The sequence below is a fragment of the Rhinolophus ferrumequinum genome, chromosome 6, assembly GCF_004115265.2.
Source record: "Rhinolophus ferrumequinum isolate MPI-CBG mRhiFer1 chromosome 6, mRhiFer1_v1.p, whole genome shotgun sequence".
In the NCBI taxonomy this organism is placed as follows: domain Eukaryota; kingdom Metazoa; phylum Chordata; class Mammalia; order Chiroptera; family Rhinolophidae; genus Rhinolophus; species Rhinolophus ferrumequinum.
Genome location: NC_046289.1, coordinates 72,787,655 through 73,364,370, shown reverse-complemented (window position 1 = coordinate 73,364,370; position 576,716 = coordinate 72,787,655). Strand labels below are relative to the sequence as shown.

The following is a 576,716-nucleotide window of genomic DNA, read 5'->3' as shown; positions in this document are numbered from 1 at the left end:
GATTCGATTCCCACGTGGGCCAGTGGGCTCTCAACCACAATGTTGCCAGTTCAACTCCTCGAGTCCCGCAAGGAATGGTGGGCAGCGCCCCCTGCAACTAAAAATTGAACATGGCACCTTGAGCTGAGCTGCCGCTGAGCTCCCGGATGGCTCAGTTGGTTGGAGCGTGTCCTCTTGGCCACAAGGTTGCGGGTTTGACTCCCGCAAGGGATAGTGGGCTGCGCCCCCTGCAACTAGCAACGGCAACTGGACCTGGAGCTGAGCTGCGCCCTCCACAACTAAGACTTAAAGGACAACAACTTGAAGCTGAAAGGCACCCTCCACAACTAAGATTGAAAAGACAACAACTTGACTTGGAAAAAAGGCCTGGAAGTGCACACTGTTCCCCAATAAAGTCCTGTTCCCCTTCCCCAATAAAATCTTTAAAAAAAAAAAAAGATCACTCTGGCTGCCTGATGGAAGATAGGCTGGAGGGTGGGCAAAAGGGGCCTCCAGGCCGTGGGTGAGGAGACCATTGCAATCATCCATGACAGATGCCGGAGACTTGAACTAGGTGGGAGCAGTTGAGGTGGAGAGAAGAGGTTGACGCTGAGATTTATTTTCAAAGGAGAATTGATAGAGGTTAAATGTGTATATTCCTTTTCAAAAGTGACAGAAGTGCTGTAAAGTTGGAAGTCTCCCTGAATCACTGAAGGCAGGCTCCCGAGCTATGACTTCTCCTACAAGGGGACACACAGGCACTCAGGATCAGTTTGGAAATCTCCTTTAGAAAGACAAATGACCGTGCACTCACTAAAGAATTTCCTTCAGAAGGCTCCTTCTGAAGACATCCTCTCCAAAGAAGAGTTGGTGGGTGGCAGCTCCTGGTGCTGCCAGCACGGGCAGAGCAGCTCCTGTGGCTAAAAAAATCTCTCAGATCTTTTTGCGATGCAATGCTGGAAGTCGCTGGTGTGCACTGAAATGGTGAAAAGCTTAGTGGATTTGTGTGTGTGTGTGTGTGTGTGTGTGTGTGTGTGTGTGTCCAATGTGTAAGGACTGGAATTCTGAGACCCTTTAGAGTGGGAACAGGAAGACCCAACAAAGAAATACTGAAATTGCTGCCAATAGAGAAGAAGATTTGCACAATTAACTGAAAAAATAAAAAAGACATGACCAAATGTAGCCACATATCACCATGGGTTTGTGGAGCAGTTACTGTTGGTTACAAATGGATGAATGAATGAGTGACTAAATCAATTCATTTCACAGCAAGGGAACTTGAAATAGCTTGGTTTGTGGTCTGAACAAAGCTAGATACTATATAAACCATAGACCTGTAATTTATTACCTTCTAGTAAGGAAGACCTTAGACCATAGACATGTCCAAAGTGAACGTTTTGAGATTCCTAAAATGGTATAATACTGGCGTATCTTTTTTCATCTTCTGATAGTTTTTTTTTTTTTTTTTTGGTTGTTATGCTTTAGTTTTACCTCCTATACATAGCTTATAGCTAAGTTTTAAGTTAACAAATTTCAATCCAAAAATCTTAATTTAATTTACAAAGACAAAATTTACATTTATTTTGTCTACTAATATATTTGGCTTTATTTTAACCTTATTTCATTTACACTTTGTATTTGTTTTGCTTTTCTGTTTTTTTGGTGTTTTTTTTTTTTAATCCTCTCCTTTCTTGTCTTTTCTTGGAGTGATTAAAGTTTCTTTTGCCCCCTCATTCCTTTTCCTTTTTCTACTAAAATTATGAACTCTATTTCTTTTATTTTAGAGGTTTCCCCAGAATTTTTAATGCTGGCTTGGTGGTAATAAATTCCTTTAGCTTATTTTTTTCTGGAAAGCTCTTTATCTCTCCATCAACTTTAAATGATAGCCTTGCTGGATAAAGCAATCTAGGTTATAGGCCTTTGTTTTCCATCACTTTGAGTATCTCCTGCCACTCCCTCCTGGCCTTCAATGTTTCTGTAGAAAAATCATTTGATAGTCTTATGGGAGTTCCCTTGTATGTAACCCTCTGTCTTTCTCTTGCTGCTTTTACGATTCTCTCTTTGTCTTTAAGCTTTGCCATTTTAGCTATAATGTGTCTTGGTGTGGACCTGTTTGGGTTTATCCTGGTTGGAACTCTCTGCACTTCCTGGACTTGTATGTTGGTTTCCTTCATCAGGTTGGGGAACTTTTCAGACATTATTACTTCAAATATGTTCTCAATCCCTTGCTTACTCTCTTCACCTTCTGGTATTCCTATGATGCTCATGTTGTTGCGCTTGATGTTATCCCAGAGGTCTCTTAAGCCATCCTCATTGTTTTTTATTCTTTTTTCTTTCTGTTGTTCCGTTTGGGTGATCTCTGCTACCTTGTCTTCTAAGTCGCTGATTCGATCCTCTGCTTCATCTAACCTGCTGGTAATTCCTTCAAGTGAGTTCTTAATTTCGGTAATTGTGTTCTTTAGTTCTAACTGGTTGTTCGTTATGATTTCTACATCCTTCTTTATGTCTTCTCTAAACTCGTTCGTTATGATTTCTACATCCTTCTTTATGTCTTCTCTAAGCTCCTTAAACATTCTTATCACCAGTGTTCTGAACTCTGTCTCTGAGAGGTTGGTTACGTCTGCTTCATTTGGTTCCAGTTGTGGAGGCTTCTTCTGTTCTTTTATTTGGGATGTGTATCTTTGTTTCCCCATTCTAGCTGACTCTCTGTGTTTATTTTGATATATTAGGTAGATCCCCTAGAGTTCTTAGTTCTTGCTAGGTTATCTTATGTAGTATGTGTCCTTTATATTCGACTCGCACCACGTCGTCCTTCTCCTCTGCGTGTGCTCCAAAGGTGACTCTTGTGTTGTGCATACTGTCCCGTTCAAGATCTTTAATTGCTTTTTGCTTGTGAGTAGGTGGGGTTAACTCCTGGGCTGAGCCGTTGTGAGACTTGGCTCTGCCCCCCGCAGGGTGCTCTGCTGCGTGAGGGTTGACCACCCAAATGTGGTTTGGCCTCTATGGGCTCCAGTGCCTGCAGAGAACCCCCTCTGGGTGTGTGACCTGCAGGTCAAACCCGGCAGCACTCCGGTTTGGTCTGGAGTTGGCCCCTGGATATGCTGAATCCCGTGCCTCTCAAGCTGGGCTCCAGCAGGGCAGTTTCAGAACAAAGCAAATCACCAAGCACAACAGCAACAACAACAACAAAGAAAAAAAATCAAATACATTCACATGCAAAAACACCCGATAACCCCCACTCGACACAGGCAAAGATATCAAAGATATAAAGACAAAGCAAAACAAAACAAAACAAAGCAAAACAAAAAGCAGTGACAGTTTCGGCCTAAGCCCACCAAGCAATGTCCAGGTTGTCCTCTGCTGTACCAAAGAGCCCCCTGCTTATTGCGCAGGCAGAGCCGGTCACCTGGTGCCCAGAGTGACTTTGGGACTGCAGAATTAAATGCGTGGGCCTGAGGGGTCTGGATAATAGTTTTTACAAAGTCAGTGCAGTTTCTGCCCTTGCCTGCACATATGCACACTGAGAGTAGCACCACCAGCCCCGTGTCCAGTACTCCTGAGTCTTAAGGCACTTCTTCAGTGTGTGTGTGTGTATGGGGGGGTGCGGGAGGGAGATTTCTGATCTGCTGAAAGCCCAGAGCTGCGCCTGCCTTACTGCTGATCTCTGGGTGTGTCTCTGCAGTTGCACTTGCCCCGCCCTAGGCAGGCCAGAAAGGGTGGAGGCTGGGGATGGAGGGGTCTTCTCTCTCCCAGCCCAGCCGTGCGTCACCCTCTTCCCGCAGGCCAGAAAAGGTGGTGGCTGGGGGTGGAGGAGTCTCTTCTCTCCTAGCCCAGCCAAAATCACACACTTCCCAGTCTCCCTGGGTCAGGGCTGCCAGTCAGGCTTCCCAGAGCCTGAGCACTACTACGGCTCCTCTGTAATCTGACACTACTCCTCAGTTCAGGGGCCAGTTTAAGTCTCTGGAAGGGCGTGGTAGGATTGGAAGAGAGGGGCGGGGGAGGGGCCAAGGTATGGAGTGTGTGTTCTTTGTCCGCCCCAGGGCCCACTAGCCGCCCTCCCGGCGGGAGAAATCAGCCGTGGGACGCAGGGAAAGAGCCCACCTCCTGGTCTCTGTGCTCTCCGTTCCGCCCTGGGATCCCGTGCGTGCCCGGAACTGTGGGTGCCACCGTGGTTTTCGCTGCCGCCGGCTGAGACTCCGCTGTGAGCTGGGATTTCCCTCCGCCGCCGCTGGCCGCGCGTTTTCACTCCGCTCCCTTCCTTCCTTCCCGTGCTCGCCCAATTAGCGCACCTTCAAGTAATCCTTAGCTTCAAGTAATCCACCAGTCTCTTAGCTGTTCTGTGTGATGAGCAAAGAGTTCTTTGATGGGTTATAGGTCTTGTTTGTAATAAGATCCGGAGGAGAACTCAGAAAGTGCGCCCTGCTGCCGCCATTCCTATGACGTCACTTTCCCCAGAATTTTTAGTATGTACAATTAACAAAGGCTAATTTCATCAATATCTTTATCCTCTTACTGTATAACATATGAGCCTTAGAGTACTGGTTTGTTTTTGATTCTACAAAAGTAAACGTTATTATTATTTTACCTAATCAATGTCTTTTATTTTTTGCCTCTTAGTTCTTCCATCTGGGGCTATTTTTTTCCATTTAAGTAATTTATTTTAGAGAGACTCTCTTAATGACCTACTCTTTCAGGTTTTGTGTGACTTGAAACGTCTTTAGTTTGCTGTTGTTTTTGAGAGACTTTGCTAAATATGGGCTTCTAGGTTAATAATTATTTTATCTCATTACATTCCACTGTCTTCTGGTTTTTTGTTGTTGCTTTTGGTTAGCAGAGAATCTAATTGTTCTTTTACTGGAGATTTATTTTTTTCCTCTCTTGTTGCTTTCAAATGTTCTCTTTGTCTTTGGTGTTGTAAAGTTCCATGAGAATGTGTCTCTTGTGTGGGTTTTTCTGAGCCTCCAGAATCTAAGGATTGATGTTTTTCACTATTCTAGAAAATTTCCAGACATTATCTCTTCGAATATGGACTCTCTCATTCTCTATAGTCCTTTTACAACTCTAATTTGTATTACTAGGTTGGTGCAAAAGTAATTGAGGTTTAAAAGGTTAAAAATAATTGCACAAACTGCAATTACTTTTGCACCAACCTAATAGAATATCTCACTTTAATCACCATTTCTCTTAAACTCACTTTCATATTTAATGTCTATCTCTCTGTACTGCTCTCTGGATAATTTTTCTTTTCTTTTCGTATCTTAGTTTCTAAAATGTTGATCTATAGACCACTTTCTTGTTATACATGTATACCAATGAAAACAAAAGTCAAAGAAAATCACCATTTCTACAAAAGGAATGGCTCATTTTCTAAGTCTTTAAAAATATACATTGTACAATCCGTGCACCTCACCAAAGGTGGCAATGTAATAAATACACTAGCTTAGTTCTCGTTACTATTCAGCAAGGTCCACCAACTGCCTGTTATAAGCTCTCTCCTTTCTAGATTTCTCCAGGGCTTTATCTGTGGTTTTCTTATTCTCCCCTTGACATTTGGGACAGTACTACTTGCCTTTAGTTTATGATTCATTCCTACATAGAAGAAGTGGAACCACTGGATGGGGTACTCATTGTCACAGCTGATCATTTCTCCGTTGGAGACCTGATTGCACAGACAATATGTTGGTTCGTATGGGTCAATGGGAAGGTCTGTGGGGGATGCTTCCCTCTCTGCTTTGGCCTTGGAGCATTTCTTCCCCTTGGAGTTCTTTGCTTTCTTCTCCTTAGGCATTCGTGAAGTGATGTCATCATGGCCATAATTATTAGCTGCGTGCTCCTGATTCCTGATTGTTGCACTGTTGCCAGGACCTCTTGTTGTTGGGCTTTTCTGCCTGCGTGATTGTCTTGTTCTTAGACTTATCCTGGCTGGCTTTGCTTCTGTGGCCAGTGGTGTCATTGACTTCTTGCTGGGTCTCAAAGTGCTCCATGTGACTGTCTACCTGCTTGGTCCGGTTCCCCACCAGCTCCACCATCTGACTCACAATCTGGATCTTCTCCTCATCCAGCTCCTGGCTCTGAATCAGGGCTCTTGAATGCAGTGCAACACTCTCCTTTACTGGGTGCCATCTCTCTCCTGTTTCAGCTTCTCATAATACTCATCCAGTTCCTTCAGGATTTCCGAGCCATGGTGGGGCACCGATCACCCAGAAGAGACCCTGGCCTTGGATCACTTATGATTTCACCACTCCTTACGGCTGCTGGCCTGCCTGGCGGGTCCCTGAGGTCAGGGTGGGAGGCCTGAGCCGTGTCCTCGGTAGTGCAGGCAATGTGTAGAAATATGTTAAACTAAAGCATAACAACCAGCCTCAACCCAGGCCCCCCCCCAGTACCCCTATTACTCCGCCTGGATAATTTCTTCACATCTACCTCTGAGTTCCTTTATACTGCCTTCCGCTGTATCTAAGCTGCATTTTAACCTCAAAATTGATATTAAAAAATATTTAGTGAAATATAACTGACACACAAAAAAATGCACTGATTTAAAATCTACAATTTGATGAGCTTTGATATATATATTTATATTTATTTATATTTGATATATATATAAAAGCATCTCAAAAATGAAGATAATAAAATTTTTATTACCTCAGAAGTTTCCTCATGCCTCTTTGTAGTTGATCTCCCCTCTATCTTTATGTCAAGGCAGCACTAATCTGCTTTCTATCATTATAGTTTAATTTGCATTTTCTATAATTTTATATAAATGGAATAATAATAAATTTAACCAGAGAGGTGAAAGATCTGTACACTGAAAACTATAAGACACTGCTGAAAATAAAGAAGACACAAATAAATGAAAATATATTGTATGTTAATGGATTGGAAGAATTAATATTGTTAAAATGTCCATACTATCCAAAGCTATCAACAGATTTCATACAATCCCTATCAAAATTACAAGGGCATTTTTTTTTCATAGAAATAGAAAAAAACAATCCCACAATTTGTTTGAAACCACAAAAGACCCAAATAGCCAAAGCAATCTTGAGAAAGAAGAGCAAAGCTGGCGGAATCGCATTTCCTGATTTTAAATTACATTACAATGTTAGAGTAATCAAAACAGTATGGTATTGGCATAAAAACAGACACATAGATCAGTGGAACAGAATAGAGAGCCCCGAAATAAACTCGTTTTCAACAAAGAAGCCAAGAGTATACAATGGGGGAAAAGTAGTCTCTTCAATAAATGGTTTTGGGAAAAGTGATAGCCACATGCAAAACAATGAAACTGGATCCTTATCTTACACCACTCACAAAAATCAACTCAAAATGAATTAAGAACTTGAACATAAAGTCTAAAACCGTGAAGCTTCTAGAACGGAAAAATAGAACAAAATATAGCTTATTTTCTATGGTCATGAAATGTTCAAGAGCATGAGAGTCAATATAATGTTAATGGAATTTATCAAAAGCTTCTTGGGTATTTATGTTTTCAATAAAAACCAAAATTTTTATTTTCCTTTTAAAAGGTAACCTAGTTTTCTTTCTTTCTTTTTGTTTTTTTTGGATGAAGTAGAACATACATAGAGGAAAGTGAACTAATCATAAGTGTGCATTCAATGAATTATCGCAAAATGGACACGTTCTTTGGGCAGTACTCACTGCACAAACCAAGAAATAGAGTGTTGTCAATAACCCATAAGCTCCCCTTATGCCTCCTCTCAATTATTCACTGCTCTCTACTCTCCAAATAAAGCACTGTTTTTGACTTCTAAAACAATAAATTAGTTTTGCCTGTTGTTGAATTTTATATAAATAGAATCATATAGCATGCAATCTTTTGGGTCTGGCTTGTTTTGTTAACAAATTTGTGAGATTCATCCATGTTGTTGCTTGTAGAAATAGTTTCTTCTTGTAATACAGTATTCCATTCTATAAACATAGCACAATTTATTTATTCATTCTCCTACTGATTGACATTTGGCTTGTTACTGCTTTTCTGCTCTTTCAAATAATGCTCTTAAAAGCATTCCAGTACATGTTTTTTAGGGGCACAAACATGGAGGTTTGACAATTAAGTTCGAGAACTCATCCTAGAAAAAGTGCTGCACACCTCATTGCTGAATATCACTACAGTCACCTTCAAAGTTCTCTCGTTGGGAAGCTATGCACTGACGCCAGTGCCTAGTCCACTCTTCAAAGCAATTTTGGAACTCTTTTTTCTGGAATGGCCATTAGAGCTGTCGTTGTATTACCCTTGATGTCCTGAATGTCATCAAAATGTCTTCCTTTCAATATTTCCTTTATCTTTGAATAAAGAAAGAAGTCATTGGGGGCCAGATCAGATGAGTAGGGAGGGTGTTCCAATATAGTTATTTGTTTACTGGCTAAAACCTCTCTCACAGACAGTGCCATGTCAGCTGGTGCATTGTCATGATGCAAGAGCCATAAATTGTTGGCGAAAAATTCAGGTCGTCTTAAGTTTTTCACAAGCCTTTTCAGCCCTTCCAAATAGTAAACTTCGTTAACTGTTTGTCCAGTTGGTACAAATTCGTAATGAATAATCCCTCTGATATCAAAAAAGTTTAGCAACATCATTGCAACAAGTTCGCAAACTTAACTGTCAGACCTCGTATGTATATATTTCTGTTGAGTATATAGCTAGGAGTGGAATTAATGGATCATAGGCTACGAGTATGGTTAACATAAGTAGACATTTCTAAATAATTTTCTAAAGTGATTGTACCAATTTATGCCTCTTAAGCAGTGTATCAAAGTTCAAATTGCTCCAGTCTTTGAGAACATTTGGTATCGTCAATCTTTTTAATTTTAGCCTTTCTGGTTATCTTGGCAATTCTTGGCTCATTGCATTTTAATATAAATTTTATTACCAATGTGTCAATTTCCACAAAAAAGTCTGGATTTTGATTGAGGCTATTTGAATATATGGATCATTTTGGAGGCTAATATTAGTGTTCTAATCCATAAAAATGGTAGATCCCTCATTTTATCTAGCTGTTCTTTCATTTTTCCTAATAATGTCTTGTAATTTTTAAATAAAGGATTTGCACATCTTTTGTTAGATTTACTTAGATACTTAATATTTCTGATGCCACTTAATAGTGATCATTAAAAAATGTTAATTTTCTAACTATTGCTGGCATATAAAAATAAAACTTTTTTGTGGATTAGTACTTACATCATTAACTGATTAGTTTCAAGATTATGTCAGTAGTGATAATGATGGTGTTATTTCATCCATTCTCAGCATTTAGTCATTTTGTGTCTTTTTCTTCCTGTATTGCACTGGCTAGGAGCTCTAGGAGCGGGTGGTTGTGAGTAGCCTTAGTTAATTTCTGGTCTTAGAGGGTACTCTTTCAATATTTTACCATAAAGTATAATATTTGGTGTAAGTTTCTATGGTTACCCTTCAGTAAATTACAGATATTCCTTTAATTTAAGGATGTGCCAAAGAGCTATTTTTTTCAAAAGAAATATTTGTTGAATTTTATAAAAATTTTTCTGCACCCATTGAGATGACCATATGGTGTTTCTTTTTTATGTTGTTGATGCACTGAATTATATTGATTGATTTTCAAATATTAAACCAACCTTGCATTCCTGGAGTAAGTCTCACTTGGTATCCTTCTTATGTATCATTTCATTCAGTTTCCTGATATTTAGGATTTTTGTATCATGTTTGTGAGGAAGATTGTTTGTAATTTTCCTTTATTGTAATGTGCTTTTCAGTTTTGGTATCAAGGTTTTGTTAGTCTCATAAATTATTTGGGAAGTGGTTTATACTTTTCTCAGACCTACATTCTTCCAGCTTCAAGTGCAGCAGAAAGAGAGAGTCTCTCTTCCATAAGCTCCCATATATGCAAATATCTTTTAATTGAGACTTGTTTGGTTTCACTGGCCTAATTTTAGTTATGTGGAGATTTCTTAGCCAATAACTATTGCCATGCTCTGATTGGTTGGGGAGGAAGTCAGCACCACCTTAGCTGTATGGACTGAGAGTGGGAAGGGATTTTCCTGAGGAAAATCAGGGTCCTATTACTTTAAAATGGGGAATGGATGTTGAGTAGGTAGAAATTACATATGGCCATTACATCATTTATGTTTCTTTTTCTGACATAAAGAAGTAAAAAATTTTACATAGCCAAATTTATAAATTAATTTTTATGTTTCTCTACTAAAAACTCCATACAATCCTTAATAAGATAATTTAACCTATTTTTTTATTTTCATATTTTATATTTATCTATTTAATTCATTTTGAATTTATTTCAGTTTAAGATATGAGGTGAGAATCCAATTTAACTTTTCTTCCCAGATACTAGATGATCTCTTAATTCACCTTCATTTATTCAACTTGTTACTTCATTAGTAAAATATAGTATCTGACTCTTAACATGGTACTTACTCTGTAACAAGCCCTATGCTAAGCATTCTAACATATATTAATGCATTAGTATTTAGAAGGATTCTCAGATAAATACTATCATTATCTATCACCTATCTATCTATCATCTATCTATCTATCTATCTATCTATCTATCTATCTATCTATCTATCTATCTATCTATCATCTATCATCTATCAAAACTGAGACACAAAGAAGTCTTGCTTGGTCAAGATCATATAGGTAGTTTGGATCTGAACCCAGGTAGTAGGCTTCCAGTATATGTTCTCAATCTCTGCTATATTGCCTCTCAAAATGATTGAGGTCCACAGCATGCTTTGCAGCTACTAGCTTTGCAGCCTGTATGCTTCTGTAGTACCCATGCATAATCTTGTTCCCACCAGTTGGCTTGTACCAAGAGTCAGTTGTCTGTTTCCAAATCTCCCTTTGATAATTGGACTTGTTATTGTATTTATATATTTTAACTAAATAAAGATAAATCAGTGAAATAAAGCTGTTTCTATGAAAACTGAGTTAATTCCTTTCAGTAGATTCCATAAAGCCAGATAATAAAAAATTTTTGTTGTTGTTGTTGAATGAGGTGTGGGTGAGAACTTTGAAGACTGGCAAACAAACAAAAAGTGAAAATTCTAAAATTCTGATCACAGATAGTGTCTCAGGTATCTTTAAATTTTCTGTACTACTAAAACAAATCCTGAAAATTATAAAGGATACGTTATGGATATGTTTTATTTCATTTTATTTATCTTTTATTTTAATTTTATTGGGGAATATTGGGGAATAGTGTGTTTCTCCAGGGCCCATCAGCTCCAAGTCATTGTCCTTCAGTCTAGTTGTGGAGGGTGCAGCTCACTGGCCCATGTGGGAATCGAACTGGCAACCCTGTTGTTCAGAACTCACGCTCTAACCCAATGAGCCATCCAGCCACCCCTGTGGATGTGTTTTAAATATGAAAGACTACAACAATCATGAGATTCATTCTAAAAAAACCCCCATATTTATAGATTAGTGAATAAATATTTGTTTATAGGTTTTAATTTCAAATAAACGTTTAAGACATAAATCACTTTTAAATTGTTCTTTTGCTTTAACCTCCTCCCCATGCCCAAATAACCAACCAAGTACTAAATCCCATTCTTTTTGAAAGGAAGGCTTCTATTGTGGTTAGTCAATAATTGTGGCATCATTTATGGAATTGACCTTCTTTTCTTTACTGATTATAAAGTCTACTTTTATCATATGTACTGCATCATATTTCCAATTGATATACCCAGTTGCATTGTTCTATCTGTTAGTTCTTAGAGTTTTAAAATCTGATACTTTTTTTTTTGTTGTTTAATATTGCTTGGCTATCTACATCATTAATTTTTCCATACATGTAATATTTCTGAAGTCTATCATAAATATATTGTTATTTTTTTCAAAGATTTTATTGGGGAAGGGTAACAGGACTTTATTGGGAACAGTGTGTACTACCAGGACTTTTTTCCAAGTGAAGTTGTTGTACTTTCAATCTTACTTGTGGAGGGTGCCGTTCAGCTTCAAGTTGTTGTCCTTTAAGTCTTAGTTGTGAAGGGCACAGCTCAGCTCCAGGTCCAGTTGCCGTTGCTAGTTGCAGGGGTTGCAGCCCACCATCCCTTGCGGGACTCGAGGAATTGAACTGGCAACCTTGTGGTTGAGAGCCCGCACTCCAACCAACTGAGCCATCCGGGAGGCAGCTCAGCTCAAGGTGCCGTGTTCAGCCTTAGTTGCAGGGGGCAGACCCCCAATCCCCTGCGAGGAGTTGAACCAGCAACCTTGTGGGTGAGAGCCCACTGGCCCATGTGGGAATCGAACTGGCAGCCTTCGGAATTAGGAGCATGGAGCTCCAACCGCCTGAGCCACCGGACCAGCCCATAAATATATTCTTGTTGAGGATATTTTTACCAATTTTGAAGGTTCTAGTGAAGATGGAATGCTAAGTTTATAATTACAACTTAAAAATTAGGCAAAATTGAGAAACTCAGACATTGCAGGCATAGACGTGGTATACTGAGTTTTCAGTACTGTCTGACAAGATTGCATGAGTCAATAATGACACAAGTGGGAAAGTACTGTAGGTTATAGCACATGGCACAACGCTGTCTAGGAGGGGATAGTTCATGGAGCTCAGAACAGGAGCTACATTTGCAGAGGTAAGGAGGCAACTTTCCTCCTCTCTAAGGTCCAGCTCATCTTTACGAGAGGAGCTTGCTCATTTTCTCCCTCAACACCTGCTTCACCTGTTTGTTTCTCAAGGTGTAGATAAAGGGGTTAAGCACTGGCGGCACCATGGTGTTGAGCAAGGCCACCACCTTGTTCCTGTCCCCCTGGCTGCCCTTGCCAGGCCGGATATACATGAAGATGCAGCTGCCATAGGAGAGAGACACCACAATGAGGTGGGAGGAGCAGACTGAGAAGGCTTTCTGCCTCTCCTTGCCGGAGGGGATGTGCAGGATGGTGCGGAGGATGTGGCCGTAGCAGGTGGCTATCACACACAGGGTGCCCAGTAAGATGCAGTTGGCCACAATAAAGCCCAGAAGCTCTATTAGACTTGTGTCTGCACAGATGAGTTCCAGGAGTGGAAAGTTGTCACAGAAGAAATGATTAATGATATTGGGACCACAGAATGGCTGCTGAAATATGATGAACATTGGAATGGTGATGAGGAGGAATCCTGTCACCCACGAACAAAGCACTAGCTGGACACAGACCCTTTTGCTCATGATGGTGACATAATGCAGGGGGTTACATATGGCCACATACCTGTCAAAGGACATCACTGCCAGTAGGAAGAACTCTGTGGTGCCCAGGGAGAAATAGAGGAAACTTTGTAGGAAACAGCCTGGGAGGGAGATGGTCTTGTATCCGGTCAGGATGTTGGTCAGCATCTTGGGGAAGATGACGGAGGTGAACCAGATCTCCAGGACAGCAAAGTTGCGGAGGAAGTAGTACATGGGGGTGTGGAGACGCCTGTCCAGGAGGGTGACGACCACAATGAGGAGATTCCCCAGGAGAGTGAGGAGGTGGGTGAGGAGGAGCCCCAGGAAGATGAGCATCTGCAGCTCACAGGCGTCTGAGAGCCCCAGCAGGACAAACTCGGTGACAGTGGTGTGGTTCGCCATGGCCCCTCTGGCCTCTGGTGGGATGGTCAGCGAGAGGTGTGCAGCAGCAGGGTTCGTGATGTTCTGAGGATCTGAGGTCACCTGAACCTGAAAGGAAAGAGGGGTGAGTGTTGCATTTCGAGCTGAAGGAGTCCTTTATTTCTTTGACCTACTAGTTGCTTTCTTTCCCTCCTCAGGCTGGTTGTCCAAATTCCTCACTGAATTAGCATCAAGACATATAATTTGACCCATTTTAAAAATAAATTTTCTGGGATTCTTTGGGAAAGGTTTTGCCTTTACCAATTTCCCCCCCCCATTTCTCTTGTTTCTGTTAGGAAACTGTGTTAAAAACCTTTCATTCTTTTAGATCAGTTGAGATCACCCATGTGTGCCCAAATGTTGTAAGGGGTCTCCTAAGCCCATTAAAATATAAGAGGTGCCAAAAAAATGAATACACATTTTAAGAGATGTTATTTATGCTCAAGCAGTAGTTCCCCATAATCGGAAGTGTCTGGACGCTGATGGTAACCACTCTGAGTACCTCTTGTAAATGCAGAAGTCAAATGTGACTTGTATTTATCTTTTGTTATCGGCATTTATTGAGTATTCCAATTTTAATAATTTTTTCCTTTCTTACATGTGTATACACTTTTTTGGCACCCTCTGTACTTCCCGTTGCAATGGATCACAGGCCTTCACTGACTGCATTGAGGGAATACTTACTTTAGGAGCTTGTTACGAAAGACATTCAAGTTCAGGAGACTGTGGTTGCACCCGAGCTTCACAATTTACTAACTTATCTGGCACCTGTTACCTAACCTCACCAAAAGTCTGTTTCCTTATTGGAATAATAAAAGTACCTCTATAAAAAGTTGTCCCAGAACTTAAATGAATGATGGATAGCCAACACTTAGCACAAGGCTAGCCATAAAGCAAGTAGTCACATAATGTTAGCTATTTTATTTCTCCCTTTGTGGTTGAAACTCTAGTGTAGGGTAATAATAAGAACAAGTAAGAGTGAAATTGGAGGAAGAGAAATTTTGAACCGTATGTATTTGAATGAACAGTTTTAAAAGTATAAAAACGTTATCAGTTCATTATGGGAAGTTTAAGAAATACAGAGAAATGGAAAAAGAAGAATCACCTATAGTCCCACAGAAACAACTTTTATTAAGATTTTGACTTATTTCTATTGTATTTTTTCTATTATTTAGTGTTTATTGGTTTATATAGCCATGCTTATAGATTATGTATACTTGTTTTGCAACTCTTTCTTTCCCACATATTACTATGACAACTTTTTGCCGTGTTAATACAAACTTTTTGTTAATATATTATTTGGCCAATGTGCTTTAGGATACATGTGCTATGAAATTAATATGTAGAGGGGGAAGAGCATGCATTTCTAAATTAGGTATCATGCTCAAAAGTTTGGTATAATTTCCTCAGTGATATTAATAAAGAATAATAATGAAAAATGCTGATAGAGTTGTTCATTGGTTCAATTTCTATTTTAGAGAATACATCTTTGTTTTAAATTATTGTTATTTCTAGGTTTTACATTGCTTAATATTGTCCTTAGAGATCTTGATAAGAGCTAGGTAATCTTTGTATAAAAGTCTTGCTTTTATACAAAGGACTGATTAAGGCAAGCTTCTGTAGGGAAGAGCTGATTCCATCTGAAACAGGAGCAGGAACTAATGTGATATGGTTGCATTATGGAAACGGTAACGCTACATTATAGCTATATAAAATATGTATTTATATTGAGAAGAACTGGATGAGAACATGGAAAAATGAGCATAATTGCCATATAAGAATGGGAGAATAACGGGTGACTTTTCTTTCTTCTTTTTATTATTTTTATTATTACTTATACAATAACAAATTCAAAATTATAAAAGAAACCATCACAGTGAGCCCATTTGGATTAAGAGTTAAGTAGAATGTTTCCGGAGAGACAAAGAGGAAACAAACTGAGAAGGATGAAAATAATCAAATAAGTCAGCTGTGCCATAGCCTGCCAGTGGACACCTGAAAACAGACAACAGAGTCCTAGGCAGAGTGTCCAGAAGAATCAGATTCCCCTTCTCCCATTCCCAAAATTGCCCCAATGCAGGTTCCCTCACTAGCTATTAGGTGAGGTGCTCGACTGTCTTCAAGGCAGTTCTGATGATGGAGACTCCTGGTTTTCACAGGAAGCTCCTGGCTCTGCAATGTTGCTTGAGGACTAACTACACTGCTTGGGGGACTCACCAGAAATTCAAAGTGAATGAAGCTCCAGAGCTGTAACATGGTCTGTAGGTCACGGACATAGGCAGGTCCTGTTCTCTTTATTCTGTTTGTGTCACCAAACCTCCATGTTTTCCAACTACCAATCTGTCTTAAGAAATGCTCCCTGACTTTGTTGTCACTGACTCATCCCCAGATCTCCTCAGAAATGAGCTATCTCTATATGTTCCCCAGAACTTTTGGGTTCACCAATTTCGCATGAAGTTTCTATTTCTCCTCTTCCTTCACAGTGTGGCTGCTGGACCACTTTCCTTGGAAATAGATATAGAACCTAATTAATGATTCTTTCATCCCTCCTATACTAAGACAGAGGCAGACATCAATTGAAGTGGGTTGGTATGACTTCAGTTGGGCTTAAGAGTCTTCTAGCTAATGGTACATGCCCTTCCAGGGACATGATGCCCATAGAGGATTCTGAGGTAAATTATTCATGGGAGACTTCTTGTCTCTGTGAATCTGGCATAAGGCCTGGACTGCTTGGGGTTCTGTTTGGTCTCCATGGAAACTCAGAGATACACAAGTTACACAGCTCAAACTTAACCAATCTGAAGATACTCACTCTTCTCTTGTGGGATGGAGCTGTGCTTCCCCTGAGATTCATTACCATCAGTGGTAATAGGGACCTAGGAAGGTCCCTTACCTAGGAAGGTCCCTTACCTCTTACTTTCTGCAACTTTGGTATTGAACCTTAGGAAGGTCCCTTACCTAGGAAGGTCCCTTACCTCTTACTTTCTTCAACTTTGGTATTGAACATTTACATTGTTCTGGTCGAGAAGCTCAGACACTCCTAATGAAGTTTAATTGTAACAAAGAAGACAGTTATTAAAATAGTCAACAAGTTATTGTTGAGTGCTTATTGTGTGACAAGTACTGTTCTAGATGCTGGTGGTACATGGGCAGAATTTTGTGGGGAAGAAAGATATTAAACAATCACACAAATATTAATTACTATTGTGACTGAGGAGAGCTCATAGGAGATCCTTAACCAGACTGAAGGATAGGGAAGATGTTCTGGATGGAGTTATATGAGTATAAAGCTGAGACCTGAAAAATGAGTTGGAGTGTGTGTGTGGAGGTGTGTGTGAAGAATTTTTAATTAATTAATCAATCATTCATTTAATACATATTTATTGAATACCTATTATGTGCTAGGCACTATACTATGCACTGAGGATAACTATGAGTGGTGAACGAAACAGACGTGGTTCCCTGTCCCCATGGAGCTTTCTCTCCATTGGGTGAATCTTGGTAAGAAGACCTTGGGACAGTCCACATCTTGGTCCCTGGCCCATTCAAGCTAAAATTACTTTTGTAATCTCACTTTCTCTCTTTGCTCACCAAACTGTTCCCTAGACCAGAAAAAACTGGCTGTTATAACTTGAATGCAGTAAGTATTATGATTTTAGGAAAAAATGATGTGTTTGAAAAGGCAAGTGAGTGACTGACTGCCTTTCAGCTGTTTTAAATGGACTAGTGAGTTAATTTGACTGTCCCTTGAGTCTGGCTATTCTTGAGGTGATAGGATGGCTAGGGTTGGCAACCCACTCCCTAAACACCTGGTCACCTCAGATGAACTGCTAGTGTAGTTACCTTACTCTTGGAAAGAGTCATAACTACACCAGTGACCTATCAGAAGGGGTCACTGAACAGCTGTGGGTAAGAAGCTGATAACTGGACAGCTGTGGGTAAGGAGTGTCCATGGCACACACCAGTTGCACCTGCTAAGAGCTGATTATAGCAATTGTATTCCGTCTCTGGCCAGACCAGGAAAGGCCTGACTTTCTGAGATCTGTAGCTCTTGGGTGGTGGTCACCCATCCGTGGGTACCTGCCAGACATGGTGAGAAATGGAAACCTCAACTCCCCAAGTGACTAAGGATTCTTCCTTTTCTTCCTCACTGGGTCTCGAGAGGGTCAGGGAGAATATAAAAACGTCCTCATGATTTTATCCTTACTATGTGAATCTTTGTTTCTGGGTGAAGGAAAAGGAACCTGATTTACTTTCCTCCCCCTGAACTGGAAAATTAGTTTTTTGGTCATACTAAAATTAAGGAGAGAAACACGTGTGAATAAATGTGTGATAACAAGATATTATGAGAGCTATGAAGGCATGGAACTGGGTGTAGTCATCACCTAGCTTCAACCAAGTCATGGCCATTCTTGTTTCACCTAGGCCACCACCTGTTTTCCGTTTTCCCATATTATTGTGAAGCAAATCCCAGACATTGAATCATTTCATCTGTAAATATTTCAGTTAAGTATAAAAACAATAATATTCTTTGAAATAGAAATATAATACCATTATTACTTGAAAAATTAAAAAAATACTTTATCAGTCATCAAAAGGATTAACTGTTCATTTGAATTGTCCTGACTGTTAATATAGTTAAGCATCTTTTCATTTATGTACTGGCTCTTTGGGTTTGCTTTTCTGTGAGGTGTTTATACACATTCTTAGCTCATTTAGCTATTGGGTTGTTTGTCTTTATATATTATGTACAATAACTCTTTATTTGTAATATGTATTCTCCACTCTACCCCCTTCCTACACACCGATTTAAACCTATTCATGTAGTTATTTCTTCCTTGACCACTGGATAGAATCAGGACAGGTATGACAAATTTTGCTGGCCATTCATATAGTTTTAGAAGTCTTTCTTGCATTCACTATCAGTCCAAAGAATGGGGTTATTAAATTGTCCAATCGTATGTAATTGTTAAAATTTTGAACTTTATTTCAAGTTAAAATGTACGCCTTCCTCCACTTAGGCCTATTTCAGGCAGGAAATCTTCAGAGAGAAAAGAGTGTGTTGTCGACTTCATCTGTCTTAATTTTGCAAGCCTACCTCCCTCTTACATGAGCTTTCTAACTCCTCCAGGGATATGGGGATGGGGTGGGGGTGGCTAATAGGGGATCTCCGGAGAACCTAAAGGAAAGGAAAGGTGGTATGGACAAAAAAGGTAACGGTGGTGGTGGTAAGCAGTGGTAGGACATGGAGTACAGCATAAGGAATAGAGTCAATGGAACTGTAACAGCTATGTACGATGTCGGAGGGGCAGTAGATTGGGGAAGGGAGGTTATCACTTTGTGAGGGGTGTAAATGTCTAACTATTACATTGTTTTGTACACCTGAAGCTAATAAAAATATATATATATATATGATGAATAAAGCTCTATCTTTGAAATTAAAAAAAAAAAGAAGTGGTAGGGTTTTGTTCTGTACATATTTTGAAGGTATAACCCACAGAATTTGCTGATGGCTTGGTTGTAGGACATAAGAGAAAGAGAGAAGTCAAAGATAACAGTTTTGTTTTTGATCTGGAGTCTGTCTTTTTTATTGTGGTGAAATACATATAACATAAATATTATCATTTTAATCGTTTTAAAGTGTACAGTTCAATGGCATTAAGTTCACTGACATTGTTGTGCAATCATCACCACTATCCATCTCCAGAACTTTTAATCATCCCAAATCGAAACTCAGTATCACACAATAAGTTTTTATTCCCACTCCCACTTCCAGCCCCTGGTTACGACATTTCTACTTTATGTCTACACAATGTTGACTATTGTAAGTACCTCATGTAAGTGGAACCATACAATATTTATCCCTTTGTGTCTAGTTTATTTCACTTAGCAAAATGTCTTCAAGGCTCTACAATGTCTACAATGCCATGTTGTAGCATTTATAAAAATTCTATTCCGTTTTAAGGATGAACAACATTCCATTGTATGTATATACCCTATTTGTTTATCCATTCATTCAGCAATTGGCATTTGAGTTGTTTCCACCTTTTTGGTTATTATGACCAATGCTGCTATGAACATGGATGCACAAATAACTGTTTGAGCCTCTGCTTTCAGTTCTTGGGGTATATATCCAGAAATGGAATTGCTGTATCGGATGGTAAATCTATGTTTAAATTTTTTAGGAACCACTACACTGCTTTCCACAGTGGCTACCGCATTTTATATTCCCACCAGCAATGTACAAGGGTTCTAATTTCTCTACATTCTTGCCAACACTTCCTATGTTCTGTTTCAATTTTTTAAAAATAATGGTCATCTTTATGGGTGTGAAGTGGTATCTCATTGTGGTTTTGATTTACATTTCCCTAACGATCAGTGAGATTGCACATCTTTTCATGTGCTTTTTGGCAATTTGTAGAATTGGGTTGTTTGTTTTTGTTGTTGAGGACATCATTTTTGAGATTATAGTAGATATACAATCCCAGTTTGAGATCCTTCTATGGTAATTTGTCTAATTAAGTTTTCTAATTCTTCTTGGATGTTGAAAATTCTCTTTTTCTAGGAAATTATCCATTTCTTCCTGTTTTTCAAATTTGTTATTGAAGGTTACACCTGATATTTTCTTACACAAATCATTTTCTACCCGGAATTATAGTTATTTGTGTACTTTCTATCTTCCATATTAAATTTAAAATTCTTCAAAGGCATAGATTAATTATTATCTCTCAGGAAACGTGGTACGTTTCCTTGAATATGGTGTTTGTGTAATCACTATTTTGGAATGAATTAATATGTTAATTAATTTCATATTTGTTCACTTACTAATTTGACTTTATTTTTGTCTTCATCAAAGTACCAAACATCTTAGTAACAAATTGCGATAGGTCAAATACTGTATTTAACTTTATATAAGATTGATTTCTGATCAAGATGGTGGAGTAAGTAAACTCTGCTTACATCCTGTCATTATTGCATCAAAATTACAACTGAACTATAGAACAACCATCATTGAGAATCACCTTAAGTCTAGCTGAATAGAAGTCCTGTAACTAAAGACATATAGAAGCCACCTCGAGGGTGGTAGGAGGGGTTGAGACGTGGAACAAGGTGGTCTCCATACCCACATGTGGTGGTTAAAAATTGGGAGGGATATTTCAGCTGCAGAGGACCCCCTGAAGAGCGAGGGGTTCCAGCTTCACACTAGGCTCCCTGGCCTACGAGAGATAAAGAGCTTCCCAGACAAGAAAAAGCTAACGGAGTTCACAACCTCAAAACTAGTATTACAAGAAATGTTAAAGGGACTTCTTTAAGGAGGAGAAGAAAAAAAGACCAAAAATATGAATAGTAAAATGGCAATAACTACATATCTTTCAATACTTACTTCCAATGCAAATGGTTTAAATGCTCCAATCAAAAGACATAGGGTAGCTGAATGGATAAGAAAAAAAAACCCTAACTTATACTTCAGATTGAAAGACACACATAGACTGAAAGTAAAGGAGTAGAAAAGGATATTTCTTGAAGATGAAAAAAAAAAGTGGGGGTAGCAATACATTTTACAGCAGACAAAACAGACTTTAAAACAAAGACTGTAACAAGAGACAAAGAAGGACCCAGTAATCCCACTTGTGGGTATTTATCCCAAGAAACCCAAAACATTACTTCAAAGGTACATGTACATCCATATGCTCATTGCAGCGTTATTTACAACAGCCAAGATATGGAGGCAACCTGCATGTCCATCAGTGGATGAATGGATAAAGAGGTGGTACATATTTACAATTAAATATTATTCAGCCATTAAAAAGAATGAAGTCTTGTCATCTGTAACAACATGGATGGAGCTAGAGGGTATTGTGCTGAGTGGAGTAAGTCAGACAGAGGAAGATAAATGCTATATTATTTCATTTATTCAAGTATGGGGAATCTAAAGAACAAAACAAACAAACAAAACAGAAACAGACTCATAGAGAACATTTTGATGGTTGCCAGATGAGAGGAAGTTGGGATGGGTGAAAAAGGTGAAGGGATTAAGAAGCACAAATTGGTAGTTACAAAATAGTCATAGAGATGTAAAGTATAGCATAAGGAATATAGTCAATAGTATTATAATAACTATGTGTGGTGTCAGATGGGTACTAGATTTATTGGGGTGATCACTTTGTAAATTATATAAATATCTAATCACTATGTTTTACACCTGAAACTGGTATGTTGTGTATCAACTCTACTTGAAAAAATTTTTTTTAAAAAACATTTTTATATGAGTTAATATAACATTTTGACTATAAAATTTATAACATTTTAAATAAACAATGCTTTTGTTGATAACTAGTTTGAAATCAAAAGCAAAAGAGGAAAGGTAGGATAAAAATTGAAGGAAAGGAACTAACTTTTATTGAGGACTTACCATGTGCCATCACTATTTAAGGCACTTTGCAGAGAATATCTCATTTGACTTGTTTATGATTCTTTGGAATAGGCATTGTCACCCCCATTTTACAGCTGAGAAAACTAGGGCTAAGAGAAGTAACACATCTAGTAGGTGGAAGAGGCTTTATCAATAGGAATGAGGAATTTCTATGAATTTTAATACTAAAAAAGCATAAGTAGCTTATATGAAAAATATAAGCAGTTTGGCTTAGCCATTTTTTAAAAATTCTTGCTGATACATAGGAGTATAAGTGTGACATGCGGACTCTCGTGAGGACTGTTCTCCTCTCCTCTGAGGTGTTGGGGAAACAGGCACAAAGCAATCGGTCTGCAAGGACTTACTGAGTATTTATATGTCTATGTCAAAGGGTTGGTGCTTGAGGCTTATGATGAATTACAGAGCTAGTACCTGCCATCAAAGAACTTGTATTCTGACGGAAAGCCAGGCCAGGCAGACACAGATGGATGAGCAGAAGTATTCACATCTGACAATTACCAAATATGCCTTGAGGGTCCAGAGAGCTTCCTGGTTTATGCTGAGTTGCATAGTGACTGGCACCCCAGAAATATGTCATCAGAGATTTTTCTTTTTAATTGGGGAATATTGGGGAACAGTATGTTTTTCCAGGATGTCAAGTCGTGTTTTTAAATCTAGTGTGTGTGTAGGGGAGGATGCGGAGTGGGGGGGGGGGGCAGCGCGCAGCTCAGCTAAGTCAAGTCGTTGTTTTCAATGTAGTTGTGGATGGTGCAGCTCACTGGCCCATGTGGGAATCGAACTGGCGACCTGGGTGTTGTAAGCATTGCACTCTAACCACTTCACCAACTGGTCGTCCATCAGAGATTTTTCTGATTGGGAAAGGCTCGATTTCTTGCAGCGGCTTGATATTTCCTTAGCTTCCCTGGGACTATCATCTTTAGCCACTTGGTTCCATAGCTTTGTAAGAAGAGTTTGTTTGCCTGCTCCCTCAACACCTGCTTCACCTGTTTGTTTCTCAAGGTGTAGATAAAGGGGTTAAGCACTGGCGGCACCATGGTGTTGAGCAAGGCCACCACCTTGTTCCTGTCCCCCTGGCTGCCCTTGCCAGGCCGGATATACATGAAGATGCAGCTGCCATAGGAGAGAGACACCACAATGAGGTGGGAGGAGCAGACTGAGAAGGCTTTCTGCCTCTCCTTGCCGGAGGGGATGTGCAGGATGGTGCGGAGGATGTGGCCGTAGCAGGTGGCTATCACACACAGGGTGCCCAGTAAGCTGCAGTTGGCCACAATAAAGCCCAGAAGCTCTATTAGACTTGTGTCTGCACAGATGAGTTCCAGGAGTGGAAAGTTGTCACAGAAGAAATGATTAATGATATTGGGACCACAGAATGGCTGCTGAAATATGATGAACATTGGAATGGTGATGAGGAGGAATCCTGTCACCCACGAACAAAGCACTAGCTGGACACAGACCCTTTTGCTCATGATGGTGACATAACGCAGGGGGTTACATATGGCCACATACCTGTCAAAGGACATCACTGCCAGTAGGAAGAACTCTGTGGTGCCCAGGGAGAAATAGAGGAAACTTTGTAGGAAACAGCCTGGGAGGGAGATGGTCTTGTATCCGGTCAGGATGTTGGTCAGCATCTTGGGGAAGATGACGGAGGTGAACCAGATCTCCAGGACAGCAAAGTTGCGGAGGAAGTAGTACATGGGGGTGTGGAGACGCCTGTCCAGGAGGGTGACGACCACAATGAGGAGATTCCCCAGGAGAGTGAGGAGGTGGGTGAGGAGGAGCCCCAGGAAGATGAGCATCTGCAGCTCACAGGCGTCTGAGAGCCCCAGCAGGACAAACTCGGTGACAGTGGTGTGGTTCGCCATGGCCCCTCTGGCCTCTGGTGGGATGGTCAGCGAGAGGTGTGCAGCAGCAGGGTTCGTGATGTTCTGAGGATCTGAGGTCACCTGAACCTGAAAGGAAAGAGGGGTGAGTGTTGCATTTCGAGCTGAAGGAGTCCTTTATTTCTTTGACCTACTAGTTGCTTTCTTTCCCTCCTCAGGCTGGTTGTCCAAATTCCTCACTGAATTAGCATCAAGACATATAATTTGACCCATTTTAAAAATAAATTTTCTGGGATTCTTTGGGAAAGGTTTTGCCTTTACCAATTTCCCCCCCCATTTCTCTTGTTTCTGTTAGGAAACTGTGTTAAAAACCTTTCATTCTTTTAGATCAGTTGAGATCACCCATGTGTGCCCAAATGTTGTAAGGGGTCTCCTAAGCCCATTAAAATATAAGAGGTGCCAAAAAAATGAATACACATTTTAAGAGATGTTATTTATGCTCAAGCAGTAGTTCCCCATAATCGGAAGTGTCTGGACGCTGATGGTAACCACTCTGAGTACCTCTTGTAAATGCAGAAGTCAAATGTGACTTGTATTTATCTTTTGTTATCGGCATTTATTGAGTATTCCAATTTTAATAATTTTTTCCTTTCTTACATGTGTATACACTTTTTTGGCACCCTCTGTACTTCCCGTTGCAATGGATCACAGGCCTTCACTGACTGCATTGAGGGAATACTTACTTTAGGAGCTTGTTACGAAAGACATTCAAGTTCAGGAGACTGTGGTTGCACCCGAGCTTCACAATTTACTAACTTATCTGGCACCTGTTACCTAACCTCACCAAAAGTCTGTTTCCTTATTGGAATAATAAAAGTACCTCTATAAAAAGTTGTCCCAGAACTTAAATGAATGATGGATAGCCAACACTTAGCACAAGGCTAGCCATAAAGCAAGTAGTCACATAATGTTAGCTATTTTATTTCTCCCTTTGTGGTTGAAACTCTAGTGTAGGGTAATAATAAGAACAAGTAAGAGTGAAATTGGAGGAAGAGAAATTTTGAACCGTATGTATTTGAATGAACAGTTTTAAAAGTATAAAAACGTTATCAGTTCATTATGGGAAGTTTAAGAAATACAGAGAAATGGAAAAAGAAGAATCACCTATAGTCCCACAGAAACAACTTTTATTAAGATTTTGACTTATTTCTATTGTATTTTTTCTATTATTTAGTGTTTATTGGTTTATATAGCCATGCTTATAGATTATGTATACTTGTTTTGCAACTCTTTCTTTCCCACATATTACTATGACAACTTTTTGCCGTGTTAATACAAACTTTTTGTTAATATATTATTTGGCCAATGTGCTTTAGGATACATGTGCTATGAAATTAATATGTAGAGGGGGAAGAGCATGCATTTCTAAATTAGGTATCATGCTCAAAAGTTTGGTATAATTTCCTCAGTGATATTAATAAAGAATAATAATGAAAAATGCTGATAGAGTTGTTCATTGGTTCAATTTCTATTTTAGAGAATACATCTTTGTTTTAAATTATTGTTATTTCTAGGTTTTACATTGCTTAATATTGTCCTTAGAGATCTTGATAAGAGCTAGGTAATCTTTGTATAAAAGTCTTGCTTTTATACAAAGGACTGATTAAGGCAAGCTTCTGTAGGGAAGAGCTGATTCCATCTGAAACAGGAGCAGGAACTAATGTGATATGGTTGCATTATGGAAACGGTAACGCTACATTATAGCTATATAAAATATGTATTTATATTGAGAAGAACTGGATGAGAACATGGAAAAATGAGCATAATTGCCATATAAGAATGGGAGAATAACGGGTGACTTTTCTTTCTTCTTTTTATTATTTTTATTATTACTTATACAATAACAAATTCAAAATTATAAAAGAAACCATCACAGTGAGCCCATTTGGATTAAGAGTTAAGTAGAATGTTTCCGGAGAGACAAAGAGGAAACAAACTGAGAAGGATGAAAATAATCAAATAAGTCAGCTGTGCCATAGCCTGCCAGTGGACACCTGAAAACAGACAACAGAGTCCTAGGCAGAGTGTCCAGAAGAATCAGATTCCCCTTCTCCCATTCCCAAAATTGCCCCAATGCAGGTTCCCTCACTAGCTATTAGGTGAGGTGCTCGACTGTCTTCAAGGCAGTTCTGATGATGGAGACTCCTGGTTTTCACAGGAAGCTCCTGGCTCTGCAATGTTGCTTGAGGACTAACTACACTGCTTGGGGGACTCACCAGAAATTCAAAGTGAATGAAGCTCCAGAGCTGTAACATGGTCTGTAGGTCACGGACATAGGCAGGTCCTGTTCTCTTTATTCTGTTTGTGTCACCAAACCTCCATGTTTTCCAACTACCAATCTGTCTTAAGAAATGCTCCCTGACTTTGTTGTCACTGACTCATCCCCAGATCTCCTCAGAAATGAGCTATCTCTATATGTTCCCCAGAACTTTTGGGTTCACCAATTTCGCATGAAGTTTCTATTTCTCCTCTTCCTTCACAGTGTGGCTGCTGGACCACTTTCCTTGGAAATAGATATAGAACCTAATTAATGATTCTTTCATCCCTCCTATACTAAGACAGAGGCAGACATCAATTGAAGTGGGTTGGTATGACTTCAGTTGGGCTTAAGAGTCTTCTAGCTAATGGTACATGCCCTTCCAGGGACATGATGCCCATAGAGGATTCTGAGGTAAATTATTCATGGGAGACTTCTTGTCTCTGTGAATCTGGCATAAGGCCTGGACTGCTTGGGGTTCTGTTTGGTCTCCATGGAAACTCAGAGATACACAAGTTACACAGCTCAAACTTAACCAATCTGAAGATACTCACTCTTCTCTTGTGGGATGGAGCTGTGCTTCCCCTGAGATTCATTACCATCAGTGGTAATAGGGACCTAGGAAGGTCCCTTACCTAGGAAGGTCCCTTACCTCTTACTTTCTGCAACTTTGGTATTGAACCTTAGGAAGGTCCCTTACCTAGGAAGGTCCCTTACCTCTTACTTTCTTCAACTTTGGTATTGAACATTTACATTGTTCTGGTCGAGAAGCTCAGACACTCCTAATGAAGTTTAATTGTAACAAAGAAGACAGTTATTAAAATAGTCAACAAGTTATTGTTGAGTGCTTATTGTGTGACAAGTACTGTTCTAGATGCTGGTGGTACATGGGCAGAATTTTGTGGGAAGAAAGATATTAAACAATCACACAAATATTAATTACTATTGTGACTGAGGAGAGCTCATAGGAGATCCTTAACCAGACTGAAGGATAGGGAAGATGTTCTGGATGGAGTTATATGAGTATAAAGCTGAGACCTGAAAAATGAGTTGGAGTGTGTGTGTGGAGGTGTGTGTGAAGAATTTTTAATTAATTAATCAATCATTCATTTAATACATATTTATTGAATACCTATTATGTGCTAGGCACTATACTATGCACTGAGGATAACTATGAGTGGTGAACGAAACAGACGTGGTTCCCTGTCCCCATGGAGCTTTCTCTCCATTGGGTGAATCTTGGTAAGAAGACCTTGGGACAGTCCACATCTTGGTCCCTGGCCCATTCAAGCTAAAATTACTTTTGTAATCTCACTTTCTCTCTTTGCTCACCAAACTGTTCCCTAGACCAGAAAAACTGGCTGTTATAACTTGAATGCAGTAAGTATTATGATTTTAGGAAAAAATGATGTGTTTGAAAAGGCAAGTGAGTGACTGACTGCCTTTCAGCTGTTTTAAATGGACTAGTGAGTTAATTTGACTGTCCCTTGAGTCTGGCTATTCTTGAGGTGATAGGATGGCTAGGGTTGGCAACCCACTCCCTAAACACCTGGTCACCTCAGATGAACTGCTAGTGTAGTTACCTTACTCTTGGAAAGAGTCATAACTACACCAGTGACCTATCAGAAGGGGTCACTGAACAGCTGTGGGTAAGAAGCTGATAACTGGACAGCTGTGGGTAAGGAGTGTCCATGGCACACACCAGTTGCACCTGCTAAGAGCTGATTATAGCAATTGTATTCCGTCTCTGGCCAGACCAGGAAAGGCCTGACTTTCTGAGATCTGTAGCTCTTGGGTGGTGGTCACCCATCCGTGGGTACCTGCCAGACATGGTGAGAAATGGAAACCTCAACTCCCCAAGTGACTAAGGATTCTTCCTTTTCTTCCTCACTGGGTCTCGAGAGGGTCAGGGAGAATATAAAAACGTCCTCATGATTTTATCCTTACTATGTGAATCTTTGTTTCTGGGTGAAGGAAAAGGAACCTGATTTACTTTCCTCCCCCTGAACTGGAAAATTAGTTTTTTGGTCATACTAAAATTAAGGAGAGAAACACGTGTGAATAAATGTGTGATAACAAGATATTATGAGAGCTATGAAGGCATGGAACTGGGTGTAGTCATCACCTAGCTTCAACCAAGTCATGGCCATTCTTGTTTCACCTAGGCCACCACCTGTTTTCCGTTTTCCCATATTATTGTGAAGCAAATCCCAGACATTGAATCATTTCATCTGTAAATATTTCAGTTAAGTATAAAAACAATAATATTCTTTGAAATAGAATATAATACCATTATTACTTGAAAAATTAAAAAAATACTTTATCAGTCATCAAAAGGATTAACTGTTCATTTGAATTGTCCTGACTGTTAATATAGTTAAGCATCTTTTCATTTATGTACTGGCTCTTTGGGTTTGCTTTTCTGTGAGGTGTTTATACACATTCTTAGCTCATTTAGCTATTGGGTTGTTTGTCTTTATATATTATGTACAATAACTCTTTATTTGTAATATGTATTCTCCACTCTACCCCCTTCCTACACACCGATTTAAACCTATTCATGTAGTTATTTCTTCCTTGACCACTGGATAGAATCAGGACAGGTATGACAAATTTTGCTGGCCATTCATATAGTTTTAGAAGTCTTTCTTGCATTCACTATCAGTCCAAAGAATGGGGTTATTAAATTGTCCAATCGTATGTAATTGTTAAAATTTTGAACTTTATTTCAAGTTAAAATGTACGCCTTCCTCCACTTAGGCCTATTTCAGGCAGGAAATCTTCAGAGAGAAAAGAGTGTGTTGTCGACTTCATCTGTCTTAATTTTGCAAGCCTACCTCCCTCTTACATGAGCTTTCTAACTCCTCCAGGGATATGGGGATGGGGTGGGGGTGGCTAATAGGGGATCTCCGGAGAACCTAAAGGAAAGGAAAGGTGGTATGGACAAAAAAGGTAACGGTGGTGGTGGTAAGCAGTGGTAGGACATGGAGTACAGCATAGGGAATAGAGTCAATGGAACTGTAACAGCTATGTACGATGTCGGAGGGGCAGTAGATTGGGGAAGGGAGGTTATCACTTTGTGAGGGGTGTAAATGTCTAACTATTACATTGTTTTGTACACCTGAAGCTAATAAAAATATATATATATATATGATGAATAAAGCTCTATCTTTGAAATTAAAAAAAAAAGAAGTGGTAGGGTTTTGTTCTGTACATATTTTGAAGGTATAACCCACAGAATTTGCTGATGGCTTGGTTGTAGGACATAAGAGAAAGAGAGAAGTCAAAGATAACAGTTTTGTTTTTGATCTGGAGTCTGTCTTTTTTATTGTGGTGAAATACATATAACATAAATATTATCATTTTAATCGTTTTAAAGTGTACAGTTCAATGGCATTAAGTTCACTGACATTGTTGTGCAATCATCACCACTATCCATCTCCAGAACTTTTAATCATCCCAAATCGAAACTCAGTATCACACAATAAGTTTTTATTCCCACTCCCACTTCCAGCCCCTGGTTACGACATTTCTACTTTATGTCTACACAATGTTGACTATTGTAAGTACCTCATGTAAGTGGAACCATACAATATTTATCCCTTTGTGTCTAGTTTATTTCACTTAGCAAAATGTCTTCAAGGCTCTACAATGTCTACAATGCCATGTTGTAGCATTTATAAAAATTCTATTCCGTTTTAAGGATGAACAACATTCCATTGTATGTATATACCCTATTTGTTTATCCATTCATTCAGCAATTGGCATTTGAGTTGTTTCCACCTTTTTGGTTATTATGACCAATGCTGCTATGAACATGGATGCACAAATAACTGTTTGAGCCTCTGCTTTCAGTTCTTGGGGTATATATCCAGAAATGGAATTGCTGTATCGGATGGTAAATCTATGTTTAAATTTTTAGGAACCACTACACTGCTTTCCACAGTGGCTACCGCATTTTATATTCCCACCAGCAATGTACAAGGGTTCTAATTTCTCTACATTCTTGCCAACACTTCCTATGTTCTGTTTCAATTTTTTAAAAATAATGGTCATCTTTATGGGTGTGAAGTGGTATCTCATTGTGGTTTTGATTTACATTTCCCTAACGATCAGTGAGATTGCACATCTTTTCATGTGCTTTTTGGCAATTTGTAGAATTGGGTTGTTTGTTTTTGTTGTTGAGGACATCATTTTTGAGATTATAGTAGATATACAATCCCAGTTTGAGATCCTTCTATGGTAATTTGTCTAATTAAGTTTTCTAATTCTTCTTGGATGTTGAAAATTCTCTTTTTCTAGGAAATTATCCATTTCTTCCTGTTTTTCAAATTTGTTATTGAAGGTTACACCTGATATTTTCTTACACAAATCATTTTCTACCCGGAATTATAGTTATTTGTGTACTTTCTATCTTCCATATTAAATTTAAAATTCTTCAAAGGCATAGATTAATTATTATCTCTCAGGAAACGTGGTACGTTTCCTTGAATATGGTGTTTGTGTAATCACTATTTTGGAATGAATTAATATGTTAATTAATTTCATATTTGTTCACTTACTAATTTGACTTTATTTTTGTCTTCATCAAAGTACCAAACATCTTAGTAACAAATTGCGATAGGTCAAATACTGTATTTAACTTTATATAAGATTGATTTCTGATCAAGATGGTGGAGTAAGTAAACTCTGCTTACATCCTGTCATTATTGCATCAAAATTACAACTGAACTATAGAACAACCATCATTGAGAATCACCTTAAGTCTAGCTGAATAGAAGTCCTGTAACTAAAGACATATAGAAGCCACCTCGAGGGTGGTAGGAGGGGTTGAGACGTGGAACAAGGTGGTCTCCATACCCACATGTGGTGGTTAAAAATTGGGAGGGATATTTCAGCTGCAGAGGACCCCCTGAAGAGCGAGGGGTTCCAGCTTCACACTAGGCTCCCTGGCCTACGAGAGATAAAGAGCTTCCCAGACAAGAAAAAGCTAACGGAGTTCACAACCTCAAAACTAGTATTACAAGAAATGTTAAAGGGACTTCTTTAAGGAGGAGAAGAAAAAAAGACCAAAAATATGAATAGTAAAATGGCAATAACTACATATCTTTCAATACTTACTTCCAATGCAAATGGTTTAAATGCTCCAATCAAAAGACATAGGGTAGCTGAATGGATAAGAAAAAAAAAACCCTAACTTATACTTCAGATTGAAAGACACACATAGACTGAAAGTAAAGGAGTAGAAAAGGATATTTCTTGAAGATGAAAAAAAAAAGTGGGGGTAGCAATACATTTTACAGCAGACAAAACAGACTTTAAAACAAAGACTGTAACAAGAGACAAAGAAGGACCCAGTAATCCCACTTGTGGGTATTTATCCCAAGAAACCCAAAACATTACTTCAAAGGTACATGTACATCCATATGCTCATTGCAGCGTTATTTACAACAGCCAAGATATGGAGGCAACCTGCATGTCCATCAGTGGATGAATGGATAAAGAGGTGGTACATATTTACAATTAAATATTATTCAGCCATTAAAAAGAATGAAGTCTTGTCATCTGTAACAACATGGATGGAGCTAGAGGGTATTGTGCTGAGTGGAGTAAGTCAGACAGAGGAAGATAAATGCTATATTATTTCATTTATTCAAGTATGGGGAATCTAAAGAACAAAACAAACAAACAAAACAGAAACAGACTCATAGAGAACATTTTGATGGTTGCCAGATGAGAGGAAGTTGGGATGGGTGAAAAAGGTGAAGGGATTAAGAAGCACAAATTGGTAGTTACAAATAGTCATAGAGATGTAAAGTATAGCATAAGGAATATAGTCAATAGTATTATAATAACTATGTGTGGTGTCAGATGGGTACTAGATTTATTGGGGTGATCACTTTGTAAATTATATAAATATCTAATCACTATGTTTTACACCTGAAACTGGTATGTTGTGTATCAACTCTACTTGAAAAAATTTTTTTTAAAAAACATTTTTATATGAGTTAATATAACATTTTGACTATAAAATTTATAACATTTTAAATAAACAATGCTTTTGTTGATAACTAGTTTGAAATCAAAAGCAAAAGAGGAAAGGTAGGATAAAAATTGAAGGAAAGGAACTAACTTTTATTGAGGACTTACCATGTGCCATCACTATTTAAGGCACTTTGCAGAGAATATCTCATTTGACTTGTTTATGATTCTTTGGAATAGGCATTGTCACCCCCATTTTACAGCTGAGAAAACTAGGGCTAAGAGAAGTAACACAACTAGTAGGTGGAAGAGGCTTTATCAATAGGAATGAGGAATTTCTATGAATTTTAATACTAAAAAAGCATAAGTAGCTTATATGAAAAATATAAGCAGTTTGGCTTAGCCATTTTTTAAAAATTCTTGCTGATACATAGGAGTATAAGTGTGACATGCAGACTCTCGTGAGGACTGTTCTCCTCTCCTCTGAGGTGTTGGGGAAACAGGCACAAAGCAATCGGTCTGCAAGGACTTACTGAGTATTTATATGTCTATGTCAAAGGGTTGGTGCTTGAGGCTTATGGTGAATTACAGAGCTAGTACCTGCCATCAAAGAACTTGTATTCTGACGGAAAGCCAGGCCAGGCAGACAGAGATGGATGAGCAGAAGTATTCACATCTGACAATTACCAAATATGCCTTGAGGGTCCAGAGAGCTTCCTGGTTTATGCTGAGTTGCATAGTGACTGGCACCCCAGAAATATGTCATCAGAGATTTTTCTTTTTAATTGGGGAATATTGGGGAACAGTATGTTTTTCCAGGATGTCAAGTCGTGTTTTTTAAATCTAGTGTGTGTGTAGGGGAGGATGCGGAGTGGGGGGGGGGGGGCGGCGCACAGCTCAGCTAAGTCAAGTCGTTGTTTTCAATGTAGTTGTGGATGGTGCAGCTCACTGGCCCATGTGGGACTCGAACTGGCGACCTGGGTGTTGTAAGCATCGCACTCTAACCACTTCACCAACTGATCGTCCATCAGAGATTTTTCTGATTGGGAAAGGCTCGATTTCTTGCAGCGGCTTGATATTTCCTTAGCTTCCCTGGGACTATCATCTTTAGCCACTTGGTTCCATAGCTTTGTAAGAAGAGTTTGTTTGCCTGCTCCCTCAACACCTGCTTCACCTGTTTGTTTCTCAAGGTGTAGATAAAGGGGTTAAGCACTGGCGGCACCATGGTGTTGAGCAAGGCCACCACCTTGTTCCTGTCCCCCTGGCTGCCCTTGCCAGGCCGGATATACATGAAGATGCAGCTGCCATAGGAGAGAGACACCACAATGAGGTGGGAGGAGCAGACTGAGAAGGCTTTCTGCCTCTCCTTGCCGGAGGGGATGTGCAGGATGGTGCGGAGGATGTGGCCGTAGCAGGTGGTTATCACACACAGGGTGCCCAGTAAGCTGCAGTTGGCCACAATAAAGCCCAGAAGCTCTATCAGACTTGTGTCTGCACAGATGAGTTCCAGGAGTGGAAAGTTGTCACAGAAGAAATGATTAATGATATTAGGACCACAGAATGGCTGCTGAAGTATGATGATTGTTGGAATGGTGATGAGGAGGAATCCTGTCACCCATGAACAAAGCACTAGCTGGACACAGACCCTTTTGCTCATGATGGTGACATAACGCAGGGGGTTACATATGGCCACATACCTGTCAAAGGACATCACTGCCAGTAGGAAGAACTCTGTGGTGCCCAGGGAGAAATAGAGGAAACTTTGTAGGAAACAGCCTGGGAGGGAGATGGTCTTGTATCCGGTCAGGATGTTGGTCAGCATCTTGGGGAAGATGGCGGAGGTGAACCAGATCTCCAGGACAGCAAAGTTGCGGAGGAAGTAGTACATGGGGGTGTGGAGATGACTGTCCAGGAGGGTGACGACCACAATGAGGAGATTCCCCAGGAGAGTGAGGAGGTAGGTGAGGAGGAGCCCCAGGAAGATGAGCATCTGCAGCTCACAGGCGTCTGAGAGCCCCAGCAGGACAAACTCGGTGACAGTGGTGTGGTTCGCCATGGCCCCTCTGGCCTCTGGTGGGTTGGCCAGCGAGAGGTGTGCAGCAGCAGGGTTCGTGGTGTTCTGAGGATCTGAGGTCACCTGAACCTGAAAGGAAAGAGGGGTGAGTGTCGCACTTTGAGCAGAAGGAGCCCTTTATTTCTCTGAAGGACATATGTTCCCACCACTGAACACTCAGGCTTGTTACGCAGAGTTGCTGTCTCATGTCTGTTCCCAGATGTGTCCGTGTGTGAGAAGAGTAGGTGGTGATCTGCAGGGTGACCTAAGCAAGGCCCCAAACCAACAATGATCCTTGTTTACTTTTTTTAACCGAACGTTTTCCCCTGATTCCTAAAAGAATTCCTTTGGCCCTAGCATCATAATGTGTTTTTCATAACTTTTATATTTATCTTTACTTCACTGTTAGGTCTTCATCCATAAGTAGTTCACATTTGAGGGTGGTAGCCTTTTTGCTTAATTTAGCCATTCACTACATGGATCCATATCCTTGGGTAAACGAATTTAGAATGTGTAGACTCTGTTGCTATTTCAAGATTTCCTGAATCTTTGATGCCTTTCACTAGTATTTGGATTAATACAGAGGAAAGAGGAAATCTGTGAGAGAAAATCCCAACTCTCACAAGTAGAGAAAATAATGTCAAGTAATATATGCATTAACAAAAATTTCTTAGTGGAAGTTTGGATTCAAGGTTCTTAGTGATGTTCCAAAATGATATATTCAGCCTCTCCTCTCATTACATACTCCCATGGGCTCTAGATACAATAGACTCTTGTGATTTTTTTGGTTCTTTATGCATTTTATGCACCTGTGCTTTTGCACATATCCTTCTTTCATCAGCCTTTCAAATCCTATTTATGTTTTAAGTCTCTCCTCAATACATGCTATCTTTTCTATGGAGCCTTCTTTTCTGAATGAATGAGTCTTCCCTCTGTAAGCCTCATAATTTTATTATATCTCATTTAATTATCATTGTATCTTATAGTTGTTTTTCATTTGTTGCTCATTGGATAAAAACTTCTTTATTAATCTTTGTATTTTATACAGCCCTTAGAATGAGTTTCTCAAAATAATCAGTTTTAATAAACATTTGTTTGTGACTAATATCTCAAATGTTTGAGCGATGGATTTGGTGTATTTGACAAACAAAAGGTTGAGGACATGTCACTTACGAGTATGTAATATTTCCTAGAGGACAGCAACCTAGCAGAGTCATATGCTAAATAATCTTAAATTGGTCCATCTGAAAAAGTTTGTTTTCCTCATCAGAAGATAGAAATATCTCCCCATAAACATCTTCTAAAGGGAAATTCTCCATCTTTGAGATGGTATAGAGTTTGAGCTAGTAAATAGACAGGGGCTGGTTGGGTCTGCTAGAGTGCTCCCAGCAGCAAAACCCCCCAAACCCTTAAAAAGATCTCTCTTTAAAAGTCAGCATCCCTGGAAGTCCCCTTCCTTAAGCAACCTCTTATCAACTACTACCTTAATTATCAGACAGTGCTGTAGCCAAAATTATTTGTCAGTCACTAGAGAATAAGATTGGGATCCAGTTTAGTACTTGGGATAAAGGAGATGCTAGGGGATATTAGTAGGGAGGATGAAATAGTAAACTGTATCAACTTTCCTTTTTTATGGTTTTGCCTTCTTTTTAGCACAAGCTACACTGTTCAAAGTCATTTCACAAAGTACCATTATATGTAACATTTGCTGACAATTATTAAAGAACACAAAACAGTTGATCAGCTTTTGAGGGTATAGCTAGGACTATTCACGGGAATCTCAAAGTTGTCTAGATTCATCAGCAATTTGAAAAAGAAGTCTCTGCAGTTTAATCATTTGGTTCAAATATGAGCCCAGGTGACCAAGAAACTTACTCAGCTCTTTCCAGAACAGAAGCAGGATCCAAAATAAATGTCATACTCAGAAACATCATCAGAAGCTAACAGAATGAGTATTATTTAGGTGAAGTCATGGGTAGGACACATTGAGAGGAACCTGGGAATAGAGACTAGATGAGGAAGAATTGGATGTTAGTGGGAGGGGGAGAGAGAGCTCTGGGTTCATACTTAATCATGAGCTTAGCACAGATATGAAAAGACATTGTAACCAGCCCAAAGATACAGCACACAGACAGGACTGCTGATAAACTTCTGTGGTTTTGTTCTCCCTGTTTCAAATCAGAGATCAATAGCTGGGAGCCCTTCCAGATGCAAAGAGAAGTAAGCCACTTCATGAATCCCAGGGATTTCCCCCTTTATCCTACACGCTTGATGAATGAAAGGGGAGACTGGCTTGGCACCCTGAAAGCCTGGACATTGGATGCACCATCCACTCAGATCATTCATTGTTTTAAGGGCCAATCGTGTAGTGCCCAGTGGGAAAGTCTCTGCAGATGTCCTGGAGGTTTGTCCTGCCATGGCTAGAACTGCATGTTTTTCTGGACAGTTCTAGTACACTTGAAAGGAGGGTAAGATCTTCTCCTTCTAAGGAGGAATATTCATTCAACCCAGACTCAGTGTTGTCCAGCGTTTTGGGTTTTCTAAGGGGACAGTTACACAGAGCACAAGGTGGGACAGGCGAAGTGCCCCAGCATGAGTGAGTAACTTACTGGCTCCGACTGGATGAATTCTGACTTGCCTAACATTGACCTGCGTGGTGGGGCTAAAGTTACAAATGAGACCCAGTGTGTGCGCTGGATGTTCCATATCCCATAAAGGAATATAAAACCAAGTGCCAGGAATAGGAGGGTTGGAGGAGGCCACGGATGCTGTGCCATCCTGTGCAGTGCCAAGGTAGAGATTAGCCCACAGGTCCAGGGTGGGGTATCTAGCAGCTCTCCGGGGAAGTCCCAATCAGGCCATTCCAAATACACTACTCACAGGATTGAAGAAGATACCTGGTTCTCATGGGTATTTCTTGAGGTTGCAATGTTGTCTATGGGCTCTAAATGTAGATCTTATAGTATTGGTGTGAGATCTCTAACGCTCATGAATTTGATAACATTGTCTAAGAACACCTATCCTTTTCCAAAGCATCCTGAATGGTTAGCTGCATTCCCTGGGTGAGAGAATGGTTTCCTTGGGCTTTGTCATCATTCAACTTACAGGATCTGATGAGTCCAGAATGTTTCGAAATCTTCCATTTTCCGCAGCTCATCTTGCGGAACGCCTTGGAAGAATACAGTTATCATTTAGTGCAATCCTCCTTCATCCTCCTCTTGGACTAATGGGGGTGATTAGGGCAATAATACTTTTATTACATCTTCACATTGGCGCAGTCTCTGTGAGATGATAGTTCTTCTGTGGACAACGTGGCTCTAGGAGACAATGGGTGAACTGCTCCTGGAATAAACACATCTCTTTGTGGAGGGTTGCAGTTTTGTTTTCTTAAGGGATCTACTCTTCTCCCAAGTTTGATGGGGTTTGGGATCCCCAGAGAATTAGTATAATGAGCCTCACTCAGTCTCTTCCCAACTCTCTTGACTGTTACTTACTAAAACTTTGCAAACAAAAGTTTCTGTTGTTTGTTCAGATCAAGAATAACACTTACTTTTAAAGTAATAAATCTAATCATGCCTCTGAAATAGGGGGCTCCTATTTACTATTAGACAGTCCTATTGTTACAAGGATGTAAATAACTATCACAAGTAATATCGAACCTTGGCTAATCCTATCCTGACTCCTACCTCACTGGGGCTGGGAAATGGTAGAAGATGTGGTCCTGGGGGAAAAGGACAAAAGGAAAGAAAATGAAAAAGTTAAGAATAATTTCCTCCCCCAGCTTTATTGATGTATAAGTGACAAATAAAATGGTATATATTTAAAGTGTACAATGTGTTGATGTGAAGTACATATACACTGTGAAATGATTACTACAATAAAGTTAATTTAACACATCCATCACCTCACACAATTACCATTGTGTGGGGTGTGTGTGTGTGTGTTTGTGTGTGGTGAAGTGTCTTCTTGTCACTTTAAAAATTCTGAAGTACAGGGCCGCCTTTACTTGGAAGTAGTATTTCCCAAATCAGAGCAAAATGCTTTGTGGCCCTCTTGCTTGCTTTAAGATAATGAAAATACTTTGGGTTGGAACTTGGACTAGAGTGTTAGCACCTGCTGCTTTTGCCTTTATTTTCTCACCGTTATACTTGTTGTAATGATGAAGTCAATGCAAACTTCCTTATCAAGGTTTAGAGGACTGTTCTTTGTGATTTGAAAAGTCACTGATTTCAGATGTTATGAAATTTAGCAGCAGTAACTTGCCTTCCCAAAGTGATTTGAAATAAGCATCCCAGACAATGAACCTCCCTCTGACACTCAGCTTGTGCTTTGTTGTTGCTGTGATGATTTCGATTCTCCTTTCCTTGCTGTAGAAATTGATGCCACAGCTACATTAGGTACCGGGCAAAGGATGTTCTTTTTATCTGCCGTTAGCTATGAAATTGTGCTCTTCTTATCACTGTGGGTTGAAGGACATCTTTGTACCTGAACACTTTGATTTGAGGGTGATGTCAAACAGATTTTGACTCACATAAATATTCAGTTGTGCTACGAATTGCAAACAGTATCTTGTTTCAATTAGGAGAAATGTGGAATGCATTTTAAAAAATGTACTAAAATATCATTTTTTTTCATTTTCCTACAAAATAATTTGTTCTTCATAGGACATTTTAGAAAATCCAAGCAAAAAGAGAAAAATAAAAATCACTTGCATTCTTATCAAATGGATGCGATAATTACTCACATTTTAGAATAACTATCTTGTGCATATGTGTATTCATATACCCCACAGACTTTTTAAAAAATGGATCATCTTGTACATGTTATTTAGCATCTGGATTTTTTAAAATAAAGAACTTATATAGTGTGGGGAACTTCCATGTCAGTAAATACATAAAATCAGTTTAAATTATTTTAATCAGTCTGCTATTTGTCTGTCTAGATATTTAGATTGTTTCTAGTTTCCACAGTTATAAACAACATTATAAAAAATATTCTTATACACATATTTTAAAAAAATTATTAAAAGTTATAGAAGTGGTGTACAAATAAAAAATTCAAACATTATAGAAGGCTATAAAATGAAGAGTAAAAAATTTGCTTTCCTCTTTTCCTAGTTCAGTTTACCACAAGCATCTGACAATACTGTCTGACTAAGGTTGTTCTTGTGATTATTATTTTATCTTTAATTAATACTCTTTAGTTAATTATATCTTTAATTAATATTTCTGTCTTTAGTAACATTTCTGCCTTTTTTCTGTCTTTTGACAGTGTCTATGACCACATTCTGAAAGATGAGGAATTTATTGCTTCTACCTCCCCTGTCTTTGACTCCTCCAATTCCAGACTGTAGTTACTTTTTGTTCATGCAATTACCGATGTACAATATAATTGAAACTCTGTTCTGATTGTCAACTTTAGTGTTCTCAGATATCCCATTATCCAAGTTTAATAAATTGATTATCCTTCCATCTCTCTTCCCATGTTCTAATATTTTTAGCTATATTGTAATTTTATATTGCCAAGTTCATAACATTAACATTCCTATTCTGTTCTACAATGCCAATTAAATCTTCATCTCTTATTTATACGTTAGTTTTAGAAATGGAAAAAAAATCAATAAACATTATTTACCATAAAATTAGATAAATATCATTATAGTTTGATTGGATCCAAGGAAAGCAATGTAATTCATGTTTTTAAAACTTTGTTGCTTGAAGGAAAATCTTCCAAATGTTAAGGGCTAATCAAGGATGGATCCAAGTTTTGTAGGTCTTGAATCTTATACAATTTGGGAGGCTGTCTTCAAGAGAAAAATGACAAAATTACAAATACACACTACACTGTTGGGGCCCATCTGTTGGCCTTGGAAAGGTCTCAAGTGAGTGAGGGGCCCTGAAGCTTTTATTCATTAGTTTTAGTTTCATAGTAAATCTGCCTCTGGGTCTAGCAGATCCCCCTCAATCTCTTTTCAGCTTCTTTCACTTGTTATAGGTTATATTCAGCTGCTGCCTGGTATCCGGGGTGTCCTCTTTCTTGGTTCCCTTTTCATTTTGCTGGAATTCTTCACTAGCCTTTTATTTCACAAAAAATCCATTGGTACTCTGTACTCTGTGCTTGTGTGTCATATACACAATTTATTTTGCCCAAACTTGATTGATTGTTTGACTTGATTGTTTAGAAATCTAAGTTCAAAACCATTTTCTCAATGTGGGGGATAAACAAAAAACTAATAGAAATGATTATTACCTTCAAAGGTAGGTGAGTGGGGAATGGGGCAAATGGAGGAGGGTGGAAGTGAGACTCCAAACAATTTTTAAAAATGTAGCTTCATTCTTTTGCTAAATAAAAGTATTACTTATAAAAAATAAAGTAAACAAGTAAAAATACACCCTCAAAAGTCTGAAAATATTGTTCCATTGTCTTTGAGCATTAAGTGTTGTTAATGAGAAGTTTGGTGCCATTCTTATCCATGTTTCTTCTGGTAACCTGTTTTTCCACTCCCTCTCTGGGAGCTTTCAGGATTTTTTCTACCGCTGGAGTGCTGACATTTCATTAGATTGAGTCTAGGAGTGGATCTTTTTAAAATTAATTTTGTTTGCCTCTACATCGATCATTTCAAAATGAATACTCATGAAGTTCATTTTCGTTAGCTATTTCTTTGAATATTTCTTTTCTGTCTTTGTGTCAGTTTGAAAGTTCTTTTATAGACAGATCTTTGACTTCTGGATCCATCTTCCATGGGTCTTGAATTTATTTTTATATTTTTGAATTATTTATTTTCTAGTCTTTATTACAGAAAATTAAATTTAATTCTTATTTCTAATTAAGTCTTCATGTTCATTTTATTATTCAGGCAGTGCAGTGCAGGGCAATTTTTTATTTTTTTATTTTTATTGGGGTATATTGGGGAACAGTGTGTTTTTCTAGGATGTCAAGTCATTTGTTTTTTGGTTGTTGTTGTTTGTTTGTTTGTTTTTTCAATCTAGTTGTGGGGGGCACAGCTCAGCTCCAAATCAAGTCGTTGTTTTTAATCTAGTTGTGGAGCATGCAGCTCACTGGCCCATGTGGGAATTGAACTGGGCGATCTTGGTGTTATGAGAAATGTGCTCTAACCACTGAGCCAACAGGCCGCCCCAGTGCAATTTTTTTGACATTTGTATTTTTAATGTCCAAGAACATGTTTGTCCTCTGGTTGCTCCTTCTACTTCACAGACTGTATGTTTTTATGGGTACCATATCCACTCACTCATTTTGAGTATTGCATAAAGTAAAAATAAAAAAATTGTTTCCTAATCATGTCAGATTTCTCCAATGTTAGTTGCCTGTTCATCTTTGTACCTCTTTCTCCATGCTACTGATTTTTATTCAAATATCTGGTGGTACTTGAGAGACCAGTTATATTTGTGAATAAAGGTTTTGTTAAATAAAGGTAGCTGGTGTGGGTTTTTCTCCCAAGTTGGGTAGTTCTATTTCCATAAAAGAGCCCTTCCTTGAACCTTTGGCTCTGTGCAAGTTGGCTGCGTTTGTCGAGAAGGAGACTTCTCTCTAGGGTAGGAAGGTATGAATTAGGCGGGCCAGTGATCCACACATTACTGTTTGCCAAAGCGAAGATGTCTTCACTCTGGTGGTGATAGACTTTATTGTATTTCACCCTCTGGGCGGAGCTGCCCCCCTTTTGTCTTAACATTTTATTCTACTTGGAACTCAGCAGTTACCTAAAGTGGGACACTGCTTTTCTCTCAGGTCTCAATATCCTCTCTAGGAGCCCATTCTAGATCACTCATAGGTAATCCATGGATCATTGTGCTTTAGAGAACGGGTCTCCAGCTTTAGTCTAAGGACAAAAGCCCCAACTATTACCCACTGTGTTTCTTGAAGAGGTGAAGGGAGGAACCCAACTGCTCCAACTGTTCCTAATGCCCTCTGTTTACACATCTGCCTGGGCTTCAGGGGTCTGTGGGCAGGTAGTTTATCCTACAATATGGTGTGTTTGGGCAGTATTGATTGACATTTATAGTATAGCCAGTGAGAGTAATATTTTTAATTCTTTTATTAACCATTTGTATTTCTTTTTTCTTTCTTTTTTTTAAAATAAATTATTCATGCTTGATCATTGCCCATTTTTATTGTAGTATTCATCTTGTTGAAAAATATTTTGTTTTAATTTGTGAGAACTCTTTATACAAGACTAAGAATCAGAAATGAGACATAAGTATAGACATAATTTTAGTTTTCAAGAGAATTTAAAATAATTATAAGGGAAGCTGTAGCAGAAATATAAAATCATTTTAAAAAATAGGTTTTTCTTGCACTGTATAAATGACTAGAAATGGACATGAAGATGTGGCAATCTGAGTAGATTAATTAAATATTGGCGAATGGACAGATGGAAAAGAACAAGAACCATATAACTTCACGCATATGTGGGATAAAAAACAGAAAGCAACAAATAAACAAACTCATAGACACAAACAGCAGTATGAAGCTTACCAGAAGAGAGGGGTCCTGGGGGAGGATGAAGAGGGTAAAGGGGGTCAAATATATTGTGGGGAAGGAAGACTAAACTTTGGGTGGTGAGCACACAATGCAAAATACAGATAATGTATTATAGAGTTGTACACTTGAAACTTATTTAATGTTATTAATCAATATCACCCCAATAAATTTATTTAAGACTTTGGAAACTAGAAAGGTGATTAAAGATTTAATAATGAAAAGGGGGCAGAACCAGATAGATTCACAGCTATATTTTGTCTAATGTTTCAGGACCAGATAATTTCAATGTTATTTGAACTATTCTAAGTCACAGGAAAAGATAGAAATCTCTGAGATTCATTTTGTGAAGCCAGCGTAGCTTTAATCTAAAACCTAAAAAGAAAAGATAAAGATATAGAGCAAGCTTGCTGCAAAATGTAAGAGGAAAATTCCTAAATTAAATAAAATCTAGTTTTGTCAAAAGGATAAATCATGATCTAGAAAAGTTTATTCCAGGAATACAAGTATATTCAATATCCGGAAATCTAGCAACATAATCTATGACAATAGCAATATTATTGCTATTTTTTATTTAAATAAAAAATAATATGATCATATCAATAGATGCTGAAAAGTCATTTGATAAAATTTAGCAGCCATTTTTAATTTAAAAACTTTATATAAAAATAGGGATAGAAGAAAACTTCTTAAATATATCAAAGACCAGTTACCAAACAGACCAGTAAAGCTAATTGAAATATGGTTTCAATTAAAATTAAGAACCAGATAAGGATGTTTGCTATCAACATTGTTATTTGATAATATCTTGTAGGCTTTCTAGCAAACATGATCACACAAAACCAAATAGCTGGTCGAGACATTGGAAAAGAAGAGATAAACACATTTCTTTAAGCTGGTAACATGATTGTATACTAAAACCCAAGAGGTTTTAGTAAAATATCACTGGAATTCATAAGGAATAAGCAAATGGGAAAAATAATGTCTTCACAAGAACTACAGCAACAAGAATTATAAAATGCTTGTTTTAAACAAGAAAACTATTTTATACACAACCTGAACAAAGGGATCCCATTATGTGTGATAACTTAATATAGATGAAAACTGTATTGTAAGCAAAGGGGGAAATGAAGAGCCTATTAGTACGTGGTGGTGGCAAGCTGCCTATTCACCTGGAAGATATAAACTTCATTTGCATTAACAAAGACTTTGTGACTCTAGAGATGGTTTCCTTTTGTCTTGGTTATTTTGTTTTTAAGTGAGACTGGTGGAAATGAGACATAGTTTTATTTTCCTTAAGCTTTTTACTTTAACACACTTCAGATTTATAGACAAGTTGTAAGGATAGAACAAAGAATTCCTGTATATCATTTACCCAGACTTCCCATATGTTAACATTATACCACATTTTCTTTATCTTTTTCTCTCTTGATGTATGTCTCTTAACACAGGAGACTTTCATGTTTTTAATTCCAAAATATAGTTTCTTTAAACATAAATGGGATCGTGCTATCCACATTATTTGACAACTAATATTTTCAATCAGCAGTTTACATATGTATATGTGTGTATATATATGTACGTGTGTATATGTATATGTGTATATATATATACTTTATTTTTTAACATCATGAATGTATATTTATTTTTGACTGAACAATTATTACATGAAATAACATATGAATCTATTCTAGCTGATAAAACCTTTGTCTTGTTGATAATGCTAAAGTTTTGCTTAACTACCAACTCTATTCCCTGATTCTAAAATGCTCTCTATGTAAATAGTATACATTCATCTAATTTATTCTTTTTAATGGTTGCATCGTATTTCATAGAATGATGTAACATAGTTCATCTAATTCCATTCAATGGACATATAGTCTATTTACATTAAAGAAACAACTATAATGTTGCAACACACATCTAGGTATATCTACCGTGTTTCCCTGAAAAAAAGACCTAGCTGGACCATCAGCTCTAATGCATCTTTTGGAGCAAAAATTAATATAAGACCCGGTATTATATTATATTGTATTGTATTATATTATATAATATTATAGACATGGTCTTATATTATGTGTATATATATATATATATATATATATATATATATATATATATTTTAAAGATTTTATTGGTGAAGGGGAACAGGACCTTATTGGGGAACAGTGTGTACTTCAGGACTTTTTTTTTTTTTCCAAGTCAAGTTGTTGTCCTTTCAATCTTAGTTCAGCTTCAAGTTGTTGTCCTTTCAGTCTTAGTTGTGGAGGGCGCAGCTCAGCTCCAGGTCCAGTTGCCGTTGCTAGTTGCAGGGAGCACAGCCCACCATCCCTTGCGGGAGTCCAGCCGGCAACCTTGTGGTTGAGAGGATGCCCTCCAACCAACTGAGCCATCCGGGAGCTTAGTGGCAACTCAGCTCAAGGTGCCGTGTTCAATCTTTAGTTGCAGGGGGCGCTGCCCACCATCCCTTGTCCTTTGTGGGACTCGAGGAATCGAACTGGCAACCTTGTGGTTGAGAGCCCACTCTCCAACCAACTGAACCATCTGGGAGGCAGCTCAGCTCAAGGTGCCGTGTTCAATCTTTAGTTGCGGGGGCGCTGCCCACCATCCCTTGTCCTTTGTGGGACTCGAGGAATCGAACTGGCAACCTTGTGGTTGAGAGCCCACTGGCCACCATAAACGCATTTTCAAACTAAAGAATGATGCAGGAAACTCCCTGTAATTAACAGAATTTATTATAGGGTAATTTACTTACAGGGGTGTAGGGTTGGAGGGAACAGATTACCTAGCAGTTCTGTGCAAATTATTCCCTGTTAATAGACCCTTTACAGTACTTTTTTATAGTATAACTCAGGTAGTAATGATTGTCAAGACGATGGGATAAAGATACAGTATGTACCTCCTGATAGGATAAAGATACAGTATGTACCTCCTGGTGGTCTTGAGGGTACTAGCACCACTTTGATAATATGCAACAGTGCCCTTTCACATAAAATATTTTGTAAATATGTGCAAGGTAACCTGTAATATAAATTCCTAGAAATTAAGTCATTGAATCAAAGGGTATCTAATTATGTTTTGGATTCGGATAAATGCTACCACAGCCTGTTTTTAAACTGTTGTATCAACTGTACTGCCCCAACAGAGTATGAAAGTAAGCATATTGCTCAACCCTTGAGAGCACTGGGTATACTCTGCTGGGGAGTACAATTGTAAATTTGCAGTTTTAATAGGGAAAACTATATCTGCTATTTTAATATGTACTCCCTGGATTACTAGTAAGTTTGAGCATATTTTTCTGCATTAATTGGTACTTTGTTCCCATTTTTTTTTTGCTTACCAAAGTGATTAGCATGAAAAATAAATCATCCTCTCCTGTTTGTCTCTCAGACACCCAATTCTACTCTCCAGAGGCTTCCATAGTTTGCAATGTTTTTGTGTACTCTAGAGATATTCAATGCTTACATAAACATACATTTTTTTAATTTAGTAAACTTTATTGAGGTACAATTTACATTCAATAAAGCCCACCCATTTTAAGTGTACAGTTTGATAAGATTTTACAAATGTATCCATCCATGTAATCACTATCATAATCAACATATAGAATATTTTTATCACTCCAGAAAGTTCTCTCATGCCCTTTATATCAACCCCACCTCTTCTCCTTCTTACTCCCCTGATCCCTACCCAACACCTGTCCATCCCTGGGCCCAGGAAACCACTGATCTGCTTTTCATCCCTTTGAATTACTTTTGCCTATTCTAGAATATCATATATAGAAAATATATACTCTTTGGTGTCTACTTCTTTTGCTTACCAAAATGCTTTTGAGATGCATCTACGTTGTATATATCAGTAGTTTGTTCCTTTTTATTGCTGAATAGTATTCCGTTGTATGTATGTACTACAATTTGTGTATCCATTCACCTGTTGATGTAAGTTTGGGTTGCTTCTAGCTTTTGGCTACTTTGAGTGAAATGGCTATGAACATTCATGTACAAGTCTGTTAGTAGACGTTCATTGATTTCTCTTACATAATACCTAGGATTGGAATTGCTGGATTGCATGGTAAGTGTCTGTTTAACTTTATAAGAAGCTGGCAAATTGTTTTCCAGAGTGGTCATACCAGTTTACGTTCCCATCAGCAAACTATATTTCAAGTTTTCCACATCTTCATCAACACTTGGTATTATCTGTCTTTTGCATTTTAGCTACACCAGTGAGTTGTAGTGATATTTCATTGTGGTTTTAATTTGTATTTCCTGATTACTTATTTTGCCATCTGTATTTCTTTTATATGTAAAATGTCTGTCCAGATTGTTTGCCCATTTTAAATATTGAGTTATTTGTCATTTTATTATTGAGCTGTAAGAGATCTTCACATATCCTGAAAAAGTAAAAATTTTAAATTTTGATGAAGTGCAATTATCAATTTTTTTCTTTTAATACTCTTCAGTTTCCTTCCAAGAAATCTTTGCCTAACCTAGACCTTAATGATTTTCTTCTAATTTTCTTTCAGAATTGTTATGGTTTAAGCTTTTATATTTGGGTCTATGATCCATTTTAAGTTGATATTTATGTATGGTGGGAGGTAATGGTTAAGGATTATTGTTTAAAAATACTGATAACAAATTGTTCCAACACCATTTCTTGAAAAGGCTGTTCTTCCCACATTGACTTACCTTTGCATCTTTGTGGAAAATCAATGGGCCATATAAATGTAAATGTATTTCTAGTCTCCATTCTGTTTCATTGAATTATATGTCTCTCTTTATTCCAATGGCAAACTGTCTTGATTACTGTGGCTTTATAGTAAATATTGAAATCAGATAATGTAAGTCCTGAAACTTATATATCCTTGAATTATAAGCAAAATTGAATGTTGTGTTTAGTTTTAGAAACTATTAGTAGAGCTTTTATTTTCAACTTAAGATTGTTTTTCTTATTTATTTATATATTTATCTATTTATTAGTTTCAGGTGTACAAAACAACATAATGATTAGACATTTACACCTCTCACAATGTGATATCCCACCAAGTATCCTACCCCTCTGACATCATACATAGCTATTGCAATATCATTGACTATATTCCCTATGCTGTACTTTACATCTGTGACTATATATATTTTATTCTTTTAAAATTATATTTGGCATCCATATTATTTTATATTAGTTTCAGGTGTACAGCACAGTGATTAGGCATTTATATAAACATTGAAGTGATCCCCCCTATAAGTCCAGTACCCATCAGACACCCTACATAGTCTTTACAACATTATTGATTATATTCCCTATACTGTATTTCACATACTGGTGACTATTTTGTAGGTTGTTTTTCTTATAAAATCTTAAATATTGGAAAATTTCTGTTGTATACAAAAGTGGAGAAAATAGTATGATGAATGCTCATGTACCCATTACCAATCTTCAAAAACGATAAATTTTTGACTAAACTTGTTCCATCTATATGTTCTCCACTAGATTATTTTGATGCATATACTAGTCAACATATAATTTCATTTATAAATATTCAATGTATATTTCTAAAAGCTAAGAACTCCTTTTTAAAAATCACAGCTATAACACCATTATGACATCTGAAATTTAATAATAATTTCTTAATAGTGTTTTATTAATAATCTTATATATTAATATATAACAATGTGTAACACATATAATTTAATATAACATAATAATGAGACAGGTTAGTTAGTATGAAATCAGGCAGTCAGAGACTCCTTGGTAGACTGAGCAAAAACAGAACAAACACAGGACACAGGGCAACTGTACCAGGACAAAACTGGCATCAATCATACTCTAGGACAAATGGATTTGTTTCAAAGGCCTCCCCCAACCTGAGCAGTAGAGCGAGTCTGGGAAACATTGAATCCATAGGCACCCACATCCCAACATCCCCCTCCCAGGTAGAAATAAAGGTATATAAACACAAGCTTTTGCCTTAGCTCTTGGGCATCCCAGCTTCGGGTACCCCCTCCCGCTCGGAAGCTGTAACTCTTTGCTTGCTATGATAAACTATCTTCCTGTGCAACTCTTTGCCTCTGCCTAGTCCGTGTATCCATTCTTTGGCTCCACGAGACTATGACCCCGGCATTCACTAAGCAACAATCCTACATCAATAAGTTTACTATAATAAATAGACTTTCATATTTCATATTCACATTTCCCTGATTATGTTGACAATTTGTTTTAACAGTTTGAAATAAGATCGAAATGTGAACTATACTTTGTAACTTGTTGAGATTCCTCCAAGACTTTTGAAATTTAGATCTCCACCCTGTCCATCTCTCTTTTTCCTCCCTGACGATTTAGTTGTTGAGTGAACCGGGTCATTTATCCTGTAGCATACTCACAGTCTCGGCTTGCTGTTTGCATCCTTATGGTGCTGTGCCCCCTACCCCTCTGCCCCTCTGTATTCCCTGAGTACTGGTTGTTTCATGTAGAAGCTTGATCAGATTCACGTTTGATTTGTCTTTGCAAAAATATTTCATATGTTCATATTCTAATTCTCTCATACCTTCCAGCTAGTAGCTGGAGTACTTCTCTAAGGAGAACATTCATCAACTATTTGGTTATCCTTTCAATATTGTTTTAAACTTTTGCAGAAAGAAGTCAATGAATTCTGGTACCTAGCTCAACAATTAAAAGCTATTTGAGTTTTTTATAGCTTATGAAGAACCTTGTCTGAACTCCAAGCTGGAATCTTTAGGGAGTTCACTGGAAGATCAGATTTACTGGAAGCGATTCACAAATACCATTCATGAACTATAATTATCTCCTTCACTTAACTCTGCCTCATGACTGCTCATATTTAACTCAACCCAGTTCACAATTCTTGACAAACTTTAAGGTATTCATTTAAAGTAAGTAATGGAATAATTTAACAGTGAAGGAATCTTATTTATTTATTTTTATATTGACTAACAGGAAATCAACAGAGAAATCTATCACTTGTTTGGGAGCACAATTAAATTTATTCTCATTTGAATTTTTCACCAGGGTTGATTAATTGGCTGTGTTTAATTTGAAAGCTTATAAAATTAAGTTTCTTTTCAGCACAGAACAAGGCATTTGATAATACAGTACCTGAATTTAAAAGTGTTTTTAGGTCCAGGGAGATAATTTTTACATGACTTTTCATTAGAGCTGACTTTCTATAGCTAAAACCTACATTTCCAAGATTGCGTTATAACTAGTATTCTGGGAGGGAGATGGAGTTGGGGGAGAAGGTAAAGGGATTAGAAAGAACAAATTAGTAATCACAATATAGGCACGGGAATATGAAATACAGTTTGGGGAATATAATCAATAATGTAAAGATTTTGTAGGGTGTCAGATGGGCACTTGTCTTATTAGGGAGACCACTTCATGGACGGTGTAGATGCCTGACCACTGCGCTGTAGGCCTGAAGCTGAAGCTGAGTAATATTGAATGTCAACTATAATTAAATCTATATATAGTCACAGGATGTGGAGTACAGCATAGGAAATACACCCTACATAGTCTTGGAAGAGTCAGTGGAATTGTAACAGCCATATACGATGTCAGAGAGGTGGTAGATTGGGGGCGGAGGGTTATCACTTTGTGAGGGGTGTAAATGTCTAACTATTACATTGTTTTGTACACCTGAAACTAATAAAAACAAACAAATAAAAATCTAGAACCTTAAAAAAATAACGCCTAGTATTCTGGATGAAATTTAGATTTTGTATGTGCTGACAACTGAACCTGGAAGCGTTATATGGGGTGAGCAGCAGGGCATGAAATAGCCATGTGACAACGTAGTTCATGGCAGTGTGTTTCTGGGGTCAGCCTCTTCCTGACTCAGCAGCTTCCTGCAGCAGCAATGGCGGGCGGTGTGCCTGATAACAGCAGAGGTATTCTGATTAAGGTTCCTGAGAGTTCTGCTTAGACCCTGTTTTTCCAATCCTTTCCGTGACTTTGTACCCCCCCCCCCCCACAAAAAATCATCTCTGCTTATACCAATTTGAGTGATTTCCGTTCTTTGCAACCAATTTCTCACTAATCAGATGATTTTTATATATTGTTTTTTTACTCAGCCATCTTACTAAATTTATTTATAGGCTGTAATAATTTTTCAGAGTTTTTGGGGGAAGTTTCCAGTAAAAATTATATAATTTTCGTCTCTTTGTTGCTAATTTTTTCCTCATTTCTCTTGAATATTTGTACCTCATAGTGCAGATGATAGTGAACATTTTTGTAGCTAGAAACAGCAAATACAAGAACTTTGATTCTTTAAATTCTAGTTTTAATGGGGGAAGCTTCTAGTCTTTCCCCATTGAGAATAATTCTGACTTTGGAGATGAGAGATACATAATGTTAAGAAGGTATTCATCTTTTCCCATTTTTATCAAGGCCTTTTAAAAAAAAATTAAGAATGGAAATTGGTTTGTATAAAAATTTTTTTCAACATCCATGGAAATGATCATGGATGTTTCTCTTTATATATTCATATGATAAAGTATAGTAGTTCAGAATCATAGATTTCCTAATATTGAATCATCTTGCCATCCCTCAGAAAACCTCACCAGCAACTTAAATGCTAGTTCTGTGCTACTTGGTACATGTATCTTTTCCATCTTTTGTAGGGTCAGTTTTGATACATTTCATACAAGTTTTCAAATGTATTTGGATAGATGTGAGCAAAAGAGGAAAAGAAATTATATATATATAATTTCTGCTGTATCCAGTTATTTCTTTGTTTCCTATTTGGTATGTTTGTGCTTTCTCCTTTTAAAACAAATTAGTCTCCCTAATAGTTAATCTATTTAATTGATTTTCAAAAATCAGCTCTTGTATTTGCTGTTTCTAGTTACAAAAATTCATTACTTTCTGCTTTACTCTTTAGTAATTCCTTCTTCCAAATTTCCTTAGGTTTATCTTATTTTTCTTCCTAATTTGTTGTTTTGTATCCTCAATTCACTTATTTTTTAAATTCTTTCTTATTTGTTAATATAAGCATTTTAGGCTGTAAATTTTCCCCGTAACATTTATTTCCTATATATTCCATATGTGAGGTAATAATAATAACAGTGGTGAATAAATAACCGCTCATGAAATAGAGTTTACAACTTTAAGTGAACACACACTTCTGAAAACAAACATACTGTTTTCTCTCCTTTTATATATGATGGAAAAAAAACCATTTTAAACACATGTGGTTTCCTATAACGAATATTTTTATTTTCAAGGTTACAAAACAACTATCCTTAGAAGTATTTTTTAAAGGTCTTTCAATAATGTAGGAATACTGGTCTTTTTAGTTGACTGATGTAGACAAATGTTAATTTTGTAAGCATAAGATACAGAAAAAATATAGATTTAAGTAAATTTTGAGTAACTGATATGTAGATATTTTTGCTATTTTCTTATCTCTCTAGTAAGATGAAATGGTTGGTTTCGGGCTTTGTTTTCTTAAAGCATGGATGTTAATGTTTTCCCTTTCTTTCAAGGCACTTAGTTAAATTGTTCATTAAGGCTTACAGATTTTGTCTTCAGTTACAATTTCTAAGTAAGGTCAAATTAATGAATATGGGGCTTATATTTTTCTGATTTCCAAGTTAGAATTCTTTTAATATTTCATCATTGAATATAATCATTAATTAAGTTTCTTGTGAATATATGAAATTTCTTCCTATTCTTGGACATTTCATCTATCCATAGAAGCATACTTGTAGAGGAAAGCACTCTTAGAGTACTAAGAGATGAAAACATTGGGTCAGGTGGTGAGTGTTGGGTATTCATTGTATTATTCTTTATGCTTTTCTGGACATTTGAACATTTTCATAATAAAAAGTTGGAAAAAAATCAGATCTATTTATATAATTACAAGAGACATCTAGGAATGCTATAGAAATGAGAAAAGAAGAAAGGGAATCAGCCACGGGAAGAGACACAGTAGCTGTTTGAATTGTAAGCAGGCAGTTGTTACTTTTTGTTGTTTTTCCTCATGGAGAACAGAAACGCTCTGGTGTGTGGGGGGAAATATTTAGATTAGCTATGACAGGAGTGGCCTTCTGTGGGAGACCACACAGGTGCTTTGCCTTGATTGTCTAAGAATGCCATCGATGCTCTCTGTCTAGCATGTGAGGCCACCTATGGGGGTGAAATGGCTATCCCTTTGGTTAGACACAGGAGGCAGTGGAATGGTTCCTTAAAGAGACCCAGGGGCTCTCACAGGACTGCAGAGTTTACAGGATGGTGTCCAGTTGCCCTGAAAACAGCGGCATGGTACTAGGCAGGGATGTAGACAAGGTTCTGCCTGCAGTGGACCCACTGAGATCTACAGTTTCCTCTGTGAATTAGCTTCTGCCTGGCATCTCACCCAGAGCAGTTCCATCAGAAAGAACTCTGAGCACCAGACAGGGAGGGGCCCTGGAGTTCACAGAGCCCAACTCTTTATACTCTTCTGGGAACGAAGAGTCCATACCAAGCTGGTACTTACAAAAGTTTGAGATTTTCCAAGAGAAACAATCTCCGTGACATTGGTCAGGCAAATTTCCCTGACAGTAAAACGTCATTCATGCAAAAGATTAGTTGGTGCCCACCATATCCAGGTTATTCAGGTTACTGAATAATTTTCAGAGTGCCGTGCACATAACACCTAGGGCTGCAGGTTCTGGATTCTGACCTGGATTTAAATCTGGGCTCTCCCATTAACTAGCTATATAGCTTTGGAAGCAAGTGCCTTATTAATCGCTGTGCCTCAGCCTTCTGCTTGGTGGACTGGGTATGATAACGGCCCCTTGCTCTTAGGGTCTGCTTGGAGAATTAGAGAGAACATCTGTAAAGTGCTTGGCATATAGTAAGTGCTCAGTAAATGTTAACTATAATTATTTTGCATGGTTCTGTTATATCCTCTTTGACAAGCCCATGCTCACTATTTCTGTGTAAGGTACTCAGCTACCTTACACAGACCCGAAGTCACCTCAGTGCTGAGAAGCAGTTGCTCTGGGATCTTCCTAGTTTTCCGTCTGGAAGGGATTTTCAAGCTCTCAGGAACTTCTTGCCTTTCTAGCTTCACCAAAACATTAAATTCTCAGGGTCAGAAGACTCTGACCCTTGCTATTGGCTTTACGGATGACGGAGCAAGTGAATCATCCTATGGACATTACCTTGGAGTCTCTCCTGTCCTTTCCTCTTGAGCTAAAGGTATACCTGCAGGTAATGAGATTCATTCAGCTCAACCATAGGGGTCCTGCTGGATTAGCCTTTGTTTACATTCAGGGGTAAGACCGTGGTATAAGCCATTTTTGGGAGACTTTGTGACTATGTGAATTTAGTACAAGCCTACCATATTTGAATTCTTTCCTGGTTTCTATGGAATTTTGAAATTGGAGCCCCAAGTATTGATCCCCTGAGAGAAGTCTTCCCCTCTCCAGAGTGAAGTTGTGGGACTTCTCTGGAGACTCATTACAACACTGTGATAATAAGGCCCCAGCCACTTCAAATCCCTTGGCTGTTGATTGCTCTAACTTTAAAACTGGAAGTTTGTTCTTTCCCCTCCAGCTGTACAGCATAACAACTTTGGAAAAGTTTAATGAGTCTGGTGGAGGGAGTGAGGGAAAAACGACAGGCAAGGCCCTGCCAAGGGCTGTACCAGTGGGGCTATGACCGTGGGCATCGTGTGGCTGTGATGGATGGGAGTGGACTATGTTCTAGGAGCTGCAGGATAATTCCTCCTGTTTCTTTCCTGGAAGTCTCTGCCTGCCCTTTGACCTCTTCATCCCCCATCACTGAGCTTGCTCCAACCACGGTGGCCTTGTTCTTCAGCCGCACCAACTCATGTCTATCTCAGGGCTTCAGCCCTAACCCTGTGGCCTCTGTTCAGTGTCACCTCTTCAGACGGGCTTTTCTGGTCTGTCTTATGTAAAATAAATCCCTCCTTGTCATTCCCTGTCCCTTTACTCTGCTTACTTAATTTATAACACTAGCTGATATTGTATTTACATACCCAGTTTCCCCGAAAATAAGACCTAGCTGGACAATCAGTTCTAATGTGTCTTTTGGAGCAAAAATACACTGTATTATATTTGTCTGTCTTTCCTACTAGAAGGAAAACTCAATGAGGGCAGCGATTCATGTTCATGGCTGTTCATGGCTGTTTCCTCCTCTATGCTTGCAACAGTCTTGACATAGAGTAGGTGCTGAATAAGTATTTTTTGATGAAAGTGAGAAAGCAACACACCTCTTGCTCAGAGGAGTGTTTACATGGAGCAGAGTAACTGTGGGGTCAGGGGGAGAAGGGGAGAGACATGAGTACTTTGTGCAGCATTTTGCAAGGGTTTTGGTATAAGATGCTGGAGTGCCTTTTGAGAGGAGGATGTGAGGCATGAGAAAACTGAGGGAGAATCACTTAGACCAGTTCCTGTGTTTTGGGGATGATTGGCCTTGCTCTGAAAACTAGCACCAGTTAACACAAGATGTCTTCAGCACCTTTGATTGCTCCACTGACCCAGATAGTCCGTTCTTATCCTTGGGCCTCAAGAATGGGTCCTAAACTGATGTGAAGTATGGAAGATGGATACTAAAGGACACACACTTGCTTCCAGCCAGACAGGGCTATTTCCTTATTTAAGGTGTCTTCCTGCTCTGGCTCCCGCCATTTCTCCTCACAGGGGTACTCTCCCCACTCCTCCCACTTTCCAATTGCTACCCCGTCTTCAAGACCTAGTTCAGATTCTTTTGTGAAGCCTTTCCAGACATTAGGAAGAAGAGCACACCTTTTTCCCTCCTCTGAACTCCTTTAAGTCTTATTGCTCATACATTCATGACATGTGGCCATGAAAAGGGGGCAACACAAGCAACTAAGTAACTAAATCTGAAGTCTTTGGCTTCTCTGGGCTTCCATTTGGTGCTCACAAGTCACAAGAGTCCAAGCCCATATCCTGAACTGAAAGTTTAGTAGTTTACTGGATCCCCTCCCATGTAATTCCCAGAGGAATGCTTTCTGCTGATCCCTGCGGGTTCTGCTGGTCTTCTGACCATCTTATAACCAGCTTCTCCAACTGCTACTGCTTTCCCCATAGCTCCTCAGCCCAAGTGCAGACAAAGACCCCTCTATTATCTCACCAAGTACATCACAGACCAGCCGTAGCACCTACCAAAAAAGCTTTGTCAAAAGCTTTGGGATAATAGGAGGGAATTCTAGTATAGAAAAGAGATGGATCTCTTCCCACAGTGCATGTCCTTTCAGTGTCATAAAGGAGAGCAGTGTAGCCTAAGCCATTGAAGACACTATTTTGGATTTACTGCTGTAAAGCCTTTGAAGTGTTGTTTCAAAACAATCAGTCTGTTCCCAAAATTGAATCAGAAAATTGCTGGTAATTTAAAAATAACGTATTCTGGATTCTACATATTACATTTTCAAAAATATTGGGGTTCAAGCTCATTAGAATACTCCAGTACCTATTTTTCTTTAAATGTGTCTTATACCCTACAGAAATCAACAGAAGAGTAAAGATTCTAGAAGGAGAATGGTGGTGTTTGTCCATGGAAACCCAAGGGGGTCTGTGCCTTCCTTCTGAAGGCTCAAAGTGTGGGTGGGTCGTGTTTTGAGAGTCATATTTAAAAAATGTACTTAAGAGTGATGAACATTTCAAAATGACACTTTATTAATTTGAATGAACAGTAGGACTGGACTGCCAGACCAGAAATTCTCTGCCCCGTGCACTCACTTGCTTTGCCTTCTTTCTCCTAGTCCCTTGCTGAGGACCCTTTGTAAAAGAAAGGCATGTTCTTCCATTTCAGTCAGCGGATGTTTAGTCTGGAGAAATTTCAGGAAGCAGGTATCACTTTAGAAAGAGATGAAAATTCCTCCGTAGTCATTCTGCCTGTTGGAGCAGGCGGTAGTCTGCCAACCAGACGAGCCCAAAGTCATCCAAATGAGCAGGGGCAGCCACTCCCTGGATACACTCATCCTTTCTGGGACAGAGTCCTGGGGACTACCAGACAAGGACGGTCATGAGGTGTGCTTCCCTCCTCTACCACCAGGAGTCTGCCGCGAGCTGCTGAGGAAGGCAGGCATAACCAGCAAAAGGATAGAAGACACCGGAGAGGTGCTTGGGTAATCGCCAAGAACTTTGCAATGAGGGAAATCAGGGTTCTTAACCTTGTTTTTGAATCACAAAGCCATTTGAGAATTTGACTCATCCCACCTCCCTCCCAATCTACACAGACACACTCTTTTTCATATAATTTAAGGGATTTCCCAGCACACCCTGAAGTTCATCTGTGGACTTTCTTCTCTCTGGACTATAATCTCTTGGAAGGCAAAGACTGAGTTTGTTCTCTGATGTGTGTACAGCACCTATGAAAAGTGCCTGAGATATATGAGGTGTCAATAAATGTTTGTTGAGTGTTAAAGAGCAGAAGCAAACCTGCGCTTGACTGACAGAGGCCGGGCTGGGGTGTGCAAATAACAATGGGATCAGCGCCTCAAGAGGCTTTGATAGTGACGTCCCTGTCACTGTTCTTGACATTTAAAACCAGGGCTGAGGAAATATGAGCTTTCACTCCTCTAACCCTCTGGTCCTGACCTAATCTGGTGATCTGAGACATGTTGGGTCAATGGTGGTTGCAGGGAAGAGATGAAACGTGACATTTTGAGGGTTCTCACATTGCTGCCCAGTTTTTGCATGGCTTTCATAATCAATTTATTCTAAGTGCTTTTTTGAAGTCAACATTCAGTTAATTATGTGTGTTGCATTTACCGAGCATCTTAGGATCTCCTGTGTTCCAAGAGGGTGCTTAAAAGATGTTGTGAGCCTTGAATCTAATAAGGGTCACAGTTCTAGTCCTCATTTTATACATAAATTTATATATGCAAATAGATATGAGGGGCATATCTTACCTCTATTTGCTGCAGAATTCAGGGCACTAATGTAAGTGGATTCTCTCAGGACCATGTCAATTGTGCCAGGCCGGGGACGGATGTTATCTGCTCTACCTAACTGCACCAAAACCCGAACTCTTGCTCAGCCAAAATATACTGCTGGTCTAGCTTAGTGATAGACACTTTGCCTTATTATTATTATTGTTTTTAGTTGCCCAATTACTTTTGTTCATTCATGTTCTTCATAACCTCTTCATGTATTTGGTACTGTTGATACTCCTACCATCTTAGATTTTTCCTCCCTTGCTTGCTAACACAGCATGATTCTGTTTCTGTTGGTTTGCTTTCTGACCACTCCTTTTTTTCCCCCATGGTGACTCCTTTGCCTGACTTTTAACTGAAGGCCTTCACTGAGGTTCCATTCTTTTTTCTTCTTTATGTAAACTTTTCCAGAGTATATGGTTTCATGTCCACTTGCTTGCTCACCCACTTGCTCATGGTTGAGCCTCTTTTTGTGTCCCTTACATGGTACTAGGCTTAAGGAATACCAAATTGATTAAAATCTAGTTTCTGCCTTCAGGGAGTCAAACAACTGATAAGCAGTAGCCTGATCCAGTAACTGGCTCTTTCTACTCACATGTCCGTGCACACTGCCCCCTTTTTAAAGACGCTAAGGCTCAATTTTAATCTCATATCTTCCATGAATCCTGTGCATGCACTTCCATCCTTCACTGACTTCCTCTGCCTCCAAACTGCTGTAGTCAGGATAACTGGGTTTTACTCCTTCAACAGCTTTGTTACCTTGGGTAACTCATTTGACCTGTGCTGGACTTGTTATTTCCATCTGTGGAATGAGGAAGTTATAACATGAGGACGTTTCCATCTCCAAAATTCTATGGTTTTAAGATTATACACATTGCAGGGAGGTGGTGGCTAATATAAAATAGCAACTATATAGTAAAGCTAATGCTATTTAAAAAAAACTTATGAGTACCATTAGAGTTACTAGTATATCATAAAATGGTTGGATCTGAAAGTATTTGTCCTTGTCACCTATTATAATTAGCCAGTTGCCAGAACCACTGACATTCTCAGGTAAAGGGAAGGCAGGCATTGGAGTGGCTGGAGTAAAAAGAAGGATACGGTGACAGCCTTAAACTTTCTGGAAGGATTGTTCTCATATAGGTATTGTTCTAAGGTCATTGACCTTTTAGTAAATGTGTGGCTTAATTCATAAATTTATGAATGTCATTCATGTAAAATAAATTTCTGTAGAGTAAGAGTTTTGCTTTGGATCTTAAAAAATAACTCTGATTAGCAAGTGATATTGTTTTCTTTGTCACTGATACTTTGAATTGAAAAAACAACAGAGGCCCATTCAAGCTAGTTGACTAAATGTGTGTGTGTGTGTTTGAGTGTGTGTGTGTGTGTGTGTGTGTTTGTGTAATGATGAAAAAATATTACATGGCAATGAAAATGAGTCACACGGAGTGCAGTTGAATCTCTTAAATATAAGGTGGAGCAAAAGATGCCAGATACAAAAAGAAAAAAAAGATGCCAAATACAAAATAATGCACGATTCCATTTATATGAATTTCAAAAACAGGCCAAACTAACCCACGCTGTTAGAAATCAGGATAAAGGTTACCTTTGGGATGGAAGCAGGAAACTTGAAAGGGACTTCTGGGTGCTGGTAACATTCTGTCTCTTGACCTGGGTGGTAGTTACATGAGTGTGTTCACTTTATGATAATTCATTGAGTTTAGGATTTGTGTGCTATTCTGTATATGTGTTATATTTAAATAAAAAGTTAAAACACTCAAGTTCTACACTATGGATTCCTGGTTTCAAGTGCAAGAAAAGAATGTCTGGAGAGGGAGCACCCAGCATAAACTTGAGCAGGAGGCTCAAGAGCTGGGCTCTGGAGATTAGTTGGGTGGAGAAGACATTCCCAATAGTAGGACACGTGGGGACACAGGGACATTTTGGGGCAGAACAAAGATAGTGGTTAGACTGAAGTAAAAGATGTGTAAGGGAGAGAGTAAGAGAGTCAGGCTGAGCAGCTTGGGTTTTTTTCTTTTGGATAGTGGAAGATCACTGAAGATTTGACATGTTGGTAGCAGTACTTTAGGATGTTGGAGAGAAGGGCACTAGGTAGCATGGAGGGGTAGGTAAACACACTTGTCACGATGGGACAGGAGATGGGGCAGATGGAGGACTGTGAAGTGTGAGGCTTTCTGAGATATTTCTGGTGGTGGTGTTGTTGGCTAGTGTTCTGACTTCAGTTCTTGCTAGCGTAGACATGTTTGGGTTCGCATACTTTCCTAAGTGGGCCTCAGGGGCCTCAGGCTCAGTCAGTGTTCAGGGCCAGCTTTGTAAATTGTGCCCCTGAGGACGCTCTCATGATTGGATCCTTCTCTGAAAGTGCATGCTCTCACCTGAGTTGATCCTGCCCTGCCCCACCCCGCCCCGTCCCAGTGGGGTCCAAGCATGGGACCCAAATATGAGACCCTTCCATAGCATTACTCCTTTCAGCCCTGAAAATGCAGAGTCTGTTTGTGACAGTAGAAGCCTCAGCTGGCAGTGCCCAAGCCTGTGCTGCCGTGTAGGCAGGACATGCAAGGGATGGTCAGTCTGCCTCATCTAGGCTAATGTGAATATTGCTGAGTCCCCTCTGTGAGCGTTGCCCTGAGTATTGCTGACCCTTCTGTAGAATGCAGATGGTGGGGACAGAGGGCTAGTTTTCTGCATCCTGGGAATCCTAGCCAAGGAGGGTTAAGCAAAATTCCCATGTAGAGAAGCATCTTCCCTTTGTCTTCACTCTTTGTAGCCAACTAGATATATTGTCCAAGGAGAAAACAATTGAGGCAAAACTGTGACCTGACAAGATATATCCCAGGGCAGCAGTGACAGTGTTCCAGAGTGGGATGGCCAGTATCTCAGTAGGGACAGGAAAACAAGATTTGTTCTTTGTCAAAACTGCAGACTAGCAGAGCTTCTAGAAATAACATCAACACTTGATATGATGGTTTATGATTTCCTAAGGCACTTCATATGAATTATCTTATTTTCCATCTTGAACTTCTTAACCAGGCTGAAAAAAATGGGGAAAAGAACATTATTCCTGCTTGTCATGTGAAGATTCATGAGCAGTGTCTAGAAAGTTGAGGTGATTTATCCAGTCTTGGTATGTGAATTATATGTCAAGAAAGCGTCTAAAAAAGAAAAGGTCTTCGTGCAATGCAGACACGGTGAGCTGGCTGGAGAGACTGTCCATATGACATGACTACACTGAGGTGAGGCAGGTCTTGGGGACAGACTCCAGGCAGGAATGGATGGCTGATGTAGAATTCTGACTCAGTTTAGACAGCAGCTTAACTCAGTCCTCAGGAGTTTTACAGTCTTCTTCTTTTACAAATTTATTATTCTGTTCCCTAGTCTAGTCCATAGACCTCTTGATCACTGATAAGCACATGGCCCCTTCTATCTAGTGTCCAGGCTGACCCCTCATAGTTACCAAAGCCCTATGTGATCTTCTCCTTGGAATCTGTTTGCTTGATATTTGGTTTGCTTTCTAGATTAATGGCCCAGGGCAAATATCCTATGAAAGGAACTTTTCTCTCCTTTAGTTTTTCCTCCATTTCTGTGATTCTTCTGAACTCAGGTTCCTTTACCAACCACTGTTCAAGAACAAGTACTTTCCTATCATCTCCAAAGACTGGCATCAGTCACAGACCCTGCAACGTGGCACGCGATGTGTGTTTGCTCATGTACGTTTTCCCCTCCCCCTCATAACTACAATCGCATTTTACATAAACATATGCATATGTATAATCAATACTCTCTCTCTCTCTCTCTCTCTATATATATATATATATATGTGTATATATATATATATATATATATATATATATACACACACACACACACACACATATATGTATATATATAATATTTCCCTTTTGGATAACTTTTTTTTTACCATAAAGAAACACTTGTTCATTTTTAAAAAATACACAAAATATAGGCAATGAAGAAGCAAGCAGTGGTCCCCTGCAGTCATACCATTAAGTAATAACCACTCTTAACTGTTTGGCATGTATTTTCTTCATTGTCTTTTAAAGTATAAATTTTGACACATACCAAAGAATATATTTAACATTTATCTACATCTAAATTATAGCTTAATGAGATATTGAACACCATTGAGCCCACCACCCAAATCCAAAATGGACAGTTACTAATACGGATTCCTCCCCTAGCTCATGCCCTGCCTCCCTGCCCCAGACGTAACCCCTGTTCAGAAATTTGTGTTTATCATTCCCTTCCCTTTTAAAATCATATTTTATTACACTGTGCAATGCCTGTACAATACATTATTTAGTTTTATTGGTTCCTAAGCTTAAATTAAAAAAAAAACAACTTACTGTGTGTAGCTCTCTGGGATTGCCTTTTTTATAATGTTTTTAAGATTTGTCTTTCCTGTTGAGTGAGCTATAGTTCATTCATTTCATTGTATAATATTCCATTCTGTGGTCATACCACTATTTGTTCTCTTGCCTTTGGACATTGCTCCATCCCTCCCTTCCTGCCCCTCTCTCTCCCTTTTTTCTACTGTGAACATTCTTGTTTGTCTTCTGGTGCACATGTGCAAGTTTCTCTACCTAGGAGTAGAATTATTGGGTCACAGGTCACATGAATGTTAACTTTTACAAGGTAATGACAAATTATTTTCCAAAGCAATTATATAAATTTACACTCCCACCAGCAATATAAAAGAATTTCTATGGATCCACATTTTCTCCAACACTTGCTATTGTCCTATTTCTTTTTAAAAAAACAATATAGTGGGTTAAAATGGTATCTTGTCTTAATTTGCATTTTTCTAATTACTGATATCAAACCTTTTTTTGTACATTTATTGGTTATATTTCTTTCCTGTTTAGTAGAATTCAGATAAAATGTTCAGATCATTTTTTTTCTATTGGATTGCTTTTCTATTTCTTATGGCTTTATAAGAATCAATATATTGATTATATATTATAGTTAATAATAAACATTTGTCCATTATCTGTGTCACAGATATGTTCTCTCATTTGTGATTTGCCTTTATTTGGGGTTTTTTTAATAAACAAAAATTCTTAATTTTAATGTAGTTTAATTTATCAATATATTTTTGTTGTTGTTTAGCACTTTTCTGATCTTCTTTAACAAATTCTTTTCTACCCTAAGGTCAAAAACAATATTCTCCTATATTTTCCTAAAAGTTTTCAGTTTTACATTTAATTTTTTTATCCATCTAGAATGGATGTTAGTGTCTGATATGAGGTAGGGAATCCAATTTTACTTTTTTTTCTCCATATGGACAACCAGCAGTACTAGCTACCTTTCACCTCTGACATATATCACTATTCCTTATTTGTGTGGGTCTGTTTCTTGGCTCTGTATGTTTTGTTGGTCAGTTTGTGTGTATTTGTGCCAATGCCATCTTGCCTTAATCACTCTTGTTTTATAAATCTTGATATCTGCTAGGGCAAGACCCCCCACTCCACCCCCACCCAAATTTCTTCTTTAGCAATGTCTTGACTATATTAGGACTTTGCTGATTTACATTTTGTCCCCCGAAATTACATTTGATCCCCAAAATGGGATCATGTTACTACGTTTGTAACTTGCTTTTAAAAATTTAGTAACAACAACAACAAAAAATTTAGTAATAATAATACGTTGGGAATATTTTGTCATTACATAAATTTTGTCATTTACATATTATAGTAAAATATAATTTTTAATGGCTGCATGATACGTTATTTAGATGGACCATAATTTATGTATTTCATCCCCATTTTTGGATTTTTAACTTGTTGCCAAATTTTCATTATTATAAGCAATTCTGTGGTGAATATTCTTGTGGCAAAATCTTTTAACATATCCATGACTATTTTCTCGAGATGGAAATAGGATTTCTGAGTCTAAGGATTTGCTTAATTTTAGGGATTTTGATACAAATTGTTATATTATTTATTAGAAAGTTCATATAAACCGTGTGACAGTGGAAGTCTCAAGGCAGGCGCCTTTGTTAACAATAAACATTATCATTAAAAAACAAACAAACAGGTTTCAATTTGATAGGCAAGTAATTTAAAACCAAGTTAAATTTGGATTTCATACCTAATTTGGATTAGCACACTTGATGTTCATATTTTTCTCGTGAACAGCCAGGGGGTTTTGTACACTGAACACTCTCCTAAGCATTATCTCCCCTTGTTCTGTCAGAGGACTCGAACCCCAACCCCCAGGCCCATGGAGAATCAGACTGCCGCCATCACAGAGTTTATTTTGCTGGGATTTCCCCTGAGCAGGCAGGAGGAACGGCTGTTCCTGGTGCTGCTGCTGCCCGCCTTCCTGCGGACACTCCTGGGGAACCTGCTCATCGGCTCCATTGTGCTGTCCTACTCCCGCCTCCACACACCCATGGACTTCCTCCTGTGCAACCTCTCATCCTCTTCAGCTCTGTCATTTCTCCAAAAGTGTTGGCCAACATAGCATCTGGGGGTAAAACCATCTCCTTTGCTGGGTGTGTCACCCAGTGCTATTTCTACTTCTTCCTGGGCACCGTAGAGTTTCTTCTGCTGACAGTCATGTCGTATGATCGCTGTGCCGCAGTCTGTTACCCCCTGCAGCATCGCACCATCATGAGACCTACGGTCTGCTTTGGGACCGTTGTGTTCTCTTGGGTGGGAGGCTTCCTATCTGTGCTCTTTCCAATCATCCTCATCTCCAGCTGCCCTTCTGTGGCTCCGACATTATTAACCACTTCTTCTGTGACTGTGGGCCCTTGCTGGCCCTGGCCTGTGCAGACACCACTGTCATTGAGCTGATGGAGTTTATGCGTTCGTCCACCATCATCCTCTGCTGCATAGCCCGTGTGGCCTATTCCTATACATACATCACCTTAATAATAGTGTGCATCCTTTCCACAAGCGGAAGGAAAAAGGCCTTTAACACCTGTGCTTCCCACCTGGCAAAAGTCATGATTTCTGGAGGCATCACGGTGTTTATCTATGTGACTCTGTCCCAGAAAGAATATCTGGAGGTCAACAAGGGCCTTTCAGTACTGAGCAGTGTTGTGACTCCATTCCTCAACCCAGTTATATACACGCTGAGGAATGACACAGTGTTGAAGGTCCTCAAGGACATGTGGGTCAGGGTTCAAGTAGTTCTAGAAAAGAGAATGATGACAAGCTGAGGAGCAAATTGTCATCTTACGAAGACCACTAAGGAGGGCCCAATCCCTCTTCTTCACCACCACGTATCCAGTACAAATCCCCAGTAGTAGAAAGAGAGGACTTGCCTTAGCAAAGGGGTGAGCAAGCTAAGGCATCCCGAACAGTCTATAGTGGACAGAAGACTGAGCTTGGAGATAGGGACTCTCGCCTATCTGAACTCTGGCCTTGGTTCTAACTTGAACTCTGTGGCCACAGCTGTGTCACTGTATCACTAGCCACTCTGGTCCTCAGTGCTCTCATCTGAAGTGTCAAGGCTGGACTTGATGATCTCTAAGTCCCATCCACTGAATATTCTCAGAATTATAGAGGGACCTTGCAGCCTGTGTCCTATTCAAAGTCCTAACATGTTTGGCTCCATTTCCTCATGGATCCTGAATGCAACTCTTCTATCAGCTGGCACAAAGTGCTTCCTGGTCCCCTCTGCATGGACCCTCTTTCCTTCCATCTTCTCTAGGAATCTTTCTAGGAATAATTTTTATTATTCTCCAGTCCACCATTATATCCCATAATCTGTTATTTTTCCTCAGTGAACATTTGTAATGATTGTGGTGGATATATGTAGTCTCTGTTATTTAATAATACTGTTTCCTGTAATAGTACATGTTTATGGTGTCCAATGTGCTCACATTCTAATGTAAGACATGGCCCTGTTCCCTCAGCCTCCAATGATTGGCCCATCATGGATGGATAATCTGACTGAAGGCACAATTCATTGCCTGACCAGTGATGTATGTATAACCCGTGTGGCGTGGCTGGGACAGATAAATTGTACAAATAAATGTCTCTTTTTTGAGAGTTTGAACCAAGAGATGCAGAGACTTACCGGATATGGTGATGATCCCCCTGGAAACTGAAGTAGGCTTAGCTCCTGGAGTGGCCATTTTGGGGGGCATGTACAAGCTGATGAATAATTAGAGGAAACCAGACTCCCCACTGAAGAGAATGGAGTTGGTGTGGAGAGAAAAACAGAGAAGAGATAGATGAGAGCCCTCTCAGCTGCAGAGATACAGAGTGAAAGGCCCTCCTCTCTCATGACTTCCCAGGACAGGGAGCTGGCAGTTGTATTTCCTCTTCCTGATTCGATAAGGTTGCTTGTACCCATAAATCAAACCCCTTTTATTGAGCTGTTTTTGAGAAGGTCTTTGTTTCTCGAGACCAAAAAGCAGCTTGACTACAAAGCACTCTCTCTTTCTCTCTGCACCAAGTGCAGCCCTCCCCTTTTCTAGCTCCAAGGAACTAGAAAAGACGTCTGTTTTGAACTGAACGCTTAGTCTGAATTCTTGGTGCCTAAACACTGCCTGGGATGTTTGACTGGCACCACCTAAGCTTATGGTTCAGGTCCGCGCAAGCCAAACTTTTCAGTGTATCAGACATACTGAGGTTTTCTTTCCTGTTCCCTTCAGCTTCTAGCACTGCAGCACCCACTTTGCCTGAATTAACACTTGTACTCCCCGTGGAACTTGTCAGAGGGACATGGCACACCTAAAGAAACTCTGTAGAGTGCTGTGGAAACAAATGAAGACCATTCAAATAAGAACAGAGGCTATTTATGCAGGACTGGCTATAGCATAGGCGTCAGCCACTATCACTTGGTTTGGCAAAGACTCCAAGGCAGGCAGGGAGTGGGGAAGCTTTATAGGAAATGAAGAGGGTAAGGCTCAGGTGTGCTCTGATTGGGGGGTTTGGGAATGGGGAAGCTGGAGGTGGGCTAACTACAAGTGAGGCATCTTTTGTGATTGATTTGGGGAGCATATGTAGTTATCTCTGATTAGTCCTGAGTTTAAAGGAGTGGGGACCAGGGTGGGGAGATGGCAAAAAATAGGGAAGTTGGCAATCTTAACCATGGCCTGACTATTCTGGGATGATTGCTGCAGAAGTTGTAGTTTGACTTCCCTGCCTGGTTGCTTCAGTTTGTGGGTCAGAATTCTACTGTCACGTGTGGTTTGGCTATTGCCCCTTTGTGTATTCAGTGTCTCAGTTCTTAACACATTTAAAGTTCTTGAAACATTTTAAAGTTTAAGCAGATAGACAGTCCTCCCAAAGCAGACAACCAGATCCCATGAGTAGCAGATGATGAAAGGTGAGATCAGATAAGCAGAGTTTACGAGTGGTTTTGCAAGCCAGGAGGCTCTTTCATGTACTGGGGACCCTGCTTCTTTGAGTGACCCAACCCTTTGGCTGGTAAGTCCTGCCCAGGGCACACCCGCACTAGAAGCAGCTCCCTGTTGCGGTACATCTGGCAAAGCAGTTAAGGTTCTGAGGCCCCGTCTTCAAGAAGGTTGAAAAGAAAGCCGAGTCTAAGGTTGGATTCGTGGAGGGAAGGAAGCTAGGCCTCTGCTCCTCTGTAGGGCTTTGAGAGGGCCTCAGAACCACTTTCCAAGGCCGGAAATGTTTCACTTAAAACATCTGGACGTTCATGACCCCTCAGTTGTTCTTCCTTAGCTCCAGGGAGTCTTTAAACCACTTACTGGGTTTGGATTCAAACACAGCCACAAATTTCCAAGTTCCCACTATGAACCTTTAGCCAAACACTTCCGTTCACTTCCTTCTTCTAAGCATTTCATCCTTTGTGAGGTTGGTGTACTTGACTGTCTGTCTTCTCCAAGAAACAGCCAAGTGCCTTTGAGGGCAGAAGACTGTTAATTTTTGGATCCTCTGCCCTATTTCTCCCAGGAATCTACAACAGTGTTTCTCACACTAGGTATGCTCAGTAGATATCTACTAAATAAAGTAAAAATGGTTCAGTGTAGCAATAGTCCTTTTAAAAAATGTACATCTTAGCTTGGACTTGGATTGGGCCATTCACATTTAAATAAAACAGTTCAGCCTGTCTGATAGAAGGTTTGAAAAGAATGGAGGAGGACGTCACTTGAGGGCACTGGGAGGGCCCCTGACTGGTGGGTATCAGGAAATGGTCATGTGGTCAGATATGGGGGTGAAGGTCAAGAAAACAGGTTTTTTTGCTTGAAAACTTTGCCTCAGTTGGTCTGTATCTGCTCCCACTTTTACACTCATTCTAGTTCCAAGACCAAATGGGAAGTTGCTTTCCCCCTTCTTCAGAAGACTGAGTCATAAAGATAGCCCGTCACCTGGTCCTAGAAAGCCTGGGGATTGGCTATGCTCAAGTGGGCCCCAGCAGACTTTCTCTAGTCTGTGCGTGACTTCTTTTTCCTAATGTATCTGTGGCCCCCAAAGCCCCCATTTGCCTGTGGTCTGTTAACATCCCAAAGGGCTGCTCCAGGCTGCAGCAGGCAGAAGCTGAGGGGCTCCCAGGCCTCCAAAGATGTATGGCCATCTGATACTCGAGAGCTTTTGGGGAAATATAATTAAAAAACAAAATCTTCTGCCAACCTCTCCACAAAGGTAGAAGAGAAAGAAAACAACTTTATTACTGAGTATACATTAAACCAGGGTGTGATGAGCATCAAAAATCCACTAAGGATTGCAAAGACAGAAATAATTCTCATTTTTGTAGAAATAATTCTCATTTTTGTTTTTTCTTATAGCCAAACAGATATACTGAATTATATATCAGAAAACCACATTTGTCTAGATTAAATAGCTAGTCTTCAATTAAGAGGACTTGATGGCACCACTTGTCACACGTCCTAAATTCACTTGGCAGTTGGGGTGACCATCTGTTAGTTAATTAGCTTTATCCAAGGAAAAATAAACATCTCATATCTTTAGGGCAGGAGTTAGTTTGGGAGTGAGGTGTCCACTGGAATTTAGCTTCCTAGCCTCCTGCAGAGACTAGAAGAGACTAGAAGATAGGGGAGCTATCTTTCTTGATGACTACACTTCAAAGAGATAGATGGTTCCCAGGTCCTTAGAAAGATATCCTGGGTCAGAGTCTTCTTTAGCTTTTTAAATGATTTATATACATTTCAAAGAGATGGGGAGCTCACCTCTGAAGCTGACATCATGGACGTAAATCAAAATTAGGATCACCTTTGGAGAGCTTTTTTGTTTTTAATCTTTAATGTTTAATTATAAAAATACATATTTGTTGTAAAATTTCAGCCAGTATAGTAAGTGTATAAAGTAAAACATGAGAGCCAACTCCCCTTTTCCAGCAGCAAACATTATATTTACAGAACATATGCGTGTTTATTTACACACGTAGCTTTTGTTTTACAAAAGCGGGATCTTGTTATATGATTTGTCTGCTACTTGATATTTTAAAATATCTTTTCGTATCAAAACCTATAAAATTACATAATTTATTTTTAGATGTTACTTTTATAACCAAAGGACACAGATTTCTAGTATTTTGTTAATGACGCTAAAATTTACTGGCATAAATGCCTACTATTAGGACTCATGCCTCGTAGTATATGTCCATCTTAAATTTCAGTAGGTTAGTTTGGTGGATTCCACCAAATTGCCTACAAAAATGTGGTAACAATTTCCTCTCCCACCATCACTGTATGAGGTCATTTCATACAGTGATGGTGGGAGAGGACATTACTTCCTTTTCTTAATGTATCTGTGGCCCCCAAAACCCCTGTTTGCCTGTGGCCTGTTAACCTCCCAGACTGCTGCTCTGGGCTGCAGCAGGCAGAAGTTGGGGGCTCAAAGGAAGTCAAGTCACTCACCACTGGTATTACCAGATATTGTCGACCTTAAACAATTTATTTTGTCAGTCTGCATGTAAAAAATAGTTTCTCATTATTGTTTTGTGTTTTCTCTATTACTAGTGAGGTTGAGCATCTTTTCATACGTTCGTGGTCATCTATATATATCTTCTGTGAATTGCTTATTCATATTTTTTGCCCTGTACACACACAAAAAAACATTTATTTTTCTGCTGAGTTGCTTTTCCTTTTCTGATTGCATAAACTATTTTCATTGTTTATCAGAAGCCTCAATATTTTGCATACCCTTTTAATCCTGCAATTTTACATCTAGGAAGGAAATCATTGGTTAAAAGGACAAAAATGAATGTCCAAGATGCTTAACACATTGTTTTTAATATAAAAACATTTGAAAGGCACTCTAAAACCCAACAATAGAAAATTGGATCAATACATGTGGAAAATCTAAAAAATGGAGTATAATTAAGAATAATGACAAATTTCTTATATGCTATATTTATTGATGTAGAGATTTATAATATAGAAGTTTTAAAAAATTTCATAAAGCACTTTGTCAGTATTCTTTCATTCTGGTAAATATTATTTATATATAATAACATGTATGATGCGTATATACATATATTATATATATTCTCAGCATATGTATGTGTATATAACAGGGATGCCAAAAAAATGTATACATGTGACTTGTATTCATCTTTTGTTATCGGTATATTTTGAGTATTACAATTTTAATACAGTTTTTTCCTTTCTTCAAATGTGTATACTTTTTTTGACACCCTCTGTATATACACATATATATTAAAATATTTAATATGGTTATTTCTGGGTAGTGTAATTAGGTTTTTTTAAAAGTCCTTTTATTTTTTTTTACAATGTAAATGTTCTATTTACATAAAAATAAGGAAAAACGTTCTCAGAATTGAACCTCCACTCAGATCAGGGTATAGTGGAACCACCGAGTCTCCTACCAAAGCAGGAATGAGACCTAACATTGCATTAACTTTTTTGGCAGCTTCATCCTTTTCTGCTTCAATCTGAGCCTTTAGGCCACTAAAACCTTCAGATTGGTATACTGGTTTAACCTTTTCGCATGAACTATCCTTGCTTTACTTGTTTCATTTATCTTTTGATGTAAGAAACTTGACATTCATCTCTGCCTGTAGTTTGATCTGACAAGACAACTGGTGTAGCTGTTTTCTGATTGCTGAAGCCTCTTTTCTTCCTCAGCAGGATCCTTTGGAGCAAAACCTACTGAAACTTCACACTCGCTGTCCCTTTTGAGCCCCTTAGGTAATTTTTGTGGGAACATTTTGAAATCTGACTTCCTGAAACCTATAAAACTTATGTCTGACCACCTTTCTTCAACATTCTAGTAAATCAACTTGTCAGTAGGGCAAGAACTTACTAGGAGCTCTGCTTCCAGCAGCAGGAGACGATGAGTAGATGTCTCGATGCTTGGGACCTCCCGCACTACTGTATTCAGCCTACGGTCAGTTTTACAGTCTAAATATAAAAAAGCATTGTCCATGTCCTCTGTTTATCTTAACATCTATTCTGCACTCCTGCCAGGTTGTATTTTCCTGTTTGTTTCTTCTTTCAGTTCCATCCACACAGTTCCATTTTGTTTTGTGATTTCCTTTTTGACATATATCCGACTGTTGGAACTTGAATTAGACCAGCTTCCTCCAAACAATGTTATCTTTCCCCAGCCATCCTCTCACTCGTGAGTTCCACGGCATCACTCTTGTGATAAAATTCAAGTTCCTTTCCCATTCTGGTTTTCTATAATGTAGCTCTTCCTGGACTTTAGGATTTTACTAATATTAATTAAAATTACAAGGGAAAAAATCCCTGACATTGATATGTTTGGCAATAAGAGGTAACATTTCCTCCCACAAACAATCGTGGAATATCAACATCTTTTCATAAAAGAACAATAGTTTAATCCTGGAAAAGTTTAGGAAGGACATAATTTCAGAATTTAAAAATATTGAAAAAAAATGTTATTTATTTCATCACAGACCAGAAATACTTTGTCGTGGACCAGCTCCAGCCCACAGGCCTGTGTAGGAAATCATTGCTACAATACATGGTTTTGTAGTTTTATATGGACACTTTTCTCTTTCCTTGAAAAATTTAGGAAGTATCTGATACCCTTTTTGTGTGTGTGTTAGTTACCTCATAATTTATCAGAAGCCCATAAATCTTCTGTTATACGAAATAAGCCCTCTCCCAAATCCTGTTCTCTGACATGCTATGAGTTGTCAGGTGTTCAGCTTCCTGCTCTTTCTTTTTCAATGTCAAAGCGAGGAGATGAAAATATCACCTGCAATCCCAAGTCCCTCAGAATCCTCTTCAGTAAACTAGCATGTCCCAGATTTCTTCTGGTAGTAGAATTGGTTCTGATAGTATCAACTGAAATATGAAGTTGCTGAATTATTAACAAACTCTCCATCAGGCCTCAGAACATACTCAAGGAAGGAGCGCCTAACCATGAGCAAGGCCAAGTTTGCAGAGGGCTCCTCCTGGCCTTTTACAGTCAACAGCCAGAGAATGCGCTCTTCCCTTCCTGCATTGGTGGGGAGGGCTCTGTGCCTCTGTTGGCATCAATGAACCCTTTAGTATTCTGTCTAGGAATGTGTTATTCTCAAAAAATTATCAGGCTGCAATTGTCTTTCCTCCTTAATCCTAGTGAAGGGTGGTATTTAACAGAATAAAGACAAAGACTTTTCTAGCATAATAATGTTGAACTTGTGCTATGAGAAAACAGTCACTATTAGCAAGTGAAGAGACGGTTTGTCTTGAGCTATTTCACCTGGATGGGGTTTGGACTGACCCTCAAAAATCTGAAGTGTCTTCCTTGCTTCTGCAAGACAGACTAGGACCCTGGGGGTGAGGAGAAGAAAGAGGGAATCTAAAAAAGAGCCCAGACCCTATCCAAGGAAGACTCTGTATGAATTGAAAGGTCTATGGTGAGAAAAGAAATGTTTTGCACCGTTCGTTGGACATTGTGTTTATCAGCCAGTAGGATTATTTCCTAGCTGGTCAAGAACGGTACCTGCAGTTGTGGGCTTACAGTGTGAGATGTCAGAGTGGAGAGAGGTACTCATCAAGATTTCATCACTCTTTGGGTAATGACACCAGACTGGCTTTTTAGCACACATATTTTGGTGTCTATTCCAAGGAGGAAGTTAAATTTAGCACACTTCCTGGTAGCCACTGCACAGGGAAAGACTTCCCTGGTCTTGGGTTAATCATAGTCTTTTATGTCTATCTCTGGAATCTCTCCTTGTAAACTGCTAGTCCTTTGAGCTCAAGTTTATTGCGTGAACTGTTACCATAAATCCTTAGAACATGCCAGGAAAGGTGCTGATTGGCTGGTATGTTCATAGTGATTTCTTAGTCCCAGCCCTCGGAATGTCAGGAACGCCCTAGCCATGTTAAGACGGGATTGTAATGGTGGCACTAAATCTTCTATTTCAAGATTTGGATCTCTGGTCTTTTTGAAAGTTTTCTTTTCTTTCTTTGCCTCTTAATAACTCTGCTTCCTATACATTTACCATGCATACGCGTTTCAGTGTTTCTATCTACTTCGGCCCAGGCTGGTCCTGTGACTTGGGAGAGGTTTTGCATCCGTAAGGGATCCACTCCTGGCTCCAACTTAAATCTACATAACATATGCAAAGGTTGCCGAAGACCGGCTTAACTGCTTCTTCCCCCCACCCCAACAGACAAAGCCGAGCTCAATAGAAAATTCCACTACAGGCCGAAACTGCCTTAAGCCTGGAGAAACCGCCCAGAATGTGCTGAATAGAAACCATCTTATCTTAGAAGCCACCTAGTCCTGCTCCCTGCTTGCTTGTGACCGCCCCCTATACCTATAAAACTCCATACCTTTCTTACGACAAGGTTATGGTCTTTTCTAACCTGAATTCTGCAGCTCAAGGAGGCCAAATAAATTCTTACAGACCAATTTTTGTCCCCAGTGACTCATTCGTCCGGCTGTACCTAACAAGTCAGATGGAGTGTGTGTATATATGGGCCTGGTAGTGTAAACAGGGCACTCTGGGTGACTTTCCGCAGACTCTTATTGCACCTGCTCCTGAGGAATGTGTTTGCGTTGTGTGGATTTGGGAAAATCAGATCATGTGTGGTCCTCCAAAGTGGTTTTGGAGCAAGCAAGAGATAAACTTTCAGGGCCACAGGTCCTACTTCTCTACAGGGGCCATCTGGGTCAAGTGTCAGAGACACAGCGTCCCTTAGTCCAGTGCCTGCAGACAGGGGGCCTCAGAATCTCCTAGGGAATGTGTTTAAATGCAATGTCATGGTCAGACTCCATCCAGATTTATTGAATAAAACTCTGGGGAATACAGCCCAATAATCTATATTTTTAAAAATACCCTAGGTTGTTGTGTTATGTGAACAGGTTTGCTGACTACTGCCTCCAAAGGGGTGGTCGCATCACTCAGTGTTGACAAATTCTTTCGCTTTTACCTCCTAAACATTTCTTGCACCTTCCTCTTCTGTGTCCATTAGCCACTGGCCAAGTCCAAGCTTCCGGCTTCTCTGGCCTGGACCACTGCAGTAGCCTCAAAGTTCCCTTGCAGGGACTCATCCTCCTCCAATCTATACTCCATAGAGCAGCCAGTGGTCACTTCAAGTCCCACATTGGATTCTGTCACACTCCCGACCCCATCCTGACACTCCAGTTATTTTGTTCCATTGCTTTTAGGATGAACTCAACATTCTTTTCATGGCCAGAGGGCTTATGTGAGCGGCTCCCCACCCAGCTCCCCAGCCCTGTCTCACAGCCACCTTCCCTGCTAATAGGCCTTTACATTCTGTGTTCTCTCCAGACACTCCTTCCCCTCCCTCTACCTGCACTTCCTTCAGGCTCAGCTGTCATTACTTCTGAGGGAAGCCTTCCTGACCTTTCAAGGGTTGCCCTTTTCAGTTGCAGTTTTATATTTATGTACATAATAATTTCATTAAGTGTGCCTCTCCCTGTAGAGTGTAATTTCCCATGAAAGCAGGGACCATGTTTCTTCACTATTGTAGTCTCAGTTCTTGGCATGCAATAAGCTCCAAATACTTGCCCTCTCCTTTAGACAGCTGAGTTGGCCATCAGGCAATCTTTAGTCAGAGAAGACAGAGGGTCTTGAGATGGATCAGAGCTTTGTAATTATACCCAGGAGTTCCATTCATTCATTTGTTCATTCATTCATCATGACATATGTAGTATTATGTGTTACTTTGAGCTGTGGAATTCTGGGCCTAACTGGAGTTCAGCTAGAACACAGTGGGCACTATCGGTAATGCTTTGAACACTTTTTTTTGAACATTTGGCATATCTCACTTCTCTTGACTAAATGAAAACAAACATTTATTGAACATGAACTAGATGCCAGATGTGCCTCTTGTCCTTAAGTAATTTATGATCTAGGGAGGAAAGACAGACATTAAGCAAGTGACCACATGTTTGAGTTTTACAAAAGGGGCAGTTGAGTGTGCCATGGAGACACAGAAGAGGGGGTCCAAGTCCAGCCTGGGGGGCCAGAGACAGGCTTCCATCTAAGGAATATTTGAGGGGATGAGTAGGAGTTAGGAGAACAGGCTATAGGGGACAGTCCCCGTGAACTTCAGAAGGCTGTTTACTGAGCAGCAGGGAGCACCCAGGTCTGCCTCATTCTCCTGTGAATTAGGGTTTGGCCCATCTGCACTCCCCATCCAGCCTGAGGGGGTAGGATGGCCTGTGCCAATCTAGGTCTAGAGGGCGGCTACGCTAACGGGGAAAGGGAAAGCCGTGTAAGCAGGTACCCCTCAGGGCTCCCTTCTCTGACTCAGGCATTACATGGGCTGTTAAGCATCACCCCAGCATTCTTGTCGGAGCAGTATTAAACATCAACACCGCCAGCAGTTTTCACTCATTTCTTTATTAATGTAGAAAAGGAGCCCAAGGTAGCTGGACCAGTAGTACAAAGCACCAGGAGTTAATATTCTGGTGTAAGGGTTGGCTTTACAGAAGTGAAGGGCAGGCAGGAGCTGCCCTGGTTCTGGGGCACGGCCCAGCCTACTGCCCCAAACCTGGACCCAGCCCCTGGGAAAGAGTGACAGGTAGGCTGGGTGGGATGAACTGGAGACAGATGGCAGGGACAAAGGGCCAGGCAGTGAGAACCATCCTGTGGCTGATGAGGACAGGAAACTGCTGGCATGAGGCTCCCTTCTGCACCATGAGCAGGGGTTCCGGGTGGCCCCAGCTCTAGGGGCAGGTAGAAAAACCCTGGTGAGCATGGGAATCCAGATTCGGCCCTGAGTTGAAGGGCCTTTCCTTTCTCTCCCCAGGGACCACCTTTGCTCTATACTACAAGTGGGGCTTCAGGGCCCAAGGCACAGAGGGAGGCCCAGGGACCTCCCTGTAGGGAGTAAAAGAGGGAAGGGAAGAAAGCACTGAGTGTCCCCCGCTTAGGCAGCCAGAGTTGAGACGCAGGGCAGGACAACAGCACCCTGTGCAATGGGGCTGGAACGTGGCAGGGACGGGCTTATCCTTGGTCAGTTATCCCATGGCAATGGTGCCTGCCTCAAACCTCAGCAAGTGGAGTCTGCAATGAGCATTGGGTGTCAACAGAAGTGGGTTCTAGCCTGAGCTTTCCTGGAAAAGAGCTTTATCACCATGGGCCAGCCATGTCCTGCCCTGGACTGTTCCTCATCTGTTAATGAGGCCTTTGGATGTGACCTCTCAGGTCATGGGAGGGACTCTGCAGAACAGGGAAGCTTCACGACCTGCTCTTGGTAGTTAAGTGGGAACTGGTCTCAACCAGACCCTGGACGCTGGCATGGGATGGGGGCCAGGGGCTGATGGAGGAGGAAAATGCTATTGCGTGAAACCTACTCCCACAAACATCCCAGAGCTGGGAAAGGCTGGGAGCCTCTCCTTTGTCCAGGGGAAGAGAGGCCGCCCTCCCTTTGGCAGGGAAGAAACGTGGCTGGGTGCAGGCCCTTGACAACCACCATCTGGGTGACACTTGGCATGGAGGGAATGTTCTTCCCTGGCGTGGGGAGCTCAAGGCTTCTTGTGGCTTCTGCCTCAAGCCCTTCGTGTGCTGGAGTGCTCTTCACTGTGTTCCTGTCCTGAGGATAGCCCAAGACTCTGCCTGGCTGGCACATGTTAGTTGGTGAGGAAAGGACAGAGGGGTGAGTAAGCAGACAGGGAGGCGACTCTCTGGCTTTCTCCTCTTCCTCTAGGGAGAGCAGCTCAATCAACAGAGTCACAGATCTCTTCCACCATCGCATTGAAGATGTGTGGCTGGTCTGCATAGACATGGTGTGAAGCACCCTCAATCTCCTGCGGAGAGAGAAGCCCGTGGGGGGTGGGAAAGCCCTTTACTCCAGGCACCGGACAGCTGTCGAACCATTTCTTTTCCTTTAGACCTGCTCGCCCATCACCCATTAAGTACTTATGAGAAACAATGGTCCACCTTTCTCCCCACATCTTGGCACTTTCCTGCGGGAGCCAGTGACTCTCAGTATCCCATTCTCCTTCTCCCATGGCCATTCCCTGCATCTTGCCTTCCATGCTAGCCCCACCACTGCTCTGCTCATTTCACCCACAGGTCCGGTAAACCAGGGCCCAGTAGGCACCCAGCCTAATTAAGCACATTCATTAGCAAATGAGGGTGGAGGGGACTAAGAAAAAAGGGAAGGCAGGAGTGTGGTGAGGTGGTGTCATGGCAGCCTCTACTCCTTGTTCTACTGTTCACGGCTCTGGTTTTGAGTGGGAGTTACACCGGGGCTGGAGGGGTAGCGTGATGTCTGTGTCTGGCTACTGGGCAAGAACCTGCCTTTCACTGAACTGGGCTCCACAGAAGTGAGAGGCCCCTAATTATGAAATAACAGAGAGCCACCCCTTTCAAATCCACTGCCCCATCTCAGTCTGTCCATCCCTCTTGTCCTCACCCTCTCTACCCTGAGAGCTCATCCATGCTGAGAGTCAACCAACAGGTGCTGGCATTGAATGTACAGGTTTTCCACCTCAGCCCTGCTGCTTGGATGGCCAACGTACCATGTCTCGGACATAGGAGTCCGGCCGCTGCAGCTTCACCTTTTCTCCTGTGCTGGTATCTATCCAGGTGTTGGCCCCATAGATCATGGTGATGGGCACATCTTTTCGAATTAAGTGAATTCGCTCTAACATGGGGCGCCGAGCCCAGCCGAAGGACTCCATCATGGCTTTGAAGGCCGTCTCACCACTAAGAAGCAAAATAAGGTGAGGCAATTAGTAGAATAAACCCCACAGCATAAAATGTCAACTTGTTGGTCTTTTCAGAGGCTGGGGCCATATTTTCATCATCTTGGTATTCCTCTCAAACCCTGGGTTTGAGACTCATTAAATATTGGTAAGATTAGGAGACAGGACTAAATCTCCAGAGCCCTCCTATCACAGAACAGCTAAAGGGACATGCTTGTAAAAACCCCCAGGGCACTGAGAATTGTCCAAGAATGCAATGAGTTAATATTTATTCAACAAATATTTATGTGCCATACCCTGAGCTAAGGGAACATATGAACAAGAAAGATGCTATACCTGCCCTCCTGCAGCTCACAGTTTAGCTCATACTTTAGGCATTAGATAATGAATTATGTGATTAATTATTTAACTTCAAATTTTCCAAGAATTATGAAAGATTGGTAGAGTGTCATGAGAACACAGACTAAGGACTTAGCCTGCAAGACGTGGAGGAAGGTCAAGGAGTTCATTTGAGGTGGACTCTGAAAAGCCAGTACCGTAGTAGTATAAAGGGTTTCCTGAGTAGACTGGAAAGAAACATCAGTCTTGTGAGGACCTAAGGGAAGCAGCAGTTTGTGCTATGTGAAAAGCAATGACTGCCAATCAAATCTACTTTGCTTTCTGGTAATTTCCTTAAGTAGAACTAAGCCATATCATGAGTGGTCTGCAAGCCTGGGATGGAAGTAGCTTTCTGGGCTGGTCTGTAGCTTTGCGTGAGGCAGAGGAGGGACTGCCTCCTACCAGGCTCAGGCTGTTCAGGGATACCTGGTCTCCTTCGCACCTCTGGGATGAGGGGAGCCTGAGTTCTGCACAGGCCACCAGAAACAGTTCTTCCTTAAGACATCATAGCATAGTAGAAAAATCACAGACTCTGGAGTCAGAGAGACATGACTTGAAATCCTGGCTATACTCTCTTAGCAAGCCATGTAACCAGAACACACTTTAATTTTCTCTTCTACAAATTAGAGAGGAATTATACCTACTTTATTAGGTCATTGTGAGGAAAGTGAAAATATGTACAAAGCCCTTAAGTTTAGGTGAAATGAAATAGGTACACCTCCGCACCCCCCAAACATTTTTCCTTGGCCAAATTTCATGTTTTCCAAGGGAATGGTAAGAGTTACCTTGAGCTTGTCAGGGTTACAACTCAGAAACCCTCAGGGGGTTATAAAATTGAGTGATGATGTTTGGGGGGAGGGGACTGGTTCTCACCGATGTCATCTCTGCTTCCTCCAGGACAGGAATGAGTCCCATGATTTTATATATTCTGTGGCTTAGATTGGGAGGCCATTCATTATACAGAACTAGGTCTAGGACTGGGGAATGTTCCGAGGAAAGGGCTGGGTTGGGTCTGTGGGGCCTCAAGTGGGTATGAGACTGGCCCTGAGCCCAGTGGGGGCTGAAAGAGGGGTCAAGAGCATGAAGCAGGGGGCTACCTGATTAGACTATTGAGCTGAGTTTCTCGACTGCTGCCTAAGTGGGGCCTTTCAATTAGCTGAGCTCATGAGGAATGTTGGATGGGCAGTTCCCACGCTGCCTGAAAGCTGTCTGGGTTTGAGGCTAATGCTCAGACAGTATTATAAACCCCCTCTTCTTCACAGCTTTGGCTCACGACGGGTGACCTAGACAGGCCTGAGATGAGGTGGGGCAGTGCTGCTGCTCCCGGGAACTGTGGCTCCCCTCAGATGTCTCCCAGCAGCTTGGGGTGAAGCCAGCACAGAGGGTGCCACCAGTGCAGCCTCCTGGTCTCAACCACTCCCACAGCACGGCCTGAGGGAAAGAGTCCCTCCCTGACTCTGCCTGGGCCGTCAGCTGCCAAGACTGCAGATCAACAGGCTTGGAGGGCCAGCTGTGTGAGTAGTCATAGTCATAGATAGGAACCTCTCAAGATTCTGGGCATACCCCGAAATCTCCAAAAGATTTGGAAGAAATTCCTATTCCAACAATAAGTATTTCAAGGGTCACATAATTAAAATTTAAAATGCACACTCTCTCAATCAGCAATTCTATTTACAGGAATGTATTCTATAGATAGAGTCACACATGTGCAAAAGAAGATAGGCAAGGAGGTTCTCTGAAGCAACGTCACGTGCTATCTGACTGCAAATAACATGGAAATTTGGGAGTTACAGGTCTGGGACAGAAGAGTTCTTTCGTTCTTTTTTTTTTTTGCCTTTATAAAAATACTATGTCCACATCATATTTTTAGTATTAAAAATAAAAAAGATCTTTTCACATGTTTTTCAGACTCTTGCCTATCAGGCTAATGGCATATCTCCAGAGAAGAGTAAGAGTCCTCCTCTAGAGAAAATGGCAATTTTAATTAATCTATTATCTTCGCTAGCCTTGTGTGCCTATCCCTGGGGAAGTTTCTGGAAATGATCAAGCATGCTAATGCCTCTGGTCCCCTCACTGAATGAGAGATTTGTGGAAGAAGAAATACAGCACAGAATGATCCTGGGACAGTTCCGTCGTTTTCTAGCAGTTGGAGTTTTATCCCCAAACCCATCCACCCCAAGCTGGCTCTGGGAGCTGCCTTCACCTGGGATTCTGTGCATTGCAGTGGTAGATATACTCCGATATAGTATCATCTTCAAAGAAGTCTGCGAACTTGCGCTTGAAGTCTGGTCGGAATCGCTGCACCAGGCCAGGCCCTGGGAGGGGATAGAAAACCATGGAGTGGCCAGTGGTGGGGGAGAGTGTTTTAACAACTTTCATCAAACATTATTTCTCCTAAGGGTTTGTTTGCTTTGTACATTTAACTTTATTATAGTGGCAGAAGGAGTCTGAGAGTCTTTCGGGAAGCTCCAGATGACTACAAATGAGAGGCAGTTGGTTACCAAAGAATTTTTAACAGTCTAACTTCATGAGGAATCAGATTATTTTCAGTTCAATGAAATCCCAAGATCTTTTCCTCCAAGGATCGCAAGCCCCATAAGAGTCCTTGGTTGAGAGGCTTTCCTTTTACAGTCTGAGCTATTCTCCGAGACCCTAACGGCCTTTTAATATTCTGAAGGCAGTGGATGAAACTAGACCACCTCCCAAGAGCCCGCTCATGTTGAGGCTTGTAACAGAATATGAGTGGAGAGGCAAACTTAACCCTGGCATCTCAGACTTGGGGCATAGTTTTAGAGCAATCTGTTCCCTTCACCTTCTTTATATAGTTCATGAAAAAGCAGTATGGCACCCAGAAAAGACTGTGAAAACTGGGCCTAATGGTCACCCTTCTGACTTCTCCCTCTCTTCTGGTCTTCTGTCTGCATGTGAGAAATCAGGGGTGAGAGGGAGGCACAGCCAGGATCTCCTCGGTTCTGGCCCTCCTCCATGGCTGCCAGCCAACTGCCCCAACCACATTAGCTCTCATGCCCATGCACGAACCTGGCCAGATACAAATTTAGAAAAGGGGAGTGGTAAGAGCTGGGCTTCTCCTAAACTCCTACCTTCTACTCAAATGCTAATTTTTCTGTACCAGAATCATTCTGTTTCTCACGAAGGGCCTCGAGAAACAACTCTTATTTGGCCATTAGCAATTAACTGATAATTGGCTATTGAGCATTACTATGTATGCATAAGCTATTGGTGTAAGATAGAGGGTCACCAGTCTTTTCCATTAAGGGAATCTGCTTTTCACTTCATCAGAGTAAAAAGCTCCCCAGAAAGTTAGGGTGCTGGCAGAGTGAGGTCAGAAGCCTGGGACCTACTGATTCCACTTACTTGCTGCCTGCCCAGCCCCACCTGGAACTCCTTCCCTCCTTTTAGCCACAGAATTTGCTGACCGCTACTGAATGGTGAAGATGTGGTGTCTGACTGGCGTAGGGCATGGTTTTGAGGGGTTTGCCTGACACTGTGGGTTGTGTCGGAGGCTATGGTTCTGACAGCTCCCTGCTGCAGGTGCCAGGTGAGCTGCAGAGATGGGAGCCAGTGGTGGTTACCATGCTGACTCGCCAACAGGTTGCCATAAATTCACACACACGTAGCATAAGAACTCAGCAGAGGAAGAGGCACCCCGTGGCCCCTCTCTGTCTCTCTCTGGGGGTCTAGCCAAGACACAGAGTAGTAGTTCTGCTCCATCTGTCCATTGTACAGGAAAGCTTTTACCATGCGGATGAAAGAATAAAGAACGTTCTGAAACTGCAGACCAAGAGATCTGGTCCAGATGAATAGCTTTAAATAACAATGCTAGGCCCATTCCCACTTTTCAAGAACCAGTGGGGAGGATGGGAGTCCAGGTACAGTAGAGCTTCTAGAATGGGACAGCCTGGGTTTGAGGAGATAGTTTCTTTATCCGTAGGCTACTCACCCCAAGGCCCAGCTACTCGAAGAACAGCCAGTGGATTAGAACGCCCTAGGACAGAGGCCACAGCCTTGAACCAGGTTGGGGGTGCACGGATCTCACTGGGGTCAGTTGGTCGGAGGGGAAAGCCCCATGGGTCCACCAGGATGAGGTGTTTAACTCTAAAGGAGGACAAAGGAGATGCTGTATTTGCTTGGAGGTACCATAGCCCTTAACTCGCTCAGGAAGAAGAGAACTATTGGAAACTAACACTGGAAGGGCTCTGGCAAGGCAAGGAGTTAGGTCATGACCGAGAGGGTGGCTCCTCCTTACCTTTCAGGGTACTTGATAGAGTAAGAAGTGGCCAGGAATCCTCCCAAACTGTGTCCCAGGAGGATCATACTGGGGATCCCCATGGTCTCCCGCCACGTCTCTATCGAGGTCACAAACTCATTCTCAGCCCCCTCGGGGTCCCTCGGGAATGTTGGCCTTGAGCTTCGCCCGAAACCAAGCAGATCGAAGGTGTGCAGTGTACGGCGGGCACTCAGTGAATCCATGTTGAGGATCCAGAGGCCCACGCCACCCCCGAAGCCATGTACCATCACCAAGGGGGTGCGGTCCCTGAGCTCGGGGCTCACGGTCACCGTCCAGATCTTGTTCTGGTTTGGGAGAGACACATATCGGGCCAGGAACTTGTTCTGCAGACCTGGGGAGAGGGGATCCAGGGCAGAGTAATAAGCCCTACAGCATTATCGCTTGGCCTGTACTACCACTCTAGCTCTGTCCCTCCATTCCCAAACCCTTTCTCACCTCCTTCCTTTCATAACCCTCTCACCATACATCCTAAGAGTTCAACTTCTAATACAATTTGACACCATCTAGTGTGTAGGTAAGAAGACGGGCCATCTTATTCTTTGAGGCTGTTTGCCTGGCTTCCTTTGGACCCAGGGTGGCAGTGACCCCACTGACCTCACAGAGCTGCTGCATCCATATCTCCTGTACCTGTATCTTGGGGCTTGACAGATGGACAGAAGTGTCCTCACTGAGGGTAGGTGGGAGGGCAGCTTCTAACTGGAGTTGAGCCAGGTGGAGGGGGTGATCCATGTGACCTGAGCCGTGTCTCTTATTCCTCTTAGAGACAGACCAAGATGGGCAGTGCTTGCTTTGCTGGCGTGCAGGCAGTCACATGACAGAGCTGCCTTGGGGAAGTCACCTGGATCCTGGCCAAAAGCTTAAAAGCTGTGGCTGCTCTTTGGTTGTACTTACTCAGGCCCATAAGAAAGAGGGTAGCGATGGCTGGGGCAGTGGTACCAGGTGGCTAAGATCATATAAGAAATATAGGGAGCTGTGCCAAAAGGTCTTGTTTGAGCCAGTGGCTGCTGCTGCTCATGGGATGCCCTGCCCGTGAGAGCTGGTCTGTAGGAATCCCAAACTCCTGTCCCAAAACAGAAGACTATAGGACTGCTGGTCCTTGGGTAGGAAGGTGGTAAATCTAAGAAGTGCTTGTGTGTTTGGAAGAGAGAGGGAGGAGAGAGGAAGAAGAGAAGAATAAGGCGAGAAAGAAGGCGGCAAAGAGAGAATGTGTATATTGGTGTGTGTGGCGTGCGAATAGCTGGTAGAGGGTTGGAAGTGAAGTTGTGGGATGTGGCAGGAGCTAGCCAGCATGACAATAGGGAGGGAGATATCGAGGAACCATTGTATTAGGTTGGTGCAAAAGTAATTGCGGTCTTTGCAGTTATTTTTAACCTTTTAAACTGCAATGACTTCTGCACCAACCTAATAGAATATGGTGTCCTCTGTACAAATTTCTTCCTTCAGATCACTGACAGCCCCTCCTCCCACCCCCAGGCATTGTTGATCAGGAGTCACTGGGCTCAGTGTACCAAACTCTGGGAAGATCCTGTATCCTCCTTGGGCCTCCTGAGGGAGGCGGCACAAGTCGTCCCTTCTACTTACACTGGAGGATCCTGGCTTCCACATTCTTCAGCTGAGACATCGAAGTGGGGCGCCAAGCGGGCAGCCAGCTGCTCAGCCAGCCTTGAGGCCTGGGACAAGGAGACACAGAGACGCTCACTGGCAACATTGGAAGGAAACACTGATGCCCTGAGCCGTGCTGACAGTTACAAAATAGTTATCAGGGGGCAGGGTGTTACCTCCCAATACGACAGTCAGCAATTCCCTCACTGCCTGATAGACGGCTACTGTTCCCTGGTAAATGGCTATTACCAACAACATGCCTTTTGTTTCAAGGTACTCAGAATACCATGCGCAGAGCACCTTACAGTCTACAAAGCACTTTCACATTTGTTATCTCATTTGAGCTTCATAATCCCCTTTGTTACTAATTTTCATAATGTCCAAGGAGATTACAAGGGGTTTTAAAAAGCCAATTTTAACTAATGTTTCAGTTATCTTTTGCTATCCTCAGGACTGGATGTTCCTTCTGAGTAGGACAAATTCCCATGTCATCAACTCTCCTGGCAGGGCACTGGGGTTTGTGTGTGCCTTCTTCCAAGCCCCTGGAAGTACAGAGCACTGTCACTGCCAGTTGGGCTCTCAGGCAATCCTCGAGCAACAAGATGGGAGAGGCAGGGAGCAGGAGGTAGGAGACCTGGGTTCAAGTCCTGCTGTGATTCACTGATTGGACACAGGTTGCCGCTGGACTTGTATTCCAGATTATAAAATGAGTAGAAACTTCACATAATCCTCACCTCCCATGGCATGCAATAAAACAGATACAATAAGCTCCATACCCAGGGGACTTTTATCTCCATACATGGGGGACTTTAAGTCATTGCAGGGTAGAAGTTGAAAGCACCAGTTTTGAAATTAAAAGAACAAACAGACCAAAAAGACCTTGCATGTGAGTCACGGTATTATCATTTATGAGCAGAATAGCTTTGGCCTGATAAATAACCCGACTTTGAGAATCTAGATATGTAGGGAAACTTGCAAGGTTCCCGGGACAAATTAGATACTCAATGAATGAGTTTTTATGATTCCTTTTCCATCCCGTATGACGTTTCTCTTTTCTTGATCTCTGCCTGGGTGAAAGGGATTACAGGACGGACACCACCAGCTCTATCTAGGAAGGGCCTATGAATGTGGGCGTATCACACAGGGGCATTCTGTGGGAGAATGAGAGGAACCATTACCAACTCCCCCGCTTAGTACACACTGGGCATCCCAGTACATTATTTGAGTCACAGAATTTTTGATTAGGATGATTCCTTAGAAAACATCTAGCCCAGCCTTTTTATTTTACAGATGAGCAAAATGATGCCAAAAGAGGTCATATAACTAGTTAGAAAAAGAAGCAGAACTAGACCCAGACCTCAAATCCAGATTTCTCTGTACCTCTCCTGTAGACGTTCCAGCTTCAGCTTTTCAAGGCCATACATGAATAATACTCACAGTATATGACATCACTTTCACACTAGTCTGTATTCTGAAAGGAGATGTGGTCTAAAGCCAGAGGGCCCAAGTTCTAATCCTAGCACTGCCACTTACCAGCAATATGATTTTGGCCTTCCTGTGTCAACATTTCCTCATCTTTAAACGGTAGGTAATACTAGTATCTACCTCATAGGATTGTTATAGATTGAGTTAATGCACCTAACACACGTAGAATAATGCCTGGCACAAGATAAACTCCCAATAAACATTCACCCCCCCCCAGCTAAATCATAAGCTGTCTACATTCCCAGTGTTTTGCAAGTAGCAACTGTCAATGACAGTTTGAGGTTTGAAAGAAATATTGGGGTTGCAGCTGCGAGTGGTACATCGATGACTTTACAGCCAGCTGGGAGTTGTCAGTCTCAATCAATCCAACATGATTCAAAATCCTTGTAATTCTCCACTGGAATTCCATGTAAACTTGAAGCATGTGCACCAAGACCACAGAATTTTGCCCGTCTTATGAGGCAAACTTTCTCTCCACATCATAGACACTGTGACAAGTCAGACCACTGCATCTAGACCCCACATTGCATTTTATCTGCCCAAAGCAGCAATCGGGAGCAATGTTGTTCCATGGAACAGCACCACAGCTGCTCAGCAGACACTCGGGGAGCTTTATTTTGCCTCTCTTCTTCACAGAAACGTTATAGGTACAGCCCTGGAAAGAGTTCCTGGCTCTTTGTATCTGCTCAATACAATTGGGAGGTGAGCATTACCGGTGGGGAGGGAGGAAGTGGATTGGGGCAAGGAGCAGAGAAGTCACTTAGCCATGAACTTAGCCTGGCCTAGAGTGTTTTTATCCTGATGGGGGTGAGGCAGAAGGGGTTCTGTGCTGGGTCAGAAGCCTGTTGGACCTCTGTGATCTTGGGCAAGTCTCCTAACTTCCATGGGTACTAGCTTCTTCATTTGTAAAAAGGAGCTGAACTACCTGCATGGCAACCAGCTCTAATACTGTGTTTCCCTAAGTCATTGTAGCTATTGGACATTTCTTCTTGGAAAACTCATCATAGAAAGCAACACTCCCCTAGGCAGTTCCTTCAAGCACAGGAAGCTGTTACTGTCATAAAGTTAATTCATTTTGCAAGCTGCCTATTCTGCAGCTCTGAAAAGGGGGAACACGGGATCCAGGAAAGGCCCTATTCTGGTGAAACCAAGGCTTGGCTGGGAGCTGAGTCATTCTGCAAGAAACTTTTCCTGGTTCCGACCACGCTGTGAACGGCTAGTTACACCACCTACAGGTGGCACCCCTTGATGCAAACCTGATGCCCTTGAGACAGTGGTAACAAATCCCCAAAGCTCTACATTTGAGACCACATCATAAAGAATACTGTCATGGTGATTAAAAACATTATCAACTAGGATCGCAAGCTGCAAAATGTCTTGGTGGGCGAGAGCTAAACACAGCTTGCAAGCCCCTTACTCCAATTAGATCTATTCCAGCGCGGTGGAGCCTTCTCTCTTCTTCCCAGGCCCTCTCCTTGCCCGGCTAAGCGAGATTCTTCCCACACCCCCGACTTCCATCCTGGGGCAAATCCAGAAGAGTAGACCTGGCTGCTACTCCCGCGTCCTCTAAGCGTGCTTCGGGGTTTCTCAGACATACCCACTAAATCTAATCCCAAAGTACAGCGGCTAGAGGAGAACGAGGAGCGAGCGATGCGAAGACTAACGTGGAGAGTCCAAAACACTAAGCTGCAGGCAAACTTATTTCCCACAGCTCCCCCGGTTCTGCCGCCGGAAAAGCAAAGCGAGCAAACGCAAACCCCCGCCCTCCCCTGAAGCCCACCTGAAACAGGAAAGGCGGGAAGGTGTCTAAAAGTGTTCCACAGCCAGAGAGACTCCCAGGATCATGGCCCAGAGAGAGAAAGAGAAAAAGAAAGAGACAGGATTAACTCACTGCTGCTCCAGATCATCAGCCATAGTAAACAAGCCCTGACGAGTCGAGCCGAGCCTACACATCCCTCCCCCTGACGCCAGCACCAGCTGACCCAGAAAAGGGTCGGATAACAAAGTGGGGCGTGGCCAGCGCGTCCTGCCGGGAGGCGGCCCCCCCAACCCAGACTCAGACTCTGGCCTTGAACCTCCGCGGGTGGGCGGGCCCAGGACACGGGTGCTGGCGGAGAGGTCTCTGCGGTCTCACAGACTTGGACGGTCACCCTGGTCACACATTGGAGGGAGATGAGTAGTACCGAACAACAGTGTCCTTCACGGGAGGAGCTCCACCAGCCTTCCCTTCTCTCGTCATTAAAAAGCGACAGAACTACTCCTGCATGCTCCACAAACACTTTTTGGGCTTCCCTATTCCCTATTATAGCTCTCCTTCCACCACACCCCCCCACCCGACCCCCCCGGTCACCCAGCACGCCCTCAAATCCTGGTGTTCTTTATAATCAGAGCCTTTTGATGTTTGTGGAGACCACACCACTGGTTGAATGCTCCCACAAAGGGCCCCGGGGGCCTGTACCCCAAGTAGATCGCCAGATTTCACAAATAAAACACAGGTTGGATTTCAGACAAACAACAAATACTTTTATAGAATAAGTATGTCCCATACAATACTTGGGATATAACCGGGCATCCCAAGTTTTCTCTGGCAACCCTAAACCTGAGTGACATACGCCAAGATGCAATCCCTTGCCTCCGGACATTTCCCAATGTAGTTCCCAGGGAAGATGTGTCTCATCCCCCGGTCTCCCACAGTTTGGAGGATTCCCACCTCCTGTCCCCTCAGTCAGGGCAGTTGAAGGACTAACCTATAGGGCTGGGTCTCCTTTAGGTAACTGGAATGGGGTGTGTGGACTTGGCGATGGGGTGGCTGGCTTAGCTCACAGGTTCTGAGTGTATTTCAGCAGAGGGGCCAGATCTTTAGGCTGGCTCTTAACTTTACCTGAACTGGTAAAAAAAAAAAAAAGGGCGTGGGGGGCCTGATGTCCATGGACAGCTGTCAGATTTCAGGTCATTCCTTGGTTAGGTCACATTATTTTCTTCATAACACTTATCACTATCTGAAATTGTCATACATATTTGTTTACTCATTTATTATTAGTTTACCTCCACTAGAGCCTAAGGTTCACGGTGGACCGTGTCTGTTTTGTTCTCCGCTTTGCCGCCAGCACCTAGAACAGGATGTGGCACAGAGTAGATGCTCAGTACTTATTGGGCAAATAAATAGATAAAAAGTCTAACAAGGAGGCAGATGTATAAACAATTACCTATAAAACAATGTGCTAAGTGTCAAAGGTTTTGGAAGCTGTATTCTAACTTGTACCATATAGGAAATTCCAGGCTACGTTACTTTGAGTCAGGGCAACAAAATCTTCCACTTTTCTGAAAACCTGTAAGATGCAGACTTTTTGAGGCAAGGATGAGATGACTGGAACTGGTATTTGATCTCTCTAGACCACATCTCAAGAGGAAATGCAGAGAAGCATTTGTGTTTTGTTTCCACGTGCCGAACCAGCTTTACATTAGAGCTGGCATGGAGCTAGGAAACTTGAACACATGAAAAATGCCTTTTATAACCAAAGTTAATAGATCCCTTACAGTGTCCTCAGAGCTGGGATATCTCAGGATTGGGCTGGATCTGCTAGAATTATAGAGTGGAGAAGACTCAGTTTCTGCTCTAAGCAGACCTCTGGGGAGAAATGTAATGTAATTTTTTTATCCTTGTCTTTAAGACAAGACACCATATGTGCAAGTATGAAAGAATATATTTTCCTTCTACCTCCAAATGTGTGATTTTATGTATGATTGAAGTACTAATATGGTCTAAAACTAATTTATGGATAAAAACTAATTTTGGCAAACCCTCTTTTCTGTGCCTGTAAGTCACATTAAGTATTCCAGAAGTAGGTAGAGCTGAGAACTTGATAACTCAGGTCTGGCAGGAATGGATCCTCTTTGGTTTCATATGGATGTTATTGCCTTTTGAATGAACTATGAACAAGGTGTGGCCCGTGGATTAAACACAGGAACTGAGTGGAGTAGCTCTTAAGTTGCTCTGTCCAGTGCGATAGCCATTAGCCACACGTGGCTACTTAGATTTTAAATTAATAAAAATTAAATAAAAGTTCCTTGTTATACTAGCTACATTTCAATTGCTCAATAGCCACATGTGGCTAGTGGCTACCATATTGGACAGCACAGAGATATTTTCATCATCACAGGAAATTATATTGGACAATGTTGCTCAAGCACTGATGATTTCAGCCCCATGTATGGAGAGTGTTCTGCCCTTGGAAAGAACAGTATGCTAGACTCTGTCTTGGGTGCCAAGAATAAAGCAAGACTGAGGGCTTCTCTTTATGGGACTCCCAAGGAGCTAAGAGGGAAGGAAATCTGACAAAGGAGCCTGCAAAGTTGTTCCACTCCATCAGGGACTGCAAGGACAGTTCTGTTAGGATAAAGGGATATGGACTCATTGAAGATATTTGCTGCTTTACTAGGACTTAGAGCAGAAACTTGATACTTTAGAAATTTGATAGTAATTTGACTTTGTGCTGTTTGCAATTTGATTCCTCTTAACATTTTTCTCCTGAAAATAATAATCTATTAATCTGTTCTATTAGGAAACAAGGTAAAAGAAAAAAATGATTTCTCTTTCTGTACTCACATCAATACTTCTGACATCAAATGTATGGGTGCTTTTACACCAAGCATTTTTCCAATTCTTGGAGGACACCAACTGACTGTCCTACAGTGTAACTCAATTCTGACACTAACTGCCCTGAATTAGTGCAGACTCCATGGGTTACGGGCTCAGTCCCACAAGACTGTCCCCTACCCCTACTTCAGACACCAATCTCAAGTCCAGGTTTGTCACCTGTGCTTCTGACAACTAACTATAAATTGGAAGTTCTCACCACTCCCTTCTCAGGTTCAATAATTTTCTAGAATGGCTCACAGAACCAAGGAAAACAATTTACTTACCAGATTGCTAATTTATCATAAAAGAATATAACTCTGGAAAAGCCATATGGAAGAGATGGGTAGGGCGAGGTATGGAGGAAGGGGCACAGAGCGTCCATGAAAGGTGTCTAGCCCTTTCAACACCTAGAGTATTCAGTAACCTGTAATCTCTCTGAACCTCTTTGATTAGGGATTTTTTTAACGGAGGCTTCATTACATAAGCACGATTGATTAAATCATTGGCCACTGGTGACTGAACTCAACTTCCACTCCCTCTCCCCTATCTGGAGATCGTGGGTGGGAGGGTGTTGGAGGGAAAGTTCCAAATCTCTAATCACGCGGTTGTTTCCCCTGGCAACCGGCCCCCAACCTTAGGGGTTTTCCAAAAGTCACCTTATTAACATAAACTCAAGTGTGGTTGTGCGGAAAAGGAAGAAACTTTCCTCTACCCTTTTAGGTTCCTCCAGCTGGTCTAATGATCAAATAGACATGAGACAGATTAACATGAGAAAATAACCAAATTTAATTACATATGTACATATGTGTGAACCCCACATACATGAGAGAATTAGAGACTCCACATACATGAGAGGTTCAGAGACAGAAAGAGAAAATGAATTATAGTTGGCATTCTGAGCTAAGGATGAGGCAAAGTACCTTGGGGCTTCAGAGAGGAGGAAGATCATTTTCAAAAGAATAAAAAGATCAGATATTCAGTAATTAAAGGTTTACCCTATACATGGGTCATAAAAAGTTATTTCTGGTGGTGACTCTGATTATGGGCAAGGACCCCAATTTAAATTCTTAAGAGAGAGGTGAAAGTTTCTCGTGAAACTACCGGGTCTTGATTGCCTTAAGTTCAAAACAATTCACGTGCCAAAGTGGCACATCTTTGGGAGGCCTGTTCTGAATCCCTTCAGTGAAAAGGGCTTGTTATGAATACAAAAGATGTTCTTTTCACTGTTATTGCTCTGGAGCTAATCCCAGAACTAAGGACAAAATCAAATATTATAACAAAAGATTGCTCTTATCTTAGGAAATTACAAGAGACTTAGGAACTCCTGTGCCAGGAACCAGAGATGAAGACCAAATATATATTTCTTTTCTTTTTTTTTAATTTTTATTGGGGAATATTGGGGGACAATGTGTTTCTCCAGGGCCCATCAGCTCCAAGTCATTGTCCTTCAATCTAGTTGTGGAGGGTGCAGCTCAGCTCCAAGTCCAGTCGCTGTTTTCAATCTTTGGTTGCAGGGGGCGCAGCCCACCATCCAACAAGTAACCTTGTTGTTGAGAACTCCTGCTCTAACCAACTAAGCCATCTGGCTGCCCCTCTGGAAGCTCAGCAGCAGCTCCTTGTCTTCAATGTAGTTGTGGAGGGTACAGCACACTGGTCCATGTGGGAATTGAACAAGCAACCCTGTTGTTCAGAGCTCGTGCTCCAACCAACTGAGCCATCCAGCCGCCCCCAAATATATATTTCTTATTCTATCACAAATATCATATAAGGAAAGGGGGTTGTGGCCATATTAGGGCCAAATTTTAAAAGGCAGAGCTGTTACATATAATAGAAGCAAAAGGAGGGATTTGAAGAACACAGTGAAAATACAATACAATTGGAAAAGAGACAAGAGACTCTTCTTTCCCATGCAGAAATTTCTTTAGAAGAGTCCTTTTCTTTGGAGGATTTGTGTTTCTTTTGATAAAGAATGACATTACTTATTGTAGAGAGTCACAGTATAAAATCATGGCTTTTGCCTATAAGGGAACTCTCTTGCCCCTCCACTTTCCCATTGTTTTATGTTGGGTGTTGAATGGTAGCAGAATTTGCCCGCCCAAAATATGACACTTTAGCATAAGGATTATTTTGAGCTGAAGGCAATTAAGAAGAACCAGGATATGAGAAAAGTTCTCTGCCCTCCTCTGTGTGCCTAAAAGCAGGACATAAATTTGTAAAGGTGTCCCCTCCCTCCCCCCTACCACCAGTAAGGACAGAAGAACTCTAGATCCTTAGCCCGGAGAGGGCACCAGAGGAATCTACCTAATAAACTTTACTATCTAGCCCTTATTTTTCATTAGTTTCCTCATATGTTTACTTTACCATAATTTGCTGCCCTACATACTCAAATTCCTTTTTCTTTGTCTTATTACTTCTCTAAAAATTCATTGCTTTTTTATTAAGATGATATACGAGTGCAAATTCTAACCACCCCTTTGAGTTACTCATAACTGAGCGCTCCCAGGTGTATGTGCAATGCACATGTTAATCTGTTTGTTATTCTCTTGTTAAATTGTCTTTTGTCAGTCTAATTTACAGGGCCAATAAACCTAAGATGGGTAGAGAGAAAACAATTTTTCCTCTTGTTAAAAGATAAACTGAAGCATATTAAAACTGTTAAGTTTATTTGAGCAAAAATTGATTCCAGTCAGGCAGCATTCAGTCAAGCAGTCAGAAAGGAGCTCTGAGTTGCTGTACAAAATGTAAGACTTTTATAGCCAGAAAGGAATGGGAACAAGGAATTTATACCAGGCAAAAAAAGTGTGTTGTTTATTACAAGCTTACTTTCCTTTAGGGGATGGTAGGGGTCCTTCAAGCAGATTATCTAACTAATGCAATCAAGGAATTCCTGATGGACTGGTTTAAGATTCCATTTCTGGGAGAGCTAAAACTGTAATTAAGGTAAGCCTCAGTTTGGTGATGTGGGACTTAACATAAGTGACTCTATTTTGGGACTGTTGTCCTGTTTGTAACACTCTCCAACAGCGTTTTACTAATAAAACTTGTAAGGTCTACTCTGACTTCAGCTTCAACTTAGAATTTGATTTACCTCTTGAGAGCCATCTGATTTGCAGTTCTCCCAGTACGATCTTTTGCATGCCCAAAATATTGAGGCTTTGTGGTTTGGCCAACTTTAATTATTCGGAGAAGTAGGAGAAGCAGACAGCAAATATTTACTGAACATTCACTGTGTTTCAAATACTATGCTAAATGCTTAATGCTTAACATCTCATTTAATCATCACATTGATCCAAACATTCCAGGAACCAGGCATTGTTATTTCCATTTTATAGAAAAGGTCAGGTGAGACTAACTAACTTGTCCGGGATTAGATCACTACCAGCAGAATCAAGGTTCAAATCCACGATTGTCTTGCCCTAGAGCCTGCACTCTTATTCACTACTCTGGACATTAATTTTTACATATATTAATATTCTGATTTAAACTATTGAAACATTAGTATTAGCAATTTCCTATTGACAGATCAGTAAAAAATGTTTCAGTGATTATAGAATCACAAACTGGAAACAGTACAAGACCTGTTCTTGCTGTGTTAAGTAGTCTAGGACAGCTTTAGTTCACTATATTGGTGTTTGAATTTGCAGGTCTCAGAAAAGGATGCATTCTTAGGTGAATTTGATGTTTTTCATCTCTTCTGCTTCTCACGAGTTCCTGTGGAAACGCTAATGATGACAGTTGACATGGATCAAAGGGAGACAAAACTTAAGGGAGAAATTGATGGAAGGAGCCTGGATGATGGAACAGACCCCCCGTCCCCAAGAACCCACTCCAGAATGATTAAAATGCATCAGCCTAGCCTTTACAGTTTGAAAGTTGAATAGTGGTGAGGAAACTACCCTCCTACTTGCTGAGGAAGCAAGGAGAAAGGTTCAACTTGTTTGAGAGTCTGATGCTTCTGGCCATATTATACTGAAATAGCAACTGGCTTGGTTATCCACTCTTACCCTCCCCCCCAGCAACATCACAGAGTTTAAGCTGAACTTAAGTTCATGTAGCAGTGCAACTCTCTGTGGGTGTAAATATGAATATATTTCTTCAAATAGATTGTAAAGCTTTCTGAGGACACGGATTATTTTTCTTCTTTGTAGAACCTAAGCAAGGCTTTGTCCACAAATGATAGATAATCAGTACATTTGTTGATGCTGATAGAGTTTCCAGTCTAAACACAAATAAAAAACAAAAATGAAGGAATGCTGTCATTCACTTGTTTTAGGAATTTTGCTTGAGTAGCTAGGACAGCTCAAAGTTGTAAATAAGCTGAAAAAGTACCTGGTTATGTGCTACTGGCAACTGAAAGGTGAGATGAACTAGGTCTGGAAGGTCAAATTCATGTGAAATTCAAAGGGCAGCGAAAGCCAGATTTAAAGTAGACCTTGTTCTGTAAAAAAGTTAAAACGTTACATACAAATAATTAATCCCACTTGCTAAAATACAAAACCTCAAACCTTCAGTTTCACCTGCAAAATGAGTTGGAGTGGGTAGGGGTTGAAGCAGGCAACGTTCTTGCGGGCCTTTCAGCGCTGACATCCTGGGATATTACACCAGGTTCAAGATGCCAGCTTGGGAATAGAAGGCTGCTGAACTTGATCATATACTCTATGCACGTTAATCAACTGCTTTTTCTCCCGCCCCAATCCCGCCTCATTTTTCGCTCTCCCCTACCACCGGCTGTTTCACGACTGTATCTGATTTCCCTGAGGGTACCTACAACTTAAATAACTTCAGGCCCCAGGAGGGGCCCAATAAATGTTTGCTGAATAAATGAGTATCTATGGGCTTAGGTTCTACCACGTTTATTCGAAAGCACTCGCAGGGCCAGATCTGGAATCCAGCTCAGGGCTCTGTAGAGGTCAAGCTCACTCTTTATCTCCGCCCCGCACCTTGCTCCTCCAATAATCACTTCAAAACTGTGTCTGCGCAGTGATTGGTCGCAGTGGTTCTCACTGCTGGGGAACTTGACGTGCTGTAACGATCTGGGACAGGCTTATGCAGTCAGAGCCCTTGACAGAATCAGGGCCGAGCTGGTACTGAACCTGTGGAACACCTGGCATTGCCTCAAAGCAGATCCAGTTAATCTTTGAGGACCGGTGGACCAAAGAAACCCGGAACCCTCGGTTAGCTGCGCGGTCCGCTCTAAAACCTCTCCCCCTCTTCCTCCCACAGCATCTTGTTGCCAGAGCAACTGTGGGCGTCACCAACGTGACTGGGGAAATAGGACAGAAAGAGAACACGTCTCCAGCACAGAGACAGAATCATTGCGCAGGCGCATTAGCTATTACTGGTTGTAGTTCGCATTTTGTAGATGTATTTTGCGTCTGCGCATTAGTTGTTTCGCACTTTGACCCGCCTCTACGCCTGCGCAAATTGGCCAATCCGGGAGGGCGGAGCTGGGTTACAGCGGTGCGCATGTGCAAACGCTACATCCGGTGTGGCCGTCGGGTGTGCTAGGAGTTTGGGGAGTGCAGGCCGGGGTACCCAGCTTGTAGTCATGTCGGCCTCTGTAGTGTCAGTCATCTCGCGGTTCTTAGAAGAGTACTTGAGCACCACTCCTCAGCGCCTGAAGTTGCTGGACGCGTACCTCCTGTATATACTGCTGACCGGGGCGCTGCAGTTCGGTTATTGTCTCCTCGTGGGGACCTTCCCCTTCAACTCTTTCCTCTCGGGCTTCATCTCTTGTGTGGGGAGCTTCATCCTAGCGGGTATGGTTCCATAAGTAATGGCAATAATAATGTGTTACTTTGGTGCGTTGCTTTTGTTCCCACTCAATTTTTGTGTATCAGATCACCGCCTCGTGAAGTTACGAGAGGAGCCTGCATTGCCCTCTTTTTGTGAATGGGGAAATTGAGTCTCAGAAAGGTTGTCACATGTCAAATACCAAACAGCCGCCTGTGAGCTGGAATTTAATCTGTAAAATAACTGCCTTTATGCTGCCGCTCAACCTGGTGGTCCACTTCACTTCCTACTGATCCGGGGAAAACTCCATTCCGACTTTCACTTAGCTTGAACACCCTTTTTAGGTTGGTAGACTTCTAAAATAGAAGACCCAGCTCTGAAGCATCTCTCACCTTGGCCTAATCTTAACCTCTGGTGAAAGGTTTCAATGAACAGTGTAAGAAATACAAGTATAGGAGCTTTGCTTGTTGAATCAACCTTCACTTGACTTTGGCTTTTAGCTGCTCCTACTCATTTCTTGTGGATGAAGCTGTTATTTCACTATCCTGAGCTCAGTTTTTATTCACATAGTTCTATTTTAGCTTTATTATTTTTTTCTGATTTCCAGCATTAATGCCTTGTAGACTGACATTTAATGAGAGCTGACTATCCCCATAAATTTTTGCCAAAAATCTGACCTTAAGCTCAACAGGGATTCGATGAATACTGAGTCCAGACTTGGCCCAGGGAGTGTTAGCCAGTCCAGTTTATGGTGGCCACCTCATGGACCTTGCCAGTTACTAGTATCGTGTCCCCATGACTTTGAAAACATGCCAGAATTCGTTTTGTTTTTTTTCCCAGCATGAAAAAAAGTCAGGCCATCAATCGTATTTTGAATCTAATAACAAGGTATTATAGTAAAAGCTTTGGGGATATATCAAGTATATGTTTTCTGTCCTTCAAGTTTACATTCTAGTTGGGACACAGATAAAATATAGCATTAAAATTGGCTGGAGACTTCATTTACAGTGGAGATTACATTATAGCTTAAAGTTATCTGTAGAATGCTTTTTACACATTTAAATTGCTAGTTCAGACTCATGCCTTCTGTCCTTCACAGAACTTAAAATAAGCCCAAGGACCTAATGACTTGTGCACTAGCCTTGTCTGGAGTTACAGTTATCCTGTTGGTCGGATATTTCATTATCTTTGAATTTTGCCTTCTCTGTGGCAGCGTTTTGGGCTTGAGGAGTCGATATGGTACCATTATCAGATGCACCAGAGAAACTGTCCTCTTTGCTTTAGACTCTGCCTCCCATTCGCCCAGATACTGTTCATGACGAAGACTTTTTATTAGCCAGATAGGGGAAGGAATCTTGAATCTCTGGTGAATTTTGTTTGATGATTTTGTCTTCCAGGTCTGAAAAGAGTAGGTATAGGGTAGGGCCTAAAAGCTGATTTAAAAAAAGACTTCTCCATGCTGAAATCTCCCTGGCTTCAGAAGCTTGTAGGGTTAAAATGACTCATCAAGGCTACTTGGAAGCAGGAGATTTGCTGAAGAGTGAGTGTGGACTAGAATTGCAGATTATTATTGTGATAAAACCAGATTTTTGAGCAGATAATTTTTCCTTACGCCAAGTCCTGTGTGAGGCTGTTGTGGCTAAAGGAGAACTGGCAGTTTCCCTTCTGTCCTCCCCAATGACAATGGCTTGTCACTGAAGAGTGCCTAGTGAAAGGGCACTTTAATAATGGAGTCAGTGTGGGGAATCGGGGTTTCCAAAGCTGTTAGACAAAAGGTAATTGGGCCAGAGACAGGAATGTACCTTCAGGGAAAAAAAGGATTCTTGACAATTCATAAGTTATCATGAAGGGTATCATTTGCATTTCTTTAACAGCATCTGAGACCTTACTAAAAGCCTACTTCCTTTGTCATTTGTTATCCTGGTCCTCAGCTGGGGGCTAGTTTTAATGGGAGATTTGTATTTGAAATTTATCCTTTGCTCTGATTGTTGGGAAGGGAAGCCTTGTACCTACCTATTTGTGGTGCTGGCAATTTCTAACTTCCCTGTGGTGTGTTTCCTGTTGGAAAAGAGGGTTGAGAAAGAGAATTATAGGAGATTGCAGGCTAGAGCTTTAAGTGCCAGGCCAATGAATTTTTTTTTCAACTTTTTAAAATTTTATTGAGGAATATTGGGGAACAGTGTGTTTCTCCAGGGCCCATCAGCTCCCATTCGTTGTCCTTCAGTCTAGTTGTGGAGGGCCCAGCTCAGCTCCAAGTCCAGTCGCTGTTTTCAATCTTTAGTTGCAGGGGGCGCAGCCCACCATCCTATGCCAGAATTGAACCGGCAACCTAGTTGAGAGTTCGTGCTCTAACCAGCTGAGCCATCCGGTGGCTCCTCCAGAAGCACAGCGGCAGCTCATTGTCTTCAATCTAGTTGTGGAGGGTGCAGCTCACTGGCCTATGTGAGGATCGAACTAGAACCCCGTTGTTCAGAGCTCGTGCTCCAACCAACTGAGCCAGGCCAACAAATTTGAATTTTATACTGTAGGTAATAGGAAAGCATCTAAGGATTTTTTTTTTTTTTAATTCGACTAAGGGAGAGACTAAAAATTGGCATTAGTATGTAGGATGAATTGGAGGGAGAAGTTCTTTAGTCTGGCTTCCTAATTTCTTTTTGGCAGTCTGTCCTCTTCCATTCCTTCTGCATGTGTGTATTTAGCATATGCTCTTTGGAAATCCGTCAGTACATTTTAAACCAACATAGAATGCTACCGTAACATCTTTAAAAAGACTGGTGTTTTTTGAGCCCTATGAAAATGATCTGTTTTCTTCTATTCCCACATGCTTGGGAGACTTACCCATAGTTTCAAGAAGGAGCCAGAAAATTTCAAGAAAATTGCCATTGAGAAATCAATCTCTCTCTCTCTCTCTCTCTCTCTCTCTCTCTCTCTCTCTCTCTCTCTCTCTCTCTCTCTTATTGATCAATGGTGTACAATATATTAGGCTTTAAAAGGACCTCAGAGGTAGACTTTTCTTCTTCCAGATGGATTTCAAAAATCCTCAACAGCTGACTGTTTACTTTGTGATTAGATAGATACCGCTAGAAGAGGACATCTGTCCTTTTTTCGTTCCAGTGCTGGCAACTTGTCTGGTTTCCTCTTTTACCTATCTGAAATCTCCCTTTCTGCTCATTTACAGTGCTATGTAGGAGGGATAAGTGGAAAAGATTAAGACTGTCCTTAGAGTAAATCTTTGATCTTGAAATAGTTTTTTAAGTCATTTCACAACTTTGGTCTATTTTGTTCTGTAATGTATATAAAACAATTTGGGATTAAAAAATAGTTTTAATCCAAAACTGTTTTGGATTAAAAAATTGTTTCCCTTAGTTTGCATATCCAAAAACAGTTTGATTTCAAAGGCAAAGAGGCCTCATCCAGAATGTATTCTGGGAGCTGTTGGGCTGTGGACTGGGGTCCAGCATCTCTTTGGGAATTACCGACCCGTCACATTTATGGGCCCTTACAGTATCTCCCGTAACTGCTATCCAAGAGATCGGAAGTTTGCCAGCCTTGTGCCTTTGAGTCCCCTAAATCTCTTTCATATCTATTGGTACTTCTTCCTCCTCAGTGACGCAGGCTCTCTAAGACGCTGTTAGCTTCCTTATTGATCACCTAGCCTCTGGTCCCTCTCCAGTCTGTCTTCCACTATGTTTTGTAGGCTTGATGTGGCTTGCAAATCTGATTGTGCCACTCTCCACCTAAAATGTATCTGTGGTTCCCAAAGAAAAGTTAAACAATTTTTCAAGGTACACAGGTACTTCATGATTTGATCCTGTTCATATCTCCAGCTTTATCTCTTTGTCTTTGCCCCCTGTCCTTTATCTTCCAGCATTATTGAGTTACTTGTTATTCCCTAAACGTGCTTTGAAGTCTCAAGCTATTTTACCTGTGTTTGACTGCCTGGGAAATTACTTCACTGCGTAGACAGCTCAGCTCAAGTGCTCCTTCCCTTTGGAACTCTTCCTTGACTCTCCCAGCATCGGCCTGTATATTTGTGTGTGTGTGTGTGTGTGTGTGAGAGAGAGAGAGAGAGACATGGCACTTTGATATTGTGCTGTATTTGCATGTCTGTCTTCCTCTGGAAGGTGAACCCCTTGAGTGTAGGGGCTGTCTTTCCATCTCTGCATCCTCAGTGCTTAACACTGTATGTTAAACTCTGAGCGTGCCTATAATAATTTAAGGAATACTGAGCGATTATGTGCCAGGTTCTCTGCCCTAGTACTGAGGAGTCTACTGTGAAGCACACCTGGTCTCGGGTCTCACAGAGTTTATAATCTAGTGGGAAATACAGACACGTAAATACGGATATAGTGCTGTGATAAGAAGTATCGGTGAGAATCGGAACACAAATGGGCACTCATCCCTGCCCAGTGGTCCTGTCACACTTCCCAGGTGTGTCTGCTTTTCCAAAATATGCTTCATAATTTCTCTCTTCACTCTTATTTCCTCCGTTCCCTTATACTCAGTTGATGATCTTGCTTTATTTTTTTTACTAAAAAAATAGACAGGAATCCTCTCATCCTCCCACCAGGGAATCACAGCAGCCTACCTGCACTTGCACCCCTACTCTTTGACCTACTTCCCATGCTGGTGGATGATGTGTCCCTTTCCTGTCAGAACCAGCTCCTTCGCTTGTGCAGAGGAACCAGTCTTCTCTTGCTCACTCAGGGACTCAGCTTCTGCAGTCATCCTTTCATTCTGCATCATTAATTTCTCTCTGTCTACTGGATCCTTTCATCATACAAACATGCTCTAATATTGTCTAAAATGTGCAATTAAAAAAAAATTCATTTGACCCCAGATACCCCTTCAGATACCGTTCCATTTCTTTCTTCTCCATCATCACAGAATTCCTTGAAAGAACAGACTAGTTCCAGTTTCTGCTTTCTCCCTTTCCATTTATTCCTTAACACACTCTTGGTGGTGGTCTTTCCTCACCACTAAGTGAAACTAGGTACTCTTGCCATCTTGCTAGATCTAGGGGCCATCTGCCTCACTTTACCTGAATGCTCAGCTGCATTTAGCGTTTAACATAGTAGTTGGCTGCTACCTTCTGTGTGAAGTACTTTCTTTTTTTTATAACACTACTCTTTCCTGGTTGTTCCTTTTCACCTTGTTGGTTTCTCCTTCCTACTGTTTGTATAAGGTGTGTGCTAGGTTATTCTCTGTCTGAGGGTGTGGTTTTTGACCGCTTCTCTTTGTATTTCTTTCCATAGGTGAATTTAAATAATGTCTATATAACTACAACTACCACATTTATATTTTTAGTTCTGACCTGTTCCCTGAATTCCAAATTAAATCCAGTTGCCCACTTGATATCTTCACTTGATGTCTGATAGGCTGTTCCTCCACCTCACTCCTTACCTGTCAGTACATGGTGTCAACATTGGTTGAGTGGTTGAAGCCAAAATATAGGATGTTTCCTTGATCCCTTGATTTCTCTTATCTCCTACATTGATTTCATCAGCAGTCCCCATCTTCTCCAAAATATAGCCTGTATTTCTTCACTTTTGTCCGTTTTTACCACCATTACCTGACCTCTTCTGCTATGTGATTCCTCTGCTTTTTTAACTCTGCACACTATTCTCCACATTGCAGTCTGGCAATCTTAGCAAATGTACATCAGACTGTTATACTCATCTGCTGAAAACTCTGAAATGTTCCGTTGCACTTAGAACTACATCCAGACTCTTCACTGAAGCTTACAAAGCCCTACAGGCTCGGTCCTGGTTTCCCTCTTGTCCGTGATCACTTCAATCTGGTCAGTCTGACCTGTTATACCAAAAACATGTCAGGGTTGTTCTTGTTATGTGGAATGCTGTGCCCCTAAATCTTTGCATGGTTCGCTCCTATCTTTCAAACTTTGGTCTTAAAAAGACCTGTTACCACCAAATGAGAAATATCTTCTCAGCCACTCTCTTATTACCTTGTTTTATTTTCTTCACAGCACATATCACTACCTCATATTTCTTTGTTTATTTGTTATTTATTACATGTATCTCTCCATTGGCATGTAAGTTCCTTAGGAGCCAGCTCTTTGTCTTGTTCGGTGCCATACACCCATATCTAGGACAATGCATGGCACGCAGTAGACACTCAGTAAATATTTTGCTAAATGAGTGAACATTTGAGGAGATAGATTAAATTAGAACTTCTGAAATGAAACAGGCTGCCGCTAGAGGTAGTAAATTTCCAACTTTGGAAGTGCTCAGGGAGAGACTGAAGGATTATTTGTGGAGGAGCTTTTGACAGGTGTTCTTTGCCTTTTGTGTACCCCAGTGCATCTGAGGGATATGACATCCCGCTTGGTAGACTCGAAGGTTTGTGATTCTCCACCTGGGGATGGCTTATCAGATTCAGGAATGGTGAGTATACTTTGGAAAGATTCCCAGGTGATTCATGCAGCCTCCGCCAGCACGCGCACCACTACCACCTCTTGGGCATTTTATGCATCAAATGGGGTGTTGATCTTTAGGACCCCCAGGGTCCTTTTCTTCTCTGGGGAACAGTGATTCTTATGTTGTCATTGGAATAACTTGGGTTACTGTCATCATAATAATGATAACACATCAATTTTTATCTACCTTCAGGGGAAGCTTCTCTTTTCTTTTGTCCCCTCATATTTCCTGAAACACTACTCCATCCTCCACCCCAGTAGCCACTGTTAATAGTTTGGTGTCTATTTCTCCATACATATATTTTTTTTATTTTTTATTTTTTTATTTTTATTTTTTTAAGAGAGATATGGAATGGAATCATTTTTCCTTTTTTTCCCCCCACTTAATATATCGTGAATATCTTTACTGTCAATCTATAGAGAGTTTATCTCATTCTTGTGAATAATTGCATGGTATTTCACGGCATGTGTGTAGTACAATTTATTGAAATAATCCCTTTAATGACATTTGGACTGTTCACTTTTTTCCAGCTTTACAAACATGCTGTTAGAATACCTTTTTAAGATAAATTCCTTGGTCAAAAGGTAAAAACATTTAACATATTAAGAGATATTGCCAGTTGCTCTCCCAAACGCGTGAACCGATCTGTACCCTGTCCCCAGCAGGATTTTAATTGGTTGCCCTTGCTTTAGTCAGTGTCCGTCATATTTTGAAGGGTGCAAGTGCTTGAAAAGATCAGTGGTGCTTCTACAGTGTTTACATGTTGAAGCATAATGAAAACTGTTGCCATGGTGATGAGCTCTGGAGAAGTAGTCTGGTAGTTTTCTGACCTTTTCTTGCTTAGTGAAGGGATAGTTGCTAGCCTGAAGCAAATTTGGGTTTTCTTCGGTAGTGTAATCATTTATCACAGGCATAAAGATACTTCAGAAGAGCGTCTTCCTGGAGCTCCCTTTTCATGTCAAATGGTGATTGCAGTTAATGTATCACATTGGAATCTTCAAGGGCAGTAGAGAGTTCTCTGTCAAAGTTAATATAACTTATGTCCCTTGCCTTTTTTGAGACGAACAGCTGCTAGAACTTTGATACCAAAGATTTTCTACAACTGTGAGGTCCTCATGGATGTTCATAATCTCTCCTATTCAATATTAATACACATTCTGTTGAAAATAATTTACAGTTTAATAACTTTCTGTCATTTAGCCCAGCTCCTTTGTTACTGCCTCAACTACATTCCAATTTAGTATAATTATAAACTTAAATCAGGAGATAAGAGTTCTGAAGATTTTTTTGTTATATTTACATAATGTTTTCCTGAGTAAGCCTTTAGTTTTTAGCCTAACTTTGAGAGGTTATATTATTTTTCTTTAACAATTAAGAGCACAAAACTTAAGTTTACAACTCGATGAGTTTTCTCAATTCCCCCATCTAGGCATCAGCTCAAGGTAAGAACATTCCCAACACCCGAGAGGCCTCTACTTTGCACCTTACCTGTCATCCCTCCTCCTGTGAAAGATAAAAACCACTATCCTGACTTGTTCGCCATAGATTGGTGTTTTTATATAGATGGAATCATACAGCATGTATTTTTTGTGTCTGGATTGTGTTAATTAACATATATTTGTGGAATTCATCCATGTTGTGTAGTCCTTTCTTTTTTTCTTTTTCACCCCCCAGTTTTATTGAGAAATAACTGACATTATATAAATGTAAGTTTAAGGCATGTATCATGATGGTTTGCTTTACAGATATTGTGACATAATTACCATAACAAAATAGGTTCAACTAACAGCCATCTTCTCACACAGGTACAATAAAAAGAAAAGAAAGAAGAAAGGAAAAAAATTTTCTCCTTGTGATGAGAACTCATAGGATTTACTCGCTTAACAACTTTCCTGTATATCGTGTAGCAGTGTTAGCTATAGCCATCATGCTGTATATTACATCCCTAGTACTTATTTACCTTATAACTGGAACTTTGTACCTTTTTACCACCTTCTAATTCCACCCTCACCCTCTTCATTGCTGTTTAGTGTTCTATTTTATGCATGTGTCTTAATTTATCGATTTCACCATTGATAGACATTTAGATTATTTCCAGTTTGGGGCTGTCATGGGTGTCATTCGTGTACGTGCCTTTTGATTCTTTTATGCATCGTTTCTGTTAGAATGGAATTGTTGGGTCATAGAGTATGTGAGTGTCCATTAGCAGTCAGATTTGTTTTATACTTCTAGATAATCATTTTTGTGTTTTATTTCTTGTACAGTTTGTCTGAGAATACAGATCAATCCACAGAACAAAGCAGATTTCCAAGGCATCTCCCCGGAGCGAGCCTTTGCTGACTTTCTCTTTGCCAGCACCATCCTGCACCTCGTGGTCATGAACTTCGTTGGCTGAATCATTCCCATTTGCTTAATTGAGGAGTGGGAGACTAGAAGAATGTAAGTAAGTTATGGTCATAGCCTTTGTACCATCATGTTGATTTTAGAAATGGAAATTGGATGGGGCTGGTTTTGCTCATGGTTGGCAAGGTTCCCATATTGCTGATAAGATGTTTGCAGAATTTTCCATCGGTCTGCAAAGTGTGCATTAATATCATCATGATTCATCAGTGCTGCTGCTTTCGGTCATTGCCTTCTCGTCTCACTGTTCTGCAAATCATTAAGATAACAGAAAATGAGAGTTTGCCTGTAGCTAATACATTAATTTCTGCACCAATAACTCCAGTAAAATAACTGAGATCTTGGAAGAGACAAAAATTGTAGTTTTGCTTTTAGATGTGCTCTAATTATTCTGATTTTGATCTTAGATGACTTTAAATGCTAGGCCATTGTCCCCGTGGTCCTAGGATAGTGCTTACACCTGCTAGACATCCAGTATGTGCTGCATGAATGACTGGCCATTTGCTAATATGTGTGCTAAAGTAGAAATAAATGGGGAAATTAGATTAGGTTGGGAGAACACTTTACAATACAGGATGAGATGCCATTTGTTTTATTTGCCATTTTTCCTTTTTCAGCCGTAGAGTTCTTTTTTTCTAAACAAACTTACATAGAATCTCAGTATATAAAGCAGCAGTGGAGCTGGAGTCGTTTGCATTGACAGAAGTTGAAAAGCCCTCTTTACTTGGACTGTCCTTCATTTGTGATTTGCCTCCCTCCCAAGCAGAATCTGAAAGCTCTGAGAAGTACATGGGTTCTTTCCAAACTATATATCAGTACTTATTTCATATATAAGAAAACAGAGGGCTGGAACAATCTAATCGCCTTCCCTGGCCACATAAGTGGTTGTACAATAGCGCCACATCCAGTAGTGCTCTTGCAATGTCCCATGCAGCTTACTGAGGAATGAATGCACTCTTTTTTATTTTGCCTTTTCACTACAAAAGTCAGTGTTGCTGTTACTGGGTGGTAGAGAAAAGAGAACCTTAAGCAATGTTATCCTTTTGGTGAAAGAATATCCCAGGATTAACTTCTTTCTGTCACTACTTGGAAATCTGTCTTTTTTTTTAACCTTCTTCTGCCTCCCTCTTTCCCTTCCCCCTCCTCCTGTCCCCCCCCCCCCCCCCCCAGTTCAAGCTGTTGTCTCTCAGTCTAGTTGTGTAGGACACAGCTCCCTGGCCCAGGCTGGTAGTATGAGCCTTGCGTTCTCCCCGGCTGAGGGGGTCAGTCGCCGTTCGTGGGTGGTCTGCTCACAGCAGCTCTCGCTGGCTGCTTGCGGCTCCCGATGGCTGCCGGCCACTCACACTGGCCACCGGCTGCTCACGGCAGCCCAGCTCCAAGGAGAGCTGTTGTTCACAATCTTAGTTGTGGAGGTTACAGCTCACTGGCCCATGTGGGAATCGAACTGGTGACCTCGGCGTTAGGAGCACGGCGCTTCATCTGCCTGAGCCACCAGGCCGGCCAGGAAATCTGTCATTTTGTTGCTGATCAGAAATCCAATACAAGAGTTAGAGCAACCATATACAAAGCGAATATAATAATGTGACAATGACTGTACTTTAATTTCTGGCATGAATTAATTAGTTACTTACAATATCACATAGAGCCTTTTCATTATTGATATCGCCTCAAAAACAGTTCTATCAGTTCAGGTGAGGTTTTCTTTTTGGGGTAATAAGTTGATAGAGATCGTTTATTCAGTGGAAAAGTTTGGGAACCATTTCTTATGTACTATTTTAATACAGTTTAACTTTTTGGATAACTGATCAGGACTTGGGTTGTCCTTCCCCTTCCCCCCTTTCTATGTGCCAGTCAATGCCTTGTTGCTGGAAATAAGAATTAAAGTAAAATTACCTTCTAGTAGGAACCTTCCATTTCTAGCGTAGTTAGAGCCACACTACATGTGAACAAAGTGCTGTGGGAGTCCAGAGAAGGGAGCCACTGTGCCATCTGGGAACAGGTAGCGGATGAGGTGTCTGACCAATGATAGATAATTCATTGAGTACAGCTAGAAAGCCGACCCACCAACATTGGCCTTAAACCTGCAAACAACATGAGTAACTTTTGAGCTCTCTGATAGTAACTTTGCTGGAAAGGTCAGAAGTCTTCTGATTGCCTTACGCTAGTTATTTTTTCTAGATGAGTCATGTGTATGCTTAAGAAAGGGACAGCGCAAACATTTCAAGGATGTTCTCTGGGCTTAGAGAGATACCAAATCATGGAGAATTATTTCCTAGGGCTGTCGTGATTGGAAGAGGCCTCTGCTGCAGAGAGCTTAGTATTTCAAAATTATGACGAAAACAGAGAAAAAGCAAGCTCAGCAGAAACTGTACTGCGTACTATTGTAACGACCTACGGCCCCCTGTTCAGCTGGAAATTATGGGCCCAGCGTACAGCAAAACCTTCCAATCCCAGATTGCAGTGTTAAATCATTTTATAGAGGGACTGCCCAGGGGTTTTTCATAAAGATCCTTCATGTGATATACACTTCACTGTCCTGCTCTCAGTTTTTAACATACATCTATTTGCCCTTTTTATGTGCTTCTAACTCAGTTCCATGTGCAGTGTGCCACAACGCTTTCAAAATAGATTCCAAGTGAGCTGTCAATATTTATACCAACTCAGAAGGTAGGACAAAACTGATTGACTATTGGCCATACTTGCCAAGTACATTGAGAGTTGGGTATAAAAAGAATAAACATCTGTAGTGTACTGCTTTTGCATGAATTTGGGAGCAACATTTAAAACCAGGAGCTGCTCTGAAAAAGGCAGATCAAAAGAAAATGGGATCAAGTTAAAAAAATAAATTTATTCTAGGAGAAGTACGGAAGTTAACAGATAGTCAGGACTCACCATGAGCCTGTCTTTAAGTGCTTCTTATTCTGTGTCTAATTTTCAAAATTACATGAGGATTGGCTTGTTAATTCCATTTATAGATGAGAAACTGAGTTTCAGAGAGCCTTGCTGGAAATCTTTCAACTAATAAGACTGATAATCCAGTCTGACATCAAAAAAATTTTCTATCCCATTTTTGCTTGAGGTTGTTTACTATAAAGTGTTTGATAATTGGCAAAGTTAAAGAAATGTTTTTAAAAAGTTACCACAGTTATTTTATTACCATCCTCTCCCCCTTATTACTTTCTTTGCTTTTATTATGACATTTGAAAAAATACAGAAAAGTACAGAGAATAATATAATAGATACCCATGTGTCCGCCACCTGAAATTAACGGATTTTGAACAGATTAATCATTGTAGATTCAGCTGAAGTTCCCTTTAAATTCCTCTCCAGTCCCAGTTTCATCCCTCTGCTGTGAGATTTGAACTTCTTCATGGCAATTTTGTTCAGCCAGGACTGATGTAAGACCTGGATCTATTAAACACAACCTTTTCCAAACTTTAAACTTTGGTCTCCTGAAAACATGTCCAAAGATGGCAGTGAGAGAAACCCTGTGGTAAAAGCTGCTCAGTTGGCAGCACTGGTTAAAGATGGCGATCACAGAGGTCAAGGACACACTCAATATTTTTTAGATTATCATAAAAATGAAAATACGAAAGTGAAAAATTCTTCTACTAAGCTTCTGAGTTGGGAGAATGTATGCACACCTAAAATGATGGTCAGTGTTTGGTGCTTATGTGGCAGTAAATCTTTTCTGAATGAATGTGTGACACAAGCTCAATAGATTTGAATGTTTAAAAATTTACATACTTTCTGTACTTATATCCTGTTTTGTTTTTCCATGTCTCTCTGTGCAGTTCTTTAAAAAAAAGTCTATCTCAAGTGTTCTGAAGGGAAATGAAGAAAAGAGGGACATAACTACATTGGGTTACAGTTTGGGAAGGAAAGTTCCTGGACTTGGATCAGAGGGTAAATTGAAATGGGCACAAAGGGACGAACCTGACCTTGGAAGTGTGCTCAGCCTGGTGGAGATTGTTTGGCTAATGCTTGTGTTAAAACCTTGTTAGTGGTTTTGTTTTTATAATGGAGGCCATTCTCTCAGAGGTCTTTATAAAAATTCATAGTGTTTAATCCTGGCTGGAGCAAGGGAGCTACAGGGCTGGGTAGAACATAACTGACAAGCAGTGCTATTTACAAATACGCAATTACTGTTGGCTTTTCCAAATTCATCAGTGAAGTGTAGTAATCTGGAGAATTATCTCAGGAAGGGACTCTAAATAGTATTCTTTAGGCTCTACTGCCACCTAGTGGACTGTACATTTCATATGTTGAGAGAATGTACTACAAAGCACAGGAGAAGATGAGTTTGGGGGAAGAACCCCTGATATCTTTGTGATAAAACCTAGTTTTTTTCCAGTCACAGGAGGGCAGCAGAGGTCCAAGTGGACATAGATGTTGGGTGGGGGGTTGCTCTATATTCTGGCCAGAAGTGGGCAGTGTGGAGTCAGGCACAAGGGGCATGGAGCCTTTAAGTGGCCCAAGGCTTTTGTTTCATAGGAAGATGGTGTGCAGGGAGGGTTGATTTCCTTTGCTTATCTTGTCAGTTCAGGAGCTCCCTTTTGGTTTGTTCTAGACCTGTATTTGCTCTCAATATGACCTCCCACTGGCAATAATCTTTAGTTTTTCTTGTTGGGAAACTGTTTATTTTTTATTTCATTTTCTCTTCGACATCTCACCTTAAAGGGAATTAGATTCAGCCACCAAATAAGTTCTCAGAAAAGGGACTATTCTGAATTTGTGGAACATGTTTTGAGCTAAGCACAGCATCATCTTTTTTCAACCTCCTTTTTCCTCAGAGGGTGAGATTAATTCTTTACCTATTCTTAAAACCTTGACTCTGCTTATTTTATTTACTAAAACCACTAATTGATCACTCTCTAATTGGTGATTGAGCTCTATTTTGTATTTTGTCCATCTAAAGCCAGAGAGAGCGAGCGTGCGAGCACGAGAGAAAGAATATCAAGTAGATTTGTGTTTATGAAGTTCATGGCTGCCCTAACTCCCTGCCTGATTTTCTCCATCCTTGCAGCTTGATGATTCCTGCTCCAGATCATCCGTGCCCCCAGGTTGCATTGGAGTCTCTGCTGGGGCTCTCGGGGGTCTGCTGTGCCTGCCTCTAACGCTGCACTTACCATATTGTTATGAAACTATCCATTCACTTCCCTGTCTCTCTCACTGAGGCTGGGGACCTCAGGGCTTAGCACAAGCTAACAGTCTCAGTGCATGTTTGTTGAATGAGTGTATGATGAATGACTCATTTTCATCTGCAAGAAAATGCTATATAAGTTACATCAATGGTTATGTGGATGCTAAAACATGTGGAAAGTACTGTGGAAGAAAGAAGCCAAGGGGAAAGTCATACGAGCGACTGTGGGGCGGGCACAAACATGAGACAAGAAGTCGGAAGACCTGCGTTGTGGACTTTGCTCTTTTGTGGAGTGGGTGGAATGGACACATAAGCTCGTCCCTGAGCCCCAGTTTCCCTGTCCGCACAGTAAGGGATTGGTCTGGATATGCATCAGTCTCTTGGAGCTGTTAAAATCTCTGATTAGAATTCAGGATAGTTCCCCGTGTGTTTGAGGATTGGGCTGTTTGTGTCGATTCTCCGTTGGGCTTTCTTTTTATTTTTTCTTCAAATTTTGTTTTTTATCCATATTACCAGATTTCCATCATCCATTCACAGGAGGTGGAAAGTTCAAGTGTGAGTAACAAAATGCACAATATTTATACAAGACCTTTTGTAAAATCAGACATTTGTAAGATTTCTTACAGTTATCACCAGGCTTGGGGGACTCACATACATTCCACATACACTGTCCACACACTAAGCCATGTGATCCTCACGGCCCATCCTGTGATGGGGTAGGCAGATAGCACTCTTCCCGTTTTGTACATCAGGTAATTAAACTGGTGAAATTTAAGTTAACTTGTCTAGGCCCTGGAGCTCGTAAGTGACTTCGTGGGAAATTAATAACAGACATTTCGACTCCCAAAATTTGTTTTCCTTCTGTATTATATTCACAGACTTTTGGATGATGAATATATACATCTTGTTAGAAGGCTTTTGTAAAAAATATTTAACTTCTCATTTTTTAAATGGGAAAAACATAGACATTGAGAAGAAAGGAGGAAGTGAGGCTATCTAAAATGTTTCAGCAAAGTTGGTCATCTTTTAATATGACTCAGAAGAAATGCAAGAGAAGTGACTTTATCCAGAGAGGGTAACCCTGGACCAGCACTTCCAATAGAACTTTCTGCAATGTGGAAATGTCCTAAGTCTGCATTTCCGGGTACGGTAGCCACCAGCCACATGTGGTTGAACATTTGCAATGTGGCCAAGTGACTGAGGAACTGAATTTTTAATTTTATTTCATTTTAACTAAGTTTAAATAGTCACCCATGGCTAAATAGCCATGGTGTTGGACAGAACAATTCTGGACAAATCTGTCAAACTCCCAGGTTAGTTTCCTCATCTATAAAACGAGAGGATTCGATTAGCTGATCTCTAAAGCTCCTTTCGTTTTTAGAAATATACCATCTGTGCCTTCTGAAATTGTGATTGAAATTGAGCTCTGAATCTTGAATTTCTGCAGAATGGTCTTTGATTCACATTTTCTCTAATTTCAGTTTTAATTGGGTGAGCAGGATCCAGGAGGAGATGGAATTGAAGGAAAATCAGTATTTGAGCATATCTGCTCAGTGCTAGTGTCTGAATAGAAATGGTGCTGGAGAAGAATACAGATTCCAAATAGACGTGACCCTGTCTGGCATTACCTTTTGTATCTAACAGAGAATAATTATTTTTAACAGTTCTTTGTGTTGTGCCTTGCTTTCTTTTAAGATGATTAGAAAGACTGATCAAATGGTGCTACTATCTTTTCTGCATGATTGAAATAGACTGAAGAAGTCATGCTAACTTTTCTCAGGTGTCTTCCATTTTGCATGTCTTGATATTGGGAAGAAATTTTATTAGTTTCCTGAAACCTTTATCCTTGGTTGGAGGTAGTGGAAACCATTCTTCTGAGCTGTTGAGTAATCTAATTTTATTGCGCTAGCATTTCAAAGTATCCTAAAACCTCTGCTTTTAGAATACTGTCTGGTAAATATATTTTTGCCTTAATAGAAGGGAGCAGAACTTTGTAAATGGAATTTTCTGAAAATCATTATCAAAGAGATTTACGAGTCATTTTTGCCTTCTAGATGGACCAGCCCCAATGTCTTTTAATTTAAATATTTTAATATCATAAAATGTCTAAACTAGACTTTTGTACGAAACTAGGATTTCTCTTATAATTCTAAATGTTCATGACTCTTTACTGAAATGGCCCTATGCTCTAGTCCTCTCCCACGTTGGCTATTGGAGCTGATGCGTTATATTAATTCATAGTCTGTTGCTTTAAAAAATTTGATGGAGTGAAAAGGTGAGTTTTAGTAGGTCTGTTTGTTCTTGTTTGGCCCTGTGAGCACTTTTTGTTTCCTGTTTTTGCTCTTTACACATTGCTGCCAATGCCATCAGATGTAGGAATGTTCTGCAATTATGTAGCATCTCTAGATACCATTGTTAGTGAAATAAAAGCACTCTGGCTATAAGTCTAAGATCTTTCCTTTAAGCTCTGCTGCTGGAATCTCCAGGTCAGAACCAACAGACAAAATAAGGTGGTGCCCTTTTACCTACTGGGGTCACCTAGCTCTTCTGAAAGGTGGTGTCTCCCAATTCTTCAAATTATGACACACACAGAAGATTACAGGATTTTTATGGCTCACTGCAGGAAAATGGACTGCTTCTGGCTAGAGACTTTGGAGGCCCTGGGGCGCAGGGGTCATTGTCCTACTGCACTGGTATAGGAGCACAGCTCTGCTGAAAGCACTAGAAAGGAAGCCTGTGTTTGCAAGGCAGGGCGCCACCTCAGCGCCCAGATCCCAATCGCATCTGACGCTAGCAGCAGTGTGGACACTTCTCTTGGAGTTATTCTCCGCCTTCTTGCCAAAAAGAACCTTATCTTGAAATGAAAACGAAATGATTTCTTTTGTATTTCCTTTGTTAAACCTGAGATTGGGAAGTTTTCTCTTTCTCCCTTGAATCCTTCCTTCCTCCATCCTCCTCCAAATTGGAATCTAGTGCTTTATAAGCTTTCTAGGTCCAGAACAACTCTTTCTGCTAAATTGCAATCTCTTCACCTTAAATAGTTTGTGGGCCGGAGAGGTCAGACAGACGTATGTAAAGACGTAATTAATTAATTGCAGAACTGTAGTTAGAGCCCATGTCTACCAATTCCTAGTCAGCTTTGCCTTGGTGTGCTGGGAATTCAGATTTGAGCGTTTAATTTTTATGGGTGCCTCTAAAAATAATCCCTCTGAAAAATTTTGCTGTATTCTGGTTCTAGCCTAGCTTAAATACAGCCCAGGATTTGGGAACCCCATAAAAGTCTATGTCTTTGTGGGTTTAGAATTTAAATGAAAGGATTGGGGGCCCTGTCTGTAGTATCATAAGATGTTTCTAAAAAGCTTGGATATTTTCTTTTACCTTTCTACTTCTTTCTTTTAGGTTCACTTTTTGATTTCCCCTGGAGAAGAGCTCTTGACATGGCAGCTTGTTGGACACATGGATTTTCTTCAGATTTATACTTTCTGATATCTCTGATTTGGTGTGCTTGGTGGAGAGCCAGAGACGTTCCCTTTGCTTCTGTGTCAGAACAACTTTGTAATGAGCATTTATGAACAGACCTCTCCCTCCATTAAGTGTAACCTTTTTGCCTTCTAAATTAAACTCCATTGCACTCCTTTCTATGCCTCTGACTCTGTCTTTTGTTTTTATTCTTGGTATTAGGATCTTTTTTCTCCTTTAGTCCTCTGTGCAAAGCTCTTTAGGAGTTGATAATTTGCAACTCTAAATCTACCTCTGTGTTTTCATTAAGTATATATATGAAGTTAATGACAAAAGGCCTGAGAAAGGGCTGACAAGCCCCGGAAAGACAGTCCTTTGTCTTTTCCCTGGAGCTGGTACTTCTTTACTAATCCTTTAGTTGTTATAGGTGGTTCCACTTTTAGGACACAATGCATTTCTGGAACTGTGTCATGAAGTACTTTGTTAGAAATTGTACTAAGTGTGTGCTTCCACATTTACAGCTGTTTTGGTATACTTTTGCGGTGAAAAGAGAAATATACCTTGGGAAATATAAGCAGAGTGAAAAAAGTGGAGGTTTACGTTTGTTTACAGGGTACAATACTTTCTGAACCACCTTCACAAATATTCTCTCATGTTATTCTTGCAATTATCTTGTGTTCCAGTCCTCATTAGATGATGAAGAAGTGGAAGCTCAGATTTGTAACTTGCTTAAGATCAGAGTTGAGGACACGGCTTGGGCAGAACAATAGGCCTGCTGGCCGAAGCCTAGGCGTACGTAGGTGTATCATGCTAGCAGCCCCCTTTCTATCTCGGATGCTCTATACAGGAAAAAAATAAGCTATGTTGAGAATTCCACTATTTAAATTTAGCTCACAGGATGAGTGGTGCTCTAGAGGTTTTCCAAGTTGACTGCACATTATAATTGCTTGCGGAACTTAAAAATGAAATCTTGATGCCCAGGCCACAGCCCAGGTCAATTAAATTAAAATCTTTGTGGGTGGCATCTGTACTTTGCACAGCTACCCAGGTGATTCTCGTTGCAGCCAAGCGGGAGAAGCTCTGCTCTGGATTCTTATTACTGGATTGTAGTCCACTGACAGCAGTAGCCACATCACCTAGGAGCTTATTTGAAAAGAACCACTGAGCAAGTCAACAGAAGCCTAAATACAAACGAGTCAATTGTAATGAGCTTTTAACTAAATTTAAACTCAAGACGCCAAAAGCAGAGTCCCACCGCAGCCCCTACTGAAGCAGAATCTTTATTTTATTGTGGTCCCCAGGTCGTTCATGTGCATATTAAAGTTTGAGAAGCACTGATCTAGAGCAGTGGCTCTCAAATTTTGGTGTATGTTACCACCAGGGAACTGGGTAAAAAGCTTGGGCTTCTGTGTTTATTAGCTCTCCATGTAACTCTGATACGCGACTAAGTTTGAGAACAGCGCTAGATCAGGAGTCAGCAATTTTTTTCTTAAATGAACGGGCATAGCTATGTTCCAATAAAACTATAAAAACAGGCTGTTGCAGTCCATGAGCCATGGTTTGCCATTCCTGGGATACTAGGTCACCAAAATAATGATTGAACAATTTAATTTGCTTTAAAACTTTCCTATGTAGATATCATATAGCTTTATCAGGAGGCTTCTGGATTATTTTCAGTCTAGATTGATAAACAGGTATTTTGAATACGAAAAGCATCGGAACTTCAAGAAATGGGTTGCAACCTGGGAATAATAGTAATTTTACCAAGGAAGACACAATTTTCAGAGCCTTTAATATACAGATTTTCTTCAATGTCTCCCAATAATCCTGACTACATGGGGCACGTACTAAGTTCCCTCTTATTGGATTAGCTCTTGTCACAGGGGTGATGGACCCAAGCCAGGTTAGCATCAATCAACAGGAAGCACTTGTCCTTGGTGTGTCTTTTCACCATTTCGCAATAGGGCACAAGTCTCCAGATGCTTTTGGCGTCTTGAGTTTAAATTTAGTTAAAAGCTCATTACAATTGACTCGTTTGTATTCAGGCTTCTGTTGACTTGCCCAGTGGTTCTCAACTACATACAAAAGAACTAGCTGTGGAAACCATTCCTTCAAGCTTAAAAAAATGCATTATCTGCCACCCCAGTCCTTTAATTGAGTTTCTGATTCTTAGGTGTTTTCTTTTATCTGAAGTAGCTTAAGACACGACAGGTCTTAAGGCATGAGACGCACTGAACCAGGATAGGTAATGTGTTCGTTAGACACCTCTTCCCGTGTCTGGCTCGCTCTTAATACCCACCCTCTGTGTGGTAGTGATGCCGCTCCATGGGCTTTACACAGGGGTGCTCAGTATAGCACACTGACCGAGTGGATTTGGGGTACGGGATAGAGGAGGAGGTATGTTCTAGCATTTCCTGCTGTCTCTAGCCCAACACCTTTCAGGGTGGGTTTATTTTTATTTTCTGTGCTCTTTTGTTGGGCCGGAAGCCATTTGCCACAACCACTGTACATAGTCTGTTCCCTGCCATTCTTTGCAGTGGCGGGAAGCCCAGCCCTGAGCGCCTCCTGCCCACACATTTCCTGTCCCCTATCACATGGAAACCATCTCTGTTTTCTCTTAGCAGCCTACACCTTTGGCCTCTTTGATCACCTCTTTTTATGTTGTACTTCAAAACCCTTTTGTTTTGATGGTTGGGAAATACTTGGGCAGGTCACAGAGACCTGTTGCCCGGTTTTGGAGGCGCTGCAAGCTGGCCCTGGCCAGTTACCAGAGGCTGGGCAGTTTTGTGTACATACTCCGTGTGACCCTGCTGTCCTCCCGTCTTGGTGGCTTGCAGCTCTAGGTGTCTAGGCTCAAGTTTCAGCCCTATACAACTTTCTAACTCCATTTCATTTGAGAATAATTTAGCAAATACAAAAAACAGATTTCTCCTATGGGGCATCACAACACTTTCCAGAACAGGGATCTTAGATGAGGAAATGAGAAAACAGGAGGAGGAAGCTTATGAAGAACTAAATGAAAGAATATTTTATTTGCTTACATTGAATGAATAAGTGGGTCCAAGCTTACGCAAAACTTGTCAATGGAATGACAAAGAGGTGTGTTTTCAAACCACCAGAGAGGCAGCCTGGTGTAGAAAGCACTGGCTTGATCTGAAGGTGTTGATTCAAGGACCTGTTCTGCCACTAATTGTTGACCTTTTGTTTTGTCTTTAAAATTTAGTAAATGATTAATTAGGCACCTAGGTACTATGCTAAGAATATAAAAGTAATGATACCACCCTTGATGTCCAGGGGGAGGGCAAAACGTTGACTATCTACCTTACGTCTGGCCATGGTTTTAAGCGTCCTGCTGTTATTTATGTTTCCCTATAATCCCATGAGGCAGGGAGGTGGTATTCTCCTTTTCCAGATGAGGAAATGGAAACTCAGTTTGCAAGCGTTAGGGTTTGAATCTTATTTCTGTCTGATTCCAAAGCATTTAGATTAGGCTTTGAATGAGACAAAATAACAAGCATGGGAATAATAATACTTTACACTGTTGTTCCAACAAAATGTAAGTGAAAGTGCCTTGGTAATGTAAGAGCTCTATAACAGTCATCAGAAACGCTGAGAACTGTTCCAGGATACTATATGTCTCCCTCGGCGGTACGTCCAGTTTTACTGGCTTTCACCTAAAGCACTGTGGTGGCCAATGGCAGGAAGACCTCCCTGGCAGGTCCCATTAGGGTCTGCTATTCAGGTCTGCTCTGACTTACTAAATCCCTGGGATGAACAGCTTTGTTTTTAACTTTTTATTAATGAAATGTTTGCATGTGCACACACATCAAGAGGCAAGTAAAATAAACTCCAGATACCAACACTCAGCTTCAACAATGATCAATTTTTTACCCAAATAAGAGACATCTGGTGAAAGAGCTCATTTTTTCTATTAACACCATCATTTAGTTAAAAAATATTTGAGTGACTATTCTGTGCCAGGTACTAGAGATACAGAGGTGGTCAGAGCAGACAAGGTTCTTCCTATTTCTGAGCCTTAAATTCTACTTGGGAAGAGAGCCAAATTAGCATAAATAGAATCATGTTGTAAGTGGAGTGAAGGAAATAAACAGTATGATGTGATCTTAAGTGGGGGTGGGGCGGGAGCTGCTTAGACACAATGGTCAGGAAAGACCTCTTTGAGGAGGTGACATTTAGGCTGAGATCTGAGAGCTGAGAAAGCCATGGGACCAGCCAGTGGGGGTGTGTCTAGATAGTACTTAGCTGCCTCTCGGCAGGTGATGGAGTTGAGTTTGCCTCAGGAGAGTACTAACATCAACATTTATTGGGGGAGTGCCTTCTCAATGTTCAGGGCTCTGTTTTGCCATTGTAAGCTGATCCTACAGGGGGATCAGGTAGGTACAGAGTCACAGAAAAGGGAAGGGATATCCAGGCAGAATACAAGACAACGGATCTTGGGGGCATCCTGAGACCCCAGTCTGTTCATGCTCCTTCCTCTCTGATGGCTGCATCTGGAGCTATCTGGGACTTGGGTGTCCACAGTGCTTGGTAGAAAGCCAGGGGATCTGCGTTTAGTGCTGATGCGAGCCTAGTTCACTGGGATCCCAAGCAAGCCACTTCCCCTGTTTCCTCCTTTGTGAAAGGGGGAGGTAATACTCTGCCTACTGCTGAGGTTTACCACGATCAAAAGAGATGTTTGCTTCGGTGTTGTACAGATGCAAGATATTCATAAAGATTCTAGATAAGGAGGTCGCCCCACCCATGTCCCTTGGTAAATCACTGCAATAACTTGGATCAGCAAGGAGAAGCGAGGACACCCCAGAGATTGCTGAAAATAGTATCTTGAAGTCTCCACTGGAGAGAAGTCCTTTTAAGGTTAACCCAGTTTCCTCCCATCAAGGCTGGAAGCATGAAATGGAGACCAGTTGCTCACCACTCTCTAAACCACGTTCCTTCATCTACTTAAACTCTCTTAAGTCCTGCCAACGTGTTCTTACAGTTATGTGCTCTTCCCCTAATATCTTCTCTTTTTTTCCTCTGCTGAATTTTACGTGGGTGGTTCAGGGAAAGAGTAGACAGGCACTCACTCGCCTGTGCTTCTCCGTGAGATTTTTGAAAGGCTTTGAAAATGGGAGGGCTCTCTCCCCTGGGTCCTACTACCTCAGGAATGGGAGCCTACCCATAGTTCCAGAGCAAACAGGGAGACTGGGCTCCCCTCTTCTCAAAGGTGGTGACCTCCCCACCTCCCTCCCAGCCATGGAGGGTCTTGGCCGGATAGAAAATGGCTGCCCAGAGAAGATGGCCACCGGAGCGTGCTGTGGACGGCCGACTTCATACTTTCCGACCTTGTGTCCTGCCAGGGGTCATGCGGGCCCTTCTGATGGCCGAGAGGCCGCCAGAGGATGAGAGGGAGATAAGAAACAGGGATGATGCTGTGAGACAATTCAGAGAGGCCCAGAGTGCTCGGGCCACGAGTGCTGGCTTTTGTCAGAAACTTGGCCACAGGCTTGCTAGTGCCTCCTGGTTCTGTCATTCCCCTTCATCAAGCTTTCCCAGAAGCCAGAAGCTGTGGGCCATAGCTCCTAGGGCCATAGCGAGGGGAGAGGTGGCCATCCGCCATGGGACACAGTGACACATTGCTGGGCCCCAGAGCCCTAAACTCACCCAGGCGCTGGCTTAGGTAAGTGGCAGCCCCACTTTTCTCTCATTGTGGTGGTCGGGTCTGACCCAGCCTAGCCCATCCCGCACGCAGTTCACCTTTCTGGGCATTGCCTTGTAATACAATTTGCATTTTGGTTTACGAAGCGTTTTCACAAACATTATTTCTTTGAATCCCTTCAACAACATTGATACTTGTTTTTATCTATATGATCGATGGAAAAAATGGAATTCAGAATGAAAAGCCTTAGGAGAGAAGGCTAGTGAGGGGCAGTGAAGCTTACAGGTAACAAATGGTTCTCCAGACCCCGACCCCAGACTCGTCTCCAAAATACAATAACAGAACCTCCATCACGCAATTAGTCATTGACACGCCTCTTTCATGCCCATGTCCTCACTGGAATATTAGCTCCTTGAAGACAGAAGCTGTGTATTTAATGGGAACAGTACTTTACTGAGATACTATACATACACTAAAATGCACAAATCTTAGGTGTACAGTTTGACACATTTTGACACGTGTATACACCATCACCCAGATCAAAATGCAGAACATTCCACCCCCTGGAAATTTCCCTGTGTCCATTTGCAGTCAGTCCTTTTACCTCAGGGGCAACCACTGTTCCATTTCTATCACTGTTGTTAGTTTTGCCTGTTCTTGAACTTTTTCTGTGTGGAGTTAATATGGTGTGTACAGAGACTGCATCCCCAGAGTCTGGCATGGTGTCTGGCACGTGGCAGGAATGTAATACGAAAGAAAGCCTTGGTTCTTAACCTCCCCTATGAGCGAGCACTCACCCCACTGGGAACCGAGGCTGTGAGTGATTAGTGACCTGTCCAGGGCACGAGGCCAGGAAGTGGCAGATCCTGGACCCCAGCCCAGGCTCCCTGATTCTGACTGCTCCCCCAGGTAGCAGGGCTCCCCCAGTCCCTCCCTCAGGGCTCCCTTCTAGTTCTGTCAAGGCGAGCCTGATGATCCTGGGCAGGGAGTGCCCCCTGCTGCCTGCGGGGCCTGACCCAGACCCTCTCTCCTTCATGGGATGTGACAGGATCACAAGAGCCGAGGATCCCAGTGCAGAAAGGGCAGGGGCTCGCTGAATAAAAGTCACCTGCCCTTTTGTTTTCCTCAGAAAAGAGAATTTCCTAAGCTTTGCGGTCTTTCCATCTCCACAATGAACAGACTAGGGAAAAGGAGCCTTTTTGGTGGAGCGCTGCTGCCTCCAGGTGGATGGCGGAGGACACTACCACAGCGCAGGATGTCCAAGCCCATCGTTTTGTGGGTCTCAGGTGCTGGTCTCAGCTTTTAGGTCCCTTGCCTCCTGGCGTCCTGCATCTTGGTCTTCTGATCTCTGAGAAGCGGAGGTCCGTCAGGGCCATCATCCCGCACTCCAGCCTTGCCTGGAGTAGGGGCCTTTCTCCGAGGACCAATCTCCATTTGTGTTTGTGGGCAGATGTGGCCCTCATCCCTCCTAAGGAAAGGTGGGCTGGACAGAAGCTTTGAAGACCTGTCCTGCATTAAGCAAAAGTTTAATTAGGTGAGGCCAAGGTTTGATCTTAGGGTTTGGTTCAGCAGGCGGGGGTGGGTGCAGAGATGGGGCCGGGGAGGCCTCTCTGCAAAGGGGTGTGCAGCCCCTCCCAGCCTGCTGCTGGGTGGGGCTGCCAGTCAGCCCCTCCCAGCTTGGCGGCCTTCCTGTCGCACCTGCGGTTGGCGGTGTAACGGCCCAGCCTGCCTGGCCCCTGCACGTGGCCTAGGGTGATGGTATCTCTAACTCAGTATTTTTAACTCCTCTTTCCAGAGGATGTGGCTTCTGCGGGAGAGCTTCAAAGGGTGCCCTATTTGCCTCTCTCCGCAACCATGACGTCATGGAAATGGGAGGGGCCGTCCCAAGCCCCCAAACACCTGGAGGGAAGTGGAAGACTTTTTCCACTTCCTGTCCTACTTCTGGCTCCTGACTCACTGTCTGACCTGTTTATTAATTTCAAAATGTAGCTCTACATGTGACACTCTGAAGAAACCTTACACATGTGTCTGGGCGAAATGAGGCCTATAAATCAGGTGGCCTCACACAGAGGCAGGCCCTGCCGGTGCTGCGGAGTCCTCACCCATCAGTGTAGTTATTAACAGAGTGACAGCACTGGGTCTCCAGGCGGCTGGCTCCCCCCAGGCCCACCCTTTGGTCAGAAGCTCTTCTTCCCACACGTTGCTCCAGGAGGTAGATGTGGGAAGGGGTTATAAGATAGGATGTGGAGAAAGAGAGATGGAATGGTCATGATCCTTCAGCCCTGGACCTGGGCAGGGTCCCACGGTGATGGACCTCTGCTTCCTGGATGCCCTGTGTACTTTCCCGGAATCACCTCCTCCGGGCTGTACTGGATGAGTGTCTGTGTAGGGGCTGCCCTGGCCAAGGGGCCATCGCTCAGGTTTTACTTTTCCTGATAATTCTTGATAGGTTGCTCTTGGCAAAACTGTGACATAGAGGGATACCAGGCCACGTCCTCTGTTAATCCCACTTTCCCTGTTTTTATGCTCCACGTCTCTAACGTGGCTCCTTGTCCAGCGCCCAATCACACTAATCATTTATTCGTTCTTTTGCTGGTTAAGTGTGTATTTAGCATCTGTTTTGTGCCAGGCACTGTGCTAGGTGTTGCAGACACATGGATGAATAAGGCGCGCTTCCCACACCAAGGCACGCTTCCCACACCAAGGATTTCTTGCCAAGGTACTACCTGATAACCAAGATGTTTATTACCTGATAATCTGTTAAGGGCTTTACATGTGACTCCAGGAGAGTTGAATGTTATTGGCAAACCAAGAAGGTAAATAATCCTACAAGACTCAGAAGGCTGCCTCTCTAAGGTGGGTCACGGCAAGGGGGTCACTCATTTGGAGCTGCATACCCCACTCAGGTATTCCTGAAGCACATACTCGCTTAGCCTGCCCTTCTGTTGACAGGATTGTGGTTCCAATTGTACTCACAGGGCAGTTTCTGGGTGAAGTGTCAGAATCTTCTAGAATCTTAGGCCTGGGGTCATAAGAAGTAATTTGGTCCATTCTTCTGCCTGCAGGGCTGACCTGAGCTCACAGCTTTTGGGGCAGTGGTGGTTCTGTCCAGAGAAATCAGCTGGCCTTGGTGACACATTCCCTGCCAGGAAGGCAGCTTTCCCTCCTTGAAGCTGGTCCCTGCTCATGGGGACGCAGGCTCTTTAGGGCTGGGCCTCCATATGGACTGAATGACCATGCCTTCAGGTTTCCTCACTGACCTCTTCCTACCAGGCTGAATGACCTGGTCCCTTACTGCACTGAGGGACTCTGCTGCAGTGGCCCGAGGCCCAGCGCTGACCCTCCTAGCAGACACAGGAAGTCTTCCCCTGGGCCTCTTCACAAGGCCACTTTAATTCCCCTTGACATCCTCCATGGGGCCTGGGGCCAGACACGAGAGCAGAGTGGACAGGGTTGAGTAGAGCCTCTGCGCCATCCCGTCAGCACACCCACCTGCTCCTGGTCTGTCCTCTGACTCGGCCCTAATTGGATTTAGGCTTCACAGCCTCAGACTTGAGGGAAGGTTTTTGATGGGATTGAGGAACCCTGGTTTGAGTTGGAAAATCCTCAGGGGGCAGGGCTGACCCTGATGTCCAGGTGGCCTCCTACTTGTCTGAGGCCTTGTCACCCTCTACTTGGACTGGACATGGAAGGAGGAGGCCTTGCTCCCTCCAGGGGTCTGGGTGGATCCCCAGTTGATGCCACATCATGTCATAGGTTCTCGGGTGGACTTAGGGGGCCAGTGACTACAGGGCCTTGCCCTCTGAGGGCCCTGGCTGGCACCACTCCACAGACTCCTTCAGTCTGGGCTTCCTCCGGGGTTCTTGGGGGGGGTCTTTGGCCCCTTCACTGCCTTCCAGGGTCCCTGCCCCAAGCCCCTGTGTCCTCTTCAGCCTTAGTATCTTTGCAACCAACTCTCAGGAGCAGAGCTGCCTCCCTGGCCACCCACTTGTCCCTTGCCTGGATCTTTTGTTTATAGACCAAAGTGAATTACCACTTGAGGAGGGAAAAAAAGACAAACTAATTTGCCCTAAGTTTTTCATGATTGATAAATGCCTGCCCTATTAACCCTCCCAGGGGCATTTTCATTGAATATGGGGAAGAGAATTAATTAAAAGAAATTCCCAGTGGTGGAATCTGGCACTGTGTCAGATGATGAGGCAGTTTTGTGTTCTCCGCAGGTGGCAGGTCCTGCTTTTGGGAAGGAGGTGTCTGTCCTCCTATGTGTGAGAGTAAGCCACTGTGGTGGGATTTCCTTTGAGACCTTTCCTATTAGTTATCTTTAAAGGGACTTGTGTTAGGCTACACATGAAGCGGCTCAGGTATTCTGTGACTACCCTCGGTCGGGCTGGCCAGGGCATGGACGGTGGTTCTGAGTTCTGAGAGGCCACTGAATCAGAGCTGTGTGGAGCTGGAGGCAGCCTCTAGTCTCAACTGACATTTTATAGGTGGTGACCTTGGAGCTTATGGAGGGGAGGGACATGCCTAGGCCACCTGCTGAGCTGGTGGTCCCTGTGAAAAGCAGCCGGTCTGAATTGTAGCTGGAAAGATTTGCATGATGTGGTCAGAGACATGCTGGTGAACCATCCAGGTCTGTGGAGATGGGATGCCCTCCCACCGCGGGAATCGATGAGCACGGGGCTTCAGTCCTGACGGCAGTAATCAGGAGTTAGATGGCTGAGTGGTCTCTGAGGGGCGTTCCCATCAGCATGCATGACCCTGGGAAAGGTACGCAGGCAGCAGGAGGCTCAGGAAAATCCTGGGGCCCCAGGGAATGCCACCTCCTATCCTCCCGGTGAGGGCTTGATACACCTCCTCTTCTTGGCCCGTTCCTGGGCTCCAGGGCGGAGAGCTCACCTTCCCTTTCCTCACCACCGTCACTTCAGGATGGTGGGAGGGTAAAGTCTGGCGAGGGTCACAGTCTCCTCCCTTCCCCCTCTCCTAGACTGGGTGCCCTAAGGGGCTAGGCATTGGCTTGGGTTGCAGTAGGTAGTCCCCAGCCATGAATTTGTGGGGCAATACACAGTTTCAGTGGGAATCCAGCCTGAAAGCCAAGGCAAAGAAAATGGTCCTGGGGGCAAGACACAGTGGGTGGCATTTGGGGGACACTAGATGTGTGGTCCCTGTCTGCCAAATGTCAGCTACAGATCACTACCACCCATGTACATGGGCCTCCTGCCATGAGTGGTCCAGCCGTGTGGCATGAAAATGGAAGAGCGGGGACCCAAGCACAGCCTTCTTAGTGGAATATTTTAGCTGTTACTCCAGGAAGAGGTTGCCTTAAGCAGCTTGTTGACTTAAGCTCTCTGAATGTCATCATGGACAGATGCCTTGGTTTCTTTCTGTCCAGCTGGTGATCAACAGCAAGCTGAAAATGACTCCGACCAAACCCAGTCAAATAGGAGCGCAGTCTCTGCTCTTTTAAATCACTTTTAATGAAGTCATGGCAGCAGAATACACAATGTGGCTCAGATATACAGCATAGCGAGGCCTAGATAAGGAGATAATTTCCCCACATCTTGGGGAAAAGGGTAATATGTGTCTCTCTATGAGCATTATTTAAAAATATCAGCCCCTGACAACATTTTTCAGGAGCTAGAGCCTGAGAGAACCCCCTGGGGACCCATCACCCAGTGGGACATCAGAGGCAGGGGTAGGGGGAGTCTCCACAGCCAGGAGAGGCAGCCACAGCCCCTGCCTTTGCCGGGAAAGTCAGGCAGTGACAAGCAGCACGGCGGGAACGGAAGGGGTGGCCGCAGTGTTTGGCAGGTCTTCAGCATCCTGATCACAACTGTCTGGGAGGATCCAATTGGTGGCATTACAGAGAAGCAGAGGGGACTTTTCCATGGAGGCTGAGAGTGCCTCTCTGCTCGAAGACGGAGAGGAGGGCAGTGAGGAGCCGGAGTGCCGGGCTCTCCCATTCCTGGCGGCCTGGGAAGAGGAAGAACAGAAGTCAGGCTGGATACTGAGGAGACGCCCAGGACAGTGAGGGATGTGGGAGACGCCTCTGCTTGTCGAGTTCTCGGAGCATGGACCCCGGAGTGCTTTCTGATGGTGGTGGGAGGGGATGACCGCGGCCACCGCGGGGAATGGGAGTCTCGAGCCGGGATGAGAGGGTACTATGAGTATAATGTCTTCTCACTGTGTTGGAGGCAGAGGACACGAGGAAAGGAAGTGGGAGCCCCATTGGGTTTGCAGTGAAAGGGACACGATAGAAGGCATGAATGAGTGTCGGGGTCCTGAGTTTCTCTGTGCCACTCAACGTGTGGCTCCTGACGTTACTTGGCCTCAGTCTGTTCATTTCCAAAATGAGGATTATAGTAACTGTTCTTCCTACTCTGTAAGGGAGATGTGACTCAACCGAGGCGACTCTGGTCACCTGAGGAGTGTATTGTGTAGTGCAGACGTTCCAGGTCATTGTTATTAACATGAGGAACTCCTAACAGGTAGAAAATGGAGCAGTTTGGTGAGCTCAGACTTGGGATCTAAAAAGAAGACTCTGGGGATGGGGGACAGAAAGGTTGCTTTCAGAGCGCGTGGGGACCCACCCGAAGACCCCCATACCCCACCTCCCGGCTGAGATGCCCGCTCACCTCAGCTGGACCACAGCCGCAGCGTCATGAGCAGGTTAAACCCAGCCACTTTCAGGAATAGGATGCGGAACGCGACCACTAACAGGTTTTGGGAGTTTAGGTTCACATCTGCAAAACCAAGAGGCCACAGCAGTTGTAAGCATGCACACCTGAGGTCTGCACAGGGCCCTATGACATACCAATGGCTTTCCTGAAAGTGGGGTGGGCTTGGCTGCACTTCTCTCTTTGAGCGTCTGTGTACATCCCCCCATAAACATTTGTACATTGCTCAGGGTCAACATTTCATTTCAGAAGGAAAACACCAACTGCACTTAGTTCTTATTTGATTTCGGAGCCCCTCGAGATGAGGATGGAGGTGGGTGCTCAGAACTTATTCCAATCCCTCGGGTCTGGGCCCCTTAGTGAGAATCCAGTGGCTGAACCACAGGAGGGATGACTCATAAAAACAGCTCAAATGGAAATGAATAGGGGCCCAGGGTAGGAGGTGAGGCGTGGTAGGGATCCGTTACAGACAGTATCACCACCTACATGAGCTCTGCTGCTTTTCTTGAAAAGTAAAACCCCCTGGTTATGTAGGGCAAATGTCCCCAGGATGACTGGGTTAATTTAGGGCTGTCCACTCAGCCCGTCAGAAATCTCACAGCTGAGCCACCTGGCAGCTCTCGGTGGCTCTCCCGACAGTGGAGTGATTGAAAAGAATACGGAGGTCTAGGTGTGAGTCATTGGTCGAGTAAAACTAGAGACTCAATCCTCAAAATATTCAGAATGCAAAAGAAAATTAGAGATGGCGAGAGGAACCCGGGGATTCAAGAATGACACCGGGAGGCTCTGAGTGGGGTTCCTGATAACTTCCCTCCTAGATCCACAAATTCTTTCCCACCTCCCCTACCCAGTCAGGGTTCTTGTGGGTTCATTGCCCTCCCAACCCTGAGCAAAGCTGGGATAGACGCCACTCTTACCTGTTTCAAAGCTTTTCTCTATCAACTTGGCATCACAGGGAATTCCTAAAAGCAGAAACAAAGACATTTTCTTAGTCAGAGTGTGCTGACTCTCCCACCCTAGAGCTCTTAAGACTTGGGCAAGTGACTGTCTGTAGCCTTTCCACGCTTCCTCATGGAGAGATCTAGGGGGGAACTTATCGCATATGGGCACCTGCTGGGGAGAGCCACTGGCTCTGGCAGGACAACACCCTGGCTTCTGGAACCATTTCATCCACTTAACAATCCCTGGTTGTGCAAAGTCCATGTACATGACACGAAGCCATAAGGAACCATCAGACACAGACCCTGCCCTTGGGCAGGTTCCAGGCTGGAGTCCGAAAGAGGCAATAGACATACACAGTGACTAGCGCCATAAGGGGTATAGAAACTTCCATGTGTTCCTCAGAGTTTCAGTCCCTGCACCCCAAATTTGTTCCGTTGTTTTCTCCATCTCAGTAAATGGCACTAGCATTGACTCAGCTGCTCAGGCATAAAATCCAGCCGCCTTCCTGATCCCCTGCTTTTCTTCTCATCCCTTCATGGTTCTACCTTTGAATCCCAAATACTGTTGGCCACTCAACTAGCCTGTCACCACCCCATCCCGGCCGCCATCATCTCTCTGCTGCAATAGCTTCCTTCTGCTTCCACTCTGACTCCTATAATCCATTTTCCACTCGCAGTGCTCTTTTAAAGAAGTAAATCTGATGTCATTTCCCTGCTTAAAGCCAGACGAGAGCTTCTCATTGTTAATTAGAATAGCATCTGCCTTCTCATGACCTACGGGGCCCTATGATCTGGCCCTTGCCTACTTCTTCCATCTCGTTTCCTCCTGCTCTTCCTCTTTCTCACTAAGCTCCTGTATGAGGCCTCCATAGGCTCCTCTCTCGGCTGGGTCCTTCTCATCCTTTATATCTCAGCTCAAAGAGCATTTCCTCAGAGAGCCCTTTCCTGACTTTTGTCCCTAAGGTGGCTGTTTCCTCAACTCCCAAGTGAGAGCATGTATTATAATCTGAAGTTATCTAGGTTTCCTCTTGTTGATGAATGGCCTCCCCCGTCTACAATGGAGATTCCTCAGTGCAGACCCCTCATCTGGCTTGTTTCTTCCTCCACTCCAGCACCTGGCATGTTGTACGTGCACAATCAGTGCTTGTGGAATGGATGAATGACTGGTGAGGTCAGGAGCTGGGAAAGCTCTTTGGCAAAGAGAAAGAAACAAGGGGAGGGATCTTGGAGAAGGGCCTTAGAATGGGGCCTGGAAAAAGAGTAAGGGGCAAACAGCCTGAGCAGAGGCAGGGAGGCGGGAACTCAGCGTGGTGAGACTGAGGGCCAGTGCCCTCTCCGGCCACCTTCTCGCCATCTGCTCTTCGCCCAGGACATTCTATGGCCTACCAGGGTGGGGCTCACTGGTGTTCAGTAACAAGAGGGTAGGGGGCTTTGCTGACAATTGAGGAGGATGAGACCACCAATCAGAGTAGCATTTAGATACCATGGACGTGAGCCCTGGGTACAACCAGGCCTGTCAGAGTGAGGACCGTCAGCTTGCACGGCCACCAAGACTACACTCACCTGCGCTGGAGTGGTAGCTTATCTCGTCAGAGATTCCTCCACATCCCACATCAGCGGTTTTGCTCCAGAACAGGACCCCGTTGCTCTTGGAAGATGTGGTTTTCATGTCCACCACCGTATTTTTCAAGCTGATTACTGTGTCATTAAAGATGCCTGACACATTCATCTTAGAATCAAAATCGGTGAATAGGCAGATGGGAGTGTCGTTGGGTTTAGGGCTTTTCAGCTGGTACACAGCAGGAGTAGCATTCTGGATATCTGTTGGCCAAAAGGACCCGGGTTAAGAGATGTTCATTTCCTTTCTTGCCCCAACCCACACCTGAGTCCAGATGCCATGATGGGCAAGAGCAGGTCTTTGTGGGGCTGGCAAGTCACATTCTCAGGCTTTAGATGGCAAAGAACATTCTAGAAACCAGCTGTTCACAACAGATTGGGATTCAGGGACACGCAACAAGCCATGAGTCCTGGCCAAGAGGCCAGGCTGTCAGTGAACGCTCTCTTCCAGGCCCTGCCTGCCATTCAAGGAAACCAGAAATGAAGGCCTACTTAATGACACTGCTCATTCTTCTCCTTAACGGGAACTTCTTCAAAGGCTCAGCAGGCCTAGTAAACACCACCATAGCTCTGGCAGGACAAAGCAGGCATAGAAGAAAGGCCCAGCAAAGCACACCGTATGTCTTGGAATCTGGGGTGGTCTCCCACGCTTAGGCATTGACAGGAACTGGAGGTTTATGATAGGCCGGACTTAAGTCGGAGGATGGGTCATGTCACCAGGAGATTTCTCTCATCTACAGATGTTTTAGACTATAAATCAAAACACCTCTGTCTGAGTCCTGGCTCTACCACTTACTAGATACAAGGCTTTGAGCAAGTCACACCATCACTCAAATTTCAGGAATTTCATTTGTAACATGAAGATGTTGCCCCGTCCACCTTCTTAACCAGGCTTTTCTGAGAAACCTGGTTAAGAGTTTCTCCATATAAAATGATATTTAGTAAACTGTAAAGTATTGAACAAATGTCAGTAATTGCAGCTATCGGTACTGCCAGGATATCGCCATGATAATGTGCTACAAATACATAGTCAGTTCCTAGTCTTCACTTCCGGGTAGCAGGAGTTGCTGAAGCCTTCTCAGAGCTGAGAATCATGTTTCAGTATTTCCATAGGATTTTGTGTTTTTAATGCAACTCTCAGTGTTTATTCTTTCAGACCTCCTGCCTTTAGAGGAGGAAACAGAGGTTTGCAGAGAGGATTAGCACTTTGGGGCCACCCAGAGAGTTTACAGCAGGGTTGGGCCTAGAGCCTCTTCCTGTCCCTGTGGTTCTCTGCTCCCACAGCAACTCACCATGCCTACAAAGCTACTCAGACTAGTGATGCACCCCGCTTGCTGACCCAGCCAGGGTGGCCTTGGCAATGCAGACATCCAGCTGGACCCGAAGCCTGGGAAATCTGCTCTTGGCATGACCTTGGGATGCTGAGTCAAGGCGGAGCCGCCTGTGGGTGGGGCTGCCCCTGGAGCAGCAGAGCAGGGGTGGGTCCATGGGCACACGTGAAGGGCATACAAAGCCCTGGCCCGAAGGATTCTGTCTGTTCCTCCATATACCTGGGGGGGTCTGGCATGACTGTGGGTTAAGGCCCTGTGACAGAAATCTTTTACTGGGGTGGGGAGAGATGGGAAGCCAGTAGCACCACCCACAAACCCCGATGGATTTGTTACTCATCAGTGGGAGTCACGGATGGGACATGGAAGGGTGTGGAAGTGCTGAGAGAATGTGGCCTCAAGAAGAAGGCCGAGGACAAGGTACCACCAGATACAATTTGACCTTAGCAGGGAGAGGAGGTAACTGTGGGGCCAGATGCCCAACTCCGAGTCCTGGTTAAACACTCAAGTCCTACAGCCAGTGGGTGGCAGGCTGCAGTCCAGTGTGACTGTCTTTAGCTATATATAATTCAATTTACTTAAATTAAAACTGAACACAAATAAAATGAAAAATCCAATTAAAAATTAAAACTTCATTTTAAGAGCTCAATAGCCACATGCTACTAGAATTGGGCAGCACAGATTTATGGACCATTTCCATTGTCAAAGAAAGTTCTACCGGACAGTGTTGGTCTGGAGAGAGAGCACAAATCCATGAGATTCTGAGGAAAGGCAATGGGGCTGAGTGTGAGGCTTAAAAGCCACCTTTAAGTCTGTGGTGGTGAGAGGGTGACCACCTGGGGCAGCCAATCGCTCAGCTTTGCCAGTGAGAGATCGAAATGGAATAGCAATAAATAAATCATCAGAAGTGAGGTGATCTTTAGCCTTTTTCACATCTTGTTTTTACCAGTTGATACCCTTTGGGCCTTCCCTATCTGCATTTTTGCTGTTGTTTCTCCTGTCCAGCTTCCCTACCTCTGATTTCCTGTCTTGGTCCCGCCATTCCCCATCTCAGTCTCTCCTTTGAGCTCACCCTCCAAAGTGCTTGCCTAAAACATGGAGCTGATTGGGTCACTTTTTGTTCAAAATAGATCAGGGACTCCCTATTGCCTGTAGGATAATGCCCAAACTTCCTGGCAAGACATTCAGGGGCTGCCATGGACTTCCAGATCTTGAATTTCCTTTCTCAAGTCCTTTATATGCCCTGTGTGAGTACAGCTGCACCACACTCTTCATACTGGCTCCCTGGGGCGTAAGCTCTGTGACAGCAAAGGTGCGTCTCTGGTTTACTGCTGTATCCCTAGTATCAGTCACATACTAGGTGCTCAAGAAACAATTGTTGAGTAAATACATGGGCTAGTGACCATCAGGTTTGTAAAATTTCTGCTTATTAGACTTTTTAGTCAAAGACGCTGGATACTCATCCCTAAACGTGATTTTTTTTAGCCCCCTTTTATTTTCACTCCCACGTACCTCTGGTGCAATCTTAACTTTTTCTTTTTGTCTGAAAACAAGAAGTAAGTCACTTTTAATTTGGAGGGCTTTAGAGGTCTATCTACCCCGGAGTGAGAGACATCTTGTTCCGACCTAGCAAGATAAACATATCCTATGATTGATGATATCTCAGAAGGTAGCCTTAGCAAGGCTGGATCAACTTTTCAGTGGGCAGTTCAGCTATTCTAGATCCTAACCTTTCATTTTAATTCAAAACTAACCACAGAAGCACATGTCCCAATGCTCTCTGGTGCTTTAGCTCCGCAGGGGCACAGCAGCAATTGAATGCTCCCTTACCACCAAATCTGTGCTTTGTAGTTAGGCACCAGGAACCTAGAGCTATGAGTTAGCAGCACTGACTGAGTCCCACCAAGGCTGTGGTGAGTGTTATGGAAGCAGTGACACTTCCGGGGAAGACTTACCAGGAGTAATGGAAACTCTGGTGCCTTTGCCAAATTGTAACCCGGAGGCAAAACTTCCATACCACTCCCAATGTCTCCTTTACAGAAACCCTAGGTTTCTCCTCCTCGGAGGGTGGGGTAACCCCTTTTAGAGCTCACTCTGGAAGGAGAGGGGAGTTCCCTAGGCCATGAACCCTCCATGGCAAGAGCATCCCTGGACCCTCCGCCATTACATCCAGTCTGCATTTCTAAATTGGATTCCTGGTTTCCCAGTGGCTGGCCCTGGCCTTAATTGACTGCATTCTCTCTAGTATTCCTTTTCTCCATTGTCTAAGAAGACATCTTTGCCTTTCTCTCCATCCAACTTTATTATCAGATGTGTTTACTTAGGCCAAAATGCGTGTGCCTTATTTATTCCCAAGGTCATGCCTTCTTTCTTATTGTTCTTTGTACCTGGAACCCCCTTGCTCTCCTTTCTTTGTCTATCCTTCAGGCTCACGAACCCTTTTACTGCATAAAAACTTCTCCTTCTCGGCCAGCTTGTCCGCTGGGATCCTATTCCTCTGAATCTCTCATGAGCCTATTGACATCACCAATTGGTTAATACTGAAATAGTCTTCAGGTTGCTATATTTACAATAGTTCTGTCCCTCTGGCAAGTGTTTATACCACTTGGGGACAGGTCAGGAATCTATCTTAGTCTATCTTCATACTCAGTTTAACATTTTATAGAGTGATGGCTACATAGAAGGCATTAAAAAATATCCATTGAATGATTCAAGTCAAATTTTAATATGTTTGACCTAGAGAATTACAGATTTTCAAGACTGATAAGTGATGCCAGTTCCCTTTACAGAGGCCTCTGTAAGACAATTAGTTATAACACCCACAGCGAGCCTCATCATAGTAATAACTGCTCTCCCGAGGGGAAGGATTAGTGACACTGACCCACGGGGTTGCAAATGGTGCCACGTGGGAGGACTCACCAGATAGTATGGACACTTGGGTTCCTTTCCCAAATATGAGTTTATCAGTCATTCCTCCGGTATTCACACTGCAGGTGACACCATTACAGAAACTCACTGGCCCTGTGTCCTATTTCAATAACAGAAGCACTGATTTCCCACAGGGAGAGGAGAATCATACTCTTTAGGGGTAGATCTTCTGCTCTTTTGTGTTGAGACATAGTCTCTGGTGTGTTCAATCCTTTTACTCCTGTCCCATCCTGCTGCAGTGCCCTGGGTTGGAGGTTGTGATTTCAATAAGCCAAGAATTCAGTGGAGCAGAAACCCCTGCTCAGAGCAACGGTATGTTGGATCCTCTTGTGGAAGGTCCGGAACTACTTGCTCATCATCACCTGCCTTATGATTCTTAAAGCTGCAGCCTAACAATGTTTCTGGAGCACTGAGTGCTGGATGGGAGGATTTTCGAGGGATGGGTAGAAAGAACCATTTAGGAGCCTCTGGAAGAAAATACCTGGGCTCAGCTCAGCATCTTGGACAAAGAAGAATTAGTTGTCAATGTCCTCCCTTGCCCCATTCTACTTACTTGGTTGGACACTCACTATGGTCCCTGCTCCAAAGATTAGCTTGTTACCACTGGAATATATCCCCACTACAGGTAAGATCTTTGCAATAACCTTCGTGATGTTAATCTGCTGGAACCCCCCAGGATCAGAGAGCACCATCCTAAAAGGCTCCCTTGGTCTTTGTTTCTTAGCTCTCCTATTTCCCAGGGCAGCTGTTCCCCTTTCCCTTTCCAATAATGTGAGCTTCAGTACAGTAAAGTCTTGATAATGATAATAATAATAATAGGAAAAAAACTACCATCTATTGATTACTTGCTATATACTGGCCATTGTCTCATATTATTACGATGTAGTTATTGTCATTTGACTCTTGAGAAAGTGGAGATTTTATTAGCTAGAGATGGTAGAGCCAGAATTTTCTCCAGATCGGCCAGGCTCCCAAGCTGTGCTATGAACTCCGTATCATCCTGCCTCTATGCCTTGTTATTTCACATGGTATAATTGCTGTTTAAATAGGGGTCAGGATCACTTTTATCCTGAGCGAGGTTCAAAAGTCTACTAAACTCTAGAGAGGATGATTCTGTGAGCAGATATCCCCATACCATGCTCATTAGCCAAACCATGGAATTTAGCTACCTGCTGCAATAAAAGAGATTTTCTGTTTGCCATTAACTCATCTCTTTCCCCCAAGGACACTAAGCTAATTTCCAGAATCTTCAGATTATGTGATGCTGATATCATTGGTTTCGCTTGAAAGCACCGAATATTTGGAACCCCTTTTATGTTTTCGTAAATTATTCTGCTCAGATTTTTATTTACTCTACTGGCTCTTGCCACTTCTGTCTTTAATATGAGAAATGGGAACGTTTTAAGTCACCGAGAGCTTGTAGAAATGGAAAACAAGTGTTTCATATATCCTTGACTTTGCCATAAATCAATGCCCGTTTTCTCATAGAAAGTCATCAGTTACTCTTGCCCTGGTCATTTGCACAGTCATACTCACACGGGCGTACAACCAGCATGGTCCCGGCTCCAAAGATCAGCTTATTGTAGCTACTATATAGCACACAATAGGAGGGTGCTTTACAAGAACTCGAACCCAGCAGGGTCAGCCTTGCTGGGACAGCAATCTCTCCCCTCCCTGTTTTACAGGCTCCTCTAAACCGCCCTTTCTCTGCCATGAAACAGAAGTCTGGTCCACTGAGTCCTAATTCCTCAGCTTCCTGTATAATCACCCCACAGACCCTGTCCTCATAGCCGGCTGTCTGGAGGGTGGATGCCCATCCTGGCTTCCACAACTGAAAGTGAAGAAGGAAAATTGAAAGAGTCTGGAGAAGAGCCCGGGATTAATATGGGAAATGAATCTTAAGGGAAAAGGTATAGCACTGGAATAGATGGAAAACCTAGGGTAGGGCTTAATCACAGAATGGTGGCCGACGAAGGGCATTCCTATTAGGAAGTAGTTCGATTATTCCTTGAGGGCAGAGAAAGAGAGACTAACATTGCCATGGGAATATTCACATAAAGGCACAAAGAGGACTGAACTATGAAGGTTGTGAGAATCAGGCGTGAGTTATATGTGGGGCCCGAGAATCTCCTTCTCTGGAGGTTTCTAAGATTCATATGGGGAATGAAAAGTCTCCAAAGTTTGAGAGTGATTTATCCAAGTACTTCTCAGTGAGGATTTCACAGAACTCCAGGCCTAGTTTTTTTTGCAAAAAAGGTTCTAAGCTCTAATAAGTTTGGAAATTGCTATATACTATATTTTAGTCTTGAAGACTGACAATGCACGTTAGCATTTTAAAGGTTCTGAGAAGTCCTGCAGTAAAAAAAAGTTCAGAGCTTCTCAAAGTTATTTGATCCAATAATCTATTTTTTTTAAACATCCATTAACATTATGCATGTTTAGATATATACTCCTTGGAAGTCCCTTCTCTAGTTTCAAGTATTTAAAATTCCATCCTAAATTTTAGCCTACTTTTATCCTTAACTTTTCTGTGTTCTGAATCTGTTTGTTCTCCTACCTGTCCTGTGGGCACAGTGAGGGGCCTCATTGATGCTGATTATTTCTTTCTCATCATTATGAAACGGCTTCATTCTATTTGGGTGAACATGTAGTCAGCTGTATAGCAATTCTCCTGACACAGCTCGAGGGTAGGTACACACACTGCCCCAACACTGCAGGGTGGACCTACGAGGAACAGTGGCAACTTTAAAGCCTTTCCCACATGTGAATTTATTGGTCTTCCTTCCACACACCTTCCTACACATCTTGGAGCTGTGTACTGCTTCAAAGAAGATTCTGGTCCTAATGCAGAAAAGTTTCCTGGGTGGACTCTCAGGTAGAGGTGTAGACTTCATGTATTTATCATCAGACCTCTTTCATTTTTGCTACTCAAATCCATTTGTGCTGGTTCCCTATCACAGGTATTATAATTCTTTTGCCTCTGAGCTCTGGTTCTTGAGAAATATGATGGGTTTCAGGCTTTCTAAACGCAGCCTGATCTGCTTCGGCGAAGCACTCAGATGAACAGGTAAATACAAAGGAAATTTCAGTAGAGAGACAGGTTTTCTCCCACCCATGCACATTTGGATGGATTCTGTAATCTCCCTGTTTTGAAGTCTAATACCTCTCTCTGTTGGAGAATACTGGCTACAGTCTAAGCCAATATGTTCTAAACAGTTACTACCCCTCCACTCAAGGCTTCCCTGACTTTCCTTGCCAGAAGGCATTTTTTCAATAATCATTTGTTCGGTGACTCCTATGTGCCAGACTGTGCTGACCTGTGGAGGAGTAAAGATGAAGGAAAGAGGGTCCTGGCCTCACAGGGCTTACGGTGCAACGCAGGGTGCACAGAGATACCAGGCCACTAGGATAGGAGGTTGGGTCTGCCTTCCTTTCTCTTCCCATTGCGACTTGTATGGGCTTCTACGACAGGGTGACACTAGGCATAACCATCTGTTTGTACAGATGGTTACCCACTGTAAGATCCTGGGTGGCAGAGACTGCACTTTCCTTCCTCCCTCCCTTCCTTCCTCATATCTAGCATAGTGCTTAGAATATAATAGTTGCTTAGTAAATATTTGTTGAATCAAAAAGCCTTGTAAATATTTTAACTCATTTTTAATGCAGTCCTACTCTCTATCTTCTTTCATAAAGACTGTTTCATTTCTCTTTTAAGTTCTTATGGTTTCATTTTCCTGATCTTTTTATTGTTTTTGTTGCATTATTTAGGCATTAAGGTCTTTCCCTATCTCTTGCCTAGATGTGGCATTTTATGAATGTGTGTCCAATACCCAGGTCATTGGGAAGTTTAATTTATCACCTTTCGTGAAGACTAGATGGTAACAAAAATAAATTTTTTGGTGTAATCAGTCACAGTGTTTTTTCTGATAAAGATCTTTTGTCTCAAAGGAACCTAAAAACAGCAAAAGAGTCTACCTCTGTAATGATGAAAAGGCCAATTCCCCCTGGCAATTAACTACTGTTAGAAAAGACACCATTACTGAGCCAGTGGTTGGGAATTCAAATTTCAAAACATTCAAGCCTCATAAAGAAACACGAGAAATTAACTCAGGAAGTGCGGATTCATCTTATCAGAAAGTAAACTAGGGACTTTCCGCGTCTTTGGTGAGTCTAAGCTCAGGCACTTACTTGGATGCACTTGGAGGCTCGTTCCACTCCCAAAAGTGAGTGTCCTGCCTGTGTTCGCACCCTGGTACAGTGCAGTACGAATACCTGTCGTCTGCCACGCGGGGCGGCTGCCTGGCCCTCTCCCACGTTACAGCCTTCACTCTTGGGAACAGAGCTTTTAAACAACAGCCTGTTCCATGGTTTTGATGATAAATTTCTTTCTCTGTGTCACTTTATGCTCCATGAACAGACCCCCTGGGTTTCCACTTTCCTCCCTGTCATACCTACATCCTGCCAGCCCAGTTCAATGACTTTACTATATCTTCAGAAATACTGAGTCCTGGACCAAGGCTGCCATGGTCACCATGGCAGGAAGGCTCAGGATCCGGGGCCAACCTTGGATCAAACAGGTGGGCTGTGAGGTCTGGGGGTCTTCCTTCAAAGAGTGCAGGAAAGACGGCGGTAGCAATATAGTGGCATGGTTAACAATAACGCCTTCAAGTGAAACAGATTAAACTTGAGTCTGTCACTCCTACCTGTGTGGTCTTGGACAAGTTACTTGCCCCAAACCTTTGTTTCCTCACCTGTAAAATGGGAATAAGACCAGCTACCTAACAGTAGGATGGACATGAGCACTGAATGAGAAATTATATGCGGGACAGGGTATAGTCACTGGCCCATGTCAGACATTCAGTAAATAGCAGCTAATAATAGTGTGATTCCAGCAATGCTTTACATGGCGGGAAAGGGACACGGCTTCCTGCAGCCAGAGACCAGTCACTGCCCACCCCCCCACCCCCCAACTCCCGGCACCCCTGGATGTCTCAGCACCCTGGCTGGGATACTCTCATATAGGACAAATATCTCACGGGTCCAAGGGCAGGCGCTGAGACGGAGCCTCAGCCACAGGGTTGAGGGGCATTGTAGAACCCTTGGCTGCCAAGAAGAACCTAACCAAGAATGAAATCTCTTTTCTCAAAACCTGGGCATTTGTCCTCTGAAAGCCCTGTGAAAAACCTTTGTCCATCAATCGTTTCATGAGACCTGACACACTGATCCGTTACTCCCAGACAACAAAGGATACCTTTAACGACAAGCAGACCACCTTACAGGCCCTCGTTATTGCGACAACCTTCCAAAATATATTCCTGTCTACAAAATCTCCCTCGATCATTTCTGTAATACTCACATGGATGGACAACAAGGCTGGTCCCTCTTCCAAATATAAGTCTGTAGTTTCCTCCTGATACACACAGCGAGGAAAACCTTTGCTAAAACCTGTCTCATGTGACACCCCTGCTTCCCCACACACACACTGATTGCCCAGTGGTTGGGACAACAATCCAAGGAAAAACTAGCCTATGCTCAAGAGTTGCAGGAAATCTCCTACAGCTGTCCTGGAGCCCCTGGCCGAGGGTGGTGACGGCAGCCAAGTGTTGGCGACTGGAGAGCCCCTCACCCCCTTTCCCCAGGAGAAAATACTCTCTCCTGTCAGCAGAGAAGTGGGACAGCTACTCCTCAATGCCACCACCACCATCCTGCCTGCTTGGGGTCTCTCTGCTACTCTGTTGTCAGATTCAAGGGGCTCTTGAAAGTGCTCGGAGGACGCAGGGCAAAGGAGATTTGATATTATATTGTGCTGAAGGCGTTCTGATTGCCTTTCCTGAAGCTCTCCTGTTCTTGTCCTTCCCTTTCCTTCACTCTTTGAAGCTTCCTCTTCTCTGCTTTGTTCCCATGTGAGGCCCAGGGACTTGGTCCCTGCGTATCCTCGTCCCTGGCCAGCCTCCAAGCAGGATTCAGGCCCATTCTGTGATGGGTGTGTTCATCCTTCCCTCTTTACTACCTGGAAATAGGTCAAGGCACCCAAAGCTCTTTGATTCCTTTATTTCTAATGACCTTCATTCAGACAGGACCCTGCTATTATGAAAGCCTAGTACAGAGAAAACAGTCACAGCAATTTCCATAAGATTTTTGAAAGATGGGAAGAAATAGAGATCATGCTCCTACTTCAGAGACCTGAAAGCTGAAGCTCATAGAAGTCATGGCCTGAGTCACGGCCCGAGCCCAGGTGGGAACTCAGCCCTCAGTTCCCTGCTGCGGCCCTCAACTGGCCTCACCCTGGGCTTGAGGGCCACGCTAGCAAAGAGCTGCGTGGCTGTGTGGGGTGGGGGTGAGGGGCTGGAGCCCTGACCCGGCCCTGAAATGCCTGCCTAGCATGACTTTGGACAGATGCTTAGACCATAGGCCTCTGGATCGCCCTGCACCATGAGCAAGAAGTCCCTAAAGTCCCTTCCAGCTCTCACTTCTGAGGTTCTTTGTTCAGTTTGGAACCCGGTCTCAGGGAAGAGCAGGGGCAGCTTTTCTCAGAGGACGGGAATGTGGGCAGTAGAGATGCTAGAGAGAAGGGGAGGGCAGAGGAAAGGGGCAGGCAAAGGTTTGGCACAGTGACCATCAAAGAACTTAGGTGTGGCACTAATGAATGACACATCCTTCCTTTCTCCCATGGAAATCAGAGGTTGTCCAGCACTAGGGGTAGGAACAGCGGTAGGTGGGGTGGAGGGGGTGTCATTTCTATAGAAGGAGCCTGGCTTACTTACTTGCTCTGACCACCACTTGGGTCCCCTTCCCAAAAGTGACTCTGTAGTTTCCATAGCCACACTCTGGGTAAGCGCATTACAAAAAGCTCCACATTCTCTTCACCATAGCTCTGAAAGCTGGGAACCTGGGAAGGCTGCCCCTAATATTTTTCCTGTAATGGGTGGTCTGGGGACCTGAAGGAGCCTCCCTACTGGGTATAAAGTCTCCAGCTACCCATTGGCCTCCATTTTCCTCTTCACAGCTATCAGCAAACACAGCCTCCGGCTGTTTCTCCTCTAGGTAAAACAGCCTTTACAAAACTTGGTGAAAAACCTCTGTCCTACATAGGCTGGGTGGGTGTGAATATTTCTAAAGACACCAGGCAGCAGCCGGGTATTTTCCCACCTCAGCTGCCACGTCTGACAAGAAGACACCATTTTCTTGGGGACATATACAAAACTGTATTTTTCATTTTGCCAGAAAGAGTAGGTGCAAGAGCATTTTCAACTTGCTGTGCTGGGGCACATGTTACAAACATGCCTTGGTGTGACTCAAAGTCACCGAGTCCTCTTTCACTGAGTCCTGGTGACTCAGTCTGACTCATTTCTGTTTCTGTCCTCACTTCACTTAAGGAAGCTTACTGCCAAGGGGGCTTTTTGTCCTCAAGAAAGTCTAACATCTCAGCAGATAACAGACTTCAGTCCTTTTCCAGAAACATACGGGCGGATAGTGCATGCTCTCTGCCCAGGAATGTCCATTTTTACCACTGTCCTGTCTCCAGCCTGCAGGGACCCCTGCCAGGTCCCACGTCCTGTGCAGGACCAAACACAGCGCCCACCTTGGCACATTCACATATACATGGTTTTAGTTCTCTGATAAGACTGGGAGTTCTCGAGGGGGCATTTTCTTACACTTCTTCTTTTCTTTGTTTCTTTTTAAAAAACCAACTATGGTCCCTGGCTTGTTGATGATATTCAATAATCATTTAATGAGTTGAACTGACTTTTACTGTGCATAATTATTGGGAGAAGGAGGACCGTATTGGGAGAGGTTAACAGCTAAGCACACTTTGGTAAATGTGAGTTGCAAAATTTAAGTGCTTAGGTAGGAAAAAAACCCAAGGAAGCCTTTCTGAGAGGAATAATCAGGAGTCAGTGTAAAAACCAAAACATTGGGAGGTTCATATGGGACCTCAGCAAAGGGGGAAATTGAATGAACAAGTAAGGTCTGAGATTCCAAAGTAAACTCAAATATTTTCCTTCTCATATCTTGACATTGATTCTCCTTCAAGGGTAAAAAGAATAATATGGCAGAAAATATATATTCCAAGTTAGCAGCATTGTTATGATCAATACTAACATAGCACTAGTAGTAATAATAAGAATAATAATGATATTCTATATAGACCATGCGATACGCCACATATAAAAATGTAAACGTGATATTGGAGGTGGGGCAACACATGTCTGGAGATCTGACTTACTTGGGATGATCAAAAGTTGGGTGCCAGTTCCAAATGTAAGTGTCCGATAGCCTGTATTCACACTCTGAAACATCTCTGTACAGAATGGTACCCTGTAACCGGGCTATAGCCTGGGATTCCTGAATCACACACAGGTTAGTTACCAAGCGGGTTCCTGTGTCTCTGTGCATGTACCAAAGTGACCTTCATTTTCTCAAGACCCTTGGAAGATGACAAGAAAAAAGGCAGAACCCAATAGGAGATCCTGCTTTGTATACAGTGGATTATATTAAAAATGTCATGACTATTCAGGTTGAAAAAGTCACTCATGTAATTACAGAGTTTCAGTTCTAGACAGGACCCAGGGTAGTTTAATCCATCCACACTTACTAAGTATTCAGGACCTGTTTCTTGCATGAGTGACGCTCATAGATACTATAGGATGCAACATTATCATTGCCCACTTTTCTTCTTATTCAAATAGCAGACAAACTCATGCCAAAAAAAAAAAAAAATCAATGAAGACAGATGTCTCTCAACTGTAATACAAATCAGGTTATTTCATGGAACTTACTTGCTTTAACAAATAGTCTTGTTCCTGTCCCAAAGACAAATTTGAAGCCAGTATTTCCCACAGTGATTTGTGCTGTGACAAAATGGGCCATTTCCTTCTCCTTCCATTTTTATACCACAGCAGGGAAGCAGGAGCCTATGGGACGGCGCTAATGATAAGAGCACTTTTAATACTCCCCTAATAAAACCCGTTTTTTCCTCCTGTTCATGAACATATCTCACACCGTCTACCTACTGGAAGGTTAGTTCATCAAACCTTAGTCACTCTTCTGTGAGAGCCAGGGACCAGGATCCCCATGTTTTTGTCCCAGCCCTCGTTCTCACTGACATTATGATATTGGACAATTCAATTAACCTCCCTGGGGCATAATTTTCTCATTAGAAAAATAAAGAGTCTGAATAAGATGATTTCTAAGCTCCCTTCCAGGGCTATAATTCTATGATCCAACAATGTCCAGAGAGCCCTCAACATTGCATTTTTCTATAACTCCCAAACGAGTCAGGCACTTGCGGATCAGTTACACTGGTGACAATACGTGAAGTAGTGAGAAAAGAGAAAGTCAGAACAAGGGAGTGGCTGCTGCCAGCCCCTCTCTCCTCTCTTCATTGGGGGTAAATGCTCCCCGTAGCCATTGAACTTTTTTGTTTCTTCATTAATGGGGAAGAGAATCCTTTGGATATTTGAGACATTCAAGTCAAGATTTTCCAAAGCATCTCTAAGCCATGGCAATATCTGGCAACACAAAAGATAAATTCCATGTATTTCCTTGTTCACCATAACTGGCAGTCTCTCATTTCTAAATAAGCCCTGGCTCAGGGCCTGTCACATCACATAGTAGAAAGAGCAAGGCTTTGAGAGCAGACAGGCAGACCCTGGTTTGAATCAAGATCCTGATACTCACTACTCTTGGGATCTTGGACAGTTCTCTGAGCCTCAGTTTCCTTCTCTGTAAAATAGGCATACTTACTGTTTCCTGTCCTATAGAGTTGTTGGAAGACAAACAATACCGTATGTCATGCACTTAGCGTCATACTCACACATGATAGGCACTGAGAAGGTGGTTATTATTTCTATGTTAAGTTAGATTATTTATTAACCAGGCTATTTCCTTGGGGTTATAGAATTTGTTTATGAAATAGCCATAAGAGTCCATATCCTTGAGTCATATAAACTCTAGGGTGGTATAAGGAGTGAGATCCCAGAACCACAGATTTTGAGGTTTTTGACTTTCTCCTCTTACACTGGAAGAGTATGAGGCACACAAAGGGGCAATGACTTGTTCGATGTCACACTGTCAATTGGGGCCAAATCAAATCTAGAACTAAACTGAAATCAGAAGCCCTGGGCTCCTTTCTCTGCACTTCACTGACTCTTCTTGAACAATGTTTAGTGTAAAGGGACACAGTCTCTAAAGTGAACTGGGTATGGCTTATTTGGGCCATGGATAAAATGACCTTGAATATCTTCTCCACAATGTATCTCTGAATCAATGGCAGTGGAAGTAGAAAGGGTCTATTAGATCATGGCCAGGCAATTTTCTGCTCTCCTAGCTTTTTTCTTTTATCAGGCTCCATTTAGCTCAATTCTAGTGCTAAAAACTCTAATATTGGACAGAGCTCTATCAGCCTCATATCTTGGGAAAAATCTTAATGGTTTGCTAAATTCCACCCCAAAGAAAATATGCTCATATAGTCTTTAAGTACTTTCACTAATTTATCTGGGAGCCACAATTCTTAATACGTCACCACTAGATAATAGTGAATTATAAATAAGATACATGACGTTCCTTTTCTCCCGTTCTCCATCCCCAGAATGCCTTTTGTAGTCATCATAGCATCTCACACTTACTCAGCTCCACGTTTAGCCGGGTCCCTATCCCGAAGATGAGTTTGTTTATTCCTCCCCATGCGTCCCACAGTGTCTGATGCCTCAGACTAAACTCCCTTCTGTCACTTCACCTCTTTTCCTGATTTACCTAATGAGTTAGAAAACACTCAAGATTGAATATATTCATATGAGAAAAAAGCTTTCCCCATTACCCCAAATGGAATAAATTTACAGGCTGTTGGTGCCAGGGGATCAGAGAGGACATCCAGCTCTACTTCCCAATTTGCAGATGAGACACTTCACAGGATATGAGAAGAGACTCTGCTCTCAAGGATCTTTCAGTTTTAATAGGCAGATCTTCTCAGTAATGAAAGATTGTTGTAGCGGTGTATGGAGATTGTCCAAGATTCCACAGCTAAATTTGGGATGTAGAGGGTAAGGGGAATGGGAGGGATGCCTGAGGAGAGATTATAGTCCAGGCGCAACACAGGAAGCCAGGCTATTCATGGAGAAGCCAGGTTTGTCTGGAGCATCTAGGATGTTAGTTTCTACTCCATTCTGACCTAGTAAATTAGTTTTACTGTTATTTCCAACTTTTCTGTTAGCGATTTTCATTTTGAAAAGCCTCCTGTGAAGGCTCAACCTTAAATTCATAGGTCGACTGATGAAACAAGGAGGATGATCCATAAGGATAAGACACAGTAAGAACACATAGATGCCTTAAATCACATAAGGAGAAAACGGGGGTGGGATGGGGGTCAACATTTACCTGGGGAGACTAGAAGCATGGTGCCCTTTCCAAAGGTGAGTGTGTTGTATCCTGAATTCACACCATAGCAAACCCCCATACAAAAATATGCCGTGTTGGGCTTTTCCACCTCTGATTTACTTTGGGAAGGGGAAAGAAAACCATATTTATGGATAACCTTAATAATCTCTATATATTACATTACTGCATTTGGGCCACAACTGTGGCACGAGCTTAGAGGTTATTATTCTTATATTACAAATCAAGAACAGGTGATGTGAATGAAGGCTAAGCAGGTTGAACCAGCACTGTTACCAAAGGCACAAATAGCCTAGATGCACGAGAGAGATAAATAGGCACAGGACAGATAAATCTTAGGAGGAGCTATGAGGGAAGAATCCTCTTCCTTGTTCCTACGAGAATGATACTGCTGCTGTATATATAATTATTTTGCTAGAACCAGACATGAGAACTCTAATAATAGTGATCCCCCAAAACTCTAGTTCATCCTCCATTTCACGATTATTTCTTGAGGCATGAAGATTTTATCCTCAATCTTTTTGTTAGTCCTCTGATAACCCACTTACCAGGTCTGACCAGCAGTCTAGTCCCACTCCCGAAGATCCATTTATAGCCTCCACTATTCCCACAGTGTTTTTTAGTCAGCCAAAAACACCCACGAGCTACACATCCTTCTCATACCTGAGACTAAGAGATAGGGCCCTTTCACCTACAGAGTGGGCTGTATCTTAACTTTCTTTTTATGTTCCACATAACACACAGGCCATTTAAGTCAAATTTGGGCATTTATTGTGCAACACTTAAAATGAAGTCTCTATCTACCCCCATCTTTATCCTTATCAAACTCATGATTTTTAGTTCTATTTGTCCAACAGTCGTATCTCGTTCTTCTTTTATCTCCATTACAGTTATCAATTTTTAGATTCCTGCCATAGTGTCTCTCCTAATTCTAACTTCCATCAATCTGAAACTTCATGGAAGAACATCCAGATCATTATGAGTGACAGTCTCCTGCTCTTCCCAGTCAACTTGTTTTGCAGACTCAGTGGTGGCCTTGTTTACTTATTCAAGTTCTGTTCTGCCCCCAAAGCCAGGCGTCCCTCTGATTAAAGGATACCCAGTCTGCTTCAGGTCTGGTTAAAAACAAACAAAAACAAAACAAACAAAAAAACCACCACTTGTCTTCCCTTTAATTCTTATCCTTTGCAAATCTACTGTGTTCGATTGGCTTCATGGGTAATGTCTTGGCTTTCTTTTCTATTAAGAAAGAACATAACTTGGGTGGAACAATGCTATTAGAATGTTGAAGGATAGATGAGGGACCCTTCTACAATCTCTTCTGAAAATGGCCAGAAAAGGCCTATTATTTCCCGTTATGTTCCCCAAATGTTACAATCTGAGAGGAGATAACACAAGGAAGAAGAAATCCTTAGGAATTTAGACTTACTTGGGGTGACTTGGAGTTTTGTCCCAGTTCCGAAGGTAAGCTTTTGGTTACCCCCAATGTTCACACTGTAAGGCAGGCCTTTACGAAATGGCTTCCTGCCACTTTCATTTCGATAGCATTCAAGTCACTCGACTTCAGTAGAAGAGAGAGTGGTTTTTACTAATGCCTATGGCTATATATCCATACGAAAATAGCTATCTTACTAAGAACCTACATGTATATTCTCTTTATGTTGAACAAATTATACTAGCTGACCTAGCTTTTTCTTGTTGTCTGAAAACAAATAATATTTTACATGTGGATAGCATTTAATAATTTACAATTATTTTATATTTAAATTAAATTATTTATAATTTAATTTATAATTTAAATCATTGATAATTTATAATTTAATAGCTATTTTATCTTTAAAATAACTTATGAGGTGATATTAAATGTTTTCATTTTACAGATGAAGACATTGTGGCCCTGATGCACCAGTCAAGTCAGGTTTAGAACTGGAAGTATTCAGCCAAACTTTCTGCTTTTTTCTTTAGGATCAGCTCTCTGACTCAGCTGTTTCGCCGTTATTTTTGGTTCATCTGCGTGATTATTTTTCTCTACAGCTAGATCTTTCTATCCTCTGTGCCATTACTTTAACATTTCTTTCTACATCAGAATGCACTTAAGTCTGCATAAACCATTAATTTCTTGACACCTGGGCCCTACAAATACTGCAGTAAGTTCAATGGGCCTCAGTAGCCACATTAAGCCTCCCACGTTAGTGACATATTGCCTGCTTACTGGGTTTTACCGATAATCTTGTCCCACTCCCAAAGATGAATATGTTATAAATCATAGCATGGTGCTGCCTGACAACAATGCCCGAGCTGCCTTAATAATGGATTAGCATGCATCTCTCTTCCCTCGTGGGGCCTCTGGCGGGGATTCCCCCCTTTTTTTATTACTGGAATACAGACTAAGCCACGGAATTAAGTCTGTGAAGCCTCTTTTTAGGGTGCCATAGAGTGATGTAGGGGAAAGCCTGAGAAGAGTCCAAGTGATATTCTGTAGACAATTCTGACACTTTTTTCCTTCAGCAAGGTTCGCAAAATTTCACGAGTGATCTTGTTTTACCAGCCAAAGGACCTCCTATCCCTAGGTAATCGTTCCTTCTTTTATTACTTTAATGTATTTAAACATTTTTGTAACCGTGGGATGTAGTTGGAGTATTAGAGGTGGGGGACAACATTCATTTTTTCATTTTGTTTTAATGGCTTTCATTACTAAACTCCAATACGCCTGAGTTAAAGAATAAGAAGACATTTAGTCACCTGTGCAATATAAGACTGCAGGATAAATACAAGCATTATGATCCATAATAACTAGGTACTTACTGGAACTCACTGACACCGTGGTTCCTTTCCCAAAGATCAATGTAGTTCCTGCCCGGTAGCCACAGTGAAATGAGGCCCTGCAAATACCTAACGCTTCCACTCACTCACTCTACCTTGTATTTAACTATAAACAATGGAAACTTGTATTCTGTCCTTGCCCTTGGCAAGGAACTCAGTGGGCTTTCAATGTCTGGATGTGTAAGAACAAAGCTCTGTGGCTTCATGAGAAAGAGGGGAGATGGTGGTAGGTCCTTCACTCACTCAATAACTATACACTGAGCACCTCTGTGTGTAAGGCGCTGTGCTAGGCACGAGGGATGCAGTGAAGAGCCACAAGGACGCCGTCCCTGTCCTCATGGGACAAATGAACAAATACGTAGGTAATATGTCAGGTGATGAAAGTGCATGAATAAAATCAGGCTGGGTAATGGGATGGAGAACAACCAGGCAGCAGCTGTGTTTGGTGGCTTGTTAGATTGGCTGGGCAGGTAAGGTCCCTCTGAGGAGGTGACGTCTGAAGTGAGGTCCAGGCATGGAGGAATTTAATCATGACTTACTTCCATTTGCAGATAAGTAAATTGAGGCCTGAAAGATCAAAGGCTACCTCCAAATCACACAGCATCAACCACTGACGTGGATGCTTAGATCATGCCTTCTCTCCGCTGAAATGTTAGGTCTAGTTCTAACATGTAAATTCCTGGCTAGAAAAGATAAAGTGAGACAGAGGTTTTTCCAAAGTGACTTCGGGATGTTATCTGGGTAATTGGAAACTGTGGCACTGGCCGTTGAGGCATTGTTTGCCAACTTCATAGGAAAGCAAAATGGAAGGAGTCTCCTTATCTCAGTGGCCAGTTCCATCAGAAAAACCCACTCTGAGATGCCAACACCTCTTCCAGTTGGCATCCTCTTACAAACAATGCAAACCATTGCCTAGCAGAATGAGCTCTTGCAGTGAGCACGGGGAAAGCACAGAGAGCGCTCTGCTTGCAATTAAATCGGAATAAATCGAGGACGTTTGGCAGCCCACTTAAATTTCCAAAAAAGCTTGTTACCTGTCTCAATAATTATTTGAATTCAGAATTCATAGTAATACTTACTAAGATCCACTTTTAACATGGTCCCCTTTCCAAAAAACAGCGTCTGGGAGCTTGTAAACCCCACAGTGATCTATTTCACCACAAAAACCAAAGCATACTTCATTTTCAAGCACTGGAATTCTCTCAGAGTTCTCACGTGGTTGAAACCCAATTCAACACCAAGCACATATTTAGGTAAACTCAAGCAAAGTCTTAAACTCACACTCTTTGGAATGGTAGGAAACCTCGGAAACCGTTTACTAGCTTCCAACCTCACACATTTCCCTCCTGAGCAATCTCAGGTTTTTGATGGTCTCAAGGCCAGTCTTAGTCACCAAATCTCATGTTCTACTTTTTCATAATTAGAAAGGGTCACCTTATTTCCAAATTCAACCCTTTCTCTGCCATAGCTGAAGTCATTGAGCTTGTGCACCCTCAAGTTTACCTTCCAATGAAATTCTTCATAAAATCTAACTTTTTAAAATCATGACTCATCGGACATGCTTTTCAAAGAGATTTCACATATATTATCTTACTTGAGTCTCACAGAATCTTTTGAGCTAGGCAGAACGGGAATCATGATCTCCATGTTATAGATGAACTGAGAGAGTTCGAGTGGCCATGTGGTTGGTAATGGCCAAGCCAGGTCCTAGCTGGTGATGGCCCACAGTGTCCTAGCTGAATGTCTTCATGATTTATTTTGTACATGTTTATGTATTGGTCATGTCACCTTGCCTTTCAGGTATCCATCCCTTTCTTATTCCCTTCCCCAGTGAAAAAAACAATATCAACAACAGAAACAATACTTCTACTCCTGCACCCTCTCCCCCAAATCCCCCACAACCAGCCCAAATGAACCTCTAGCTCAACTCTTTTTCAGAACCATGTCTTTCTAATGCTCACACGCTTTCTGTGAGCAAGGAGATAAAAGAGTTACTAATATTTTGGTTGCATTAATTGGGAAAAATGAGGGTCAGAGGAGATAAATCAGAATGATTGTTACAGAGGCTGCAGCCTGGTATGGATGGCAATATACTGAATCTTAGGAAACGCGGGTCCTTGCCCTGATACTATGACTATGTTCAAATCACTTAACCACTCTGAATAGAGAGAATCACCCCTTTCCACTTTCCTCTGCCTCCTGGGACATTCAGATAAGAGATATGAAGAAATAGGGAAAGTACCTTCTCTTAAGAAGATAGAACCCAGGAAATATCAAGATAGTTTTTTACACTGAATTTGTACATATATATGTACTTATGCAGAAGAGCAACACTAAACATTTTTAAGGCAAGTTTGAGACAGATTAATTTGGGCCAACACAGCACACTCGTTTTAAAATTGATGACCAAGCTCCTCCTTCAAAGTTGGAAACAGAATTGCGGCTTAAGCCCCAGTACTCACTTGGCTTGACTAACACCCTGGTTCCTCCTCCAAAAGTTAGCTTGTTCCCTGCAGCATTGTTTACACAGTGATTTGAGGCCCAGCGAAAACCACAAGGACCAAGGAAATCACACTCTCTAGATACCTGACGAAGGTCACTTCCTATGGCCTTGGCAAAATGGTGGAGTGTGTGTAGGACGCTTCCTATGGCCTTGGCAAAGTGGTGGAGTGTGTGTGCTGTTCAGGGTAATCCTGTGTTCTAGTGCTATATCTGCTTGATAGAGCTGGAAGGCTTGCAAGTGGGTCTGATTCTTTCATATACTTACTTACTTCTTTGTTTTGGCTGTTGGGAGCTGGATCTGTGTGAATGAGGATAATCGTTCTCAACCATAACCTCATTCAGGGACCCACTTGACCATTTTTAACCCACAAAGGAACCTGAGAACAGGACACCCTATAAGCTCAGGGAAACTTCAGGGTCAGGCTGTTCATATACCCATGCTGATGGACACACGCATACACAGGTATGCACCCTGTTAGGGTCTCTATATTCACTTTAGTGCCAAGGGAAAGCCCCAAAGAGCGGAAGGGTACTTTAGTCCTGGGTTCGCCCAGGCTCTCCCAGCTGCTGTGCACTGTGGATCAGCTTTACTTTCCTTGGTCCAAGTTCAGACCCAGACTTCCTCCAGCTATTCTAGAGCCCCCCCCCCCATTGGCGAGACTTGTATGAAGGAAGAAGGTGAGGAGGCTTCTTGGGGAAAATTTACAAAGTACGATGGAGAGGTCATTCTTGAAGAGAAAGGACTGTAATAGTCGATGGAGCCTCTAACAGGGAGATGGCTAGGAATCAAGGACTCAAGGAAAAGAAACCTTGTAAATCTGTTTTCCAATTTGGCATGCCCTTTCTGCGCTGAGGGCCATATTCTTCCCCAAGGTGTAGACCAGGGGTGGGTGTTTCGGGATACCTCACACACTACAGGGGGGCTGCCCTTTGCTTTTGGTGGGATGAACAAGTCTCCTCTCAGATCAGCGGGCTCTTAAAAGGAACCCTAGTTTTCTTGACCTCCCTTTCACTTCTCCCTCCCAGTCAACTTAGGAAAGAGGGTCCTCCAGGAGGGGCAATACACATATTTTCTTAGTTTCAAGACTAAGGGAATTTATTCATCTCCCTTTTCAATTTCTTTACAGTAATGTTTCCCTGGAGTAAAAGCAATCCACTCACCAGGCCGTACAGTTAGCTGAGTTCCTTTTCCAAAGTACAGCCTCCCCAGGCTGGAGCCTCTATCTGCACTGTGTCGGCCCCCTTTACATGAACATGGGCCTACTCTTCTACAGCACCCTCTCCCTTGCCCTGGGGGATAAGGTTGAAAATTCCCCTCCATTCTCTTTAACTGTCCTTCTGTCTTTTTCTTGTGCAGCCAGCAGTCTAAGCTGGACGGTCAGTCATCAGAGGCTATCTCTCAAGGGACAATTGGTCTGTGGTAACAATAGTCTTCCCACCTTCAGAGTTCCCTCCCAGCAGAAAGCAATTACCTGTCCTTTTGAGAGTGTTTAAATTGGAAGGAACTTTGTTTTCCTGGCCCTATTTCCCAGTATAAAAGGCTACTCACTTACTTGGATTGACATTATGTTTGGCTCCCTTCCCAAAGCTAAACTTGTGAAAACTTTGACAGACTAGATCTGTCCTCCATAAAATCACCTCATTTTCCTCATTCAACCTCTCGTTCTCCCTCCAGGCATTCCCTTTTTCTCTTCTCTCTTTTTTTTCTCCCTGATATCTCCTTTTATTTTTCCACTTATTGTACTGGGAAATCATACCCCACCATCTTCTAGACATAAAAATCCCAGATAGGCTTTAGCTCATGAATAATTTGATGACCTATTTCTTGGGCTTTCAGAATAATAGAAGAAACAGGTCTGAGCTCACCTTTTCATCCTCTAGGCTTGAGTCATGGGATCTTGGCACTTAGAGTTGAAAAGGAGCCTAGAGATGATTCAGTTCAGTATCGAAAATGGCATAGAAATCCCTTCTATAACATTCAATGATTAGCTTTAAGGACCCAGCATGAGGATCTCCAAGGAAAGAGAGTTACAGAGCAGCCAGCCTTTCCACCACAGGCTGGTTCTACTTGTTCAGAAAGGTTCCACAGGAGGCTGAGACACATCTCCTTTCATCCATTGGTTTTGATTTTGCCTTCTGTACTAACCTCTTCCTTGTCACTTCAAATATTTGAAAAGAGTTATATCTCATCTTAATACAGTCCAGTGACATCCTTTCTCGCTATTTTCAGGGATCCGAGACAATTTTAGATAGCTAGATTGGTTTTTATCTGACCATGAAGCCTGTGCCCTCAACAAATGACTCATAGTAAAGGTGTACCTAAGAAGGAGAGCCATCCTGGGGTAGAAGAGGAGCTGAGGGAGACACGTGAGGTAGAAAGTTTATGATGCTTATACAAACTGGGAAAGCTTTTTAAAATTTAGTTACTGACCATTGCGGTTCCCAGGTAAAATTGCTCATAATTGTACCCACCATTTTGTTTTAAAATAATTCTGACTTTTTCCTTTTTACTTACTTGCTCTTACAGTTACTGTGGTTCCAGCTCCAAAGGTGAACTTGTAGTTATTATTATAACCACAGTGCTAGGTCTTCCTACACAAACCTGGTCAACTTGTCAACACCATTGAGTGGGTGAGGAGACAGGTAGGCTGCCCTGAGGCCTAGCCCTACCCCTCTGTGTTATGAGCCCTTGGGTAACTTTTAACCTTTTTCTTTGTTTTTCACCTTCGCAATTTCCTTCTCTGTGAAAGTGGGGATGTTAATATTTACCCGAGAGGGTTGTGAGGAAGGTTAAATGAGTTAAAGTATGAGAGGCATTCACACAGTACTTTGCACATAGCAAGTGTTCAATAAATGTTAATTACTAGATTATCAAGACTAATTCTTTTCATCTTTTAAAAATATGTGCAATTTTAATTTGTCCTATCTCCTCTCCAAAATCCTGGACATTTATAGCTACTTTAAATTATATCCAAATACTTTTTTGTCAACTAGTAAAAGTAGCAATAGTTAAAATTTGGGAATTTTCCTTACATAGGGTAACATCCCATGAGGATGGTTGGCAGTTTCAGAATATTTACTGAATCATAGGATTTGTTTACCACATTTTCGATCTTTTTAACGACATATGAATAAGAAATGATAAAATGTTATGAGTGGGGACCCAAAACACAAAATAGCTCAAAACATACAGATTGCTAAGAGGAATTTAGGATAATATGCTGGCGACTTTTTCTTATAGACGATTATAACTTACTTGGCTTTACAGTGAGTTTGGTCCCAGATCCGAAGTAAAACCTGTTATTGTTGTACACCATGTTTACTGTCATTACAAAAAGTCTCCTTGGACTTCCTAAAAGGGAGGTGTCTCATTCAGAGATATCTAACCAAGTTGGCCAAGGCTAACCCAACCCCGTCAGTTTTTTGCTATTTTCTTAGAACATTTCAAGAACCAAAGTGAGGAATGAACCAAGAAGGCACATTCATTATCAGAGACAGGCAAGAAAAGGGCAACTGATTTTCATCAGTGGTTTCATCGATTTCTTTTCTTTAGTTTTCTGCTTGGGTTCATTCTTGTGTCTTCTGTGCTCCATACACACAATATTTGAGACAAGGGCACTGTGAGTAAATGCTCTTTACCTTTTTCTAATTATAAATGAAAATTCTCCTCAGGTGGACTGGATTGTGAGGAAAGTCCTTATTCTGCCTTTAGTTCCAGGGCTGTCTGGAAGCTTCTCTCCCTGAGTCTGTACCTGCATCTGTGTTGTACTTGACAACTTGACCTGAGCTTCTCTTAATGACGTCCTGAACCATGCCAGCTAGCTAGCTGTAATTTGTATGCAGGATCTAACAAGATCACTATATTCTACCTGTCAAAGTCCCTACATTATATAACCAAATGGACTTGAACATCCACATTGACACTGCTCCCCCCTCCCCAAACCCCCACAACGAAACTGTACGTTTTGGCTCTTTGTTTGCTGCTTTCTGCCTGCATATTCCCTTTAGCAAGGTGGAAAAAAAGAGGCTGCAGTCCTGTCTGTCATTTTCAAGTCTAGATGAAACATTATTTACGAGCAAAATATTTTGCTGACAGTTTCAAGAGATAGGAAACCTCAGTGCCAACAGTTAGACACCCACACAGTTTGGATTTAAACAAATCTCAACAAATGAACACAGTTATGAGAAATGAAACAGAGGTGACTTCAGTCTAAGCCAAGAAATTGTAATATTTATGCAGTTTTGGAGGGCGAGGGGCTTACTTGTTCTTACTTGTAGAAATGATAAGCAGTGTGTTATAGGAATGATTTCCAGAAGGACATCAGAGAGCTGTAGAAATAGAGCCTCATTTAAATATCTTAAATAAGCACCTTTATGTTTAGTGACTTATGTAGAAATAAGCTAGAACGGGCTAGAAAATGTAGCTGGCTAACTAGGACTTGGTTTAAGATAGTTGCTGGTAAAACCATCTTGTAGCATTTTGTCTGGTTCTAGTGAAAATATTAGGAGAACAGAGGTTCCCTTTATGGAATCTGTTCATATTATTCAGCAATTCTTCTAGGTTAAGATAGATTCTTCCCTACCTTTTTCATCAACTCCTATTCCAATCCTAGCAATAAGGCTCCTCTTTTTCTTGGTCTTTGAAAAATAATTCTCTTCCGAATTACCCTTTCAAGTATGCAATCTTGGTGTATCTCTCCTACCTCAACCCAGGTTAAGTTACATATGTGTAACAGTATACATTATAGATTAATAATCTGTGCAAATAGTATCTCATTTGGTGGCCTACCAGGTACAACAGTCAGTTGGGTCCCGGATCCAAAGGTCAGTTGCCAGCTTGAACCAGAAGAAACACTGTGATATGCCCACAACAAAACCAGACTGGCAGAGCACCGTGTACAAAGTTGGCAATTGCTTTATGAATTAGGCTTGTATCACTGTCAATCTAGATTTGATCTGGAGTAACTAAATTGCTTGTCTACAGATCCTAAGTAAATCCTTCTTTGTCTTTACATTCCCACTTTCTCTTGGGGAATCTTTGCTTCCCTCTTTCTACTATAGAGTTCTAAGTATCAAACAAGCTTCCAATATACATGTAGAGTAACTGCTCTCTGATTTTAGATGTCAAACCGGCATTTATCTTTTCCTTTAAGAAGACTCATAAAGCCTAGGACAGAGGGTATTTCTCTTCCACTCTGGACATCCCTGGGTTATACCACCAGGAAACTGCCCTAGTTCTGGTCGTACTCCTTAGACTGAGTCTGCAGGATCTAAATGAGGTATACAGCTGGCATTATCCAGTCAATTTGGCAATTAGTTTGATATCGATAAAATAATTTTATAATAATCAAATTATTGGGGAAATTTCTAGTTTCTACTTCACTTTTGGGCCATTTCCTTTCTCATGACTAAAGTGGTTCCTATGTTGATTTCAAACTGCAACAAAAATCAATATTTTTATGATAATATTTTGTAATAATATTTCCTAAGGTAGTGAGGATGGTATACAAGGGTCATGCCCAAGAGGGATCAGGATATGGACCATGATATGTGAGAGAACAAATGGAATCTATTTCCAGAATATAAATCACCCTGAGGGCAATAGCACTCTGAGCACGGCGACTGGCATAAAGTAGGTGCACAAAAATATTTGTCAGATGAGTCCTGAGGAATCCTCAAACTTCCGGCCGGGAAAATTAATTCAGCAAACTGGAGACTTAAGTTCTAGCCCTAGCTCAGCCATAAACAGGCTGTGGAGACATGATCAGTCTTTCCCTCAGCCTGCCTCAGTTTCCTCATAAATGGAGACAGTCAGAAAGGGTGATCGGAAGGGTTCTCTCTGCTCCATGAGGCTATGTTGTACAAAGTTTTGGCCTAAAGTCTCAGAAACAGAAACTGTTCCACAGTACTTATGAATAAACTTTTGTTCTTTTTAAGTTATTTTCAGACTTTGGGAGAGGCTAATCACAGTGATTTTGGTCAATAATCATTGTTTACAGGGTTCCTTCTATAAACTGGCATAATCTTAGCCAAAGAGAAGAGTGCGTAAGAGGCTTGTTAAGGGATTAAAAGTCTTGTCACTAATTATTGTATCTAGGGCTACAGATCCCTGCCAGTACCCCAAGGAATCAGTCACACATCTTTAGTCCCATCACATATATTCTGAGAATAGCCCCAGAGACTCCCCTACATGGCCCATGCTACACCACGTTGTCAGCTCCTAGCCGGGGAGACTTTTGTCTTCCTTCCATTTGATACTCATTCACCCTTTCTAAACATTCTTCATATAGTGTATAATTGGGCTTAAATCAGCCCTTAATCTATAGACACTGCTTAGTCCAGGGATGTACTTTTATACTTACTGGGCTTCACAGACAACTCAGTTCCCTGTCCGAAGATAAGCTTTCCTCCCTGGTTATAATTCACACTGTGTTACATATCCTGTCAAGAACACATCCAATCTTCCTGAACACATTTCTAATCCTCCACCCACAAAACGCTGATCTTTCCCACCCCAGCATGAATCATGGCTATACTTATTATTGTAACTTCTTTTCCTTATAAGGGGCGTAAGGTACTTACCCAGGGGACTGGTAGAGAATAATGAGAATTCCTATTTATCCAAAAATGTTTCTATTTAACAGCAAACTGATCTCTCATTTTTGTTTAATGGCTCTGGCTATTACCGTTCAGGGAAATGGCTTCCTTTCAAATATGTTCCTCATGGTCTTGGCTAGAAATACTTGGCACACAGGTGTTAAAATTAAGGCTCCAGGGAATCAGGCTTACCTGGGGTGACCATAACTTGGGTCCCTGCTCCAAAATCCAATTTCCCCCAGCCGCCAGTTGTCACACTGTGACAAACACCTCTACAAAATGGCTTCCCCAGAGAAGACAGCTGCTAAATGAAGACAAACTGCTCATGGGGAAACAATCTTGCTACAAAATGAGGTAACTGCATGATATGAGATATAAGCTTTTCCCCCCACTTCTCCTCTAATTTCTCTTCTTTCAAGATGCCAAGGATGACGTGTGCCAAGAGCTGCACTTCCTGGGCAGCTGGGCTAGAGAATGGCACTGCCAGGGTTAAAGAAGCTGGGTCACTGCTCTAGACTCTGCAGTGACAAAATCCCATGTCTGGGAGGTTACCTAGTACCAAACCCGTCCTCGGCACCCAGGAGCTCAGATTATAGCTGATTACCACTGCTATGCTCTCATTTAAATAACCTGATGCTTTGAATTCATGCGTCTACTGGAAAAACTGTTCTGGTATCCCTGAGCTCTGTTCCTGTTGGAACTGTATCAATCACTGGCCTCTACTTGCCTCAGTGTTTAAGTCTATGAAATGGGAATAACTATTGGAATCTCCTCCTGAGGAAGACTTGCCCTCAGGTGGTTTCACTATTAGAAGTTTGCGAGAGTGGATGGACCCCAAGGCCAGGTTATGGGTGGGATCCTGGTGGGTTTGTTCCCCTCCACATCTTCCAGAGCTCCTTCAAGGATGAGGAAGATGGCCAGGGACTGGGCCTTTGTCTGCTCAGCCCCTTTAACGTTCTGACCCTAGGAGGTCTCTGTGGAAAAGACAGCAGGTCTGCTTTTGGAGATAATTGTATTCAGTGCATAATTTTAAATTATATGCCACTTACTTGGCTTGACAAGCAGCCTTGTCCCCTTCCCGAAGATGAAGGAGAAGCCTTGTCCTTCCCACAGTGATTATCTCAGCATCAAAAACCTGCCAACTCAGCTTCCCCCCACACAAAGCCCTCTTGAGAAGGGAAATCTCCAATGTATTTCTTCCAGTATTATTCACAAAGGCCTGTGATTTTCCTCCCTGAATAAGCATTCCTCCCACTTCTTATTGTCCTCAGGTTCTGTTGTCACTCCCTCTCTTCCTCCAGCTCCATCCGGGCTCCTGAGGTCACCATGGACCCAGGCCTCAAGCCCCTCCAGCTCACTCCCACGCTGAGCACATGGCTGCTTTCCTCTCCCACCTTATTTTACTTACAGGGCAGCACAGACAATCTGGTTCCACCACCGAAGACCAATCCCTGGCCGTAGTTATTCCCACAAGTGCCTCTGGGCTCTGCAAAAACCCCTACGGCGCCTTCCAGCCCCATCTCAACACCACAAACCACCCAGGACCCAGCACCTGTGTTTTTGACCCAGCACCTGTGTAGGATGAAAAAGTCAGCCCATTTGTTCTGTCCAGACCTGAGAACAAAGGGTGTTTGGGATACGCCAAGCAAAGGTTCCAAAACTTAACCCAGCAACTCCAGTGTCCCGGTGTCCGGAAGGATGCAGCTCAGCATTAATGAGCCAGGGGTTTTTTCTTTTCTTTTTTCACAGGGAGAGGCTCCAGGGGCTGGGAAGAGGCTGAAAGAGGTTCTCTCATTTCTCCACCTGCCTCCAGGCAGGGCTGCACTTCAATCACCCTTGAAAGGAGGGTGTCTATCTCCTTTCAATACCCCTCTAGAGTGCTCTGGCAACTACTCCTGACAGCTCATTTTTACTGTTCAAAAACCTATTAGGAAGATTTTACCACTAACCTCACTCCCTTCTTCTTGCAGTATTAGCTGTGTCTTGTGGTCTGAATCCTGGCGGAACTGGAGAACACAGCCTCTGCAGCTTTTGTTCAAAGCCTCCTTTCCCAGGTTTAGATACGTGACTCAATGTCCACCTTACCCTCAGTCTCTGTTCTTCAACAGTAACCGCCCCAATTTGCCTTTGTAGGCCTTTCTGATTCTCTGTCTCTGGGTCTCAGAATTTCATTAAGGGGCTATTTTCAGGTGCCGTATTGCTAATGAGCTTCACTACCCAGAGGAGCGGAAGGACAATTTGGGGACAAGTTGCTCTTCTCTGTGAAGCTTCTATCCTCTCTGTCCCTGTCCTTCCACATGGGGAGCCTGTGCTTTGGGAAGGGGCTTGGGACACATTGGAGGGAAGTGACACTGGGGTCAGCGTGGTGAGAGGGTGGTGCAAGGCTTCAGTTTCTGCAGCACTCGCCCGGTAGTACTGTGAGCTGAGTCCCTGATCCAGGGGTTTGCACGTAGCTTCAGGAGCTCCAGCCATGCAGCTCTCTGCAGAAACCTCTCTCCTCCCTCTGATACTGGCATGATTTTGTATTTAAATTATTCACAATTCTTTCTATTTCCACTTAGACACTTTCAAATCCCAGGTGAAGAACTTCCTAGAACAGGCTGACATTCTCCACCTTCCCCTCCCGCCGGCTCTTCTCCTGCTGCCTGACGGCCTGACAGAAGAGCCCGAGGGGTGAAACAAAAGCTCTACTGTGTGTTATAGATGATGTTTATCATATTATTATTAATAGCTAGTGTTTAATGAGCTCTTCTATGTTTGGGGCCCTATGCTAAAGACTTTAGCCGTATTATTTTATTTGATCCTTACAATAATTCAGTAAGATAGCTATATTTTTATCCTCATTTTCTGGATGGGGAAACTGAGGCCAGTGAGGTTAAGCAATTTGCCAAAGGTCACAGAGCTAGTAAAGTAGTGGAGCCAGGACTTGAATTTAGGTTTTTCTGTCTCCAAAGCTCATGCTATACTGCCTAATCCATAATCATTGGTTTCAAAATGTTCCACAGGCAACACATGGCATCTCAAGATGCTGCAGAAGTAGGCTCAGTGCTGAGCCTAATGTCCTACAGTAGAAATTTTCTTCTTAACTAGATGCCAAAGGTTCTAGTGGCTCTTTTCAGAGACTTAAATTGCAGTGGAGGTGGGGGTGGGTGGTCAACGTTAGACGTGAAAAAGAACTTTCTAGCAGTGAGGTGTGCTCCATTTGGGAATTACAGAGAGAAGCGAGGAATTTCCTGCCCTACAGCATCAGACAGAGCCAAAGCATATCCCACGTGGCCAGGGAGCATGTAGGAAAGCCAGGTCAGGGGTGGCAGGGCACTGGGTCCCCTCTGGAGGTCTGTCCTCACATTCTCATTGGCTCAATTATTGTTTGCATCTCTATCCATTTGGAAATGTTGTATATGCTCCTGAGGGCCCCTCACCATGAGCCAGAGCAAGTGTGTGTGTGTGTGTGTGTGTGTGTGTGCGCGCGCGCGCGCATCTCATTTTAAAGCAGAGAAGGAAACCAACTCTCTTTGTCCTGGGGAAAGAATAATGATAAAGAGCTCAAGCAGATGCACAGGATTAAAGTCGTTTTCAAACCAATGAGTTGATTGATAGCCCCTGAAGGCCCAGCCAAAGAAGAACACAACTTACTTGGCTTCACAAGGAGTGTGGTCCCGTCCCCAAAGGTTAATTTGCCCGTGTTGGTGTTACACAGTGTTCAGTGCTATTACAATAACCTTGACTGGGGCTTCAGGAAGACAGGTGGAGGTGGAGGAGGCAAGCAGGAAAACAAAACCTGAAATGACTGCCCATGGCCAAAACAATCTTGTAATTAGGTTAGAACGTGGGCTGAATACTAATAACTAGCAAGTCCCCAGCCTGGTGCTCTTTGCCATAACGTTCCTTGAAGGAATAGGCCTTCGCAGGGGCAGCTCCTGGGAAACTCACTCCAAGGGGCTACTGCTTGGTCTCCTGGGATCCCATCCTGTTTGTTATTCCTGCAGGCCCATTGTCTATTTTCATCCAATTCCTGCTGATTCCCCCCTACTTTCCCTGGAACTTCCTCCTTGTGGAGGCTCACATATTTTCTCAGGGAGAGACTGCATGGATATTAAAAGCCAAGTACAGTGCCCCAGGGAATATGTGCATTAATAACCTTATTTTCCAACCAGTATCACGAAGCACCCAACCAACACAAACCAAGCAAAGAAAACACCACCTGTGTTTTGACAGCTTCTGCATGATGGAAGATGGGCTTTTTGGGAAGAATAATTAGCCAGAAAGAAGAACTTACTTGGTGTAACCAAGAGTTTGGTGCCTTTCCCAAAAGTGAGCTGGTAACTCCCAACTCCAGAGTATGCACAGAGTTTCCTTTCTTTGCAAAAACCCCGAAGATGCTAAGAAAATCAAACCACTCAAAGCACAGGAGTAGTGCTGACAAAAGCTCAGACTAACAATAACCAGATGACAGGCAAAAGAGAAGCGTGGTTACAGAGGCTTGCCTTGGAGTCCTACAGAGACCTGGCTGGATTTCAGAGGTCATCTAGTCCATCTTCCTGTCTTCAGACAAGATGCTGTCTGACCAAAGACCTAGCTCGTCTTTAAGAGCTCCTGGGAAGGTGGCTGTCCTTTGCTAACAGCCTTTGCATTCAAGCAACTGCTCCTTACATCTAACTGAAATCTGCAAACTGCAGTCTGAGTTCTTTATGTCTCAAGCTTCCCTTCTTGAAGACAGATTTCTTGTCAACATACTCCAAATAGAAACTCATCACAAAATACCTAGCCAGTCCCAGTGGACACCTTTGGGGAAGAAACTCATATTGAAGGAAGGGGGTCGAGGTGAATATTGACTGTATCTGTAATTTGAAATTTTTTTTTTTTTGAGGGCGCAGCTCACAGTGGCCCATGCGCGGATCAAACCGGCAACCTTGGTGTTATTAGCACCACGCTCTAACCAGCTGAGCTAACCAGTCATCTCTGAATTGTTTTTACAATGAGAAATTTTCGTGTGTTACTCAAATTAAAATTAATAACAACATTAAGTAGAAACCCACAATATATTTAAAGACGGATCTGGGATCTTCTGGTGCTTCCCAGCCTAAGGAGTCTCAGGTTCTCCATCCTAGGGTTTTGATCCCCTGGGATCAGAGGAGGGAACGGGGCCAGGGTGTGTGGTCAGAGCAAGCTGGGGGTGCTGCGGCCACGATGGGATACATGTGCTTGCCCATGACAATCTGACTGGCTTTGGAATTATGCCAGAGTAACCTTGCATCTTCCTGTTCAGCACTAGCCTCCCAGCCCCTAACAGACCTTTCTGAAGGGCAGAAGTACTCCTAACTACACTGACAAACTATTTAAGGGAGGAAGCCATTGCTGATCAAAAGTAGGGACACTTACTTGCAGTCACAGAAAGTCTTGTGCCCTTTCCAAAGACAAGCTGTTTGACGCCTGAGTCTCCACAGTGGTTGCCTCCAGAACAAAAACTCTGAGTTCCTAACCCCACTGTTTGTTCTGGATGTTTCCTCTTGTTAACCTTCTTCCCTGGTAGAATCACCCAGAAAGCTCCCCACGTAACCATAGTTTTTGTTTTCCCTTAGCATGTTTTTGCCTCTTTCTCCCTGGTCCTCTGTAAAATGTGTTATGATTAAGATGCCCTTGGCTTTGACTCCCTACTTCGCCGATAAGAGCTTCATACATGGAGTTGTGGCCCAAGAATGCATTTCTGAACCACCTGCAAACTTCCAGCTTATTGTTAGCCTATGAAAAATATTCCAAAGGAAACCCCTGTCTTTGGCCTCATAACGATCTCTTTGCTGGGCTTGAAATAAAAAGGAGTGGCTACTTTTCCTAAACACAGAAAAGGATTTGGAAAATGGTACTGAGTGAGAAGGCTCAACACGAGATGTTGCTCTTGGCTGATGACCATCTTTGTTTGCCTCTGGCATTAAAGTAGGTCTTAAAAAAGTTATCTCCCTCCCATATCTGGAACGAGGGAAATGAGAGAAAGCATGGGGTATCAGTGCCAAGTCTCAGCACAGGCAGAAATCGGTCTTTTACGAGGAGTGGAAGGTGAGGGGTCTTAGTAGGCTGGACTCCTTTCCAAAACCACTGTGGTTGGAGCCAGAAATCACACTGGGTTTAACAATTTGTCCAAACAAGTCCACTGGGGACAAACCTGGGGGTGGGGGGGGAGACTTGAAGATGGATTCTGGACTGTTTCACAATTTTTTACTTTTTGTAATATATAAACAACAACAAAGATAATTGATATTTAAGCAGTAGAACACAGGCAGCAAGTTTCCCAGCTCTAGAAGGGAAGACTTTGGTATTTGGCTGAGCTGTGGAAGGGCTGAGGACTGGCTTCTGGGAGAGCAGAGGGCCCAGGACCTAGAGGCTACTCACGTGTCTTAGAGCCTAAGAAACAGTTCCCACCCAAACCAAAACCACTTTGAACTCAGTGGGAATCAATATCAGAAAAATCACACGAACAGCACTTACTGGGTAGAACATGAAGTTGAGTTCCTTTTCCAAAGACAAAGTTATAATTTTGTTCACACTGTGATTGGGGACATAACAAAAACTCCTAATGACTCTTTTCAAGAAAGTTACACATCCCCCATGGATGATTCATCTTCATGGATCTTAAATTCCCACATTGCCTCCTCTACTCTAATAAACAGGCCTCACTATCTCTTCAGCCATCTTTCTCTGTGTGTTCTGGTTGTTTTGCTTGACTTTTATGCTGCTTATTGCAAATGTGCAGAGAAGAAATTCGATAACCTCATTTGAAACTGAGAATGAATTATAAAAGCAACAATTCCATAAACTCCTTTGTGATATCAAACACAATTGTATCATTTCAGGCCAAAAAAAAAAAAAAAAAAAAGTTGGGCAGCCAGCCATACTAGAAATCCACTCTCAGAGCCCCCCAAAAGATGAGGGCAGGAAAGGATCATGTCAGACACACCCCTGAATTTCCATCTGAAATAGAACTGCATTACAGAGCTCTCACCTCTGTTCTAGAGTGGTCATATCACCAAACTCTGAAGATACCTCACCTTAAGCCAAGTACATATTCGCTGCATTCATTACAGCCCTGCCCTAGCTGGGGGTAGTGGGGGAGTTATTCATTTTGGCCCAGAGGGATCCCAGTCTTTTGGGGAAGATTCTCCTTTCACAGGCTGTGGATATGGTCTCTTACCACCAAGTGATGGAACATGATGCCATTACACTAGCCCTGATGGATCCTTGCTTGACTCATAAAGAACCAAGGCCCCACTGTCTCCCTCTCTTTGTCTACCTGATTCCCAAAATACTTTTTCTTGCAGTCATTAAAAAGGTAACATGAGTTGGTTCATGCTTACTAGATCTAAAGCAATTTATAGGAGTCAGCTAGCTGGTTTCCTTGTCTTTGGGCATTTCCCACAGATAAACCATTCAAAAATAGCCTATCCTATTTTAAAGCGCCTTGGATTGAGCATCCATAGTCTCAATTATAACCTGTTGTAGGGCTGAATAACCCAGTCAGTCAATTTGTCAACACCTGCCTCTTAATGTTATTTTTTGACTGACATTTTCATGGGCTCTATTGTCCCCAAAATGGCACGTGGAGGAATTGACACCCCAGGTGCACCCCTCAGGAATGTCAAGCTCCTGAATTTCTTATTTTTCTCCTCCCCAATGAGGTATGTTTAAAAAGCTTTTACTCCCCATGGAGGAATTGATCATTAAGCAAAAATCTTTTCATCATGCCTACCATTTTATGTCACTCTGAATTTCCTTTTAGGTGTTTATAAAGCCATCTGGGATCATCCATTGATCTCTGAATTGTTTCCTCCCCCATTGCATTTGAATAGTAAAGCTGTTTTTAGTGAAATTTGATATGTATGGGACTAGAAGTGGACATTTGTCAAAAATGAGACAATGTTTGGGTTTCCTATTGAGTCTTCTAGAATAAATACGTATGCAGGCATGAGAGACAAAGACGGTACCTTCTACATATTAGTGGCATTTAAAATGAGATACAGTCTCATTTTTAATAGAATGGTAGACAAATTCTGTGGCCAAAATCACAGTAAACACACAAAATCATTGCTGAAACAGTTGAGGAGATACTTCCGCTGTAAATAACTCATGGCCCCTATATCTCTGGAAGAAGGACAGCTGAGCTATCATATTAAAGGCAATTTGGGATGATCTCATTTTGCATTATTTATCATTAGTGCTGTATTCTCAACAATCACAAATGTGTTATGCATTTGCAAAAGTCATTTCCAAAACGTTGCAATCGTCTACATATTAAATCTCCACCAACTTCACAGGAATTGTTTGGGTCAAATATAGATAGAACATGGTCACTTACTGGGCTTACCACCAGCTGGGTTCCAGTTCCAAAGAACAGTCTCGTGTTATCATTCCCACAGCTATTTCCTGCCTTTACTGAAAACCCCTACTAAAACGACCACTGAATATAAGGCACTGCGGTGATGAGGCAGTTGGACTTTCCGTGATTTTTTAAATTTCTGTGTCTCTAGAGAGGGACCTTTTGTGATAGGAAGAAAAAATTGATTCTGCTACATAAACAGATCATTTTTATTTCAAAAGACCAAACTTATGAGCTTTTAAAATGCTTTGCATTTCTAGGCTTAAATCTGCCAAAGCTGAATCAAATAATTTGTTAACAATTCTTGCTCTCATATGTGCAAGCTCAGCCTTAGACACTCAGTGTGAAGGGATGCTGCATTCCTATATCCAGAGGGATGTTTTCCATCTGCACAACCATCTGAACTCACATCCAGACTCCCCCCAAACTCCACAGTCCTGTTCCCTAGTCACTGGTCAAGTAATTGCAAAGGCTTTCTCACCACGTAACAGTGTCGATGAGGCGGCCTAAGCACAGATTCCACCAGGGAAGGGTAACAAGAGGTGAACAGTCCTATCTATCCCCAAAGAAGTTCCACCATGGCCTCCCATGATGGTTCACACAGACAAGGGTCGGGAGTTATGACACACCATCTGCCACAGCCCTAAAGTCCAGTCCTGAAATGAGTGAAAGAAGTGAACATTCTCTGTTAATAAGAAAGGTTGTATCTTAAAGGCAAGGATGAGAACACAGAAGAGCTCCTTTATTACAAAGCTGAGCATTGGCTGGATTTTAATATACACTAAGTATCGAAGAAGAGAGAGCGAGGGGTGAGCATCCAAGACAGTGATGCCAGGTCTTGGTTGAAAGTAGAGCGTAAGTGACAGAATTTTAAGTGTGGAGAGAGAAGGAGACTTGAACTCATCCCCAACATGACTGTGATTTAATTCTTCAGATTTCAATAGAAAGAGTTCAAAACTGATTTTATTCCTCTCCTCTCAGCCTGGGAGCAGTAGGTATCCAGAACAAACTAAAAGGATTCTAGGGAAAATGGAAGAGGAAGCAAATGTAGGAAATTTAGGGAAGCTGTTGCATGTAGGGGTCAGTTTTAATACTGAGCTGACTTACCCTAAGCCTCGTCTTTGCCCTCCTCTCACCCCTTCTTCCCCCTCACCCCTCCTTCTTTCCACCCTAAGGTCAGTTTTGCCCACCTTCTCAGCAATCTCCCCAAGTATAGCTTCAGAGTCTCTTTTGGAAGAAGAAGAAGAAGATATGGCTGACAGACGAAGGTGCTTGGACCAGCTGACACACAATTGTAGAATCAAGTTAGCAGAGGTTTATCTACACAGGTAAAGGTAGGACCAGAGCTGAGAAGTGGCCTGAAAATAGGGTTCACAGAACAGAAAGCCTATACCATTTAGATGAGAACAATTTTCCCACAGTAGTTTTTCTTCCTGGGAGTTATCTAGATACTAACACCGTTTCCCCTTCTCTGACTGAGGGTGCCATCCAGGAGAATGGGAAATTCTGAGAGCCTGCCCTATTGTGGTAGATAAGGGATGACCGTGGGGAACTAAGTCAGCCTTCAGCCCTCCTTTTCACCAGAGTGGCTGTTACTGCCCACTTGTCACACAGAATCCCACTACTCACGTACTTGGCTGGACAGAAAGCAGAGTGCCAGTCCCAAAGATGAGCTTGTTTGCAGCACTCCCATAATTCACACAGCCCTTCAGAGCCTTACAATAACCATCAGGAAGGGCATGGCGGCATGGGAGGAAAATGGGCTTCATCTTTCCAGGCTAAGAGAGCACATCAGTCCCACTAGAGCAAAGGCTGACTTGCCAGGTATCCCTTCAGCTCCCATATTCCGTTGACATGCCCTGACACTGCCTTTTAAGTTATGTCCTTGTGGGGTTTGCGCTAAGGCCCAGAACCCTGGGTGATTCACCAGCAAGTGACCAAGAACTTTGCAGGTATCACTTCCCCACGTGGGACAGCAGCCAGAAGCAAGGTTGTGGGGAAAGCAGCAGGCACACAATTTTTCACCCACTGGTCTTTGACTGTGGACCCTTCTCTTTTCTTCAAATTTGCTCTTTCAATGGAATGAGGCTGGTTCTATCCTTGGGAAAGAATTCCAACCACATGAGAGGGAATTAGATACTCAACAACCCAGCTCTGCTCCCTTAGAGGGCAAGTGAAGCATTATTTATTCTGGAAGCGACTAGACCAAACAAGAGGGTTGGTGGCTGACATTGCCTCTCACTTGGAGTGAAAACCCCATTTAGGTCAAATGCATTGTCTCCAGCAGGCTGGATTGTTCTTAAAAGTATAATTTGCATGCTACGCTTCATGTATTATTCAACCCGTTTCTCCTCTCCCTTACCGTCACATCTCTGAGACCTACCTGGCTTTATAATTAGCTTGGTTCCAGAGCCCCAGATCCACTGATAGCTGCTATCTACACAGACACAAAAACCTTAACAAAAACCTTCACTGTCCTTCTGGGGAGCCTATTAGAGATAAATCCCAGATAAAAAGTCCAGAGCAAAGCACATGAAACAATGTAGGAATATTGACTATTGAAGATTATTTGCTCAATTTAATTACATTTGATTCCCTTGCCCATTATAGATTCCAGACACAGATGATGACTAATCGTCTAAAGTTAATCTAGGTCTCTCTGCATATAAGGGAAGCATAATTCGTAAACAGTTTTCAAATTGGAGAAGTTGAATTTGCTTCACCTTGCCTGACATTTTTAAATAAAAATGCAAAAGAGAGAAACAGATCATTTGTCTGGAGTCATGATGCATCTGCTCCTCTAGTGTCTTACTTTCACTGCTGATAAGATTTTAGTCAGAACCATGATATTCACATGTAGAGTAACCCGATTTGGTGTACAGACAGCTCTATCTGTGAGAAATGGCATCCTGAGGAACATGGACGCAGGCAGCTAGAATCATGGAAGCCCCCGCACTGAGCGGTGGGGGACAGCGGCCTGCACCACCGTGAGAATGTACCAAAGCGAGTTGGCTGCTTCTAGAAAACACCTATTCACAACTGCTCCTTGATTTCTAGTACTTACTTGGAAAGACTTGCAATCTGGTTCCAGTCCCAAAGATGACCTTGCCGTAGTTGTTGGACACAGTGATACCGGGGCCTACAAAAACCCCTGAGCCCAGCAGGGCACTCTGTTTCCACGTCTGCCCTCTCTGCTCTTATCCATCCCGGGCACCAAATAACTACCAACCGCAAAGAAGACTTGGGGATACACTTAACACACCAATGCAACAAAACAGTTTTTGTTAAGTTTCATCCTCTGCAAACGCCTGTGGCGTGTGCTGATTATGTTTCCAATTCACAAAGACAACAGCTCCAGATAATTCACTGGAAGAAAACAAGGAATCTCGAGCTCTAACTCCAGTTCTGAATTTTTGGGGCTTGATTTAAATTATTTAACGTGTGTGTGCTTCGGCTTTTCTGTCTATGTTTGATGATATGTGATGCTGTTTACCTTATTAGAGAATGTTATGAAGATAAAAGTGGTAGTGCAGTGGGTTACAACATAGAAATGCATTTTGAATAATGTGGGGAAAATGTGCTTGTTCAAGGCAAGATATTATGAACATGCGTAGGAGGGAATATGTTAGCTGAAGTTTATTGTCAAAATAACTAACAAAAAGCTTTCTTCGTAAAAACTGAAGGAGAATATATCTGTCTCGTGTGTTTTTCCATAAGAAAGTTAGTGGATACAACCACTTCATCTCCCAGAAGAGACAGGCTTGGAAAAGGTTAGCTGAATTTTGAGGTCTAACTGCCAGGGGATAAGAAGAAATGACTGCCCTCCCACAGCAGTCAATGAGCATAGATTAGGTTCCCATGACATGCTAATTTCCCTTTGCTGTTGGCAGCATTAAATGAAATCAGCCAAAGTTATTTTTAAAAATGAATTTGACCATCTTAATGGTGAAACTTGTAGTGTAGTTAGGTCCATAAATTGTATCCCATCTGTCCTGAGCTTAGCTGGGAAATGGTGTGTGTGTGTGTGTGTGTGTGTGTGTGTGTGTGTGTGTGTGTGTCACAGAAGACCTCCTTTATATGACTTATAGACTTACTATACCACAGAAATGAAAAAAGACACACTTACTTGGTGTAACAATCACTTGAGTGCCGGACCCAAAAAACAGCATACCCCCAAAGCCTGTCTGCACAATGACTGACTCTACTACAAAAACCCTGCCACCTCTTCATAGCCACACAACACACGTCCCCAGGTGGAAGCTACAATTTTCCAGGTAGGAGAAGATTCAGACACATGTATCATGAAAGCCATGGTATTCCTTATTCTGTGGCAGACTTTCCTCCAGAGATTCTTCTGCATCCAGGGCCCAGCTTCGGCCTCCATGTAGGCATTTGGTAGCCCATGGTGGCCACTGCCACCTCTGTGGGAACTCTGCTGGGGTCCGCCCTTGGGGAGGACTCCTTCAGTTGCCTGAGCCATTTAGGGATCATGCAAGGAGCTAACAAACTTCTCAGAAATTCAACTGACAGGCTAACAAGGCTGGCGGCAGCATGTGGTGGGACTGGTGCTGGGGTATGCGTGGTCATTAGGAATCAAAGGAAAGAGAAAGGAGAGGAGTTAGAGATGGAAGGGTAGACGTGGAGTGGAAGGGTCTGAAAACAAAAGTAAGAAGAGTAGACACACAGCTGATGTCTAAATTCGTCATGCTCTGCTTTGTGAGAACACAGGAGTTCTAGGGGAAAGAACTGTTCCTGGCTCTGTCAGCCGCCCTGACCTATTTAGTGCCGTTTTTCCTCCTGTACCAGCCTCTCACATGCAGCTGAGAAGGCCCATGCTACACACAGAGACCACCTCCCTGTCTTCTTTCTGCCTCGCAGTCATCTGACCAAATGTTCCACATAAGGGGCAGGAACAGCAGCCACAAAAAGATACCCAGAATCTGTTTCTCTCTTTCTAATTAAGCTGTCAATCTGTTGAGCTAATAAGTCGTATGAAGTGTCTTAATCTCTTCCAAGGAAAGGAGTCATATAAATGCAAAATAGCAGCCGCTATACATCAAATGGCTGGCTGGATATCTTTTCTTTGTGTGAAGAGATGCTGTTGAATAGAAGGAAAACTTTCTGTGTGGAGAGGAGACAGACTGGGGGAAAAACACAACAGCATTTGTTTTTATTAGGCTGAGTCTATAAAGCACAAAGTAAAACAGATCTGGCAATTATTTAGGTAATGTGATAGTCAATTCAGGCAATTTAAAGCATAAGGAAGGTTTCTCAAGGAAGTGCCTAAATATCCGGATCAGCTACTGACATTAATCAAATTAACCGGACAATTGTGCTGTGTAGACACAAACTAATAAATGTGCCTGAGATAGCTCTTCTGAAAGGGTTACATTTTATAAATTTAACATTAAAACGGGTCCAATATTTACACCCACTCTCTTCGTTTTGGCACTGCAACTGACATTTCCTATTTTTTCCCTTACTACCCCCGTCTTATGTTTAGAGCCAGAAAGGTAGGGGTGACCTTCTCCCTGGAGAGTCTTATCAGGTTAACACATGGAAGCTCATTTAGAAATTCATTAGGTGCCTGGGATGTGAGAGCTGGTCATTATAGATTAAGGGCTTTTTCTCAAGTGGCAAAGGACTTACGGGGAATAACGGTGACTCTTGTTCCAGTTCCAAAGACAAGCTTGTTTGCCCCAGAAATTGGCACAGTGTTTCTGCCCTGTACAAAAACACTTTGCTCTGCTAAATCTTCTTTTTCTTCTTCCTCTGTGACACTCACCACGGGTATGCTCTACACATTTTGACTTCTACTTGGTGATGGTCTTTTAAAGAGCATCCTATGGAAAATGCTGTCTTCCATGTTTCTTAACCAAAACAACCTAAATCACTGACAGTCTCGTTTCTCTCCTCCCCATTTTTCCCCAAATAAAAGCTAGCCATTCCCACGATTGAAAGACAATTTTCTCCTTGAAAGACAGTTCTTAAAGAATTCTAGTGGCTACAGGGGTGGTTTCTACTCTAGTATACTATGATGTAAAATCACCTTTATTTTTTTGTGACACTCTCACATTTGATGTTTTCATTTCTCCCAAGTCAGCCAAATTGATATTCTCTGTCTTAGCCTAGAACTTCCAGACCCACTCCCCTCAAGTCTTGCCACTCTTTTTGCCACTAGCTGCAACGACATGGGTTAGAAAAGACCCTATTAAGTAGTTTACACACATTCTACTAACTTTTATAAAAGGAAAATAAAACTTAAAAATAACGCTCTTTGGTTAGAAGTTGAAAAGGCAGAGATTTACCAAGAAAAAAAGAAAATAGATGGCAATTGTGGCTCACTCGGGAACATTCAAACCTACCTGGTTTTACTTGTAATGCTGTCCCCTGCCCAAAGATGAGTTTTCCTGCAGTGCCAGAGATACACTCTAGTACTACACTTTACAAAAACTTCAAAAGAAGATCATTTCCCCCCTTCTTTCCCTCCAGAACCTTGATCTAGTAATGATAACTACTATTTATTGAAGATTTACTATGTGCCAGCCATTATGCAGAGCTCTTTACAGGTATAAACTCTTTCAATTTCCTAACAATTCAGTGAACAAGGTACTACTATTATCCCCATTTTACAGATGAGAAAAACGAGGCACGAGAAGATTAGGTAACCTGCCCAAGGCCACACAGCTAATAAGTAGCAGAGTTAGGTTTGCCTACGTAGTTTGATGCCAAAATTCATGTTCTTAACCACCACACTATATCTTCACTAGCTTTTTGTTTTGCTTCTTCCCATTTTGGGTTCTCCATTAAAGTGCATATACCACTAAAACTGACTAAATAGTTAGCTCATTGATGCTAATAAATGTACCTTGAATCAGTTCTTCTGAAAGGCTTACATTTCATAAACTTAACATTAAAACTGGTTTAATATTTATATCCACTCTCTTCATTTTGGCACTGCTATTGACATTTTCCATTTTTTCTTGCAACACATGACTTACATTTAGAGCTGTAAAGGTAAGGGTGACTGCCTTCTTGGAGAGTCTTATCAGGTTAACACACAGACACTCATTTAGAAATTCATTAACGCCTGTATCAAAGATGCCTTTCCTGCAGCCCCTTGGCTCCACTGCACAGCTCCCCTACTCTCCCCAAGCTTTGCCAAGCCTGGAGCTCCAGAACTGCCGAGAGCTACCTCCAGCCAAAGCCACAGTCAACACTGCTGGGAACACAGTCTGCTTGTACAGTGCACAATTCTGAAGAGGGTAGGTGGTCTCTAAGATGTTCCTGAAGATTCTTGGAGAGAACTTCTCAGGGGAAGCCAGAATTCGGATGAAACCAATTGCTTTCCTGTTACTTCTAGCAAATCCACCCTAAGGTCATAAGCCAACAAGGACTGAAAGATGAAGAAATTATATGGCAGGTTGAGAAATTCTAGATAATCCATGCTGGGGAGATGTTCTCTAGGGAGGTCCCTGGGATGCATGTAAGTCCTGGGTATTCCCAGCAGCACATGACTTATCTTTGGCTGGCGTCTGGGGGGACAGTATTTACCAAGGGTCCATGGTGAGATCGGCGCATATGGACTAAGAAGGCCGTGGTAGGTGAGGCATACCCTCACCTTCTCTGACTCTCACTGCTCCCTGATAGCCTTCTTTTTGGAATGGACTCGCCGGTTTGCTCTGCCAGAAAATAGTCTCATACCCCAACTGCCATGCACTCATGGATCCCTCCATCTAGTTATTTTGATTGAAGGCGAGGGCTCAGCTTGGGTGGACAGGGGAAAAACACTACCCGTAACTGCACATTTTAAACATTTGAGCTTAAAAAGGAGACAGTTTCTGAGATAACTCAAACTGCATGGACAGCTTTGTGAGAGTTAATTTGAAGACTTACTTGGGTTTACTGCCAGACTTGTCCCCAATCCCCAAATCAGCTTACGGCCGTTGCCAATATTACACAGTCATAGAAAGCTTTACGGAAACCGACCAGGCCAATGTGTACCAGGAAATCCCTTTTAATCCCCAAATCCAGCGGCGGCATGCTCCTCCAGCTGGGACCCTGGCCAAACAGGCAGCAGGGAAGACTATTTAGTACCGTGGTCAATTCACAGCATGGTCAGGATGGAAGGAAAGGCTTTTCTGAGGTTAAATAGTTCATCCCTGTCCCTCCAGACTGAGCTGCCGCTGACTGGGCCAGCAAGGAGAGGCTCAATCCTGACAAAGGCCCTGAAGAAGGCTTCTCCCACTCCGATGCTCACTCACCCCCATGTTCAACAAAACCAGACTTTCTGACCCAAATGGTTAAGACCAAAAGAACAAGGACTCTGTTTTTCTCTAATTCGTTTGTTCCTGTGTCCATTCTCACATGTGCATATGGCATGTATATACACTGTATAATCATTAGGATTACGAATTAGAATTAACATTAAAAATAAAACTGGGTGGAGAAAAGAGCCTCCAAAAGAAACTCAGTGCTATGGCTGCCTTCAGAAATTAGAGCATTCATAGGGATTCAGCAGAGATACTCACAGGGTTTGACCATTAACCTTGTTCCCCGTCCAAATGTGAGCGTATTGCCTGCATTATTATTCACACAGTGATCTTCAGCTCAGCAAAAACCTTCTAGAAACCGCACTAAGTTTTCCCTAAAGATCTTGTGGAAGGAGCGATACCGTGAGCACAGAGAATATTAAGTAATTGTCACAGTAATAACCTGGCACAGAATCCTAGCCTTGGATTTCAGGACTGTTTCTACTTTGGATAAATGAAGGATATTCTTTCTGAATATTCTAAAGAAGGAGTTTTTCTGCACAAGCCCAGAGTACTGGCTGCCAAAATCCTAGCATATCCTCTGGTGTTTTAGATAATAATTCTCCAGGGATTCTGAAGATCATACACCTCATTTAGACAAAGTAGGAACAGCTCATTCCCACGGCACCAAAGCGAAAACAGTCAGAGATGCTGTCATCACCATGGTAGAGACTGAGGGCGGTTGCCACTTCCCACCTGGCAAGCGGGGTCAGCATGTTGGTCCACCCCTTGATGGCGCTGGAGCCAGACATCTCTGACCGAGGTCCAGCTTCTGGAACATCTAAGAGGATTCCTACCTTTTCTCATTTCACAGAACTAGAGATAATCACAGGCCCTGGTCAGCCCTGGAATTAACTCCGGACTCCAAGTCCAGACTTTTTCATCCCCTGCTTAGACAGTCACCAGGAAAAAGACTTTCACCACTTTCTATATTTGTCCTAGTGGACACTTTCCCATTCTCTCTGTCACTTTCCTGGGAGAAAACACAACTCAAGGAGTAACCTGAAATCATTCTCTTACAGGTAGCTTCTCTTATCCTATCTAGGGGATCCTTTTGAGCCTCTTTCAATTTTGAGGTAATGTGAAGGAAAGTCTGAGAAGGAAACTCCCTGGGCACCACTCCTGAGGGTACAACATGGGCTCTTCACTCTTCCCCCGTCTGGCTGCCTGGAGGACCAGGGGCTTAATAACACCCACTTAGGAATGGGCCGCTCTAGAGGGAAAACAAGAAACAAGCAGGTAATAGGGCAGCCCATAAGTGTCCTATTGGATTTAATCAGTGGTGTTCATATGCCATGTTCTTCTAGAGAATATCTCCCATGGACAGATACCACTTTCCCATATCTGTTACAGAAGCATCTTCTTCCTTCCTGCTTTGCTATTCACCTCTTATCCAAGCCTTCTTAGTTTTTCAAAAGGGATATCATTACTCAAATTCTCCCTGTGACGTTAAGTCTGATGACACCTGGCCTTGCTTGGTCTCCTGGCTAAGAAACAATATGTTTCCCACACATGTCTGTTTCCAGTGGTGTGTCCGTGGTGTCTGATTTATGGAGCTGAGTTACAGGTGTGGGCATGTGCAAGTATTCAGGGGATGTATGTGTCCAGTTTTCCTGGAGCAGAGCATTTGTGAAAAGGAATAGCTGGAAATAAATTTGGAGAACAGAAAGGGCCCAGATTTTAGAGAGCCTTAAGTGACTGGCTAAGAAGTGGGCATGATGGTTTCTTAAAATATGAATGCCCAGATGAAGGTGGGCAGAGGAGAGAGGCATAGAGAGGGGTAGGGAACGCGAGTGAAAAATGTGGACTGGTGATATAGTTTCAAAAGAATATAGAATTCCTATGTTTAGAAGAGTCTCTCAAGGTCTTTAGCTAATAAATATATTTTTTAATGATAATATAATTCTTGTGAAATTGGTAGTGAGTCCATCCTGGTGAGCCTCAGAGCTTTCCTTCATCAACTCCTGTCCGGAACTGTCACTTCAGATAGTAGTCATTTTTGCTTCCATAGGTTATAACAAGCATTTCCCTTATTTTACCTTCCATTGTACCTCAAACCTCAACAACTTGTAACATAAAGTCCATCTTGCCTGTAATACTCACTTGCTAGAACCTGCAGCCTGGTGCCTGCTCCGAAGATGTATTTGTTTCCTAAGTTATCACAGTGTTATGTGGCTCTACATAAACCCACATACGGTCACCACTTCTTGCTGTCAATTAGTAGGACATCATATGCACTTTCCCTGTTGGAAGGTCTTGACCTCATGTTTTTGTAAAAGGAATTTATTTGGGATAATATCTCAGTTCATACAGAAAATCATCACTGCTTTGATTAGGTCTGAGGTTGCCAAACTTCCTAAATCTCATGCTATGTTTATCTTAAGTGTGTTTAGTAAGTAAAGAGGCTGTTTTAACAAACATATCAGGATTTAAACATCTAAATAATTGTTGAACCCTTCAAAATACTTGCTTTATGAATTTTTATGAGAGTCACTTTATGAGCCATACAAACACACCGATGACATTATTTTATAGTCGTATCTCATTTTGGAACCAAAATAGTACTAGTAACTAGTCTGAGTCCCTCCTTTAGTCATGGCTCTAGAAGGCTTTTTGTTATTAACAAAAATAAAAATCTCCCTTCAAAAGATAAAGCCATCATGGATGCTACAAAAAGAATGTACCTTGACCTTTGAGGGCAAAATCAAAAGAGGAAGCGAGCAATGAACCGAGCAGGTTGGACTAAAGTGTGAGCCACTTCAAGCTGAGTGGTTTGACTGGGCCACTCATTTAGTTGTATAAACTCTACTTGTTAACAAAATTGGCTCCATTATCTTTTTGTCACACCTGGTTCAGGCACAGAGGATTGTTGATGGAACAATAGTGAAATGTGAGATGGCAGGCATTTCTGCAAATAGTGTGCCTGCATGGAAAGCTCCCCAGATTCTCTAATTCTAATAGGAAAAATAAATAAATAAAGCAAAACAAAAAAACACTGAACTCTGCAAGGGTGGCAATAGCCTGTAAATTTTCGGTATTGCTTTCTACAATTCATCTCCATTACGCTGACAGCTTCACGACGCAGATAAACATTCAGCTTTATCACAGATAATTCAGTGGGGGAGCCTTCCAAGGTACTGGGATTCTTTCTTTCTCCCACAGGGTCGACTCAACCAGCCAAGGTAAAGGGGAGAAGTCCGTGTGGGGAACTGTTTTGTCCCTGGGGAGAAGAATGGGGCTGTCTTACTGAGATGACACATCAAGGGCTGTCCTCTCTCCAGAGAAAGTTTTATTGTTCTGCTATTGTGCCAGAAGAGAAAAGCCGTGGGAAACTTGTAATTCTTACTGCCTTTTCCTCACCCGAGTCCTTAGTCCACTTGCCGGGTTTTCCAGTTGTACCAGGTGACATGGGCATAAACTCAGCTGGGTCCTCATCACTTATCTGTTAAGGACACGCTTCCTTGGCTACACACTGCTGCTTCGGCAGCCTCCCTTTCCATTGGTTCGCTTCTGTCTCTATCATAAAGCTTTTCTTCCTCTTATCTCTGTCGCTTTCCCAAAGCCTCAACGTGCTTTGCGGACTTTTGAGAAACACTGACTGCAGTATTAACACAATTTATCAAACTGCCCATAGACCTGATAACAAAATCCAGCCTCCAGGGAAACATGCACTCATATCTTGCTCACACATCTGACATAGTTAACAACTGCATGCTAAACGAATCGATTAAATTCTGCTGTGTTTCAACAGGTCCCATTGGATTTCTTTCCAGAAAGGATAATTTGTTAACCACAAGAACTCACCGGGTGAGACCAATAGTGAGGTGCCTTTGCCAAAGCTGAGTCCATACCCGCTGTTTGAGTTCCACAGTGCATTGCCCCTAAGCAAAAACCCCTTCAAGTAGCACTCTGCCTCGTCTCCTCATGTGATCCTCCATTAAATCTAATGCCTAAAAACCAATCACGCAGCAGTCACGCAGACCGCGGTCATCTGCCGTGAGCTCATTGCTGAGAAGGTCACCCACTCACCACAGTGAGGTGGGCAGTCACTCCTGAGAAGTGCCATCCTGGGGGAGGGGACCATGTCACGTGTTGATTTTTCCTATGTCCCGCAGAGGGAAGTGCCCGTCTGGACTGAGGACAGCCAGGGGCAATGGACAGGAGTGATTCTGGGGGCTCGTAGGTGAAGGGCAGAAAGACATCACCGAGAAAGCACTTGGTAAATTTCTTCTCATTCACTCTGGGTTGCACGTTAGTTGCACTCACTGATTTAGTCTTTGAGACCCCAACACTTACTTGGTTTAACAGAGAGCTTAGTGCCTTTTCCAAAGATGAGCTTTGCTTGGCCGCCTCCATAATTCACACAGTCAGATGGGGCCTTACAATAATCAGTGGGTGGGAGGGGCTGAGGGGGAGGCTGAGCGAGTGAGATCACCTTCCCCTCTAGTGGAAGTCTCACCACTTTGCAGTCTCAGCTCCCAGCTTGGCAGAGTGGGGACATTGCTCTAAAAATAACAGCCGGCTGTGCAGATAGATCTGAGCGTGACCTTAAACCACCAGTTTTGCTCCCAGAACACTGAGTTCTGATGGCTTGCTCATGTCTGAGACACATGGGACAATCGCAAGGTCAGGCAGAGACATGTCACCTAGCACAGGTGGTCATTAGGGTCAGAGAGTGGCTGTTTTCAAGACCAGGGACCACGCCACTTTCAGAGCCAGAGTTCTTAAAAAGAATAATAACAACAACAATCCAACAAACAAATAAACAAACCCAAAACATAAAATAGCTGATTGCACTCCTCTTGGAGAGGAGGGACTCCTATTGAGAAATGCCTGATTTCTGAGCTGTTAGATCTTTTTAGTTTGTTTTATCACAGAGTACGGGTTTTGCATATTATTAACTTTTCTATATATCCAGAGCCAATGAAGAAGCCAGTGAAAATTTCTACTCCTTCACGACCTGACTCTTAGGATTACCAGAATTCATCAACTAACAGACACCCACCAGCTTAGGTACAAAGAAACTAGGTTCCTTTATCCTCTTGGGAATGGCAGTGTTTTCATCCCACTAAAACTGCACAGAATAGCACTGCCACTCAGGTCGGCTTTTGAGATGCACCCAGTCCCTCACTTACTTGGTTTTACTGTCAGTCTGGTCCCTGCTCCAAAGCGTGGGTTATTGTTATTATTGGCACAGTAATACACCCTCTAACAAAAACCTCCTTAGGACACCTTCCAGTCTGGCTGCCAGCATGGCAGAGACAAGGAGGAGAGGCACCAACTAATTCCACAAAACACAACAGTCCCGTCCTCCTTTTTCTACAGAACCAAGGCCATTTTGTAATGTTTCTAGGCTGTAAAAGTGGACACTTCTCAGCACACTGAGCACAGCTGATCTAGACCCCAAATGGGCACTCTGAGGCATATAATCAGCTTTCAAACAGGTTCCTGAACTGTGTACAAAACAATGCCACAAACAAGTCATGCCCAAACACACTGTTTGTCTGCAGGGACCACTATGTGTGAGGTGGCATGCTTCAGAACTTCTATAATTTGCATCTTAATTATGGGTTCAAACCACTCAAACTACTCATCTGTATAATTTCATGTAGTCATTTTGTAATTGGTAAATAATGAAACATGGCAGTGCTTTGGGGGAGAGGGTTGGTGTTTGATTATGTTTTCAGAGGGTCAAGGTTTTGCTTTTACTCCAGCAAGCGTCTAACCAAACGATTCCTCTCAGAAGCTGTGTGTAGGCTGTTAAGCAAGTTTCCTGAGAGTCACTCCACAACATTAGGTGGCCACTTTAGACCATTTCCTCTCATTTACACACAGCACTCCTGAAAAGTTATCAAAATAAATGGGATGCTCTATTCTCTATTTGAGTACTCTTTTCATTCTGCTGCCCAGACTGACTAAGTCCTGATGATAAATTAATTCCCAAGCCCACTGCTCTAGAGGAAACACAGAGAGTAATGACGCCTGAAGAAGCAGGGAAGAAGTCTGTTTTCACAGGTGGAAAAGAAAGCCTCACTAATAAATAAAAATAACACAAACTCTGATCGAATGCAGGTGTCTTCAGTGAGTTGACCTCCCACTGTAAGGAAGTTACATCCAGCCAGGATAACCACTTTGTAGTGCCCCCTGTTTTAAAGGAACTCACAGTTAAGTTACTTCATGGTTCCTATTACCTACCGAGGGTGACCTGAAGTCTCGTTCCAGTCCCAAAGATGAGTGTCCTGGCACCGCCAGTGGTTACACTGTGAGATACTGCCTAACAGAAACCTGTTGCTTGAATTTTCTTCTGGTTACCTCCTCTACTCCCTTACTCAGAACCCTCTCCACTTGATTTCTTCCCAGATGGGCAGCCTGGATGAGCCTTCAGGCAATAGTGTCTCTGTTGCCCAAACACTGCAGTATTAACCCTTACAAGGGCAGTAGGGCTAGCCTGGCTAACATACCTGCTGGTGGCCCTTTTTGACTTCAGCTGATCTTGAGACGCTGGCTAGTTGATTAAGCTGAGGAGTTAAGTTCAACTCTGCAGACATTGGGAACTGAGCTCTTTGTCCTTTCCCTTTCTGGGTTTTATGTTAATGTTAATGGAGCTCTCTTTTCAGACTGGATGAGCGATGGGGCTCAGAAATCAAATGATTAATAACTGTTCTAATTTAAGGTCCCTAAGTCAGGCAGAGAAGAGGGTATCAAGACAGAAAAGGAGAAACAATCAAACCTCTATCTTCTCAGCCATTTCCACCATTCCTGTGAAAGCCATTTTCATTGCTAAGGTGTTGCTAACAACGTGGCCTGCATATGTTTGTGCCCCAGTCCTAAATGATCTCCTTTGTCTGCGGGAGCCCAGAATTCCCAATAATGGCCTTGCAGTCAAATTACAGTCACAAAAGCACCCAGGAGTCCCCTGAAGCAGACTTAGGATGGGGCTGGTGGCAGCCATGGTACCAGCGTCTCATCAGCAGCGATTAAATGTCCCCAGGGGGATGGCATTTAGATCCCCATCTTCCGGCAGAAACACTTACGGGGCTGAATGATGAGCTGTGTCCCTCTCCCAAATTCGAGCAGGTTAAAACCTCCTCCTTGTGTCCACACCCTGGGTCAACCCTTTACATAAACTTCTCTGCCAGAGACCCAGGCCCTGAACGTCTCAGAACCTCTACAGCTACCCTGAAGCCCACAAATACCAGGGAGAGCGCATAGCCCATCATTTCCGTCCTTCCCTCGTTGGGTCATAAAAGCTCAAAACACACATCACTAAGGCTAGGGGCGCAGAGTGGAGGACTGGGAGAGCCATCACACAGCTACTAACTGCCCCACAGTTGACTTCTATCTGCGAGTGGCCGTGGCCACAAGACTCCCCCGTCATGTAGGGAGGATGGGTAGGATGGAGGCCCTTAGTCACAAATATTTAAAGGGGCACAAAAACACGCTATGGTTTGTACATCTGGAATCTAAAACAGGACAAGTCAAACATCAGGCTGGAACACGTGATAGGAAAAGACATAAAGATCTCGCTTTCCTCTTAGACTTACTGGGCCTCACTGCTAAACGAGTCCCGGTCCCGAAGGTCAGCTTGTCTCCACTGCCACTCTTCCCACTGTTGTCAGCAGCTTTACAGAAACAGGGTAGACACCTGTCACAAGTGTCACCTCACCAACTTACTTCTCTGACCCAGTTTCCTCCTAACACTGATCCAGAAATGCCCTAAGCCAAGCAACATGGTTCTTTTCTCAGATCTATCTTAAGTCACAAGCTCTCTAAGTCACAATCGCTAAACTCAAGACAACAGACCAAGTTTTCCATTTTGCAAGTCTAGACACCCAAACAGCGAGCAGTGTGGTCCACAGAGATGCTGGCTTTTAAAAAATAAAAAAGTAAATTCTACTTTAAAGCTGTCGTCACACCAGTTCACTGGTGTGATGAACTCTGTCAAAGGCAATACACAGACATTCGTAAGTGCATCGCACCAGTAAAGTGTTTGTGTCACACCTGAAATCTCACTCTTTTTCCCTTTACAATCAGACAGTTCTAAACCAGAGTCTATTCAATATGTGAGGAAACTTGGGTTGGGATTAGGGTGGGCCAGAATGTGTTTTATACTCACAAGGTTTGACTCTCAATGTGGTTCCTGAACCAAAGATCAGCTTGTTTGCGTCGTAATTCACACAGCGTCACACTCCTCTACAAAAACAGTGTGTGGGTGTGTGTGGGGGGTGGGGTGGGGCGAGTGACTTGGTCCTGGAAACAGAGGACTGTTCCACTTTGCATTTAGGACCTGCTGGTATTTGGCTAAGAAGCCAAGGACATTGTAATAATTGCAGAAAATTCGACATGTGAAAAGGTCGATTGTGTACGGAATTTGGCTTGTGTTTGCTCTTTGCTTCTTGGACTAGGGTGAATGCAATGCTACAACTCTTCTCTCGAAGGAACATGCCAAAGGTTTAGTTTGTCTTTTCTTGCAGGATTTTTCTAGCCCTCTAGCCAGAATTTTCTTTCATCTCATTAATCGTAGTCATACCCCTACCCTGTTCCACACAATTCTACTCTGCTGTGATGTGCTCTAATTTCAAAACCCGTAGCAACTACCGACCACTAAAAATTTCTGGAAGCGCAGCTTGGAAATGAGCTCATTATAGCTGACTTCCATGTATTTTCAAATATTTGGGGCTCTGAGTTGGTTTAGAGCCAATTCTGGGGAAAGCATTCTTACTCTGAGTTGCTCTTAGTGGCACAGGGGAACATGGCATTTCCCCTGGTGTGTTCCGTTTTCACCGGGGCAATTCCCTCACCTCCGGCTACTATGGCATCTGTGGCAGCAGACTGACCATCAGTGGGTCCCCAGACCCCAAAGCTCAGGTCTGCCACCGTCTTGCTTTGTAACTCCGGGACACTCTGAGCTCCCTGTTTCTAGATACAGAGTGAAGAGAGCACCACTTTCCTATCCTATCCAGAGAGAGGAGAAGACAAAGACTGATGTAAAAGGTGCTTTATCTAGCCTAGTGGGGAGGCGCTTTTCATGTAATTTTCACTATGAGCGGCTGAGCCATCCAAAGCCTCAGTACCCATGCCTTTAATTTTGAATGCAGAAAAAAGAAAAAGAAAAAGATTCCTCTAAGTAACTGAGTGGTTAAGACAGTTGGGAAATCCAGATTTGGAAAGGTTCCATCTCTCTAGCTCTTGCTCTTTCAGTATGCTTTTCTTTCCATTTTGTGAGGTTGTCTTTGGTTACAAAATGAGTGTATTCAAATTGCCCACAGCTTTTAATTTCAGGTGCAAGAGATTTATTTGCCCCATGTTTTGTACATTACTCTGTGTATGTACATCTACTCTATTATCTATCTATCTATCTATCTATCTATCTATCTATCTATCTATTAATCATCATCTATCGTCTATCTCAGACAGTCGTTTTTATCAGTTAATTCTGTGCCTTGCCCAAACTGTAATTTACTAAATGCAGATGTGCTGCCACACTGATGAACTCCACTGGACCCCTCCCCACCACCCAAGTTTTCCAAGTTTAAACACTCTCCTTGGGATCAGTGCTTAGCTTCCCCTTGAGTGAGCCAGCCCCACCCACAGCAGCAGCTCTCAGCACCTTTCCAAATCCCTTTGCCATCTGCAAAGAGAGGCACACGTGGTCTAGTTTTGTAAAATTATACTGCCTGGCATTCTGTCTGCCTGCCTCTCTGGGTCTGCTGGTTTGCTTGTCTCTTTGACAGCCTATGTTTCTACCATTTCTTCCAAACACTTACAGTATTCAAAGTTAAAATGATCATACAAGATAAAAGTGAAGATACAGTCATTCTGTCTGAATTCCCTTCATATGTCACATTAGTACATGGCAGCAGCAGCAAAAACAGAATTGTGAATCATATTTTCTAGTTTTGAGTTAAATATTTAAGACTGGAGTTCCCCCGGAAAACTCAGATATTTGGCTGACACTCATCTCTACTAGTTATGAAAAAGGACAGATGGCAACTCTCCTTTCCAAGCCTGCATGATGTAGTATGAATCTTACTCCAGAATCTTACACAGGTGACCTGAAAGTTAAGTAACTGATTTCCTGACCAGGATGAAGTACTTACAGGGTATAATGGTAAGTCTGGTTCCGGACCCAAAGGTTAATTTCTCATTTCCAAATGAAGATACACAGTGTTCTAAGTCATTACAAAAACCATTGCTCCAACGACTCAAAACTCTACTGCAAGGCCCCCCATGTCTTGTTTCTTGTGACCCCCCCCCTTTGCAATGTTTCTACAACGTCAAAGCCATCAGTGACCATTTCATACCACTTCCTGCTGGCACAACTGAGAGAAATAGAGATAATAGGCTATAATTAGAAGAGGCTTGACATATGAGATCTGTTTTGATTTTTCTGCCAAATTTTTCTTCAGAGAGGACAAAACTCCTCTTTCTTTCTCCAGGTGCTATAAGCGAATTCCCTGGGGTCTAAACACAGGCATGAGTCTGGACGTCCCTGCCATCTTTCTCATCCTTTCATACCATGCCACATTTCAGTTCTCTCTGAAGGGCCTCGTTTCCCTTTTCTAGCCTTCTGGTCCATTTTCTCTCAGTTGAGAGTTGTCCCTCCATTCTCTGCTCCTATGGCTTGTGCTACAAAGGGCCAGACTTCTCTGGTCAGTGCTGATGTGAGGGGTGAGCTAGGGGACAGCCATGCCTGCAGACAACATTGTCTGTCCCCCTACTCCCAGAGATTTGCAGGCCGGAAAATAAAGACTTATGGCATCAATCATTCGTGGGGTGAATGGGAGGGTCTTTTTGTTATATTCCAGATAAAGTTATACCTAGAAGCAGAGAAATAGAGTAGCAGGCTTTTGATGATTCTTTCTGGAGTTTAAAGGATTTGCTCAACACAATGGTGGTGGAATATTTTCTTTGACTTACTTGGAATGACGGTCAAACTTGTCCCTCTCCCAAAATAGAGGTTCTGGTTACCAGTGTTACACTGTGATAGGAAACTCAACAAAAACCAAGCAGAGAGAGAGCCAGCACTTACACCTGGGGTCCCACCTGACCAACTGACATAGGCAGACAGACTGTCTGTCTCTTTCCCCATGTAGGGCAGGAGCAAGGGCATTAATGGAAAGGAACTTGAGGGTTTAGAGCAGCTGTGACCATGTGTGGCTGGAGGGACTGAGTCCTCCTGAGAGGCAATTACAGGTAAGGCTGATGTGCATCTTGTGTGGCTTGCTGTCTAATTAAAGGTATAGGTCCATTTGTTTTATGCCTGGGTAGTTAAAAAATTCTTTTCTTTTAAGATTTAATTTCTCTCCTGATGATCATATGAGTCTGAAGTGCATTTTAATTAGGTCTCTTTATTACCTCTTTTGATTCTGGGAAGGATTCTATTGTTTCTTTGTGAAATTTCTGGAACATTCATTTTTCTCCAATTAACCCAGTATGAGGCTCCGATCACCTTGCTCCTCCCCAACCTGCCTCATTTCTCTATTACCGCCATTACATAGTGTTCATTGCCCCATATTTTGTCCCCTATGTGCAGTGAGAATGTGTGCGGGGGGACACAGGTTGGTGACTTGTTTTTCAAATTGCCATTTTCAAGTCCCAAGCTCTCTATGCTACCTTTTAAAGATTAAACCTACATTTGCCATTGTTTGACCTTTTTTTCCTGATCAGAGTTAATATGGCTTGATCCCCCCTGCTTTGCGTCCTCAACCACCATGCCGTCAGCACAGCCCCCGGAGCCCCATGCATGTGACTATTAACCCCCCCAACCCCCAGGTAAAGTCACAGAGAGACTTACTTGGAATGACTGACAAGCTTGTCCCCTGTCCAAATGTCAAAGAGTAAGAGTTTGTCGCACAGCCACCCAACCCTTTGCAATAACTGACAGGTGACTCTTAGAGATCTTAGAACCAGTCTTTCTTGATACCACTTCAAAAGCATCTCAGATAGCTATGGGGTGGGATCTGTGAGTGTGGAGCCAGGTTCTCTCGGGGATAATAGGAACCTTGCTGGGAGTACGTGCTTTTCTCCACCTTGGTGCCCTTACAATTTCTAACATGCGGCGGGTTTGAAAAGCATCAGTGTCTCCACCTCCCTTCTCTATTATTCCCCCACCCACACAACATCCCAATCTGCATCTCATTTCCATCTCCAAGCCTTCACTTGGTGACTCCAGGTCCTCAGGCACTATTGATCTGCCTTGAGAGAGCAGATGTTCACCGGCACGCTGTGATTAAGGGACTGGAAATGCCAGGCTCTCAGAGGCTGAGATCTGGGTTCCCCGCTCCTTATTTCTGGTCAATATGTTGTTCTCATTTATGTTGTTCTCTAATGAAGAGCTGACCTTTCTAAGTGGATGCATTTTGCTGAAATGATAACTGCCAGAGAGTTAACAACAAAAGCAGAGCTCTTGAGGCAGTTTTGGCTTTTCAGACCCCTTTGGCAAATTTCAGTCAAAGGGATCCCAGGCTCAAATGTCAGCCTCTCCGCTTTGGCTCTCACATTACTGGGTTTGGAGCAAATCAACAAAAAACTGGGCAATATTGGTCCAACCTGCCCCCTGCTCATTAGAACCAGGCTTTCCTTGGAAGCATCTCACACATTCGAGGTGATCGTAACAATCCAACCTTCAGCCTTCTAGCAGCACCGCACATTCTAGCTCCACACCCACCCGGTGTGAATTGATGCTGCCACTCCGTGGAGCAGATGAAGATAGTGATATCAGACCACTTGTGCACACCTAGCACCGGGACGACGTTGCCTGCCTGATCAACTCTGCCCTCACCGAGGTGCAGGGACTGGACTCTGCTCCCTTTGGCATGGGGGGAAGGACACTGTCTCGATGGAAAGCCTAGTCAAGCATGCCCTGCAATCACAACCCTTCTCTGGATACACCTCTCCATCTCAGTTTAATCAAGCTGCGGGGAAAGACATTTCCCCCCTCCTGTCCTCATTTCTCTCATTTCTTTTTTTTGTCGTCTCTGAGCACCCATGGGGCTCCAAACTCTCCTTGAGCCATTTCCATTTGACTCCATTAGAATGCCTGCAAGAAGCAGCCAAAAGGCCGAAGATGCAAAAAGACTTGGGGTTCTTTCCAGCTTGCTTTGTTTCACAGTTAACCATGTCGCCTTTCCAAACATCAGCTTCTCAGAGCTGTCACGCTTCCCCCTGCAGCAGGGCGTTTTACGACTGACAGAAGGAACTTTATGAACCTTAAAAAAACAGAGTTTCTCTCTCTTCCTGGCAGGGTGCAGCCGCAAACACACTAAAGCCAAATCTTTGTATCTGCTCTAATTATCAGCAAGGATACAAGTCACCACGAGGAGAAAGGTATTAAGCCTTGTATCTGAAACTCTGGAATGAATTGTAATCCCTTGCCTGGTGGTTTCAGAGATAGAAATGAACACAGTGGAGGTGTATTTCTTGCTATCCTTCCCCCCGCTTCTCTCCTCTTTTTGTAGTTTTGCATCTATAGATGCAGCAGGAGACATGCCGGGAACATAGAGAGATTTGAAATAAGACTTCAGATTCCCATTCAGTTTTCGTTTTTTACTCTGCTTTCATTTAAAACTCATTCTGAACTGAATGCCACCTACCAATTCAAACTCTGCTCTCAATTATCCCTCTCCATTTTGGATACCAGTGGAAATAGTCTCAGCTGAGCTAAGAAGAATTTAAGATTGATATAAGGAAGAACTTTCTGATAGACGATGGTATTAAATGCTAGAATGGGTTACTGAGGGGAGTTGGTGGAAAAGGTAACATCCCCCCTTTCCGCCCGCAAAGTTGGGCATCATCTGCAGAGAAGGCTTTGAAAGCAGCAAAGATGCTTTTTTATCCTTGTAGGTTCAGGGTCTATGGTTTACTCAATGGCAGAGAGATAGACCTAATGGCTCAGTGTCCAAAAGGGAATTATTAATATTGAGATTAAAGAAGGACAGGACCTTGGAGGCCACTAGTTAACCTCAACTAATTCCCAGGCAAAAAACATTTCTCCCAAACTTGACATCAAGGTGAAATTCCAGAATTTCCAGTATGCTACTGTGTCCTGTACACTTACTTGGGTGGATAGTCAAGATGGTCCCTTGTCCAAACGTCAGCTTTCCATAACCAGCACCACCCGTGTTAACACAGTAATGGAGGCCTTTACAAGAACCTCAGGGGAACACTGAGGCTCACAGCCATCTTCCTTTTTAATTCTGGGTTGAAGAAACTCACCCAAAGAGACCTGGATTTGTGAGGCTAGGTTTCTTCCTACCGAAGGTCAGAGGACCATTTCCACATCTGGTTCTGGAACAATGACCTGCTGTATCACCCCTGCCTACCGTCTCTCTTTTCTTCCTCTGGTTTCCATCCTGAGGCTCACTGATTTCTCATGTTCAGCAGCTCTCTTTCTAAAGGTCTCATTTCCATTTTACAGCATCATTTTCAAGACAATTTCTCTGATCAGTTTTCAAGACATGTCCTCCCCTCCCTTCTAGGTGTCACACATTTCTGATGACAATGAATTGATTACAAGGAGACAGAAGGAGAGTGTTCAGCTTTTTGGAGGCTGACTAGAATTAGATGAGGTTTAGGCTCCAGCCTCATGAAACACTGTTTCCTGAGCTTCCCTTCAAGCCCCACGTAAGAAATGAATACGATGGGCACAGTTGACTCAGTCTTTTTTCAGAGTGGCTTTTCTGTTACTCTTGAACCTGGTGAAATGTTAGTGATATTTCACAGAGTTTACACCTGAGCTTTGTTATGGTGATTAACTACCCTGGGGTCCATTTTGGGTTTAGCAAAAACAGACTTCTGTCCTGGGAAGCCCCTCAATCCCAGGCAAACCGGGACAGCTGGTCACCCTACAGTCTCATCACAAAGGAGCAGCCATTGTGGTAGAGGTAAGCGAGGTCTCTGTTTAGAGGCAGGCCCTCTATATCTACCTGGGGTTGCTGGAAATTTCACCCTTTGACCAAACACAGCTATCCAGCTTCCACTGCTGACAATCAGAACCATAGGAAGCCTGGGGGGTCTCCTCAGCTGTGTTTGGTGGCTGCCACAAAAGGAGTAAGAAGCAAAATTCAAACATTCTCATTATTAGCACAAGGTTGACCAAACTCTCTCCCCAAAGAAGGTGAGAAAATAAATATTTAGCTCTTGGGGTTGATAGGATGAATGTGATTGCATTCAACTTTTAAACTCTTCAACTGTCTCGACTGAATTTGTGCTAGTCTCTCTCGTCATCTCTTCAAGGCATCACTTATCAGCAAGGGTCAAAGCTTTCGCTTGCTTGTCATCATGAAAAGGGTCAGAGAAAGGATATTACTTAGCAAGGAAGAAGTGTCTATCTGCTTTAAGAACAGTAGTCAGGGATTCAAAGCGAGTCTTCCCATCCCCTCCCTATATCGCAGCATTGTCACTTAAAGAGCTTCCCACACTCTATTTCAACCACCATAACATCAGGACGTAAGCAGAATCAGACGCCTGCTCTCAGCTGAAGCCCTCAAACAAAGTGTTGCTGTGGCAATCATCTCTGTGTTCTGCTGATTGAGGGAAAACAGAATTTAACCGTGAGTCCCTTGGACTCCAGCCTTGCTTTGTAAACCCTGTCCATTGCATGGAAAATCTGGCATACGATTACTGTCCAGAGCTCTAGAAGGATGCTTGCCTTGCACAGATATTTCTTTTGCTGTCAAACTCCCTGGCCTCTTGTTGACATTTTAAAGTGTAGAGGCCAACCAAGTGCTGAGAGGGGCTCCCCGCTTCTCCGTGCATTCTGGAAAACCCACCGCAGAGCCCTGCTCTAGTGTGTTTCTAGCAAGACACCAAAGATAAAAATCTCCTGTCTACTCTCCAGCCTCGGATGCCCACTCTCTGAAAAGTGATGTCCTTGAGTCTCCCAGGATGTTCATATGAATTCCCTTGAAGCTTTAATTAGATAGAACCTCAGAGACTGCTGAATACATGGGATTTAACAGTGTCATGTATTATTCATTGTTTCTGTTGTTGCAGACGTGTGCTTGTTTTGCTCCACCGAGCGAGGCACTGCTGCGCGTGACAACTTCATGAGTAATCACACTGCATGTTCTTCAGACGGGGCCTAGCCCAGGACATTCCAAACTGTCTGCTACCAGGGCTGCATCGCCTCCTTCAGCTGCCTGCCCTGCGTCACTCCCCTGAGCCCGTCTTTTCAAGAGCTCTCACTGGCTGTTTTGCCACACTCCTCTGGGGGGGGGGGGGGTGCTGCCTCCTCTCCTAACCATAGAAAGCACATCTAAATAAATGAAACACAGCAACTAGGGCACTTAGCTTATGTTAAAAGGAGGCTGGGGTCCTTCAACAGATTTTTCCCATTTCTACTTTACCCAATTTGTATAATGTCAGTCTTCCCAGCCTTAGTTTATAAGCATTATTCTCAGAAGTCCACCAGGAACACAGATTTTCAAGAAGTTCCTTACTTTTATATATAGCATTTTAAACTTTTCCAAGTACTTACACACATCATTACCATTATGGAAAGGTGGGTGCATATTTGAAGGAGAGGTTGTACTGCTCTATTCTCACGATTCAGAGGACAAATGAATTTTTTCCCCCCTCTCCGCAGTTAAACGAAGTAAACTGGGGGCTCAATCAATGATTTTGGTAATGGACGGAAAAGTGGGGTTAAAGGTTCTGTCTGAGTTAACCAGAAAGTTCCACTCACAGAGACCTCAGTTACTGGACTGGGGATTGCAAACTGTTCCTTTAAAGGAGATAAAAATGAAGGGAAAAGAAGGAAAAAAAAAACACAGAACTGTAGAATTTCCAGCATTTGTTAATAAAATTGCAGGGTTCCATTATTTCAGGAGATAAATTTAGGGGAGTTTTAGTATCTGCATCAAGAAGATTTATATTTGGTCAACTGAATTTGCATAGTCACAATATGCCAATTTCCTCTCTATCTTTTTGGCAAATATTTCCTGGCTTTAGCTGAATCCCTCAGGATCCTGTATTCAATTTTTCTCCCTGTACCAATAATCTTGTTTAAGATGGATGATGGGGATGTTTTTGGCTGACGGTAATTTAGTCTTTGTACAATGGAGTTCTAATCTCTCCGATGGGGACCATATCATCCCAACACAAGCATTAGATTTGGAAACTAACCTGGCATGTTTTGGGGGGATAAGTAATTTAAATTAGAAGAAAGAAGTGCTTAGAAGGCACCATCCCACCCCCACCCCGCAGTCCCTTCACACTTACTTGGATTCACACTTAAGATAGTTCCTTTTCCGAATGTCAGTTTATAGTTGCTACCACCGCTATTCTCACAGTCAGCGGGGGCTTTACAAAAACAGGAACAGGACCTGCTCTTTACAGAAGGGGATCGATATGGTCTTGATCTGCAACTCTGCGCTGAACTACAGGTCATTTGCTAACAAGCTCAGAAGGTGGTTGCTACAGGCAGGAGCTGGGTTTCCAAAAGGCAATGGAGCCCTGATAAATATTTACATTACTTATTTAAAGTTTTTTTATTGTTTTTTTTTCTTTTTCTTTTTGTGTCTAAGCTGCCCCCTTAGTTTCAGTAATTCATCTCTTTTTCTTCTTCCTTCATGGTCTACCCCTGGCTGGCACTTGCACAGTTTCTACTTTATTGCACTTTGAGGCGATTTTACTGAAATTGCATCAACTCAGTAGATGCTGTTTGACTGGAAACTGATTGCAGAAGGGGAGCAGAGTGAGGGAGCTTTTATAGAGACATGAGCAGGGAGAAGTTGGAGGGTTTTTTGGTCTTTCCTGGTCAGCCTCCCTATGATGACCTAGGCAAAATGAGTCTTCCTTCTCCAGGGGAGCTCAGAGGATGTGGCCTAGAAAGGAATCCCATGTAGCTTCACCCTTTCATACTCACTGGGGTTGATGGTCAGCCTGGTTCCTTGTCCGAATACCAGCTTCTGGCCAGCACTCCCTGAGTTACACTACAGCAAACAGCTTTACACAAACTCCTGCACAGCCCCTCTCTCTCCCCCTGGAGGAGGATGCTTGATCTGCTCTCCTAGCACCTGAGATGCTGCGGACAATGGCCTGAATCTCACAAGCCAGAGAGGTTTAGGACAGTGTCACTTTGGGCCTGCCTATTTTCTCCTTGACAAAGTCTCCTTTGTAGACATGGATCAGGTTTTTAATCTCTCTGCCAGTCAAATATTTAACATCTTTACCTCCACTTCATAGAATTCTAATTTCTAACATTTCTTTCAGCCTTTACAGAGCTCTCCCTAAAAACAGGCAGATGAACAGAACCTTTAAAGTCAGCATACGCCAGTTCTCCTGAGTGAAGTTGTGCTGGCTTCCTCCTGAAGATGTCTTGTTTGAATCTTGGGGCCTGCTTGTCTGGGACCTAATCCATCGGGCTAAACCAGGAAAGCCTAGAAGGGAAGGCAGGAGATCCAGGGAAATCCTGCCTTGTGAGACCTTCTTGTTCCTGCACACTGACTTGGACTTATTTTTGTGCTCATTCCCTTCCCCCAACCAGGGCATTGCCGGCACTTGTCACCAACAGGGAGCCTTCCACAAGATCAGGTCTTGGAGAAACCCACCCACCCACGTGCCCTTCAGTCTGAAAACAGACATGGTTTCTTTCCTCTGCTCAGGGAAATTTGATTGAAAAACAATTTCCAGTTTTGCAAAATGAAGAGGATTAGGAGAAAATCTGTTTGCCTCTGTTCCCCTCCTTCCTCCTCCCCCCTCCTCTTCAAGAGTTTTATGCTATTTATAGAAACATCCCCTTTAGGATTAGAGAAATGTGGGAAGTTTCTAATCTCTTCATCTTTTTTTCTCTTGCTATCTATTTACTTCAGTCATATATTTACAATCTAAATTTACATTTCATTTCCATTTGCAGGAGCTACTAATACACTTTTCTATTACTTCCAGAACACTGTGTGTAACAATAAACTATTGAAATAAACCAATTCGCAAGGAGTTTTTAGGGCTGGAGGTTGACATTTCTCTCTTCCCAAGACAGGACTGAGATGAAGAAGTTATTGCTACTCTTCCAGGAAAGCCCAGGATAGCGTAGTCCAGCCAACTGAGCAAGTGGGCCTGTGGGGTTCATGTGATTATGTCTAAAGAACTATCTACTGAGCATTGCTCCTTGGGATTAATTTGGATTTTCTTTTTAAATCTAGTTCCAAAATGTCAGCTTCCCATCTCTTTAGCTCTTAGAATCTCTGACAGGCAAAGCTTAAGGTAAATCTCATGGAAGTTTTTTGAATATCAACCAATATTTCATCTCTGTACACATCACAAATACAGGAACCAAAAGGTGTTTCTCCCAACACCTTTGGGAGAAAATTTATAACAGTTCTCTGGGAGAGATGAGATGTATAAATAAAAATGGAATGGCATGGGCTTTTCTTGATTATCATTTCTAATACTATCTGGAGGACTCTACATAGCCAATCTAGTTTGAAAATATAGCAGCTGATCCACCTGCTCTTTAGACTCTAGTTAGCAACTGGACACACAGGTCAGCATGGAAATGCTTTTTTAAATCTTATGCTGTTTTAGGCATAAAAGACTTTAGGAAGGTCACCTGGAGCTAACACGATCCTCACTAAGACATCCTGATTCTAGCCGTTCAAATATGGATAACAATTTGGCCATGACAGGAGAAGTTTTACTTCAAGGTCCCCATTGGGTAGCTGGTATCTCTTGGGAATTGTAAGCAAAAGCTAAACCCCAAACAAATTTCTGGAATGAGCTTCCATTGTAGTAAATAGACTCCCTCATGGAGCAAAATTTCAGCTATATGCAAGTTAATTGAAATTAGGTTTGTTTTGAGAATGGTGGGCAGCATTCAAAATGTCCCTCTGGGTTTTGCAAGATGGAGAGAAGGGTTGTTTTTGCATTTGGATTAGGGACTCCTTCTCTCACACTTCTAAGCTTAGTTGCCACTTTTTCACTGAGGAGCACAGAAATGAATGAGTATCAAAAGGGGCTTCTCTGATGCAGAGCTTAGCCAGGGCAAGAATAAAAATAACTTCACTAGAATTGCGACGGGTAACAGCACCCTGGGGCATTTTTTCAGAAGTTCATGATCTTTCTATTTTGAATATTTGCTTATAATCTTACCCTTTCTCTAAATATCAGCTTATTATCAATATCAGCACCAGAAAATCTTACATGGCTTTACCCAGCTAGCTTGGCTCCAAGATTTTGAGAGTTATGGGGATTAGATAATTTTTTTCCTAATTGCACCAATATGGAGGCCTTGGGAAGACAGTGAATAATGTGAGAGTGGTAATTCAATTGTTTATATCAATAGGCTACATCTCACTGTCTGCTTTTGGATCGGGTTGCCTTGTACACCCCCATTGCGATGTACTTTAGTCTAATCTGTTCCATCTTTTCCTTTCTTTCTAAATGCTTTCTGTTCTTACGCACTAAAACTTCAATTCAGATTTCATTTTTCAGACACGCATCTCCAACAATAATAAAAACAAGCTTAACATTTCTAAGTGCTTAAAGGTGTTGAAGAAACAGTCTTAAAGGGGCCCCAGTCAGAGGCTGCCCTGATTATTATTTTCACCAGAAATACACATGGCACCAAGCCCCCAAAGATATTAATAAGTGGGTGAGTGATTCAGTGATCTTTCACTGAATTTCTAAGAGCGGTGGCTTACATTTAGAAACAAATAATCTTTTCTAAAACATACCTGGTCTAACACTCAGAGTTATTCCTTTTCCGAATATCAGCTTATTGTTGGCTCTGGTATTACACAGTGACACGAGACTCTACAAAAACTCAGTTGCCCAAACTTCCCTTGCTATCTACCTAAATGTTGACTTGTCATCCAAGAATCCCTCTGAGGAAGCCAGCTCATTATAATAAGGGTCTGGTGGTAGAGTTTATGGACACTTGGGGCCCTCCTTTTTCCTTACACTATTGTCACATTAGTGGGAATATGCTGAAATCCCCTTACAACACGCCTGCTTTGGGAAAACAGGAGTAGGAATTTGCTCCCCATTTTAGGGAAGAAGAATATAGAGAGGGTTAGAGAGTTAATTAATGTTCTCTTAGTCCATCGGAAAATCCAATGGAATAAGAAATTAGGCTTTCTAACAGTCCGACTCCTTAGTTCAATGCTCCACGAGCACTGCCATCCTCATCTGTTAGATAAAATAGCATCGGAGCGCAAAGAGAGGTGTCCTGCATGAGGCAGAAACCCATCAGCAGTTGTTCGAATTGGAGTCCGCCAATGGGGCGGCTGTGGTTTGGATTTGGGTTATAAAACAAAATGAAAAATTCAGGAATCAGGGTTCCAGAGAGAAATTTGGAAGCATTAGTTATTTAAACTTACATGGGTTTACTGTCAGTTGCGTTCCCTTTCCAAAGAAGAGTTTTTCAGATCCTCCCTGAGTTACACCCCCACACACTGCTTTACAAATACTGCCAAGGCCCTGGGAGTCACAGCTCCTGCTCCCCCAGGGGAAGCACCAAGGAAGAAACATAGTCTTGTGTCATGATACAATTGTATGGTTATTCCTGAAAAGGAAGAGGAAGAGTGGAAAAAATTTCATCAATCTTTACCTGATAGCTAGTTAGATTGCTGCCATCAATCCATCCATCCATCCATCCATCAATTAATTTAACTGGTTGGAAGTTGCAGTTAATTTGAAATAGCTCAGGCTTTGGGATCAGGGCAAGTTTTTTAACTTGCTGCACCTCAGTTTCCCTATCTGTCAAGTGGGGAGAATAATAACTATTTGGTGATGTTGTTGTAAGGATTAGGACGTGTGAGCAGGTGGCTGTGGCCCTGTGGACCCATCCCTGGCTTTACTTGCTGAGAACACACTTCTCTAGGGATTATTTTAGCAACTTCAGAGACCAAAGCATCAGTGACTTTCCCCCCAAACATAATCCCTCCTTTAATAAACATTTAGCTCTGGAATATGAGTGCCAAGAATTAAATGCCAGGTCCTCTTTCTTACTGCATCAACTCGCGCAAGTTACGCAACCTCCCGTGCGTCTATACAAATATAAAAAGGTGCTCTTCTATAAAATGAGGCTAATAACAGCACCTAACCCACAGAGCTGGTATAAGGATTGAATGTGATCATGGGGAGAAAGCAGGTAGCACATTGCCTAGCATAGAGTAAGCAATTCATATAAATCATCATTCTTTTCCTCCCAAGAAGTCAAACACATTGTCAACATTCCTCTTTTCACAATGACCTAAAAATTGAAAAGTCTGTGGGCACTTCTCTTCCTCTAACTGGTAAAGCAGCAGGGTTTTGAGGGCAACAGCAGAGCTACCAAGCAGTTCGAGGAGGGGGTTAAGTGATTTTGTGAGAATTTAGTGAAAGCTGTCTTCAGCGGCCTGGGTGCACCTTCACGAGTGGACCGTTTTGGGGGATGTGGAGAGGGCACCATTTAGCCAGGCAGGACTTGGATATTAGCAGAAATGGGCCAAAAAGCCACATCCTCATTGGAATAAAAAGGAGCTCAAATAACATTCAAGAAGAGGGCTTGATGCTCTCTACCACTTACCAAGATTCACTGTGAGCTGAGTTCCCTTCCCAAACGTAATCTTAGAAGCACTTTGCTGAACACTGTGCTCAGGGGCTTTGCGAAAACCTATGGCATCAACTTAACGAACCCAGCTTTGCAGAGCTTCCCAAGCACTAAAATTTTTCTTCAACCTCCAAGCCTCCAAGACAGGATATGTGATGGTGCCTTTCTCTCTGGTAGCCCAGAATTTCAGGGCTGCGAGGCCTGTTCAGAAGTGTGATTGCTACTTTAAGCACCAGCAGGCTTAGCGAGACGGTTCTCTGTACATATTCTGTGGTCCAGCAATTGCACAGCTGATGCAATCTATCATAGAATATGAACTCCCACTGGGAAAGAAATTAGCTTGGCAGAATTTATAGGTAGTGTTTGAGGGTCATAGTCATTGTCTGAAGACAAGATCAGCATTTTCCTTTTGGTTCTTTCCATCCCTGCCTCAGTCTACAGATGGCTGCCTCTTCCCTCTAATATTAACTTCTGCTATTGTCCCAACTTCAGCTAGATTTTCCCCCCAACAGGCACGCATTGAGTTCTGTTTTGAGCTCACTAAGTCTTGGCTAGAGATGCTTGGGGTACAAATGAAGCTGCCATGGCCAAGGACCACGGTGTTTTCTCTCCTTTGGGTCTGGCCTGCTCAGAGCCACGAGCCGTCTTGGCTATGCCCAGTACCAGGCTCAGGCTCAGCTGTGTGACCTTGACCAAGTTCACAAACCAAACGAGTTTCATTTTCCTCGTTTGCAAAATGAAAGAGGTGAATTAGGTGGTCTTTAAGGACTTTTCTGAGCTGATAATCTTTGACTGGATTCTCTGGATCTAATTTATCTAAAACTGCTGTGCAAATGTTATCCTTCCCAAGGTATCTATTCCTCCTCTCCACTTCTTAAACAGAATAAAACAAAGAAGCAAACAAAAGAAAAGTACGTTTCTACTTATTATACAGGGAAATAGACTTTTTCAAGCCCACCATCTGCCTTCACAATTGATCTTTTTAGAAGCTTGAAGTCAGAATTTTGGAACCAAATCCTCAGGGAGAAGTGTTCTTTCTTTGGAGCTTCCAGATAATTAAAAAACCAAACCAAATAAACCGACACCTTTGGTTTAAAGATAGTACTTACTAAATTTCACTCTCACTTGAGTCCCAGTTCCAAATGTAAATTTCCTATTTCCTTCCTTTCCACAGGAGCTGATGCCTTTACATAAACTATAGCCTCTTGCTTACACATAGGAAAGGTGGTTTGATCTTTACAGCCTTTTCTCACTGGAGAAGGGAATTCATCATCCAGCTAAGAGTTTCAGCTCTCTGATGGCCAGGTATTAGATAACGAAGGGGCTTCTGCTAATATGAAGTCTGAATGGTGGTACTCACCCAGGCTTACAATTAACTGAGTCCCCTTCCCAAAGTTTGGTTTCTCAGTGCTCTTCACACAGTCCCTGGGCCCTTTACTAAAAGCCCCTCTTAGGGCTGGGCTGTGACTTCCTCTTCTCAAACTACAGCCTGTCTCTAGTGTGATTAAGGGCACCAGGGGGGCCAGCTTCATGAGCAAGGTCATTTAAGATTGCCTTTTTCTACTAATACAACCTAGGACTCAGACAGTGAGGAGAGAGGACCGGCCCTGTAAGGATGGCCCAAAGCTCTTCTCTGGCTTCACAGGCAGTTGAGAGCCCCGTATCCTGAATACTTACAGGCCCTTTCTTACCACCCACCCTGTTGTACAGATCTATAAGAAGCATAATGCCTGGTGGTTCACTGCTGGGTCTGACCTATAGCAGGGATGGAGACCCCCGTGGCCATCAAGTACACGAGGGATGTCAGGCTCCCCTTTTTCATTATTGGAAAAATAAAAAGTGGCACTTCTCTTATGTTGGCTGCTGGGCACCTAATTTCAGAAATGTATGATTCTTGGAAAGCTTTCCCCCCATGGACTTTACAAATCAGTTCAAGAAAACATATAATCGGGAAGATAAACCTGCCCTACAAAATAATGAAATACCTGCTAAAGCCAATCGTAAAATAACAGTTTTGATTACCTGGTGTTTTAGATTATCCATGCGTTCTGCACTTCCTTTTTTCCCCCGAAGCTAAGTGACTTACTCAGGCCCACAGTTAACTGCATCTGGATCTCAAAGATAAATCAGTTGTTATACAGCCAGTCACTGGCCCACTGACCAAACCCCCTCCCTTAGGCAATGACCATGTCTCCTCAGAAACTGGCCCAGGTGGTCCCTGGGAAAAACCATCGGCACTTAATAAATATTTGTGCGATTAAATGTATTAAACATTTATCTTTTGTTCCTATTCCTTAAGGAACACTTGATTCTCTCTCTGACAATTTTCAGATGAAGAAAAAAATTAGTTCTGCCAGTTATTACTTGCTGAGTTTCATGATTCCTCTAGTCTGGGCTCCAAATGTCAGTTTCGTATTAACCCTGTTCCCACAGGAGTGAGCACCTTTACAAAAACCAGCAGCGTCAGCATGGTTGAAAAGGATGTGGCGTCAACTTTGTTCTCTTTCCTCACTAGGCTGAGACGCCAATCTGTCCCCCACAGGTGCCTATCTTTCCTGGGGCAGTTCTGCCCTTTTCTCTTTCAGAACAGAGAAAGGAGGGAGCAGAGGAGAGTTCCGGTTGAAGATGATAAATGAGATATCAAAATGTTATCACACGATGCAGAGGGTTCCTTTTCTCCTTCTTCTCCTTCTCCTCCTCCTCCTTCTCCACCTCCTCTTCTGTCTTCTTCTTCTGGCCAAATTGATGTTTTTTTCTAAAGGCTGTTCTCAGTATTTTCTCTCCCCCAAATACAGTAATAACTGGATTCCAAGTTAGCATCTGGGCGTGAACCTCCAGGCTCTGATGAGTCACACATATTGAATCAAGAAATTATTCTATCCCCCCAATGAAGAAGCATGTTTTGCTTTCTCCCTTGCTCAAACAACAGCCACAGGGGAATATAAACTAATAACTCTCTCAGATCAGATCTGTAACTTTATACATTAGCATCCTAGAGTGCAAGACCTGGAAGGGAACTTAGCCACTGCCTGGGCCAACGCCCTTATTTTGAAGATGAAGGAGCTGAAGTCCTGAGGAGTAGCTTTGTTCTGAAGGTCACGTAGGTATGTAGAGGCAGAGCTGGGGCTAGAGCTCAGGACACCTGAGTCCCAGTGCTGTTTTCTGCTGCTCCCTTCGTGTGACTCAGGAAACCAAGGACCTCCCGTGGGTAGTCCCATCCTTACGGGCCCCACTGGCCAGCCCAAGTATCATTATTCCTGTTAAACAGTACTCCATTCAAGGGAGGTGTTTGGTGTTGGCGCATGGTTTGATTTTAGAGAGAGATGTAGAACATCTTAATGAATTATTAACATTTTATTTCTTAGGCTGCAGGCAAACAGCAATTGATAGTGGGGGAAATGGCTCATGAAGGCTCAGGGGAAGGCAAGGGAAAGAGAGATTTAAAAATTTGCCCTTTACCAAAAGGATAATCCAATAGACAGTTGGCTCTGATTATTCTTTCTCTGCGGGACTCATTACAGGACTGACATCTAGAGCAGGGATAGTAAATGCAAAACGGTGTGATGTTACCTCCTGCTTCTGCTCCCACTGCAGATAGTGCTAACAGACACATCACTCTTTTCCTGAGTCTAGACGTGGCCTCACAATCCTTTTTAACAATGTGCTCCAGATGGCCACAAGCAATCGCTAGCCTTGGGAAGTGAGATATGATCTGTTAGTCCTCCCTGTCCTGAGGAATGATTGGAGAGAAGACCCTGTAGAAGGCTTGAGAAATCTGGTTGGCAAGAGTCAGGCCACGTACCACACAACCCCGTCACAAAATGTATCACTGACCTGGTTGGACCAAGACTCTTCTTTCCACAGGCTGCGCCAGAGAGGCAACAGCAACACCATGGAATATCTGGTTTTCTTCACAGTTTTCTTTCACAGTTTTCCTTCAAACTCTGGCTTTGTAGAAGGCATTGGGCAACAAACCATGGTAGAGTTCCTCATTCTTCTTGCTCAAAGGGCCAGCAAGATCTTTCCCCAATACAGGGGTCCTGGGGTTGGGAGACTACTGCTGGATCTCGATCTCTCTCTGACATGTTTCTTGTTATCCATCAGCCCAGGTGTGTCCCGGAGATCTTGGAATGGAATGTGGTGCAGGAAGAAAGTGATGCAGAAACCTTTTCTTGAGACCACTCACTCCCATTATTGCACATTCAGATGTTTCTAAGCTTTTCCCTTTTAATCACGCTTCTATTCTTTCATGAAAAAGAGATGAACTTGTCCATATCCATCCAAAGAAATTTCCCTACATCTTTTTCTATTGCATTAAGCTTTTTGTTGACAGGAGAATGTCCATCTACCCTTTTAAGGTGCTGTCTCACATCCTCAAAGATAGTCCTTTTTGAGTGACTGGGGAGAATGGGCCCTTTGGGCCAACAGAGAAGCAGCTGCCAGTCTCAGGTTGAAAAGGCAATGGGAACAGAAGCAGCAGCTTTGTTTGACTTAAGTTGTGAACAAAGAATAATTTCCTCCCTGACCTATTTTCTATCAACATCCAGTAGGGCTTATTTATGGAGGTGGGCTAATTAGAACAGCAGAGGGCGCTGCAAGGCCAAAAACAAAGCTGCCCACCTCAAAGGAAACTGGGAATAATGTCCCTTTTCTGAGTGATAGTCGTGATCAAGATCCAAGCTGTGGGGCAAGAGTGGCCTTGCTTATAGAATCCTTTGGACCCCACCAGGTTCAAGGGACCCTCTCGAGTGGTGGTTTTCGGGTACCGAAAGGCAGTCCAGGGCACTCACTGCCTTGGGGAGCTGCTCAGTCTGCAGATGTCAGTAGGGAACTGGGGTAGACAAATTCAAGGGCAACCCGTCTGTAATAGGCCATTCAGTCTTGAGAGTCTCTCTTATCTGAAACTTTGGGGACCACTTGGCCTGTATCTTGTGGTCTTTCATGAAGAAGCCTCTTGCAAATTTTGGAGGACATAGAACAGGGGGCTAGAAGGTGCAGTTCTCATGCTCCCAGTACTGTTAGGAACTTGGAAAGAGCACAGCTGGCTCAGGTCTCAGGGGAGCACAGAGTCCTGTGACATGCTTGCAGCACTGACACTAAATTAAAGATGTGGGTCACTTTATTTATTTTGCCATTGATTAATATAACATGTCTTTTGCCAGATTTCACAACTTCATTTTGTAGATGTACTCAGCCTCTTTTCTTTGAACATCTTTGAAGGTAACAAAGCTCTCAGGAACTCTAGTCATCAGTCTATTAAAAAACAAACAAACTAACCAGCAACAGCAACATTCCTCGATCGTTTGCTGGGTGCATTGCACATGTTATTTCATTTAATTTTCCAACATTCCTGTTTAAAAGCTATTATTATTACCTCCATTTTACAGACGGATTAAAGGAAGCTTGGAAGAATTAGGTCATGTTTAATGTTACACAGAAAGTAAATGTTGGAGCTGATATAAACACGAGCAGTGCTCCAGAACCCAACTTTTTTAATTTTAAAAAAATGGTATTTTTAATTTTCCCAGCTTTATTGAGATACAGTTGACATATAACAATGTGCAAGTCTAAGGTGTGCCATGTGTTGATTTGATTACAAAACGATTACTATCATAGCATTAGCTGACTCCTGTGTCATGTCACATAATTACCATTTCTTTTTTCTGGCGAGAACATTTAAGATCCCCTCTCTTAGCAACTTTGAAATTTATAATACAGCATTATACTGTGCAATCACCGTGCTGTATGTTAGATCCCCAAATCTTGTTAATCGTGTAACTGGAAGTTTGTACCTTTGGACCAAAATCTCCCTATCCCCCCGCCTCTCCCCCAGCCCCTGGGAGCCACCAACATACTATGTTTCTATGACAGAACCTCACTCTTAGCCATGATACTGAGCTGTTGTTCTGAGAGGTGCCTTTCCTGAATGGGTGCCATTTAAGGAGTATTGGAAGGACACCATGGTGGGGAGAGTCATGATTCTGCCACCTCAAGGAGGTCTTCGTGTCTGACCCTTCCATGTGAAGCATTACGGGGAGGGATGTCTGTCTGGGCGAGCGTGTCTGAAGCCCTCTTCTGTGTTCTTGGGTGTGGTCAGATGTGATTGAGGTGGGGCAGTCAAAAGAGGAGTAGCTGTTTAATTTGAAAATGGTTACCGCCTAGAGCAGCAAGGGAACACTCATGTCTCTTACAAATATCAAGGCTGGGCATCACCTATCGAGCCGTCACAGACACCAGGAATCTGGGTGAGGACCACAGAGCCCATGGATGTCAGAGACGCTGGAAGCTCTACAATGGCCTTCTGCCAGAAGGCTGTGTCCCTGTGGAGGCGACCCCTGCCTGCAGGTGGCGGTGCAGGTCTGGGCAGCAGCCGCACCTGGGGCGGCCCCAGTCGCTGAACCTTCCTCTTGCACCTCCAGGGGCTGGGGATGCCCATGGTGGGACCCAGGGAAGCCTGGAGTTCACTTTTGGTATCTCCAGGCTTCGGGTTGCCAGGTAAAATACAAGATGCCCAGTGAAATGTAAATTTCAGGTAAACAGTGACTTCTTTTTTTGAGTATAAATATGTCCCAAATATGACTAATTTTTTTGTTGTTGTTCATTTGAAATGCAAACTTAACTGGGTGTCTTGAATTTCTGTTTGCTAAATCTGGCACACTTTTCCATGTCAACCGTGAGTTTTTAAGTGGAGAAACTTGCATTCCTTTGTTCCACAAATATTTTCAATTGTCAATTATGTGGCAGAAACAATCCTAGGGCTGAGGATATGTCAGGGAAAAGATAAACAAGGTGTTTGCCCTCAGGGAGCTTATATTATGGTGTGTGTGTTTGGGCGTGAGATGGGACAAACAAATAACAAATGTGAATAAATCCAATGATTTTAAATAGTGATGTGAGGGAAAGGAAGACAGAAATGTAACTGAGCGGGGCTCGGGGAGGGTGGTGACTAATCTGCGTGGAATGGCCAGGGAAAGCCTCTTTGAGCTGAGATTTGTGAAAAACCGGGACCAGATTTTCAGGCAGCTAGAGAAGTGAGGCAGACAGAGCACCAGAAGGAAGGCCACTGCAGCTGAGGGGAGTGAGAGGGAGGAGAGGACGTGTCGGAGGCTGCCCAGGGTGCAGGGATCGGACCATTTGCAGGGTGTTTCGGGCCCAGGAATGGAGGTCCAGCTGGCATCATCTGATTTACATTTCGTAAAGATCCGGAAAAGAGATTGTCCAGAGACAGAAGCAGAAGCAAAGGGACCAATCCAAGGGTTACTGCCGTGGTCTTCACTAGGGATGGTGGTGTGTGGGAGATGAGAAAAGTGGAAGGACTGGCGATACATTTCGTGGTAGAAGTCACAGGACTTACTGATGGAATGGGGGAAAGGGAAACAAAGGAATTCCTAGAAATATTCCTAGAAACCACTCCTAGGTTTGGAGGAGTGGGATTGTCAGTCTTCTACTTTTTTAGGGCAGTGCCTCCCAACTGTTGTCATGTCCTGACTTATGCAGAAGACATTTGTCGGCTGGGAGGGCTGTCCACAGGGGCTCCAGACCCCAGGCCCCATTGGCCACACGGAGCACTCTCCCAGCAAGCTTGTAACCCACTCGTGGCAGTTCATCAATCAGGAAGCTCTGCTTTTGGGGAGAATTTTCCAGCTGGAGCCGAGTGGTGCTGCAAAGGACCTAAGGAGAGCTGAAGTACACTGAGCATTCTCAGGATCAGCGCACTCCTCAAGCAGCAGAAAAAAAAGGATTTCTAGAATTCAGAGCTGGGACAGATTTTAGAATTGATCTTGTCCAATCCGCTTCTCTCCATCTTTACACAGAGGTACTCATTCATCTATTCCATTTACTGAGTACTACAAATGAGCGCAGCTGCGCTAGGTGCCGTGTGACAGAGCTACTCCAAGTATGACCATGGACTGGTACCCCCAGACCTGAGGATACGGAAATGCAGGGTGGGCCACTTTTATAGCAACTTGATATGTAAGCATGTGATTGTTGGGCTTCCAGTTTCTATTTCTGTCTTTTTTTAAAAAATAATTTATTTTCATTGTGTTTTACCAAAGTACTAGTTCAAGACGGATTGAGAACCAAAATAACAATAACAACGTTTCCTTGGCTGGAAGCATTTGCTTCAGACTGTTGGAGCCAGTTCAGTCACATGACTGTGAGGGCTGCCTGTCTTCTCTGGTGTCCCTCCCATCGCCTTCCTGTCAGAAACCCTAAGATGGTCTCAGAGATTTCAGGACCCCAGTTTTATTCTATATCCTTTGTTCTTACATGGAAAGAAGATGATTCGTATTGTGGGCTTTAGCCTTTTGTTTTTCTGTAAGTACATTCATTTGTTGAATCCTCTTGTTCTGTCACCCCATTTCTCTTTCCCTGACTTTCAAAGGCCTGGCCTCTTGCACACTTGGTTTTCCAGTGGTTCTCTGCCTTTGGCTTTCATCTCCTGCCTCTGCCCATCGAGTTCCCTCTGGGTGGGCCTGTGCTGGACCCAGTGGCTAGGGAGTGCAGGACTTCACTATTTCCTCGTTTCTTCTCTTCACAGACAATGGCATGCTGTGTGACAGAGTGACCCAGAGTTCCCCGGAGCAGACAGTGGCAAGTGGCAGGGACGTGGCCCTGTTCTGCACTTACGACACCAGATTCTCAGATCCAGATTTATACTGGTACCGAATAAGGCCAGATCGTTCCTTTCAATTTATCCTTTATAGGGATAGCAGTCACGTCATTGATGCGGATTTTATTCAGGGTCGGTTTTCCATACAGCACAATCAGACCCAGAAATCCTTCCACTTGGTGATCTCCTTAGTGACGACTGAAGACAGAGCCACTTACTACTGTGCCATGGGGGCCACGATTGAATTGGTTCCACAGTGATGCAGGTGCCTGGGAAGTCTGCACACAAACCCCTGGGCACAGCCTGACAGAGCTGTCTTTCAGGGCAGCTCATGGCCTTGGACATGGCATCTTTCTTCCTAGTACTTGCGTTCCAGCCTGGCCTTTACAGGTGCCCTAATATGTCTGCTGAATAATGAAATAAATGCCTGTGTATGTCCAGGGGGAACACCCTGGCTTCAGATGGAGCACAGCATCTCCCCACTTTTTACTTGGTGTCCTCTTGCTACCTGAGTGCCTGTGGTAGGAACAGGACAGCTACATGTCTGAGGGATTATCATCTTTGTGTCCCCAGCACCCAGGTTGCACCCGACACTGAATGGGGCTTGACAAGTACGTGCTGTGTGTGCTGTGAGGGTATCAGAGTGGTACAGATGAAGGGCCCGTCTAAGGACAGTCCATCAGAGGGTCTTTGTTTGAGTCTCCATCATTTCTCCATCATTGTGAATGGCTCTATTTTCTTTTTAAGAATCAAATTGGACACAAAGTTATTTCTTAAAAACATGTTCCCCAATTTACCTTTTCTTCTGTGTCTTCTTGTGCAGCCACCTTATTTCTCCTGGATGCTCTTTGACATCTCCATTTTACTTTCTTTATTTGGAGAACATTTTTTCTTTCATTGAAGAGCACTGAGCTATTCCCAGAAAGTTGTCTGTGAATCCCAGAAACCCAGCTTCAAAGTCTCTGAGTTTAGTGATCAGTGGTGTCTCCAGGGGAGAGAATTACCTCCAGGGAAAACCAACTATGTGATGTCAAAATAGATGCACTCTCAGCCTGGGACGTGGTCCCTCCTTCCTCTACTTCTATTGAATTCTCTGCCGTAAAACAACTATTAATTATTACATGTCATCTTAGAAATAGTAGAAGCTTCAGACATTATTTTACAGGAAATATGCGGAAGCCCAGAGAGGTGAAGGACATCTACAAGGTCAGGTAGCGGTTAACGCCAGAGCCAGGGTGCAGTGCCCTCCTAGGGCTCTCTCTTGCAGCTGCACCCCAGGACACTTTCAGTAGGTGATTTGGGCAGCAGTTTATCTGGGCATTAAAACAGGCCGGTGAAGAGTAGTCACCATAGAGAGGAATGGAAAGAACACGGGTGAGGGAGCCAAAGGTCGTGGGCAAATGACTCAGCCTCTCAGCCTTCTGTTTTGCCTCCTATTGTGTGTGTGTAACAATCTTTCAGAGACTCACTTGGGGCTGCTGTGGGACTTAAATGAGACGCTGCACATGAAAGCTCTGGAAAACTATAATCCACAAATATGGTAGCCCCCAGATATGAAGGCAGCCACAACACCCTCGGGCTCCTACGTCCCATCTTTTCTGGATGCTCCTTTTGGTGGAAGAAATTCATGGTCCTGTGATGTGCTAGGATGCATGTTTCTGATGATCTGAAGTGGGCCAGAGGATGGCTCATTCATATGCTAAATATACTTAGCCGCACCGGGTCTAGCTGAACTGTAAATCAATCCCTTGTCCTGGTCTTGAGGATGTAGTGTGCTCTCGTAGAGGAACTTTGGGTGGCACTCTTGATAACTTGGCTCTGCTCCCAGCAATACCCCTACCTCACTGGATGACTTTGGACAAGGTACATACCTTTTTGGGGGAACGTATGTTTTTTTCCATCAAAAATAGAGGAGGTAATTGTTTTTGTTCTTAGCAACTACAGAGAAACATTCTAATGTGACCCAAGGCGACACATGTGAATGTTTTGGGAACAGGCATTCTTTACACATATAAGATGAAGTTGTATGGAATCTTTTCATGGTTTTTCCCTGGATGGACCTGGCTTGTCCATCTAGTTGTCCTGAATCCATTGACTCAGAGTGCTACTGCCTCCTTTCTTTGATTTGGACCGTGAGGACAAGATGTGGCAGTTTGCAGATGGCAATGGCAAAGAAGTTGTTGGTAAGGGGTGCTCTTTCACTTGTAACCTCACTTGACACCCCATGTAGTTGCTGAGGCAACCGCTATACCGGGTTGTTAGGGCTCTGCTACCTGAGTGGGTGCACATGGAAACAGCTGTGGTCTTGCTGGGGTCAGAGTAGCAGAGCTCCTGGGCCACACCGGAGATGCTGCTGGTGTTATAGCTGTAGCAGTAGCACCAACAGCAGGAAACTCAGGGCAGGGTCTCTGAGACAGAAACCTGGAGGCTGGGGACTCAGGAAGCTGCGGTATGACCTGTAAGCTCAGTTTGGCTTTTGTCTGACTAACTGCGTTCATGGCACCCACATTTCCCCTATGGTGTCACAATGAGTAAAGCCAGAGGTGAGGCACACACAATACACTTTAATAAATGCAACAGAGACAGTATCAGAGCAGAATGGCAGAGAGCCATCAATGCCAAGTGCCCAGGCGAGAGTCACTGTCCAGGTCCCTATGTATAGATTGGCGGGCAAGGATAGTAAAGATACTGGTTTTACAGGGGAAATCTGGGGCTCTCATTTCTATCCCTCCTTCCAAAAACACTTGTGTATGAATTGCTTGAAAGCAAGACCCATGTCTTACTCATTTTTGCATTTTAAACAAAGTACCTGGAACTTAGAGGGAATCAATTCATGTTTGTTAAATCAATTAATAGAAGTGCATTTCTTCTGTATTTTACTCTGATCTCTGCTAAGAGCTTGGAGAGTAAGTATTTAGATGAGATTTTAGAAACCCCTTTGCCTACGTCATGGGTGTCAGGGATGTCAAATCTAATTTTGTTTGTAAAATAGTAGGAAGAGCAGAAAGTACTTTTGTGGATGAGATGCTAGTTTGGGGCAAATCTAGTGCTGGGTTGAGCAGAACCTTTCATGTTTAGGTAAAGGAGTCCTGCTCTCCTTCCCCCAGGGTCTGCTTTTCTCTTGGAGAATGGAGCTGGTAACCTGTTGGCTCCCACTTTCTACTTCTGAAGGCAAAAAAAGTCAGATGAACCAAACACCATTTTCAAAGTGTATCAGTAAAAAATGAGCCCTCTATCCCTTTGCATTTCTATATCCATTTATAAAGCAGCATATAAAGCACTTAGGACCACAAACCCCTACCCTCCAGGACTTTTGTCGTTCCATCAGGCTGGAGGATAAACTAAGTTTGTTGCCTTTGAAGAAAAACTGGTTTGGGTAGCAGCAATTTAAGCAAGGCTGTGGTGGGTTAACTTGAATCACTGAGAAGTCAGAAGCCTAAGAGATAGATAGCACCTCTGTAGGCTTTCAGTTCCTTTCAGGGAGTTTAGCCTTCTTATGTCAGTCAGCCTGTAAGTGAAGGAAAATTGTCAGCGTGGGTACAGAAGCATAGACCATCAGTGCTGGAAGGAATTGTACTGGCCTATAGTCTGGGGATGGCCAGTACTTGCTATCGCTGCACCACTGCAGACATCACTAATCAATCATGGCACATCTCCCTTCTACACCTAGTCATTATCAGTGTGTCAATGTTGGCACAAGTCATGAAACCTACTTGCTCTCCTTTAGTCATTTGTAACTCTTTTGTTTTACAGATGCAAAACCCTAGGCCCAGAGAAGTGAGGCAACCTGGCTAAGGTAGCATAGTGAGTTAGTGACAAAGTCAGGACTAAAACTAGATCTTCTGACTCCTAGAGTAGCCATATGGCCTGTGTCCTTGGGACCGTTGGTAAAAGAGTCGCCTGTTTGGGAATGACTGGATATGCTTGTAAGCTGGGTTGGATCAGTCCAACACTCTAAGTCTAGAGTTGTTCCTAGATCAGGAGCTGGGACTGAGGAGTATTTGGGGGTACTGGAGAAGGAGCTTCAAAGGCAAACCTAGACCTCGCTTCGAATTTCATATCTAAATTTACCTGAAGAGGGAATGCAAGTAATAGGCAAATAATAAATGTCTCAGCCACGACTTCATATGTATCCTGAGTAGCTAGTAGTGGGGTGTTGATGACTAATGGGGGGATAGGCTCACCCCAAAGATAGTCTGATCTACACATCGGAATCCTCTGGTTAAGGATCTGGAGCTGGCATCCCTTTTATCTGGGCAAAAACAGATTCTCCTCTCCCTGCATATTCTCTAGGTCAGTCTTTAGTGATGGCCTTGCAAATAACCCATGGCCCCTTGGCCAGATAAACAAAACAGCAAAGGAAGAAGATTAATTCTTCTTATTAAGCTCCAGTTTTTAAGCTTCTGGGTTGTAGGCAGGAGTTATTGGCTGGTATTACATTATATTATACGACATAATGGGTTTGAGTTGGGCTTGAAATAAAAGGATAACAGGATGGGGTGTTGTTAGGCTGAGTATCTGAGATGACCCAACTTATTAACTTGAAAGATGTCCATCTCTATGTGTTTTCCACTTCCCAGTGCTTCTTGGTCTTTACCATTCCCAAACTCGTTTTCTCCCTGTGCAGCCTAGTTTGGGTGTAGGCAAGAATAAGAAGCCACTAATTCCTACCTTAGAAGAAAAATAACTTGGCAGTCAAGAGAAAATTGACGGCAACAGTCTTGGCCAACAGCATTCGGAGCCCCAGCACCGTGAGGGACATCATGTTCACCTTCTCGGCGTGCACTGCAGCGAACAAGAGTGAAGATGGTGGCTTCCACAAGAGATAACATTACCTTTTAGGAGCTGGGCCCACAGCACTGACACCAGCCTGCCCCAAATCACCATTATTCTTCCTGGTCTGCAAGCCCAGCTTGGTCCCAGACAGCCCTTGGTGACCCAAGGCTGCTTGCTCACACCCAGCCCGGCAAGCTTTGGAAACCCATGCTTGTAGCCCGAGCTGTCCGGGGAGAGGCAGAGGGAACCAAGGGGGCTCAGGCATGGTTTTGTTTTCTTTTGAAATCTGATGATTTTCAGCCCCATTTGACATTTACAGAGTCTGCTATAACCCTCAATTGTGAAGCTGGCCCTTTGATTTCAACTCACCTTTGAGTTCAGAGCATCTCTCTGAAGTTTGGTGTATGTTTTCAGTTTCCACTGGTTTTGGATTATCTGGAACAAAAGCAATGGTCAGGCTTACACTGGTAACCAAGAGGCTCAAAGTATTTCAGGTGTTAAAACGAGAAAAGACTTTAAGTAAGTAAACTGAGGACCAGAGGTGTGACTTGGTTAAGGTCACGCAGCACAGCTTGACAAATTGCAGCACAGTTATTTGCACAGCCGTCATACCTGGCATCCTAGGGTTTTTTTTGTTTTGTTTTGTTTTTTTTTTCTTTTCTAATTATACCATGAAGCTAACATCTAGGCATGCCTCTAATTTGTAGGAAGAACTAGGATTTTTAACCCATGAGAGGCTGGACTGCCCTTTGTTTTGGCCTTCACACTTAATTAGACTTCACATGGATTTTCAACCCCAGAGTCTAGTAGTAGGATAGTCATTAGTATTATATAAAGGAGACATCTGTTGGTAAAGAGGAGAGAAGGGGATGAAATACGATGAACTTTATCTTAGATTCCAGCTCAGAAATGCAGAGAGTTCAATTCCCAATCAATGACTGTGGGCTGTGGTTGGGCCTAAGTCTTGTTTCCAGAATTATGCCATATTAAGAGCCACCTATCAAGAGTTTACATCTCCAATTTTCCTTTCTCTCGACTTTTCTTCCCCACAATCTTAGCCCCTTGAGGCCAGATACGACCTACCTGAAGCGTTTGTTTTCGGTTCAAAGTCAGTGGAGTACTTTGTTTTCGGTTCAGTGTCAGTGGAGTACACGATTTCATCGTTGTGTTGAACTGAACATGTCACTGAATTAGAATCTGCATATCGACCAAGCTTGACAGCACTGTACTTCCCACTGGGAGTAACGGCGACAACAGGGTCAAATTCTATTATTTTCTTGGATGACTGGAGACTTATATTTACATTCTTGGGGTAGAAATCCTTCACCAGACAAGCAACATTCGTCCCATTTTTCATGATGAAAACGTGTGGTTTGACAGGGGGCTGATTTTCTGCAAATATAATCAATTTGTTTTTTGAGATGATTATCCACATTATGTTGGATTAAACAATGGTGTGTACCTCAATTTATCTGGGACCAGACACCACAACCTAGACTTTCCTGCAACCCGTAGTGACCTGGGATTGTTAGCAACTCCATCAAAGGATTACCAAGGGTAGCAGAAATGAAAGGTAGTCAGTTTGACTTCAAGTTAGGAACTACTAAGAGATGTGGCTGGGAGCAGAGATGGAAAACAACAACCACAAAAATGGGCTGGATCATCTGAATTTCAATGACCTATGTTTTATTAATTATTTTTCTGGATAATAGAGGTCAGCCTGAATACCTGTCTGTATCAGTTTGTTTATTTTAAATGCATGGGCTCTTGAGGGGAGATCAGGGCAGGTGTTCATGCTGTGCATTATGTCAATTAAAGAATCAAGGGCATGAGAAGGACTACATAATCGGTTCAAACACTATGAAGATGATAGTATAGGTGTCACTTCAGGGTGTTACCACCATTTTATGGACTGAAAGCGATTTGCTGAAGTTAAGTGGTATATCTCTCTTCCTATAGGTGAATACTTATTCTTTTGTAAGCATCCCCTACAGTTTCCTTTGAGCCTTTAATCAGAGAATAACAACTATCATTCTCAGGAATGACATAAGCGTAAAACCAGTTTAAGTCCATTTTTCTTGATTTATTCTAAGTGGAGCTGTGGAATGTTGGTCCTCATAGTTGCGTCTCCTCTTGGCCTTCTTCCCTTTCATGCCTTACCTTGGACTATCATCTCGCTGCTACTCTGTATATGCATCATTGTTTTCCCCCTTAAAACGGAAAGTCTTGAAGCTTTGAGGGAGGTAGTAATGATTCTCTCCCATTGTGCCTTATTGAAGTTTCTGCGTTATGATAAATTTTGTCTGTGAAGTCTTGGACTCTTAGGCTATCTTCAAATAACTGCTAAAGAAAGAGCCTTGTAAATGCCAACCAAATACCGGTTGGCAGGAAAGACAACCAACCGGTGAATTTTGATCTGGATCTATTCCCAATCTTAAGCTTAACTGATGATTTTTAATATCATTAACTTGTATGAATATGGCTGTTAATATTTAAAACTTAGGTAAGTTTGGCTCCTTGGTATCAAATTAAAAATATGTTGAATTCCAATGTACTTTTATTTACAATGATCTATAATCAAGACATAAGCTATTGCTATACAAAAAGCCTTGGTAATGAATATGACAATGGAGTGATTTTTCTAATGCTCTATCCTGAATCTGGATTTGAGCTTCAGCTGTGAAGCTCATGGTAGTAGCGTTATAACCAAATCAATCGGTTACACCAGTTTGAGATGGAGTAATTGCTCCTCAGGAAGTTCCTGCTGCTCACTACTTTGTAAATGGGCCGTGGCCAATCAGGGCTTTACTAGAGAATCAGCTGTTTGGAGGAATCCCTCCTCATCACTACCATCAAAATTCTTATTTTTTTCTTTTCTGGGAAGCTCGGCTAAAAGACTAGATTCTGTTCCAGTAACTCAGGGCAGGAAGATCATTCCTAAGCATCTGATTCCTTATATTTTTGGCTTTGGCTCTAGACAAGAAAGAGATTGGGGATTTTTCAAAGGGCTCTCCTGAAACCTGCTTTCAACCTATGTGAGAAAACCTTCATTGTTTTGTTTCCTGGCATAGCTGAAGCCACTGATAACAGACACTGATAAGCCTAGCAGTAACGGTTTAGAAACCACATGTTCTGTTCATTCTCCTCCCTTCAGAACTGTGACATTTCTTGCTCACTATGCTGACTTTGGTTTGAGATGTATTCTGGTTGATTTTCAAAGGAGTTATGAGTTACAGAGAAAGGAAATTCATCCATTAAAAAACAAAAACAAAACAACTCTATCTCCTTGGTTACTGAAGAGTATGACCCAATCGTAGTTCGATTTAGTTGGCTAATTAAGGTTTGCTTGGGCTTTAAAAATCTATATTTAAAGGCAATGGTCAATGATCACTTTGGACTGGAGAGACCTGATTTGAATAATTTGAACAATATAAGATAGCTGACAACACAGACATTTGAAGAAGGTCATGCACTCATGATACTGAGCTCTGAATCTGTTAGTCAGCATTTCAAATAGAGCAGAGTGTATTGATTTGGTAAAACAATTTTCTCAGACTCTATTTTTCAATGTCTATATGTTCAAAACAATTGTTTGAAAGAAAAGTGTTTTCTCTAATTCATTCTTTGGCATCATGGTTACCAAATAAAAGGCTAGCTGACTGAAGTGAGCTTTTTAAAAAAATGGAATGCATTCAATATAGTTGCTGTATGTAACCTAGTCTATTTTATATTGGACCTAAACCCAAATTTGAAATTGTATAAAATTTTCACTACTGCACTTCAAAATTTAAATGAAATATTTAATTAATTGTTTATCTTTTGAGAATTTCCAGTCTTCTTGGTTCACAAATGCAATTACATTTCAACCTGTGTTTCAAAGTGTTATTTGTTTGGACAATTGTTATTTTATTTTCCAACTTTCTCTTTTTTAATGAGTACCAATCCAATACTAAGGCTATATGCTGATAAACAATACAAAAAGTAGTGTATACCTTTCCTGAATAGTCTTTCTGAATTATAAACTTAGAAATCATCTAGCATTTCGATTCACATACTAGAGAATCCTATAGGTTCCCTAAGAATTGCAGCATCTATAACAAATGCCAGGCATAATTTCAAAGCTCTCTGCCAATGTGGGATTTAACTGGAACACTAAAATATGTTTGCTCTACCTGATTACTCCGACCAGATTAACCACCTGCCTCCTAAATCTTCCAAGCTTCAGGATATTAGTTTTCAGGTTGCAATGAGGCATGAACACTAAACACTTTAGCCAAAGGGATGTGTAAGGATAAAGTAACTTCCTGGGATATTTGGGCCAAAGTGTCGCTGCCACTGCCCCTTCTGCACCCATATGCTCCAATTATTAGTACAATTCTTCTAGATTTCTTTGTGCTTTCTGGGCTGCTCTGAAGATTTCAGAAGTAAGCGGGAGCTATAGTTACAACATGTGTTTTGTTAAAAATAGAAGTAGTTGCAGAGCTACTTCAGTGATTCAGTCTAGTGTCGCCACTCTAGCCGTCCACGTCTCCTACTATGTTTTCCCGAAAATAAGACCTAGCCGGACAATCAGCTCTAATGCGTCTTTTGGAGCAAAAATTAATATAAGACCAGGTCTTATTTTACTATAATATAAGACAGGGTCTTAATATCATATCATATCATATCATATCATATCATATCATATCATATCATATCATATCATATCATATAATACAATATAATATAATACCAGGTCTTATATTAATTTTTGCTCCAAAAGACGCATTAGAGCTGATTGTCCGGCTAGCTCTTATTGTTGGGGAAAGAGGGTAGGTATACTTTCTCAAGTAACGCAAACTGGATGGCAGCCCCAGTCCTAAGACTCAATTTATCCCTTGAAATATAGGGGAAAAAAAAATCAACTCACGGGGCTCCACGAAGAGTTTGGTGCCAGCTCCAAAAGTCATCTGCCGGGTGTCCCAGGAGCACATTGCAACACTGCTTCACAGGTAGCCAGCCTGGGGCTGGCCCTGGGGCCTGGGCTAGAACATCTGTGCCCTGACTCCCCAGCTTGGGTCCCAGCCAAAGACCCCAGAGCTCAGAGAACTACAAAGCTGCCCTTGATGAGCTCAGGGAGGCGAGCACACAGTCTCAGTTCTCTTTGAAGCTAATAATAGCTTAACTGATGGATAAGGATGTGAGCATGAAATCCCCAGCTGAGAAGCACTGGGACAGCGGACAGGGCTGAGACAGAGCAAGAGAAGAGGATGACAGGTGACCAATAGCTGCCTTTAAGATAGAAAACTTAACTCCCAGTTTATTGGGAGGTGTCTCTAAGAAGAGACACCTCTGGGAGTAGGGATGGGACTCGGCATGTTGACATGTGTTATAACGAACGTTAGAATGAGGAGAGCTTAGACACAGGGCTTTTCTCATACTCTGGTTCCCTTCTCTTGGGTTACAAATACTGCTTTTTGATTAGAAACCTAATTTCTTCCCCATCACTCAGACTGAGTCTCACAATAATAACAAATCTGCTTTTGAATTCTCTGAGCCCAGAGAAAGGCTTTCTAAGGACCTGATGGTTGAACAAGAGATTGGCAGCCGGAAGGGGAACCCAGTGGTGCTGTGTGTCATGAATGCAGGTCACAGGAGCCAGCGCTTCTTTTGGATTGCTTATTTTTGTTTTATAATTTCTCTTGGCTGTGGCTTTAGGGGGATATAGGAATCATGTGAAAATGAACTTAAAGACCCTATGGATTTCTCGGTCTCATCACCAAAATCAAGAGTCCAGCGCTAGAGCCAAAGGGAATGACAGTTGTATAGGGCCATTATTTGCTGTCAAAACGTTAAGGATTGGGGGCTTGAGTTGAAATTCTCACTCCCCTACCTGAGCTCCACATCATCATATTACATGCCATCACTGCAAGAAGAGAAAACCAGAGAAGTAAATGAGGTATCATTGGAGAGCACGGTCAGCATCCCGGCTGAGGGGCTAAGCATCAGTTTCATTTCTTTCCTTCTTCCCTAAAACTCCCAAAGGCACAGCTTCAGAGATTTGATTCTAACACTGCAGATAATTCTGAGTTTCAAGTGGAAATGATTTAAAGGGAAAATGAAACATAATACTTTTTGCTCAGATGCAATTTGCCCAACACCAATCGGATTGCAATCAGCTACAACATAATTCTGTTTCTGTCCTTCTTGTCATGGCTCTAGTCTCTCTCCCCTCCAAGATAAGAAAACTCACCAAATTCCACAATTTGCCTGAAAGCAACAGGCAATCAAGAACCCCTGTAAGTTCATATTACCCCTGAGAGGCAGAGATCCTGTTGACACTAACAGTCACTTTTAGGACTGCCAGCCTCCCTACATTCCTGTACCTTTCCCCGCTTCTTTATTTCCTCGGAATAAAAAACAAAACAAAATCTAGCCATGTAAGTGGTAATGCTTGCCCCAGTGGACTTGGCATTTTGGAAAGCGTTTGAAAGACTGTTGTTTTCTGGACTGGTCCCAGTGACTGACAGCTGGCAGTTACCCCAACTACCTGAATATAGCCCCTGGATTTCCAAACACTGGAACAGACTACCAGGGGACAATACCTCCAGGAGCGTACCCCTACTTCTTTATTGTCTTGAAGTTGGTGGCTGTGTTTCTATATTGGATGTAGGCTCCTGAACCCTCTACAGAGTCAGGGCAAACGGGAGGTGAGCACATAACTGCTCTCAGCAGGTCCAGACCAGGATGGGACCTTATGGATCATTTAGTTTGAGCCAAGCATGTTGATTTAATGCAAGTTCTCAGCAAAAAAGAGACAAGGGCAAGATTGGCTTTTGTCATTAGAAGGAAAGAAGATTCTTTTGATCTAACTCCTTCTTTAATAATATTTTTCTAATCCTCCCTCTTTTAACGCCATGGTCATGGCTCTTTTTCCTCATAAATAATGGAGAGACCCTCCTCATCTAGGGATTGCCTTTTCCCTGGTCCCAGTCCCTGACTGGAGGCCAGACTAAGGGCTTTAGTTAGGCAGTTGTAGAAGACTTTTTAATACTAATCCTCAGAACAGTTTCCAAGCATACACAGAATATTTTCTTAAGAGAAACCTAATGAATTTGTTCTTAAATTTTACCCCAACTCTTTGCAACTACAACAACAAACCCCGGTGTATTTCCAATTTAGAACCTCCCAAGAAGCTCCATTCATTCAAGACTATGCCACAACTCCAAGGGAATATACAGGCTGAAATAAAATGCATAACTTACTTGCTTCCACGATGAGTTGAGTTCCTTTTCCAAAGGTGAGTTGTGCTACCAATGCACCACTTCAGGCATCATTACAAAAAACCTTGCTACCTATTTGCCTTCTGTCTGATCCATCTGTTTTGGAAGGGGGTGGATGGAACAGAACAAGTGTGGCTGGAGACATAGAACTTTGCAAGGGTTTCTGAGATCTAAGCGTTATATTTTGGCAGCTTGTTTGATGTGTGTGGTCTTTTGAGTGTTAGCACTTAGAAAAGTCCCTAAGTTTTCTGCTTTTATCTCCTCACCATGTCATCTCCTACCTCCAGATCTTGCTTCAGGATCACATTTTCACAGGGAGAAAGGAATTATTTTGGTTTTGCTGAGATTTGCCAAATGACAATTGTCAGCAGAAACATAACTTAAGGCTTAAGTCAATCACAAAGAATTATGCCTCAGCCAGAGGTAGAAGGACATAATGATTGGAACAAAACCCATTGATGCAAAAGACTTGGAGTCTATCCAAAGGATCATAATAATTATAGATGACTACCATTTGTATAAGTACTTTACTACTTATAAACAGCTTGTGTTTATACTGCCTCAACAAACATCATTATAACAAATTTACGAGGTGGTATTATTAGATCCGTCTTACAGATGAAATCACTGAAGCTGAGTGGTTAAGATAGTGAGTGGCTGAGCTGGGTCTCACTCTCAGCTCTGCAGAGTTCAGTTTCCATCCACTGAACCAGAATAATCAATGGTAGGACTGAAAGGAGCCTCAGTAATCACTTGTCAAAACCTCTGTGGTAGCACAAGGGCATTGGGAGAGTTTTGACTCCTTTTCCAGTGCCTTTTTAATTAAATCACAGAATTCCTACTGGGTGGTAAGATGTTTATACCATTGGACTTCCTTGGTTTTCCTACTAATTGTCCCTAAGAATTGGTCTGGGTGATCATCAGGATCGTACTGTGCTACAGCTGGAAGACCTTGGAAATCATTCGGTCCAGCTAGTGGGAAACTAGAGTTCAGAGAAGTCACAGAGCTTGTCAGCCAAAGGAAGGATTAGAAAATGATCTTTGAATTCTTGGTCTAACACGCACGTCATTACACCTCACATTTACTAGAGTACAGGTTGGTCATGGCCCCCATCTGGAAACGGCAAAGGCACAGGTATTCAGTAAGCTGGTTCTCTAACGTTAGTGAAGTAGAAGGAAGACAGCAAAGGTGCTCCAGGAATGATAGAAATCCAGTAGATCCACGGCAGCACCTGCCCCATCCCGGATTTTATCAGAAACCCAGTCCCTGGTCCTCAGACCATCCCTTGTTGCTAAGTACCTGCTGGAAGGATTTTTCAACAATGTGCAAAGTGTTTTTCAGCTGGAAAAATATTTAACAAAGATAATTGCCAAACCTAGTGGTCATAATAAGGAAAAAAATGAATCACTTACTTGGTTCTACCTCCAGGTAGGTTCCTTTGCCAAAGATCAGTGGTTTTCCACAGCTGACAAACCTAGTCTAAAAACCTCTTGCTTTCTCTTTATGGCAACCCTGGCCCCAGTGGCCAAGTCACGTGATAGGCATTGGATGGGATTTTTCTGTCACATCTGGCCTAATTTCTTTTCTTCTAAGTCTTGAGGGCTGTCCTTCAGGACAAAACAGGAGGTGATTACTGTGTCAAGTAGAAATCTAAGCTTTTGCCATGTTACAATCTGAATTTGTGCTCTGAATGAGAGCTGTGGGAAAGGAGTTTCTTAGTTTGATCAGGAGGAAAGAAAGGTGGCACGCTGGTCATAGAGCAGTGGTTCTCAATCTTTAGGCCACACTTAGGTGGGGCAAAGATCTAGAGAGTCATGTACCCCATTCATCCCTGTCTTTTAGGGGAATTTCATTTCATACGCAGCCAGAGCTTTGCATCATTGCCGAGCATTGTGCAGCAGCCAGACTTCTTAGTATAAAATAGAATTAGAATCTTCAGTATCTTTTAATAATATATTCATGAATATCAATTTTTAGCAAGCTTTAATGACATACTCACACTCAAAAGTGACAGTTAAATTAACCTCTGTTGTGTATAAAAATCAGAGTCTATGAGATTGCCTGTGTATCACTCATAAAAACCAGGGAAAGAATACACACTTGCAGATCAATTTACAGCCCATAAAGGACTGCAGATCATACTTTGAGAATCATTAAAATGGAGAGCGGCTCTCAGTTCTTGTGAAGAAGAAAGATGTCAGAAAACCTGAAACCTCGTTTGACTCTATCCCACACCAAGAGTGTAATTTGGTCAAGTTACTTAGGTTCACTGAGCTTCATTTGCCTCCTTTGTAAAATGAGGGTAAGCTCTTCTATATTGGGAGGTTATAAGATTAAATAAAAGGGTGTCTATATAGCATTCTCTAAACTGGAAAGCCTAAGTGTAATAATGAGAATGTTTGTTAGGGTTAGACTCAGAGAAAATAAGTTTTACTTGAAGGATGTAATTTCACTAATTGGCAGAGCTCCCCAGGGGTAGGACTGTAGGGCAAGGTTGCTGAGGGAGAACGGAATCCTATGTCTTTGGTGGTTGAAATGAGAATGCCCACTTCTTAGGGCTATGGGTAGGGACTGGAATTCAGGTTTCTGTCTCCCTTGGTCTTTTCTCTAGGTCAAGTGTGACCGCTGGTCCATTCTCTAATCTTCCCCGTCTAATCCAAAAGCTGAAGTCCTTACAGTAGCCTACAAACCACGCCCTCCCCACTCCCGTTACCAACCTGACCTCACTTTCAAATCCTCTTCCTGTCACTCACATTCCCCCAGCCACACAGCCCTCCTTACTACCCTTCACACACCCCAGGCTGCACTTGTGTTCCCTCTGTCTGGAATTGTTCTTCTTCCAGATATCTGCATGGCTCATTCTGTCACCCGCTCTAGTCTCTGCTCGAATGTCACCTTTCCAATGAGGGCTTCTGTGACGCCTTTGTTACAAATTGCACACTGCTCCCTCCCACTAGTCGTCTTTATTCTCTTTCCCTGCTTTATTGTTCCTTCGCAGGGCTTATTGCCACCTAAAATACTATATATTTAAATACTATATATTCACCATCTGTCTTTCGCTATTAGAATGAAAGCTCCAATCAAGCATGAATTTTTGTCTGTTTTGTTCATGCTGATTTCCCCAGCACCTAGAAGAGTGCCAGGCATATAGTGACAGTGACTTGTCACAGGTTGCAGAGCTGGGACTCAAGCTTGGGTTGCAGGTTCCTAGCTTGCTTTCATTTCTATTTCCTTTTGCCTGAACCTACAGCTGACTTGTCCATTCATTCATTCAACAAACATTCATTTAGTTTATTCAATGTATGAGTATTCATGGATACAGTAAGGAACAACTTAGAGTCCTTTCCCTTATGGGACAGAAGAAGACAGATGGTAAATGAGCACACAAAATTTCAAGTGGAGATGAGCACTATAAAAGTTACAGCAGGGTAAGGGATTGTAGAATGAAAGGGGATGGTTGAGGATGGCCTCACTAGAAGTGATATTTGAGTAAAGAAAGACCTGAAGTAGGAGAGGGAGAAGGTTGTATGAGTCCCTGGGAGAAAATGGCTCCAGGCAGAGGGACGTGCAGGTCACAGGCTGGGTTCTAGGCAATGCCCACGGTGAGTGCGGAGGAATGCCAAAACTGGGAAGGGAAATGTTATTTTTCTGGAATTTTAGAAACATGTTGATAAGCCCAGGATTTTGTGGATTCCTCTTTCTTGGGGTGATGCTCTGATCCTTGTCTGGATCTTTTTGACTTTAGGGATCCTCAAGCCCCAGGGGTGTAATGTAAGGGATGGGGCCTCCCCTGGAGAATGTCTGTTTTGGTAACTGGTTTTGGTCTGGGGATAGGAGCCCTTCCTTAGTGCAGGATAGTAGTGAGGATGGCAGCTGGAAGAGAAAGAGCTTAACTGTGGCTTCAGACTCTGCAGTCCGCTTGGAAAGGAGCTCATCAGAGGCCTGAGAGGGAGGCTGGGCCAAGCAGGAAAAACCTGCGTGTGTGCCCCAATTGAACTGCAGCCCCAATAGAAAAGCAGAGTTAGCTCTTCAATGCACAGATTCTGCAATCAGATAAATTCTGGAATCAGACAGATGATGCAAATTTTGACTTTGCTAAGCTGTGTGATCTTAGGGAACCCTTCCTGCTTGGTAAAAAATGCAGGTAATAGTACCTAATTCTGTATGATCACTGTGAGAACAAAATAAAATGACATTCATTAATAAAGTGCCCAGTCCAGTGGCTGGAGACATAGTAGATACTCAACAAATAGTAGTTGATATGATGATGATATGTAATAATCCATATTATTCTGAGTCCATCTAATGGCCCACTTTTGTGAAGATGTTCCTGCTGACTGTGGCCCTTTTCTTAGCTCTTGTCATTGTCACAGTCAGTAGCACACATTTACATTGTGGCACTTTATGTCATGCTGTTTTGTCCTGGTCTCTCGTTCTGTCTTATGAAGTTAAGTGGTATCCCCAGGTTTTCTCTGTCCAGAGGGCTAAAAGGTGTGGTGGATTTGGGGCTGTGGGTTTGTGTAGACCTGTTCTGTTAGTTTTGTACTACCTGCCAGCCTGTAAGTAAGAACTTGAAAGAAGCTCTAGAGGAAAGAAAGCATCAAAAGGAAGTAGGCTTCTGCGAAGATAAAGGCCTGGGTTTGAACTGATACCTCTTTAATCCAATATTAGTTGGCTAAAAAAGCAGGCACCGTACAAAGATATTCCAGATCCTGCCCTCTCTGGATGCTGCTTATCTTTTCATTTCAAAGGAGGATGGGATTTACCAGTTCAGTGTTTCCCACACTTCAATTAATCTCGTCTCCTTTTGTTTTTTTTGGTCACATCCATCTGTCATATAATTTGCTTAATAATTTTCTTTGAATTTACTCACTTTTAAACTTCAAATGTAATTAAAAGGAAACTTTAAATTGAGGGGTTTGGCAACCTAGTTGTACTATTCTGATATCCACTAAAAGATAGTGCAATTAAAATGAAAAGAAAGTCTATCTATGTACCATCTAAAATCATGTGTTATGCATTCCACACTTAGCAAAACACTGGATCAAGTAAGTCAGTAAACAGAAGAACTTAATTTATTAGGAAGAACTTGGGTGAACAAAGGGAAATCAGGGGAATCAGTCACTAACTTTGTCGAAGATGTATATAAACTATTATTTTAGTTAGAAAATTTAGTCTAAAGGCAAAGGCCTGAATTAGTTGAGTTTTCAAAATCTTTCTATAAGTTTTTTAAAAAAATCTGAGTTTCTCTGCTCTGATTCTGCTAGCACAGTTTTGGATTTCTATCTCCTTTTGGATGCAGAGCCCCTGTCCTACTTCTCCCATAGTGGGTGAGGTCTGGGGATGCCCACTCGGTTCGGTTCCTTTGCCCTCAGTTCTATGGCTCTTTCACTTCATATACCCAGGACTGTCCTGTCCCCAGTCTTTCTCTAAAAGGAGCCCACCCCATTACACTCTTCCACCCCACCTCCCTAGAGCCTTCTCTTACCTTGGAGAACACAAGTTGAGTGCCAAGGCATCAGGCGAGGACATGCTGTTACTTTTCCAGTAGCTAGCTCAGCAGAATTGGGACCACTAACCCCACAGCTAGACTTCCCGAGGATCTTTGAAATGGGGTTTTGTATTTGTTTATTACATTCACTATCTAACTGAAAGCTGCTGCCAAATGGAGATTGCTGTCTTTTTTCCTTCAGCAAGAACAGTTGAATTAAAATATCACTTAAATGACACAGAAAGATGCCTCCTGTGTTGAGTACAATCCTTTGACGACTTTAGCACCGATTGGTTTATAACAGTTAATTAGTGAGTGGCACCATATCCTCTTAGTGAGGAAGATGAACACCACGAATGAGCCCTTAGGGAACGACTCCTGGCTGTGTCCTACAGACTTTAAAGCATTTCTTAGTTGGAAACATTACCCAATCACTTTGTTCTGCTTGGAATCTGGTCTCACTAGGAGCCAGAATGTTCCAGCTTCCTCACTTGTAACTGAGTTTTCATTTGTAGCTCAAACAATTAGAAACGGATGTCTGGAGCCAGTTCCTTTCTTCTGAAGAGGAAGGTAGCCAACACCACGGACCACTCATCATGGCCTCACCCTCTATGCCCAGGAGGCTGACTCACTTCTGAGCATAAAGTTTGGCCTAAAGAAGGTCAGAATTATTTATACCTGGTGCCACCTTATAGGCTCACCTAGACTCAGATTATCCTTGTTTCTGGTCAATTCTGACTTCACTTGGGGAGTTGAGCCAATGACTCTGTGGTCTCTACAGTCTGACCCGAATTCCATGGAGTGAGTAGAATTTTCTGTTTCGCTTGAGCTGTGTGGGGTCTTTCATAGCTCCCCCCCCCCCAAGTTTTTTTATTTTTTACACAGAGCCCCTCGCTCAGCTCCCATGCAGGGGACTAGTTCACATCTTCTCCAAAGTTATCCTTGACACTATATTGGTGCTATTACTTCCCATTTCCTGGTATTTCTATCTCTTTAGATGGAGGACGCCTTAACCTCAAAGAGCAGACAAATGAGTTACTTACTTGGTTCCACAGTCACACAGATTCTTTCCCCAAAGGTGAGTTTGTGTCACAGCACGTGAGGGCTTTCCAAAAACCTCCGCAATGCCCCTACCTTTCTTCTTCCTATTAACTCTAGGACTGGAGGATCTTTAAGTCTTGGCTCTTAAAAAGATGACACTTGTTGCTTAGCCAACTGATTCATGAAGATTTAGTCAATTGCCAGTAGAGTTGGTTTGCTTTTGGGAGCTTATTGTCTGAGGAGCAGGTAGGTGTACTTAAGGGGTCAGACAAATAAGTTCGCAAACTCATCCCAGAAAAAGTGCTACATACCTCATTGCTGAATATCACTACGGTCACCTCTGAAGTACTCCCCTTGGGAAGCTATGCACTGACGCCAGCGCCTAGTCCACCCTTCAAAGCAATTTTGGAACTCTTTTTCTGGATTGGCCATCCGAGCTGTCACTGTATTATCCTTGATGTCCTGAATGTCATCAAAATGTCTTCCTTTCAATATTTCCTTTATCTTCAGGTAAAGAAAGAAGTCTTTGGGGACAGTAGGGAGGGTGATCAGGTGAGTAGGGAGGGTGTTCCAATCCAATTATTTGTTTCCTGGCTAAAAAGTCCCTCACAGACAGTGCCGTGTGAGCTGGTGCATTGCTGTGATGCAAGAGCCAGGAATTGTTGGTGAAAAGTTCAGGTCGTCTAACTTTTTCACACAACATTTTCAGCACTTCCAAATAGTAAACTTGGTTAACTGTTTGACCAGTTGGTACAAATTCATAATGAATAATCCCTCTGATGTCAAAAAAGGTTAGCAACATCATAGCAACAAGTTAGTGAATTTAATTGTCTGCCCTCATATTTCTATGGTGAACGTTTCCAGGACAGTACACTTCATGGAGTTCCTGAATTGTTGCTTTTTATGGTTTTAGATTGTTCTCACTTCCTGGATCCACACATAACTCTCAGTCTTGGAAAACTGTCATCACCAAGGGGATGGGCCTTGGATCCATGACTATTCCAAAGTCAAGGCATCCACAGTCACCAGTGCTGCTTAAAGGGCAGGTAACACGTAGCATCACAAGAGGTGGTAGGGCGTGGTGAAGCACTGATCTGGTACCCGTGACTTACAGTACAGTCAGCATTAGAATGAACAGCTATGGCTGGTGATTGCCTGAAAACAAATCAATCTCTTGAAATTCATCTTCCCGAACTGCAACGCAAAGCACTAGGGAAAATCTCTCTAGGGATTTGATCCAGGAATTCCACATGAGATGGCTCATATAACTCTTTTTTGCGATACAATCAACACGAAACCAAGACAAGAATAGTTTTTAAAGAAACACCTTTTTGTATTCCCCAAATGGGAGTGGCTGTAAGAACATGTTGAAAAGCCAATTTCACCCCAGGGAGAACAGCAGTGAGTGAGAGGCCAGCAGCCGCGGTTCAGTCTCTTGGTCTGGTCAACTTCCTGGCATCCCGCTGGGTCACTGAGCAAGGAGGGTCTGCTACTTGCTGTGCTCTCCCCCTGGAGTGTGGTAACTGGGCTGAGGATTTCTCAGGGAAGTGCCACCTTGCCGCTGCAGTTTTTGTACAGATCTCTGCAGGTTTTGTAACACTGTGCGTATCCCCCCAATCACAGTGTTACAGAGCTTTACAAAAACCTCTCTGGGTTTCATTCACCCTATGTGAACTCTGAGAACCCCCAGCCGGATGTTTTCGCCAAGTCAAGCTCCAGCAAGATCAAAGTGTTTGGCAGTTAGGTCAGGGCAGACTCTCTCAGGTGCTTTTGTCTGAGGCTCTTCTGTCCCCTTGGCTAGATCTGCCCTGGAGTTTGAAACTAGAATGCACTTTTAGACACCATCAGTCCACTCCCATCTGTGCTTTCTGGCCAGTCTACTCTCAAATGCTTTCCCACAGAGGACTTGGTCAGGTATCTGAATGTCTCAAGTGGATTCTACATGCTGTGGGTTAGGCAGAAAATGTTTGTGATCAATGTAATTTCTCCTGTCACCTGCTAAGCTTCCAAATCATCTGTCTGTCCCGCTTTACACCTGAATAGTGTCAAACAATTTACAAAGGGCTTTCACATAAATTTAAAATTATCCTCTCCATTGACTCCTCGGTTGCTAAATTCAGGGCCAGTAGTCCATACAGTGCTTTGTGTGATTTAGAAAAGGCAACCCTGCTGGGCGCATGCAGAAGCAGCAGCTTGGGTTCAAGCTTGGGAAACAGATGGCACCTTTGTGTGCTTTATAAAAGGCTCCCTTTTCCCCAGCTGATGCAGCTCCACACTAGGGCTTCTGCTCCGCAAACTGAATTTTAGCCCCACTTGTCCACTTGGCCGATTGCCCTTGTGCAAGGCACAACTTGTGCAGCTAGATGCAGTGGCTCTGGCCAAATTCAGTTGATGCTTTTATTTATATTCTTGTTTGACCTCTGATTTTGACATAGTGATTCCCTGTTTGAAAACTCTCCTCTGGGGCTCTCAGGACACTGGTCTTGGTTCGCCTTTGATCTTTATGTCAATCACTGTGAAAATAAAGTGATACACTAGAGCTCATCCAATGTGACCTTATTAAATGTGAACTGTTAAAAGAGTGTGAATTTTGTTGTTGTAGTTCATAAAAGGGAGAAGCATTCAAAAATGGTTGATCTTCACACTTTCCCTGGAGGATGTTATCCAAATCCATGGCTTAATTTAAGTATTGTTATTTTACTTATAATTTCTGTGACAACTCCTTCCCACCCTACGTGTAACTGCATGCCTGCCCTGTGAACGCCAAGCAATTTCATCTCAACATACAGAGTCGAATATTCTCTTTTTGATTAACTGCCCTCCTCTCCTTCCCCCTACCCCCCCAAAAAAAAGAATAGGAAAAGAGGAAAAGAAGGAATGTTATGGTCTCAGTAACAAAGTAATAGGGGATGACTTAGGGTAGAAAGTAGGAAAATGTGAGCCTCATGGGAAGCGCCAGATGAAAATAAAGAATCGTAAATTGGACTCTGGAGTATAGCTGTTTTTAGGTGCTAGTCTTTGAACTGACAAGAGGTGGCTGGTTACTGTGTTGAATAATAGATAAAGCTTCTGATTAACCCCTGTGACTCATTGACTTTCTCTTAGCACGTTGTACAGACTTTCCCAAGCAGCCATCAGTAGCTGGTTTAACAGAACTCGTTATAAGAAATAAAAAGTTGGGAATGAGAAGGCAATGAAAATCTTGAATTATACCAGATCTTAAACTATGCAACCTTGGGGGTCTGGGATGGTGAATTTTACAATCCTGTGGCTGTGGAAGAGACCTTTGGGATGATGATGAATCTTGACAAGAATGCAGCTGCTGTGTATCCCAACTTTTCACCCCCTGTCTGTGACAGAAGTATGCATTCATGTACTTTACCACATGGCTTTGCAGGACCTCCTGCTACAGGCCGAGCATACATCTCGTGCCACTGATTATGGGGCTTGGCCAGCTTTGATCTATAGAATGTGGGTAGAAGGACAGTGTGCTCCTTCTAAGCTGAGGCTTGAAGAGGTGTCATGTCATGGATTTCCAGCAGCGCTCTTGAACCTCCACCTTCTGAGATTGGAAGAGTATGCCCTAGGGAGCCATTGCTGCTGCAGCCTGGGTCTTCGCATGAAGCCATGTGGAGGAGACTTGAATCTAACCTACATCTTGAAGCCCAATACAGCTGACTTGAAGATCAGTGTGCAGCAACAATATAGGTTTGTTGTCAGCAACTGAAATTTGAGGATTGTTTGTTACAGACCATGATCACAGCAGCAATAGCTGACGAATACAGATGCTAAACTATAGGGGGAACACAATCATGAAATTTCATGCTTAAAATTTTGCCTGGATCCCTAGTATCTTCAGGATAAAATGGTATGGAACACAGGCTTTTGCTCACCTTCCCAGGCTGACATCTTATACTTTCCACTTGCACCCTTACACTCAGCAGCACCGACTCCTTGCTTCCTGAGAGCTCCATTGTCTTTCAGACTTCTTTGCCTTTGTCAGGGGATTGATTTTCTTTCCCACTTTGGCCCCTAATGCATCTCCTTAGGTTCTATTCATTTTCTGGTCGTGGCTTAGATATTGACTTCCCTGAGAACTCCTAAACGACGGCTCAAGACTGGACTGGGTTGGATGCCCACGCATTCCCTGAATTTTCGTGACATGTAGTGCTTATCTCCATCATTGCACTTAAGACCCCCTTTCCCATTGGGTAGAGACACTTGAGAGAAGGGAGTTGTACTTATTCACTTCTGCATACCTTGTTCCAGTACAGTGCCTGACTCAGTTGAGTGCTCAGAAAGTGTCTTCTGAATCCATTTTAAAGACAAGATATCTAATGTTCAGAAAGAATAAGCTAGGAAGTGACAGAGCCATGGCCCAAACCCACATGTTCCTTCTCCTAGTCCTCTGCTGTCTTTCTGATAGCAGGCTGCCTTATAGAATATGATCTTACATTTGTTTAGCGGAGCATAGCAACATTAGTGGCAAACAAATTACTTGATTTTTAACATTAGCCTGAGTTAAGCATCATTGGGAAGATAAATTTGTTGTGATTTGCTCCAAACCATGAAATATATTCAAAAGCCAAATAGAAATGAGTTTCATGTTGTCTACATACTTGGATTATTCAACTCACATTCTTTTTCACTTACCTGAGTGATCAAGGATCAATTGTGCCTCTCGAGGGAGGAATCCTAGAGTGTCACAGCTAGAAGAGACTTCAAGGATCACAGATTCACTGCCTGGGTATTCAGATGAGAGTCTAGAACGATTCAGAGAGGTTTCACAACTTGGCCAAGGCACCCAACTTCAAATGAACATACAAGAAATCAAGTATTCTAGTTCTTAGTCTGGTGATATTTTTTGGTATACTAGGCAACTACCTAGTCTTCTTTGGTTTTATATTCTGGCATTTATCATTTGAAAGTGTTTCTGGGTCTATTCTCAGTCTCAGAGCTGGTCTCCTTCCCTGAAGTGAGCATAGAATGGCCTGGGAAACCTGGCATTTTCTTTTTTTATGTGGCTTTTCACTGTTGCATGAGATGCTCTTTTGTGGGGAGGAGTGGGAGGCAGTCACAGGATGGGTATATCCTGAAGTTCAGCTCTTCACAGAAGGAGGCCAGCCCATGTTCTCAGTGCCAGGCCAGCTCATCCTCAAGGGGGAACAGAGGAAAGCGACAGTGTGCGGAATGTTTACCATGGTATTATTCAGTCCTGGCTAGGACCAGGCCTTCTGCTTGGAGACTCAGAGCACTTTGAGAAAATTTATGGGATACCAAACCAAGAAATGAAATAGGGATTGGACGGGGATATCGTTTGAACTAGCTTTATTCATCTCCACCTCCTGCTCCTGGTGTTGATATGTACTCTTTCTTTTTTAATTTAATTTTTTAATTTTGTGATGTCTGATCTTATTTATTTGTTACTGTCAGAAAATCTCATTTCTGACTAGGCTCAGATTTAGAGGTAGAAGCTGTCAGAGAGGGCAGCCCACCTTTCTTGGCAATCTGTTCCTCGCATTTTTCTTTGGCATCCTTCATTCTCTTGGCCAAAAGTGTAGCATATGCTGCAGCCTCTTTCATACTTTTCTTAGCAGGCTGTTTCTTCAGACCAATATGTGGCACTTGTGTTACAGGATGCGTGGAGTGACCAGACACTGAATCTTGGGTGCTTTGGTTCTAGGTTTCTTACCTTCCTTGTTTAGGGGCTTTCTCACAACATACTGGCAGACATCATCTTCTTTAGAGAGATTGAAAAGTTTGCCAATTCTGCTAGCCATTTTGGGCCCCAGGTGACGAGATACAGTAGTATCAGTGAGACCAGGAATATCTTTCTCCCCTTTTTTAAAAATGACCAAGTTGAGAAAACTCAGATTGACGTCCATAATGCAGCCCTGAACAGATTTACACTTTCTTTCTCGCGTCCTCCTTGGTCTATAACAGGAATGCCCCTTACTCAGCAGCAGGCCGACACGGCCATCGGTCAAGATACCCTGTTTCATGGGGAAACCTAGTTTGTCGTTCCCACCACTGATTCGAACCACATAACCCTGCCATTCTTCACCCATAACGTCAGCAGCAACTTCTGTGGCCATACGTTTCTCATAAAATGTGCGAAGTTTGCATTCATCATCCACTTCGATGAGTTTCTGGCAGCCAGTGGCTGGGAAAGAGATGTTCGGCTTCATCCTGAAGCAGCCGACTGCCTTTGAGGTGCTACAAAAAAGAGAGATATGTACTCTTTGAGGGTTACAGACAAACTATAGTATATTCAAAGGAGAATACTAGGCTGTTGAAGCGACTTCAAACCACGTACAGGAAGAAACAGCTAAAAAACATGGGGACGGTAGACCAAAGGAAGGGAGATAGTGGGGGTGTTTGATCATAGTCTTTGTATATCTAGTGGGGAAGAGCTGGCTTATTAAATCATGTCTACTTCTGCATTCTATCTATTGCTATGTGTTGGTTTGGCTGAAATATACGAGCAAAAACTAGCCTTACACGGATAATGTAGTTTGAAGAGATGTTAATTCTAGTGCAGAACCTGAAACCATGTTAATGAACTTTCCGTATTCTGTTACATTAAAATTAATTGGCCTGTCTTGGATGGAACTTTCACCCATGTATATTTTTGTAACATTATCCATCGGTCATTTGGGAAATAATTAGTTCACTGAGCTAGGCAACTTATACGTGTTGACACATTTCATTATACAATATAAAAATATCACAGTAGTTAATATCACTACTGATATTTTTAAATCAGAGAAGTACTTAAATGTTGGGAGCCACCCAGCTCACAGTGGCAGACACAAATTTCCCTAAACTCGTATTTTTTCCTGAAAGCTTAGCTTTTTTATTATTAGCAATCATTATCAATTGTTTTTCTTGATGTGACAGGCTCAGTTCATTCATTTTCAAGAAGATAACTAACTGCCAAATAGCCAAGTTTGAATAACCATAGTTTGTTAGTCATTCTTTCAAGCAGAAACGGTGTTTCAAGAAAAAAGTGGCTAGTTCAGCTTGTAATTCGCACAATTGCAACAAATGTTTTCCCTTGAGATAACTATTATAATTTGGAATATAGCAGAAGGGCTTTATGGGTACTTCCCCCTTTGTCACGTAAGATACTGAAAAGACATATACTCAAGAGCTTAGATTTAATAAAATTAAGTTTTCACTTCATCAATGTTATAGAATGAATTGTGCCCTCCCAAAAGTCATATGTTGACCTTCTCACTCCCAGTACCTCAGAACATGACATTTGGAGACTGGGGCTTTAAAGAGCTGATTACATTAAAATGAGGCCCTTAGCGTGGGGCCTAATCCAATCTGACTGGTGTCCTTATAACAAGAGGAAGTTTGGACTCACAAAGAAGAGACACCAGGGATATGCACGCACAGAGGAAAGACCATGTGAGGACACAGCAAGAAGATGGTCAGCTGCAAGTCTTAGGAGAAACCAACTCTGTAGATACCTTGATCTTGGACTTCTAGCCACAGAACTGTGAGAAAATCAGTTTCTGCTGTTTAAGTCACCCAGTATGTGGTATTTTGTTATGGCAGCCCCAGCAAACTAATAGTCAACAACATTTTAAAGTGAAAGAGAAACTGCCTTTTTTTTCCCTCCTGCAGATATGTGGCAATGAAGAATACAATGACTACTAATACTGAATGCCACTGCCTTGATTCATGTGAAAGGACCAGCAATTTTACCCACATTCCTTCTGCACTATCAGTGCAAATGTCAATATAATGAAAAAGACGAATAATATCTTGGTATTATTATGAAAATAGTTCTGACCTCATGGACTCCCTGAAAATGTCTTAAGGCCCCTAGAGGTCCACGCACCATACTTTGAGAACCACTGACCTAATTCTATGTTGTTTGTGCTGCCAAAGCTGCAATAGCAGCAGTCAATCCCAGGCTTCCTGTGCTGCTGCACCCCTCTCTAATTGTTTGCTAGTGATTAGCAGACCAATTGTAGCATATACTTTCACTGATCCATAAGTAAGTGGTCAGAAGTCATTTTGAGCAGCGGCCTTCCAGTTCTTTAAAAATAATAAAATTGACCCAAATACTTTGGTTGGAATTTCTAGAGTCGAAGACCATGGATTTTTATGTCATCTGCCACTGGTTTCTTCTTCTTGGAAGTCAGATGCTGGATCCGTGCTTGTGCTTTGGTGACAGAGGGAGGGCTCAGTGAAGGCCTGGAGTCTGACTCTGTTGGTTCAGTACCCCTACTATATTTCTGTGGCAATACTTCAGCCTTTCCATTAAAAATAATGTTCACTTGTTTAAGTGATAGATAGTTAGGATGGTAACTTGAGTTTTTGGCAAAACTATAAAGAGAAAGAATAGATCAATATGGTTTGCAGAGTTAATGGGTTAAATAATACACTTAACAACTGGACAAAAATTAAAAGAGGCCAGGTTTTTAAACTGAGACCCTATAAAGCCCAAGAATGGATAAACTTAGTTGAGTTCCCCTTATTTAGAGGACACCTGATACGCCTTGACTTTTGTTAAAACCTTCTCTTACCTTCTTTACATGTCCACCCACCTGAAGAAGATGTGAGGCTGACAATCAACCAACTGCAGGTCGTTGGTACACCTATAGAAGAATGGAACTACCGCATCCCCACACAAGTGGAGGACTTCATTTTGAGCTATTGTCATCATCTCAGATCTTAAAAGGCAGTGATTTTAAGATACGTCATTTAAGCCTACGTCTTGAATAAGAAAAATCCAAAATGTGCAACATCATCATTAGCGATTTTCTCATTTATTTTATTAGAAAAATTGTGAAACATCCCCAAATAAAGAGATTAATAGAATCAATATCTTTAGACTCATTTAAGAATCACCTAGATTTAAGAATTGTTAATGTTTGCTATATTTGCTATATATTTTGGTCAAATATTTAAAAATAAGTTATAAGCATCATGACAATCCTAAACAACTCAGTATGCATTTAAAAAGTTAAAAATATTTTTCTACATAATCATAATACTACCATTTCCCACCTAACAAGGTTAACAATTCCCTAAAATCATTTAACAACCCGTCCATGGTCAAATTATCCATGGACATTTTGTCCCAAAATGCCTTTTACAGATGGTTTTTTTTTTTTTTTAAATTTTTATTGGGGAATTTTGGGGAACAGTGTGTTTCTCCAGGGCCCATCAGCTCAAGTCATTGCAGGGGTGCAGCCCACCATCCATGTGGGAATTGAACCAGCAACCCTGCCGCTCAGAGCTTGTGCTCTTACCAACTGAGCCATCCAGCGCTCCCCATGACTACTTTTTAACAACCGATTTGTACTTCTTAATCCCTTCCCCTTTTTCACCCACACTCTTAACCCCCCTCCCATCAGGAAGTCATCAAAATGTTTTCTGTATCAATGGGTTTGTTTCTGTTTTGTTTCTTAATTATGTTTGCTAGATTCCACATATAAGTGAAATCACATTGCGTCTGTCTTTCTCTGATATACTCTACTCAGCACAACACTCTACAGATGGCAAGAACCCATTTTTTTCCATGACCGAGCAATATTTCATTGTTTATATATTTGCCACCTCTTCTTTATCCATTCTTTATCCATTCTTTATCCATTCATCCATCGATGGACACAAGATGCCTCCACATCTTGGCCATTATAAACAATGCAGCAATGAACATATAGATGCACATGTTCCCTTGAAGTAGTGTTTTGGGTTTCTTTGTATAATTACCCTGAAGTGGGATTACTAGGTGCTTCATTGTCTCTTCTTATAGCCTTTGTTTTTTTTTTTTTTTTTTAAGATTTTATTGGGGAAGGGGAACAGGACTTTATTGGGGAACAGTGTGTACTTCGGGGACTTTTCCAAGTCAAGTTGTCCTTTCAATCTTAGTTGTGGAGAGCACAGTCCAGCTCCAGGTCCAGTTGCCATTGTTAGTTGCAGGGGGCGTAGCCCACCATCCCCTGCAGGAGTCGAACCGGCAACCTTGTGGTTGAGAGGACGCGCTCCAACCAACTGAGCCATCTGCCCACCTGAGAGCTGAGCAGCAGCTTATTGACTTCATTCTAGTTGTAGAGGGTGCAGCTCGCTGGCCCATGTGGGAATCGAACCGGCAGCCCTGTTGCCCAGAGCTCATGCTCTAACCAACTGAGCCACCCGTCCTAGCCTTTGTTTTAAAGTCTAGTTTGTCTATTTCGTATAAGTATTGCTACCCCAGAAGTTTTTGTTTTTTGTTTTTTTCATTTCTATTTTCATGAAATAACTTTTTCCATCCCTTACTTTCTGTTGGTGTCTTTCAATATGAAGTGACTTTCTTGCAGGCAGCATATGTAAGGGTTTTGTTTTCTTATCCATTCATCCCTCCTATGTCTTTTAATTGGAGCATTTAATCCATTTACATTGAAAGTAATTATTAATAGATATATAGCTATTGCCAATTTATTATTCATAATTTTGATTTTTTTTTTCTATCTCAAAAAAGTCCTTCTAACATTCCTTGTAATACTGGTTTGGTGGTGATGAACTCTTTTAACTTTTTCTTGTCTGGGAAGATCTTTATCTGTCCTTTGATTTTAAATGATAGCCTTGTACAGTAGGCTTGGTTGTAGGTCCTTGGTTTTTATCACGTTGAATATTTTGTGCCAATCCCTTCCTGCCTGCAAAGTTTCTATTGAGAAATCAGCTGACAGTTTTATGGGAGCTCTCTTATAAGTTACTAGTTGCTCTTCTCTTGCTGTTTTTAGGATTCTCTCTTTATCTTTAACCTTTGCCATTTTTATTATAATGTGTCTTGGTGTGGGCCTGTTTGGGTTCACCCTGTTTGGGGCTCTCTGTACTTCCTGGACTTGTATGTCTATTTCTTTCACCAGGTAAGGAAAATTTTCAGTCATTACTCTTTTAAATAGGTTCTCAATCTCTTGCTTTCTCTCTTCTCCTGGTATCCCTATGATGCAAATATTGTTACACTTGATGTTGTCCCAGAGGTCTCTTAAACTTCATTTTTTTTGGATTCGTTTTTTATTTTGCTGTTCCAATTGGGTGTTTTCTACTACCTTATCTTTCAAATCATTGATTTGATCCTCTGCTTCATCTAGTCTGCTGGTGATTCCTTCTAGTGCATTCTTCATTTCAGTTTTTGTATTCTTCACTTCTATATCTTTTTTATCGTTTCTATGTCCTTTTAAATGTTTGCTATCTCTTTGTTGAAGTTCTCGCTACATTCCTTGAGCATCCTTATAATTATTGTTTTGAACTCAGTTAGGTTGCTTGCTTCCATTTCATTTAGTTCTTTTTCTGGATTTTTCTCCTGTTATTTCATTTAAGACAAATTTCTTTGTTTCCTCATTTTGGCTGCCTTTCTGTGTTTGTTTCTATGTATTTGATCTGCTATGTCTCCCAGTTTGGCTGGGCGGCCTTTTGTAGTAGGGACCCAGTGGCACAATCTCCCTGGCCACCTGCTCCAGGTGCTCCAGGAGTATCCCTTTTGTGGGTTGTATGTACCCTCCTGTTGTAGTTAGTCTTGATTGCTAGTGGCACATCAATGGGTGGGATTGACCTCAGGCTGATTGGCTGTGGGGTTGGCCATGTCCACAGCTTATGGGCTGCTGTGCAGGGGGCTTACCCCACTGAGTGGGATTTGCCCCAGTGGGCTCTGATGCCTGTTGAGATCACCTTTTGCATGTGCCACTTTTGGGCTAATTGGGTAGTGCTCTGCTGTGGTCTGAAGCCAAGCTCCAAGCATGTTGGTTCTGGGGCCTCTTGGGAGGGGATGTGGTGCAGGCCCAGGTCACCCACTGCCTGTGACTGGCCAGTTCCTACCTGGTAGGAGCTATAAAATGATCTGTGATTATTCGCTGCCTGTGCTAAACCTGGAGGCATGTGGGATAGGCCTTGCTGTGAACTGAGGTCAGCTGCCTCCAGCGCCAGGATTGGGGTAACTCTGCAAAAAATCAGGACACCCTGATTCCTGCTTCCACCTGCCAGCTCTCTTAATGTTCAGTTGCAGATAAAGCCTCGTGCAGTAGGCAAGTTGGGTGAGGCAGGGGCTCAGGGAGTCACTAGAATGGAAAGAATTGTTCACCAGGTTAATGTAAATTCCAGTTTGGTGCAAGTGCTGAGTTTGGAGCGACTCAGCAAAAGTCTCAGAGTATACTGAGGCCAGTTGCCACTTACGTGATGCCTGCTGGACTCTGATAGTTTTCTAAGAAAAAGTGCAAAATGGGCAGGGCTGTCTGCTCAGGAGAAAGTGCCTCCAGCTGAGTCAGTGGGGCAGAGCCGCAGAGCTCATCTGGCCAATCAGATTTAGATTTGGCCTGTGGGGGGTGGGCTCAATACAAGCAAGATGGCGTCCACCCGCTGGCTGCACGGAAGGAGGACCTCTCACTGGGAAAATGCCGACTGTCCTCCATTCCTGTCCCTAAACCCACACACCTCAGTCTGCTTCCCTCCTGTATGTCTTTGAGACCCCCCAGAGTCACCGTCTCTCCGCTGGAGCTTAAGGTGAGTGATTGCGAGTGGATGAGTCTGTGTGCGAGCTGTTTATAAGGACATCTGGGTTTCCTGCTGCCTTCCATCCCACCAAACTGTCGGAATCCCCACTGTTTTTCACAGCTAGATATTGTAGAGGCTCTTCTTCTAGGCATTTGTAATCCAGGCTGGGGAACCTGGTGTGGGAGGCTGGGGTCCTTTGCTCCTCTGGGGGGAAGCTCCACAGCCGATATTGCCCTTTTGATTCTCAACTGCTACATGGAAGTTTGGGGCCTGTTTTGTGTCTCTGCACCTCCTACCAGTCTCGTTGTGGCTTCTCTTTGTATTTTTAGTTATAGGACTTCTGTTTGGCTAGGCTTCAGATGGTTCTCCAGGTTGATTGTTCTATAATTTAGTTGTAATTTTAATGTGTTCACGGAAGGATGCAGGCTCAGTGTTTATATACTCCGCCATCTTGCTAAGAATAAAACTTTTTTTTTGGCTTGGATTATATTTTTTCTGCATGATTTCTTGTGTGAAGCAGGAAGCTAGTCATATTTCCTTTTTTTGGTAACTGTGAATACTTCCAGTCTGCTATCACAGAAAAAAATGTTATAACCTCGTCACTATATACTGAAAAATTAATGTTTAAAAGAGTGTGCTTTTAGAAAACGTAATCCAAAGATATGTTCCATTTCTGCACTAAAAATGAGAATTTCATTAAAAGTGTTCTTTTTGTGAATTATATATTTCCCCGAAAATGGGCATTTTGATCTAATGTTATTTTGATTGAGTTGATGTATTCTATCCTTTAAAAGCCATAAACCCAGTTATTTTGGACAATCTGGGAAGAGGCCTAAGTATAGTTTTCTTCCCCTGTGCAGTACTTTTGCTCTTCTAGACTTAAAAAGAGCAATTAGATTTGGTGTGCTAACTGGTGATTGTAATCCCAGGATGAAGGGATTAATCCCCTGTGTTCTTGGATCAAATGTAAGTAGAGTCAAGAGAAGAACGAAGGAGAACCCAGGCTTTATAAACTCTCAGATCTATGGGATTGACATTGATTGATCCTGAAGTGAATAGAAATATTGCTTAGTTCCCAGCAAATATGTTTCAAAAACACATTCTTTAAGTGGGTAGGGATAAATTGTGTCTTTGCTCTGGATCGAGGAGACTGCTTGGTGGCATTAAGTCAGAGAGGGAGATGCCTTAATTCTGAAATAATATTCCCGGTGGTGCTAGGTCTTCCACTTCCATCTTCAAGGACACACTCAAAATTTATCTCCAGAAGCTCTTCCCAGCTAACTCTACTCAACAAAAAATTTCCCTCCCAACATCTGTTTACTTACTTGTGACTTTCTGATAGCTTAGGTTTTATTTATGAAGAGTGTGTACTCCTCATTATGTCACTGGGCTATTTTTCCAGTGCTGCCTAATGACAACCTTCGTGTTGTCTCTACTCCCTCACTTCAACAGTTTTCTCACCAGAACAACGCACATGAACTGCTAGGGTTTGGTAATTCAGGGTCAGAGTTTCCCTTCTGGATCTGTTTATAGTATGGCCTGTAGAAATACATTATTTAAAATGACTTGAGCAATCCCTCTCCTGGGTATCTACCCAAAAAATCTGAAAACATTTATACATAAAGACACGTGTGCTCCAATGTTCATTGCAGCTTTGTTTACAGTGACCAAGACATGGAAACAACCAAACTGTCCTTCGATAGATGAATGGATAAAGAAGTTGTGGTATATATACTCAATGGAATACTATTTGGCGGTAAGAAAAGATGATATAGGAACATTTGGGACCACATGGATGGATCTTGAGAGTATCATGCTAAGCGAAATAAATCAGACAGAAAAAGCAGAGAACCATATGATTTCACTGATATGTGGTATATAAACCAAAAACAACAAAAGAAAAAGACAAACAAATGAGAAACAAAAACTCATAGACACAGACAATAGTTTAGCGGTTACCAGAGGATAAAGGGGGTGGGGGGTGGGAGATGAGGGTAAGGGGGATCAAATATATGGTGATGGAAGGAGAACTGACACTGGGTGGTGAACACACAATGGGATTTATAGATGATGTAATACAGAATTGTACACCTGAAATCTATGTAATTTTACTAACAATTGTCACCCCAATAAATTTAAATAAATAAATAAAAAGGAAAAAAAATGACTTGTACTCTGTAAGCAAGTCATATTCCAATGAGATGGAATTCAGTTCACAACAACCACTATCTAAGCATTTTTGTACATTTTAAGTACATGTTTTAGCATTTAGTACATGTTTTATACTAGGCATTGAGCTCATTGAAGAGAGGAGTTATGTACATTGGACACACATGGGTTCAACCCAGGATATTGTCGGTCCCATTCCCTTTACTTCTTCCATGATATTCTCTTTTACATTTCCATGTGTATAGTTAATGAATGTTAAAGTGTGTGGTTGGGATTATTTGTTACTAATGACTTTGGTGATACTTGTTCACATTCTGAAACCATTGCAGTAGACAATATGGAGTAAACTCCTAAAAAAAGGAATCTGGGGGCCAGGGGGCAATGAAGCTCATATTTTATTTCCCCATGACACTCAGAGGATTCCTCCTGATGCTAAAACATACATAATGGGACACAGGTGGGTGTTTTTGGACAAAGGCTTAATACATTTTCAACCTCCGTGGTAAATGTCACAGTGAAACATAGCAGTACAAAAACTTTCTTCTTCCTTTTTTCTTTTCTTGGCACTTTGCCATTACCACTCATTCAGAATACCTCAGAAATCTTTCAATGTTGTTATTGTGGTTAAATGCTATAAAACTCAGAGGCACAAAATTATTAGAATCACACAAATCCATAAGTAAAGCACTAAGAACCTAAAAAAATAAATGGGTGTAGAAAAAAATGAGAAAGTCAGTCATTGGTTAACAAACTTGGAAAAATGTTTTAACCTTCTAGTAATAAAAGTGTAAATAGAACATTAACAAACCATTTTTTTTTGAGAGATATTTAAGCAAAGCTTTTGTCATAAAAGGTGATGTTTCCAATGCTGGCAAAATGGTAACAATATAAATAGTTATATTTTTATTAGAAGCCAATTACTTAATATCAAGATGGTAAAAATATTCATACTAGTTTGAGCAAATATTTTCACTTTGTGGAATTCACTGTGAGAAAATACTGTATATGTTTGAATATAAAATGAGGTTTATTTTCCTTAGAGAATAGAGAGTCCCTTATATTTAATTCCTTACAAAAGTTACAAAAAGCAATATTACTTTCATGTCATTATTTTATTTTGCACAGTTAAGTAGTGAAGACACATTATTCTGAAATGATCTTAATCAATGCTTGTTCATAGATGCTTATGGAAGTCAGCTGATGAGATTAGTAAAAAAGATGACTACATAATTTAACAAAAATTTAGTAACTATTCTTGGGAGTATGCCTTCAAAATTATAAGTGTTTGATATTGTTTAAACACATCTTTTAAAGTAAATGTTTTGTGTGAAGATCAAGAATATCACTTACACAGGATGTGGTGTACAGCATAGGGAATAGAGGGAATGGAATTGTAATAGCTATATATGATGTCAGAGGGGTAGTAGATTGGTTATCACTTTGTGAGGGGTGTAAATGTCTAACTATTGCATTGTTTTGTACACCTGAAACTCATAAAAAAAAGAATATCACATACAAAATAAATAGCAAAACAACCATTTTGATGTTATGTGAGTAGATCTTGTGATTTAAAAATGTGTTTAGTGATAGCTTCATATGTGTATTCATAACATGCTACGATTCAAACAACTTAGATACAAGTGAGTTTGATATGCTTTGGAAAAATGTTTGAAGATTTAAAACAGCAGTTCTAGTAATGACAAATATATCAATTTGAGGTGCCTGTGAGGAATTTGAATAAAATTTAGGAACTATGAGGATGAAAAAAGCAGTATTTCAAAATTAATATACAATTTTATATAGTATGTGATTTACAATATGCATGTGTAACTAAATTAATAGATACAATTTTTTAAAGTAGAATTTGACAGTTTCATCTATAACCCTAAGGGTTTATATATTCAAGTTGTTGAAAAACCTAGAATCGTCTATTTGAGCAAATGGAGACTTAGGATTTCATATATATATATGTATGGCTTATATGTATGTATATGTATATATAATTTCCTCATGTACATATATGATAATTTTAAATAATGAAAACATTATAAGTACAGATATGTTCACCACAGAAATTTTTATAATAGGAAAAATGTTGAAATTGCCTAAACTCTCAGTCATAAGAGAACTGATTAAGTAAACTTTGATATGTTCCCAGAAACAATATTAATGTGCCTTATTAAAAATACTGATTAGGAAAAGTATCTAATAACATAGAAAATTGATTATACAATGTTTAGAAAGATACAAATGTGTTCACCGAGTATGATACATATACAGAGCATGTAAAAATCTACACATTGGAAAAAACAGAGAAGGAATACACTGAAATAGCCACTGTAGCTGCTCTTTGGTGGCAGGCTTGATTTTTTTTTTTCAACAGAGAATTCTGTAATGAATTCTAGCTCTCAGCCAATGTAGACAACCTTCCCAGGGCAGTCATCCACTTGAACTCATTTTCTGACAAGGATGCTTGTTTTACTGCTGAATGGCTTTCAAATATTCCAAGTTATTCATGTTGCTGAAATGAAATCTCTTTTTCCAGATATCTCACCCCCTTTAGCCCCCCCGCACTAATTCTGCCCTCTGCTGCAATGAACAGGTTAATGTGCTCTGTCTGTGGGCTGCGCCTCTTCCTGGACATGGGAAGGTAAGTGCCCACTCTGGCAAACTCCAAACTCTCCTTGTATGATCCACACTGAGACTTCAAAAAAGAGAGAACAAAGTTCCCTGTTTTATTTTGGGCAGTGATCCTCCAGCTTTGAAAATTCTGCCATGGTTCCTTTAGTCTTTAGCTTATGGCTATTATCTCTATTAAAATACAATGCTGCCTCCCTCCCACCCCAATTTCAGAAAAGCTAAAGCCTCCATTTATTTTCATTACTTACAAATCACAGTTGATCCTCGAATAAGACGGGTTTGAACTTCGTGGGTTCACTTATACATGTTTTGTTTTTTCCCCCCAACAAATATACAGCCATCCCTTTGTATCCATCCAGAGATTCAACCAACCATGGATTTGGAGGGCTGACTGTATGCATTGTTCTGTGCCATTTTATATAAGGGACTTGAGCATCCTCAGATTTTGGTATAGATAGGGTTCTGGAACCAATCTCCCTCAGGTACTGAGGGATGACTATGAAGTTTTGGGGGAGTCAAAAGTTATGCACTGATTTCTGGCTGGGCGGGGGTTGGTGCCCGTAACCCCCACATTGTTCAAGGGTCAACTGTAATATGAATTGGTTTCAGATCATTTCCTGATGGTTTCAGTGGGAATAGAATGAAAGCATATGAGGGATAGGCTTTCTGAGGAGAGGGCACAGAAAGATGAGATTGGGTGACCTACTTTACAGTTTGCAGAGGGTTGGCAGCTGGCAGCCTCCCTTAGCTATTGCCAAGACTTTGGATTATTCCAGCCACAGCTAAGCACTTTTTTATGGATTCTGCAGGATTCAAGGATTCTGTACTCCTTGAATTCTCATACTATTTTCTTTCAGAGATCCTAAGAAAACACTCCTCCTAATACTGACCTTTAGATTTTCTGGAGAGATCAGGTTAGTATCAATTCAAGTGATAAAACTGAGTCTGCAACAGTATTTTCCCTGGTACTAATGTCTTGGTTTCTCTCCCTGCACTTGGTCTTTGCCCTTCCCATCTTTCTTTGTTATACTAAGAAGGCAGTGCACAGCAGGGACCATTTTCTTGGGGGTGGGGTGGGTGGGAAGTAAAATAAAGCTACAGACTTAGGGAAAGCCAGGGTACAATCTCTTATAGAGAGTTGTAGTATAAGGACATCTTTGCAAGGCCTGGCACAAACTAGCAATGATTTATGGCTAGCAGAATCCCTATCACCATTGTCCTACATGTGGAAATGTCCTGCTGCCCATGGCTTTGAATTCCTACCCAGTGTGTGATCACCACGTGGGATTCAGAGAGGGAGATGGGCAAGGTCAGTGATACAGGAAGGCATTACGTCAAAGTTCTGGGTAGATTTTCAGGTTTTCCTAAAGTACGTGTAAAGTTGTAATACCTACTTTCCAACAATTCCCTTAACTCTCACACTTCTTAATTTCCAACAGGAAGCATTAAATCCCTGAAGATGCTTAGGAGAAAGTCTCCTAGTCTCTCTCTTTGAGCAGGTGTTAGACAATTGAAGGAATCACAGGATGGGAATATCTAAGAAGCTGATTCTCATGCCTTACCCTGGTGGATGCTTCCTGAGTAGTTGGCAGTTGAGACCCACATCTGTTGTGAACTGGCCCAAAGCCAGCAGTTTTGTTCTCTGAATTGGAAAGGAACTCAAATGTGGGGTGTGAAGGGTATAGGGAACCACAGGATGTGGACATTCTGGGTCTCCAGTGCCTCATAAGGAAGATGCATCTGTTGGATTAGGCAGCTGGTGAGAAGATTGAGTCAGCAGCGGACGTGAGCAGTTTCCCAGTACTTGGGTTCTATCTGTCCCACCACTTTCCACGTCTCTCTTAGAACAGGGGCTTTTCCAGGTTGATTAGTCAATCTGTGTATAGTCAGGTCTGACTACCAGGATCAGTGTGATGGTATAAACAATGCTGAATGACAAGATCCTTCCTCCAGATGTGTTGGAGACCAGATGGCTTGGGGTGTGGATACCAAAAAGCCGTGGCAAAAACATGTTAACCCCTCTTGGCAAGCAATCTATCTGTACTGATAGCTGAGTTGATTAGTGTATGTAGGATAAAGTCTCAGTTTTCACCACTGAATTCTTCATATGCAGAAACAATGTACAGGAACTGGTAGAAATATATCCAAATGGAAATACAGGGTGATTAGAGACCTGTTTATACATAGTTCTTAGAATCTTTTGCATTGAAAAAAGGGAAAGATTTTACTCTGGAGTCTTACTTACTTTTTTTTTAAAGTATGTAAGATTCACTTACTTTTACCTTGAGCTTCCAGACTAGCACTAGATTATGTTGACTTGTTCTAGGTTATTTTTGAGTAGACTAGGTCTGCCATAAATACATGGTAGAATGAGGTGTGGTATTAGGAGTGCAAAAGTAGACCAGAGAGTTGGAGTTGTCTAAGGTAACAATGCTTCTTCCATCGAAGGCATATGATTTGGGCAGCTCCCATTATAGACCACAGAACTGGTGCATTTAAGCCTTTACTCTGGAGCTTCATAAGATGCACATATTCCACAGAATCTAATATTCAGTTCTGAGCCTCTACAGGAGTGATATGTAGATTTCCCAATCCTTTCTTTTCTTTTCTTTCTTTCTTTTTTTTTTTTTAATTGGGGAATATTGGGGAACAGTGTGTTTTTCCAGGACCCATCATCTCCATGTCAAGTTGTTGTTTTCAATCTAGTTGTGGGGATTGCAGCTCACCTCCAAGTCAAGTTGTTGTTTTCAATCTAGTTGTGTAGGGCGCAGCTTACTGGTCCATGTGGGAATTGAACCAGCGACCTTGCTGTTATGAGCACTGTGCTCTAACTACTGAGCAAACCTGCCGCCCAATTTCTCAGTCTTTTCAATGGCATATTATAGTGATGAAGTAGCTGGACGTGAATTTAGGTAGAATCTTCTGAGTCTTTCTGAGTCAGGCACCGTCAAGGGCCCTAACATCAATGACATTCAGGCGCAATCCCAAAATGCTGCTCTGAGAACAGATCTCTGAGAAAAATGCCCCCAAATGGCACAAGGTGGTGCTGACTTTCAGACGTGCATGAGTTTGGGTAGGGCTAGGATGCAAAGAACAGAAGTAGGAAGAGACCTGGTTTGCATCATTTCCCTGTTGAGATGCAAATGGTCTGGGAAGGATCATTGCTGGACAGTGTAGGGTTCAGGTGAAGGAGGAGGGGAGGGAGAAATGAGAGGTAAAAAGTTTGTAGAGTATCAATACTCTTAGAGGAGATTTCAAAGAAAAGGTATGATTTTATAAAGTGGAGGCTAAAGGATCAAGAATAGAGAAAGAAAGATATTTATAAATAAATGCTGCAGGAGGCGCTAAGTGAATGATTGGGTATGGAACAATAACATGGAGAACATTTTTACTGATGTCGACTGTCCCAAGGTAGCTCAAGCTTGAGCTCTTTGCTCTTGATAGCTGCCTGGGATAACAGAGAAATGGAAGAAAAAATTTCTCCATAGAGCTTTCCAAAGAAATTTAAAAATTTAACTTGTACATTGACCTTGTAATGGAAATGACAATGCACAGGAAAGCCCTCTGGGAGTTAGCTTCAGAAGGGAAATACTAGAAAATGCAAATAAGCCAGAGCATTTACAGCAAAAGAGGAAATTCCATCCTTAATGAATGGTCAGATTTAACATAGCTTGGAACATATAATTTTCCATCAGAATAGTGGTAACAACATTTCAGTGAACTTGGGTCTGGGATGCTGTGTGTTGAATAAAAATGGCAGCTGCTATTTTGTGTGAGTTCAGTCAGGAGATACAGGGGACAAGTAGTCTGAGCCCTGATTCTGCTGTTTAGCAGAGCCTCTGGCTCAGAAACGCATTGAGATGTCTTGTGTTTTTCACGTTTTGGTTTGTTTCTGAATGCTGTACAGGGCTGTTATACCTGAGGACCTTGCCTTTTTCACCCTGTGTATGTGTGATGTGTGACACCCTGTGTTGGTGACACCAATGACTTATATGCAAGCTTTGCTTAAGATCTAACGAATATCAGTACTTCAGGTAGACTACAGGATTGAATTCTGAGTCTATTATATACGAACATAGACTTCCTGGTCTTTTTCTTACTGTCCCCAAATATAACCAGATAATCTTCTGTCTGGTTACTTGGGAGCCAAGTTACTTTCTTGCAGAAACATTCTAACGAGTTACTTTAGAAAACCTAAGAGAGTGTAAGACTAAAGACAAGCCACAGCCTGAATCCCAGGCTGCTGTCTTGAGCACAGACGGGAGAATGTTAACAGCCAAGAAATATGAGGTCTTTGGCTCCTTTCCCAGAACTGCCAGGCTAAGACCTTGGCAGAGACTCAACAGGAAACTGAACTCCATTTGCATATCCTTTTATACATGAGAGATTAAAAGCTTCAACCTTGAGTGATCACAGTTTTTAAGAATCATGATGAAGCATTAAAGAGGAGGAGGAGTGTCCCAAGGGAGATGAGCTGGAGGCAAAGCATGGTAGGTGTGAGGTTAGCAGTGACTTTCAATTCCGTTTGATTAATCATGAGTGTATTTTGTTTAGTTCTTTGTTTGATTTTATTCTTATTGGGTCAAAGCTAGGCAGGAATCTGTGCTTCCCAATCTTAGGAATCTGTCAAATTACATCTCCTTTGTCCCACGGTTGCTTTCTCTTCATTCTTGCTGGGCAGAGACTTAGAGCTTATTAGTGCTGAAGGAAACTTCGAGATCATTTAATATAAACTCTCTACTGTATAGATGAGAATCTGATGCTCAAAGAGGTTAACTGACTTATCTAAAGAAGTAACTGACTTATCTAACAACTGACAAAAAGAAGTAAGAATTCTGACTCCGAAACAATTTTTTTTTCCAACAGGCTGCGAGCTCTTCTTAGCGAGTGGAAGTTTCATCAGATCTTAGATCACTTCTTTCCAGCATGTGACTTAGCACAGATACCCTCACAATCTTCTTCCATCAAATGCATGCATTTCCGGCATAGAGAAGCTCTGATTCTCTGCTTTTTCTTCCCAGATCCCCTGGATAATATACCCGTAGTTCTTTAATGGAAGAACCCAGACGTCTGAAATGAGGTTATTTATACTTGGGATTTACGTAGGGGAGTTTGGTTTTCTTGGCCAAGTACCATAGTGAGAACTAACCCCATGTAGACTGCATGGGCAGCATGACGATGGAAAATGTCACCCCTCACAGGTTAGTAACTAAACTTTATAGCTTCCTTTTTTAAGGACGGAAAAGATCTCGCTATTCCTAAAAGGGTGCGTTAATGAAACGTATCCTGAGACTGGGGAGGCCCTGCAGGAGAGCGTCTTCAAAGCTGGAGAAGGACAAACTTTCTGCAAATTGAGACTCCCTTGTCCAGCTATTGTCTTAAGACATCTGAACCAAGTCTATTGAAAAGAGATTTGGCATAAAAAATTTCATTCTCCTTGTTACTTCTGGGAAAGCTGGACTGGACTGGGCCACCTTCATCTGGTACAGACAAAGGGCAATGAAGAAGCCATGTGTCATTGGGGAGCCAGACAGTCACAATGATGGACTTGTCTTTGAGACTTTCACTATCATTAGTGCGGGGAAAGAATTTAGGTTCTATGGGAAGAACATCCTGATGAACTATTTTTATGAAAAATGTACTGGCAGCACATTTGGATTTCTCGGTTTGGAAAAATGAGGGTTGTCAGTGTTCCTTCCCATTCTAGATCTTTTATTCTTTTCTTTTCTGGATAAAACCCACCCTCCTTTTGACCATTAAGAGTTGAGGGGGATGCAGTATTAGCATTATTGATCATCTTTGGTGTGCCGGTCACCTAGATATGCCAGGCGCTTTCTAGCAATGATTTAATTTAATCCTTGTAATAACTCTATGAAATAGGTATTATTATCTCTATTTTATGGGTGAGGAAATAAGAGGTTTAGAGAAATTAAGCAACCTTGTTCAAGGACCCACATGAATAAATGAGGCGTGATTCTCGCCAATTTTGGTCTAATTCCAGAGCCCATGCTGTTTTTACTACTAAAAGAACTCACAGATAAAAACATATGTACAGTTTATAGATCAAAATATACTTTTTAGACCAAATTTTTAAACTTGTTCATTTTAAGATCAGTGAAAGGATCTTGCGAAAGTTAGGGACAATTTTCAGATTATTGGTTTTAAGTTAAACACATATTAATATTTTTGTGAATGATTAAGCATATTTATTTTTGTATATCACTTTACCTATCGGCACTGTATTGACACCTATTTAAGAGAGGAAAATACACCTACTTAAATTGTGCCATGAAACTTTTGTTAACACAATGGAGATGTTTTTTTCATGGATCTGCAAATGTGCTAAGGATTATAGAAGGTAATTATCTGGAACTCAGAGAAAAGCTCACTCCCATCTTTCTTTCATTTCTGCATGAGTACGTGTTTTACTCTTTCTGTCTCTTTCCTCCAATATCCTAAAAGTCAAGGGCTAAGAAAAGAGACCATGATGGATGGTCAGCTCCTCCTGAGAAGCAGGTGTGAGTTAGACGTTCTGACCACTCAGCTGTCATTCACAACAATCCATGTGCCCAACAAGACTCTGGAAGGGTCACTCAGGACTGACTTCTTAGGGCCCTCATCACATCTCTCCTCATGCTTTGGCCCAACCAGCTCTGGATGCAGTAAGTTGGAAGGTGAAAAGACTGGGAAATTCAAAGGAGCAAAGTGAAGAGGTTGTGTTTCACATGAGAATAGGAGTGTAGTCCCCAGTCTGATCAGGGTAGAGGTGTAGGCCTGGGAGAAGGAGACCCAGCTGGAGAAAGATCACTGATCGTACATGCAGGTTCTCCTTTTGTTCTACCTAACAGGGAACCTCAGTTTCTCTATGGTTCACTGTGGTAAAAGCACAATACTTGGCTTAGTCCTCTGGTTTCAGTCAGTTGGTTGGAAATACAACTGATTTTGGTTGTTATTCCTGGTAATGACAAGTTTTCTCTCCATAGAAGATGTGTAATGCTTTGCACCCCTCCCCCCAAAAAAAATTTGAAAACATATTCTAATTTTGAAAACATATTCACATAGTCTTTCTGGAGCTTGGAAGTACCCGATCATTGAAAAGAGTCCAAAATTAAACCCGGATGTGTTTCAGGTGATCATTAGGGAGTCCCCTGCATTTCTCACAGTCCCCCCAAAAGCCACTAGCTGATTCAGTGACTGGTCCTCTGGGAAAAAGGAAGCATTGATAAGAATTGTAAGAGACAGACATCATAGTACCTCCAAAATGGTGACTCCTGCATTACCCTGGAGAAACAGCACAAGGGAGGTCAGCCCAGGCAGACACCACATGCTGGAGACGAAGGGCGGAAAGGTGCCCACAGATACACCATGGAGGCTATTGGTCTTCTTCGATGCAAACTGTAAGGGTTGTATCATGGGGACCCAAAAGGAAGTAGCTCTGCCCTCCTAGCATAGCTTCCTTTTATAAAATAGAGCCTACTGCAGTCAGAAAGGACTCTGGGAAGGTATTGGACCCACTTTTTTGCCCACTGATTTTTTAAAAAGTTTTTTGATAAGCTCTAGAAAAAGGAGACTCAAGTTGTGTGGTGCAGCACGTTTGGAGCAGGCTGCCTGGGCTTGTGTCCAGGCTCAGCTACTCATCAGCACCGTGACCTTGGGCAATGCCTTATCCTCTCCTTGCTTCAGTTTATTCATCTGTACAGTGGGGATAATAAGAGCAATGGGAAGATTACTGGGAAGATTAAATAAATCGAAACATGTAAACTACTTTGAACGGTGACTTGCATATAGAAAAGTACCCTGTGCCTGTAGGCTGTCAGTTATTTTTAGTGGTAGTACTTCTTTACAGTTGTTGATGATTTTCATTTCAAGACTTCATTTTTAACTTCTTTTTGCTGAAATTTCAGAATGTTTTCTCTTTTGCTCAGTTAATAGGAAATGGGGACAACTGATTGTAGACTTAGGGAGGGTGAGAACTGGAAGGGCTCTCAGGCTGTATCTGTTCTAGCTCCTTTACCTTATATATAAGTCTGGGGAGGTAAAATTCTCACAGGGCAGAACTAGGTTTTGAGCACAAGTTTCAGTCTAGTGGGTTTTTTTCCACTGTGTAGTAACTCTTCACATGTGCAATTCAACATTGTCTAATTTCTCTAAGACTTGCTCAGGGTAACGTGGAAACACATCAGGCCTGTGACCCTGTGGAATGGGCTGACCACAGCTGAGTATAACACCACTGTCATTTTTACACTATTATAGCACTTCATTGGCTTTCATTTCCTTAACAGCATTGTCATATTGTTGACTTGTACTCACTTTGAAAAAGAAAGGAAGGGAAATTTTGGTCTCTGAATGGAAGGCAGGCTCTGGCCATGGAGCCATCCATTGCTCAGCAAGAAGGATCGGAAGCATTGCCACAGGGACAAAGGGCAGGGGGTGAGCGCAGGGTCCCTGAGGAGTGGGGTTTATTTAGGTTGAGAGGAGCGAGGAAAATCAGCTTTTCTTCTTTCATCAGGCAGCATGTGCTGAACATCTGCTCTGGGCTCAGTATGACGCGAGGCACCGGAGGAATGCAAAAGAACCCAGGGCAGGGTTGCGATTTCAAGGAGTTCCTTTAGAAGGAGGTAGAAAGCAAAGACTGAGCCCTCTGGAGTTCTTTGAGGGCTCTGTAGTCCCACAACACAGAGGCGACGTCTTGCTCTTCCAGCCGCAAAGGCACTCAGCTCAGCTGGGAGGAGAAAGATTTTCCAGCCGACTAGAGCGGATGAGACTGGAAATAAATGGGCAATAGAGAACTTCCCATGGCAACTAGGTGTCAGGGTGCGGTGGAAGGTGTTCTTGACCAGGAGTGGGGGGTGGTGTTGGGGGCGTCGGCTCTTTTGGCTTTGCCACACAGCTGGCTGTGTGATGGTAGGACTCTGACTTAATTTCTCCATTTCTCAGTTTCTACCTCTTCAATTGAAGAGGTTGAAACAGGAGGTGATTAAAGTTTTCACATTTCTCTCTCTCTCTCTCTGTGTGTGTGTGTGTGTGTGTATAAAGGGGTAGGGCTGTGGGGCTGAGGAGGGGATCCTTCATATGGAAAACATGATGGTTTGGGTGCTGAGAAATGCACCAGCTGTGAATTCAGAGATTTTTAAGTTGATTTTTACTACAGGGAAGGGTTATTGCTACTGAGCCATGTCTCTGATTTCAACTTACAGTGCCTGTTATACTGACCTCTTTGTGGTTCTTTGTGTCCCTATTTATAAACTTGGTACGTGAAACACTTCTTTTCCTCTTTAGATAACTGAGGCAGTTAATCCTCTGTCAATCACTCATGATCATAACGTGTGTTATGCAAACACAGTTGAGGTATTTATTGCCTGAGAGCAATGTGACAGAGCTTCTGACAACGGACACTCTGACTGTTTCTCCTTTGTATTGTCCCCATGGATGCTGACTGCTCACCTCTCTCAGGTGGCAAGTGAAGATGGAAAGTGCCTCGGGGGCCTTCCGTGGGCACACCCAGAAATCCCAGTAGAGGGTGAATCTCTACAGCTTTGTTAGGAATTGTAAAGACGCTCCAGCTTTCTCCACAGTTACTCCACCTCCCTCAGGTTTATCTGTGGCTGGCTTCTTGGAGATGAGGAAAAACCAAGAACCTCACTGAGATGAGCACATGCTTTATTTCAGCTTCCTAGGCTATTTGGACAGTTTTTAGGAGGCACATTTGTCTGCAAGTGTAAATGAAGCTGCACATTCTCTCCTGGGGCTGCTGGAGTAGGTTCATCTTGGGGGCCGGTGAGAGAAAGGCGTCATCCAACTTGTATACTTTCCTTTTATTGTTGGGAAGAAACACTCATCAATCCATAGCAGGTGGTGACATTAGTAGGGAGAGAAGGCAAAGGGCTCAGTGTTACATGCCCCGTATTCCATTTGCCAATAATCCAATTCGTCTACCTTCCATTTCACATTCTCTTTTGACCTTTTTAGGACTGTTTCTCCCCCACTTTGTGCTAATTAATGACATTCTATCACTTGGTATGAAAAATGAAAGTCTGACCTATTGAGGAGACAGTTCTCAGCAAGATAAGAAGAAAAAACTATTGCCTATTCCCCCAAGTACAGGAAAGCTGGTACTATTATGTGTTATAAAGCTGGACATGAAAATATTATTTCTAGCAGAAAAGTCAGGCAAACACCCAGACTTGAAATATTACTCTTCCGGCCCACCCCCAGGCCTTTGCTAATATGTGACCTCACTGCAGCCTTTCTTGACCACCTGATTTAAAATAGGTATCAGCCCCCACAGAGCATGCTTTTTCTCTCTCCGTGAAAGTCTTCTCCATGGCAATTATCACTATTTAACATATATTTTACTTATTTTATTTTGTATTTATTTTCACTAAAATTAACTCATGAACTTTTGAGTACTGTATTTACAGTGTGTGTAGAAAGGTACCTGGCACGCAGTAGGTACTTAACAAATTGCTATTGAATAAATAAATATATGTTGTTATATTCTATGAAAGCAATTTTAACCTCCAAAAGTCTATACTTTGCATTCGTTTTCTTTCATAATAATTTGTTGCCCTAGCAATGTATTTGTAGTTACATTTCTGTTTCCGAAAGTTATACATATTCATGAGGTTTTGTCCTTAAGCCAGAAAAGAACAATTTAAACTTTCCCATTCTCCTGCATATGAGCAGGTAAATAGAAAACTCACAGCGATTAGATTTCTTAAACAGATTTTGAGAACCTGCCTTATTTAAATTAATACAAGCAATTGCATTTTGGCTTGATTTTCTTTGTCTTGTCACCAGGTCTTTTTCCTATTGAGTGTGGCATGCTGGGTGGCACGCTGCTCCTTGGGATCCTTTGAGAATCATAGAGACTTAGAGAATTTCTTCAGTGTTTGATATACACGACTACACTGTTACCATTCATAATGTGTCGGTGTATGTGTGAATTGTTAAAAAAACAAGACCCGAGAGATTCTGCAATTCTTGAAGAAAGCCAAAATCATTTGATGGTGGTGGTGGTGGTGGTGGTGGTGGTGGTGGTGGTGGTGGTGGTGGTAGTGGTAGGTTGAGGGGGAGTTTGGAATTACTCTTTTGTTTAGGAAAACGTGTTATTATGGATTTGGGTCATGAAATAGCTTGCCCCAGCAGGTCTGTTTGGAGAAAAAGTTTGCAAAATTCCTTTGTGGAATAAAGTAGAAATGTTCAGCTTTTTCCCTGATAGTCAAGACTCACTGCCTGGGGCCTTGCGATTAAAAGGTGAGAAAAGATGGTGAAAGGGAGAAAGGCTGTTGTCCTCCCCATTTTATCCCTGCCATGGGCAGATGTCCAAGGAACATAGGAGCATTGATGTTTGCTCTCCAAGAGTAAGTTATTTGATATTCTAGAGAACTCTGTTAGCAACCTTTCAGACAATCTCGTTACAGTCAATAGCATTTTGTTAGTGGATAAACGAGGCTCAGAGAAAGCGTCTCAGAGGGCAACGTTAGCATCAGTCTGTGTACTATTGCATTCCCAGCATCCAGCACAGTACCGGGAATGTAGTACACACTCATTAAATACTTCGTTCACTTGTTCATTTAGTACTTTTGTTGAGTGCCCATTTTGTGCCAGACTTATTCTGAGTGCTGGAATTAAGGCAATGAATAAAACACACAAAAATCCCTGCCTCACGGAGCTGTAATCCGGTGGAGAGCTAGACAACAAGTAAATAAACAAGCAAAATATGTTTCACATCAAATGGTGATAAATGCAATGGAGAACAATTAAGCTCAGAGGAGGGATGGTATTTGCTGAAAGAATGAATGACATGCTTTGACAAAAAAAAAAATCAGAGATGCATAATCCTGTCATTTCAATTAATATTTAGAGACAATATGTTGAATTGAAGAAGTGTAGGAAAGAAGCCTTGATTCTGGGATTTCTTCACCTTCACCAATGTGGACAATTTATTAGGCAGCGCTTCCTGTCTGAGACACTGCAGCGGGCTTGGACCCTACCTGAAGCAGAGAAAGTTTGCTTTGAGCTCAAATCTCATTTGTGTGGGTGCTCACGCACCTAATTCACAACAGCGCTTTCTGTGTCAGTTTGCTCAGTTTGAATGCAGAGAACTGTGGATGACAGATCTTGAGGGCTTTTTGCTGCCTTGGTATAATTGATAACAAAGAATATGGAAGAGACCAACTCAGATACTGCCTCACACGACAGATACAGATGCCTGGTAAAGTTGGCAATTCTCTGGACCTTCCAGAGACCCATGGAATTTCTCCAGCTCTCATTCTACCAGCCCCAGACCACTGTAGCTGCCATTCTAGGCAGGCTCCTGAGAAGGAAGTGAATGAATGCATTAGTGCCCCAGAAACTCTAAGGGAGTCTAACAGGTATTACCTTTGATGAGAATCAGGAGAGAGGGATATGTGGGTCCATTTCTCATACTGTGGCCTGGGAGCAAAGATGCTGACTTAGGGCTTAGGAGCATAAGGAGCAGGTGGCTGCGTAGCAGCTGTTCCTCCTTCAGTCAGGGGAGTGAGGCGTGTTTGGAGAACAGCCTGGAATCTGAAGTTGCAACTGGTGTTTTAGAGCAGGGGAGGTTGAGTTGAGAGGTGGAAGGAGTTAGATACCCCCAACCCCACTCCTGGGGACTGGCCAAAGAGTCAAAGGCAACTTTTGCATCACACAGATGACTATATTTCATGTACTTGTCCCCAGCTGTTCTTTAATTCCGATATTGTTATAGATGATGTATTTCTTTAGTATATTCCATAGCATCTACTGCAGTGCCAGGATAGGCAGCCTTTGACTCAGATCCAGTTCCTGGTTCTGCTTCTGTAACCTTAGGTAAGCTATCCAGTCTCTGAGGCTCAGTATCCCCATCTGTAAAATGGAGCTGACATTGACCTCACAGGGTTGTCATAAGGATTAAGTGAGTCCATACATGACAAGTGGCTGTACTCAGTAGTTTAGTTCCCTTTCTCCTCATTGATTCCACTTTATATTTGCTCTTTCCTATACATAACATTTATTGAATAGCTACTATGTGCTGTGCAATTTACTTAGTGTCTATCGCTAGCTTTTTACAAGAACACTATGAAGTGGGAACTCTAATTGTTACTCCCATTTCAAGGATGAAGAGATATAGATGATTTTAGAAGGCAGGATGAAGCTTATGTCAGGACCACAAAATCTCAAAGTTAGAAAACATCTGAGATGTCATCTGGGACCACTGTTCCATTGTCCCAGTTTCTTGACAGATGGTCACGGAGCATCAGTTTGAACAGGTCTGGTCGCGAGGGCATAGCCCCTGTTGTTCCTTATTTCTGACACATCCTGGAGACGGCCTCCTCTCAGGTTCCCCCACCCCCATGAATCACATGCTATGTTCTGTAGCATGTGAGAAAAGAGAGATTCCCTGAAGGGTTGGAATGTAGCTGTTTGGGGAGATAAATGATAAGAGCTCATGGGGAATCATGGCTAAAATGCACAGAACAATTATACATTATAACTACATATATTACATACGAGGTCAGACAATTAAGTTCGCAAACTCATCCTGGAAACACTGCTACATACCTCACTACTGAATATCCTACGGTCACCTTCCAAGTACTCCCCTTGGGAAGCTATGCACTGATGCCACTGCCTAGTCTACCCTTCAAAGCAATTTTGGAACTCTTTTTCTGGAATGGCTATCAGAGCTGTCGTCGTATTACCCTTGATGTCCTGAATGTCATCAAAATGCCTTCCTTTCAATATTTCCTTTATCTTCGGGTAAAGAAAGAAGTCATTGGGGGCCAGATCAGGTGAGTAGGGAGGGTGTTTCAATACACTTATTTGTTTACTGGCTAAAAACTCCCTCACAGACAGTGTTGTATGAGCTAGTGCATTGTTGTGATGCAAGAGCCATGAATTGTTGGCGGAAAGTTCAGGTCATCTAACTTTTTCACGCAGCCTTTTCAGCACTTCCAAATAGTAAACTTGGTTAACTGTTTTTCTGGTTGGTACAAATTCATAATGAATAACCTCTCTGATATCAAAAAAGGTTAGCAACATCATTGCAACAAGTTCTCAAACCTAATTGTCAGACCTCGTGTGTGTGTATTATATGTACATATATGTGCATACATATGTGTGTATATATTGTTCTATTTATAGTTCTATATCTGTCTGCCTGTCTATCTATCTATCTATCTATCTATCTATCTATCTATCTATCTATCTATCTATCTATCGATCCATGAAAGGTCAGGGAGAATCACAAGAGGTGGGAAGATTGGGAACACTGTTGGTGGAATATGAGGAGTCCGGACTAGAACTGTGTATGTCTGGCAAACTTGTTAGCCTTTTTGTACTTCTATGGAAAATAGGATGTTTGATTAGAAGGGTTAGTTGGAGAAAGTATTCCCTAGACATTGCTTGAACTAGTTTAATAAAGCTTTGAAAATTTTCATTTTAAATGAAAAAGATATTTTTTCAACTTTAGTGAAGTATACTTGATGTGCAATAAACTGCACATATTTACTGTGCACTATCTGATGAATTTTGGTATTGCTGTCATCCATTACCATCATCACGTTACTGAACATATCCAAAAGTTCCAGTGAGGTATTTTATAAGGTGAATGGTAGATCTTCTCGATAAGGCCAGAAGAAAATCCACAGGGTCAGCCTCTGAATAGGTTGTCAGTCATCTAAGTCTGGGAAAGTACATTGTTTAAGATAAAAATGAAGTTTAAATTGAGCCATCTACAGAAGGGTAAAGAAGAAATTTTTCATGTTTTATTTCTAGCACATATAGAAGTCAAAAGGTAGAGGTGGAAGGGAGCTCAAAAGGCCATATTCAGTCAGTAATCACCAAAACAGCATAGAATGCTAGAGATTGAGTCTTGCCCTTCATGTTGGGCAAGATGACACTTGGTGCTGAAGGAAGGGAACCTCCCCTCCTCCTACATCCCCTCTTCTAGAAGAGCTAGATTCATGGTGTATGTGGTTGGGGAGAAACTGGATGTCCATCACCTATAGTCATACTTTGGAAAGTGTCTTTTTAATCTATGCCCCCCCCCCCCAAGCTCTTTGGGTGTGTGGTCAAATCTTTTATGAAGCTCTAAGAAAACGGTGAAGAGTGTAGTGAATGCTACAACTCCTGACTTTGGCTCTGTCTCTCCTCTTTCCTGTCCCATACTGGGCCACACCTATCTGACCATGGGAACGCATGGGGAAGCCTTGAGTGACAGAGCCTGGCCCCCATTTCTTAACTATTTATTCAAGAGAAAATCATGATCTTGTTGGAATTGCTGCTCTACATGGATCTCTATGGTTTTCGAGCTGCTCAGTAGTGGGCCTGCGGCAGGGTGGTGGTCGACAGAGCAGTAGTAAAATCCTTCATCTCTTTCTGATACTTCAAAGATCTCAAGTACAGCCTGGTTTTTTGAAATATCAATTCTACCTTGGCTCCTGTTCTGGAAACCAGGACCAAACACGTCCCCTTCTCGGTATATGAAAGTCACTGTGCTCCTCTGGGTCTTCCTGTACCAGCTGACGTAAAAGTTATTGATATTTTCTCCTCCCATGGAGTAACTGAAGGTGGCAGAGCCCCCTTTGGACACAGTCACTACTTGGTCTTGAGGCACTAAAATGAAATCTGACATGGCTCCTGAGAGAAAAGACACAAAGGGACTCAGTGAGGAGTGGGACGGGGGTCACTGAGTAAGGGGCACTGTCTGAGAGTGCCAGGCTGGGCAGCCTTGGGGTCTTGTTGTTGCTCAAGTCTTTCTTAGTTGAGGTTCTAGGGTCTGCCTTACCTGCCCAGAAGAGGGTGAGACAGACGAAGGAGCTGATTCTCTGCATGGCTCCACTCAGAGACACTTCTGCCTCCCAGCTCGCCCTCTGCCTGGTCCCTCCTCTGAGTCAACCCTTCTCTATGACACATTTCTGCCTGAGGAAACCGGTCCCTGTCAGCAGCTGTTCTGTCCCCCAAGCTGTTCTGTTGCCAATCACAGGAGGCTTGCAGAGCCTGCTGCCTGCTAATGGGATGACAATACCACCTTCAAGATTGATAATGTGTTCCGGATAAGTAAGGTCAATTGAGAAAAGGTTAAAGCAGCTTATTTGATTGATAACAAGGTTCTGCTTCCTGCCCTAGAAGTTACGTTTGATATTGTTGCTCCATTTTCATGTTAGATGTACTTGTACGCTCTGTGGTGATGTTACAGTGAATGCCAAAAAGAATTATTGACATTTACAGCTGTAATCAAAAGAACCATCAAATGAGGAGATCGATAGTGTGGACTACGGGTGTTGTGATGATGTGTTTACTGCAAACTCCCTCCCGGCGAAGTCGGATAAGGGTGATTCACCCAAGTGTAAAAGAGCAAGCCAATGAAGGATTGTTTCAAATTTGAGCCGGTTTCCTGATCTTTATTGAGCTCATCTGTCTTATGTTTTGAAGATAGGTCACCTATGTTGAATTACACAGAACAAAATATTATAAAGAACTTAGAAACCACTATTACATTTCAGTTTATGACAGCCTAATTATTTTTTTTAGTTTTGTTTATTATTTTTAAAGATTTTTATTCAAATATAGCTAACATAGAATATTATATTAGTTTCATGTATACACAATAGTTATTCAACCTGTATAGACCTAAAGAAGTGATCACCGTAAGTCCAGCAACCGTCTGACCCCGTACTGTGCTATCACAGTATTAGTGACTGCATTCCCCAGGCTGTGTATTACATCCCCATGACTTATTTGTTTTATGCCTGGAAATTTGGACCTCTTATTCCCTTTCACCTTTTCCCTCTTTTAAAATTTTTCAAATACAGTCGACAGTCAATATTATTTTATATTAATTTCAGGTATATAGTATAGTGGTTAGACATTTATATAACTTAAGAAGTGATCCCTCTGATGAGCCTAGTACCCACCTGGCACTATACATGGTTATTGCCATATTATTGACTATATTCCCTATGCTTTACATCCCCGTGACTACTAATTTTGTAACTACCAATGGTACTTCTTAATGTCTTCACCTTTTACACCCTGTCCCCAACCCCTGTCCCGTTTATCACCTCAATAAATCTAGTACCCCTCTGACACCATACATAGTTGTTACAATATTGACTGTATTCCTTATGCTATACCTGCATTGCATGACTACTTTGTAATAACCAATCTGTACTTCTTAGTCCCTCCCCCTTTTTCAACTCCTTCCCCATCCCCAGCACCCCTCCTTTCTGGCAACCATCAATATGTTCTCTGTATCTATGAGTTTGTTTCTGTTTTGTTTATTTTCTTTAGATTTCACATATAAGCGAAATCATATTGCATCTGTCTTTCGCTTATGATGGCCTAAATGTATACATTTTCAAAAAAGAGACATGCTTGAAATTTTGGGACCTATACTTTTATTTTATTAAAAATTTTTTTTTATTAGTTTCATGTGTACAAAACACTGTAATAGTTAGACATTTATCATTTATACCCCTCACAAAGTGATAATCCCCCACCCCCAATCTACTACCCCTCTGACATCGCATGTAGCCATTACATTTCCACGGTCTCTATTCTTTATGCTGGACCTATACTTTTAAATTTCAAGACCAATAACCTATGAAATTTTGAAATCAAACAGGTAAATTAATACTTGAAACTAGATGGTGTCTCATAGTTCTGGAGGCTAGAAGTCTGAAACCAAGGAGTCAGCAGGGCAGTGCTCCCTCTGAAACCTGCAGGAGAATCCTTCCTTGCTTCTTCCTAGTTTGGTGGTTTGCTGGCAATCTTTGGTGTTCTTGGGCTTGGCTTGTGGCTGCATCAGTTCCATCCTTGCCTTCCTGGTACATGGTGTTCTCCCTGTGTCTCTATCTTCACACGATTGTCTTCTCACAAGGATATCAGTCATCTTGGATTAGGGGCCCACTCTACTCCAGTATCACCTCATCTTAACTAATTACATAAATTGCAATGACCCCATTCCCCAAGAAGGTCACTTTCTGAGGTACTAGAGGTGAGGACTTCAACATTTTTTTTTTTTGAGGGACACAATTCAATCCACAACTCCTGCCCACACCTTTCATTGGTGTCCCTTTCATTGGAGTCTCTGGAGTCAGTCCTTTGAGAGTACCCTCTGTCTCCTGCTGTGACTCTGCCTGATAATACACCAGGTACAGAGGGCACATATAGAGAAAGGACATGTTAAAAAAAAAAAAAAAAAGCCCTGAGATAGAAGGAAGTGCTGTGGGCTTAAAGCTGCACAGATATCAAAGAAGCCTGTCTTCCTAGATAATTACTATTGAAGTATCTCAAATTATTCAGAAGGCCATTCTGAAAAATCCCAAGAATGCGCTCATGTCTATGGCTGTGATTTATCTGCCACAGATTAGTGTAATTTTAGGAGTTTATGGTAAATGGGCAAAAACAACCTTCCTCTAGACCTGAGTAGGAGAGAGTCTGTATAAACAATAAGTCAAAGCCAGAGGTAGAAGACAGTAGCGGGAAGGGAACCAGTTATGACCGGTGGAAGCTTAGGGCAGAGCATGACTAGAAGACATGCCGTGCCTGGTTTGGGAGTCAGGACCTGCCCAGATACCTTGGCCCAAGCCTGTGGCAGGAGCAAGATGGAACTTGAACACAAATGTAGCCTCCCATGGGGTGCCCACGTGGAAGGTAGGAAAATGTGCCAAGTTCCTGCCCTCATACTCCACCTTTCTCAGGTTCTGTGCAAGCTGTGTTCCTGTGCTCATTCTTTCTGTGTCAAGGCCAGCAATTAGGCCACGACTTTCCATGACCTGGGGGATGTTTGTCCCTTCATGTGATTTCCAGGGAGAACTAATGTTTCTTTAAAGCCTGTAAGGAATAAATGAAATTATATTTGCAAATACTTGCAAATATATTGGCTCATTGGTTGGCTATTTGTTAGTTTCCTCCTTCCTTAATATCGTTATATAAAAACAAGGAGACTTGAGACTTAAACAGTTATTAGGAGAGGCAAGAGTGGTTTGGAGGACTTTATCCATCCTTCCCCAAATCTCCATCAGTTTCCCATTTTTTGACAGACACCTGCCCAATCTTATGTGCTATGAAAATACAGTCTCAAGGCAAGTTCCGGAAGCATCTTCCAATGAGATTGCCATCCCTCAGACTCCTTTTTGTAGAAATTTTGAAGTTGCCTTTGTATATAGTGCTTTACGATGTCTAAGTGCTGTCTCACACTTGTTATTTGATCTGTCTTTACCTCCTGTGTAATCCCCCAAAAGCACCTTGTTGAATCCATACTACTCTTTAAAAGTGCTCATTGAAGTGAAATGATTTCTCCGGTCCACAGGATATCTGACTTGAGCGTGAGTTGCTGTCTCCAACATACAAGGAGGGCAAAGGAAGATCAGTAAGGAACTCATTCCCAAGGTCATGGCCACAGGTCTTTGTCTTGTGGCTCTAAAGATAGACCATACGATTACAAGAACTTCTGTTCCCTTCAGCCTTACCAGGCAGAGAAGGGTTAGGAAAGACACTGCTGACCCTCACACATAAACTGCCAAGAGCAGTTTTTGCTTTTCTGTTAGTGTAAGATTTTTAGAGATGTCTATAAGGCTAAGGTAATGAATATTTCATTTTCAGGGCAAGGTGCTGCTTGGGGGTCCCCAGCAAATCAACCTATGGATTACATGGCAGTGGTGGAAGATCTGTCTATGGGCCTCATTGAGAACAGAAGGAAGAATGAAAGATTTGAGGGTGTTAGGGACGTTAGCACGCCTGCGAATTCATGTTTCAGTCTTCATTTTCCCATAACCTCAAGCAGAGAGCTGCTTTTCCTGTTCTTTGAGTGAGTTCCTTGAACTCATCCTCCATTTCTTTGGATTTGTACAGACTGCTGCGAGCAGGCAGCCGGGTAATCCTGCCTCTGCTTCGACAAGCCTCAGATAGGATACTATCTACAAGATTGGGCTGGATGGGGTCCTGGAACTTAGGGGTTCTCTTTTATCACAGCCTTCTCTAGTTTTCAAGAGACAGCTGTGCTGTAGTGGAGAGACCACTGGATTTAGGCTTGGAAGATCTGGATCTGCATCTGGCACCACCACTGACTTGCAAATCACTTAACTTCTGCAGGCCTCAGCTTTATAAACAATAAAGTGGGGATAGTATTGCCTCATGTAGTCATGAAATAATGGACATGAGTACACTTTGTGATTGATCTACTGTTAGACCGGCCCTGAGGATTAGCCAACCAGTGTGGAAGGTGGAAGGGGCAGGCTTTGGTTGGTGACCTACGTGGAGGCACAGGAGTGACACCGTGTGTAGCGCAATGCAGTAATAAATCCCCTCCTCTTTCTCAGCAGTTTCAAGAATCTCCAAGAGAAATGGCCTTTATGAGTCAAGTTGCTCTGGAGACCAGGGATAGATATCTCTGTGTTGCTATACCAAGTTCAGGGAGCCATCTTGGTTTCTCTTATACTCCTATATGGTGTGATTGTTCATTCCCCATCGTGTCATTTGGCACTAAAGAATTATGCTTCCCCTAAAAGGAACAAACATTTCTTGTTTCTCCAACAAGGCTTCTGGTTTGATTCCTGAAAAACAAAATCAAGGTAAAAGGAAGATAGAGAAACTGAGGAGCCATATCAGAGTATCAGGGTCTGAGGTACCAGAGTGGGATTATAGAGCCACCTTTCATTTCAGTCTTCCCAACTCTCCCAGAGTAATTTCATCAGGGGACTCATTTAGTCCTTTACCCAATGATTGGGCAAATCCCCTGGCTTCTATGATGTGCTCAGTGCTGGGCCGCGCTCTGTGGTGGTGACAATGTTTCGGGCTCTCTGGGGCCTACCTGGCCCAGGAGCTGCAGAGCCTGAGGTTCTGAGGCTCCAAGGCCACTCTTACCACTGCAACCAGGCAGCAGCAGGAGGAGCAGGCAGACCCACTGCATGGCTTTCCCCAAGGACTGAAGGGCCCTGTTTCTCGGACTGTCTCCTAGCTCTTTCCCCCTCATCTCAGCCCTCAGCGTCTCAGGGACTGGCCTGTGTACTCTTGGGCTTGCCAGCAGGCAATGAGGAAATGAGCCTGACTCAGCAGATGTTCTGCACCCAGAGAACAGCCTCACAGTTGTGCAGATGGTTCAGGGCCTTTTTTTTTCCTGTTGCAAATGGCCACACCTCCCTCCTAGAGTGAGGCCAAGATTTTAGCAGGAGAGATGTTGATATGCAGCGTCACATGGCTTTTAATGGTTCTATCCTCCCTGTTTGTGGAAGTTCTTTTTATTTTTTTGTTGCAATATATTTGTTTTGGATCTTTTATTTATAGATCAAGAGAGCCAAAATGCCACTCTTCCATAGGACAAGAGCCCATAACTGTTGCATAGAATTCAACAGAAAATCCTATTGCATTGGATGTAATTCTTAGTAGCAGTTAAGTGCCTGCTATAGTACTCTGCCTATATCAAGCACCCCATAAATGTTGATGCTGGACTAAAGAAAACACAACACAAAATAAACGTAATGGGGAGATGAAGTAAGTGGAGTGGGTAATGAAAATGAGATGAGCAAAAACAAAGTTAAAGCATGGAAAAAGGTTTAATGGAGTATTATAGAATTATCTACTGAATGAACAAAGTAGAACAAACTAAAAATAAAAGGGAAATATAACAGCTTAGATAAGAGGAGTGTAGAGACAGAGAAAAGCTGGAGAGGTAATTAGGACAATTACCTGCACGCAGAGGTTCACAACCTTGGCTATACACTGGGATCACCTGGGGAGTTTTCAAAACTACTGAGGCTACCTCCAGAGAGCCTGACTTAAATTGTCTGGGGTGGGGTGTAGGCATTGGATTTTAAAAAAGCTCCCTTGGTAATTCTGATGTGCAGCCAGGGTTAAAAACCACTGTGTAAGAGAATCATTTAGTCGAAGAATAAACCGTGTAGTGCAAAATGCTTATTACAGTGTTGTCCTCAGGGGACAAGACAAAGCTTGTGGCCAGGTGTCACCTGTGACTGGGAGGGTGTGCCAGTCTTCTGCTCTTTGTCCTTTCTCCAGGACCAGCATGAACCCTCAGTGGCTCTCCTCCTTGATGATTGCTCGTGCTGGCCTTTCATATCAGAGGGCATGAGGGCCTGCTTAGGTCAGCACCAGCCATCTGCGTGTTTCCCTGAGCTCCTACCACAGTGCTGGCACTTGTGCTAGGTGCTATGGTCATTGTCTTCTGGGTCCTTCTGTGCTGATTGAAACGGGCTAGGTCTGTGGTTCTTGGTTCCTCCTGTTATTCCTGCCCTGCCCTTCAAGATCCAAATTCTGCCTTATCCAGCTCCCTTCTGAGAGGTAGAATTCAGCCAGGGGGCCTGCTGGCTGTGATTCCTTACGCTGGACAATAAATCACTGTGTGTGTGAGATGAAATGCAGCCTGTAGCACACCAGACCCGTAGAGTAATAGGTTCTTGCTGTATTTCAATGCTGTGTTCTCTTTTTTTCCCCCTCCTTCTCTCCCTCTGTCCTTCCTTTCTTTTTTCCTTCCTTCCTTATTTTTCTCCTGTAATTCCCAGTCTCAGCAGACAATAGGCATCCAAGGAGATCTGCCATTAAGAGTGAAAATGTGTCCAGTGCCCTGAAGTGGCCCCCTGTATTTGGAGGGGGTGAATTACCTTCTGCTCGCCTGGAACTGCTGATTTCACAGTGAAGATTTGCTGCCACAGGAAGAGCTGTGGGTAGAATGTAAAGTTATTGCTGCCCCTGGAAATCGTCTTTGATTTCCCCTGCTTGCTGGAATAACTGTGGGGGCCTGGTGATGCTCGCTTAGAACACGAGGAGGCCAGAACAGAAATTTTCATGCTGAGAAGAGACTACACTTCTACCTTTGTGGGTAGAAGTCTGTTTATAAAAAAACAAAAGCAAAGTAATGGTAATTTTGTACTTCTATCCAACAATATCCTAAGAGGGGAAAAAACTGGAAATACTTGGACCGGAAACATATAGATTATTAGTTTAAAAGGACCTGAATAGAAGCCCCTCCACCTGTGTACCATTTTTCTGCACACAGGAAAGCCCTACTTTACTCCTCTGAAATAAAAAATATTTTGGTCAAGGTTCTTGGCTGGTAGTAGGGCTGGGGGATAGGTCAGAGATAGGGAGAAGATAAATGCTTTTTTTTTCTCTCCTTTGGTAATGAGGAATTAAGAAAAAGTAGAATGTAGATGCTTCAGTGCTTATAAAGAGCTCAAATTCTATACCTCTAGAATGATACAGCTGTGGAATTAAGATCCTATATAGATCTTATATGCTTCAATTTGCCATTTGTCCCCAGGACAGAGGGTAGTGACATAACTGAACTCTCCCAGAGCCTTAGGGAAATTCTCTGCCTCATCTCCCCCAGGGAAGCAAGTAAAGCCCTTTGTCCTTCAATCAGAGGGAGAGGAGAGAGCTGGAGGAGGCCTCCCTGGGAGTGAGACCTTCCCCACTCTACCCCAAGTGGGAGCGAGTGAGATGACCCTGTCTTCTGGGTTGGGTCTATGCTGCCAGAGGAAGGGAAATGCCAAGACAGAGAGGCCTCACTTTCTTTTCCTTGGGAGAGGAGTGTGGTAGACCCAGCTGCCAGTACCAATCTGGCACCCACAGCCACTGAGCAAAACTCGCATCATCCATGCTCTTTCTGGTTGACCTTCCAGCCCAGGCACAATTTCACAGGTATCCCCTAGTTCTTGGGCTCTGAACTAACACACCCACTACTTTCACAGTTTTATTACAGATTGGAAGGAACAAAGGAATGAGGCTGAAAGTAATGCCAAAACTTCAAAACCTGGCATCAGCTCTAAAGATCCACAGCTAACTGAGGAAACAATGGAAGAGAAACACGGACCCACTCCAGGGAGCTTTGAGGAAGGCGGCTGTATAGATAGAAAAAGAGGCCATGAGGTAGCTTTAGGGGCTAGAAGAAGAGTGTTCCTAAACCAATTCAGTGGGGAAGTTAGTATTGGAGTGGATGTTGGTCCTACAACAGCTTGGGCCACCGTAACGCACTGCCCTCCTCCCCTACTCCGCTCCTGCTACTGTCCCATTGCCACACCCTGTGCCTCTCTTATGTTTTGGGATTTATGGTGAGTCTTTGTTGGAAAGTGAGGCTGGGTATAGGGGCAAGTACTGGGAGTAAATACAATATTATCTGTCATATTCTCCGTGGCTTGAGACACCATAGTTAGGAGTGGTTGTTTTATGATCACCATGGTACTATTGTATTAGAACCTAGTTCAGAATGCAAGTGCTGTTGTATGCATCATGAGGTGACAAGTTAAGGGGCTGTTAACACTGAGCTGTGTAATGAACACTTAGTATGAATGAATGAAAGATTATTAAATAGAAATGCAAGCTATTCCGTTGGCAGGGCTTTAATTGCCAAGTAGACTGAGAGCTTGCACACGTTCATGACTGAGTAGCGTGACTGTGAACTTGGGAAGTTACCAAAGGAGGGCAAAAGAAATACTATGTGCAGCAAGTCTGGCCTGAGTGATGACAACCTCAGCATCTATTGAACGGAAATACATGGTGAGTGAAATCACTGTACATGACAAAGCACATTGTATCATTCTAAACCAACAGTGGTATCCAGGCCATGGCAAGACATCAGGGATGTAGGATAACAGAAGCTACATAGGGAATGGTGCATGCCAAGAAGATGGACTAGGAAAGTGCAGGGGAAGAGGATTTTTGCAAGATTAAACCGACAATGATCTCTCTCTGTCAGAATGCCTTCTTTTGAGTGCCAGCTCAAGTCCCAGAATGGTGACCCAGAGGCTGAGCTGAGGGGCACAGCTGCACCAAGCCAGGAGGCACTCTTGCCTCTATTCACAATCTGCTGCTTGTGTTGACTCATAATGTGCTTGGGGACTCTGGGGAGTAGCACGCCAAATGCCCAGCAGAATTCCTAAAGCCACCATTGGCCCAGAGGGTCCCTTGTTAGTACATATTATAGCACAAACTATATGTTGATCCAGGGAAGTGTGATAAGGAAGGGATCCTAGCAGAAAAAGAATATTGTTTAAAATGCTGTGACAGTTGAAAACGATTTATTTTTGCAGAAGAGATGTAATCCAGACAATTTCCTCCTTAGTGTAATAGTCTAAACCCTCACCTTCAAGCATGTGGAGGCCAAGGGACAAACTTTTTGGGGGGCAACCAGGATGAGAAAAAACAGGCTTTGTGTACACACGAAGGAGCTGTACCATGGGGACTGTGTCCACGTTATAATCAAGGCTTTCCTGTATGGTTAGCAGAGACCCCGACTCACTTAGGCAGATTATCAAGTACAAAAAGGCTCCTAGCTTTCCTCTAGAAAATACTTAGTTTCCATCAGTCCTCTTTTCTCCTAAAGGTGTGTGAAACCTAGCTGATTTTGACTGGTAGAAGAGGCTTGAACAAGGTCAAAATTCAAATGAAGACCAGAGATGCAGTTATTGGAGCTGCTGGTGAAACATGTTTCTGCAATCCAGGCATTCTTCTTTTGACCTCTTCCTTGGCCCTGACTAAATCAAGGAGCCAGCATTATGCACTTGAATTGCTGCTTTGGTTGGGTGGGAGAGTTTTAGGCAAGCCCTTGTCATTTTGTTTTATCTTTTCATTTTAAAGTAGGGAGTAGATCCAAGTGGGACTATTGTGAAGGGTAAGTCATCCATGGCTGTAACATACCAGCATTATCAGATGTGGTGCAGGAATGTAGGCAATTTATCAAATCTTTGTGGCAGCTTCTGTGACCACAAGGGATGATGTTGGCTCAATTTAGCATCTTTAAACTTAAGTATTCACCTCATGCCAAAGTATGTAGCTGTGTTCTCTCATCTGAGGTCGTTCATTTGGAAATCAAGAAGGATGAGGCATCATTTCTTTAAATAAAATATTCCCTTTCATTACATCTGTATCTTAGTGATCCCTAAAGCTGAAATTCAGTTCAAAGATTAAATTCAATAATTATATATGAAACACTTATTATGCAACACACTGTGGAAGCTGAAGATGAAACAGACCAAGGATCCCTGCCCTCAAGGGGTTTATAAATTAGGATGGGCAAATAGGAAGTGTCCACACAATCATGGAAAAAGAGAGAACACATGAAATGACTCAAAAGAGGTAAGTACTAACATGGTTCAGTTATATCCTCAGAGGGAAGTTTTGCATTGGAGATATAAATTTGGGAATCATGAACACATATATGGAATGTAATGCCACAAGCATGAGTGAGATCACCTAGAGACAGATACAGAAAGGAAGAGAGACCCAGGCAAGGGCTCTGGGTGCTCTATAGTTAGAAGCAGATAGAAGAGGAAGAGGCAACAAAGGAGATGGAAAAAGAGAGGCCAATGGAGTGGAGAAAAATCAGTAAAGTGTGGCATCTCAGAAGCTAAGCATGGAAAGAGTTTCAAGAAGGGATGAGTGGCCAACCGAGTAGTACTCTGGTGAGAGGTTGTATGATCATCAGCTATTAATTCCTGTCTCCTCTTATCTTAAACTGGGAAGTCCACGAGGGCAAGCCCATGTTTATTTTGCTCACATTATGTACTCAATGCTCGGCACAGTGCTTGGCACAGAGTAGGACTCGGCATATATTTGTTGTGCTCTCTTCTGCAGCACATACACTAAACTGGGAACAATGCAGAGAATATTAACAAGGAGGAGAATATGAGCAAGGAGGACATGCAATTCATAAAGTGTTCCATATTTTTAGTTTGGCTCAAATAAACTCTCATAAAAAATTTTTTTTAAAAAAAGATATACTTGTACAAAGGAAGGAAGGAAAAAAAAATAGGAAGACATAGGGAATGGAGCTTGGAATCCAACTTTTATCCACCAACTTTTAGTAAAAAGAGAAGCAAGAAGGAAAAGTTTGTTGTTTAAGCTATTGAAATATTGGCACGGTTTGTTACCACAGTCGAATTGAATGATACAAAGAGGAAAATGTGCAAGACTGATATGACTATGACAGCTGTTTCTTTTCAGAGCTTCCAGAAGAGCAACAACCCCAGAGAAGCAGAAAATAGAATGGCTCCATTTGTAGATGAATTTTTTTATACTTCACAGGAGAAAAGTTGCCTTGCTCTGACTAAAAACAACTCCATGAACTGAAACAACTCAATCAGCCGAGATAAAGACTTATAGATTTAGTGTAGGCTCTACGGTGCTGGCATATCTGAGAAGAAATCTCAATCTTTCAAGCTAAATGAAATTGAAGAATACACAGAACTGGAAGTTCACGGCCAGTCCCAGGGGCATTATTTGCCTCCCAGTACACCACATTACTTTCTTAATAGTCTCCCCAGGTCTCCTCACAGTTCCCATTCGCAGGATGGGCAGGAGACCAGTGTCCAGGAGCACCAAATTCTGGGAAATCCCAGGTTTGGGAGCGCTCTTAAATAAGACCGAAAAGTTAAAAGTTCCATGATCATTCTCCAAGGAAATACTGTTCTCCTTTCGCTCTCCCCTTCCACTTTGTTTTTCTTAATTCTTTATCTTCTTAACCCGTACCACTACCATTTAGCTGGTCTGTTCTGTGGTGTGTACAATAGCAGCATTTTGGAAATCTCGAAGCTTTACTTGGCAGGGGATTTGCTGCATCTGTGGTCAGGGAGCCCCTGTGAAAGCTCTGATAGACAATAGCTTCCCCACATAAAGAGACTAAATGTGTCTAATCTAGGTTCAATATTTTTGCATCAGTTCCAGTTTGTTTGTTTGTTTGTTTAGACTGAGAACATCATACTCAAAGGACTGTGTGTGTGTGTGTGAGTGTAACTGTTGGTGACGCTCATCTTCCTTCCCAGGTCATCTTAGAAAACCTCCAAGCATACGTTACCTCAGGGGAGCAAGTGTTTTCCCTGTTATGAGCTCATGTCACCTGTTATGAGCTTATGTCACCTCTACTGAGGAGCTTTCCCAGCTCCAGGTGATCATTTACCTCTCTATGTTCTCATAGCTGTTTGCTCCTTTTTCTGTTAATAAGTCTCTATTTTCATGCCTGTTTTGCCCACTAGAAAGAGCACCTCCAGGACAGGAATTGAGCTTTGTGGTTTTTGTAACTCAGCATATGGCACAGCACCAGGAATATTGTACATACTCAGTATATATTTGAGGAATGAGAACATGCATCCCCATAATTATAGACTTGTGTATTTTAATGATATAGCTACTGAAAATATCCACACAACATCTAAAACACCCAAAGGGCTTATCATATGCTCAGCCAGGAATCACTGAGAAAATAATCATATCGATCCCTGTGATTTCCTTATAGCTGGCCCGCTTCTCTGGGTGGGTTTTGCTTACCTGTCCCTGGGTCCCTATGTGGGAACAGGCTCAGAAATATGGAGGACCCTTTGACCCTCTCAGTTGTCCTGTGTGCCTAAAGATGGGTTCTTGAACATGTCAGACAGCAGGAGAACGGGTGGAAATCATTGGCCTCTGAGAACTCTTAGCCTTTAGCTCACTCAAAAGTGGCAAGTCTTGGGGCCCTCTGCAGCTGAGAGTCAGTGATAATCACCAAATTCTGGGAAATCCTAGAATCTAGGAGAATCATTCATTTATTCATACAAACACATTTATGCAATTTGTTACGTCAAGAATAAGCAAAAGCAGACACAGTCCTTGATCTCTCAGAGCTTGCACACTAGTGAGAAAATAGACATTAATAAAATTAATGAAATGTTACAAACTGATATATGAAATCACATTAAAAAAAAACCTAAGACCAAAAATTTAAACTTGCTGGGAGATCTTAAGATGTCTCTGAAGAATTGTGCAAAGATCTTAAGATGTCTCTGAAGAATTTGGATACTCATATGATCCAAAATATGAGTAGGAGTTCAACAGGTGATGAGGAGATAGGAGAAATGTTCCATAGGGACGGAATATATATGCAAAGGCCTTGGGGTGGGAGGATACCTGGTGCATTCAAGCAACTGGAAGAAGGATGCTTGATGGGAGTATGGAAAATGAAAAAGAGAAGGGTAAGAGCATTGGCAGTAGAGGTGAGAAGGGGTCAGACTGTGCAGGGTCTTAGAGGCCACTCTAAGGATTTTGGTCTTTTGCCTATAAGCAATGGGAAGTCATTGAAGGATTTTTAATCAGGGGTACAACATGATCCTACTTGTATTTTGAAGAGATCTCTTGGCTGCTGTGGGGAGGACATATTGGAAGGCTCCAGAGACCAGCTAGCTCATTCAAAAGGCTAATGAAATGATTCAAAGAAGAAAATGGTAGTTTGCACCAAGGTGTGGCTATTGGAAGATGGAGAGAAGTGCATGAATTTGAGACAATATTATTGTACTAGGGAAACTTAGGGAAAGACCATATTTGGAGGGAAGATCATGATATAAATCTTGGAGTTGAATTGAAGTACCTTGGAGACATCCAAGTAGACATGTTGAATAGTCAGTCAGGTGGACACATAGATATCAATCCATGTATTCAACTCATATTTATTGATTACCCACTACATGCTAGTCACAGTATTGAGAATTATACAGATCAGAAAATATTAAACCTGAATTCTCTTCTTGAGGAACTTAAAACTTGTGAGACAATGGTTGAGGGTATTGGGTATAGAGAAGTGAGGGTTTGGGACGTTGGCTATACCTGTCTTCAAATATTTGAAAAAAATGAAGATAGAACTTAAGTCCGTGTTGTTTAGAATGTGCAACAAATACCAACATGCAAAGTTATTAGGGAAGCAGAATTTCATTTGGTATAAGAAGTGATTAAACATAACTGTCTTTGAAAATATTTGAACTGAGACTGGATGATTATTTATTCAACCAATATTTAATGAACACGTAAGTTGAACAGAGGGATTCTTGCTCGACTTTTAAGATCCCTCTGGCTTTCAAATTCAGTGATTCTAATTTTCTGTTTAAGGCTTTAGTTGTTCAGAATGAAAGTCACAACTTAGATTCCCTTGTGTCCATTTCCTTACTTGGGCCCTCCTTGTATACACCCTGTGTACTTTCAGGATGCTGCAATGAATGACTAACTTCTTCAAGGTTGTGACACCTTCAGAATGTACAGTGCATGATAGAAATTACATTCCCTTCTTTAGCTGTCTGTGGCCTCCTCTGACGCAGAGGAAGAGGGCTACTCTGCTTTTCTCTTTTTCTCTTGCTTTCACTCCATAATACCATGGTTCCATGATATTCGATGACCTGTTTGTAAGTGTAGCCAGTCTATGGCACTGTTTCTGGACATAAGCTACGTCCCACTTGCTGCCTTTGATCAATCATATCTTCCATTTCTAGTCACACAAGATGCTGAAGGTCTCCTTTGCTTGGGAGCTTGGAGGAAGTGGCATACCTATTACATACACCCTGACAGCTGAACCTAAGACTATTTAGAGGATGGATGAATACGCTCTGGGATTTTTCTTCACTTCTCTGAACTCTTTTAAGTGAGTCCTTTTCATGATGGACAAAAATTACACAAAGCAGGCTAATAGGGATAATAATAATGTGAATTTAATCAACTTCAATTGCTTCTAATAATGCAGTGGGGAAGAACACAGACAATTAAAAAATGTTGGCTGACATTCATATCATTCATTTGGCTTTGGGATTTCTGTAGAAATCCCATGTCCGTTCTATGCTACAGCCTTTGGTGGCCCGAGCTCCACTTGTGTCTGAGGCTCCAGATATTATATAAAAGACTCTCTCAATTTCCTGCTGGCAAACTCAAGTAATTTCTCCAGGCTGTTAATTTTAATTCTTGTTTGGTTTCCATTTTCATTGTTTTGTGTCCAAACTCTCTCAGGTTGCTGTTAGGCGGTCTGGCTGCTTTCCCCCATGATGCCCCTCTTCCTTGGCTCCAGGTTCTGCTTTTCAGGCTCACCCCATGCTCATCTCAGGTTCTGAGTTGTTCCACCCCAAATATGGGGAAGACCTACATGTTATCATCTATCCTGCAGGAGAAATGAACAACTAGAGGCTTACACTCTCATCTCTCATCCCTTTTCTTCCCAGTTAGATTTAATCAGACACTCATAATTCATGTTCTTTTTTCCCCTGGCTTGATCTTGAGTTAAAGTTGTATGGTGCAAGGTCCTGGGTTGCAGTGATAATCCATGAAGGTCACATGGTGTGGTAAAAAGTATATTGGCTTAATAAATATTAATTCATTTCTTAATCTGCTTGTGGATGAAGGGGAAACGGTCATACTGAGAATTTATGTAATGCCTTCTTCCAAGGAGCCTACAAGGACACAATAGTACTTCATTGAGAATATTTATTATATTAGTAACACACATAATCTGTAACGTGATTTGAGGATGACTGATTGCTTATCATGAGTCCCACACCTGGCTGCACATCAGAATCCCTTCAGGAGCTTTTTATAAATACAGATTTTTGGGTGGCATTTGGGAAAAACTGATTTATATTTCTCCACATCTATGAAAATTTTCAATAATGATGGTTTCCCTAGACCAATGCCTCTCAAACTTTAATATGTATATAACTCACCTAAGAAATCTTGTTAAAATGCAGATTCTGATACAGTAGATCTAGGGGGAGCATGAAATTCTGCATTCTGACAAACTTCCAGGTAATGCTGAGGTTGCTTATCCAGTGACACACTTGGAATAGTAAGATCTTAAACCAGAGAGGGAAAGAGGAGAGGAAAGGGGAGGATGGTTGCATGACCTGGGAAGCTTGAGCTCCATGCCCACACCAATTCAATGAGAACCTCTCAGGATATATTCTAAACACTGGTATTTTCAAAGAATTCTCTCAAGTGATTCAAATATATATAATTAGAATTGAGAACCATTGGCCAAAAGATGCCTTGATCACATCTAATGTCCATTTCTCTGTAGTGAGTGTCGGAGAACCTGGGCACATCTTCCTGGTACTACAAAATCCAACAGTTCTTTTGCTGCTTACAGCAGAATTTCTCAAAGCATGTCCTTGGACAACTTGCATCAGAATCACTGGGGTACTTTTTATTAATACATGTTCCCAGGCTTGCCCCCAGATGGACTGAGTTAGAATCTTTGCAGCCTCAGCTCGGGAATCTGATTGGAAATCTCTCCAAGTGTTTTGCATGCACAACGAAGTTTGAGAAATACTGGCTTATAAGGTAAAGTCAAATCTCTTTAGCCTTGTAGTCAGGGGTCTCTAAACGAATAGGTCTCAACCAGAGGTTTTAAGGCCTCTCTTTCCCTGCTCTATTGCATTAATCCCCTGTGGTAGGCAGCCTCTAAAATGGCCCCCAATGTCCCGTACCCCCTGGATTCATGCTCTCATGTAATCCCCTTCTCTCGCAGCTGTATTTATTGACTCACTTCTATTGAGTAGAATATGGCAGAAGTGATGGGATTTTACCTCCAAGATTAAGTTACAAAAAGACAAGACTGTACCTTTCAGCTTGAATGCCCTGTCTCCCTCCAAGTCCTTTTTATAGGGAAGCCAGCAGCCATCTTAAGAGAAGCCTTATGAACGTGAGGACTCAGAGCCTGCCAACATCCACACGAGTGAACTTGGAGTGGATCCTCTTCTAGGCAATGCTTTAGGTGACTGTAGCCCTAGTCAACATTTTGATTGCACCCTAATGAGACACCCTGAGCCAGAGGACCTAGCTGAGCCACACTGGGATTCTTGACCCAGAGAAACTGTGAGATAATAAATGTTTTGAGCCCCTAAATTTTATGGTAATTTGTTATATAACACTAACTAGTACACCCACCTTGAAATACCCTTTCTCCTCCTTCCCACTTATGCAAACCCCACCTCTTTGAAGCCTTAACTGTCCTAGTCCTAAGAAACTTTTCTCATAGTGATCGTCCTTTCATGAACTCTTAGAGCACTGTATATGAAGTTGATAGCACTCATTTTTAGGTAGCATGTGCTTTTCTGTATTTGTTTGTAATATTTAATTATAATCTCTAATGCTCTGTCTTTAAAATAAATTGTAAAAACAATGATGAGACTAGAACTTAGAATGGAAGTTGACTTAGAACTATTTCTAGTCCATGATCTATCCCAGTATCATAAATACATTAAGTGCTCTATAAATAAACGTGTGATGAAGGTGATGGTTCATTGGAAGGAATATTGAGTAGAAGGCATCAAGAGAGCTGTCATTCTCACACTCCTGTCTCACACTCCTGTCTTAAACTCCTATTCTGCATCTTAATGCCTGAGTTTTAACCTCCTCTGGAGAGAGGATTCCAGAAAGATCGATACTTGAGCAGAGAAGCAGCGTTGGCCACTAGAGCCAACAGGATAAGCGCACTCCCTTGATGATGATGAAATGTGTGTGTCTTTAAGCCCTCTTGCCTATCAGTCTGCTCAGAGGGCTCCCCAGGCCTCGGCTCCCTGTAGTCTCAGATACTTTGGGCTCACCCATTTCAACTTGGGACTGGGGGTTCTATTCTTTTTGACTCTGTTAATTCAGGACCAACTCAGAAATGCCACGTTGACACAGGTATTTGTCTCTGAGATCTCTCTCAGCAACCAACATGAAGGAAGCCTGTGTGTTTCCCCTCCCTGGTCATCCCCGTGGGCCCTCAGGACTCCTCTGTAGCTAAGGGAGGACATAAAACATTCAATACCTGAAATAGTTATGGGAGCATTTCAGAAAATGACTCTATTCATCCTTCTTCACAGAGTAAGAGTTAAAGCTATCTCTAATAGCTTTGGAAATTTTGATTAGGATGGTAATGGAAACCATCCTTGCTTTATCTAGTTTATGCACATGAACGCTTTCACAATAAAGACTCTCGAATGAACTACAGCACTCATGATAGTGGAAATTCTGTTCACCTCAAGCGCTTCCACAGTGAGAGAGCCTTCTCAGTACTGAAGGTTGTTTTTTCAACCTTTCCTCAGGAGTCTAAAGAGACAGGTGTGGGGCCCCTTGGTCTTTCCACATAAAACCTAACAGCCTTTTCTGCCCTCTTTGGCTGATAAAGAAGTTCCCTCTCCACCAACTACAAAGATAAGGCCTTTGCCCCAACTCAGCGGGACTTGCATGTCTCTTATCAGATGTTAGTGTTGAGGTTATCAGATGGCCTCATCTCAGGCATGGTGCACATTTTAGCCAAAGAGGGTCTCTAATTCAATCTGCCACCTTGGGGTTCTGAGGCGGTCAGAAGCAGGGCGGCAGCACTGTGGATATCAGACCCGCAGTAGTAAGTCCCAGCATCTTTTATTGTTGCTTTTGGAATGTCAAGTATATATTGACTTTTTAAAGCATCGATTTTCCCTTTGAAATTACTCCTTAAATTGTCACTAGAACTGTTGCTTTGTCTGTATACTAAAGTCAGGGAGTTATCTTCATTCTTCTTATACCAGCTCATTTGATAGTTCTTCAAGTCTGCTCCTGTTATGCTACAATAGATAGTGGCAGTGTTTCCAGCTAGAACAGTCAGAGTTTTGGCGACTGGTTCCAAAATTATATCCAACGAGACCCCTGAAAGGGAAAGCTGGAAGTTAGAGAGGCTGTAGAGAACTCCCTCCACCCCGAGGGGATGCAGAGCCATGCCCAGCAGTGGTTCCCCTGTGAGCACTCCCAGCAAATTGTTCCTGCTGCACCTTTCCCCGATAGTCAAAGGCCCAGCAGTGTCCTTACCTGCACAGAAAATGGTGAGGTAGAAGAGGGGACAGGTCCACTGCATGCCTGCGCAAGAGAGGATTGCGGTATGCTGGTGCTCCGCGGCTGGCTGCCCCTGCCTAGATCAGTCGCTGTCTGCCCATGAGAAGTTTTGTCCGTTACAAAGGTGGTTTGGAGTTAGTCACTTCCTCACAGAGAGGTGTGACACGCCTGCGACGTCACAGGTTAGGCTGTTTATTCAACACACATGGGCTAACTACCTATTGCAGGCCAGATACTATGTGGGAGACAATGGGGAACAAGACATGGCTTCTGCCTTTAAGGAACTCAGGTTTTGGGGAGACAGACATAGAGCAAGTGTTACACAGGTATGTTATGTGCTAAAAGAGGTAGGTACAAAGTGCTTCAGGAGCCTGGAGGAAAGAGCTGTTTCTGCCTGCCATACACAGAAGACTATCCTGAACAAAACTGAGAGTTGAGTAGGGCTCTGTCTGGAGGGCATTCCTGGGAGAGAGACTTGTACGAGTAAAGGCTCGCTGGCATTAACCTGCAAGCGATGGTCATTCTACCTCCATGTAGTTCCTGTGCCAGTTCCCTCCTCTCTGGCCTCTGCTACCCCTGCCTTAGTCTGAGCATTCTTCACCTGTTGCCAGCTATTGCTATACTATTCCAAGAGGTCTTCTTGCTTCCAGACTCTTCGCCTTTTCATCCATTCTCCAAGCAGCCATCATGCTGATTTTTCTTCAGACGGAAGGAGATCAGGTAGCACTTCTGCTGAAATTCCTTTAGTAGCTCCCTTTGGCCTCAGGGGAATGTGAAGATCCTGTGTCATGACCATAAGATCTCCTGACCTGATTCCTTCTCCAGTCTCACTTTTGGCCACTTCCCCACTTGTACTCAGTATGTCAGCTGCACAAAAATATTTTCAGGTTCAAAGATGTATTAGAGTCTTCATATACCTAGCGTTTGCACTGTACGCTCCTTCTTCCTGGAAAAACCATACCTTCCTTCTCCTTCCCTCCCTGCCCCCACTGGAGGGATGTATCCCCTTGGGCTCCCTGAACTTGTTGGGTCATGGTACTTATCACCTTTATTATAATTATCTGATGATTTGTGGGTTTTTTTCTGCATTGGACGTTAAGGTTTTTCAGAACAGTGACTGTATCTTAATTATATTTGCGTTCTCAGTGACCAACCCAGAGCTTGTCAACATGAGCAACGTAGCAGATATTTGCTAGTCCAAACAGGATTTCTGTCTGGAGCCTCCTGACTCTCAAGAATCCTTGTGGATTACTCATCTAGTGAAAGATGGGATTAGAAAAGGAACCCAGGCCAAAACCTGGGGAAGCTGGGTCTTCTACTGATTGTTGTACTTTTAATAAGAGGTGGGACACTCCGCAGTAGCAGCAGAGTTCCCACCTGGCTAAAACCTGCTTGCAATTGCTTACGGCTAACATTCTGATGTCAGCCATCAGTGCCTAAGTGGTATCACTACCCACATCACCTATGTGGAAAAGGAGCATTGGCTTTGCGGGTCTATTAGCCCTGGGTTTTGAATCTTGCTTTGCAACTTACCAGTAGCTGGGCAGGTTACATCTCTGAATCTTGATTTCCTCATCTGAAAATAGGGTCATTGTAGTTAAGTTGCAGAGATGTTGTGAGGTTGAAAGGAGAGAACACACGAAGCATTTATTCCTGTGTCCAGTATCCATTTGTAGCCCCACCACAGATGTTGTTCTTTGCCTCATCTCTTCTGCTTTGCTATGGTTGGGTTAGTGCCTAGTCAAAGCTCCTTACCTGAGCCTTGGTTACCAGGGGAGAAACAGAGCTTGGAATGTCAAGCCTGGCATTCCTCTGAGAACATTCCTCTGAGAGAAGGAAGTGTTGGCTGAGCTGTGTTAAGCTGTCTGTAGGAAACTGGGCAGGTAAATGAATGAGTTGAATGGAGTTGTGTCAGATAGGAACGGGCAGTATCAATAACTTCTATGCCGTTAGGCAAAGGATGGAGGCCACACATGAGCTAGAGCCCCAGTTTTTGTCCATCCAGGATGAAGAAAGAGTGGGCGGACTTGAAGAAGCAAAAAGACCCCAGGGTCAGATCAATTCAACCCATACTGGCTACTACTATGTGCCTAAGCCCAGTGCCATTCTCTCTGAAGGTCTCTGCCATGCTGGGTCTTTGGTATCAAATGTATCCATAGGATCATTAGAGTATCAGAGGGAGAGAATGCCTAACTTCTGATTTTCCCTTTAGTTGGCAGTTTCAGGACCTACTTTCCCTTTGATTTGAGAACACATCCAGTCTTTCCCCACTCCCTTTGAGTTCTTCAGGTAAAAATGATAAATTTAGTGAAAGAAAGCCCTTTCCTTGCTTTATCTCCTACTCACGACCCTCAAACTTCACACATAAAGCTTTAGCAACAGTGGAGTCAGACTCTGATGTGTGCCATGATTTATTTCTGTGTAGGCCTGGCAGTTATCAGATGTTTGCCCTGTTTCTGGTTGCTGTCTTTGCTCTCTGGTTTTTCTGCTCTGGTGCCGGCTGGTTGGACAAACAACTGAAGAACAAGAATGGAAGTGAACGAAAAGAGAATAAACTGCATTTCTATTTCCCGTGGTCAGGATCTCAACTGCCTGGTGTCCTGGGACGGCCTTCAGTAAGTAGTGGTTCTTCTCAGTCTCGTTGATATGGGCTCAAAATGCTCACGTGGCTGAGATGACTTTGTTTCTCTGATATGTTTTTACTGAAATGTCTGGGCCCCACTAGTTGTTTTAAAGCAAACATAAGATATTTTTGGAAATTAGTCCGGAATTTCAATGGGTGTCAAGGAAAATTACGGTGTCATTTGTCTCTAAAAAGATTTTGGCTGCGCATATTCCATCTGTGACTCACTTTCCCAGCTGTGTGGCACTGAATGAAGCAGCTGCCAAGCAAAACAAGACAGAAGCAAGTTGGGACTTTTTTGAGTTGTAATACTGTTTCTGTTACTGACTTGGGACTTTGGGATGTATATAAATAAACTTTTCCATATTTAGTCTCAGCTCAGTAACTTTAAGATATTTTCCTGGCTCCCATCACCCAACTCATCCTGAAATCTAAAGTTCCTAATTCCAATCTGAACTTTCCGCCTGGAACACTCCCATAATTATTACAACCAAGTACTTCTCTTGCTGTCTCACATGTGTCTGATTTGGTTCCTCTATTAGGCTGTAAGTCCCACTACCATGTGAAGGCCAGAATGGTAGAAAGCTTGTACTACTTGCCTAGGGTATCTGGCACATAGTAGACACTCGATATATATTATTGAATTAAAAATGAGCCATGCTAATTCTCTACTCTGAGACTTAATGGATACTTGATGAGCACTTGTTGAATAGTTTAACCTTCCGGCTTGCCTTTTTTTCTATGACTGTTCTTCAAGGATCACATGGGGAAATTGGAGGGCTTCCAGTTAGATGATAAGATGGTTGAGACAGATACTCTCAAATATATTGTCAGTTCCACCACAGTTTTCATTTTTGTTCCTACAGATCACTACCAGGAAACCCGCTCTTGGGCAGTGCTCTTTAGTCAACGATGACTTTGTTCTTCTTCTTCCAAATTTTCATTTGCCTGTGATATTAATAGGTTTTGAAAAGGAAGAATGAGTATTTGTCTCACTGAGACTCTTTGCATTGTGGAATCAGAGACTTGGATAACAGAGTCACAGAGACTCTTCTATTTCTCTATTGCAGGTGACATGGCATTGGTCTTTGAACTGTGGCTCTGGGGAGGAATCACTGAATAGGCAAAGAATACAGCAGGGTTACTGGAGTTGTGAGTGTCCTTTAGGAAACCTGAGTCTTCCAGTTTAACATTCAGCAATTCAGGTGGTGTTTCACCAGTAACCCCGAGGTGACCTGGAGAAGAGCAAGCTCAGGATGAGTGACTCACTCATTCACCAAACACATTGTGGGTCTGTGCCTGTCCCAGCAGGGTTAAGACTTTGAAATATGATCTCCAAAGCCAAATTTTGCAAAGAAGCCTTCTCCCCTTCTTTATCCCCCCAAAAGCTCCTGTTTTGTGTGCTTCTGTGCCCTTAAAGGGCTGGTCTTGGGGGGCACCAGTGCTGATGAACCCATATGTTGACTGCAAATAAGAAAGCTAGCATGACAGAAGGGGATGAAGGTCGCCACTGATCTAAAGCAGCAGGAGACTGTGTGTTTTCAGAAGAGAAAATAGAGAAGACAGTCCTACTTACTTCTAGTTCTCAGCTCAGCAGGTCACACCAAGGAGTTTCCAGGGCTGGTTCCTTGAATAATCAGAGGCCAAAGTGGATGTGTCTTTGTAGAGCCTATGCAATTCTGGAATCTTGGAATGATCTCTCTTTGACAGTTTTTTAGGATATCATAAGGTCAGGTGTGCTTCGACACTTAATTTGTAGTCTCGGAGGTGGGAACTTTTTCAGGTCATGTAGTATGCCTGTTACGTTGACAGAACTAGTTTCTTATTTTAATTACGTTTATAAACAACTTCAGTTTTATTTTTGGCTCTACATTTATAAATTATTTCACTATCCATTTAATGAGTACGGTTACTATTGCATTTTAATATCTCATAAAGTCTATATTTGCTTGTTTTATGGGGGGCAAGCAGAAATTAACTTTCCTCTGGATTTATTTTTTCTATACAGGAAGCCCTTAATAATTTTTCAGCATCCAGTGAAAAGGTTCTGAAGGTCTTTTGCATTGTATTTCTCTGAATTTCCATTGATATTTAGTTCTTACCAGATGAGATACTAATGTATAAAAGAATGTTTAATTGTCCCGGAGATTTCTTATCAACAAGTTCCTAAAGGCCTAATCCGGAAGTGGATATGAAGTAGTAATCCTTAGTATGATATCATCACCATCGACAAGAGTAGCTCATATTTACTCAGTGCTTCTATGTGCCAAGCATTGTTCTATTTTCATTACCTGTATAGTTCACTTAATTCTTGCAAAAATCCTCTAAGGTAGGTAATATTGTTAGCATTGTTTTATAGATTCGGAAAGCAAGGCATAAAGTAACCTGTCCATAGCTAGTGAGTCAGTAAGTGGAAGATCTGGAATTCAAAATGCAAGAAGTCTGGCTTTCAATTCTGAACTTGAGTTCAATCATTAATACTATGCTACCTAGTCTATATCTATCTATCTCTCTATTATCTATTTGTCTGTCTATCTATCTATCTATCTATCTATCTATCTATCTATCTATCTACCTACCTATCTATCTATACTAGGTCTTTATATATAAATATTTAATATTTTTTCAGGCTTTTAGAAATGTTGATAGGTTTTCAAGGTCTGTGATTAAGTTGTTAATTGTTGGCTTTGATTTTGTATGTGTGTCCAATTCATTTGTCACTCTGGGTATCAGGGATTGTGCTTTTATTTGTCAGGTCAATGATTCAAGTAATTCAATAGGATTTAATTTTCGCTACTTATGGTTCAGCAAGATAAAAGTGAGGAGGTGCTACTTGCGGAATACATTTATTATTTGAGAAGTGCTTATTTGGTATCTTTGTATCCCCACAACACTTAGTTTGTCAATTTGTAGACAATAACAGTCTCTTAGTTTTGAATGAATGAATTGATGAGTTTGTGGAGAAAGTTCACGATGACACTGAACACCCTCTGTCTTGTTGGATGGTCCTCTGAATTTTCTGTATTGAACTTGCTTGAAACTTACAGCTGTTGTTCAGTGTGATATCAGCATGTATGTGTCTGGCTGCACGTGCATAATGGTTAAGGTCCTGGAGAACAACTCTCTGTCCACAGACAACTGTTAGTGTTCCGATTTCATGGTGGCTTGAAAGGCATACAGGAGAGCCTTTGTTAGCTGTCTGCAGATACCAGTACACAGAGTCATAATTCCCATCAGGAAGGTCATATAGGCATTGAAACTTCACAACTGCCCCAATTGTGGTGACCATGTTGGAAGACTGATAATTTCAGTCCTGCAGGAACCGTCTGGCAAAAAAAACCCACAAAAAACAAACAAAAAAAAAAAACAAGAAAAGGATAGGAAATGAGAAATAAGAAGTGGTGGGAAACCGCGCCCGTTTACCTGGGAGCCACTTACAGAGGAAAGGCAGCACAATGCGAGAGAAGCTGGTACACGGCGCGTCTGTGGTTCTTCTCAGTGCTGTGCACCACGCAGCCTACTTTGCATGCACTGTGCACTCGGGCCACCTTATCTGCAACAGCCATGTGGCTGCTTCATTGCTGCAGCCATAAAGGCAAGGGCCCTTAGGGTGGTTGGTGCTTGTGCTATCGAAAGACACACTCAGACTTGTTCAAAGGCAACAATTCAACAGGCCCCTTTAGAGGAAGCTCTGGTGCCTCTCTGCCACTTGGGGCCTGTGTTTTCAGCATATGGTCCCAGTCCCTTATCAGCTTCAGGAGGATTATTTTCTGAAAAGAAACAACCAGAAAGATAACCTCCTGTTGAAAGACATTTGGTGGGCCAGGATCTCTTGGGTCCTGGTTCCTGAGTTTCAGGAATCTAAGGTGCACAGAAAGATGTGGAAAGGTAGGAATAGTCATTTTCCTGAGTCACTATAGCTTGGTTGCCCATCTGGCAGTTTCTGGTTCTGGGGCTCACTCTTCAGAAGCCAGAGAGGGAGAAAGTAATTCAATTAATTGATTAATTGATTTTTAATTAATTGATTAATCAATCAACCATCCATTCACCAAATCTTTTTTGATTACCAACTACATACAAGTTTTCTGCTGAGTGCTATGGATACAATGGAAGGAAAACCCAGCCAAAATTTCTTCCAACATCGGGTTTAAAGTCTGATGATGATGTTTTACTTCAGGCAGGAGAAAGTGGTACAGCCCATCAGAGAGTCTCTATGAAGCTTGACGGGGCGAGGTGAATGGGCTTCTGGGGTGTATCAGTTAACACAGGCAGGGCTTTCTCTCAGTTAACACAACTGATTGTGAGCTCCGCAGGGAAGAGCACAGATTAAAATTTTCCCTGGTTATCCATGCCCCATCCAAGACTCAGAGGACTTTTCAGCTCGCCTTCCTTTATAACCATTCTCCCATCAAGAAATCACTGCATTTGTTGACAATTCAAAGTTTTGGAGTTCCTGACTTAGCACTGTTATCATTCTATTCTTGGAGCAGATTCAGCTTGGCTGCGATGGTTCCCACTGTGAAGATAACTACATCTTTTGTGTGATGGTTTCCTTTTCATTGTGTATACAATGACTGCAGAACTAGGAAATTTTAATTTGGGATAAATAATAGGCTATCTTTAGCGCCGATCTTATTTTGAGAGTCAGAGCTGATGGAGGTCAAGGATTCTTTCTCTTTTATCTCCTTTCTCAAAGCTCTTACTCCCACTTCTGCTTCTTTCTTACCTCATCTTTTTTCTAAGACTATTCATCTTTCTGAAAGATACTCTAATGAACAACTTTAAAGATATAACAGGACAGTGGACAAAGAAATAAGAAGACACTCACCCCAGAATGCCTGGACTTAGAGTTACACAGAAGAGAGCTGGGGACAGCTGTGGCCACATAGACAAACAGACACGTGCAGGTGAAGGGCTGGTGGTGTGGCTGTGGTTGAGCCTGTACCAGAGCAGGTAGTGTGACAGAGGTGTCCAGAATTCCTCCAGAGGCTTGGCCACAGAGTATGGGTATTTAGGACAGTATAGTTGGTTGGGAAGATGTGTGCTGCATGGTGGCCCCAAACAGTCTGGCCAATAAGACTCCTTGGGAAGGCTATCCCTGGTGGGGGGAGGGGGATATCATACCTAAAGCCATTTTAGTGGAGAGGGGCTGTAACTGGACAAGGAGGTCAAGAACTTATGACAGACTTTCTCTGGATCTGGGTCTGCAGATCCAGAGAGAGAAGAAAAGGATAAGTCAGAGGAGAAAAAGAGTATAGAAGATGTTCAGCTTTGATTTCATATTCAAACAGTAATTAAATGGTTTTAGGCGCACTAGTTGGGTGCTCATTCACACGGCTGAATTTATAACTAAGAGGAGTGGGCAATTATGTAATGGGTTTTGAGGGCCCAGGAAAAACCCTGCCCCCAAATCTCCTTGGAGATTAATCCTTTGGGTCATAGAAACATAAAAATATTCCTAGCAGGATTGACTCTGTAAGTCTTAATGTAAGTCTTAAAGTATTAAAAAATGAATAAAGATTAATTTCTGATGGCAAAGCCTTGGAGTATGGGAACTAGAGAATCTTCTAGCACTCTACCAGGATGCCAGGAAGATGCCATCTCTCCATTCTCCTTCACCCCCACATATCATTCATCTACTTTTAAAGCATCTCCTGAATCTGTTTCCTTTTTCCAGGTCCTTATTTATGATCCTTCTCACTGTCCACCTTAGGCTTTGCATTGACTTTTATATCTGATCTCACTGCTTTCAGTGTCAGTGTCAATTTTGGCATCCATAGTGATCTTTTTAAAACACCTTCCAAGCACATTTCAAAGAAGAAATCTTACGTGCCCCTGAATTCTGCCCGTTTTTCAGAGGACAAAATCCAAGTCTCTTAGCCTGGTTCATAAGACCTTTCTCAATCAGGCCACACCCTCCACTCCAGCGGCTCTTCTGCCCCAGTCAATGCAAACTCGTTCGTGTGAGTGGACGCTGACCCCCAAACGCAGTTCCATCCGCCTTCCTGACTTGCTCAAGCTGCACTCCCTTTGCTTGCCACGTCCTGCTCCAGTCCCTCCATTGGTCAAAATTCTTCATCCCTTAAGCCAGTTCCACTATAACTTCCACCAGGGAGTGTTTCCCAGTCTTTCTGAACCAAACTAACCTCTCCCTCCGTTGGGCAACTGCGTTGTACTCTGACCAACATCTATCATCGTCTAACTTTAGAAATTAGTGATCTGAGGATCTATATATGTCTGCCTTTGGATAATACACGCTCCTTCCACTCTCTCACTGCTTTTAGGAAGGTCCATATGCCTGAAGAAAAGGAAGATTTCCTAGGGAATTGATATTCAAGAGGCTGTCAGTGTGCTCTCTCCAAGGTCCAGTTGACATGCAGCCATCACCCCTGAACCCCTGAACAGAACTTGCAAGAAAATTTTTCTGGTTAGATCATTTCTGGTGAATGTAATAAAGGACTTTGTTCTTACATTGGCAATATTTGGGGTTCACAGTCCTTATTGAGGTCCTTAGTGTTCAACCAGGTAGCATCGAGCCACCATTTCTTCCCGGGGTAACCCAATGTGTGTGGTGTGGAGGGACTAACCAAGGTTTCCCATACTGCCACAGCAGTGTGATAAATCCAGTCCACCAGCTAATAACCAGGGTTGTGTGGCATGGGAGCTGTAAGAAAGGACTATGGTTTCAAGGGAAACAGTCTCAGACACTTCTCATCTGGGACAAGGTAAGTGTCATAGGTTGAAAACTCAGGAAACATTCTGGGTTTTTCAAAATCACAAGGCAGGGGGTCTGTGCCTGCTATCAATGTCAAACCTGAACATGAGATATGTTATCAAGGCCTCAGGCATCCCCACCCACTGGAACCCTGGACATGGAAATCAGAGCCCCAGAGGCAGGTCTATTTGAAGGCAGTGAGCTAACCCTGGGGATTTTTCTTTGCCTCTCGAGTCTTATATATTAACTGTCAACTCCTCTTTTATGGAAATTTCTGTACATAATTTTTTTCCAGTTATAGAGCAAAAATACTACCCTAGAGGGCTGTCCCTTAATCACCCGAAGGCATGTTGAGAAAGAACATAGTATAGGACACGCTTCACGTGACCAACTCAACTCCCATGGAGAGTGATAGAAAAATGCTATTTTAGAATGAATTGTTTTCTATCTCTGTTTGCTCTCAGGAGAGATATCTTTTGATTTATAGCATTTTTATAAGAAGGATGAGGACTATTTACTCTGAGGACCTAGATTTGAACCATAGAGAGAAATTGAGTTAGGAAATTTTATAATAGGGGTACCTTATAAAAAGGAAGACTTTCTTTTTTCTTTCTTTCTATTTCCTTTAGCAGGAATACTGCTCCTTGAAGATTGCTGAGAGTATAGGCGTTCTGTCGATAGAGACTCTAGACGAACTTTAGAGCACTTTTCTTTTGTTGAGAAAGCTATAGTAAGGCTGAGAATTAGTTGATTTAAATCTAAAACAAAAATCCACTCATTGTTGTGGAGCTTATGAAGTCAGCATAAAACTAAACACAGATGTTGTAAACTAAGATAGTAAATATTCTTCTGTCAAGGAAAGTTAACTTGTGTCTTTCTAGTTAGAATTAGGGGCATATTCGGCCCCCTCCCCAATACGAATTTAATCGGGGTTATTGGTCTCCCACATGTGGTACTCTAAGATCTAGTATATCATGTTTGCCTTTCTGGGCCATGAAGTCCAGACTCCAGCTGAGATGGTGGAGGGTGGATGGATAGCTTTCTGGGAAGAAATGATTTTTCCCACTGTCAGTCATCACAGGGCAGGAAAGGTCTAGCCTTGGACTCTGTACTTGGAGATGTGGGGACACCTGCAGATTTTTATTGGAGGCACTGACTGGTCCCTGCTATGTGGCAGACTTCTTGTCTCCTGTGGGGAGACAAGAAGAGTTTCATGTTGGGTTTTGGGTCTCAACATGTATACTTCTTTCTTCTCTCAAGCACTGAGCTGTGCTCTGAATGATTAAGGAAGCAGGCTGTCTCCACACTGACACGGGATCCTTTGGGGGTGTGTAGGGGGGAAAGCAGCCTTGAGAGAGTATCAGATGACAGAACGTGGCCTGAAGAGGAGCTCTGGTTCAGTGGAGTTGTCAAGCCTCATGGGGACCCACTGTGGGATGAAATGACTGTAAATCCTCTGGGGGACAGAATGAATGCTTTACATTCCCATGGTAGAGCCTGTGGGTTTGTAAACAGGATATTAATGAAATAATGTCTCTATTTTGTAATGCACAGTCTGATGAAGTCTGAGGACACATGAGTGACATTATGAAGGACTTCCTAAAAATAAGAGATCTGAAACTCTTGAAGTGGGGTTGGAAACAATATTTGTACAACAACCACTGCTTTTATTCATGACCTGACTATCTTTAGCTGTCTTGAAGACTAAGAATGCTCAGTGACTAACTGATGGCTTAAGCTTTAACTGTTATAAGAGCTGGGACAGCAACAAATCTGAAAATGGCCAACTCCAATTTATGCATATGTATGCATCCATTCATTCAATAAACAGTTATTGCCAAGTGCCATGTGTTTACTGCCAGGAATACTGAGCTTACTGAGACGTTACCCTCGAGGAGCTTACATCTGAGCGGGTAGAGACAGGTAAGACTCTGCATTCCCTAGTCAGAGAGACAGGTTGTTCCTGGTTAATGATACAACGAGGCAAATTCTCCTCTCAGTCTCTTTTCAGGGGATTATGTCACCCATGGAACCAAATCTGATTTCTAGTGAACTGCCTTTTATTCCTTTGATCCCAGGTGCGGGGGAGCCGTTGTAATAGGCCTGGCTGCATTACTCCTTTCAGGGTGCTCCAATGGTCCTTGGTTTTGGCTTCCGACCAGAGGCTGCATCCTGCAATGAATGACAGGGCAAGATAGGGACAAAGATGGAGCAGAGCACTGAAAGAGATTTGGCCGGTCCAGCATTGCCCTCCAGTGGTCAAATGCAGGCATATGGGGAATAGCAAATTCCTAGAGGGAGATTCTGAGGTGGGTGTCTGCGGATTAATGAGGAGGCTCAGGAATGGCTCCCCCAGGTGAGACTGGGAAAGCAGGAATTGGGAGCCATAGTTGAGAAATTAAAGGGAGGATTAAGATTCATCCTCCCCAGGGACTGAGCCCCTAGAGCGGTATGTGTAGCGAGAACCAGAAACAAAGATGATGCTTGTTTCCCAGTATGGATTTTGTCAGGAGTAATAATAACTGGCTGACAAGACGACCAGGCTGCCTAGATGACTAGAAAGTGTAGTGGTGGTGAGGGGGGTGGAGACTTAGAGCTGTACCCCCAGTCCTCTCAGTCCACCCTTGTCAAGGTTCTAGGAAGTCTTTGATCTAGAATCATTATCTTCAGATTGATGGGCAGTGCGAGAATGAGCACAAAATGAAATGAAATCAGATGCAATTTGTGTGTAACGAACTTTTTAAAAATTAGATTTGCAAAGGAGTCTAATACATAGGAAGGTAAATTTGCTCTCAGTATTCCTCCTGGGACTTGAGTGGTCTCAGTCTCTCCATGTCTTACATGTAGGTGGTTCAGTAAATTGGCTTTGGAGGGAAGTTTTTCTTTCTTAGCCATCGAGAAGTTTTCTCCCCAACCCCACACTGGGTCAATGTCACTGGAAGATGTTCACACAGTAGGACTGTTTTCTGTCTCCCAGATCGTGGATCAAGGCTGAAGTAGCCTTGGCAGCTAATCTGCTCTTGGAAAAAATCTGCAACGAGTGCAATGTTTGCTTCCTTCTTCCTGTTTCAACTTAGTCGGCAGTATGCCTTACATATATTATCACTTCCCTTCTGAGGTCATGGAAGCAATGGCGTTTCACACTCTGAATCTTCCCTTGCTTTATTTCTTCTAGTTGATCTAGGACTTGGCTTCCTGAACCTTCAACAATCTTGAGATCCTCCCTGTCCCTGCCCTTGTTGCTCTTCTGCCCTGCTCTCCTGAAAAGATAGAGAAATGGGTTAGAGAAATTTCCTGATCAAGTTTAAAAAAATAAAACAAAAACAGCAACCAGTTCAGGAGCCAGGCAAATGTAATATAATGCATCAATGATCGAATTGTTCACATTGTTGTCTGTGAAATTCAAGCATTTCAAGCCCAACTGCAGAAAAGCCCAATCTTTACCGGATGAACAATGTTCAGACTGTGAATTAAGGGCAGCAAGTCTGGGAGTAGGATGACAGGGAAGGATGGAACGTGGGACCTTGGGTGTAGGAGTCTTGGAAGCCACCGTAAGTCAGAGTAACTCTGTGTATATGTGTGTAGCTCTGTTGCGTGGTTAAACTGAAGCTGTCCCAAGTCAAGGACAGTGCCTTTCCTGCTCTCCCTCATAACAACAGGGCCTTGAATAGAGCAAACACTTGACAATGGGCCTATTGCCCCATAACACAGTGGTTAAGGGACCATACTTGGGAATCCAACATTTCAGAATCCAAGCTAACTTTCACGTTAGTTGTTCAGTCTTAGGAAAGTTTCCTACCTTCCTCGTCTGTAAAGCAGGGATAATAACACCAGCGCCCACTCCCCCAAACGCAGAGCATCTGTGAGGATTAGAGGGGCTGGCGCATGTGAAGCCGTATGCCCGGCACGTGGTCGGTGCTCGGTAAAGAGTAGCTACTTTATTATTTCCATGTGCGCATGTGCAGATCTCTGTGGGCACATGAAAGTTTTTCAGTCAAAACCCACCTCAGCTATAAAATCAAATCAGCCTCATTTTAGAGAAGAAAAATGTGCAGGCATGAGGTTGAATATATATATATATATATATATATATATATATATATATATATATATATATATATATATATATATAAAATTTGCCACTTCCTTCTATAATGTAAAGGTTTTGCCCAAGTTTCCAGGGTCCAATATGCTCTTGAACTCTGTCTGGAATGGGAGAAGCCTCTGCATATAAAGAAGCTTTCAGTTGAGACGGACATGAGGTGGCAGTGACTGACTCTCCCTTTCTGCTGGGAGCCTGGGAGTTCACGGGACAGTCGCCACAGCTCCGTCTCCTGGTCTGGACGGTGTGATTGACCCAGTCTCGGGAGCTGCCAACACAAGAGAGACTTGAAGCCTCGGTATTCAATCATCATTGAGAGCCTATTAGGAGAACAAGGTACCATGCAGCCACTCAAAAGGCTGAGAGTCTAGAAATAGCTATTACGGAGGAAAATCCTTCCGCTTGGCTGACTGGGGCCAGGTCTATGGCTTTAAAGCGATTGGCACAGATGCTGAGTGAGGGGGTGCATTCATTTTGTGCTCAATAAAACCAGTTTTATTCAGGGAAGTCAATTGTTATCCCCTTGGGAAGAGTGAAGGTATAAAATCAGGTGATAATTCTTGGAGAATCTAATTCCTCTGGGGGGGGGGGGAGAGAGAGAGAGAGAGAGAGAGAGAGAGAGAGAGAGAGAGAGAGAGAGAGAGAGAGAGAACAGGGAGACAGAAGGATGAAAGGGAGCTCTGTTATCCTAGAAAGTTCTAGGGTAATTACCCAGCCTGAATTTCTCCTGGAGCTTCGCGATGGTGCCAGATGTGTCCTGGCCCCCTGTGCACCACCCCTCAGGGCCAGCTTCCAGAGTCCACCTCCTTGCCCCGTGGCTGTTCCTCATGTCTGGGAACACATCAAAGGAGGTTTGATATTCATAACTGCTGTGAGTCATTTTCACAGGGAGCTGCAGGGAGCTGCCTGAACCACCGTGCGTTGCATTCAGCCCTCTGCAAGAGCAGCTGAGCTGAACCAATCCCCCATTATGGGCCAGAGCAGATTTCTCCTGGGAGACCTGGATTTGCCCCCAGACCCCTGTGCAGAGTAAAATGGGTCTTTTTATTGCGAAGTAGTTATTAAAACATCCTCCAGTCTTGGCTCTGCATCCTCCCCTGCCCACAGGGACAGCTCTGCGTGGTCCTTCCTCAAGAGTGTGGCCACCTCCAGGCCCTGCCGTTAGTGTCAATAACATCGAAAACCTCCCTGTTTCCCTGGCTCTGAGGACAAAGGACATCAACAAGACTCCAACCACAACCACATTTCTTTCCAACTGGAGGAGGAAACGGCTCGCTCCTGTTGAGTTTGGCTGTTGTTGGAAAAAAGCATCGTGTGTGACACTCTTTGAGGGCTGACAGAAGCTTGTGGAATTAAAGCCACGAGATCATGGAGGGGGCCTTAGTCATCATCCAGTTCTCGTCCCTCAAATTACAGATGAGAAAATGAGGCATAGAGAGGTTAAGTGATTTGTCTAAGATCACACAGACGAGTGAGGATCTCTAACACATAGAGTCACTTTCTAAAAGAGGGAGGGAAATAATGGCAGGGTGACTCTTACTATAATTTTTGAATTGGAGGCTGCTTCAGAGGGTCAAACCTGTAGGAAATGTGGGATGGGAACCAGGAGGCCTGAAGCTGTACCTCAGTTTTGCACCTCTGTTTCCCTATATGAGAAACAGCTGTATTATTTACCTTTGTTTTCGGATCAAGGGCTTTGCGAGTGACTGAAAAGTCCTGGGAGCTTTGAGCTTTGGGGTGAATGAGAGAACAGTCTTTTACTGGGCTCTGGGAGGGGGATGCTTGCCTGGGCTGACTAACCTGTTCTCAGTTCCCCAGTCACCACTGAGGCCTTAGGAATCCTCTGGGCTTGGGAGGGTGGGAGGATTAAATAAAGAATGGTCAGACTGAGTGGTTAGGAAAAGTGTGGAGGGTGGGAAAATGGGTGGACTATAGCATTAAAATATACCAATACCTGCATGTTCCCAGTCCCAGTAAAAGTCTGTCTGGAGAAACTGCCCTCTAAGTGAAAATATTTCCCGCAGTCAGCAGGACTAGATGCCCTTCCTTGGTTTGGGACAGCATGGAAAAAATGCTTCCAGATCTATTGCATTTTAATGCATTTTCATTACACTACCTGTCTTCAATTCTGCCAAAAAAGCAAGTATGGCTTGCTCTTTAAAATGTCCAGAGCTCCCTTTCCCATTTGAGGTTCGTGGTGAAAGGTCAGACTCCAGAGTTGTCTGCTGGTAGTAGGGCTCTGAATAAATGAGCACTCAGGGATGGCCAGGGAGATTAGAGAACAGCCCACGTTGTGCCTGGACCGAGTCTGGCAGCAGAAGCCACACAGGTTCCCTGGCCAGGTGGCCCCCATTGAGCTGGGCTGCTTGTGTTTCCTGGCTATCCTCCTGGCACCTCTGCATGGTGATGCTGTGTGAGCCCAGAAAAGCCACATCCATACATCAGTCCTCTCAACTGCTTTCTCCTGTTACTGTCAACAGCCGTATCCAAGACACAAAGGACAAGTCTGCAGGATGATGCAGTGAACCACTGGTTAGGTGCCTCCTGTTTAATAACCAGAGAAATATTGCTGTGCGGCATCTCTCCATATGCTGTGGCATCTGTGTTTGGTATGTAAGGGACTCATTTTCTTCACGTATCTCATTAAAGATGTAAAGCAAAATGGAGGGACTGCAAAGCTAACTCTCCCTGAACTGCCTGCAGCTCCCTTTTCTTACCCTCTGCTGCCATCTACTGACCATTTGCCTCTTTTGCATTGTCTTTTTCATGACGAGGTTGAAGTCTTGCCCCCATGTAGCAGGAGCAAGACAGTTACATAAACCACACAATCATGGATCTCCTTAGATGCCTCCTTGCAACCAAGGGTTGGTACACATCTCCTGACATCTGCATGAGCCACTCTAAGACTGTCTTCTGGAGCCTGCGAGGGTCCTTTCCCCTCTGGGGAGATACTGTCCGCTGACTTTGTCACAAATCTGTCCACCAGCCAGACTCCAAATGTAAGTCATGAAAACCTGGCACACTGGACATGTCTGGCCAAAAGCCAAAGGTGCATCCTGTGAACTGGCAGGCAGACAGAGTCCCATACCTCATGTTGAAATTTCCCCTAATGTCTTGAAGAATTCCCAGACTCTCCCCATCCATAGAAGGGGAATTTCATGGGTGTTTTCATTTGCTCACCCATCTATTTCCATACAAAATCCTTGCAAGTGGAAGTTCAGTGACTCAACTCAGGACCCACATTTCCCAAGGCTGGCCTTATTTGACATTTGCTCCATTGTCTGTGATGGCATCAGAGTGTGTTTTCAGCCCTTTATTCATCAGCTTGGGTCTTGGGGAGGTGTGCTGAGTGGATAGCTGTGAAACACACCACAGGGTGGAAGACTAATGCAACATGAACCAACTTATTACAATGCACGAGAGCAGCACATGAAGCACAGACAGGGTAAGTGGCAGCTGCAGGGTTTAAGCACGGGCTGCAGGTGCCTGTGTATCACTGTGGGCTCCCAACTCAAGAAGAAAGACTGTACCTCTGGGTTGGGGACTGAGAAACCAAGAGGGATGTTGCTTTTTGTCATCAAAACAAGCAGTTAATGTCCTCTTTAATTCTTGGCATGTGTCCATTAATTGATTCATTCTTCCATCTGTACTAAGTTCTAAAATGTGCAGTGAAGTGGACACAAAGAACAGCGTACGACACTGTCTCAACCTTTAAGGATTTTATTATCTAGAGAAGGAAGAAGCATGACAGTCAAGGCAGTATTGATTAATTCTCCAAATGAGAAAGACTTCTAACTTCGGAAGTAGGGATTCTGAGAAGAGAGGGAGCACTAGAGGTTATAATAGCTGGGGAGTGTATCATGGAAGTAAATGATTCAAACCTCCCAGGGAATTGTAGTCGATGGTGAAATGCTCTCTGAGCTGTGCGGCTCCTGGATAGCTGTAGCCTAAGGACTCTTCTCCAGCTGTCGGCTGCTCTTCCGGGGTCAGAAGACAAAGGGAAACAAAAGGGAATCTTCCACTGTCCTGTTTATTGATCTGTAATAGGTTTCTTTTCCTTCTCAGTATTACTGTTCATGTTCATTCATTTATTCATTCAAGAAACATACAAACCATGTCTAGCACTGGGGTTCTAGAGATAAATCCACAAAAATTTCTGAGTTTTCACAACAGCTTGACACTGAACTATAATTTCATAGAACAGAGAGACAAGCTAAGATCAGTCACTTTTGTCTCCATCTTCAGTTACTTCATTTGTTGATTCTTTATGCTTCTAGATATCTGTCCATGTGGCTCTCCTACTTTTCTCTGCTCCCACTTCAGACAGAGAAGTAGCCCCAAATGTCCTGTGGCATTTTCTCACAATCCTTTCATACTCTTGTCCCTGGGGGTAACTGGGCCAGTTCCCAGGGCTTTGGTTTGGTGGGGATGGTCAGAGAGAACACTTTATTGATCACATGGAAACAGACAGTCTAAAAACAAACCAAGAAAAGACCCTTTGATTTAGTCTTGGTTAAAAGTAAAACAGACTTTAGTTTGCAGTGGTGTTTGATATGCTTTGTGAAAAAAAAAATCCTGTTATGTCAAGTTTTCAAAAGTCTGTGCTGCTAAGGAAAAGATATTTACATCTGATGACCATAGAGCTCAGTGAAAAGGGGCTGTTAAGAGACCAGACAGTTGGGGGGGAAGGTTTTATGTAATTTAAATTTACACAGATTGGCCTCTTCTTATGCTTACAGACAAGGAACAAGAAGCTTCCATATCAACTCCCCAGGATACAACTTTCAACAGCAAAGCATTTGATCACAAAGCTCAAAAAAGTATTGTATTATTCATTTCCTCCTCAGCTTGCTCTGAGCCAGTCTCTCATGGGCTCCTCTGAAGTGGTACTCACTGTTGTAGGAATTCCCACAACCACAGGGGACCAGGAGAGGTTGGAGATTTCCAACCTGGCAAGGAGGGAGGTGACAAAGTTGGCTGAGACCCCCAGATTTCTCAGCTTCAACTACTACCCAGGAGCTCAGTGGGGGACTTGACCTACCGATGATAGGCTTTGTTGGTTTTGGGAACAAGTCTCAAGAACTGACATGAATGTTTGTGAGGCAAAAAGAGGCCCTAGAACTAAAACCACAGAGCAAGGTATCATCAGGTAAAGCTGGGACGAGGGCGAAACAACTGAGTGCAGGAAGTGCAGTGGACTTCCGGTTGGAAGACAGTTTTAAGCCCTGTCCAGTGGATAAAGACCACCTATGGAGCTAATCAATGCCATTTATTCACTTTCTTCTGGCCGCTGGCTATAGTCATTCAGCTGAATTTGATTTTTCCTTGTGGGGTGATCACAGGGAGGTTCCCTCCTAGGCTCCCAAGGCCTCTGGGTTCACTCTGGCTGACAATAGAATTTAGTTACTTGGACAGTGCACCTCGATTCTTTTGTGGTGGTGGTGTTTGTAGTTTGGTTTTGTTGTTATAGGATATGGGGGGTAATGATTCAGTGAGAGGGAGGTGCCTTTTTTGTAAGAAATCTCCTTTGATACCGTGGCATCACAATTACGATACGGGTGATTTAGCCCTCAGCTGAGTGTGGTTCTTTATTGGGCAGTAGACTCATCCATTAAATAGGAAGGAACCCTGACCTCTTGAAGCTTCTGAATCAACAAGATGTTTCTTATATGTAAGACAGATAGACATAAGGACTAATACAAAGACACCAAAAGGTTACCCTTTCCAAGTACCAAGTTTCCCTGAAAATAAGACCTAGCCAGACAATCAGCTCTAATGCGTCTTTTGGAGCAAAAATTAGTATAGGACCTGGTATTATTATATTATATTATATTATACCCAGTCTTATGTTATAGTAAAATAAGACCGGGTCTTATATTAATTTTTGCTCCAAAAGATGCATTAAAGCTGATTGTCTGGCTAGGTCTTATTTTCGGGGAAACAGGGTAACCATATCATTGACATTGTGAACAGACAGTAGCAGACAGGTGAGCAAGGAATTAAACATGGGAGTGACATGCATGTCCCCAATTTGGAGCTAACAATGGCTCAGCAATAGGTCTACTGAGGGTTTTTGGCTGGCACCATCAGCCTACTCCTCTCTCTGATGCATATGAATGAAGGAAAGAGGGAGAGATTCTTCAATAAAGAATTGCGGAACAAAAATTTTACAATGGCTTTCTTTCCCATATTCCAGTTTTATAGATGAGGAAACAGACTCATATTGCTTAGGTAGCTTGGCCAAGGTCATGCACCTTGTAAGTAGTGGAGAAAGAGTCAATATCACATCTTTCTGCTCTCTCTGTCATATAGACTGAATTAAAAACTAAATCTGACCTGTGCTAATGTTCTCATCTGACACAGGCAGCAAGGGAGATAGCCCTCTGTCCTGATAGTAATCTCAAAGGTTAAACGTATCCTCAAACTAATTTCCATTAATAGAATATGATGCATTCATTGACCCAAAATGATCTTGAATCGATTTATATTTTGGGACCACGTTTTACTGTTATCATTTTCATAAATTAAACATACATTATGTAAAGTCAGGTCTTCATTTATTGGTATGTTGATTTTAACCCAAACTTCTTACTCTGACATTCCAGCAATACTGGGGCATTAATAGTTGATAAAGTTTCCAGAAGCTACTTCTCCAAGTAACAAATTTGCATTTTTAATCTGCACCTTCGATGGCTGAACTCCAAAGTGTGACTAATGGTTAATGATTTCAGATCTCACAGCACATTGGTAGGGATATAATTCGTTTAGTGGAGGAATTTTACATGTGTCTCCACTTCTACCATGTGGGTGACTAACTTACAGGTAAAGCCAATCCTGAGCTAAAATGTGGAATTCTGGAAAATGCAAATCATGCTCACTTTTTGCTGTTAGAGAAAACATCAAACTGGAACAGCAGTGCTGTCCCTCTGGCATTTCCCCGGAACTACAGAGGAGCAACTTTCCCCTCTTCTCGGGTGGGTGGTGCTCACCCTGTGCTGCAGGTCCTGTGGATGGCTCTGCCATCAGAGCTCAGAAATGCAAAGCCCGATCATCCCTTGGAGGAGAACTCCCTTCCATGTAAGAAGTTCTTACAGAATTAACCCTCAAAAACCTTTCTTGGGCTTTACAAGATTGTTGCCTGGTATATATTTCAGAAGGAGCCAGAGTCCTAAGATGGAGCCCTGGATGTACCAGAAGAAATGAAGTTCCCAAATAACATCAAGGTGCCCCTCTGAGTGACAGCACTTACTTCAGGCCCAGTCGCTAAGTACGCCCAACCCTCCATAAGATCACAGCAGATCCAGGGAGGTGAGTGGAAGGGAATGTGCCTTTGGGTGGATTCTAAGTGGAACTGTGACTTACGCCACTGGGAATGAAGTGGAAGATATCATAAACTCATATGCGGAGGGAGTGTTCCTTTTTGGGACACTCATCACAATTGGAAAGAATGGTAGCTAACAAAAGGCAGTCTTAAGCAAGACGTGTAATGATGAGAAAGTAGAAATTTGGAAGAGATCTTTGCTGCCATTGTTTGCCTGGCCCCCTCCCCACTCTCTCTGATCATCTTGCATATGGAGAAAATTGACTGGGGCCCTCAGGGAGCTGTGGGCACCTCTGGGCGGAACTAGGGCCGGGCATGTTGGAAGTCACTTATTTGGACCTTGCTCTCTGGAGGTCAAATGTAAAAACAAATTCTTACAGTGTCCGGGCGGCCGATGGCTCAGTTGGTTAGAGCGCGAGCTCTTAACAACAAGGTTGCTGGTTCGATTCCCACATGGGCCAGTGAACTGTGCCCTCTACAACTAGATTGAAAACAACAGCTTGAGCTTGGAGCTGAGCCCCCAGTGGGGACTGGTTTGCTCAGTGGTTGGAGCGTGGTGCTCATAACACCAGGTCGCTGGTTGGAGTCCCACATGGGCCAGTGAGCTGCGCCCTCCACAACTAGATTGAAAAACAACAACTTGACTTGGAGCTGAGCTATGCCCCCCACAACTAGACTGAAAAAACAACTTGACATCCTGGAAAACACACTATTCCCCAATATTCCCCAATAATTAAAAAAAAAAAATTCTCACAGTGTACCATGCTAGTGCTTTACAAATTTATTTCCATTTGATATCCACTTTGGCTAGGCAAATACCCCCCTGGGCCTCTACCTCTTCAGTTCTTTCTTGCTATTGTAAGGTAAGCTCTTTGGAATGAATAAAGAGAATGGTATTGCTTTGGCTCAAACACTAATGAGCACTCACTTTATCGTAATGTAAATATTAAAGTTATAAGAGACAGCTCAGGGACCAACTAATTATGTTAAAGGTCCAAAGTGCATACAGAGTGTCCAAAATTCTACACTGAGGAGTTATGTCCTTACTCAGTTCTGATACTCCATTGCTCCCTAAACCCAAAGTCTGCAGTGCCTTCAGGGGCCAACCAGGAGGGAGCTCCTTATAGACCTATAGATGTTTGACCTAGAAAACTTAGTCTTTTAGTCCACCCCACTTACTGAGACCAGCAAGTGCCAAGATCTCTTAATTAGCTTGGGAGAATCACGCAAGTTTTCTGCCTGTCAGTTGGGTCTTTTCACTCTCCCTCTTGCAGGGAAAGTACAGTGAGTTTTTGATTGTCTGAGCAGGAGGTATTTTTACAGCTTTTAGGATGATTTTATTTCCCAAAGAGCATCTTTGTTATCTCTTCTTGTCCTTCCTGCTTTTAGGGAGTATACAGTATTTACCTATCAGCAGAGTTGTTGCAGTGGATGTTCGCTCATAGAAACATCTGGAAATTATTCCATTTGGTCCTGAAATTATTGGTAAAGCAATTCTTCTGCTCAATGGGTCATTTTTAATTTTTAAATTTTTTTTATTTTTTAGGAGGGCAGGAACCCAAGATGAATGTTTTTGGCTCTATGTCCTGCTCATCTTTGAGCTCCCTCATTCCATTGCTCATGAGCTGGCAGAATGCTTGGTATAAATAGGCACTCAGAATGATTGAATTCAATTGTTTTTTGAGGACAGTGGCCAAACATGGTTCTGTGGTCAATTTAGATTGCTCCCTCTGTCCCCCTGTGTTAGGCATCCTCTCTGCCTGGCCTTTTGTTTAGAAACAAAGCATTATTTCCATTTTGAATAACAATGGTCCTCCAAATAGACTATGTTTGTAGCTTGAAATGTTGAATAAATTAATAGAGAGCTTTACTTAAAGTTTAAACAGATAAATTCAGGAAAAAAAATACCAAACTCCAAAATAAATGCAGTTCTAATTTACAAAGTAGGCAGTAGACTTTAGAAGCTTCTTACTCCGAGGTGGCATATATGAATGTGTGGTCTAGTGAGATTTGGAGAAATTTATTTATGTTAGACAAGGAATATTTATGTTAGACTAGGAATATTTATGTTAGAGTAGGAATATTTAAGGGAAACTAGGAATATTTTAAGGGTACATAACCTAGTATTTAAAAAGTACTTATTAGATGATCTTTCTCATTATAGGGGCTCATTGAAGGTAAAATTGTGAGTTACATATAATTATAAAGAAAAAGAAGGCATCTCTCATGATCTCACTCCCCAGGGACAATAACTATTATTTTATTATATTTCTTTTTAGTCTTTAGCCTTAAGTATGTTTTTTTACATTGTTGACACCATTTTGTATATTAAATTTTGTCCATTTACAGCAGAGTAAGATTTTTTTCTCTATGTGATTTAAAAATTCTTCAAAATCTAATTTTTGATAGTGGCACAGTATTCTGCTGGGTAGATATTTAATTTGCTTAAGGATATATTCCTGTAATATTGGGTTTTTAAGTTATTGCTAATTATTTGAAGTATGAATAACATTAATGGACATCTTTGCCTATAAAAATATGCTCAGATAACTCTTTTGAAGATAGATTACCAGTTATTGGGCCAAGAGGCATTACCACTTTAAAAGGTCTTGATATCTAATACCAAATCATCTACTTTATATTGTGTCAGTTTGTAATCATACCAGCAATAAATGTAAATGCCCTTAATGTGCCCAATTTCACCAGCATTGAGTTGTGATGTTTAATTAAAATTTATATAATTTGATATGAAAGTTGTTTTCATTTGCATTTTTTAATTTTAAGGGTGGTTCGATTTTTTTTCCAAATATTTATTAGCAATTTATATATATTTTTTGTATTTCATTTTTAGTATATATCCATCAGGCCTAGTGTTTTCCTTATTCATTTACATAAACTATTTATATATTAAGCATATTAACATTTGACTGTTCTACAGTGCATATACTTTAAAGTAATTTGTTATTGTTGTTTTAATTAAATCATTTTTGGATAGTCAGAAATCTTTTAACTTTATGCACTCAATTTTATGTATATGTATCTATACCTGATAATGTTGCTTACTGCCTTTACACCTAGAAATTTCCTTTCTATCTTGTTTTAGGTGGAAGGGGCAACGTTTGGGTATGAGAGGAATACCTCATGCTGGGAAGAAGACTTGGTCAGGGCTTGGATTAGAGGTTGACTGTATTAGCTGCTTTAATAGCAGGTCTCTCTTTGCTGCTAACATCCTGCAGGAACTCCTCCTGGATGCAACATATGATATCACTTTTCTCAGTGTGATAAGGCTTTTCACAGGGTTCAGAAGGTAGAGAGACTGTAGGCTGATAGTGAGAGACTGAAAGTTTGTCTAATTAAGTTAATGGAGAAAAGGAAGAGATACAATGCCTCCCACTTCCACAAGAAAAATGATTTGAGTTCCAACTTGCTCTAGCATTATATCTCTAAGGAAATAATAATCCATAGGAGGATTGTGTTTTTCCCTGTCCACAGGATGGAGATGCTAAAACTATGAATGCATGTAAAATCCAGTTGCCAGAGAAGTGTCTTTGTTGGGAGGTGGGGTCTTCATGGTGGTTTGTTAGAGCTTAGGGGAAATCCTCTTTTAAGCCATTTAACTTCCCATGTTCTCAGCAAGATATTTTATTATCAATAATTTAGATTCCAAAGAATCATTTATAATGAGATACTTTTCTAGGGAATTAAAAAATTATAATTTGGTAACAACTAATTTTAATGATAAGGTTATCATTATGCTGTTTAGAAATTAACAGGGTAATAAACTATGGCTTAAACACATTAAGAGATTAGATTGTTTAAATTTATGATTGATGAATTTAAAAAGCAAAGAACTTATGAGTTATATGTTAGTGACAAAGACAGTATATCACATTTTATTAAGTTTTGTCCCATTTTTGAATAGTATTCGTTTTACAAACTTATTACTTTTAAGACATTTCCAAGACCTGTATGGCAGTTATAATAGCAACAGAGATTATATTGAAATTGGTTTAAAAAAATTATTTGTACTTCATAATTATCATACTTTGAAAAGTGTGTATCTATAGATTTTTTTTTATGGGACTTCATGTTTTTCTGAGAATTAAAAACGTGTTTTCAATAGAATGATAATCTAAACCATGCAGTTGAACAGCATAAATTATGTTAAGTGTAAATCGTGTGATTTGAAAATCAATAATATATATTGTTAGCAAAATTTGTAGTATTGTGGTTCACTCACACCAAATTTAAGATTCACAAAATTTCAATTGAACTACAAGAATTGTAAATTGTTTTTACTCCTGCCACATGGTGGCGCCACTTTGGCTTGTAACGGAAGTAACCGGACATTTAAGTGTGCTGTAATCCACCTTTTGCTTTATGAGAATTTCTGTAAGAGATCGGTTATTTATGCTATTATTTTTAAAAAATCACTTAAATAATTTAAAATTGTTTTATGTCTTCTTATATTAGTATTCATTAAGAGTTGGTACCAAAACTCATGCTGAAAAATGTGCAACCAAATACATCACTTTAAAACGGATGTTAGCTGTAATCCAGTGCCACGAAGCCAAACGATTGCCTTAATATGCTTTATCATTAACTTAAAGATGAGCGATTGCTAAATACTATAGATAATGCTAAGAAAATAAAGAGCAGCATTTAAACAGAAATATGCTACAAAGTTGTATATATATGTGCTCTGTAAAGCAATTCCCCATTTTTTTCCCATGGGAAAATCAGCCTTGATTTATGCAAAATTGTAAGGAATATATATTTCTTATAAAATGCAATGACTCGTGGTGGGCTTCTTTTAATGTTGATCTTACAAGCAAATACTGCCACAAGACTCTCATACCCTCCTTTGTGTTTTTTTAGTAATATTAGCACTAAAGAAAGGTCAAATGATGTCAGATATTTGAATAAAAAAGCAATTAGGAGAAAATGGAATCGTCGCAAGTTGGATGCTATAAGAATGTAAAACAATGTATGATCAGTATGGTCAGTACCATTCACATGGCTGTACTGTGTAGAGCTTGTCGTTTGTATAAACTATTTAGCTACAGTTGATTAGCAATAGGTATCATAGTAGTTACATAATAAATAATGTTTCATTAAAAATTTTCTTTGAATATTGGTGCATATTAAATTGATTGGTCCATCAAATGAATGGATTAACAATTCAATATGAATTTATTTTTGAATAAAGGAAAAATAATGGAAATCATGCACAAAATCAGAAGAATCAAGTTAATAAGTAGAATCTCACACCACTTATGTGTTTTTCATCTATTCAATTCAAAATGGATTTATTTATTATATTAAATTAAAAGCATTAAATTTGTATGGTTTTTTTTTAAGTTTTGTGCATGTTTAACTTGAATTTTTTATAGTTAGTGAAAGAGTAACAAGCATGTAGAGTTTAAACACCATTTTATGTGTCTACATGTTTAAATAACATTATATTAAAAGTAATATAGTTAACTAACACTGGGGTCTGTGAAAATTATTTGTCCTTTAAAGGAGATGTATCTGATTGAAGCTGAAAAACATTGCTGTGGTGCTGGTATCTCTGATAGTTTCTGAAACTATCTGATAGCTCCCCCCCCCCCCCCACCCCATTCTCTGTCTCTACCTCTGTGGCCAGAGTTACTGGCCAGAAATTTGGCTGGAGCCCACATCATAGAATTTAGGTGCAGGAGGCAGGTGCTGGGGAACTCTGTGTAACTACTGCACTGAGGTAGGCGGCTTAAGGTTTGAGCTGGGGAATCATGATGTACATGGAGAACAGGTAAGCATTTTCAGTGGGCTGCGTCAGGGACCTCTCTCTCTCTGTCTCTCTCTCTCTCTCTCTCTCACCAGGTCCTGCCTGAACCACTGAAAAGCACACACCGTCTGTGTAAAACAGTTCAGAATGAAGTTTTCTACATTTTAGAATTGACAAGGCCCGAGGACTCTGTTCACTTTCCTTCTGGTGTTCACCCCCATTCCGGAAGACCAAGTCTGATACAAGAAATGAAGCTTTTGTTCATCAGACCCTATAGTGTTACTTTTGGTTTCACTGTCTCCAAAAAGGCTCTCAGTAGATTCAGACTGACATTCTCATCTTTGAGAAGAACGTTTCCTGTGTGCCCTGACAGCTGTCTCCAGGAATCTCTCAAATCACAGGTCAGCAGGCAGTCACAAGATCACCAGTTAGCCCCCAGAGGCTTCTCTTCATGCTTTCTGCCCATATTTGCTGCTTCTGAGATCTGGGATAAGGACAAGTGCTTTACGAGTGCTGGATCTTGCTGGTCAACTTGGTTAAGTAGACAGCTACGCTTTCCAGAATCCCCTTCCATGTGTTGTTGTGCATTAGAGTTGACCAAAAGATGGAATCCCATGAGATTTGGAAGGCAGAAGCGAAGCAGTGACAATTCCGCTTAGAAGGTCACCATGGTCAGGGGCAATGACAGCTGCAGAGGTGCCGGCAGGTCCCACATTGTCCTTGCTCTCCTCCATTCTATGCCCAGCTAATCTTTCTGACTCGTGGCTCTGCTGACCAACAGTGACCCCAGGCCCATCACCAGACAATTGGCTGTTGATCCACAGAAGTGAAAGCTACACAGAGGTAGTGACTTTCCATACACCTCTCAATGAGCTCCTCTTCCCAGTTCCAGTGTGGTGGTGAAAGTGCTTAGGTTCTTGGATTTTCCTTCAAGTCCCAACTCATCCCTCTGTGCTACTGCAGGTTAATGCCCCTTTTCAGATCCTCTGACTCCCTCCTAGACCTTCACTTCTCCAGCTCCTTCTACATTTGTAAGGTCTAATTCCTATAATGAGTCCATAGTGTTTATTCTGTATCATTCACAGTGGTTTTGCTTATCTGGCTGACCTCTTAAGTGATATAATGATTGGTCCTGGAACTGATTAAGAGGAACGGAATCTTAAGGATGGAAAGTTGGTTTTGATTCTCTGATTGACTAGGAATTAGTGACCCCATTGCCAATGCCAAATGGGACACTAGCAGTCTCTGATATCAGGTGCCTATAGAAGGAAAGGTGTTGGGTTATCAGGTAGCTGTTGCCATTGAACAATTTAGAGGAAATAAAGAATATAAGCACTGTGGGTTCCTCAAGTATCATAGGGAAGTTGGAGAAAAAAAAAATGAACACAGAGTAGTACATTCTCAGCCCAAGGTCCAGGCAAGGAACTGGAAAATTTCTGTGACTGTCCTGAAATAAATCCTTATTTCTCATAGCTGTAGGGTCTAATATTTCTGAAAACCCAACCCAAAGACTTGTCCTGTGGGTAGCTGTATTCCGGTACCAATTTAATTCAAAATCTCTTATGGTTAAAATTAGGGCATTGATTGTGGCAGAGTTAGGATCCTGAAAATTGAGATGGCAACACATGGGCAGATTCTGATGAAACTGAGGCCCTTGAGATTCTCAGTCTCCATTGCCAGCAGCAGCCAACTTTCCTCCCCTATCTGAAGAATTGAGTCCTTCCTTGCATGAAGAACCTGTGACAACCTATCCTGTGGGGAAATACTGAGACTCCTCAACACACACTCCCAGTACCTTTCATTGGTTCCATACCTCCAATCAGACTCAAGTCCTGGAAGATTCCATGGGAACAGGTACAAAATAATGAGGTATCATACATGCCAAGAGAACTGCAAGATTTTTCTAATTTATATTTAGTGGCCAAAGTTTATGGTGTAAAGTTCCCTTCTTCCCTTTCTCCAAAAGACCTTCAGCCATTTACCAATGTAATAGCACATTGGGGAAGGGAAAATAACCAGACTTTGGGGGCACTTTCTGGACACTGGCTCTGAAATGATGCTAAGTCTTGGAAACCCAATATGCCACTTTTGTCTACTTCTCAGAGTAGGGGTTTATTGAGGCTGAATGATTAATGGTATTTTGGCTCAGGTCCATCTCACAATGTAGCCAGTTGGGCTCTGAACTCACTCTATGGTTATTTCCCAAGTTCTAGAAGGCCTATTTGAGACACTCTGCAAATGGCAGAGTCACTATATTGGCTATTTGATCTGTGGAATGGGGACAGCTCCTCTATATTCCAAACTAGTAAATCCAAAATAATTCTGCATTCTTGGAGAAACTGTCAAGATTAGTGCCTCCACAAAGGACTTAAGGGATGCAGGGCCGTTCATTTCCAGCACATCGGCATTTGCCTCATCTACGTGGCCTGAGCAGAAGAAGACAGATGGATCTTGAAGAATGACAAAAGTTATTGTAAACTTAATCAGGTGGTGAATACAATTGCAGCTGCTGTTCCAGATGTGGTTTCATTGCTGGAGAAAATCAACAAATCCCTTGACTTTTGATCTGGATATTGATATGGAAAATCATTTTTCTCTATACTTGTTAGCAGAAACTACATACCTGAAACTTTTTTTTTTTTCCATCTGGAAGAGCCAGAAATTTACCTTCATTATTTCACCTCAGAGATATATCAACTCTCCAACTCCATCTTATTTTATTCCACAGAGAATTTATTTCTTCTCCATTCCACAAGATGTCGCATGGCTCTACTCCCTGATGGCAGGGGAGCATAAAATTACAACTACTTTAGACACTTTGGTAGGAAACATATATTCCAGAAGGTGGAAAATAAATTCCAGAAAAATTTAGGGGTTTACTCCTTCAGTATATTTTCTTGGGATTCCTTTCCATGGTCTGGGACAAGTTGAAATATTTTTTCCAAGATGAAGGTCAAGTTACTACATTTGATCTCTCCTACCATTAACAAAGTATGCCGCACTGGATTTTGGCGGCAACATATACCTTATTTGTGTGTGCAGTTATAGCCTATGACTACTCACTGAGTAATCTGAAAGGCTTCCAAGTTTGAAGAAGGCCTAGAAAAAGGGAGAGTTCTGCAATGGGTCCAGGTTGTTATGCACACTTCTCTACCATTTTGCTCACATGACACAGCCAGTTCAATGGTTCTTAATGTGTCTATTAAGCTGGCAGGCCTCTTGGATAATTTACAGAGTAGATCTTTAGGATCTAGGAGTAAACTCATTCCATACTCAGCAGATAACTATTTTCCTTTTGAGAAAGAGCTCTTGGCTTTTTACTGGATCTTAGTAGAGACTAAATATTTGACCATGGATCACCAAGTTACCATGTGACCTGAAATACCTATCATGAAGTGGGTGTTGCCTGACCCACAAAACCGTAAAGTTGGGCATGCGTTGGATTGGGAGTGGTATATATAAGATCACGCTTAAGCATCTCTTGAAAGCACATATAAATAACATTAGTAAGTGGCTCAGATTACCATGGCTCCTGATTCTGCTACACTGCCTCATCTTTTTCAACCAACGATGGAGTGCTGGGGTTCTAGTGCTAGTGCATTCTTACAGGATGCAGGACTTTTCTAATGGGCAACTTTGGCATGCATACTCCCCAAGGCCCAGTGGAAACTTTCCTAGAACTGTGCTGCAGACTGGACTCTTTGAGCCCAACGCTCCTTATATGCTTCTCTCGTTTTACAGGTGTCAGATCTGCACCACAGTACCAAGGCCCTCCCTGCCAATTCTAGATCCTGTCCAATCTTATCTAATCCCGTCTTAGCATATTTATTTTGGAGGAATCAAACTGATACAGTTGGTATCAAAACTTTTTAGAGAAAACAGATGAGTCTTGGGACTGACTTACCATCCTGCAAGCAAAGTGGACCTCATCCCTAGTGATATTTGGAGCATCGATAATCTGTAGCCCAAGGTGGAGGCCTAATTGCTAAAGATTTCACTGATGGTTGTGGTGGTGGAGATGACCGGGTGGAAGCGAATTCCATTGCAGGTGCAATGATTCAGGCATTTGAAAGATACGGGGTGAATATGCCTACAAGGGAAAAAGTTCACTGGTTATTGTTAAATTGTATTAAAACCCTAAGAAGAGATAATAAGAAACTGAGATCCAGAAGGCCTCTTTGATGGCTTTCTAAGAACCCTTATCACCTGTAGAGGAAAGGCAGACACAGTGGAGGAGAAGACAGGATTTGATAGTTAGAGTCTCAGAATTCCAGATTTTTTTTTTTGCAATATCTTTTTATGTTTTTAATTATTATTATTTTTTTCAATTATAATTGACATTCAATATTCATTTATTCTAGTTTCAGGTGTACAGTATGTTCCCTCCCAATTCTCAATCACCATACGTGAGTGTGGGACCAGTCTATTTCACATCTCTGCCTCTCCCTACTGGTCTCGATGTGGTCTCTTATTTATATCCTTAGTTATAGGAGTTTCATTCAGCTAGTCTTCTGGTGGTTCTCCAAGTTAATTATTCTATAATTTAGCTATAATTTTGATGTGGTCACGGGAGGAAGTGAGCACAGCACTTATCTACTCCACTATCTTGACTGGAACCTTCCAGATGGACTTTAAATGCTCAATCAAGGAAGAGCATTTATGCTATGACAACAAGACCCTGGTTGGGAAAATCTGGAACTCTGAAACATGGATGGAGATATCTGGATGGATATCCCTATGGATTTTTGCTATGAACCCACAACTTGCAGAGATGGTCCACCATAGTAAGAACTATCATTTTCCCTGGGCAGGAAGATGCTACAAGGCAATGAGTATCCCCTTAGGAACTCACCCCTGCCAACCTTTAAGCTGATAACTAGGGTTAAATTCTAGCATAACCAATATGAGTTAGGCTTTTTTGGACCTGCTAAGTCATAAAATTCAATGGGTCAGCACAAGTCCATTGTAAAATGTAAATAATGCATCTAGAATTGAGCCCAACCTGGACAAGAGTTCATAAGTAACTTGCATGAACAGGTAGCCCAGACCACCCAGGGCATGCACCAAAATTGTACGGATGTCCCTCCCACATCTTTTGTCTATGGTCATATTAGGGAAGGACATATGACTAGCTGAAGGAGGAAGAAAAAGCCTGAGCTTAATTTATAGATAGATTTGCTTGGTATGTGTGTCCAAGCCAAAAATGTATAGCAAGTATGTTATAGCAATATTCAAGAGTGGCCTTCAAAGACAATAGAGAGAGAAAATCTTTTCAATGTGTGGAGCTGTGAGCAGTGCACTGGTAATCCATATTTTACATGGAAAGAAAGTGGCCCGTGGTATGTATGTATATCTATATACACATGCATACATACATATATACATATATGTGTGTGTATATATATGTGTGTGTGTGTATATATATATATTTTTTTTTCTTTTTTTTTCCCCCCTGGATAGTGACCAGTGACTGGCTATTCAGGAGCCTGGAAAAAAAAGAGTTGGAAGATTAAAGTCGAGGATGTCTGGGATATGGATGGGCTTTTGGGAGTAGACACTGAAGATTTTTAAATCATATCTTAACACCCACCAGAAAGCATCCACCATGGAAGTGTACCTTATCAGCCCACTGGAACTGGTATGATGAGCATATGAATAGAGTCTCTATGACATGAATGGCTATGGAGGCCATGCATGGACCCAATAGTATGGACTCTTACTTACTAAGGCTGATATTGCAACTGCCATCTCTTAGTTTCCCACCTCCCAACAACAGATATCAATGCTGAATCATGATATGGCACTATTCCTCAAGTATATCACCAACTACTTGGAGGCAAACAAACTACACAGGCCCATTCCATCCTGGAATAGTCAACGGTTCATTATTACAGGGAAAGATACCCATTCCAGGTGTGGGTTTGATTTTCTGCCTTCAGAGCCTCAGGCAGCATTACTGTCTATGGCTCTATGGAAAGCTTTGTCCACAAACACAGAATCGCACACAACATGGCATCTAACCAGGGGACTCACTTCATGGCAAAGGAGGAGCAGGAGTGGGTCCATGACTATGGTTGAATCAGATACCACACTTTTTTGAACCAGCCACTTCATAAAGTGCTGGAATGGCCTATGAAAGTTGAAATGACAACCAGAGGCAATACTTTACAAAGATGGGGTGCTACCTCTTTAGATGCAGTATATGCATTAAATTAGGGACTGTAGCTCTCTGTCCCCATAGGAAGAATACATGGGTCTGGGAAACAAAATATGGAAACAGGAGTGGCCCCACTTACTGTCACTCCCAATGGTCAATGAGGGGTTTTGTGCTTCCTGTTCCCACAACTTTGGATTCTGAAGGAAAGGGTCATGGTCCCCCAAATAGATGCTCTCTTGCGAGGGGACACAGCAAGAGTCCCGTAAAACTACAAGTTACAGCTGCTGTGTAACAAGCCATTCAAAATTTAGGCACTTTAGCACAACACGTTATTATCATCTCTTAAAGTTTTGTGGGTAGAGTGGGTTTAGCTGTGTGGTTCCTGCTCAGGGTCTCTCGTGTTTGCAGTCAGATGTTGGCTGGACTGATGCCGTCTGAAAGCTCAGTTGGGCATGACATCCTCTATGGGTTCTTCACTGACAGGGTGGAGCTTTGATAAGGTGGCTGGGACAGCTGAGGGCTGGCTAGGCATCTCTCTCTCCATCTGGCTTACCTGGGCTTCCTCCCAGCATGGTAGCATGAGAGTGGTAGAATAATGTACATGGTGGCTGCCTTCCCCAAAGCGAGTATTCCAAGAGAGCAAGGGAGAAACTACAAAGCTGCTTCTGATAGAGCCTCAGATGTCACATAACTTCATTTTCACCACATTCGACCGAGTCCAGTCAAGTCAGAGAGCCAGTCCAGACTCAACGGAAGGGAAACACATAAGAGTCTGAATACTGAGAGGCAGTTCGTTGGAAGGCCATCTTTAGAGACTAGGTGTCGCACTAGTCTTGGCTACTTCTTGAATAGAGAGATACTTACATTAGTAACTATTCTGTTTACCAATAAATACTATGGCTAACCCATTGTATGTGCAGAGCCTTAAGGTAAGTAGGAGAGACATATAAGGCATTTTTCCTATCCTCAAAGTTTGTACATTCTACTGTGAAGTATATTAACACTGAAACTATGAGCAGGCTGGGAATCCCAGAAATGAGAATTAATGTATTGTATTGATGGACAATTGTGTATTATAGCTCTCTGAGGTGAAACAAATAGGTTGACAATAGCCTTCTGTACACAGTTTTATCAACAATAAAATGATGGAATACTTACCTAGCTCAAAATTTTCACAACCCAGTGATCCTTAATCTGGTGACCAACTCATTTCTTATAAGACCTGCCTACCTCAAAGAATTGTTTATGAAGATACATTGAAGTAAGTGTCAGAAAGGACCTCTTAAACTATAAACAGTGATACAAAGGTAAGAGACAACTTTTAACTTAAAAAAACTTTTTATTAAATTTATTGAGATGACATTGCTTAGTAAAATTATATAGGTTTCAAGTGTACATTTCTATAATATATCATATATATATTGCATTATGTGTTCACTACCCAGAGTCAGTTCTTCTTTGAAAAAGCTCATGATAGATGTGACATAAATATTTGTTGAATAAATGAATTAGAGGATAAAACACGTTCTTGAAACAAACTTAATATATGGCTTGATAACTGTTGCTCCTTTTCAAGTTATAATATTATTGCTTACTCAGCCTTATTATACCTGACAACTCTTGGAGTTTTGTGTCTTAACTCATTTTTTTTTTTTGTCCCAGATTTATGGCTTGATGAGAATAAAAGCAGATGAAGGGGAAATGAAACTCAGAGAGAGAGTGTCATGTCTAGGTGATAAATAATGTCATTTATTTATTTATACATATATCAGATCTTTATTGCAATTGTTGAATAATTCATACAAAGTTCTGGGCTTCTTGATGCTTTTATTCTGGTAGATAGACAAGAAATCCACCAACAAATGTGTAACATAATGTCTGCTAATGATGATTGCTGTAAAAAAATGTGAGACAGGGGAAGGGGAAGGGTGAAGGGATGGGTTGGGTGAGCACTATTTTAGATAGGATTGAAGTAAAGACCTTTCTGATGAGGTGGCATTTGAGCAGTGACGTGAATGATGTGATGAAGAGAGCCACGGGAGACATGAATATACAAGTACAAAGACCTAGGTGTGGAAGCCTGCTTGGGGCATTCAAGGAACATCTAGACTATTTAGGGGGTAAGTGTGACCACAATAGAGTGAGAAAGGTGAAATAAGATAGGAAATATTCAGTAAACTTGAGAGTCTTTTCTTGTCATGTTCTGTGTTATGCTGGGGCTATCAAGGTGAAAGAGACATAATCTTTGCCCTCAAGAATTAGGATATTCGAGAGGAAGCAGGCCTTTAATATAAAGAGGTAATTGTTATTCTGGAGGTGTGTGCAAAGTTCAAAGGGAGCCAGAGAAGAGAGAGACCTTAAATTTGCCTGGAAAATCAAGGAAGGCTTCAGAAGGAGATGTCAGGAGACCCAGAGGGGGAAAGGAGGGGTTGGTGATAAAGTTGGAAACTCCAAGCAAAGGGAAGGGTACAGGGAAGGATGGAGGCAAGAAAGGTGATAACTCATGATATTTCCCAAATTTGGTAGTTTGGTATTTCTAGAAAGTCAATGTTGATGCAAGATGTGCTAGGAGACCAGGTTGGATTGATGGCTAAAGGCACATCATATGTGGCCTTGTGTCATGTGAAGTCTGAGAAATTTTGAGAAGTGAACTGAAATGACTAAATGTGTTTTTTACACACAGCCATTAGGCAAAGTGGTGTCATTAACTAAGACAGAAATACAGCGGTAGAAGATCTTGGAGCAGGAGAGATGAAGAGATGATGGGTTTTAGGCTTGTACAGTTTACATTGCCCAAGGGTCATCTGAGCAAAAGGAAGGTGGATATATACATAGGTCTGGAACAAAATCAATGTTAGAGGCATAGTCACTAGCCTGTAGGTATTAGTTGCAATCATAGTGTGGAGATAAGTAGAGTACGGTTGGAGCCAGAAAAACAGCAGCGTTTAAAGCAGGAAGGAGAGGAGAGTTTACTCTATAAGAATCAGTTGTATCACTGACCACATAGTGTTCTAATATTCATTTACAAGCCTAATTTCCCAAGGACACTGTGAACTCCTTGAAGGAAATAATTATAATTCATCCTTTTTATGCTGTATTCCTAGCAACTGTCCCAGTACCTTGCACATGAGCTACTTAATATATGTATATTCAAATGAATGAATAAATAATTCATTAATGAAAGGACTCTCTACATTTCTACTTGGTGTTTCCATCATTTAGTGTGACATTTCATAGCAATAGTTCTTTGCATCTTTTCATTTTTATTTTACAAGGAACACATATTTGTCAAATAGAAATTAGAAAAAAAGAAAGCTAAAAATATTGCCCTGAATTCCACTACCAGGAATAACTATTGTTAATATTTCATGTCTATCTTTTTAGACTACTGCTATCAATAGAAATACAACATGAGCCACATACATAATTTAATTTTTTAGTAGCTACATTAAAAGAAAATACAAAGAAATATATAAAATTAATTGTCATAATTCATTTAATCCAATGAACCCAAAATATTGTTTCAACATTCAGTCAAAATAAGAAATATTAATGAGATTGTTTACATTCTTTTCTTCATACTAAGTCTTTGAAACCTGGTATATATTTTACACTTATGGCACATCTCAGTTTGGATTAGACACAATCCAAGTGCTGAATAGCCATGTGTACGTAGTAGCTATGTCTTGGACAGCACAGCTCAAGACTCTTTTTGATGTATACATAATGACATAAAATTAAAATTCTCTCTCCACAAAAATCAGGTCATATGAAACCTACAGTTTTATAGTTTTAAAATAAACTTTATTTTAGAATAATTTTGGATTTACAAAATATTGTGAAGATGGTGCACATAGTTTCTTTATACTCTACCTTCAGTTCTCCTTCTGATTAACATCTTATAATAGTACATTTGCCACAATTATAATACAATATCGATACATTGTTATTAACTAAAGTCCATACTTTATTAGTTTTACTTAGATTTTACCTAATGTCTTTTTTCTGTTTCAGGATCCCACCTAGGACACCACATTACATTTGGTCATCCTGTCCTCTTAGGCTCCTCTTGGCTGTGACAATTTCTTAGACTTTTCTTATTTTTGATGACCTTGACAGGGTTGAAGAGTACTAGTCAGGTATTTTGTAGAATGTCCCTCAGTTGGGATTTCTCTGATGATTTCTTCATGATTTAACTGGGGTTATGGGTTTGGGGGAGGAAAGTCATGGAAGTAAAGTGCCATTTCTCATCATATCATATCAAGGGGACATGCTATCAACATGACTTATCTCTGCTGATGTTGACCATGAACTCCTGGCTGAGGCAGAGTTTGTCAGATTTCTCCATTGTAAAGTTATTTTTTCACCTTTTCCATACTGTCCTCTTTGAGAAGAAGTCACTATGAGCAGCCCACACGTAAGGAGTGGGGAGTTATGCTCCACTTCTTTGAGTGTAGAGTGTCTACATAAATTATTTAGAATTATTTACCATGGGATATTTGTTTATTCTCCCTCATTTATTTGTTCAATAATTTATTTATATCAGTGACTCTTGGATATTTATTTTATACTTTGGCTTATTACTCAAGGCTGATTTATTTATTTATTTATCAAATTGTTCTAGTTTTGACCACAGGGAGCCTTTTCAGTTGGCTCCTTTGTCCCTTTGACAAAGCCCCATCTTTTTTTTTTAAAGGAGGACACAGCTCACAGTGGCGCATGTGGGGATCGAACTGGCAACCTTGGTGTTATTAGCACCACACTCTAACCAACTGAGCTAACCGGCCACCCCAAGCCTCATCTTTTTTTTTTGATAGTTGGTGCTGTAAGGTGCTTTAGGCTTATCTTGCATATTCCCTGCCCCAACCCTAGAAGCAGCCATTTCACCATGGAGTTCTGTTTCCTTTTATTGAAAAATGGTGTTAGAAACTGAGGAAAGAATGAAGATAGGGAATATATAAAATGGAGTCACTTTAACCAAGCTGCTAAAATTATTAACATTATGACTATTGAGGCTAGAGAAAAAAGACTCTATTCTTGTTCTAACTAGCCTGAGAAATTAGACTTTTGAACTTTCCAGTCCTGTGTCAATGCCTAGATATACATTTGGACATACACCAGACCTCCAGATAACCCTCTGAAGGACTCACATATTCAGACCACCTGACATCTGTTATCCAGACCAACAGACGTGACCAGACCTTCTGGCACCCATTCTCTAGACCACCTGGCATCCATCATCCAGACTGCCTGATATCTGACAAACATCCTGAAACAATTCTAAGGCTAAGAATAGAGGACTGGTTATTCTCAAAAATGCACTTTTTACTACAAGAACTCTTAACTTTCTTCTTTGGAGTACTTCTGGGTTTTACCTAGCTATGTTTCCAGTTTGCAAACTCTAAGACCCTTGAATTAACATTTATCATTTATTTCTAGCCAAAGCCTCCAGATTCTTTTTGAATTCATTCAACAAAACTAAGATATGGGATCTAGACATGCTCATTGATGCTAGATATCCTCAAAAACATCCAAGGAGAGATGGGAAATAGCTTTTGAAAGGTGGTGAATTTCAAAAGGAAGAAATGAGAGGAAATATATTGCAAGAGAAGCAAATGGCAGGAGCAGAATTTTGGAAATGGGAAAGCACAGTCTCATAGGGAATGCAGAAGTTTGAAGCAGGCAAGATTCTTTGGAGCGACACTTTAGGGAGATTAATCTGGCAGCACTACGCCAGGTGAACTAGAGGAGGAAGAATCTGAAAGGGGAGGGAATAGTTAAATATCCAGTGTAATTGTGCCCGCCTCCTTACCACACTGGGTGAAGTGGAGGACAGAGCTGAACAACCTCTCTAATTTGAACAGTTGGAGGAGTGGTATCCTTTCTGAACTGCAGCAAGCCAAAAATTAAAAAAAAAAAAAAAAGTAATTTTAAAGTATTTTGTTTGGTTGGTTTGTTTTACCCAATGTTATTATTTTTTTTGTTAAAGAAATTTATTTTATTGGGGATTATTAGGGAACAGTGTGTTTCTCCAGGGCCCATCAGCTCCAAGTCATTGTCCTTCAATCTAGTTATGGAGGGTGCAGCTCAGCTCCAAGTCCAGTCACTGTATTCAATCTTTAGTTGCAGGGGGAGCAGGCCACCATCCCATGCAGGAATTGAACCGGCAACTTTGTTGTTAAGAGCTCGCGCTCTAACCAACTGAGCCATCCGGCCGCCCCTCTGGCAGCTCAGCGGTGGCTCATTGTTTTCAATCTAGTTGTGGAGGGTGCAGCTCACTGGCCCACATGGGAATCGAACCGGCAACCTTGCTGTTCAGAGCTCGCACTCTAACCAACTGAGCCATCCGGCAGCCCCCAGTGTTATTTTTATTAGTGTTTTAGTTAGGTCTCTTTCGATTACAAATGATAGAAAACCCAACTCAAAATAGCTTACGTGAAAAAAGAAAAATTAATTGTGTTGCCTTGTTGGTGTCCCACCTGTATCCCTTTTGTGCTGATGACTTCAGTGCACACTGCTGACTTCCTCCTGCCAGCACTTGAGTTTCTTTGCCTATGGGCTTTCTCTGACTGCTAAGTGCTAGGGAATTTACACTCCCATCCCAGGAGCTGTCCTAGACCAATGACAGAAAGGATTTGGGGTATCAGTTCCCCAGCTTCTTTGGTCCTCAGGTGGGATAAATTGAGGCAAGTGTTTCACACGGTTCCCAGGGATTCCCTGGAAAATTAAACTCCATGTGCTCACAGGGCAGCTGGCTTGATAACTCACACCCTTTATTGGATGGCTTCCCTTCCTGTCACTCTCCCTTGTGCCCATGTCACGCATCCAAGGATCACATTGCAGTTAAATCCCTTGCCTTTGAATCCTTGTCAGCTTCTGGAGGAACCCAAGCTAAGGCAACTGATGGGTACAACTGAAAATCCCAGGCAAATCTCTAATCACTGCAGGGTCCAGGGCCTCACACAATGTTAGGGAACTCAGTGTCATGCCCTCTTTTCAGGATCTTGCCCTTCCCTAGTGGCAGAAAGAGGGCTGCTAGCAGCTTTCGCTTCACATCCTAGCCTCTTACGTCCCCATAGCATTTCCATGCAAAGGTTTGGGATGTGGGCTTGGGTCATGTACTCATCCTTGAACCAATCATTGTGGTCAAAGAGATGAATTATGCTAATTGGCCAGGGGGCCCAAGGCAGGAGCAGCCTCATTCAAACCCAGACATGGAGTAGGAGGGGGTGAGGCTTAATTATCCAGGGAAAATCAAGGTGTTGTCACCAGAAAAGTGGGATGGATGCTGGACAGGCAGAAAACACAGAGGCACACCTCTGTCAGCTATGCTATTGTCCTTAGGCACCAGATTCAGAGATGAAAATGCTCTCGAGGCCAGGGTCTTGTAACCATGACTTTTTCTTTGATACTAAATGTGGAAAGATTGTTCCTAGGACATTCATTAGCTTCCTGTCTATACCCACCAGTGCCACCCACCATGCTTTGTGTCGGCCCTCTTCCTGTCTAGTAGGCTGTTTCTTATGCGCCTAGAGCAGGTGGCTGCCTTGCACGGAGTCCTGGGGTTTTTGTAAGGTTCTCCCTGTCACTACCCTCACCGTGGAATCTAGGCCAGCACACAAATAGACAGCTGAGTCTCTAGGCGTCAAGGCAGAGATGGTGAGCTTTAGGGTTTTGTCTTCTTTCCGAAACATCACAGAATACCGTCCTTTCCTTGAGTTCTTGTCTTGAGAATACAGATGAATCACGTAAATCATCTCACCACTGGGAGGCTGTCGATACATCACATAATAATTAGAACTGCTTGGGAAACTGTAGTCCAAGGTCACAGATTCCCCATCTTGTTTATACACTGCATTTGGAGATTGATGGATCTTGATATTGCTGGAACCTGTAGAAAAGCAGGAAAAACTGACTTATCTGCTGACATTGCTCACAAGAAAGCTGTCACAAATAGCCAGGTTTTGACCCAGAAAGTGGAGAAAAACACAGTCCAAGTTCTATTCCAACTTCTTTCCCAAACCGCCTTCCTCAGGCCTGGCTGCAGGGTTGGCAGGCTGGCTACCCAGGCAGAGGAAGGCTGCGATTGTGCGCAGGAAAGCACACAGCCCAGGTCGCATTCTTGGGGCTTTTCACACTGGTGAAATGGCTTTCGTTCTACCTGCCACCTGACAGACCTTTGCAGTGTCACTGGAGCTGGATGGCCCTGTGACTTCGCCGCTGTAGAGCTGGAAATGGGGTTTCTGCAGATGCAAGCTTACTCGTGTCACCTGCAGTCTGTGTTTGCCCTCCCACCTCTCTTTCTCCAGGCCTGTTACTGTTCTTTAATAAATATACAACATGTAATATATATGTTATTATGAAAGAAAACTTGTTCATTGTAGACATAATTAAAAAGTACAAAGGAGACAATAAAATCCAACTATAATCTCATTACCCAGAGATAAATACTGTTAACATGTTGTCAGTATTTTTTAATGCAAGTATGTATACTTTAAAGGAATTAGGATCATATTGAAAATCTTTTTTCTGTTTAACATTTTGTGTATGAATAGGCCATCATGTCATTCAATTGTATGTGAAAATGTGATTTTTATAGCTTTGTACTACTTTGCCGTGTAAGGGTATCTTAATTTATTTAAACATTGTTTGGCATTATTTTGCTTCCTGACTTTACCATTTTAAATAAGATTCAGTAGACATTGTAAATATAAGTCTTTGCATTTCTGATTATTTATTTGTATGCTAACTAGGTCTTTCGAAGTTTTTTTTTTATTATTATGGAAAATTCAAACATCTACAAAAGAAGAGACAATAGTTCAATGAAACAATGTATACCCCTCATCCAGCTTCCACAATTATCAACTCATGGCCAATCTGGTTAATATACACCCGACCACCCCACGTATCTACATACCTCTCCCAATCCTGATTAGTTTCATATTTTTTGGTTATTTTTTTCTTAATTTGGAAATTATTTGTTGTCATCCATTGCCATTTTTAAAACTGGTATGATTTTTCTCTAATTTCTTTGTAATGATATTTTAGTTTTTAAGGATACTAAACATGTTTGTTTATAAAAGATAATTGCTTCAGAGTCCACTACTAATTCTTAACCAGATGGATAGGCAGCTGAATTTTCATTAATGACAGTTCCTGAGCTCCTTGAACTAACCACATACCTGGGTGCTCACAACTCCAGAACTCTCTATTACCCTGATATAACTTTACATATAAACCACAAAATTTCTGGGGCCTCTATCTAGGTTGTTTGGTTGTTTTCTGAAAAATATTTCAGAAGATCTTGAGATCGCGGCTGCTGAAATTGTTGTTCCAGAAGAGATAAGGATGGCGTGAGTACCTATGGGTGCCTGTAAAAGTTAGGATGACCTCTTCAGGAAAAGAAACTTCTTTTGGCCAAGTCATTCTTCAGAAAGGAGTTTGTTATACAGGGTGAACCTATTATAAAGGGCAACCTGTCCAAAAATATGATGATGGAATGGGGAGGTTCTCAGAATAAAAAAGTTTACAAGCCTGAGATTGGATATAAGATAGGAGTTGGGAAAATTGCACTTGTAGGAAAAGGAAACAGTTGGTCACAGAGTTTCTTAAAGTTCTGACGGATTTTAAAGAAATTCTGCCTTCAAAGACCTCAATATTATCCAGTTTTCTAATTTTCAGCTCTACCCTTTTCTGTCCTTAAGTTTAGGTCTCTCATTAATCCTCAGGTAGTGTCAGTATGTTCTCATTGTTCTCAGAGTTATATCAATGGCAAGATTATCCCCTGGAGGCCAGACAGGAGCAGCCTCCTTAAAATGTTCTAGGCCAGTGGTTCTCAAGGCTGGTGACACATTAGACTAAATTGGGGAGCTTTAAAAAAAGTGCTGATTCCTGAGCCCTAGACCAATGTGGGGACACATATCTAGTCTCACTATAGTAAAGTTGACACTTAAGTGAAAAAATGAGATAGACATGAAAGCAGCTGCTCTGCAATAAATCTAAACATGAACAGAAGCAGACTTACAGGAAGGTGAATTTGAGAAGATGTTGGTGGAGGGAGAAAGGAGACACTTACCTGTAGGTTTTCCAGTCTGGGAGAGAACCAATTTTATAAAATCTAACACTGAGACTTGGAATTTGAGTGTGGCAGATTTTGGATGTATATTGGTGATGTTCCCCGTGAAGGTGCTTATTTTCGTATATGTGAGTTAACTGCTGATTATCCAAGTTTGGCCTCCTAATTCTCATACCTTTACTTACCACTAAGCTTTCCTTGGGCTCTGGGTGGCTGGAGTATTACTAACAGCTGACAATTCTGAGCTACCAACTACACTTCGTCAAGGATTTGGCCTCAGTACTAAGAATAGCATTTTGAGAGTTACACTTTTACACCAACACTAATTAAAATTTTATCTTTTGAAATCATAGAATCACAAAAAGTTACAATTAAAGGGACTTTTGAGGCTACCAGCCTAACTTCCTTGTTTTAAAGATATAAAAACAGCCATTAGAGCATTTTAGTTTTGGAAAACAAACATACAAACAAACAAAAAGGATAGTTACCATACTTCAATATCTTCTTCTATATCCTTATTACCTGGACCTCTCATACTCTGAACTGATAGGGTACAAAACTCCAAAAATGTTCTGCCTGCACCACATGGGAATTCTTCCTATTTCTAGTAATCTATATAGAAAATTTCCCCCACTGTCTCTATCTAAAAGAAGCAAAGCACTACCCATGGTCCTACCAACTTTCTCTGAGTTGTATCTGGGGGTTTCCATTTCTGAACTTAAAAATATGGCGGATGTGGAGCAGTTGAAAATAGGAGGAGAGAAACCGTCCTTGAAACATTTCTCAGGATCGTGTCCATGGGCCAGTCTTTAAGTTTATGAAGTGACTTTCTGGATAGTCCTGTTTTCCTGAGATAAAAATCTGGCAAACTTTTTTTTAAAAAGGGATAGATAACTGTTAAGAGTATTCAGAAAATACTTGAATATGGGATTTTTTCACTGCATTGCAAATGGAGGTGAGAAAGAGGAAAGCCAGGCGGCATGTTGTCCATTTCACACCTCCTGTCTCCCCTCTTCATACTCAACTAATAATCTCATTTCTCATTTCATTAAGAACATAGAAGCCTGCAGAGCACAACTTGAAGAAACTAGAAGAAATTTGAAGAGTATCACAGAAAAGCCTATGTAAGTCTGTTCAAGATAACTTGAACAGACTGTTAGTAGAAGCCTAGATTTTAAGGACACTGCTGGTAAAGGCTCAGAAGGAAGTAAGAAACATGTTATTGGGAACTGGGGGAAGGGGAATCCTTGTTACGTATGGTAGAAAACTTTGTGAAATTGTCTACTGTAGTTATGTGGAAGGCTGAACTTGGTTGTAGAGCTAAGGAGATTTCTAAGCACAGTGGAAGGTACCACTTGGCTTCTTCTTGATGCTTAAAATGAAATGAGGAGAGAGCTACATTGAAGAAAGAATTGTTAAACAAAAAGGAAGCAACACTAGATGAATCTGAAAATTCTCAATCTCTTTCAATGGAAAAAGATGCTAAAATTAAGATAGTGAGGCACAGAGGAAACACTAAGATATTTTTCTTATCCCACAGTGAAAATGTATTGGAAGACCAACTATGCCTAGGGAAGGCCAATAGCTTCTAAACAAACAAGGCAGCCCCATTTCTGTGCTCCTATAATGCCCTGCCATATCTTCCTGAGGTATTTGATGATAATTTTTTTTTTTTTTGCCCAGCATGTCAAGAAGGTTGTGAGTTTCTTGAGAGCAGGGACTATGTCCTCTTCAAGTTTTTACCACCATACTATTTGTAACATGGTAGATGTTAAATAATGTGTTTTGAATGAATGATTGAAAGGTTTCTTTAGCTCAATATATCTCCTGTCCTCAAAGGTAGGGAATTCCCTCCCATTTCAGAAGCTTCTATGTATTCCTAGCAGAAAGCAACAACTGCTAGAAAACAGTGTTTCCTAGGAACCACTACTGCCATTATTGCAACCTATTCATTCTGTGCTTCTCTCTCATTCTGAAATAGTCTTCGTGTCCTGGATTCACATTGCAGCTCAGTTGCACTCTGAGATCAACTTATATTGGGCATCTGATGATAGAGTTATTTCAGTTTGGATGTTGTATCACACAGATTTCCAAAGAATTTCCTAGAAGTTTGGTAAGTTGCGTACAAAAAACAAAGTTGCTTAACTTCATATCATGTCACACTGCATTAGTTGCTCTTCCCAGATTGTACTTCCATCTACCATCCTGGAATCTTATTAAAAATTCCCAGGAATGGTTAGAGGAAATGATCTGAAATTTTCAAATTTGCACTCTCAGTGTCCATATGAATTTTGCCTGAAATGTGACAATTCTAAATGGAGAATAGCTCTTTCATGTTGTTCCTAACTCCAGGAACACAATAATGAGCTGCGGCGCTGAACGGAAATTTTGAACTTGGTTGGTCATGAGAGATCCAGCTCTTAACTCAACATCCCCTCATATGTAGCCTGATCTCTGGCCAGTTAGCACAGCTCTCTACAGTCACATTATAAAGAGAAACTTGATGTTCATGAAAATCAACTAACTGTGCTTTATTCTGCTGAGAATATAATTTTCCTAGACAGACACAGTGCAAATGCAAATCATCTTCCCTGAGGGACAATGAAACTGGAGGTGTGGTGGATTGGAGCAAATCTCAATTACATTCTCTATGGAGTAACATCAGCAAGGTGGCTCACCTTTTCTGAGCCATGTGATTGGTGTGTTTATACGCTTCTGTTAGGTGGGACCTCCTTTCCCCTTGCTTCATGTTCTCAAGCAGAGACATGTTCATTAGTGTAACAATTCTGATTTCTCTCTGCTGGCCCCCACACTCACTTCTCCCAGAGGAAGGAAAAGCAATTCTGAATCACCCTATTTAAATTGCACCCGTCTATAACTATCTAACCACTATGCTGTACACCTGAAACTAATATAATATTGAATGTCAACTGTAATTGAAAAATTAAAAAAAAATTTAAATAAGTTGTGTCCTTCAATCTCTCTCTCAGTCTCCTGTTTATTGTTTTCATAACACTCATCTTAATTTGCATATATATTGTTTATGTATCTGTTTATCGTATCTCTCCTATTAGAATGTAAGGAACTTGGCTGTTGGGTATATTTTTCTTTTGGACTGTAGTTTTCTCATCTAACAGTGCCTAACAGTGCCTGTGCCCTCTCCATAAATAAATGCAATCTAAAGCAACATGATTGCTGTAAGGTTTAGAGTTGACAAGGGTGAAGGAGATCGCCTTCAGATAGGTATGAATGAGGGGTAAGATTTTAGTACTTGAAAATGGAGAGTATCTCTGAGGCAAATTAGAGTGGCTTGAATAAGAGTGTGGAAGTGGCGAAGTGCACTGTATTTGCAGGGAAAGCATTGTCTCCAGAGGAATGCTGGGATGGTTCTGAGTGGGAGAGGGACAGTCCGGAAGATTGGTCTGGTTGCACTGGACAGGGTGAGTTAGAGTAGGCTGCAAGAGCCTAAGGCTGCGTGTGGGAAGGGCCTGGGCGACTGCAGTAAAACCAGCTGTAGGAACGCTGTCTTAACTGCTTGTTCTGGCCCACCCTCCTCACTGTGTGATGGAGGAGGAGGAGGGAATGAAGTCAGAAATGTTCTGACACACATAGCCAGTGTGTACAGCAGAGGAGGTGGCTTGGTTTCTGAATTCCACAGGGAGACAAAGCTCAGACAGCATCCTATTTTACAAATGATTTCTTTTTTTTGAGCAAATATTATTTTTATCTGCTGCCCAATTACCTCAGGTACTAGAATAAGGGCAGAGAATGTTCTGAGAAAGAGGTCTGGCTGGACACCATTACTCTCTCTATTCTCTTGAGCCCAGGGATAGGAATGATTTTTCCCCAAATAATCAGCAGTTTCCTCTCCAGATCCCAGAGGACGGACCACGTACAATTCCTATGTCCCAGCATCTTCCTGAGAATGTATGTGGGTGTCTCCAGGCTGGTGTAGCCTGTGGCGTGTTTTGCTGGCTCCTGGGATTTGGGAGGTTTTTTCATCATCATTCTGCTCTCTTTACCCTCTCTGACAGCACAGTGATATAGATCCCTAATCGTGAGCTGATGAGGTTGATGAATTTAGCTTCTTCTTGGAATAGCATCCATTTGTTGAATGATCATCCTAATTACATAGAAGAATAAGAGAAATCTTCTTCCACTGGGAAGCTGTTTGTAACATTCAAGTATTAATCAATAACACAGATAGTATTCTTTCAGACTAGAATCACACCTCCTTTCTCCTGCACAGACATTGCTGTTGGAATTGATGGCTCTTGGAGCCTTGCTGGAACCTATAGGAAAGAAAAGAGAGCAGAGGGCATCTCCTGATGAGCTTCCTAAGTCATGATCAAGAACTCCAGGTCTCAGGTACCATTGGTTCAGTTTCCCATGCTTCCCGTGGAATAGCCCTGCAATGAATTCTAATACCAACTACTTGGAGTTAGGCCATATGTCACCCACTCTGCACCCACTCTGCCACTCTGTCACAGGGTAAGAGCACAGTTCTCTGCAAGATTGCCCTTGCTTCAGACACTAATTGCTAGTTCAGGGGTCTGAAAGCAACCCTCATTTCTGACCAGCTGGCTACAAATTCAGGGGATCCCATATCCCCTCAGGTTTAATAGTTTGATAGAATGACTCACAGAATTAAAGAAAGGGCATTACTTATGATTAGTTTTATTATAACAAAAGGATATGAATCAGAGCCAGCCAAAGGGAAACACTCATAGGGTGACATCTAGGAGAGTTCTAAAGGTGAAACTTCTGGTCGTCCTCTTCCTGTGGAGACTTGGATGATGTCACACCTTTTTGCCATAACATGCGACAATATGCGCAAAGTATTGCTAACCAGGGAAGCTCACTTGAGCCTTTATCGATCAGAGTTTTTATGGAGGCTTTGATCATACATATTGTTCACATGGATGACCTTTCGCCTCCAGCCCCTTCCAGAGTTTTTGGATAATTCCTTTAGTCTCTGGTTCCTCTGGTAAATCACCTTGTTAGACTGATTCTTAAGCAAACAAAGACACGTCTATGAGGCAGGACATTACAGGGCCTACAGATCACCGCCTAATAGGTGAGAGTCAAGTCCAAAAACCTGTCTTTGGGAAAGTTATATCTTCATTACAGAGACCCTAAACCACTGGCATATATAACCTCCCTCTATTCCCAAGATTGCAGAGACCGTGAGAGGTGACACAGTCCCAGGTTGGGGCCATCCCTGACTAAGCAAGATGAACACCATCACAGTCCAGGCTGGAGCAGGCAGGCTGGGATTCTTCTCTTGAAAATTCTCCCATTCTGTCTTGGATACTGACGGGTCACAGACAGAGTCCCTAAGCTATGTGGCACTACTGCCCCAGAACAGCAAAGGGGATTTCTGGAAGGACCAGCTAAGAGCATATCTTGCCAAACCCCTGCTGGTTGATCTTGTTTCCTTGCTTTCTTCTTTATTCCTTCAGGCCTGTTTCTAAAGTGACAGTCTCACATTGTCCAGATCAAGGCTTGATTATACTGCAGTGCGAATGAAAACTGAGCTTCACTGATTCCACATGTACTTTTTGAGAGTCCACTCTGTATAGATATCATGTTAAATGTGGGAGATATTATAAATAAGAGGTACGTGGTCACTGATTTCACATAGTTTATATCTGTATGGTAAGTAGAAGGCCACATAAAAGGATCTCCACCAGGAACGGCTTCCCAGGAAAAGGGACATCTAAATTAAGACCTGCTGAATGATTTTGAGTTAATGGTGTGTGTGTGTGTGTGTGTGTGTGTGTGTGTGTGTGTGTGTGTGTGTGTGTGTGTATTTGGTGAGGGGTAGGGAGTGGCTGGGTACTGGTTAGAGAGAGAAGTTATCAGACAGAGGAAATAAATGGAAGAAGAACCAGGGGTCATGTATGGGCCCTGAACTTAACCGTGTTGTTGAGCTGCCCAAGCAGGCTCAGCTAACACCCTGAATGCCTGCTCTTTTCCAACAGGAATGTTCTGGGAGGACGCCCTTGAGGTGTGACCTGGCTGACATAGGGCTACTCTCTGTTTCTAGCTATGGCCTCACTCCACCATCCCTCATTTAAATTCCTACACTCTCGCTCTGAGCCTGCATTCACTCTGCCTTAATTCTTTACCTATGTAAACTCTCTCTTTTTTTTTTTAACTGACCTGTTCTCTGGCCTGTTTTTTTCTTTCTTTCATTTTTTTTTTTTTATGAATTTCAGGTATACAAAACAACATAGTGATTAGACATTTATATACCTCACAAAGTGATCACCTCAATGTCTATTACTCATCTGACACTATACATAGTTATTACAATATAATTAACTATATTCTCTATGCTGTGCTTTATACCCCAGTGACTTTTTAAAAAAATTATAATTGATATTGAATGTTTTTTATCTTAGTTTCAAGTGTCCAGCATAGTGGTTAGACATTTATATAATGTATGAAGTGATCTCCCTGATGAGTCTAGTACCCATCTAACACTATAGATTTTACAATATTATTGAATGCATTCTCCATACATACTGTATTTTACATACCGTGACTATTTTGTAACGACCAGCGTGTGTTTCTTAATCCCTTCACTTTTCTCACCCAGCCCCCCAACCCCCCTCCCATCTAGCATCCACCAGTTTGTACTCTGTATCTATGAGTCTGTTTCTGTTTTGTTTGTTCATTAATTTTGTTCTTTAGATTCCACATATAAGTGAAATTATATGGTATTTGTCTTTCTCAGTCTGATTCATTTCATTTAGCATAATATCCTCTAGGTCCATCCATGTTGTCGCAAATGTTAAGATTTCATTCTTTTTTATGGCCGAGTAATATTCCAATTCAATATGTACCATCTCTTCTTTATTCAGTTGTCTATTGATGGACAATTCGGTTGTTTCCATATCTTAGCTATTGTAAATAGCACTGCATTGAACATAGGGGTGCAGATATCTTTTTGAATTAGTGTTTGGATTTCTTTGGATAAATACCCAGGAGTGGAATTGCTGGATCATAAGGTAGTTCTATTTTTTACTTTTCGAGGAAACTCCATACTGTTTTCCATAGTGGCTGCACCAATTTGCAATCCCATCAACAGTGCTCAAGAGTTCCCTTTTTTTCACATCCTTGCCAGCACTTGTTGTTTGTTGATTTATTGGTGATAGCCATTCTGACAGGTGTGAGGTGATAGCTCACTGTAGTTTTTATTTGCATTTCTCTAATGATTAGTGACCTTGAGCATCTTTTCATATGTTTATTGGCCATCTGTATGTCTTCTTTGGAAAAATGTCTGTTCAGGTCCTCTCCCCCTTTTTTTAAATTGGATTGTTTGTTTTTTGGTGTTGAGTTGTATGAGTTTTTTTTTTTATATATAATTTTGGATATTAACCCCTTATCAGAAGTATCATTGGCGAATATCTTCTCCCATTCAGTAGGCTATCTTTTTGTTTTCTTGATGGTTTCCTTTGCTGTGCAAAATCTTTTTAGTTTGATGTAGTCCCATTTGTTTATTTTTTCTTTTGTTTCCCTTGCCCAAGGAGATATATCAGTAAAAATATTACTAAGGGTAATGTCTGAGAGCTTACTGTGTATGTTTTCTTCTAGGTGTTTTATGGTTTCGGGTCTTATGTTTAAGCCTTTAATCTATTTTGAGTTTATTCTTGTATATGGAGTAAGAAGGTGGTCCACTTTGATTTTCCGTCCAGTTTTGGTGCATGTATCCGTCCAGTTTTCCCAGCACCATTTATTGAATAGACTGTCTTTACTCCAGTGTATATTCTTGCTTCCTTTGTCATAGATTAAATGACCATATAGGCATGGATTTATGTCCGGGCTCTCTATTCTGTTCCATTGATCTATGTGTCTGTTTTAATGGCAGTATCATGCTAATTAGATTACTATGGCCTTGTGGTATAGCCCGATATCAGGTAGCATAATACCTCCACCTTTGTTCTTCTTTCTCAAGATTCTTGTGGCCATTCGGGGGTCTTTTTTGGTTCCATATCAATTTTAAGATTATTTGTTCTAGTTCTGTGAAAAATGCCGTTGGTGTTTTGATAGGGAGTACATTGAATCTATAGATTGCTTTGAGTAGTAGGACATTTTAACTATATTAATTCTTCCTATCCATGAGCATTTACCTACATAAACTCTTCTTTCAGTCTGTTTAAAGATTCTCCCATGAAGGCTTTCAGAGGGATAACTAGCTAATAGAAATATGTCCACTGACTTAGGGTACTATTATTGGTATCATAAATGGAACCTATTTTATTTAGTAAGTTTCTTAATTGAAAACCACTTTCTTTTTGGCTGAATTATTTCTTTATCATCTCATATGTGTTTTATTTAACCAACAAAAAGGTAAGCTTTATATGCTCTGTATAACAAGGAACCTTGTTGTATAATCCTATTTTTTTAAAAAAGGGATAGATAACTGTTAAGAGTATTCAGAAAATACTTGAATATGGGATTTTTCACTGCATTGCAAATGGAGGTGAGAAAGAGGAAAGCCAGGCGGCATGTAGTCTATTTCATACCTCCTTTCTCCCCTCTTCATACTCAACCAGTAATCTCATTTCTCATTTCATTAATAACATAGAAGACTGCAGAGCACAACTTCTTCATCTTCTCACTCCAAACCAGCCAGCTCTACTGCATCTGTACACATGTTCTCAGCCTTTCCTTCTGTGTGATGGATGAACCATCCCTGCTTATCTTGAGGCCAACTCCTCTATGCACTGGACCCTGTCACCTTTGTCAACTCAAGGACTTCATAGTGTTAGGTTCTCTCCTCTGCATTATCAAATTCTGTCTTTCAGTTGGATCACGCCAGTCAGTATATGTAAACATTCCCTACTATCGTCTGTGTTGTTTCATACCCCTGAGAAAATGCCTCTTGCTTGACAGTTTTTAATTCAGTGTCACTGGAAGGTAAGGAAATGTGGGTTTTATTGTTTTATATTTTCTAACCGATTTCTCTGCTATAGCCTTCTCCCTCTCCTAGGATTCTTTAAAAATATTTACAGTATTTTTTTTTTTTTGCTAACTTCTGGATCTTCATGATATATAATGGGAAAACACTGAGAAAATGTTAAGAAAATAAAAATCACCTTTTAAATCTAACACGCAGAGATAAACTTTGCTAACAACTTGACGTATTAACTTTATATATATACATACATTTACAAAATTGTAACAATGTGGTGTATTCAGTTTTATTTACGGTATTTTTTTCTCTTAAAAGAAAGAGTATTTCCAGATCATTAATGACTTAATGGCTGCATTTGTATAGAAATTGCCATGATTTATATAACCATTCTACTACCAGTTGACATTTATATTTCCCCCAGTTTTTGACATAATACAAAGTGCACAATGAAACACTTCTGTATAATTATTTATGCACATTTATGATTATTTCCTATGAATTAAAATCATAATGGGACAAGCACATATTCTGCCCGCCTTTGCCCCCCTTCCCCCCTCCCCATGGTAGCAAAGCTCATAATCTAAAGTACATATTCTTTCTACCTTGTGTCTTTAATCAGAAGACTTCATGTGCTCCAAAGCACTCATTAGCTCTTTACTTTAGCATTGGCCATTATAACTTTTCTTAAAAAGTTGAATCCCTAAATTACAAAAAATGATTCATGCTGGCTGTTACCATCACATAACACAGAGCTGGGTAAAGGAAAATTCATTCTCTTCTGCTCCTGGCCCTCTCCCTCACCCTCCCCACTCTTCTGCCAAGCTCACCCTCCTGAGGTCACCAGTGGTGCATGTCCACACATGCTTTACTATATAGGATTTTTTTTTTAAGTCATTTACAAATCAGCTTCTTTTTTTTTTAATTATTATTGGGGAAGGGGAACAGGACTTTATTGGGGAACAGTGTGTACTTCCAGGACGTTTTCCCAAGTCAAGTTGTTGTCCTTTCAATCTTAGTTGTGGATGGCGTTCAGCTTCAAGTTGTCCTTTCAATCTTAGTTGTGGAGGGCGCAGCTCAGCTCCAGGTCCAGTTGCCATTGCTAGTTGCAGGGGACGCAGCCCACCATCCCTTGCGGGAGTCGAAGGATTGAACTGGCAACCTTGTGGTTAAGAGGACCTGCTCCAACCAACTGAGCCATCTGGGAGCTCAGCGGCAGCTCAGCTCAAGATGCTGTGTTCAATTTTAGTTGCAAGGGTTGCTGCCCACCATCCCTTGCGGGACTTGAGGGATTGAGCTGGCAACCTTGTGGTTGAGAGCCCACTAGCCCATGTGGGAATCGAAACGGCAGCCTTCAGAGTTAGAAGCATGGAGCTCTAACCACCTGAGCCACCAGGATGGCCCCTACTATATAGGATTTTATATGTCTAGGTTTTATTTTGTTTTGCTCTTGTAGAAACTGGAATCTTACAACAAGCAATATTTTTCAACTTTTTTCTCTGATATATCTTAAATATCTTTGCAGGCCAATGCACACAGTTCCAATATATTCTTTCTAATGGCTGCATAATAATCATGATATTCTAGATTAGTTCTTGTTGCTGGGTCAGCAATTTAAATGAGACTCACCTGGTGGTTCTTCTAGTCTTGGTTAGACTCCATCATGCATTTGAGGTCCAATGTGATCAGCTGCAGGTCAACTTTGCTGGTCTTGCCTGGGCTCTCTCACATAATCCAGGGCATCAGTGGGACAGGGCTGACTTGGTTCTGGTCCATGTGGTTTCTCATCCTCCAGGAGGCCAGCCTGGGCTTATTCACATGGTAAAAACAGAGATCCCAGAGAGCAGGCAGGATTGTGCAAGGTCTCCTGAGGTATAGGCTCAGAACTTGCACAATCATTTCTGCCATATTCTATTGGCCAAAGCAAATTATAAGGCCAGCCAAGATTCATGGGATGGGGAAATAGAATCCACCTTTTCATGGAAGAGCTGCAAAGTTGCAAGGAGCATGGATTCAGGGAGGCACATGTAATTGTGCTCATTTTTGCAAACTGAGCACATTTTTTGTGCTCATTTTTGCAAACCACATGTGGACATTCCATTATTTAGCCCATTGGTCTACTACTGATGGGTATTCAAGATATTAGTATTAATCTTCTTAAGGTTTTAGTAAGTACTGCAAAATTAGCATCCAAAAAGGTTGTACTAGTTTATATGTTAACCAGCAGTATATGAGTGTTTCACCACACTCTCATTATTCTAGAAAGGAAGTTTCTCTCCCCCCCAAGCCTCATCAATTTGTTATACAAATATGTTATATCTTTGTTATTTGATTTTATATTTTGTTAGCTATTTGTGAGGATGAATTTACATTCAAATGCTTATTAGCCATTTTTATTGATTCTTATATTGATGTAGGCGATGTTGAATCTGTCAGCAGTTTCTGAGTGTGGGCTGGAATCGTGTCTTGTGAAGCCGAAGAATGGAAACACAGACCAGGGAGAGACAAAAAGTTTTAAAAGGAGGATAGTTTATTAGAGGCGGGAGAAGAGGTTGCAGCTCCCAAGCGGGAGGGGAATCCCGAATTGGGGGTGCCCCATGACTGAGGCAAAAGCTCTTACTTTTATACCTTCCCTTGCCTGTTTGAGGAAGGGAAACTGTTTGAAGAAGGGAAATTTTTTGAAGAAGGGAACTGGCGCCTTCTAATGAAATTCGTCTACCAGGTTTGTTCTGCTTGCCCATCCTAAAGGAATTAGTAAAGGAACCCACTCTTTGTCTATCAGATCTGCTCCATTTGTCAGGCCAAAAGGAATTTTATGATTAACCTCAAGGCCTTGTTACATTATGTCCTGGAGTGAAGGAGTGATTTCAAAACCTGAAGTTTTAGGATATAGCCGTCTTTGTTTATTCCACCAGGGACCTCCCTGTCTACCTAGGGACATGCTAGCTCTCCTCTATCAATATGACTTGTTTTTTCATAGTATTTGTTCACTTTTCTATTGAGGTGTTAAACTTTCTTATTTATTTATAAATGCACTTTATTTTTTGGGATACAAACCAGGTCTGTTATAAAAGGACAGGAACTTAGATTATTCTAGAGGCTATCAGGCCAATTTTGTTTGTTAATTGGGGTAAGCAGAAGCTGAGTCCTTCTTAGATAACATCCAGGTTGCTAGACTAAAATTATGCTCACATCATACTGAGAATAACTCTGGCAGAACTCAGTCATACTTACTCCTTTGTTAGAAAACTTTTATTACCTTTCATGAATAGCATTAGGATCAGCTTTCTTATTTTTTGTTTTTATAAAGCAGAAACTTACACATTTTAAAAACAATGGAGACGTTTAAAAATGCTAAGGAGCAGAACGAAGACACTTCTCTTCATGACATCTCAGGGAGATAGAGTCAGTTCAATTAATTTATTAAGAACCACCTACTGACACAGTGATAGGTGCTGCTGCTGCTGCTGGTGAAATATGAATCAAAGTTCCTGCCAAAAAAACTTTAGAGTCTAGTAGTATAGCTTACGTGTTGTTGAGTATAATATAAGGACTCTGAGAACCCATGTGTCCATCAGGTATTATTTATGGCATGAATAAACATCAACAACAGCAGTAATTATAGCTAAAGTATTGAGTGCTTTCACTGTATCAGGCACTGTGATAACTTTTTAATATATGTTTGTCTTCTAGGTTAAAATATACATAGATGCATTGTGTTTAGTAAAAAAATATTTAAAAGCATTAGTATATTCATAATACTATTTTTCAATCAGTGGATATTGAAAATCTATTACTATGTACAAAAGTTTTAGCTTTAAAAAGGAGGTCCCCACATTTAAAAAGGTTGGGACCCACTCACCGATAGGTGGGATTTAGGACAGAATATCCCTTACTCAGGACTGACACAAGATTAAAAGTGTGGGTGTGTGATCAGTTGCAGGGTAAGATTCAGGAATTCAACTGTTTGACCATCAACCTTAATCTCAGTGTCAGGCCTGTAATGTGAACCTATCTCATGGTCCTCATTTTGTTGTGCTCATTTTGAGTTCCCCAGCCTGGTAGGAGGGGCAGGGTTCCTGCTGGGGGACCAGAAGTCTTCATTCACAGAGTCTTCCCTGCAAACTGCCTGTGGGGTTTCTGGGGTTCCCTCAGTTCCTGTGGGCAGTTCTGGACATTTATAAGGGTTTAGTGAGGGTATGGGAGAGCTAAGAGCCAATCAAAACTGAGTGTGAGGAAGAAGGAACACAGCTGGGCATCTGTTATCCACTTGTTCACCTGGGAGGAAAAGAGGCCTGCTCATCAGCATTGTCCCTCCCTGTCTTCTCCCTTCCCTCTTTGCTCACTATGAGTCCTGGACTCCAGGCCACAGGAAACCAACCAGAGGCGCAGGCCTAGAAGCTCCTAATCCGTTAGTCCTCCACATCTCCTCTGACATCCTGGTGGAGTCAGAGAGTTTAGAAAAAGGACACATTACATTAGTGTTCCATGCAGTTAAAGAGCAGAAGGGAATAGTGTTGATTTTTGTCATCGCTATCATACTCTCAGAGTATTGTTAAGAGTTACTTGTTGAAGACATGATAAATCTGAAAGACTTTTGAAAAGTATCCTTTATGTAACTATCGAAAGTATAAAAAGACATTTCCCTCCTCCTTGATGGGTTTTCAAGTGCTTTTGAAAACACTGAATAAATCTGAAAGTGAGTGTTGTCAGATAGAAGATATTGTTGTCATTTCATATAGAGATATTGTATTGTGATTTAAAGCAAATCTGTTAGAATCATCTTATTTTTTTCAAATTCACTTCTACAATGAAGAATAATGCCTTTAGCTTTGTTTCTAACTGTGGGAGAGTCTGCATCGTCCTTTTGTGTTGATTGAATAAATTAGACCTAACTCGGCAATGCTACATTTAGCTGTTAACTAATCACAGGGTGGGTGAGTCAGCACAGCCTCCCTGGATATAAACACAGTTTACAACGACAATAGTCAGTGTTCTCTAACAAACATCTCACAAGTGAGGTTTCTGTAACAAACTTTCCTAATTAACAGTGCTTGGACTTGTTACTGGACAGTGGGCCCTCCTCAGTGCGGTATCCAGGTTCTTAGAGTCTTGAGCAAAGATTTGAATGAGATACTGAGGTAAAGTAGTGAAAAAGCAGTTTATTAGAAGAGATAGTACACTCCAAAGAAATAGGAGTGGACCTGAGAGAATGGCTCAAGGGCCCAAGGTGGCATTATTAGGAGAAAAAGTACACTCTAAAGAGTTTGGAGTGGGCTGAACAGAAGAAGAGGCTCAAAAGGCCCTCGCTGGGGAGGACTTTGAGTTTTTATCCTTTTTCTCTCTAGAATGGGCTGTTCCTTTCTGGGTGTGGGACCCCTTGATTGACACCTGTGATTGACAAGAGGCTATTTATTACCTCACCTCTTCAGACTGTGCATGTTCCTTCCCAGAATTCAGTCTGTTATAATGATATTAATGAACTTCCAGGCATATGTACGATATTATAATGATGGTATAATGAGGCCCAGGTGAAATGAAGGTCATTGTGGCCTTTACTGCACAGGTGTGAGTGGCCGGTTTAATCTAGTTGGGTATTTTGTACCCATTCATTCCTCATAGGGGTAGATAATTATAGTGAGAAGGGGAAGTTTTGGGTGGAGAGGGGAGGTCTTTTGGGTGGTTGCATTCTGTGGGTGATGTTCAATGTGCAGGAGCAGGCATGTAGGACCCGATGCCTACCAGGTTTCCCCAAAACATAAGACCTAGCCAGACAATCAGCTCTAATGCGTCTTCTGGAGCAAAAATTAATATAAGACCCGGTCTTGTATGATATAGTAAAATAAGACCCGGTCTTATATTAATTTTTGCTCCAAAAGACGTATTAGAGTTGATTGTCTGGCTAGGTCTTATTTTTGGGGGAACACGGTATCTCTAACTGCCTGCCTTGTTTTCCCCTTGAGAGACAAGATCCCCATAAAATCTCTATGGGAAGTTGAGGGACAGGAGGACTTTTCTTCTGTATCTGCTTCCTGCTGGGCAGGGGCGTAGAGCTGTCCCTACCTATTGGGGAATTGACAGAACTCTCATCCTATCTGATCTTAGATGAGATGAAGGGTCTCAAGATCTGCCTGGAAGGCCATGCTGGCTTCTTTGGTTGCAACTGGCAATCTTGCTGGGGTATCTTCTGTATCCCCAAGGCCCCTAAATGAGGCAAAATAGATTTTAATTAATAAATCCCTTAGCTCTATAGAGCCTGTGGTCATTCAACCAGTCATTTAGGTGGCATCAATTGTCCAGGAGCTGGTCCCAGAATGTGTTGTAAAGAACATTAGGCTTCAATGATTACGATCAACAAGTAAATTGGCCTATGGGAATGTTAAAACCTATTTGGTCTTTGGGATGGAATTATCCAAGAGTTAGGTCCAGAATGGCTTGGGAGATGTTGGGAAGTCACAGGCTTTTAAGTAGTTATATGAAGCAGGGGTGAGAGATATTCTGTGATTCAGGCTAGGAGCAATCTTTAGTCTAGGATTCAGAAACTTATTAGAGGGGGCGGCCAGTTGGCTCAGTTTGTTAGAGCAGAGTCCTCATAATACCCAGGTCGTCGGTTCGATTCCCACATGGGCCAGTGAGCTGCGCCCTCCACAACTAGATTGCAAGCAACGACTCCACAACCAGGTTGAAAACAATGATCCGACTTGATGGGTCCTGGAAAAACACACTATTCCCCTAAAAATTGAAAAAAAACAAAGAAAGAAAGAAAGAAAAAAAAAGAAACTGATTAGAAGTGTAATCAAAACCAAGGGCTAAGGAGCTACGAAACTAGGGAAAGGGAGACTTAAAATGTCTATAGTGAGGGGGCTCTCCCATCTCAGAATCATTTGACTTTTCAATATTATGGGAAAGTTCTTTGCTCTTTTTAGTTAACAGAGGTAAATGAAAACTTTATTATTAGTAGTAGTATTATAAGAAGACACAAAACATGGGTTTAGCTTACATTTTATAGTCACTGGCACCTAACTATTCATTAACCGCTTCTCTTATCTACCTATATGCAAATAGTAACTAGCATTAATTGAACGATTGTCATGTGCCAGGAACTGGCATCTCTGTGGGCTACCTATCGTTTACTATCCTGTTTTTAAAAAGACTGAAATGTGGAGAAGGGGAGTATTTTGTTCAAGGTCACAGAGCTGAAATATGAAGGATCTGAATGTAGACAGTCTGTACCTGTGTCACTGGGCTATCATTCAAAAGACCCTAAAGATTCTCAAATCCTAAACTATGTCATGAGCTATGCCTGCTTACAGGAACTGAAATGGATTCCTGACCGCAAAGACCAAGGTGTGGAGCACAAAGAGCAAGATGGCGATGGGGTGTCCTGGGCAAAAAGGTCTGTGTACAAAAGTGCCAAGTGCAACAGAAGAATACTACGCATGCCAAAAAGAATTTAATCACTCCACACCACAGCCTGTACTCACAGAAGGCTCCTCCCAAGTTGGGAAGGAGGTGCTGTTAGAGCATCAGTTCACCCTTCTCCATTCCTTGATCAAAGGGTTAGGCACGGCCGGAGGAATGAGTCGCAGGAGACCAAGATTGGTCTATTAGAATTTATTTGGTGTGTTTGAGCTGCGGGAGGTCAGGCTAGAGCAGAGGGAAAAGATCATAACCTCTCCGAGCAAAAAGGGGTTTAGAGTTTTGTAGGAGGGAGGTAAACGAGGCTGTTCTCCCTTTAATGCTTCAGAGGTTTTTGTTGACAAAGGGTTTCAGGGCATGACCTAGCCCTCCAGCTCCACACCCTGGACCCAGGTCTGGTCCAGACTGTCCAGGCCTGAAGGCCCACTGATCACAGGCCCCTAGGAGATAAAGCAAGACAGGATCAAGAAAAGATGGCTTTTAAGATAAGTTTTCTGCTCCTGGCCTAAATATGGCTTAATACAAAATATAAAGTTTCTGCTCTGCTTTACCCAACTCATTCTTGTTTCTGTTGGTACAAACTGGTGAAAATGGCCCTGGGCAGAAGGACCTTGGTTTGAGTCCCTGACCCCGAAGGGTCTGTGACACCTGGCGCCTGTACTTTTTCTCTCTGTTCTGTACTGATAATTAGTTTCACTAAACAAAGCCTTACTGATAACCCAGCATTTTTTAATCTCAAAAGTCCTTGTGTAAATAACTTCCTAAAATTTCTTCCAAAAAAAAAAAAAAAGGTATTTAGTTTTAACTTGACTTTTAATCAGGGCCGAATCAAGGATGTTTTGGGCTCATAAAAATTCATTTCCACAAAGAGCTTCTGGGAGAAAGTATACATCTGTTTCACTGAGCCATTATTTCAAAACTTCAATAATATGTGCAGGTTGGGTCTTTTCAATCCTTCACTAAAACATAACTCAGTGTGATGAGATCAGCAAGCAACTTACGTTTTAGTAGGCAGCAATAGGGAACAAGAAAAGACTCCCTTTTTTCTATTAAGCCATTCTATACTTGCGCTTGATGACACACCTGCTGATTGATGACCTCCTGCTGGAGTGGCCAGTTCCACAGGAGGACCTACGTAGATGTGTACAAAATGTGGGGAATGAGGCGTCCATTCTCTGTTTGAAGTGATGCAGTTTTGGGGTTAGATTTATGATGTTTTTTTATTGGCAATGGTGGCTCCTCTGAGGTTTCTAGGAAGGTAGAAAACGTATGTTTGTTAGGCTTTGAAAGTCAGTCGTTCAGAAATTCCAAAACATATGCTGGTCAATGGGTTTACTGTTAAAACAAGAAAGATTGATAGAAAGGAGGACATTTCTTTAGAGGGCAACACGCAATCCTATGCCTTTGAATGCCCTTAAGAGAGTCCAGTTTGCAAGGCTGATACTTGCTCTTTCATTTGATTAGTTGTGGCATTTACATAGTAATGTTTTCAGTTTAACGTGGGAATGTTATTTTAAATCCTATACAGACTGCGTATAAAGTGTCCAAATGAGTTATCCTATGTGTTTACTGTTTCTCAATGTTTGTGTATGTGCCTATTTAAAACTAGTGTTTGCCAATCACTGCCTTCATTCTAATAATACTGTCAGCAGGATTTTCCAACAGGGAATATGGGTTCCTCTGGGGCCTCTACTAACAAAAGCCCATATTTCAACTTTACATCAAATTCCATACTAACCGAAACTATTTCTTTTAGCAGGTATCTAGGTTAGCGGTTTTCAGTTGTGGTGTTCAGTTTCCTGGTCTTAGAACCAGCACACGAGACTTGGTTGGTTCAGTGAGATATGTAATACATGTGATAGTCATTTGTCATTTGTGTGGGAGCAGAAAAGACATTAAATATGGCTGATCTGGTGACGCAAGATGTAGTGGGTGAACATTTTGCAATTTACTCAGATGTACAAACCAGGACATTTTTATTTTCTATAACAATTTAATTTCTAACTTCATGAGATTTATTGGAAAATGATTGAAAAATTCTCCTTTCTTCTCAAAGCTTCACTTTGGCTGACACAATATTATACATTTGTTACCCAACAGGAGATTTGGATATTGCTTTAATAAGGCACATAACCAGGGCATATGTTAATTCAACTAAAAAATTCTAGACCTGAGTTCCTCAAACCTCAAGGCTGATGCAGAAAAACACATTTAAATTATAAGTAGAACATTAGGCAATCCCCCAGAGGTAACTTTTCTGCAAGTGAATCATTTGCATTTATTTAGTGATTTACTCGGTAATATATTTAGTTTTATAAATTAGATATCAGTTTCTATCAATAGTAACAATGAAATAGCACCTTAAAATAGCTCTCTCTTCTGAAAGCATACTCTGTTGGCTACTTTAAAAAACCAACCAACCAACCAACAAAGTAACAAATTTTTCCCTCACCTCTGTTTCTGTCTCAACTATTGATCCATTTATCTGCTTCCTTTCCCAACAAAATTTCTCAAATGAACAATTTTTTCTGCTTCTATTTCTTTTCCATTAGCTCCTAAACCAATTTTAATTCATTTTCCATTCCTACTACACACTGAAGCTATTCTTGTCAAATGCACTACGACCTCCCTGCTGCAAATCCAATGGTCACCTCTCTACATCTTACTCAACCTCTCAGCAGGCTGGTACCCTCTGTGTTGTACAGTCCCCAATCTTGGCTCTTTTGGTTTCCCCCTGCCTATGGCCACTCCTTCTCAGTCTCTTTTGCTGCTCTCTTCCCCTTCCCTGCTCACCTTCTTCATGTTGGAGTGCCTGCCCAAGTCTGACCCAAGCTCTCATCTCTACACTAACTCTATTTTCCCCCTAGAAAAAGCCATTTCACCATGGCCCTTGGCCTTAAATACCGTCTAAATGTCAATGACACCTGAAGTTTTATCTCTATCCCTGACCTCTCCATTAAGCTCCAAACCCATTTATCTAACTTTCTGAATGACATCTTTACTTGGATTACTAATGGGTATCATAAACTCAGCATGGCTAAACCACAAATCTTGGTTTCTCTTCAAATCTCTTCCTATTCTAGTCTTACCTAGGTCGGGAACTCAGTTGCTTAGGCCACATATGAAGAGACATTCTTGGAGCTGCTCCTTTTCCTTTGCCTCCCCCCCATTTAATCCATGAATAAATCCTGTTAATTTCACTGTCAAATATATCTCATATTTCTCTTCATCTCCACTTTTTCCATCCCAATCCAAATCAACATCTTTTTTTTCATGGATTATTTCAACATTTCAGCAGTCTATTTTACGTTCTTTCCCCCCACCCCCTTTTGCTTCCCCTCCTCTTTCCTTATCTGCTTTCCACACTGGAGCCAAGTAATGTTTAAAAAAAAAAAAAAAGTAAATCAAACCATGTCACTGGCCCATTTAAAATTCTCCAATACCTTCTCATAATACTTAATATAAATCCCCAATACAACTCAACCATGGCTATTGTCAAAGCTCTGCATGACACATCTAGGAATCATCCTGCACCACTTCTGTCTCATTCACTCTATCTCATTCTGCTCATCTTATTCCTGTTCCTAGAATACATCAAGCTCTTCCACATTTTAAGGCTTTTGCATTTGCTTTCCTTACTTCTGGAATGCTTTCTCCCCATATCTTAGCATGAATTGCTCTTACTTTTCATTTGGGTTTCAGCTCAGATATCACCTCAGAGAAGTTTTTCCCTGACTATTCAATATCACCCTCTTTTATTTCCCTCTGAACATTCATAACATCTGGTTTACCTTGTTCATTTATTTACTAGAATATTAATTCCGTGTGGTGGTTTTTTGGTTTATTTTGTTCATAGCTATAACCGCAGGACTTAGAACATACTTGGTAAACACCCTGTTTCCCCGAAAATAAGACCTAGCCAGACAATCTGTTGTAACGCATCTTTTGGAGCAAAATCTAATATAAGACCCGGTCTTATATTATAGTAAAATAAGACCGGGTCTTTTATTAGTTTTTGCTCCAAAAGATGCGTTAGAGCTGATTGCCTGGCTAGGTCTTATTTTTGGGGAAACATGGTAGTAGGTGTATGTTAAATGATAAATATTTGTTTAATGTTTGGATTTATTTGTTTATTCCTGTATATTTATGACTCTCTCTGTACTCTACAAATACAGGTTTCCTGGTTGGAGGGATTTCATTTGTCTTGTTCATTGCTATGTATGAACTATCTAGAAAAGTATCTGGCCCTTAATAGACCCTCAATAAATATTTATCAAATAAACAAATGAATAATAGTATGCCTAATATACCCAGTATTTTTTTGGGGAAAAAAAAAAGTATGTTTATACTCCCTTTCAGAAAAGATGGTTCAGCATCATTTCCTGGGCTTTTTAATGAAGAAACTCTTCTTGCTGAAGAAATGTTTTATTTTTATCAATTTCTCACAAATGTGATAGACTCTGAACAGCAAGTTGTGTCTGCCCACTTCCCTAGACAACAACAGTCTTATCCAGTCTTATGAAGTGAATATAACTGTGGGTCGAGCAGTAGGAACTACTAGGTTATGAGCTCCAAAACTTCTCAGGCACATTTGATTCATGGAGCCTAGGAGACTTTCTACCTAGTCATTGACACATATTTACTAAATTGAAATTTTAAAACATCAGAGGAAAAGACAGAATCCTAAATCTGTTCAGAGAGAATTAAAAGGTCACAAAAGAGAATGATTCAAAATGGCATTGCACTTCTTTATTTATGTATTTTTAGTTTCAAGTGTACAAGACAATGTAATAGTTAGACATTTACACCCCTCACAAAGTGATATCCTTCCAACATTTGTGCACCCCTGACATCGAATGTAGCTGTTACAACTCCATTGACTATATTACCTATGTTGTACCGCATATCCTGTGGCTATATATATATATATATATATATATATATATATATATATATTAAATTATAGTTGAAATTCAATATTATTCAACTTCAGCTTCAGGTGTATAGCACAGTGGTCAGGCATCTACACAGTCTATGAAATGGTCTCCCTAATAAGTCCAGTGCCCATCTGGCACCCTACATAATCTTTACAACATTATTGATTATATTCCTCAAACTGTATTTCATATCCCTGTGCCTATATTGTGACTACTAATTTGTACTTTCTAATCCTTTTACCTTCTCCCCCATTCCCACTCCCCTCCCATCTAACAACCATCAGGCTTTTTCCCCCTGTATCTTTGATCCTATTTCTGCTTTGTTTGTTTGTTTATTCTGTTCTTTAGATTCCACATATAAGTGGAGATCACATGGTATTTGTCTTTCTTTGTCTGACTTATTTTACTTAGCATAATATTCTCTGATCAATTTGACTACAATGGGCATTTCACTTCTTAACAGCAACACTGAATATTAGGAAGTAGTGGAATGATGTCTTTAAAATACTGAGGGAAACACCAGGAAGTGCAAATGAATGCCCTCTACCCTTCTTCTCATTAAAAAAAAAAAATGAAAATAAGTTTTGTTCTCAAATATTGTTAATACTGAGGAAACATCAACCTATAATTTTATACCCAGTCAAAATATCAATCAAGTGTGAGAGTAGAATAAAGATATTTTCAGACATGCAAAAACTGACTGGAAAAAAATATCGTAAGCATCCTTTTTTACGGAGGCTTTGGAGAATTTGTTTTAGCAAAAAGAAGGAATAAACCAAGAAATAAAGATATGAGTATATGATATACAAGATGCAATATAGTCAACACAGTGAGTGAAATTAAAAAGTCCTAGAATAACATTTGTGCACCAGGCTCAAAGAGCAATTGCTCACACGAGGCAAAGAATAGAAGTCAAGGGACAGAGAATCTCTAGGGAAAAAAGGAAAAAAAATTGACACTCTACTTGATGTGTTTGATGCATCTGGGGAAAATTATTAACAAATATTTTGAAAAATCTGTTGAAGAACTGAAGAAAAATAGGAAACTGATATAAAGCAAATGAAAAAAATGAGGTAAACATCAACTAAAAAAAAGTTGTACCACAAAGGAATTGTAATCATAGTACTCATTTTGGCTTGTTTTAGACCTCTTGGGTTTGATAATTTGTTTCGTAAATGCAAGTTTCCATTAGTGAGCAACTTAGAACCTGTGTTTTTTCAAAGAGTGGTAAGAACCACTCTTACCAGTCTTTCATCACCACATGACCAAACAAACTAGAGTCACCCTTCTACCAGGTTTTCTGAAGCCACTCTATATCTTTTCTCATACAATTAAGAAAGGTCAACTGACTTCTGGAAATTAGGAAAGAATTTGGAAACTAAAGTTATTATAAGTTGCCTGTTATTTATATCTCATTAATTTCTCCAAAAATTTGAGGTATTAACCCACCAGTGAGCATTAACAAATTCATGGTGCATCTAAGCCTAATACTAATAATAGCTACCACTTATGTAAGACTAACCACGTGCTGGGGAATGTTTGAAGCACTTTGCATGTATTAGCTCATGTAATCTAACTCCCCACAGAAAGGAGTTAGATACTGAAAAAAGTTGTACCACAAAGGAATTGTAATCATAGTACTCATTTTGGCTAAACAGTGACATATGTGCATGGTCGTAACCATATATGTATTGACTATTGATTTAACCCCCTATTGTGACATAACTACTCATATGTTAGAAAAGAGAGAGTGATGGTAAGTAACATGGTGAGTAACACGGTTTACTTTTCTATGGTTGAGAAAAAAACTAAGGCACAGAGAAATTAAGTAACTTAGTCAAGACCATTCAGTTAATAAATGGCAGAACCAGGATTTTTATACCCTGGCAATTTAACTCCAGAGTCTGTATATTCTAATATGCAGTATAATATTGTTCTGGTCAACATATTGGTGATAATGCTTTAGAGATTATAGATGGCTTAGAGGGAGAAAAATCTTAATTTTTTTTTAAATTTTATTTTTTATGTTAGTTTCAGATAGAAAATCTTAAATTTTAAAAACTTAAAAAACTTACACCATCTGTCCAAGGAGAGAAACACAAAAGTCTGGAAGACAAGAATGAGAAGAAATGATGTCTCAGCTTTAGAGTTTGGGTACGGGCTTCAGATGCTTGGGGAGCACTGTGTCTCAATAGCACAGAAGTAGATGGCAGAGTCTTTGGACTGGGAGGCTGTGATGTACAGGGAGCTGTATCTCTCCTTTGTGTTTATTGTGGCACGTAGTCTTCCTTTTTCTTTCTTCTCTAAGCTCAGTATAAACAAGGTGACAAGGCCTCCTCCAGGCTTCTGTCGCAACCAGTGCAAGGTGTTTATTCCTATGGAGTAACTGCAGTTGATTGTGATAAACTCTCCTTCCTGCGCACTCAGGTACTGGGGACTCTGCTCCACTTCATTTTTGCCACTTACCCCTGTTCTCAAAGACATCATCAAACACAAAATATTACCATTATTGTAACATTTCTACAGATTTCTTTCCTTTATACATTTCCCAGAGCGCACTCCAGGTTAGTCACTCATAGACCCTTATCTCCCCTCCTCAGGATTTTGAAAACATATCCCTTTAGTCTTCCTGTTCCCTTGTCCAGAAACTCCCCAACTTACAGTTTAACTGAAGCCACAGAGTAGCCAACGAAACTTGCCAGGTCTTCATCATTAGTATTGCAGCTGAGGCTCACACAGGTGTCTGTTATAGGATTTGAAATATATGTTAGTTGATCAAAAGAGTCTTTTATTATTATAACTTCTCTACATTTACTTTAGAAATCAAATGGGATTCCTAGCCCATCAGAGGCAGCAGCACAAATGCACACGTTTGCACTATTTATAGGGCTACTCGCACAGTGAACCATCTGTGATCTTGTAAATAAAATGCCCACATTGCCACCTAGTGGCAAGATATATAGCCATTTGTTATGTAGGTCAAATACTCTGATGAAAAAAACCCAAGACAAATTTAGAATCAAAGTTAACATCACCCAACTAAGAGTCCTGGGGGTTGGGGTAAGGTAGGGAACAGAAGCTCGATGATTCTTAGGCTTCAGGCAGCTGTGCTAGATCAAGCAGAGTGGGTGGTAACCTGTGCATTTCATATTACGAGTCTATCCTTTTGAAAACCCAAGGACAGTTCTGTTCTCTGTTTTCCAAAGGTATTTCTTATAAATATCTCTGGTTTCTTCATATGACATCCCTGTTTTTCTACATGATATTATTTCAGACTCCTTTCCTAGTCTTATCTTTCTTTTCTGGACTTGCTACCGTTTGTCCATGTCTCTTCAAACATGTTTCCAATATTACTTTATTCTTCTGATTTCCACTCATCTATGATTGTTACCTATGACAGTTTCAGTGGTTTTATCACATTGTTGAATTATTTTGTGTGAGTAGCCATTTTCCACTTTTGGGACTCCTTTATTCCATCCACTGGACGTGCCCCTTGAGAGATGAATATAGAGGTCATGTTTGTACCAAGTGACCTCCTTTCCTTGGCTATAACTTATTGAATTTGAGTAAATATTAGGTTATTAATTTGGATAAGGGGTATGAAAATAGTAGTTAGACAGTATTTGTCACTAGAGCTATAAAACCCTATGGTGTTTGAACCATAGTCATCCCTTGGCAAATGAAAGCCAGGTACGTTCAAACTCAAGTTATTGTTAAGTAGAAACAAACAGGTTTACAATGGAATCTGGTCTCCCAAGAGGACTGGTTATGCACAAGGAGCCTATTCAGAAAGAAACAGGATCAGAAAAAAATAGGCAATTGATGATTTTCTTTTTCCTGTGAGGTCTAGCTGTATTTTTTTGCAGATGGATTTTTGAGAACTTGCTTGTATCCTTTCAAAAGGCAAATCTTTTCCTTGAGCTAGTTTGAGCAAGATATACACAGAGATCATTTCCACACACACAAAAATAATACTGTAAATCCATGGTCTTTTTTCTGTTTATCACAAATGATTTTTATAAAACTACATGCAAAAATATATGGACATCCCCATTAAAATTTTATTTTGGCTGTTTCGGTCCACCTAATGTGATCTAACATATTAACTACCTATCTAAACACTGCCATTTGCACACTTGATGGGCATATCTTATGAGAAAAGGTCAGGAGGAAGGATAAAATTGTGTGATGCAATAGTAGAAATGGTTCTCTAAATCTGTGTATATGCACATTCTTTCAGCTGAGGATCCATGGACTGTAGCATTTTGCCGAAGGGCAAAGGGAAAAGTGAATATGGTTTACAGCCAAGTCGACTTTAGTTTGAGTCGTAGCCCTGACACTTACTAGATACTGAGTTTTGAGAAGTTACCGTAACACTCCAGTCCTCAGTTTCTTGTAAAATGGGAATAATAATGGTTTTGGGGTGAGGATTACAGATAACATTGGGAGTTAACCAAGTACAGTGGGTAAGAATGCAGCTTTGGGCTTATCTACCCGCACTTGTATGCCAGCTCTCCTCTTAGTGACTCTGTGTCATGGGTGAATTCGTTCATTTCTCTGTACCGTATTTCCCCCAAAATAAGACCTAGCTGGAAAATCAGCTCTAATGCGTCTTTTGGAGCAAAAATTAATATAAGACCCAGTCTTATTTTACTATAATATAAGACCTGGTCTTATATTCTTATATAATGTAATATAATATAATACCCAGTCTTATTTTACTATAAGACTCAGTCTTATATGATATGATATAATATAATATAATATAAAACCGGGTTTTATATTAATTTTTGCTCCAAAAGATGCATTAGAGCTGATTGTCTGGCTAGGTCTTATTTTTGGGGAAACACGGTACCTCAGTTTCCTTGGGGTTAATAACTGTACTCACTTCATGGGATTGTAGTGAAGAGTAAATGAATTAGTTTATGGGATGCACTTAGAACAATACTTTATAAATGTTAAGCACTTGGTTAATGTTATTATTATCAGTAGTACAATAGGGCCTGTGATACATCCCTCAGTGATTGATATGTGATATTATTACTTGATTATTTTACTAATGATATAGTGAGAAACAGTAGAGTCAAATGTCTTGCAAACATTTGAGACAATTTAACAGAAGTGCCTTGAATTTAGTGGCCTTGTTTTACAAATATCTTTAGTGAACTCATTCTAGCTCATACTGATCACTGTGTTATTTTCTAAGAGCACACACATTATCTGTTAATAATATGCTCTAAAACTTTGCTGGATAGCAATCTCCACTTGGAGGTGGAAGAAAAGAAAGCAGCTTGTATTTGAGAGAACTTGGAGCGTTGATGTTTATATTGCTCTGGAAAAGAAAAGGTAAATACCATATTGAATGCTTTGATACAAATTGTATTATTTTGAGTGTATAAATCAGGAATAACTTCACAAAGATTAGTGACATCAGGTCATAAATATTGTAATTTCTGTGAATTATCAAATTCTCCCACCCTAAGGATGTGATATTTCATTATCTATCTATTATCTCTCTCTCTCTCTCTCTCTCTCTCTCTCTCTCTCTCTCTCTATCAATTTATCTAATAACACTCCACTCTTTCTTAATTGGGTCTTTAAGAAAGGAGATAATGAGAAAAAAGATGCCACGTTGATCAAAATGGCCTGAGGCAGAGGTGGGGTGGGGTGGCAAACCCTGTTAAGATGGTCAGAACTAGGCAGAGAGATTGCTATAAGAGGACAGAACTGCTAAGATGGGGCTTGCTAGTTCCAATGATGCTTTGAGAGTTTATCTGTTCCTTTTGACCTACCTTGTCTTACTTCATTTCCATGTTATATTTGTGTGATTATTTTTATTTCTACTTCACAGATGGGAAAAACTAAAGCCTTGAGACATCAATTAACTAGGCCAAATTTGCATAGCTAATAAGTAGTAGAGTCAGGACTGGTATCCAAGTCATTACAATCTAATTCCCAAGCATTGTGCAAAGAAGCCTCAAAGACAGGACAAAGGTGACCTCACTGAGAGCAGGCACATTATCTGAGACCCTGTCTCCTTACTCCACTTTCAGTCAAAGAACCCCTGTGCCCCTGGAATTATAGCCAGTTGCAGCTGATTTTGTTTTTCCCTATCTTGTAACAATGTTCTAATGGGCTGTCTGTAAGAGAGAATAGGGGTCCTCCGTTTGAGGTTCCCAGCCTCACTACATACCTCACCTGGGCCCTTGAGGTGTTTGTACAGTTGGCCTCATGCCCTTTGATATTGTGTCTCTCAGAAGACAGTAGTACATGGCTGAGTCTGATACCTGGACTGAGTATTTCACAATAGGGGAGTCTTTGTCTTTCACATTTCTGGCTCCAAAGTTTTTGCTGTTTTCCACTGTTTCTCTCTGAAGAAACTGCAGAGCTTTGTTGGGGTATTGGACATACCAGAAAAGAGCAGGGTAGCCTGTGGACGTGTATGTGCAATTTATAGTCATGGATGCTCCTTCTGAGACAATAACTTGGCTCGTCTGTTTGACTGAATTGCCACTGGTTCCTCCTGTAGGGAAAAAAGTGCTTGTTTCATGCGTTTGACCAGAGTTGCATTTTTTTGGAGAAAGTTTTCATTATTTTGAAATAATAAAAAGCAGTCAAGTAAAATGTACTTACCAAACATCAAGATCCGAATTATAGAGCCCAGAGATGAGTTCATTGTTAGTGTCTCTGGTTTACAGGATGGAGGGATCAATGCCAAAGTGAAGATACAAAGGGGTCACAGTTGTGCTCAGAATTCATGCATAAATTATGACTTTTGGCAAATAGCACCCTCATGTGACAAGTTAATGAACAGGTTATAAAATAGTCTTCTGTCTTTCCAAACTCTGCTGTTTCCTTACTATTGTCTTCATTCTTAGGGGACATACTGGGTATAAATTGGTCCTTTTGTACAAAAGGGAGTTACTATATCCCTAATAAGTCTGTTGTCTCTAGGACAAATATTCTAAGGGAGAGTAACTCCTACCACCATGTCAGATATCACACCCTGTCAGTATTTTAGACAGTTAAGTTGTTTCCATTTTTTTTCTAGTTTTTATAAACAATGTTGTGATGCATATATACTTACAAAAACTTTGTTCATACATATAATTATTTCCTTAAAATATGGTGCACTGGAAACACAATTTAACCAAATGTTCAATGTTGAGGTGTTAAAGTCACTATTTGGCCAAATCTAAAGCTGAATCTGAATATCATCAAAATAATATTAATTTCAGAAATATAATAATGAATCCAAAATTTTAACCAAAATTTAATGATTATTATAATTGTATTATTAAAGGTTTTCACGTTCAAATTTTAAAAGTTTAGCATTATAGTATTGGAATAATAACGTCTCAGGATTATCTATTGTTTACTCCTGTTTTCACTGTATTTCACATTTGGAAAACGTTCTACTGAAAATGGTAGTGAAGTAAGATATATTTTGGTTCTCTCTTCTAGGAAAGGGTAATTAATGCCAATGGTACATTCATCCCCTTTTCACCTGGACTTGAAGATTTGGTATAATTTCATTGAAGTCATCCTTCCTGCAAAGTGTTTTGTGCACTTAACATTGTTCTGGTTTTCTTGATTGCTTTTTCTCCTCTTCCTTTCTTCCTCAGCCCTGACATCATTTTATCTAGTTTCTCAGAACTGGAAAAATTGCTCTTCAATACACAAATTTTCACTTGGACTAAATGTGATTGGGCTTATGAGTGGAGTACTTGCAGTCTTTATTTGTAATTGTATCGTGAGTGGCTCAAGACTAATCGTGCCCATTTGGAAGGGGCTCTGGGAAAGTCTTTGGAATATCAGGGAAAAAATGAGGAATTCGATGATTGTGTGTGTGTGTGTGTGTGTGTGTGTGTATAGCCTTCACTATTTTGATAGGTGGGAAAAATGAATCACGTTGTTGTTTTTCATGTTTCTTTGACAGCTAAAGAATTTGTAATTCTCTTGACTGTCCATTTGTACTTCTTTTTGTGAATTGCCCATTTTTTCTCTCAAGAATTTTAATGTTTTTAATATTGACCTATAAGATATTTTCATTACAAGGGTATTATCAGTGTAATAACATGAGACATACTTTAACATAACTTATGGCAAAGAACATTCCTTTGCATTAGTCGTCATGAGAGTCAATCAATGAGCTATAATTAGAAGACAATTTGTTTCCTGCCTGGAATGGGCAAGGTTTTGATGAACCTTTCCTTTCCTCATTTCCAAGATGCAGTCTCACAATGCTTTTTAACCCCGGAGCAGCCAATCATGAAGTTTGTTCACCTTCCCAGAAATGCCCGCACACTACAGGGCTCTGTCCAAGAGGAGAACGAAACAGCTCACCCATGACTGCTCCCATGCAGCCCCTCCTGTGCCCCTGGATTTGCACTCAGTAACTCCTTTAGTCTTTCTCACCGAAATACACAGAAATATACAGTTGTGCCTGGTACTTGGACGGAGAGTCTCTGCAGGTGGAAGGAAGTTTTACTCCTAACCTGATGGGCCTGAAATCTTTGTGATCTTTCTCTTCCTTTTATTCCATGCCTTAGAGAGAAGGCACTTTAAAGCCTTTTGGGGATTTTGGACATACCAAAAGAAGAAGGGGGACCCATTGGCTTTGTATGTGCAGCTCAGTGTTAGGTGTACCCCTTAAGAGAGGGTGGCACAGCCCTCTGAGTCACTGAGTCTCCACTGCTTCTTCCTGAAAAAAAAAAAAAACCCACAAAAAACCCCCAGGCTTTTATTAGAATGAATAGAAGCAGAATTGACCTCAATTTATAAAATGAGAGGTCAGAGAAATGACAAAACCAGCCAGAATTTATAACTGTCATTTTGTAGACCAGAGAGCAATAACGTCCCAGGCACTGAGGGGGAAGCCCGGCTTATGGCTGCTCCAGGCCTGGGGACCGTGGGTTTCTCCTGGCTTGGGCTGGCTGTCTCCCAAGACCTGCCCTGTTCTGGGAGTGCTACACAACACATGTGAGGGATGAGCTGCTAACTCGTCCAAGTGATTGCACATCCCCACTTCTGGCTTTGGGACGTTGTCCTTTTAGTAGTGGTTTCTCTTTCCGACGTGAGACTCACTAAACCTACTGGGTCTTTAGTGGTAGGTACAAGTACTGTGATTCCTTATCGGAATCTTTCTTAGCTATGTCAAGACACACACGTGCTTCTGCCCTGGAGGAAGAAACAAAACAAAATAAAACAATGGCACCCTACTTTGGGTTAGGGAGTGAACTCTGAGCATTTCTCATAATTCTTATTGAATTAGTGGCTAGAAAAGGGAAGTTCTGGATTGTGAGACATGCTCCCCCTTCTGTGTCTAGTTAAATCAATAGAAATTAATAATAATGGTGATAATGATGATAACTAACATTTACTGAGGCATTCTAAGTGCTCGGCACTGGACCAGAGGCTTTACATACATTAAATCCACATGACTACAAAAAATAGATGTTAATACTCTTATCACCTCCCCAACCTACAGATGAGGGAATTATTCAGAGAGGTTAAATAAATTGTCCAGGGCCACACACTGCTGAAAAGTGGTGAAGCCAGGATTCAATACCAGATTTGTCTCTCCATTTCCTGAGTCCACAGGCCTTGTGTACCTGTTGTGTATGAGCAGTGTAGTGTTTATTCAGTCGCTGTTCACTAGGTTTCAGACACTGTATAAGTCTGTCCAATAATAGGAGTTTATATTTGTTGAATAAATAAATGACTCAATCAATGAGTGAATGAAGTATCTGATTTCAGAGTCTGGGAATTTAACTGAATCTATGCCCTTCTAAGGGTTACTTCTCTACACCTTTGTTCCTTGCCTTAGAAGAGAAGACAACCAAGGCTCTCAGGAACAAGCCCCAGGCTAGCTATGCTATATAACTCTACATAATGATGATGCAGTTTCTCCTGTGAGGGGAGAACTCTGAAATGTTATCAGGTGAGACAAAGTTGGGGATACTGCCTAGACAGCACCAAGGGGAAAGGAAATAAATGCTTCTCACTGTGAAGTTGTAAAAACGGCTCATGGTGAAACTCAGTCTCTTATTTTGTTTCACTAATAGCCCCTTTATACATATTTTTTTCTCTGCAGATAGGTCTCTCCTAGTAGCTAAGTCTCTGCCACTGCTGGGGTACTAGTTAGAGGGTTTACATTCAGTCTTCAGATCCTAGGAGCACAGGGCATCGCACCAGTTAGGAAGCAGGTGCAGATGGTGATGTGCCACATCAAGTGGCATAGTTAATTCGCCCTCACACTACACTCCACTAAATTGAACTGTCAAATTAATACAAAGCCTTTTGCACATTCTTGTCTATAACATCTGGACAATTTGTTTGAGTAATGCAAGTTCAAGCTAAGGACCAGGGCCAGCTTTATGGGTGTGAAACCTGTCCAGTCTCATCGAACCCCATGCTCAGAAGGTCCCATGCTTTGTTTAATGCTCTGCTAAAGCCATTTTGAAATTCTTAATAAATTTTGAACAACTGGTGCTACATTTTCATTTTGCACCAGGCCCTGCAAATTATAGACAGTCCTGCTAAAGGCCTATATCTCCTAGAAACCCAGGAACATTCTTCTCCATTTGTTGATCACTCAACCCTGTTCAGAATGACCAGACAGCAGAGATCCGCATTTCACAGCCATTCACTGAGGCATGTTGCGTTTTTAATTCCCCCCTGCTCTAGATTTCATACTATAATCATCACCACAGGACAGTTTTCTAAAGTCTTTAACATGCCTAACTTTGAGTAGGGGGTCTTACAAAAGAGAAGAAAGCTCAAATATTTGTCCTTAGTGAGATGCCTTCACAGCAAAGTTTCTTGTACCTGAAATCTTGCGTCTCCTTCTAACCATTTCCCGTAACCTCACAGGTCATCTGCAGTCAGAGGATTCCTATAGTCCTCAAATGTGTCTCCATCTCTTTATCATGAGAAACACAGCAACAGCTTCTCCACAATAAGCTTTTCTTGTGGAAGAAGACTTTGAGCTCAGAGGAACATCAGACAACCTCTGTTTGGATGTTAATACAACAGTCTTCCCCGCCTTCATCTTGACAACCTGTAGTCTATTGTCAACGCAGCAGCCAGAGTGAGACTTTGACATGGAAGTCAGATCATATTGTTCCTTTCTCAAAACCCTCCCATGGCTCCTCATTTCTCCGAGTCTTGGGCATGTTGGGCACCTCCTAACTTAGGACTGGACTCTCCTCTGCCTGAAAAACTCTTGCCCCACGTAGCCTCGACGTTCACTCCCTCCTCTTCTCTAAGTGTTATCCTCTCAGTGAGCCTACTCTGACCATCTTAACTAAAATTACAAGGAGATCCGCTCTCCTCTGGCCCCACCCTGCACTTCCTATCCTTCTTACCCTGCTTGATTCTTGTCTCCACAGACTTGTCTCCTACCATACTATATAATTTACTTACTATGTTTAATGCTTATTAGAATGGAATCACCATAAAATCTAATATTTTTGTGCATTTCTCAGAAGAGAGCCTGGCACAGAGTGGACATTCAATAAACTCGTATTGAAAAAATTATTTGATCTGAGAACAAGCATACTCTCTGCATTACAAAGGGATTGGACATGTTGCCTCGCTGGCCACAAACACTCATTCTACATTTACACCAAATATGTGCCAGGCACTATGCTTGTGGGTTTCACAGATTAAGAGGTAAGGCTGGCCTTCCAGAGAGACAGTTAGCTTCCTGTAGTACTCCAGCCAAGAGCTTCTGTCAATCAATTTTGGAAGAGTGCTGAGATGGCAGATCAGCACTGGAGGCCACAGGTTCCACCACTTTACAATGCTATATTCCTATAGTTTGGAGCCCAGTCCCTATCTCATGGTAAGGCCTGGTGTTTTTCTTTTTCTTTTTCTTTTTCTTTTTCTTTTCCTTTTTCTTTTCTTGGCCTGGTGCTTTTCAATAATGCAGATCAAAAGCTCCATGGCTCAAGATTGGGATCTCTTATTAGGGTCTGACATTGACCTTGCTAGATTACTATGTGGTGCCCCAGAATGTGGAGGCATGCATGTGCGTGTGTGTGTGTGTGTGTGTGTGTGTGTGTGTGTGTGTGTGTGTTGGCCCTGGGGAATCCACACATCTGCTCCTTTCTTTGTCTTTGTGAGTTTCCTCCAGTAAACACTATTCTGGAAGTTCTGGTATGTGTGTGTACCATTTACTTGACATATATTCCATTTCATTTTAAATGTCATAAGAACTCTGGCAAGTGGTTATTTTCCCCCCACATTTTTTGATGAGAAAAATGAGGCTTAGTTACATTATGTAACTAAGCACTGAGCTCATAGTAGAGCTTGAATACAAAGGTATTCCTTCTGACACCAAGTCTGGAGTTCATACTCTTGTACGATTAGAATCTCCAATTCTATATGCAGTGGGGTAATAGTTTCAAATATCACCTGACATATTCTCCTATTTTCCCCCCTGTAATCTTTTTGCCTTATATTCTATGGATGAATCTTACTGACCCAGAAAAAGGGAAATTGCAAAAGAATCTGATGAGACCAAAGATTCAAATTCTAGACTTCATGTTTTGAAATAGACCTAAAAACTCTTAAGAGGAAAAAAGATCCACAAAATGAAAGCATTTTTGAGGTGCAAGAGCCAGTCACCTGATCATTTTCCCTTTTGAAAATATGCTGCAGACTAAGAGCAGAGCCTGAGGTTTCAGGGCAGTTTTTATCATGAATCTTGAGTTTAAAACCCCGAACTAGTAATGCTGATGATAAAAACCACAAGATAGGTTGGCTATCCAAGTTAAAAGGAACTTCTGTCCGTTTTCTGTCTGGAATTCTTAGAGGCTCCAGCTTTGCAAAATTATATACTCCAACATATTTTTTTCAGCCACAATAGAGTAGAAATAGCACTATGGCCTATTTAAATACTGTCTTCCAAAAATATCTGAAAAATATTTTGCTTGTCTGAAGGAGGTCATGGAAGGTAGCTGTGAATTGAGAACTGCTGTGCCTGCCAAGGAAGGTACATAGTGCGTAGACCAAGTGAAGTATATGTTTGAATCTCAGAGGATCAACTATCCAGCAAGAAAGGAGGTAGGAGTCAGATGGCTGGGAAAGATTGAGGAGTTTGCATGCAGTCTTAGAGAAATTCCTAGAAGCCGCCATATGTACATTGGCACTTACATTTCATTGACCAGAATTTAGTTCATGGCCATACCTAGCTGCAAGGAAGTCTGGGCAACACAGATTTTATTCTGAGACAGAATAAAGGAGGGAAAGAGAGCAGAGGGATATTACGGACAAAATAGCAGGCTGTACCACACACGATGAAGAAGGACATTAGATAATGAATATCTAGAAGAAATGGGTGATTTCCTGGACATTATGCTGAAAAGATAGACTTTATGGAGAGATTTAAGTCATAAATCACACATACCCTAAACATTAAAGCTAAAATAATGAAATAAAAGCAATTTGCAAGCAGAACTTGATAAAATAAAGGGAAGATTTCAACAGCTCTCTTTCAGAATGTGACAGATTTAACAGAAAACAAAACAAGGACATAGGCGCATTTAATGATACAATAAAAAGAGATGAGTACATAGAGACACGCGTATAAATTCATAACTTTCAAATAAAGTTAATTATGATTATATACTTGGCCTCAAAGTAAGCCTTGACATTTTTTGAGAAGTAAAGCTTTTATAGGCAAGTTCTCTGATCATAATCTACTTAACATAAAAATAGAAAAAGGTGGAAAATGTTAACTCTTTTAAAATGAAGAAATGAATTTCTAGATAAACCTTAAAGCAGAAATAAAATTAAAAGAAAAAAATGACCAAGAATGCCAAAGGCAAAGAAAAAGAATAGTTCACACCAAAACATATAGGACACAATGATAGGTATATTTAAAGGAGAATTATAGTCTTAAATGTCTTTTCTGAGACATAAATAACCCAAATGAGAAAAGTTTCTCCTTTCCTCGTCCTTACAATCAGCGAACATGGCAACTGGTGCATCTGATTAGGATGAAGCTCTGAGTGTTTTATGGAAATTCTCGTTAGAAGAAGCTCTGGTCATTGGCAGCAATTGCTAGAAGCTGGGGTTAACATCACTGGAAACCTCCATGAAGGTCCCATTGGGGTGAACACACTTCATTTAGCACGCTCTAGTGTGTTAGAAATTGTCACCTCTGATGATATTTTCTTATCACATCACCATACCCTTAAAATCAACTGGTTCAGTTTTGAATTCCTAGATTGTATCTTTCAGTATAACACGTAAATGATACATTTTTAGTGAATGTAGTCAATCTAGGAAAATAAAATAAAAATCTATATATTCTTAAATTGGAAATCGGTCAGTAAGGGGGAGGTGAGAGGAACTTTGTTTATTATTTGTTTTAAATTTTAAATTAATGGATTTTAAAAAAGTCTGAGTTATAGTCATCTGTTTTGGAGTTTGCTTATATTCTGGACCTTAAAACACCCCAAAGTTAATCTTCAGAATCCAAGTCTGCTATACTAAGGAAGAGATGTGGGGAGGCAAGTGGATATTTGTTCCTTCAGTAAACTCAATTGGATTGAGCAATGATTCGTTTTCTCATGAATGATTTCTTTGTGAAACTGTTTGCAACATCGAAATCAGAAAGGGGTGATGTGCTACAGAAAAATTAACAGGAAATCTGATAGAAAACACTGTTGTCTCATTATGTAACAATACAGAGATCAAGTTCATAAATGAAAAATAAAAATTCCCTGACAAACAGTTATTAACAAGGAAGCTCGCTTTGGTAGCAGATCAGGAAACTTGAAATTTAACGTACATTATAAATGTTTATAAATACAAGGTCAAAGTTCTTTCAGCCTAATCTATAGGAGTGGAGTCTCTACTTGACTCAAAGGAAGATGGAATCAAGTCAGTTTTTCGTGTCAAATTTTATTTTGTCTGAATATGGAAGTTCTTATAGTCAGCGCCATAGATTTTGAGTGGTGTCAGGAGCTTTTGTTCTGCTGCTAATCTTTTTTAACCTGCCAGCAAATTGCTCTGGAAGCCAATTAGCCTGTGAGAGCTCTGGGGCAATTTGGAGAAAAAAGACTTTTTTTTTTAATGTATTTTTCAGGAGGGTCCAAATGTTGAAATGTTAAGGTTAGCTTTTACATTATATCATAATTTCTGGAATATTTTTACTTAAAAGCCTTACCAAATCAAGATTATTTTTCTAGAAGTTTGGGAGGAAAAATCTGATGAAACTGGTATCTGAGGGTACTGATTAGGGCTTGTCCATCTCACTGGTAGAAAGAAAAATTTGTTTTCAACTATTTTTATATAAAGTTCAATTTGGGTATTTCTTATAAGATGATTTTTCTGACTGAAATTTATTCTAATCTAGCCGAAAATGGGCAAAGTTTTAGTAAACTTCACAGTTTAGCAAAATAAAAACAAAAATGGGGGGAGAGGAAGAGGGAACTGGCAGATAATATAGAAAAAAATATTGTAATGTTTTGACTGTCAAGGACACCCAGTCTTCAGATAAATCCAGGTATGATCCAAAGATTAAATTTTTTTTGAGATTTTTTACCCTGAAACATCTTTAGGGGGCATTCCTATGTAGTAAGGAGCTTGGGACTGTGTGAAAGAGCCTCACAAGGATATTGGGTTATAATTGCCAGTGATCAAGTGGCAAAGAAACATCCAAATTTAGACAGATTTTATTTTTGGGGGTACAGTTTTGTTGACTGGTAGCTTCAGTGAGCACCCTATTTTTCCAAATCCATTCCCAAGACTGAGAAAGCTGCTCAATTATTTACTCCTTCCTATAGATTTGGAAACAATTCAGTGGAGGAGAGATAATAAATTCCTCATTCAAAGACAGTCACTGCTGGTGTTTACGTTGAATTTCTCCCTCGTCCTCAGCTTCAGCTGGTCTGAAGTGAGACACCACCATGCTCAGGCATTTTATATGCTTTCATTTTCTCTCCTCCGCCCCAAATCAAAAAGGGGAACAGTCATTAAAACACTGATTTGCTAAAATAAGAGAAGCTTCGGTATGGCCCTCTGATTCAATTCCTTCCTTTAAAAAGTTAATAAATGAGCTGTTAGGGTTCTCTCCTGACTGTTGAAAATGCTGCTTGGGGGAATTTTGGAAGATAATAGCGTCCTTTCTGTTTCCTGTTGTGTGTTCCCTCTTGCTTTGATGGCTAAAACCAAACGTGTGAGGTAAGCAATTTGTGCATCAATCTCTGACTTTATTTTCTCACAGTATCTGTAAGACTCCTGAGCTCAATAGACTCACCCTTGTACCTTTGCAACTCACAGCTCAGTTGAAGCCACCTTGTCATTGATGATGCTTCCATATTAATGAATTTGGGACGATAAGGGAGCTTTTTAAATCAAAAGTTTCTTCTCTTATAGTATATTTTATCCTATTCGCTCAGTCAATAAGCCAGGTCTATTATGCTGTATTTACCAACCAGATGGAGTCTCTCATAAACAAAAACAAACAAACAAACAAAACAATGTGCTTTATATAAAGTTTATGTGAGAAAATATAAGGAGAAAACACAAAAGTGGGAGCACTGATGCCTTTGAACCTAGTAGTTCTGCTGTGTTGGACACTCGATCTTAAAATTTTTATTCAAGCACCACAATTTCAAATTAAATGTACAATGTAAATAAATCTATATTTTTATCATTTGTAGCCATATATTGCTCTGCATACATTCCTGAATGATGCAAATGGATTGCAGTTTACAGATACAAACACTATTGCATATGCAAGGGCCAAGAAATAAAATTCTTCACTTTTTGTGGCCTGTGAGGATTTGACTCATGTTCACAAAACTGTCACGAGATCTATAATTTTACATAGTGGCGGGATCTGCTTTGAGCTTGGATTTCAATTAGTAACGAATCCAGCCCACTAACAGCATTATCACCCCAGAGAAAAGAGGAGCTGAACAAACCACTGGACTCAGGGCTCAGACTCTGCCAGCAGAGGAAGGAACAGAGCTGTGGGAAAGTGCCGAGATTCTTGGGCAGTAAGCAATGCAGACGTGGCCATTTTGCAGAGTAATTAGTGGGAAGAAAAGCCTCTAAAACACTAAAAAATGTATAAGCAAACATCAGAAACATCCTGGAGTTTTATAAGGTATTTGAACCAATGAATGATCTCCCATTGCAAACTGTTTTGCGACAAAAATATTATAGGACAAGTCAAAGCATAATGTTTGGGTTAGTTTTACTATTCGTTAAGAAAATCCCAGGAAACAATGTAGATTCACTGAGGCCAGCATCCCTTAGAAAAGGAAATGTTGACACTATGGAATCATTATGGGTGGCCTCTCTTAGAAAACTGGCATAGGTCACCTTGGAGAATCTCGTTTGGGGATAAATACCCTTGAGTCACTGAAGGCAGCCTTGGTTAGAGAGGGGCTGCAGGATCCTCAGGGGTTACTAAGAGTGTCTTTAAGATGGTCAGCGTGTAACCCTACTGTCACTCTAGAGGAAGTGAGTGTAATTAGCCATTTTGGGTCTGAGACATGCAAAACAAAAGATATTTATCACTTAAATATGGATCTCAGAAGATGGAAAAATGTGTGGGCCCATGATATGCATGCCAGAACCGCTTTGAATCCAGCATCCTTTGGTTTTCTGGGGCTCAGGTGACAGCCAAGTGTGTCTAGGAAGAAGATGAGTGCAGAGTTCTGCAGCCTGGGTAGCCCAGGCATGAGGCAGCCTTGCCCAAGCTGACCCTGAAGGAGTGGGGTCACCCTTCTGGGGTTGGATCAGCAGGGGTCCAGCATTCCCTCTCAGACTGTGGCATAGACTGGGTGCCAGCAAGAAACAAAGCAGGAGTCAACTGGGAGGTTCACTGCTTGGGCTCAGAAGCTGGACTAACACTTTCCAAACTGCTTAAGTCTCCTGCATTCTTAGACGGGTCAGGGGTGGGAGTGGAGAAGGCCTGAAGAGGGAGATAATTAGCTTCCTGCTTATTTGGCAGGTAGCTGTTCTAACAATTAGTTGGAAAAATAATAGAGACATGAGAGTATTTGTATCCTGGGTTTGTAGACCAGGTATATGCATAACGGTTTCATTCAGTAGTGTGGGTTCAGGTCTTTTTAATTAGCCTTTTTATTTTCTATTGAAGTCCTACAATAAGAATCTCTCCACACATTCCGTTAAATAGATATCTGGAACAGATGAATATTACTTGACTACTGCAGTCAATATTTTAGCCGGAAAGACTAGGTAATGAGCCTCTCATAGAATATCCTTTATAAACATTTATTCTTTTTTGTCTTCCACTTGTAAACACTATATATTACATTCACATATAAAACAAATAATGGTTTCATATGTCATAGGAATCATTTGTGACAGTTGCACTAAGTGTAAAATCATTCTGTAATGGAAGACTAATGGGTTTTGACTATGAGGCAGTAAAGGATGAGGCCTCATATTCTCAAGAAAGACATGTGTGGGACTTCCCCCAACCCCAAATCCATTTTCCTTTTAAGAAAATCTCCACAATAAGGAAAATAAAAGTTAAAAATACCATGTTTTCTCATTTCAGAATTTTCTTTGCAGGAAGAGATGCAGAGTCAGTGTACTAAGTCTCACAACTGTAGTGCCCTCATTAGGTATGGGCCGGAGCTGCAGCTGCAGGTTTGGGTACAGAATGAAAGCGTGGGGGCTCACTGTGCGTCCACGGCACAGAAGGAGGTGGCAGAGAGGCCTCGTTGGGAGGCTGTGATATGCAGGGTGCTGCGATGGGCTTTGGTATCAAGTGAGACTGTTAATTGTCCTTCCTTCTTCACTACTCCATTTGACACCAGTAAAAACAGAAATCCCAGGCTTTCTCCCAGATCCTGTTTGTAACATGCAGTCTGTCTGAAGCTGTGCTTGAATGATTGCAATAGACAGTATAGCCTTCTCCCTCGTGGGTGCTGGGGATGGAGGGCTTTGTTCTACTTTCACCTCCCCACTTAACCCTGTCCAAAAAGAACATTTTAGAAGTTCCCTGATTTTCCCTATAATCCAGTTCTTCCTCAGGGAACCTCAGATGAGTCAGACTGAATCTTGTCTCTACCCTTAAACATTGTATAACAATTCCTTTACCCTCATGATTCTCTTTCCAATAAACCCTGAACTCACAGCCTGGTAGAAGCCATAGAATCGCAGCTAATAGCTTTTTCATTTTTCTTTTTCTTTTTGTACAGTTCAGTGAAGACTCAGATTTAGGTGCCTTCAGATTTAGGCTCAGGTTTAGCCAGGGATCTCCAAGTACAGTAGTTTTTCCTAAGAAACATGATTTCAACAGATTGTTCCAACCAATTAGAATCACCTCATGCAATTCATTCAGTTTCTCCCTAAAAATTCTTTTAACAGTTTATTTTTTTTGTGTGTGAATAGAAACAGTGCTCCTTCAGGATATTTAGAGAAATTAGCGAGAAAACAACCTATAGAATTGTGTACACAAATAGAATTTGTTTTCTGTATGCCAGCAAGGTGTTTCTGAAAAATTCTTAGCAAATTAATCCTTAAAAATCTCATTGATTTAGTCAGGATATTTGTCAAGTGACAGAAGTGTAATTCAAATAAGCTTCAGCAAGAAGAGAAGTGCATTGGCTCCTATCACCTTGGCAAGTGCAGAAGTGTATATGGGCTTCCGGTATCCAGGATGCCAGGGAACTGAATCCTACAAGGAATCTCCTTTCATTCCACTTCTTTTTGTATATCAGCTTCATTCACTGAGACCAGAAAACAGGAGACATGATTGCAAATGTTTTCTAGCTGCAGTCCATCTCACAGTGTAACCACCAAAAAAGGACCAAGGACCGCTCTTTCCAAAACCGAATTTTAAAATTCTGGGGTAGAGATTTGCCTACCTCAGTCTGAGTCAGGCTTTCCTCCAGGGGGTCAGTTTGTGACTGTAGCAGGCTGTATGTGATATGATCAGCTCAGCTGTGTCAGGCATCCACTCCTGGTTCATTCAGGATTATCTAAGGTGGCTACGTAACTAAGATGGCAGCCCCAGTTCAGACCAAATGTTTAGAGTTTATATTCTACCAGGAAGGAGTTGCTGTTCTGAGTGGACAAAATAGTAGATGCCCACCACAAAAGTGTTATCTTAACTGTGTGGACCATTGTTTTGGTAGGGGGAGATTGGGAGGGTAGGGAGGTTTTCATTTCTTTAGGACTCCCCCAAATATGAGTAGCTACTTCTGATGAACTGGGTCTGTTTACTCATCATCCTGCCTTCCTACAAGCAGAGTACCTTTTCTGTACCATGTTAAGTCTTGGAGAACACCATCACAGCTTCTTCAGGTCCTCACATACTTCTTACACAATGTTGTGGAAAAAAGAACAAAATATGATATTAATACCTAATATATATATTGAGCTGTACTATACACCAATCACTATGCTAAGTGGATGAATAATCTCATTTAATTCTCAGAACATCTATATTTTGTAGAAGAGGGAACTGGGGCTTATAGGACTTAAAAAATAAGCTTAAGATCACACAGCTAGTAAAAAAGGGAGTGGGATTCGACCCAGCTGTCTAACTACTGGGCTAATGCCTCGTCCTATGCTTTTCTGTGTATTGTGTAACAGGCTTCTGTTTAGGTTTGGGGGGGCAGCAATTTTTCACCCATTACATTCACTGCAGTCATTGTGGGACAGCTTTATACATATAATTTCTCTATATTAAAAATACTAAACTCAATCCTCTACTGTCTCAAGCAAGTTCCCACTGAAATTCCCTTTCCTGCATGAACTGTCCAGAACTAATAGAACCATGCATCACTGATTTTTCTCTTTGAGGAGAACGCTTGAGGAGAAAATAAGAGACATTAGAAGAAATAAAAAAACATAGTCAAAAGTACGTACCAAGCACCCACCACGTATCAAGTGCTATAAATGATGGGATGGGAGTATTAAATACTTTCACAAGATCTAGTTGGTCTTAATGGAGTTTTAAGTTAGGAAGATTAAAATACAATGCATAGAGCAAAAGCTAACAGTGAAAGGGGTACATCCTTTTGGAGGAGAGTATAGGCTCTATATAAATTCAGGGGGGAGACAGAGAGAGAGAGAAAGAGAGAGAGAGAAACAGAGAGAGAGAGAAAGAGAGAGAAAGAGAAAGAGAGAGAGAGATAAAGTCATTTCAGGAAACAGGGAGTTACGGGTGAGCATGATATGTTTGTGAGAAAGTGTTAAGATTGGTCTGATCAACATAAACTAAAGATTAGGAAATAGCCTCTGGAATGAGGGTGCATTGGTAAAAGGAGGAGTGGATTATGGAGGTCACAAAGCTAGCCAAAAGGGCTTATACGCGTATTTGTTAAAAAAATAGAAACTTGCGAAATTTTGAATAGTGGAGTGATACAACAAAAAAATATTTTTAAAAGAAGGATGTGGCAGTGGCACAGGGGTGGCTGGGAGTTGGTGGGACAGGGGAAAAGGGCAAGAAAGAGAATTCAACAATGGACAGCAAGAAAATGCCTTTCAACTTGGCAAGAGGAATTTAGAGGAATCGAAAGACCTAAGGTGGCCATCATGGGAATGCTGAATAAACAATGAATCCAAGAGCACTTAAAAGAAAAAAACTGACAAGAATTGGTGCATGACTATAAACTCTAAAATTTCAAATCTGAATAAAGGGAGGATATAGTGCTATTTAAAGAACGTGAAAAGTTTGGAGAGGGACATGAATGTTTTTGAAATTGAGATAAGAATGATATATTAAGTGAAAATGGCCAAGTAAGAGCTGGAGATAAAGGACAGAATTTTAGATAAATGGGAAGTGCTTGACACAGAGCAGAAAGTCAGTACATGACAGATATTATGCAGTATCACATGTACCACATGATATTATGCTCAGTGTGCACATATGTGTATCCCACGACACTGAGCTCCCTAACAGGGATTTTCTCTTAGTCTTCATTGCCCAGTATCTAGCATAATGATAGGCACATGGTAGTAGGTGTATTTGTTAAAAATAAAGTAGGCGTTCCATAACACAGACTAGGCGGCTTACACAACAGAAATTTATTTCTCACAGTTCTGGAAGCCAGAAGTCCAAGATCAAGGTGTCAGAAGGTTTGATTTCTACTCAGGCCTCTTCCCTCGGCTTCAGGTGGCTGCCTTCCCATTGTGTCCTTCCACGGTCTTCCATCTGTACTTGAGCACCCCTGCTGTCTCTCTGTGTCCTACTGTCCTCTTTCTATAAGGATAGCAGTCAGATTGGATTAGGGCCCATGCTGTGACCTCATTTTAATTTAATTACTGTTTTAAAGGCCCTATCTTCAAATGCAGTTGTATTCCGAGGTACTGGGGCTTAGGGCTTCAACGTATGAATGTTGAGGGGACACAGTTTAGCCCATAACAGTAGGAATGGAACTTTTTTATTTTTGCTTTTTGGAAAAGATGGGAACATAGGAGAGTTGAGATAAGGTACTTGGTATACGTGTAGTGTTTGTGTGCCGGGTATGTGGGGAAGGTGGAAGAGGCAGAATTCAGGATGGTTTTCCCTTATGATTTGATGCCGACTTTGGACCTATAAGATAATACAATTTTTTAGAAATTTTAAAAGTTCAAATGAAAAGATTATATATTTCTAAAAAAATCATCCGTTTTACCGAGATTTCCACAAAGTATTAACTGATGATTTTTAAAAATCGTTCCTTAGGTGGGGTTATAGTACCTTTTTCATTCTTAATATGTATTTGTGTTTCCTTTTTTTTCTTATCACCTTTCTCATTATAGATGTTATGTATTTGTGTTTTCTCTTTTTTTTCTTAACAGATTTTCTAAAACATTTGGCTTTATTTATGAATTCTAATTTTTGTTTTGCTTATAAATTAATTCCTACTTTTATTATTAAACTTTTCCCTTCTTTCTTGGATTAGTTTTAAAAAATTGCTTGAAGATTTAGCTCCTTTTTACACTTTTTATTAACAAATATTTTCAAGCCTTTACATTTTCTTATGAATATTTCTTTGAATGAGTCTATAGATTTTTATATGTAGTGCTATCGTTTGGGTTAATTTTTAATGACCTACAGTTTTGGCTTTTAGTTCTTCGCTCTGGAAATTACTTAGAAAACCATAAGTGGTTAATTCCCTTCTCACTCAATTATTTGCTATTTTTCAATTATTAATTTCTAGCTTTATTGCATTATGTTCAGAGAATATGGCTTTTATGCATCTTTCTTATTGTTCCTTTGAGTCATAATACATGCTCATGTTTTGGTAAATGTTCCATAGCCGTGTATGTGTGTGTGTGTGTGTGTGTGTGTGTGTGTGTATACACATATATACATCTATATACATATATACCTATATATAAAGTGTACCAAAAAATGTATGCACATTTTAAGAAAGGAAAATTCTATATTAAAATTATGCCGATGGTAAACACTTTGAGCACCTCTTGTAATTGCAGAAGTCAAATGTGACTTGTATTCATCTTTTGTTATTGGTATATATTGAGTATTACAATTTTTAATACAGTTTTTTCCTTTCTTAAAGTGTGTTTTATATATATGTAATTTTTCATCTCTTTCTCTTTATCTCTCTGTGAAATAAGTATTAAAGAATCCCATACTTAATATGTGGTCAAATTGTTGTATTTCCAGCAAATTTTGCTAAAAGTAGGTTCACTCATTTATTTATTAATTTACCCATCATCTATGAATTCAAAACCTAACTACTGAGAATCCGTTACGTTGCAGATGCCAGGGTGAGCCCTAAGGCTATCGCGATGAACACGGCAGGCTCATCCTTGATGTCGTGGGATGCGCATCCTATTGAGGAAGGCCGCGTCAACACTCAGTCAATGATTGCCACAAAGCGTGGAGGATGTTGTGACAGGAGGAGTACCGGGTACTGTAGGAAGTTTATCAGGGAGTTATACCTGAATCAAAGGGGCTAGGAAAGACCTCCCTGAAGAAGTAACAGTTAAGTCAAAATAGGCACTTTTTTGGATCGAAAGCAGACAGTATTAGGGTCCTAGCAGGAAACTCATGCACGCAAAAATTGCAAAATTTGAGGAGAGTTTAATGTGGCACTAGTTATAAAAGTGTAAGTAGGATGTAAGGAACATATAAAAGATAGTGCTGTATTATGGGATTAACATCACTCAGGGAGGGAGTGGCTGCTGGAACCCAGAGATAGAGACAGGCTGTCTTAATGAGCTGACTTTGTGATAGAGGGTCATGCCAGCCTATGTCAATCCCACAGGGAGTGCGCTGGGGGAATATGTACCCTAGCCTATGATCCTCCCCACCTCTGATCTCTGAAGGTGCCCCCCTTAGGCCCAAACCAACTAATCAGCAGAAGACAAGAGAGCCCATTGGTACATTCCCTGCAGGTAAGCCACCTGGGGGGCACAGAGCAGGGTGCAGAGGATGCAGAGAGGACCTGGAAGGGCAAACAGGAGATAGGAAGCATACCGTCTATTATGGGTGAAGGTGAGAGATGGGAGATGAGGCCAGAGAAGTAAGCCAGAGCAAGGAAGCTTTGTGAGACTTGGTGATGATTTTGGACTTTTTCTCCCCCATGGGAAATGGGAAATCATTGATTAATTTTAAGCAAGAGAGTGAAATGATTACATTTGCATTTTTAAATGATAACTCTGGCTACTGAGAGGAAAATTTCTTGGATGGAATGATGGCTTCATTCACTGGAAGGGGACACTGGAGGAGGAGGATCTAGAGTGGCGAGATAATGAGCTCAGTTTTGGGCATGTTGAGCTTGAAGCATCTAGGTGAGTCTGAGCTGAGAAGAGTCTTGGCTAGAGATACAAATTTGTCAGTATAAAACAGTTAAATGGTGTTTGAGGTTTAGTACTTGATGAGATAGCCTAGAATCCGTGTGTAGCGTAAAAGAGGAGTTAGGAACTCCAAAATTCAAAAAATTGGTAGAGGAAGCCTTCAAAGGAATAAGAAAGGAGGGATTGTTAAGAAGGTAGGAGAAAAACCTGGAGAATTTTGAGGAAAAGTCATGCTTTTGAATTATTTAATGACAAATGTGCTCTGGATGGGCTTTTGTATCCAGGATAACAAGATAAGATTAGGAGGTCATTTCAAATAAGAGAGAACTTCATGATGACATTTGATAGACTTTCTTCATCTTCAGGATGAAGATGGCCTAGAACTCTGAAGTCCTTCAAAGAAAATATGAATTAGAGTGAATGTTCTTCCTGCAAGTTTTCTATGACTACAGATTCTGTTTTTGTGAAGTTGTTCAAAGCCAGAATGTGCCATGTAGTTGTAGAGAAAGATACACAATCCATGGGATTTGACACTTTTACTATAAGTTAATCACCTACTTTTGTTTGCCTTCATGGCTAAATTCAGACTATTAAAAATAAATGGGAATTTCTTCTGACAAGAAAATCTTTGAATGTCAATATCTAATTAAATAAAAAATGGCCCACCACCTTTCTGCCTAACGTAGATGTATATGGAATTAGAATTTTATAGTTTAGGTATCAGGAAGTAATTATTTGATTCAGAGCCAGAATGGCCTTAAGTGTGCTAAAAAATAAAACTCTCACATAAATAAGGAGTGAGACTGTGTTTAAGTTTTACTAAAGTTCTTAGTGAGAGAACTATTAATAAAAAGAGCTGATTCCACATGTTCTTATAGAAAAAAAGATATAAATATACAAACAGCAAAAAAAAAAAATATTGGTAGTGTTGATGTAACTATTTGGGGTTAATTTTTCTTTCAGGGTTTGAACGCATAGCACCTCTTCCATTTCCATTAGGTTAACCTCTAACACACAGAAGTGTCAACCATATGAGCCTTTTCTCAGTTATGAATTACGAGGCAAATGTGCTGTGACAACAAAATTACATTCCCTAAAAGTGTCAGGTAAGTGATGCTAGAAAATGCTCTTCGATCCACCAACGATCATTTTTTTCTGAGACTGGGACTTTTCTTTCGCAGTATTCTTAATGAATGACCATGGCATTTAAAACTGCTTTTCCTGACATAAAGATAAATGGTTCAAACGACTGTGCTGTGCAAAAGCTCAATCCTCATAGTTTTTAACTCATCAGTAGCTATTCTCCAAACCAGAAATGTCAAACAGGTTTTAGAAAATTTATTAGGTTTATTGAATCTTAAGACTCTTTCCTTCAAATTTCCTGCTGATGTTCCTCAAACATCATTATTGAATAAAGACTGGCTGAGAATGAATCAGTCATATTTAGAGCACGTTAATGCAGTGTTCTTCAAACTAAGGAACAGATGTGTATTTTAAAGAATCAATTTCTAAATCCTCAGCTTCTCTCTGTACCTTTTCCTAAAAATGATCTGCCTGAGAACTTGACTATAGTTCTCATTTCCTATCTCTCGTTTCAAAACTGTCCTTCTCCAACTTTACACAAGAAGGAATCTTTCTTTGCAGCATTGCTCTAAGGTTTAAAAACCCCTAAGGCATTAAGGAAAGGAGTATTTCTTTTTATTGGTTCTAGGGGATTCTCCTTTAATCAAAGCATTATAGATCTTACCCTACTCATTTTAAGAAATTCATATCCAAAAAATTTTGCTTTTTATGTTAAAAACTTAAAAAAAATTGTAGTATATTTAAGTTGTTTTCATCAAATGTGCATTATTAATAATTATAGTTACAACTCAATCCAGACAAAATAACTTTTAACTATCAGAGCAATATGGTCAGAGGAAATTTAAGAAATTTCATAACATGTTTTCGTTGCACGCACTTTGGGGTGATCAGTAAAAGCCTTTTAAAGAAAAATATATTAAATTCTGCAGGAGAAGTTGAATGGAAATATGATTTTAAGGAAAGAAAGAAGCAATATGAAATTTTCAATTGTTAATGAAGAGTTTGGTCATGAATTTTAATTGGATGTTGATGGGTATCAAATCACTTTGGTATTAAGATGTCATTGCATATATTTAAAAGCTATTATAGGGTTTTTATTGAAAATATCAATATTTATAACAGTGGAATTTACAACCTTTACAGCTGTTTAAACATTAAAGTAATAATAAAATATTTTAGAAATCATCTTAAAAATGTGTGAGGGTTTTATAATATTCCAAAGTCTGACTGCCATTAATCTAATGCACTGGTTGGTATATAACCATGAACGTGTTCTGATGACAATGCAGAATCACTGTCACTGTATGTTTATGTTTAATCCTCTGACCATTCTTTTTCTTCTGTATCTTCTATAGTGGAAAATATCAGTCACTGAAATTCATGCAACTTCTCAAATGTTTCCCCTTAAATTTGAATCTGAATGAAGGAAGACAGAATAAGAGATTTTTAGATCTGATATCACTTACCTTTCTGAATTTGCAGATGTTCTGTGCAAGAAATTATCAAACAGTATAATTCTGAGATACTGTAGAGTAGGTTATCTCTCTCAGCCTCTCCATTAAGCAGAAAGCGTTTCCTTCTGTTAAAAGAAGTTTAAACTTTTGTTGCTGTAGTCTGATTCCTGGTGTTACAGAGACAATGAAGCTGCCAGAGTGAAGGGAGACAAAGAACTTAAGAGAGTGCATTAAGGCTCCATGCTGCCGATTTTGTTAACAACCAGAGCAATTAGTAAGAAGCAAAATAGCCATAGGGAATTACAGTGTGGGTTTATCACTACTTTTTGATGGCAAAGGAGTTTGAAAGGAAATTAACGTATTGGGGTCATCTGTTATTTTTGCCTACGCATTAATCATTCCTCTTCTAATAGTATAGTGGCTTCGCCTTGGGAAACCACCTCTTCCCTTTCCCCAGATCTGAACAAATCAGTCCAAGGAAAGTCAGCCCCAGGATGTTTTCTGGAACCATGGGGAAAGACGTCTGTTCCTTCTGCTGGAGTTGTTAAATTGACATGTAAGACAGGCAGAATAATAGTCCCCTAAAGATGCCCACGCTCTAATCTCCAGAACCCGTGAATATGTTACTTTACAGGGCAAAAGGGCATCTTGCAGATGTGCTTAAATTGAGTATATTGAGATAGGGAGATTATGCTGGAATATCTGGTGCGTCCAATGTAATCACAAGGTTCCTTGTAAGAGGTAAGCAGAAGGATCAAGAGAGTCAGAGAAGGTGTGACAATGGCTGCGAAGGTTAGAGTGATGCGATTGCTGGGTTTGAAGATGGAAGAAGAGTGCCACGAGCCAAGGAGAGCTGCAGCCTCTGGAAGTTAGAAAGGGCTCAGTGTTTCAGTGGCCTTCCCTAGAAACTCCAGAAGGAATATAGCCCCGCCAATACCTTGTGTTGTTAGTTCAGTGAGACTTCTGACTTTTAGAAGATGATAGATTTGTATTGTTTAAGTCGCTCAATTTGTGTTATTTGTTACAGCAGCAATAGGAAACAGATATAGCAGGGTATAAGTCTGAGACTCCTGGTGGTGTGTTTGCCATCACTGTGGCCAGGGTGTGCTTTAGAATAAAGCCAAAATAGAGTAAGGAAGAACCAAGTAATAGACATGTTACTGGTGACATTATTTGAGTATTTGGGTCCAGCCCTTCCTCAAAAAGTAGTTAATCTGGGTATTTCAGATTTTTAAAGCAACAATATATATATATATATATATATATACATATATATATATATATATATATATATTTTCGCTTTAGTTACTTTGATCTGGGCTCTCTTATTTGCATACAGATTTATGTAAAAACTTTTTTTATATCTCAGTTTTGCTTATAATCCAGTTTGGTAATAATATATGTATTATGCTGACTTGCAAAAGTTATTGATTGAATAAACTAATGTATATTCCAAAAATGTGAACTTTCATAGCCATGGGAACTCATGATATAGACAAACTATTCATTTATGTGGGAAAGTATTCAGATTATATTAGTTTTTCACTGGAGGAAAAAATTGGAAAAGAGCATTCATAGCAACACCCAGCCATATGGAAAAAAAAAGTTTAAAAAGTACCAAAAATAATTTTCCTATGATAATTTGGAAAAGTTAGAAATTCCTTTAAAACTCCTGCATTCTTCATTGAGTTATAGAGTATGACACTTGGAACATTTATTAGCACCTCTACCAAAAACTATATTTTAAATTTGAAATTCATTGGAGAAGTTTAAAATATTGGATATTCACAAACCAAATAATTATAAACTAATGTTAAAAAGGCACAAATTCCCTATATAAAAAATCAATAATGGTAATATTGTTAATTTTATTTTAAACTTCATTAAAAAAGATAAATGAAATCAGGTAGTATGCAATCACTACCCTAGAAAAAGTGAGAATTGTACGCTTAGCACAGCACTATTTTCATGCATTTTTTTCTTTCTCATAATCTGTCTATGTGTCTATCAAATTAATGACTGAGAGGCTGGAGCATTTTGCCGCTCTTTGGGGAAGCAACGTGTCCACTGATTAATGAGCCATACATACAATGTGTGATTCTAGGCAAGTTTACCTCTTCGAGTTTTAATTTCCTCATATAAAATGGGATATCAAGATACCTGCAGCATAGATTTGTTGAAACTACAAAATAAAATAATACATGTTATGCACCTATCAGAATGTAGGGCACATATACATTCTCAATACGTTAGCTACTCCTAATACTGTTATTATGAACACAGAGGGTGCCAAAAAAATGTATACACACTTTAAGAAAGGAAAAAACTGTATTAAAATTGTAATACTAATATATGTATACTGATAACAAAAGATGAATACAAGTTACTTTCTTTTGTTTTAAATTAAAGTTTATTGGGATGACAACTGTTAGTAAAGTTACATAGGTTTTAGGTGTACAATTCTATAATACATCATCTATATATATCACCTTGTGTGCTCACCACCCAGAGTCAGTTCTTCCATCACCATATATTGGATCCCCTTTACTCTCATCTACCATCCCCCTACCCCTTACCCTCTGGTAACCACTAAACTATTGTCTGTGTCTATGAGTTTTTGTTTCTTTATTTGTTTGTCTTGTTCCTTTGTTGTCTTCAGTTTTATATCGCACATATCAGTGAAATCATATGGTTCTTGACTTTTTTTGTTTGACTTGTGCAATTACAAAGAGTGCTCAAAGTGGTTACCATCAGCACTCAGACACTTCTGATTATGGTGAACTACTGCTTGGCTTGGTGCTGTGCGTGGCCTCCTGGCTCTTCCCTCGTGCACATCACACACAGTACCATGCATCTAAAACTTATCACGAATGCATGTAATTGTTAGGCGTGTTGGAGGTTCTGTTGCATACTCACGCCTCCATTGTTGTTGTACAACCACAACGTTCTCGAATTTCAAATACCACTTCAAAATGGCCTTGTGCTCCTTGAATGACAATCGTGCTTCCGCCATTTTCTTTGACTGTCCTGCCTGTCACATGGTGACGCTAGCATTCATTTAATTAATGCCATCTTTTGAGCGAATGTTATACTACACATTGCTACCGTAATTCAATTCAACTTCGAAAACTAATACATAGATAACATCTCTTAAAATGTGTATATATTTTTTTGGCACCTCTGGTATAATAATGTTCTATATGCTCTATGGTCTCCGTTTCCTCTGAGTTAGCTCAGAATCCCCAGTTAACATAGCTGTAGAGATGGCAGTATAAAAAGTTATCAATTTTCATTTTATCATGTTTAATGAGGAAAATACTGTTAATAACTTCATTGAAAAAAACTTTTAAAATTCCCAGCTGTGAATTCAGGAATGGTATAGGAACTGTTGTCGCTCAATAGCAATTCAATAAATGAATAAAACTCAGTCCCTGACAACTAAAGCCTACGTTATTGTGGGGGTACAATGAAAAATACACACAAAATACATGTACAAAAAATACATATGAAAAGTCCCATAAAGTGTTAGTTTTGCTACTTTACAAATATGCCTAGGGTTTTAGTCAGGGTTAAACAAGAGGAAGTGGTCAGTTCTTTCTGGGCAAGAGGGTCAGGACAAGGATTAAGAGGAGAGGGGAAACTTGCAAACATCTTGAACAATAGCGAAGTGGTTGAGTGGATACATAGGTATTGCATGCTGAGGGAACTGTGTCCACAAAAACAGAGGCAGAAAACAGTTGCACGTGCTGAGATGATGGGCGCATACAGAGAGAGGTGGCTGGGAGTGTGGCAACAAATGAGGCTCAATTACTCAGCAGGGAACGAATGAGTCCATCCAATAGATAGTTCTTGATCATTTACCCTGTCAGGCATGGTAGGGGCGGGGCATTCAGTAGTGGTCTCTGCCTCCCCTCTTCCCTAGCTTTATTGAGACACAATTGACATACAATATTGTATAAGTTTAAAGTGTACAACATGTTGATTTGATACATTTATATATTGCAAAATGATGCCCACCGGAGTGTAAGCCAACACCTCTATCACATCACATAATTCCATTTCATTTGCAGTGAGAATATTTAAAATGCACTTCCTTAGCAACTGTCAAGTATATAATACAGTATTTTTAATTATGATCACCGTGCTGTACATGAGGCCCCTGAAGCTTATTCATCTCATAACTGCAAGTTTGTACCCTTTGAGTGGTCTGTTTGATGGGGTTTACATTCTGAACAATCACACGTTCCTTCTGTGGGAAATAGGGCTTTATTGAAGAGGGAATGGACATGTCCTTATTCTTACTGTAGGAAGGTCACTCGGGTGGCTGTGTGAAGCAGTGTGTGCAAAGGAGCACAGTTGAGGAGAGAAAGAGACTAGATAAATGATTATTTATTAATTCAAATGACAGGAGTTATACCAAAGCACTAGAAACAAGGATGGAGAGAAGCAAACTTTGATATGAAACTTGATATCTGGCCTGAATCTGTAAATCCTGGTGACTAATTGGACTTGAGGGGTAAGACATAAATGGCCCAGAGTTATCTGACTTGCGTGAGCAGTAATACCTTTTTTAAAAACTAATGAAATATTTTATTGTACATTATAAAAGTGGTATTTAAAAAAAAAACAAACAAAACATTTCCAGGCCCACACATCTTCAAGAGTATGTGAGGAATGGATTCCACCAGAGTATAATAAGGAATACTGGATTGAATAATCCACTCCACTCCTTATAGTAAATACTAACATTCACCTCAGGCTTGAAATTCCTGTAGGATCAGTAAATGTATTTTTAAAAATATTATGAACATGCATGTGATGCATAGGACAATAGAAAAATTTATACTGTAACCGTACACCATATGTATTCCCAGCTTTTCTAACTTACAACCACTTAAGAATCACAATATCCAAAGAAATTATTTTAAAATAGTATATGACTCACTGGTAACTGATTTTCTACTCAAATAAAAAGAAAAATTTTTATTTTAATGTCACATTGAGTTTCATAAGTTTACAACCTAAGGAAAAAGAAACTGAGACAAGGTCATGAGTTCAGTATTATATATAGTTAGCCTTGTTATAATTCATTTGTGGCTTTATGATAAAAATAACTCAGGGACATATGGAATTCAAGCTAATTTACATAATTGTCACAAGAAAAAAAACCATTAAATGCATATCTGAAATAAGTATTTGCATTTAATTCCAGAATCTCAAAACAGCATTAGACCTTGGCCTTGTTTAAAAAAAGTTTAAACACTAAGTTAGCTAAATAACCTTTGGAAAGATTTAAAGACAATTGATATAGAAAACGCTTTCCCTCTTACCTCAGTCTGACATAAATGGAAGAGGTAAGGGGGAAAGGTAAAAAATTGTTTCAGCAGCATTTATGGCTAAATCCATCAACCACCTTAAACTAGAAGGTCCATTATTGACTCCATTAAAAAGAACGGGGCAAATACCAAAAGCTACCCACTTCATAAACCAAAAGACAGTAATTTTAGGGTATTAGGGTATAGTAAATAAAATATTTTTGAAACTCTTCAAAAAGTTTTAGCATTAAACTAGAAGAATCATCTCTTCATTGTAAGAAAGAAAGGTGTAACAGAAAATGAAAGACATTTAAACTAAACTGATTTTTCAACCCTCTTTGAACAGCAGAAATGAAAAATAATGAGTGATTAGCTAAGCTTTGCGCTCTAACCAAAGTAATTAATTACAGTGATTTTAAATGGCAACAGCCCATCTGACTGGGTAGCTTGACAGTTTTGAATACGTTTACAATGAGTTTTTAAAAATGCAATGACACTAAAATGACCCGGTTATGCAGTGTTCATCATATGCATTCTGCATCTCTTTGCCACTCTTGGATCTAAGGATTTTATTCCAGTCAATCTTTTTTTTTTTTCAATTAAAATTTATTGGAGTGACACTGGTCAACAAAACTACATAGGTTTCAAGTGTACAATTCTATAATACATCATCTATATATTGCATAATGTGGTCACCACTCAGCGTCAGTTCCCTTCCATCACCATATATTTGACCCTCTTTACCCTCTTCCAACATCCCCCTTCCTGGCAACTGTTGACGTAAGGCTTTGAAAGTAGTGTCCAATGTTGTCTGATAATTCTCACCAATGGCAGTCTGGTATTCATTTTCTGCAGCTTCCACAATCTTTATAAATTATTTTGCTGTTTGCATAAGAGGTGATATTTTCACTGAGTTTGGCTTCTAACCCACTTTTCCAGACAAGCAAGAGCCTGGGGTGCTAAGCCTGGGCTGGGGTATGGTGTTCTAGGAGCTGAGGCTGGAAAAGGTGTGTTTAGAATGAGTAGGGGTGTAGATGGGATTTGGGGGACATGGGAGGCGTAACTTGCTCTGGGGCTCCAGATGTGAAACTAAAGGGGAATGTTTCAGATGGCTCTCTGCCTGCCCTCTTCCTCGCTCCCCCAGCTCCATGCTGTTCAAAGGGATGAAGAGGAGGCCCCAAAGCTATGAAGATGGGGGCCTATGTCAGGCAGTAGAGAAGCTCTCAAGGGAGACTGGAAAAGCCATAGGAAATCCAGAAGGTCCTCTGTATGTCACCAGCTCCGGTTCTAGATCCAGTCTGGGCACTAAATCTCTTGTGCCAATACTAGTAACTGAGGGATGGCAGGATGACAAGCTATTCCTGTAAAGGCTTATTTTTAGTTATTATTAACCAATCTGGCTTTTGGGTCAACCTTGGCATCTCCCAACTCCAGTAACTTCCACCACTCATTCTGAACATATTTCTAACCTCAGATCTGGAACCCACTCCTCAGTCTTATTTCAGCCATGGAGTATCTTATCCAACTCTCTACCACTCACTCAATGTGGGCAGATGGAATTAAATGATCCACAAAGGGTCTTAACAGTAAAAGCTATGTATTGGGGGAATTGTGGACATAAAAAGAAATGTTGACATTATTTTTTCCATTTAATTTTTCTCTCTTAACATAAGCAAGGTGGAATGCTCTCCAGGTCCAGACATCCCCCATTTCTCAGGGGATGTGAGATGGTGACTCTGATAATAGTAGAGTCACCACCTCACCGCCTTTAGACCTCGTTCTTCTAAATGGTTGCTTCATCAGAAGCAATTATGGCATTACCAGAACTTAACTTTTCTTCCCCCCCGCATTTGGTGATGAGTACTAGCAGCACATGAATCCTGTTTGAGAGTTGTTTGTTCTCTTTCCTCAACTTCTCGGGTCAGATAGGAGGTGCATTAAGAAACTGTAAGAAATACAGGGTGACACTAGGTTTAAGTCAGGAAGAATGACTGATAGATCAATTGGGAGACAGTGGGATAGATATGATGAAGTTTTTTGCATTGCTTTGTAATTAGAAATAAGACGTGTACCAAAAAAATCAGACAACCTATGCTGGGAGGTATAAGATGGAGGAATTCTCCAAACTTAGCAATAGCAAATTTTTATTGTGTTCCTGAATCCTGAGAAAGGCTGTAGAGGGAAAATTAAAAAAAAAAAAAAAGATTTGTGGGGAGAATAGGAAATTCAATTATGGATATGGTGACTGATATAATTGTGGTACATGTACAAGGACAGTAATTAGAGTGATTTACACAGAAAAAGTTAAGGCATGATTCTGGAATATAGCTTTAGTTCAATCTATGAGAGTTACTGTGACATAGAATATCTGACCTGTCTATATAACACACAGAGATGTGAGGGTTAAATTAAATAAATATATGTGAAGATCTTTGCAAAACTATATAGCATTGTGCACGTTCATCATTTTTATTCCTATCTTATAGCTTCTAGACATCCTTTCTGTGTTTTCTATAGTGAGATAAAATAATAGTCTTTTCCTTCAGAGAAGTCAATGATTTCCTCTCTATGTTCCTGTTACCTCAACCACTCCCCTCACCCTCAACACAAGCGCTGAGGTCAACACAAGCGCTGAGGTTTCTGTAAGCCTCTCCCTGTCAATCATCTCACTGTGCCTCACTGAGAGCACAGAAATACATCGCGGCATCCTCCAGCTGGCAGTCTGAGATCCTGAGACTGAAGCTTTTGCTTGCTTTCTGGAAGTTCACAGAGAAGCGATTTTCCGTTGCATTTTGTAGCTTATAAGCTTCTTGGCGGATAATGAAAATCATCTCCCCACTGGGAGGCTGTTTGTACCAAAACAAATAATAATCACTATTGCTAGTGCTATATGTGCAAGCCAGGGTCACAGTCTCTGCTTCCCACACAGACATTTCTGGTTGAGGCTGAGTGACTTGCTGGGCCACATTGGATCCTGTGGGAAAGAGGAGAGAAAGGACTGCACTGGAATATGACACCGGCTAGATAAATTAGGCAGACTCCCATCTGATTTCTGTTCCCACCCACATTTCCCCTTCTTGATCCAAGCTTCAGGCAAAAATGCATCAGCTTTCTTGCCCCCAGCAGTGGGGACCAATCTTTCTTCTTATTTCCCAGTCCTATTGGATACTAAGAAAAGCAAATACATGTGCCTTCCTTACCAAGATAGGTGGAGACCACGAATGCCCACAGCAAACACAGGCATGCCATGCCGGTAGCTCTCTGCTGCAGGGTGAAAAAAATCTCTGGTTCTAATCAGATATAAGATATAAGCTGTACTCGGTGACATCACTGCTTTAGAACAGGAAATGGTGTCTCAGGTGGGCCATTGATTATGTCTTGCTTAAAAAAATTTATCGATGCTTTTTGTCTTTTGCTTCAGAGAATAAAAGTTTGGCTATAATGCCAAATGAAAAAAGATGTTAGAACTGTAATTTATGCTGTGATAAAAATTAAAAGAGGGAGCTGATGAATTGTTTTTGTAAAGATATAATCTTGGAGAGGAGAATGGGATGGGTGGAGAAAAAATAGGCAAATCTAATATATAATGACAAGTTTTCTCTGTAAGCTTTATTTTCCTTTCCTTCTTCCTTCCTTCCTTCCTTCCTTCCTTCCTTCCTTCCTTCCTTCCTTCCTTCCTTCCTTCCTTCTTTCCTTCTTTCCTTCCTTCCTTCTTTCTCTCTCTCTCTTTCCTCTCTTCCTCTCTTTCCCTCCCTCCCTACTCCTTCCTTCTTTCCTTTCTTCCTTCTTTCTCTCTCTCTCTTTCCTCTCTTCCTCTCTTTCCCTCCCTCCCTACTTTTTCCTTCCTTCCTTCCTTCCTTCCTTCCTTCCTTCTCTCTCTCTCTTTCCTCTCTTTCCCTCCCTCCCTGCTCCTTCCTTCCTTCCTTCCTTCCTTCCTTCCTTCCTTCCTTCCTTCCTTCCTTCCTTCCTTCCTTCCTTCCTTTCTTCCACCCTTCCTCCCTCTCTTTCTTTGGTCTTAAAACCAATGTCATAATGATTTCTGGGTTACTGTATCACAGATTTTGGTTATATTCTTTCACCAATTCTGTGTTTTCATCATTTTTCAAAACTGCAAAATTATGACAAAGACAACAGCAACACTTGGATAGTGTGGAGAAAATCAGAATCAAGATTTTGATATTGTCTTGCCTTGTTATTTTCTTGAAGACTTTTTTTTTTTCCCCAAAGAATACTTGGCTTTAGCTGTGTCAAGGAGCTCTACAACTCTATAATGCCAGTGGCAAAAGTTCCTGTAAGAACCACTGTGCTCATCTCTTTGTGGTTTGTGAATGAAGAATCAGAACAATTAGTGTAAAATTTATGTGGGAACCTTCTGTGTTGCATATTTGACAGGGATTTATTGGCATCTCATTTTTCCTCATGCATGCATTGTCCAGTGAGATAAAGCAGGCAGACTCACAGCATTTCCTGACCCGCCCAATTTTCCTCTCCTTGATCCAAACTCTAGGCGGCACATAGACTTTCTAGCTCCCCATCACTGGGCTCTGTGAGGCACTGCAGTTCCTGTGCTATTAATTTTCTCTTGTTTCAGAACACCCTTAGATAACATTATAAATAAAGACCTACACCTTCGTTACCAAGACAGGTAGAGACTATGACTGCCCATAGCAAAGTAGCAAAAGAAATGCTAACAAATCTCTCCACAGGGTGAGAAGTCTCTTGCTCTGATCTGGGTTCTCCTCTGTGCTAGGTGACACTTCTGCTTCAGAGCACAAAATGGTATAAGTGGGCAGGTGACTATGTCTCAGTGAGGAAAGTTTTTCCAATACTTTTTGGTCTCTCTTTCAGAAAATACTCTAGGCAGAACATAGCGTTTGGTTATAATGTCAAATGAAAGTGAAAAATGTTTTCTGAGTTCTTTTATTCTAGGATGAAAATGGAGAGGAAAGAGAGCTGGCAAATTTATCCCTTGTAAGACCTAATCTTGGAGAGGAGAATAGACCTGGAATGGCAAGCAGAAGTAGCAGGGTTTCATTTGCAACAATGACAAACTCTATAATTTTTCTATTCTTTTTTTAAATAAAAATTTCAAAGAAACTATGATAAATATTGTGTTCCCCCAAAAATAAGACCTAGCCAGACAATCAGCTCTAATGTGTCTTTTGGAGCAAAAATTAATATAAGACCCAGTCTTACTTTACTATAATATAAGACCAGGTGATATAATATAATATAATATAATAAATATAAAATACTGGGTCTTATATAATATAACATAATACAATATAAGACCAGGTCTTATATTAATTTTTGCTCCAAAAGACGCATTAGAGCTGATTGTCCGGCTAGGTCTTATTTTTGGGGAAACATGGTATGAGCAATTAATTATGAGCGATAAGAATACACTTGTTATATTAATATATTCAATTTTTATATTTTTATAATTTTTCAAAATAAGAAATGATTAAAAAATATACATTTGTGACTGAAAAGAGCATGGAGTAAACTCGGAAGCTGACCACGTCATGTCTAATTGTGCCTGTGTCTTCCTTGGGTACTTTCAAAAGGTACTTGTGTGTGCTATATCAAGAAACTCTGAAATAAGTATTGCAGAAGTTCTCATCAGCACTAAATTGCCTCAAACAACTCATATTAAGAGATGCTCTCATCATTCATTCCATTTAAAAAACTATATTGTGAACAAAGAACTTAAAAAAAACACATACATTGATTCATTGGAATTTTGTGTTTCCAGAGGGGGTGATAGAGTTACCTACTTAATTCCAGAGTTGGAGTCCCCAAGCTGTGAGTATGAATGGGGTCCTGTTACATCCTGGGGACTGTCTGAGGAGCACGGTTCTCTGTAACATAGTGGTAAGTGGCTGAGTCTCTCTCTACTCACAGAGATGCCCAGGGAGTCGTGAGAGTCGGGACCAGCCCTGAATGAGGCTGCTAGATTCCCTTGTGCCCTGAAATCCAGTTTGATAGCAAAAGAAGAAGGGGCATCAGAATTTCTTCTTGATAATCTCCATCCTTGTCCCATGACTTGAATTTCTGTATCTGGGTTTTGGATCCCCAGAAGTTACCTCCAATATGAGGATTTGTGTGTAAGCAGTTTATATGCTGGTGATTCTAGGAAACGTTGGTAGGAAGGGACGGGAACCAATACAGTCATCAAGCCAGTTACTACTACTATGGGCCATGGTGCTTATCCCGCTGGTAACTCTGGATTTGGTATAGCATACCCTTTGGAATTATACCAAGAGAGGTATGAAGGAGCTGGAATAATCCATAAACTTATTGTCCATTACCGATTGAGAGCTGCTTTGGAACTCAGCACCATCTTAAAGAATAGCTCTTCAACCTCTCAGAGTGCTGTCTCTAAGCTGGTACTTTAGCCTTTCAGTTGTTTTTCCAATATTCTGTTAGGCTAGTGGTTTGTGGATAATGCTGTATGTAGTAGGACCAGTATACTCAACGGTCACATGTCCACTGTCACACCTCTTTGCTATAAAGTGGGCCTGTTGATGCAAAGGGATGTGAAATCCTTTGATGATGATGACGGTCAATCAGACACTCTGAGCCCTCAGTTCATGCTACTATGTGTGGTACTGTGGAAGGGAAGGCAAACTCATACCCAGAATATGTATTAACCCCAAGAAAAAAAGATTTCTGCCACCTCCAGGGTGGAAGTGGTCCGATGTAATCAACTTGCCAACAAGTGGCTGGTGATCTCCTTGAGGGATGATTCCATATTGAAGGCTTAGCATTTTATCTATTGGTAACAGGTTGGCTATTTGACAGCAGAAGCAGCTAAATCCAACTTGGTAAGAGAAAAGCACGCTACTGGGCTCGTGGAGAACCTCTGTTCAGTCACCTCGGCTAATCTGTTTGTGGGTCTATTGTTCAAGCACTCTGGTGGACAGAGGCTGGTGATATCCGCTGGATGGATCATCTTGTTCACATGGTCATCCAGTGCTTCCTCTGTAGTGGATGCTCTCCAGTGGGTATGGATGTGAGATACAATGATCTGAACAATTTCTGCCTACACACACTGCTCCTTCAGTTCATGGTCATCCTTAAATGTGACTCACCCTCCTCCACCCCACCTGCTCAGATTTCTGACCTTAGAAATGAGCAGGATGCTGGGCACTTTTCAAGGACCTATTGTTTATAACCTCCGGTCACACCCCTTTTAACTCTTCTCCAGCCAGCTGGTTGGCCTTTTATCCCTTTTAAGGAGGAACTAGATTTTGTATCATGTTATGGTCTCTTTTCATGGTATAAACTTTAGACCATTTTCCCTCAGGTGTTGGTACTTGATCTTCTAAGCCACTCTTTTTGGAATGTCAAAAGTATATTTTCTTTCATTAGCGAATTTGATGGTCACAGCTTTTACGATTTTGTATTTTTGATATATTTGTAAAGGTGTTACTGAACTCAAGGAGTTCGCTGCTTGGGGTGTTCTATTCAAGAATGAGCCATGGTTGTCGTCAGGCAGTTTTATTTATTTGTAGCAAGTAAAGGAGACAGGGAACTCACATCCAAAGCTCCATCTTCCTGAAGGGAGGCTTAGCTATTGCTTCACTATTTGGTTGTTGATTTCTTCTTTGCGGTTAGCTACACTTATCAGGTCGAATTCCTGTCAAGCTCATCCTGTGTACAGCTATGTCTGCAAAATGCTGTGCTGCATTTTAACATTTAGCAAGAATAGCATTTAGTGAGGACCCCACAGACCTTGAGACCCTTGTCCTAACAAAGCTCTACAAAGGAGCACAATTGTAAGAATTTTACTCTGTTCTCTTTGTTCTTTTTAGTGCTCTCTCCATTCTGATATTAAGCCTCAGGTTTTCAGACTAGTTTTAACAGAATAAAGGCTTCACACTGAGAAACAAAATACATTAGGTGGTATTTGACAACATTATCCCTCTGCACATGGTCTTCAAATGAAATATTTGACATTATGTTATTAAAAACCCCTCATGTTTCCCTTTGCTCAGAGCAAAGTTAAAAGCAGTGTTCTGGAGTCCTTACAGGAGCAGGTGCAGGGCTTTGCAGGGTTTGGATGCAGGCTGCAGGTGCCTGATCAGCACTGTGGATTTGCTCGCTGCACACAGGAACATGGTGGAGTCATGGAGCTGGGAATCTGTCACGTGCAGGGAAAAGTGCTGGTCCTGTCTGTTAAGCCTGGCTGTGAATTTTCCGTTGATCTTGTCTTTCATATTTGATTGCATTTGTATCAGGGAGATGAGGCCTTCCCCAGGATTCTGCCTAAACCAATAGAAGAAATCAAAAGCCTCGTCTCCGTAACTGCAGTTCAGCATGAAGCTCTTGCCCTCCTGGACTTTCAGGGAAGGGAGGCTCTGTTTCACCTGTGGTTCTCTTTTTGAACCTATTCAGGAGATGTGAAAAGATTTTTATACATAAGAATTTTTTTTTTTTTAATTTAAGAATTTCCCTTAGTTCTTCTGTATTCCTTAGAATAAACCCCAGATGTCCCTGGGATCCCTCTACATTTCATTATCAGAAGTGCTCCATTTCCCTGGCTTGCCCCCACCCTTTTCTCCCCCTCAACTCACAGGTTAGCTGCATACACAGCAACATCAGTGAAGCCTGCAGGGGAATCTCCATTCTTTCTTCTTCCTGGAGTATCTGAGAATTCAGTTTGGAGGCCTGAAACTGACCGTGTTCTAGGTTGTTCTGCTTCTTTTGGTGTGGAAATCCTGGTGATTCTCATTTTGTTTTCACAACCAATCAAAATCTCACTTGTCACATGAAACTCATCGTTGAATATTCTCTTTCCTGCTGCTCCCATTCAGTTTTACGTTCCAAAGTCAGTTACTTTTGCACATGGAAGCACTGCCCCCATGTGGTCTGAACTTTTTGTTAAAAATTGTTTTGTTTTCTGTTTACCCCTTAATACAAAACAACTCATTATGTTCAGTTAAGGAAGACAGAACATAGAGAGAGGAGGACGAGACACAAAAAAGAAAGAAAATAAAATATAGTGTCAAAATATTCTCCAGTGATGACTGTCTGAATATCCTTAGTTTCTGGAATTCCCTTCTTCACTTTCCTCACCATTAAAGGAAATTGATGTGAGTTCTTTGCCTGTATGATTCTGTACTTCACTCTGAAGGATAGAAATAAAAGACTGAGAGAAGACCTGGTTGTTTCCTTTAGTGGTTAGGGCCTACCCTGCTTTGTTATGTTTCTTAATCTAAACAGTTTTAAATTAGTTAAAAGAGTTAGACATTTTCCAAATTGTCTCTTAAAATATAAAGAAGGGAACTATAATATCGTTTCTTTTAATATGATCTCAAATTTGAGAGAGCAACCTGGTATCTGGTTAACTCTGAGAAAGCTAATGTTTTTCGCAAAAATCTAAGTGTTTCTTATATTTAGATCTGGGCAACTGTGCAAATGCTGGTAGTTTCTCATACTTTACATATTAGTCATCTGAAACCCCGTTTTATGGTCTCCTATATTTACAGCAAGGATTAGGGACTGAAAAAGAGGAGCGGTTAAGGAAGAAAGTTCTCTTTCATTCTTTTCATCCAGTCTTCACTCTGATGACTCTAGGTACCTACTTAACCACATTTTCTCAGCTACATTCCCTGGATAAACCCTGGCCCTGGCAAACCTGTCCCCATCCTTCCCTTCCTTCATTTCTTACTTTGGGCCTGAGGTCAGTGGCTGAGAATTTGTGATGAGTAAAGAGCTGTGATCTTCTTTGATGTTAATTGTAGATGTTAGTCTTCCATTCTTCTTCATATATGAAATTATATCAAATAGGGAGACTGCTGGTTCTGGCTTTTTCCTGAAGTATAGTGTAATTGTACCTCAGACTGGAGTTAGCTCCGTTTTTGAGATGCAGGTCTGAGATGAACTGTGCTCTACCTTTTCCTGTCCTCTCATTTCTGCTTGAGAAGAAAACAACTGACACATGGGGTGGTCACTGGAGAAACTGGCTATTTGTAAACTGGTTCACTTTCCTGGGGACACGATCGTCCTTTTCCCCAGTTAGCACACTATCAAATCACGTCAAGTCTGGCACTGCAGAAATGCTAGCAAATCTTCTAAGTGTCTTCATAAGATTTTCTCTCTGCCGGTGAGGAAACTTACCAGGAATGGTCTCAAAGAAGAGGAGTTTAGTCTAGGAAGAATAGAAGGATTTTTTTCAGCTGTTTGGGAGAAATAAAATTTACTTGAGTATTTCCCTTGGAATTTTCTTCTTTCCTGTCTCAGATGTGGTAATTTCAACATTCCAGATTAGTCCCAGCAGTAATGTATTTAGTGAAAGGTGATTAACAACTTTCCCAAGCAGTGACAGACAAGGGTTGTGGCAGGTCAATAAATGTTGAGTGTCTGCTACCTAAAGTTCATTCAATTTAACACTGTGGATGTTTAAAAAAATAGAATATGCTAATTATACATTTGGGGAGATTAGAAAAATACATACTGGGGGTGCCAAAAATATATATACAAGTGGACACGTTGGTCAACGTTGCTCCAGAGTAGTTCACTGTAATCAGAAGAGTCTGGACACTGATGGTAACCACTTTGAGCACCTCTTTTAATTGCAGAAGTCAAACATGACTTGTATTTATTTTTTGTTATTGGTATATATTGAGTATTACAATTTTAATACAGTTTTCCTTTCTTAAAATGTGCATACATTGTTCTGGCCCCCTCTGTATAAAGTTAACTAACTCTAGGGGGCAGTGCATGATAGGCATCAGCGTTTACTACACGAGAAGCAAAATATAGGAGCAAAGTATTTACAGTGAAGAGTAGTTTAGTAACTGGCATAAGAACTGAGAAGAAAAATCACACAATCTCCATTGATGCAGCAAAGCCATGGGACAAAATACAACACACATTCCTGTTAAAAACACTAAAAATAGAAATTAATAACTAATTCCTTAGCATAAGAAATACATATGCCATAACCCCAGACCAGCACTTACTTATGGGGAAATGCTGGACGCTTTCCTATAAAAATTAGGAGAAAGACAAAGATATCCAGAACCTTTACCACTATTTAACACTGTGCTGGGGCTACTAGAAGATGCAATCAGCCCAGAGAAAAACAATTAGATGCATAAGAATTGGAAAGAAAGAGGTGAAATTCATCTGCATGTCTGCAGATGAAATGAATATATATATAAGAAAACCTAAAAGAGAAGGAAAACCACTACCAAAACTAGGTTATAACATAAACAACAATTTAAAAATTCATATCATTCATAGGCAAAAACAAAAAACAGTTGAAAGAAAATGTGGAAGAAAAGAGCACATTTTTTTATTCTGTAAAAGTAAAAAGAAAGAGGAAGAAAATTCTTAAGTGTAAATTAAGATTAGGCAGGCAGGTCAATTAAATGGAATAGGAAATCAATAATTAGGCCAAACTGTATATGGAAATTGAGTATATGATAAAAACAGCATCTCAAATCATTGGGGAGGAATGACTTCTCAGTAAGTATGTTGTAATAACTTGTATCTCTTCTAGATATGAGGTGACAAATGTGATTGTGACAGTGTCCCGTTTTAGACCAGGAGTCTTCAAGCTGAGGTGCCTGTACTTGTGGAGGTCTTTACAGTTGTTCCTGTACTCTTGAAGACTTCCCATGGGTTATGCAAGCAAAGATAATTCTAAAGTAATCCAACCATATATATATATTTCTCTAAAACTGGTCTGCTTTAGAACATGCTTGGGATCTAAATGTCATGCTGCTTCCTCTTTTCCATTTCCCTTTCCACACTTACCCTTCCCCTAAAAAAGAAAAGTATACATCTCAACCATCCTAAAATCTCTAAGTTACCAAACAAGGAGACAATTCACTGGCTTCTGCCTTCTGAGGGAGAGTCTTTAATAGTTAAACAAGAAATTCCTGTGAGACAGGGATATAATTTAACTAGGCAACAATCTCAAGACAAGAGTCCTTGCATCTATCTATCTATCTATCTATCTATCTATCTATCTATCTATCTATCTATCTATCTCATCTATCTATCTATCATCTCTCATTATTTATTATATTAGAACTAGAATTCAGAAATGAAATGGTTGTCACTGGAATCCATCAAGTAACATCCATTATTTAAATTTACAAATAAAATCAGACTTTTTCTGACAAAAACACTCTTATGTGGTTAATTTGTTTGACAGTAGGAAGTATGGGAGTAAGAGAAGAGTTAAAGAAGACTCCAAGATTTTTGGCTGTGGTAATTAGATGAATTATATTGCCACTTATTTTTTGAGATGGAGAAAAGTGAGGGAAGAGTCTATGGGATGGAATCAGGCGTTGTGTTTTGGGTATGGTAAATATTAGATGCCTATGAGACATCCAGTATAGGTGTTATATAGATCATAGTATATATGAGCCTGGCTTTCAATGGTAAGTGTTGGGATGGAGATGTAAATTTGTGAGTCAGCAAGGTGTAAGTGGTAATTAAAGCCATATTCCTAGATAAGACTGGAGGGAAGGCAAAGCTTTACCTCGTCCCTCTTAGGGTCTCCAGCTGGGTCTGAGAATTAAGTTGATATAAAATAAATTAACAGGAGAAACACATACAGATTTTACTAATAATTTTTACCTGTACATGGGCACCCTCATAAGAAAATGAAGACCCAAAGAAGTGGCTCAGCCTATGTACTTAGTATATGCTAGAATGAACTAAGAGTGGCAGTTGCGAAAAAGTAACTAAAACATATGGGGAGATTAAAGGAAGATAAGAGTTACTTTAACAAGATCTGTTTGCACAGATTTCTTTCAACCTTAACTCCCAACTCTGGTAATAAGAATATTTCTTTTCTTGTACAGCGAGGGCATCTTTCACATAGGAGCTTCTGTTTTCGGAAAGAAAAAGAGCGGGGGTGGTGGTCAGAGTGCCCTTTTTATACCTGTTATTTTTCAAGTGCCTTCAGCTCAAAATAATCAGCATGCCAGAGCGGCATATTTGGGTGTGGCATGTCCTGAACTCTTTCAAGATCATTTGAAGGAAATGAATGTAGATGGAGAATATATTTGAGAACTGAACCCTGAGGAAATGCAAGCGGTCAGCAAGAGGAGGCAGATCTAGACAAGGAGACTGAGTAGGTGTGGGTTGTGAGGTAAAAGGCGAACCAGGAGATGGTGGAATCCCAGAATTGAAGCAAAGACGGGTTTTATTTATTTATTTTGTTCTGAAAAGGTTTTATTATACACAGAGAGAATGGGGCTCACTCCTCAAAAATGAGTTTTAAAGAGAGAGTAGGCATAATGTCACGTTCTTCTAAGAGATAAGGAGTAGTCATGGATCATTGGATTTGTTGATGTGAAGCTCATTGGTGACTTCAGTAAGAGTGATTTCAATGGAGTGGTAGGGATGAAAATATGACTGGAGTGGGTTCAAGTAGTAAGAAAAGGGTTAAAGAGCAGAGATAGTGAATTTAGAAAACCTTTGATAGAAGTTTTATTATTGAGAGAGAAAAGGAACAAAAAGACGGTAAACTGTTTTTACCCATTGAACCACTAATTCTAGTTCTAGGATGCTGTCATCATGAAAGGACGAGAAATTCAAATTCAAATTTATATTTAATGTGTTTACCATAATGCTATTTAGAATGACTGAAAATTGGAAATAACCAAAACATCCCCCAAAACGAAAAATTATAAAGTTAAGTATGGTATACCTATGGTGTAGAATAGTAGATAATCAATTCAAACTATGAATGCAAGTTTTTAACGACAAAAATCAGGCTGTCAATAAAAGGACAAAATTGTTTCTACAATATGATATAACAATGTGCAAAAATGTTAAAAAAGAGAAACAAGTGAAAATAATGCGTGCTTGTCTATGAGACAAAGTTGTAGATGAATTTAGTATTTTCCCATATTTTTTGAATCAGAAATTCGTAAAACATACATAGGATTAACATGGTTCATATTCATTATAATGAAGGTAAATGAATGATTATCTGCCTCTATATAACTCTAGTTATTTTCACTAGAAAATGCTTCTATGCACCATAAATTCAGCTCAGAAAATAGTACAAAACCAAAAGTATCCTTCCACCTTTGACTGTATTATGAATCTATTGGTTGTAAATGACAGAATCTCAACTCACGCTGGCTAGTTCCACAAAGAGATTATTTTGACTTTTGCAGCTCCAGCACAGCTGAATCTATAGCTCAGATGATGTTCTCAGAATTCTGTCTTTCTTCATATCTCAGCATTTTCTTTGTCTCTTAGACTAAGATGTGAATGACAGTCTGTAAAGTTGTATAGTGAATAAGTGGCACAACTCGCAACAACACGGCAGTTCTACGGGGCATAAAAAACATGAAAATCACAGATGTCCACTTTAATCTGTCTGCAAATAAGTATAACTGTAGTTATTGCTTGCATCTTTGTGCTTACCCTCCTTTCTTCAATGGTTTCTCATTTTGAGATGTTGTGACCCTATTCTAATAACTCTCAAATTTCAATAGTAATGATAGATTAAAGCAAATTTTGAATGGGCAAATCTTTTGGACAAATGTTCTCTGTCCATGGCCCATTCCTATTTCTTCTCTCTTCCTCCCAAATTGTACTTGGTCTCTTCCACCATTCAAGATCCTAAGAGTCTGTAATATCACCCAACATTCTGTACCAAGAAAATATTTCCTTGACAATGGTGAGTGTGATTTATTCTAACTCTACTGGTTGCTTTCCCAGGATAGATCACAGATACTTGTTGAAAATAAATGGTGCAAACTTTGATTGGAAGTTTTCACATCTCTCACTTCATCCATCACTGAATAACGTTACAGAAAGTGTTTTATTAGATAAAAATATATTTCTCTTCCTCACTGTTCTTGATTTCTAATTTTAAAGAGTGTCTTTCTCCTTGAATGAGGTGGAAATAAGGCTGAATCTCTAAAAGGCACAATAGCTATTTCAGTTTTACTACAGTGTTGATGTCTATTTTTTATGTACTTACTGCATTCTCAAAACCTGCATTAATTAATAGAAAAATGGAGCTTCAAGATCCTTAAAAATTTAGCATATTGCTGAAGAACCATTCTGTTTTAGGTACACCAAACCATGTTTATCTAAGAATAAACCAAATGAGACACTGTACATATTTGTGATGATAAAAAAAAAGACACGGGCGGTGTGAAGTAGAATTTAGCCCTAATGTCTGAGGACTGTCTGCCTGGCTTATCTCTGTGGCAATTCAATACCCTGAATTGCAGGAAAGTAGCTGGGAACATAGCTAAACCACATCAGCACAGGTCCTGAGGAGGTTAAATCTCACATGAATTCAGTGGTTATTTTTAGTGAAAATCATGCTAACACTGTTTTGCTTTATCCGTCCTCTCTTTCTCACTGGGAAACCGGTTATCCTTTCTTTTCCTTTTAGTTATTAAAGCAGTTTTGCTCCAAATACACAGTTCATGCATGACTTTTGAACCTTAATTATCATTTTAGAGTCCAAGCTCTGCCCTTCACCTCCACCCAGTAGGAAGTTTCCAGTGACAGGTGGGCTGTGCTGTTCTTTCACACTTCCTCCCTCGTCACCCCTCAGAGGTTGGGCAGGGACTTGGGAGTCAAGGAAGAACTCTCTATTCCCTCTCCCTCGGCTGAGCAGTCTCATCTCCTTGGTTGTTCAGACTGTTCTTCCTCCATGTGAACAACCCCATGGTGTAGAGGAGAAGTTCCTGCCCTTTCCTGTTGCTTCTTATCTCTGCCTGGCCAGGGATTCTGTCTCTGTACCTGGTATCCAAATGCTTGCTTTCTCATGATGGTGTGTTAGTGGTTTCTTCAGGAGCTAAGGAGCTATCCACCTGCCATTTCTCAGAAGGAGTGATCAGCCCCAGGGGCAAACCCTTCCTTACCAAGCCCTCACTTGAACCACTCTACAGCCTCTTGCTGCTGGGGACCCTTTCAAAGGGCAGCTCTTGGAGACAGGGGTAGTTTCAGGCAAGTTGGTTCAGAACCTGGACAGATTCATGAAACTCACAGGAAATTCATGGAAAATTGCCTCAATAAAGAAGTGGGAATATAAGCTAGTGCACCTTCTTTCAGCTCTGTTGTCTTTCTCTTGCATTTTATTTTTTTCACCATAAGAACCTGACATTCTCTGCCATTTCAGAAGCTCATTATCTTCCAGACACATGACTATAGCCAGACCTCAACTTAATGAAGCGGGTGGAGGCTGGACTATGTACCTCCAGTTACACAGAAGGAGTTGGGTGGAATTGGTTAAATACCTTCCTTCTGCACAAGGCTTGCATTTGCCCCAAGGTCCCTTCTTTATGCTGCCTGTCTCCTCTCTAATATCTCTTTTGTTAACATCAGTCGAATAGGTTTGGCCTCTCTCACCAAGCAGAATAGCCCCAAATTTCTCCTTTCGAGGTGTCATTGGGGGGTTTATTGATTGTTCTCACCACCACCAATGCTGCTGTGACTCTTACATTTTCTGTAATTTTTGGAAGCAGGTAAAGTTCTTAATAAGGACATGTACCCTTTGGTTACACATACATATATTATATAGGAACATAAAATGTGACGACGACATTGCCATGGTGGGAAATAGCTTGCACATGTAGAAAATTTCCAGAAGGTTGAAAGATTTTATTGTAAAAGTAAAAATGATAAATGATAAAATGAAATCAAAATAAAAAATTTAGAAATATTTGGATTAAAGGAGATATTCTTACGTAAGGTGGTGTTGGTTCAAAACTTTGGGAGTTTTCCGGGTGAAATATGAAACTGACCTCCATACAAGGAGGGCAAGGAGAGACTGAAGAAAGAGGCAGACCACTCCAGATTGTTGGCAAATTTAATAAACAAACTTACATACGAGGCTTGTCCTGGGCAACCTCAAGACAAATAGATCTCCACGCCGGCCCGCCAGAATCTTAAGTTTATATAAAACTGGATTCAGTCACATATTCAGTCCAGATGGTCTCAATAACACAGTACTCTCTTCAAAACTAGTGAGAATAAAGAAAAAAGGAAATTCACATAAATTACTGGTGAGATGCTATAAGTTTATTTGAAAGTAATCTAAAAATGTCTGTTAAAAATAAAGATCAAGATATCCTTTGGTCCAATAATCTAACTTTCAGAAATCTCTATCCTAAACTGTGCAAATGTAGGTACAGTTATTTATCACAGCAGCTGTCCTAACCTGACAAAACTGAATATCTATCAATAAAAAAAATGCTTAAAAATAGTATGGTCCATCCATACTGTGGACAATTAGACATTAGTTAAAATAAATGAATTAGAATAATATATACAGACCTGTAAGGATGCCTACGATTATACTATGTGAAAAAAAATTTATATTATATATATGAATATATACACTCTTAACACATATTAATAAAAATTAATAAAAACAAACCAATAAGCACATAAACCAAACATACACTATATATATGTATATATATGTATGTATATATATATATATATATATATATACACACACATATATACACACAAATATATATGTGTGTTTGTGTATGTGTTTATATGAGATCTGACAATTAAGTTCATGAACTTGTTGCACCGATGTTGCTAACGTTTTTTTATATCAGAGGGATTATTCATTATGAATTTGTACCAACTGGACAAACAGTTAACCAAGTTTACTATTTGCAAGTGCTGAAAATGCTGTGTGAAGAGTTAGATGACCTGAACTTTTCGCCAACAATTCTTGGGTCTTGCATCACAACAATGCACCAGTTCACATGGCACTGTCTGTGAGGGAGTTTTTAGCCAGTAAACAAATAAGTGTATTGGAACACCCTTCCTTCCTACTCACCCGATCTGGCCCCCAATGACTTCTTTCTCTACCCGAAGGTAAAGGAAATATTGAAAGGAAGACATTTTGATGACATTGAGGACATCAAGGGTAATACGACAACAGCTCTGATGGCTGTTCCAGAAAAAGAGTTCCAAAACTGCTTTGAAGGATGGACTAGGCACTGGCATTGGTGCACAGCTTCCAAGTGGAGTACTTCAAAAGTGACCGTAGTGATATTCAGCAATGAGATATGTAGCATTTTTCTAGGATGAGTTTGCGAATTTAATTGTCTGACCCGGTATGTATGTATTTGTATAAGCAGAGAGAATGGTGAGAAGGACAGCAGGTTATTAAAATTGTTTACCTCTCACCTGAGAGAGAGCAGGTGAACGAGGATTAACTTTTTCTTTATATATCTTTGCATTGCTTCACTTATTACAATAGTCACTATTGCTTTTATAATTTGAATACATCAAAAATTTAAAGAAAAAAGAAAAAGATTAAAAGAAAATACTGTTTAAAAAAATTCTGCTGATATTTAAAGGTGAGAGTCAGTTTTAGGATTGCGGATTGAAAACATGCATTGAATGCAGTTTGAGATGTTTTGTCCTGCAACACAGTTACCCATTTCCTTTCCATACTTCAGTTATGCTGCCCACAGTTTCTAATCATGTTTCAGTTTAGGGTCTGTAGGTCGCCACATGTCCCTATAGCAGGTGATGGGGTATAAGCTCTGAGGTATAGTTCTTTTTTATTGTTCCTTTTACTGTGGGCATTCTGAGCCCACAGAAATACTGCCCCAAGTCTTCAGCCTCACAGCTCACATGGTAAAAATGACAGTCCAGGCTGATTTCTGCAGTTCATAGAAAATCCTCCATTTCTAGAGACTCCCGAACTTAGAAAAATCACTTGAAATATCTTACCAATGGGATGTTGCTGAAACCAAGAAAGAAAATAAGTCAGATTACCTGAAAATTATTTGCAGTTCAGAGCACTTGTTTAATATGAGTGTAAGCTTAGCATGGTTACAAAGATGTACTGTGGACACTGAGTCAGAAGATACCTACCAAGAAGGACTCCTGGTGACTAACTGGGCTCAAATTAAAACAAACAAACAAACAAAGCCTACCTGATATTTCTAAACAGGGGCCCACACCCAAGCTGTGCTTCAAGGAGAAATCTGAATTGAACTGCCTGCGTCCTGTACCAACCAGTCTGCCTACACTGTGTTTCTGCCAACTGAGTCAACCATTATAAAATAGTTCCTGGGATTGTATTTCAACCAACACAACTGAGAGTTTCCCCCTCGAATCAGAGCTATGCAGCCATATCCCTCTGTCAGCATGTTCACTAACCAACCACTAAACAGAGCAGCTTCATTCTGACTAATCAGGACATTGCTTTTTGGACCAATCAAACTGCAAGGATTCAGAATCCTCATTTGTATGAGGACAAACCAATCAGGGACCAGGGATGGGGACTACACTCTATATAACTCAACTCCCCTCTGGGTAGGGGAGCACACTTTTCCTTTCCACTGAAGACAGAAAACTGTTTTCCTGGCTGGAGCTGAAATACTTTGAGCTGAAACATCAAAGAAGTATTGCCAGTCCAGAGCAGGCATAGCAGAGTAGACTGGTACAGAGCAGGGCAGAGTAGCGGGGACCAGAGCAGGTGGAGCAGACCAGACCTAAGAGAACTGCCTCAACCCAGGGCCACTGTACCCAGCACTGCTAATTCATAATTGAGCTGTAACACTATTGAGCTGTTCCATAGTCATGCTATATCAAATGGAGCTGTGTGCACTGAATTAAGCTGTCTTCTTCACTACACCCCAAATTGGGGATTCTTGTTGGTGCTGAATTGGTGCCAATGTCTATCAGTTGATAACACTCTGTATTTTACTTAATATACTTCAAGAGCATTTCCATGTTATTTTTGTCTTACTTACTAGCTCATGAAATAATTACACAGCATTCAGTCTAATTTCTCTAAATGGTTAAAAATTTTTTACTAATGTATTTTCTTGCTAAAAGTTTTTTCCTACTTAAAATTAGTCCTTAATTTAAATTCTGGAAATGAATCAAATATATGAAATATTTAATGTATTTAAAATCACTTTCCAAGTCATTCACGTATGTAAAGTGTTGTACCAATATATCATATTGCTTTAATACCAACAGGATACAAAAACAATTTTCCAACAAACGGAAGCTAAGGGAATTACTTACTACTCTCCTTAACTTATTTTATGCTGTCGAGAATAATCTTCTGTAGTTCAATTTTTTTTAAAAGTCAGCTTTAAGCAGGTCTTTGACAACAATTTTCTATCCACAATATTTTTTAGCCTTTATTTTAACATAATTTCTTTTTGTAAAAGAAAATATTGTTAAAAATCTGATTTGCTGTCAATGGACACTTAGTTTGCTTCATATCTTACCAAAACAGTGACAAGGATGGAAAGTACAGCATAAGGATTATGTCAATAATATTTTAATAACTATGTAAGGTGTCAGATGGGTACTAGACTTAGCAGGGCACTTACTAAGTTGTATAAATGTATAATCTCTATGGTATACACCTGAAACTAATATGATATTGTATGCCAACTGTATATCTCATTGTGGTTTTTATTTGCATTTCTCTGATGATTAGTGATGTTGAGCATTTTTTCATATGTCTATTTGCCATTTGTATGTCCTCTTTGGAGAAATGTCTCTTCAGGTCGTCTGCCCATTTTTCAATTGGGTTGTTTGTTTTTTTGTTGTTGAGTTGCGTGAGTTCCTTGTATATTTTGGATATTAGCCACTTATCGGAGGCACTGTTTGCAAAAATCTTCTCCCATTCAGTTGGTTGCCTCTTTATTTTGTCAATGGTTTCTTTTGCTGTGCAGAAGCTTTTAAGTTTGATATAGTCCCAGTGAGAATGGCTATCATTAACAAGACAAATAGTAACAAGTGTTGGTGAGGCTGTGGAGAAAAAGGAACCCTCATACACTGTTGGTAGGAATGCAGACTGGTGCAGCTGCTATGGAAGGCAGTGTGGAGGTTCCTCAAAAAATTAAGAATAGAATTACCCTATGACCCAGAAATCCCTCTTTTGGGTATCTACCCAAAAATGTCTGAAAACATTTATCCATAAAGACACGTGTGCTCCAATGTCCGTTGCAGCTTTGTTTACAGTGGCCAAGACATGGAAACAACCAAAATGTCCTTCGATAAATGAATGGATAAAGAAGTTGTGGTATATATACACAATGGAATACTATTCGGCGGTAAGAAAAGATGAAATAGGACCATTTGTGACAACATGGATGGATCTTGAGATTATAATGCTAAGCGAAATAAGTCAGACAGAAAAAGCAGAGAACCGTATGATTTCACTGATATGTGGTATATGAACCAAAAACAACAAAAGAACAAGACAAACAAATGAGAAACAAAAACTCATAGACACAGACAATAGTTTAGTGGTTACCAGAGGGTAAGGGGGAAGGGGAGTAGTAGATGAGGGTAAGGGGGACCAAATATATGGTGATGGAAGGAGAACTGATTCTGGTTGGTGAACACACAATGGGATTTATAGATGATGTAATACAGAATTGTACACCGGAAATCTATGTAACTTTACTAGAAATTGTCACCCCAATAAACTTTAATTAAAAAAATGAAAAATAAAAATAAAAAAGGAAAATAAATAAATAAACAAACAAGTGAAATATCTGACGTGCTGTCTCTTTCCAAGCCCCGCTTCCTGACTGGTGCAGTCACTCAGCAGGCAGTGAAGCCGCTGGTGCAGGCTTCCCCGTGAACTGCAGGAGCTGCTGGTTTCCAGCTTGGAAGCTGAAAGGTGCTGGTGCTGCCTCAGACTTGAATAGGCTCTAAATCTTCCTTCCTCTTTTACAACCTATCCAACATCAGTGCAAACAAAGATGCTAGCCTTCGCACAGATCCCATTGGACGGTGACGGTCAGTTAGAAGCATGGCTAGAATTATTGCAGTAGATGGCATTTGTCAAGAAGTCAGCCCCACGATTCCACTCATCTCCACCTGGAAAGGTAACAGCTGCCACAGGAGGCCGGTAATAGTCATCGAAGCAGTTTCTCTCTCTTCTCCCTCCACCTAACGCTGGACCTCTTCCTCTTGCCTTTAGTCTTCTAAGGAACTGCCTCTGTTTCTGTTCACATCGTGACAATGCCCAGTGGTCCATGGCCGAGAGCTCAGGAATGAGTGAGCAGCTCAGCAGCCCTTTGTCCTCTAGTGGCTGGACTTGCTGAGCAAGCACTTCAGTGGTTGGCATGGTGACCAGGGATCCCTGGTCAAAGAAGCCTTTCCTGGGTCCTGGGATTATTATTATTTTGGCCTGTGTGGTGTAAAAGAGATCCTCAGATATTGACAGAAAGGTCCTTTGAGGTCAAAGTAGTTATTGCAAAAGAGATAAAGACATCCACCATTTGCTGAGCATCCAGAACATGCCAGGCTCTCAACACACATGTTAAAGCCACGTCTCATAATAGTTTATAGAGTTATCACTAATTTCAGGAAATAAAAATTCTAAAAGCTTAAGCTATCTGCCTACAATTATATAGCTATTCTATAGTCAGAGTGACCTCTGCTGATCCAGTATCTCCTAATTACCATGCTGTGTCTTGCAGGAAGAGAAAGCGTCAGTGTGGTTTGTGTGCCACGTTCTCCTTCCTCTCATGCGCTGTGTTCTTGTACAGCTGCCCTATGCGCGGCTGTCAGCGTGCCTCTCTCAGTGCACAGTGGTACAGGGCAGTGTCTGCAGGCACCAGATTTCTGATGTGCAAATTGGTTGCATTTGCTGTACTCTTTGAATCAAATCTTTCTGTGGCAAAACTGGCTTCTCCTTTTCCAGAGTACCCCCACCCTCTGTAGAGAATATATTCCGGAGCCTGGTTTGGGTACTGTCGAAACCAGTAGAGATCAACAATGCCCGCAGATGAAGTACCATAGTCACAGAGGAGGTTTACACTCTTCCCCTCGGTTCCCGACACTTCTGTCTCCTGGGGTCTGATCCAGTTAGCTCTTCCAGAGCCTGCAACATAAAACAGACATCAGCCAAGTGTCGTTCCAGCTGCCTCATCCAGGAGGGCAGCTCTGGGTGCAGGACGGAACTCAGTTACCTAAAATGGCCAGTGCTAGAAGTGAAGTGAAGATAAACTTGATATTCATTGTTTCTTCTCGATTCCTTGTTATTGAACTTACATTATTCAGTGGATACTTCAAACTGGTAGCATCTCATAATCAAGTCACTGAGTGATTTCTGGAGGGTTCTTAACATGACTCACAGGTTGAAAATGGGAGGAGCTCAGCTTAACCACATAATGAGATTTTTTTTTTTTTTTTTTTTTTAAGGAACAGAAATACCTCCTTTTGCAGTGAGTTTGAGAAACACTTGTTCTTTGTTTGAAATAATGTGAATTCCTCACACCTCTTAAAGGACTTATTTTTTTCTTAATCATGAACACAGGTGAAATGGAAAGTCCAAATGCTAGGTAGTTAACAGACCCACAGATACAGAGAACAACTGAGGGGAGGGGAGTTGTGGGGCTGGGTGAAAATGATGCAGGGATTAAGAAGTGTAATTGGTAGTTACAAAATAGTCATGAGAATGTAAAGTACAGTATGAGGAACATAGTTAATATACTGTAATAACTACGTATAGTGCTAGTTGGGTACTAGATAATAAGGGGAATCACTTTGTAAATTATATAAATGTCTAACCACTAGGCTGCACACCTGAAACCAGTGTAAAATAATATTGAATGTCAAATGAAATTGAAAAAAATTTAAATAATATTAAAAAAAAACAGGAATGCGTAAGTGGTCATTGGCTTAGGCCACAGAAGAAATTCGAATCCTAGGGGCATGGGAACAAAAATTCAGGAGCCCTGAGAGTCTGAAGAATTAGGGCACCTGATACCTCAGATTACACTGAGTGTTGGGGTTAAGAGGACTTTAACAGAATGTTTCAAATGTAAAATACAATTGTTTAAAGTGCAGTTATAATCTGAGATTTCCCCTCCTGACCTACAAAAATCAGATGTCCACCCCTAAACTGCTCTCATGGAAAAATAAAATGCCTATATTTTTAGAGTATTGAATAGAGAGGCATAGGAGTCTGGAATACCATGCTCAGAAGAGAGTGATGAGAGTCAAATACTTAAATCAGAAACTGGAGCCATCTTCCTTTGCTCAGATCCCAGATTTATGCCCCGTTAAATGTGAACAAGTCTCCAGGGTCATTAGACATTAGAAAAAATACCAGAACATGAAAGGCAGAGAAAAAAACAAAAAGAGAAAAGAACCCCTTTAAGTGCAGGAAACTGGCATAGCTCCTGGGCTGCATACATTGCCTCAGAGGAGAGATTGGGGAACCAAAAATGGTCTAGCTCAATTCCTGGTAGTGTCAGGAGCAGACTGGCCCACCCTTCATCATTTGCTGATATGCATTTTGCAGAAGTGAGTGAAAAGCATGACCTGCCTCCAGGTCCCAGGTCAGTGGGCAGTGCTTATGAGAAAATTCTTATGAGTGGCACCTACTGACAGGAAGTGGGCAGAGGTGAGGACTTGCCACGTGATGGGGGAGTGGCCTCCATGTCTCAGGAGCGTCCTGTGGCCTTCAGTGTGCTTCCCCAGAATTCAAGTTCTCAAAAGCATTCCTCGATGGGAATTTTTCTGACCTCCATTTTCTTATCAGTAAAGTGAAGATAATGTCTGCGATTCTGTTGCCTTTTACTATACTAATTCTGAATGGATATGATTCTTTAAATGTTGCTTATTGTACACCTTTATTGCGAAAATTGTTATGTAAGTGACACATATTTCAGATAATAGATGCTTCAAATTTTTGTGTAGTTGCAAGCAATAGAATCTCTACCTTTGTTCCTTTTTGAACTATATAATCCTTCTGTGAAAATTTTGAATACAAAGTTGTTTTTTTAATATGCTTACACTGTGGTGTTGGCACCTTTGTCCATGGGAACTGCCCTACACTTGGGCCGACGGCCTACGTTACTGTTAAGAAGCGTGAGAAACAGTTTTTTACCATGAGACATCCTTCCTATCCAACGGTCACAGTAACTGACAATGTCCCATTTGAGGTGACTTCCTTTGAATCTCCTCTAACATTCCCTTTCCAAATACAAACAATCCAGGGAGGGCTAACCTAAAAGTTGCCTCAAAATTTCAATCAGGTTAGAAACCACTCCATGTTAGAGACTGAGTTAGGAAATGGATCTGAATCAAGAAAGAGAGAAGGTGTTTGGAAAGCACTGCAGTGACTAGAAACATTGGGCTTTGGGTGAGCAAAATGAGTCTGAGGAGGTCAGGGGGTACTGTTAGGGGATGGTGAGAAGCAGGAGCAGGAGCCAGGAGGGAGGCAGATAAAGGTGAAGGGCTGGTGAAGGACTAAGGACAAAGTCTTTACACGTTCCAGTTCCACCACATCTGGACCTAAATTCACATGTTTTACCAAGGACAATAAGAAAAATGGAAAAATAAGGTTTGGAAGGTGAGCTTTGCCACAAGGACTGACCATGATTTGGTTGTTTTTGAAGCTACATTGGAGGTGAGGGACCAGTGGGTGTGGCTGCAGCCCCTGGGCAGTGAGAAGAGGTGAGGCCATGTTGTTGGAGAAGTGAAGGCCGATGTAATACTCGGTTAGGTCTCCGTCTCTCTCTCTCTCTCTCTCTCTCTCTCTCTCTCTCTCTCTCTCTCCTCGGCTTCTTTGCGTATTTCTCTCTCTCTCATCTATTCATGCCTTTGTCTATTCTATATTTATAAACATAGGGTGTAATATTTATTGCTGTTCCCATACTTGCGGCACAGTATTATTTTTTTAAATATTGTTATTAAAACACTTCCCACAGGCAGCAACATTGTCACATCAACATAGAATATTGTCGATTATTCCAGTATGTACTTGGCCCTCAGAAGGGCTTTCCCAGAACAGACGATGACCCAGTTCCTATCCTCGGGAAGGTGTCATCCTCTCCCGACTCTCCTACCCTAACTGCGCACACACAGGCTGCCTCCAACTCCAATATCCCTATGAACTTGCCGCAGAGACTCCATCACTTGATTCTTCAGAAAACCCAAATCAGGGTTTTTTGAATGGGCTTCTCTAGCTGAAGTTACTTTATTTTTTAGAAAGATTTTCATTAAAAAATATAGCTAACATACAATATTGTATGAGTTTCAGGTGTACACCATAGTCATTCAATATTTATATGCCTAAAGAAGTGATCGCCATAAGTCTGGCAACCATCTGACACCGTACTATGCTATCACAATATTATTGACCATATTCCCCATGCTGTACATTACATCCCATGACTTATTTTTTTTATACCTGGAAATTTGAAACTTTTATTCTCCTGCACCTTCTCCCTCTTTTAATTTTTCAATTACAGTTAACAGTCTATATTTTTTTGTATTAATTTCAGGTGCACAGCATAGTTGTTAGACATTTGTTAATTTAAGAAGTGATCCTCTCTAGTACTCACCTGGCACTATACGTAGCTATTACCATATTGTTGACTATATTTTCTGTGCTTTACTTTACAATCCTCTAACTATTTTGTAACTACCTATTTATACTTCATCCCCTCACCTTTTTCACCTTGTCCCCCAAACCCTCTTTCATTTATCATCCTGATCAATCTAGTACCCATCTGACACAACACATAGTTATTACAATATTATTGATTATATTCCTTCTGCTATACCCTATATCCCCATGACTACTTTGTAACAACCAATTTGTAGTTCTTAATACCTTTCTATTTTTCATCGACCTCCTAAACCCCCCTCAAATTTAGCAAACATCAAAATGTTCTTTGTATCTATGAGTGAGTTTCTCTTTTGTTTGTTTGTTCATTTTATTCTTTAGTTTCCACATATAAATGAAATCATATTGCATCTGTCTTTCTCTGTCTGACACAGTCCACTCAGCACAATACCCTCCAGGTCCCTCCATGCCACTGCAAACAGCAAGAACCCATTCCCTTCCATGGACGAGCAATATTCTATTGTATATAGGTACCACCTCCTCTTTATCCATACTTTCATCAACGGACACCTAGGCTGCCTGCACATCTTGGCCATTGTGAACAATGCTGCAATGAACATATGGATGCACACGTCCCCTTGAAGTAGCATTTCAGGTTTTTTCAGATATATACACAGAAGTGGATTACTGGGTCCTTCTATGTCTCTTGTTATATCCTTTGTTTTAAAGTCTATTTTGTCTGGTATAAGTATTGCTAGCCCAGATCTTTTGCTTGGTTTTTCTTTTCATTTTCATAAAATATCTTTTCTACCTCTTTACTTTCAGTCTGCGTGTGTCTTTTGATTTGAAAAGAGTCTCTTGGAGGCAGCACATGTAATGGTCTTGTTTTCGTTATCCATTAAGCCACCCCTTCTTTTGATTGGAAAAATAAATACATTTACATTTAAAGTAATTATTGATAGACATGTAGTTATTGACATTTTTTAAATTCTGTTTTGCTTTTCTGTTCCGATTGTATGTTTTCTGCTACCTTGTCTTCCAAATAGTTGATTCAATCCTCTGTTCCATCTAGTCCACTGGTGATTTGTTCTAGTGCATTCTTCATTTTCAGTTATAGTATTCTTCACTTCTGACTGGTTCTTTTTCATAGTCTCTATGTCATTTTTTAATGCTTGCTATGTCTTTGTTGAAGAACTCACTAAGTTCTTTGAGTACCCTTATAACCAGAGTTTTGAACTCTTGCCCATGGGAAGAGTTCTTGTCTCTTTTTGCTTGCCTACATTTTGTTTAGTTCTGTTTCTGGAATTTTCTCCTGTTATTTCATTTGAGATGTATTTCTTTGTTTCCTTGTTTTGGCTGCCTCTCTGTTTGTTTCTGTGTATTAGGTAGATCTGTTATATTTCCTGTCTGGGTGGCCTTATGTAGTAGGTGCCCTGTGGGGTCCCAGCACAGTCTCTATGGTCACCTGTACCAGTGCTCCAGGAGTGTCCCTTATGTGTGTTGTGTGTGCCCTCCTGTTATAGTTGAGCCTTGATTGTTATTGGCACATCAGTGTGTAGGATAGACCCTGAGGCTGATTGGCTGTGGGATTTGGCCATGTCCACAGCTTATGAGCTGCTGTGCTGGGGGGCTTACCACATGGAGCAGGACTACTCCAGGGGGCTCTGTTGCCTGTTGAGACTGCCCCTTGCGTGTGCCACTTGTGACGCTAATGAGCAATGCTCTACTGTAGTCTGAAGCGAACGTCTAAGTAAGTTGGTTCTGGGGCCTCTTGAGAGGGGCTTTGGTGCAGGCCTACATCACCCATTCCATGTTACTGGCCTGGGAATACCTGGTAGGAGCTACATTGCGATCCATCTTTGATCACTGTCTGTGCTGGACCTGGAGGCCAGTGGGAGAGGCCACACTATGAACAGAGAATGGCTGCCTTCAGTACCAGGCCTGCGGTACCTCTACAAAAAGCCAGGACACACCGAAGCCTGCTGCTACCTGCTGTCATTTGCCAGTTGCGGTAAGGTTCAACTATCTAATAAGTCTCTTGGAATTGGGTGGGGCAGAATCTCAGTGATTGAGCAGGGCAGAGCAGCCAAGCTAACCAGGCCAATCAGATTCAGATTTGTCCATCAGCATAAGGGGTGGGCTCAACACTGGAAAGATGGCGCCCACCTGCCAGCTTTCTGGGAAGAACACTCCACACAGTGAAAATGGCAACTATTTTGCAGCTCACACCCTGATGCCACACACCATGTCTGTCCCCTGTATGTGTTTTATGACCCATGAGTCAACGTCCCTCTGCCAGAACCCAGGGTGAGTATATGCAAGTGAGTGAATGTGTGTTAGAGCCCTTTAAGAGTACAATTGGTTTTCCTGCCACATTCTGACTGAGGGTCAGAATCCCCACAGTTTCTCACAGCCAGATGTTGAGGCTGCTCTTCCTGACACCAGTATTCCTGGCTGGGAAGCCTGGTGTGAGGCTGAGGTCCTTTGCTCCTCCAGGTGAACCTCCATGGCTGAGATATTCCTCCTAAATTTCATCTGCCACAGAGAGGTTTGGGGTCTGTCCGTTTTGCCTCTCTGACCCTCCTACCAGTCTCAACGTGGCTTCCTCTTTATATCCTTAGTTACAATAAACTTCTGTTCAGCTAGCTATACTTCAGATAGTTCTCCAGGTTGATCTATAGTTTAGTTGTAATTTTAATGTGTTCACAGAAGCAGGCATGCACAGCGTTTATCTAGTCTGTCATCTTGGATCATTCTCCCAGCTGAGGTTACTTTAGTTCAGTGGTCTCTCATTGGTGCAGAAGACTGCAGCAAACAGATAACAGACCTGGTTTCCCATTTTTCCAAAACAGCACAAATCTAACTCAAATAGTTTTTAAACACTGCCACACTTTGGCCAGACTGAAAAATGATGAATATTGGATGACTTTTCTAGAACTCATTTATATATTTGGCACATCTATTTATTGTGAAAGTGGGCTATTTATTATGAGATACATAAAATATTTTGTTGCCCTTGCATGCTTGAAATAGTTTCCCCTCTGTAATTAGGAGAAAGTGAAAAATGCTACTGTCTGTAGTGCAGAGTGATTCTTTTTCAACATTTAGCTCTGTCTGCTTTTAATTTTCATCTTTTAAAAACAACTGCTTTACTGAGGCATACTTGACATATAACAAACTGCATGTATTTAACATGTACAATTTGATCTTTTTTGACATGAGCATACAAATGTGAAATCAGTGCCACAATCAAGATAATGAGCGTATGCACTACTCCGAAAGTTCCGTTGTGGCCCTATTCCTTGTGTTCCTTTTGAATCCCTCCTCTATACCTTCCTACCTCATCCTTCCAATCCCTATTCAGCTCTAGACAATCACTGATCTCCTTCTCTTACTATAGATTAGTTTGCAATTTTAGAGTTTTGTGTAAACAGAATCCTGGAGTATATAATCTGTATTGTCTGGTTTCTTTCCTCATATTGATTTTGAGGTTCATCCACGTGATGTATTTATCAGTAGTTCATTCCTTTTCATTGCTGAGTAGTATTCCATTGTGTAGCTATAGCACAACTTATTTATCCATTCACCTGTTGATGGACTTTGGGGTTATTTCCAGTCACTGTTTTCCAAACTCTTATGAACATTCATGTGTCGGTGTTTACATGGACATAAGCTTTTATTTCTTTTGGGTTAATACCTAGGAGTGGGATTGCTGGTGTTTGTGATAGGTGCACGTTTAACTTTTTGAGAAACATGAAACTGTTTTCTGAGTGATCATTGACATTCCCAATAGCAGTGTCGGAGAATTCCAGTGTCTCCAAATCTTGCCAATGTTTGGAATGGTTGATCATGTTTATTTTAGCCATTCTAGTAGGTACATAGTGGTATCTTATTGTTTTAATGCATTTCCCTTATGCCTAATGACGCCGGTATTTTTTCAAGTGATTATTTATCAAACACGGCTTTTTTTGGTGAAGTATATGTTCAAATTTTTGGCCCATTGAAAAAAAATATGAGTGTTTGTTTTATTATTAAGTTGCAAGAGTTTTTTTTTTAAATGTATTATAGACACACATCTTTTTTAGAATATATGTTTTGTCCAAGTGTTTAAGCATGATTTGTTGAAAATATTATCGTTTCTGCATTGAATTGTTAAAGTGATTTTGTTGAAAATTACTGATCATATATGTGTGGGTCTATTTCTGGACCTTTTATTCAGTTCCAATGTAATATTTGTCTACCTTTACATCAGTACCATAGTTTCTCAAGTACTGTATCTTCATAAAAACAGTATCAGTAGTTTTAGGTCATGAAATTTGTTATTTCTTTTGAATTCTTTTTTGCTTAGATAGTCATTTGGATTTTCATAGATGAATCTGAGAATTCTTTTGTGAATATCTACAGAAATTTCTGCTAAGGTCTTTATTGGGATTACATTGATTCTAGAAATCAATTTGGAAAGAATTAACATTACTATGAGTCTTCCAATCCACAAACACAGTAATTCTCCGTTATTTAGATTTGAAATTTCAGAATTGCTTTGTATCTTTCAGTCTACATGTCTTGCACATTTATCAAATCATTTATCAAATTTATCCCTCAATATCATATTTTTGATACTATTATAAATTATATATATATATAAATTTCCATTGTAATCATTTCTTGTTAATATATGGAATCAGGACCCACCATAATCATCTGATTTGAACTTAATTATCTTGTAAAGACCCTATTTCGAAAGCAGGTCTCATTCTGAAGTACGGGGGTTGAAACTGCAACACACACAAAATAAGAATTTGTGTGTGTGTGTTTGGGGGAAGGGTGACACAATTAGTTGCATAACAGTAAGGTTTTTTTGAATTAACGAGTCTGTTAGTCTTTGATTTTAAAATTTATAGCATTTTACAGGTCAAATGCAGAATGTGGGAGCCTATCATTTTGACCAAGATCCTCTCTCACCTTGTCAAATATGTAAACCCTAGGACAGCTCCCAAGTCTCTCCCTCAGGCTGACTACATGAATGCCTTTGATTAGAAGAAAATGTGGGAATTCAGATTTATCAACATGGAATGGGAAGGCTTAGATGTGACCATATGAAAATTAAACTATCCCTCATAACAGTGGAATAAACAAATTTAATGACAAATTAAATGACAAAATGTATTTCGAGAAAGTATGTACAACATATATAACAGGCAGAGTAGTATACATGTTGTGAAAAGAATTTATATAAATAAACAAGAGAAAGACAATCTATGATAATGACATGGAGGGGCAAGTTGGTCAAGTGCCCTGGTCATCAGGAAATTGGGAACAAAAACCAACGAAATACTGTCGACTTATCTAAAATATAAAAAGATGGTTAATAGTGTAAACCAAGATGCAGGGAAATAGGTTTTTCATATTCTGTTGTTGGCAGTGTCAAATTTTAGAGTCATTTTGGAAGGAAACCTTTCATGATCTATAAAAATACAAAACAGGCATATCCTTTGACTCAGGAATTTCACTCCTAACAATAAGATATATCTCTAAAAATTTTTGTAATTAAGTAAAAACAAGTTTCAGAAAAGTACGCACATATGATCCAGTTTACATAAAAAAAAATTAGTTATTTCTATGAGTACCCTTGGAAATGAAAAGAAATGTGATTTCCAGGACACTCCAAAATGTCAAATTCAGTTATTATAGGACCTGAAGAGAAATCTAATAAAGGTGGTGGCAATCAGTTTTTAACTTCCACTTTTTTACTCTACATACTTATGTAATAACTTGAGTCCATTTCCTAACATGTTGGAAAGTTTTATTTAAATATCTTGAGGCTTATACAATGAAAAAGGATGTGTATTGTATTTTTCTGCAATAATAGATATATTACAACATAAATTTAAAAACTAAATTAATATCCACATATTTACCCGTTTTACTCCTTCACCCAAATCATCTCTATCCTAAATGTGTGTGCTACATATAAACAATAAAGAAAATTTCCATATTTTTCATAAGGTGAAATACATTAGTTTCTGAAATTCATTTCAATTTTTGAGCAGTTGGAATAACTAATATGACGCAATAACCAGAGCCTGGGTACTTCCCTGGGTCCAAAGGAAGCAAGTCTTGGGGACAACCAGTGGTTGTTGTCACCTCCGTTAGCGTGATCTGCTTAAAAAGGAAGATTTGATTAAAACAAAATCCTCATTTTCTTTCCCTTTCATTGCAGGTTAAATCGCCGCTTTTGGTTTCCTTGCAGGCTTTTTAGTCCTTTCAATAATGTAAGTGCTTCTTCCTCATCTTAGTTCTCCTTTCATTGTTTGGTCCTTGATTTCCTCACTATCTTCTCTTTATTTCTGATTCCTACGTTTCGCCTTTACTTTTCTTCTTGTTCTGTTGAGCTTCTCCTCAGTCTCATGCACTGGCCTCCTTAGATGCTGCTGCAGCTTCCCTTCCCCCCCAGGGAGATATTGAACAGGTGCAGCCCCATCCCTCGCACTGTGGGTCTCTCACGATGCAGTAGTACACAGCAGCGTCTCTCAGGGTAACCTGGGGCAGGATCAAGGTACTGGACTTTCTGTCTGTTGGGATGATCAGCGTGGCCATTCCATTGGTCTTATTGTCTCTTACACTTTCAATCACATGCTCCGGACCCTGGTGGGGAATCTGTCGATACCAGATTATGTACTCACTTCCAGTGATTTCAGAGTGGTTACAGGGCAGCTGCACGGGTTTTCCTTCAGTACTCTCCATTGCATCTGGCTGTGTGGACTTAGCATCGCCCATAATACCTGAGGATGTGAGAAACATAGATTAGCTCGAGATCATCACATCTGGGTGCATCTAAGTTCAAGTTCATAAGCACTCCTGAAACTCTCCTTTTTGGCCATACACCATACTTGAGCATATTCATGTGTGTTGCACAGGATAATGGAAATATTACCGGTATCTATTACTGAACTATCAACAGCCCCAAGGCCAAAGATATACTGCTATATTCTAAGACCACTGGAATCAATTGATCCCAAATTTCTTACAGCCTGAGAGCTGTGAGGCTCAGGGGATCTTTGTGAGGAGTGGATATAATACACTTCTCACAGTTACTCTTAGTCTAGAGAAACACATAGAAACACTCAGATGCAACTTCTTTCTGTCAGATTGGCAAAGTACAGTGGGAGAATCAGAAGCAGTCGATAGACATGAAAGTATCCTTTCTCAGACCCAGATCACTTACCCAAGGTCAGGAGAATCGTTATTCCTGTCACTGATCTCATAGTTCAAGTGCAAACTGAGGTTCTAGTCCTCAGAGCTCAGGGTCTGTGTCTGTTCATAGGTTGAAGGACGTCCCAGCACTGCACAGCAGCCACTAGCAAGCCTCAACCAGGAAGCTTTCAATGGGGTTTTCCCCAGGTAAACATCTGCTGAAGACAGAGCTGTCTCTACGTTGACTCTGCTACCACCCACAGGATTAAGAAAGAGGGTAAGAAAGTTTTCTCCACTGTCCCGCTTTAATTCAGTAGGTTTATATGAGGACATTTTCAAAGTTTAAACTAAAATAGTTTATGTTTGACTGACTCAAAATAAGTAAAACCACCACAGGAGATTACTTGTCCCTCATTTGTGGTACAAGGCAAAACCCACCATTGAGCTGGTATGAAATGTCCTTTAATCAAAGAAACCTATGTTGAGCTCTGGGCTGTGAGGGGAGAAGAGAATTTCTAGCCATATTTCCCGCCAGAGCAAGTAAGTCTCAAGAACAGTAATATAACATTTAACTTCTAATGTTAGTAACATTTCTCCGGTCAAAAAAAAAAATTACCATAATCTCAATTTAAAATCCAGTGATATTGTGGAAGAAAATATTTGCAACCTATATGACAAAAATAACTTCACAGTTGTCTGATACTGCTGTGCACAGCCTGACAGGAAAAGATAAAATTCGAATCCAGTTTAAAAGTTAGGTCGCCTGGTGCTCAGGTCTCCCCCATTGGCTCCTGGAATGATGTCTTAGCATCTTCGCATGGACATGGTTGGATGCCTCTGAACTGATACAGGAACGAATGACTTCAAATGTACTTATTCCTATTCCACTTGAGCATCTTTTAAACATATGTTTACTCATCTTCCACGCCCATGCCTAGAGGTGATATGCATTAAGGACATTAAGGAGAAAAGAAGGAAGGATGGGAAGACAAGATTTGGAAAGGGAAATGACATGAAGATATTTGAAAGAGAAGTGGGAATAAACAGAATAGAATTTCTCTGGTTGTTCTCAAAAGTGGTTGTTATTAACAAATTTGATAGACTAATTTAAATTATTAATTGTCTCTGCTACAATAGGATTAGTACATCACTATTGGAGCAAATATTTGGCCATTTAAAATTAAACTATAAATCACTTCTATCTTCTCTTCTCACGAGGGGTCGGCACTTTGCTCAGCATTTGGGAAGTGACTCACTCATGTCCTTGAAGCCTAATGTGACAGTATGAAGTACAAAGTGAAAAAGTGAATGGAAATAAGTCCTTAACGTGTTAGTGATGACCTCAGCCTCACCCTGGAAGGAGCTTTGGTTTGCCTCTGTAACAGCCCCCTCTTGTGACTGTACATCTGACTCCTTAACTTACTGTACATCTGACTCCTTAACCATCAGTCAGCAATCTTTCAGGGTTTGTGTTTCAAGTCCAAGGATAGATCTCTCATACCTGCTACTTCCCTCCCTCTAGTGGCAAAACTCAGTGAAAAGCTTCTTACCACCATACTCTAAAGAGTGAATTCTTTTTAGTCAATTGGAGATTTAAGAACTATTTTTGTGGTATTTTGCTTACAGAAATATTTCTAAAATCCACCTCGATGAAATTCCTTTTCCTTTCCTTAGTGTCTTGTTTTTCTGAACATTTGAAAACAGTCCCTGATACTCACATTATTCATTGCTTAGCATAGGATCTGGCAGAGACCGAGCACTTAATAATTTGTTGGGTGAATGTGCTAATTAATATTTATTGGGAGATGTTATATGGAAGGACTCACAAATCTATGCCAAATAAAAGCTTCCAATTTTCCTGGAAAACAAATGGAACAAAAGTATCCAGCAGTGAAGATAAATGCAGAATTATAGCTGTGGGCAAAATTCCAATAGACAGCAGAATAACTCTCACTCCTGATCTTTCCAATCAAAAAAAATTCATAAATCTAGGATAAGGCAAGCCTGGTTATGAGAATATGGCAGTGTATGGCCTGGTGGTCATACAGTCATAATTAATCTAATACATCATCTTCAAAGTGGACCTATTATGCACCTGATTACAAAGTCATAATAGTAATTCAGGCTGGTGTAAATATATAAATGAAAGAAATATTGGGATTGCTAAAAGAATTATGAAAGGTAAGAGTCATTATGTTGTCCAGTTCTATAACACAAAAGTCAGACCAATATTACAACTTTAGACCTAGTGTTTGTTACTGTACGATTCAGATGGTGTGGAGAATCCAGACTGATTCAATAAATCTTGTGGAACTTTTTGGTTTTGTTTGTTTTTATATAACAGCCTCATTGGGATATAACTCACGTCATACAAGTTACCCACTTAAAGCCTACAATTCAAGGCCTTTAGTACAGTCACAGTTATGCAACCATCACACAGTCCATGTTAGAATAGTTCATGACCCCAAAAAGGAACCTGTACCCACCCGAAGTTATTCATCGTTTCCCCCCATGAAAGTCTTTCTATTAATATGTAACTATTCATCTACTGTATCTCTTATTCCATTCAGGCCGCTATAACAAACTACCCTAAACTGGGTAGCTTATAAATAATAGAAATTTATTTCTCATGGTTCTAGAGGCTGAGAGTCCAAGATCAAGGCACTGGCAGATTTGGTGTGTAGTGAACGTGCACTGTCTGGTTCCTAAATGGTGACTTCTTGCTGCGCGCTCACACTGTGGAAGGGGACAGGGAACTCTCTGGACCCCCTTTTAAGAGCAGGAATCCCAACAGTCTCACCTCTTAACACCATCACCTTCGAGATTTAGGATTCAAGTAATAAATTTTGGGGTGACACAAACATTCAGACCATTGCAGTCTTTTTAGATCTTCTTTTTTACTTTTTTTCTAAAAAATTACAGTTTATTGGGGTGACAATTGTAAGTAAAGTTATATAGGTTTCAGGTGCACAATTCTGTAATGCATCATCTATATATTACATTGTGTGTTCACCACCCAGAGTCAGTTCTCCTTCCATCACCATATATTTGATCCCTTTTACAAGCATCTACCACCCTCCTCCCCCTCACCCTCTGGTAACCACTAAACTATTGTCTGTGTCCTGAGTTTTTGTTTCCTCATTTGTTTGTCATGTTCCTTTGTTGTTTTCAGTTTTATGTACTACATAACAGTGAAATCACATGGTTCTCTACTTTTTCTGTCTGACATTTCTTTTAGCGAAATAATCTCAAGATCCACCCATGTTTTACAAATGGCATTATTTCATCTTTTCTTATGGCAGAATAGCATTCCATTGTGTATATATGCCACATTTTCTTTATCCAATCATCTATCGATGGGCACTTTCATTTTTTTCTATGTCTTTGCCACAGAAATATAGATTTTTTTTTATTCTGGACATTTCTTATAAATGGAGTTATGCATTATGTGGCCTCTTGAAACTGGCTTTTTAAATTTACCATAATGTTTTTAGAGTTCATCCATGTTTTAGCATGTCTCATTACTTCATTACTTTTTAATGCCCAATAGTAGTTGACAGTATGGATATACCATTTTTTATTTATCAGTTCATCAGTTGGTGCTAATTTGGGTTGTTTTCACTCTTTGGCTATGAGCAGTCATGGACAAGTTTTTGTGTGCACATATGTTGTCATTTTTCTTGGGTATATATGTAGAAGTAGAATTGCTGGATCATATGATAACTTTATGTTTCATGGTTTGAACACGTTTCAGACCGTTTTCCATTCTGGCTGCACCATTTTACACACTCATAGTAATGTGAGGAGGTTTCATTTCTTTACAGTCTCACCAACTCTTTCTACTTTCTTTCTTTTTGATTAAGCTATCTTTGTGGCTATATTTGTGAAGTAGCATTTTCCTGTGATTCTGATGAAGAGATGGTATTTGTAGCATTTATTCTTTACCAGAATGAGGAAGTTTTTCTCTTACATTTGAATTGCTAAGAATTTTCTTTTTAGATATGACTTAATTTTTATTATACATCAAGTACTTTTCACTATTGAGATGATTAAATGATGTTTTTATTCCTGTGGATTATTTCTTCGATTGATTTAGAATGTTAAATAGAGATTGCATAAATCCAACTTCGTTATATCATATATTCATAATCTGCTAATTCAATTTGCTAATATATTTTTTAGAAGTTTTGAACCTGTGTTCATTGGTTATATTCATTCATTTATTCCTTCATTCATTTATTTCACTAAAGCCAGTTACTTTTTAAAAATTAGTTTCAGGTGTACAGAACAACATAGTGGTAGACATTTATGTAACTCACAAAGTGATCAACCCTACAAGTGTATTATTTATCTGAGACTGTACATAATTATTAGAATATTATTGTTTTTATTCCCTATGCTGCAATATATATCACTATTTTTCTAAATTTTTCAAAATTATAGTTGACATTCAATATTATTTTTCATTAATTTCAGGTGTACTGCATAGTTGTTAGACATGTATAAATTTATGAGGTAATCCCCCATAAGTCTGGTACCCATGTGACAATACATAGTTCTTACAATATTGACTATATTCCCTATACTTTATATCACCATGACTCTTATAGTCACTAATCATCAGAGATATGCAAATTAAAACCACAATGAGGTATCACCTGTCACACTGTCCATCATCAATACATCAACAAACAAGTGTTGGAGAATATGTGGAGGAAGGAGACCCCTTGTGCAGTGTTGGTGGAATTGCACATTGGTGTAGCCACTGGAGAAAACAGTATAGAGTTATTCAAAAAATGGAAATTAGAGCTACCTTATCACCCAGCAATTCCATTCCTGGTTAGTTATCCAAAGAAATCCAAAACTAATTTGAAAAGATATAGGCACCACTATGTTCACTGCAGCATTATTTACAGTAGATATGTAATATTATATTTAAAAAACATTCTTAATTCAGGTTTTAATATCAAGATTATTCTGTCCTTGTAAAATGTTTTCTCTTTTTTTCCTGTATTTAAGTAAATTTGTTGCACCAGTTGGAGTGTGACAGTTTATGCTATGATAAGAATCAACTCCAAAAGCTCAGTGTTTAAAAGAAACAGTTGTTTATTTCTTGCACATACCTTTCTTACACATACATACATGAATCAAGGTGATGCTCCGGTCAGTTTATTATGTGTGATGACTGACCTTTGAACCTTCACATCTATACACAATTCAACAATCACTACAGCCGAAAAAGCAGAGATTGAAAGTTAAGCTGGGCAATTAAATGTCTTTATCATGAAATGACAGATGCTGTTTATACTCATACTTTTTCAGCCCAAGCAAGTCCGATGGCCACGTCTCTCCAGAAGGCGTGCAGTTCTCCTGGTGGCTGGAAGGAGAAGGGAACTGGATGTTAATGAACAGTAGTTGCGTGCTCCGCAGTCAGCCTGTGACTCATAACTGAGAATTCATTTTCTTTCTTCTCCCCAGGCAGCAGACAGGACTCCTTCTGAGGCAGGATAGGTAGCCTAGGAAACTCATAACCCCGTCCAGGGTACAAGATGAGGCGCCTCACTGGTTACACAAGTAACAAGTGACTGTATCCAGTACCTGCAGCAGGAGAAAAGCAAGAACCAGTTTCATCCAGCTGGGCTGAATCCTATGACTGCGACCAGACCTTTAGCTAATTATAATGTCATTATAATCTCATTTACATTGTGGTAATTATTACTTCCATCATGCACATGATGACATGAGAGTTCTGTGGAATTAAATAAGAATGGAAAACATAAAACAGAGGGTCCTGCTTAAGGGTAGGAGATGAATGAACCATGTCAATGGGATGTCACCAATTTCCACCCTAGGAGGCGTACAAACCCCTGACGGTGACTTCCTCTGTGACTATTGTTCTCTGAGTTCCCTCCGCACTTTACTTTCAAGTGTGTACTTTCGCTTTCAATAATCTCTTTCACTTTCCTGCACCTGTCTTGCTCTTGAATTCTTTCTTCTGTGAAAAGAAGAACCCAGTCACCGCTGCCCTGGGTTGAACACTCTCTTGCACATCCCGTGAGCCTCTGGTGATACTTCTGCATAGAGGCAACTTAGGATCCACTTTCAGTGACTCCTTCTGATCAAAGGCATGGTCTCTGATTGATATCCTGTAGTTTTCCTCAGGTCTTGATGTAGGTCCTTTGGTGTCAAGATCCATAAGAGGCAAATAAGTAGAAAATAAGGAAATAAACTAAAAGAAAGAAACTTTTTCCTCCACACACCCAATAAATTATTATGGAGCAGTTCAGGAGTACATTGTACAGATTGTCTTGCAAATAAGAAAGAAGACAGACAGACACACCATGTTGATCTGAAGCAAGTCTTCCATACCAGGAGGCACTCGTTATGACATTCCTTTCCCTGTTTCGATGAAATTGTGCTGCCTGCAAGGAGCATTGTTGCTCCTTGTTTTCCACATTCTCTGGCTCAGCACAATGGGAAAGTCTTCTTCCGTTATCTTCTTTGGCTATTTGTTAAAGACTATACCTACCCTGGGGATAAATCTTTTTCTCAGCCCATTCTCTATCTGAGTTTCTTAAGAATGAAAGAATCATTTGGAATCTCTAATGATCGTAGTTTGTTTTTGCCAAAGCTTCTTTTGACTGTACAGAACTTTAAAAAAATTGGTTGCCTTCTTATCTGTTTGATTTTTGTAAGAATCATATATTTATGTATAAAAAACATGCAGTGAGCCAGTCTGGCCATGACCACATTGCTCATGACAGGAGGATGGCCGAGAGGACCTAGACCCTCTTGCTGAGGTCAGTGCTGGTTGGACTGAGGTTCGTCTAACTCACTCAACACCAGCACTGTACTCAGATCTTTCCCCTTCAACAACGAGCAGGTCTAGGCAGGATTGAAACGGGAGTCTTTATGCAGTGGTCAAGGTGTGCTGGGACCTTGAGGGCACTTAAAGTTGTCAAACCTTTTACCCACATAGTCACCGTGGTTTCTAGAATTTCCTAATGAACAGACTCAAAAATTTTTTAAATTCTGTATAATCTCATATTGGACTATGAAAAAAACTCAGAAAATAAATTTGTGTGTTTATAAAATTTGTTTTTATACAATAACATATATATAAATATATAAAATTACAAAATGCATTATTATATTTGTAAGAACTGTTAAAATTACCATGATATTGCAAGAGAAATATGGATGGTTTCTAGAGCTATTCCGATCTGAAAATCCAACAATTCAAGATGAGAATTAGAAAACTACTCCTTAATAACAAAACAAAACAAAATGAAACGAAACAAAAAACTACTCCTGATTTTCCTGAAGTAAATGGGTTCATTCAATCTAACTGTTTAAGAATAATTTGAAAAGATGATTATGATTTATTTTAACCCACGATACAAACATATTACCTGGAATCTCAGGGAACAATGCTGTTTAATACACTGAGCTCTAATACGTGGCATTTTTTTTTATAGAAGGAAAGTTTGTCTTAGAAGGTCTCAGCTGTGCTGCCACACATAGTGCCAGCCTCCTTCCTGTCTGTGGTTCATGGGTTTCTCCTAAGCTTCTGAGCAGGTGGCTACTTATGGAGCTCTTAGGTTTTTGTTAACCTTCCACTGTCATTTTTATTACTGTGGGTATTGAGAACACAGAAGTACTTCGCTGAGTCTGCCAGTTGTAAGGGAGAGATGGTGAGGCTGATGAACTTTTTTGCCTTTTGGAAGTTCACAGAGTAGGGATCCTGCTGTACATTTTCCTCATTATAGTCCTGATAGAGAAGGAAAAACATCTCTCCACTGGAAAGCTGTTTGTACCAGTACAAATTATAAGCAATCCATTCGGTTTCATATGTGCAGTCAATTGTCACAGCTCCTCCTTCCTGCACTGTTACTGTCGTCTGAGGTTGGGTTACTGTCTCAGCCATGCTGAAGCCTGTGGATAAAACAAGACAAGGTTTTGCTCACAAATGTCTCAGATGGGTCATGAGGAATATATTATGATATAAAAACAAGGAAAAGAATCAATAGTGTTTCATTTCATCGCCTCCCTTCCCTCCTAATATTCCCACTAGTTACAACTTTCGTAGTCCCCTCCTTGAGCCTAAGAGGAAGCTGAGGCCCCATGTTTAAGCCCACACGTACTGAAGCTAAAGGAGACCATGAATGCCCCCAGCAGGCCAGGACAGAGCATGATAGAAACTCTTCTCCTGGTTGAAGTTTCCCTTGTTCTCACATTAGCTCACAGACCAGACCTTCACTGAGTGCCTGAGTGACGAACTCCTGGGGTTGTCAGGTGTTTCTACCCCCACAGGAAGTCAAGTTCATAAGGAGGATGTTACAGTGCTCTATTCATCTACCCCACCCCAAACCTCTCCATGGCGTTGATGTTTTCTGCAGCAATACATTTGAAAACTGTGTATTATATCTAGCAAGGTACAGGATGAGTTTAATTATCTTTTTGTGATGAATTCTCACTTGACACCGTTGTGATCAGAGACTATATTCTGAATGATTTAAATTCTTTGAAATTGATAAAGGCTTGTATTAATTGTTTGAGGCTTCTTATCCAGAAGAGAGACAACTTTGATAAATATTCCTTCTGAGTTTGAGTAAAATATTTTCTGTTGTTTTCTGGTAAAATGTTCTACAAATATAAACTAGATAAAGAATATTAATTGTGTTGGTCATATTTTCTCTACATTTCTAGTGAGAGGTATGTGTTAATACCTACTACTATGGTTACATATTTGTTCATTAATTCTTTTCAAGTAATCAACAAATTCTACTACTTTAATTCTGCTAACTGACTCTACTGATCTATGTTTGACATATTTTGAAGCTATGTTATGAGGTGCACATAAAAGTAGAATTGTTCCAGCTTCCTGGTAGATTGTGCACTTAATCATTTTGAAGTGTTGCTCTGTATGCACGTTTGAAAGAATCTCTCTTAAAATACTAGGGTCTTTACCAGCTTCCTTCTTGTACCAAGAGAAATAATTCAAATCCTGTATGAATAACTGCAGTAACAGTCCTCTCTCTCTCCCAGACATTCAGGACCATTCAGGATTCAAGGACTCTGCACCACATAACTTTTGTTTTGCGGTGTTTTCTCTTTTCTTTCTTTCCCTTTTTTTGGCCATTCACCACTGTTGAGATAATAAAATCAGTTAAAGGCTCGTTTTCGGAATTTACATTTTATTTCTGGTGTATCTACAGGTAACTTGAGGAAAACACATATGACCATCTTTTCCTTTCCCAGACTTGATGGACCCTTCTAGGAGGTCCTGACTGACAGTATCAGCATCTATGACAGTTTTGACAGATACAATAGTAATAAGAAACATTCCTTTGTACCAGCTTCCTCAGAATTATACGTAGTGAATAAAAGCATATAAGCAAACATCTTTAAAGTTAAAATTCTATGGAGATGAAGTATTGAGAGAAGATAATAGAACACAAGTAAACACAGTGGTTCACTAGCCTAACATGGCTCTGACAGTGGTATCCAGCCCTGTCATCTCTAGGAATAAAAAGAAGTAGAAGACCTGAAAAAAGAGGGTTCTGCAATAAACTATGCTTAAGTATCTAAGTTTTCTTGAAACAACTGTATTGCTTCATGAGCCTCTGCAAATCTAGCTTCTTGAACTACTGTATTTTGACCATTATTGGGCACCAAGCTCTCCTTTTAAAAAGCAAATTTGAACCAAGGAGTTTGTCATGGGTGCCACTGATTTATAGCCAAACGGCCAGAAGTTCAGGTAGTTACCTGGACTTTGACTGTTATTCTGAGTTGTATGGCATTGTAGCAAACTCCAATTTATAGCCGGTGGGTCAGAAGCACACGTAACAACCTCAGCTTATGACCATTGCCTGAGGTTGGGGTGGGAGACAGGCTTGTAGGACTGAGCCGGTAGCCTGTGGACTTGATGCTGTATTTAGGTAAATAATTTCAGAATTGAGTTGAATTGAATTGAATCCTCCAGACACCCAGCCATTGTCTGGAGGATTGCATGTTATGTAGGGAAGCCTCCCTCCACCACACTCACATGTTGAAATTTGGTCCAGGAGCCCAAAAAGAACTATCTTCCCAAAAGACTGAGTTGAACAGGATAGGGTCCTCAGGTAGACTGCACCACTGGGCCCCACCATATACCTAGTAAATAAAGCCATTCTGCCAAGACCGGAAGATGTTGCAGATCTACCTAGTACATAGGAAAACCACAGAGAGGCAGCCAAAGTGAGGAGACAAAGAAACATGTTTCAAATGGAAAAATAGGAGGAAACTCCAGAAAAAGAGATAACCAAAATGAAGGCAAGGAATCTACCAGATATTGAGTTCAAAACATTGGGTATAAGGATGTTCAGTGATCTCAGGGTGAAGTCAACAAAGAGATAGGAAACATAAAAAAGGAGATGAAAACCATAAAGAAAAATCAGTCAAAAATAAAGAATACGATAACTGAAATGAAGAATATGTTAGAGTATATCAGCAATAGAATATATGAAGCAGAAGATCAAATCAGTGATTTAAAAGACAAGGTAGCAGAAAACACTCGAGCAAAACAGCAAAAAGGAAAAACTGAATACAAAAAAAAAAATGAGGATACTTTAAGAAGCCTCTGGAACAACATCAAGCTTACCAATATTCGTATCATAAGGGTACCGGAAGGAAAAGAAAGAGAGCAAGGAACTGAAAACCTATTTGAAGAAATAATGACTGAAAACTTTCATAACGTGGAGAAGGAAATAGACATACAAGCTCAGAAAGTACAGAGAGTCCCAAACAAGTTGATCCCAAAGAGAACCACACCAAGACACATCATAATTAAAATGCCCAAGATTAAAGACAAGGAAAGAACAGCCAGAGAAAAGCAGTTAGTTACCTATAAAAAAGCTCCCATAAGACTGTCAACTGCTTTCTCAACAGAAACTTTGTAGACCAGAAGGTGTGGCTGGAAATATTCAGTGAAGAAAAGCAAGGACCTACCACCAAGTTTACTCTACACAGCAAAGTTATCATTTGAAATTGAAGGACACATAGAGCTTCTCAGATAGGAAAAAACTAAAGTAGTTTTAGGACTGTGGATTGAAAACATGCATTGAATGCAGTTTGAGATGTTTTTTCCTGCAACACAGTTACCCATTTCCTTTCCACACAATTCCTAATTTTCTTTTCAGTTTAGGGTCTGTCAGTCTCCACAGGTCCCTGTAGTAGGGACTGGGGTATAAGCTCTGAGGTTTTGTTCTTATAGTTTTTATTGTTCCTTTCCCAATGGGTGTTTTGAGTACACAGAAGTACTGCCCCTAGTTTCCTGGCCCCACCGTTGAGATGATGAAAATGACAGTCCTGGCTGATTTCTGTAAGTTCACAGAAAACCATCTATTCCTAGAGGCACCTAAACTTAGAAAAATTCCTTGAAATATCTTCCCACTGGGATGACACATATACCAAGAAAGAAAATAAACTGGATTACCTGCAAAGTATTTGCAGTTCAGAGCACTTGTTTAAAACTTGTTGAAGCTTAACATACTTACAAATACGTAGTATGGACATTGAGAAATAGATACCTACCAAGAAGGAATCCTTGGGGTTAACAAGGCTGAAATTGAAAACAAACAAAAATGAACAAACAAACAAAGCCTACCTGATATTTCTAAACAGGGGCCCACAGGCAAGCTGTGCTTCAAGGAGAAGTCTGCATTGAACTGCCTGCATTCTGTACCAACCAGTCTGCCTACACTGTGTTTCTGCCAACTGAGTCAACTATTATAAAATAGTTCCTGGGATTGTATTTCAACCAACACAACTGAGACTTTCCCCATCATTTCAGAGCTATGCAGCCATATTCCTCTGTCAGCATGCTCACTAACCAACCATTAATCGGAGCAGCTCTATTCTGACCAACCAGAACAATTCTTTTTGGATCAATCAAACTAGGAGGATTTGGAGTCCTCGTTCGCATGAGGACGGACCAATCAGGGATGAGAGGTGGGGACTACTCATATGCAGAAGGTGCCAAAAAAATGTATAGACATTTTAAGAAAGGAAAGACTGTATTAAAATTGTAGTACAATGAACGATGCTAGCATTCATTTGATTAATCCCATCTTTTGAGCGAACGTCATATTACACATTGCTACCGTATCTCAATTCAACTTCCAAAAGTAATACATAGAAATCATCTCTTAAAATGTGGACATTTTAATTGTCACTGTTGCTATAAATCAGCCTCATTCTGGGTAGGGGAGCACACTTTCCCTATCCACCAAATACACAAGACTGTGTTTCCCTAGCTGGAGCTGAAATACCTGGAGCTGAAACACTAAAAATGTCTTGCCAGACCAGAGCAGCCAAAGCAAAGCAGACTGGCCCAGAACAGGGCAGAAGTGAGGGTACCGGACAAGGTGGAATGGACCAGGGCTGCTCTGAACCAGGGCAGCCTCGACCCAGGGCCGCCTCGCACCCATGCTGTTCCTCAGCTGCGCTCCTTCATAGATCAGCTGTAACACTGATGAGCGGTTCCACAGCCGTGCTGTGTCACAAGTGAGCTGTACACACTGAATAAAGCTGTCTTCTTCACTACACCCCAAACTGGGGATTCCTGTCGCTGCTGAATTGGTGCCCATGTCTATCAGTCGATAGTACTCTGTATTTTACGTAAGTGTACGTAAAGAGCATTTCCATGTTGTTTTTGTCTTACTTACTAGGTCATGAAATGATTGTACAGCATTCAGTTTAATTTCTCTAAATGGTTAAAAATGTTTACTAATGTATTTTCTTACCTAAAAGTTTTTTCCTACTTAAAATTAATCCTCAATTTAAATTCTGTAAATAAATCAAATATATGAAATATTTAATGAATTTAAATTCACTTTCCAAGTCATTCATGTATGTAAAGTGTTGGGTCAACATATCACATTTCTTTGTACCAACAGAATACAAAAATAACAAGTTTCCCACAAACAGAAGCTAAGGGAATTACATATTACTCTCCTTAACTTATTTTATGCCGTCATGAACAGTCCCCCACAGTTCAATTTTTTTTTTAAAAGTCAGCTTTAAGCAGATCTTTGACAACTGTTTTCTATCCACAGTATTTTTCAGCCGTTAATACATTTTTTTTTGGTAAAAAAATAACATTGTTAAAATCTGATTTGCTGTCAGTAGACACCTAGTTTGCTTCATATATTACGAAAATAGTGACAGGGATGTAAAGTACAGCATAGGATTATGTCAATAATATTTTAATAACAACGTAAGGTGTCAGATGGGTACCTGACTTAGCAGGGTGATCACTTACTAAGTTATATAAATGTATCATCTCTATGGTATACATCTGAAACTAATATGGTATTGTATGGCAACTGTGATGGAAAAATAAAAAAGGAAAATAAATAAATAAAATAAACAAGTGAAATATCTGACGTGCTGTCTCTTTCCAAGCCCCGCTTCCTGACTGGTGCAGTCACTCAGCAGGCAGTGAAGCCGCTGGTGCAGGCTTCCCCGTGAACTGCAGGAGCTGCTGGTTTCCAGCTTGGAAGCCGAAAGGTGCTGGTGCTGCCTCAGACTTGAATAAGGCTCTAAATCTTCCTTCCTCTTTTACAACCTATCCAATATCATTGCAAACAAAGCTGCTAGCCTTCGCACAGATCCCATTGGACGGTGACGGTCAGTTAGAAGCATGGCTAGAATTATTGCAGTAGATGGCATTTGTCAAGCAGTCAGCCCCACGATTCCACTCATCTCCACCTGGAAAGGTAAGAGCTGCCACAGGAGGCCGGTAATAGTCATCGAAGCAGTTTCTCTCTCTTCTCCCTCCACCTAATGCTGGACCTCTTCCTCTTGCCTTTAGTCTTCTGAGGAACTGTCTCTGTTTCTGTTCACATCTGTGACAATGCCCAGTGGTCCATGGCCGAGAGCTCAGGAATGAGTGAGCAGCTCAGCACCCCTTTGTCCTCTAGTGGCTGGACTTGCTGAGCAAGCACTTCAGTGGTTGGCATGGTGACCAGGGATCCCTGGTCAAAGAAGCCTTTCCTGGGTCCTGGGATTATTATTATTTTGGCCTGTGTGGTGTAAAAGAGATCCTCAGATATTGACAGAAAGGTCCTTTAAGGTCAAAGTAGTTATTGCAAAAGAGAAAAAGACACCCACCATTTGCTGAGCATCCAGAACATGCCAGGCTCTCAACACACATGTTAAAGCCACGTCTCATAATAGTTTATAGAGTTATCACTAATTTCAGGAAATAAAAATTCTAAAAGCTTAAGCTATCTGCCTACAATTATATAGCTATTCTATAGCTGTAGTCAGAGCAGACCTCTGCTGATCCAGTATCTCCTAATTACCATGCTGTGTCTCGCAGGAAAAGAAAGCGTCAGTGTGGTTTGTGTGCCACGTTCTCCTTCCTCTCATGCGCTGTGTTCTTGTACAGCTGCCCTATGCGTGGCTGTCAGCGTGCCTCTCTCAGTGCACAGTGGTACAGGGCAGTGTCTGCAGGCACCAGATTTTTGATGTGCAAATTGGTTGCATTTGCTGTACTCTTTGAATCAAACCTTTCTGTGGCAAAACTGGCTTCTCCTTTTCCAGAGTACCCCCACCCTCTGTAGAGAATATATTCCAGAGCCTGGTTTGGGTACTGTCGAAACCAGTAGAGATCAACAATGCCCGCAGATGAAGTACCATAGTCACAGAGGAGGTTCACACTCTTCCCCTCGGTTCCCAACACTTCTGTCTCCTGGGGTCTGATCCAGTTAGCTCTTCCAGAGCCTGCAACATAAAACAGACATCAGCCAAGTGCCTCATCCAGGAGAGCAGCTCTGGGTGCAGGACGGAACTCAGTTACCTGAAATGGCCAGTGCTAGAAGTGAAGTGAAGATAAACTTGATATTCATTGTTTCTTCTCAATTCCTTGTTAATGAACTTACGTTAGTCAGTGGATACTTCAAACTGGTAGCATCTCATAATCAAGTCACGGAGAGGAGATTTCTGGAGGGTTCTTACTGTGACTCACAGGTTGTAAATGGGAGGAGCTCAGCTTAACCACATAATGAGATTTTTTTGTTTTTGAAGGAACAGTAGTGCCTCCTTTTGCAGTGGCTTTGAGAAACACTGTTCTTTGTTTGAAATAATGTGAATTTCCCACATCTTTAACGTCATTTTTTCATATCATGAACACAGGTAAAATGAAAAGTACAAATATGAAACAGCAGACTCATAGATACAGAGAACAAAACGATGGTTGCCAGATGGGAGGGGGTTGGGGGGCTGAATGAAAAAGATGAAGGGATTAAGAAGTACAAATTGATAGTTACAAAATAGCCATGGGGATGTAAAGTACAGTATAGGGAATATAGTCAATAATACTGTAATAACTATGTATAGTGCCAGGTGGGTACTAGACTAATGCAGAGATCACTTTGTAAATTATATAAATGTCTAACCACTATGCTGTACACCTGAAACTAATATAAAATAATATTCAATGTTAACAGAAATTGAAAAATAAAGTTTAAGTAAATTCTAAAAAACAGGAATGGACAAGTAGTCCACAAAAGAAAATTGGATCCTAATGGTTCACTGAGGGAAATGGCGACAAAAATCTAGGTGTTCTGAGAATCTCAAGAATAGGGACTCCTGATACCTCAGAAGATCAAATTGAGAGGTGGGAGTAAGAGAACTTTAGGCAGAATGTATAGTATGTAAAGTACAATTGTCTAGTGCTCGCTTCGGCAGTACACGTACTAAAATTGGAACTATACAGAGAAGATTAGCATGGCCCCTGCGCAATGATGACACGCAAATTCATGAAGCATTCCAATTTTAAGTAGATTTTTCCCTACATAGGAACACTAAAGGATTGGTGGTGAAATTTTTTGAGGAAGAAAAAGAATAAAGTACAATTGTCTGGAAGACAGTTATAGTCAGGGATCACCCATCCTGACCTGGAAAATCAGGTGTCCACTCCTTTTTAACTGCTTTCGTGGAAAAAAGTGTGTTTTTCTGAAAGTATTGAATAGAGAGGCATAAGAGTCTGGGAAACCAGGCTCAGTTGTGAGGGATGTGAGGCAAATACTTAAAACAGGAACTGGAGCCATCTTCCTTTGCTCAAATCCCAGATTTCTATCCCATTAAGTGTGAATGAGTCTCTGGGGTCACTAGACATTTGAAACGATACCTGAACATGAAAGGCTGAGACAAAAACAAAAAGAGAAAAGAACTCTTGACAGAAACAATGCGGAAAGAAGAAAGCTTACTGTTGCTTATTAATGCAGTGGGGGAGAATATTCCTTTTCTAAAAGAAGCAAATAAAACTGAATAATAACAAAACCTCAATTCATAAAATGGAATTCTTGAGGGGAAGTTTTACTTTTAAGAGTAAAATTGATCTGGCCACTCAGGGTTTCAGATGCCTAGACTTTGGGCTGAGCGCCTGAGGAAAGCCCTTGTAACTTCAGTCCTATTTTAGTAAACGAGCTTCTTCCAGGTACTGACCTGAGAATCTGTTTTATGTCCCACTGTGCTCCTCATACCTAGGAGAGCAGGAAAAACTATTTCTGTGTTCCTGAGTGACCAATGCTAATTTTAGGTCTATGTTTGCCTGAGGTGTACCTCTGTGCATCTACTTACCCTGCTTCTCTGTTCCTACTGTGTAGTGACTATGTTCCTTAACATGAATCGCTGTCCTTACCAACTAAATGTTTCTTACATTTCTTTTCTCTTTCTTTTTAAATAACTGCGCAATATTTTGTTACAGGAATGCGCTTTTGAAAAGAACAGAGTAAGCAAAAAACCGAAACATCTTCATTTAGATGAAAACAAGCTTGCATCAATCCTATACTCTCTTAATGAAATGTGTGAGGCACAGAGATGACAGCTTGAGCAGTTTAACGCTCACTAGATCTATCACCTCCTTGTGGTCTTCATGGTTGCTGTTGCAGTCTTGGCAATGATGAGGCTTTGCTCCAGTCCTCCCTGAGACCCGCTTTCTCAGCCTTGAAAGCATCTGCCTATCCTTGAGAATTCTGGCAATACACTTCTATTCCCTGACAGAGAACAGGCCAGGGAGCAGTGTATGTAGGGTGACATTAACCCCGGGATAAACAAGGCAGACCTGTTGGATCATCAATTTAAAGCATTTTTTGTATATTGAAATAAATGAGGATATGTTACAGAATAGAATATAGCAATCAATTTTAAAGATAGAACATGAGAGTTCAAAGAAATTTCAAATATGGAGGAGAGCATATCTCCCAGGCCTCCAAGAACACAGCCTCACTCTTCTAGGCTGCTGGTAGTAATGTGTGGGGAAATCTTTTAAAATCACTGAGGTTACTCAGAAGATGCATATGTGTCTGAAGTCTGCAACCTACAGCAATCTAAGAAATACAGTTGTCGTGTGTTCTGATTTAATTGCTCAAATGATGTCTAGTTGGAATTGCTATGCCAGAGAATAAAGTGTGGCAAATGGCTCTACTGAGCTTGTTCAGAAAGAAAACACTGTGATGACAGATTGGATTATTTCTATTTAAAGTTATATTAGAAAGGAAAGATACCAATCGGAAACCCCAATGAAACAAAATGAAGTAAATGTGGGATGGGCAACCCTTTAAGTGCAGGAAGCTCAGTTCCTGGTACTGTCAGGAGCAGACTGGCCCACCCTCCATCATTTGCTGATATGCATTTTGCAGAAGTGAGTGAAAAGCATGACCTGCCTCCAGGTTCCAGGTCAGTGGGCAGTGTTTATGAGAAAATTCTTATGAGTGGCACCTACAGACAGGAAGTGGGCAGAGGTGAGGACTTGCCACGTGATGGGTGAGTGGCCTCCATGTCTCAGGAGCGTCCTGTGGCCTTCAGTGTGCTTCCCCAGAATTCAAGTTCTCAAAAGCATTCCTCGATGGGAATTTTTCTGATTTCCATTTTCTCATCAGTAAAGTGAAGATAATATCTGCCATTCTGTTGCCATTTACTATATTATTTCTAGATGATTCTTTAAATTTTGTGTACTGTACATATGTATTGCAATGATTGTTATGTAAGTGACACGTATTTCAGATAACAGATGCTGCAAATTTTGTATAATGTCAAGCAATAGAATTTTTACCTTTGTTCCTTTTTGAATTATATTATCCTTCTGAGAAAATTTGAATACAAAGTTAAGTTTTAAAAATGCTTACACTGTGGTGTCCTTCCCCATGGGAACTGCCCTACACTTGGGCCGACGGCCTACGCTACTGTTAAGAAGCGTGAGAAACAGCATTTTACCATGAGACAACTGTCACAGTATCTGACAATGTCCCATTTGAGGTGACTTCCGTTTAATCTCCTCTAACTTTCCCTTTTCAAATACAAACAATCCAGGGAGGGCTAACCTAAAAGTTGCCTCAAAATGTCAATCTAGGTTAGAAACCAGTCCATGTTAGAGACTGAGTTAAGAAATGGATCTGAATCAAGAAAGAGAGAAGGTGTTTGGAAAGCACTGCAGTGACTAGAAACATTGGGCTTTGGGTGAGCAAAATGAATCTGAGGAGGTCAGTGGCTACTATTAGGGGATGGTGAGAAGCAGGAGCAGGAGCCAGGAGGGAGGCAGATAAAGGTGCAGGGCTGGTGAAGGACTAAGGACAAAGTCTTTACATGTCCCCATTCCACTACATCTTGTCTTTTATCAAGGACAATAAGAAAAGTGAAAAAAATGAATTCTGGAAGATGAGCTTTGCCACAAGGACTGAACATGATTTGGTTGTTTTTGAAGCTACATTGGAGGTGAGGGACCAGGGGGTGTGGCTGCAGCCCCTGGGCAGTGAGAAGAGCTGAGGCCATTTTGTTGGAGAAGTGAAGGCCGATGTAAGACTCGGTTAGGTCTCTCTCTCTCTCTCTCTCTCTCTCTTTCCTCGGCTTCTTTGTGTGTTTCTCTCTCTCTCATCTATTCATGCATTTGTCTATTCTATATTTATAAACATAGAAAAAAGTATTACCCCTGACTTCTCCCAGGGTGTAATATTGCTGTTCCCATACTTGTGGCACAGTATTTTTAATTTTTAAAAAAATATTATTATTAGACTATAGCTAACATATTAGTTTCAGGTGTACCACAGTTATTCAACACTTATATACATAAAGAAGTGATCACCGTGATAAGTCCAGCAATTTCAAGGTACAGTCTAAATATGCAACAAGGAACATAATAAATGACTCAGAATTTCTTTTTATTAACAAGGTGAGTGAGTAGCACGAGACAAAGCATTTCCTTGGAACAGTAAGGCACAAGATGAGTGCACAGTTATTTTAAAAATCACCGATATTCATGCCATTCTCATCCGAGTAGGTTGAGGTTCTACCTACTAAAAAGTAACAGTTACCCAGACAAATGTCAGATTAAATTGAGGACTAAAGGTATGGCTTCCCCTACACTCACCCTTAACCACTTTTCTTGCAATGAGACAATTACACTTTCCTTAGGCTTCTCATTTGGCAAGTGTCACAGCCACTGCTCAGGAGCCCTGTGTCAGGAAAGATCTGTGGCCCAGCTGCACATTTGGGGACAGTCTGGAGAGGCCTAGAAGTCACTGTGCATGGACAGCACACAGCTAGATGTCTGAGTGGCTGGACTGGGGGGCTGTGACATGCAGGATACTTTGCTGCTTTTTCTATTGAACTTGGCAGTCATTGTTTTCATGACTCCTTTCTTCCCCATTGTTCCGTAACATCACAGGAGATCAGACCTTTGCTATGCTTTTGCCTGCACCAGTGGAAGGCATGTACACTGTTCGATGAATTGCAGTTTGTGCTGAAATCTTTTCCCTCTTGGATCATTTGGATGTTCAGGGACTGTGGACTCTGCTCCAGTTCTTGGCTATTGACCCCTGTTCAAAAAGACAAAGTAAAAAATCCACAGGAGACCCCTATAAGATCTTCCTGCTCGCAGTACTGATGGTTTTTCTCTCCCCCTTCTCACTTCCCACAGGCAGCAACATTGTCACATCAACACAGAATACTGTCGCTTATTCCAGTACGTACATGGCTCTCAGAAGGGCTTTCCCAGGACAGACGATGACCCAGTTCCTACCCTCCGGAAGGTGTCATCCTCTCCCGACTCTCCTACCCTAATTGCGCACACACAGGCTGCCTCCAACTCCAATATCCCTATGAACTTGCCGCAGAGACTCCATCACTTGGTTCCTCAGAAAACCCAAATCAGGGTTTTTTGAATGGGCTTCTCTAGCTGAAGTTACTTTATTTTTTAGAAAGGTTTTCATTAAAAAATATAGCTAACATACAATATTGTATGAGTTTCAGGTGTACACCATAGTCATTCAACATTTATATGCCTAAAGAAGTGATCGCCATAAGTCTGGCAACCATCTGACACCGTACTATGCTATCACAATATTATTGACCATATTCCCCATGCTGTGCATTACATCCCATGACTTATTTTTTTGTATACCTGGAAATTTGAAACTTTTATTCCCCTGCACCTTCTCCCTCTTTTAATTTTTCAATTACAGTTAACATTCTATATTATTTTGTATTAATTTCAGGTGTACAGCATAGTGGTTAGACATTTGTTAATTTAAGAAGTGATCCCCTCTAGTACTCACCTGGCACTATACGTAGCTGTGACTTATATAGTTACCATATAGTTACCATATTGTTGACTATATTTTCTGTGCTTTACTTTACAATCCTATGACTATTTTGTATCTACCAATTTGTACTTCATCCCTTCACCTCTTTCACCTTCTCCCGCAAACCCTTTTTCATCTATCACCCTGATAAATCTAGTACGCATCTGGCACAACACACAGTTTTTAAAATATTATTGATTATATTCCTTCCGCTATACCCTATATCCCCATGACTACTTTGTAACAACCAATTTGTACTTCTTAATACCTTCCCGTTTTTCACCTACCTCCTCAAACCCCCTCAGATCTAGCAAGCAACAAAATGTTCTTTGTATCTATAAATGTGTTTCTGCTTTGTTTGTTTGTTCATTTTGTTGTTTAGTTTCCACATATAAATGAAATCACATTGCATCTGTCTTTCTCTGTCTGACATACTCCACTCAGCACAATACCCTCCAGGTCTACCCCTGCCGCTGCAGACAGCAAGAACCCATTACCTTCCATGGCCGAGCAATATTCTATTGTATATAGGTACCACCTCCTCTTTATCCATACTTTCATCAACGGACACCTAGGCTGCCTGCACATCTTGGCCATTGTGAACAATGCTGCAATGAACATATGGATGAACACATCCCCTTGAAGTAGCATTTCAGGTTTCTTTGGATAAATACACAGAAGTGCGATTACTGGGTCCTTCTTTGTCTCTTGTTATATCCTTTGTTTTAAAGTCTATTTTGTCTGTATTGCTTCCCCAACTTTTTAGCTTGGTTTTTCTTTTCATTTTCATAAAATATCTTTTCTACCTCTACTTTCAGTCTGCATGTGTCTTTTGATTTGAAAAGAGTCTCCTGTAGGCAACACATGTAAGGGTCTTGTTTTCTTTATCCAGTAAGCCACCCACATTTTGATTGGAGCGTTTAGTAGTAATTATTTAAATATTTAAAGTAATTATTGATAGACATGTAGTTATTGACATTTTATTATTCATCTTTTTTATCTTATCTTTCCCTCTTAAAGTAGTGCCTCTAAGATTCCTTGGGATATTGGTTGGTGACAATGAACTCCTTTTGCTTTTTCTTGGCTGAGAAGCTCATTATCACTCCTTCAATTCTAAATGATAGATTTGCTGTGTCAAGTAACCTTGGTTGTAGATCCCCATTTTTATCACTTTGAATATTTCCTTCCAATCCTTTCTGGCTTGCAAAGTTTCTGTTGAGAAATCAGCTGACAATCTTATGGGAGCTGATTTGTAAGTTACTAATTGCCCTTCTCTGTTGTCACACAGCAGCCTAGCAGACTGTCCCCCCATGTCTTTCCTTAAGGAAAGAAAAGTCTGTGAGATTGTGCATCTCTGGGACTGTATATTTCTCTCTATTTAGTCTCCAAAAGAGGGTTTGCAGCCAATGACGAGTAAGATTCCCCACAGGAGTGAGGGGACAACTCAAGCCAGGCAGAACCTCATGGAGACCCCTGATGAGCTGCCTTAGAAAGATTTGGGAAGGGGCCTTGTCTCCCCTCCCCCCTGCCTGGGAAAAACAGCTGCTAGCTCTGACTTTTCCCTCTCACCTAATTGGGAGAAAAGTCTTGAGAGTGATAAGATTAAGCTCTCTCTGCTCAGCTCTGTGAAACAATTTCAACATGTGATATATGTCCCTTAAAAAAGTTGCATACCTCCCCTCAAGGACTTTCTGCTTCGGCTGTTTGAAGATCAACATAATTGGTTTGGGTTGTTTCTATAACATGACAAATGAGTCCCACAGACTGTGCCAAAAACACTACTACTCCCTTGTATACTTATCAATAAAAACCTCCAGTCGGCTTTATTCTGGGCTCCAGTCTTTCAGAACTGTGAGACCCCTGACCTTCTGAGATTTAATTGCATTAAGTCTCTGTATGTTTCTTTCTTAAAACTTAACCCAAAGCTGCCCCTTCTTGCACCCTCACTGCCCGTGTTGCGCTGGACGCAATACTTCTCTTGCTGCTGTGAGATTTCTCTCCCTGTCTTCAACCTTTGCCATTTTTATTACAATGTATCTTGGTGTTGGTCTGTTTATGTACGTCTTGTTTGGGACTGTCTGTACTTTCTGGCATGTATGTCTATTTCCTTTGCCAGATTAAGAAAGTTTTCAGTTATTGTTTCTTCAAATATGTTCTCAGTCCCTTGCTTTCTCTCTTGTCCTTCTGGTATCCCTATGATGCAAATGTTGTTATGCTTGATGTTGTCCCAGAGGTCTCACACTATTCTCATTTTTTAAATTCTGTTTTGCTTTTTCTGTTCCAATTGGATGTTTTCTGCTACCTTGTCTTCCAAATCGTTGATTCGATCCTCTGTTTCATCCACTAGTCCACTGGTGATTTGTTCTAGTGCATTCTTCATTTTCAGTTATAGTATTCTTCACTTCTGACTGGTTATTTTTTATAGTTTCTGTGTCTTTGTTTAATGCTTGCTTTGTCTTTGTTGAGGAACTCACTAAATTCTTTGAGCATCCTTATAACCAGAGTTTTGAACTCTTGCCCATGGGAAGAGTTCTTGTTCCTTTTTGCTTGTCTACATTTTGTTTAGTTCTGTTTCTGGAATTTACTCCTGTTCTTTCATTTGAGATGTATTTCTTTGTTTCCTTGTTTTGGCTGCCTCTCTGTTTGTTTCTATGTATTAGGTAGATCTGTTATATCCTTCCCGGTGGCCTTATGTAGTAGGTGCCTGTGGGGTCCTGGCACAGTCTCCCTGGTCACCTGCACCAGGTGCTCCAGGAGTATCCAGGATGTGTGTTGTGTGTGTCCTTCTCTTATAGTTGAGCCTTGATTGCCTTTGGCACATCAGAGGGTAGGATTGACCCAGAGGCTGATTGGCTGTGGGATTTGGCTATGTCCATAGCTTATGAGCTGCTGTGCTGGGTGGCTTACCACATGGAGCAGGACTAACCCAGTGGGCTCTGTTGCCTTTTGAGACTGCCCCTTGGCTGTGCCCTTGTGACGCTAATTGGACAATGCTCTACTGTAGTCTGAAGCCAATGTCCAAGTATGTTGGATCTGGGGTCACTTGAGAGCGGCTTTGGTGCAGGCCTCTGTCACCCACTCCCTGTTACTGGCTCGGGAATACCTGGTAGGAGGTACAAAGTAATCCATGTTTGGTTAATGTCTGTGCTGGACCTGGAGGTGAGTGGGAGAGGCCACACTAAGAAAAGAGAATGGCTGCCACGAGTACCAGGTCTGGGGTACCTCTGCAAAAAGCCAGGACACATAGACACCTGCTGCTACCTGTTCTCAGTTGCCAGTTGCGGTAAGGTTCAACCACCTAATAAGTCTCTTGGAATTGGGTGGGGTAGCATCTCCGTGCCTGAGCAGGGCAGAGCAGCCGAGCTCACCAGGCCACTCAGAATCAGATTTCTCCATCAACGTAAGGGGTGGGCTCAACATGGAAAGATGGTGCCCACCTGCCAGCTTCTTGGGAAGAGCACCCCACACAGTGAAAATGGCAAATATCTTTCAGCTCACAACCTGAAGCTACACATTATGTCTGTCCCCTGTATGTATCTTATGCCCCAGGAATCAACGTCCCTCTGCCAGAGCTCAGGGTGAGTACATGTGAGTGAGTGAATGTGTGTTAGGGCCCTCTAAGAGTACAACTGTGTTTCCTGCCACCTCTGTCCCACCCCGAGGGTCAGAATCCCCACTGTTTTTCACAGCCACAGGTTGTGGAGGCTCCTCTTCCTAGCACCAGTATTCCTGGCTGGGGAGCCTGGTGTGAGGCTGAGGTCCTTTGCTCCTCCAGGTGAACCTCCATGGCTGAGATATTCCTCCTAAATTTCATCTGCCACAGAGAGGTTTGGGGTCTGTCCGTTTTGCCTCTCTGTCCCTCCTACCAGTCTCAACGTTGCTTCTTCTTTATATCCTTAGTTACAATAAACTTCTGTTCAGCTATACTTCAGATAGTTCTCCAGGTTGATTGTCCTATAATTTAGTTGTAATTTAAATGTGTTCATGGAAGCAGGCATGCACAGTGTTTATCTAGTCTTGGATCATTCTCCCAGCTGAGGTTACTTCAGTTCAGTGGTCTCTCATTGGTGCAGAAGACTGCAGCAAACAGATACCAGACCTGGTTCCCATTTTTCCAAAACAGCACAAATCTAACTCAAATAGTTTGTAAACACTGCCAAACTTTGGCCAGACTGAAAAATGATGAATATTGGATGACTTTTCTAGAACTCATTTATATATTTGGCATATCTATTTATTGTGAAAGTGGGCTATTTATTATGAGATACATAAAATATTTTGTTGCCCTTGCATGCTTGAAATAGTTTCCCCTCTGTAATTAGGAGAAAGTGAAAAATTCTACTGTCTGTAATGCAGAGTGATTGTTTTTCAACATTTAGCTCTGTCTGCCTTTAAGTTCCATCTTTTAAAAACAACTGCTTTATTGAAGCATACTTAACATATAACAAACTGCATGCATTTAACAACTACAATTTGATCATTTTTGACATGGGCATACAAATGTGAAATCAGTGCCACAATCAAGATAATGAGCATATGCACTACCCTGAAACTTCCCTTGTGGCCCTATTCCTTGTGCTCCTTTTGAATCCCTCCTATACCTTCCTGCCTCATCCTTCCAATCCTTATTCAGCTCTAAGCAATCGCTGATCTGCCTTCTCTTACTATAGATTAGTTTGCAGTTTTAGAGTTTTATGTAAACAGAATCCTGGAGTGTATATTCTGTCTTGTATGGTTTCTTTCCTCATATTGATTTTGAGATTTATCCATGTGTTGTATTTATCAGTAGTTCATTCCTTTTCATTGCTGAGTAGTATTCCGTTGTGTAGCTATAGCACAACTTATTTATCCATTCACCTGTTGATGGACTTTGGGGTTATTTCCAGTCACTATTTTCCAAGCTCTTACGAACATTCGTGTATTGGTGTTTGCATGGACATAGCTTTTCTTTTTTTGGGGTTAATACCTAGGAGTGGGATGGCTTGTGTTTGTGAAATGTGCACGTTTAACTTTTTAAGAAACATGAAACTGTTTCTGAGTGATCATTGACATTCCCAATAGCAGTGTCTGAGAGTTCCAGTGTCTCCAAATCTTGCCAATGTTTGGAATGGTTGGTCATGTTTATTTTAGCCATTCTAGCAGGTACATAGTGGTATCTTATTGTTTTAATGCATTTCCCTTATGCCTAATGACACCGAGTATTTTTTGAAGTGATTATTTATCATAAAATTTTTTTTTTTGGTGAAGTATGTGTTCAAATTTATTGCCCATTAAAAAAAGTGGGTGTTTTATTATTAAGTTGCAAGAGTTTTTTTTTAAGTTTATTATAGACACACATCTTTTGTTGAATATATATTTTGCAAAGTTTTTCTCCCATTTTCTGACTTTTGTTTCTATTTTCCTGGCAGTATCTTTTAAAGAGCAATCACTTTAATTTTATGAAATTGAGTGTATTGATTAAAAATAATACTTATTAAGGAATATTGACATAAAAAAGATGTACATATTTAATGTATAAAAGTTGATGTGACTTTGGCAATAGGTATACACTTGTGAAACCATCATGACAATCAATGCCATAAACATATCCGTCACCTCCAGAAGTTTCCTCCTGCTCTCCTTATTTCTTAATTTTTATTTATTTATCTTTTTGTGGTAGGAACACTTACCATAAGATCTACTCTCTTAGCAATTTTAAAGTATACAATACAATATTGTTAACTATTGCACTACAATGTGGAGAAGATCTCAAAGATTTATTCTCTTGCAGAACTGGAACTTTGTACCCTGTCACCAATACTTCCCCATCCCCTGCCCCTTCCTGGCTCCTAGTAACCACCATTCTATCCTTCCTCTGCCTCTATGAGTTTGGCTATTTCAGATTCCTCATTAAAAAGGATCTGTATTTGTTCTTCCGTGTCTGGCTTATTTCACTTAGCACAATGTCCTCCAGGTTCATGCATGTTATCAGGAATGGCAAGATTTCCTTCTTTTTAAGGTTGAATAATATTTCACTGTATGTAAATACCACATTTTAAAAAATGCATTCATCTGTGGATGGACATTGAGGTTGCTTCTTTGTCTTGGCTAAGTGTGAATAATGTTGCCATGAACATGGAAATGCAGATATCTAAAAGATCCTGATTTCCATTTCTTTGACTGTATGTATACGCAGAAGTGGGATTGCTGGATCATATCGTAGTTGTATTCTTAATTTGTATTGATTTTTAAGACGTTATGTGTTGCATTCTTTGTGTCACAATTAACAAGTCTTTGCCAAACCAAGATATGCAAGATTTGCTTCAATATTTTATTCCAGAAGGACATAGTTTTAGCCCTTGCATTTAGGTCTATGATCTATTCTGAGTTAATTTTTTAATATGGTGTGAACTAAAGTTTGAGGTTTGTATTATTGAATATGGCTGTCCAAGTGTTTAAGCATGGTTTGTTGAAAAGATTATCATTTCTGCCTTGAATTGCTATGGTACTTTTGTTGAAAATTACTGATCTTATATGTGTGGGTCTATTTCTGGGCCTTTTATTCAGTTCCAAAGTTATATTTGTCTACCTTTACATAAGTACCATAGTTTCTCAAGTACTGTATCTTCATAAAAACAGTATCAGTAGTTTCAGGTTTTGAAATTTGTTATCCCTTTGAGTTCTATTTTGCTTACATTGTCCATTTGGATTTTCATAGATGAATCTTAGAATTCTTTTGTGAATATCTACAGAAATTTCTGATAAGGTCTTTATTGGGATTACATTGATTCTAGAAATCAATTTGGAAAGAATTAACATTACTATGAGTCTTCCAATCCACAACACAGTAATTCTCCGTTATTTAGATTTGAAATTTCAGAATTGTTTTGTATCTTTCAGTCTACATGTCTTGCACATTTATCAAATCATTTATCAAATTTACCCCTCAATATCATATTTTTGATACTATTATAAATTATATATATATATATATATATTAATTTCCATTGTAATCATTTCTTGTTAATATATGGAATCAGGACCCACCATAATCATCTGATTTGAACTTAATTATCTTGTAAAGACCCTATTTCAAAAGCAGGTCTCATTCTGAAGTATGGGGGTTGGAACTGCAACACACGCAAAATAAGAATTTGTGTGTGTGTGTTTGGGGGAAGGGTGACACAATTAGTTGCATAACAGTAAGGTTTTTTTGAATTAACGAGTCTGTTAGTCTTTGATTTTAAAATTTACAGCATTTTACAGGTCAAATGCAGAATGTGGGAGCCTATCATTTTGACCAAGATCTTCTCTCACCTTGTCAAATATGTAAACCCTAGGACAGCTCCCAAGTCCCTCCCTCAGGCTGACTACATGAATGCCTTTGATTAGAAGAAAATGTGGGAATTCAGATTTATCAACATGGAATGGGAAGGCTTAGATGTGACCATATGAAAATTAAACTATCCCTCATAACAGTGGAATAAACAAATTTAATGACAAATTAAATGACAAAATGTATTTCGAGAAAGTATGTACAACATATATAACAGGCAGAGTAGTATACATGTTGTGAAAATAATTTATATAAATAAACAAGAGAAAGACAATCTATGATAATGACATGGAGGGGCAAGTTGGTCAAGTGCCCTGGTCATCAGGAAAATGGGAACAAAAACCAACAAAATACTGTCGACTTATCTAAAATATAAAAAGATAGTTAATAGTATAAACCAGGATGCAGCGAAATAGGTTTTTCATATCCTGTTGTTGGCAGTGTCGAATTTTAGAGCCATTTTGGAAGGAAACCTTTCATGATCTATAAAAATACAAGACAGGCATATCCTTTGACCCAGGAATTTCACTCCTAACAATAAGAAATATCTCTAAAAATTTTTGTAATTAAGTAAAAACAAGTTTCAGAAAAATACACACATATGATCCAGTTTATGTAAAAAAAATTAGATATTTATATGCGTATCCTTGGAAATGAAAAGAAATGTGATTTCCAGGACACTCCAAAATGTCACATTCAGTTATTATAGGACCTGAAGAGAAATCTAATGGAGGTGGTGCAATCGGTTTTTAACTTCCACTTTTTTACTCTTCATACTTATGTAATATCTTGCGTCCATTTTCTAAGATGTTGGAAGGTTTTATTTAAATATCTTGGGCCTTTTACAATGAAAAAGGATGTGTGTTGTATTTTTGTGCAATAATAGATATATTACAACATAAATTTAAAAACTAAATTAATATCCACATATTTGCCCATTTTACTCCTTCACCCAAATCATCTCTACCCGAAGTGTGTGTGCTACATATAAGCAATAAAGAAAATTTCCATATTTTTCATAAGGTGAAATACATTAGTTTCTGAAATTCATTTCAATTTTTGAGCAGTTGGAATAACTAATATGACGCAATAACCAGAGCCTGGGTACTTCCCTGGGTCCAAAGGAAGCAAGTTTTGGGGACAACCAGTGGTTGTTGTCACCTCCGTTAGCGTGATCTGCTTAAAAAGGAAGATTTGATTAAAACAAAATCCTCATTTTCTTTCCCTTTCATTGCAGGTTACAATCGCCGCTTTTGGTTTCCTTGCAGGCTTTTTAGTCCTTTCAATAATGTAAGTGCTTCTTCCTCATCTTAGTTCTCCTTTCATTGTTTGGTCCTTGATTTCCTCACTATCTTCTCTTTATTTCTGATTCCTATGTTGCGCCTTTACTTTTCTTCTTGTTCTGTTGAGCTTCTCCTCAGTCTCATGCACTGGCCTCCTTAGATGCTGCTGCAGCTTCCCTTCCCCCCCAGGGAGATATTGAACAGGTGCAGCCCCATCCCTCGCACTGTGGGTCTCTCACGACGCAGTAGTACACAGCAGCGTCTCTCAGGGTAACCTGGGGCAGGATCAAGGTACTGGACTTTCTGTCTGTTGGGATGATCAGCGTGGCCATTCCATTGGTCTTATTGTCTCTTACACTTTCAATCACATGCTCCGGACCCTGGTGGGGAGTCTGTCGATACCAGATTATGTACTCACTTCCAGTGATTTCAGAGTGGTTACAGGGCAGGTGCACGGGTTTTCCTTCAGTACTCTCCATTGCATCTGGCTGTGTGGACTTAGCATCGCCCATAATACCTGAGGGTGTGAGAAACAATAGATTAGCTCGAGATCATCACATCTGGGTGCATCTAAGTTCAAGTTCATAAGCACTCCTGAAACTCTCCTTTTTGGCCATACACCATACTTGAGCATGTTCATGTGTGTTGCACAGGATAATGGAAATATTACCGGTATCTATTACTGAACTATCAACAGCCCCAAGGCCAAAGATATACTGCTATATTCTAAGACCACTGGAATCAATTGATCCCAAATTTCTTACAGCCTGAGAGCTGTGAGGCTCAGAGGATCTTTGTGAGGAGTGGGTATAATACACTTCTCACAGTTACTCTTAGACACTCTAGAGAAACGCATAGAAACACTCAGATGCAACTTCTTTCTGTCAGATTGGTAAAGTACAGTGGGAGAATCAGAAGCAGTAGATAGACATGAAAGTATCCTTTCTCAGACCCAGATCACTTACCCAAGGTCAGGAGAATTGTTATTCCTGTCACTGATTTCATAGTTGAAGTGCAAACTTAACTCAGTTTCTGCATTCATAGATTGAAGGATATCCCAGCCACAGCACAGCAGCCACTAGCAAGCCTCAACCAGGAAGCTTTCAATGGGGTTTCCCCAGGCAAACATTTGCTGAAGACAGAGCAGTCTCTGTGTTGAGTTTGCTACCACCCACAGGATTAAACATCAACTGAGAAAGAGGGTAACAAAGTTTTTTCCACTGTGCAACTTTAATTCAGTGAGTTTATCCTGAAGTTTTCAACATTAAAACTAAAATAGTTTATGTCTGACTGAGTCAGAATAAGTAAAACCACCCACAGGTGATTAATCGTCCCTCATTTGGGGTACATGGCAAAACCCACCATTGAGCTGGTATGAAATGTCCTTTAATCCAAAAAACATATGTTGATCCCTGGCATATGAGGAGAGAAGAGAATTTCTAGCCATATTTCCAGCCAGAGCAATAAGTCTCAAGAGCAGTAATATAACGTCTAACTTCTAATGTTAGTAACATTTCTCTGGTCGAAAAAAAAAATTACTATGATCTCAGTTTAAAAATCCAGTGATATTGTGGAAGAAAATATTTGCAATCTATATGACAAAAATAACTTCACAGTTGTCTGATACTGCTGTGCTCAGCCTGACAGGAAAAGATAAAATTCAAACCCAGTTGAAGAGTCAGGTCACCTGTTGCTCAGGTCTCCCCCATTGGCTCCTGGAATGATGTCTTACCATCTTCTCATGGACATGGTTGGATGCCTCTGAACTGATACAGGAACGAATGACTTCAAATGTACTTATTCCTATTCCACTTGAGCCCCATTTAAACACATATTTGCTCATCTCCATGCCCAGGCCTAGGGGTGATATGCACTGGGGACACTAAGGAGAAAAGAAGGAAGGATGCGAAGAGAAGATTTGGAAAGGGAAATGACATGAAGATATTTGACAAGAGAGATGGGAAAAAACAGAAATGAATTTCTCTGGTTGTTCTCAAAAGTGGTTGTTATTAACAAAATGTGATAGAATAAAATTAAAATTATTCATCCTTCTCTGCTTGGTTACTGAAGTAACTAAGCTTATTACTTCAGTATAGCAGCAAATACTTGGCCATTTGAAATTAAACTATTAATCACTTCTATCTTCTCTTCTCTGAGGGGTTGGCTCTTTGCTCAGCATTTGGGAAGAGGCTCACTCATGTCATTGAAGCCTAATGTGACAGTATGAAGTACAAGGTGACAAAGTGAATGAAAGTAAGTCCTTACACATGTTAGTGATGACCTCAGCCTCACCCTGGAATGAACTTTGGTTTGCTTCTGTAACAGCCCCCTCTTGTTACTGTACATCTGTCTCCTTAACTTACAGCGAGGAACCATCAGTCGGCAATCTTTCAGAGCTTGTGTTTTCAGTCTAAGATTAGATATCTCATATCACTTCCCTCCCTGCAGTGCCAAGGCTTCCTACCACAATACTCTAAAGGCTTAATTCTTTTCAGTCACTAGGGGATTTTAGAACTGTTTCTGTGATGTTTTGCTCACAGAAATGGTTCTAAAATCCCCCTCAATCAAATTTCTTTTACTTTCCTTAGTGTCTTGGTTTCACAACATTTGAAGACAGTCCCTGAAGCCCACATTGTTCATTGCTTAGCTTAGGATTTGGCAGAGACTTAGCACTTAATAATAATTTGTTTGGTGAATGTGTTAATATTTATTGGGACATAGTACATGGAAGTTCTCTCAAAATTATGCCAAATACAAGGTTCTAATTTTTTGGAAAACAAATAGAACAAAAGTGTCCAGCAGTGAAGACAAATACAGAATTATACCTGTGTACAAAATTCCAATAGACAGGAGAGCAACTCTCACTCCCCAACCTTTCAAAAAAGAAAAACTCACACATTCGGATAAGGCAAGCCTGCTCATGAGAATATGGCAGCGTATGTCCCGGTGGTCATACAGTCATAATTAATCTAATACTTCCTCAAAGTGGATCTACTTTGTGTCAGACTACAAAGACATAATAGTAATTCAGGCTGGTATAAAAATATAAATGAAAGAAATATTGGGATTGCTAAAAGAAATATGAAAGGTAAGAGTCATTATGTTGTCCGGTTCTATAATACAAAAGTCAGACCAATATTACAACTTTTGATCTAGTGTTTGTTATTGTACGAATCAGATGGTATAGAGAATCCAGACTGGTCCAGGAAACAATGAACATTGTGGAACTTTTTGGTTTTGTGTGTTTGTTTTTTCATAATATCCGTGTTGGGATATAACTCACATATCATACAATTAAGTCATTTAAAGCATAAAATTCAAGGCCTTTAGTATATTCACAGAGTTGTTCAATCATCATCCGATCCATGTTAGAATATTTCATGACCCCAAAAAGGAACCCGTACACATCAGCAGTTACTCACCACTTCCCCCCAATGAAACTTCTTCAAGGTAACCACTATTCTACTTTGTCTCTTAGTCCATTCTGGCCATATAGCAAACTACCATAGACTGGGTACCTCATAAACAATAGATATTTATTTCTCACAGTACTGGAGGCTGAGAAGTCCAAGATCAAGGCACCGGCTGATTTGGTGTGTAGTGAACGTGCACTGTCTGGTTCCTAGATAGTGACTTCTTGCTGCGCGCTCACACTGTGGAAGGGGACAGGGAACTCTCTGGATCCCCTTTTAAGAGCAGGAATCCCAACAGACTCACCTCTTATCACCATCACCCTTGAGATTTAGGATTCAACTAATAAATTTTGGGGTGACACAAACATTCAGACCATGGCTGTCTTTATAGTTTTTCTCATTCTGGACATTTTTTATAAGTGGAATTATAGAATATGTGAGCTCTCGGACTAACCATTTTCATCGAGCATAATGTTTTCGGGTTCATATGTGTGTAGCGTGTCTCAGTACTTCATTACTTTTTATTGCCCAATAACAGTCCATAGTATGGATTTACCTATTTTTATTTATCAGGTCATCAGTTGATGCTAATTTGGGTTGTTTCTACTTTTTGACTATGACCATTCATGGACAATTTTTTGGTAACAAAATGGGATAGAATAAAATTAAAATTATTCATCCTCCTCTGCTATGATAACTAAGCTTATTACTTCACTATAAGAGGAAATATTTGGCCATTTAAAATTAAACTATCAATCACTCTGCTCAGCATTTGGGAAGGGGCTCACTCATGTCCTTGAAGCCTAGTGTGACAATATGAAGTACATAGTGAATGGAAGTAAGTCCTTACACATGTTAGTGATGACCTCAGCCTCACCATGGAAGGAGCTTGGGTTTGCCTCTGTAACAGCCCCCTCTTGTGACTGTACATGTGACTCTTACAACTAGGAACCACTAGTCAGCAATCTTTCAGGGTTTGTGTTTCAAGTCTAAGGATAGATCTCTCATACCTGCTACTTTCCTCCCTCTAGTGGCAAGACTCAGTGAAGAGCTTTCTAGCACAATACTCTAAAGAGTTGATTCTTTTTAGTCAATTTGGGATTTTAGAAGTATTTTGTGCTGTTTTGCTTACAGAAGTATTTCTAAAATCCACCTCGATCAAATTCCTTTAGCTTTCCTTGTATCTTGTTTTCTGAACATTTGAAGACAGTCCCTGAAACTCACATTATTCATTGCTTAGCATAGGATTTGGCAGAGACTGAGCACTTAATAATAATTTGTTAGGTGAATGTGTTAATTAATATTTATTGGGAGATATTATATGGAAGGACTCTCAAAATTATGCCAAATAACAGCTTCCAATTTTCTGGAAAACACATGGAACAAAAGTATCCAGCAGTGAAGATAAATGCAGAATTATACCTATGGGCAAAATTCCAATAGACAGCAGAAGAACTCTCACTCCCCATCTTTCCAATAAAGAAAAATTCATAAATCTAGGGTAAAGCACGCCTGGTTATGAGAATATGGCAGTGTATGTCCTGGTGGTCATGCAGTTATAATTAATATAATACATCTTCACAGTAGATCTAGTATGTGCCTGATTACAAAGTCATAATAGTAATTCAGGCTGGTGTAAATATATAAATGAAAGAAATATTGGGATTGCTAAAAGAAATATGAAAGGTAAGAGTCATTATGTTGTCCAGTTTTGTAATACAAAAGTCAGACCAATATTACAACTTTTGATCTAGTGTTTGTTACTGTATGATTCAGATGGTGTGGAGAATCCAGACTGAGCCCAGGAAACAATGAACATTGTGGAACTTTTTGGTTTTGTGTTTTTTTATTATATTCTTGTTGGAATATAACTCACATATCGTACAATTCACCCATTTAAAGCCTACAATTCAAAGGCCTTTTGTATATTCACAGAGTTGTGCAACCATCACTCCATCCATGTTAGGATATTTCATGACCCCAAAAAGGAACCCGTACCCATCAGCAGTTACTCACCATTTCCCCTCACGAAAGTCCTTCTATTAATATGTAACCACTCATCTACTTTATCACTTAGTCCATTCAGGCCGCTATAACAAGCTACCGTAGACTGGGTAGCTTCTAAATAATAGAAATTATTTCTCACAGTTCTGGAGGCTGAGAAGTTGAAGATCAAGGCACCGGCTGATTTGGTGTGTAGTGAACGTGCACTGTCTGGTTCCTAGATGGTGACTTCTTGCTGCGCCCTCACACTGTGGAAGGGGACAGGGAACTCTCTGGACCCCCTTTTAAGAACACTAATCCCAACAGCCTCACCTCTTATCACAATCACCTTTGAGATTTAGGATTTAAGTAATAAATTTTGGGGTGACAGAAACATTCAGACCATTGCAGTCTTTATAGATTTTCTTTTTCACTTTTTTTAAAATTAAAGTTTATTGGGGTGACAATTGTTAGTAAAGTTACATAGTAAAGTTACATAGTAAAGTTACATAGGTTTCAGGGGTACAATTCTGTAATGCATCATCTATGTATCACATTGTACGTCAATTCTCCTTCCATCACCGTATATTTGATCCCTTTTACATACATCCACCATCCCTTTTGCCCCTTACCCTCTGGTAACCACTAAACTATTGTGTGTGTCCTGGGTTTTTGTTTCCTCATTTGTTTGTCTTGTTCCTTTTTTGCTTTCAGTTTTATATACCACTTAACAGTGAAATCATATGGTTCTCTACTATTTCTGTCTGACTTATTTCTCCTAGCATAATAATCACAAGATCCATCCATGTTGTTGCAAATGTCATTATTTCATCTTTTCTTATGGCAGAAAAGAATATATATACCACATCTTTTTTATTCAATCATCTATCGATGGACACTTTGGTTTATTCCATGTCTTTGCCACCATAAATATAGATTTTTTGTTATTCTGGACATTAATTATAAATGGAATTATACAATATGTGGCCTCCTGGAACTGGCTTTTTTATTTACCATAACGTTTTTAGAGTTCATCCATGTTTTAGCATGTCTCAGTACTTCATTACTTTTTAATGCCCAATAGTAGTTGACAGTATGGATTTGCCATTTTTTATTTATCAGTTCATCAATTGATGCTAATATGGGTTGTTTTTACCTTTCGACTGTGAGCATTCATGGACAAGTTTTTGTGTGCTCATATGTTGTCATTTTTCTCAGGTGTATACATAAGACTGGAATTGCTGGATCATTTGATAACTTTATGTGTCATATTTTGAAGAACTTTCAGACAATTTTTCACTTTGGCTGCACCATTTTACACACTCATAGAAGTGTAAGGAGATTTCATTTCTTTATAGTTTCACCGACTCTTTTTATTTTCTGTCTTTCTGATTAAGCCATTTTAGTAGCTATATTTGTGAAGTAGCATTTTCCTGTGATTCTGATGAAGAGATGGTGTTTATAGCATTTATTCTTTACCAGAATGAGGAAGTTCTCTTACCTTTGAATTGCTAATAATTTATTTTTTAAATATGACTTAATTTTTATTATACATCAAGTACACTTCACTATTGAGATGATTAAATGACATTTTTATTCCTGTTGATTATTTCTTCGATTGATTTAGAATGTTAAATAGAGATTACATAAACCCAACTTGGTTGTGATATCTTATCCTTTCATAAAATCTGCTAATTCAATTTGCTAATATTTTGTTTAGAAATTTTGAACCTATGTCCATTGGTTATATTTATTCATTCATTAATTCATTTGTTCATTCATTTATTTATTTTACTAATTCCAGTTACTTTTTAAAAATCAGTTTCAGGTGTACAGAACAACATAGTGGTAGACATTTATATAACTCACAAAGTGATCACCTCAATCAGTGTATTATTTATCTGAGACTATACATAATTATTAGAATATTATTGCCTATATTCCCTATTGTACTATATATCCCCATGAATATTGTTTTACTTTTTAAAATTATAGTTGGCATTCAATATAATTTTACATTAGTTACAGTAGTGCATACTTATTAGACATGTATAAATTTATGAGGCAATCCCCACATAAGTCTAGTACCCATGTGACAATACATAGTTTTTACAATATTGACTATATTCCCCGTACTATACTTTATATCGCGAGGACGCTTTAGTCACTAATCATCAGAGAAGTGCAAATTAAAACCACAATGGGATATCATCTCACACCTGTCAAAATGTCCATCATCGATATATCAACAAACAAGTGTTGGAGGGATGTGGAGAAAAGGGACTCCTTGTGCAGTGTTAGTCGAATTGCACATTGGTGTAGCCACTGTAGAAAACAGTATAGAGGTTCCTCAAAAAATGAAAAAATAGAGCTACCTTATCACCCAGCATTCCATTCCAGGTTAGTTATCCAAAGAAATCCAAAACACTAATTTGAAAAGATATATGCCCCACTATGTTCACTGCAGCACTATTTACAATAGATATGATAATACTATATTTAAAAAAAAATTCTTAATTCAAGTTTTAGTATGATGATTATTCTGTCCTTGTAAAATGTTTCCTTTTTCTTTCCTGTATTTAAGTAAATTTGTTGCACCAGTTGGATTACGATAGTTTATACTATGATAATAATCAACTCCAAAATCTCCGTGTTTAAAAGAAACAGTTGTTTATTTCTTGCACATACCTTTCTTACACATACATACATGAATCAAGGTGATGCTCCGGTCAGTTTATTATGTGTGATGACTGACCTTTGAACCTTCATATCTATACACAATTCAACAATCACGACAGCTGAAAAAGCAGAGATTGAAATTAAGCTATGCAATTAAATGTCTCTGTCATGAAATGGCAGATGCTGTTTATACTCATACTTTTTCAGCCCAAGCAAGTCCGATGGCCACGTCTCTTCAGAAGGCGTGCAGTTCTCCTGGTGGCTGGAAGGAGAAGGGAACTGGATGTTAATGAACAGTAGTTGCGTGCTCCGCAGTCAGCCTGTGACTCATAACTGAGAATTCATTTTCTTTCTTCTCCCCAGGCAGCAGACAGGACTCCTTCTGAGACAGGATAGGTAGCCTAGGAAACTCATAACCCCGTCCAGGGTACAAGATGAGGCGCCTCACTGGTTACACAAGTAACAAGTGACTGTATCCAGTACCTGCAGCAGGAGAAAAACAAGAACCAGTTTCATCCAACTGGGCTGAATCCTATGACCGTGACCAGACCTTTAGCTAATTATAATGTCATTATAATCTCATTTACATTGTGGTTATTATTACTTCCATCATGCACATGATGACATGAGAGTTCTGTGGAATTAAATAAGAATGGAAAGCATGAAACAGAGGGTCCTGCTTAAGGGTAGGAGATGAATGAACCATGTCAATGGGATGTCACCAATTCCCACCCTAGGAGGCGTACAAACCCCTGACGGTGACTTCCTCTGTGACTGTTGTTCTCTGAGATCCTCCGCACTTTACTTTCAAGTGTGTACTTTGGTTTTCAATAAATCTCTTTCACTTTCCTGCACCTGTCTTGCTCTTGTATTCTTTCTTCTGTGAAAAGAAGAACCCAGTCACCGCTGCCCCGGGTTGAGTTTTCTCTTGGAACATCCCGTGAGCCTCTGGTGATACTTCTGCAAGGGAGACAACTTAGGATCCACTTTCAGTGACTCCTTCTGATCAAAGGCATGGTCTCTGATTGATATCCTGTAGTTTTCTCCAGGTGTTGATGTAGATCCTTTCGAGGCAAGATCCATAAGAGGCAAATAAGCAGAAAATAAGCAAATAAACTAAAAGAAATAAACTGTCTCCTCCAGGCATTCAATAAATCATTATGGAAGAGTTCGGGAGTACATTGTAGAAGATTGCCTTCTTGCTACATAAGAATGAAGAGAGACAGTGTTGATCTGAAGCAAGTCTGCCATACCGGGAGGCACTCGTTATGACATTCCTTTCCCTGTTTCGATGAAATTGTACTGTCTACAAGGAGCTCTTTTGCTCCTTGTTTTCCACATTCTCTGGCTTAGCCCTCTGGGATAGTTTTCCTCCATTATCTCTTGGCCACATGTTAAGGACTTTGCCTTCCCTGGAGGATAAATCGTTTACTGAGCTTATTCTCTACCTGAGTTTCTTAAGAGCCAAAATCTTTTTGAATCTCTAATGATCACAGTTTGTTTTAGCCAACGCTTCTTTTGACCGTACAGAACTTTCAAAAAATTGGTTGCCTTCTTATCTATTTGATTTTTGTAAGAATCATATATTTATGTATTAAAAACATGCAGTGAGCCAGTCTTGCCATGACCACGTCGCTCATGACAGGAGGATGGCTGAGAGTATCTAGACCCTCTTGCTGAGGTCAGTGCTGGTTGGACTGAGGTTCTTCTAACTCACTCAGCACCAGCACTGTATGCAGACCTTTCCTTCAACAACGAGCAGGTCTAGGCAGGATTGAAATGGGAGGCTTTATGCAGTGGTCAAGGTGTGCTGGGAGCTTGAGGGCACTTAAAGTTGTCAAACCTTTCACCCACATAATAACTGTGGTTTCTAGAATTTCCCCTTGAGCAGACTCAAAATTTTATTTTGAATGTGTAAATAATCTCAGATTTGACTATGAAAAGCTCAGAAAAATAAATTCGTGTGTTTATAAAATTTGTTTTTATACAATATGTATATACGTAAGTATATAAAATAATAAAATGCATTATTATATTTATAAGAACTGTTAAAATCACCAAGATATTGGAAGAGAGACATGGATAGTTTCTACTGCTATTCCAATACTGCTGAAAATCCAACAATTCAAGATGAGAATTACAAAATTATTCCTTAATAAAAAAACAAAACAAAAAACTACAATTTGAAAGGAACATTGTGATTTATTTTAACCCACAATACAAACATATTACCCGGAATCTCAAGGAACAATGTTGTTTTATACATTGAGCTCTAATACGCGGCAGTTTTTATAGAAGGAAAGTTTGCCTTAGAAGGTCTTAGCTGTGCTGCCACACACAGTGCCAATCTTCTTCCTGTCTGTGGTTCATGGATTTCTCCTAAGCCTCTGAGCAGGTGGCTGCCTTAATGGAACTCTTAGGTTTTTGTTAACCTTCCACTGTTATTTCTATTACTGTGGGATCCCAGAGAGCACAGAAGTACTTCGCTGAGTCTGCCAGTTGTAAGCGAGAGATGGTGAGGCTGATGAACTTTTTTGCCTTCTGGAAGTTCACAGAGTAGCGATTCTTCTTTGTATTTCCCTTATTATAGTTCTGATAGATGAGGAAAACCATCTGTCCACTGGGAAGCTGTTTGTACCAGTACAAAATATAAACAGTTCTTTTGGTTTCATACTGGCAAACCATTGTCACAGCTCCTCCTTGCTGCACTGTTATTGTCCTCTGAGCTTGGGTTACTTTCTGGGCCATGATGAAGCCTGTGGAAAAAGGAAGACAGGGTTTGTCCTCACAAATGTCTCAGATGCGTCATGAGGAATAGATTAATTTACAACACAAAAACAAAGAAAAGAATCAGATAGTGTTTCATTTCCTCCCCTCTCTTCCCTCCTAATATTCCCACTAGTTACAACTTTCGTAGTCCCCTCCTTGAGCCTAAGAGGAAGCTGAGGCCCCATGTTTAGGGCCACACATACTGAAGCTAAAGGAGACCATGAATGCCCACAGCAGGCCAGGACAGAGCATGATAGAAACTCTTCTCCTGGTTGAAGAGAAATTCTTGTCCTGGTTTCTCTTGTTCTCACTTTAGCCCAGAGACCAGACCTTCACTGCGTGCCTGAGTGACGAATTCCTGGGGTTGTCAGGTGTTTCTACCCCCAAACAGGAAGTCAAGTTCATAAGTAGGATGTTACATTGCTCTATTCAGAGACTGAAACATCTACCCCACTACAAACCTCTGCATTGCCTTGGTGTTTTTCTGTAGCAATACATTTGAAAAATGCTTTAATATATGCAGCAAGGTACAGGAACGAAGTTTAATTATCTTTTTGGTAGTGAACTTTCGCTTCACACCATTGTGATCTCAGACTATATTCTGAATGATTTAAATTCTTTGAAATCGATAAAGTCTTATTTTATTGATTGAGGCTTCTTATCCAGAAGAGACTCAAATTTGACAAATATTCCTTTTGTGTTTATAAAAAAATATGCATTCTGTTGTTTGGTGGTAATATGTTCTACGTATATAAATTAGATAAAAAGTATTACTTTTGCTAGTTATATTTTCTCTACGTTTCTAGTGAGAGCTGAGTGTTAATATTGCATCATTGCATATTTGTTTATTGATTTTTAAAATTCTACTACTTTACTCTTCTAATTAACTCTACCGATTTATGTTTGATATATTTTTGAAGCTATGTTATGAGGTGCATATGAAAACAGAATTCGTCCAGCTTCCTGGTAGACTGTGCACTTAATCATTGTGAAGAGTTGCTAGGTTCACACACTTGAGAGAATCTCTATTATGAGTAGGGTCTTTCCCAGCTTCCTTCTGGTACAAAGAGAAATGATTTAAATCCTGTAAGTATAACTACAGTTGATAACAGTCCATTCAGGATTGAAGGACTCTGAACCACATCTTTTTTTTTGCCCACTCACCACTGTTGCGACAATAAAGATGGGTTACTGGATCATTTTCAGAATTTACATTCTATTTCTAGTGTATCTACAGGAAACTTCAGGAAAACACGTATGACCATTTTTCTTTCCCTAGACTTGTGATGGACCCTTCCAGAAGGTCCTGACTTACTGTATCAGCATCTATGACAAATTTTTGACAGATACAATATTAATAAGAAACATCCCTTTGCACCAGCTGCTTGAGAATTATACCTAGTGAGTAAAAGCATATGAATAAACATTTTTAAAGTTAAAATTCTATGGAGATGAAGTATTGAGAGAAGATAATAGAACACAAGTAAGAACAAGTAGGTTCACTAGCCTAACATGGCTCTGACAGTGGTATCCAGCCCTGTCATCTTTAGGAATAAAAAGAATACCTGAAAATAGAAGGTTCTGCAATAAATCAACCCTTAACTTAAGTATCCATGTTTTCTTAAAGCAAACTTATTGCTTCATGAGCCACTGAAAATTTAGCTTCTTGAATAACTATATTTTGACTTCTATTGGGTACCAAACCCCTTTTTTAAAAAAGCAAATTAATTGAACCAAGGAGTGTGTCATGGGTGCCACTGATTTATAGCTAAACGGCCAGAAATTCAGGTAGTGAACTGGATTTATGACTGTCGTCCTGAGTTGTAGGGCATTGTAGCAAACTCCAACATAAAGCTGGTGGGTCAGAAGCACAGGTAACAACCTGAGCTCGTGACTGGTATCTGAAGTGGGGGTGGGAGACAGGCTTGTAGGACAGCCCTCAGCCTGTGGGACGTGATGCGATCTCCAGGTAGATAAGGTCAGAATTGAGTTGAATTGTAGGATGTCCAGCTGGGGTCTGGAGGATGCTTGGAATGTGGGGGAAGCCTCCCCCCACCACACACATGTTGAAATTAGGTGCAGGAACCCAAAAGAACTATGTTCCCCAAAAGATTGAGTTGAGCAGGTATAAATTCTGGAATAATCAAGCATAATTTAAAAATACTATTTTTCATATGTTGCTTTATTTATGGCATACTCCATGGGAAGAAATATACTGATATCTGAGGATATGGCTTTTACACGTGATCCTATGTGGTCTCCAAACCAACAGTGAGGGAGGGCTTCTCAGAATGAATTCCACAGCTTCCTTTGTAGATCTCAGCTTACACACATCAAGAATTAGCTACTAAGAAATGTCTGGGTAAGGTTTGTAAGTAAGTCTTCCCTGAGAATATGAGAGTAGACCTTTGCCTCAGATTGAGTTCTGGGCATTTTGTGAGTCTCTTATCTCTTCCATCTTTTTTTTTTTTCCTTTTCTTTTCTTTGTAGCGGGCTGTCTGGGACAACAGAAATATAGAAATATGTTGCAGTCTTCTAGCTATGATGGTGATGTGATAAGCCTAATAGTTTTAATTGCTTTCTGGAAGTTCACAGAATATTAACAGTGTGTTGCATTGGTTTCTGCATTTTTGTGCTGAAAAATTAAGAAAATCATCTCACTACTGGGAAGCCTTTCGTACCAATACAATACATAATATGCAATCCTGGTATCATATGAATTGTCTAGTTCCACAATCCCACCCTCATGCCTAGATGTTGTTGGTTGGAATTGAATGACCTTCTGGTATATGCCGGATCCTCTAGACAAAAGAAAGAACAAGACTGATCCACAGAGCTGACCTGTAAGGGAGTTACCAAGATCTTCCAGGGAAGGAATTAAATCTTCAGTGAAGGCAAAAGGAGTCAAAATCTGGTTCCTATTCCCTTCTTTCAGATTTTCCTGAAGTGGTTGTCACATTTGGCCATTGTTCATCGCCTCTGCCCCTCCCCACTATCTACCCTGAATCCTAGACTGTCCCCAGCCTCACAGTCAGCAACTGTCCCTATCATGGAAGACAGAGTACGTTAGTACCCATCACATGCTGAGATTTTTTCCTCTGCCTCTAGGAAAAAATCTGCTCTGAGCTTATGATTAGTCTTATTGAGTTTTGTGTAAAGCTCCACCTAGACTTGTTAGAGAGGGGCAATGCAGCTGTCTCAGAACAGGAAGTTGGTTTGGTGACAAGGGATGGGTCAAGCCGTCAGATCATATCCTGCTCACACTTGCATAGACTAAGTTGAGCCACTACATGTGTTGAAGATAGCCTCTTTCCTCCTAATAAAAGTTGTTCAATTATTCTCCAGAAATTTTTGGCCATGTAAATTTATTTCCAGATTTAGATTTACATAAAAAAATACATTACCTATGTTTTCTTTCCCAAATGAAGAAAAGATATTTCAATTAAAACGCCGACAGGGCTTTCTTTCCTTATATGAGACTAGACAAGTGTTGTTACACACAATGTTTCATGGTAATACTGGAGCCTACACATCCTTTTCTGTCTCCTTTCCCTCTCATTTCATGTTTTCAAACACTTTGCTTAAAGTCGAATCTCTTTTCTGTTTTTTTTTAGGTTTCTGATTATGACAGGTAATATTTCACAAGGACAAAAGAATATTTATATTATATTATATTGTATTATATTATATAATTATATATTATATTACATAATAATATTATATTATTAATTGTATTAATTTTTGCTCCAAAAGACACGTTAGAGCTGATTGTCTGGCTAGGTCTTATTCTTGGGGAAACACGATATAGCTTTCCTTCATATACAGTCATGAAATAGGGTAAGTATAATAGCAATTAGAGTGAAAAATGTCCATTGTAACAGACTTTATAACTGGGTTGGAATCATTTATAAATCATTTAAAAAATATCTGAAGATAAAAGTTCTTTGATTTATAGATTAGGATGTTAGAAATAGTTTTGTTAAGAACAGGCATGATAACTAAACTGTTTGTTCGTTCATATTTTTTATCTTTTGAAATGGAAATTAACTTCATGGTATCACTTATATGTAGAATATTTTTTTAAAAGTTGAACTCAGAAATAGAGTATAATAGTGGTTGCAAGAGGCTGGGGTTGGTAGGAGAAATAGGGAGAGGTTGGGAAAATCTATTAAAAATAATTTTAAAAATGAATCCATAATATAATCTATAACATAATAAATGTATAAAATACACATGTAGATAAATGTTATATAATATATGATATATCATGTTATATTATTTTTTCTCAGCTAGCCCCTGCTATTGTGGAATATGTATATATTGCGTGCATACATAATACATATATAATACATATATACACATATAGATACACACAATATATGTATAATATATTGTGGTGTAATATGGTAGGAAAGTGAGACTTACTTTGGCCAGTTTGCTATGCAAGTTATAATAGAAGCAGAAGTTTAAAAGATGTTTTTGTGTTTTAGGTCTTACTCTTCTTCCTCTGGGACTGCCATGAATGTATGCCTGACCTAGGCTGCTGGAGGATGAGGCAGATAAGGGAGAGCTGAGTATTTTTAGTTACCCAAGAAAAGGGCATTCTACACCAGTCAAGAGCCAACTGATCTTTAGACGTAACAGTGAGCTCAGCCAGGCTCAGTCTAAATTGTCAATTCACACATTTATAAGAAAATAATTTATTGCTTTAAGACTCTGAATTTTGGAGTTATGTACATTATTGTAAAAATGGCTAACAGATACAGCAGCAGATATGGGGGCTTAATTGAACAGCCTATGGCGTGGCTTCGAGAAGATAAGAGCACATTGCATTTCAGTAGGGTATGTAGTCCCCCCAGTGAGCTCTGTGTTGACTCCATGATGAGATTTCTCTCACAGTTCCAGAGATCTGGGATCTCTGAGCCCAACCAAAATGGAATGACTACTGAAAGAGTCTTCTGTGAAATACGTAAATCTAACTAAGGGACCTCTTTGGACGGCCACATGATTTTATTCTCAAGAAGACGTTTCAGGAACACCTTTAGCTCTCTGAGAAGAATTAGTGGAAAGTTCCTTCACATATATTACATACACAGACACACACACGTACCTACACTACATATCCATTATGTACACAAGAAGTCTTGCTTTCTCAGAAAAGCCACAGTGTCTCATTCTATTTCTCCTTTTTTTTGGGGGGGGGGTGTTCAGATAGTTGGGATTTTTTTCTCTCTTTTCACTTTGAAATTCTGTATTTACGGGACTAAGAACATTTCTGGCATGAAGAAGAAAAAATTTTCATAGAGATTCAAGTTCACTAATTTTCTTCTGTTCATAATATAGTGAAAACCACAACCAGTGATCAGGAAATGTTTGAGCCAATGTATAGCCATTGGGCCACAGGGAAATAGATTTTATCTAGTTCGAACCTGTATTTCACAGATGAAGAAATCTGAGTGATTAATAGAATTACCAAAGGTCATACAAATTGACAATGCAAGTTAGAATATAAAACGCCAATCTTGAAATTTTTTTATTAGTTAACACCCTCATTTCATTACCACTCATGTATAGTAAAAGGGAATCTCATGTAGGTAACTTTAGCCATCTAGATCACTTAAGTATGAAGCTGGAAAATGCCAAGTTACTGGGGACCCCTGATTGAATAAACACTTGGGATAATTCCCAGGTCATCTAAGGTCTTGTGTTCCTGGAATGACCTTAGCCTGATTCTTCACTCTCAACTTTGAGCTACATCCTAAATGCTCAGTGCTACGGAGCCATCTCAACTGACAATCAGGATGGCTACCAATAACAAGATCTTTGCAACTGACAAACTTTGTGACATGCTTGTGTTTATTATTATGACCCATAGGGCAATACCTCTTACTGGTGAACAGTGTGTCAAAAAGTTCAATGTCTTCCTGGGGAAAGAGTGCACAGTAAGTGATTTACTGAAGCAATGCCTAGAAGTAACTTATAAGTGAAGAAATAAACAAATGAATAACATATCCATCCTCAAACGCATTCAATGTAAAGGCACAGTTATCCAGAAACAATAACAGGAATTATAATATTTTGTTCATTTTACACTAAAAGGAAGTGCATGATTGCTGTACTCAAAGGCACACAAACATTCACTGAGAGAACTTGCATTACAACCATGGTTTCCCCATCCCAAATGCATCTTTCCCCCTAGGCTAGAAGAGAAACAGGGTATCCTCATTCCAGGATCTAGTGGGAACAAAGCATCACCAGTGATTTGTGCCTTGGTGACAGCAGGTACCTCTCTTTAAATGTGAAAAAAGAAAGAAAAGAATGGTTAGACTCTTGGACACTTGGTTAGCAATGGACACAATGCTCAGGGAACATTCTTGACTCATTTGTAGATGTGGCCATGTATCAGTCTTCCTTAAGCTCAGCTTGATCACCTACTTTGAAGCACACCCTCTCTAACTGCCGTGTGTAAATGGAAGCGAGTCTGTGTGCCTCCCAGTCTGAGACCCCAAAGTAGAGGTTGGCGTGGCCCCAGCTGCAGGTTTGTGTACAGCGTGCAGGTGCCTGGAGAGCACTGTGCACTTGCTGCACAGAAGTACAAGGCCGAGTCTCCAGGCTGGGAGGCCGAGATGTGCAGAGACAGGTGTTTGGCACTCACGTTGAGGAAGACCGTGAATCTTTCATCTTGATTTTTAACCTTAACTGAACTTATTGATATCAGGAACTCAGGACCTTTAGCAGGGTATTTTTTGTACCATGCAAAGTAATCAAACAAACTATTACTGTAGTTGCAGTTCAGAATAGAAATTCCTCCTTCTTGCACACTCAGGGATGGAGAATGTTGCTTAACCTGCTGCTGGTCACCATTCTTCTGTTGACTATTCACCCCTGTTTGGAGAGACAGTAAGTAACAGATTTAAAATTTTATTATTAAAGTCCCCACAAGAAGCCGTCTTGAGCCAGAAGGCAAAACAAAACAAAACTCCCCAATGATGTCATCTCCCAGCCTTGTAACGTTCCTTGGAGTTTTTCTACTGTCTTCAAACCTCCCACCCACAACTCACAGTCTGCCTGAATCCACAGAATCAATAGTGATGCGCACAGGAGCTTGCCCATTTCTCTCGTGAGGACTGGTTGTCTTTTCTCCTGCCCAGGCGACTGTAAATCTGACTTCAACTTCCTACAAATCATTCATTTCCTTCCACAGACCCTATTTCCTGTATGAGCAGCCGTGTTTTTGCCTAAAGTTATTTCTCTTCATGACAGGAAGCACCGCCCCCTTTAGGCCACATGTAGAAAATTTCTGAAAAGACATTTCTGTATTCCCTAAAGAACTATTTGTAACCCCTTCCCCATAAAAACGTTAAACAAAGGGATTTTAAGAGAATGGAAAGTTTTCAGAGGTCACATAATTTAAATACACACACACACACACACACACACACACACGAGATCTGACATTTGGGTTCTCAAACTCATCCTATAAAAAGTGCTACACACCTCACTGCAGAATATCACTACGGTCACCTTTAAAGTACTCCCCTTGGGAAGCTATGCACTGACGCCCGCACTAGTCCACCCTTCAAAGAAATTTTGAAACTCTTTTTCTGGAGTGGCCATCAGAGCTGTCCTTGTATTATCCTTTATGTCCTGAATGTCATCAAAATGTCCTCCTTTCATTATTTCCTTAGGTGAGGAGGGAGGGTGTTCCAATACAGTTATTTGTTTCCTGGCTCAAAACTCCCTCACAGATAGTGCCGTGTGAGCTGGTGCATTGTCGTGATGCAAGAGCCATGAATTGTTGGCGAAAAGTTCAGGTCATCAAACTTTTTCACACCGCCTCTTCAGCACTTCCAAATAGTAAACTAGGTTAACTGTTTGTCCAGTTGATACAAATTTGTAATGAATAATCCCTCTGATATCACAAAAAGGTTAGCAACATCGTTGCAACAAGTTCATGAACTTGTCAGACTATATATATATATATATATATGATATATATATACATATGTATATATATATTATATATATCATTATTGCAGGTAGAAAATGATAACTGAGCATTTTTTTCATGCAAAAATAAACCTGGGGCAAGGATTTGACTTGGCATCTAAAGGACGATCAGGAATGGGATTGGAGAGGGAGTTATTCTTGTGTTTCTTTTTATGGTAAAGTTATCACTTCCATGTTTTGGGAAGTAAAAATTTGGAAAGAGGGAAGAGAAAATATGGTGCCTGTACCGGGAAAGCAAAAATATGACATAAAATCTCTACCAGATTTCTGATTATGTCTCCTTGGTCAGAACTGTGCTATATGCAATAACTAGTTCTAAGAAAGGATGTGAAATGCAGTTTGGACTTTTCTGTTTTAAAACCTGGGGATATAGTTGCCCAAATCAAAATTGAGAGTTATGTTAATATGGAAGCAAAACAGTTGGTGCTGAGGTTGGTCACTTGTGGTGTCTGCCTCCCTGACTCCTAAGGTGGGGATTCAGAATATTAACTCATTCTGCCTGAGGAGTCGGTGAAAATGTCACAATAGGGATAACCTTTATTTAGAGGAACTTTTATTTTCATAATAAAATTATTAACGGGCATTTACTGAATATGTGTGCTGTACCTGGGACTTCATAATAAAATTTTGTTTATTATAACTCATTTAACAAGACAAGTGTTCTTATTAACGTGTATTTATAAGGAAGCGTAGATGAAGATACAAAATTGCACAAGGATATAGAGCTAGAAAATTGCAAAAACAGAATTTGAACCTGGGGCTATTGTGACTCCAAAACCCATGTGCTTTGTATTATATCATCTTACTTTCGAGAACAAATAGGAATTCTTCAAGGATAAAAATGGGGTAGTGGAGGGCCTGCCACGTGGAAGGAACTGTGAACTTCTACCTCCTTTAGCCTTGAAAACTTGAAGTTATTGCTCTCTGCCATTCCAAGTCTAATCCCCAAGCAAATTCTGTGCAAATAAAAGCTACTGTAGATAATGTTTAAGCAATTTCAGAAACACCAAGTGGAGATATTGCTTTAGAATACCAGTTGCATTGTTATTGGGGTGTACTTTGGTCATTTTTCTGTCAAAAAAAAAGTAGCCACTTTCTTCTAATTATTTTTAAATTTTTATTAAGTATAGTTGACATATAATAGTGTATCAGTTGTAAAATGCAGTGATTCTACATTTACATACCTCAGGATGGGATCATCACCATATGTCTAATAACCATTTGTCACCATACAAATTTATTATGATATTAGTCACTATATTCCCTGTCCCATACATTATATCCTCATGACTTATTTAATTTACAACTGGAAGTTTATACCTCTTATTTCCCTTCACCTTTCTCTCCCATCCTCCCAACTCTCTCCCCTGTGGCAGCCATCAGTTTGTTCTCTGTATCTCTAATTATTTTTTACTGTACCTTTGCCATTTACTTCAGTTTAATAAACTGGGGATGTAGCAGTTTCATCAACTCCAGAGTACTAGAATAAAGCTGCAAATTGATTTATGGATGTGCCCTTGTACTAACCATTCCTAGCTATGGTCTTTAGGAAAACAGAATGACCGATGAGAACTATGATACCCTCAGTCTGATTTCTTCCATTTGTCCCTCCGTATGGACTCTCCTTTTCCCCCCACTGCTTACCCTGGGGAGCTATAGACCCATATTTTTACCAGTTTAAACAGAGAGCTACATTTGCAGAAGTTTCTCTTATAGCAGAGGAATCTTGTTCCCCAGTGCTTGTGGGACATGTTCTGGAAAGGCAGCAGAAGCGGTTTTGTGAGGGGGTGAGGTCGTAATCATTGTTCATCCCAAGAGGTGTGTGAGGAGGAGCTGGAGGAATGCCAGAGCAGTGTGACTGGGGCCTGCAGCAGAGGCTTTGTGTGCAGGCAGCAGGTGCCCCCAAAGCACTGTGTCCCCGCACACAGGTAGGTGCCCACATCCCCAGGCTGGGCTGCAGTGATGAGCAGGGAGCTGTCCTTTCTTGCTTCACCAAACAGAGCCATTAGTCTCTTCTGCACCTTCATGTCTCCACCCTTAGCTAATGTCATTAAGAGGACAGGACCTTTCCTGGGCTCCTGTCTGTACCATTGAAAGGTGGTGAAAGTGCTTGAGGAGTTGCAGTACACAGTGACATTTTCTCCCTCCTGGATGCTTAGAAACCGAGGCCTCTGCTCCAGCTGCTGGCTGCTCCGCCCTGTTCAGAAACAAAGCAGAAGACACTGGGAAGGGAATTAGGACTTTTTCCCAACCTGAAATGGTTTTTCCTCCCTTCTCCTCCCTCATTCTCTCCCTTTTGTCCTTCCTTCTTTAATTCTTGCTTTCACTCTACCATAAAATAAACTGTCTTCAAGGGTTTTCCATCTCCTTAGGATTTCATCTGATTTTAATTGGGAACTTCTCAAACTCACATGGCAGTTGAATCCAAAAGATCAATACCAAGAATTTCAGGAACATCTTTTCTTCCTATCACAAGGCAGCCCTGGACACTGACTTCAGCTGCTCTTGACTCATCTCCTCCTGAAAATGGCTCATCTGGGCTAGAGTAACACTCACCTCCCATGCTGATCTCGTAAAAAGGGAGAGGCCTTGTGTGGCAGCCAATGGAATCACTCACTCTCTACTCCCCTCCCTCCAACCTCTAACTGGGCTCTGACTTGGGGAAGGATTTTGCCTTTTGAAATACTACCCTCCTGTGGAGAGATAGAAAAGTGATTTCCTTGCTTCTTCTTTTTTTTTTCCCCCATTAGTTTCAGGTGTACAAAACAATGTAATAGTGAGACATTTATTATTTGTATCCCTCACAAAGTGATAGCCCCCTCCCCCAATCTACTACCCCTCTGACATTGCACTCAACTATTTCATTTCCACTGTTTCTATTCCTAATGCTGTACTCCACTAATTGTAAATATATATATATATATAAAATTACAATTGACCACAGGATTTCCTTTCAACAATGCTTCTCTCACTCTGACTCCTTCCCTGGCTACGACCAGCACTGATGAGGGTTGGTGGAGAGAAACCAAGTTCAAAGTGCCAGTTCTGCCTGTGTGAGCCTTTTCTCAGAGCCACAAAGCTCTGCAATGTAGCTTAGGACTCATCAGAAAAGATAGAATATTGAATAAAAACAATTTAACACAAAGTCATTCAGTGGAGGAATGATAAATTCTGACTACATGATTCGATGTTGGAGTCAGACATATTTAAATTAAAGCCGTATCATTTACCAGCAAGGTCACTTCAAACCATTTATTTAACCCACTCATGTATTCGATTCCTATTCAGTATAATGGGGTTTACCTTACTTATTCCGTGGGTTATCCTCAGGAGGATACACTGAGATTACATATATAAACTGGATTGTGTCACCATCAACCTATTTAAATGATTTCTTGAAACTCATCACTACGCTTCCATTTCCTTCTCAACAGGCACACAGCAAAAGGCCTTCTGGGACCTAATCCAGAAAAATCCAAACACACTTCACCATCATCAATCCCATTCCCATATTTTTAATTCCCATGTTAAGATCTGCTGCTATTGAAGGTGACAGTGGGAGAGATAAAAGTCTCCAGGAGCTGTCATAGGCTGAGGTTTTAATGAACTGAAGCTCACACAACCCAGGAGATACGGGCAAGAAAGCTTCCAGTGTCCCACTTCACATAGAGTGTCTCCCATTGAATAATGGAAAAAAATCTAACTAGCTTCAATCCTCTCTTACCAACTGACTTACATATAGTCTTGAGAATAAAGAGAAAACTTTGCATATAGTTGGTATAGTAATAGAAGAAAAAATGTTGTGACCCCAGTGAATAATCAGGGCTGTGTCAGGCCAGAAGAGAAAAGATTTTCCATTTCATCAGTAAAAGAAGTATCTGTAAAGAACACAACGTTTATAACCCTGTAGAGAGACGTGGACCAGATCTAGGGCAACAAATCAATGAAAGACAATGTTGTGCCAGGTTCTCCTGATCAAGTGTGAAGCCCAGTATTCAAGAGACAACAGAGAGGTTATCTATCTGTGTCATTGGAGATCTGAACAGATATGTGTTCTATTGTTTCAAAATATTTCTCTCTGCTTTCTCTCTTTCCCTCGACCCTTCTTCTACCCTGCCCGTCTTTTATTCCTGATAAATGTATACAAGAAAATATACCAGTCATATTATAAATTGAAAATACCTGGCTTAAATTTATATCCAGGAATATTCAGAACTCAGTTTACTCTCCATAATGTACTAGATGTGTTAATCATGGGCAAAATCATTGTTTTCTAGGCCTCTATTTCTTTACCTATATGAATTCATTAAGTGTTTATACTATGTTGAATCTGAGTTAAACTCTTGAAAGATATTTTCTTATTTAATGATTAAAATGACTTCTGAATGGATTATTAGTATTAATATGCCAGTATACAGATGATTAAACTGAGGTTGAAATGTTGATAAACTTTTTTACTGTAATTCAGTTGATGTGAGAGTTGAGAGTTGGACACCTCTGTATCCAATGCATAAACGTACTCTCTTCCGTGACTTATTATATAGCTTTACTTAACATGGACTAACCTGTTTCCATGTTGTGATTATAATTAAATTGCATAATATATGCAAACAGTCTTGTATAATACATGCTGCATAATAAATACATAAATAGGGAAACACCAAGACAAAAAAATTGAAGAGAGCAGGCAGGGCAGGAAGTAGGAAATGATTGATTTGCTTATAGTAAATATTTTCTATGAGATAGACCTCATAAAATTGACTTTTTTCTTTTTAGCTTCTATATGAAAACTAGTTTTTAAAAGTTAATAGGCTTAATTTTAGAGCAGTTTCAGGTTTACAGAAAAACTGAACAGAGAATTCCAATCGACTCCCTCTATAACCATCCACAAGGAAAAAAAATTGATTTTTACACTCTCATAGATCAAATGCATATAGAAAGGCTGGGTGTTTTTGCTCTATCATATTCTGTAATATTCTGACAGTTAAATGAGATATCAGCATGTGGTTCATACTCAGATGTTGTGAGGAGATGCCTTCAGTGAAAAGTAAGGAGAAAGGTGGGCACATTGCAATGGAGAAGGGCTGCATCCTCCTCATCACTGCATTCTGTACTGATTGGCTCCTGGGATGCTGGTCTTGCTAATGGATGGCCTAGCCTGAGTCACGGTTTACTCTCTCGTGGCCGTCCTTTCTGAAGCCAAGGGAAAGCCCAGTGGCAGTGCTCCATTTAACTATTAGTGATGTCCCACCTTGTGAGGAAATATGTAGATGTCTTGTAGGAACGCTAGAATGTCCTAGTGTAATTCATCATGTGCATTATAGCATTAATTTTGTGGCAGATCATCCTCATAACTGATAATTTTTTTTTAAATGAGGGAATAAATGTTTCCTGTACGCACTCTAAGATCATTACTGTGACAAAAAGGCTCATGACCTGCTCCAGAATTGTGGCATATGACATGAATAGCATTGCTCTCAATTGAGTCTTTGAGCACAGGAAAGCAGAATAAGTTGTAAAAAGCACAACGTTTTGCAGCTGTAGACCTAGTTCAGTAACAGCAGAAAATACTCATTTGCCTCATAGACCAGTGTTTCCTGGATGGTTAAGATTTTCTTTTTTATGTAGGATGTCATCACCTGGGACACACCCAAGGAGTAGATGAGTTTACTGATTTGAGACTTTTTGCTTTCTCTAATGTAAATATTTACTGTTACAAATGTCATTCTAAGTATTGCTTTATGTGTTTTCTCTTGTTTAGTGGAGTGTTCTATAAATATCAATAAGAACGAAATAGTTCATAGTGTTGTACAAGTCTGCTATATCTTCCTGAGGTCTGATTACTGATTCTATTATTTGTTGAGCACAAAGGGTTGAGGTCTGCAAGTGTAATTGTAGATTTTTCTATTTTTTAAATTTCAGTTCTATCAGTTAACTTCAAGTAGTTCAAAGCTCCGTTGCTAGATGCATGCACACTCACAGGGTTATGTCTTCTTAGTAACTGGACCCTTTTGTAGTTATATAATCTCCCTCTTTATTTCTGGTCTGAGGTTAATATAGCTCTTCAATATTAGTGCTTGCATGGACATCATTTTCCATACTTTCACTTTTAATCTATGTCATTATATTTAAATTGTGTTTCATGGAGACAGTATATAGACAAGTTTTTTAAAAATAAAAAATCATACTAATGATCTCTGATTTAAAATTTTTGTGTTTAGACCATTTATAAATAAATGTAATTATTGACATAGTTAGATTTTGGTCTATCATTTTATTATTCTTTTTTTGTTTGTGCACACTGTTTTTATTCCTCAGTATTCTATTATAACTTATCTATTTGCTACTATTTCTTTTTGTATTGTGTTTCTAGTGGCCTTTTAGTGATTGCAGAATGACTATTACCTGAACATTCAAGTCTATTTACAGTTATTATTTCAAGTTTTAAGCAAAATTAGAAATCTTACAATTGTATAGGTTATTTTATGCTCTCTACTTTACGTTACACTTGTAGGTGTCTTTCATCTTCAGACTTGAAAACTCCACCAGGCAATGTTATAATGATTGATTTCAACAATCACACACATTTTAAGTATGAAGAAAACTAGTCTCTTGTATTTTACCATATGTTTATCATTTTTGTAGCTCTTCCTTCATTCTTGAAGTTCCTAATTTTTCTCTGGTATCATTTTCTTCTGCTGAAGAATTTTCTTCAGAATTTAGTTTTGAGAAGTTCTGCTTACAATAAATTCTCTCCGTTTTCCTTCATTTAAGATTATCTTTATTTTAGTATAATTTCTGTAGCAGACTTTCACTACGACAGAAAACAGAGTTGAAAAGCTTTTTTTTCAGTAAGGTTTTTAAAAGCATAATGGCAGATACATCATGTAGACTTAGGCAGGCCATTGTAAAGACTTTGACTTCCATTCTGAGAGAAATGGGAATCTATTGCAAGGATTTGAGTAGGGGAGTGACATAATGTAACCTATGTTTTAAAGGATCTCATCGCCTGCTTGTTGTAGATTGAACTTTTGAGCCCTCCCCTCCAAATTCATATGCTGAAACCCCACCGCACTATGTGATGGTATTAGGACATGAGGCCATTGGGAGGTAATTAGGATTAGATGGGTCATGAGAGTGGAGCCCACATGAATGGGTTTAGTGCTCTTTTATAACTCGCAACAGTATTTGTTTTTGGTTTTTTTTTCTCCTGCTCTCTGTCACATGAAGATACAATGAGTAATTGGCAGTCTGCAGTTTGGATGCAGGCTCACACAAGAACCAACCATGCCGGCACACTGATCTCAAAGTTCCAACATCTAAAACTGTGAGAAATAAATTTCTGTTGTTTATAAGCCACCCAGTCAATGGTACTTGTTACAGCAGCCAAACTGAGTAAGACGCTGCTGCACTAAGAAGGAACTATAGGAGATCAATCAGGGAGACAACTAGTGGGCTCTCAGAGTAATTCATTTTAGAGATGAGGATGGCTTGACCAAAGAGGTAGCAGTGGAGATGGCAGCCGTGGTCAGATTATGGTTTAATTTTTAAAATAGGGACGACTGATTTTCTTAATGGATTAGATGTAAGTAGAAAAATAAGAGTCAAGGATAACTCTGAGGTTATTACTAGAGATACTGAAAGAATGAAGTTGCCGTCAATTGAAAAGCAAAAAGTAGTGGGAGAATCATGTTGGAGGTGAGTTCAGAAGGTGAAAGATCAGAAGTTCAGTACTGGTCACATTAAATAGAATCCTGACCCTCTAGACTGCAGTACCTCCAAGGGGAAGGAGAACATTGTTACAGGTCTGTCTGTTCTGGATCTTGTCTGACATGACCCAGTAGTAAAAGAAGGAATATGTTAAAGTTCCTGTATTTTCTCAGGAGTCAAGCACTCCTTAGAGCTCTGTGCCTCACCCGCTTATTTTCATCAAATGAGAGACCTTGCTAAAAACAGGTCAGGCTGTGTCCTTGAGTGTCTGAAAACTCCAGTGTCTCAGGAGGTTTGCGTTCAGCTCCCCCTGCAGTCTCAGGCACTGTGTCACTCACAGCACAGAAGTACACACCCGAGTCGCTCCAATGGGCTGATGATTTCCTCAGGTGGAAGGTGCTTTCACTTTTCTTAAATTCAGCCTTGAAATCTTTGATGCCATTAACCAGGGTATTCCCTCCTACCGACTTAAGAAGAAGCTGGAGGTTTTGACTAGGGTATTGGACGTACCAAAAGAGAGAAACAGATGCACCATAGATAGAGGTATAGTTGCACCTCAGCTCCAGAGAGGTTCCTTCAGAGACAGTGATGTGACCATCAGGCTGGCTCACTGACTGGGCTCTGGTTCCTCCTGCAACATCAAGGCGGAGTTAGTGAGACTAGGACAGACCTACCTCTAAGGAGACCGTGTCTCTGGTCAGATGCCAATCAGAGCCATGTTCCTTCCATGGAGGCAGAAGCGTGCAATACACTACTACTTACTCACTGTGAAGAGCACTCCAAGCAGCAGAAGGGTCGCTGAGAACATGCCTAGGCAGTGAGCGAGCTGAGCTGTATTCTGGACGATCTCCCCTGAGGAGCAGGAAGGAATGAGACCAAGTATGCTGAGTCCCTTTAAGTGGGAAAATCTGAGATTCAAGAGATCCTGTTTAGGCAAGTTCTAGAGGCTGTTAGTAAAAGATGCTTCCTTGACAATGACTGCTCCAGGTGTTGAGTCTGCTCAGAATGTGCACCTCAGTGAGCTTTGAGGTCAAGTCTTTCATAGGAGGGAGGTGAAACTTATTAACTGAGATATTTCCGATTTATGCAACATCGCCCTCTGGCGGTCAAATATATAGAAATAACTATTGGTACCTCGGTTTTCGAACATAATCCATTCAGGTAGACCGTTCGAGTTCTGAAACATTCGAAAACCAAGGCACAGTTTCAAAAAGCCATAATGCATAATTGATTAATCCGTTCCAGATCTTTAAAATCAACCCTAAAACTGCTATTTAGCAAGAATTTTACTATCTAATAATTCCATAGATCCATAAAATGATACACAATGAAAGCAATAAACACAATATACTGTACTGTAAATGCAATAATACATAAACACAATGTAAAAACAGTACTGTAGATGATAAAAATGAAAATGTAATGTTTTTCTTACCTGCAATGATGATAGTCATGGTTTGGATGGGGGGTCCCCGTCCATAATTGCAATAGGGGAGTGTTGTTCAGGTGTTCTTTGGTCCTCTTCCATAATCACTGTAGGTGAATCCTCTCCTGCCATTCTTTCCCTTGATTTTTTTTTACACCACTGACACCTGATTTAGACTCACTGGATCTTTCCCACTAAATATTTTTCAATTGACATTTGCTTTTTCTGATGTTTTAAATTTGTCTACAGTGAGACATAGCATTATCATTGAAAGTGTTACTGGCATGACTTACAGCAGCAAAAATTTGCACTTCAACCCATTTTGCACACGTTTCTTTGATCAGTGCAGTTAAAACACTTTCTCTTCCCTCCTTCTCCGAAGACGATTTCTCGGTTGCCGCCTGTTGCTGCTCCATCAGAATGTTTTATTGTAGTTCTTCTGTGGTGAGTTCAGACGTGTCGTCTTCCACTAACTCCTCCACATCATCACGACTCACTTCCAAGCCCATGGACGTTCCCAGAGACACAACATCCTCAACAACAGGAGCGTCCTCTTCAACATCCTCAAATACACGTTCAGGGACAGCGTCTGGCCACAATTTCTTCCGTGCTGACTTCATTGTTCTGTGAGACACATCCCTCCATGCTTTGTCTATGAGATGTAAGCAATGTAGGATATTGAAATGATTCTTCTAGAACTCTCTGAGGGTTAGCTCTGTGTCCGAGGTCACCTCAAAGCACCTTTGGAACAGTGCTTTGGTGTAAAGCTTCTTAAAATTAGATATGACCTGCTGGTCCATGGGCTGGATGAGAGGAGTCGTGTTGGGGGGAAAAGCTTTACATTGATAAAACTGAACTTTTCCATCAACTCGTCCTCCAAGCCTGGAGGGTGAGCTGGAGCATTCTCCATAACAAGCAGGCATTTTCATTGGAAGATTTTTGTCTTGGAGGTATTTTTTCACACTTGGCCCGAACACTTCATGAACCCACTCAACACAAAATTGTCTGGTTACCCAAGCTTTGCTCTTTGCTCTCCACATCACATGCAACTTGCTTTTTATGACATCGTTTTTCTTAAATACCCTGGGGTTCTCAGACTGGTAGACTAGCAAAGGCTTCAACTTAAAATCCCCACTTGCATTCCCACAAAATAGAAGGGTTAGCCTGTCTTTCGTGAGCTTGTGTCCTGGCAATGATTTTTCCTCCTTTGTTATGATTTCTCCTCCTCTTGTCATTTTCTTCCAAAAGAGTCCTATCTCATCACAGTTGAAAACTTGTTGGGGAAGGATACCCTCTGCCTCTACATAATCTTTAAATTCCAAAACAAATTGTCAGCGTCTTCTTTGTTGGCACTGGCAGCTTCACCATGTCTCACCACATTGTGTATGCCACTTCTCTTAAACTTTTCAAACCACCCTCTATGTGCCTTGAAAATGGCACTCTCAGCACTTTTTCCAGGGGTGTTTTTGATGAGGTCAGCTTGCAAATGTAAAGCTTTTTCACAAATTGTGCTCTCAGAAATGCTGTCAGCGGCCAACTGTTTTTCATTTATCCATATGAATAGCAATTTTTCCGCTTCTTCAATTGTCTGTGTTCTTTGTCTTGTAAGTATTTTAATACCTCTTGCAACATTGGCTCTTTTAATGGCTTCTTTATTTTTTAAGATGGTACAAATTGTAGATTTGGCAATACCAAACTGCATTGCCAGATCACATACACAGACACCACGTTGACGTTTGGAAATAATTTCCTTCTTCACCTCTATTGTTGTTCTGTTAATGATTCTCTCGGCTTTGCAGCTTTTATCCATTTCTCACAAGAAGGGGTGATTGGCAGATGGCTCCTGCGATGACATGTACACAGATTGATTGCACACAGTCACAAAAACAAATTGGTTGCAAGAGGGCTTCTTAGATTAGCTGAACACACATTTATACACTGGGTTCCACACAATCACAAAAACAAATTGGTTGCAAGAGGGCTCCCGAGATGAGATGAGCACAGATTGTTTGCCCACAGTCACCAAATAAAAGAAACTGTATTCCAAACAGAGTCAGGTACCAGTTTAGGGCATGTGGAAGGAATTTTCACAGAGGCCATTGAATGTTTGTTTAGAATAGAATGGAGATTTAGAGATCAAAGTAGAAAGATTTCTATGGGAAGATCAGAGGACGTTAGGACAGTTTAGAAAATAAGGGTCAAATTCCTTGGTGAGTCATTCCTCTCTAGAAGGAAACTCATAGGTAGGACTGAATGTGCTTCCAAAGGTCATAGTACAGAGAGGCGTGGCCACAGCAAAATTAGTTAGTGCTCAAGTCTCTCAGCAGGTGTCATAAATCAGTAAGTTCTGGCTATCCAGATGGATTCAGTTCTCTTACACGACATTGTACTGCATTACATTACATTACATTATCTTACATTAGATTATGTTACATTAAAAAGTCTCCATGTGCTTCTATTTATATATAGAAGCTTATGGATGGAAAAACGGTTCTAGGGAAAGGAACCTCACAGTGTGATCTGATCATAAATTCCTAACTGGGCAGGTCATGGTGGGTGGTCATGCTCAGCGACACATAACTTGTTCAGTAAAAGACATCTTTGCTTTCAGTAAGCCCTATCCATTGTTCTTGTACATCTATGTTAATACACATTTGAAATAAGAATAACCCCCCTCAAGAGAGCACATCATCTTGTTAACTATCCTGAAATCTGATCCCCAGCTTCATGCAATCTTCCTTAATCCCAAATGCATAAAAGAAGCTGCAAGCTGTCATTTCTTCAAGCACTCATCTCAGTCTATTGAGATCTTGCTTCCAGGCATATCCTGCTTTGCTCAAATAAATTCTTATCAAAATTCTTTACACGTTTGGACATTGCTGATGTTGACAAGCTGTGGAAAGTGTGTTGCTCCCTTATATCCAAAGCCCATATGCAGAGAACTCACCTGGAGCAGCATTCCTCAAGCCCAGGGATCACTGCACTCATTGCTCATAAATAATCACCTGGGTCTCCGCAATGGAGGCTGTAATGTGCTGGAAGACTGTGCACTGTTTATTTAGGTTGACTGGGAATCTTATTTCTTGCTTTTCTATCTATTGAGAATTTAAGTATTTGACCCCAGTGGTTTCTTTCTGAACATCATCTCTCTCTTCTCTTCTTTTGCTTCCTTATCTGATATGGCACCTAAAGATGATCCTTCCCAAGATGTTTTAGAGATACCATCAATCAGCACATTCCTCTCTTATCTTCCATTTCATCAGCCAGCCAAACCCATAGGCTGGATGAACCCTTTACCCACAATCACAGCACATTGGCACCATGCACTGCATTCTGGGGTAATGTTAGTTATGGCAAAGATGGTGGCTAACAAATTTTATTGACCGCATACTATGCCACAGGCAAGGAACCCTTAATGTTTACACTACGACAAGTACTGCTCATCCCCCACAAATAGTGCAATTACTTCTACATTCCTACCTTCAGAATCCTGATGCTCTTTTAGTTGGCAGTGTTCTTAGATAAAAATACATGCCTTCTCCAGACTTTCGTGGACTCTGGTGAGAGTTATTGTGGGGACAGAGCCCCAAAAAGCAGTTTCCAGGCTCTCGGCCTCACATAGAAAGGTGCTGGCTCAGGTAGTAAATGGCCGTCGACTGTGATCAAATGGCCATCAGCTGTGGCTAGTTGGCTGTCAGCTGTAACCAGTGAGCCATTGGCCATGAATATAACTGCCGTGGCTAGGCTAGCAGAAAAAGGGGGAGCTAGCAAGAAGATGGTGGCTGAGTCGGCAAGCAGCACAGTGAGGGTTGAGAATTGTGTTGCTCCTGGTTCCTGTGTCTCCAACCCAGCCGCCAGTGAGAGTATAGTGGTATGACTCCCCTACCTATGGCTCCGTGGGTGTTCCTTTTTGGCCTCACCATGTCCTGCGTTCTTATGTGGGGAGTGGGACCAGAGACCCTGCAGGCCACCCCACATGACACCTGGCGAAGTCGGCAGGATCCCCTGCAGTACAGGTATCATCAGTGCTGATGCGCTCACTCTCAACTCATCCCCTGTGTGGGGGCTGCTCTTCAAATGGGATCTTGTTCCCCTTTCAGAGCTCAGAGGACCAGAAGGAGCTACTGCACCAATAAAGTCACCTACAATGCCTGGAGGATTGTTTGCCATAAATAGAAACTGTTTCGATGAATTATTACATCTTTATATAATTAATGAAGATGTAAGCATCCTAAGCTATTCATCATCCTTTTCTATCAATAGCCTTTTCTACTTTTTCTAATAATTCAAAATGTCAATACTAGGCTTCTTGATACTACATATCAAAGGTCAAAAGTCCTACATTTGTATCCCCGACAGTGGAAAAAGACATTTCTCATCTTCGGCATTTAAAAAGAGGGCCAGAGTTTAGTTGTGTTGGACGTCATGTCTCGTTTAACAAATGTGTGCTTAGTCAAATATTTCAGGCACAAAAAAGAAAAACTAGATTGAAAACGCATGAAACTTCGATTTCAGTTCACATACCACCTTATAATTAACATGAGGCCATTGTATCATTTTAAACGTTTTATTGGAGTATAATATACGTAAAAGAAAGTATAAATATAAGTACACAGCTTGATAAATTTTCAGAAAATTGACACAGCCTGATAACCAGTACCTAGATCAAGAAACAGAACATCACCAACACTTCAGAGCTCCCTTCATGATCTTTATAATTCTATTCCATAGGTAGCATTATTCCGACTACCAACACATAGATTAGTTATGGCTACTTTTTACTTTATAAAAATGGCATGTTCATTGACCATTTGAATATCTTCTTTTGTAAACTACCTGCTTAAGACTTTTGCCTTTTCTATTAGTTTGCTTGTCTTCTTGATTTGGAGATCTTTTTGTTTCTAATCAAAATGAGCCCTTTGACAATATTTGCTCCAAATATCTCCTGTTACTGGCTATCCTTTTAACTCTTGAAATAACTTAATTTTCAATGCAATTTTAATATAGTCCAATCGTGAAGTTTAGATTTTTTTTTGTATCCTGTTTAAGAAATATTCATCTAACAGAAAGTAAGGAAAAAGTTCTATATTTTCTTCTACACACTTTATATTATTTTATTTTAATGTTCAGATTTTTACTCTATCTGAACTATTTACATGTGATGTAAACACCAAGATACATTTTTTCCATACGACAAATTATTGAATGCCATTTATTGAAAAGAAAAATTTTTACCCTTAACGCATAGTACAAATATTTTCCATTTTTTACTGTTTCAGTATTTATTGTATCATCTATCTCCATCTGCTCATTTCTTTCCTCTCTTTCATTTCAGTTTTTCTCTAGTTTTAGATTCTTGCTTCCTGTTTTATAGCCACCATTTACTTATCACATTGATGATGCAATTTTTAAGTCTAGTACTCATGTGACAATACATAGTTTTTACAATATTGACTATATTCCCCATACTATACTTTATATCGTGAGGACTCTTTTAGTTACTAATCATCAGAGAAGTGCAAATTAAAACTACAATGGGATATCACCTCACACCTGTCACAATGTCCATCATCGATATATATCAACAAACAACAAGTGTTGGAGAGGATGTGGAGAAAAGGGACCCCTTGTGCACTGTTAGTTGAATTGCACATTGGTGTAGCCACTGTAGAAAACAGTATAGAGATTTCTCAAAAAATGAAAAAATAGAGATACATTATCACACAGCAATTCCATTCCTGGTTAGTTATCCAAAGAAATCCAAAACACTAATTTGAAAAGATAGATGCACCACTACTTTCACTGCAGCACTATTTACATTAGATATGATAATCCTGTATGTAAAAAAAAAATTCTTAATTCAGGTTTTAGTACCAAGATTATTCTGTCCTTGTAAAATGTTTCTTCTTTTTTTTCCCTGTACTTAAGTAAATTTGGTACCCCAGTTGGAGTATGACAGTTTATGCTATGATAAGAATCAACTCCAAAATCTCAGTGTTTAAAAGAAACAGTTGTTTATTTCTTGCACATACCTTTCTTACACATACATACATGAATCAAGGTGATGCTCCAGTCAGTTTATTATGTGATGACTGACCTTTGAACATTCATATCTGTACACAATTCAACAATCACGACAGCTGAAAAAGCAGAGATTGAAATTAAGCTATGCAATTAAATGTCTCTGTCATGAAATGGCAGATGCCGTTTATACTCATACTTTTTCAGCCCAAGCAAGTCCGATGGCCACGTCTCTTCAGAAGGCGTGCAGTTCTCCTGGTTGCTGGAAGGAGAAGGGAACTGGATGTTAATGAACAATAGTTGCGTGCTCCGCAGTCAGCCTGTGACTCATAACTGAGAATTCATTTTTCTTTCTTCTCCCCAGGCAGCAGACAGGACTCCTTCTGAGGCAGGATAGGTAACCTAGGAAACTCATAACCCCATCCAGGGTACAAGATGAGGCGCCTCACTGGTTACACAAGTAACAAGTGACTGTATCCAGTACCTGCAGCAGGAGAAAAGCAAGAACCAGTTTCATCCAGCTGGACTGAATCCTATGACCAGGACCAGACCTTTAGCTATTTACAATGTCATTATAGTCTCATTTACATTGTGGTAATTATTACTTCCATCATGCATCTGATGACATGACAGTTCTGTGGAATTAAAGGAAAGTGTGAAACAGAGGATCGCACTTAAGGGTAGGAGATGAATAAACCATGTCCATGGGATGTCACCAATTCCCACCGTAGAAGGCATAAAAACCCCTGATGGTGACTTCCTCTGTGACTGTTGTTCTCTGAGTTCCCTCTGCATTTTACTTTCAAGTGTGTACTTTCGTTTTCAATAATCCCTTTCACTTTCCTGCATTCTGTCTTGCTCTTGTATTCTTTCTTCTCTGGAAAGAAGAACCCAGTCACCGCTGCCCTGGGTTGAGTCCTCTCTTGGACATGCCCGTGAGCCTCTGGTGACACTTCTGCAAGGGAGACAACTTAGGATCCACTTTCAGTGACTCCTTCTGATCAAAGGCATGGACCCTGATTGATATCTTGTAGTCTTCCCCGTGTCTTGATGTAGATTCTTTGGTGTCAAGATCTATAAGAGGCAAATAAGCAGAAAATAACCAAATAAACTAAAAGAAATAAACTGTCTTCTCCAAGCATTCAATAAATCATTATGGAACAGTTCAGGAGTACATCGTACAAGATTGTCTTGCAAATAAGAATGAAGAGAGACAGGAACCCAGTATTGATCTGAAGCAAGTCCGCCATACCAGGAGGCACTGGTTATGATGTTCCTTTTCCTGTTTCGATGAAACTGTGCTTTCAGCAAGGAGCTCTCTTGCGTCTTGTTTTTCACATTCTCTGGCTTAGCCCTCTGGGATGGTCTTCTTCCATTATCTTCTTTGGCCACATGTTAAGGACTATGCCTTCCCTGGAGGATAAATCGTTTACTCAGCCCATTCTTTGCCTGGATTTCTTAAGAGCCAAAGAACTATTTTGAATCTCTAATGACCATAGTTTGTTTTGCCAAAGCTTCTTTTGACCAAACAGAACGTTCAAAAAATTGGGTGCCTTCTTCTCTGTTTGATTTTTGTAAGAATCATATATTTATGTATAAAAAACATGCAGTGAGCCAGTCTAGCCATGACCACGTTGCTCATAACAGGAGGATGGGCCAGAGGACCTATGCCCTCTTGCTGAGGTCAGTGCTGGTTGGACTGAGGTTCGTCTAACTCACTCAACACCAGCACTGTACTCAGACCTTTCCTTCAACAACGAGCCAGTCTAAGCAGGATTTAAACGGGAGGCTTTATGCCGTGGTCAAGGTGTGCTGGGACTTTGAGGGCACTTAAAGTTGTCAAACCTTTCACCCACATAGATTCTGGCCACAAGTCACTGTGGTTTCTAGAATTTCCCAATGAGCAGACTCAAAATTTTATTTTAATTGTGTAAATAATCTCAGATTGAACTATGAAAAAAACTTATAAAAATGAATTTATGTGTTTATAAAATTTGTATATATGTATATATATAAATATGTATATATGTAAATATGTATATAAGTAAGTATATAAAATAATAAAATGCATTATTATATTTATAGAACTGTTTAAATCACTATGATATTGGAAGAGAAACATGGATGGTTTCTACTGCTATTTCAATCTGAAAATCCAACAATTCAAGATGAGAATTAGAAAACTACTCCTTAATAACAAAACAAAACAAAAAACTACTCCTGATTTTCCTGAAGTAAACGGGTTCATTCAATCTAACTGTTTAAGAACAATTTGAAGGGAACACTGTGATTTACTTTAACCCATGATATAAACATAATACCTGGAATCCCAGGGAACAATGTTGTTTTATACACTGAGCACTAATACATGGCATTTTTTATAGAAGGAAAGTTTACCTTAGGTCTTGGCTGTGCTGCCACTCACAGTGCCAGCTTCCTTCCTGTCGGTGGTTTATGGCTTTCTCCTAAGCCTCTGAGCAGGTGGCTGCCTTAATGGAGCTCTTAGGTTTTTGTTAACCTTCCACTGTCATTTCTATTACTGTGGAATCCCAGAGAGCACAGAAGTACTTTGCTGAGTCTGCCAGTTGTAAGCGAGAGATGGTGAGGCTGATGAACTTTTTTGCCTTCTGGAAGTTCACAGAGTAGCGATCCTGCTTTGCATTTCCCCTATTATAGTCCTGATAGATAAGGAAAACCATCTGTCCACTGGGAAGCTGTTTGTACCAGTACAAAGTATAAGTAGACCACCCGATTTCATACGTGCAGTCCAATGTCACAGCTCCTCCTTCCTGCACTGTTACTGTCGTCTGAGCTTGCGTTACTTTCTGAGCCATGCTGAAGCCTGTGGAAAAAAGAAGATAAGGTTTGTACTCCCAAATGTCTCAGATGGGTTACTAGGAATAGATTAATTTACAACATAGAAACGAAGAAAAGAATCACATCGTGTTTCAAACCCTCCCCTCCCTTCCCTCCTAATATTCCCACTAGTTACAACTTTCATAGTCCCATCCTTGAGCCTAAGAGGAAGCTGAGGCCCCATGTTTACAGCCACACATACTGAAGCTAAAGGAGACCATAAATGCCCCCAGCAGGCCAGGACAGAGCATGATAGAAATTCTTCTCCTGGTTGAAGATTCTCTTGTTCTCACTGTAGCCCAGAGACCAGACCTTCACTGCGTGCCTGAGTGACAAATTCCTGGGGTTGTCAGGTGTTTCTACCACCAAACAGGAAGTCAAGTCCATAAGTAGGATGTTACATTGCTCTATTCAGAGACTGAAACATCTATCCCACCACAAACCTCTGCATTGCCTTAATGCTTTTCTGTAGCAATACATTTGAAAAAAGTGTTATTACATCTAGCAAGGTACAGGAATGAAGTTTAATTATCTTTTTGTTATTGAATTCTCGCTTGACACCATGGTGATCTCAGACTGTACTCTGAATGATTTAAATTCTGTGAAATTGATAAAGTCTTGTTTTATTGATTGAGGCTTCTTATCCAGAAGAGACTCAAATTTGATAAATATTCCTTGAGTGTTTGAAAAAAAATACGTATGCTGTTGTTTGGGGGTAAAATGTTCTATGTATATAAAATAGATTAAAAAAATATTAACTGTTATGGTCATATTTTCTCTACATTTCTTGTGAGAGATGTGTGTTAAAATTTACTACTATGGTTGCATATTTGTTTATTGATTTTAAAAAAATAAATCAACAAATTCTACTACTTTAGTCTTCTAATTAAACTCTACCGATTTATGTTTGATATATTTTTGAAGCTATGTTATGAGGTGCATATGAAAACAGAATTGTTCCAGCTTCCTGGTAGACTGTGCACTTAATCATTCTGAAGAGCTGCTAGGTTCACACACTTGAGAGAATCTCTATTATGAGTAGGGTCTTTCCCAGCTTCCTTCTGGTACAAAGAGAAATGATTTAAATCTTATAAGTATAACTGCTGTTGATAACAGTCCATTCAGGATTGAAGGACTCTGAACCACATCTCTTTTTTTTTGCCCACTCACCACTGTTGCGACAATAAAGATGGGTTACTGGATCATTTTCAGAATTTACATTCTATTTCTAGTGTATCTACAGGAAACTTCAGGAAAACACGTATGACCATTTTTCTTTCCCTAGACTTGTGATGGACCCTTCCAGAAGGTCCTGACTTACTGTATCAGCATCTATGACAAATTTTTGACAGATACAATATTAATAAGAAACATCCCTTTGCACCAGCTGCTTGAGAACTATACCTAGTGAGTAAAAGCATATGAATAAACATTTTTAAAGTTAAAATTCTATGGAGATGAAGTATTGAAAGAAGATAATAGAACACAAGTAAAAACAGTGGTTCACTAGTCTAACAGTGGTTCACTGACAGTGGTATCCAGCCCTGTCATCTCTAGGAATAAAAAGAAGTAGAAGACCTGAAAATAGAAGGTTGTGCAATAAATCTACCCTTAACTTTGTTATCAAAGTTTTCTTAAAACAACCTTGCTGCATCATGAGCCACTGAAAATCTAACTCTTGAATTATATTTTGACTTCTATTGGGTACCAAACCCCTTTTTTAAAAAGCAAATTAATTCAACCAAGGAGTGTGTCATGGGAACCTCTGATTTACAGAGAGACAGCCAGAAGTTCAGGTAGTGACCTGGATTTATGACTGTCTTCCTGAGTTGTAGGGCATTGCAGCAAACTCCAATATATAGCTGGTGGGTCAGAAGCACAGGTAACAACCTGAGCTCGTGACTGGTATCTGAAGTGGGGGTGGAAGACAGGCTTGTAGGACAGCCCTCAGCCTGTGGGACGTGATGCGATCTCCAGGTAGATAAGGTCAGAATTGAGTTGAGTTGTAGGATGCCCAGCTGGGGTCTGGAGGATCGCTTGGAATGTGGGGGAAGCTTCCCCCCACCACACACATGTTGAAATTAGGTGCGGGAACCCAAAAGAACTATGTTCCCCAAAAGATTGAGTTGAGCAGGTATAAATTCTGGAATAATCAAGCATAATTTAAAAATACTATTTTTCATATGTTGCTTTATTTATGGCATACTCCATGGGAAGAAATATACTGATATCTGAGGATATGGCTTTTACACGTGATCCTATGTGGTCTCCAAACCAACAGTGAGGGAGGGCTTCTCAGAATGAATTCCACAGCTTCCTTTGTAGATCTCAGCTTACACACATCAAGCACTAGCTACTAAGAAATGTCTGGGTAAGGTTTGTAAGTAAGTCTTCCCTGAGAATATGAGAGTAGACCTTTGCCTCAGATTGAGTTCTGGGCATTTTGTGAGTCTCTTATCTCTTCCATCTTTTTTTTTCTTTTCTTTGTAGCGGGCTGTCTGGGACAATAGAAATATAGAAATATGTTGCAGTCTTCTAGCTATGAGGGTGATGTGATGAGCCCAATAGTTGTAGTTGCTTTCTGGAAGTTCACAGAATATTGACAATGTGTTGCACTGCTTTCTGCATTTTTGTGCTGAAAAATTAAGAAAATCATCTCACTACTGGGAAGCCTTTCGTACCAATACAATACATAATATGCAATCCTGGTATCATATGAATTGTCTAGTTCCACATCCCACCCTCATGCCTAGATGTTGTTGGTTGGAATTGAATGACCTTCTGGTATATGCCGGATCCTCTAGACAAAAGAAAGAACAAGACTGATCCACAGAGCTGACCTGTAAGGGAGTTACCAAGATCTTCCAGGGCAGGAATTAAATCTTCAGTGAAGGCAAAAGGAGTCAAAATCTGGTTCCTATTCCCTTCTTTCAGATTTTCCTGGAGTGGTTGTCACATTTGGCCATTGTTCATCGCCTCTGCCCCTCCCCACTATCTACCCTGAATCCTAGACTGTCCCCAGCCTCACAATCAGAACTGTCCCTATCATGGAAGACAGAGTACGTTAGTACCCATCACATGCTGAGAAGAGTCATTGTCACCTCTGCCTCCAGGAAAATATCTGCTCTGAGACTGTGACTAGTCTTATTGAGTTTTGTGTAAAGCTCCACCTAGACTTGTTAGAGAGGGGCAATGCAGCTGTCTCAGAACAGGAAGTTGGTGTGGTGACAAGGGATGGGTCAAGTCATCAGATCATATCCTGCTCACACTTGCATAGACTAAGTTGAGCCACTACATGTGTTGAAGATAGCCTCTTTCCTCCTAATAAAAGTTGTTCAATTATTCTCCAGAAATTTTTGGCCATGTAAATTTATTTCCAGATTTAGATTTACATAAAAAAACAACAATATCTATGTTTTCTTTCCCAAATGAAGAGAATATATTTTCAATTAAGATGCCGACAGGGCTCTATTTCCTGTATGAGACTACACATGTGTTGTTACACACAATGTTCCATGGTAATACTGGAGCCTACACATTCTTTCCTGTCTCCTTTCCCTCCCATTTCATGTTTTCAATCACTTTGCTTTAAAGTCTACCCTTTTTTTCTGATTTTTTAGGCTTCTGGTTATGATAGGTAGTATTTCACACGGACAAAAGAATATTTCCATTCTATTTAGTATTATTTGCCCTGGGGTCGGCTATAATAAATCGCTTCTATGACGAGATGTTATTTCTCATGATTCCAGGTCACTGGCCAGTCTGTGAGATTAGGAGAAAGTTATCTGTTTTCCTCTAATCTCACCTCCAGTCCCTCACACTGCCCAACTAAAAGCAAATATCCTGGAGCCACCATACCAGGTGGATTACCTCCCACACTTTTATTCAGAAGACTTAGGGTTTCTTGAAATGACCACTTATGGGTAATCATAAAAATACTAGCTAAAAGTCACTGAACACTTAACATGTGCTAAGAACTTCATAATATTACTTAATTTTCATCTTGTGGAAAATGTGAACCTTGTGAGAGATTATTATCCCCCACCCCCAATTTATCACAAGGGAAATACAAGCTCAGGAACCTACTCAAGGTCACAGAGCGAGTACACGGTGGACTTGGGATGTGATGGCCCTCGGTTTGGGAGAGTGAGCTTGAATCACTACGTACTACCTCTTATTATCTTCCTCCACCTTCTGCTGCTTCTTCTTTTATGGTTTTTCCAAATTAAAACAAAGAATTACTTCACTATTAAGCTAAAATAAATGTCACAGATTATCATGAGATATAGAACCTAAACATTTTTATCCACCTTATTTTTAAAATAATTTTTATTGGATGTAAGTTACATGTAATATGTTACATTTCAAGTGTAACGTTCAAAATGTTTTGACAAATGCGTTACCTGTGTGACCACTACACAGGGATCTCTATACAGATAATTTTTATCTCCCTGTAAGTTTCCTTGTGACTTCCTTCCACCCCCAACCCCCACCAACCATGGATCTGATTTTGTTGCCATAGGTTAGATTTCCTTTTTCAGAAATTTCATTTATGTGAAATGATATAGTAGGTAGTCTTTTGTGTCTGGTTTCTTTTTTTCAGGATAATTGTTTAAAAACGTATCCATATTTATGGTTGAATCAGAGTTTATTTATGTTGCTGAGTAGTATTCAATCTTACGAATAGGCCAGTTTCTTTATTCATTTATGGATTCTTTCTTCTGCCATGTCCAATCTGCTCTTCAGCCCATCCAATGAATATTTCAGTTATTACACTCTTTGGTTCTAAGATTTCCATTTGTTTCCTTTTGTATGATTTTAATTTCTTGGCTGAGATTGTATTTCTGTTTATTTATTAAAAACGTTCTTCTTTAATTGTTGAATATATTTAATTTAGCTTTTTCTCATATTTATTTTAGGTGTTTTAAAATATTTGTCTGCTAAATTCAATACCTTGAGCCATCTCAAGTCTGCTTCTATTTTCTTTTTTCTTGACTATGAATCATATTTTCTTAGTAATATTTGGTTGTGTAATGAAGATGAATGACTATGGTTCCATTTGTGTATTTTAACTTCTCTAATAAAGAAGAAACATTATTTTTTTTCTTTTGTCATCCTAAATTCTTATAAAGAAATTAATCAGTCAAAACTTGGTGAGCACTGGGCCAGCCCAATGGCTCAGGCGGTTGGAGCTCTATACTCCTAACTCCGAAGGCCGCCAGTTCGATTCCCACATGGGCCAGTGGGCTGTCAACCACAAGGTTGCTGGTTCAACTCCTGGAGTCCTGCAAGGGATGGTGGGCTCTACCCCCTGCAACTAAGATTGAACACAGCACCTTGAGCTGAGCTGACCCCCGGATGGCTCAGTTGGTTGGAGCGCGGGCTCTCAACCACAAGGTTGCCAGTTCGATTCCTCAACCCCCCTCAAGGGATGGTGGGCTGTGCCCCCTGCAACTAGCAACGGCAACTGGACCTAGAGCTGAGCTGCGCCCTCCACAACTAAGACTAAAAGGACAACTTAACATGGAAAAAAAAAGTCCTGGAAGTACACACAGTTCCCCAATAAAGTCCTGTTCCCCTTCTCCAATAAAATCTTAAAAAAAGAAAAAAGAAAAAAAATTGGTGAGCACTTACTACGAGATAGTGTTGGGCAGGTTTAATATAGGAGAACTGTTGAGGAAAGATCTTGACTATTGCATATTTGAGCAAGCGGTCGGGAGAAGGTATCATGTAAATAACTCAGACTACTGCAGGCAAAGCTGAAAATCAACCAGAATAAAGCACAGTGGAAAGAGAAGTGGAAGTCAGTCTGAAAATGGAAGTGATTCTCAATGACATTTCCCAAAAACAGATATTTAAAACTGTCATCAAACAGAGGTATATATATGGAGAGAGAGACATATACCAGGGGTGCCAACAAAAGTATACAAGTGGACACTTTGCTCAACGTTGCTCAAGCAGTAGTTCACCATAATCAGAAATGTCTAGATGCCGATTGTAACCACTCTGAGCACCTCTTGTAATGGCAGAAGTCAAACGTGACTTGTATTCGTCTTTTGTTATCGGTATATATTGAGTATTATAATTTTAATACAGTTTTCCTTTCTTAAAATGTGTATACATACTTTGGCACCCTATGTATGTATAGATATAGATATAGATAGTTATAGATACAGATGATATACATATAGACATAGATATAGATATACGGAGAGAGAGAGAGAGATGATTTCTAGAGCAAGGATTTAAAGCTAAAATTAATCAAAGTCATAAGGTTTTCCCCTTGGTTTTAAAACCTTGGGGAAAAAATATTGCTAGTGACCTTTCCAGGTGAGTGACAACATTGGCAATTAACCTTGTACAATCCTGATGCCCTACAAGGAACCAGACAAATGTCTTGTTTTCAGTGTTTTTTACTATGTCCCTAATGACAAGTTGTAGATACCTAGCAGAAGAGAGGGACATTAGTTTTCATTTTCAGGCAGGAATATATACACAAAAGTACTTCAAATATGTAACTTAAGTCATAAAGTAAGTCACTCTGGTACTTGAAACTGAAATTTATGTGATTCTCTTCTTAACCTAAGCTACTTACCATGCAATTACATAGTTACCCACCCAGCAATTATATAATTATCAAGAAAATAATGTTCAATTACCTATGATCTTAAGAGCATGGCCAACTTTTTGCATTTTATGTTAAAGTGATTGAATTTCCCTGCAGTTTCACTTTTTTCATGAATCAGCCTCTGGTAAGTGACTCAGTGGTGCTTTGAGCTAGAACAGCATCTGTGGCTCAGCTTCGGGTTTGAGTACAGCCTTTGGAGGCCTGGGTGTCACTGTGTCGACTCCACAGAAGTAGGTGCCTGAGTGCCTGGGCTGGGAGGCCACAATGTACAGGGAGCTTTGCTGCTTTTTTTCATTAAGCGTGCCAACTATTTTGTCAAGATTTTTATCTTCTCCACCTTGCCTTAATATCATCAAGATGACAGGACCTTCACCATGCTTCTGAAGGTACCAGTGTAAGGAATATAAAGTCTTTGAGGAATTGCACGTGATGGTAACATCTTCGCCCTCTTGGATGATCCAGGACTGAGGACTCTGCTGCACTTCTTGGCTTCTCACACCTGATCAGAGAGGCAATTGAAGGACATGAGAAATCATGAAACGCTCCGTCCCCTCCGTCCTTACTCAAACTTAAACATGACCACATAGTTACAGAACAATTCCCATTCCCACACTTCTATGTCTAGTTCTCAAAAGGGCCCTCCCCAGGACAGAAAGATAACCCAATTTCTGCCCTCAGGGTGGCTGTCACCATTATAAGCCTCCCCTAGACTGAATCCAGTACTCACAGGCCAACTGCCACAACAGAGCGCCTGAAATCACTTTCAGGAGAGTGTCCATGCCTTGGCTCCCCAGCAAATCCAGTGCATTGGGTCAGCTTCTGAAGGGGCTTTCTCAGCAGGAGTTAGTTTGAGCTCAGAGTGAGGCCAGTTTCAGTTGTTTCTAGAATACTGAAGCTTAGGCAGACAACCAATCAGAGAGACATCACAGCACTTTCACCCTTTTCACAGAATCACATACCTCTGTCTAGAATACTTTTAAAACAGTGCTCCCCTGTGGCCAGGCTGAGAAATGATTAAAATATGGGTTTTGGCTTTTCTTGAATGAGTTTACATCTAACATGTCTTTTATTTTTTTGTATAATGAAAGGATTATCATGTAGTGCGTTAGAGAAAAATTACTCCAGGACTAAGAGAAAAAGAAAAATCAAGGGAGGTAATATATATATATATATATATATATATATATATATATATATATATATATATAATTTCTATAAATATATAAATGCCTATGTCAAAATAATATTTCCAATAGTAACATTTCATTATACTATTTTCTTCTTCAGAGCCCTTTCAGTGCTCATCAATGCCTTCAAGATAATGTACAAGCATTGTATAATAGCTTATGATTATTTTCACAAAGTGATTTCTGCATATTTCTGTAGTTCTATATTTTCTTTTGCCCATTTTGAGTTGTATGCTCCAGCCATTTCAAATTAGCTTAATGTCATTCTCCTAGACTAAATCTTGACTTTACCTTTGCATATTCTATTTCTCATTTTCTATTATACTCTTTCTCTGACTCTATTTTTGACTAAATTTCTTATGAGTCTTAAATATCACCTCTCTTAGGTAGCCTTCCCTTATATTCTGTTACCAATTTAGATGCCCCTGTTACGTGGTTATATTTGCCTTTTCTCCTGTGATAGCTTTGATTACACTATTTTGTGTAATCAGTATTACATGTTTCCTCAGGGCCAGTTCAATGTCTGTTTCTTTCCAATTGCATCTCCTATATTCAAACCTAAGACACATGTTAGTGTCAAATGAAGAAATTATTGGAAAAATCTCAAGTAAATACAGAACATATTTGGTAACTTTACAAAGATTATACTTGTTCATTTGCAATATTGATAAATACGCATTTCTCAAACCAAACATATATAGTATAACCTTGGCTTTCAGTTCTGAAATTCACTATGATCTCTATTGCCTTCTACGTATGTGCTGCTCCTACTTTTAAGATCACTTCTCCGACTTCTTCTGTCTTTCAACCTGATTAACTTCTGCCAAACCTTCAGAACTCAGCTTAGGCATCATAGACTCCAGGCTGTCTCTGACTCTTTGTTTGCCTTCTTTTCACCCTTTGCTTTCCCTAAGCTTAGTCCTGTCTCACTTTACTTTGTCTAATCAGCTACCTATATAACTAAATAGACTATAAAGTCAATGAGAGAAGATACTATGTATTTCCTCATAGCTCTTTTTTTCTAGCATGTAACATGTATATAGAACTTAGCAGATATTCCACGGATAATTGTTGATTGATTGAATGAATAAAATCTGAAAACAGTGTTCGCTGTAACTTATTGTTGTTGCATGACACATGAAGTCCTGATATAAAAAGCTAAGCAGTTCATCACTTGTTCATGATGAGTTAGCACACTCATGGCTAGGTCAATTGTAGAAAATAGCTCTTTACTTATGCTGCTTCCCAAATTAACCAATTAAGAGAGGAGATAGATTGGTAACTGTGGGAATGAAAGAAATATGAATGTTGCAGTATGAAGAGATTGAACAAAAATAATGAGAATGAGATTGCATGTAGCATTCCCTTTTCTGATATGACTTTTTGTGTAGCCTTAGGAATGTAGGGAAGTATGGATGTATTCCCATATTACTGTGTTTCCCCAAAAATAAGAACTAGCCGGACAACCAGCTCTAATGCGTCTTTTGGAGCAAAAATTAATATAAGACCCAGTATTATTATTATAGTATATTATATTAATCATATCATATTATATTAATCATATTATATTATGTTATATGTGGTGTTATAATAAAATAAGACCAGGTCTTATATTAATTTTTGCTTCAAAAGACGCATTAGAGCTGATTGTCTGGCTAGGTCTTATTTTTGGGGAAACACGTTATAGCTTCCCGTCATACACAGTCATGAAATAGGGTAAGTATAATCAGAGTGAACAATGTCCATTGTAATAGAACTTTGTAACTGGGTTGGAATCATTTATAAATCATTTAAAATCTATCTGAAGATAAAAGTTCTTTGATTTTTGGATTTAGGATGTTAGGAATAGTTTTATTAAGAACAGGGATAATAACTAAACTGTTTGTTCATTCATATTTTTTATCTTTTAAAATGGAAATGAACTTCATGGTATCACTTATATGTAGAATATTTTTTAAAAAGTTGAACTCATAGAAATAGAGTATAAAAGTGGTTGCAAATGGTGGGGTAGGTAGAAGAAATAGGGAGAGGTTGGAAAAATCTATTAAAAATAATTTAAAAAATGAATTCATAATAAAATCTATAACATAATAAAAGTATAAAATACACATGTAGATAAATGTTATATAATAAAATATATGATATATCATGTTATATTATTTTTTCTCAGCCAGCCCCAGCTATTGTGGAATATGCATATATTGTGTGTATAAGTGTGTATACATAATACATATATAATACATATATACACATATAGATACACACAATATATGTATAATATATTGTGGTGTAATATGGTAGGAAAGTGAGACTTTGGCCAATTTGTTATCGCAAGTTATGAGGGAAGCAGAAGTTTAAAAGATGATTTTGTGTTTTAGCTCTTGCTCTTCCTCCTCTGGGACTGCCATGAATGTATGCCTGACCTAGGCTGCTGGAGGATGAAGCAGATAGGGGAGAGCTGAGTATTTTTAGTTACCCAAGAAAAGGGCATTCTACACCAGTCAAGAGCCAACTGATCTTCAGACGTAACAGTGAGCTCAGCCAGACTCAGTCTAAATTGTCAATTCACACATTTATAAGAAAATAATTTATTGCTTTAAGACTCTGAATTTTGGAGTTATGCACATTATTGTAAAAATGGCTAACAGATACAGCAGGAGATATGGGGGCTTAATTGAACAGCCTATGGCGTGGCTTCGAGAAGATAAGAGCACATTGCATTTCAGTAGGGTATGTAGTCCCCCCAGTGAGCTCTGTGTTGACTCCATGATGAGATTTCTCACAGTTCCAGAGATCTGGGATCTCTGAGCCCAACCAAAATGGAATGACTACTGAAAGAGTCTTCTGTGAAATACATAAAACTAACTAAGGGACCTCTTTGTATGGCCACATGATTTCATTCTCAAGAAGATGTTTCAGGAACACCTTTAGCTCTCTGATGAAGAATTAGTAGAAAGTTCCTTCACATATATTACACACAGAAACACACACACACACATACCTGCACTACATATCCATTATGTACACAAGAATCTGGAAAGCCACAGGGTCTCATTCTATTTGTCCTTTTTTTTTTTTTTTTTTTTTTTTTGGTTCAGATAGTTGGGATTTTTTTCTCTTCTCAGTTTGAAATTCTATATTTAAGGGATTGAGAACATTTCTGGCATGCAGAAGAAAAATTTTTTCATAGAGATTCAGGTTAACTCATTTCCTTCTGTTCATAATATAGTGAAAACCACAAAACCAGTGATCAGGCAATGTTTGAGCAAATGTATAGCCATTGGGTCACAAGGACATAGATTTTATCGAGTTCTAACCTGTATTTCACAGATAATGAAATCTGAGTGATTAATAGAATTGCCAGAGGTCATACAAATTGACAATGCAAGTTAGAATATAAAACTTCAATCTTGAATTTTTTTATTAGTTAACACCCTCATTTCATTACCACTCATGTATAGTAAAAGGGAATCTCATGTAGATAACTTTAGCCATCTAGATCACTTAAGTATGAAGCTGGAAAATGCCAACTTACTGGAGACCCCTGTCGTGCGGGGCGGCCTGCAGGGTCTCTGGTCCCGCTCCCCACATAAGAATGCAGGACATAGTGAGGCCAAAAAGGAACACCCACGGAGCCATAGGTAGGGGAGTCATACTACTATATTCTCACTGGCGGCTGGGTTGGAGACACAGGAAGCAGGAGCCACACTGTTCGCAAACCTCACTGCGCCGCTTGCAGGCTCAGCCATCATCTTCTTGCTAGCCCCCATTTTCTGTTAGTGTAGCCACAGCAGTTATATTAGTGGCCAATGGCTCACTGGTTACAGCTGACGGCCAACTAGCCACAGCTGATGTCCATGCAATCACAGTGGATGGCCATTTACTACCCAAGCCAGCACCTTTCTATGTGAGGCCGAGAGCCTGGAAACTGCTTTCTGGGGCTCTGTCCCCACACTCCACCTCTACAGGGTCTCGCCTCACAATCTACGTGACAAACGTCTTCCGCGAGGGGCCCTGTGCAAGGACCCTGGAGATGAATGCAATGTTCTGGACACAGCCAGGCTCTCTGGGCACAGCCAGGGTTTCTCAGGGCACCACCAGTACTTCTGGGCACAGCTAGACTTCCTGGGCTTCTTAGGGTACCACTAGTCTCCCTGGGTACAGCCAGGGCCTCTCAGGGCACTGCCACTCTCTCTGGACACGGCCAGACTTCCTGGACTCAGCCAGGGCTCTCAGGGCACTGCCACTCTCTCTGGACACGGCCAGACTTCCTGGACTCAGCCAGGGCTCTCAGGGCACTGCCACTCTCTCTGGGCCTCTCAGGGTACCGTGCTGGAACAACAGCAGCTCACAGTCAAGGTGCTTATACATTCTCGATGGCTGCCGGTCAAGACACAAAAACAAACATCCGCCAGTTCCAAGCTTGACAGAATGAGATCGTTTCTGCCATACTCATGGCACAGTGTGTCCAAAGCCTAGCAACCCCAGCACCTTTCCATGTGAGGCCAAGAGGTTGGAAACTGCACTCCTGGCTCTGTCCCCACAACCCCTGATTGAATAAACACTTGGGATAATTCCCAGGTCATCTAAGGTCTTGTGTTCCTGGAATGACCTTAGCCTGATTCTTCACTCTCAACTTTGAGCTACATCCTAAATGCTCAGTGCTACAGAGCCATCTCAACTGACAATCAGGATGGCTACCAATAACAAGATCTTTGCAACTGACAAACTTTGTGACATGCATGCGTTTATTATTATGACCCATAGGGCAATACCTCTTACTTGTGGACAGTGTGTCAAAAAATTCAATGTCTTCCTGGGAAAAGAGTTCACAGTAAGCGATTTACTGAAGCAATGCCTAGAAGTAACTTATAAATGAAGAAATAAACAAATGAATAACATATCCATCCTCAAATGCATTCAATGTAAAGGCACAGTTATCCAGAAATAATAATCAGGAATTATAGTATTTTGTTCATTTTACACTAAAAGGAAGTGCATGATTGCTGTACTCAAAGGCACACAAACATTCACTGAGAGAACTTGCATTACAACCATGGTTTCCCCATCCCAAATGCATCTTTCCTCCTAGGCTAGAAGAGAAACAGGGTATCCTCATTCCAGGATCTAGTGGGAACAAAGCATCACCAGTGATTTGTGCCTTGGTGACAGCAGGTACCTCTCTCTAAATGTGAAAAAAAAAGAAAAAGAAAAAAAAGAACGGTTAGACTCTTGGACACGCTAATGCTCAGGGAACATTCTTAACTCATTTGTAGACGTGGCCATGTATCAGTCTTCCTTAAGCTCAGCTTGATCACCTACTTTGAAGCATACCCTCTCTAACTGCCGTGTGTAAATGGAAGCGAGTCTGTGTGCCTCCCAGTCTGAGACCCCAAAGTAGAGGTTGGCGTGGCCCCAGCTGCAGGTTTGTGTACAGCGTGCAGGTGCCTGGAGAGCACCGTGCACTTGCTGCACAGAAGTACAAGGCCGAGTCTTCAGGCTGGGAGGCCGAGATGTGCAGAGACAGGTGTTTGGCACTCACGTTGAGGAAGACCGTGTATCTTTCATCTTGATTTTTAACCTTAACTGAACTTATTGATATCAGGAACTCAGGACCTTTAGCAGGGTATTTTTTGTACCATGCAAAGTAATCAAACAAACTATTACTGTAGTTGCAATTCAGAATAGAAATTCCTCCTTCTTGCACACTCAGGGATGGAGAATGTTGCTTAACCTGTTGCTGGTCACCATTCTTCTGTTGACTATTCACCCCTGTTTGAAGAGACAGTAAGTAACAGATTTTAAATTTTATTCTTAAAGTCCCCACAGGAAGCCGTCTTGAGCCAGAAGGCAAAACAAAACAAAACTCCCCAATGATGTCATCTCCCAGCCTTGTAACGTTCCTTGGAGTTTTTCTACTATCCTCAAACCTCCCACCCACAACTCACAGTCTGTCTGAAGCCACAGAATCAATAGTGATGCCCACAGGAGCTTGCCCATTTCTCTTGTGAGGACTGGTTGTCTTTTCTCCTGCCCAGGCGACTGTAAATCTGACTTCAACTTCCTACAAATCATTGATTTCCTTCCACAGACCCTTCTATTTCCTGTATGAGCAGCCGTGTTTTTGCCCAAAGTTATTTCTCTTCATGACAGGAAGCACCGCCTCCTTTAGGCCACATGTAGAAAATTTCTGAAAAGACATTTCTGCATTCCCTAAAGAACTATTTGTAACCCCTTCCCCATAAAAACGTTAAACAAAGGGATTTTAAGAGAAGGGGAAGTTTTCAGAGGTCACATAATTTAAATAAACACACACACACACACACACACACACACGAGATCTGACATTTGGGTTCTCAAACTCATCCTATAAAAAGTGCTACACACCTCACTGCAGAATATCACTATGGTCACCTTCGAAGTACTTTCCATGCGAAATTATGCACCAACGCCAGCACCTTGTCCACCCTTCAAAGCAATTTAGGAACTCTTTTTCTGGAATGGCCATCAGAGCTGTCCTTGTATTATCCTTGATGTCCTGAATGTCATCAAAATGTCATCCTTTCAGTATTTCCTCAGGTGAGGAGGGAGGGTGTTCCAATACAGTTATTTGTTTCCTGGCTCAAAACTCCCTCACAGACAGTGCCGTGTGAGCTGGTGCATTGTCGTGATGCAAGAGCCATGAATTGTTGGTGAAAAGTTCAGGTCGTCTAACTTTTTCATGCTGCCTCTTCAGCACTTCCAAATAGTAAACTAGGTTAACTGTTTGTCCAGTTGATACAAATTAATAATGAATAATCCCTCTGATATCACAAATAGGTAAGCAACATCGTTGCAACAAGTTCATGAACTTGTCAGACTATATGCATATATATAGTATATATAGTATATATGTAAAATATATATCATTATTGCAGGTAGAAAATGATAACTGAGCATTTTTTCATGCAAAAAGAAATGTGAGGCAGGGATTTGACTTGGCATCTAAAGGACGATCAGGCATGGGATTGGAGAGGGGGTTATTCTTGTGCTTCCTTTTATGGTAAAGTTATTATTTCCATGTTTTGGGAAGTATGAAGTTGGAAAGAGGGAAGAGAAAATGTGGTGTCTGTATCAGGGAAGAAAAAATATTACGTAAAATCTCTAGCAGATTTCTGATTATGTCTCCTTGGTCAGAACTGTGCTATATGCAACACTTAGTTGTAGAAAGGATGTGTATGTAGTGTGGGCTTTTCTGTTTTAAAACCTGGGGATATAGTTGCCCAAATAAAAATTGAGAGTTATGTTAATATGGAAGCAAAACAGTTGGTGCTGAGGTTGGTCACTTGTGCTGGCTGCCTCCCTGACTACTATGGTGGGGATTCAGAATATTGACTCATTCTGCCTGAGGAGTCGGTGAAAATGTCACAGTAGGGATAACCTTTATTTAGAGGAATTAATAACAACATTATTAACGGGCATTTAGTGTATGTATGCTGTACCTGGGACTTCATAATAAAATATTTATTATGTATCTCATTTAATTCACAGCAACTCAACAAGACAGATGTTCTTATTAACGTGTATTTATAAGGAAGTGTAGATGAAGATACATAGTTGCACAAGAATACTGAGCTAGAAAATTGCAAAGTCAGAATTTGAACCTGGAGCTATTGTGACTCCAAAACCCATGTGCTTTGCACTATATCATCTTACTTTCGAGAACAAATAGGAATTCTTCAAGGATAAAAATGGGGCAGTGGAGGGCCTGCCACGTGGAGGGAACTGTGAACTTCTACCTCCTTTAGCCTTGAAAACTTGAAGTTATTGCTCTCTGCCATTCCAAGTCTAATCCCCAAGCAAATTCTGTGCAAATAAAAGCTACTGTAGATAATGTTTAAGCAATTTCAGAAACACCAAGTGGAGATATTGCTTTAGAATACCAGTTGCATTGTTATTGGGGTGTACTTTGGTCATTTTTCTGTCAAAAAAAAAGTAGCCACTTTCTTCTAATTATTTTTAAATTTTTATTAAGTATAGTTGACATATAATAGTGTATCAGTTGTACAATGCAGTGATTCTATATTTACATACCTTATGATGTGAACAGCACCATATGTCTAATAACCATCTGTCACCATACAAATTTACTATGATGTTATTCACTATATTCCTTGTCCCGTACATTATATCCTCATGACTTATTTAATTTACAACTGGAAGTTTATACCTCTTATTTCCTTTCACCTTTCTCTCCCTTCCTCCCAACTCTCTCCCCTGTGGCAGCCATCAGTTTGTTCTCTGTATCTCTAATTATTTTTTACTGTACCTTTGCCATTTACTTCAGTTTAATAAACTGGGGATGTAGCAGTTTCATCAATTCCAGAGTACTAGAATAAAGCTGCAAATTGATTTATGTATGTGCTCTTGTACTAACCATTCCTAGCTATGGTCTTTGGGAAAACAGAATGACCAATGAGAATTATGATATCCTCAGTCTGATTTCTTCCATTTGTCCCTCTATGTGGACTCTCTTCTTCACCCCACTGCTTACCCTGGGGAGCTATAGACCCATATTTTTACCAGTTTAAACAGAGAAGTACATTTCCAGGAGTTTGTCTTATAGCAGAGGAATCTTGTTCCCCAGTGCTTGTGGGACATGTTCTGGAAAGGCAGCAGAAGTGGTTCTGTGAGGGGGTAAGGTCGTAATCATTGTTCATGCCAAGAGGTGTGTGAGGAGGAGCAGTGTGACTGGGGCCTGCAGCAGAGGCTTTGTGTGCAGGCAGCAGGTGCCCCCAAAGCACTGTGTCCCCGCACACAGGTAGGTGCCCACATCCCCAGGCTGGGCTGCAGTGATGAGCAGGGAGCTGTCCTTTCTTGCTTCACCAAACAGAGCCGTTAGTCTGTTCTGTACCTTCTTGTCTCCACCCTTAGCTAATGTCATTAAGAGGACAGGACCTTTCCCAGGCTCCTGTCTGTACCATTGAAAGGTGGGAAAAGTGCTGGAGGAGTTGCAGTACACAGTGACATTTTCTCCCTCCTGGATGCTTAGAAACCGAGGCCTCTGCTCCAGCTGCTGGCTGCTCTGCCCTGTTCAGAAACAAAGCAGAAGACACAGGGAAGGGAATTAGGACTTTTTCCCAACCTGAAATGGTTTATTCTCCCTCTTTTCTCCTTTTTCCCTCCCTCATTCTCTCCCTTTTGTCCTTCCTTCTTTAATTCTTGCTTTCACTCTACCATAAAATAAACTGTCCTCAGAGGTTTTCCATCTCCTTAGGATTTCATCTGATTTTAATTGGGAACTTCTCAAACTCACATGGCAGTTGAATCCAAAAGATCAATACCAAGAATTTCAGGAACATCTTTTCTTCCTATCACAAGGCAGCCCTGGGCACTGACTTCAGCTGCTCTTGACTCATCTCCTCCTGAAAATGGCTCATCTGGGCTAGAGTAACACTCACCTCCCATGCTGATCTCGTAAAAAGGGAGAGGCCTTGTGTGGCAGCCAATGGAATCACTCACTCTCTACTCCCCTCCCTCCAACCTCTAACTGGGCTCTGACTTGGAGAAGGATTTTGCCTTTTGAAATACTACCCTCCTGTGGACAGATAGATAAGTGATTTCCTTTCAATACTGCTTCTCTCACTCTGGCTGCTGCCCTGGCTACACATCAGAGTTTATGAGGGTTGGTGGAGAGATACCTTGTGCTAAGTGCCAGTTCTGCCTGTATTAAGCCTCTTCTCAGAGCCACAAAGCTCTGCAAGGTAGCTTAAGACTCATCAGAAAAGATAGAATATTGAATAAAAACAATTTAACACAAAGTCATTCGGTGGAAGAATGATAAATTCTGACTACATGACTTGATATTGGAGTCAGACATACTTATTAAAGTTATATCATTGCCATTTATCAGCGAGGCCACTACAAACCTTTTTTTAACCCACTCATGTAGTCATTTCCTATTCAGTAGAATGGGGTTTACATTACTTATTCCGTGGGTTATGTCCTGAGGATACACTAAGATTACATGTATAAACTAGATTGTGTCTCCATAAACCTATTTAAATGATTTCTTGAAACTTATCACTACGCTTCATTTCCTCCTCAACAGGCACACAGCAAAGGGCCCTCTGGGTCCTAATCCAGAAAAATCCAAACACACTTCACCATCATCAATCCCATTCCCATATTTTTAATTTCCATGTTAAGATCTGCCAGGAAAGAGCCTGCTGCTGCTGAAGGTGACTGTGGGAGAGATAAAAGGCTCAAACAGTTGTTATAGGCTGAGGTTTTAATGAACTGAAGCTCACACAACACAGGAGATACGGGCAAGAAAGCATCCAGTGTCCCACTTCACATAGAGTCTCACCCATTGAATAATGGAAAAATCTACCTAGCTTCATTCCTCTTTTACCAACTGGCTTACATACAGTCTTGAGAATAAAGAGAAAACTTTGCGTATAGTTGGTATAGTAATAGGAGAAAAAATGTTGTGACCCCAGTGAATAATCAGGGCTGTGTCAGGACAGAAGAGAAAATATTTTCCTTTTCATCAGTAAAAGAAGTAGCTGTAAAGAACACAATATTTATAACCCTGGAGAGAGATGTGGACCAGATCTAGGGCAGTAAATCAATGAAAGTTAGAGAATGTTGTGCCAGGTTCTCCTGATCAAGTCTGAAGCCCAGTGTTCAACAGGCAACAGAGAGGTTATCTATCTGTGTCACTGGAGATCTGAACAGATATGTGTTCTGTTGTTTCAGAATATTTCTCTCTGCTTTCTCTCTTTCCTTTTACCCTTCCTCTACCCTGCCTATCTTTTACTCCTGCCACATGTATACAAGAGAATACACCAGTCATATTATAAATTGAAAGAAAATACCTGGCTTAAAATTATAACCTGGAATATGCAGAATTTAGTTTACTCTCCATAATGTACTAGAAGTGTTGATCATGGACAAAATCACTTGTTTTCTAGGCCTCTATTTCTTTACCTATATGAATTCATTAAGTGTTTATACTGTGTTAGAATCTGAGTTAAACTCTTGAAAGATATTTTCTTATTTAATCATTACAATGACTTCTGAATGGATTATTAGTATTAATATGCCAGTATACAGATGATAAAACTGAGGTTGAAATATTTATTAACTTTATTACTATAATTCAATTGATGTCAGAGTTGAGAGTTGGACCCATGTCTATCCAATGTATAAACCTACCCTCTTTCATGATGTATTATATTGCTTTACTTAACATGGATTATTCTAAATTCCATGTTATGATTATAATTAAATTACGTAATATATGCAAATAGTCTTCCATAATACATCCTGCATAGTAAATACATAGCTAGGGAAGCACCGATACAAAAAAATTGAAGACAGCAGGCAGGGCAGGAAAATAGGAAATGATTTGAGCTGCTCATAGTAAATATTTTCTATGAGATGAAGCTCTAAAAATTGACAATTTTTTTTCTTTATAGCTCCTTTATGAAAATTAATTCTTTAAAAATTAATAGACTTATTTTTTAGAGTAGTTTCAGGTTTAAAGAAAAACTGAACAGAGAGCTCCAATCTACTCCCTCTATACCCATACACAGGAAAAAAAAATTGATTTTTACACTCTCACAGATGAAATGGAATACAGAAAGGCTGGGTGTTTTTCTTCTATCATATTCTGTAATGTTTCTGACAGTTAAATGAGATATCAGCACGTGGTTTGTACTCAGATGTTATAATGAGATGAATTCAGCTAAAAGTAAGGAGAAAGGTGGGCACATTGCAATGGAGAAGGGCTGCATTCTCCTCATCACTGCATTCTGTACTGATTGGCTCCTGGGATGCTGGTCTTGCTAATGGATGGCCTAGCCTGAGTCATGGTTTACTCTCTCGTGGCCGTCCCTTCTAAGGCTGAGGGAAAGCCCAGTGGCATTGTTCCATTTAACTATTAGTGATGTCCCACCTTGTGAGAAAATACGTAGATGTCTTGTAAGGGACACTACAATGTCCTAGTGTAATTCATCATGTGCATAATAGTATTCATTTTGTGGCAGAACATCCTCATAACTGGTATTTTTTTTTAAATGAAGGAATAAAGTTTTCCTATACCCTATCTAACATCATTACTGTGACAAAAAGTCTCATTACCTTTTCCAGAATTGTGGCATATGGTATAAATAGCATTGCTCTCAATTGAGTCTTTGAGTACAGGAAAGCAACATAAGTTCTAAAAAGCACAATATTTTGCAGCTGGGTACCTGGTACAGTAACAGCAGAAAATACTCATTTACCTCATAGACCAGTGTATCCTGGATGGTTAAGATTTTCTTTTTTATGTAGGACATCATCACCTGGGACACCCAAGAAGGAGATGAGTTTATTGATTTGAGAATTTTTGCTGTTTCTAATGTAATTATTTATTATTATAAATGTCATTCTAAGCATTGTTATATGTCATTTCTGTTGTTATCTAGTGGAGTGTTCTATAAATATCAACAAGGTCAAATCAACAAGGTCAAATCGGTTCATAAGTGTAAAAGTCTGCTATATTCTTGCTAAGTCTGATTGCTTATTCTATTACCTGTTGAGCACAAAGGCTTAAGATCTCCAAATGTAATTGTCGGTTTTTCTGTTTTTTAAATTTCAGTTCTAGCAGTTAACTTCAAGTAGTTGAAGCTCTGTTGCTAGATGCATGCACACTCACATTGTTATGTCTTCTGGGTAAATTGACCTTTTTGTAATTATATAATATCCCTCTTAATTTCTTGTCTGACATTAATATAGCTCTTCAATATTAGTTTGCATGTATATCGTTTTCCATACTTTTTTTTAAATCTATGTCATTATATTTAAATTGGGTTTCATGGAGATAGTATACAGACAAATGTTTAAAAATAAAAATCATACTAATAATCTCTGACTTTAAATTTGTGTGTTTAGACCATTTATAATTAATGTAATTATTGATATAGCTATATATTGGTCTATCATTTATTATTCTTTTTTTGTTTGTGCTCTGTTTTTTTTTCCCTAAGTAGTCTATTATAATTTATCTGTTTGCTACTTGACTATTTCTTTTTGTATCATGTCTAGCGGCCTTTTTATGATTGCAGCATAACTATTGCATAAACATTCACTGTCTAGCGTTATTATTTCAGTGTTTGAAGCAAAATTAGAAATCTTAAAATTGTATAGGTTAATTTATGCTCCCTACTTTGCGTTACAGTTGTAGGTGTCTTTCATCTTCACACTTGAAAACTCAACCAGGCAATGTATTAATGGTTGATTTCAATAATCATACATATTTTAAGTAAGAAAAGAAAAATAGCTTCTTGTATTTTACCATATATTTGCCATTTTTGTTGCTCTTTTTTCATTCTTTAAGTTCCTAATTTTCTTCTGGTATCATTTTCGTTCAGCTGAAGAATTTCCTTCAGGATTTATTATTGAGTAGCTCTGCTTACAATGAATTCTCTCAGTTTTCCTTCATTTGAGATTATCTTTATTTTAGTATAATTTCTGTAGCAAATTTTCACTATGAGAGAAATCAGAGTTAAATGGTTTTATTTTTCTATGAGTATTTTAAAAATATAATGACAGATACATTATATAGACTTTTGCAGGCCATTGTAAAGACTTTGACCTCCATTCTGAGAGAAATGAGAATCTATTGCAAGGATTTGAGTAGGGGAGTGACATAATATAATCTATGTTTAAAAGGATCCCATTGGCTGCTTGCTATAGATTGAATACTTGAGCCCTCCCTTCCAAATTCATATGTTGAAACCCTACCCGCTATGTGATGGTATTAGGACATGAGGCCTTTGGGAACTAAGTAGGATTAGATGGGCGAGTAAGAAAAAGGGAAGGTAAGGTAAGAAAAGGGTTGGTAAGAAAAAGGGAAGAATTGGTTTAGATTTTGATAAGTATTCAGGGTGTGAAGGCCGAAAGTTGCAACATCTATTAATTTGTAATGGACATTTTTTTTTGTTCTGTTATCATAAGTAAGAGAAATTAAGTGCCTCCCAGAAGAACAAGTGGAGCTCACATGAATGGGATTAGTGCTCTTTTATAACTCCCAACACTATTTGTTTCTTTTTTCTCCTGCTCTCTGTCACATGAAGATACTGTGAGTAATTGGCAGTCTGCAGCCTGGAAGCAGGCTCTCACAAGAACCAACCATGCTGGCATCTGATCTCATACTTGTAATATCCAAAACTGTGAGAAATAACTTTCTGTTGTTTATAAGCCACCCAGTCAATGGTACTTGTGACAGCAGCCAAACTGAGCAAGACACTGCTGCATTAAGAAGGGACTATAGGAGAACAAGCAGGGAGACCATTAGAAGGCTCTCAGAGTAATTCATTTCAGAGATGAGGATGGCGTGACCAAAGAGGTAGCAGTGGAGATGGCAGCAGTGGTCAGATTATGGTTCAATTTTTAAAGATAAGGCTGACTGATTTTTTAAATGGATTATATGTAAGCAGAAAAATAAGAGTCAAAGATAACTCTGAGGTTATTATCAGAGATGCTGAAAGAATGAAGTTGCCATCTATTGAAAAGCAAAAAGTACTGGAAAGAGCATGTTGGAGGTGAGTTCAGAAGGTGAAAGATCAGAAGTTCAGTACTGGTCACATTAAATAGAATCCTGACCCTCTAACCCGCAGTACCTCCAAGGGAAGGAGAATATCGTTACAGGTCTGTCTCTTCTGGATCTTGTCTAACATGACCCAGTAGTAAAAGAAGGAACATGTTAAAGTTCCTGTTTTTTATCAGGAGCCAAGCACTCCCTAGGGCTCTTCGCCTCATCCTGCTCATTTTCATCAAATGAGAGACCTTGCTAAAAACTGGTCAGGCTGTGTCCTTGAGTGTCTGAAAACTCCAGTGTCTCAGGAGGTTTGTGTTCAGCTCCCCCTGCAGTCTCAGGCACTGTGTCACTCACAGCACAGAAGTACACACCCCAGTCACTCCAATGGGCTGATGATTTCCTCAGGTGGAAGGTGCTTTCACTTTTCTTAAATTCAGCCTGGAAATCTTTGATGCCATTAACCAGGGTATTCCCTGAAAAGTACTTGAGAAGAAGCTGGAGGTTTTGACTGGGGTATTGGACGTACCAGAAGAGAGAAACAGATCCACCATAGGTATAGTTGCACCTCAGCTCCAGAGAGGTTCCTTCAGAGACAGTGATGTGACCATCAGGCTGGCTCACTGACTGGGCTCTGGTTCCTCCTGCAACATCAATGCAGAGTTAGTGAGACTAGGACAGACCTACCTCTAAGGAGACCGTGTCTCTGGTCAGATTCCAGTCAGAGCCATGTTCCTTCCATGGAGGCAGAAGCGTGCAATACACTATTACTTACTCACTGTGAAGAGCACTCCAAGCAGCAGAAGGGTCGCTGAGAACATGCCTAGGCGTTGAGAGAGCTGAGCTGTATTCTGGACCATCTCCCCTGAGGAGCAGGAAGGAATGGGACCAAGTGTGCTGAGTCCTTTTAAGTGGGAAACTCTGAGATTCAAGAGATCCCTGTTTAGGCAAGTTCTAGAGGCTGTTAGTAAAAGATGCTTCCTTGACAATGACTGCTCCTGGTGTTGAGTCTGCTCAGAATGTTCACCTCAGTGAGCTTTTGAGGTCAAGTCGTTCATAGGTGGGAGTTAAAACTTATTAACTGAGACATTTCCAGTTTACGCAACATCGCCATCTGGCCGTCAAATACAGAAACAAATAGAGACAAGGTTTATGTGCCCCATCTCCTTCCTGCTCCAATCTAGGCTGGAATTTCTTAGCATTATAATCTGTAAGAGTGTTGTCAGGTGTCTACTTCCTCAGAGACTATTTTAATTTTATGAATTAAATAACATTGTTTGATCCTATGAAATAAATTGCATTAGGCTCATCAATTTATAAATGAGGAAACTGAAGCATAGAAAGAAAGATGTAATTTGTCCAAGATCACAGTAAGTGACATCTGGAATTTGTCCCATTAGAGTGATTCAACGATTCACATTATTAACCACTGATAATTTAGCACCATTTCCCTGTCGAGTAGATATTATCCTCACTTAACAGAAAGATAATCAAGTCTATATGAAGCTAAATACTTTGTCCAAGAACACAGAAGAATTAAAACCTAATTCTGTTAGACTTCAAACACACTTCCTCCTGTTACCTATGATATCATACTACCCTTTAAGAGTAAATGTGATTTCACTGTACAAGCAAACACTTAGGGTAAAACTCAGAAGAGAATAAAAACTAAAGAAAATCCCTAAGGAACCCAAACACTGGAGGTAAGGCAGTAAAGAAGATATCAAAGAAACTTCAAAGGTAGTCCAGAGAGTTAAGTGGCAAATCAGAAATGACTTGGGTCCTGAAAGAGAAGGGAAAGGAGTTTTAAGAAAAAAGCCTTGTCCAAAGGAGCAAATGCTGAAGAAATATCCAGTAAGATGATCACTAAAAAGATTGATTTTTTTAAGAGCGGAAAGATCATGATTTGGGTCTTCTCAGCAGATGCTAAACTGCAGTGGTATAAGATATGAAGATGAGACCAGGAAGAACAAAATTTGGATATAGTAATCTCATTCCAGAAGTGAAACCTAAAGGGAAGGAAAGAGACTCGGTATTAACTAGACAAGGACGTTGAAGTGGGAGTAGAAGGGCTTTTAAAGATTGGGATATATTTACATGCTTTGGGAAGGATCTATAAGCAGTGAATCAAAGTTCTGAGGAGACAGGTGGGTTTGGAATATAGACCACAGGAAGAAGGACCATGTTTGGTAGAAAAAGGAAGAGTTATTTCCAACTTCATTGGAATGAAAAAGGGAAGAATTGGTTTAGATTTGGATACTATTCAGGGTATGAAGGCCGAAAGTTGCAACATCTATTAATTTGTAATGGACATTTTTTTTTGTTCTGTTATCATAAGTAAGAGAAATTAAGTGCCTCCCAGAAGAACAAATGAAGGAGATTCTGTGTTAGAAATTCAGAGAAGTGTGAGAAATTTTGAAATCACTGATCACTGTACGAAATGACAATGGGAGGTGATTATAAAGAATAAGAATACTTTCTTAGCAACACTCTTTTCTAGTTAGTGTTAAAAATGACAACAAGTTTCAGTGACACCAGTCTGATTATCTGGAACTCTGCTTATTAGACAAGGTATACATTACAAGAAGGCAGATATTGATTGGGAAATAATAACATCACTGATATGAATAGGAATTGGGGCCAGAACAATGAGGTTAATGATTAGAGACAGACTGAAATAATGGCCCATGGAATTTAAGTGTTACAGATAAAAATAAAAGACAAAAAGCCTACGAGATATAAGATAACAATAAAGGGGCAAAGAGGCTAAATGGTCATATATAGTCAAAGAACAAGTGCAGCAGAAGTAACTGTGTGGGACTTTAAGGGTGAGAGTTTTTAAACAGGATGTAAGATTTCAGACGTAGAGCAACATCTAACTGGAGAATTATCGTCAGATTTTCCAGAGTGTGGCCACGGGCATTAATGGCTAAAATGATTTCTAATCAACAGTCTTTAAAGTTGATGAGTTCACATGGACTCATCTGAATTGTCCATGTGCACATTTAAATCATGTAGTATTTAAGAGCTGTGTGAAACTCTTCAATATATAAGGCAGAGTGTTTGGTGTTTTATAGAGACGATAGTGACAAAAGGGGTAGGAAGAAGTCAGGATGAAAGGCATGGGCCTCAAAGGTGCAAAGACAATAAATAGTCTGGGTTCTTATGGGCTGGGGTGTGAAGAGAATGATGTCCCTATCTCTAAATCTGAGGTGACGTGTTGAAGATGATGGAGATTAAGGAGCAACCACAAGAGGAAGAAACTGTATTCCAAACAGAGTCAGGTATTAGTTTAGGGCACGTGGAAGGAATTTTCACAGAGGCCATTGAATGTTTGTTTAGAATAGGATGGAGATTTAGAGACCAAAGTGGAAAGATTTCTATGGGAAGTCAGAGGTAGTTAGGTCAGTTTAGAAAATAAGAGTCAAATTCCTTGGTGAGTCATTCCTCTCTAGAAGGAGGACTCACAGGTAGGACTGAATGTGCTTCCAAAGGTCTTAGTACAGAGGAGCGTGAACACAGTAAAATTAGTCAGTGCTCAAGTCTCTCCGCAGGTATCATAAATCAGTAAGTTGTGGCTATCGAGATGGATTCAGCTCTCATACACTACCTTGCACTGCATTACATTACATTACTTTACATTACATTATGTTACGTTACATAATGTTACATTAAAAAGTCTCCATGTGCTTTTATTTATAGATAGAAGCTTATGGATAGGAAAAGCGTTCTATGGAAAGGAAACTCACAGTGTGATGTGATCCTAAATTCCTAACTGGGCAGGTCATGGTGGGTGGTCATGCCCCAGGCACATAATTTCTTTAGTAAAAGATATCTTTGCATTCAGCAAGCTCTATCCATTGTTCTTGTACATCTAGGTTAATACAACTTTGAAATAAGAATAACCACCCTCAAAAGAGCACATCATTTTGTTAACTATCCTGAAATCCAATCTCCTCTTTGTTTGTCCCACCTTCATGCAATCTTCCATAATTCCAAACATAAAAGAAGCTGCAAACTGCCATTCTTCAAGCTCTTGTCTCAGTCTATTGAGATCTTGCTTCCAAGAATATCCTGTTTTGCTCAAATAAATTCTTATCAAAATTCTTTACATGTTTGGACATTTCTGATGTTGATCTGCTCTGGAAAAGTGTTTTGCTCCCTCACATCCAAAGCCCTGGTGCAGAGAGCTTACCTGGAGCAGCATTCCTCAAGCCCAGGGACCACTGCACTCATTGCTTATAAATAATCGCCCGGGTCTCCGCAATGGAGGCTGTAATGTGCTGGAAGACTGTGCACTGTTTATTTAGGTTGACTGGGAATCTTCTTTCTTCCTTTTCTATGAATAATTTAAGTATCTGACCTCTGTCCTTTCTTCCTGAGCATCATTCCTCTCTTCTCTTCTCTTGCTTCCTTATCTGAAATGGCACCTAAAGATGATCCTTCCAAAGATGTTTTAGAAATGTCATCAATCAGCACATTTCTCTCTCTCTTTCATTTCATCAGCCAGCCAAATCCAAGGGTGCATGAACCCCGTACCCACTGTCACAGCACATTGGCACCATGCACTAGATTCTGGAGTAATGTTAGTTATGGCAAAGATGGTGGCTAACAAATCTTATTGACCACATACTATGCCACAATGCAATGGGAACCATTAATGTTTACACTATGACAAGTACTGCTCATCACCCCCAAATAGTGCATTTACTTCTTCATTCCTACCTTCAGAATCCTGATGTTCTTTTAGTTGGCAATATTCTTAGATAAAATACATACCTTCCCCAGACTTTCGCGGGCTGGAGTCACCATGGATTCTGGTGATCGAAATCACCAGTGCTGATGCGCTCACTCTCAGCTCCTCCCCTGTGGGGGCTGCTCTTCAAATGGGATCTTGTTCCCCTTTCCGAGCTCAGAGGACCAGAAGGAGCTACTGCACCAATAAAGTCACCTACAATGCCTGGAGGATTGTTTGCCATGAATAGAAACTATTTCGATGAATTATTACATCTTTATATAATTAATAAAGATATATGTCCTAAGCAATTCGTCATCCTTTTCTATCAATAGACTTTTCTACTTTTTGTAATAATTCAAAATGCCAATAGCTAGGCTCCTTGATACTACATATCAAGAGTCAAAAGTCCTACATTTGTATCCCCGACAGAGGAAAAAGACATTTCTCATCTATGGCATTTTAAAAGAGGGCCAGAGTTTACACATGTCTGAGTCATGTCTGTTTTAACAAACGTGTTCTTAGTAAAATATTTCAGGCACAAAGAAGAAAAACTAGAATGAAAACACCTGAAACTTTTGTTTCAGTTCACATATCACTTTATAATTAATATGAGGCCATTGCATCATTTAAAACTTTTTATTGGTTTCTAATATACATAAAAGAAATTATAAATACAAGTATACAGCTTGATAAATTTTCAGAAAATTGGCACACCTGATAAACAGTTTCTAGATCAAGAAACAGAACATCACCAACTCTTCAGAGCTCCCTACATGATCTTTATGATTCCGTTCCACTGGTAGCACTATTCTGACTTCCAACACTATAGATTAGTTGTGTCTGCTTTTGTACTTTATAGAAATGGCATGTTCATTGACCATTTGAATATTTTCTTTTGTAAACTACCTACTTAAGACTTTTGCTTTTCTCTCAGTTTGTTTGTCTTCTTGATCTGAAGATCTTTCTGTTTTTAAACAAAATGAGCCCTTTGACAATATTTGCTCCAAATATCTTCTATTTACTGGCTATCTTTTTAACTCTAGAAATAACTTAATTTTCATGGCAATTTTAATATAGTCAAATTTTGATGCTTAGATTTTTTTTTTGTATCCTGTTTAAGAAATATTCATCTAACAGAAAGTAATGAACAAGTTCTGTATTTTGTTCTACACACTTTATGTTCTTTATTTTATTCCTATGTTCAGATTTTTACTCTATCTGAACTGCTATTTACATGTGATTTAAAGACCAAAATATATTTTTTTCTATATCACAAATTATTAGATGCCATTTACTGAAAAGAAAATTTTTTACCCTTAACACACAATACAAATATTTTTCAATTTTTATTGTTTCAGGGTTTATTGTGTCACCTATCTCTATCTGCTGATTTCATTCTTCTCTTTCATTTCAGTTTTTCACTATTTTTAGGTTTTTACTTCATGTTTTACAGCCACCATTACTTAATACATTGATGATGCAATTTTTCTAAACTTTTGTTCCAATTACTAAAATAAATTATCTTCAGAAATTTTCTCCTTCTCTTTATGCTCAAGATATTTTCTTTCCTATGTTCATGTGTGTGTACCCTTATTTTGTTTCTTACAAAATTCTTATCCCTTAATCTACTTGTGTGGCAAGTTAATTTGAAAATCATTTAGGGTGTTGCAATTCTTTTGTCTGCATAGATTAATATTATCATGTGATTTTTCTTTTTTAGCCTGTTAGTATGGTGGATTCCATCAATTGATTTCACATATATAAGCTACCTTGCATTCCTGAAAAAGAATCTATTTGTGTTTGTTGCACTATTCTTTGTATATATTGATGAATTCTATCTGCTAATATTTTGTTAAGAAATTTTGTGTCTATATCTACGAGGGAAACTTCTCTGTAGTTTTCCTTTTTGTATGGTCTTTGATTTTTCTGTCAGGGCTATACGAGCTTTGTAAAATGGGCTAGAAATTATTTTCATTTTTGTATTTTCTGGAAGCATTTCTGTAGAATTCATGCTAATTCTTCAAATATTTGGTAGAATCTCCAAAGAAATCATCTGAGCCTGGAGATTTTTTTCATTAAAATTTAATTTCTTCATAGCCATTGTGATTTCAGATTTCTCTGACTCCTGCTCTGAGGAGAGATAAAGAGGAGCTGCTCCTGGAGCCCCACAGCAAGGTTTGGGGACAGGCTGCAGGTGTTTCAAGAACACTGTGCCCCTGCACAGAAATAGGTTCCTACATCTGCAGTCTGGGCCCCCACGATGTGCAGGGAGCTGTCCTTTCTAGTCTCTCCAAACCGAGCTCTCAGTCTTTCCTGCTCCAACATGTCTCCAGATTTGACCAGCATCATCAAGAGAACAGGACTTCCCCCAGGGCTTTGCTTATACCACTGTATGCCATTAAGAGTGGTTGAGGAATTGCAGTATGTGGTGAAGTTCTCTCCTTCTTGTAGGAGCAGGAATTGAGGAAATTGCTTTAGTTCTTGTCCATTCACTTCTGTTCAGGAAAAAAAAAAGGAGGCATCAGAAAAAGTTGTATTAGATGTCTATTCTTTGAGCTACAATGGTCTCTCATTCTTGTCCATTTTTCTCCTTTCCATGTTTCCCTTCCCAACCCCTTTTATCTTCATTTTAGTTTAGTTTTTTTCCCCCAAAGTTTTTGCTCTCAATCAGAAAATCTCATCCCTGCCAATGCCTGCAGATAATATTCCACTATGTTGAATGCTCTGAAATCAATCAGAGAAATCTCAAACTCACGTGACATGTGCATCCATAAGAACAACACTGGTACTGTGAGTAGCATCTTTTCCATCCTCTTCCGAAAGAGTTGCCAAATCTGACTGCTCCTAAGTGGGTTCCTTTGTACAAGCTTCTTCCAGACCCAGAGAAATGTGTTCTACCACTGTCTTTTGGAAAGAAGTGGGAAGGGGTGACAGCAATTTGAGACAACCAATCAGACTTTGCACTATTTTACTCACACATCTTCAGAGGAGGGTCTATGTTTGCAGATGCTGCCCCCTAGTGACTGGACTGAAAAATAGCTGATTTTACAACCCATTCCTATACAGAGCTTTCTAATTCAAGTGATATATACTTACGTATTTGTCAAGGTTTAGAAAGAAAGAATTAATTGATATTGTTGGGGGGGGATAGTTTGTCTTTTAAAAAACGGATTTTGTGATTAAATCTAGGGCATTAAAAGGAAATAAAAAGTTTCATTTGTCATTTCCAGTTTCATCCAGAATCATGTAGTGTGTGTTGGTGCATCTGCTAATGGAACATATTAGGTCACAGAGATTTTGAAAAAATGTGGAAAAGAGTCATAATTTGTTAGGCCACCCATGATCTCAAAATAGAAGATTAAAAAGTACCTATTCCTCTGTTCTCAGACAGATTACCCTGGTTGTAAGTTATCCAAAGTAGAGCTCATATAAACTGTCCCATTCTGTTACTTCCCACATATCAGGGATTCAAAAAACTAATTTAATTTGGAAAGAAATCTAATCTATCACGTGACAATTTCTCTAAAAAGTGTTCCTTAAAACAAAACACTTGGGTAGAATAGCTTTCTCTGGCTCCACAGATATTCAGTTTCATTATCACAGCACTTACTGCCCTGTATTATAACGACCTGCAAATGGTCTGAGTTGGCCACATGTACCTTAAGGATACGAACTGCATGATGCTCAAGAACCATGATGTCCTATGTGTAGTCACATGAGGCTACTTAAATTTAAATTAATTAAAATTAAATAAAGTTTTTAATTTAGTTTCTCAGTTACACTAGCCACATTTCAAGTGCTCAATACTCACATATGACTAGTGGCTATTGGATAGTGCAGGATGGAACATTTCCACTATCTCAGAAAGTTTTATTGAATAGCGCTCCTGTAAAATGTAGCGTAGATGAAAACAAGGAGTTTGGTCTGTTGTGTTTGCTGATGTGTCACAAGTAATGTCCCTGACATGTGGTAGGCACTCAATAGTTGTTTGTCTACTGCTTATCGTCATATTCCAGAAACTACTGTAATACCTGGTAAATAGTGGACACTTAAACACTTGTTGAATGATTTAAAAATATGTGTGTTTGCAGATAAAATATGTAAGAGTTGAGCTTAAAATATTCCAAAACCCAATTTAAATACACTCTTCCATGAGTGTAAACAAACAGGGGATGTTTGTAGTTATTTATAAAGGTTACTTTTGGAGGCTGCAGTAGTTTCCTGTGTCTACCATAACAAATACTTTTTAATTTGATGGCTCAAAACTACAAAATTTTATTCTCTTACAATGATGGTGGTCAGAAATCTGAAATCAAAGTGTCAGCAGGCCATGTTCCCTCTGAGTACCCTAGGGGAGAGTCCTTACTTGCCTCTTCCAGCTTCTGGTGTGTCCAGGTGTTCCTTGGCTTGTGGCTACATAAGTCCAATCTGTCTCTACCTCCATTGAGAAAGCCTCACAAGACCTTTGTCATCTGTGTGTCTCTGAAAAGGATACTTCTCATTAGATTTAGGACCCACCTGGATAATCCAGGGTGATTTTATCTTAATATTTTTAACCTAATTACATTTACAAAGTCTCTTTGTCCAAATACATTTGCATTCATTTTCCTCGGATTAAGGTGGACATACATTTTGGGGGTCCACCATTCAACCCACTATAGGAACTGTAATGTCTTTGAAGTATTGCCATATAATGTATTCCAGAGGTTCAGTGTTCAGTTTACAAAATGGCCCCCTCAACTACCCACTCCACCCCACCCCCACCCCATACTTCAGATGCAAGTCCAACCCCATGTTGTTACCTGTACTTCTGACAGAATATATCAGAGGTTCCCAAGACCCCATCCTCAGGTTTGATTAATGTGCTAGAGTGGCTCAGCTCACAGAACTCAGAGAAACATTTTACTTACAAGATTATCAGTTTATTATGAAAGGATATAACTCAGGAACAGCCAGATGGAAGAGATGCATAGGACAAAGTAAGGGGAAAGGGAGTGAAGCTTCCATGCCATTTCCAGACGCCAAACTCCCCCAAACCTCCACATGTTCACCACCTGGAAGTTCTCTGAACCTGTTATTGAGCCAGAGTTCATATGCCCAATGATTCGAAAGGCTGAAACTGAAAACATTGGAAATTGGAGTAAAGAAAGGTTTATTGATCTATAAAGTGCCAACCAAGCAGATGGGAGACATAATGGTGCCTCAAATCTATCTTGCTCGCTGGACCAGACTAAGCGTTTTTAAGGAGACAGGGGAAACCGGTATGAGGAAGTGCTGGTGGGGCAAGTTTTAATTGGAGGACCTTAAAATAATTTGGCTATTTATGTTAAAGAGGTGTCAACACCAAATCTTCCAGGACAATGGACGTTTGACTTCCGAAAGTGTTCTATTGTTCAAGTTCTAATTCTTTCCTGGTCTTTTGGTTCTTTGTGGGGGAGGGGAGATGGGGTAATGTGCCAGACTTTGGTTCTGCGTGCAGCTCAGATGTCAAGGTTCTCTCCTCTGATCATGCTTCAGCTGCATGACTTGCAGTTTTGGTCTGTTTTCTCTGAAAAGCAACTCAGTATCTCATTAAAAAGGATAGGACCACTCTGAGTTGGTTCTGGGGTTACAAACCCTATTCGGGGGGGAAGGTTATGGAGGGTAATAATTGATTAAATCATTTGCCTTTTGCAATTAAACTCAATCTCCAATCCCTTTCCCTTCCTTGGGGGTTGGGGGATTGAAAGTTCCAACCCTCTAATCACGTGACTGAGTCTTCTGGCAGACAGCCCCCATCATTAGGTTACCTAAAGGCTTTCCAAAGTCACCTCATTAATATACAAAAGTTACCTTTATTGCTCTTCTCACAGGAAATTTAAGGAGTTTTAGGAGCTATGAACCAGGAGCCTTGGAAGAAGACCAAATATTAACGAGAAACATATTTTGGTCATCTGATAATCAAGCATATATTTTCCTTATAAATCACAATATCAAAGGAGGCCATTGCAGTCATCCAAGTGAGAGGGGTTGAATGGTTGAATTAGGAAAATAGCAAGCACGGAGTAGAGAAATAAGGAAATAGATACGAATGCCCTTTGAGAGGTAAAACTCACGGGACTTTGAAAATTATTGAATGTGTGTTGTGCTTCCTTAGCATCCTGGTACCCATGTGTCATAAGGAATGTGTTTATTCAACTAGCTCTAGTGGTAGTAGTGGCCAAAGATGCTTCCAATGCTCCATACTTTCTGTATCACATGCCCTTCTGTGTCCCTTCCACACTGAAACTGGGTTGGCAGCATCACTAACTTTAATAAAAGGAATGTCTAAGAAGTAACATGTGGCAATTCTGAGACTAAACATTAAGATGGTCTGGCGCTTCCATTTTTATGATTTGGAAGTCTTGAGCCACCAGGTAAGATGTGTAGCTTCCCTTCTAGAAAGATCACAAGCAGAGGCCATGTGGGAAGGAACAGACCCTGAGAATTCCTCAGGGGGAGGTGAGCCCAGCCATCTCAGTGTGCCAGCTGAGCCCAGACTTCTATACATTCCCACTGAGGCTCCAGATATTTGAGGTTTTGGGGCGTTTCCGCCAGTTGAGCCACCAGACATCACATGGAGCAGAAATATCATGAGATAGTAAAGTGGCAGTTGTTTGAAGCCATTGAGTTTTGTGGTGGTTTTTCATGCAGCAAACCACAATGACACCGAAGTCCTTTGAAGATGAGTCTTATTGAAGACTGGTGAGAAACTGGCAAGAATAAAGTAGTGTTTTTCCCCTGTCTGTCTCTAGTAACTCAACCTGACACGTGTACCTATTTCACCAAACTTCTTTTCAAATACAGCCTTAGCCCTCCTGCTGCGGTACAGAAGATGTGGTAGCACTGCTCAGATGTCACGAGACCCTGGGCCTCCACGGCACAGCAGCAGGTGGCTGATTGCTCATATTGGGGCCCTGCAGCAAACAGGGAGACGTAAGGTTTTCTTGTTCAATGTGATATTTATTTCACTAATTTTCTCATTCTATCTGAATAAACTCTAAAAACAAACAAACAAACAAACAAACAAACAAATAATAAAATGAGGGGCTATTTACAAGGGCATGCCAGTATCTCTAAATAATCAAAATTTAATAAACTTTCAAATTTAGATGAATTTGAGAACCTAAAGAGACTGAGAATTTTGGTCTCTTATTTCCTTGGTTACACCTGGCTTTCATAATGATATGGATATATTTTTGTAGGACTCTGCATTCCAGATTTGCAATTTTCTCATGTTTGCAATAGTAGATTTTCCATATCAAGTTCCACTCCAGGAATTGGTTACATGTGTGGGAAGAGGTTTATCCTTCACATCCTAAAGCAAGCTGGGGGCCCAAGGGAGTTGGAGCCAGGGCTAGTTTCAAGTAGCATTCTACATGGGAGCACTGTATACATGTAATTAATTTCTATATGTTATTGTAACCACTGAACAAGCTCAAAATGGTCCTATCGTGTTTAACAAGATACTAAGTTGTTTTTTAGACAACAAACCAAAACTGCAAATCACTAAGTTGTTTTTTAGACAACAAACCAAAACTGCAAATCATGCAGCTGAAGCATGCTCAGAGGAGAGAACTATGACCTCCAGCTTCATCCAGAACCAAAGTCTTGCCCTCCTCCCCACACACACACACATATACACACACAGAACCAAAGGACCAGGACAGAACCAGAACTTGAGCACCGCAACCCTTTCAGAAGCCAAGGGTCCTTTGTTTAGGGAGATCCGGTGATGGTGCCCCCTTAACCTAGTCAGCAAACAACGTGGATTTAAGGCACAATTAGGTCTCGCATCTTCTCATTTGGCAGCCTCTCGATCAATAAACTTTTCCTTATCCAAACTGTGACACGTTCAGTTTTGGTCTTTCAAAGTGTCAGGTACATAAATTTGGGTTTCGGTTACACCATGACATGAAAAGGCTGTGAAACACTGTGTTGCAGCAATGCACAAGTGAGTCAAACTTTGTCTTTGCTTTTGTTTTGTGCCTTGTTTCTACCTGTTTAGCGTTGGCTAAAGCCACAGGATCATTACTGGAAATACTATAAATTCTCCCGTTGATCTCTCATCCAGTAGTGACAGAGACCCGATTTGGGAAGTAGACCAGCAGCAGGAACAGTGATGGCTCTTCTTTTGTGTTGATTTACTTCACCAACACTAGTGTGCAGTGAACCAAAGGTTCTCTTCACTCAGTCCTCTGCTATACACTTCTGCTTCTACACATATTCAAATAACATAACAGATTAAACCATTCCAAGTCTGATGGTCAAAGAGATTTCAATAATACCTTACGAAGGATTTTTTACTTAAAAAATCATCCTATTTGTATCTTAAATGGGGTTCAGTACAAGGGATTTGTACGCAATTCAATAGTTTTCAAAATATGTATTATGTTTTCCTAAACATGTGATAATGACAATAATAAGATTTTTTTTAAAAAAAAACAGGACTTTATTGGGGAACAGTGTGTACTTCCAGGACTTTTTTTTCCAAGTCAAGTTGTTGTCCTTTCAGTCTTAGTTGTGAAGGGCACAGCTCAGCTCCAGGTCCAGTTGCCGTTGCTAGTTGCAGGGGGCACAGCTCACCATCCCTTGCGGGACTCGAGGTATTGAATCTGCAACCTTGTGGCTGAGAGCCCACTGGCCCATGTGGGAATCGAACTGGCAGCCTTCGTAGTTAGGCGTGCGGAGCTCCAACTGCCTGAGCCACAGGCCCGGCTCAGTAATAAGATTTTTAAAGAGAGAGAGGGAATGAGCACAAGCGCAATAACAACGTAATTTAGGAAGCTGAACAGGAGCTGGATAAGTAGTTATTAATGTAGATGTTGGGAAAATGGAAACTGTATCTATTAGATGAAGAAAGTAAGTTAAATCAAGTTGACACAACCCACAAAAGCTCCAGAATTAGTGGCCTTTAGAGTACTAATGGGGTATTATACTGATAGATATTTTGGAAATCTCAAAATGAACAGAGCACCAAATACTCAGCCTGCCTCATGTACTTGGAAATTACAAATGAAGACACTTAGATCACAGAGTTCCGTTATTTATTCAATACGACAATCACAGTAGAAACTGGAGGATGGATCACGTTTAGTAGTGAACTTCTCCTATTGATGCTCTTTTCAGTATCACAAGTGATTTTTCTTGAATACAAATAGCCACATAGAAGAAGAAATGAAATACAGATGTTCATGTAGGGAGAAGGTTCAACTAAACCAAAACCAAAATCCCCAATGAGTGAAATGAGGCAGCATTGCCTGTCCTGGTGTGGAACATACAATTCCATGCCAGGTGTATGAGAAGAGGCCATATCCACATGTTCCATTCCTGCATGTCAAGAAATATGTTAGAAAGATTAGCTCTTAGAAAGTAGCAACAATGAGGGGTAAACATTACCCCAGTTTAACCAGAGTAGTTTGGATAGGTTTGAGTGCCCATCTAGTTCATTTGGAATCCTGCTGAAAGAGGAGGCAAGGGATCTGACTGTGTGGCTAACACATCTGTGGGAGTGGAGCTTAGTAGTGTCCACTAAGGGTCCAATTAGTTGAAGGACCTACAATGACTAGAATGCTTGTTTATCTATGTTTGCAGTTCCTCCTTGATTATTGAAAACACTGTAATTCATTGAATTTGCCTTTTCCACCCCACACATGGCTTTTCGTCTACACAGGTACCAGAGTAGCACCAGCCACGGGTTTGCATATGGGCTGCAGGTGCCTGAAGAGCACTGTGCCAAAAGCGCAGAGGTATGTGGCTGAGTCTTCAGGCTGGGATCCTTTGATGTACAAGTAGCTGTAACCATTCTTAGTATCAAGAGTTGCTTTAACTCGTCCTTCCTCCTTTTCATCCCCATTTGAACTAATTACAAACAAGATCTTGGGGCTTTTTGCAGGTTCCCATCTGTACCAGTGTAAAGCATAAAAAGAGCCAGAAGGGAACTGGCAGGTGAAGTTGGTGCTCTTTCCTTCCTTGAATATGCAGGGACTGAGGACTCTGCTCCACATTTGATGCGCTGCTCACTCCTGTTGAGAAAGGCAGGGTCAGACAGGTCTCTCTACAGTTTTCATTGTCTTCACACACTCCCCAATTAAACCTAGAGGTGCCGGATTCTTTGTCACCACCCCAGACTGTTCAGAATGTCTTCAGCAACACAAGGACTTACTGTCAAGATGAAGCCATAGGATTAACAGCGAGGCTGAAAAAAGAAACTTCTCCATTTATCCTCCCCAAGTATCCTCAGCAGAATAATGTTCTGCAACCTAGATCTGTATAATATTCTGCTTCAGAAAACAGGATTCTGCACCTGGTTGCACAGCCAATCAGAGACACTAACTATGCAAATGTCCTAGAAACACACCAATCAATTCTGCCCTAGATTCAGTTACCTGTGGTTCAAAAGGAAGGATGAAATGCTGCTTTCTTGAGGCCAACTTCATAAACCTTGAGGATATCCCCCCATAAGTTCACAACACAAAGAGATGACAATCTTTCTGAAGTGGGCTGCCTAATCGTGAACTGCTATTAAGTTTAGAGAGAGTTGCAGGTGGAATGGCAGTCTGTGATGGGAAAAGCACTTTGGTTAGGAATCTTTTATGTGAATTTCCAAAAGAAAATTTTTAAACTTTTAAATTCCCCAATATTATAAATGTGCACACATACTATGTGCTAAACAATCTTTTGTTTTGTGGACATTATTCTTATACAAATTCATGCCCTTTACAACCAGAAAACTAAAGCTCAAAGAGATTAATTAATCAAGGTCAATTATCTTGTATGCTAAGAAGTGGAACATACAAGATCTGACAATTAAGTTCGTGAACTAATCCAAGAAAAGGTGATACACACCTCATCGCTGAATCTCATTATGGTCACCTTTGAAGTACTCCCCTTGGGGAGCTATGCACCGACGCCTAGTCCACCCTTCAAATTTTGGGACTCTTTCTGGAATGGCCATCAGAGCTGTCATCATATTACCCTTGATGTCCTGAATGTCATCAAAATGTCTTCCTTTCAATATTTTCTTTATTTTTGGGTAAAGAAAGAAGCCATTGAGGGCCCAATCAGGTGAGTAGGGATGGTGTTCCAATACAATGACTTGTTTACTGGCTAAAAACTCCCTCACAGACAGTGCCCTGTGAGCCAGTGCATTGTCCTGAGGCAAGAGACATGAATTGTTGGTGAAAAGTTCAGGTCATCTAACTTTTTCACGCAGCCTTTTCAGCACTTCGAAATAGTAAACTTGGTTAACTGTTTCTCCAGTTGGTATAAATTCCTAATGAATAATCCCTCTGATATCAAAAAAAAAGTTAACGTCATTGCAATTAGTTTGTGAACTTAATTGTCAGCCCATATATATGTAGAAAATAATTAGAAAATGATAACAGCATTTTTTCATGCAAAAATAAATCTAGGTCAGGATTTGACTTGGTATCTAAAGGTCGATCAGGCATCGGATTGGGGAAGGGGTTATTCTTGTGCTTTCTTTTATAGTAAAGTTATCACTTTCTTGTTTTGGGAAGTAAAAAGTTGGAAAGAGTGACAGAATAATGTGGTGTCTCTACCAGGAAAGCAAAAACATTACAGGAAATTTCCAGCAGGTTTCTGATTATGTCTCCTTGGTCAGAACGATGGGATAAGCAACACCTAGTTGTAGAAAGGATGTGAAATGTAGTGTGGTCTTTTCTGTTCTAAAACCTGGGGATATAGTTGCCTAAATCAAAATTGAGAGTTATGTTAATATGGAAGCAAAAGAGAATGGTGCTGAGATTGGCCACTTGTGGTGTCTGCATCCTGACTACTAAGGTGGGGATTCTGAGTATTAACTCATTCTGCCTGAGGAGTCGGTGAAAATGTCACAATAGGGATAACCTTTATTCAGGGGAATTAATAATAATTTTATTAATGGGAATTTACTGAGTATGTATGCTGGGCCTGGGACTTCATAATAAAATTTTGTATATTATATCTCATTTAATTCACAGCAACCAACAAGATAGGTGTTCTTATTAACATGTTTTTATAAGGAAGCGTAGATAAAGATAAATAATTGCACAAGGATACAGAACTAGAAAATTGCAAAAACAGAATTTGAACCTGGGGCTATTGTGACTCCAAAACCCATGTGCTTTGCACTATATCATCTTACTTTCGAGAACAAATAGGAATTCTTCAAGGATAAAAATGGGGCAGTGGAGGGCCTGCCACGTGGAGGGAACTGTCAACTTTTATCTTCTTCTGTGTAGGAGCCAATCAAATCATTCACTCTCTACCCTCCCGTTCCTCCAACCTCTAACTCTGCTTTGACTTGGGGAAGGATTTTGCCCTTTAAAATACTACCCTCCTGTGGAGAGATAGGAAAGTGATTTCCTTTCAATAATGCTTCTCTCACTCTGACTCTTACCCTGGCTACAACCAGTTGGTGGAGAGAAACCAAGTTCAACGTGCCAGTTCTGCCTGTGTGAGCCTCTTCTCAGAGCCACAAAGCTCTTCAAGGGTGCTTATGACTCATCAGAAAAGATAGAATATAAAAATAATTCAACACTAAGTTATTCGGTGGAGAAATGATAAATTCTGCCTATATGATTTGATGTTGGAGTCAGACATACTTAAATTAAAGCTGTATCATTGCCATTTATCAGTGAGGCCACTTCAAACAATTTATTTAACCCATTCACGTAGTCAATTCCTATTCAGTAGAATGAGGTTTATATTACTTATTCTGAGGTTTATCCCCTGAGGCTAAATTGAGATTATACATATAAACTGGATTGTGTCTCCCTCCACCTAGTTAGATGATTTCTTGAAACTTATCACTATGCTTCCCTCTTCTCCTCAACACGCACACAGCAAAAGGCCCAACTGCGTCCTTATCCAGAAAAATCCAAACACACTTCACCATCATCAATCCCATTCCCATATTTTAAATTTCCATGTTAAGATCTGCCAGGAAAGAGCCTGCTATTACTGAAGGTGACAGTGGGAGAGATAAAAGTCTCGAGGAGCTGTCATAGGCTGAGGTTTTAATGAACTGAAACTCACACAACCCAGGAGATACGGGCAAGAAAGCGTCCAGTGTCCCACTTCACATAGAGTCTCACCCATTGAATAATGGAAAAATCTACCTAGCTTCATTCCTCTCTTACCAACTGGCTTACATACAATCTTGAGAATAAAGAGAAAACTTTGCATATGGTTGGTATAGTAATAGGAGAAAAAATGTTGTGACCCCAGTGAATAATCAGCGCTGTCTCAGGACAGAAGAGAAAAGATTTTCCATTTCATCAGTAAAAGAAGTAGCTGTAAAGAACACAATATTTATAACCCTGGAGAGAGACGTGGACCAGATCTAGGGCAGTAAATCAATGAAAGTTAGAGAATGTTGTGCCAGGTTCTCCTGATCAAGTCTGAAGCCCAGTATTCAAGAAGCAACAGAGAGGTTATCTATCTGTGTCACTGGAGATCTGAACAGATATGTGTTCTGTTGTTTCAGAATATTTCTCTCTGCTTTCTCTCTTTCCCTCTACTCTTCTTCTACCCTGCCCATCTTTTACTCCTGATGCATGTATACAAGAGAATGCACCAGTCAGATTATAAATTGAAAATACCTGGCTTAACATTATATCCAGGAATATTCAGAACCCAGTTTACTCACCATAATGTACAAGATGTGTTGATCATGGACAAAATCATTGTTTTCTAGGCCTCTATTTCTTTACCTATATGAATTCATTAAGTGTTTATATTGTGTTAGAATCTGAGTTAAACTCTTGAGAGATATTTTCTTATTTAATCATTACAATGACTTCTGAATGGATTATTATTGGTATTGATATGCTAGTATACAGATGATAAAACTCAGGTTGAAATATTGATAAACTTTTTACTGTAATTCAATTGATGTCAGAGTTGAGAGTTGGACCCATGTCTATCCAATGAATAAACCTACTCTCTTCCATGACTTATTATATACCTTTACTTAGCATGGATTTACTTAATTTCCATGTTATGATTATAATTAAATTGCATAATATATGCAAACAGTCTTGTATAATATATGCTGCATAATAAATACATAACTAGGGAAACACCAAGACAAAAAAATTGAAGAGAGCTAGCAGGGCAGGAAAGTAGGAAATGATTGATCTGCTGATAGTAAATATTTTCTATGAGATAGACCTCATAAAATTGACTTTTCTTTTTTCTTTTTATCTTCTATATGAAAATTAATTTTAAAAAAGTTAATACACTTAATTTTAGAGCAGTTATAGGTTTACAGAAAAACTGAACAGAGAGTTCCAATCTACTCCCTCTATACCCATCCACAGGAAAAAAAAATTGATTTTTACACTCTCACAGATCAAACGGAATATAGAAAGCCTAGGTGTTTTGCTCTATCATATTCTGTAATACTGTGACAGTTAAATGAGATATCAGCATGTGGTTCATACTCAGATGTTATAATGAGATGCATTCAGAAAAAGTAAGGAGAAAGGTGGGCACATTGCAATGGAGAAGGGCTGCATCCTCCTCATCCACCGCATTCTGTAGTTATTGGCTTCTGGGATGCTAGTCTTGCTAATGGATGGCCTAGCCTGAGTCATGATTAACTCTTGTGGCCGTCCCTTCTAAGGCTGAGGGAAGACCTAACAAGGCTGAGGGAAGCATTGTTAAAAGCAGTGCTCCATTTAACAATTAGTTTTGTCCCACCTTGTGAGAAAATATGTAGATGTCTTGTAAGGAAACCTACAATGTCCTAGTGTAATTCATCCTGTGCATCATAGCATTAATTTTGTGGCAGAACATCCTCATAACTGATAATTTTTTTAAAATGAAGGAGTGAATTTTTCCTGTACTTTTTCTAAATTCATTACTGTGACAAAAAGGCTCATGACCTGCTCCAGAATTGTGGTATACGACATGAATAGATAGCATTGCTCTCAATTGAATCTTTGAGCACAGATTAAGTTGTAAAAAGCACAACGTTTTGCAGCTGGGGACCTGGTGCAGCAACAGCAGAAAATACTCATTTGCTTCATAGACCAGTGTTTCCTGGATGGTTAAGATTTTCTGTTTTATGTAGGACTCTAATGTAAATATTTACTGTTACAAATGTCATTCTAAGTATTGCTTTATATGTTTTCTCTTGTTGTTTAGTGGAGTGTTCTATAAATATCAATAAGATTTAAATGGTTCATAGTGTTGTACAAGTCTGCTATATCTTCCTGAGGTCTGATTACTGATTCTATGATTTGTTAAGCACTAAGGGTTGAGGTCTGCAAGTGTAATTGTAGATTTTTCTATTTTTTAAATTTCAGTTCTAACAGTTAATTTCAAGTAGTTCAAAGCTCCGTTGCTAGATGCATGCACACTCACAGGGTTATGTCTTCTTAGTAACTGGACCCTTTTGTAATTATATAATCTCCCTCTTTATTTCTGGTCTGACATTAATATAGCTCTTCAATATTAGTGTTCGCATGGATATCATTTTCCATACTTTTACTTTTAATCTATGTCATTATATTTAAATTGGGTTTCATGGAGACATTATATAGACAAGTTTTTTAAAAATAAAAAATCATACTAATGATCTCTGACTTTAAATTTGTGTGTTTAGACCATTTATAGTTAAAGTAGTTATTGATATAGTTCAATTTTGGTCTATCATTTCATTATTCTTTTTTTGTCATGCTCTGTGTTTTTATTCCTCAGTATTCTACTATAGTTTATCTATTTGCTACTTGACTATTTGTTTCTGTATTGTGTTTCTAGTGGCCTTTTAATGATTGCAGAATGACTACTACCTTAACATTCACAGTCTATTTAGAGTTATTATTTCAGTGTTTCAAGTAAAATTAGAAATCTTACAATTGTATAGGTTATTTTATGCTCCCTACTTTACCTTAACAGTTGTAGGTGTCTTTCATCTTCAGACTTGAAAACCCCACCTGATAATGTTATAATGATGTATTTCAACATCGTATATATTTTAAGTAAGAAGAGAAAACTAGTCTATTGTATTTTACTATATTTACCATTTGGGTTGCTCTTACTTCATTCTTGAAGTTCCTAATTTTCCTCTGATATCATTTTCCTTCTGCTGAAGAACTTTCTTCAGAATTTATTTTCAAACAGCTCTGCTTACAATAAATTCTCTCCATTTCCTTCATTTAAGATTATCTTTATTTTAGTGTAATTTCTGTAGCAAACTTTCACTACAAGAGAACACAGAATTGAAAGGTTTCTTTTTTATCTATGAGTATTTTTAAATATAATGGCAGATACATCATGTAGACTCTTGCAGGCCATTGTAAAGACTTTGCCTTCCATTATGAGAGAAATGGGAATCTATTGCAAGGATTTGAGTAAGGGAGTGACATAATGTGACCTGTTTTAAAGGATCTCATTGGCTGCTTGTTATAGATTGAGCGTTTGAGCCCTCCCCTCCAAATTCGTATGCTGACACCCCACCCCACTATGTGATGGTATTAGGACATGAGGCCATCGGGAGGTAATTAGGATTAGATGGGTCATGAGAGTGGAGCCCACATGAATGGGATGAGTGCTCTTTTATAACTCCCATAGAACTTTTTTTTTTCCCTCCTGCTCCCTGTCACATGAAGATACAGTGAGAAATCTGCAGTCTGCAGCCTGGAAGCAGGCTCTCACAAGAACCAACCATGCCGGTATCTGATCTCATACTTCTAACATCTAAAACTGTGAGAAATCACTTTCTGTTGTTTATAAACCACCCAGTCAATGGTACTTGTTATAGCAGCCAAACTGAGCAAGACACTGCTGCATTAAGAAGGGACTATAGGAGATCAATCAGGGAGACAACTAGTGGGCTCTCGGAGTAATTCATTTTTGAGATGAGGATGGCTGGACCAAAGAGGTAGCAGTGGAGATGGCAGCAGTAGTCAGATTATGGTTTGATATTTAAAGGTATGGCTGACTGATTTTCTTAATGGATTAGATGTAAGCAGAAAAATAAGAGTCAAAGATAACTCTGAGGTTATTATCAGAGATACTGAAAGAATGAAGTTGCTGTCATTTGAAAAGAAAAAGTAGTGGGAGGAGCATTTTAGAGGTGAGTTCAGAAGGTGAAAAATCAGAAGTTCAGTACTGGTCACATTAAATAGAATCCTGACCCTCTAACCCGCAGTACCTCCAAGGGGAAGGAGAATATTGTTACAGGTCTGTCTGTTCTGGATCTTGTCTAACATGACCCAGTAGTAAAAGAAGGAACATGTTAAAGTTCCTGTTTTTTCTCAGGAGTCAAGCACTCCCTAGAGCTCTGTGCCTCACCCTGCTCATTTTCACCAAATGAGAGACCTTGCTAAAAACAGACCAGGCTGTGTCCTTGAGTCTCTGAAAACTCCAGTGTCTCAGGAGGTTTGTGTTCAGCTCCCCCTGCAGTCTCAGGCACTGTGTCACTCACAGCACAGAAGTACACACCTGAGTCGCTCCAATGGGCTGATGATTTCCTCAGGTGGAAGGTGCTTTCACTTTTCTTAAATTCAGCCTGGAAATCCTTGATGCCATTAACCAGGGTATTCCCTGAAAAGTACTTGAGAAGAAGCTGGAGGTTTTGACTGGGGTATTGGACGTACCAGAAGAGAGAAACAGATCCACCATAGGTATAGTTGCACCTCAGCTCCAGAGAGGTTCCTTCAGAGACAGTGATGTGACCATCAGGCTGGCTCACTGACTGGGCTCTGGTTCCTCCTGCAACATCAATGCAGAGTTAGTGAGACTAGGACAGACCTACCTCTAATGAGACCGTGTCTCTGGTCAGATTCCAGTCAGAACCATGTTCCTTCCATGGAGGCAGAAGCGTGCAATACACTATTACTCACTCACTGTGAAGAGCACTCCAAGCAGCAGAAGGGTCGCTGAGAACATGCCTAGGCAGTGAGCGAGCTGAGCTGTATTCTGGACGATCTCCCCTGAGGAGCAGGAAGGAATGGGACCAAGTATGCTGAGTCCTTTTAAGTGGGAAAATCTGAGATTCAAGAGATCCCTGTTTAGGCAAGTTCTAGAGGTTGTTAGTAAAAGATGCTTCCGTGACAACGACTGCTCCTGGTGTTGAGTCTGCTCAGAATGTGCACCTCAGTGAGCTTTTAGGTAAAGACTTTCATAGGAGGGAGGTGAAACTTATTAACTGAGACATTTCCAGTTTATGCAACATCGCCCTCTGGCGGTCAAATATAGAAACAAATATTGGTACCTCAGTTTTCGAACATAATCCCTTCTGGACGACCTTTCGAATACTGAAACGTTCAAAACTGAGGCACCATTTCCACGAGACAGTAATGCAAAAATCAATTAATCATTTCTAGACCTTTAAAATAAACCTCTAAAATAGCTATTTAGCATGAATTTTACTATTTAATGATACCATACATCCATAAAATGATACACAATGAAAGCAATAAACACAATATACTGTACCGTAAAAGCAATAATAAATAAACACAATGTAAAAACAGTACTGTAGAGGATAAAAATGAAACTGTAATTTTTTTCTTACCTGCAATGATGATAGTCATGGTTTGTATGTGCGGTCCCCTTCAGTAATAACAATATGTGGCTGTTCTTCAGGTGTTCTGTAGCCCTCTTCCATAATCGCAATAGGTGAGTGTCATGAAGAGTGTCATGCGGGGTCTCTTGTCCCGCTCCCCACATAAGAACGCAGGATATGGAGAGACCAAAAAGGAACACCAACGAGCCATAGATACGGGAGTCGTACTACCATATTCTCGCTGGTGGGTGGGTTGGAGACACAGGAAGCAGGAGCCACACTGTCCACAACCCGCTGTCCTAACTGTAATCTGCGCTTGCCAGCCACCATCTACTTGCTAGCCCCCATTTTCTGCTAGCGTAGCCGCAGCAGTTATATGAGTGGCCAATGACTCACTGGTTACAGCTGACAGCCAACTAGCCACAGCTGATGGTCATGCAATCACAGTTGATGGCCATTTACTACCTGAGCCAGCACCTTTCCACGTGAGGCCAAGAGCCTGGAAACTGCACTCCTGGCTCTGTCCCCACAGTGAGGGTTGTTCAGGTGTTCTTTGGTCCTCTTCCATAATCACTGTAGGTGACTCCTCTCCTGCCATTCCTTCCGTTGATTTTTTTTACACCACTGACACCTGGTTTAGATTCACTGGATCTTTCCCACTAAAAATTTTTCAACTGACATTTGCTTTTTCTGATGTTCGTTTTAAAATTTGTCTAAAGTGAGACATAGCATTATCATTGAAAGTGTTAGTGGCATGACTTATAGCAGATTTATCAGGTGATATTTTTCAACAAAAATTTTCATTTCAACCCATTTTGCATATATTTTTTTGATGAGTGCTGTTGAAACACTTCCCTCCTCCTCCAAAGACAATTCCTTGGTTGCCGCCTGTTGCCTCTCTGTCAGAATGTGCTGAAGTTCTCCTGTGGTGAGTTCAGACGTGTCGTCTTCCACTAACTCCTCCACATCATCACGACTCACTTCCAAGCCCATGGACGTTCCCAGAGACACAACATCCTCAACAACAGGAACGTCCTCTTCAACATCCTCAAATACACGTTCAGGGACAGCGTCTGGCCACAATTTCTTCCATGCTGACTTCACTGTTCTGTGAGACACATCCCTCCATGCTTTGTCTATGAGATGTAAGCAATGTAGGATATGGAAATGATTCTTCTAGAACTCTCTGAGGGTTAGCTCTGTGTCCGAGGTCACCTCAAAGCACCTTTGGAACAGTGCTTTGGTGTAAAGCTTCTTAAAATTAGATATGACCTGCTGGTCCATGGGCTGGATGAGAGGAGTCGTGTTGGGGGGAAAAAACTTTACATTGATAAAACTGAACTCTTCCCTCAACTCATCCTCCAAGCCTGGAGGGTGAGCTGGAGCATTATCCATAACAAGCAGGCATTTCATTGGAAGATTTTTGTTGTGGAGGTATTTTTTTACACTTGGCCCGAACACTTCGTGAACCCACTCAACACAAAATTACCTGGTTACCCAATCTTTGCTGTTTGCCCTCCACATCACATGCAACTTGCTTTTTATGACATTGTTTTTCTTAAATACCCTGGAGTTCTCAGAATGGTAGACTAGCAAAGGCTTCAACTTAACATTCCCACTTGCATGCCCACAAAATAAAAGAGTTAGCCTATCTTTCGTGGGCTTGTGTCCTGGCTATGATTTCTCCTCCTTTGTTATGATTTCTCCTCCTCTTGTCATTTTCTTCCAAAATAGGCCTGTCTCATCACAGTTGAAAACTTGTTGTGGAAGGATACCCTCTGCCTCTACATAATCTTTAAATTCCAAAACAAATTGGTCAGCGTCTTCTTTGTTGGCACTGGCAGTGTCACCATGTGTCACCACGTTGTGTATGCCACTTCTCCTCTTAAACTTTTCAAGCCACTCTCTATTTGTCTTGAAAATATCACTCTCAGCACTTGATTCAGGGGTGTTTTTGATGAGGTCAGCATGCAAATGTAAAGCTTTTTCACAAATTGTGCTCTCAGAAATGCTGTCAATGGCCAACTGTTTTTCGTTTATCCATATGAAAAGCAATTTTTCCACTTCTTCAATTGTCTGTGTTCTTTGTCTTGTAAGTATTTTAACACCTCTTGAAACATTGGCTCCTTTAATGGCTTCTTTATTTTTTAAGATGGTACAAATTGTAGATTTGGCAATACCAGACTGCATTGCCAGATCACATACACAGACACCACTTTCATGTTTGGAAACAATTTCCTTCTTCACCTCTATTGTTGTTCTGTTAATGATTCTCTTGGCTTTGCAGCTTTTATCCATTTCTCACATCAAGGGGTGGTTGGCAGAGGGTTCCTGAGATAACATGAACATAGATTGATTGCACACAGTCACAAAAACAAATTGGTTGCAAGAGTGCTCCTGAGATGAGATGAGCACTGATTGATTGCACACAGTCACCAAATAAAAGAAACTGTATTCCAAACAGAGTCAGGTATTAGTTTAGGGCACGTGGAAGGAATTTTCACAGAGGCCATTGAATGTTTGTTTAGAATAGGATGGAGATTTAGAGACCAAAGTGGAAAGATTTCTATGGGAAGATCAGAGGTAGTTAGGTCAGTTTAGAAAATAAGAGTCAAATTCCTTGGTGAGTCATTCCTCTCTAGAAGGAGGACTCACAGGTAGGACTGAATGTGCTTCCAAAGGTCTTAGTACAGAGGAGCGTGAACACAGTAAAATTAGTCAGTGCTCAAGTCTCTCCGCAGGTTTCATAAATCAGTAAGTTGTGGCTATCCAGATGGATTCAGCTCTCATACACTACCTTACACTGCATTACATTACATTACTTTACATTACATTATGTTACGTTACATAACGTTACATTAAAAAGTCTCCGTGTGCTTTTATTTATAGATAGAACCTTATGGATAGGAAAAGCACTCTATGGAAAGGAAACTCACAGTGTGATGTGATCCTAAATTCCTAACTGGGCAGGTCATGGTGGGTGGTCATTCCCCAGGCACATAACTTCTTTAGTAAAAGATATCTTTGCATTCAGCAAACCCTGTGCATTGTTCTTGTACATCTACGTTAATACACATTTGAAATAAGAATAACCCCCCTCAAGAGAGCACATCACCTTGTTAACTATCCTGAAATCTGATCCCCGCCTTGTTTTTTCCCAACTTCATGCAATCTTCCTTAATCCCAAATGCATAAAAGAAGGTGTAAGCTGTCATTTCTTCATGCTCTTGTCTCAGTGTATTGAGGTCTTGCTTCCAGGCATATCCTGCTTTGCTTAAATAAAATCTTATATAAATTTGAACAGGTTTGGACATTCTGACATTGACAAGCTCCCTCACATCCAAAGCCCATGTGCAGGGAGCTCACCTGGAGCAGCATTCCTCAAGCCCAGGGATCACTGCACTCATTGCTTATAAATAATCACCTGGGTCTCCAAAATAGAGGCTGTAATGTGCTGGAAGACGGTGCACTGTTTATTTAGGTTGACTGGGAATCTTCTTTTTTGCTTTTTATGGATAATTTAAGTTTCTGGCCCCTGTGCTTTCTTCCTGAGCATCATTCCTCTCTTCTCTTGCTTCCTTATCTGATGTGGCACCTAAAGATGATCCTTCCAAAGATGTTTTAGAAATGCCATCAATCAGCACATTCCTCTCTCTCTTTCATTTCATCAGCCAGCCAAATCCAAGGGTGCATGAACCCTGTACCCACTGTTACAGCACATTGGCACCATGCACTAGATTCTGGGGTAATGTTAGTTATGGCAAAGATGTTGGCCAACAAATCTTATTCACCACATACTATGCCACAATGCAGTGGGAACGCTTAATGTCTAAACTATGACAGGTACTCCTCATCCTGAACAAATAGTACATTTACTACTTCATCCCTACCTTCAGAATCCTGATGTTTTCATTGGCAATGTTCTTAGATAAAATACTTGCCTTCCCTGGACTTTCGTGGGCTGGAGTCACCATATACTCTGGTGAGAGGTATCACCAGTGCTGATGCGCTCACTCTCAGCTCCTCCCCTGCGGGGTGGGGGCTGCTCTTCAAATGGGATCTTGTTCCCCTTTCCGAGCTCAGAGGACCAGAGGGAGCTACTGCTCCAATAAAGTCACCTACAATGCCTGGAGGATTGTTTGCCATGAATAGAAACTATATTGATGAATTATTACATGTTTATATCATTAATAAAGATGTACGTGTCCTAAGCAATTCATCATCCTTTTCTATCAATAGACTTTTCTACTTTTTCTAATAATTCCAAATGTCAATAGCTAGGATCCTTGAAACTACCTATCAAAGGTCAAAAGTCCTACATTTGTATCCCCGACAGAGGAAAAGACATTTCTTAACTTCAGCATTTAAAAAGAGTGCCAGAGTTTAGTCATGTCTGAAGTCATGTCTGTTTAAACAAATGTGTGTTTAGTCAAATATTTCAGGCACAAAAAAGAAAAACTAGAATGAAAACACATGAAACTTCGGTTTTAGTTCACATATCACCTTATAATTAACATGAGGCCATTGTATCATTTTAAACTTTTTATTGGAGTCAAATATACGTAAAAGAAAGTATAAATATAAGTATACAGCCTGATAAATTTTCAGAAAATTGACACACCCTGACAACCAGTACCTAGATCAAGAAACAGAACATCACCAACACTTCAGAGCTCCCTTCATTATCTTTATAATTCTATTCCATAGGTAGCAGTATTCCGACTACCAACAAACAGATTAGTTATGGCTACTTTTTACTTTATAAAAATGGCATGTTCAATGGCCATTTGAATATCTTCTTTTGTAAACTACCTGCTTAAGACTTTTGCCTTTTCTACCAGTTTGCTTGTCTTCTTGATTTGGAGATCTTTTTGTTTCTAATCAAAATGAGCCCTTTGACAATATTTGCTCCAAATATCTTCTATTACTGGCTATCTTTTTAACACTTGAAATAACTTAATTTTCAATGCAATTTTAATATAGTCCAATTGTGAAGTTTAGATTTTTTTTGTATCCTGTTTAAGGAATATTCATCTAACAGAAAATAATGAAAAAGTTCTATATTTTCTTCTACACACTTTATATTATTTTATTCTAATGTTCAGATTTTTACTCTATCTGAACTGCTATTTACATGTGATGTAAACACCAAGATACAATTTTTCCATACAACAAATTATTGAATTCCATTTATTGAAAGGAAAAATTTTTACCCTTAACACAGTACAAATATTTTCCAATTTTTATTTCAGTATTTATTGTATCATCTATGTCCATCTACTCATTTCTTTCTTCTCTTTCATTTCAGTTTTTCTCTATTTTTAGATTTTTGCTTCCTGTTTTATAGCCACCATTTACTTATCACATTGATGATGCAATTTTTAAGTCTGGTACTCATGTGACAATGCATAGTTTTTACATTATTGACTATATTCCCCATACTATACTTTATATCGCGAGGACTCTTTTAGTCACTAATCATCAGAGAAGTGCAAATTAAAACTACAATGGGATATCACCTCACACCTGTCACAATGTCCATCATCGATATATCAACAAACAACAAGTGTTGGAGAGGATGTGGAGAAAAGGGACCCCTTGTGCACTGTTGGTCGAATTGCACATTGGTGTAGCCACTGTAGAAAACAGTATAGAGATTTCTCAAAAAATGAAAAAATAGAGATACATTATCACCCAGCAATTCCATTCCTGGTTAGTTATCCAAAGAAATCCAAACACTAATTTGAAAAGATATATGCACAACTATGTTCACTGCAGCACTATTTACAATAGATATGATAATCCTATATATAAAAAAAATTCTTAAATCAGGTTACATTATCAAGATTATTCTGTCCTTGTAAAATGGTTCCTCTTTTATCCCTGTATTTAAGTAAATTTGGTGCACAAATTAGATTATGACAGTTTATGCTATGATAAGAATCAACTCCAAAATCTCAGTGTTTAAAAGAAACAGTTGTTTATTTCTTGCACATACCTTTCTTACACATACATACATGAATCAAGGTGATGCTCCAGTCAGTTTATTATGTGATGACTGACCTTTGAACCTTCATATCTATACACAATTCAACAATCACGACAGTCGAAAAAGCAGAGATTGAAAGTTAAGCTGGGTAATTAAATGTGTCTGTCATGAAATGGCAGATGCCGTTTATACTCATACTTTTTTAGCCCAAGCAAGTCCGATGGCCACGTCTCTCCAGAAGGCGTGCAGTTCTCCTGGTGGCTGGAAGGAGAAGGGAACTGGATGTTAATGAACAGTAGTTGCGTGCTCCGCAGTCAGCCTGTGACTCATAACTGAGAATTCATTTTCTTTCTTCTCCCCAGGCAGCAGACAGGACTCCTTCTGAGGCAGGATAGGTAACCTAGGAAACTCATAACCCCATCCAGGGTACAACGTGAAGTACCTCACTGGTTACACAAGTAACAAGTGACTGTATCCAGTACCTACAGCAGAAAAGCAATAACCAGTTTCATCCAGCTGGACTGAATTCTATGACCGTGACCAGACCTTTAGCTAATTATAATGTCATTATAATCTCATTTATATTCTGGTTATTATTACTCCCATCATGCATCTGATGACATGACAGTTCTGTGGAATTAAAGGAAAGTGTGAAACAGAGGATCGCACTTAAGGGTAGGAGATGAATGAGCCCCGCCAATGGGATGTCACCAATTCCCACCGTAGAAGGCATAAAAACCCCTGACGGTGACTTCCTCTGTGACTGTTGTTCTCTGAGCTCCCCCTGCATTTTACTTTCAAGTGTGTACTTGGTTTTCAATAAATCACTTTCACTTTCCTGCATCTGTCTTGCTCTTGAATTCTTTCTTCTGTGGAAAGAAGAACCCAGTCACCGCTGCCCCGGGTTGAGTCCTCTCTTGGACATGCCCGTGAGCCTCTGGTGACACTTCTGCAAGGGAGACAACTTAGGATCCACTTTCAGTGACTCCTTCTGGTCAAAGGCATGTTCTCTGATTGATATCCTGTAGTTTTCCCCAGGTCTTGATGTAGATTCTTTGGTGTCAAGATCTATAAGAGGCAAATAAGCAGAAAATAACCAAATAAACTAAAAGAAATAAACTGTCTTCTCCAGGCATTCAATAAATCGTTATGGAACAGTTCGGGAGTACATTGTACAAGATTGTCTTGCAAATAAGAATGAAGAGAGACAGGAACCCAGTATTGATCTGAAGCAAGTCCGCCATACCAGGAGGCACTGGTTATGACATTCCTTTCCCTGTTTTGATGAAACTGTGTTTTCAGCAAGGAGCTCTCTTGCTCCTTGCTTTTCACATTCTCTGCCTCAGCCCTCTGGGAAAGTCTTCTTCCGTTATCTCTTTGGCCACATGTTAAGGACTATACCTTCCCTGAAGGATAAATCATTTACTCAGCCCATTCTTTGCCTGGATTTCTTAAGAGCCAAAGAACGATTTTGACTTTCTAATGACCATAGTTTGTTTTTACCAAAGCTTCTTTTGATCATACAGAACTTTTAAAAAATTGGTTGCATTCTTACCTGTTTGATTTTTTGTAAGTTTGATTTTTGTAAGTATCATATGTTTATATATTAAAAACATGTAGCGAACCAGTCTGGCCATGACTACATTGCTCATAACAGGAGGATGGCTGAGAGGACCTAGACCCTCTTGCTGAGGTCAGTGCTGGTTGGACTGAGGTTCTTCTAACTCACTCAGCACCAGCACTGTACTCAGATCTTTCCCCTTCAACAATGAGCAGGTCTAGGCAGGATTGAAACGGGAGGCTTTATGCAGTGGTCAAGGTGTGCTGGGACCTTGAGGGCACTTAAAGTTGTCAAACCTTTCACCCACATAGACCCTGGCCACAAGTCACTGTGGTTTCTAGAATTTCCCAAAGAGCAGACTCAAAATTTTATTTGTGTAAATAATCTCAGATTGAACTATGAAAAAAACTTATAAAAATGAACTCATATGTTTATAAAATTTGTTTTTATACAATACGTATATAGTAAATATATAAAATAATAAAATGCATTATTATATTTTGAAGAACTGTTAAAATGACCATGATATTGGAAGAGAAACATGGATGGTTTCTACCGCTATTCCAATCTGAAAATCCAACAATTCAAGATGAGAATTAGAAAATTCTCATCTTGATTAATAACAAAACGAAACAAAAACTACTCCTGATGTTCCTGAAGTAAATGGGTTCATTCAATCTAACTGTTTAAGAACAATTTGAAGTGAACATATGATTTATTTTAACCCATGATACAAACATAATACCTGGAATCCCAGGGACCAATGTTGTTTTATACACTGAATTCTAATACATGTCGTTTTTTATAGAGGGAAAGTTTACCTTAGAAGGTCTCAGCTGCACTACCACACACAATGCCAGCCTCCTTCCTGTCTGTGGTTCATGGATTTCTCCTAAGCCTTTGAGCAGGTGGCTGCTTATGGAGCTCTTAGTTTTTTATGAATCTTTCACTGTCATTTCTATTACTGTGGGTTCCCAGAGAGCACAGAAGTACTTTGCTGAGTCTGCCAGTTGTAAGGGAGAAATGGTGAGGTTGTTGAACATTTTTCCATTTTGGAAGTTCACAGAGAAGCGATCTTGCCTTTCATTTAGCTTAGAATACTCCTCATTTAGAAGGAATGGCATCTCTCCAATGGGAAGCTGTTTGTATTGATGCAAAGTATAAACAGTCCATCTGGTTTCATACGTGCAGTCCATTGTCACTGCTCCTCCTTCCTGCATTGTTACTGTCATCTGAACTGGGTTACTTTCTCAGCAATGCTGAGGCCTGTGGAAAAAAGAAGATAGGGTTTGTCCTCACAAATGTCTCAGCTAGGTCATGAGGAATAGATTAATTTACAACACAAAAACAAAGAAAAGAATCAGATAGTGTTTTATTTCCTAAACTCTCTTCCCTCCTAATATTCCCACTAGTTACAACTTTCATAGTCCCCTCCTTGAGCCTAAGAGGAAGCTGAGGCCCCATGTTTAAGCCCACACGTACTGAAGCTAAAGGAGACCATGAATGCCCTCAGCAGGCCAGGACAGAGCATGATAGAAACTCTTCTCCTGGTTGAAGTTTCTCTTGTTCTCACTTTAGCCCAGAGATCAGACCTTCACTGAGAGCCTGAGCGACGAATTCCTGGGATTGTCAGGTGTTTCTACCCCCAAACAGGAAGTCAAGTCCATAAGTAGGATGTTACACTGCTCTATATGGGTAAAATGGCTTTCTCTGGCTCCACGGAAATTCAGTCTCATTATCACAGCCCTTACCGCCCTGTTTTATAATGACCTGCTAATGATCTGACTTGACCACATGTACCTTAAGGATACGAACTGCATCATGCTCAAGAACTGTGCTGTCCTCTATGTAGCTATTAGTCACATGAGGCTACTTAAATTTGTATTCATTAAAATTAAATAAATTTTTTAATTTAGTCTCTCATTTACACTAGCCACATTTCAAGTGCTCAATAGCCACATATGGCTAGTGGCTATTGGACAGTGCAGATAGGGAACATTTCCACTACCTCAGAAAGTTTCATCGAACAGCGCTCCCTGACATGTGGTAGGCAACAATAAATGTTTGCCTACTGCTTATCATCATGTTCCCAGAAACTACTGAAATACCTGGTAAATAGTGGACACTTAAATACTTGTTGTATGATTTAAAAATATGTGTGTGCACATAAAATATATGAGAGTTTGAATTTAAAGTATTCCAAAACCCAATTTAAATGCACCCTTCCATGAGTGTAAAGAAACAAGGGGTGTTTGTAGCTATTTATAAATGTTACTTTTGGGAGACTACAGCAGTTTCCTGGGTCTACCATAATAAATTACCACTAATTTGATGGCTCAAAACAACAAAACTTTATTCTCTTACAATGCTGGAGGTCAGAAGTCTGAACTCAAACTGTCAGCAGGCCACGATCCCTCTGAGTACCCTAGAGAGAGTCCTTCCTTGCCTCTTCCAGCTTCTGGTGTGTCCAGGTGTTCCTTGGCTTGTGGCTACATAAGTCAAATCAATCTCTACCTCCATTGAGAAGACCTCACAAGAACTTCTCCTCTGTGTGTCTCTGAAAAGGATACTTCTCATTGGATTTAGGACCCACCTGGATAATCCAAGATGATTTTATCTTAATATCTTTAACTTAATTCCATTTGCAAAGTCTCTTTGTCCAGATAAATTTACATTCACAGTTTCTGTGGAATAAGCTGGACATACATTTTGGGGGCCCACGATTCAACCTGCTATATGAACTCTAATGTCTTTGAAGTATTGGCATATAATATATTCTACAGTTTAAGGTTTTAGTTGACAAGATGACCCCTTCAACTACCCACCTGCACCCCACCCCACCCCCCATACTTCAGATGCAAGTCCAAGCCCACGTTGTGACCTTTACTTCTAACCAAATATATCACAGTTTCCCTAGACCCCATCCTCAGGTTTGATTAATTTGCTAGACTGGTTCAGCTCACAGAACTCAGAGAAAGATTTCATTTACAAGATTATCAGTGTATTATGAAAGAATATAACTCAGGAAGAGCCAGATGGAAGAGCTGCATAGGGCAAAGTGTGGGGAAACGGTGTGAAGCTTCCAGGCCCTTTCCAGACATCACACTCCCCAAGCCTCCACGTGTTCACTAACGTGGATGTTCTCTGAACCTGTTATTGAGCCAGACTTAGTTTTGCCACACGATTCGAAAGGCTGAAACTGAAAACGTCAGAGATTGGAGTAAGGAAAGGTTTATGGATTGATAAAGTGCCAACCAAGAAGATGGGAGACCTAAAGGTGCCTGAAATCTATCTTGCTCGCTGGACCAGGCCAAGGGTTTTTAAGGGGACAGGGGAAACCGGTTTGCGGAAGTGCTGGGGGGGCAAATTTGAATAGGAGGACCTTGGAATAATTTGGTTATTTATGGTAAAGGGGTGTCAACACCAAATCTTCCTGGACAATGGACCCTTGGCTTCTGAAAGGGTTCCATTGTTCAAGTTCTAATTCTGTCCTGGTGCTGTGGCTCTATATGGGTGAGTGGCAGTGGGGGGGGGGGTGTAGTGTGGGAGACATTGGTTCTGGGTGCAGCTAGATGTCAAGCTTCTCTCCCCTGACAATGCTTCAGCTGCGTGACTTGTGGTTTTTGTCTGTTTTCTCTGAAAAGAAACTCAGTATCTTATTAAACAGAATAGGACAATTCTGAGCTGGTTCTGGGGTTACAAACCCTGTTTTGGGGGGGTTGATAGAGAGTACATTAGATAGACAGGATTGATTAGATCATTGTTAAATCATTGGCCTTCACAATTAAACTCAATCTCTAATCCCTTTCCCTTCCTTGGGGGACGGTGGGTTGAACGTTCCCACCCTCCAATCACGTGACTGAGTCTTCTGGCAACCCCCATCCTTAGGTTTCCTAAGGGCTTTGCAAAAGTCACCTCATTAATATACAAAAGTCACCTTTATTGTTCTTCTCACAGGAAACTCAAGTTTTAGGAGCTGTGAGTCACGAGCCTTGGAGGAAGAAAAATTTAAATGAGAAATATATTTTGGTCATCTGAATAATAAATAATATATTTTTCTTAAAATCACAATATCACAAGAGGCCATTGCAATCTCTAAGTGAGAGGTGTTGAATGGTTGAATTAGGAAAACAGCAAGTAGGGAGTACAGGATAAGGAAATAGGTACGAATGCCCTTTGAGAGGTAAGAACGACGGGACTTTGAAAATTATTGCATGTGTGTTGTGCTTCCTTAGCATCCTGGTACCCATCTGTCATAAGGAATGTGTTTATTCAACTAGCTCTAGTGGTAGTAGTGGCCAAAGATGCTTCCAGTGCTCCATACTTTCTGTATCACATGCCCTCCTGTGCCCCTTCCACACTGAAACTGGGTTGGCACCATCACTACCTTTACTAAAGAGAATGTCTAAGAAGTAACATATGACAATTCTGAGACTAAACGTTAAGATGGCCTGGCAGCTTCCATTTGTATGATTTGGAAGTGTTGAGCCACCAGGTAAGATGTGCAGCTTCCCTTCTAGAGAGATCACAAGCAGAGGCCATGTGGGAAGGAACAGGCCCTGAGAATTCCTCAGGGGGAGGTGAGCCCAGCCATCTCAGTGTGCCAGCTGAGCTCAGACTTCCAGATATTCCCACTGAGGATCCAGATATTTGAGCTTTTGGGGTGTTTCAGTCCAGTTGAGCCACCAGACATCACATGGAGCAGAAATATCATGAGATAGTAAGTGGCAGTTGTTTGAAGCCATTGAGTTTTTTGGTAGTTTTTCATGCAGCCAAACCATAATGACACCGAAGTCCTTAGAAGATGAGTCTTATTGAGGATTGGAGAGAAACTGGCAAGAACAAAATTGAGTGTTTCCCCTGTCTCTCTCTAATAACTCAACCTGACACATGAACCTATTTCACCAAACTTCTTTTCAAATGCAGTTTTAGCCCTCCTGCGCTGGCACACAACATGTGGTAGCACTGCTCAGATGTCACGAGACCCTGGGCCTCCACGGCACAGAGGCAGGTGGCTGATTGCTCATGTTGGGGCCCTGCAGCAAACAGGGAGACGTAAGTTTTTCTTGTTCAAGGGATTTTTATATCTCACTCATTTTTTCATTCTATCCGACTGAACTCTAAAAAAAAGAAAAAGAAATGAGGGGCTGTTTACAAGGGCATGCCTGTATCTCTAAATAATCAAAATTTAACAAACTTTTTAATTTCAGATCAATTTGAGAACCCAGAGAGACTGAGAATTTGGTCTATATTTCCTTGGTCACACATGGCTTTCATAAAGATATGGATATTTTTTTTGTAGGACTCTGTGTTCCAGATTTGCAATTTTCCCATGTTCATAATAGTAGATTTTCCATATTATGTGCCACTGTATCCAGGAATTTATTACATGTGTGGGAAGAGCTTTATCCCTCACATCCTAAAGCAAGTATGGAGCCTGTGGGAGTTGGAGCCAGGGCTAGTTTCAAGTAGCATTCTACATGGGAGTGCTGTATACATGTAATCAATTTCTATATGTTCTATTTTAACCACAGAACAAGCTCAAAACGGTCCTATGCAGTTTAACAAGTGGTTTTTCAGGGACAACAGACCAACACTGCAAATCAAGCAGCTGAAGCATGATCTGAGGAGAGAACTTTGAACTCCAGCTTCATCCAGAACCATCTAGGAGGATATGTAGTGCCATCCTCCCCACTACATACACAAACGGAACCAAAGGACCAGGACAGAACTGGAACTTGAACACCGGAACCCTTTCAGAAGTCAAGGGTCCTTTGTTTAGGAAGATCCGGTGCTGAAGACCCCTTACCCTAGTCAGCGAACAAACGGATTTAAGGCACAATTAGGTCTCCCATTTTCTCAGGTGGCATCCTCTCGATCAGTAAACTTTTCCTTACTCCAAACTCTGACACTTTGAATTTAGGCCTTTCAAAGCGTCAGGTACATAAATTTGGGTTTCGTTTACACTATGACATGAAAAGGCTGTGAAACATTGTCTTGCGGCAATGCACAAATGAGTCAAGCTTTGTCCTTGCTTTTGTACTGTGACTTTTGTTTCTACCTGTTCAGCGTTGGCTAAAGCCATAGGATCATTAGTGGAAATATTAGAAATTCTCCCGTTGATCTCTCATCCAGTAGTGATGGAGACCTGATTTAGGAAGTAGACCAGCAGCAGAAACAGTGATGGCTCTTCTTTTGTGTTGATTTACATCAACACTAGTGTACAGTGAAACATACGTTCTCCTCTCTCAGTTCTATGCTATACACTTCTGCTTCTACACATATTCAAGTAACATAACAGACTCAACCATTCCAAGTCTGATGGTCAAACATATACAATACTATCTTATGAATGATTTTTTATTTAAAAAAATCATCCGATTTGTATCTCTTCAATGGGGTCCATCCAGTCTAAGGGATTTGCATGCAATACAATATTGTTTTCAAAATATGTATTATTTCTTCCTCAACATGTGGTAATGACAGTAATAATATTTTTAAAGAGAGAGAGAGAGAGAGACAAGGAGAGAGAGAGAGAGAGAGCAATAACAACATAATTTAGGAAGCTGAACAGGAGCTGGATAAGTCGTTATTTATGTAGATGTCGGGAAAGCTGAAACTCAGTTTATTAGATGAAGAGACCCAGAAGTTAGTTAAATCATGTTGCCAAACCCACAAAAGCTCCAGAATTAGTTGCCTCTAAAGTACTAAAGGGGTGTTAAACTGATAGAAAGTTTGGAAATCTCAAAATGAGCACAACACCAGATACTCGGCCTGCCTCATACACCTGGAAATTACAAATGAAGACACTTAGATCATACAGTTCAGTTACTTATTCAATATGACAATCACGGCAGAAACTGGAGGATAGACTACGTTTAGTAGTGAACTTCTACTATCAATGCTTCTTTCAGTACCACAAGTGATTTTTTTAAATGCAAATAGCCACATAAAAAAAGAAATGAGGGACGGCCCGGTGGCTCAGGCGGTTAGAGCTCCCTGCCCCTAACTCCGAAGGCTGCCGGTTCAATTCCCACATGGGCCAGTGGGCTCTCAACCACAAGGTTGCCAGTGCAATTCCTCGAGTCCCGCAAGGGATGGTGGGCTGCGCCCCCTGCAACTAGCAACGGCAACTGGACCTGGAGCTGAGCTGCGCCCTCCACAACTAAAACTGAAAGGACAACTTGACTTGGAAAAAAGGCCTGGAAGTACACACTGTTCCCCAACAAAGTCCTGTTCCTCTTCCCTAATAAAAAATAAATAAATAAATAAATAAAATAAAAAAAGAAAAGAAAAGAAATACAGATGTTCATGTAGGGAGCAGGTTGAACTAAACCAAAACCGAAATCCCCGTTGAGTGAAATGAGGCAGCATTGCCTGTCCTGGTGTGAAACATACAATTCCATGCCAGGTGTGTGAGAAGAGGGCATATCCACATGTTCCATTCCTGCATGTCAAGAAATATGTTAGAAACATTACATCTTAGAAAGTAGCAACAATGAGGGGTAAACATTACCCTAGTTTACCCAGAGTAGTTCAGATAGATTTGAGTGCCCATCTAGGTCATTTGGAATCATGCCAAATCAGGAGGCAAGGGATCTGACTGTATGGCTAATACTTTGGTGGGAGTTGAGGTTAATAGTGTTCTCTAAGAATCTAATTAGTTGAGGGACCTACAATGACTAGAATGCTTGTTTATCTATGTTTGCAGTTCCTCCATGATTATCGAAAATATTATAATTCCTTGAATGTGTCTTTTCCACCCCATACATGGCTTTTCATCCACACAGGTACCAGAGTAGCACCAGCCATGGGTTTTCGTATGGGCTGCAGGTGCCTGAAGAGCACTGTGCCAAAGGCACAGAGGTATGTGGCTGAGTCTTCAGGCTGGGATCCTTTGATGTACAAGTAGCTGTAACCATTCTTAGTATCAAGAGTGCCTTTAACTCGTCCTTCCTCCTTTTCATCCCCATTTGATCTGAACAAAAACAGGATCTGGGGGCTTTTTGCAGGTTCCCATCTGTACCAGTGTAAAGCATAAAAAGAGCTGGAAGGGAAACGGCAGGTGAAGTTGGTGCTCTTTCCTTCCTGAACATGCAGGGACTGAGGATTCTGTTCCACGTTCGATGCGCTGCTCGCTTCTGTTGAGAAAGACAGGGTCAAACAGAAAAACTAGTCTCTCTACAGTTTTCATTTTCTTCACACATTCCCCAATAAAACCTAGAGGTGCCTGATTCCCCGTCGTCCTCCTTCCCCATCAACCACCCCAGACTGTTCAGAATGTCTTCAGCAACCCAAGGACTTACTGTCAAGATGAAGCCATAGGATTATCAGTGAGGCTGGCAAAAGATACTTCTCCATTTATCCTCCCCAAGTATCCTCAGCAGAATAACGTTCTGCAACCTAGATCTGTGCAATGTTCTGCTTCAGAAAACAGGATTCTGCACCTGGTTGCCCAGCCAATCAGAGAGACAAACTCTTGCAAATGTCCTAGAAACACACCAATCAATTCTGCCCTAGATTCAGTTACCTGTGGTTCTAAAGGAAGGATCAAATGCTGCTTTCTTGAGGCCAACTTCATAAACCTTGAGGAAATCCCCCCTTAAGTTCACAACACAAAGAGAGATGACAATCTTTCTGAAGTGGGCTGCCTAATCGTGAACTGCTATTAAGTTTAGAGAGAGTTGCAGGTGGGATGGCAATCTGTGATGGGAAAATCACTTTGGTTAGGAATCTTTTATGTGAATTTGCAAAATAAAAATTTTTAACTTTCAATTCCCTGAAATTATAAATGTGCACTCATACTATGTGCTAAACAATCTTTTGTTTTGTGGACATTATTCTTATACAAATTCATGCACTTTACAACAAGAAAACTAAAGCTCAAAGAGATTAATTAACTCAAGGTCAATTATCTGGTATACTAATAAGTGGAACTTATATGATCTGACATTTACGTTGGCAATCTAATACAAGAAATGGTGCTACATACCTCATTGCTAAATATCACCATGGTCACCTTCAAAGTACTCCCCTTGGGAAGCTATGCACCGACGTCTGTTCCGCATCCACCTTTCAAAGCATTTTGGAGCTCTTTTTCTACAATGGCCATCAAAGTTGCCATCGTATTATCTTTGATGTCCTGAATGTCATTAAAATGTCTTCCTTTCAATATTTCCTTTATCTTTGGGTAGAGAAAGAAGCCATTGGGGGCCATTTCAGGGGAGTAGGGAGGGTGTTCCAATACAGTGATTTGTTTACTGGCTAAAAACCCCTTCACAGACAGTGCTGTGTGAGCTGGTGCATTGTTGTGATGCAGGAGCCATGAATTGATGGTGAAAAGTTCAGGTCGTCTCACTTTTTCACGCAGCCTTTTCAGTACTTCCAAAGTAAACTTAGTTAACTCTTTGTCCAGTTGGTACAAATTCCTAATGAATAATCCCTCTGATATCAAAAAAAGGTTAGCAACATCGTTGCAACGAGTTCATGAACTTAATTGTCAGACCTCATAATGCAAACACACACACACACACACACACACACACACACACACAAATACAGACACAGACATATATTGCCAGTAGAAAATGATAGCAGCATTTTTACATGTAGAAATAAATCAGGGGCAGGATTTGACTTGGCATTTAAAGGATGATCAGGCATGGGATTGGGGAGGGGGTTATTCTTGTGCTTTCTTTTATGGTAAAGTTATCACTTCAATGTTTTGGGATTAAAAAGTTGGAAACAGGAATGGGGAAATATGGTGTCTGTACTGGGAAAGCAAAAACATTACAGGAAATCTCTAGTAGTTTTCTGATTATGTCTCCTTGGTCAGAACTGTGCTATAAGCAACACCTAATTATAAGAAAGGATGTGAAATGTAGTGTGAGCTTTTCTTTTTTTAAATCTGGGGATATTGTTGCTCAAATCAAAATTGAGAGTTATGTTACTATGGAGGCAAAAGAGAAGGGTGCTGAGGTTGGTCACTTGCAATGTCCTCCTTCCTGACTACTAAGGTGACCAGTTCAAATAGTGAGCTACATTTCCAGAAGTTTGTCTTATAGCAGAGGAATCTTGTTCCCCAGTGCTTGTGGGACATGTTCTGGAAAGGCAGCAGAAGTGTTTCTGTGAGGGGGTGAGGTCGTAATCATTGTTCATGCCAAGAGGTGTGTGAGGAGAGCTGGAGGAATGCCACAGCAGTGTGACTGGGGCCTGCAGCAGAGGCTTTGTGTGCAGGCAGCAGGTGCCCCCAAAGCACTGTGTCCCCGCACACAGGTAGGTGCCCACATCCCCAGGCTGGGCTGCAGTGATGAGCAGGGAGCTGTCCTTTCTTGCTTCACCAAACAGAGCCGTTAGTCTGTTCTGCATCTTCTTGTCTCCACCCTTAGCTAATATCATTAAGAGGACAGGACCTTTCCCAGGCTCCTGTCTGTACCATTGAAAGGTGGTGAAAATGCTTGAGGAGTTGCAGTACACAGTGACATTTTCTCCCTCCTGGATGCTTAGAAACAGAGGACTCTGTTCCAGCTGCTGGCTGCTCCACCCTGTTCAGAAACAAAGCAGAAGACACTGGGAAGGGAAATAGGACTTTTTCCCAATCTGAAATGGTTTTTCCTCCCTCCTTCCTCCCTTCTCCTCCCTCATTCTCTCCCTTTTGTCCTTCCTTCTTTAATTCTTGCTTTCACTCTACCATAAAATAAACTGTCCTCAGGGGTTTTCCATCTCCTTAGGATTTCCTCTTAATTTAATTGGGAACTTCTCAAACTCACATGGCAGTTGAATCCAAAAGATCAATACCAAGAATTTCAGAAACATCTTTTCTTCCTATCACAAGGCAGCCCTGGACACTGACTTCAGCTGCTCTTGACTCATCTCCTTTTGAAAATGGCTCATCTGGGCTGGAGTAACACTCACCTCCCATGCTGATCTAGTAAAAAGGCAGAGGCCTTGTGTGGCAGCCAATGGAATCACTCACTCTCTACTCCCCTCCCTCCAACCTCTAACTGGGCTCTGACTTGGAGAAGGATTTTGCCTTTTGAAATACTGCCCTCCTGTGGAGAGATAGAAAAGTGATTTCCTTTCAATACTGCTTCTCTCACTCTGATTCCTTCCCTGGCTACACACCGGTGCTGATGAGAGTTGGTGGAGAGAATCCATGTTCAACGTGCCAGTTCTGCCTGTGTAAGCGTCTTCTCACAGCCAAAAAGCTCTTCAAGGTTGCTTAGGACTCATCAGAAAAGATAGAATATAAAAATAATTCAACACTAAGTTATTCAGTGGAGAAATGATAAGTTCTGACTACATGATATGATGTTGGAATCAGATATACTTAAATTAAACCTGTATCATTGCCATTTATCTGAGAGGCCACTTCAAACCATTTTTTAACCCACTCATGTAATCGTTTCCTATTCAGTAGAATGGGGTTTAAATTACTTATTCCGTGGGTTATGTCCTGAGGATACACTGAGATTTCATATATAAACTAGATTGTGTCTCCATCAACTTATTTAAATGATTTCTTGAAACTTATCACTACTCTTCCCTTTCCTCTGCAACAGGCACACAGCAAAGGGCCCAGCTGGGTCCTTACCTAGAAAAGTCCAAACACACTTCACCATCATCAATCCCATTCCCATATTTTTAATTCCCATGTTAAGATCTGCCAGAAAAGAGCCTGTTGTTATTGAAGGTGACAGTGGGAGAGATAAAAGTCTCAAAGAGCTGTTATAGGCTGAGGTTTTAATGAACTGAAGCTCACACAACCCGGAAGGTATGGGCAAGAAAGCGTCCAGTGTCCCACTTCACATAGAATCTCACCGATTGAATAATGGAAAAAATCTACCTAGCTTCATTCCTCTTTTACCAACTGGCGTACATACAGTCTTGAGAATAAAGAGAAAACTTTGCATATAGTTGGTATAGTAATAGGAGAAAAAATGTTGTGACCCCAGTGAATAATCAGGGCTGTGTCAGGACAGAAGAGAAAAGATTTTCCATTTCATCAGTAAAAGAAGTAGCCGTAAAGAACACAACACTTATAACCCTGTAGAGAGACGTGGATCAGATATAGGGCAATAAATCAACAAAAGTTAGAGAATGTTGTGCCAGGTTTTCTTGATCAAGTGTGAAGCCCAGTATTCTAGAGGCAACAGGGAGGTTATCTATCTGTGTCACTGGAGATCTGAACAGATATGTGTTCTGTTGTTTCAAAATACTTCTCTCTGCTTTTTCTCTTTCCTTCTACCCTTCCTCTACCCTGCCCATCTTTTACTCCTGATACGTGTACACAAGAGAACTCACCAGTCATATTATAAATTGAAAATACCTGGCTTAAAATTATAACCAGGAATATTCAGAACTCAGTTTACTCTTCATATGTACTAGACATGTTGATCATGGACAAAATCATTGTTTTCTAGGCCTCTATTTCTTTTCCCTATATGAATTCATTAAGTGTTTATACTGTGTTAGAATCTGAGTTGAACTCTTGAAAGATATTTTCTAATTTCATCATTATTGTCTCGTCCAGCATGACAAGAGTTGTGGGAAGTGAGGAGGACGGCACAAGGTTAAGAAAGACAATAGACAAGAGGAGAGTGCAAGTGGGGCCAAGGGACTGCAGCCTCAAGGACTGAGCCCCAAGTCGGGCCAACGCATGGCTTTTATTTGTTAGGTGTGGAAGTAAAAGAAGTAAAACTTGTCAATCTCAACATCTGTGAATCCCATGCATCACAACAGGAAACTGATTTAAGCCAATCACCCTTGCCTGCAGGCAGTTGAACCATAAGTCCCAGGATAAGTACTTCCCCTAGGGACAAAACCTATATGAATCTATATGAATAGATGGAGAGCACATCACTGAGTCACTTCCCCTGCAGGTTGTGGGAAGGAATGCAGCCACAGAGGCAGAGGCTCTCCTTAGCCTGGGGAATGTGGGGAACTGTGCCCACCTCTAACGACCCCGCGAATGCCCCAGATGGTCCCCACGTGGCTGTCTGGCTTGGGTTACGCCCCCCCCCCGTGGGGAGTCATACCCCTCACTGACTAGCCACCTATCTTTCTGGGGCCAAACAGGGAGATGTAAGGTGTAAGCACAAAGGTGAAGCAAAGTCCCTGAAAGGATCTGTCTCACAGACTCTCCTTTCTTTAGGGGCAGGTATGAGGAGACAGACGGGTAGGCTGCTGTGTGGCAACACATTACAATAACTTCTGAATGGATTATTATTATTATTACTAATATGCCAGTATACAGATGATAAAACTGAGGTTTAAAATATTTATTAACTTTATTACAGCAATTCTGTTGATGTTGTAGTTGAGAGTTGGACCCATGTCTATCCAATGTATAACCCTACCCTCTTCCATGACTTATTATATTGCTTTACTTAACATGGATTATTCTAAATTCCATGTTATGATTATAATTAAATTGCATGATATATGCAAACAGTCTTCCATAATACATGCTACATAGTAAATACATAACTAAGGAAGCAACAAGACAAAAAAATTGAACAAAGCAGGCAGGGCAGGAAAGTAGGAAACGATTTGAGCTTCTCACAGTAAATATTTTCTATGAGATAGAGCTCGTAAAATTGACTTTTCTTTTTTCTTTTTAGCTCCTATAGAAAATTAATTCTTTAAAAGTTAATAGACTTACTTTTTAGAGCAGTTTCAGGTTTACAGAAAAACTGAACAGAGAGCTCCAATCTACTCCCTCTATACCCACACACAGGAGAAAAAAATGATTTTTACACTCTCACAGATGAAATGGAATACAGAAAGGCTGGGTGTTTTTCTTCTATCATATTCTGTAATGTTTCTGACAGTTAAATGAGATATCAGCATGTGGTTCATACTCAGATGTTGTGAGGAGATGCCTTCAGTGAAACGTAAGGAGAAAGGTGGCCACATTGCAATGGAGAAGGGCTGCATCCTCCTCATCACTGCATTCTGTACTGATTGGCTCCTGGGATGCTGGTCTTGCTAATGGATGGCCGAGCCTGAGTCATGGTTGACTCTCTTGTGGCCGTCCTTTCTGAAGCCAAGGGAAAGCCCAGTGGTAGTGCTCCATTTAACTATTAGTGATGACCCACCTTGTGAGGAAATATGTAGATGTCTTGTAAGGAAACCTACAATGTCCTAGTGTAATTCATCATGTGCATAATAGCATTAATTTTGTGGCAGATCATCCTCATAACTGATAATTTTTTTTAAAAGAAGGAATAAAGTTTTCCTGTACTTACTCTAAGATCATTACTGTGACAAAAAGGCTCATGACCTGCTCCAGAATTGTGGCATATGACATGAATAGCATTGCTCTCAATTGAGTCTTTGAGCACAGGAAAGCAGAATAAGTTGTAAAAAGCACAACTTTTTGCAGTTGGGGACCTGGTACAGTAACAGCAGAAAATGATCATTTGCTTCATAGACCAGTGTTTCCTGGATGGTTAATATTTTCTTTTTTATTTGGACATCATCACTTGGGACACCCAAGAAGGAGATGTTTATTGATTTGAGCATTTTTGCTGTTTCTAATGTAATGATTTATTGTTATAAACGTCATTCTGAGCATTGCTTTATGTTTTTTCTGTTGTTATTTAGTGGTGTGTTCTATAAATATCAATAAGTTCAAATCGGTTCATAGTGTTGTAAAAATTGTAAAAGTCTGCCATACTCTTGCTGAAGTCTGATTGCTTACTCTATTAAATGTCGATCACAAAGGGTTAAGATTTCCAAGTACAATACTCGATTTTTCTATTCTTTAAATTTCAGTTCTAACAGTTAACTGCAAGTGGTCTGAAGCTCTGTTGCTAGATGCATGCACACTCACATTGTTATGTCTTCTTTGTAAATTGACCTTTTTGTAATTATATAATATCCCTCTTAATTCCTGGTCTGACATTAATATAGATCTTCAATATTTGTGTTTGCATACTTTTACTTTTAATCTATGTAATTATATTTAAATTGGGTTTCATGCAGACAGTATATAGATAGGAGTGTTTTTTTTTTATCATACTAATAATCTCTGACTTTAAATTTATGTGTTTGAACCATTTAGAATTAATGTAATTATTGATGTAGTTAGATTTTGGTATCATTTGTTATTCTTTTTTTGTTTGTGTTGTTTTTTTTCTCAGTATTATATTATAATTTATCTATTTGCTACTTGACAATTTCTTTTGGAATTGTGTTTTTAGTGGTCTTTTTATGATTGCAGGATGACCACAACCTAAACATTCACAGTCTACTTAGAGTTATTATTTCAATGTTTCAGTATACGTTATTTTATGCTCCCTACCTTAGATTATAGTTGTAGGTGTCTCCCATCATCAGACTTTGAAAACTCCACCAGGCCATGTTATAATGATTGATTTCTACAATCACACTTTTTTGAAGTAAGAAGAGAAAACTAGTTTCTTGTATTTTACATATATTTACCATTTGTGCTGCTCTTTCTTCATTCTTGAAGTTCCTAATTTTCCTCTGATATCATTTTCCTTCAGCAGAAGAACTTTCTTCATGATTTATTTTAGAGCAGCTCTGCTCACAACAAATTCCGTTATCCTTTCTTTGAGATAACCTCTATCTTAGTGTAATTTCCGTAGCAAACTTTCACTACGAGAGAATTCAGAATTGAAAGGTTTTTTTCTATGAGTATTTAAAACATATAACAGCAGATACATCATGTGGACTCTTGCAGGCCACTGTATAGACTTTCACTTCTATTCTGAGAGAAATGGGAATCTATTCCAAGGATTTGAGTAGGGGAGTGACATAATGTGACCAATGTTTTAAAGGATCTCATTGGCTGTTTGTTATAGATTGAACGTTTGAGCCCTCCCCTCCAAATTCATATGCTAAAACCCCACCGCACTATGTAATAGTATTAGGACATGAGGCCTTCGGGAGGTAATTAAGATTAGATGGGTCATGAGAGTGGAGCCCACATGAATGGGATTAGCGCTCTGTTATAACTCCCAACAGAACTTGTTGTTTTCTCCTATTCTCTGTCAAATGAAGATACAAGGAGAAATTGGCAGTCTATAGCCTGGAAGCAGGCTCTCACAAAAACCCAACCATGCCAGCACGTTGATCTCATACTTCTAACATCCAAAACTGTGAGAAATAACTTTGTGTTGTTATAAGTTACCTAGTCAATGGTATTTGTTATACCAGCCCAAACTGAGAAAGACATTGCTGCATTAGGAAGGCACTATAGGAGAACAAGCCGGGAGACCATTAGAAGGTCTCAGAGTAATTCATTTTAGAGATGAGGATGGCTTGACTAAAGAGGTAGCAATGGAGATGGGAGCAGAGGTCAGATTATGGTTTAATTTTTAAAATAGGGAAGACTGATTTTCTTAATGTATTAGACATAAGCAGAAAAATAACAGTCAAAGATAACTCTGAAGTTATTACCAGAGATACTGAAAGAATGAAGTTGCCATCAATTGAAAAGCAAAAAGTGTGGGAGGAGGATGTTGGAGGTGAGTTCAGAAGGTGAAAGATCAGAAGTTCAGTACTGGGCACATTAAATTAGAATCCTGACCCTCTAGACTGCAGTACTTCCAACGGGAAGGAGAACATTGTTAAAGGTGTCTGTTCTGGATCTTGTCTAAAATGACCCAGTAATAAAAGGAGGAACATGTTAAAATACCTGTTTTTTCTCAGGAGCCAAGGAATACCTAGAGCTCTGCGCCTCACCCTGCTCATTTTCACCAAATGAGAGACCTTGCTAAAAACAGGCCAGGCTGTGTCCTTGAGTCTCTGAAAACTCCAGTGTCTCAGGAGGTTTGCGTTCAGCTCCCCCTGCAGTCTCAGGCACTGTGTCACTCAGAGCACAGAAGTACACACCCGAGTCGCTCCAATGGGCTGATGATTTCCTCAGGTGGAAGGTCCTTTCAGTTTTCTTAAATTCAGCCTTGAAATCTTTGATGCCATTAACCAGGGTATTCCCTGCTACGTACTTGAGAAGAAGCTGGAGGTTTTGATTGGGGTATTGGACGTACCAGAAGAGAGAAAATGATCCACTGTAGGTATAGTTGCACCTCAGCTCCAGAGAGGTTCCTTCAGAGACAGTGATGTGACCATCAGGCTGGCTCACTGACTGGGCTCTGGTTCCTCCTGCAACATCAATGCAGAGTTAGTGAGACTAGAACAGACCTACCTCTAAGGAGACCGTGTCTCTGGTCAGATTCCAGTCAGAGCCATGTTCCTTCCATGGAGGCAGAAGCGTGCAATACACTATTACTTACTCACTGTGAAGAGCACTCCAAGCAGCAGAAGGGTCGCTGAGAACATGCCTAGGCAGTGAGAGAGCTGAGCTGTATTCTGGATGTCTCCCCTGAGGAGCAGGAAGGAATGGGACCAAGTATGCTGAGTCCCTTTAAGTGGAAAAATCTGAGATTCAAGAGATCCCTGTTCAGGCAAGTTCTAGAGGCTGTTAGTAAAAGATGCTTCCTTGACGATGACTGCTCCTGGTGTTGAGTCTGCTCAGAATGTGCACCTCAGTGAGCTTTGAGGTAAAGACGTTTATAGGAGGGAGGTGAAACTTATTAACCGAGACAGTCCCAATTTATGCAACATCGCCCTCTGGCGGTCAAATATAGAAACAAATAGAGACTTAATGATTTTTGTGTCCCATATCCTTCCTGCTCCAATCCTGGCTGGAATTTCTTAACTTTATAATCTGTAAGAGTGTTTATGTATCTTATTTTTAATTTCGTAGTGCGAGACATATGCATGTTAAAAACTCACCTTCTATTACAAATGCTCTATGAATTTTTATTTCTAATAATCAAACTACTTTACTGGGTATCTATCTAGTTTTTCTATTTCTTCTTGAGTTACTTTTGTAATATATATTTTTCTACTAAATTGTGCTTTTTCCTAATGGTTTTACAATTTATTGGTTCAAGGATTAGTAGCTTTTTCTTAATAAATTTAAAACTGCTACTGTAACTCTAGTTATGTCTGCTTTTTAATCTTTCTTATGATTGCTTTTATTAGTTTCCTGAAAAATTACCACCAACTTGGTAGCTTAAAACAATACACATTTATTCTCTCACAATTCTGAAGGGTAGAAGTCCAAAATCAGTTTCACAGTGATAAAATGAAGGTGCCAGCTGGTCTGTTTTCTCTGAAAGCTGCAGAGAATAATCTGTTTTCTTGCCTTTTCCAGACTCTGGAGCCTGTCCTAACTTTTGCATCATGTGGCCTTTTCTTCCCCTGGTTCTGTCATCACATTGCCTTCTCCCCTCTGACTTTACTGCCTCCTTCTTATAAGGACCTTTCTGATTACCTTGGGCCCACTTGAATAATCCAGAATAATCTTCCCAAGTCAAGATCCTTAAATAATCACATCTGCAAAGTTCTTTTTGCCATTTAAGGTAATATATTCACATATTCCAGAGGTTATGTGATGGGCATCTTTGAGAGTCATTATTCAGTCTACTATATTAAGTATTTTCTGTTATCTTATCAAATATTGGTCTATTTTTCAGCTCATCAATAGTAGCATAGGATTTCCCCATTTATTGCCTTGTTTTTGTTCCTGTTTGATTAATTTTTGTACTTTATTTTTTATTAAAGTATAATTATACAGTGTAATAAATGGGTCATAAGTATAGAGTCAGAGGAGATTGAAAATTGCAGACTTATAAGCCACACACCTTTCAAGCTATAGAATATTTCTTTCACTCCATCCAAATCCCTTGTGCCCACCCAAAAAATTTGCAACTCACAGAGGTAATGATTGTTCAGCATTATTTCACTATAGATTAGTTTGCTTATTTTAGAAGTTCATATACATGTAACAAAACAGTATGTTTTATATCTGGAATCTTGCTAGGCATTATTTTATTGAGGTTTATCCATGCTGTTATGGGTATCCATGGTTCTGTCCATTTTGCAGCTAACTAACATTGCAGTGTGTGTGTGTGTGTGTGTGTGTGTGTGTGTGTGTGTGTGTGAGACTATTTTATCTGTCATTTTTAGATATTTTCTCTAGTTTATTGTTATTATGAATAAAGCTGCTATGAATATTTCTTAAAGTTTTTGGGGACATATTTCCCCAAAAACTATTTCATTTCCCTTGGGTAAAAGCTTAGAAGTAGAATTGTTGGGTTGTGGTAGAAGTATATTTAATTCTATGAGAAACTGCTAAAGTGAAGGTCCGGTTTATACTCTAATTAGCAGTGTTTAGGAATCTGGTTACCGACCCGCTTACTTTTTATTTTGAAATAATTTTAGACTCACATAGAAGTTTCAAAAACATTGCAGAGTTTACTTGTATATTTCACACTAACATTCCAGTGTGTGTTTTCTCCAATGATAACATCAATGTTCCAGTGATCATAGTAAGATGATCAAAACTAGGATTAATACAATGCTATTAAACTGCAGACATTACTCTGATTCACCAGTTTTTACATGTACTTTTTTTGATGGATAGCTCTAAGAAATTTTATCACATGTATAGTTTCATGTAACCACTACTAAAATAAAAATACTGTTCCATCACCCTAAAGAAACCCTCCCTTTGCACACTTTCCCCATTCTTACAACCCCTGATAACCTCTGGCAACCACTAATCGTTTTTCCATCCCTATAATTTTGTCCTTTTGAAAATTTTGTATACATGGAATCATGTATTATGCATGGAATCATAATAATCTAATAAGTGTAATCATATGTTATGTAGCCTTCTGATATTGATTTTTTTAGTTCGCATAATACCCTTGAGATCCATCCAAGTTGTTGCATATATCAATAGTTCATTCCTTTTTATTACGAAATAGTATTCCACTATATGAATGTACCCTAGCATATTTATCCATTCATCCAATGAAGAACATTTGGGTGGTTTCCATATTTGACCACCACAAATACAGCTGTCATGAATTTATTATAGCACCTTTATTCATTTTCTATAGTTGCTGTAACAAAGTACTACAAATTAGAAAGCTTAAATAACAGAAACTTATTGTCTCACAGTTCTAAAAGCCAGAAGTCCAAGGTCAATATATCAGAAAAGATGATTCCTTCTGAGGGCTCTGAGAAAGAATCTGTTCCATTCCTCTGCTTCTGATGGTTTGGTAGCAATCTTCTGTGCTCCTTGGCTATAGAAACATCACTCCCATCTCTGCCTTCATCTTCATGTGCTATTCTCCCTGTGTGTCTGTCTCTGTGTCTAAATTTCCTCTTTTTATAAGGACATCAGTCATATTGGATTAGGGCCCATCCTAATGACCTAATCTTAACTAATTACATTTGTAATGACCTTATTTCCAAAGAAGGTCACATTCTAAAATACTAGGAATTAGCACTTCAACATACAAATTGGGGTGGGAGAGGCACAATTCTACCCATAACAGCATCCATAGGAAACTATGTACAATATATTGTCTAAAATGTTCCATTTTCAATAAAAATTATGAGACATGAAAAGAAACAGAAAGTGTGACTCTTACACAGGTAAAAAATTGGACAATACAAATTGCTATGGAAAAGGGTTCAGAAGTTGGACTTAGCAGAGAAAGTTTTCGATGTACCTAGTTTAAATATGTTTTTAAAAACTAAAGGAAATCATGCTTAAAGAAGAAGGTATGTTGACAGCATCTCATTTAATAAAGAATATCCATAAAGAAGTAGAAAGTGTCTTTGAAAGGAACAAATGGAAGTTCTGGAGTTGGAAAGTATAATAACCAAAATGAAAAATTCACTAAAGAGGCTCAATTGTAGATCTGAGCTCCCAGAATAAGGACTCAGTGAACTTGAAGGTAGATCTACAAAGATTATGCAATTTGTAAGACAGAGAGAAAAAAAGAATGACGAAAAATGAACACAGACATAGAGAAATATGGGACATCATTAAGAAAACCAACATATGCATAATGGTAGTACCAGAAGGGAAGGAGACAGAAAGTAACAGAAAAAAATATTTGAAAGAAATAATGGCTGAAAATTACCTCAAATTGACAAAAAGCAATCTACTCATTTCAGAAACTCAATAAGTCTACATGGGATAAACTCAAAGAAATTCACACTCAGACACATAGTAACAATGTTGAAAGATAAACAGAAAATCTTGAAAGCAAAAGAGAAAAGCAAATCTTTACATACAAGGTAATTCTAATAAAATTAAAAACTGAGTTCTCAACAAAAAACAATGGACCCAGACTATTCAAAGAAAAACACAAAAAGAAAAAATGCCATCAATGAGAAATCCTATATTTGACAAAACTATCTTTGAAAAATTAAGGTAATAAAAGACATTCCCAGATAAAAACAAACAGAGAGCGTTTATTGCTCTCAGATCTGCTTTACAAGAAATAATAAAGGAAGTTCTTTGGCTAAAAGCAAATGACCCCAGACAGTAATCTGCATCCTCACTCACACACAAAAGTACATCATTAGAGGCAATTATTTATGTAATTATAAAATATAGTATAATTGCATATTTATTCTCCTTTCTTCTCTTAAACTGAATTAAACAGCAATTATATAAAATGATTTGTATGTAATTGTATTGTTGGGCCGATTACATATAGAAATGTAATGTATTTGACAATAAAATTATAAAGGTAATTTCAAACCTGTATTGGAACAAAGAAATGACACCAGATGGTAACTTGAATCCACAGGAATAAATAAAGAGAACTAGAAATGGTACATAAGAAGGTTAATACAACAAATCCCATAAACACATATTTATTTTCATTTTTTTCTCTCAACTTCTTAAAAGATATGAAGTTATAAAGATATAAAGTAATAGTTATAACAATAAATTGGTTGTTTATAACATATATAGATGTAATATGAATAAGAATTATAGCACAAAAAGGATGAAGAGGAAATAGAACTCCAGAGGAGTAACTTTTCCATATGTCACAGCAATTAAGTTAGTAAAATTTTAAAGTACATACTAATAAGTTCAGATGCATATCATAAGCCCTAAAGTAACCACTAAGAAACTAACTGGGAAATGCAGTGAAAATTAATGAAAGGAATTAAAATATTACACGAGAAAATATTCACTTGATGCTAAAGGAAGCAGTAAAGGAAGAACAAAGGAACAAAAAAGACATGAGACATATAGAAAACAAAACTAAAATGACAGACATAAATCCAACTATATCAGTAATAACATTAAATGTAAATGAATTAAACATTTCAATCAAAAAGCAGTGATTATCAAACTGTTTCAAAAATTGATATGCAATTATATACCATCTACAGGAAACACCCTTTCAATTCAAACTTAAAAATTGGTTAAAACTAAAAGGAAGGAGAAAAATATCATACAAACAGCAAACAAGAGATCTGGAGCTGCTATCGTATTATTAGACGAGATAAAATTTAAACCAAAAAATATTACTAGAGATGAAGTATTTTATGATGATAATGGTCCAATCCATCAGAAAGATATAACAGTTATAAACATATATGTACCTAACAAGGGTAATTATAAAATACAGTGTAATTGCGTATTTATTCTCCTTTTGTCTCTTAACTGAATTAAAGGGCAATTATATAAAATGATTTTACATGTATTTTGGTAAATATGTGAAGCAAAAATGGACAGAACTGAAGTGAGAAATAGATGATTCAACAATTATAGTTGGAGACTTCAATATCTCACTTTCAATAATAGAACAAGTAGGCAGAATATCAACTAGGAAACAGAAAAATTGAACATTATAAACCAAGTAGACCTAACAGACATCCATCCTATAGCAACAGGATACACATTCTTCTCAAGCATGGAGGGAACATTCTCCAGGATAGACCATATCCTAGGATATAAAACAAACTTTGAGAACACCAATGAGACTTAGTTGAAAGGAATATACATACATACGTTTTAAAGTTTTTCCAGAGATTCGTCAATATATAAACATTCAGCAATTTTTGTTTGCTGTGCTGCTCTAGTAGTATGGGATATAAGTACCTGCATTTGTCTTCATTTGTGGTAAGGCTGACCTGAAAATCACTGAGACACCCACTAAACTGGACGATTGTGTAATAACATCTTTATTGGAGTGATTTTTCTGTTCTTTTTATTCCTTTCACCTTTTACTCTTTTGGAATCCAGCATACTGTGGCTTAAATATTTATATTAGTTCTGTGCTCTTATCAGCTACTCTGCTAGTTCCAAGTGAGAGGTTTATAGTGCAGGAAGAGGAGTAGACTGAGAAGGAAAGATAAAGACCAAAGTCTCCAACGTGTAAGGCCCAAAAGTATCTGTGGTTAAAACCCTACCGATGTGGGTTGGGAGTATTAAGCTGTGCAAAGGCTGTGTGATGATTTTGTGATGTGATTGTGGTTGGAGGAGGAGCTGAGCCCAGCTGAGGGTTTGTGTACAGGCTGCAGGTGCCTGGGGAACACTGTGGCTCCCAGCACAGAAATAAATGGCTGAGTCTGTGGTCTGGGAAGAGGAAATATGCAATGAGCTGTTGCGTTCTTTAGGGTCTGTTTTAGCGGTTAATCTTCCATTCACCTTTGTCCCTGAAGGGATGTAAAACAGGTTGATGAGACCGCCCCCAGGATTTTGGCGAAACCACTGCACATTGCTCAGAGAGGTGGAAAATTTGCACCGCAGCGTAGAACTGGCTCCCTCCTGGAGACTCAGGGCTGTGGGACTCTGCTCCACCTGCACCCCTCTCACACCTGATGAGAGACGGAGAAACAGTCACAGGCGATGGTCACTGTCACACCCAGAAAACCCAGAAAAGGCCCTCATAAATTAGGAAAAGGGTAGAAAGTCTGCAAGATTCATCAGCGACTTTTCCTCCCTCTCTCCTTCCCTCCCTCAATAATACTCCTTTCAGATGCCCATCTGGGACAGCCCCAACTTACAGCAAATCGGGGTGCACAAAAGCGCCAGCACAGTGCCCAGCAGCCTCTTCATGATGCGTCGCTTTGCTGCTTGGGGCATTTTCACCCTCAGCTATATTTAACTATACCCTGCGGTGGTGAGTGGCAGGACTGGGCTCTGGAACTGTTCCTGCTCCTGCGACCAATCAGTCTCACCCCACAAACCCAGCCAGGCTGTGACAGGAAGCCCCACCCCCCAGCCTCACCCCCACTGAGAATGTGCTGGAGAGCGGTGAGAGAGAGAGGGTAAAGAAAGATCCTTATTCTATTACTTGAGGGACATTTTCTGCTAATCCTGGATATACTAGAGCATGAGAAGGAAAGGGCGAGGCCTCCTCCCTTATCTATGCTAATTACAGTCTGGGGAGGATCCTAGAAAGAACATCCACAGTTTTCAATCCAAATAACTTTGTTAGTGTTCTAACAAAAGGATCTTTACTAACCCATGAATTAATTCTATGAGAGTCATTCCAGTCATTCAAAGTAATAAGAACAAAAATGTTATGTATTATCTACTTAATGAATTCCTATTATTGGAATATATGAAATATATGGATTGGGACTTTCCTGGAATAACCAAGACTTATGGGAAACATTGTTATAAGAAATGAACGTAATAAGACTGTACATTGTGAGAAGAAAATTAGGATCAATTTACACATGCTTTTATGTATTTTCCTTGCTGCTGCATAATATGTTTTGTTTTTCTAATTTTTATCTGTAAAATCGTCCTGTGGTTCAGGCTTGCAGTTCAGTCAACCTGTTTCCTAATTCCTCTGTCTTCCTCTTTTCCTCCCACTGTCGCTACTCATTACATTTCTACTTCCATATTCTCCTTTTCCCCCCTTACTTTATCTCTCTATCCTCACTTCGGTTTTCTAGTTAAAGGAAAGAGACAGAAAGAACATTGAAGAAAAGGTGGCATTCAGTGGTTTGGAATTACTTTTGAAACTGTGAAATGCAAGTTCATATTTTCCCTGATATCTCAAAATTTTAGGCAATAAAAATTTTAAAAAAATCTGAACCTATGCGTTGGAATTCTCCATCTTCCCTTTTGCTTCATATGAGCCTGTTTGCTCCAGGAGTGTTTTCTGATAGAGAATGATAATGTCGTAGATAAAGATAATGATAACAATGTAAATACAGACATATGCATCACAGCTGTCAACTGCTAGTACTTGAATCAAGGAATAAGGCAAAGCTATTAATTGACAAGAATATTCAGCAAGAAGCATGTTTCTTATGGGCTGATAATGATTCCATTTTTCTTCACACACAATTTTTTTCCCTCTTTAGTCTTACTAGCCCTCATTTGCACACTCAGAGAATTTCTCAAATCTTTCAATGACTATTTACAACTAGATCCCTCACAGTAGTCCTTGGTTTAAGGAAAGCCTAATTGACTAACACTTTGGCTCAGCCTCCGCCCAGCCTGCCTTTCTAGGGCTCTACCTGTGGATTGACTTGAAGCTCCAAAAGTGTCCACAAGGACAGACATTACCATAGATAGGACAATACGACCCCACAGTGCCTTTTTATGAAAATAAATTATTTTATATAATGTAATTTTCTGTAATGATAGGAAAATAATCCAATTAATTCTTACCGATAAACTTATAAAAACTGAGCCTTCCAGTGTGATTTAATCCAGTTTAGCCATTATATTTAAGAGTATTTTAGACCTGGGAAAATGCAAAAATAAATTAGACTATATCTTCCTTCAGAAAGTTTGTGATATAGTGGGAGAGACAAATATCTCTGTAAATGTAATAGAAGCATACCATACATACTACATGAACGACAGTAACAATTACTTCAGGCCTATGTTACAGGAGACCTTTCAGTAAAAGATGTGATACTGCATGCCTTCTGTGGAGGTGACAAGAGAGGAAAATAACAAAGCAAAGAGGAGTGATCTTTGAAAGGTGACCCTTCATTTTAAATGCAAGGAACAGATAAAACGAGCAGTTATGTGGACAGGGCCACTGGCAACACACACACCACAGAACACACACCACACACAGAACCCGCACACATACTAAAGAACACAGAGTGTGTCTGTCACTTGAATCTGGGCACAATGTGTAACCTTAAGCAACTAACACCGTCCAGGCTCAAGGAAAATGCTTCTTCACATACATTAACATTTGTCCTTGAAATTGCATTTGAATATCAGAAAAATTTGTAAGTTGTACTGCTACTGACATAGAAGGCAAACTGATTTGGAATTTGGGGGATTTGAGGAAAGAGAAAATAAAATTTAATTAACTAGACCAATCTTTATTTCTGGTCTGACATTAATATAGCTCTTCAATATTAGTGTTTGCATGGATATCACTTTCCATACTTTTACTTTTATGTCATTATATTTAAATAGGGTTTCATGGAGACAGTATATAGACAAGTTTTTTAAAAATAAAAAATCATACTAATAATCTCTGATTTTAAGTTTGTGTTTAGACCATTTATAATTAATGTAATATTGATATAGTTAGATTTTTGTCTATCATTTTATTATTCTTTTTTTGTTTGTGTACTCTGTTTTTGTTCCTCAGTATTCTGTTATAATTCATCTATTTGCTACTTGACTATTTCTTTTTGTATTGTGTTTCTAGTGGCCTTTTAATGATGCAGAATGACTATTACCGACACTATTACTCAAATCTCTCCAATGGGCTGATGATTTCCTCAGGTGGAAGGTGCTTTCACTTTTCTTAAATTCAGCCTTCAAATCTTTGATGCCATTAACCAGGGTATTCCCTGCTACGTACTTAAGAAGAAGCTGGAGGTTTTGACTGGGGTATTGGACGTACCAGAATAGAGAAACAGATGCACCATAGGTATAGTTGCACCTCAGCTCCAGAGAGGTTCCTTCAGAGACAGTGATGTGACCATCAGGCTGGCTCACTGACTGGGCTCTGGTTCCTCCTGCAACATCAATTCAGAGTTAGTGGGACTAGGACAGACCTACTCCTGAGACTGTCTGTGATCAGATTCCAGTCAGAGCCATGTTCCTTCCATGCAGGCAGAAGCGTGCAATACACTATTACTCACTCACTGTGAAGAGCACTCCAAGCAGCAGAAGGGTCGCTGAGAACATGCCTAGGCAGTGAGAGAGCTGAGCTGTATTCTGGACGATCTCCCCTGAGGAGCAGGAAGGAATGGGACCAAGTATGCTGAGTCCTTTTAAGTGGGAAAATCTGAGATTCAAGAGATCCCTGTTCAGGCAAGTTCTAGAGGCTGTTAGTAAAGATGCTTCTGTGACAATGACTTCTCCTGGTGTTGAGTCTGCTCAGAATGTGCACCTCAGTGAGCTTTCAGGTCGTCTTTCATAGGTGGGAGGTGAAACTTATTAACTGAGATATTTCCGATTTATGCAACATCGCCCTCTGGCGGTCAAATATAGAAACAACTGTTGGTACCTCGGTTTTTGAACAAAATCCATTCCGGAAGACCCTTGGAGTTCTGAAATGTTCGAAAACTGAGGCACAGTTTCCAATTGAAAGTAATGCAAAATTGATTAATCCTTTCCAGCCCTTTAAAAACAACCCCTAAAATAGCTATTTAGCATGAATTTTACTATCTAATGATACCATAGATCCATAAAATGAGACACAATGAAAATATTAACACAATATACTGTAGTATAAAAGCAAAAATAAATGAACACAATAGAAAAACACTACTGTAGATGATAAAAGTGAAAATGTAATTTTTTCTTACCTGCAATGAAGATAGTCATGGTTTGGATGGGGGGTCCCCGTCTATAATTGCAATAGGGGAGTGTTCTTCGGGTGTTCTTTGGTCCTCTTCCAGAATCGCAATAGGTGAGTGTTGTTCAGGTGTTTGTAGCCCTCTTTCATAATCACTGTAGGTGACTCTTCTCCTGCCGTTCCTTCCCTGGATTTTTTAAACCACTGACACCTGGTTTAGACTCACTGGCTCTTTTTCTCACTAAAAATTTTTCAATTGACATTTGCTTTTTCCGATGTTTTAAAATTTGTCTAAAGAAAGACATAGCATTATCATCGAAAGTGTTAGTGGCATGACTTACAGCAGCTTTATCAGGGTGGTAGTTTTCAATAAAAATTTTCACTTCAACCTTTTTTGCCTTCATTTCTTTGATCAGTGCAGTAGAAACACTTTCCCTTCCCTCCTGCTCCTCAGACCATTCCTCAGTTGCCGCCTGTTGCTGCTCCGTCAGAATGTGCTGAAGTTCTTCTGTGGTGAGTTCAGACGTGTCGTCTTCCACTAACTCCTCCACATCATCACGACTCACTTCCAAGCCCATGGACGTTCCCAGAGACACAACATCCTCAACAACAGGAGCGTCCTCTTCAACATCCTCAAATACATGTTCAGGGACAGCGTCTGGCCACAATTTCTTCCATGCTGACTTCATTGTTCTGTGAGACACATCCCTCCATGCTTTGTCTATGAGATGTAAGCAATGTAGGATATTGAAATGATTCTTCTAGAATTCTCTGAGGGTTAAGCTCTGTATCCGAGGTCACTTCAAAGCACCTTTGGAACAGTGCTTTGGTGTAAAGCTTCTTAAAATTAGATATGACCTGCTGGTTCATGGGCTGGATGATAGGAGTCGTGTTGGGGGGAAAAAACTTTACATTGATAAAAATGAATTCTTCCATCAATTAGTCCTCCAAGCCTGACGGGAGCATTATCCATAACAAGCAGGCATTTCATTGGAAGATTTTTGTTGTGGAGGTTTTTTTTTACACTTGGCCCGAACACTTCATGAACCCACTCAATACAAAATTGCTTGGTTACCCAAGCTTTGCTGTTTGCCCTCCACATCACATGCAACTTGCTTTTTATGACATCGTTTTTCTTAAATACCCTGGGGTTCTCAGAATGGTAGACTAGCAAAGGCTTCAACTTAAAATCCCCACTTGCATTCCCACAACATAGAAGGATTAGCCTGTCTTTCATGGGCTTGTGTCCTGGCAACGATTTCTCCTCCTTTGTTATATAGGTCCTTTTGGCATTTTCTTCCAAAAAAGTCCTGTTTCCTCACAGTTGAAAACTTGTTGAGGAAGGAAACACTCTGCCTCTACATAATCTTTAAATTCCAAAACAAATTGGTCAGTGTCTTTTTTGTTGGCACTGGCAGCTTCACCATGTCTCACCACGTTGTGTATGCCACTTCTCCTCTCAAAGTTTTCAAACCTCCATCTACTTGCCTTGAAAATATCACTCTCAGCCCTTGTTCCAAGGGTGATTTTGATGAGGTCAGCTTGCAAATGTAAAGCTTTTTCACAAATTATGCTCTCAGAAATGCTGTCAGCAGCCAACTGGTTTTCATTTATCTATATGAAAAGCAATTTTTCCATTTCTTCAATTGTCTATGTTCTTTGTCTTGTAAGTGTTTTAACACCTCTTGCAACATTGGCTCCTTCAATGGCTTCTTTATTTTTTAAGACGGTACAAATTGTAGATTTGGCAATATCACCACTATGATATTTGGCAAAATCACCACTGTGATTTGGCATTGCCAAATCACATATACGGACACCACTTTCATGTTTGGAAATAATTTCCTTCTTCACCTCTATTGTTGTTCTGTTAACGATTCCCTTGGCTTTGCAGCTTTTATCCATTTCTCACAGCAAGGGGTGATTGGTAGTGGGCTCCTGAGATGACATGTACACAGATTGATTGCACACAGTCACAAAGCAAATGGGTTGCAAGAGGGCTACAAATTGGTTGCAAGAGTGTTCCTGAGATGAGATGAGCACAGATTGATTGCACACAGTCACCAAATAAGCCCAAATATCACCTCCGTGTTGTGGGGTGCTCAGGACTCAACAGCCGACAGCTAGGCCTCAGGATCTTGCACTCAGCAGAAGCCATGTGACATGTTCAACTTCGAAGGCATGTTCGAAAATCGAAGCATTTACTTTCGGTTTACAGCGTTAGTAAACCGAAATGTTTGTCAACAGAGACATTCGAAAACCGAGGTACTACAGTAGAGACTTAAGGTTTAATGTGCCCCATCTCCTTTCTACTCCAATCTAGCTGGAATTTCTTAGCATTATAATCTGTAAGAGTGTTTTCACATAGAACCCTTTCAGAAACCAAGGGTCCTTTGTTTAAGAAATCCAGTGTTGATACCCCCTTAACCTACTCAGCAAACAAGATGGATTTAAGGCACAATAAGGTCTCCCATTTTCTTAGTTGGCATCCTCTCGGTCAATAAACTTTTCCTTACTCTAAACTCTGACACTTTGAGGTTTGGCCTTTCTAAGTGTCAGGCACATAAATTTGGGTTTCAGTTACACTATGACATGAAAAGGCTGTGAAACATTGTGTTGCAGCAATGCACAAATGAGTCAAATTTTGTCCTTGTTTTTGTTCTGTGACTTTTATTTCTACCTGTTCAGCGTTGTCTAAAGCCATAGATTCATTACTGGAAATATTGATCTTTAATCCAGTAGTGATGGAGCCCCGATTTGGGAAGTAGACCAGCAGCAGGAACAGTGATGGCTCTTCTTTTGTGTTCTTTTACTTCACCAACACTAGTGTGCAGTGAACGATAGGTTCTGCTCACTGAGTCATCTGCTATACAGCCTAATTCTACACATATTCAAATAACATAACAGACTCAACCATTCCAAGTCTGATGGTCAAACAGATTTAATACTATCTTATGAATGATTTTTGATTAAAAAAAAATATTTCCATTTGTATGTCTCTTAAATAGGACCAGTCTAAGGGATTTGTACGCAATTCAATATTGTTTTCAAAATATGTATTATTTTTTTCCTCAACATGTGTTAATGATGGTAATAAAATTTTTACATTGAGAGAGAGAGAGAGCAATAATAACATAATTTAGGAAGCTGAACAGGAGCTGAATAAGTCGTTATTTATGTAGATGTCGGGAAAGCTGAAACTCAGTTTATTAGATGAAGAGACCCAGAAGTTAGTTAAATCATGTTGCCAAACCCACAAAAGCTCCAGAATTAGTAGCCTCTAAAGTACTAATGGGGTGTTAAACTGATAGAAAGTTTGGAAATCTCAAAATGAGCACAGCACCAGAAACTCGGCCTGCCTCATACACCTGGAAATTATAAATGAAGACACTAAGATCATATAGTTCAGTTACTTATTCAATATCACAATCACGGTAGAACCTGGAGGATAGATCACGTTTAGTAGTGAACTTCTCCTATCAGTGCTTCATTCAGTATCACAAGTGATTTTTTTAAATGCAAGTAATCACATATAAGAAGAAATGAAATACAGATGTTCATGTAGGGAGCAGGTTGAACTAAACCAATATCCAAATCGCCTATGAAATAAATGAGGAAGCATTGCCTATTCTGGTATAAAACATGCAGGATTCCATGCCAGGTGTGTGAGCAGAGGGCATATCCACATGTTCCATTCTTGTACATCAAGAAATATGTTAGAAAGATTAGCTCTTAGAAAGTAGCAACAATAAGGGGTAAACATTACCCTAGTTTAAACAGAGTAGTTTGGATAGGTTTGAGTGCCCATCTAGTTCATTTGGAATCCTGCCAAAAGAGGAGGCAAGGGATCTGACTGTGTGGCTAATACATTGGTGGGAGTCGAGCTTAGTAGTGTTCACTAAGGGTCCAATTAGTTGAGGGACCTACAATGACTAGAATGCTTGTTTATCTGTGTTTACAGTTCGTCTTTGATTATTGAAAACACTGTAATTCATTGGATGTGCCTTTTCCACCCTACACATGGCTTTTCGCCCACACAGGTACCAGAGTACCACCAGCCATGAGTTTTCATATGGGATGCAGGTGCCTGAAGAGCACTGTGCCAAAGGTACAGAGGTATGTGGCTGAGTCTTCAGGCTGGGATCCTTTGATGTACAAATAGCTGTAATCCTTCTTAGTATCAAGAGTGGCTTTAACTCCTCCTCCCTCCTTTTCATCCCCATTTGATCTGAACAGAAACAGGATCTGGGGGCTTTTTGCAGGTTCCCATCTGTACCAGTGTAAAGCATAAAAAGAGCTGGAAGGGTAACGGCAGGTGAAGTTGGTGCTCTTTCCTTCCTGAACATGCAGGGACTGAGGACTCTGTTCCACATTCAATGCGCTGCTCACTCCTGTTGAGAAAGACAGTGTCAAACAGAGAAACTAGTATCTCTACAGTTTTCATTTTCTTCACACATTCCCCAATTAAACCTAGAGGTGCCTGATTCCCCATCGTCCTCCTTCCCCATCAACCACCCCAGACTGTTCGGAATGTCTTCAGCAACCTAAGGAATTAGTGTCAAGATGAAGCCATAGGATTAGCAGCGAGGCTAGCAAAAGATACTTTTTTTTTATCCTCCCCAAGTATCTGCTGAATAATGTTCTGCAACCTAGATCTGTATAATATTCTGCTTCAGAAAACAGGATTCTGCACCTGGTTGCCCAGCCAATCAGAGAGACAAACTCTTGCAAACGTCCTAGAAACACACCAATCAATTCGGCCCTAGATTCAGTTACCTGTGGTTCAAAAGGAAGGATCAAATGCTGCTTTCTTGAGGCCAACTTCCTAAACATTGAGGAAATCTCCCCATAAGTTCACAACACATAGAGATGACAATCTTTCTGAAGTGGTCTGCCTAATAGTGAACTGCTATTAAGTATAGAGAGAGTTGCAGGTGGAATGGCAGTCTGTGATGGGAAAAGCACTTTGGTTAGGAATCTTTTACATGAATTTGTAAAAGAAATGTTTTAAACTTTCAAATCACCCCAAATTATAAATGTGCAATCTTATTATGTGCTAAACAGTCTTTTGCTTTGTGTACGTTATTCTTATAGAAATTCATGCACTTTACAACCAGAAAACTAAAGCTCAGAGATTAATTAACTCACCCTGTATTATCTGGTATACTAAGAAGTGGAACATACAAGACCTGACAATTAAGTTCGCGAACTTAATTGGTGGCGGGAACTGTGAACTTCTATCTCCTTTAGCCTTGAAAACTTGAAGTTATTGCTCTCGGCCATTCAAAGTCTAATCCCCAAGCAAATTCTGTGCAAATAAAAGCTACTGTAGTTAATGTTTAAGCCCTTTCAGAACCACCAACTGGAGGTATTGCTTCTGAATCACAGTTGCTTTGTTATTGGGGTGTACTTTGGTCATTTTTCTGTCAAAAAAAAGGTAAACACTTTCTCTAATTATTTTTAAATTTTTATTAAGTATAGTTGACATATAATGGTGTTTCAGTTGTACAATGCAGTGATTCTACATTTACATGCCTTATGATGGGATCACCACCATATGTCTAATAACCATCTGTCACCATACAAATTTATTATGATATTATTCACTATATTCCCTGTCCCGTACATTACATCCTCATGACTGATTTAATTTATAACTGAAAGTTTATACCTCTTATTTCCCTTCACCTTTCTCTCCCATCCCCCCAACTCAGACCCCTGTGGCAGCCATCAGTTTGTTCTCTGTATCTCTAATTGTTTTTTACTGTGCCTCTGCCATTAACTTCAGTTTAATAAACTTGGGAGGTAGCAATTTCATCAACTCCAGAGTACTAGAATAAAGCTGCAAAATGATTTATGGATGTGCCCTTGTAGTAACCATTCCTAGCTATGGTCTTTGGGAAAACAGAATGACCAATGAGAATTATGATACCCTCAGTCTGATTTCTTCCATTTGTCCCTCCATATGGACTCTCTTCTTCACCCCACTGCTTACCCTGGGGAGCTATAGACTCATATTTTTACCAGTTTAAACAGAGAACTACATTTCCAGAAGTTTGTCTTATAGCAGAGGAATCTTGTTCCCCAGTGCTTGTGGGACATGTTCTGGAAAGGCAGCAGAAGCGGTTCTGTGAGGGGGTGAGGTTGTAATCATTGTTCATGCCAAGAGGTGTGTGAGGAGGAGCTGTAGGAATGCCACAGCAGTATGACTGGGGCCTGCAGCAGAGGCTTTGTGTGCAGGCAGCAGGTGCCCCCAAAGCACTGTGTCCCCGCACACAGGTAGGTGCCCACATCCCCAGGCTGGGCTGCAGTGATGAGCAGGGAGCTGTCCTTTCTTGCTTCACCAAACAGAGCCATTAGTCTGTTCTGCATCTTCTTGTCTCCACCTTTAGCTAATGTCATTAAGAGGACCGGACCTTTCCCAGGCTCCTGTCTGTACCATTGAAAGGTGGTGAAAGTGCTTGAGGAGTTGCAGTACACAGTGACATTTTCTCCCTCCTGGATGCTTAGAAACTGAGGCCTCTGCTCCAGCTGCTGGCTGCTCTGCCCTGTTCAGAAACAAAGCAGAAGACACTGGGGAGGGAATTAGGACTTTTTCCCAACCTGAAATGGTTTATCCTCCCTCCTTTCTCCCTTCTCCCTCCCTCATTCTCTCCCTTTTGTCCTTCCTTCTTTAATTCTTGCTTTCACTCTACCATAAAATAAACTGTCTTCAAGGGTTTTCCATCTCCTTAGGATTTCCTCTTAATTTAATTGGGAACTTCTCAAACTCACATGGCAGTTGAATCCAAAAGATCAATACCAAGAATTTCAGGAACATCTTTTCTTCCTATCACAAGGCAGCCCTGGGCACTGACTTCAGCTGCTCTTGACTCATCTCCTCCTGAAAATGGCTCATCTGGGCTAGAGTAACACTCACCTCCCATGCTGATCTCTTAAAAAGGCAGAGGCCTTGTGTGGCAGCCAATGGAATCACTCACTCTCTACTCCCCTCCCTCCAACCTCTAACTGGGCTCTGACTTGGGGAAGGATTTTGCCTTTTGAAATACTACCCTCCTGTGGAGAGATAGATAAGTGATTTCCTTTCAATACTGCTTCTCTCACTCTGACTCCTTCCCAGGCTACACACCAGTGCTGATGAGAGTTGGTGGAGAGAAACCAAGTTCAAAGTGCCAGTTCTGCCTGTGTTACCCCTTCTCAGAGCCACAAAGCTTTTCAAGGGTGCTTAGGACTCATCAGAAAACATAGAATATAAAAAGAATTAAACACTAGGTCATTCGGTGGAGAAATGATAAATTCTGACTACCTGATTTGATGTTGGAGTCAGATATACTTAAATGAAAACTATATCATTGTCATTTATCAGCAAGGCCACTTCAAACCATTTTTTAACCCACTCATGTCGTCGTTTCCTATTCAGTAGAATGGGGTTTATATTACTTATTCCGTGGGTTATGTCGTGAGGATACAGAAATTACATATATAAACTAGGCTGTGTCTCCATCAACCCATTTAAATGATTTCTTGAAACTCATCACTACGCTTCCATTTCCTTCTCAACAGGCACACAGCAAAAGGCCCTCTGGGTCCTAATCCAGAAAAATCCAAACACACTTCACCATCATCAATCCCATTCCTATATTTTTAATTCCCATGTTAAGATCTGCCAGGAAAGAGCCTGCAGCTATTGAAGGTGACTGTGGAAGAGATAAAAGTCTCAAAGAGCTGTTATAGGCTGAGGTTTTAATGAACTGAAGCTCACACAACCCGGAAGGTATGGGCAAGAAAGCTTCCAGTGTCCCACTTCACATAGAGTCTCATCCATTGAATAATGGAAAAAATCTACCTAGCTTCATTCCTCTCTTACTAACTGGCTTACATACAGTCTGGAGAATAAAGAGAAAACTTTGCGTATAGTTGGTATAATAATAGGAGAAAAAATGTTGTGACCCCAGTGAATAATCAGGGCTGTCTCAGGACAGAAGAGAAAAGATTTTCCTTTTCATCAGTAAAAGAAGTAGCTGTAAAGAACACAACATTTATAACCCTGTAGAGAGACGTGGACCAGGTATACGGCAGTAAATCAACAAAAGTTAGAGAATGTTGTTCCAGGTTCTCCTGATCAAGTGTGAAGCCCAGTATTCAACAGGCAAGAGGGAGGTTATCTATCTGTGTCACTGGAGATCTGAACAGATATGTGTTCTGTTGTTTCAGAATATTTCTCTCTGCTTTCTCTCTTTCCTTTTACCCTTCCTCTACCCTGCCCATCTTTTACTCCTGATACGTGTATACAAGAGAACACACCAGTCATATTATAAATTGAAAATACCTGGCTTAAAATTATAATCAGGAATATTCAGAACTCAATTTACTCACCATCATGTACTAGATGTGTTGATCATGGACAAAACCATCTGTGTTCTAGGCTTCTATTTCTTTCCCTATATGAATTCATTAAGTGTTTATACTGTGTTGAATCTGAGTTAAACTCTTGAAAGACATTTTCTTATTTAATCATTACAATGACTTCTGAATGGATTATTGTTATTACTATATGCCAGTGTACAGATGATAAAACTGAGGTTTAAAATATTTATTAACTATATTAGTGTAATTCAGTTGATGTCAGAGTTGCGAGTCGGACCCATGTCTACCCAATGTATAACCCTACCCTCTTCCATGACTTATTATATTGCTTTACTTAACATGGATTATTCTAAATTCCATCTTATGACTATAATAAAATTGCATAATATATGCTAACAGTCTTCCATAATACATGCTACATAGTAAATACATAACAGGGAAGCACCAAGACAAAACATTGAAGACAGCAGGCAGGGCAGGAAAGTAGGAAATGATTTGAGCTTCTCACAGTAAATATTTTCTATAAGAAAGAGCTCATAAACTTGACTTTTCTTTTTTCTTTTTAGCTCCTATAGAAAATTAAACCTTTAAAGTTAATAGACTTACTTTTTAGACCAGTTTCAGGTTTACAGAAAAACTGATTAGAGAGCTCCAATCTACTCCCACTATACCCACACACAGAAAAATTTGATTTTTACACTCTCACAGATGAAATGGAATACAGAAAGGCTGGGTGTTTTTCTTCTATCATATTCTGTAATGTTTCTGACAGTTAAATGAGATATCAGCATGTGGTTCATACTCAGATGTTGTGAGGAGATGCCTTCAGTGAAAAGTAAGGAGAAAGGTGGGCACATTGCAATGGAGAAGGGCTGCATCCTCCTCATCACTGCATTCTGTACTGATTGGCTCCTGGGATGCTGGTCTTGCTAATGGATGGCCGAGCCTGAGTCATGGTTGACTCTCTCGTGACCGTCCTTTCTGAAGCCAAGGGAAAGCCCAGTGGCATTGTTCCATTTAACAATTAGTGATGTCCCACCTTGTGAGGAAATATGTAGATGTCTTGTAAGGAAACCTACAATGTCCTGGTGTAATTCATCATGTGCATTATAGCATTCATTTTGTGGCAGATTATCCTCATAACTGATAATTTTTTTTAAAAGAAGGAATAAAGTTTTCCTGTACTTACTCTAAGATCATTACTGTGACAAAAAGGCTCATGACCTGCTCCAGAATTGTGGCATATGACATGAATAGCATTGCTCTCAATTGAATCTTTGAGCACAGGAAAGCAGAATAAGTTGTAAAAAGCACAACTTTTTGCAGTTGGGTACCTGGTACAGTAACAGCAGAAAATGATCATTTGCTTCATAGACCAGTGTTTCCCTGATGGCTAATATTTTCTTTTTTATGTAGGACATCATCACCTGGGACACCCAAGGAGGAGATGAGTTTATTGATTTGAGAATTTTTGCTCTTTCTAATGTAATTATTTATTGTTATAAATGTCATTCTAAGCATTGCTTTATGTTCCTTCTGTTGTTATTTAGTGGTGTGTTCTATAAATATCAATAAGGTCAAATCGGTTCATAGTGTTGTAAAAGTTGTAAAAGTCTGCTATATTCTTGCTGAAGCCTGATTACTTACTCTATTTCCTGTTGTGCACAAAGGGTTAAGAAATCCAAGTGTAATTGTTGATTTTACTATTCTTTAAATTTCAGTTCTAACAGTTAACTTCAAGTAGTTTGAAGCTCTGTTGCTAGATGCATGCACACTCACATTGTTATGTCTTCTTGGTAATTTAACCTTTTTGTAATTATATAATATCCCTCATAATTTCTGGTCTGACATTAATATAACTCTTCAATATTTATGTTTGCATGTATATCTTTTTTCATACTTTTACTTTTAATCTATGTAATTATATTTAAATTGGGTTTCATGCAGACAGTATATAGACAGGAGTTTTTTTTTTTTTAAATCATACTAATAATCTCTGACTTTAAATTTATGTTTTTAAACCATTTACATTTAATGTAATTATTGATATAGTTAGATTTTGGTATCACTTATTATTCTTTTTTGTTTGTGCTCTGCTTTTTCCTCCATATTCTATTATAATTTATCTATTTGCTACTTGACTATTTCTTTTTGCTTTGTGTTTTAAGTGGTCTTTTAATGACTATAACTGCAGTTATAGTGAATGACTATAACCTAAACATTCACAGCCTATTTAGAATTATTATTTCAATGTTTCAAGCAAAATTAGAAATCTTACAATCGTATACGTTATTTTATGCTCCCTGCTTTACATTATAGTAGTAGGTGACTCCCATTGTCCGGCTTTGAAAACCCCACCAGGCCATGATATAATAATTGATTTCAATAATCACACTTTTTTTAAGTAAGAAGAGAAAACTAGTTTCTTGTATTTTACCATATATTTACCATTTTTGTTGCTCTTTCTTCATTCTTGAAGTTCCTAATTTTCCTCTGATATCATTTTCCTTCAGCTGAAGAACTTCATGATTTATTTTAGAGCAGCTCTGCTCACAATAAATTCTGTTATCCTTCATTTGAGATTACCTCTATTTTAGTGTAATATCTGTAGCAAACTTTCACTACAAGAAAATTCAGAATTAAAAGCTTTTTTTTATGAGTATTTTAAAAATATAATGGCAGATACATCATCATGTGGACTCTTGCAGGCCATTGTGAAGACTTTGACTTCTATTCTGTGAGAAATGGGAATCTATTCCAAGGATTTGAGTAGGGGAGTGACATAATGTGACCTATGTTTAAAAGGATCTCATTGTCTGCTTGTTATAGATTGAACTTTTGAGCCCCCTCTCCAAATTCCTACAGTCACCCCTCTATGTGACTGTATTAGGACAAGAGGCCTTCGGGAAATAATTAGGATTAGATGGGGTCACGAGAGTGTAGCCCACATGAATGGGATTAGTGCTCTTTTATAACTCCCAACAGGACTTGTTTTTTTCTTCTCCTGTTCTCTGTTATATGAAGACACAATGAGAAATTGGCAGTCTACAGCCTGGAAGCAGGCTCTCACAAGAACCAACCATGCTGGCATCGGATCTCATGCTTCTAACATCTAAAACTATGAGAAATAACTTTCTGTTCTTTATAAGCAACCCAGTCAATGGTACTTGTTATAGCAGCCCGAACTGAGCAAGACACTGCTGCATTAAGAAGGGACTATAGGAGAACAAGCAGGGAGACCATTAGAAGGCTCTCAGAGTGATTCATTTTAGACATGAGGATGGTGTGACCAAAGAGGTAGCAGTGGAGATGGTAGCAGTGGTCAGATTATGGTTCAATTTTTAAAGATAAGGCTGACTAATTTTCTTAATGGATTAGATGTAAGCAGAAAAATAAGAGTCAAAGATAACTCTGAGGTTATTACCAGAGATACTGAAAGAATGAAGTTGCTGTCAATTGAAAAGCAAAAAGTAGTGGGAGGATCATGTTGGAGGTGAGTTCAGAAGGTGAAAGATCAGAAGTTCAGTACTGGGCACATTTAATTAGAATCCTGACCCTCTAGCCGCAGTACCTCCAGGGGGAAGGAGAATATCATTACAGGTCTGTCTTTTCTGGATCTTGTCTAACATGACCCATTAGTAAAAGGAGGATAATGTTAAAGTTCCTGTTTTTTCTTGGGAGCCAAGCAATCCCTAGAGCTCTGCGCCTCACCCTGCTCATTTTCATCAAGTGAGAGACCTTGCTAAAAACAGGTCAGGTTGTGTCCTTGAGTCTCTGAAAACTCCAGTGTCTCAGGAGGTTTGTGTTCAGCTCCCCCTGCAGTCTCAGGCACTGTGTCACTCACAGCACAGAAGTAGACACCCGAGTCACTCCAATGGGCTGATGATTTCCTCAGGTGGAAGGTGCTTTCACTTTTCTTAAATTCAGCCTGGAAATCTTTGATGCCATTAACCAGGGTATTCCCTGCTACGTACTTGAGAAGAAGCTGGAGGTTTTGACTGGGGTGTTGGACGTACCAGAAGAGATAAACAGATGCACCGTAGGTAGAGGAATAGTTGCATCTCAGCTCCAGAGAGGTTCCTTCAGAGACAGTGATGTGACCATCAGGCTGGCTCACTGACTGGGCTCTGGTTCCTCCTGCAACATCAAAGCGGAGTTAGTGAGACTAGGACAGACCTACCTCTAAGGAGACCGTGTCTCTGGTCAGATTCCAGTCAGAGCCATGTTCCTTCCATGGAGGCAGAAGCGTACAATACACTATTACTCACTCACTGTGAAGAGCACTCCAAGCAGCAGAAGGGTCGCTGAGAACATGCCTAGGCAGTGAGAGAGCTGAGCTGTATTCTGGACGATCTCCCCTGAGGAGCAGGAAAGAATGTGACCAATTGTGCTGAGTCCTTTTAAGTGGGAAAATCTGAGATTCAAGAGATCCCTGTTCAGGCAAGTTGTAGAGGCTGTTAGTAAAAGATGCTTCCTTGATGATGACTGCTCCTGGTGTTGAGTCTGCTCAGAATGTGCACCTCAGTGAGCTTTGAGGTAAAGACGTTCATAGGAGGGAGGTAAAACTTATTAACTGAGACATTTCCAGTTTATGCAACATCGCCCTCTTGCGGTCAAATATAGAAACAAGTACAGTCTTAAGGTTTTTGTGCCCCATCTCCTTCCTTCTCCAATCTAGGCTGGAATTTCTTAACATTATAATCTTAAGAGTGTTTCCAGGTGTCTACTTCCTCAGAGAATATTTTAATTTTATGAATTAAATAACATTGTTTGATCCTATGAAATAAATTGTATTAGCATCATAATTTTATAAATGAGGAAACTGAAGCATAGAAAGAAAGATGTAATTTGTCCAAGATCACAGTAAGTGACAACTGGAATTTGTCCCATTAGTGTGATTCAAGGATTCACATTATTAACCACTGATAATTTAGCACCATTTCCCTGTCGAGTAGATATTATCTACACTTAACAGAAAGGTAATCAAGTCTATATGAAGCTAAATAATTTGTCCAAGGACACACAAGAATTAAAACCTAATTCTGTTTGGCTCCAAAGACAGTTCCTCACGTTATCTATGATACTGCACTACTCTTTAAGAGTAAATGTAATTTCACTGAAACAAACAAACACTCAGAGTAAAACCCAGAAGAGAATAAAAATTAAAGAAAAACTCCAAGGAACCCAAACACTGGAGGTAAGGCAGTAAAGAAGGTATCAAAGAAACTGTAGTCTAGAGAGTTAAGTGGCAAATCAGAATTGTCTTGCGTCCTGAAAGAAAAGGGAAAAAAGTTTTAAGAAGAAAGGCTTGTCCAACAGAGTAAATGCTGAAGAAATATCCAGTAAGGTGGTCACTAAAAACATTGATTTTTAAGAGCAGAAAGATCATGATTTGGGTCTTTTCAGCAGAAATTAAACTGCAGCGGGATAAGACATGAAGATGAGACAAGGAAAGAAATATTTGGATATAGTAATCTCTTTCCAGAGGTTGAAACCTGCAGGGGAAGAAAGAGACTTGGAGTTAACTAGACAAGGACGTTGAAGTGAGAATAGTAGGGTTTTTACAGATTGGGGTATATTTATCTGCTTAGGGAAGGATCTATAAGCGGTGAATCAAAGTTCTGGAAACAGGTAGCATTGGAATATGGACCACAGGTAGGACCAAGTTACATAGAAGAAGGAACAGTTATTTCCAACTTTATTGGCATGAAAAAAGAAAGAATCGGTTTTCGATTTCGATAAATATTCAGGGTGTGAAGGCCGAAAGTTGTAACATCTATTAATTTGTAATGGACTGTCTTTTTGTTCTGTTATCCTAAACAAGAGAAATTAAGTGCCTCCCGGAAGAACGAATGGAGGAGATTCTGTGTTAGAAATTCTGAGAAGTTTTAGAAATTTTGAAATAGTCACTGTAGGAAATGACAATGGCCGATGATTATAGAGAAAAAGAATACACTCTTAGCAACACTGTTGTTCTACTTAGTGTTAAAAATGACAACAAGTTTCAGGGATACCAGTCTGATTATCTGGCACTCTGCTTATTAGACAAGGTATACATTATAAGAAGGCAGATATTGATTGGGAATTAATAAGATCACTGATATAACACAGAATTAGGGAAAGAACAATGAGGTCAGTGATTAGTGACTGACTGAAGTAATGGCCCATGGAATTTAGTGTTATAGGTAAACATAAAAGACAAAAAGCCTTTGAGATATAAGACGACAATAAAGGAGCAAGCAGGATAAATAGTCATATATAGTCAAAGGACAAGTGCAGCAGAAGTAACTGTGTGGGACTTTAAGGATGAAAGTTTTTAAACAGGATGTAAGATTTCAGGTGTAGAGCAACATCCAACTGGAGAATTATTGTCATTTCTTTCCAGAGTGTGGCCATGGGCATTAATGGCTAAAATGGATACTAAATAACAGTCTTTAAAGTTGATGAGTTCAGGCTTCTCTCTGATTTGTCCATGTGCACATTTAAATCATGTAGTATTTAAGAGCTGTGTGAAACTCATCAATATATAAGGGAGAGTGTTTGGTTTTTATAGAGACAAAAGGGGTAGGAAGAAGTCAGGGTGAAAGGCATGGGCCTCAAAGGTGCAAAGACAATAAATATTCTGTGTTCTTTTGGGCCCGGGGGGGGGGGGGGGGAGTGAAGAGAATGATATTCCTATCTCTAAATCTGAGGTGACGTGTTGAAGATGATGGAGATTAAGGAGCAACCACAAGAGAAAGAAACTGTATTCCAGAGTCAGGTACCAGTTTAGGGCATGTGGAAGGAATTTTCACAGAGGCCATTGAATGTTTGTTTAGAATAGAATGGAGATTTAGAGACGAAAGTGGAAAGCTTTCCATGGGAAGATCAGAGACAGTTAGGTCAGTTTAGAAAATAAGAGTCAAATCCGTTGGTGAGTCATTCCTCTCTATAAGGAGAACTCACAGGTAGGACTGAATGTGCTTCTAAAGGTCTTAGTACAGAGGAGCGTGGCCACAGTAAACTTAGTCAGTGCTCAAGTCTCTCCGCAGATGTCATAAATCAGTAATGTCAGGCTATCCAGATGGATTCAGTTCTCATGCACTGCATTACAATGCATTACATTACATTACAATACATTACAGTGTTACATCATGTAGCCGCGCAACAACTTAACCTTTTGTTTCCTTCTACCTGCCCCCATAGAAAGGAGAGTCTGTAAGTGGATCCTTTCAGGGACTTTGCTAAACCTTTGTGTTTGCACCTTATGCCTCCCTGTTTGGGCCCAGAAAGATGACTGGACAGTCAATGACAAGTAAGATTCCTCACAGAAGGAACAACTCAAGCCAGACGCAGTCCTGGGGACCAACAGGAGAACCCACGGGGTTCAAAGGTGGTCACAGCCCCCCACCTTCCTCAGGCTAAGGAAAGCCTCAGCCTCTGTGGCTGCATTCCTTCCCAAAACCTGCAAGGGAAGTGATTCAATGAGGTGCTCTCCATCTATTCATATGCATATAGGCTTTGTCCCTTGGGGAAGGTGAGACTTCTCCAGCTGTCTGCAGGCAAGGGTGATTGACTCTAATCGGTTTTCTATTAAGATGCATGAGATTCACAGACCTCGGAATAAATAATGCTAATGCCTTATGTGAATATCGATAAAAGTCACCTGTTGGCCTGAGTCCAGGCTCCAGTCTTTCATAACTGTGAGGTCCCCCTGGCCTTCTGAGATTTAACTGCATTAAGTCTCTGTTTCTTTCTTTTTTAAAACTTAACCCGAAGCCGCTTCTTTTCGTTCCCTCACTGCCCATGTTGCGCTGGAAGCAACATTACATTACGTTACATTAAAAAGTCTCCATGTGCTTCTATTTATAGATAGAAGCTTGTGGATGCAAAAAGGGTTCTATGGAAAGGGCCCTCACAATCAGATCATAAATTCCTACTGGGCAGGTCATGGTGGGTGGTCATGCCACCGGCACATAACTTCTTCAGTAAAGGACATCTTTGCCTTCAGCAAGCCCTGTCCATTATTCTTGTGCATTTGGGTTAATACACCTTTCAAATAAGAGTAACCACCATAAAGAGAGCACATCATCTTATTAACTATCCTGTAAGCCAATCCTCTCCTTCCTTTTTCCCACCTTCTTGTAATCTTCCTTAATTCCAAATGCATAAAAGAAGCTGCAAACTGCAATTTCTTCAAGCAGTTATCTCAGTCTATTGAGATCTGGCTTCCAGGCATGTCCTGTTTTGCTCAAATAAATTCTTATCAAAATTCTTTACAAGTTTGGACATTTCTGACGTTGACAAGCTCTGGAAAAGTGTGTTGCTCCCTCACATCCAAAGCCCAACTGCAGAGAGTACAGCTGGAGCAGCATTCCTCAAGCCCAGGGATCACTGCACTCATTGCTTATAAATAATCACCCGGGTCTTCGCAATGGAGGCTGTAATGTGCTGGAAGACTGTGCAAAGTTTATTTAGGTTGACTGGGAATCTTCTTTCTTGCTTTTCTATCTATTGAGAATTTAAGTATCTGACCCCTGTCCTTTCTTCCTGAGCATCATTCCGCTCTTGTCTTCTCTTGCTTCCTTATCTCATGTGGCGCCTAAAGATGATCTTCCAAAGATGTTTTAGAAATGCCATCAATCAGCACATTCTTCTCTCTCTTCCATTTCACCAACCTGCCTAATCCAAAGGCTAAATGAATCCCGTACCCCCTGTTAGGCATGGACGGAGGAATGAGTCATGATAGGCCAAGATTGGTCTATTAGAACTTATTTGGTGAGTTTGAGCAGCGGGAGGTCAGGCTAGAGCAGAGGGAAAAGATCATAACCTCCCCGAGCAAAGAGGGGTATGGAGTTTTATAGGTAAATCAGACTGTTCCTCCTTAAATGACAAAGGGTTTCAGGGCAAGACCAAGTCCTCCAGCTCCACACTCTGGCCCTAGGTCACCGTCCAGACCACCCAAGCCAACTGATCACAGGCCTCTAGGACATTAAGCAAGACAGAATCAAGACAAGATGGCTCTAAGATAAGGTTCTGCTCCAGACCTAAATATGGCTTAACACCCACTGTCACAGCACATTCGCACCATGCACTAGATTCTGGGGTCATGTTAGTTATGGCAAAGATGGTGGCTAACAAATCTTATTGACCACATGTTATGCCACAATGCAGTGGGAACCATTAATGTTTACACTATGACCGTTACTGCTCATCACCCACAAATAGTGCATTTCCTTCTTCATTTCTACCTTCAGAGTCCTGATGTTCTTTTAGTTGGCAATGTTCTTAGATAAAATACATGCCTTCCCCAGACTTTCGCGGGCTGGAGTCACCATGGACTCTGGTGATCGAAATCATCAGTGCTGATGCGCTCACTCTCAGCTCATCCCCTGTGGTGTGGGGGCTGCTCTTCAAATGGGATCTTGTTCCCCTTTCCGAGCTCAGAGGACCAGAAGGAGCTACTGCACCATTAAAGTCACCTACAATGCCTGGAGGATTTTTTGCCATGAATAGAAATTATTTCGGTGAATTATTACATCTTTATATAATTAATAAAGATGTAAGTATCCTAAGGAATTCATCTTCCTTTCCTATTCAATAGACTTTTCTACTTTTTGTAAAAATTCAAAATGCCAATAGCTAGGGTCCTTGATACTACATATCAAGGGTCCAAAGTCCTACATTTGTATCCCCGACAGAAGAAAAAGACATCTCTCTTCTATGGCATTTTAAAAGAGGACGAGAGTTTACACACGTCTGAGTCATGTCTGTTTTAACAAACGTGTTCTTTGTCAAATATTTCAGGCATAAAAAAGAAAAACCAGAATGAAAACACATGAAACTTTGGTATCAGTTCACATTATAATTAATATGAGGCCATGGTATCATTTAAAAGTTTGTATTGGAGTCTAATATACATAAAAGGAAGTATAAATATAAGTATACAGCTTGATGAATATTCAGAACATTGGCACACCCTGATAACCAGTATCTAGATCAAGAAACAGAACATCACCAACACTTCAGAGCTCCCTTCATGATCTTTATAATTCTATTCCATAGGTAGCACTATTCTGACTTCCAACACATAGATTAGTTATGTCTGCTTTTGTATTTTTTGTAAATGGCATGTTCATTGGCCATTTGAATATCTTCTTTTGTAAACTACCTGCTTAAGACTTTTGTCTTTTCTCTCTGTTTGCTTGTCTTCTTGATCTGAAGATCTTTTCGTTTTTAATCAAAATGAGCCCTCTGACAATATTAGCTCCAAATATCTTCTATTTAAGGCTATCTTTTTAACTCTTGAAATAACTTAATTTTCATGGCAATTTTAATGTAGTCCAATTTTGATGCTTTGATTTTGTTTGTATCCTGTTTAAGAAATATTCATCTAAAAGAAAGTAATGAACAAGTTCTGTATTTTCTTCTACACACTTCATATTCTTTATTTTATTCTTATGTTCAGATTTTTACTCTACCTGAACTGCTATTAACATGTGATGTAAAGGCCAAGATACATTTTTTCCATATGACAAATTATTAAATGCTATTTATTGAAAAGAAAATTTTTTACCCTTTGTCGCGTCCTGCATGACAAGAGATTTGGGAAGTGAGAAGGGCGGCACAGGGTTAACAAAGACAGTAGCCAAGAATAGAGTGTGAGTGGGACCAAGGGACTCAAGCCTCAAGGACTGAGAGTCCTGAATTGAGCCACCTTGTGGCTTTTATTGATGAACACACAAGGAAATAACGTTGTTTTCTCTACGATCTGTGAATTTCACGCATTATACTTGGAAACTGATTCAAACCAATCACCCTTGCCTGTAGGCGGCTGGAACGGTAAGTCCCTGGATGTCTTAGTAATTGTTGTATGTACCTCCCCAAGGGACAAAACCTTTATGCTGAAACTTACTGATAAGAATAGATGGAGAACTGATGTTATCACATCATTTAATCTCTTACCAAGCAGGTTGTGGGAAGGAATATAGCCACAGAGGCAGAATCTCTCCTTAGCCGGGGGATGGTGGGGGGTCTATGCCCACCTCTATCAACCCCATGAGTGCTCCAGATGGTCCCTATGTGACTGTGCCTGTCGTAGGTTGTTCCTTCCTTGAGGAATCTTACCTATCATCGACTAACCAGCCATGCTTTGGTGCCAAACAGGGAAACATAAGGTGTAAGCACAAAGGTGAAGCAAAGTCCCTGAAAGGATCAGTCTCACAGACTCTCCTTTCTTTAGGGGTAGGGATGAGGGGACAGACGGGTAGGCTGCTGCTTGACAACAACCCTTCACACACAGTACAAGCATTTTCCATTTTTATTTTTTCAGTATTTATTGTATCACCTATGTCCATCTGCTCATTTCATTCTTCTTTTTCATTTCAGTTTTTCACTATTTTTAGAATTTTGCTTTATGTTTTACAGCCACCATTAACTTTTTACATTGATGATGCAATTTGTCTAAACTTTTGTTCTAATTACTAAAATAAATTATTTTCAGAAAGTTTCTCCTCCTCTTTATGCTCAAGATATTTTCTTTCCCATGTTCATGTATGTATACCTTTATTTTGCTTCTTACAAAATTCTTATCTCTTATTTATTTGTGGTGGCAACTTAATTTGAAAATCATTTTGTGTGTTGCAATTTTTTTGTCTCCATAGATTAATATTATCATATGCTTTTTCTTTTTTAGCCCATTAATATGGTGGATTTTATCAATTGATTTCACATATTTAAGAAGCCTTGCATCTCTGAAAAATAATCTATTTGTGTTTGTTGAGTATTCCTTTTATATATTGATGAATTCCTTCTGCAAATATTTTATTAAGAAATTTTGTGTCTCTATTCAGGAGGGAAATTTCCCCGTAGTTTTCTTTTTTTTATGGTCTTTGGTTTTTGTTTCAGGGAAATACAAGCTTCATAAAATGAGTTAGAAATTATTTTCATCTTTGTATTTTCTGGAAGCAATTGTGTAGAATTCATGCTAATTCTTCAAATGTTTTTTAGAATTTTCCAAAGAAATCATCTGAGCCTGGAGATTATTTTCATTAAAATTAAAATTTCTTCATATACATTGTGATTTCAGATTTCTCTGACTCCTGCTCTGAGGAGAGATAAGGAGGAGCTTCTCCTGGAGCCCCACAGCAAGGTTTGGGGACAGGCTGCAGGTGTTTCGAGAACACTGTGCCCCTGCGCAGAAATAGGTTCCTACATCTGCAGTCTGGGCCCCCATGATGTGCAGGGAGCTGTCCTTTCTAGTCTCTCCAAAACGGGCTCTCAGTCTTTCCTGTTCCAAGATGTCTCCAGATTTGACCAACATCATCAAGAGAACAGGACTTCCCCCAGGGCTTTGCTTATACCACTGTAGGACTTCCAGAGTGGTTGAGGAATTGCAGTATGTGGTGAAGTTCTCTCCTTCTTGTAGGAGCAGGAACTGAGGAAATTGCCCTAGCTGTTGTCCATTCACTTCTGTTCAGGAATAAAAAAGGGGGAGGCATCAGAAAAAGTCTGATTAGGTCTCTATTCTCTGGACTACAATGGTCTCTCTCATTCTTGTCTACCTTTCTCCATTCCATGTTTACCTTCCCAACTCCTTTTATCTTCCTCCTTTTTCATTTTTCTCACCCAAATTTTTTTCCCCTCAATCAGAAAACCTCATTCCTGCTGATGCCTGCAGATAATATTACACTATGTTGAATTCTCTGGAAGCAATCAGGGAAATATCAAACTCACGTGACACGTGCATCCATAAGAACAACACTGGTACTGTGAGTAGCATCTCCCTCTTCTTCCTCTTCAGAAGGAGTTGCTAAATCTGACTGCTGCTAAGTGGGTTTCCTTTGTACAAACTTCTTCCAGATCCAAAGAAATGTGTTCTACCACTGTCTTTTGGAAAGAAAGAGGGAAAGTGATGACTGCAATATGAGACAACCAATCAGAATTCAAACTATTTTACTCACCCACCTACAGAGGAGGCTCTATGTTTGCAGATGCTGTCCCCTGGTGACTGGACTGAAAAATAGCTGCTTTTCTAACCCATTCCTTATGCAGTGTTTTCTAATTCAAGTGATATACATATATTTGTCAAGATTTAGAAGGAAAGAATTTAACAATATTGTTGAGGGGATCATTTGTGTTTTAAAACTGGATTGTGTGATTTAAAACTAGGGCATCAAAATGAAATAAAAAGTTTAATTTGTCATTTCCACTTTCATCCAGAATCATGTAGTATGTGTTGGTGCATGTACTAATGGAACATATTAAGTCACAGGCATTTGGGAAAATGTGGAAAGATTTCTAATTTATTGTTAGGCAACCCATGATGTCAAAATGGAAGATAAAAGTTCCCTATTTCTCTCTTCTCAGACAGATTACCCTGGTCGTAAGTTATCCAATGTAGAGTTCATGTATACTGTCCCATCTGTTATTTTCCCACATATCAGCAATTTAAAAAATCAATATAATTTGAAAAGAAATATAATCTATCAGATATTAATTTCTCTAAGAAGTCTTCCTGAAAACAAAATACTTGGGTAGAATAGCTTTCTCTGGTTCCAGAGAAATGCAGTCTCTCTTATCAAAGCACTTACCACCCTGTATTATAACAACCTGCTAATTGTCTGAGCTGGCCACATGTGTCTTGAGGGCATGAACTGTATCATGCTCAAGAACTGTGCTGTTCTGTATGTAGCTATTAGTCACATGAGGTTACTTATATTTAAATTAATTAAAATTAAATAAAGTTTTCAGTTGAGTTTCTCAGTTATACTAGCCACATTTCAAGTGCTCAATAGCCACATATGGCTAGTGGCTTTTGGACAGTGCAGATATGGAACATTTCCACTACCTCAGAAAGTTTTATCGAACAGCACTCCCCTAAAATGTAGCATCCATTAAAACGAGGAGTTTGGTGTGTTGTGTTTGCTGATGTGTCACAAGTAATGTCCCTGACATGTGGTAGGCACTCATGTTTGTCTACTTCTTATCATCATGTTCCCAGAAACTACTGTAATACCTGGTAAATAGTGGGCACTGAAACACTTGTTGAATGATTTCAAAATATGTGTGTTTGCACATAAAATATATGAGAGTTTGAACTTAAAATATTCCAACCCAATTTAAATGCACCCTTCCATGAGTGTAAAGAAACAAAGGGTGTTTGTAGCTATTTATAAATGTTACTTTTGGGAGACTGCAGTAATTTCCTGTGTCTACCATAACAAATTACCACTAATTTGATGGCTGAAAACAACACAACATTATTCTTTTACAATGCTGAAGGTCAGAGGTCAGAACTCTAAGTGTCAGCAGGCCGCACTCCCTCTGAGTACCCTAGGGGAGAGTCCTTCCTTGCCTCTTCCAGCTTCTGGTGTGTCCAGGTGTTCCTTGGCTTGTGGCTACATAAGTCAAATCAATCTCTACCTCCATTGAGAAGACCTCACAAGAACTTCTCCTCTGTGTGTCTCTGAAAAGGATACTTCTCTTTGGATTTAGGACCCACCTGGATAATCCAAGATGATTTTATCTTAATATCTTTAACTTAATTCCATTTGCAAAGTCTCTTTGTCCAAATGAATTTGCATTCACAGCTTCTGTAGAATAAGGTGGGCATACATTTTGGGGGCCCACCAGTCAACCTACTGTAGGAACTCTAATATCTTTGAAGTATTGCCATATAATGTATTCCACAGGTTAAGGGTTCAGTTTACAATATGACCCCCTCAACTACCCAATAATTCAGATGCAAGTCCAACCCCATGTTGTTACCTGTACGTCTAACCAAACATATCAGAGGTCCTCAACACCCCAGCCTCAGGATTGATTAATTTTCTAGAGTGGTTCAGCTCACAGAACTCAGAGAAACATTTTACTTACAAGATTATCAGCATCTTATAAAATGATATAACTCAGGAATAACCAGAAGGAAGACCTGCATAGGGCAAAGTGTGGGGAAAAAGTATGAAGCTTCCAGGCCCTTTCCAGACATCACACCCCACAAGCCTCCACGTGTTCACCAACGTGGATGTTCTCTGAAGGTGTTATTGAGCCAGACTTAGTTTTGCCACGCGATTCGAAAGGCTGAAACTGAAAACATTAGAGATTGGAGTAAGAAAAGTTTTATGGATCGATTAAGTGCCAACCAAGAAGATGGGAGATCTAAAGGTGCTTGAAATCTATCTTGCTCGTTGGACCAGGCCAAGGGTTTTTAAGGGGACAGGGGAAACCGGTTTGCGGAAGTGCTGGTGGGGCAAGTTTGAGTTGGAGGTCCTTGGAATAACTTGGCTACTTATGGTAGAGAAATGTCAACACCAAATCTTCCTGGACAGTGGACCTTTGACTTCTGAAAGGGTTCCATTGTTCAACTTCTAATTCTGTCCTGGTCCTTTGGGTCTGTGTGGGTGCGAGAGATGGGTAATGTGCCAGTTTTTGGTTCTGTGTGCAGCTAGATGTCAAGATTCTCTCCTGTGACCATGCTTCAGCTGCATGACTTGCGGTTTTGGTCTGTTTTCTCTGAAAAGCAATTCAGTATCTCATTAAACAGGATAAGACCAGTCTGAGCTCGTTTTGGGGTAACAAACCCTGTTTTGGTGGGTTTATGGAGGATATATTAGATAGACATGATTGATTAAATCATTGGACGTTGGCAATTAAACTCAATCTCCATCACTTTCCCTTCCTTGGGGGAGGGTGGGTTGAACGTTCCCACCCTCCAATCACGTGACTGAGGCTTCTGGCAACAAGCCCCCATCGTTAGGTTTCCTAAGGGCTTTGCAAAAGTCACCTCATTAATCTATAAACGTTACCTTTATTGCTCTTCTCACAGGAAATTCAAGGGGCTTTAGGACCTCTGAGTCAGGAGCCTTGTTATAAAACCAAATATTAACGAGAAACATATTTTGGTCATCTGATAATAAAGCATATATTTTCCTTATAAATCACAATATGAAGGAGGCCATTGCAATCATCCAAGTGAGAGGGGTTGAATGGTTGAATTAGGAAAATAGCAAGCAGGGAGTAGAGAAATAAGGAAACAGATACGAATGCCCTTTGAGAGGTAAAACTCACGGGACTTTGAAAATTATTGAATGTGTGTTGTGCTTCCTTAGCATCCTGGTACCCATCTGTCATAAGGAATGTGTTTATTCAACTAGCTCTAGTGGTAGTAGTGGCCAAAGATGCTTCCAATGCTCCATACTTTCTGTATCACATGCCCTTGTGTGCCCCTTCCACACTGAAATTTGGTTGGCAGCATCACTACCTTTAATAAAAGGAAGGTCTAAGAAGTAACATGTGACAATTCTGAGACTAAACATTAAGATGGTCTGGCGCTTCCATTTTTATGATTTGGAAGTGTTGAGCCACCAGGTAAGATGTGCAGCTTCCCTTCTAAACAGATCACAAGCAGAGGCCATGTGGGAAGGAACAGGCCCTGAGAATTCCTCAGGGGGAGGTGAGGCCAGCCATCTCAGTGTGCCAGCTGAGCCCAGACGTCCAGACATTCCCACTGAGGCTCCGGATATTTGAGCTAATCGGGGTGTTTCAGTCCAGTTGAGCCACCAGACATCACATGGAGCAGAAATAACACCAGCAACAAGAACAGTGATGGCTCTTCTTTTGTGTTGATTTACTTTACCAACACCAGTGTGCAGTGATTACCATGGGTTCTCCTCACTCAGTCCTCTGCTATACACTTCTACTTCTACACATATTCAAATAACATAACAGACTCAATCATTCCAAGTCTGATGGTCAAACAGATACAATACTATCTTATGAATGATTTTTTATTTAAAAAAATCATCCGATTTGTATCTCTTCAATGGGGTCCAGTCTAAGGGATTTAGGGGTTTGCATGCAATTCAATATTGTTTTCAAAATATATACTATATTTTTCCTGAACATGTGATAATGACAGTAATAAAATTTTAAATTGAGAGAGAGAGAACAATAACAACATAATTTAAGAAGCAGAACTGCAGCTGGATAAGTAGTTTAATGTAGATGTCTGGAAACCTGAAACTCTGTCTATTAGATGAAGAGGCCCAGACTTTAGTTAAATCATGTTGCCAAAACCCATAGAAGCTCCAGATATAGTGGTGTTTAAAGTACTAATGGGGTATCAAACTGATAGATAGTTTTGAAATCTCAAAATGAGTACAACACCAGATACTCGGCCTGCCTCATATACATGGAAAATACAAATGAAGACACTTAGATCATACAGTATAGTTACTTATTCAATATGACAATCACAGTAGAAAGTGGAGGATAGACCACGTT

The 576,716-nt window shown here is 40.6% G+C and overlaps 6 protein-coding genes, 1 long non-coding RNA gene, 2 other non-coding genes, 2 pseudogenes and 11 gene segments (V, D, J or C); 4 read left to right on the top strand and 18 right to left on the bottom strand.

The window, feature by feature from the left end:
* Positions 1-5,432: 5,432 nt before the first annotated feature.
* Positions 5,433-6,163, bottom strand: LOC117023189 (inhibitor of growth protein 1-like; annotated as a pseudogene).
* Positions 6,164-12,618: 6,455 nt separating this feature from the next.
* On the bottom strand, positions 12,619-13,545 carry LOC117023188 (olfactory receptor 49-like). Its single transcript, XM_033107645.1, has one exon. The coding sequence runs from the start codon at positions 13,543-13,545 to the stop codon at positions 12,619-12,621; it is 927 nt and encodes a 308-aa protein (XP_032963536.1).
* A 9,288-nt stretch (positions 13,546-22,833) lies between these two features.
* LOC117023187 (olfactory receptor 49-like) lies at positions 22,834-23,862 on the bottom strand. The gene has a single exon (XM_033107644.1). The coding sequence runs from the start codon at positions 23,860-23,862 to the stop codon at positions 22,834-22,836; it is 1,029 nt and encodes a 342-aa protein (XP_032963535.1).
* A 9,284-nt stretch (positions 23,863-33,146) lies between these two features.
* Positions 33,147-34,175, bottom strand: LOC117023186 (olfactory receptor 49-like). The gene has a single exon (XM_033107643.1). It carries the CDS (start codon positions 34,173-34,175, stop codon positions 33,147-33,149), a length of 1,029 nt encoding a protein of 342 aa, XP_032963534.1.
* Positions 34,176-63,849: 29,674 nt separating this feature from the next.
* Positions 63,850-64,827, top strand: LOC117023500 (olfactory receptor 6J1). Its single transcript, XM_033108329.1, is given in 4 exon segments — positions 63,850-64,042; positions 64,045-64,323; positions 64,326-64,787; positions 64,790-64,827. Coding segments are annotated over 4 exon segments (972 nt in total).
* A 10,522-nt stretch (positions 64,828-75,349) lies between these two features.
* Positions 75,350-87,462, bottom strand: ABHD4 (abhydrolase domain containing 4, N-acyl phospholipase B). 4 transcript variants are annotated; one of them, XM_033108325.1, is made up of 7 exons: positions 87,347-87,462; positions 83,950-84,038; positions 82,327-82,699; positions 82,021-82,175; positions 80,263-80,374; positions 77,496-77,682; positions 75,350-76,778 (listed from the first exon to the last, which is right to left on the bottom strand). In XM_033108325.1, exons 1-7 carry the CDS (start codon positions 87,406-87,408, stop codon positions 76,689-76,691), a joined length of 1,068 nt encoding a protein of 355 aa, XP_032964216.1. In that variant the 5' UTR covers positions 87,409-87,462; the 3' UTR covers positions 75,350-76,688. The 4 variants fall into 4 exon arrangements, with proteins under 4 accessions (XP_032964216.1, XP_032964218.1, XP_032964217.1 ...); XM_033108327.1 differs by having other exon boundaries at positions 82,327-82,652; positions 87,347-87,454; XM_033108326.1 differs by having other exon boundaries at positions 87,236-87,368.
* Positions 87,463-91,795: 4,333 nt separating this feature from the next.
* Positions 91,796-95,280, bottom strand: LOC117023501 (uncharacterized). Its single transcript, XR_004423216.1, has 3 exons — positions 95,035-95,280; positions 94,424-94,532; positions 91,796-94,313 (listed from the first exon to the last, which is right to left on the bottom strand). It is a non-coding gene; the product is annotated as an uncharacterized LOC117023501 (long non-coding RNA).
* A 276-nt stretch (positions 95,281-95,556) lies between these two features.
* DAD1 (defender against cell death 1) lies at positions 95,557-113,450 on the top strand. 2 transcript variants are annotated; one of them, XM_033109364.1, is made up of 3 exons: positions 95,557-95,853; positions 104,529-104,707; positions 113,207-113,450. In XM_033109364.1, exons 1-2 carry the CDS (start codon positions 95,643-95,645, stop codon positions 104,657-104,659), a joined length of 342 nt encoding a protein of 113 aa, XP_032965255.1. In that variant the 5' UTR covers positions 95,557-95,642; the 3' UTR covers positions 104,660-104,707; positions 113,207-113,450. The 2 variants fall into 2 exon arrangements, with proteins under 2 accessions (XP_032965255.1, XP_032965254.1); XM_033109363.1 differs by having other exon boundaries at positions 95,558-95,853; positions 104,529-104,703.
* A 10,935-nt stretch (positions 113,451-124,385) lies between these two features.
* Positions 124,386-451,371, bottom strand: LOC117022730 (T-cell receptor alpha chain C region-like). The segment is given in 8 exon segments: positions 124,386-124,895; positions 125,558-125,665; positions 126,517-126,561; positions 128,104-128,361; positions 153,922-153,968; positions 160,102-160,111; positions 450,838-451,143; positions 451,320-451,371. Coding segments are annotated over 7 exon segments (825 nt in total).
* Positions 206,102-255,339, bottom strand: LOC117022729 (T cell receptor delta constant-like). The segment is given in 10 exon segments: positions 206,102-207,065; positions 208,229-208,342; positions 208,496-208,501; positions 208,703-208,768; positions 209,417-209,725; positions 217,009-217,050; positions 241,128-241,151; positions 250,333-250,339; positions 254,785-255,074; positions 255,223-255,339. Coding segments are annotated over 9 exon segments (903 nt in total).
* On the bottom strand, positions 227,568-228,316 carry LOC117022731 (40S ribosomal protein S6-like; annotated as a pseudogene).
* On the top strand, positions 266,009-266,119 carry LOC117024255 (U6 spliceosomal RNA). The gene has a single exon (XR_004423340.1). It is a non-coding gene; the product is annotated as a U6 spliceosomal RNA (small nuclear RNA).
* Positions 273,418-274,116, bottom strand: LOC117022741 (T cell receptor delta variable 2-like). The segment is given in 2 exon segments: positions 273,418-273,842; positions 274,002-274,116. Coding segments are annotated over 2 exon segments (405 nt in total).
* On the bottom strand, positions 403,364-404,300 carry LOC117022740 (T cell receptor alpha variable 26-2-like). The segment is given in 2 exon segments: positions 403,364-403,777; positions 404,221-404,300. Coding segments are annotated over 2 exon segments (417 nt in total).
* On the top strand, positions 419,909-420,015 carry LOC117024362 (U6 spliceosomal RNA). The gene has a single exon (XR_004423431.1). It is a non-coding gene; the product is annotated as a U6 spliceosomal RNA (small nuclear RNA).
* Positions 451,372-453,856: 2,485 nt separating the features above from the next.
* Positions 453,857-454,805, bottom strand: LOC117022734 (T cell receptor alpha variable 27-like). The segment is given in 2 exon segments: positions 453,857-454,465; positions 454,680-454,805. Coding segments are annotated over 2 exon segments (444 nt in total).
* Positions 454,806-460,214: 5,409 nt separating this feature from the next.
* On the bottom strand, positions 460,215-461,432 carry LOC117023185 (T cell receptor alpha variable 8-3-like). The segment is given in 3 exon segments: positions 460,215-460,609; positions 460,741-460,830; positions 461,414-461,432. Coding segments are annotated over 3 exon segments (504 nt in total).
* Positions 461,433-477,058: 15,626 nt separating this feature from the next.
* Positions 477,059-477,761, bottom strand: LOC117023184 (T cell receptor alpha variable 30-like). The segment is given in 2 exon segments: positions 477,059-477,408; positions 477,637-477,761. Coding segments are annotated over 2 exon segments (402 nt in total).
* A 9,030-nt stretch (positions 477,762-486,791) lies between these two features.
* On the bottom strand, positions 486,792-487,543 carry LOC117023183 (T cell receptor alpha variable 27-like). The segment is given in 2 exon segments: positions 486,792-487,165; positions 487,420-487,543. Coding segments are annotated over 2 exon segments (498 nt in total).
* A 43,679-nt stretch (positions 487,544-531,222) lies between these two features.
* LOC117023182 (T cell receptor alpha variable 24-like) lies at positions 531,223-531,980 on the bottom strand. The segment is given in 2 exon segments: positions 531,223-531,629; positions 531,795-531,980. Coding segments are annotated over 2 exon segments (462 nt in total).
* Positions 531,981-540,232: 8,252 nt separating this feature from the next.
* On the bottom strand, positions 540,233-540,979 carry LOC117023181 (T cell receptor alpha variable 8-3-like). The segment is given in 2 exon segments: positions 540,233-540,621; positions 540,753-540,979. Coding segments are annotated over 2 exon segments (435 nt in total).
* Positions 540,980-546,415: 5,436 nt separating this feature from the next.
* Positions 546,416-547,469, bottom strand: LOC117022733 (T cell receptor alpha variable 22-like). The segment is given in 2 exon segments: positions 546,416-547,167; positions 547,357-547,469. Coding segments are annotated over 2 exon segments (582 nt in total).
* Between the last annotated feature and the right edge of the window lie 29,247 nt (positions 547,470-576,716).

Coding starts and splice junctions, on each gene's coding strand:
- LOC117023188 (XM_033107645.1), bottom strand. CDS start 13,545: ATGGCGAACCACACCACTGTCACCGAGTTTGTCCTGCTGGGGCTCTCA.
- LOC117023187 (XM_033107644.1), bottom strand. CDS start 23,862: ATGGCGAACCACACCACTGTCACCGAGTTTGTCCTGCTGGGGCTCTCA.
- LOC117023186 (XM_033107643.1), bottom strand. CDS start 34,175: ATGGCGAACCACACCACTGTCACCGAGTTTGTCCTGCTGGGGCTCTCA.
- ABHD4 (XM_033108325.1), bottom strand. CDS start 87,408: ATGTGTAGGCTCGGCTCGACTCGTCAGGGCTTGTTTACTATGGCTGAT. Junction 84,039..87,346: donor GCTGATGATCTGGAGCAGCA/GTGAGTTAATCC, acceptor TCCTTGTCCCAG/GCCTCAAGGCTGGCTGAGCA. Junction 76,779..77,495: donor ACTCCTATGTCCGAGACATG/GTACGTTGGCCA, acceptor CTCTCTCCGCAG/GAGATTGAGGGTGCTTCACA.
- DAD1 (XM_033109364.1), top strand. CDS start 95,643: ATGTCGGCCTCTGTAGTGTCAGTCATCTCGCGGTTCTTAGAAGAGTAC. Junction 95,854..104,528: donor GGGGAGCTTCATCCTAGCGG/GTATGGTTCCAT, acceptor TTTCTTGTACAG/TTTGTCTGAGAATACAGATC.